At 38.5% G+C, this 408,695-nt stretch overlaps 2 protein-coding genes, 4 non-coding genes and 1 pseudogene across 10 annotated transcripts; 3 read left to right on the top strand and 4 right to left on the bottom strand.

Moving 5' to 3' along the window:
* Positions 1 to 1,755: 1,755 nt before the first annotated feature.
* LOC112617063 (glycerol-3-phosphate dehydrogenase, mitochondrial) lies at positions 1,756 to 249,711 on the bottom strand. 2 transcript variants are annotated; one of them, XM_025373795.1, is made up of 18 exons: positions 249,487 to 249,711; positions 227,099 to 227,199; positions 109,793 to 109,902; positions 89,137 to 89,308; positions 74,318 to 74,442; positions 72,905 to 73,002; positions 71,719 to 71,882; positions 38,327 to 38,491; positions 37,365 to 37,509; positions 30,541 to 30,734; positions 19,150 to 19,284; positions 18,565 to 18,740; positions 17,885 to 18,016; positions 16,804 to 16,962; positions 9,082 to 9,194; positions 8,915 to 8,993; positions 8,275 to 8,373; positions 1,756 to 5,289 (listed from the first exon to the last, which is right to left on the bottom strand). In XM_025373795.1, the coding sequence occupies exons 3-18, from the start codon at positions 109,892 to 109,894 to the stop codon at positions 5,164 to 5,166; spliced, it is 2,184 nt and encodes a 727-aa protein (XP_025229580.1). In that variant the 5' UTR covers positions 109,895 to 109,902; positions 227,099 to 227,199; positions 249,487 to 249,711; the 3' UTR covers positions 1,756 to 5,163. The 2 variants fall into 2 exon arrangements, with proteins under 2 accessions (XP_025229580.1, XP_025229579.1); XM_025373794.1 differs by lacking the exons at positions 227,099 to 227,199; positions 249,487 to 249,711 and adding an exon at positions 149,548 to 149,847.
* LOC112617069 lies at positions 163,525 to 163,628 on the bottom strand. Its single transcript, XR_003117841.1, has one exon. It is a non-coding gene; the product is annotated as a small nucleolar RNA U13 (small nucleolar RNA).
* LOC112617070 lies at positions 178,013 to 178,115 on the top strand. Its single transcript, XR_003117842.1, has one exon. It is a non-coding gene; the product is annotated as a small nucleolar RNA U13 (small nucleolar RNA).
* On the top strand, positions 188,666 to 188,736 carry TRNAG-GCC. Its single transcript has one exon. It is a non-coding gene; the product is annotated as a tRNA-Gly (tRNA).
* On the bottom strand, positions 189,039 to 189,110 carry TRNAA-CGC. The gene has a single exon. It is a non-coding gene; the product is annotated as a tRNA-Ala (tRNA).
* An 8,880-nt stretch (positions 249,712 to 258,591) lies between the features above and the next one.
* Positions 258,592 to 266,936, top strand: LOC112617065 (nuclear receptor subfamily 4 group A member 2). Of its 3 annotated transcripts, none has more exons than XM_025373798.1 (8): positions 258,592 to 258,887; positions 260,601 to 260,724; positions 261,408 to 262,095; positions 262,884 to 263,013; positions 263,404 to 263,567; positions 264,466 to 264,668; positions 265,055 to 265,233; positions 265,383 to 266,936. In XM_025373798.1, the coding sequence occupies exons 3-8, from the start codon at positions 261,421 to 261,423 to the stop codon at positions 265,637 to 265,639; spliced, it is 1,608 nt and encodes a 535-aa protein (XP_025229583.1). In that variant the 5' UTR covers positions 258,592 to 258,887; positions 260,601 to 260,724; positions 261,408 to 261,420; the 3' UTR covers positions 265,640 to 266,936. The 3 variants fall into 3 exon arrangements, with proteins under 3 accessions (XP_025229583.1, XP_025229582.1, XP_025229581.1); XM_025373797.1 differs by having other exon boundaries at positions 261,230 to 262,095; XM_025373796.1 differs by lacking the exon at positions 260,601 to 260,724 and having other exon boundaries at positions 258,647 to 258,887; positions 261,230 to 262,095.
* Positions 266,937 to 337,742: 70,806 nt separating this feature from the next.
* LOC112617067 lies at positions 337,743 to 338,493 on the bottom strand (annotated as a pseudogene). The gene has a single exon (XR_003117840.1). The product of XR_003117840.1 is annotated as a 60S ribosomal protein L10-like (transcript).
* Between the last annotated feature and the right edge of the window lie 70,202 nt (positions 338,494 to 408,695).

Here is a 408,695-nt window from a genome sequence, read left to right as displayed (position 1 = left end):
AATTAAAAGGGAAGAAGTGACTATTGACTTTGAATCTTTGGAGGCAGGAGGTAGTAGAGAGGGAAGGCTCTGTTTAAGAGGGCATTAAGGTCAAGTTAAAGAATGGTGATATGTTGATTGAGCTCATTACATTTAGATCACTTAAACAATAAGACAGCTTTTAAAGCAAAATCAGATATGCCTAAATTGGATTTAAATAATAAATTTAGACCTAGTTTTATAGTAGAAGACTAAAACAAATACAGAAATTCTGTGGTTATGAAAGATCTGCCTCCAATTCAAGATTGTCCTTAACCAAAACTATTATTTTACAGGCACCAGTGCCAAAACATATACATATATATGTATTTTGCACTCCCAGCTGCTTGGTACAATGAAGGAAAGCTAGCAGCAGCAAATGAAAAAACTGAACCTAGGCTCTATTGGAGTCAGTGTACCTGGAAAAGGAGAGCAGGGATGTCTGCTGTAGGCACAGACCATGGGCATGAATGGCTCAGAAGCTGGTGGAACTAGCTGTAGTCTGGGCCATGCACTAATAAAAAAGGTAGGTACTATGAAACTCAATCCTCCCACCTCCTCGACTGAAACATGATATATTACCTATGACTACAGCATACAAACTTTAACCTCCCTAGTTTGAAGGAGCTCCAATGTGAATACAATCAACAGGGAACCAAAGGTAGGGTATGCTGAGCAATGCAATTCAAATGCCAAATGTGGAAAACAAAGATGGTCCTGATAATTCTGCTAAAATAGTATTTTGCTTAGATCACATGAATCTTATTATTCTGGACCAGGTATTTAACAAAATATAAAGATACCTATTACTTTTTGCAAAGAGCCCAGGACCCACAGGACTACCTCTGGTATCATCAAGGCTCAAATATATCATGTTCTGTGCCAATATTTCACAAGTTGGGCAGCTAATTAGAGACCTAAAATACAAAACACATGCACAAAAAGCTCATCATCTCTGCCTCCTATACAGAATTTGTTTCACTATGAGGGTGCCAGATCAATTTAAAACTTTTGTTGCTTCCTTCCATCATAAGTCAAATGTCATCAGGTGAAATCTGACACCAGGGACAGTACAATGTTGACAAAGATAGTAAAATATTGATGCTAGTATCATATTTTTTGATGACCATAAATTTTATATAATTGTGAGCAATATTTTGATAAACTGTATGTTTAAAAATTTTAAAGCACTATCAGATTTGATAAGCTAGATCAATAAAAAATGTTTTAAGCTGCCACGTATTTTTTTCTAGGCACTGAACAAACAGTTAATTGTTCCAAGTCTGTCTAGGAGCCATTGCTTTGGGGTATTCTATATAATTTTAAAGAACCTTCAGAAGCTCACACATACCTTTGGGCATGCAGAACCAGGAGGCAGCACATCTAAACCACAAATGGAGAATATACTCCATATATGCATGTAAATTAAACCCTATAAAATAACACGGGCATTATAAAATTTGTGTTAAAACTGATAACAGCTTTACTGATTTACTGACAATGAAAATATATAGCATTTTTTTTCTGTCAGAGCATTTATCAACACTTGGCAACCCTGCACTAACTTGACATGTAAGATGATCAAAATGGATTATGTAATCTTTCCCATTCATTTCTATTGATTTTAGTTATGATAAAATTCATCAGTGTGCCTGGGAACGCTTAGGCTGAAAGGCTCTGGTAGATTAAAAAAAATAAATAAATAAGGAAAGGAAAAGAAAAAAGAATTCAACTGAGTTGTAATAGGATGAATGTAATTGTAGAATAGGATTGCACAAATATAGAAGTCATGCCCTAAAGGCTACAGCAACAAATTAATACAAATAATTCTGGCAGTCTTATAAAATTACATCTATCTCTGTAGATATTTCACTTTGTGCCATCAAAAATACAGTTTGTAAAAATATTTTCAAACTTTTTAAAAACTTCAACAGTAATCAAAGTTATCTGACTGCAAGTGACATCAAAATGCTAGCAAATGGACAATTTTAATCAGTTTTATTGATTCATGCTTCCAGTTCTTATTCAGTTAAAAACAAGGCACATTAAATACATCCTCTTATTGCTCTATAAATGCATGCAGCTCATTCTGTATATCAAAAGTAATAAATAATGGCCATAAAACACCAAGACAGTTATAAAAATGACAACCCAGCCTCAAACATAGTATTTAACAGTCCAATCTAGAACAATAACCGAACACAATACATAAAAGTGCCACATATGAAAACATGCAGTGTGTATATCCACTCTAGTACTGAGCTTACACTTGCTATTCTTTAAAAACATAGTAGGGCTTTTTCACTCCTTAAAAAAGGCTGACATGATGCAAACATTGCAAGTTATAGCATCATTGACTTTAATATTACATTCATATGCCAAAAATCTTTACAGATACATAAGAGAAAAATAACATCAATGATGACTCTTACAGTATATTTAGTAAAAGTGAGAATGAGTTTTTTTGTTGTACAAAAGAGGAAGCTACATATTTTCAAACAGACAAAGCAAAGCCAGAAACTGAAGCAGAACAGAGAGCATGCATTTAATAGCAGAAATCCTAAAGTTACACTCAGTATAAATTGATTGAAAGCAAGAATATTGCAAACAGCATGATGGATATGAGGCAGACAACCTTGGCTTAACAAATAATCCAGCATTATCATTATTGTTATGACTGTGGTGGGGGCTATTTAAAGGAGTATCCAACTCTCCAGCACAGATGGGGGTTCCTTCACCTGAATCCCCTCAAAGGCTCTTGAAATAAATCACTTGATAATAAAAGGCAATCCCTGCATACCCACCACGACCCCAACAGAATCAACTGATGTCAAGTTTATATGCAAAGGAAAAAAATTCTTTTGTGCTTGGAATGAATTTTAAAGAAGCTTATTCCTCCCTATTTCTTGTCTCCCTTTCTTAAATCAGGTAAAGAAGCTGTACAGGTTTAATTAAGAACTTATACAAAATGCTGGGGTGCTTTGTTCACAGTAACGGCTTGAAATCAGTTCATTTCCAAATTGAGTCTATGGGATTGGTGAAGGACTCTATGTTTTAGAAATCAGCAGATTTAAAGTAAAAGCAGAGATGCTCAGAAGAAGAAAAGTGTGCTTTTCTTTGTCCTTAAAGGAACTTCATTTATAGCAAAGCATGCACAAACAAGGCCTGTTTAACACACACAGATCTGACCCGGCCCTACTGTAATGGAATCAGGGAGGGTACAAGTCATCGTTATCTTGATCTAACTGGAAAGAGAAAGAGAGAAAAACAGAGAGAGAGAGTACAAATGTACCATATTGTGAATATCATCTGGGATATTTTAAAGGACAATTCATCTACCTATTAAGTGTCACTGGGTTCTAAACAATGAAATTTGTTATCCAGTTAGAAAACAAACACTAAGTTGTAAAGCCACAAGCTTTCATTTGCTTTAAAAAAATGAAAAAGCCAGTGTAAAAATTCACACTTTGAAAGAAGAAAGTTCACAGTGATACCTGGGAGCATCACTTGCTCTGTTTTAGGTTTTCCCTTAGGAAGTGGCAAGCATCTAAAACTTCATTTAAAAACAAAATGAGCTAAGATGCTGTCTTTCTTTGCAGTTTCTGTTTGTTTCAGAGGTGGTGGGTGGGTGCGTAGGTGAGTGAACCTCCAGTGTTTACATTGTGACATACAGGCTCAGAATCCACTTGAATAAGGCATAAAGCTACTCTGCAGTATTGACATAAATAAAAATAACAGCACAAAAGTGTTTTATGTGCCAGTTTAAAAAATAACTAAGACTTCAAGTCTGTGCAATAAAAACCTGCCGCGAAATGACGTGTTACATCTCCTATTAGATACAGAATCTGATGTTAAAAAAACAACAAAAAAGTAAGTAGGTAACTTGACAAGAGGAAGTACGATTAATAAATATTCAGATAACTAGTTAAAATGCCACCAAAATATAGCAAGAGCATCCCAAACTGCATTACTTGTTAAATTCAATACACACTGACTTTTGCTTTGGACTGTGTGTGTGTCAGGATGGGGGGTGGTGATTATTTTTCCATTTTTGTTTTTGGTTTACTGAGAATAGTTCCATGGAGTACAGAAGGGGAAAGACTTTAAGCAACCACGTTGACCTTGGAAACTGGTTTTGTGCCTTATTTTACATATAATTAAAGTTAACTAAAGTCTATTCTATCCTCCTACACTATGTTTGCAAGTACCCCCAAAAAAGATGGTAAGCTAGATTTGAAAATACTACATGCTTCAAAATTTAGGCTTCGGAATTGAATCTTTTGTTATATGTGAATATATAAAAACACATTTTTAACTTTTAAATGTATTACTACTGTAATAATTAGATAAATTTGGTCTCATTCCATTACATCCAAATTGCCACTTAAATGCTGGTTTTAAAGTAAGAAGAGCAAGGATCTTCCTGGCAACTGTATTAGTCAAAGAAAACCAGCAGTGACTGAAGAAAAAAATGAACTGCTGAGACGAAACTATCACTGTAACTCCCAGCAAATGTCAATGCTATCCTTATCTTCTACCTGTGATTCTGGAAGCTTTCAGAGTTTCTCTTTGGGACTTGCTCCTATAACCAGATCTACACTTTTCCTTCCCTCTCCAGTTAGCCAGTCATGCTCTACATATAAAAATGTGGAACAGTGTTTGCATGAGGAAGGTAGGACAAGCTGGAGGAAGATGGAGCTGAGAAATCTCCAGAAACACTATCATTTCAATAGGTAATTCTTTTTAATAACACAAGCTGTCTATATGCATGTCACAAAATTTCTCCAGCTTTTTTCAATTTTTGCCCAAATGTTCTGTTTTTAGAACTCATTTAGAATAAAGGAATAAACAAACAGTGAATGTGTCACATCTAACAGGTCACAAAATAGATGCAAAACTAATGTGCATTGAAAATGAGAAAAAGAATAAAATACACTTAAAAGCTAGACTGAATGGCAAATACAAATAAAGTACAGCAAATAAAGCTGGCAAATACACCAATACCCTAAAGTTTTGGAATGTTTTCTAGTGTTAAAAAAGGCAGCTATCCACATTCATTATTTGAGGGTGGTTTCAGTCATCTCTGGTTGTTACATGGTGATTTGTCGTTCCTATGTTTGTTGGCTGTGGATTTACTGCCCAGACTCACAATCCTCCACAACTACGGTCCACTGGAATTGGAACTCTTCTGTCGAGGTTCTCTTCTGCAGTTTTCATTAGTATAGCAAGCCGGCTTCCAGATACCCTTCCTTTTTGAATAGCACTCATCAGCTTAAAGAGAAAATATGCAACAGATTCAGAACGCAGGCCAGCTTACTCTCTTCTTCATGGCATTATAATCGTTAGCATTACAGCAGACAGAGGTAATTAAGTGCTCCATCAAAAACCTTAACAAGTACTACAGCTCAGATAAGAAAAGTCTAATTTTTAAACATTTCCAAAAGAGGGGAAGAAGCAGGTATTTCACCACTGCTGCAAAAACTACATCCATCTAGTAAATTAGCCTGCCTCTAAAAGCAAATCTTAATGCATCTTTTTGTCTTTTAATGTGCTTAAGGCACTTTTATTATTATTATTTTTTTTTAGCAACTTCAAATATTGGATCTTTAATTCCATTTAAAATCTTAAAAAGGAATCTCAGGGATTGAACAAAGACAAACCATGACCTATATTTATCTACCCTTTTTTTAATGTTACTGTACTTGACAACTTCAAGTCCCCTAAATCCAAATTCCTTAAAGACTTTTTAACGTAATTTACATTTAATTCCTTGAAAATGGACCCAGAGATCTACCTTAAGAATTAAAAGCACTCCACAGCCCAGATTTTAGCTAATTCATTTTTATCCAATGGATAAAATCAGAATTAGTCTTGAAATTACATGCAGGCAGCGGGCAAAGGCCTTTAATCTGGAAGGCACTTTGCAATTATGAGCATAGGGATTTTTTTCCTTTTCAAGTTTGATGTGGTTTCAACTATTTGCTTTTCTTGATCTTACTTCCCTAATCTTTTTTATTTATTTTAAAAAGATTTAGCTATTCGTCATATGTATATACACACATGCACACATATATATACACACATTATATATATATGATGTATCTATGTATGTATGTAAATTCTCAAAATAATTTTAGGTTTATAGCTTTTAGCCTATAGATACACGTTGCTTAAAAAGAGCTCTGAATAAGAGTCAGAGACATCTGCTAAGGGGCTGGATCAGAATTTCATGACCTTATTAAAAGCTGTTTCACAAGCTATTGCTTATTAGAGATGGACTCCTACATGCAAAAGTGTCATTAAAACCCAGACTTAGAAATAAAGTCATATAACCACGAGATATCTATAGTGATCCTTCTGTGAAGATTATTAAAAATCGTATCTATATTCAAAAAATATATTTAATGGGATAAACATGGGCTCTTAGTCTGCAGAAGAGCAAAATGTTAAAAAAAAAAAAACTCAAAAAAACCCTCCAAATATACTTTACATCTGAGGAATGGTGTAACATAAGGAATGCTGACATCTAAAGACAGAACAATTTATTGTTTATTGCTTTGTCTCTGATTTCAGGAAGACCTGCGAAGTTTATCAGAGCTAACACAACTGACAAAGCCAGAGGTTTTCTAAGCCATACACAGTGTATGATGTGCCAACTTCTGAAAACTCAAAGTTTTCTTTAAACACTACATGTATCTAGAAACCATATTACAAGAAAAAAATAACATTTGGGTGTGAATATATTTCATGAGGAATATGGTCAGCATTTTAAAGTTGAAAATTATACTGTGTATTTGTTCTTAGTAGAAGCAAGAATAGTCCCTTTCATTTGGAATTGGACAAAAAATATTCAATTATTTAAAAAAAAAAAAACTCTACAAGAAAACCTGCAGATAGTTTAAATTATCTCCTGCTTTTAACTCAACCGCATTCAAGGAAATTACTTAAAACCTAAACCACATAGCATATTCATAAAATCAGATTCTTATTGTTTCTAAAGTGCCATGTCTTTCAACCCTAAATTCTGCTGTTTATTTACAACACATATGAAATGAAGCACAGGCCATTTCTTTGAAGAAAAGTTTTCTAACATTGTGAGGGCAACAATAAAATATTCTCCGGAAAAACTACACAAAAAATGCATTAAATGGTGCTTTAATTCCCAAGCATAAATTTTAAATTCAATTTAAAATGTGTATTTAGTTAAACAGTAAGCTAAAGAACCAAACATTCTTTTTTGTAATGCTGGACACAACCTGTGAAAATTTTCTGCATTTAGATTCAACAATGCTCTTATCTGCAGCTCATCTCCAGAGAGACAATTACCATTTCCTTTGCCTTGATCTTGTTTGTTTAACTTGACACAGTGAAGAAAGGGCTGACATTGACCAAAATCCCCAGCATTAATTTATTTCATGTTCAGCATTCATCATTGCCATGGTGCAAGCAAGACCTGGCATTCATTTGAAATACCTGCCCAAGAAGCACTACAGAAAAAAACCTAGCTGCTTGGAAACCCAATACATTCTTCATATGATCAGAGTCATATGGACAGCTAGAAATAATGTATGGGTTTGTTGAAATTTCTTTTAAGAAACAATATGTGGCATCCAGTTTGAAGTTAAAGTAACAAAATTTATTTCCTGCATGACTACAAAGATGAAACAACAGAGCCTTGAATAAATTAACAATTGGAAATGGAAATATTTAAATTATATGGTCTCGACCCCAAAGTACAAGTTTCCTTCCTTATGTTTTTCTAGTTCTTTATAATGCCAGAATCTAATCACTAACTTCTCAAATGAATATGATTCATTAGTGAATGGAACCATACTTTTTAAAAATTTTCTACATAAAAGACTAGAAATCTTGTGTTGCCTCTTATGAAGTAGAGGAAAAGAAAAAGTAAGTAAAAGAAAAGTAAGTAAAAGAAAAAGGTCCAGCGGTGATACGCCACGGCGTATGTCTTTAAAAAGCATGCTTCATATTCAACCCTTTATGATAAATAACTTGGATTTAATCTAAATTGCCCAACATAACGGAATGTTTCTTATACAATAAAAGGAAAAGAACATGCACCACAGTTCAGCCTTACACTTGAGGGCAGACATATCAACCTCTGCTGGCTTCGAGCTTTCTTCTTCAGAATAATCTGACAATTGTGTGGACTTAAATATCCATTCTTGAACAGGCATTTACGATCATGACAAACAAAAGATAAAAGCAAATATCCTTGTTTCTTTCACCACAACTTACCTGCAAAAATTCATTGAGTTCAACCTGTCCATTTTTATTCAAATCGACTTCATTTAGAATTTCATGGAGTGTATTTTCATCCATTTGGACATTGATACTCTAAGTAAAAGAAAAGCACAGAATGATAGTTTGATTAAAAATTATGCATATTCTTTGGCTGGGCAAGGTGGCTCACGCCTGTAATCCCAGCACTTTGGGACGCCAAGGCGGGCAGCTCAGTTGAGGTCAGGAGTTCGAGACCAGCCTGGCCAACATGGTGAAACCCCATCTCTGCAAAAAGTATTTTAAAAATTAGCCAGGCATGGTGGCACGCACTTGTAGTCCCAGCTACTCTGGAGGCTGAGGCAGGAGAACCGCTTGAACCCAGGAAGAGGAAGTTACAGTGAGCTGAGATCGTGCAACACACAGCACTCCAGCCTGGGCAACAGAGTGAGACTCTGTCTCAAAACCTGGGCAACAGAGTGAGACTCTGTCTCAAAACAAAAAGAAAAAAAATTATGCATATGCTTTTACTAACATTACTAATCTTTTAAAAATTATAATAAAAATATTACTTGTAGAAAACACTAGATGAGAAAAACATCTAATATCTTTACATTCTTCTAGTATCAGAGGCTGACATCGAACCAAAGAAAATTACCTCTAATACACGCTGAACATCAACAATGGTAATAAAGCCTTTCTTGTCTGCATCAAACTTATGAAATCTCTTCTTATACCTGGAACACAAGATTAAATAATGGAAAAATATACTTACATAGGCCAACAAAAAAAAGAGAGAAAAAGATAGACACTTATTGTAAGTACCTGTCAATGTCTGAAGGCAGTAGGCTAATTTCAGAGCGATCCGTTAACTGTTCTGATCGAGATTTATAGCCCATTTCATAATATAGAAACTTCCTGGCTGTTTCAAGTTGCTCCTAAAACAGAGATACACACAAAGTTCAAAGATACGTGGAAAGCATTACTGATTTTTCTTCCTTTACTGTTGATCTTCATAAAATGAAGTTGATCCTCACTTATCTAACCAGCACAATTTTTTTATTTCTTCCAGTTTCATTGAAGTATAATTTATATTGAATAAAATGTACCTGCTACCATGATTAAGATCTACAGCATCTCCATCACTCTAAAACTTTCCTCATGTCCATTTGCAGCTGATCCATTCCCATGATCTCTCGACACAGGCAAACACTGACTGCCTTCTTGTCACCAGAGTTTGCCTTTTCTGGAATTTCTTATAAAAGGTTTCATATAGTACGTAGTCTTCTGTTTGACTGCTTTCACATAGGATAGTAATTCTGAGATTCATTCATGTTGCTGCATGTTTTAATATTTTGTTTTTTTACTGCTGAATATTCTTACACAGAAATTAACCAGCAAAATCTACAGGATCAAATTCTTGTAGTTCAGTGACAAAGAAAGTAATTAAAGGTGAAGATATCTTGGATTTGAACAACTTGGATTTGGACAAACCCAAGATAACTTGGATTTGTCACTATAATGTGACATGAAGTACGAAGGTATATCTCATGAGATTAGCTGTGCTGAGATTTTGCCACTGAGATTCTGATACTTAGGTGAAGTTACAGAGTCATGAGAAGAAATGAGCTATCCTCAAGTTATTCTTCCTGTTTTCAATGTCCCCAGTGTCAATTAATACTAACTGCTGCTGCAAATATTGTCTTTCTTAGTTTTCATCACGTCACTCTCCCATCTAAAAACTTCCGAAATGACTTCATTGTAGCGTATATTGTTCACAAATCTCTTTCCTCATATATATGTTATGTTACACACACACACACACATTCTCCGCCACACATACACTTCTCAACTGTATTGATGTGAGCTGGCCATGTGACTTATTTGGCCAGTGGAACATGAATAGGTATGATATATGCTACTTTTGAGTAAAAGCTTTCATGGTAACTTTATAGGTTTGCTTAGCCTCTTACTCCTGTGCCATAAGAAGGGCACATCTCAGATGAGATCTGAAGCCAATCTAGAATGCGGAGAAGAGCCACAGCAGCTAACATGCAGCCTTCATGTAATGTGAGGGAAGAAGAAATGCTTGCTGCGATGAACCACTCAGAGTTTGAAATTGACTGTTACTGACTATAACCTAGAACAAGTCTTAAATTCCCCAACTTCCTATCAAAGGATCTTGTGAACTCAATGGTTCCCAAATTCTGGTCTGAAGAACAGTGCCAGTGTGAAGTTAAATGAAGAAAATGAAACAATGACACATACACTTGCATGAAATGTGTTTATACGTGTTTGGTTATGTCGGTGATAAGACCCCTTATTGATTTTTCTTGAGGACATAAACTTTTTTTCTGGGACAGTGTCTTGCTCAGTCGCCCAGACTGGAGTGTAGGAGCACAATCATGGCTCACTGCAGCCTCTACCTTGCAGGCTCAATCCTCCCACTTCAGCCTCCCAAGTGGCTGGGATTACAGGCACATGCCACCATGCCTGGCTAATTTTTTATTATTATTATTATTTGTAGAGATGGAGTCTCCCTATGTTGCCTAAGCTGGTCTTGAACTACTGGGCTCAAGTGATTCTCCTGCCTCAGCTTCCCAAAGTGCTGGGATTACAGACATGAAGCACTGTGCCCAGCCATCAGTTGTTTTTTCTGACATGATTCCTTTCCTGCTTTCCTTTGTCTTAGGAAATAAATATTAGAAATATTCTTCCTTCATGTTCTTAAATAACAAAATAAAAAATTATCAATGTGAAATAATTCTCTCAGCTTAAAAAAATAAATTTAAAATGTGTGTGTTTGTGTGTGTGTGTGTATACATGCGTATCTCATACACAAAACTTGTCTGTGAAGTCTCCATCGCCAAGGGCATTTTTTGCTGGCAGATTTTTCACAAGAAAATCCACCAGTTTTCATAAATAAAATTATCTTGCTGTTCCACTGCTTTTACCCAGCATTTTCTACACAACGTGTTCAAAATCCATCTCCTTGGAAATGCCACCTCTGATGCTTCCCTGCAAAAACAATTTCTTTCTCAATTTATGGCCCTTCATTGTGTATGTAATTTATCTATACTCCATCAAGCAAGGAATTATGGAATTTCAAAGCGGGAAGATATTTTTTCATAAACGGTACTCAATGTACTTCCCTTACCCCACATTTCCTTTATAACATTCCAAAAATGGAAGAACAAAGCCTTTGTCTAAACAACTCTAGCACTGGGGAGGTAACTTAATACTGCTGAAAGTTGCTTCCAATTATTAGAAGGTTTTACAGTGAGATTAAATCCACCTCCTTGAAATTCTTCCAGTTTTGGGGGGATTAACAAATCTTTCCCACAGTAGAATGAACCTAATGTGTTTTTTTTTCTGTATCACAGTTTAATAAGTATTTAAAGATAGTATCATGTGCTTTCCTCCTTAAGAGTTTTCTTTTAGTCTAGAACTACTATATAAAACATTATTTCAAATCCCTAGACCATGTTGTATAATTTCTTCCAGACCACAACCGGTTTGTCATATAATACAATTATCAGAACAAAATACAACACTGCAACAGAGATCTGGCAAGTACCTAGAAGGGAGTAACTATCAGCGTCATCAATCTAGATATATGATTTCTATTAATGCAGCTTAAGATTGCAATTGGATTTGGGGGCAGCCATGGTCCACTGTTAACGGCTATGCATTCACAGTTAACTAAAACCATATTTCTTTTTCACATGTGCTATTGTTAAGCCTTGTCAAATCTATCTTGAATGGATGGAGTTGTTTTCCTACCTAATGTAAGGTTTGCCATTTATCTCTATTAAATTATATCTAATGAAATTTCATCCATTGTTTCAATCCATCATCAAACATTCACTCTCCCTCTGGTATCTTGCTATTGGTACATCAAAGATGCATGCCATCAACACTGTAATTTAACCATTTGAATCAAGGTAGACTAGGTCAAGATCTAGGACAAGGTGCTTATGACTTACTACCAGAAACCTCTTCTGAGGCCAACACTGTCATTTAACTGGTTATAAATCTACCAATTTTACAGATATCATATGGGGCTTTCTAAAATGCTTTATAGAATCAAAATTCCCTAATCTAGCCATCTGCTTGCTCTATCTAAAAAGGAAATGAGGACCGTGTGTGATGGCTCATGCCTATGATCCCAGCACTTTGAGAGGCTGAAGCAGGTGGATCACATGAGCCCAGGAGTTTGAGACCAGCCTGGACAGCATGGCAAAACCATGTATCTACAAAAAATATTTTTAAAGTTAGTTGGGCATGGTGGTGCATGCCTGTAGTCCCAGGTACTTGGGAAGCTGAGGTGGGAGAATCACCTGAGCCTGGGAGTTTAAGGCTGTACTGAGCCATGATCACATCGCTGCACTCCAGCCTCGGCAACATAGCAAGACCTTGTCTCAAAAAAAAAAAAGGAGATATCTGAAATGATTTTGCCATTTTGCCTAAATGATTCCTTACTAGCTTCTGTGATCACTATTTCTTGATAAATGCTGATTAAAAAAAAAACTTAAAATGTCACAATCTAGAAAACCATGCAAGATCAATGCCAAGACCATTAGTTTCTAGGTTGCAAACTATATTTTTCTTTCCTCTCATTTTTGAAATTTGGTATTACATTTGCCCATTCTGTCTTCTGGTTCCATTCCCCATTCCTGTTTCCTACAGTAGTTTAAAGTCGAACAGTAAGCTGATCCCAAGCAAGAGAATCTTAACTGCAAATTCTCTGAGTACTCTAAGGTATAATTTTTCTGGACTGGCATAAAACTCATTCAGAGTAGCCTCCTATTTCAATATCTATTCGTTCTTACCAATATTTATATTTTGCTCTTTTCACACATAAAAATAGGGAGAGAAAAGGAAAAAGATATTGATAGTAAATTATAAATTGAATAGTTCTCCTTACTCTCCAGCATTGAAGAATATGATGCCTGTCACCTTAAGCAATGACCTAGATTAGGTCTTACTTGCTTTTGTTTTTTTCTTCAATTTTTAAACATTACATTTGGTGCCCTGAGTATTTTTTCCCCAACACTCAAACAACACCTGACACTACTCATATACATCCACATTATTCCTGATATCACTCCTTCCATTTTTGAGCACTTGGCTTCTATCTGTTTTACATTTGGTATTTATCAGCTTGCTTTAATCAGTCACTCAAAGTCTTCACATGCCTCCCCTTTTTCCTCCTCAATGGAATCAATTTTGAAAAAAAACTGTATTTTTGTGAGACTCTCAGTCTACTTAAATGTCTTCTCTTTATAGTCTCTGAATGAAAAATGAATCTTTTGTCTGAACATGATAAAATCCATTTTGTCAAATTGTATAGGGCAGCATTTCCCAAAATATGTTCTAAGTACTAGCCCCCTTCCTACCCAGTTCTACCAAAAAGTGAGAGTTGGGTCTGTCTCCAAATAAGTTCCTTTTTGGAAACTGAAAACATACATAACCATTTTAAAGGTTCTAATTGCAATTGCACTAAAGGAAGTGCTTTTATTTGTTTAACTCAGAATTTCTCACACTCTTTTGACCATTTAGTCATCTTTTCACATATATTAATTTGTACCCTGCATAACACCATTTGGCAATTTTTTTTCTCTAAATGTTCCTGCCAACTATTCTAACAATCCCCAACTCCCCAAGACATTGCCTTCTTCCTTAATCAGTTCTTCCAAGTTGGTTGGATTTTGGTCTTGAGTAACAGTTTCTCGAAATATTTCTCCAAATTTTGGAAAATATGCATAAATGTCAGAGCTGTACATGTGTTATAACAACCCAATTAGATTTTAAGATCTTAAAACTATGAGCTATTTAGTATTCTCCTAAAATATTTGGGGCAATGTTCAGTATACAAGCCACTCATTAAGTATTGACTGGTAAAAACAAGCACAATTCATCTACAGAGAGTTATTTATCACCTTGTTCCTCTTTCACTTTTGCAGGTTAAATAATCCCAATGCTTTTAACCTTTTCTCAGAAGTCCAACTTTCTAACCTTTTAATTCTTTTTCCCCCTCTCCTTGTTCTCTCTGGACTGTCCATAGCTCTCATTAATACTCCTACATCTCAGATACTGAGTAATAGCTTTAGATCTTTATTTATGTTACTTTGTTAAGGGGGATGGGAGAGTATTTCTGAGCACATAAATCTGTTCATAAAATATGAACTGAAGTTAAATCTAGCTTCCTTGGTAGGGCCAAACACAACCAGTTTACAGAATTTTCTTCCTCCTTCCTACCTCCTACAGCCTGAATTCCTAGCATAAAATATGTTCCTGCATATTCAAATCATTCCAACCATAATTTTTGGAAGAACACATCATCCCCAATCCTTCTATATGGTAAAAGGACTGACAGAAGCACAGGAGTAAGTTTCATTCCTGTGCTGCCTCTGTACAAAGCTTTAGCTAATCAAACTAAAGCTCAAGACTTCAATAGCTATAAACCAGTACAGCTAATGCAGACGCAGCAAGACAGGATCGAGAAAGCTTATGATCTAGGATCAGAATACCTGGTTTCAATCTCTGCTCTACAATTGACTGTTGGTATAAACTCTGAAAAGAGTCTTACTCTGTGAACCTTTCTCAGCTATAAAATGGGGGTTAATTTTATCCCTGTCAGAGACATGATCAGGATTAAGAAACTCCTAAAATCAAACCCTTTTCTCCCACATTTCCCAGGTGACTCTGATATGTAACCATCTTTGGAAATCTATACCAGAATGAGAATACTTTAAAAACAGACCATGTGACCAATGCTTTCCTTGCACTGTCAGCATGTATCATGGATGCCCAATAATGTTCATTCACTCATGCCATGGGAGAACACAGCAATACAATGTCAGTCTATAAACTAGGACACAGGCCCCCACCAGATCCCAAATCTGCTGATGCCTTGATCTTGGATTTCCCAGCCTCTAGAACCATGAGAAATAAATGTTTGTTGTTTAAGCCACCCAGTCTATGGTATTTCTGTTATAGCAGCCCAAATGAACTAAGATATACTTTCTTACCAAAACTCCCTCTTGCATCTTCTTACACCTCATCTAGCCTCATTAGCTATTATTTTCCCTTTTTCCTGGATTCTTCCTTATATCCTATGCTTCTAAACTTTGGTATTCTCCAGTGCTTGGCCTTTGGACTGTTTTCGTTATTTGACTACATTAACTCCCTATATAATCTCACCCAGTCTGATGGCTTAAATATCAACTCAAATTTATATCTCTAGCCCAAGCCTTCCCTTTGAATTTCACACTGACATATCCAATGATCAGGATTTGTATTAATAAACTGAACTCTGAAGTTGTTAAAGAGGGGACACCAGTTTAGGGGAGGGAAGCTATTGCGGTAATCCATGTAACAGACACCGGTAACCTGAATCAGGGTGATGGCAGTTGGATGTGTTGTGTTAAGAAATGGTTGAATTCACTTCAACACAAGTGTTTGTTAAAAAAATTCAAAAATAAAATAATTTTTTAAATGAAAGGGTTGAATTCAAACTGTTATTTAAACAAATATGGTATGATTTGCTGATGGATTTAGGTAGGGTGTAAGAGAATGCATAAAGTATGATACTATTGTTTAGGCTTGAGTAACTGAAGGATAGCTATTTATGACATGGAAGAGTCTACAGGAGTAGTAGTTTTGGGGAGGTAAGAGGAGATCCAAGAGAGGTGGTGTTCCAGAAAGCAAAATATTGTTCAAGAAGGAGGGGGGAATCAATTGTGCCAAATGCTGCTAATTGGCCAAGTAAAACAAGGACTGAAAGTTAACAAATTTATTGAGTAACCTGGAGGTTACTGGTGAGATTGACCACAGCTAATGTAGCAAAGTGGTGGCAAAAGTGCCTAAATGAAATGGATTCAAGAGATCCTGAGGGAAAGGAACAGAGCCCAATGAATATAGGAAGTATTTTATGAATATATAAAAATGATTCATTACCCTCTGCATATCAAAATAGTTGGGTTCATTAAAAAAACATACAGATCTACTTAGCCTAACCCTGTGTGTATGTTTGTGTCCGTGTATATGTATGTGTTGTGCGTGTGTGTGTGTGTGTGTGTGTGTGTGTATGCATCTGAGCATCACCGGCTTTTAAAATTTGGAATATAAATATAAAATCTCAATTGACACAAATGATACGCATTTAGTGCTCAGGCAGAAAAACCACACTTCTTACGAAAGGCACATTAGCAGGAGTGTGCCTCTCACTGATTATGTTCCAAGAGTGTTTTCAATGAAAACTAGAAAAGGTTCCATACTACAATCATTATTATCTTTCTTTTTCAGGAATTATGACCACAAATTTATGAGCATTTTCTACAAAAGATTTTCCATAAACAACTAAATTTTGGTACAAGAGTATCTTTCCATTTTCCTAAGGCCTAACAATATTAAACACTACACACAGAAAAACTGGTAAGAAATCTAAGGTTATCATCAAAAACTATGCTAGCTTCTACTAACAAATTAAGCCATTCCACGTTTACAATAGGAATTGTGGTTTTAAAGACTTCTATATAATACCTGCTTCTTATGATCATCCCAATTCAGTTCCCTGCCCATCAGTTCAACAATCCTGGGTAGGGCTTCCTCTGCTGCCTGGACATTTAGAAAGGCCAGGCGAGTACGACGTGAAATCATATCCACAGCAGTGCAGGCATACTCTTTAATCCCATATTTCACCTGAGTTTGAATTAAAGAAAAATTATTAGTTGACACCCTTCTTTAGAAAATGAGAAATGAAGTTTCACTAAAAAAATAATAAATGTGTGCTTCAGAAAGGTAACATTTTTCTTTATACTCTCTGGTCCTCCAGCAGGCATGAGACAAACAGTGGCACCACACAAGTTTTCCATCTGCCTGCCAAAGGAGGTTTGGAAAATGGCAAAAATTGGACAAGAGTTGATGCCTTTTTCCTGAATAGAACCTGGCATAAACATGCAAATTGCATCACTTCTCATTAACCATCCACAGTCATCATTTACCTCTCTATGCTTATACATAATGTGGATTTTAATTTACATAGCTGACTAGGAAAAGGACGAGTGTCAAAAAGTTATGATCTCACCTCTTCAGTCTGTATAGTTTTTTGTCTTAGAGTAACCAGAATATAGGAACCCTGAATTCAATCAAGAAGTAAATGTTCACTGGACATCGATATTTTAAGGCACAGTGAATTACAAATAAATACAAAGCCTGGTCTCTGATTTCACAAAACTGGAAAGCTTGATGGGAAACAAGACCTACATCTTTGAGAAACTGTCACAACAAGATATGTAGGTAGGACATGAGTGGTGCAAACTTAAAGAGCTGCAAATGCACAAAAGGGACAACTGTGAATTAACACGTTTAGAGATAGTTTGATGGAGAAAAAAGAAATCTATATTTTATATTGTTATTATTACCACTATCAATGTCGCTTCAGAGTTAAGATTAAAATTTTATAAATAAAAGGATCTGTATTGGAAAGACATAGTAGTCATGGTTTTAGCTGACACATGTGCATTAAAACTCAGCTACATATAATTTTCAAAGAAGATGACGAATGAACAGATAAATGGTATCCCATGGCGGACATGAAATTCCTATGTGATCATTCACATACCTCTGCTTCAATATATGGAAATTCTGACACAAGACGTACTCCAACAATAGGCCACCTTTTGCCAGTCACACTTGCCATTTTGGCCACCTCAAAGGCCTTATCACCATAGGTGGCGGCAAGATGCTGTGCCACCTAGAGAAATAAAGCTGCGTTAGGCAGGCACTTTGAATATCAATACCTTCTAGGCACAAAGCAAAAAGCACACATGCTTATCTTGTCAGTTTTCTTACAGCCTGTAACTAATAGCTCTCGGAGAGTATTAGATTTTGATTTTGTGGGAGGAAACCACTTGGGCTTCGAATGCTTAGGCCAGCACTAACTCTCTTACACATGCATCACTGTATCAATGACTGATGAAGCTTCAGCCTCATTTTGCTCCTGATATCACTTCTGAAGAACAGCCTTCTTCGTGCCTGAGACAGAATTTGGGATGTCCTATACACTAGAAACAAACCAAATAAACTCCACGTTTTAATAAAACACATTTCATAAAGTGTACATTGCTTGTTGGGCAAGTAAAGCAAAGTGAGATCATCTTTTTTTCCTTCCACAGTAGACTGGCAGAAATGTATTCAGCAAAAGGAAATGTCAATCAGGGAGATCTGATTGCTGCCAGTTCTGTTACTGGCAACAGTGAGAGATTAGGTAAAGAGTAAGATGATGTGGCAATGCACACTCACCTCACTTTCAAGTCCATAATCCTGGACAAGCCTAATGTAGAGTGTGGGGCTCCAATCTTTACCCCCTTGAAGGAAAAGCCCAACTGTTCTACTTGGTCCTGCTTTTAAATTATGAGTTTTGATAGCAGCATTTATGGTATCTTCTGCCATAGACCGATAAGTTGTCCACTTTCCACCTACAAAGAAATTGACAGACAATTCATCAGGTTGCCACCACTTATTTTTCTTATAATTAACCATTTATCAACTTATCAATAACAAAATTTTCCTGTTGTTTGTAACAAACATGGGATTGTGTAAAACTTTACTCAGAATAAAAAAAAAAAAATGCTTGTTCAATAAAGTTAAAAGAGATTCTGGCAGGACAATTTAAGTCAAATTTGTATCTAAAGCACATCCAAATTACAAGACAGAAAGCCAGGTGTTGTGACTCATGCCTGTAATCCCAACACTTTGGGAGGCTGAGATGGGAGAATCACCTTAGCCCAGGAGTTCAAGACCCTCCTGGGCATCATGGTGAGACCCTGTCCCTATAACAAAAAAAAAAAAAAAAAGAAAAGAAAATAACAAGGTAGTACCTCATACCTGCTATAGTAATAAGGCCACTCTCACTGATATCAACAACGTGATTTCGGGAGATAGACTGGGTATCTGCAGATTTGGGGTCTGTAACAAGAGGACGGATACCACTCCATGCTGCCAGGACGTCCCCTCTTCTCACTGGTAGGAATCAATGCCAAGCATTATGAACATCGCTCAAAAATATTTCGATAAAAATATTAAACAGTCAATAAAAAGAGTTCAGTGACAGGAATACACATATGTGCACTTTAAAAAGGAGAGAAAGCATAAAGATGAGAACTAAGTTGTGGATAGGTGCAAGAAAAACTCATAAAGAATTATTCTGTTACAAAGATAATTTCCATGAAAAAGTAAAGAACTTTGGAAATCACTGACATTGATACCACAGAGGAAGCAAAAGAGGCAAATGTTAGCAACCTTCCAGCTGAAGCAACCTGGAGCAGTTAGAAAAACAAGAAAGAAAAAAAAAGCAGAAACAATCAAAACCAATCCTAAAGATGCATGAATTGTTAAATTTCCTTCTAGAATACATCTTCCTGTCTCTTCTCAGGGAAAACAAAGATCCTTATTAAATTAAACAAACCTGTAACAGGATATTATATTTTCTCCCCTCATCAAAACCATCCTCTTCCTGAGTGTTTACAGCAGGCCTACCACTGTGCAAAGCACTTGACATAGACATCTCATTTAATCTCACAAAGCCCAATAGCAATGGTTATTATTATTCTCACCATACAGATCAGAAAACAGATGAACGCAAACATTTAACAAACCAAGTTGGGCAACAAACCTGGCCAAGGCAAATATCTTATATATGGTAAAAAAAAAAAAAAAAAAAAAGCATCAGAACCTTCTTCTTTCTGAGCTTAAGGTCCATATTCTTACCTCTTAAATTGTACTCTCTCTCAACTTCTGACAACTTCCATACTCTGCCTTTTTTCTTTTCTCATCCCATTATCTTTAGCACTGACACAGAAACAGGTATACTGGCTTCTCCCAGTAGGTACATTATACTTGAGTTATATTGTATGGAAGTTCTTTCAATACTCAAGATGCCATGAAAATATCTTTACTATCTCTGTCAAAATACAATGCCAACTATATCCAGGCTGATTAAGTTTATTATTAGAATTAGACAGCTGTTGAACAGCACTCATTACTAACCTAAAAATGACTAAAGAGAGACGGTGAGCTATGCTTCTGGTCTTTCAGGTACAAGGGCAAGACCCAAGGGCAGAATTTTCAGAATCTGCCCTTCTTCATGTAGACCAGCTTCAGGAATGGCTTAGCTATGGCAGCTGACTATGGGCAGGAGACTGAAAGTTGCCTGATGATATAGACTACCGGGAAATGAATGCCTACCTGGTCCTGCTGCATTTATTGTGATAAATCATCTAATCCATCACTGGATAACAGAAACATGAGTATAACTGTGCTTCAACTGGGACTTGGGGTCATGAGTGCCCTCCTTCTTCATCATACTCCCAGCTATTACCCATGTTGATAAAAAATTGACTGTATATAGTCTTGAAAACTTCAAGATAATGGGAAAACTGGATCTCCACATGTGAAAGAATGAAGGTGGACCCTTACCTTATATCATATACAAAAATTAACTCATAATGCATCAAAGACCTAAACATAAGAGCTAAAACTATAAAACTCAGAAGAAAATATATAAGAAGAGCTTTATGACACTAGATTTGTCAATAATTCATGGATGCGACATCAAAAGCACAAGCAACAAAAGAAAACAACAGATAAAACACACTTCATCAATATTAAAAAGAGACTATTAACAGAATGAATAGGTACCTCATAGAATAGAGAAAACATCTGCAAATCATATACTGATAAGAATATATCATATAGGCAGAACATATGAGAAATCCCTAAAATGCAACAACAAAAAGCAAACAACTTGAATTAAAAAACGAAAAAGGTACTTTAATAAATATTTCTCCAAAAAAGATATACAAATATCCAATGAGCACATTAAAAGATACTAAACATCACTAATGATTCAGGAAATGCAAATGAAAACCACAATGAGATACCACTTCACACCCATTAAAATGGATATTATCGAACAAAAACAAAACAAAACAGAAAATAACAAATACTGGTGAAGACGTGGAGAAACTGAACCCCTTGTACACTGCTGGTTAGAAGGTAAAATGCTGCAGCTACTATCAAAAATGTATGGCAATTCCTCAAAAATTAAACATTTAGAACTACCATAAGATCTAGCAATTACACTTCTGGGTACGTACTCCACAGAAATGGAGCAGAGAAAAGTTTCACAACCTTGTGCATATCATTATTAACAACAGCCAAAAGGTGGAAGCAAACCAAGTGTCCATCAACAGATGAATAAACAAAATGTAACATACACTTACAACGAACTATTACCTAGCCTTAAAAAGGAAGAAAATTCTGACACATGCAACATGGATGAACCTTGAAGACACTATGCTAAATGAATAATCCAGTCACAAAAGGAAAAATATTGTACAATTACACTTATATGAGTTACTTGGCGTACTCAAACTCATAGAAGCAGGAAGTTGAATGGTAGTTGCCAAGCGGTTGGGAGAGGGGGAATAAGAGTTAGTATTGAATGATTACTGAATTTCAGTTGAGGAAGACAAAAATGTTCTGGAGATGGAAGGTGGTGATGGTTGCATGACAATGTGAATGTACGTAATGCCACAGAACTGTATACTTAAAAATGGTTAAAATGGTAAACTTTATGTTCTGCATATTTAACCAAAATCTAAAAATCAAGATAAAAGGATAAATTGATATAATTCAAGTCTCAAATTATGAAAGGGTTAAGGAAATATTTTACATAGAATACAGAAGTATCAGGACCTTTATTAGCCCATACCATGTCCATGTTTTAGTTCAAATCCATAAATTCCATGCGGGGATCACAGTTTCGTGAGCAGAGGGCAGGGCTGGATTTTGGTTCCTACTCAACCCTTGGTCATGTGTCTTTGTACAGTAAACATCCTGTATATTTATACACAACACCACCTGAAAAGTAGTTAGGTATATATCTAGCAGACTTTTTGTGTAAAAAGTCACAAAGACTCCTTGAAATGACTGGAATAGTTCTTACTGAAACAACAACAACAACAACAAAAATGCCTTACCAAGTATAAGAAAAAGACCCTAACAAGAAGCTATGTTGGATGACAGATAATTTCTCCATCTTGATCTAAAATGAGTAATAGGTTTCTGCTAAAAATAAATTCAACTCAAGTTAATCTGGCATATTTTACTATAGATTCTTAAAGACTACACTCTTGACATGACATAACTATAATCTGAAAGAACAGATACCCATCACCTCTATAGGATGTTCAGTCAAACCGATAATCCAAACACTGTAACTGAAACACCAACATAATTAACTGGCGAGGAAAGCCTAAGCCTTCTCAGTCTTACTAATTGGAGGCAATACAGGATCTCAATGCTGGGATTCCATTCCTAGATCTGCCCCCTCTGATGTGTGCATTCTCTTAAATAGATTTAATCTGGATGGCTTCTGTGGAATGGGGATTAATTCCTGCTTTACACAATTTTGCCAGTCATATAAAACCTCAAAACAAGTTGTAAAAAGTGTTTTAATCTTTACCAAAAACTTAATGAGGAAATTACCACTATTTTCCATTAGAGTTCACATCACCCTCTGAGATAAAAATAAAACTTAGCAAACCCACTTACAACGTCATTGTGGTCACCCCACAGTCCCTCTAGTGTCTGTGAAATTCCTTAGGTAGCCACACTGATCAGGAATTTGCTTTCAACTCTTGAAGCTCTCTGACTAATTTTAAAGTTATTTGATGGAAAATTAGGCTTTGCAGAGTAAATCTGAGGCATATGCAAATAATCTGTGGCAAATGCCTTACCTCTTCTGTTATAACAGGCAGAAAAGCACATCTATGAAATTACATTGTCTGAAACAAAAGATGAAACTGAAACATTCAAGTTTTTCATTCATCCAGGAATACTATGTAAAACATTATCTATATTGATACCATTTTTAATGCTTACTCCTGGAGTTGATACTCAAAAAAAAAAAAAAAAAAAAAAGTTCAGGAAATATTCCTAGTCACAAAGAGTTCATAATGTGTTAAGAACTTGACCTCTTAGCATTCAGCTTTTTAGTCTGAGAATTGTATCAGTTGAATGTTGGGAATAAATTTATCGAAAATAATACATTTAAGGACGATCAAATTTCCTTACTTAAAATATGAATTCGTCTTTATGGTCTGCAGGATTTATATAGTATTAGACCAGAAGGTGGTTGGATTACGTTACCTATAACCGTTCCCCTCCCAACCTTGAGATGTAATGGTTTTTATGGATGATTCAAGATTCTATTTGCCACTGAAGTATTAAGAGCTTATACCTCCTCATCACTCATTCAGTAATGACTGCTCAGGACCTTGGGTATAATCCGTGTCTGAGGGGCACAGCACAGCTAAACATGTGACACATTAATTCTAACTTCTTGAATAAAAGACAGCAACTGACGAAGCTAACAGGTTCCTCTCCACATTACCTATTTACCCACAGTGGAAATCTTGTACACTGTTAAACCCTAATGAAAGTTTTTTCAAGAAAGATTCAATGTAGTAGATGCTAGTCTGAATAAAGTATCATCAGGATATTTAGAAATTCTGCATGGTGCTGTTGCAGCCATGAGGTAACCACAGGGGAAACAACCTTAGGATGAAACCACCTTGGAAGATTGTAGAGTGAAGATAAATAAGGGTAATGTGTCTTAGATACTGATAAACCATTAAAGTAATCACCTCTTGAGGCTTGTATCTGGAGTTCCTGTTTTATAAGACAATGAATTTCTTTATTTTACTTAACAAACAAACAAAAAAACCCCCAAATTCAAAGATTCTATTAATTGAGTATGCCCTTCTCTAAGTGTATATTTAAACACCTTTAGATTCTGAAGATCAGCACTGCCCCACGGACTTTACCGCAGAGATGGAGACATTCTCTACATAGCTCCACGATCCAATTCGCTAGCCGTTAGCAGCCTGTGGCTATTAAGCGCTTGAAATGTGGTTCACCTGACTAAGCAACTGAATTTCAAATTTCAGTTAATTTTAACTAATTTAAATTTAAATAACTACAAGTGGCTAATGGCTATCATACAGTACAGAGCACCTCTATAGTTTAAAAAACCTCCAAGCAGTAGATCTCAGACTTGTCTGGTAGATTAAGCTAGCTATTTCTACTGGCCACTTTGCCTACATCTCCAGTGGAGCTACCATTCACTGAAATTGGACTGTACTTTCCTTTGCTCATGAGAATACAATAAAATCTGCTGTAATAGCTCCCAAATACTTTATTGTCATTCATGTCAATATGTACCATTTCAACCTTTCTCCTCTCTTGCTAATCTCATAAATTCAAGCAAATGAAACATATTTTCATTCAATTAAGTACTTCCACCCTCAAGTTCTCATCCAGAAACCGGTTCTACCATACAGGTTACAGTCAACACTAATAAGTGACCACCACCCACTTTAACTCTCCAAGGTATAACATGTGAAAAACATAACATAACTCATGGCCTCTATGCTTTAGAGCTCACATTTTTTTCTAGTTCTCATACTGCCAGGACAGTTTAACAAAATTTCATTATTGTTTCATCTCTTTCTCACCATGCTGAAAGTCTCCAGCAGTGTCAGTTGTAATAGTTTTCAATACCCCAAATAGTGTATCTAGTAAAGGGTCATATGTAGTTATCAGTAAATATTAAGTGGAATATTAAAGCATTCTCTAAACTTTTTATATCAAACTATAAAAGCTGGTATTACCAAAACCAAAGCAAGAACACTTGGGCCTCTGAGATAAGGCTTCATATAGAATTCTAGTGACTATATGTTGAACAACTGGATATTCCCTTTAAAATTACATGAATGCTTTAAATAAAACAAGATGAAAGAAAAAAACACTACTACTAAATAAAGTTGAGAAAAATCCATCATTAAAGACCACTTATTAGACTGTCTCATCTTGAGGGCACCCAGTTAATTTTTTAAGTGACAACTATAAAAGTACTTGGCAATATCTTCAAAAGGTAGTGAGAAAGTAAAATACTCTTACCATCATGTTTAAGAATCATTTGTATTACATTCCCAAAAAATAACTCATTCAGGTTTTAGTATATGTAATATGTAAAGTGTAAAATATCAATGGTAAAGTTGAACAGAATTTTCATGGCTAGTTGAAAAAATTAAGTATGATGTGATTATTTCAAACTATAATTCATATTTTTACTCTTATACTTGGCAAGATAAGTGTTTGTTTTAAAAATTAGTAGAAAATAAAGCCCATAGGAAGTGACAATTAAGAGCTAAATGTGTGGTTTAGCTTCACATTAGTTATTTAGGCATATGTTTTGGGGTGTTTTTTTTTTTTCATGTTTGCCACTTTCAAAAAAGAATCAATAAAAGGCATGTGAAAATATCTAAATGAACACAGGGGAAATAGTGTCAGAAATCAATACTTCTCTACCAGCATGTTTAACCTGCTGAAATGAAGTGTTAATCACAGAAATAAGATACCATATTACATTTATAAACTAATGAAACTAGAAAAAGCAAAGCGTGTGACACTATAATTAAACAGCTGGAAGACATCCAAGCCTGTGTAAGTTGATAACCCTGGTACAATCTCTGGCAGTGAAAAGGCAGGTCTGCAGTGAGTTGATATGGCCAGCTCAGTTGTTAATTGAATAACAGGCAATCTATAAACACTACTAATTGCCTGTGTGAAAACCTGTGTACAAGTAGAGAAGCTGCCTAAAGAAGCACACCAGGAAAAACTACATGGATAAAGCACTCAGCAAATCTTCTGTCTCTCTCAATTCTGTTAAGTCATAGCTTAGTTTTGTCACTGCATCCTTCTGATTAACCTCTACACAGCAGACTTAATGATACATTTTTCAAAAGATCATTTTTCTTCCTAACTCAATACGAAACACAGAACTATCAATTACCCATTTCAGAAAAGAACAAACAAGTAATCTAGAAAATTCAGCCTGTGAATGGAAAGCTTTCTAAATTGTAAAAGAAGACATGGTCTCATTCCCAACAGGCAAAATGCTTTTCGGAATTGTTCCGACGCATTTTGCAGAAGTGTGGCAGCTGCTGTGAATAGCATGGAGTGTTAAGATTTGACACTTTTTTTTTTTCTTAAGGATATAGCCATTTGGGGAGGCTCAGAAACTGTTGCTGGAATTTTACTTACCCATTTAATAAATCCTTTTAGAATGATTATTTCAACCCTGGTGAATATAAAACATTTCAAAACTATTGCTCTAGAATCTAAATCAAACTTTATATTTTAAATCTGTAAAGAAGACTGGCCCAAGGGATTAGTTATGAGACAGGAAACCTCCTCTAGTTTAACATTCAAATTCAAATAAGGTCAGTGGAGAGCAAAGGTCATTGTCATGCTAAAGGTATCTAGCAGCTTCCATGAAATGAACTGATAAGCTTACCACTCCCTAGTGCACACAGTATTCCATCAGGAAACCCAGAACCAACAATCAGAGTACTACACAATATTGAGAAGCACAAGTATTAGAACCAGATTTACTTATACTCAATTATGGCTCCAGTACTAACTAGCTATAGGCAAAAAGCTTAGGCTGGGCGCGGTGGCTCATGCCTGTAATCCCAGAACTTGGGAGGCTAAGGCGGGTGTATCAAGAGGTCAGGAGTTCGAGACCAGCTTGACCTACACGGTGAAACCTAGTCTCTACTAAAACTACAAAAATTAGCCGGGTGTGGTGGCGCACACCTGTAATCCCAGCTACTCAGGAGGCTGAGGCAGGAGAATTGTTTGAACCCAGGAGGCGGAAGTTGCAGTGAGCTGAGATCATACCACCATACTCCAGCCTGAGCTAGAGTGAGACTGTGTCTCAAAAAAAAAAAAAAAAAAGCTTAATGTCACTGGGCCTCAGTTTCTTCAACTAGAAAGTAGGACTTAATAAATAAATCTCATAGGGTTGTTAATGAGGAATCAAAGATCTAACAGGTAATATACTTGCTTAGCAGGGTCTCACATAAGAAGTGCTTAATAATAGGAAAAGTTTTTTAAAATGAGGCATATAACTGTGAATTAAAATATCTTTAGCAGTAGCATGTAATTGAATAACTGAATGGTGCCTGAAGCTGAGCTTCTCTTTCACGTTTGATCAGTCTAGAGGAGAATAGCAGCTTTCACCAAAATTCCTTGAGAAAAAATATGAATTTGACTGGCCTCACTTTAAGATATAGACACACTTCAGCTAATTGATACTTTTTATTAAGACCAAGTGTAATTCTTCAAATATGAATCCTTCAGTCAATTAGAAATAAGAATGAAAAGAAGCTATTAAGAATCATTGTTAATTATTTTTTGAAGAATAAGTTTATAAGTATAAAAGGTGTGACAGGTGCTGCACACAGGGAAATCAATAAAGTCTAGGAAAGGGCTGTCATGTCTGCTTTTACCCTGGAGGACTCTTAATCTAAAGAGGTCCCCAGATATCCAGGAGAAAGACCTGATTTGCAATGTTTAGATATTAATTTCAAACACTCCTATCAAACATCAGAATTAACAATAACTGTTTGTTAGTTTCACCAATTCGCTGACTACAAAATGGTATGTTAATTGAAAAGACTTTTATGGACCAACCAGGTATGCCAAGTCTTCCATGTATTTATAGGTAGAACATAAGTGATCCAGTCTCCGTTAAAGCCCCACGCTCACTTCACGGGTAGAGATCCCCACCCACAATATGGGCACGGCAGCCTTCTGGAACCCACACCTGCTTCCAGCACATCCAGCTTCTTAGCAGGATAGGGAGTTACATTTCTCATCCTCGCTGCATTTGAACTTTAAGATTTTGGAAACTGTCAACATTGAGTTCTCTGCTCTTGAATTAATTTTATATCTTGCTCCAACAATCTAAACTTCCTGATCTTCAGGCCCAGATATAAACCCAGTTTCAACAAATATTAAAAACAGATAAATTACAAATGAAGCAAGATTCATTAACAATAAATATGTTAAAATATAATCATAATCCAATGTTGAAGCTCCTCCTAGAACACAAAATTTTAAAAAAGTACCAAACTAAAATTGCAATGCAGTTTCAGTATTTAAACACGGATGTTAAACAAATCTAACTATTTTTCAAATACCATGTATGAGTGTGTATGTGTGTGAGTATAAACCTTAACCACACATGGATTTCAATGATATGTATTTAGTGTATTTTACACTATTATTGTAGATATCCAAAGGGACTCTATTAAGAATGAAGTTACATCTATTACTTTAGATTAAAAGCAACTAATACTATACAGCATGGATTCATCAATTAAACTAGGAGTCACTTGAACCATTTTTGAAGCAGTTTGTTTTGTTTACAAATGCATGATCACATAACAAAAAAAAAATTCTTTAGGGAAAAACGATACACAGATGTTAGTGAGTGGCATTCAGACTAAAGTAGCGTTTTTCCATGTCCTTCACTGATATCAACATTATAAGATTTCTGATATAAATATATGATGATTATTTTTAATCGTAAACTTGTGTACTTTAATATAGATTTTCAAATGGCTACCATATCAAAAACCATGAATCCATAACTAACTTATTTTAATCCAAAACAATCAAGAGTAGCATATGAATAAGATACCAAGATTTGTAGCTAAATACAAATAAACAATCCTTACCCTCAAGGAGCTTCAAGTGAGAATACATCTTGGACTATTACCTATAATGTAATGTTGTGATATACAAACAGTATGATCAACATCCCATAGGAATACAAAGAATAGGTGATTTCTCAAGTATAAAAATTTTGCCAAGATGAAGAGTTGGGGAAAAGGGTGTCCCAAAGCAAAGCTTCAACCTAAATTAGACATGAAGGTTCAACCTAATAAGGTATGAAACCTACTGAGACAATATTCACCCTAATAAGAACATAGAATTCAGGGATGGGGAGTAGTTGAATATAAACATGCAAAGACAAGTTGTAAAAAGCCTTATGTTTCGTCCAGGCACGGTGGCTCACTCTGTAATCCCAGCACTTTGGGAGGCCGAGGCATCTGAGACCAACCTGGCTAACATAGTGAAACCCCGTCTCTACTAAAAAAAAAAAAAAAAAAAAAATTAGCTGGGTATGGTGGCAGGTGCCTGTAGTCCCAGCTACTTGGGAGGCTGAGGCAGAAGAATCGCTTGAACCTGGGAGGCAGAGATTGCAGTCAACCAAGATCACACCGTTGCACTCCAACCCAGGTAACAGAGTAAGATTCCATCTCAAACAAAAGAAAGCAAAACAAAACAAAAAGCCTTATGTTTCATGCAAGAGAATTTAGCACTTTTCCTAAAGTCAATGAGAAGATATCTAAAGCATATTTTTGTGCAGAGAAGTGATGATCAGAATTGTGTTTTAGAAAGTTCTAGTAGAAGGATTAGACTGGACAGGGATAGAGAACTGACCTAAAGAGGCCATTGAGGGGCCAGTGCAACTGTTCAAGTGAGAAATGGCACAGATGTGAACCAGGGCAATGAAGTGGCTGAGGGACTTGCCTGGTATTCAGAGTGAGCATAGATAGGCATTAGACTGGATATGGAAAGAGAAAGGATACCAAAAATGAGCACACCATTTCTAGTTTGAGTGACTAGATGCATGGTGAGACTCAACTGAGAGAGGAAATATAGAAGCACAACGTTGGGGAACTTCTGAGACTGGCCTGAATGAAAAAAAAATAAAAACTATATAAATTACCAAAGAAAATGCTCTGACAGTCAAGTTGAAATGCCCCGGTAAGAACAGGAAGAAAGTAAACTTTGGCTTTTTCCATTAAAATAAGTAACTTATCCTTCTTTGCTAAACCCACTGGTCAACATTATACTTTCCATGTAGCAACAGACCATTAAGCATCTTACAAATACAGTTCTAGCCTCTTGTTTATTTGCTTAATTATTTCCTATCGATATCCTGCATCTGTAAATCAGACCTTCCTAAGCTGTAGAAATTAAACTGTGATGTACACATTTCATCCTTTTCTGGAAGCACATGAGTGTTCAGAGCTACAGGGGGCTACTCTGATCTTGCCATTAGAAATTATTAGAAAAGGACTGCATGAGTTTCATGTGGGTATAGAAAGTAGAGGAGAAAAGGCAATTTCTTCCCATTGTGTTAGAATTTGGCCCTCATAAATGTTCTAAGAGGCACAGGAGGACAAGTGTGAAGATGAGTCAGACTGGAGACATAGCAGTTATCCAGTGAGAGCTGGAATGGCTTGCGAGATATGGACACAGAGAGACAAACTTAAAGGAATGCTCAGTTACCTTCAACATCACAACTCAGGTAATTACGCACTTCATTCAAAATGAAGTTGATATCTTCCTCTGAAGGAATTGGATGGGGTGTAACATCAGTTGGAGTATCAGTAGTGCCAGCGATCGTCATCTTTTGCCAGGGTAAGAAGAAAATAACTCGCCCATCGCTGGTCGCTGGGTCAAGAAGTCCCATGCTCTCTGGGCTGAGGTACAAAGAAGGGTTATTTATTTCTGAAATTTTCAGAAGTTTAACATTAATCTGCATTCTAAAAACTATTTATTCATTAATTCTCAAATAAACAAACAAAAAAGATATGAACTATTACTTGTACTTCCCCTACCCTAGAAACTCCTGAAAGAAACAAATAACAAAATAGAATGAAACAAATGTGATAATAATAACATTGCACAGCAGAGCTACCCCGTCCCTCCCCACTTCAACAATGCAAGGTTAAGAAAGTGGGCTTCAACTTCCAACTGTTTGAGTTTCATACTCCTTGGACCATTCACATCAGATAATGTCAGCAGGATAAATGTCTATAATTTCCTTTATAATGGTAAATTAAGGGTATGTCTTCAACCTTTTTTCAAGAATAGCCAAAGTATTTTCCTGGGACATTTGACATTTCATCGCTCAGTAGAAATTCTCAGGAATGCATGAGAAAGTGAAGGGTCTACCTTTCTAGAAACTAAAATGTAATCACAAAGTTCTTTACTACTTTATGCCTAGATGAACTCGGGCCGCTTCTCCAAATATGAGATTTCTTACTTTATTTTGAGGTTACAAAAATCTCAAGAAGTGCATCTAGAAGAAAAGAGCTCCATTTTTTACTACTCCCTAAATAACAATGTCCTATGATTAGGTCAAACAGGACAGGAACATGTTAGCAATGAAAATCTTCCACAGAGAAGACACTAGTAGTGTACTATGCTAAAGCAAGGTACAATGCTGCCTCTACTGACAGACTATATAAAATCTCCCAAAACTAGAGTCAAAAAATTTTACTGACATTTACTATTCTAAAATCAAATAATAAAACATATTTGAAAGAATAGGAAACTGTAAACAAACATTAACAAAACCCGTCATTTTGTTATTAAATCACTAAAAACAGATGTTTTATTTCGTTCCTTAGCCATTTAAAGAAATTTGGAGATGTTAAAAGAGTGAGAGGAATCTTAAAGTGTCCTCTTCAAGTAGAACACTACAAATCTTCAGACAGCTGCTTCAATTTGACTGGATTCTTGTATGAAGCCAGTGTTACTGGTATTTTCTATAAATATGTTTTTAGCTTCTATTAACGTTATTTCTTAAATAGGAAACATAATTCTATTTGGTTTGAACAAATTTCAAGAAATCCCTCTTACACATAAATTTAAAAGGACATACAGTCAGATTTTTATCTTTATCATCATTCCCGTAAAATTTTTTTAAAAAATGATTTATCCCAATGTGTAAAAATCAAAGGCTAGCAACTGTGTAAAAAATAATAATAATATTTTATATATAAAAAAGAAACATACAGGCAGTTTAACTAATGCATCTCCTTTATTTAAACCACAAAGAGTATGAGTCTTTCTCTTCAAAAAACTCTCGGCCACATGAAACGCTTGCCCTGTCTACTCAGCCTTAGCAGCAAGAAGTCACTGTTCACAGCCTATCTGAGACACACTGGAGAGAGTGGGTAGAAGTTCTTCTACTTAGCTAATCCAAAAAGCAACCCGGAAATCTGCAATCATTTAAACCGCAGCTCAGAGTCCCACCTTCACTCAGCGTTACTTAGAAAATAATTTTACTTTTACTCTAATATATTGAAAACTACAAATATCAAGTATTTTTGATCTCTAAATATGATCATTTTTTCTTTGCATTTATCATAAAACTCTCTAAAAATCTTAGAAGAAACTAGTTAATCACATGTTTTATAAGTATATTTTTTGATCCTGGGTTGATATGCCCTTAGATTACATCAGTCACTTTGAGATTAGAAATGAGAATAGAACACTCAGAGTTCAAGCATTCTATCTGATAAACAGAACTATATTGAAACAAAAAAATATATTCCATATTCTAACACTTGATAAATTATATGCTAACATATTTTATATGACTATATCATGGACCAGACATCATATGATGTGTCTAAAATAATAAACCTGATAAATTTAATCATAAAATTATAATATTCATCAACCTAAAAAGGAAATACCATTAGAAATGCACAACTACTGAATCCTTTAAAAACTTTCAATGCAATAAAGTAGTTTAAAAGGTGAACGTGATGGTTACCAACACACACGTAACTGGAACCTGTAGAGAATCAACTGCTTAAGTGAAGACATATGTGACAAACATAAAATTAACAAGCACAGAGGGAAGACAAAGCTATTAATGAATGTTATAAAAATTTAAGAATCCACTTGGAAATATCTTTCATCAGTTCTAAATTACCTAATTCACACCCTCCCTTAGGGAAAAGTTTGTTTTCTCATGAAGGATTAATTTTGCAAGTTCACACTAAAGTTTGAGAATGGATATCAACTATAGTGATAATATACACAATGCAATAAGGCATAGGTCTTTTTTCAATATATACGATTCATTTGACATCAAGAGGGAAAGCCTGCTGCTAATTTATGTGTGTGTCTAGGATTAAATGTAATGAACATTCTTCTCATGCAGACCATCACTTTCCTGAAGTGCCCTTAGTTAAACTGAAATCAATTTATTGTTAACTACTTAGCAATCAGTGTTAGAGTTAACAGTATGTACACACATTATAGAAAAAAAAATTGACCTCTTGTCAGTAGCAAAAAGCATCAGTAGGCTAAACAAAGATGATTATTTTCTGCATTTCAGTCATTTGGTGTATTATCGCTGCTTTTGGAAGAGTATCTAGCCATAACTCTCAAGGAAATTCCAGATTTGTTCTTAATATAAAGAGTGGCTTTCAAAATTTCTGTGTTGTGTTTTCCAAAATTAAAACAATTTTTCCTTCTTCCCCTCTTCCCCTAAAAAGCTGCTATCATGGTGTAAGATAATTCTACAGGTGGAACATTAGTTAAGGTTACAACAAAATTAACAAATGCTATAAAGATATTTCTGAAAACAGCCCAGGAAGATACACTGCACATATGGTTCTTTACTCTTCCTTTGCCAGCCTACACACAATAAATCAATGGTTACTGAACTCACTGCATTTCCAAATGGATCAGGTACTAACTGAAACATGCCTGGTCTTAAATTATCATTAGCCAGTTGTGGGGCAGCCCCAGAAGCTTTGGTTCATCCCTGAAGACGTAGTCAAAACTGTTGAGTAACAGCTGCTAAGTATGATTGCCTGATGATACCACAGAGTCATTTCAGTTTGGGATCTCCTAACATCACCCAAGAGAATGACTTGATAGGAAGAGGAAAACCACCCCTAGGGGATGCCAGAAATACAGTTGCCTCAAGGTCAGTCCTGAATGAGGGAATGAACCCTTAATCTAGGTCACAATCCAAAGAGAAGGGGCTCGTCTGTAAGAGAGCCTGAATGGGAACTAGGCTGCAGACCATTCCTTTAAAGCTTCCAACAGGATAGGTAGTGGTTATAGCTCACAGTGCTAAAAATGGGGATATTAATTTCTCCCAAAATAGAATGAGGTCACTTGCTGCATCTTAGCCTGAGACAGATCTAGCTGTAACTAACACCATCACACTTCAGGAGACCTGAAGCTAATGCTGAATTGTTAGGATTCAGAATGTTTAAAATATTACATCTGGGTAATATATACCTTTATTCTTAAGAGACACGAAATCTACTCGTTACTAAGTGTATAAAGCATAGTATAGAACAGTATATATATGTAACATGACCACTTTCACACAAAATTTTTAACAGAATACACATTTCTGCTTATAAAAACATTTTATGGAAGGAATTGGGAGAAGAGGTTATTAATTACCAGAGAAGAACTGAGGAAGGGAACAAAAGGTAGGGGGAATAAGAGGCAGGCTTTCAATTTTCATTTTCATATTTCTATTTTTTTCTATGGTGATTGAAATTTCTAGTTATGTACTTACATTATTCATTTATTTTTATCTACAGGGGTTACCTGGGCAGTAAGTTGAAGAAGAATCATGTTTTATTTTCATATTTTAAATTCACCATATTAAAAAGCTCATAAATGTTACATTAAAATTTTAATATAAATAAAGCAACAATCTCAATATAAGCAAGTTAACATAAAAAAATTTAGTAGGATTCATTAAAAAAATATTTACTAGGCACTATTATGTGCCAGACACTGTACCAATAGCTGGGGATACAGCAGTCTATAATTAAACAGAGAAAAAATAACCCAAAGATCATTGTCAAACCTTATACCAGTTAGGTATTATCAAGATATAAGGGTCCAGGCACGGTGGCTCACGCCTGTAATCCCAGCACTTTGGGAGGCAAGGCGGACGGATCACTTGAGGCCAGGAGTTTGAGACCAACCTGGCCAACATGCTGAAACCCTGTCTCTACTAAAAATATGAAAATTAGCTGGGTGTGGTGGCAGGCCAGCTATTCCGGAGGCTGAGGCAGGAGAATCACTTGAACTTGGGAGGCGGAGGTTGCTGTGGGCCAAGATGGCACCACTACACTACACTCCAGCCTAGGTGACACAGCAAAACTTCATCTCAAAAAAAAAAAAAAAAAAGATATAAGGAACCAGAAGCTGAAAGAAGTAGCTTGCCCAGGTCACACAGCCCAAGGAAAAGTGATGAACAAACCCCAGAAGTCCTACAGCAAGGCATCACTTTAATTCTGCCTACAATCTCCTTGTCTCTGCACTCTGAAAGGGCAGAATGTTTTCCCATTTTAATGACTGGAAAGCTAAGGTTCACAAAATAAAATAGCTTGTCCCAAAGGATGTAATTGTTTAATGACAGAATTAACATAAGGCCTGTGGGGAATAGTATGTGTCTTCTGACATGATGGGATGATAGTGAAGAAAACATAAGGCACACAACAAATGAGAATATGTTGAATTTAGTAAAATCTAAACAAATATAAGACTTACGATGATTGCATCTACACTCCATTCTTAGAGATATTTAAAAACAAAAACTCATAAACTAGCTGGCCTTAGATATTTTTAATTGAACACAAAAGCGTATACAATTGCATCTGGAACTAATGTTGAAAACTTCTCTATATACAAGAAACATATGGGACATTTACATATATTTATTTTTCTCCTTTTCATTTGAACTAAGCTTCTGGTTAACAGTTTTAAAAACTCAATCAGGTACCACTGCATTAAGTTTCTATTATCTTATGCAGTGGTGCCTTAAGAGGCACCTTGATGTCTCCAGTCCAAAGTAAAAATCCTAAAGACTATCTGTTTCTCTCACATACACATTTTGAAAACACAAAGAAAATCTTGGAAGTTGGTGGATAAAAAATTCTCTTTAATTATTTTCTCAGAAGTGTATCTGGTACCAATTAGGTGCACCTTGGACTCTTCAGGAAGATTTAGTTACCGGACAACCAACAACTAAAAAGGCAGCATGGTCTATGGCATAGCAGGATAGCATTCTAGGAGGATACAAGTATTAAACAAAATATCACAGGTTCTACACATCTACTTTATCAAATATTAAAAGCTGTATATTCCCTTTATGGAAAATCATTAAAACATGGAAAGAAGTAACTCTCACCCATAATCACATTACCTCGAAATAATCACCATTCACATTTAACATATTTCCTTCCAGTCTTTTTATATATACACTGTTAGAACCTACAGCATATAAAATATCAAGTCCTACACTCTAAATTAACATTGTATCATTAGTGTTTACTTAGGGCATTAAAATTATTTATAATTACAATTCTTAATGACTATATAATATGCCCTTGTGTGGTTATACCATAATTTATTTATCTATTACCCTAAGGTGAGGAACTGAAGTAGCTTCTAATATTTCTCAACTACAAACAATGCCATAATGAATACTGTTGCACGTAAGACATTATGTCATATAGAATTACTACTTTGCCTACTAGGTTTATCACATATGGAAATAAAAACAGTACACATGCTCTATACCCTTAGCATGGCCGTATGAATTTTTTCTATAAATAACTTAAAATGTATGCTATGGGTAATTACTTTTTAGCCAGAACCACACAAATGTTTCTTTTGTAATTTATTAAAAATTTCAAGCACATATAAAAAGAGTTTAATGACCCTGCATGTACCCATCACCCAGTTTAAATGATTTTCATTTAATAGCTATTATTTCATCTCTACTCCTACCCATTTCTTCATCCTCAATTATCTTTTTTAATTTGATAGGTTAGATATTATATCTGGTTTTTGCTTGCTACTATATTTTTTAAAAATCTATTTCAAAAGTTATAAACCTAAGAATACTTGGTAGCCCACAACTTCAGATTCTTCATAAGCAAATTTGGGTATTCTGCAAAATTAATGTCTTATTCTTTTAACTAAAATACGTCCTTTATAAAAACTTTTGCAAAATTAGTTTTGTTAATGACTGAAGTAAAAGTTTAATTCAAAAATACCAATGCTTAGTCTCTGAAGGTGACTACACTGAACAAAGAAAAATAAATCCCAAAGCATTAACCCTTAGAAATGAGTATTGCCATAAGTGGCTAAAACGTCCCAAGTCTGGTTTGTATTTTGTATTTTGGAAGAGTTCCTTTACTTATTTCTCCTGATTTTGAACAGCAGGTTAGACCATCTATTGTTATGCTAGAAGAAGAAATCAACCACAGACAATCTCTCCTGACCCTCTTTCTTGGGTGACAACTGCCACATTGGAAGACAGTTACCTGTAATAACCAGGCATCACAATATGGACACCAGCACTTGGCTGGCAGATAGCTGCTGCGTCTTTATCATCCATTTTGCGCACAGAGTCCGTGAAAGGTCCCGTGGCATTGATAACACATTTGGCTCTCACGTCAAATTCCTGCCCTGTGAAAGAAAGTGGCATCAATCACACACCCCATTTGCTTCTCTGTTAACGGATGTTGTGTATCACTAATTCATCTATTAATTTAACCTATGGTGCACACTAAGTGACCTGAGCAGCTCAAGTTATTGAAGAGTCGAACAAAAGGCTCGTATCTGAGTGAATTTACCAAAAACAAGTCTGAATTGAAGAAAGAAAAGCATTCCACTTTCTCATTATGGATTTCAGTCTATCTTATAAGTGCCCAGCGTCAAAGCACCAAACATGAAAAAGTAGAATGAGTAAATAAGCCGCTTTGTCTTGAAAACTCAAATGTGTAAGCAGCATCGCTGTGAGAAAATGTGTATCACAGAGCTTTTGTTCAAGAAACGATATAATTTTGAAACTGCCTACCTATGTGGTGCTACAGCCAAGGCAATAATGAAAATCTAAAAAAAGTTAAAGATGATTCACTTTAACAGCGTGTAAATGCAATGCCTCTGTCACCAAATGATACTTTGAAACTTGGCACATTTATTTAATTGTATTAATAATATGTTTTTGTAAAGAAAATGGAATGCATTCGTAGCTGTGGGAATCTGGTGGGCATTTTATTATTATCATTATCATTATTACAACTATAATACAAAGGGGAAAAATTGCCAAGCCCCACAAGGGAAATGTCATTAAACCAGTCATTGTTGACAATAAGGAATATAATTAATATGACTCTGAAGCATGGCTTAAATGAAAGAGAAGTGACAGAAAAATTATAATTCAGTCATTATATAAGCTAGGCAAGATACTAAGAAACACCTCCCTCCCAGAGACCTGGCATACCTGTGAGGACATCCTTGCACCGTGCGCCGCTCACACGCACTTTCCCTGTCTGGGGGTCTGTCTTCTTGAGCAAGCTCACTACCTCCATGTAATTGGCTGTGGCAGCCCCATACCTGGCAGCAGTCAGAGCAATGGCAAGGTTCATCCGTGCATCGTTATGTTGTCCTGCAGCGGGGAAAGCATCAGGGGAGGGACAGGAGTCACCTCGAGCCACAGACTGGTGGTACAGAAGTGTGTCACAACAGATATGTCACATGTGTCCCTGTCACCCAGGATATACATGATGGCTGGGCGGCTTGACAGGGCACGATTTAAAAATACACGGTCATTTTCAGCCAGGCATCTACCTGCCACTTCAGCAAGTGCATTTCGCGTACCGTAAAAATAGTGAAAATATCCCTTTCCTACAGAGCTGACATCAATTATCTGAAAGTTAAGAAATAAGTAATTATTCTCTCAGTGTTGGAACATATGTATATGTCAGGCTTTTCCTAATACAGACGAATCGTATGCATGAAAGTGAAGCAATTCAAAACTTCAGAGTATTTGACACCCCAACTGGTGTTGACGAACAATTTTTATGAGTATTTTTATGTGTATGTGCTCTAATATTCAAAATCAAGAGCTTAATCTTCCTTACAGCATTTCTCAGTATTCTGTAAAAGGATTTTTCTTGGTCTGAATTTTGATCAGGGCTCCTTAAAATGTAACTTTTTTTTAATCACACATAAAAGGTAAGAAATTAAGCAGGGCAAAATTTAATTACAGAACAATTCCTACCTGTATTGTTAAAGATTTATTGCTGAAAAATCCTAGTTAAAGAAAACTAAGGGGGAGGAGGAGGGGGGAAAGATGATTAATCACTTTAAAATACTGGCATCACTAGAGACTTTTTCTATTTATTATTGCCAGCAGAGTTAACGCTGACCAGGAAGAATTACTCTACATTGCAAGGGCCAGGTTCTCTGTGCCCTGAATAATTAATTATCCAGGGCTAGATGTATTGAAGCAGGGTTCAAATTCCCACACATTGGGATCAGTTCTATCAAGATAATACTGATAAAGGGATGAATTTGTAATGGATATTGTTGTTGATTTATGTTGCCAGCATACCAAACGTTTAGTATAAATGGTTTATGTAAAGTTTCTTCCTTGTGATTCAGTCTGTGCAGGGCTAGCAGCACTACAGAAGTAATCTGTTCCAGCTAAAAGGGCAAAGTTATAAAGAGAGAATCAATGACTGAAGATTCTGCTGCCCCTCCCGACAAACGTCTGATTCTAAAACCACTGAACATAATCGGCTAAGAATCGTCCCCCCAAAATTAAATGCTCTATCAAGTGGAGAACATACATTAAACCTCAACATGCAAAATAAGGAGTTGTTTTATCTAACAATTAATAGAATGAAAGTAGGAGAAGGAAAAACAACGACAATAGCGGTAGTTGAGCTGTAAGTGGGAAGGGTAGCAATTCCATAGTTTCCACTCAGCATGATCCTAAAGTTGCCTAAAATCATAAGTATATTTGAAGTTAAGCTTAAGAAATCAATTTTTATTAATGTAGGGTTCCTTGCTTAAAACTGGAATACACTTTATAAAACTAAATGCACGAAAACAGTCCAAAGAAACTAAATAAAATTTCCATTACAGATCTTCTCCTTAAATTAAGAAAATAACACAGTACCCATCCCACCCAATCTTTCTGGTTGATTTATATATCTAACAAGGAAACACCCTGCCCCACAAAGGCACATATCTGGTATTACAAGAAATCCAAGTCATGCTTGCTCTCACCGTAAGTGTAGAGAAACTCTCACCCATTCAGGTGTGCCTTGAAGCCTCTGGAAAGCCATGTGTAAATGAAATATTTTAAATCCCAAATAAAGTCACTATTTAAAGGAACCAGGCAGAAATTCCATTTATGAAATAGTAGCTCCTTTAGAAAATAGTTACACATTCATCTGACTCTAAGGTGACTTTAAAAAGATAAATTTTTCTTTTAATATGTGTTTAAAATATAAAATCTCATTGGAGCAGTATAGGTTATAGTTCTTCAAGCTCTGTTGCTTCCATACTAACAAATGTTCCCTAATTAGCATCTAAATCTGAGTATGATTGCAAGAAGCAAGGTTAACTTCAGTTTAAAATGTGAGGTGGAAACAAGTTCCTATGGTCCTTGTTTTTCTATGTCCACTCCCCAATTCCCAGCAGCACCCGTCTTGATTCAAATCTGAGATGTCACTTACACACGAAGGCCGTTCATGATATGATCCTCGTCTGCCATGGTTCATAGTGCCTAGAATTGTGAAATCATTTGTAGCTCCCTGAACATTCATGTCATTTTCCACCTTGCCTTTCCACACACTTATTCTTCTGGCTGGATACCATCCTGGAAGTTCTGAGAAACCTCTGTTCATCTCTCATGATCGAGTTCAAATGTCTAGTTCTGCATCTCCTGGAGGGATGCAGAAAATCTCCCTTTATCTGCATCCTTCCAGGGCAAAATTATTCACTCCTTCCTCTCGGTCAACATTTTATTTTGTATATACTTTTTAAAATAGTCTTTATGGTACTTTAATCATCCATGTGTCCATCTACTTACAAAAATGAAAATCCTTTGTTATGAGTCAGGCACTGTGACAAATGCAGGAAATATAACTGAGAAAGATACAGGGTGATCTCTACCCTCAGGAAACTTACATTCCATTGTAGTTACTGTACAATTCCCATGTCTCAAGAGAAGTCAGAAAGGCTTACTTGTTTGGCTTTGTTTTTTTCTAGTTATTATTAGGTACATAATACGTTTCCAATTACTGTTGAGTTTAGCCTAATTCCATTCACTGTGTTAAACAGGTATTGAAATTCTTTTATCTCTAACTACAAATGGAGTATTTTCTCTTGTTAAAGAAATTTCAGACTTCCGTAAGTTGGTGGCAAGAAATGTGATAGAGACAGAAATGTGTAAGAATCTCAATTTAACCCCAAACTAGGCCTTATGTTTATGCTGAATAACTGGGAGGGAAGCAGAAATAGTTACGAGTGACTCCCTCAGGACTTATCCCAGAAGGTATCCCTTGCTTTGCAGGGAAATGCAAGCACAGCTAATTATTAGCTCCCAAAACTTGAGGAGCAAGTAATCTGATATACCCCTGAGCCCTGGGTCTCACACCTCCACCCAGCAATCCTCGTCTTCCCAGACATTCAGCTTAATCCATTTACCTCCTTGGATGCAGGGTAAACTTCCTCCTCCCCTACCCACACGAAATCTACCCCCTACCCTGAGATACCCAGATGCTCACAGTGTATGCTTCCTGAGATATATGTGATATATTTTCATTATTCCTAACTAATTTCCCCAACCCTCTTTCCTGACATTTTGAAAGGTAACTCTATGCCTCCTTTTTAATTTTTATTTTATTTTGGAGAAAAAAGTTTTTGACAACACTGCATGCCATTGGAATGTGATACAATAATCCCAAACCCCCACCTAATTGATCTGCTTATTAAGTTGAGATTTTCAAAGCTGTTTCCTTAGAGCCAGGCAACATTATACTGTTTTTCACTAATCACTGAATAGCTTTACATTGGCACTTACACAAGGACCCAGACGGGAACTGTGAAAATCTGTTTCCGACTCTGTTCTCTTTTGCACTTGAAATCTTGCATATGTGCACATACTGAGCTTACAACTCATAGGAGAGGAAGCACACAAGAGGTGGAACTATAACTGTTTTCCCTTGTTTAGAGAAACAAAATATAAAATCTATCCACCAAAAAGAATGAAGGTTGATGGTGGTAGAGAAAACTTTGTTTTACTCCTCAATGACCTTGCACAGAGCAGAATAAGAGATATCTTAAGTGAAAAATGCAGGACCACACATAGTTTAGAATGTAACCGTCTAAAAGATAGGCCTTGAATATAAATATTCTGGAGACAGCAATATTGCTCTCCTCAGAGTCAAAGTTTGGCAACTATGTTAACATGCAAAATAGCTCAAAAAAGAATAATAATCAGTGATGTATAGAGTATGAAGAATGAGTAAATATGAAAAAAAAAAACACAAGTAAAAAAACTACCTGGCATTTTCTTGCTTCTTTGGGTCTAAAACTCTGATGCTATGGCAGTCTACATAAAAGCTTCCTTTTAATATAGCATACTTTTAAATGGTATGCTTATCACAGACCTATTGATCCGACATCTACCCGCCAGTATAGAAACTCTATTTGTTAGGAAAAGTGGTTTTGAATTAGAATAGCATCTGTCCATAACTTCATCAATTAAAAACTGCCACTGTTGAAATGTTGAGAATACTTCCTTCCATGTCCCTGTGCCCTGACCTGAGTCTTGTGTAATCACTTTGACTACTTCAAGCAAGGGGGAAAATGATGCTGGTAAGAAACAATACCTCCCTAAAGCTTTAACCTCATTTCTAACTAAATTTATACCCCATGCTTCATTGTCTCAGACTAAGAGTGTCACAGTGACCTCTCTGGCAGCTCCCCCTTAGAAGTCTAGCAAAGATAATTCATTGGCTAACCTACCAAACTCAAGCTAATTTAATATAACTACTATATTTAAATGTTCCCTTTCTGATTGGAAATACTCAGGTAAAGGCAGGGCAAAATAGGGATGTGTGTGTAGTGTGTATGTGTGAATGAGTGTGTGTGGGCATGCGTGTGTGTGTATTCACGTGTGCACGCACATGCACACGTACTCACATGCACACACATAGGGGGATTATTTTGCTTTAAGGTATGACATGTAAACTTAAAAAGGAAAACTCAAAATAAGAACCCACTCTTCATGGTGAATTGTGATAACAATGCAATTTTCAAACATAAACCATTTACAAAAGTGTTTGTGTGAGGAGTGACAGGGGTCAGGGAGGCACATGAGGCAGTTTATGGAGAATGCACCTTAAAAGATATTGTGGAGAATGGCTCTGGGCTTAGAATGATTGAGTTGCAACTTTTGGGTGTGTCATTAACACGGCTGGGGGAATGTGGGTAATGCACTGTACTGCTCTGGGCTTCAGTGACCTATAAAAGGAGACGAGCTGGGTACCTCTGAAATTATACAAAGCATGCAATAGCTAATTGTTAATAATTACCTATCCCTTTCAAGATTTCACTTCAACCTTTTCCCATTTATGGTTTCTCTGACTTTCCCCCAGCCTATCAAAAAGAGACTGGGCATCAATAAAGCCCAAAAGATAAGTGTTTCATGAAGGAAATCAGAAATCATACACTTCCGTTGGATCTATAAACTTTGATTTGATTAGCTTGTATGGGCTATATATTGCAAAAATTGCCCTAATCCTTCACCCCTCCCTGTAGCCATTCCCTTTGCCTTGAGTCCTCACAGTGTCCCACTCTGACTCTTGACTCACCCATGTGAAACTGTTTTGGTTGACGGAATGTTGGTAAATGTGACAAAAACAGAGGCTCAAAAGAGTACTTGTATGTTTCTGCTTGTGCTCTTGCCCTCCGCCAATGTCATCAAAAGGACATGCCCAGGCTAGCCTAATGGTACCAGGATGAAGATGACGGCAAATGTTGAGTAGCCCCCTTAGTTAAAGCCATCCTGCTTCAGCTGACAGACAGCCAACACCCCCACAGAGGAGGGCAAGTTCAATGGAGAACAGAAAATCACCCTGCCCACCCAGACTATTTCAGAAGAGCCACCTGATAAGCATTCCAATGCATGTAAAATAAACCCTAATTATTTTCATGCTATTCACATTTGTGGTTATCTGCATGAAGAATTATAGCAATAAATAGCTTATACAGGCAATGTAGCCAATTTTCTACTAAAGTTAATCCCTATTTACAAACAGGTTCTATCTTCAAAACTATGTTTGGAACTCAATTCTTTTTTCTATAGAAATACTATAAACAAAAGGTGATTCATTTGTGCCGCAAGAGCTACTTAGTGCATAGGGTACCTGAATAAGGGAATAAATAATGATTCCAACAGCCTCAATGCCCACCACTCCTTCACATTCGTCCTAAATTTCCAGAGTGACCACAGTGCCCAAACTCATATAAAATATTGCTCTTGCACACCTCTGATTTCTTGCTCATGTTGTCCTTACTATGTGGTACATCTTACCCTATCTGGTAAACTCAACTTTTAATCCTTCCTTTGTGAAACTTTCCCTGACTCCTTTTAGACACAATGGCCTTCCCTCTTCTGTGTTTCCACAGCACTTTGTATATACATTTATTACAGCACAAGCTATTTTCTAAATACTTGCATGCAACATTCATTCATTCATTGATCATTTATAATGTCCCAGGGATTGTGTTAGGAACTGAGTCTATACTGGACAGCCAAAGAGACATAGTTACAGACTTAGGGGATGTCACTTCTAATGATACGTTCCTAAAAGAATAGAGTGCATCTTTTTCAATTTTGCTTCCCCAGTACCTGCCAAAGCCTTTGTTACCTAGCAGATATTCACATATGAATGAATCACAGTTCAGAGGCTGATCAAATAAAGGCAATGTGCTCAAGGCTTAAAGAGTCCAAGAACAGTCTCCAACCCCTCAACCTCCATTCAACTATGGCCATGGGATCAAGGGGACTATTATTTCTCTACTTAGCTACCCAACAGACAATGGAAATAGAATGTCTTCAACCACAAAATCTTTGGTGAAAACATAAGCCAAGGGAGGAGGCTAGTGATAAAGTTAAGGCAGCAAGCAGGGTTTTGGTATATGATTAAAATGGTAAGTGGCAGATTAATGAATCTCTGTAACAAGTATTTTTGGGGGTACACATTATGAGCCAGGCATGGTCAAGGTACTAGGGAACCACTGATTCAGGGAGAATAAGATTACCTTGGTCTCTGTCCTCTGGAACCTCTTTCTAATGGGGAAGACAGACAAAATCAAACAGATTAATAAGAATATTGTTATGGCAATAATGGCAATAAAGGGAAAAACAGAGGACAGGGAGAACAAATCCCTAGGGCAGGGGCTATATTTTGGACAGGGCAGTTACAGAAAGTGTTCAAGTTAAGCAAGAATTAGAGAAAATTCATAAAGAAGGCAATTAAGTTCTAACAGAAAGACCACTTAAATCACTGCTAATTTACATTACATTCAAAGCTTATAGAAAATATAAAGAACTAGAAATGTGACTATGGTATTAATATAACCTCAATGTGTTAAGTGCCTGGCACTTGATTTTTTCTTTCATTTATACTCTAAAATATTCACCTATGTTTTATGTATATTTATCAGGGGCTAAGTTTGAAAATCTTCCTGGGTTGATGTATATTTTGGCACACAATGCCTTCTAGTATAGACTGGTGAAACTCAAAATAAAAGCATAATATTCCAAGTTTATGAACTGGAGTAATTTGCTGTCACCTATCTATACTACAGTTCTCAAGCAGGGACACCTGTTAGCACTGAGCATGTAATCATTTTTATTATTAAATACAAAGGTACAATTAAATGCAGGTACAGGATGTGACCTGCATCATAATTCTACAGGCCTTTCTCTTCACAATATCCTTTTCATTATCCTGGGCCTTTTGTTCCTTCATGTTTCTTTTGTCTCACCCTAAGTTCTGAAATAAGCTATTTGCAATCTCAATAATTAGCAATCGGGGTGGATCTGTGGCCTTTGGCCCCATATAAACGAAATGCTGTGAAGTTCCTTAATATGATATATTTAAGTACGTAAAGTTTCTATACCCTCAGAACTTTCTTCTCTTGAAAAAGTTTAAATGAATCTAATGAAAAGTAAGTTTTTTACTTTTAAGACACTTAGAAATCTTGCTAGAGCTGAACAAAAATGAAACTACATTTAAACTGCAAGCAACAGAATGCTTTGGGTATTCATTAGCTATTTCTGGACAAAAAATGTTCTACACATTAGTTTACAATGAAGATTCCTTGTGCCTTTCCCAGGACAATCCATTCTCTCTCGACCACAGCCAAAAAAACCACAGCATTTTATATGTTTAAGGAAGAAAAAGGAAAAGGGGGCAATGTGACAAAATTAATTGAAGTGAAGTTGGAAAGTCAGGAAGCAGACATACTATAGAGATCTTTCACAGGCTATCCAGTTATTTGGCCTAAAAACCCCTGGTAAGCTTCTTGGTTTGTGAAATGCACTAAATTCATTGATAAACGATGCCTGGCTTTGAGGGTAAAGTTATTTCTTTACTGAGAGCAGCAGTTCAAATTGCATGGCATCTTAAGCCCGGGAAACTGTCCTGAGGATGCTTGAGATTAATTCTTTTTGTAAATATTTATTAAACACCTACTATGCACCAGGCACTAAGCTAAGTACTACTGTGGGGAGCAGAAATGAAAGAGATCAGATTGGCCCAGCTGTCCTGGAACAGAGATACAAGAGCAAATTTACAAGTCTAATGTGGAGGAGCCACATGCTCCCAAAAGTCTTTCGATTTTCCAGCACACTTCCTTTCTCCTTCCCCTGCAGTTTCCTTAAAATATTACCAAACAGCATTCTAGACATACCTTCTTTTCTCTCTTAAGTTAAAGGAAGATTTACAAAGCTTCTTTCACAGGTGTATATGCTTAAGTTCAAGTCCCACATCTATGAACTGTGAAACCTCATGCTAGTTGCTTCATCTAAGGTTTGATCTCTCAGCTACGCAAGGAGAATAGTAATGAGATTAACACAGAGTTATTGTGAGGAAGAAGTGAGATAGGTAATGATGCTATGACAAAATAGTTCTCAATAAATATTAGCTTCTATTACTAAAAGGTAAAAAGGAATTGCTGGAAAGCAAAGACTATAACGACAAGATGTGGTTACTGCCTAAAATAACTTTAAAAAAAAAAAAAAAGCCCTGAAGATTTTCCAGTTCTAAATGGTTTTATTGCTCATCAATCTGACAAACTTTCCCTGAAATGTGTAACAACTAACCTCTAATCTTTGCACTTCATGAATACTGTCTGTTCTTTTTTTACTCCTTTTCTCTCTCTCCACTTTTTACCACTGAAAAATAAGATTCTTTATTCTGTATGTCACGAAGGATAGGAAGATGGGGAATGGTTTTCAATCCAGAGGAAAACAGTGTTACGGGAAAATTGATTGTTTCAAAATATTAGAATTATTAAATCTTACTACAGAGGACTTCATTTTCTCTTACAAACCACAGAGCCTCTGTCACTTTTCAGAAAGGAAATCTACATTAGCTATACATTTGGCATCCTGAGAAAAGTCAGAAAACTCAAGTTCTAACCTCTTAAATAGCCACTAATGGGTATGTTTCCATAGCAGATAACTGTCTCATGTTTGATATGGTTTGGTTTTGCTTACTAGCATCTAAACCCCTCCTCCTCTCTTGTAAGCCTTGCAGAAAGGCATTCTACCATCCCATAGGAGAGGAAGAATGGTCCCCTGGGACACCGGCCTTTAACCTGGCTTTGCCAGTCAGATGCTCTCAACACAGACTTCAATCTAGAAGTAGTGACCCAAAGAACCTCTAATCCAGAGGCAGATGCAATGATAGCAGTACCATCCCATTTCTAGGGGCAGCAGCAATAGAGATGTCAGCAGTGGTGGCACAGCAAGACGCGACATGCAGGGATCAGCAATCAAGTCTTCGGTGCACTGGTTGTGGGCCAGGATTTTGCCTGTGGCTGTGGTTGCTACAAATCATATTTAGTCCCTTATTTTTCAAGCTAGGTCTCTGTCTTCCCAGTATTTCTGCCTGCTATTCAATGTCCTATCAGAGAATTTCTTTTCTCTTTAAGTCAACCAGATTTTTTTTTTTCCTGTCTGCAACAGAAACCTGAGCAAGCCCTAACCCCTCATCTCAGTATGTTCATTATTCAAGCCACAAGGTGGAAATTGATCTCTCAGGGCCCTCCAATTTTATAAATTGCAATTTACAAAATTTCAAATAAGCCAACTGAAAACTCAAGAATCAAATTATATAACAAGTCAAAAGAAGCCCTTTGATGTAACTAAACCATCTTTCATAATAGGACTGGGAAAAATCAAGTGAATCCTTTCACTTACACAGAACCATCTTTTCAGTCCTCTTTTCCTCATTTGTGTGTGAGTACATGCACACAACTTTTTACAAAATGCTGGAATGGCTCAACTTGCCCCAAGGGTGATTTCGAGTGTGAGCTACATAATAAACACATGGAACCATGTGCCAAGGACCGGCTGGGGAATTCTAACTGAAGGCAGCCTTTTGAGAGAACCTTTATCTGTTTCATGGTAAGTCTTGTACCTTATCAGACTTCTCTCTTTAATCACAGGAAGATTCCACACTTTATCAAATTGTTATCAAATCAGTCTGACCTGAACCCAACATCCTGATTGTCTGAAAGGAATGTGTACTAGGGCATTTACATGGAAAGCAGGCTAACTCTTGGCCCCAGTCAGAGAGCACTAATGCTGGAGACTCCGCATGTGTGAGTTCAGGACCCAACCCGCCACTAACTCAGGTTCTGGGGACATTCCTTTCCTCATCAGAGTCTGTTTCATCTATAAAGTAGGTCTAACAAGAGCCTCTCTACCAATCCCCTGGAGCCGCTGAAATAATCAGATTCCAGCATATGTGAAAGCATTTGTAAACTGCAAAGCATTATAAGAATGAAGCTAATACTGTTAACAGATTGCCTTCTACTACATTTACCTTCCTTCTCCTTTTGTTAAGATAACCTTTTATTTAATATCTGAATCATAAACATTCCTCAGTTATCAGAATAACATCTCTCAGCAACCTAGATTCAATGTTTATTTGGAAACTTTATTTGGGTTTTGAGACTCTAAAAGATGAAATGAAAAAGTAAGAATTTAATTATCTTTTTATCTATAAAAGCAAAATATTCAGACTTACTTGACAAAGATATCTTTAACAGATATTGTTTTTTAAACTATAGTTTAGACCATCTCATTGCTTTTAGACCATCTCATTGCTTCTGCCTGGACTCTATAGTTACTACGCAAAATCCTGATCTTAATTTGGTTATTCAAATAGGTTTGCCCTACCGGACTTTTTTTTTAACAGCAATCTGAGTCATCTGTTTTACATGAATGTTTCACTTCTCATAGGAATGAATAAATTAAGGGCAGGAACTTGGTTCTATCCCCCACCATTAATCATCTCCAAGAGTTTATCTCCTGCAAGGACAACAATGTATGGCATGTAGGAAGGTGTTAAACTATTTGTTGTCTAAAGTAATCAATTCATGATTCGATAGGCTGTGAGTTGGGCTAATGCCAATCAATTTACCAGAGCCCGATCACCCTAAGGGAAATGATAAAACAGCTATTCTGAACCTTCTCAGGTAAGGTCACAAGCTGAGGCAGAAGACTGAGGTGCAAATACTGTGAGAATCAACTTAATTTCACTACCTCCTAACAGCTAGTAGAATATCTGATGTCTCCCACATAAAAAGACATGAAAAGAAAGTTTATACACAATAAAGTTATCAATAAAATAATGTCAAATTGCAACCACATACATCAAGTACTATGCTGGATGCTATTGCCATATTTTTTAAGCCAACAAATGTGTCAATATAAAACATGTAAACATTTAAAACAAAACTTCCCCTCGGAGGTTTGGGGGAACTTACTACAGATATAATCACTTCCCTTTGTATTTGAGAAAGACTTTTCTAATAATCTAAAAAGTTTGATTCTAATCTGTACTCAATAAATATGTAAGAGTTTAAAAATAAGGTAATTCAATAAGTATGCTCTAATCTCATTTCTGATAAACTATTATAAAAATTAAAATTAAATAGTACCATAATACAGCTCTTTCACCAAAACAGTTTCAATGAATGTCAAAAATATTCCATTTGTCTCTGAAATGCTGGACAATGGTGACATGTAGTAAGACTCAAATGTGAAAAACAAACAACAGAAGAACCACACCCTCATACTTCTAATCATTTCCTGTAATTTCAAAATAATAATAAATTTAGAAATTCTACAATGTCACACCAAATTGAAAATGTATTACTTAGTTTTACTTTCAACTATACAAGGTTGGGACATACCATGTCTATTACTAATGTTTTTCCTTCTGTTTTATAATGAATCACATACCATGCTTTTAGTGAGTAGGGTTTCTTGCTCAGACTCCCAGCAATTTTCAAAGTCTTCCTGGAAATGCTCGTCAGTGGTTATTGTCAAAGAAAGATTCTATTAGTTTCTGAGACAGTCAAGGTGCCCTTGCCCTGTTGTAATCACTGACAGCATTCAACCTGCAGGGACAGCCCCATGCAGTCCCCGAGTCAATCCTGAGTCAATCCTGGCAGTCCCTGGCATTATATAGGGAGCCCCATCCCTCCGGAAACTGTTATCTGCCTATAAACTGTTGTCTGTCTTTAAGGAACCCCTACACAAAGGAATCCCTGTGCTCACCAGTGTGCAGTCTCTCCCACTGTAGACATCAAACAGAAGAGTTCCTGCCCCAATATCTGGTTCTCACTCTGTGCTCCTAGTTGAACTAGAACTCTGCTCATATCTGTTTGCTTAGCCAAAGTTCTGACATTCTGCTTAGCCCTTCCCTCAAGCAATGGCCTCTACCTCTCCTTTCAAGGGGATGACCTAGTGTCCTCCATAGACCCCCTCCTCTTCCCAAAGAATCCCCAAGATACTGTCATGCATTTGACTTCATGGATTGCTTCACTAAGAAAACTATGAGTCTGCTCAGACCCGTGCTCAGATCCCATGCACTGATGAAGTATGGGATGGTCATTAAGACTGCCTAGTCAACAGAGACAGGTGGTTTGGCCTGCTGCCACTCCTTGGTTTGGAAGCCTGATCAGACAGGCTAGATCTTGAGTCCTACCTATTGCTGGTTTACTTTTCTGCCTCTACCTTAGGAGAAGCCCTACCCTCAAACATTGAAGAGTATCCACATTTTAAGGTCAAGAAATCTTTTAGCAGGCATAGTCAAGGTGAAGCGCTGTCACGTATAGCTGTAAATAGATTCTGTGAATTTCTTACTGCCTATAGAAAACAAGAAAAAGAGTTACTCATCGATTTTCAATCAATACCATAGCTGAGGATACAAATTCAAAGGCAATTTTACTTTCTGAGTTTTGAATTCATCTGGTCACAAACAATTTACATGTCAACAATGTTGAATTCTAATTAAGAACCAAAGCCTAAAAATCAAAGACTCAAACAGACAATAACAGTCTACTCACCTTAAGGAGAGGGCAAAATTATAATACATTACTCCATTAAAATACAACTTAAAATACAGCATATTAATCTTCAACTTAATACGCATCTCAAAACTTCTGAGGAGCACTACACAAAGATGCTTTTGTAAAACCACCTCACAGCACTTTGATGTGACCGTATGTTCATTAAAAGGAAGTATTACTACTTACATACATAAGGTACATAATGAATTCAGTATGTGTCTAGAGTTGGCTAATGCCATTAAAGCACATGCCAAATGCACAGACTATAAATCAAAATGTGATTTGTCAAAGAGCTTAATATGATACAGGTTAAAAATAAATAAATAAGCCACTAATATCCTGATAGGGGATTGGTGAGGAGAGCTAAGTCTAAACTGAGACCAGGTTGCAATTGACATGCCTTTGTTCTATCTATAGCTTTGGCTATTCCTCTCTCTCCTCCACCTGGATAAGTACAAAATTAGCATGCACCAGGCATTCTTCACTCCCCAGAGGGTTTATATCTCTAACACCGCTTTAAAGACTGATATTCTTTCCAAAATGCTGACATAAACCAGTTGGGCAATCACAGATTTTTAAAAGCCCACATTACTGAAGCGTTAAAAGATCTAGATTATTGTTAAAACAGAATTTGGGAACACTTGACATTCATTTATTAATTCACTTCCAAATCAAAGATGTAACAAAAGACAAGAAAGGGCAGTTACACAAATAAAGAGGTAAGCCACAAAGACACCTATCAAAAAAAAAAACAAAAAACAAAAAACAAGAAAATCTAGGTAGTAGATGCTGGAGTTGTCCAAGAAATTTAAGCAAGGAGATGGATAATGTCCTGTGTAATATGCCTTCTCTTTCCTAGGTTGGTCTCTCTCTCTCTCTCTCCCCCGCCACCCCAGGTCTTTTTCTCTTTCTCTCTCTCTCTCTCTCTCTCTCTCTCTCCTGGGATTCCTTCACATCAGCATAAAATCTCATCCAATGCCCTCCTATTAATCATTCAGTTTTCTGCACCCTGAGTACCTGTATCAAATGCTGTTTGCATTCACTGAATGCCCATTGCCTAGAGAATTCAAACTAAACTCCTCATCCTGGCATACCTGTTCCTCCATGATCCAGGCCCTACACAACCCTACACTCAAGCTCTACACAACTGCTTCCTGTAATTCCATGGGCCTGCATGCTTTGGCCACAGTGTTCCTGTCAACATCCTCCCCCACTGTCTTTACCTGGCTATACTACCCTTTCTTAAAATTCAGCAAAGCATTACTTACTTCAGGAAGCTTTCCTAGATTCTCCCACACACATAACCATGTTAGGTATATGCTTGTCACAGAACTTCTCACAGGCAACCATAAATCAATGGTTTCCTTGTCTGTATCCTCTGTTAAAGAGTTTTCTAAGAAAAAACAATTCATGTTATTCTGTTCATCTCCATTACCTATCACATTAGCTGACTTATAGATAGCACTCATATCATTACTGAATGGATACATAAATAAATGTAAATGCTAGTCATGTGAAAAAACAACTGAGAATACTATCTTACTTAGAAAGCTATAAATCTACAGATTCTTTCAACTTACTATACAAAATGCTGCTTCCTTTATAGTCATTCCAATCCCAAGACTAATACATTAAATCTAATCTTGAAGAATCGTGTACAGAATTAAACGAAAGAAAATCTTACAGAGTATCGATACTCATTTTCATATGGACAGGAGGCAAGAAAATACTGGGTAGAAGAAAGCAGTTCCCTGGCAAAGGCCCCACCCTCAAGCCTGGAAACCCATGGCCCTAAACAGAAACAGACATTCCTGTTTTTGCACCCAAACATTGCCTTTTGGCCTGCCATACCCCCCACCATCGTGTACCATTATAAACTCCAAAGCCCAGGCTCCTGAGCAGATCAGCAGAAGAGCAAAGAAGCAGCAGAGCAGACAGCAGAGAAGGAGAGAAGAGAAAGAGCATGTAAACATCAAGAAGAGTTTGGCTGGGGACGGTCAGAGAGGAGATTGGCCACAGGACGGCAGAACGCCAGGGGAAGATCATCTTCCTACTCCATCCCCTTTCCAGCTCCCCATCCATCCTGCTGAGAGCCATCTCCACCTGGAAATAAAATCCCCCGCATTTACCATCCTTCAATTTGTCTGTGTGACCTGATTCTTTCTGGATACCAAGAGGGCACTGAGCTGGTTAACGCTTTAGCTGTCTGCAGACGGCAGAGCTAAAGGAGCATTATGACATGCCCACTGGGGCTTCAGGAGTCACAGACATCCACCCCTAGACGCTACGATGGGCTGGAGCCCAAAAGCGCTCACCCTGGCTCCTCCACCTGCCCATCTGTGCACTCCCCCTCCCATAAGGTGTCTGAGTATGGTGGCTGAACAGATGAGCCACACCCGTTGCACGTCCTGCAAGCGGGGGTCAGAGAACTCCCCCATTCCAATTTTAAGAGTTTACATACATGCAGCAACAGTATAATATATGCATAGACCTACACTGGGCACACCTCAAATCAGAAGTAACACATATTAACATTCAGTCAGCTTCTTCCCAATAACACACACCAGGAAATTCAGCACTGTTGCCAGAAAGTTTTCTCTTATCTTGGGACTTTCTGCACATTTCTGGAGGGTAGATTAAAAAAAAAAAAAAAAAAAAAAAACATCTAGAGCTAATAAGATCTAAACCTGAGGCCTTGCTGACAGAATCAGATTCTCTAATGGACTAAAAGGCTAAATGGTGAGACGCAGGCTGGTGAAGAAGCCCTGCAATTTTCGAAGCTGCAGCTTCAGCAGCAGAAACACAAGGGGGAATTCAAATATTGCTGTCAAGGTTTTCTCCAACATTTCTCCAGAACTCATAGCTCATGAGTTGATAGGGGAGAAAGAGACTGTTCAGCTTTTCATTATTTCTCTTCAACAGATTAACCAAATGTACATTTAGAAACCACCATAATCTAGCCAAGTGCTCTTCAGGGCTACACGGTATGAAACTTCTGAAGGATGCCTGTTTTACTCTGGAAAGAAAGAAAACAGCAATGAGAGCGGTCACAACCCACTGCACCAGAGAGAAACATTCTACACTCAGTGACTGCTGCTTCCTTCAGCCTTGGGAAACTGCCCTTTTTGTGAAGGGTGAGGAACAATTTGAAAGTCTAGAGTAACTTCATTCTCTCCCACCCCTGACCACCCCTCAGGCCTTTAGGCTTTAGGCCTCACCTGCTGACATAGCTCTTCTAGCAAACAGAGACTCCTTTCTGATGCAGCACTACAGCTCTTTCACAATATAAATTAGAACAACTTTTATGGCAACTAATCCTTATTTGTGATTCTGTCCAATACCAGACAAATCATGATTTCTATATCAAATGTGGGTCACACACGAGGAAATTAGGGATTTTACTTTTTCCCAAGTCCTCTACTACCCAATGTCCTTGTCAGTTATACTCAGAATTTCTGACTTGGTTTCATCTGGTTTCTGGGTGGCAGTGCCCTCCAGGAACTCCTATTGCCGCCAATAGAATAATTTCAATAAAAGAGCTGCTAGGGATCCGTCCCTCCTGACGGCGCTAAAATTTCAAGCTCAATATTTGTGAAAAATGGTTAAAATGCCATAATTCAAAGGGAATTTACAGGGATAAGTAGTCCGAAACCTATTGCTCAAAAAGTGCAGATAACAAGGAAAAAGTATCTCCTTAAAATTGAATGGTGGGGGAGCACATAGGGAGAAGAGAAAAAGTCCAACCATAGATAACCACTTGGCACACAGAAGGCCCTTGATTATACCTAGTTGTAACTAAAGGCTTGTTAAACTGAGACACATAATCACAAAAAGGTAGAAGATAAAACTAAATTAAAATTTGGGGGCTGGATGCAGTGGCTCACACCTGTAATCCCAGCACTTTGGGAGGCCGAGGTGAGAGGAAGCCAGGTGGTCATCAACAGCCTGGGCAACAAAGCAAGACCTTGTCTCTGCAAAGAGTTTTTAAAAAATAAAAACTAGCCAGATGTGTTGGCACACAACTATAACCAAGAGGTGAGAGATCTGCTTAAACTCAAGAGGTCAAGACTGCAGTGAGCTGTGATCATTCCACTATACTCCAGCCTAGCAACTGAACAAGACTTTGTCACTTAAAAAAGTAAAACTAAAAATAAAATTACATATACATATATATTATATATTTATTAAGGTAAATATAATAAATATATATTTATTAAGGTAAATCTTTGGACTGCCTCCCCAGCCCTTTTGGTGGAGTAGGCAGGGGCTTGAGAAGTGACAAGATGGGATATTAAAGGCCCAAGTGGGCTCCAGGCACTGCTGGAATCTGTGACCATACATTTGTCCTATGGAGGGAGGGAAAGCACCACGGTGGTCCACACCCAGGCTAAATGTCCCATTGTGTCATGGAGGGCCCTCAGATTACCATTCTGGGACGAGAAGGGTACTGCCCTTCCTGGCTGGGTGGGAACACTGCAGCTGGCCTCCAGGAGTGAACTCCATGGTGCAGACTCAGCAGTCTCAGCCCAGATCTGGTTAATGGGCCACTTGTGGCCTCCACATGCAGGTGCCACATGACATCTGTGGCCTCAGCCTGGCTCTAAGAGAAGGTCCGGCTTTGCTACAGACAGCTGGTTTTGCAAATGAGAGAGCCTGGTTTTCGTTAGAACCATTTTAAAGTAAATGAAAAGAAATTCTCTACTGTCAAGGCCAGTGCTGATGTGCAGAAAATACCCTTGCATCTTCTGGAGAGAAGTGCCACAAAGCCTGGGGTTGCTACAGTTGCCACTTACTCTCCTGTCTGTGTTCTCCTGACCTCAGGGGGTGACAACATCAAAAGCATCAACCAGCAGTAAGGAGCACATGTGGAGTTTCAGCAGAAATCCATCCCCCTTCCCAACACTGACCCCAATCTGTGGATTTTAAATATATATATTTTTAAAGGGGGCAGGGGTGAATTGATACTGTTCATACTTGGGATGGCATGGGGAGAACACCAAATTTAATTATTTTAATTTGCAAATGTGGCAAATTAAAATAATTAAACTTTAGTGAGTTAAGTGTTTAATTGCATCCAGGTATTTATGTCACCTTAAATATTACTCCAAATTGTATATATATTTCATTATGTTTGTGTTAATAATGTTTATGCTTGGTTTTTTTAAAAATAGGGTCTTAAGCAAAGCACCACGATGCATGCCTGTAGTCCCAGCTACTTGAGAGACTGAGGTGGGAGAATCACTTGAGTCCAGGAGTTCAAGTCCAGTTCAGGAAACAAAGTGAGACGCTATCTCTAAAAACACAAAAAATAAACAAACAGGGTTGTTTGCTACTTTAAAAAATCGACATAATTGAGTGGAGAAATATGTTTCTCTCTTTGTTCATACTTAAGGATAATGAAAATACCAATTTTACCAAAATCTGTGATGAGAAAAAGAAATATACAAATAGAAGATAGAGGAAAAAGGTAAAAATATACCTATCAATCTGGCTTTATATAATAGACATGCTTCCATCTTTTTTTATACAATAGACATGTTTGTTACAATTAGCATGGACTATTATCTATTTATTTAAATGCTGTTGGAAGAGGCAACTACTGAAAATAATAAATTGGGTTTATTTTATTCTTTTATTAGAATGAGAGTAGTCAGTTTATCCAATTTGTAAATCCTGACTATATTCAGATTAGTTTTTTAATGATAATGTATTTTTACCTTCTCTTTCACTAAAATGGTTCTGAGGTAACTATTGCAGTACAATGCTTTACACACGGGGAATTATTGAAAGAGAGAACTGCCTGTGAGCCTCTTCTCAGTTACCTTTCAGACTTCAACCTTCTTAAGGAAAATAAAACACGTATCACCAAATCCATTCTTTGTAGTATTTCTCTGGTTAAAAACTAAGAAAATTTAAAATTCCTGGGAAATATGAAGTTTCTGGCATACTGACAGGCTCTGGTGTTAGATCTATCCCAGGTAAATCAGTTACATGTTAATCATCTTTGACATAAAAATATCAAGTACAAATTATTTAATATTGTTTTTAATTTGGTAGTTGCTTTCATTATTATATACTTTTATATTTTATTCTCAAAGATTTATTCTTCTGAATAGATAGCAAATCATATATTAGTAATACTTTCCAGTGAATGCAAGAGTATGTATTTGGTTTTGAACAGAAAAGGAGCAATAGTTATTTAACTTGTGTGGGAGGTTAGTTGTGTGTGCCTATATGTTTTTTACTGTGCAAAGCTGAGTTGAAAAAAAAAAGGTGTTGTGTGGTTCATGCTTGTGAGTGAATATAATGATCTACGGAGGGTTTCACTAATGTAAGTGTGATATGAGTAAGTATTAACAGTAATAATGAAACTAGTTTGAAAATGCACATCCTAAAACAGTAATATACTTGGCTCCAGAGAATATAATCTACACCAAGGTGTTAGTTATATTTATAAAAACTATGTACCAAAGACTTTTTTTCACAGTTTTTTTTTTTTATTACATTTCCAAGGCTCAACAGTTGAAACTAAAGTGTGGGGCTTTTTAATTGAAGAGATATTTTTATTACTGCCATTTCTTGAGGCTAGATGCTTAATACCAGGCTGGCTTTCCATTACACTAAGAAAGCTGCTGTGCGTCATCTGCAGAACAACTCGAAAATTGATTTAAGTATTATTTTTTTCTCTCTTTCTTCCTTTTCCTAAACAGGTATCTGGGCAGACTCCTGATCCTCTTGAAAGAATGCTAGAAAATATGTGAAGAGTGGGTACAGCAGTGAGAAACTGGGGACTCTGCCAACACATACGTGAGGGATTATATTGTCCACACAATAAAGTAGCAAGAAAAATTAGTTCCTGAAGAACAATCCTTATAGCTTCCTGAAGACCAATCATTATGGTCTTTTATTTCCCATTTATTTCCCCATATTGCAATGTCAACTATTTGCTTCTGTCCTTGTTTCCAAACGTGACCTATAAGATTTTGTTTCTGAAGGAGAATTACTCTGAGACAAATTCATTAGATAGTTACTGCAAGCTTCAAAGTGCAGTGTTTTTAAGCACGGCTTACATTTCTTGGGCATGTGTTCTCCGAATGTCTTTGAAACAAAAGCAGAAAGTCCCTCAAACTTTTTTAACTGAAACTTAAACTACAATTAATTAGCTTTATCTCTAAATTTTAAAAAATGCACCATTAATATAAAGCATATCAACACAAATTTCACCAAGAAGTATAATTTCACATATTAGTATAAGACAGACTCATCTATTTAAAAGACCATAATTGACACAAGCACTTAGTCTGACTAAGCATATCAGCATTCAATGCAAGCAAATGTTATGAACCAGATTTTAGTAAATTTGAACAAATCACAGCATATTTTACATAATGATAATAACAGCATTTGAGACTCTCTGATTAATTTTAAGGTCTCTATACAGATCAGACTAGTGGATGTGTCATTGTTTTGTGGTAACCAAAGAAAGGAAATAAGATTTTATTTTCACTTAGAAAAAGAAACATAATTTGAAAGTGTGGTTTATTGATGGCTAAGGCTGTATGAGCAGGTATATTTTGATCTAAGCAGTTAACATGGCTATCAAATGTAATTCCATAAAAGTTGATCCCTGCTTTTAAATTCATCTTTTAAAATTTTGTGGCCTCTTATACTTATGGAAAGCAATATCTACTCTATTAGGTGAAAAAAGCAAGGCACTACTACCACCTACAAAATGGTAGGGAGAGCAAAAACAAGTGTACATATAACAAACACATATGCATACATACATTAAAAGAATATACCAAAATCCTAAAAAAATTTTTTTAAGTTAATTTTAAAGGAGAAGGAGGGAATAGGTTAGAACAAGGAAAGAAGCCAGCCTTGTTTGAATTGTCTTTGTTTACATTTTTGACTTTAAAACCCTTTACTTACATAATTTATAAAACAAAAGCACAGCTTAAAAAAATAAATTCCTAATCATCTAAAGCAAAATGAAATTTTCAGTTGTATTAAGTGGTGGCATAACCACACTTATAGGAAATAAATATGTCAAGTCACTTAAAAAGACAGTAATTTGTCTGTATGTCCCCATTCAACAACAAAACTGAAAAATAAAATTAAACTGTTTTGGAGGTCTGATTGATAAGGTTAAATAAAAACCGTGTAATACTAAATTTGAAGTGGAACTATATCTATAAACTCATCATGTTTTTCTTCTCTACATAAATTTTTTCCTAATTTTTTCTATTGAAAGACCTAGAAATAATGACCAACCAGTAGCAATGAAACTGCATAGCAAATAGATTATGGTCCCTAGTTATCATTTTCCACATGAGGGAGTCAAGTGTTACTGAAGAAATGGCTGCTTCCAAAACTAGGGCAGGAAAGTTTCAAGATGAAACCGGAGTATCTTGTCATAGCAAACAGCACAGAAATCATCAAAGACCACTGACAGGATATCAAAAAGGCTCAGGGGCCAACTGGAGGAACCCCTGAGCCAGAGACGGGCAATATGAACATCAGTAATTCTAATGGATTGACATGTATCTATCAAATACGTCAAATCCATGAGTTTATGTTGACAATCCTCCCCTCAGAAAAAGATCTTATTACATTTGGAGGACACTAAAAAAGCTAACTCGTTATTTTAGAAGACAAATGAATGAAAAGAATCAAGCATTTATCCAGACTTTCCTATATACAATATACCTTAAGGTAGGCAGACAGTTGATACAGGGAAATTATAAGTAATCCAACTAACCCATCAAGAAGGAAAAACAGAATTATAAAAGTACCATTTAATGACCCCTTAAGCTCTAATGAAATGCTGTAATTATATAGGCAATAATTATAATTATTAATTTTAAAAAGTAAAAAAGAGGTAAACAGACTTGTGATGGAAATTTGCATCACCCATAAAGTATTTTTGACAAAACAATTTGATTTAGCTTTTTTGTTGCTAGTCACCAAAGATGTCCCACCACTCCTCCGTAAACTATGCCTTCTGCTTTTCTTACTTTTGTAATCCCCTCTCCTTTAAGCTTGGCTGCTTTTGTGATTCACTTTAATTAACAGAATGAGGTGAAAGTAACATTGTGTGACTTCTAGGGCTAGGTCAAAGTAAGCCCTCCGTTTCTGTCTTGGTCTCCTGGTGGGCTCATGGGGTAAGCCAGCCACCACATAAGAAGTCTGTACCCTGTAAAAAAGTCCAAGCTAGCCATACAGAGAAGCCATGGCGAAAGAGGTGCCAGACCAAGTCCTGGCCACCCCAGCCTTTCAAGTCCAGGCACCAAACAGGTAAATAAAGAAGCCTTTAGAAGACTTCAGCCCCAGCCGCCATCGCACTACAACCATATAGAAGGACCCCAAGTGAGAACCACCCAGCTGAGCCCATCCATCCTCAGAACTAAGAGAAATAACCAATCATTGTTTTAAGCCACTGAGTTTAGGTGTTGCTTCTTATGCAGCAACAGATTAATGAGACAAATCTACCAATTTATATCAAAGGGAAACTGTTAAATAAAACCAGGAGGAAACAAAACAAAAAGGGACTGCAAGCCTATCAGTCAAAAATAAATCCACACTGGGGGCTCCAAAAGGTGGGAGGGTGGGAAAAGGGTGAGAGTTTAAAAACTACGTATTGAGTATAATGTTCGCTATTTGGGTGATGGGTTCATTAGAAGCCCAAACGTCACCATTAAGCAATAATATATCAATGTAATAAATCTACACATGTACCCCTGAATCTAAAATATAGTAACAACAATAAAAAAGAATGAATCAACTTATATGTAAGATTTTCTCTATTTTTATGAGTTGGTTTTTTAAATCAGGAGCCTAATAAAGTTATGAGATTATAAGGGACATGTGAACATAACCAGATATTTGATATTAAGAAATTATTGTTGACTGGGTATAGTGGCTCATGCCTGGAATCCCAGCACTTTGGAAGACCAAGGTGGGAGAATCACTTGAGCCCAGGAATTCAAGACTAGCCTGGGCAACAGAGCAAGATCCCTTATCTATAAAATATCTATCTAGCTAGCTAGCTAGCTATCTTAAAAAGAAATTATTGTTAAACAATTTAGTTGTGGCTGTGTTTAAAAGAGCGTTCTCAACTCTAAAGATACAGACTAAATATCCATGGATAAAATGTTTGTTATGGTGGGGAGTGGGGGAAAGGGGAAATGAGAGTATAGACTGGCCATGAGTTTATAAGTGTTTGGTCATGAGTTTATAAGTGGTTTATAAGTGTCTTTAAGTTTCATAAAACTGAAAGTCAATTTTATTATTCTCATTACTTTTGCATATATTTGAGTTTTCCATAATAAAATTGGATAGCCTTTGTTGAACTATTTGGCTACTTTTTAAAAGTGTATAACAAACGTAAAAATCAATGGTAGCTGACATACTGTAGGATTCCAACTACATGACATTCTGGGAAAGGCATAACTCTGGAGACAGTAAAAAGATCATTGGTTGCCAGGGGTTAGGAGAGGGAGAAGGATGACTAGGCAGAGCACAGAGGATTTTTAGGCCAGTGAAACTATTCAGTATGATACGGCAGTGGTGGATACATATCATTATATATTTATTAGAGCCCACAGAATATACACCAAGAGTGAAACTTCATGTAGACTATGGACTCTGGGTGATAATGATGTGTCACTGTAGGTTCAAACACTTCACTGTGGTGAGGGATGTTGATAGTGGGAGAGTCTAAACATGTGTGGGAGCGGGGGGATAGAGGAAGTCTCTGTACCTTTCTCTCAATTTTGTTGTGAACCTAAAATTTCTCTAAAAAAGTAAAGTCTTTAAAAAGAAAAATCAGTACTAGCTGAAAGAAGCCATGATGCCATAATCTTCATTTTGTAAAGTCCTTTCTTTAGCTAAAAAATAAAATTATCTTCACATCACCATGTATCTAAAATATCAATGTAAGTTTTAGCTATGATTCCTCTTCTTTCCTGTAAAATAGAGATCATAATATCCTATCCCAATATATATACAAAGCTGGTTTAAAGATAATTTCTGGAAAAAAAAAAAAAGTTTAAAAAACCACATTCTGCTACACAAATGTAAAACTTTGTTGATAGTAGGGACCAGGCATTTGGCAAAATATATTGCATATATGCACAATGCCTGGCAAATACTAAAGGTTCCATAAATATTTTTTGGATGAATGAGTAAATCAAGAGAAGAGTGAACAAAGATTTTATTACAATAGCTTGCCTTTGATCCTGCATCTTTTTTAAATGGGTCAACTGAACCACAGAGTGGGAGAGGTAAATAGCTTACTATGAACCCACTAGAACCATCTGTTCAAACAACTTACATACATCCTACTACTGGAGAATTTTTAGCACTGTTTTTTAGCTTTTATATACAGAGTACAAATATTGATGACTACTATCTTGGCTTGCTATACCTGATCATATCTACTTTGGTGGATTTTAATTTTAAAAAAGCAAATTATAAGAGACTGAAAGCCTGGTATTTAATACATGCTGGACAAGTGAGCAATAAACAATTGCAAAGTTTCCTGGGGGCTATTTTGCTCTGTCTCATCATCAGGAAGCTAAAACATATGCTGGATGTTAGCCTGGGTGGACACAGTGTGTCCTATTTATTCAAGGTTTCCTTTGAAGCCACAATTTATAAGTTTTGTTTCTTAGGGGTACATGTCAAACTTCATTTAGCATTAGTTGGTATCCAGATACACTGAATAGCAAAAAGGCAGCATTTGGGGGCAAAAAAAAAATATGCCTGCTATATGAGCAATGATGTCAGTTTCATTTATGTAACTCACGGAAAACAAGAGGAGAAATACAACAGGAAATCTGACAGTAGGAAATCAAGATTAAAACTATTCATTTAATTTAGAAGTGTAAAATTGCATATGAACAAGGAAAAATATTAAAAGCAAATATGTTTTAAATCAATGTCTAAGAGGAAGGAATGTTTAGAGGAAGTTCTATTAAAATGTTATGATTTTTAATTCTTAAACTTCAAAGATTATACTTACCTGGAGCACATTCATATGTGCAATATTTTTCCCTTTTATCCTAAGAATGTTTGGCAAATTTTTCTATAAGAATCTTCAAATTTTAAACATACAAGGGGATGCTTGTGGAACCGATGCTTCACTTTGGAATATTTTCACAAAATATGATGATGGACTATAGCACATATAGCACATATAGAAATTTGATGGACTATAGCACATCCATGAAATTGACCCCCCACTAAACAAACAATATGGGAGTAATGTTTTGTACTTATAAATTGTTTTGCATTTATTATAATAGTTCATTTAAATATCAAAACAGCCTGTGAATTAGGTGTCATAAGCCTAAATTTATAGATGTGGTAATGCAGAGTTCAAAGCGCAGTTAAGTTTGTAAACCTAAGTCATCTTCTTCCATATTGCTGATTGATTTAAAGACCCTACAATACTTTGGAAAGTAGCTTTCTAGTATGATTGCAATGCTTACAATTACAAAACAATTTATCATGCCATTTCAACATTATTTTTCTAAGATTCATCTGTGTTGCTTAGTTTACAGTGCATGCACTTTCAATGCTGTGTTTTACTCTATTATGTGAACAGACCATACATTATATATTCATTTTCCTCTTGATGGAAATTTGCATTACTTTCCTTTTTGAAATTGCACCCAGTGCTTCTATGAACTTTTTGTACATATATCCTGGTAGATACATGCAACAGTTCGCCTAAGGCATATACCTACTGATAAAATTACTAGATCACAAGGTACCCCCAACTTTTCTAGGCATGTCCAACTGCTCTACAAAATTTATATCAACTTATGTAACCATCATACAATACTTTCACAAAGTTTAAAAATAAAACCGAACAGCCGGGTACGGTAGCTCACGCCTGCAATCCCAGTACTTTGGGAGGCCGAGGCAGGAGGACTGCCTGAGCTCAGGTATTCGAAACCACCCTGGGCAACATGGTGAAACCCCACCTCTACTAAAATACAAAAAAATTATCTGGGCATGGTGGCACATGCCTGTAATCCCAGCTACCCGGGAGGCCCAGGTGGGAGAATGGCTTGAGCCTGGGAGGCAGAGGTTGCAATAAGCCAAGATTGTGCCACTGGACTCCAGCTTGAGCGACAGAGTGAGACTCCATCTCAAAATAATAAATAAATAAAAATAAAAATAATAAAAATAATTTTAAAAATAAATAAAACTGAACAATACATTACTTTAGAAATACATGTACATATGATAAGATTATTAAAAAGAAAGACCAGGAACCCTAATAATACAATTCAGCATAGCAGTTATTTCTAGGGCAGACGAGGAAATGAAATGGTGAATAGTCACAGATGGCTTCAATGTTTTGGCAATATCCTAGTGATACGGACAGGAGGCAGGGAAATACTGTGTAGGAGAGGGCAGTTCCCAAGCAATGGCCCCATCCACAGGCCTGGGCCCATGGCCCTAAATGAGAACTTTACATCCCTGTTTTCCCACTTGAATGCTGTTTTTTTCAAAAACCACTCTGACCCACAACACCCCCCTCCTGTACCTATAAAAACCCCAAATTCCACTGGCAGAGGAGTGGAGTTGCATGGCTGAGAATGAGAGAAAAGAAGAGGCAGCTGGAAGGTTGGAAATGGGGGAGGTTATCTTCCCACTCCATCCCCTTTCCAGTTTCCCATCCCACTGAGGGCCACCTCCACCACTCAGTAAAACCGCTGCATTCACCATCCTCGAAGTCTACATGACCTGATACTTCCCAGATGCTGGACAAGAACCTGGGTACCAAGAGGGCAAGGTGTAAAAGGCTGTCACCCTGACTCTCCACTGAGCTACTTAACACTTAGACATCTTGGATGGCAACTGCTAAAAGAGCATTAATCATAACACACCCCTAGATGCTGCCATGGGGCGAGAGCCCAAAGGCACTCACCCTGGCCCAGGCACCTGTTTGCCTGTTTGCTCCCCCTCCCACAAGGGGTTTGAGCACCCGGCCAGGTAATCGAGCCACACCCCTGTCACAAGTCCTATGAAGGGTCCAGGCAACTCTGCTATCTCACTAGGTTTTAAGTACAGTTGTGGATCCCACAATCTTAATGACTAAACTTACAACTTACATATGCGCTACATGTATTCGTTTATGTGTATCAATATTTACATAATTTTAAAACCTTGGTTGTACAATAATAAGGATACAAAAAGGGTTAGGAGCCCTGGAAATTGTTGGCAAATAGAACTTTACATTTTAAAATAAATGTATTAAGATGAAAAATTTTTTTAAATACACATCTTTAATGCATCATGCCAATACTTCCTCTTATTCAACAGTTCTTTGTTTTTATGTTTTCAGTCACCTCAATTAAATTTCATAGAAATTAAACACTGGGAGATGAAGAAAGGGATTTGGTTATGTTTACTCTTCCAAAGCAATCTGTCCTTTCACTAAATACATCTATCTTGAAAACATTTAAATAGCCAATTATCAAAGAAATAAAATAATGACAAATTACTAGTGGGCCCCCCCCCCAAAATTAAATTGAGTATTCCAAAAGTAATATATCTCCAATATGTATATTTATAAATTACATAATTTACATACTATGGTTTTGTATATGAGTATATATCTCCAATATGTGTATTTATAAATTACATAATGTACACACTATGGTTTTTATATATTATAGACATTTGAACCATTTCAAATTTATAGGGAATTTAACTTTAAAAACATATCTAAGTAGAAGTTATAATGTGTTCTTCCCATACCCTAGTGGAAGGTTGTGTGCACCTCATGAGGCTCACACCCTTCACTTTGGAGATTACCACTCCAATTCACAAGAATTGCATTAAGAAGCAAGTAGCCCAAACTTGCTTAAAGGACTTGCTATTAATATTCTGTTTGTAAATCCACATTGTTCAGTTATCTATTCAATCTATTTCTATTATTCTGAAGAAATTAATATCTGTCTGATTTAAAGTAGATAACACCCAATTCCTTCAACAACTCTGTTTACAAATAGTGTAAATGAGGATTAAAGGCACCATCTTAAGGTTTTACTTATGTTCCAGGAACTCAACGAAAAAACAAACAAAAGACCAAAAAAAATCACTTTTGTGATACTGGTAATTGATTTTTTTAGCTTTCCAAGTAGATAAAATCAACACCTTAAAAGACTTGTCTTTAACCCGGGCTTTCTTTTATTAAAGTGTACAATTGCAGGCGCATGCCTAGAGGAGTAATAGCTGGCTCCTAACAAAAGAGCCTGGATTCCACAAGATGCCTTTTGCCAGAGGCATCGTTCCCCAAAGCATACAGCTAACTGCATCTCCTGCTGTACCTGTAACAATTTAATTGTGTAAGTCAGCCTAGTCAAGCATCTCCAGCTCGTGACTGGGAGACATGAAATTCATTGTCATTATTGTCCCTGTCATTTTGGATCATTATATCCGGCTGCAGAATTTTCCTCACTTCAGTGCATTTTTACCTCCAGGAGCCAGGGATTATAGCTGAGGTTGGGGTGGGGGCAGGACCGTGAACTACATTTACCTCAGGGGAGCCAGAGATTAAATTGGCTTTGCTCTCTCACGAGCTGAATTCATCTATTTGTATGCTGTGAGTTTTAGGTTGGAATAAAAATGAATATTCTAGTGAAACCTGGGCTTTAATTCCCCCTTTGAAACATGGATGTAACCAACTTTTATTTACATTAGGAAAAGGCAATATAATTTCTTATAGTTGCTCTTTTCATATGTGCATAAGGAATGCTTAGAAGCATCATCGGATATGAAACGACAGACATCTCTGTCAATGTCTTGACTCTCAGAAAGGAGGAATTTAAAGCTGTAATTTTGTTCTTCAGTTTTATTTTACAATGGCTTAATGGAGGTATTTAAGGGTTTTTAATATTTAATGATTTTTAATTATAGCTCATTTTCTGTGTACTAGATTGGATGACTGGAGTCTAACTAGAATAGCCACAAAGATCCACTATGGGAACAAATAGAGGGGAAAAAAAATAAGTCCCTGAGAAAACTGGCTACCTCTAACAGCTGGTTCACATCATCTCACAGCCTGTCAAGTCACCCAAGCATACCATGCCCTAAACACTTTCTTCTAACTTGAGAAAGTTGGCCTGGTCACCATCCTCTCTACTTGGTAACTCCCTTATCAGCAGTAACGGCCAGCTGTGGGTTTCTACTAGGCAAGTTCGAAAATACTAGGACATGTCTCAGTCAGAAAACCAGTGAGTTGACTATATGATTACTCTAATAGACTATAAGAAGGAAATACAACTGCAGGAAAAACTGGTATGTCATTTACTATCCCAACTTTCATTTCATACGGATTTCACTGAGAAGTTTGAGATTCTGTCTGCATTTAAAAAGATGACAGTTATTCCTCCATACACGTGAATTTGTTTTTCAGTGGTTAACAATGAAATATGGCACAGATCTTAATTACGCCATGTACAGAATAGTAACTATAATTACTACATCAAAATGTATGAAGGGCCAGACGAAGTGGCTCATGCCTGTAATCCCAACACTTTGGGAGGCCAAGGTGGGAGGATCACTTGAGGCCAGGAGTTCAAGACCAGACTGTCTCTGCAAAAAATGAAAATTAAAAAATATATATAAAATGTTGGAGGGAAAAGTGCATGGAACTTATTACCTCTATGAACTTCTGTGGGAGAACAAACTCTGCCTTCATCATATGCAGTGGCCATCAAAATTTAATTAGGATGAACTGGGTTTATGAGAAATTAAATTTTTTATCTTTGTATATTTTGTACTTCAGAGGAAACATCTTACAGCCCTAACATCTCTGCACTGAAGATACCTTACAGATCTTCTCAGTGCCTGGTCCACATTAATGGAAATGTTTACTAGTTTGTCCCACTATATTTTCACACCATTATATTTCACTTTTCATTGGTGCTGAAGTAAGTGTATAAGGTATTACTAATAAGAGTTTTTAGTTAGCAAAACTTCTTGCAGTATTAAAAGTTCATTTGATTATCTGGTCACAGTGGCTCACGTCTATAATTTCAACACTTTGGGAGGCCAAGGCGGGAGAATCCCTTGAGCTCAGGAGTTCAAGACTAGCCTAGGAAACGTAGCGAGACCTTGTCTCTATCAAAAGTAAAAAACAACTAGCCAGGCATAGTGGCACATGCTAACTATAATCCCAGTTACTTGGGAGACTGAGGCAGGAGGATTGCTTGAGCCCTGGAGATTAGAGGCTGCAGGAAGCTATGATCAGGCTACGGCACGCCAGCCTGGGTGACAGGGCAAGACTCTGTCTCAAAAAACTTAATTAAAATTAAAAGTTCATTTGATTACTTATGCCACTTTTTCATCAGATTCAAAATTCTCCCTTGGTGGGAGTTACAAAAATTATTTCTGTTCGCTTTAAAATGGCTAATTTTAATTGAATTTTATTGAATTTCACCTCAATACATTATTTTTAAAGTAAATTCAACATTATTTCAAGAAGCCTGAATGCAACTTGAAATCACTTCGGTGGCTGTTGTTATATTCTCATCATGGTGATTTATCAAGAAGAGTATGTATTTTCCTTGTTAAGAAAAGCTTATCTTATAAACTACAATGTTTAGACTTGGGTTTGCAATGATAACACTTCACATTGAAATATTTTTCTCTCTGAAATACTTTAGTAGCAGGATGATACTGTAATAACGTTTTTCCAGTCAAAGGGAAAAAAGGCATTCATTCCTTTTGTTGAGCATGGATTTACTCATTTAATTCTTTTACCTACATGCTCCTCGTCATCTTATTTCCATGTCAATATTCAATTTGATCATCATACCATATTAGGTAAAACAAGAGTTGCCCCACATGCAAACATGTTGTAAAACCACAGAACTACACTGTTGCACATGCTTGTTTTGCCTCACCTCCAGTATAATATAGTTAGGCCTGTACCATTTTAGAACAAGGTAAAAAGACAAATTATTTATATCAAATGAGTAGAATATAATTATTTTTACTCCTTTGGCTCAAGACTTAATGATTTTACAACCGATTTCCAAAGAGCAATTTGAAAATATTTTAAATAATTTTTAAATTTTTCAGAAATTTTTGCTAAGCTCATAATTGCAATCTATAACAGGCTATAAAGATCAATTCTAGATTAAAAGATTCTTTTTCCTCATGATTCTAAGAGAATAATGTTTCTTCTGCCTTGTGTAACAAAGATTTCCCTTGGCTTCTTCATGTAGAATCAATAAGAATTTACAATTCACAACAATACCAAACCAATGTAAAACAGGATGTCACAAATTCAGACATGACATTCGCTAATATTTCTTTTCTTCTTTTTTTTTTGAAATAGGGTCTCATGCTGTCACCCAGGCTGGAGTGTAATGGCGGAATCTCAGCTCACTCTGGCCACCTCAGTCCCCCAAGTAGCTGGGACTATAAGTGCATGCCACCACACCTGGCTAATTTTTTGTATTTTTAGTAGAGATGAGGTTTCACCATGTTGGTCTCAAACTGGGCTCAAGTGATCTGGCTGCCTTGGCCTCCTAAAGTGCTAAGATTACAGGCATGAGCCAACATGCCCAGCCCACTAATGTTTATTTTTTAAAGATTCAGATATTGACAAGCTTATAAATAAAATTTGTTAGTACCCAATAGATCACAAAGCATAGAAAATGAGTAAGTATGTGAGAGGGTTTGTGCGGGAGGGATTAGTAATAAGATGGAAAGGCCACAAACATTTCCATGTCAGGATGGGCAGGATGCTATTTACAGAATGCCTTCTTACTCCTCCTGGACCAAAAACCTCTTTACTATAATCACCCAATAAACTACAATGGGTTAACATTAAGGGTCTGATGCAGAGAAAGCAAATTCACAGTTAAGGTTGTCCTTTAACATGTAGACTCAATCAAGGGCACCACAAAAATAGTTAAGTGGCCCCCCTGTGGTGTTCAGATGCTGGGAAGCACTGCAAACTGTGAATTTTCTAGCTTTTAATGTTTGCCTAAGACCCTTAACATTTTTCTAATATTGTTGTTCCTAGGACATTTTCTTGAGTTTGGTTCACATATACTTTTTGCATTTATATATGAAAGCCTGACAGCTGAATTGGTTCAGAAATGTAACACCGGAAAGAAGAAAAAAACACAGGGATAGCCTTTGGGACATCCCATAGTATTCAGTATAAATATCAAAATATCCTGAAAAAAATAAAACAACAACAACAAATTCTTCTTACTAGGAGTTTAGATATCTAATACTAAATAGAAAAGATAATATAATGGGTGTTGGGGGCTCACTGAGATATAGAATCTAAGCTGTCCTCTGCATCACAAAATTTTTAGGACTTTTTGAACATGTATAATTATCTGTGTTCAGCTATTTCCTTATAAATGGACACCCTTGGACTATATTCCAATCTCACACACTTTAAAACTACTAGTAAAATTTTACAAATGGCTTTGCCTGTTTTGTTTTATATTGTTTTGTGGTCCATCTGGAGATATATTAAGTGCTCCTTCAAATAAAATGTACAAAATTATATTGCACACATGCAAAAAAAAAAAAAAAAAGAATGAACATTGAACACATGGCAAATGGCCACTAGGTAATGTCACTATTAGAAAACATCTAACAACAATAAAGTAAGCAATAAAAACTGAGAGCACAGTTTCACAGATGCAATGTTCATCTACCTTCATCATATAAATTATACATTCAAGAACTGTGTCCTGTGCAAAATACAAACATGTCAATTTCAGCCCACAGGGCATTTTTCCCCCTAGGTTTATAACCCCTTGAAAATAGAGGTTTCATCTAGAAAACTTAACATATCCTCAGCTGCTTTCAACATTATAATATATTCATAAGGCAAATATTCACTAGCAAACACATAACAAATTACATGGCATGAGGGTGGGGACCAAATTCATAATGATGAGAAATGGACCAAACCAACCATGAGACACAAAGTAGAAATCAAAGAAGAAAACAAATATGTAAAATAAACAATATTAAAGGTAAAACATTATGGTTAGTTTTTCAGCCACTGTTAGAGAAAATGGTTAATATGTGCATGCAAGTGGGTTTGTGTGTTGTGTAAGATTAGTATTTAAAGATGCAAAACTATCTCCTTAAGAATATACTATAAGGGTCATGAGTGAGAGAAAAGTATCTGTGAGGAAAAAAAATATCACATACCGTCATAGTAGACAATTGCTCCTACCAGTTTGTCCTTCTGGAGCATTGGGAAATGTTCAAGGGCTCTTGATTTGCTGAGGACATAACTGCTTTTCAGGCAATTGCTTCCTGCAACCAAATCATACAGCTTGATTCCTACCCAGTAGTAAGGTAACTGCCACCACCTACAGCATAAATAGAGGGGAAAGTTCTTTAGAAACAGAGTATGGCATTATAGAACATTACCTTACAGTACAAGACACCTTTCATTTAAGAAAAACAAAGCATACCTAGAAGTGGACTGCAAAAGAAACAGACTTATGCAACTGTTTTTGACACCAATCTAGCTGAAGTCTGTAAGTAAAATAAATCAATGAGATTTTTAAATGAATCTTCTCTGAGGCAGTTGTTCTCAACCTGGCTGAATATTAGAATTCTCTGGGGAACATTAAAAATAAATACTGATGCCTAAACCTCATACATCCAGAAATTGATTTAACTAGACTAGGGTGGGGGCCCGGATGATGACAATGTGCACCCAGGATTAAGAAACACTGGTTCAGGAAGTCCTAAGCGATCTATGAGGAAGGATGAACAAAGTTATAAAAAATCTGTTTCCAGCCCCCTACAACACTAATTTGGTTAACAGAGTTACATAATCTACTTTTTCATACTACCTGAATTCCAATGTAAGGCAACTTCATGGATAGCTCTAACAACATTAGGAAAATTAAGTTTTATAATTTATAATCTGACCCTTCCTAACCAAATTTCAGCCTTGGTTAACTCAGACACGTAACATGACTCAAAATGGCTTGGGTTTCAAGTGGGTATATGGTATGTTTACATTTTACAACAGGATACTTTAGCGGAGCCATTTACAGTCTGCACATGATTCTCTTATGTTCCTTAATGCAAATGCAGTTGCTCATCTATATACTCTCAGAAACTGGAGGAAGAAACTACTAATTACAAATACAGAACACGACCTCCTTTGCCTTTAAAATCTAGAGATAGGCCAGTAGAGAGCAATTTAAGAAAAGCCATACTTTTAAATACAACAAAGGAAAATACTTGAAAAGGATTAAAGATTAGGACCAATTAAAACCAAATTATGAAATATGCATTGAGGGATTATTTCCATTAAAACTGTTGTTCTATTGACCGCAGAGAAGCAAATGCATACACGTGATATCAAAAGGCTTACTTGTAAACTGGAAGCATTATAGGCAATGGAGCTGATAAATGGGGAGCAATTTCTAGCAGGTTGGCACGCTCATGAAGGGCTTCTTTTACCATCCTATACTGAAAGGCAAAACAGAGAAAATTAGTTTGGCAGTAACAGATCATAATATTTTCAAATGGCAAATAGACACCCTGCCAACTGATTGATACACAGAAACCTCTACCTCTGAGTGAGGATAGCTCCCTCCTAATCAAATTTCTAATAATACATCATGCTGTCAACCTCAAAGATTTTTTAGAAACCTTAACTGTATTTGCATAGGAGAAAAACATGCTGTCAGAGTTCCCAGGTGTAAGATATTTTCCTGACTTGAGTTACAAGATTATTGTAGCCATTTATCTTGCATCCTCTGGATTGTCTCCCTTTCTCAGTTCCCCATATTATTTTTTCTGTGTAGGAGATAACAGATTGTTCAAGTTCATGCTAAAAGTTTCTGTCTTGCCCTCACGAAACCAAGCAATGATGCTACTTGACAGTTGCACAGTATTTTATAGATTATAAAAAGGCTTTGTCTTAACTGCTGTAGTCCTCATTATGCCTCTCTAAAAAGCCAGCAAAGCTATTATAACACTAATTTTACAAATAAGATAACAGACTCATAGATTTTGAGTAAATAAGCCTGACCACATCACAAGTTAGCTGATTCTAAATCCTATGCTGTTTTCATTGCATCCATCACGATGCGAAGAGAATATAAGAAAAGGGGACAGATTCAAAACTGACTTATCAAGAAAAAAAACGAGACAGATTCAAAACTTGACAATGTCAAGCCAGTGCTGCTGTGTTTTTCACGTACAAAAAGAGATAGGAAGTTCAGCTGATTTTTTTTACCCCTCTGGGAAATGTCATCTTCCACACTGCCTTGGCAGTTTTCAAATGGTGGCAGGCTGGACACAATAAAGTGTGACATAAGAAAAGCATGACTCAGATCATCTTTTCCTTCAGAATATGTCAGTGACAATATGAGCGTATGACTGCAGTTGTAGTTAAGAGGATCGATTTCGCACTCCCCCTGCATTACAACATAGCTCCCCTGAAAGTGCTTGCAAAGTAGCAATTTGGTAGCCACTGGCAAAAATCCAATCACAATTGTTTAAAAGGCAACACATCCAAAAGTGATTTTGTAAATCTGCTACTTCAACATGCCTGTGAAGAAAAAGCCCCTGATTACCCATAAACATAATACTACAGGAAAGAACTGACACACCTCTCCTGAAAGATATTCCAGCAGAATATACTAAATAGGTATTTCCAACAGGAAGAAATGCTAAAAGCCGTTAAAAAAAAAAAAAGAAAAAAGAAAAAAACCTGATTTAATTGGGTAGAAAAAAGCATAGTTGCAATTTTTGTTTAACAACCAGCATACACAATTACCTGCTCAATATCCAACTTCATGATGGCCTTCTGAAGATATCTCACACCACCATGGATCAATTTAGTGCTTCTGCTGCTGGTCCCTGATGAGAAATCATCTCTTTCTACAAGCGCTGTTTTTAGTCCTGTGTAACCAGAAAACCAAATTAACTTCTTAAATTACACAATTTGTATGTAATTCATTAAAGGCACTTCTCCAGGGTAGAGACAATCACAAGAAAAATTACTCCGAACATGGATAAATTTGTATTCAAAGTGCAGTACACTGTCTATATTATAATGAAGAGATTTTAGGCTCTTCCTGGGGGAAAAGTCAAGCCAGAACTAGAAGCATATTAAGCTGTGAATGAATCACAACTAGAAAATATTACAGTGCAATTTCATGGCAGTAACATACTCTGGTGCACTTAGAAGGTTAAAAGAGAGACCAGCACCCAACTCTACCCATGTAGAGTTAACTGAATGCTGTTGCAAAGCCTTCTAATCGTTCATCTCTCACTACAAGAGTCCAGACCTGTCGCAGCCCCTCATCTCTGATCTACTCTAAATGCACGCATCATGAATAAATCTAGACAAGACTTCCTTCTATGTGTTGACTTCTGTTGAGAAATGTGTCTGGAGTGGTATTATGGTAGATATACAATGGGGAAAGAGATCCAAGATATCGAAACAAAGAAAGAACAAAAGAAAAGAATGAAAAAACAAAAGAAATAAAGAAAAGAATAAGTTCTGATATTGAGGTGTTTATAGTCTAATTTAAAACCTTTGAACATGACAATATTTTAGAATTACAAAGAAATACAAGCCAGTAAAAATGAACACAGTGCAGAGTAACCATGAGTAAAAAATGTATTCTTGCCAGGCGTGGTGGCTCATGCCTGTAATCCCAGCACTTTGAGAGGCTGAGGCGGGCAGATCACTTGAGGTCAGGAGTTCAAGACCAACCTGGCCAACATGGTAAAAACCAGGTCTCTACTAAAAATACAAAAAATTAGCTGGGCATGGTGGCTTGTGCTCGCAATCCCAGCTACTCGGGAGGCTAAGGCAGGAGAATCACTTGAACCCAGGAGGCAGAGGTTACAGTGAGCCAAGATTGTGCCACTGCACTCCAGCCTGGGTGACAGGGTGAGACGCCATCTCAGAAAAAAAAAAAGAAAAGAAAAGAAGAAAAAGAACATATTCTTGATAAGGAAAGGCTGAGCAAAGGTAGCTCAGTTGTAGCAGTTGCCCATTCCCCCTTTACTTGAGGGCTGTTATAGATCTCTTAGGGATAAGTAGTTCTGTTTTGCTGCAGAGACACCGTGCCTTTTCAGGAGTGGAGATGATCATCAGCACTACAAGTGTCACACAGGAGTTGAGAGATGAAAGTCAGTACCCCAAAAGACCCAAAGTATACATCGACACCAAGCCATGAGGAATTTTCATGGCCTGGAAAACTCTTGGAGGATGAAAGAATGTCATAGAATCCAATTACAATGAGAATACGTAACTAGAGCAGTTTGGACTCACAAAGTTCATTTAGGAGAACCTGCACATGTATTCAATTCAAAGCCACTTATTACATTTAATACCAAAGGGTCGTTTTTATAACTTTTAACAGTTTAAATATCGTACCCAAATGTCATCATAAAATCAGGGCAATTCCCTTGACTCAAAAGGACAAAATATTTAGAAGGTATGGAGAGAAAAGTAGAGAACTTTGATTCAAGGGCAAAAACTGTTAATGCCTTAACTACCTAGAAAAATAACAAAAAAATTACAGGTATCACAGCCCCAGGTCACTCCTTTTAAGTATATATGCCAGAGAAAGAGCTGTAAAATTCTCAACTATTAAAACCCTAGCAATGCCTAGCAAATTTAGTACTGAATATACTAAAAACACAGAAAAATATTAGTACATATTTTTAAGAATATTGAGAGCCAAAATCCTGATATTAGAAGTTAATTAGGCATGGACTAGGCTGTCAGGTAGCTCCCTGCTCAAAGAAAAGCAAGTAAACAAAGTGCAGCAGTTTAATAGAGGCCAAGTTTGAAAATCCAGAAGATTCTCATCATACTCCAGGTTAGAAGGTAAATTCAGGATATAAACCCAGAAAAATGAAATTTGCAAATCTCTTAAGAATGCACTATCTCAGTGAGCTATATCACCTTTTCTTAGTAAGTCCAACACAGAGTTCTTCTTCTAGCACTAAAATAGACCATTTTTTCTTCAGCTGAAGATCAGACGAGGGAGTTGACTTTCAAATGATATTTAAGAGCCAGATTATTTAAAATATACCTCTCTTTAAACCCTGGAATCACTGTCATGGCATCAAGATGCCCACACCATGCGAGGCAGGGAAGCAAGGTTGAGAGAGGACAAGCAGCCTCCCCCACGGCCCACAGCTTCCTCACCTGGGCCTATCCTTAGGGATACCTACCCTAAGGTATCCTACAGGCTATGGTAGACAGACTACTTAGACAGTCTCCAGTAATCCCAACTGCCTAGTATGTCACTCCCTGCCCTGGAGTGTGGGCTAGACTAGCACTCTTCTTCTAATGAGCAGGTGACCTGCCACTACTATAATTAGGTCATTAAAGACTAGGAAATGCTCTCTCTCTTTCCAGTATTCTGTCTTGCCCTCCTGCTTGCTTGCTCTGGTGAAGCAAGCTGTCATGTTGTGAGTTCAGGAACAAAGGGAGGCTCCTGGTCAACAGGTGGTGAAGAACAGAGACCTCAGTCCAACAACCATGTGAGTTACTAGAAATCACTGTCCACTATGAGAGATGCAGAGCCATAGTACCCAGCTAAGGCTCACCCAGATTCCTGACCCACTGAAACTGGCTGATGATAACTCTTGTTTTACGCCACCAAATTTTGGGCTTAGTTTTGTAGTGACACAATTCTCTGTGTGAAAATTAACTATAGCCAAGATGGGAGAGATGGGAGTTTACCTTGTACCTGGGGATGGAGTCGTCAGAAAAGAAGAGTCTACAGAGAAGTATGTGTTCAGGGCGGGTGGAGTGAAGAAAGGGAAAGATCATTGACAAAGCCCAGCTTAAGACAGAGAAGGCAAATGCTTGATGTGGCCTAGCTTATCCAGGGGCTGCTTGTCACTCAGGGGCTGGAGTGCAGGTACAAAGAATGGGCAAGGCAGATCTCAGAGGGCTCTTCTTACACATTCGAGTATTTGGATCTTGCCCTGTTAGCCACTGTTTTTCACAAGTAAGTAATATCCAGATCTCCTCAAAAGGAAAATGCCTCTGAGAACAGAGCTATGTGTCCTGGATCACTTTAAGAAACAAATGTTTCATCAGAAAAAAACAAGATGTGGCCAGGTGCGAGTGGCTCATATCTTTAATCCCAGCACTTTGGAGGCCAAGGCGGGAGGATGATCACTTGAGCCCAGGAGTTCGAGACCAGCCTAGACATCATGACAAAACCCTGTATCAACCAAAAAATACAAAAATTAGCCGGGCATGGTGGCATGTGCCTGTATTCACAGCTACTCGGGAGGCTGAGGTGGGAGAATCGCTTGAGCCCAAAAGACAGAAGTTGCAGTGAGCCAAGATTGCACTGCTGCACTTCAGCCTGAATGACAGAATGAGACCCTGTCTCAAAAAAAAGGAAGGAAGGAAGGAAGGAAGGAAGGAAGGAAGGAAGGAAGGAAGGAAGGAAGGAAGGAAGGAAGGAAGGAAGGAAAGAAAGAAAAGAAAAAGAAAAAGAAAAAATGGCTGGGCACAGTAGTTCATGACTATAATCCCAGCACTTTGGGAGGCCAAGGTGGGAGGATCACTTGAGGTCAGGAGTTCAAGATCAGCCTGATCAACCTGGCAAAACTCCATCTCTACTTAAAAATATATATACACGAAAATTAGTTAGGTGCAGTGGCGCATGCCTGTAATCCCAGCTGCTCAGGAGGCTGAGGCAGGAGAATCACTTGAACCCAGGAGGCGGAGGCTGCAGTGAGCCGAGATCGCACCATTGCAATCCAGCCTAGGCAATAGAGTGAGAATCCGTCTCAAGGAAAGAAAAAAAAAAAAAAAAAGATGCAACATGGACAGGCAGGCACGAATATTAGTATTTCTAGTATTTTGCACAGTTATAAGGTATCCATTCTGGGGAACCAGGGTGTGCTTGTTAATTTATCATTATGAAAAAGGATAACATTTAAATTTTTTCTAGAAGTTCTCAGATACTGTTTTGAGAAATACTATTATGCTGCCTGTCAGGAGAACTATCAAAATATTTTCAGCTGAGAAATGAGATTAAGGTTCAGAAAAGATTTCTCTGACTGCAGGAATGAGGGGTAGAGGTAGAGCTGGAGGCAGGAGACCTTTTGGAGCACCAGTGTCATATAACAGGAGTTGGAGCAATGAAGAATCCGGCCTCACAAGGCAGAGAGGGTACTGAAGAGTGATATAAAGAGAAAATTTTATGGGCTGTGTTGTCAGGATGGATTTTTTTTTTTTTTTTTAATTTCCCAAATTGACAGAGTGTGAGGCAGGGAACTACTCTAGGAATTAGCAAGCCATCTCAGGAGGATATTTCAGGATATTTAAGTGAGAGCTAACACTTTAAAGCTCTCAAAACTGCTTTTTCCAGTATTGGACATTTTAAAAGTTATCACATGTACTTATGTGAGAAACCCTAGTGAATACCAACAAAAGTTAAAATGGGCCTCTCTGTCAAACCAGGCTGTTTTTCTTGTCCCATTATTTCTAGTGTCAAATCATCAAGTTACCCACCAGAATTTCTGGAAAGAAATGATACTGCTCCTTCCAGAGCAAAAAGTTAAAATTTTAGTTTCCAAAGTTATAGCTAAACTGATATATTAAAATGCCATGTAACATAAAAAGCATTACTAAAAGTTTTCCAAACTACAAAAGAACTCTAAAAATTTTCTTTACTTTTCAACTGCTATTATATGCTAAATGTTTTAAATCTCTCATTTTTTGTTGAATGAGAAGTAGAAAGGAGGAAAATAAAATCAAGACATTATTAAAGTCATAGCGGCAACTCAACTATTTCTTAACTAATTAACCAACCAACTGCAATGAAGACAATAACATTTTTAAAAGTCTTTTGAGGTTCTTCTGTGGTTCTGTTATCTAATCTGTCCCTTTCTGTTTCAACTCTCAAAAATCCAAATTGTTTCCTCACCTCAAAAATTACTGAAATCAAATCAAGAGTTCAGTTTTGTGGTATGTTAAATATAGGGCAAGGAAGTGAAAAGAGGGAGGTGTTTTATCTACTCAGAGAGTTAACAGTATTAAGTGATATTCAATGCTAGCATTTTGTGTTCTTAGGTAAAATAATTAAGTCTGAAGGGCACAAAAAATAATGCACGCGGGATTCAAGAAACTACTCCTTACTATAGATTTGAGGAGGTTGGGGAGAGATCTTCCTTCAGAGTAGAAAGAGTGACCTCCTTACATTACAGGCAGGGAAGGGCTGGCCTCTCTATGTACTGAAGGTAATTCACTAAAGTAGTTCAAGATTTTATAATTTTCTTTTTTTTTCTTTTTTCTTGTTAGCAGCTACTTTTTATGGAAAGCAATAAGCTCTATCTCATTTAGTGGGAGGGGTATTATCATTATTTAAGGCTTTGTTTTTATTATTGATTACTTTTAGTAAGTAGTATGGTGAATTTTGTGACAGTAATAAAATATTAATATTTGGAGTAAAATTACTCTGAAATCTTAGGCAGAATAACAAGATTAGAGTACAAGAATAAAGTCAACTTGAAATCTATATTCCATTTATCATCTCATCTGTTAGCAAGCTGAAATTGTATCTTCTAGGTGGGGCAAGGGGTATGAACACAGTTCTTTACAGCTTTGTCTTTTCTGACCTGAGTGAGAATGTCTAATTACTTCCCACTAAACCAATTCATGGATCAAAACAGTTGGATGAATATAGAAGGATAATTACAATCTAAGAGGAAAAATGGTACGACATTTAACTTTCACAACATGAAATAGAACAGAAGTATATTTTAATACCTTTTACTGATTATCTTATTATGCATGAAAACATGCTCAATATAATAAATGCAGAGAAGCAAAGAGAACAAAATAAAACTCTCCTGTAATCACACCACTCAGAGATAACCACAGTTGACATTTGGGTATTTAAACGTTCACATTTTCTATGCATGTATATAATCACATATGTACATTTTTGTAAAAATAGGATTATATGGTAAATTTGATTTAATTTTTTCATTTAACACTGTTTATTGTAAACATTTACCCATGTCAATAAATATTTTTCTATAAGTTCATTTTTAACATGTGGATAGTATTCTATTAATTTTTATAATTTATTCAATTTCTTATTTTTGAACATTTGGATTATCTCATTGTTTCACTATTACAGATAGTACTGCAAGATTATATTTTCATTTAAACTCCTTGTATCTTTTAATTATATCATTAGAATACATTTCAAGAAATGTCACTATTAAGATATTTCTAAATAGAAAGGTAAGAGTAATCATTCTGAAATAAGTATCAGAGACACCAAGATAATAGCACATAAATCAAAAAATTTAAGATGCTTTGTATGTTAGCACCATAAGAACAGGTATTAAAGCCACATGCTGCACGATGGAAAAATAATATAGTTTTTTTTTTTTTTTTTAAAGGTGAGTTTATCTTTCTTTAGAAAAGCTTTGGGCACTTAACTTTGGATTTCAGACAGCCACTGCCATTAATAAGAAAAGGGACTAACCCAAAGGCTGAACATTTTATGGGAAGGATCAATTCTTCTAAAATATTATCCTCTTGTAAAGCTGCAAAGTAATCCTGACTTGTTAATCCTCACGATCAGGATACTATGCTTTGGCCTGGTATTTTCTAAAAGTTAATGTTAGCATTTTATATAAATATGATATTGAATTTGTTATTTAATATCTATTTCCACGTTTACATTAGAAAACACATAAATTATATTAGAAAACAGATTAATAGAGATATGATGTTGTTATAACATGTCATTAACATACTTTAGTGTTTGTTAAGTACACATATGATTATGGAGTCACAAAACTGTACTAGGCTGTAACAATTGCAATAACACAATTTTGAGGAATAAGGGAGTTGCTCCTGTTGCTTTTTATTTTTACTTTGGTATTACCAAAAATACCCAATGTTCAAAGAGAGGAAGAATATCCAAATAATACAGAAAGGCAGAAAGAGAAAATGATGTAAAAAACTATACTAATGGCCTCCTAGTTTTCCTAGTTACAAAATCCAAAGGTAAACAATGTTTACTATTAAAACTGTCTTACATATTTTATCAGGAACTTTTCTATGCTTACTAAAGAACACAATCTGATACCATCTCACTTGAAAAACAAATAAAAATTAGCACTCATTCTTCACAATCTGCTTTTTTTGATTTATAACACATCTTAGCCATTTTCCCTGTAAATACTTAAACATCTCTTTTCAATAACTGAATATATTCCAATTTATTAAGACAGACTCCAATTTTTTGCCATTATAAATATTGTTATAAATAAAATTCTGGACAGTATGACATTGTAAGCTCAGCTTTGAACTCTTCTTCTCTAAACACAGAAAATTATATATGTATATATTTTAAAGGACATAATTGACTCAAAAATAAGATTAAAACTCAATGGACCCAAAATGTAGCAGAAACTCAGAGCAGAATGTTTAGACCAAAAGCTTCTCTCTTGCTAGGTTCAAGGTCTAAAAATGGGCAAAGGCAATCAAGATCTCAGTTCCTAAAGGGTAAGAGGAATATAATTATCCATTACAAGGAAAGGTAAAGAAGCCAGAGGAGCATTCGGTTGCTGGGACTGAAGAAAGTCTCTGCCTCTTGTGCAAGGAAGTTGACAAGCTTCTCTTGACCACTCTCTGGGCCCAGGAAGCAGAAAGACAGACACAGCCTTGGCACCAGCACCAGAGCCCAGGTACCACTTGTCTCAGCAGCTAGTCTGCAAGGTCCCCAAAATCGACAAGGGCAGGAGTCTTTTGGTTCCAAGAAAAGTCCCTGACCGTACTTAAGGATGGTCATTACTATACTTACAGAGTTGAGGGTATGGAAAAAGAGCATGAAACAAAACTGATCTAATAAGGGCAGAAAAGGGGGGAAAGAAGCACAATAACAAGCATGAAAAGTTAAAATAAATACAAAGCAAATGCACATGGAATCAAAAAAAATGTAAATGGATTCCATTTACCGACTAAAAGACATAGTCTATTAAGTGTAAAAAGAAAGAAAATAAATAAATGAAATCTAGCTATATACTATTTATCACATATATACCATAATAAAAGGATTTAGAAAATTGTAGAATGGCCAGGTACAGTGGCTCATGTCTGTAATCCCAACATTTTGCAAGGTGAAGGTGGGAGAACCACTTGATCTCAGGAGTTCCAGACCAGCCTGGCAACATAGCAAGACCTGGTCTCTACGAAAAATTTATAAACACATCAGCCCTGGTGGCACACACTTTTAGATCTAGTTACTCAGGAGGCTGAGGTGGTAAGGTCTCTTGAACCCAGGAGGTTGAGTCTGCAGTGACCTATGATGGAGCCACTGCACTCTAGCCTGGGCAATGGAGTGAGACTTTGTCTCCGAAAACAAAACAAAATTTGAAAAAAAAAAAAACTGAGATAAACCCTTTCTGTTTGCTATTTTGTAAATATTTTCCAAATTTCACCTTTTTGCTTTTATATCTTTTGCCATGGATACATCTGAATTTTTATAAAATCAAAAGCAGGCTTTTCCTTTGTGGCTTTTTGGTGTCATACTTAAAAACACCTTTCCTACCCCATATAAAAAAATTTACACATACTTTCTTCTAATAGTTTGATGATGTTTTAATGTTACACCCTTGATTCACATGGAGTATGATAAAACAGAATATATATGCATACATACACACACACATGCACACACACACACATAAATTGGGGGGAGTGGATATTCCAACATTTATGAAGTAACTGATGATAACAGTTTTGAAATGTTGCCTTTGCCATATTCTAAACTTCATGTATTTAAAGACTGAGAGACTAATTTATAGACTCCATGACTGAATCTCGATTCCTTTACCAGACTATTTTAATTACAGTAGTTTTAGAATACACTTTAGTATCTGATAAGTCTCTACTTCCCTTATCAGTAGCCTTTTTCTAAATCAGTCTAGTAAATCTCACAGGCGTAGTTCTCTTCTTAACGTTTTGCAGTTTCTAAAGTCGATTCCCCTGACCCTGGCCAAAGGAAAGCACTACATTAATCAAAATTATGTTAAATTTCCAGATTAATTTTAAGAGAAATTAGCAATCTAGTCTAATTAGCTGTGTCCAGCAAAGAGCAAACTTTCACTTCCTGCAATTCTAGCTTCTGAAATAGAATTTTCTCCTACCTTGATAGTGGAGGGGTGGAGACCATAATTCTCAGAATGTACTATCTCCAAGGCTCTCCCTTTTCTGCATTTATCCTGAAATGCACACACCTCCTTCCTTTCCCAAATTTTTATTTATAGCAAACAATGTTATTATTATCCTCCATTTATGCCTGAGAAACTTGAGGCTTTCTGTAAGGTTAGGCCACTTGTCGAAGGTCATAGAGGTAGTAAGCAATGAAGCCAAGACATGGCCCAAGTTCATTCTAATTCTATAACATGTGTCCTTGATCACTGCGCTATACTGCCTTAGGAATTATAGTGGGAATTCAAGAATTGCTAGCCAAATACCATTGATAAAAGTCTCCATTTGTAAACAAGAGAACTACAATTAATATTTTCCTCCAGAAAGAGACAGTCTTCTCTGGAATTTGAACTGAAGACATAAAGGTTAAATTTTATACATCAGATCTTATTTTATTTTATTTTCTACAGGCCCACCCAAGAATGCAAATACATCAGATTTTAAACCAAAAATGTACTAGGTAATCCGAGATACATACAGGTAAAGTTACATAAAAGAACATAAAAAGCTAAAGAGAACACCTTGAAGAACCTGAGGGAGTGAATATATTTATCAGATTCTCCTTTTCCAGCTCCCTTTGGGAGCAAAGTGCCCACAACTGGGCTTTTGGGACATGTTTCTGTCCTAGAATGGGACACAGAGGTGTTAAAGAGTGAAGCAATTTCTATTGATCCTAGAGACCTGCAGGAGAACGTGAGAAGTCTGCATACTGTGTTTATAAAATAATATTCCCAAATGAAACAAACGAAAATTGATTTCCAAGAAAATGCAGATGATAAGAATGCAAACAAATGTTCATTATGAAGACTCCATGACTTTTTGTCTTTCCTCTATAGTCTTGGTTTATCCATTACTAAAATTGCATTTGGGCACAGTATTTTATCAAAAAGCTCATGCAAACATTTTTGTACAAGTCCTTTAACATCTAGTAGTTCCTCCCAAAACTTTGATGTCCTGAAAAATCTAATTATTACTGGTAACTTTAAAAGATCACAGTAATTTATTTTTGTCAAATGTGACTAAAGATTAATGGATACAATCAGGAATAATTTGGTAAAAACATATCAAATGCAGAGAAAGCAAAATTTGTTGTTAAGTGAAGCATCAAATATAATAAAAGAGCAAATTCCATGAATGAACAGCAACAATGCACAATTCATTAACCAAATGCCCATGATTATTTCACACTTCAGAGGGCCACTGATATGATCAGGAATTGTAGTAAAAGGATAAATATAGATTACCTTCAGTCATCTCTTTATAAATTTTAATTATAAACACTACCCCCAGAGGGCTACCAGCATAATAAAAGAAATACAAGCTAAGGTTTGCCCATCCTTTTTATAAATCATAATTCCACATATATAAAATAAGACAGGCAATTATTTTAAGATCGCAATTAATATGTCAAGATATATTAAAAATACATCATCTTCTTAGCTATTACTAACTGTAAAAATTAAAAACCTGATCAACTTTCAGGCTCTGGAAATGCTTATCTATTCAAAATCGTCATCCTTATCATCACCACCACGAGTATCACCACCCACAGTCATCTGCTAATATACTAGCTAATACCTTGATCACTACGGAATTCCCTTCACTGCCAGAAGAAAAAGTTTATTTGTTCAATAAATAGTAATAAACTGCTAAGTTGTTCCTTGAAATCAAGGCCACATCTTACCAGTCTTAACTATTCTCAGAGTTGGTTCAGGACTTGATTGAAAAATAGTATTGTTTTAAATAGAAAAAAAAAAAACCACCCAAAAACAACCTAAAGAATAATTAATAAGAACATCATTGCAATGAGTTCTTCCATAAAGTTATTAAATGAAAATAAATAAAATGGAATTTTGCCATTAAAAATCATGAATACTATATACATGTATTTATATCAATAAATACACACTATTTGAAAGAAACACACTGTAAAAAGAAATACAATCTTGTCTATTCTTTAAAAATATATAAATATACAAAGTGCACAAAGGCAAACATAGTAAGACTTTTCATAAGGTGAAAAAGAATAAAAGTCACTTAGTGATTGCCTTATTATTATTGCACTTGAGGTCCTGCAATCTGACCTTTAACCCTTCCAGGGAAGCCTGGCTTTGTAACTTCATGATCCCTTATCAGCTCCAGGCCTACATTTAAACAATTTCCTCTGCTTTCATAGAATCTTGTCTCATTTTTTCTTTTTACCATTGATATCCAGTCAATTCTCAACTCTAGATTCAATGTGACTGTCTATTTCTGTACCTCTACTCTCAGTAATACTGGACACACATGCGCGCGCACACACACACACAGACGCATATAAATGTACCACGTGGATAATAAATTTACATTTTCTAACCACAGCAAAGAAACCCCTATTTTCCTATCATATTCTCTGCAATGACATCCCTTACTCCCACCCATAAGTAGAACATCTCACCTTGTATTTGTTTAAGAATAGCTCTTCATACTCACACAAACTCTTTATGTCTTAGAATTTACCCTTTGTTTCTGTCCCTGAGAAACAAGTTTCTTACCTTCCTGCTAAAACCAAGATATATCTCTGATATCTCTTTCCCTGTATTTTCATGAGACCTTGTTCCTTATGATTGCCTTCTACTATTAGGTAGGTACAGGACATTTAAAAGTAATGACAAAAGCTGCAATTACTTTTGCACCAACCTAATACTTACATATTAAGTTCTCCCCCAGCACTGACTTTTTTTCCCTGAGTCTACAGAAATATTCAGATTACTCTTTATAAAAAGAAAAAAGGAAAGAAATCCTTGAAACATACTGTCTCCCTTCTTTATATCCTACCACACCATCAAGTTACCACCCTTCTATTTTCTTTTTCTCCACATCTTTTGAAAGCCTATGCTCATGACTGTTCCTTCAGTATCGTCTATCCATTCCCCATCACCAAACCTAAGGCAGTATCTCCAAGTGGTCTATTCAATAAAGCCCAAAGGCTTTCTCCTAGCATACCAGACCCAGCCCTGCCTTTCCACCCTTCTCTCATGTTCTCTCATATATAGCCTCAATGCTCCAAATTACAACACAAGCTGTCTCCCACATACACTGATTCCATGCTGTTCCTCCTGTACATTTTCTCAGACTGGAACACTTTGAGCAAGCAATGTTTGCCTATTAAAATGTTACCTATGCCAAATAGCATAAGTAAAGTTTTCCATTCCTGACCATTCTATGTAGATATGACTACCCTCATCTTTCAGTGTCCATAATGGCCCTGAGCCTTTTAAAAGGCTCACATATTCTCTATCACATAATCTGGTCTGTGCAAACAAGCACTATAGAACTGTGGGCGCCCTAGTGGTACCAACTCTATCAATCATCTTTGTATGCTCATGTAGCACTTGCATATCGCCATGCATACAGCAGGCACTCAGCATATATTTATAAAACTAAAAAGAATGGCTATACATTTTAGTACATAGCATGAAAATGCCTGCAGATACCAAGAAATATACTTTCCTGAATCCTACTGGGGAAATGGTCCTCTTTGATATAGAAAATTATCACTAAGTAAATTCTAATTTCTAGGAGGGGTAGTTCCAAACAAGACCTCCTATTATGTTGGGAATGTGTCCCCTCTTTCCACCTTCTTTCCCAGGCCTTCAGGGGGAAAAAAGCTGAATTCAAATTATCTATTCTCAAAAACTATTCTCAAACTGTTCTTCCTTTAGGCCTTAGTGTATCAAGGTTAATCGGGCTCAAATTATATTTCATTCTTGGAGACAGAAAATTTTATGAAAATTGGGGTCAACTTTGTAACACAGTAGACTTCCTGTGCCTATATTTTGAACTTGCCATTATTTAGCATTGACAAAAACTACTCAGGCTGTGAAGTTTCCATGGACCAAAACCTGAGTGTGGGTCCTGTGAAATCAGTTATCTAGGGTACTTTTGTGTGTGTATATGTAGACCTCATTAAATTCATTTCATTTCCATAAGAGTAGATTCTGCCAGGTACATAAAGTAACTAAATCAAGAGTGGCTGTAGTAGTAATTTAATTGATCTGAGAAGAATTATTCCATCTAATAAGTCATTACTATTGAGTGTTAAAATATAATAAATATTAAACTTTATATAGAAAGCAAAATAATCCACAGTCAAAATTCCTTGCAGCAGTATCCTACCCAATTCGAGACATCTGAGGATACTGCAATGGAGTCCTTTTCCAGGACAATTGGTTCTGAAAGTCTTTTACATTCATGTTAGTAATAGCAGCTATAATACTATCTATAATTTACTGAGCTTCTACTTTGTGTGACAAGCACCGTTCTAAATCTCTTCATGATTAACATGTAACTCTCACAACAATCATTCAGAGAAGGTATTTTTTCCTCACGTGAAAGGCAAGGAATCTTAGACAAATTAAGTCCTTTGCCCCCCACCCCCCAACACACACACATCTGTTAAAGAAGTTAAGCCAGGATAAGTACCCAGATTTCCCTGACTCCAAACTCCACACTAATACCCATAGGCAAAACAAACATAGTATTTTATTAAATATAACATATCCAAGAGCATTGGTGTTCTATACTAAAATTTCTTTCATTACATGTCATGTTTCCATTTTCATCATGTCTTTCCACTAACAGACAGAATGACCAAGACAGAACTATAGATTAGCAATATTTTCCATTATTTATTCACATGAACTAAAGTTTTGCAAACTGCAGTCCATATTTCACTGGAAGAGATGGTTTTAAGAGGTACATGAACAAAGATAATTATTTTAATAAATTACTTCAGTTTAATAAATTTTTCTACCATTGACTGATATGTGATTTCAAGTGACATAAAAATGTTTTTATTTTATATAAATATAAATATGTACTAAAAAAAAACCCAGAACATCAAATTAATAAATTCATAAAATATAAAGTTTTCTTTTTAAATAAATTCATTGAAGTGAAATGAGTTACATTTCATTTTAAAGTTGTGCAGTGCCTATATTTCAAGAACTGTGAAAGTACTTCATTAAGGATGGAAAATCTGGAAACACAAACAGAAATGTGGCCTCACTATTATAGAGTGCATATTGTGTATTTATGCTGAGGAGAAAGGATGAAGTGTTATCCACATCAAGACTTACCTCTGAGCTAAACAATGGGAACACATGGACACAAGGAGGGGAACAACACACACTGGGGCCTTTGGAGTGGGGCAGGGGGAGGGAGAGCAGCAGGATAAATAGCTAATGCATGCTGGGTTTGCACCTAGGTAATGGGTTGACAGGTGCAGCAAACCACCATGGCACACGCTTACCTATGTAACAAACCTGCACATCCTGCACATGTACCCCAGAACTTAAAATTAAAATTAAAAAAAAAAAAAGACTTACCTCTGGTGACAGCATCTAGCGCACAGCCACTTCCTGTTGCTCCTCCTCCAATAACAAGGATATCAAATTCAGATGTATTTTGCAAAGTTAGTAGCTGAGCTTCCCTGGAAGGAGGCTCCCTGTTAACTGGTTCTGAAATGTAGTCTGCCGCTTTAACATAGGCCAGGTTCATCTGATGTAAAAGCAGATCATAGTCAGTTGTCCATTTGGAATGTCAATTTAACAAATTTTACAATATACTAAAAGGAGATTTCTAATAGAAATAAGGAATATAAGAGCTAGAGAGAGTCCACAGTCTACATAGAGTTATAAGACCAACTGCCTTGGGGGAAAACAATCCTTAAATTTCTCAGTGTATTTCTTCTCATGAATCACACTATTTAGCCATAGGACACCTGGTTTCAGATTCAATATCTCAACTGCTTCATATATGGCCAAGTTCAATTATTCACAACACTGTATAGCAATCCCCAAATACCTTATTTAAGGCAATTTATAAGGGAACATAAGGAGATTTTTTTACCCAGTACTAGCAATTCATTCAGATAACATTTTAAAGTGGTGAAGGAGGAGGAAAAAGGACTTCATGTCTTTCCACACTTTCTTAGAAGTACACATTCTTCATTCCTCAGTTCTCCTGACAAAAATATATTATAGAGTTTGGGGGCATGTAAGTTAAAAGTCAGTACAATTAAAAAGACTTTATTTAACAGAAGGTACTAAATAATGAGCTATGTTTAATGAGAATTATATTTTTCAGAAAAATGTAGTCAAAGACTTCCATATTATTTTAATATAAAACTATAGATTTTATATATTGAATGTAATATAAATATACTATGATGTTGGATTTTTTTTGATATGGGGCTTCATTCTGTTGCCCAGCCTAGGGTGCGGTGGCACTATCACAGCTTACTGCAACCTCAGCCTCCCCAGGCTCAGGTGATTCTGCTACCTCAGCCTACGGAGTAGCTGGGACTACAGGTGTGCGCCACCATACTTAGCTAATTTTTGTATTTTTTGCAGAGATGGGGTTTTACCATGTTGCCCAGCGTGGTCTCAAACTCCTGGAATCAAGCAATGCATCTGCCTCAGCCTTCCAAAGTGCTGAGATGACAGGTATGAGCGACCACACCCAGCCCATTATTACAGTTTTTATAGAATTTCAACTATAATAGAATTAAAGGCCTTGACACAGTCCTCCTAAAAAATAATGACCTTCCATATTTCTAGCTTTTTAAAGAATGTAGCTTATCATCCTAAATCAAAAATGATTATGGACTTTAAAAATAAGTAGTTGCCAGAAGGCAGAGTCAAAAACCCAGGAAAATGCTGTCTGTTTTTTTTTTCCAAAATGCTAATACTAGGTTTGTTCACTATAGTAAACGGTACTGGCCAGCATTGCTCTATTAGTATTCCAGAGATACGTGACTTCCATTTTATTTTCTTCAAATCACAGCATCATTGCAATCCATGATAGTAGTGTTTTTCCCATTCTGCTGCAGGAGCCCCATATGAAGCTCTAGGCCAACAGGCCAAAGCATGTACAAGAGGAGGGAATCTCAGGTGTTACCAAGAGATTATCCTCATCACCCAAAAAAAGGGATTTTTTAAATTCGTTCAAATAGAAGAAACCCATTTACCCCCTGCAGTTGCATTTAATTATTATCAGGCCAATTGGATTTCTATGAAAGTAAATCTAGAAGCCATTGGGTAAATTGAAAGAAACCCAGATTAGGGTCAGAGGGTCCCAGCCTGGGTTTTAGCACTCGGTTGCCAGCAATGTAACTGTTGACTCATTATCTCTGGTTTCTTCACTTGTAAAATGGTGATAAAAACCCCTGTGATTTCTCCTTGTATCTTTGGATTATCCTCAGTCTGAATGGAATAATAATCTGAAAGTCACTGGTAAATGACAAAGAAACCACCAGAGTTGCTGCTGTTATCACTCTGTTAAATAATTTGATCTTTTAGTCACATATAATTAGGAACTTTCAAAACATGTTTTACTAAATTTCAAAAAACAAAAAGTTATTATTAGGCTACAAATTCTGACACCAAACCACAAAAATCATATTTTTCATGTAGCTTCTTTTAATTATCTGCTAATAACAATGTCCCCATTTTTACCTTTATATACATTTGGTTTGTTAACTAAATAAATGTAACCAGTAGGTACCACAGAGAACATAACATATTTCAATTATGGTCTTTGCCTTCCATCATCTAATCAGAAAAATATATATATATATATATACACACACACACACACACACACACATACATACACACACACTATACACACACACTATACACACACACACACATACACATATAAATAACAAGTACATAGAAAGAATAAATGCCACACTTGAGGGAAAAACACACCAGGCTATGGCCATTCAGATGAGGGAGAGAGAGTCTTTCATTTGAGGGTTTCAATTGCGCCATGACAGATGGGTAGGACTTGGACATGAGACTGACAAGTGACTAAACCGCCAGAGCATTTTCACACATCAAAAAGATTGCTGACATTTTCTGCTTGGTAAGTTTTCGAGAAATACTTGAGAAATAAGTTTAAAGACCATATTATGATATAGTTCATTAGAACTTGGTAATACTAAAAGTCCCCTATTCTACTCTAACTGTGAACATTAATCTTGACTGAGTTTCTCCTTCATCAAGTTTGCTAGATCTGAAAGGCATCACCAGTGTGTGAGGATCTCATTCCATTAACAACACTGTTTCTCCTGTATTCACTCCTTCCCTTGTCCTTCTCATCAACAAGCTCTAACCTATCTCAGTCTCAACGATAATAAACACCTCTTACATATATCTCTAACCATCCTAAAAATTCCCGAAAGACACGTAAATCTTTTTTTCTACTGCCTCACTCCTTACTCCTCACACTCACCCTAATCTGAATTTTCACATACACCCAACCACTACCAACAACCATAAAACTGACTAAATGCCAACTATGCCACCAAATCCAATAAATGCACAAATGATCGTTCACTCACCTGGACATCTGGGGGACAACTCTCTCTATCTCCAGCCTCTCTGAACCACTCTCTCTTAGCTTCCTTCGTATGTCACTCTACTGCCCAAAATTAAACACCAAATTTCCTCTTAGGTCTATCCAATTCACTCTCCTCAGATCACTAAACTCAACAGAGAGAGAGAAAGAGAGAGAGAGAGAGAATCTTATGTACCCCATATCATCAAATATCTTTTATATTACAATAATGTATAATTTTGTTCCACCATTCAGGAATCAAGATTTCACACTGCCTACTTGAGACCTCCATTTGGATGTCTTACATATATCTCAAAATTGGCCCAATTACTTTATCTCCTCAAACCTTTTTCTCCATCAGTGTTCCCAATCTCAGTAAGGGTGTCATTATACATGTAGTTGCTTGTGCCAGAAATGTGCAAACAACCTTGAGAGCTCTCAGTCTCTTAAGTCCTGTATCTGCTCAATGACTGAGTTTATCAATTCCACCTTCTAAAAAATTTCCATATCTAGCCACTTCATCTCCACCGCTACCTCTCAAATCAAGGTATCTTCCTTCTCCCCATACTAACATGATATTCTCCCAAAGGCCTTCACACATTTATCCAGCCTCCTTCCATATCATTTTCTATACTACAACTGGAGTGATCATTTAAAAACTCAAATAATGTCATTTCCATGTATAAAATCCTTCAAGAGCTTCCAACTGAATATATCTTTACTCAGGTTTCCAAGAGTCTTCATGGTCTTTTACAATGGTTAAAATTTTTAAAAAAGGCCAGGTGCCGTGGCTCACTCCCGGCACTTTGGGAGGCCGAAGTGGGAGGATCACCTGAGGTCAGGAGTTCAAGACCAGCCTGGCCAATGTGGCAAAACCCCATTTCTACTAAAAATACAAAAATTGGCCAGGCATGGCGGCACATGACTATAGTTCCAGCTACTCAGGAGGCTGAGACAGGAGAATCTCTTGAACCCAGGAGAAGGAGACTGCAGTGAGCCGAGATCACGCCACTGCACTCCAGCCTAGGTGACAGAGGATATTGTGTCTCAAAAAAAAAAAAAAAAAAAAGGTAGGGAGGGCAACACCAAGTGCTGGTGAGGATGCAACACAATTGAAACTCTTATACTGCTTATAGAAACGCAAAATTAAACAGCTATTTTGGAAAACAGTTTGGGAATGTCTTTTTTTTTTTTTTTAAGATGGAGTCTCACTCTGTCGCTCAGGCTGCAGTGCAGTGGCACAATCTCAGCTCACTGCAACCTCTGCCACCCGGGTTCAAGCGATTCTCTTGCCTCAGCCTCCCGAGTAGCTGGGATTACAGATGCCTGCCACCACGCCTGGCTAATTTTTGTAGTTTTAGTAGAGACAAGGTTTCACTATCTTGGTCAGGCTAGTCTTGAACTCCTCCCCTCGTGATCCACGGGCCTCAGCCTCCCAAAGTGCTGGGATTACAGGTGTGACCCACCATGCCCGGCCAGGAGTGTCTTATAAAGGTAAACACATACCACACAACCAAGCAGTCCCTCTGCTGGATAGCTGCCCAAAAGAAATGAAAATCTGTGTTCACACAGAAGCCTGTAGGCAAATATATAAAATGGCTTTATTCATAATTGTCCTCAACTGGAAAAAAAAAAAAAAACTAAAATATCCTTCACCCGGTGAATGACTAAACAAACTGTGTATGCAATGGAATAATAAACAGAAATAAAAGAGAACAAGCGGCCAGGCGCGGTGGCTCACGCCTGTAATCCCAGCACTTCGGGAGGCCGAGGTGGGCGGATCACCAGGTCAGGAGATCGAGACCATCCTGCCTAACACGGTGAAACCCCATCTCTACTAAAAATACAAAAAAATTAGCCAAGCATAGTGGCGGGCGCCTGTAGTCCCAGCTATTCGGGAGGCTAAGGCAGGAGAATGGCGTAAACCCGGGAGGCGGAGCTTGGAGTGAGCCGAGATTGCGCCACCGCACTGCAGTCTGGGCCACAGAGCGAAACTCCGTCTAAAAAAAAAAAAAAAGAAAGAAAGAAAGAAAGAAAGAATAGAGAACAAGCTACTGCTACACACAGCAACACAAATGAACCTCAAATGCAATATGCTAAATCAGGGGTCAGCAAATTATAGTCTTCAGCCCAAATCTGGCTGCTCCCTGTTGTAAATAAAGTTTCACTGGAAGACAGCCACATCCAATCATTTATGTGTTGTCTATGACTGTAATAGCAGAACTGAATAGTTGCATCAGAGACTGTACGTACGGCCTGCAAGCCTAAAACATTTACTTTCTGGCTCTTTACAGAAAAGTCTACTAATCCCTGCACTAAGCAAAAGAAGCCAGATTCAGAAGTCTACATACTATATGATTCCAGTGCTTCTGTTTATATCATGTTCTGTACAAGCAAAGTACAGAATCGGAAAACAGATCAGTGGTTGCCAGGGTCTGGGAATGGGGGTACAAGGACTGACTACAAAGGGCATGAAAGAATGGTGAGGATGATAGGAATGTTCTACAGCTTGATCATGGTGCTCATTACATACCTGTATGCACTTATCAAAACTCACAGAATTGTAAATTATAATGGGTAAATTTTACTGTACTTTATACTACAAATTATACCTCAATACACTTGACTTCAAAAAAATAATAAATGAATTATGTAAAGAGCATTTATGTGCCAGACATTATTTTAAGGGTTTTGCTTTTTTTCTACTCATTTAATCCTTACAATAACTATATGAGTTAGGTACTACTATGATCTTCATTTGACAGAACTATCTGAGACATAGAGAAGTTAAGCAATTGGTCCGTAAGTACACAGCAGGTTTACGGTAGAGCTGAAAACTGAACTTAGCCTGGCAACAGAGACTAAGTGTTATACTACTACACCACTCTGACACCACATCTAATTTGAGGAAAAAAAATTTAAAAAGCAGACTAAGTCGTTATAATAGAGTGAGATATGACTAGCTGCCAAATCTAGAAAGTAGTTTGGTGTAGTTTTGTTTTGAAGGTTTTACTGAACAGTCCCTCCAAATATTTTTTAAAAATATACAGCACTATTAAGGGTAATTTATTTACTTTCTGACACTACTTTTTAAAATAACATTTTATTCTTGTTTACTTTTTTCATAAAAGCTGGAAAGTGTTGCAACTGAGAAGCTAAGTATCATGTTTATTTTAGAGGCAGTAAACACAGCCTAAGGCCCTACTTACAATAATGACAGGAAAAAGACTCATTTTGGCTTCATATGGTTTTGAGTCACAAAAACACATCTGCACTCTACCTTTCCTAGACTATGTTGATTGAGGGGAAATAAAAAGGAGAAAAGCAGCAAGAATAAAACAGGTAACAATATGCTTTAAGACAAGAGGGCTTTGGGTTCCAAATCTTCCTAGACCTGCCTTCCCCTTTGTTCACCCTCCTTTCTAAGGCAGTCTGATTACACAGGAATTTGGGATACAGATTTAATTGAAGGATTGATTCAGAGGTTCTAGGAGAAGCCTTGGAATGGCCACAGGCCCTATATTAGCTGGGAGACCAAAACCCTGTGTCAGGGAGAAGGGGTGGTGGGAGGGAAGAAAGGAGGGGAGAGGAGAGAGGAAGGAGGGGAGGGGACAGGACGGGAGGGGAGAGGAAGGAAGGGGAGGAGAGGTGAGGAAGGAAGGGGAGGAGAGGTGAGGAAAGAGGGAAGAAGAGGGGAGGGGAGGAAGGAGGGAAGGGGAAGGAAGGAAGTGGGGAGCGGAGGGGAGGGGAGGAAAAAAGGAAGGAAGGAAAGAAGGAAGGAAAGAAGGAAGGAAGGAAGGAAGGAAGGAAGGAAGGAAGGAAGGAAGGAAGGAAGGAAGAAAGGAAGGAAGGAAAGAAGGAAGGAAAAAACCCTATGTCCTGAGGAAATCCTGGGCCCACCATCATTTATTCATCGAACTTATTTATCCAATCACTATTTTGTGGAGGCCTTCAAGGATTCTATAGCCCAGGGAACAAAACAAAAAGATAAAGAAGCAATTATAACATTGTTTAAAGGTGGATATTCGAATAGAGAAGAGGATACAAGAGCCACAGGAGCCACCTCTTATCCAGACCTGAGAAGGCCTCTTGGAACATGTAGCTAAATCAAGTAGAGAAAAAGTAATAGGCATTAGCTGGGTGACAAAAACCAGGAAAGGAAGTGGGAAGAGCATGTGTTAAAACCAGAAGTCGCACTAGAATGTTTTCTCTGCTTAGCACACTACTTTCTTAAAAACCATATCATACATCCAATATTTTTAAATTGCTATATTTCACATCTAAATCAGAATTTCTATCTGAGATAAATCTGCTAAAACTGAGTAGCAGCTGCCATCCTTAGGCAGGGCTTGTGCACTCTTGTTAGTCCAGGATTCCTGCTCACTGGCTTCACACTTGTACCTCATCACTTTATCCCCTGTAGGCATATGAGTTCATCAACCTTGGCTTAAAGACAGGAACAACTCCAGCTCTATCAAATTCAGGATCAATTCCCTAATTCAGCCATTGAAGCCAGAAGAGAGGAGAGCCCAACACACAAAACAAACTGCTTTTTGCCTAGCATAATTCCAACCACAGCTCCCAAACACCAAATTTTTATCTTGGTGGACTTGGGACAATATCTAATATTTAATAATACTTTGATGTTATTTCTATTATATTTAATTATGGGAGAAGTAGATTTTTTTTCAACTTGTTAACCAATTTTCATCTGCATTTTAGAAAGATAAAATTCCTTCAGCATTCTGATAGCAAACATACAGGTTTTGTCAAGAGACTCACATAAACACCTACAAAGAACTGAAAGCCAAGTTCACAATCTTTGATAGTTTACATCCCAGAGAACGTTCACCCTGAACAGGATTCAGAATGAGATCAGTTTTACTATGTCTGTACATCATTAGACTTGCAAATTAAAAAAAAAAAAAAAAAAAAAAAAAAACCCTAGACATTTGCAACTTCAGGTGAGACCAAAAACAAGATCTAATAATTAGTGTCTATTTCTGAAAGAAGTGCATATTTAAAGACCACAGGCAATTAACAACCAGGTTGTCCTGTAATCATGTACAGTAATAATTGGAGTATAAAGTAGGGTCTCATGCAAATCATCTCAGACTGCAACCGTCACCTTCTCCCATAATATATGATTCGATCAATGGAATCGTTAGATTTAAGGGAAACTGCTTCCTGCTTTTTGTCAATTAAAAAGACTAACCATATTTATATATTCCTAAAAGGAAAATACAACAAGCATCTCCTCACAGGGAATCTTAAGATGTTTTAATGGCCTTTATTCACTTCCTGAATCACTTTGTGATTCTAAAAACTGACATTTTTTTTTCTTGCACTTACATGAGAGTAAGCAACATTTCTCAGTGTAAACATATTCAGTGAGGGATTCATGATCACTCTGTAGATAGAGTTGCCAATGGTTACACTGTCATCTCCACTGGGGTCCTCACAAAAGAAAAAAAGAGGAGCCCATCCTTCTGGGGTAGCTGGGAATGAAGGTCTAGTTCACCTTGAAGGTATTGTCCAGATTTTAAGTGACTGTGATTCCTTTGAGAAATCACACAGAAGGTCTTTTAATAGCAATTAGAAAATATCCAAACATTTAAATTATAAAACTTTTTATAGCTAAAAAGTGAGGAAAATCCCTTGGCTCTGTCTGAATATATGTGCTTCAAATAAGTTAACAACATAATTGACTATATGAGCTGAGATTTGGGAGATAGGTTTTTTTGGTTTTCAGATAAATATTTTGAAAACAGAGTATGTGCTTGCTTTTCAACTCTGACGGCTCACTGAAAGTCAGAGGACCTGGAGAGTAAGCCTGAGGTTGGGGTAGACAGAGAAGGAAGAAGAAATAGAACCATTAGTTGCCTAGAAGCTGCCAGCTCACACCCCTGACATTAGCTCCTTAGGTGTCGCTCACACTCCCCATAGAAAGGAGGAATCTTTTGACCAGTGAGGAAACCTTTAGTTATCCCTTGAGCAAGTAATTAAAAGAATCAAAATTTGATCCCAGATTTGACTCCAAATCTCATGTCCTCAGCTCTGCTAGGTCATCTTTGCCTGTATGTGTGGGTCACTTGGGCCTCTAGATCTGCCCGCCTTTCTGGCATCAGCAATGTAGAACTGTTGATGGCAGTTAGTGAGATCAAGAGTCCTAGGGCATCTGCCTCACCTAAAGCCAACCACATTGGGCAGTTAAGTTGTCACACAGAATTCTATGAAATAGCACTTTTTTTTTTTTTTTTTTTTTTTTTTTTTGAGACAGAGTCTCACTCTGTTGCCCAGGCTAGAGTGCAGTGGTGCGATTTTAGCTCCAAGGTGCAACCTCCACCTCCCGGGTTTGTGCAATTCTCCTGCCTCAGACTCCCCAGTAGCTGGGATTACAGGCACCCGCTACCATACCTGTCTAATTTTTGTATTTTTAGTAGAGGTGGGGTTTCGCCATGCTGGCCAAGCTGGTCTCAAGCTCCCGACCTCAGGTGATCTGCCCGCCTTGGCATCCCAAACTGCTGGGATTACAGGCGTTAGGCAATGCACCCAGCCAGCACTTTTTCTTAATAATCTCCCTAAAGCATCTGGAAGTAGATCCAGAAGTGAAAGAGGGCTCACTCGTTCCCATCCCTCTCAGGTGAATAAAATGATGCCCAACTGAGCCAACCAGCCAGTTCCAAGCTTTCTAATCCAGATGGCCTTCAACTACACTTTAACCTATGTTCAAAATTACATTTTGGCCAAATTTATAATGCATACTTGTCATTTCTCTGTGAATTATTTCATCAAATATAATTTTTCTGGTTGGTACTCACTATCATACAATTAGTTCACAGAAATTCTTTGTTGAAATCACAAATTACAAAACAAATAAAGTAAAACTGGAATCGCCTAACTTCTGTTTAAATCATCTATTTCTAAAACTACCTAAAAGATGCTTTCCTAGCATAAACATAATTTAACTATTAAGCTGAAGGATGGGGAGTGGGGAGAGGGAAGCTAAAGGACTCTCCCCAAAGCATTTATAGAAAGTTTCCTCCATCTACAACATCCCTAAAAAGTTTTTAAAGAGGCCTTAAAATGAATAAATAGTTGAAAATGAAATGCAAAGTCAAATCAAAATGAATGTCAATGTTGCTCAGTTAGCAACAGCCTAGCAGCTCACCAGCTGTCAACGTTAATCATAGCTCAGTCGTTGACTCACTGAGTGACCTATAGAAGTACAGTTAACCTCACTGATTTTGTATGCCAGCAACAAAATAGCATCACCAACTCCTCGAAGGCCTGATGTGAGTTATAACTCAAAGATATTGCCATGGCCCCACTTTGGGGGCTAAGTGTTAAATAAAAACCAAAATTATAAGGAAGATGATAGGATGCTCTTCAGAGAACATTTCCAGCTCTGTCTGCATAATTTTAGTGCTTTGATGAAACATGTCTCTGAAAAAAACAGTTAACCATATAGAGTAGTTAAGAATAGTTTCAACTGGCCTTATCTAAAATACAGATTATTCAGAATCCTCATCAAGCTTTAGATATCAGACACATTCCCACAAATTTAGTTATATTTCTAAGAGAAAAACAGTTCTTCCAGGAATCCATGCATAGGGTTCTAAATAAGAGAGGCAAATGAATGATACAGTCTTTGGCATAACCCTAACAATAAAATTCTCATCGAAAGAAATATAGCTCATTTGTCCACCAGATTAGAAACTAAATCCAAGACACATATGTAATGGCTAAATGTTTAACAAAACTTTTTCTCTTCTTCCAGAGAACACTCCCACACCGTGGAGTAGAAATGGTCCAGTGGGGTGAGACCCCTATAGCAGGGCGGACCCACTAGAATAAAGAGACATAGGTCCCTGGGTAATTGCAGGAAATAGGTTCCCCATCTATCCACATTGAACTATAACGTGAGCAACAAATAAACGTGCATTATGATAAGCCACTGAGCTTTGAGGATTGGTTATTATACCAATTAGCTCACTTCAATTAATACACAAGTTTGAGATATGCTTAGTTTTACAACCCAAGATTTACAACTCACCTACATTGCATATAGTATACACAATAGAGAATGTACTATGAATGGATGAGGCATCATTATTTACAAAAATAAAAATTAGGAAATACATCCATACAGACAATACCTCAAAAGGACAGACCATCAAATGCAAGCCCTAGAAAGCCATGGTGCAGAGACATTTCTACCTTCACATTTAGCATAACGCTGATGGCCCTTTAAACAAACAGGTAGCTTATGGTTCAACCATGAGTTCCTTCTTCCACCATCAGAAATGGCCATTTTAGTTGATTTTAACATTTAGGTGGGAACTACAGTGTTAGATATCCTATGAAGAATGTATTCACAATAGCCAAGATATGGAAACAACCTAAATGCCATTCATCAACAGACAAATGAATAAAGAAATGTAGTATATACATAAAATGGTATATTATTCAGCCTTAAAGAAGAAGAAGGAAGTCCTGACATTGCTGACAACATGGATAGCCCTGGAGGACATTATGCTAAGTGAAATAAGCCAGACACTGAAAGACAAATACTATATGATCTCGCTTATAAGTGAGAGTTAAAATAGTCAAACTCATAGAAGCAGAGAATAAAATAATGGGAAGCAGAGAAGAAAATAATAGTAAACAGAGGGTGGGCGGGTGGATGTTGAGCAAGGGGTACAGAGTTTCAGTTATGCTCAAGGAAATAATTGGATTTTTGTTGTTGTTGTTGTTGTTGAGATGAAGTCTCACTGTGTTGCCCAGGCTGGAGTGCAGTGGTGCAATCTCGGCTCACTGCAACCTCCATCTCCCAGGTTCAAGTAATTCTCCTGTCTCAGCCTCCTGAGTAGCTGGGATTATAGGTGTCCACCACCATGCCGGCTAATTTTTATATTTTTAGTAGAGATGGGGCTTTGCCATGTTGGCCAAGCTGGTCTCGAACTTCTGACTTCAGGTGATCTGCTGCCATAGCCTCCCAAAGTGCTGGGATTACAGGCATGAGCCACCACACCTGGCCATCAAGGGAAGAATTTTATTTATTTATTTATTTATTTTATTTTTTTTTTTTTGAGACGGAGTCTCGCTCTGTAGCCCAGGCTGGAGTGCAGTGGCCGGATCTCAGCTCACTGCAAGCTCCGCCTCCCGGGTTCACGCCATTCTCCGGCCTCAGCCTCCCAAGTAGCTGGGACTACAGGCGCCTGCCACCTCGCCCGGCTAGTTTTTTTTGTATTTTTAGTAGAGACGGGGTTTCACCGTGTTAGCCAGGATGGTCTCGATCTCCTGACCTCGTGATCCGCCCATCTCGGCCTCCCAAAGTGCTGGGATTACAGGCTTGAGCCACCGCGCCCGGCCCAAGGGAAGAATTTTAAAAAGCAACATTATTCTGCCATCAACAGGTATAGGAAAAAAAAAAAAACAATAATAAAGACTATTTAGGAACATTCGTTTTTATAGCACTTCCTAAGGTTTCTTTAAAGAGAAAGACTGGGACTGGCCTCACGCCTGTAATCTCAGCTCTTTGGCAGACCGAGGTGGGCAGATAACCCTAGGTCAGATGTTCAAGACCAGCCTGGTCAACATGGCGAAACCCCGTCTCTACTAAAAAATACAAAAATTAGCCGGATGTGGCGGTGGGCGATTGTAATCCCAGCTACTTGGGGGACTGAGGCAGGAAGAATTGCTTGAACCTGGGAGGCAGAGGTTGCAGTGAGCCAAGATCGCGCCACTGCACTCCAGTGTGGACACTGTCTCAAAAAAAAAGTGGCGGGGGGCGGGTGGTGGAAAGATTGCTTACAAACCTATGCAACATGCCTCTGCAGATAGAATATTGTTTACTCAGGGAGAGCAAGAAAGTCTAGTAGCCTGAATTGACTTACAAAGTTAAAAGCAATCTGGTAATAAAAAAAGAAAAAAAAAGAAAGCAAATGTGTCATGTGATAGTTTCAGCTACAGCTACATCAACACTCAGGAAGAGTTACACTGATTTCAAACCCACAGATCCTCCTTAGTTCAAGAACCTGAAGAATGTTTCTAATTGAGGTTAAATTATCGAAGATGTTAAGGGTGTTCAAAAGATAAACAAATTGTTACGTTCAAACAAAGAAACTGCTGAAAAACAATGCTTAAGTGGAATTCTTGTAATTTAAATTGTTTATTTTCTTTTTTTCTTGCAGATGCCACAAGATTAAATTGTTTCTTAACTGACATCATATCTTAGATACTATGCTTATGATTTTGATTTCTCTTTAATCAATACTCTTTTGAACTTTAAGTTTCTCTACCTTCTACCAGTTTATCTGTTTAGTCATCAATATAAGCAAAAGCGTGCCAACCAAAAGTTCGGCTATTTTTTTTAAACTCTGATGTTACATCTTTCTTATTATGCCTGACAAGGCTAGATCTACTTCAAATGTTCATATCCTACCTCAGGGGAAGGGAAAGACTAGCAGATGCTGAGGACCTGCTATGTGCTAGGTACTGTGATCACTGATTTGTATGTATTGACTTAGTGCTTGGCAGAGAAAAAAGCCTGTGAGTAAAGTGACATTATTCTTACTTTATGAAGAAATTGGAATTCTGAAAATTTGTATAACCTGCATACAACAGGGTCACCAAAACCCAGTCACACTCATATAACAGACACATTCAAGAAGCTAAATGTTGCTTTATTTGGGGTCTATTCAAATAAATCCTAAAGTAGATCTTATTTTGACTAGAGTTGATCATTCTTTTTTGTTATTTTTGGTTTTTTGTTTTGTTTTGTTTTTTGCTTCTTGTCTAATCTTACCTTTTGCTACTGACTTTAAAACTTTTGAGTCATTGGTACTACTAATCAAAAAGCACTACTTTGTTAGAACTCTTACAAATAAGATATGGAGAGGCAGAGACTGAAATTACAAGTTAAAACAATGTTCTCAAAATTCCTGCTGATTTTAATTATCCATGCATCACTTTGCCTCTCATTAGCATAAATATTTTTCCTCCTGGGTTTTGCTGACACTAACAAAGGTAGTATAGGCTTACCTGTATTTCAACTCACCTAACACATCACTGTTATCAGGGTTTTTTTTTCATATTCCCTTAATTAACACATATAACGGAGTGAACTATAGTATTTCCTAAGCCACCCACAAGCATAGAGAATTGATGTCTCTTACAAAGTGAGAGGCTATTTTGCAAATCATGAAGATCCTGTCATCAACACCTATTACAATATCAACATGCTCGAACATCATGACTTTGGGAAAGAAGAAATAAATTTAATTGCATTTCATTTCAAGCTAAAATGATACATGAAAATGCAGATAACATCACTGACTTTGGGAAAGAGTGTTTTTCCCTAACATTACCTGTTTTTTAAAAAAAAAGTCTCACCACAGAATTCCAATAAATGGCATTGATATTAATTTATCAAAGAGACTATATTCATGTAACTTTTTAGCAACATATCAGTTACATAAATCAAGTATGCCATAATTCATATAAGCCTACATAGAAAAAAAAAAAAAAAGAAACAGTGGGAAATTCAAGGAATTTCTTATAACAGAGAGGTTAAGTCAACAATTGGGGTTGATCTTCTTGCTCATCCTCAGATCAGGAAGCAAGGAGAAAGGAAAACAGAAGAGTGTTGGTACACCTCTCTTTGAGTCATTCTCCTATAACCTAAAATGAAGGATATATACCATTTGCTACTAATCCCAAAAGTTTTAACAAAGTATCCCTGAATGCAAGGTCTCCAGTGACAAGAGCAATTTGCTTTCTGACTACAACCGCACTTTATATTCATATCTTTTAGAAATCTCATAAGAGGTAACACTTTTTGAAAGCTTCCTATGTTCCAGGAACTGTCCCAGGCTTCGCTGCTTTTTAATAAACCTATAAAGGAAGTACCACTGTTATCCCTATTTTATAGAAGGGAGAAAATGAGGCTGAGAGAATTTAAGAAAATCACCTATAGTCACTTAGCTATTAAGATACAGAACTAGCTGTTTACAATAGCCAAGATATGGAATCAACCTAAATGTCCATCAACAGATGACTGGATACAGAAAATGTGGTATATGTATGCATGATGGAATACTATTCAGTTATTAAAAATAATGAAATAGGCCGGGCACAGGAGTTCAAGACCAGCCTGGGCAATGTGGCAAGACCCCATCTCTATTAAAAAAAAAAAAAAAAAGAAAAAGAAAAAGAATGAAATCCTGTCATTTGCAACAACACGGATGAGCCTGGAGGACATTATGTTACATGAAATAAGTCAGGCACAGAAAGATAAATACTTCATGTTCTCACTCATATCTATGGGCTAAAATAAATTGAGCTCATACAAATAGAGAGTAGAATTGTTAGTATTAAAAGCTGGAAAGGGGTGGGGGAAGACAGGGAGAGGCTGGTTAATACAAAGTTACAGCTAGATGGAATAAGTTCTAGGGCTTTGTAACACTATAGGCTGAATATGGTTAACAATAATTTAGTGTATATTTTCAAAAAGCTAGAAGAGAGGATTTTTAATGTTCACAAGACAAAGAAATGATCAATGTTTGAGGTGATGGATATGCTAATTACCTTGATTTGATCGTTACACGTTGTATACATGCACAGAAATATCATTCTGCATTCCATAAATATGCCCAATTATGACATGTCGAATAAAAATAAAGGGATAGATATGTAAATAAATAAAGGTAAGGAAACATACCCAAAAAAAGAAAAGTACAGCTAGGTGTTAGATGCAGGCAGTCTGCAGAGACTGCTCCAAAGATCACGCTCTTGGCCTTTTTGTTCTGTTGCTTATCAATGGCACACCAATCAATGAGAATTTCTCACTTCCCTGATTCTAAGCAGCTCATTCCTCTCATTAAAAAGAGACCTTGAGAGGAATGATCTTCTTAGAATCAGGGTGCCTGTAATCCCAGTTACTTGGGAGGCTGAGGTAGGAGAATCACTTGAACCCAGGAGGCGGAGGTTGCAATGAGCTGAGATCATGCCACTGCAGTTCAGCCTAGGCAAGAGTGAAACTCCATGTCAGGGGAAAAAAAAAGAGAGAGAGAGAGAGAGATCTTGATTTCCATATTCTGAGGCCCACTCCTTGCCTATTTATGGTGCAGGGGGGAAAAATATTTTCACATCCGGGCTTTGAGAAAGCTCTCAGTGGTTCTCAAGTTTTGCCTCAGCTCACAAAGCCATCACACCTTCAGACCAGGTCATGGAAGGAAAAAACCTAGAATGTGTTATGTGAGCAAGACCACTCTTCCGACCTGAATAGATTTTTGTCATATCAACCACATCACTGGGGTTCACGAAAAGCCCACATCATCACATAGATTTTTCCAGTTAGGACCTAGAAGGTATGAAATAAACGTTAACTTAAAAAAAAAAAAGTTTTAAACAGTGCCGCTGGACTATAATGAAGAAAGACTAGGATAGCCCTGTGTGAAATCCCTGCACTCCTTCCCACCCTATTCTTGTTTCATTCTCCCTGGCCACTCCCATCCCAAACTTCCCTTCTTCCTGAGGACTCCTCATGCAGCCCTGACTTTAATGCTGTCTACTTCTGTTGCTCAAGAAGGTTTACTTGTTCTAAAAGTATCCCATGACCCCTTTTCCTAATTTAAATTTTCCTCTTCATCTACTCCATTCTCCCATCAGCGTGGAATTAGAAAAAGGAGACTCCTCTATGAAGTGCTACTTCCTTTCACTAGACCTTAGACTAGATGACCTCCAAATTTCAACTAGAAGTTTATTATTAAACCAACCTATACTAAATAGTGAATCACAATCAACTTGATCTAAAAAATCTCCACACCACCAGAGAGGTGTCTGCTTGCTCCATTCCCAGTGGGGTTGGGGTTGGTTTCTTTGAGTGGTAAAATGCTAATATTGCAGTACTAAGACTCTTGTTTCTTGGCATACGAGTGGTCTGGGGAGAAGAAAACTCAAGCTCCCTTTGTGGAAACTTTGTCACCTGCTTATGGGTGGAAATCAAGAAAAGGGGACAAGAAAATGAAGAGGAAGCCACTCTAAGACCATGCTAAAAGTCCTCAGATGCTTAACTGAGGAAGGCCTGGAATGTGGATGTTGTCTGTGGCCACAAACCTCCTTCCCTGGAGGTGGACACAAGCAAAAGAAGTCAGCCAACCTTCATCTCCTTTCCTCATCAACTTCCTTGTTGGAATTGAAGATTTAGGCTGCTCAGCTCCAAAAGAATAATAATCATAATAATTGCCCTCTCCTTAGGCTATAACAACCCTCGCATTCTTCTATCTCTTCTAAATCTGACCTGTTTCCCTTAGAAAATAAAAATAATGAACCTCTAGAGTTCACTTGGCTCAACAGTGGGCACTATTCATCATTGATAAACATAAGTAATAGCAATGTTAATAATATGCTTGTATGGAAGAAAAGCCATACTATGCAGTAAATTGAGACAAAAGCATCATTGCTACCACCTCTAACCCCTAACCTGCTCCCAGAAACACCAGTCTCCACAGAGGCCTCTATTCTTCCACCGACAGTGGCTCTGATTCAAGCAACTGCATTCAAGGTAAGTGAAACCACATCTTATTCAATTTCAATCTGTCTTATGTTTAATTAATTTTTAAAGAATATACAATCGTTTTCTTTACAAATATAAGGTAATTTAACTATAGAATTGACTCAAAGGTTTTCAGGAGCTCACCTGGCACCTAAACACTCATAGCACTATCTCATCACCAAACATGTTTTAACAATGTACCAACTTTTATATTCAATCCATTTGTATTTAGAATATAGCCCTTGCTTGTATTTCAGGGAAGAAGCTTTGTCCTGGGAGTACCAAACGGGCACAAGCCAGGGGCCAGGAAGACAGAGCATGCAAGAACACAGCAAAATGTGCCAGAACCAAAGTCAATAGGCTGCTCTCTAGGACACCAGGAACTTGGGGTTTCCAAACTAACTTATTCTTAATAAAAGGCAGTTTATCAGTTGGAATCTTCTTAGAAAACTAGAAAAAATATAAACATACAGTAGGTAAATATACCTGTAACAAGCCAATACTTTAAGTATCACTCTGCAGAAAAATGGAGCATACCTAGTCACATTTAAGGCCCTAGCTTCTACAAACAAAAATGTAGCCAATTAATGTATCTCAAAGGGCAGATTTTTTCTGACTACTGAAGTCAGGAAAATTCCCCCCCAGAATGGCTCTGATTGGCAGATATTTTCTGAGAGAGGACAGCTGAGTTAATGGAGGCCTGTGGTCATTTTATGTCAATGGCTGGAATAGGTTGTTTCCTCTTCTCATTCTTGCTTTTATTTTTTATTTTTGCCAGTCCCTATGGCTACATCGCACCTGCTACCCCCCAAATACATGCTAATGGCAGTATCTTAAAGGGACAGGAATCACCAGAAAAGAAATGCATATAGTTGGATTTCTTATGCAACTCAATGATTGCATATGCCTGTAGTAATTTTTTTCAACAGAACTTGTCAGGTTAAAATTATAAATGACTTCAAGCTGCTGGTATCCATTTTATTTGGCTATTAGGGTGGTCAGGATATCTAACTTAGGAAAGATAAAATGACAACATGTCCCAGGAATCAACAGGTCTTTATTTTGCCTTGATTTTACTGAATAAAATTCTCCTATAACTTGATGCTTGGGGCCAGAGTCTCTTCTGTTTATTCTATTCTTTAAGATCAATTATTAGAGAGAACTCAAACCAAAAAAAAGGGATGAAACAGTGTTACCTAGGTACAAATTTAAGCTATAAACTCTGAAGTAGAACATGCTTACTGTGGTTAAAAGATATAAATCACATATAAATTTAGCAACAACTCATCATATTAGATATCATGACCTTTGGCATTGGCATTTTTCAGTATCGTTTCAGATAGCACTGGTAAAGATGGCAGAAGTAATCTAATCCCTTAATGCCCATGTCACAAACAGAAGTGCGCTTCTGAAATAGCCTCAGCAGAAGCCACATCTTTTCACACCTGCTTTTAAGGAACCAAGGCAATCTTTTAAAAGAAATAGTACATTGAGCATGATCAGTGGATGAGGAAGTTTCAATACCAAGTCAGTGAATTAATAACACCATCGTATGTATCAAAACTCCACTATGCACCCAATAAATATGTATAATGATTTTGTGTCAATTAAAAAAATAAAAACTGCAACATACATGCATTGAGAGTGATGTCCTCACAGTTCAGAATGCAAAAGAAAGACTAATACTAATCAAAAGACTATTACTAATCAAAAGACTATTCAATATCACCCATCTTTAGCAGGAATCACATAAAAATTGGCTTGTTGGGTTTTTTAATGATAAGCCAGCAAATTAATTCTTCTTAATATGTTTTTATGTATTTATTTTATTGATTGATTGAGACAGGCTCTCACGTTGTCACCCAGGCTTAAGTACAGTGGCATGATCTCAGCTCACTACAGCCTCCACCTTCCAGGCTCAAGCAATCCTCCCACCTCAGCTTCCGGAGTAGCTGGGACTACAGGTGTACACCATCATGCCCGGCTAATTTTTGTATTTTTTTGTAGAGACAGGGTTTCACCATATTGTCCAGGCTGGTCTCAAACTTCTGGGCTCAAGGGATCTGCCTGCCCTGGCCTCCCAAAGTGCTGGGATTTCAGGTTTGCGCCAGTGAACCTGGCCACAATATGTGTTTTTAAAGTGATCCTCATTCAGGATATGGGATTGCAAGCAATGCGCCTGGCTCTGCCACCTTGTAGCACAAAGAAACAGAAACAAGAAGTATAAGACAAACCATGGCTTAAAGGCAGCCACAAAAATGTATAAAATGAATCACTCGGTTACAAATTGTTTACCAAATTCCTTCACCTTCATCTTTGAGAAAGAAATGCACTACACAGCTAGTATCACAAAATGTCCTAATGACATAGGAGAGGGGGAACAAGAGACTGATACTAACTACTAAGGTGGTTGCCAGCATTTCAAGCCTCAAAAAAGAACAAAGCCATTCAGCAAAATTATTTCCTGGCATCAATTTGAACTATGGGAAGTCACAGTTGTAAGGTAAAGGAAAAAAAAAAAAAAAGAAAGAAAAGAAACTGAACACTTTATAATATTTGGAAACTTCTTACCAACCCTTATTTTCATGGCTTTCCTCCATTAAAATTTTTACCTTATACAAAGTAATACTTCATACATAACTAAACCTTGAAGAAATAAAACCAGGATTCAGTTGGGCCTTTTCTTTTCCATTTCCTTTCTCAGCTGCCTGCCTTCTAATAAGACAAAAACTTTTGGCAGGAACATAGAAGGTATCTAGACATTTCAATGAATTAGACAAGGAAGTCTAAATGAAGAAACCCTGGCACTCATAAATGAAGCAGTCTTTTAAAAACCAAAGAGCCAAAACAGAGGCTAAATAATGCTTCCTGAAAAAGAAATTCACTTTTTAAAAAAGGAGATACACACAGTTCTCCAGGATCATTAAGGCACTGTTCTAAATTAGTATCTTTCAGATCAAACTGAGAAACTTCACAAGTATTTTCTAAACAAAACCGTGAGTGCACACACTCCCCATAGACAGTTCTTTAGCAGATTTAAGTTGCATACTGTAATCAACACAAGTACAGTTACTTACTTGTTTCCTTCTGTAATGAGCAAACTGAGAAAGTCCTAAAACAGTCGCAAGAGCACCTCCTCCAACAAGAATGGTCCCTTTCACTGCCTTTTGAAATGCCATTTTTTAGCCTACAAAGAAAAAAAAAAAAACAAAAAGAAGTTAATTGGGATAGTTATCGCATAACCATCCCAATAAGAAAAAGACACTGTGTAGATTATGAAACCATGTTAAACTAGAAAAGAAAACACAAAATAAGGAAACTACTAACAAACCAATGTGCATACTGCAACTCAAAAGAAATAGCCAAAAAATTCTAGACAAGGAAACTGATTACAAAAAAGTTACTTTCTGATCCAATAGGAATTAAAGAAAGAAAAGCAAATTAAGAGACAACTGAGGATATTTAAACAGTATAAAGTCAAGAGAACTGTGAAAAGAAGTGTCACTGGGTATTTGACAAAACTGCATGCTATACTTGTAAATTTGTTCAACACCTAATCCTCTCCTCAAGGAGAACCAGCAGAAAGAAGTCTTGGGTCACTCAACAGGACAATAAACATCAGCCTGCTTCAGGTTATTTGGCAAGTGTTTAATTCAAATTGTGGTACAACTCCCTTCCCAAGTTTCTCCCTTTCTAATGAAGTTTTCACTACAGCCAAAAGCCAGCACAGGTATATTTCTATCATTGAAAGAGTCAGCTGGGCATGGTGGCTCACGCTCATAATCCTAGCCCTTTAGGAGGCCGTGGGGGTGGGCACCTATAATCCCAGCTACTCAGGAGGCTGAGGCAGGAGAATGGTCTGAATCCAAGAGGCAGAGGTTGCAGTGAGCCGAGATCACGCCACTGCACTCCAGCCTGGGTGACAGAGCTAGACTCTGTCTCCAAAAAAAAAAAAAGGAAAAAAAAGAGTAGACTTTATAGATAAGAAGTCAGAGGTATTAACGCCTTAATGCTTTCACAAACTGACCAATTTAACCTGCTGTAATTCCTTTCACTGGGGGAACTTAACAACAAAAAGAAAAGTTTTCTTCTAGCCAGAGTTGCATGACACCAACATTTTAAGAGAAAACCCTCCAGATCAAGCACTCACTGTATATTTGTGCTCACTGTATTTATATTTTTTTCTTTCTCTCATTTTGTAGAGACAGTGTCTGGCTCTGTCACCCAGGCCAGAGTGCAGTGGTTCAATCATAGCTAACTGTAAAATCAAACTCCTAGGCCAGTGATTCTCCCAAGTAGCTCATACTACCAAGTGCATGCCACCATGCATGGCTGATTTTTCCTTCTTTCTCTCCTTTCTTTCCTTTTCTTTCTTTCTTTCTTTCTTTCTCTCTCTCTCTTTCTTTCTTTTTCTTTTTCTTTTTTTTTCTGTAGAGACAAAGTCTTGTTATGTTGCCCAAGCTAGCCTCAAGCAATCTCCTACCTTGACTTCCCAAAGTGCTAGGATTACAAACATAAGCCACCCCACACTGGGCTCCACTAAATATTTCTCAAGTTCTGCGTTGTCTTAGCTCTTAACTTTCTTTCCTCTCACTTGTTTTCCACCACTGGACTGATAATGGAATTTTCTAAAGTTTTGTTGAGGACTTAAAAAGTATTCTTTAACTTTTTCAGAAACTAAAAAGATTGCACAAAAATGAAAATTCCACCAAAAATCCTTTTGTCCGCTTTTACTGTTAAACATAAAAAGATAACCCTGTGTGATCAACTAAAAAAATTTCTAGAGTTGAGTAATTTGACCTGCCTAAGACTTTCCATTCACAAAAGCAGGGAAACAGGGAAGCCACTACCCTATTTCCTTGTAGGGGTAGAGCACTGGCCTGTCTGGACAACACACCTTACATTCCACTGATACCTCCCAACTCAAGAAGATAATTTATTATGAAGGTAGTTTTAACTTAGGATACTAAAAAAAGTATCTCAACAAAATTATGATACAGTTAAATATTTGGGTCCACATTGAATAAACTGTATCTATTATCATACTATCCTAAATAAAGAATTGCAATATAGTTGATAACTATGATTCTATATAAAACTCATTTTAGGATACTATAAGTTATATACTGATATGTGGTGACATTTTTTAAATTTTTTTCTTCTGATCTCATTCTTCCTGACAAACTCCTAAATTCTAAAATTTGTCTTCTTAATTAAGATTCTTCCCAGGATTAGAGCCCAGGAGTTTGAGCTTGCAGTGAACTGCAATTGTGCCACTGCACTCCAGACTTGGGAGACAGAACTAGATCCTATCTCTAAAAAAAACCTGTAAAGATTCTTACCAGGAAAATATTCACTCGGTATTTGTATACTCTGCTGCTGGAGGTCTCTTCTTTACTGTCCCTTTGCTATATCAACCATCTTCTCTTTCCCAAATTATGCAGGACAGTTGGTGTATGCTGGTGAGAGGCCACCATTTATCATTCAGTCAACCCTAGGCAAAACCTTACATCCTAGGTTGCTGGGATAGTAAAAACCCTAACTTAGCAGGTACCCAGTTGTCATAGCTCACTATCACCAATCAAGGTACTGCTGTAAATGTTCACATGGGTGCCTATCACACAACAATGGAAGCCCTAGCAGCCAGATAGCATGCTATCTCAAGGTTAACTGGGTTCCTCTGACAACTGGAGACACAGAATAAAGTCCTAGTTCTATTTACTATTTACCTTAAACAATGCACATGCCTGACTCATAGCAGCATGGTGGTCCCTAGGATATGAGTGTTGTGACTGATTGACTTATCACTGCTTCTGTCTTGTTGATAATGTCACTGCTGACCTCACAAAGAATACCACACATCAACATGGCCAACTGAGGGATGTTATATATAACACAGTCAATGAAAATGTTTCATTCTCAGAGGTGTTCATTCAGCCAGTTAAGTTTGAAGCTAGTATTTCCAAATGAGTGGGTCCCTATGTTCCCTGCCTACCTGCTAGTATTGTTTTAATTTGATTTGTCAGAGACAAAAACTTGCAAAGGAGGATATTTTCATGCATTTTCCCAATGAGCCACTAATACTATCAAAAAACTACATTCTCATATCATCTTGCAGAGTTAGCAATAATATCAACTATAATCAATAAAGAGTTTTCCTTTTTCAATAATTTCAAAAAGTAATGTATGCTTGGGGGCTCATTATTTCTAATGTGATCAAATACTTCTGCATGGTCATTTGGCTAACTCAAAAACAAAGGCAAGAATCAGTCAGTTTCACTTGACTTTCCTAAGATAATCATTATGATTGTTGTTATTATTATAAATGTTACAATAACAATCACTGCCATTTATTATTTACTAGGTAACAGGTACTGCGCTTTTAATTCTTTATACACATCAGCTCATTTCACCCTCACAACATCTAATTTCATAAAAGGGGCAGTGGTAGTTCAGAGGAAATCGGGGATTTCCCCAAAGTCACTGCCTAGTAAGTGAGAAAACAAGACTGAGTTTATGTTCTTGATCCCTGGGTGGTTCTGCCCTGCCTTTGGTCTCAAAAGGCAACTTCTCCCCAAAAGCTATACCATATTTTGTTGTCACTCCCAAAAGAAGGACCTATTCTCAAACAATCACCCAAATGTTCAGTCCCTTGGCATTTGGGTTAATCTCCAAGGCAATGAAGAAGTCTCTAGAAAAGTATCTGCTAGTAATCTTCTGCCAAGTAATGTAAGAACTTTGTTGTAGGGCCGGGCACATTGGCTCACGTCTGTAATCCCAGCACTTTGGGAGGCCGAGGTGGGTGGATCATTTGAGGTCAGGAGTTCAAGACCAGTCTGGCCAACATGCTGAAACCTTGCCTCTACTAAGAATACAAAAATTAGCCAGGCGGTTGAGGCACGCACCTGTAATCCTAGCTACTCGGCAGTCTGAGGCAAGGGAATTCCTTGAGCCTGGGAGGCGGAGACTGCAGTGAGCCAAGATTGCACCACTGCACTCCAGTCTGGGCAACAGAGTAAGACCCTGTCTCAAAAAATAAAAAATTTAAAAAAGAACTTTAATGCTGAAAGAAGAAATTTAGAATGATATAAACCATATGCTGTGGACAACATGTACCCATTTACCATTGTAAGGAGAAACGTTTTCACAATGATTACAAACAAAACAAAAAAAGATTATTTCCTTCTAAGTAACAGTTTTACCAGAAAACTAGCAAAGAAGGGGAACAAAAATATACACAAATCTTTACTAACTTCTGCAATAAATGTTCAAGGAAACCAGAGGGGAAAAAATATTAAAAAATAGAATTAGCTTATTTATCATAGCTTCAAATCCATGTTTTATAGCCTTTTAATTAAATCACATATATGCTGACTCAGGACTGGCTGCTGCATTGACACAGACCAGAGCTAGCGCTAATTCTTGCAAGGAGAACACCATTTGTTTAAGCAAAACCTAAACAAATGGTGCTCAACTAAATATATCTGTGAGATTATCAACTAACTGCCCACAAGGAATTAATAATCTATTTGTAGGATTAAATATCAAAGTGTATCTTGTAACTCTGAACTCTGTCTTATAACTAGTTGTGCTATACTGAGTGTTATAAATAGCCTGATGGAAAAAAAAAAAAAAAAAGCAAGGTGCTGTATAATTTTAATGTTGCAAGAAACTGACTCTGACTAAAAGAATTAAAGAAGGCTTCAGTGAAGACAGGATTTTGGAGAAGGGTATTGAAGGGGAAAAAAAAAGAATTTGGAGGGGAGTGAGTAGGGAACGTTATAGAGAAAGACAACTGGAGGAGAAAGGGGAGCATCATGGTACGTTCTAGGCATACAAGTAGTTATCTCGTTTGGCTGGAGATGATGTGCAGCTAGAAATGGGGTTTAAAAAAAAGTCCAGGGGGCAAGAGAGAGGAAGACTGTGTACACATGAAGTAAGATATTTCTAGGATATCCTGTTGGCAATGGGGAGTAGAGGCTGTAGAGTAAGGAAGTAAGATGTTTTGTCTAATGCTCTGTAAAGACTACTCAAGTAGATTTTTGTGTTGAAGCTTAAGAAGACAGAGAGACCAATTAGAGGGCAATGAAATAGATCCCGTGTGAGAGGAGAGCCTGGTTTAAGGCAACATTAAAGAGTGCAAATCTAGAGGCGGATGTTTTGCAAAACTCTCTAAGGACTGCACTCAATTAGAGAGCATGACAAGACCTGACAACCAACTACCGGAGGCAGCAGGAACAGACTGAACACAGTAGGCAGTTTTAGTTGGGGCAGCTGGAAAATGGCCCCAACATTTCAATATTAAGATCTAGAAAGAGAAGCAGGCTTAAGGAAGAAGAGAAGCTCAGCTTGCAACTAAGAAAATTTGAGATCTTCATGGAACATCTACTCACAGAAAACAGCAAACAGATGGATATTTGGGTCTAAAACTCCTAAGAGTAATAGGTACTTGGGAAACTTTTGCCTAAAACTGACAGATGTAATTGCTACACAATAAAATGTACTTACTGCTAGCAAACAAAAACTAAATTTGCCACTTTTCAAAGTTTGCTGACCCTTGTTTGTACCTGACTGCTGCAACTCATCTGGCTCAGCTGAATTCGTAGATGTCCTTGTAGGGCACCCATTATAGACAGTGACTTTTAACAAAGAACAACTCCTCACATCCTACTTCATGTAAATCCCTGAGTGCACCCACCACTTCTGCCTCCTCCCATTCATAGGCAAGGCAACTATGCATAAGCAAATTTATTCCAGAACCAGATCGCACTTTCTGGCCTCTGAAATCTCTAAACAGTACTCACTCTCCTCCTCATCTTCCTGTCTTATCTTCTCTCTTCCAGCAGCCTTACTTATCAAAATATAAATTTAGCATAAGTAAGAATCATGCAAATAGGCTGGGCCAGTGGCTCATACCTGTAACCCCAGAAATTTGGGAGGCCAAGGCAGGAGGATTGTTTGATATCAGGAGTTCAAGACTAGCTTGGGCAACAAAGCAAGACTCCATCTCTATTTAAAAAATTAGCTGGGCATGGTGGCGCACACCTCTAGTTTCAGCTATTCAAGAGGCCAAAGTGGGAGGAATCATGTGTGCTCAGGAGGTCAAGCTTCAATGTGCCATGATCATACCACTGCACTCCAGCCTGGGTGACAGAGCAAAACCCTGTCTTCAAAAAAAAAAAAAAATCAAATGTTGAAAAAAAGAATCCATGCAAATACATTTATCACTCCTCTGTGGAATAAGCCCTGGGTCCCTTTGTCAGAGGCGTGTGAACCAGAGGAACTCCATCTTGAATAGGAGCTGGGTAAAATAAGCCACCCCTTGTTTAGCATATAATCAAGAAATAACCATAAAAATGGGCAACCAGCAGCCCTGTGTAGTCCTTCTTTTATTCCTTCGCTTTCACTTTATAGACTCATCCTTAACTCTTTCTTGCATGAGATCCAAGAACCCTCTCTAGGCATCTGGATGGGGACCCCTTTCCTGTAATACCTTTATATTTACAAAAACTCTCCTATCTTTGTGGTTTCTTATATAGAAACCTCAATTACCTTTCTAATCCCCATGCTCTACATTAGTTTAAGGAAAAAATGGGAACTTCTCAGGGTTTTGATTCTTATACCAGCATAGAAGTAAGCATATTTCTCTGTATCCCTTACAAGCATGACCAGTGGAGGGGCAGAGAGTACAGCTCGAACATCAATTACAGAAGAGTAATTTCAACAACAAGGCTTGGGGCACATATTCTCCAGCAAGACATAAAGGCATCCCATACTGCATGCCCATGTTTATTGCAGCACTAGTCACAATAGCCAAGATTTTCAATCAGCCTAAGTGTCCATCAACAGACAAATGGATAACAAAAATGTGGTACATATACACAATGAAGTAGTATTCAGCCATAAAAAAGAATGAGATCAGGCCGGGCACAGTGGCTTACGCCTGTAATCCTAGCACTTTGGGATGCCACGGTGGGCAGATCATTTGAGGTCAGAAGTTCGAAACCAGCCTGGCCAACATGGTGAAACTCCGTCTCTACTAAAAACACAAAAAAATTGGCCAGGCATGGTGGTGGGCGCCTGTAATCCCAGCTACTCAGGAGGCTGAGACAGGAGGAAAAATAACTTGAACCTGGGAGGCGGAGGTTGCAGTGAGCTGAGATCACACCACTGCACTCCAGCCTGGGTGACAGAGCGAGACTCCGTCTCAAAAAAGAAAAGAATGAGATCATTTCATTTGCAACAACACGGGTAAAACTGGAGGACATCATGTTAAGTGAAATAAGTAAGGCACAGAAAGACAAATTTTGCATATTCTCACTCATTTGTGGGAGCCAAAAATAAAAACAAATGAACTCATGGAGACAAAGAGTCAGAAAGTAGAAGGATGGCTACCAAAGGTTGGAGATGGTAGTGAGGTTGGGGTGGGGATGGTTAATGAGTACAAAAATGTAGTTAGAATGAATAAGATCTAGTATTTGATAGAACAGGGTGACTGCAGTCAACAGTAACTTATTGTACCTTTTAAAATAACTAGAAGAGTGTTTGTTGGAATGCTCGTAACACAAAGAAATAACATGCTTAAGGTGATGGATACCCCACTTACCCTGATATTACTGTTACACACTGCAAGCCTGTAGCAAATTATCTCATGTACCCAAAAATATGTATACATACTATGTACCCAGAAAAATTAAAAAGAAAAAAGAAATTAAAAATAAACAAAAGCGATCCATGCTCTTCCAATCACCTACACTGAGAAATCTAGATGTACAATGCATTTCAAACATTAAATAAAAACCCCGAGATGTAACCTAGAGGTAGCCCTTTAATCAACTCAGCCCTTTACCTAAGCCTTTTGTGGTCCAAAGGTAGCAAATGCTCCTTACACTTCATCTGTGCAGCCACCCGCTCCTGTAGCTGTGCATGCAAAACCCACTCCTTCAACTATTTTGAGTCGTGTCACACTGTCACACCCATGGAAGGCACAACTCAGAGGGCCAGGCCTCACACTCGCATACGAATCCAGTGACTTATTGAAGAAAGGTGCATGAGTCTTACAAAATAAGCATACAGAACCTCATCAGAGAAGGTCCTAGCAAACGAGTCTGTAATCAGACAGCTTCACAGCAAGTCCATAATAAAACAGAAGAAGGAGTGAGCTCAAAAGCATCTTCTCTCCCAGCAGCACCGTTTTAACTATAAAAGTCAAGATCTCTGGGTGGCTTGAACTAGATGTGTTTTAGCAAGCAAACCTTTTATTATTCCAATTAATGTGATAACAAATGTTTTGTACAATCCCCTTGAAGGAGGTATCTCATAGTTCAGACACACCAAGTAACAATCAAAGCACACCATGTACTACCCTTTCCCCAAGGTTTACTTTACCGTGGGGATCATGACTAGTACTCTGCCTGCAAATGCATTCCCCCCAGCCAAGCAGAGAAGGACTTACACACATATATCTTACACGTGTGATTCCTACAGAAACACACAGAGAGCCCTCAAGTGTACTTTTTGAAAGCTGTCAGACCTAAATGAACAAAATAGTCAAACAGAAGAGTCACATAGCCTGTTCTCTGGAAATAGAGAGGAGGTGTAGTCTGTAAACTGAAAGTGAATTCTCCTTTTTTGTTGTTGCTTTTAAAAAGGATTTAGGCCAAGACGGGACAGGAAATTGACCCAAGGGTTCTTCACGAAAGACAATCCCTATGGAAAGAAGTGAATGTATCAAGTCCTAAGAAAACAAAAGACACTTTTATCCTTCCGTCACCTTCTTTAGCCTTTCCTCTATTATATCAAAAGCAAAAATACACAAACACAACAATAACAACCTATAGTTGTAAAGAATATATACACTAAACAGAATATCAAATAACAAACAAAAGGGCTTTTCCGAAGTCACTGAGAAAACCATTATCCTGATAATGCAAGATAAATCAAAGAACCAAATAAAAGTCAACAGAAATGTGTGAAACATAATCCTCAGGTTCTAAATACACAAAATTTTGGACTGTGGTGGAAGAAGCTAAAGCAACACACTCACACATTGCTGGGAAGGCATCCAGACTCTAGCTCTGTCCCTGACTTCCACACCTATCAAAAGGCCAGTCTGCTTCCAAGAAGGGCAGGTTCTTTCACTTCCAATCCATTTATTTCCCCAGGCAATTACTGCCAGAAAGGCCCACCCCAAGAGAAAGTAAACAATTTGAACAGAGGAAGAGTATTTCCATAAAGAAGAATGAGGAAAAAAAAAAAAAAAATCAGGAAGCGAAGAGAAAGTGAAAGAAAATAAACACTATATTTATACCAATTCACGTAGTTGAAAGCTAGAAAATTATTTGTCTCCCTGGGTCACCTTTATGTCAGTTATATCATTTTAGAAGCAAACCCACAGCTATGGATGACTGAGAAAGAGGTTGGCCCAGGACCACTTCTCAGCCTCAAAGGAGGGCAGGAGCCTGGAAGCTTGACAGGAGAAGTTGGCTTAAGAGACGGGTTGAGCTGGTTTCAGGGGCAGAGTTCAAAAAATGCAAGTAAAAGGTACAAAAGAAGGAGAAAATAAGGTCAATAACTATTTAAAGTGAGCCAGTTAAAAGTCGCTGTTTATAAAAAATTTATCTCAAACATTATTACATGAGGATTTCTGATGTGTGATGGGGGGGTTAAGTTTAATATATAATGTCATAACTGTTAATCGAGCATTTATTTCACAAAGTCGCCTAAAACAAAAAAGGATTGAAAGGGAGGGAGCCTTAGAGGAACACATGGATATATGTTTGCACTCTAGTAGTGATGTATTATTTAAGACCCAATTTTTTACAAAATATACGCCATTTCCAAGGCAACTGCCATATAATATGCTTTCTAACATTTCTAAAATGCACACTGGAACTATAGTCACAAATTTGACCTTTTTCTTTATTTCATGAGGTTCACTATAGAATTACAAGAAATCAATGAAGCTCATTATATGCATTAAGTGCAAATAATCACAGCTTAATCCATAATAGAGTACTTTCTATTATGTTTGCTTTCCATACAATTGCTATAAAAGTCATAAAGAACTATAGTTAGTGCATCCAAGTGAATTTGTATTCCATTTTAAATTCATTTTAAAATCAGTTAATATATATTCTGTATCACTCTAGATATATTCACGGATTTGTGTTTAAAGTTGTACAATCCCATCTTTAATATTCCATTAAAATACATTTCTGCCTTCTTTGCCTACCATATGCATAATTGAGGGTAACCCTAGGAGCCCCAAAATAAAATGTTCCTCCCAAGTGAAAACTTGAAGCATTCCTTCACAAAAATGCCAATCCCTTATAAAAACACAAGTCAGGTTAAAGAACTGAGTAGATAACATGCCTAGTATGGAATTAAACAAGCTTGCATTTATATATCAACTAACAAGAAATGGTTGACTTAGCATGAAAAAGAGATAGCACAACAGGGGAAAAAAGCTTTAAATCTGCCTTGAGGAGGCAGGAATGTTATCAATGAAACACATGCACTGATAACATTCAAAAGAAGTTCATTAGTCAAACAGACTATACTAGTCCTGTGCTTCTTTCAGTCTTTCTGCCCCTTTACTAACCCTTTATTGGATTAAGATAATGGTTGACATTCCTTTGGCAGCATAAATGCTCTTTTACATTTTACATGCTGTTATAGAATCTACTTCAGTGATCAAAACAACAAAAAGGCCTGGAGTGGTGGGTGGCTAACATCTATAATCTCAGACTTTGAGAAACCCAGGCAGGAGGATCCCTTGAGGCCAGGAGTTCAAGACCAGCCTGGGAAGTGAGACCCTGTCTCTACAAAAAAATATTTTTAATTAGCTGGGCATGATGGCGCATGCCTGTAGTACCAGTTACTCAGGAGACTGAAGTGGGAGGATTGTTTGAACCCAGGAATTCAAGGCTGCAGTGTGCTGTGAGGGCACCACTGCACTCCAGCACAGGTAATAGAATGAGAGAAGGGCGGAAGGAAGGACGGAAGGAAGGAAGGAAGGAAGGTAGGGAGGGAGGGAGGGAGGAAGTCCTTTACCTTGAAGGAAGGAAGGAAGGAAGAAAGGAAGTCCTTTACCTTGCTAGAAAATAAGCTGCAAATCAAAGAGTTTTAAATGTCTGTCTTAAGATTAAAACATATCAAGCCTTCCCTCAAAATTTATTAAAACTAACAAAGCCTTACAGAGTAACGACAATCATGGCTGTTGAATACATACTGTAAAATGTTTTGCAAGAAAACAAAGTCCACGCCGGGCATGATGGCTCATGCCTATAATCCCAGCACTTTGGGAGGCCAGGGTGAGGGGGTCACCTGAGGTCAGGAGTTCGAGATCAGCCTGACCATCATAGTGAAACCCAGCCTCTACTAAAAATACACAATTAGCTGAGCATGGTACATGCCTTTAATTCCAGCTAGTTGGGAGGCTGAGGCAGGAGAATCACTCGAACCCGGGAGGTGGAGGTTGCAATGAGTCGAGATCACGCCACTATACTGCAGCCTAGGCAACAAGAGCAAAACTCCATCTCAAAAAAAAAAAAAAAAGAAAAGAAAAGAAAGAAGAGAAAGTCCACTTCACCATATAAATTAGAGTGCTTTAAAAAGGCCTTAGATGTTATAAAATACTGCTGAAGCACTGTGAATCAGATTAAATGGTTTTATATATATAAGGGCAATAATGAACTTTAACTCTGTTCAGAAGAAATATGCCATAAAACAATTTCAATTAAATAACATGTTCAGAGAAAAGGGTGCTTCAGATAATCAAGTTTCCATTTACCTGGATCTTAATCAGACATCTGTTTTGTTGTTTTTAAACAGCGTACATTTATGTGAAATATACCACTATGAATTAGGAAAGACTATCTACTAAATTAGGCATTTTTCTTTGAAGACAAAAAAAAAAATCTTAAGAAACTTCAAGATTATTGTTCTAAAATCTCTTCTTTTTAAAATAGCACAGATGTAGAAGATATTACATCTGAAGAGAACTAGGCTTCCAATGTAATAAGCACAAACATAACTGAAAAGCTTTCAAAACTGAAAATCTGACTTTAATTTTCTTAGTGTTTGTTATTTTTATCACTCAAGAAGAAAATGGCAGGGCACGGTGGCTCACGCCTGTAATCCCAGCACTTTGGGAAGCCATAGCAGGTGGATCACTTGAAGCCAGGAGCTCAAGACCGGCCTGGTCAACATGGTAAAACCCCATCTCTACTAAAAATACAAAAAGCAGCCAGGCGTTGTGACAGGTGCCTGTAGTCCCAGCTACTCAGGAGGCTGAGGCAGGAGAATCACTTGAACCCAGGAGGTGGAGGTTGCGGTGAGCCAAGATTGTGCCACTGCATACCAGCCGGGGCAACAGAGCAAGACTCGGTCTCAAAAAAAAAAAAAAAGAAAATGTACCAATTCTTTCAAAAGTTCCTGTTGCAATTGCATTATATGCCATTAGAAATGTATTTGGGGAAATATCTGTTGAAGATGGCTTAAGAAATCCTGAGCTTATTTTTTTAATTATGACTGAGTTTTCAATAATAATTAGTTATAGCACAATAACTTCAGTTAATTTACTTGCACATTGTAAAAGAAAGTTCTCAATTTGAATACAGCTCTATTACAAACATCACTCCACATATATGTAAGGTATTAGCGGTGACTGAGAGTTATAAGAGACCAAGAAGTGCGCTGGGCCAGTCACTCTGTTTCCTTGACAGTGAGAAGATCCCTAGGAAACAAAGCTGACTACTTTTTCCATCCTGTACTCTTTTTTCTCCTATAACCTGTTGAAATTTACATGTAAAATTTACTCCTCATACATCTAATAATCCACAAGTATAAATGGAACTACAACAAAGAGCCAAAGCACAGATACAATGCATATATGAGAAAGGAAACCTGAGATGTACTGTAGTCAAAATAATCACGTATTAGAATATTTAGCTTACTGATTCCACTTCCTAAAAATATCTGACTCATTAAGGAAATAAGAATCAGATGAGCGAAACAGATTGAAGTAATTCATACTGCTAACAAAATTCCCATTTAAAGTATGTGAAAACAATGTATTTCCTAAATGCTCCATCCCCACATCAAAAAAAGTGAAGAAAATATACTCTGTTTTCCTTCACCGACGCAAAAATAATAACGAAAGTTGTATTTCTATCTCAGTCATTTTGGCTAAAATGGTCTTGGTCATAAGATCTTACTCTCCCCAGTTGAATGATGCATCCTTTCCAAACTAAAGAAAAAGATATTTCTTTTCTTTTTAAAAGGGCTGGTACACCCCCTCATGAAAAGCATTCAAGTACTATAGTCTAGTCATTGTGCGTAAGATGCTGGGTTTCAACATTACACAGCTAATACCACAGAGATGACAGGTCTAAAATTTATATAGCATAAATAGAGAAAATAAAGGGTTCCACTCAATTTTCCTTTTAAAGCTGTCATTGATCTTTTTTTTTTTTAAAAAAAAAAGAACTCTATATTCTTTTCCAAAAATATATAATTCTCTATATTGTATTCCTAAAACTCTAAATTAAAAAAGAAAATCACCAGGGGGTATTCTGGAAGGAAAGACTCCCTTATAATTCTGTCTCTTCCACTGACTTCCTCTGTGATTTCAGGCAAATCACTTGAACTTGCTGATCCTCACTCCAACTATATATGAGTTAGCCTTCAAAATGTCCAAAGCTATTTTAACTTTAAAAGTTTATTGCTTTATGGTTTTTCCTCATTCAATAGATGCAGAGGGGAAAACAACCCTCATGCATTAAACGTGGCATTCTCTTAATGTCCTATTTATTGAGCACTGCTAGATAATTAAAATTTGCATTCATGGTTTTATTCAATAATTATTTACTGATCATCCATCATGTGTCAGGCACTGAGCAAACAACTGAGAACACACACAAAAAAATCCCTGCATTCCAAGAGTTTACATCTGAGTGGAGTACACAGTTAAAAAAAAAAAAAAAAAAATTCTGTATTCTTTTGGGTTAAAATACTATATTTCAAAAACGTAAGTCACACTTTGGCTTCTTAAATAAAGAATATTAACCATGAATTCAATTATTGATGACTCACAGCCATCCATATGTACATGCTATGATAAGGTGATGGCCTCAGGAATAGTAGGATTGATAACACTATTAACTCCTTTACTTTGTGGTCCCAAGCCCCAGTCTGTTCCTGTATGAATTTTTCCTCTCTCAGCTTTATAAAATTTTCCTGTTTCTTCCAAACTATCAGGCTGATGATAATCTTCCCTGTTTATCTTTGAGATCACTTCTTTTTTTATTATTATTATACTTTTAAGTTCTAGGGTACATGTACACAATGTGCAGGTTTGTTGCATATGTATACATGTGCCATGTTGGTGTGCTGCACCCATTAACTTATCATTGTTACCACTGTGGTTAGAAAAATGAGAGCCAAGTTAGTTAACTGTGTTTCAAATACAAGTAAATAGCTCTAAGCAAGGCTAAAGGAGCTACTTACTAGAATTTTAACACTTGGTTTTCAATGTTCTGGCTCTAACTTTTCAGGGACATTTTTACCCCCTTCTTTTATGTGTTTCAGGTTAGTGGAGCCTACCATAAAACATCTGGATTTTGCTATACACGCTGTGAATGAAACTAACTACCCAATGGGTAGTTTTTCTGTGCTCTCCTTGATTTAAAGAAATGTTTGCAGATAAATGGACCCAAAAAACCCATCTGCTGCTTCTAAAAAACGAAAATTCCTTGAGAACTGGCTTATTAAAAACATGCCATTAGCAAAGGAAAGATTAAAATTGTAATGTCTTAGAATATAACCAAAGCAAGAGTTCCATCAAATAGGAAAGTATCCCTGAAGGACCTACCCAAGTGGAGAAGACAGGAGGAGAAGCATTGGTTCAGGTAACATACATTCATTCAACTGGGACTGACTGAATGCCTGGTAGATCCCCAGCACTGTTCCAAGGCCTGGGAATTCCTCTACTCTCATGGATTGGAAGAGACAAAAATAAACATGTAGACAAATATAAAAATTAAATATTAGAAAGTGAGAATTACTAGGAACAAATAAAGATGAAATAATAGGTTAGAGGATAACTGACATAGGCTGGATGTGGTGGCTTATGCCTGTAATCCCAACACTTGGGGAGGCCAAGGTGGGAGGATCGCTTGAGGTCAGGAGTTTGAGACTAGCCTAGGTAACACAGTGAGACTCTGTCCCTACAAAAAATAGAAAAAATGAGCCGGGCATGGTAACAAGTCCCAGCTACTCAGGAGGCTGAGGCAGGAGGATTGCTTGAGCACAGGAGTTGGAGGCTACAGTGAGCCATGATCACACCAACCTGGGTGACAAAGTGAGACACTATCTCATAAATAAACAGAAAAAGTCAGTGGAGGATTTTAATCAGTACAATGATATAATGAAATTTATATTTCAGAAAGAAAGGAAGAAATGCCCTAGCTGCAGTACAGAGGATGCCTTTTAGGGTAATAAGAGTAAAAGTAGAGCCTGGAAGGTCAAGGCTACAGTGAGCCGAGATCTTACCACTGCACTCCACCCTGGGCAACAGAGTGAGACCCTCTCTCTCAAAAAAAAAAAAAAAAGAGAGAGAGAGAGAGTGATAATCTACTGCTTGCCTGCAGGAACACAGCTACTCCTACAGGCACAGCCAGGGACCTGCCAGTCACAGGGTGCTGTCCTTGGCATATTCAAATGACACCAATGACCCCCAGGAGACAGAGAGAGAGAGAGAGTTGTTTTTTCATTAGGATACCATTAGCCATGTTCATAATGAGTAGATGCAAGTACAGAAAAAAGGACACAACGGGAGAGGGGGAAAGAGTTAACAAATTAAATGAGAAAACAAGCAAAAATGCCAACTGCAATCAAAAACAAGATTCTATAACAGGGAAACAAATACTTTTGGGATAAACTTGAATGTAAATATGTATTGAACTTACATACTTGAAAGACTGTTCATCTCATTCAGTCTAACAGGCTAGTAACAATGAACAGACAGTGTCAACTAAGAGAGCCTCTTAAACGCCAACAGCAGAAATCTTTTTTGTATTTCTATTTCCCCCTGGGCTGGGGTTGTTTGCAGGTGACTTTTCTTGCCCCACAACTCATAATTTGAACTGATTCTGGACCCGTATTAGAAAAGAACCCTATGTCACATCTCAAAAGGCTGAGGCACCCAGAACATTTCCCACTAACCACAGGCCAGGAAGCTGAGAGCTGTGTGAAGCTTACTGACCCAGTTGAGTATAGATTTAATAGGCAAGAGAGACTGCATATGATTAATTACACTTATTTATATTTATGGGTTTGAATCTTGAGGATGCCTGGCCTATCCCCATTTTATTTCATAATTTTCCCCCTATTGGAGCCTGAAGAGGAAAAGTCAATTGCCTGAGTGTTGGCATCACACTGGAAACTAAAGGGCCATTCATTTCAATTCCAGCTCAAGGAACACTCTGGCTGAGCAGATGCAATTCACCAGACCCCAGTGGGCTAGGATCGCACTGTTGTCAGTCAAATCACATAGCTGATGGAATTCAGCAGAGTACATTAGCAATTTATACTCAACAGCCTCTCTTCAACCATAAATTTTGAAATAATTTTGAAAATGTCTGAGATAAAATTGGGATAATATTAAGTAAAACTTAAACTTAATCCAAAAAATTTTGGCCATAGTTTGAGCCTCTGTTCCTACCATGAAGCAGTCAGGAGCCAAGTGACTAAGTGGCATTTCTAATAGGATTCCTGTCAAAATGCCAGGTTCCAGTATCAATCCAATGACCTTCAGGCCTGACCTCACCTAGTGCACTTGAGCCTACTCCTTCGGTCATTCGTCTAGCAGCTACCAGCAACATGGCGTGCTTTTCAGATAATACTCAGTGGCAGCCAAGTGCTCTGCAGAGATCACAGAATGGGCACTCAGCAATGTCAGTCTACCCTACGATAGTCTCAGCCTGAACAAACTTCCCTGGACTTCAGTGTCCTCAAATAAAAGATTGAGATCGTCTATATATTCCCTTTTTATTTTATTTATTTATTTATTTATTTATTTTGAGATGGAGTCTTGCTCTGTTACCAGGCTGGAGTGCAGTGGCACGATCTCGGCTCACTGCAACCTCAGACTCCCTGGTTCAAGCGATTCTCCTGCATCAGCCTCCCGAATAGCTGGGATTACAGGCACGCGCCACCATGCCCAGCTAATTTTGTATTTTTAGTAGTTTCTAGTAGGTTTCACCATGTTGGCCAGGATGGTCTCGATCTCCTGACCTCGTGATCTGCCCACCTCGGCCTTTCAAAGTGCTGGGATTATAGGCATGAGCCACCGTACCTGGCCTATATTCCCTTTTTCATGGCACCGCTGGACCCATAACCCTGGCCTTTGGCACTCCAAGGCCTTCTGCCATTTTTCCCATCTAAACTGGACAGTAGGGGTAAGTCACTCACCATGCCAAATGACTGCCATCAACATCCCCTTAACCCACTCTGACTTGAAAAAGCAACACTTCCATACTGAAAAGAATCATAATAAAGAAAAGTCTAAAAATAAGTGGACACCCTTAAATAAATTAGACATTCTAGAATTTCTTTACCTTGTAGGAATTAGTCTTTTCCGGGTTAATTACACTCTGGATAGAGATGGGGTAATGGACAAGTAGAAAATTAATTATGAAGAGAACAAAAGTAAATAAAACAGTGTCTCTGTATGTGTATACATATACATATATATATTTCTGTTTTAAAGTATATGTGTATACACACACATATATATTCACAAGTGAAGGCTAGAAGAATATACTCAAAAATGTTAAAAATCTCATCTTTGAATGGTAGTATTATGAATCATTTTTATTTTCTTCCTTGTATGCATTATTTTCTAGATTTCTAAAATAAGCATGAATTATTCTTGTAATTAGAAAAAAAAAAATGTGTGTGTGCACGCATATAATAGAAAGAGACCTGAAAAAAAGAATTCCAAGGAGCACCATGCAGATGGATAGCTGACATTTGACCAAATCCCATATCATCTGACCATTACTTGAGTGATTTTCCCGTTATACAACTTTTCTCATCTTTAATGAACTACAGTAAAAGACCCACATAAAAAAAGAAAAAGAATAGTTTGCCTTTACAATGTATTAGGAATCTTTGAGTAAGAACTGGAAAATGCCACAGAATTATCTACCTCATTCTGAAAAAATCTCCACCCTAACTAAAATGAATTTGCCTTGAGCAAGGGACACAATAACCATTTAAGCTTGAGTTAAGCTGCACCTAAACTTGCCCTACATTTTTAGTTATTGCACATTACAGCCTCTCAGGGATTTACAGTTTTAATGCAACACTGGAAATCCCAACAACAAATCAAACCAGAAACTGCAAAGCTGATCGACCTTCCTGGAATTTGGTGTTTCCCAAATTTCAACTCCATAACTACAGAATCTCTTTAGTTAACACACCCAGGGGGCCCCTCCATTGTGCCAGGCCCTAAAGGAGGTCCACGGATGCACAGAGAAGAAACAGACCATCCTAAACTGGGGGTCAACATTCCCTCTCTCTCCCCCTGTGATAATTTAGTACTTGCCTGCAGGAACACAGCTACTCCTACAGGCACAGCCAGGGACCTGCCAGTCACAGGGTGCTGTCCTTGGCATATTCAAATGACACCAATGACCCCCAGGAGAACATTCAGTACAGGAGGCGGCCAGTGTAGGAGACAGAAGACACAGACAGCCCTGGGTGAATTCTAACTTAGCCACTAACTAGTTATGTGACTATGAGCTTTAGTTTCCTCATTTATAAAATCTCACCTTTGTCACAAGTTATACTGAGAATTTGAGGTCATGTAAATGAAGCACAAAAATACATCTGCTATCCAACAACTCCCACTGCTAATACATAACATTACTGAGCATCTACAATAAGCTCTGGCCTTTTCACACATCGTGCACATTTGCACGTAGAATCGGGATATAGAAGACTATTGTTACAAGAGAGAGCAAAAGCAACCAATTTCCATCGGGCCACAACCCTGCTTTGGCCTAACCAGCACTTCGTTCTGAACAACCAGGTACACTTAACACTCACAGGTTAGGGAAATAAATTCCATTGTTACCCTGAAAAGACACAGGCAGGCAGCCTCTTCTGACATATCTCTAGCATCTTTCAACCAAATAAACATTCACTCAAATAGAATGGACACTCTTATTTCAGAGTGCTCTATCAACAATAAATCCATATCAAGCCCAACATCTAATGCAGATCTATTTCCGGGTCACAGGTTACCTGTTACAGAGGTCAGAAGGAGGCAAGAGGATTTTCACTTCAGGTCAGGCTCTAATCATGTGGAGTCCAACGTTTATACCTTTATCTCTAGTAGTCTGTCAGTTGGCAGATTAAAAATATTCCCTGTAAGAAGCCTGAGCAAAGGTTTGTGACCTGAGTCAACCCAAGTCATTGGGACAACTTTGACCCATATGAGTAGTTTCTGGTCCTCTATTTAGAATAGTACTTCTTGGTATTTATTTTTAGTTCAGAGAAGGTGGGGAGTTGCTTTCTGGCTCTATCACAAACTCTGGACACCATCTAAGTACCTTAGGAAAAAATACTAATAAAAACAACAAAATGCCATGGAAATAGTCTAGGAGTCAGGTTTTCTTTTTTTTTTTTTTTTTTTGTAAAGAAATCAAGCTATTTCTCAAGAATGTGTCCCTTCTAGAATGATACCCTAATCTCAAAATATAAAAGCATACACTGCATCTTTGGTTAACCTTACAATGAGAACCAGGGAACGAGGGTCAGTGACCCCGTCTCAAGTGCCAAAATGGGCCTTGCTTGGTCACTCATGCAGAGCATGCTAACCACAGAGCATGCTAACCACTGTGTTGCTCAAACCACCTTTACCCATGCTACACCATCTCCTTATTGCTCAGACTCTCCCACAACCCACAACCCACCTTCACCCTCCCCTTTCCAGCATTCCCTATCCATCTACACTAAAGAGTGACTCACTCCTGCCCCCTCATTTCGCATTTGCCCTTCCCACTCTTACCTGATTCATTTTGCTGCCATCTGATTTACATTATCTTAATTCTTTGGAATACAGAATTAATTAGTTCATGTAGGATCAAGAAGACCAACTTTTTTTTTTTTTTTTTTTGAGACAGAGTCTCACTCCATTGCCCAGGCTGGAGCACAGTGGCATGATTTCTGCAACCTCCACCTTCCAAGTTCAAGCAATTCTCCCACCTCGGCCTCCCAAGAAGCTGGGATTACAGTCATGTGCCACCACACGCAACTAATTTTTGTATTTTTGTAGAGGCAAGGTTTTGCCATGTTGGCCAGACTGGTCTCAAACTCCTGACCTCAGGTGATCCGCCCACCTCAACCTCCCAAAGTGCTAGGGTTATAAATGTGAGCCACCGCGCCTGGCCCAAGAAGACCAACATTTGAAGAGACCTAAAGGACTAGACTTTTAACCAATATTCTAGAAGGCTCCATACTCCAATCCTACAATTTTAAGTAGGCACTAGAAAATGCCCAATTAAACAACCAGAAAATCACATTTGTTTGCATTTCTTTGGTGTACCGCTGAAAAACGTTAATGATTACAATTCACCAAAAAACAATGGCAATGGCGAGCAAAATCACTGGATAAATCCAGCAGTAAAAGTCATTCAGTAGAAGGAAAAGAACACAGGATGAAGTCTGTTTCCCATCTTAAATAACTACACGGACATTAGTTTTTTCCTGCACTCATCCACTACTTCATTAGAAAATTTTCCTGCACTTTTAAAAAAAAAGAAGTGAAAAAAAGAAAAAAAGACATATAAAATATAATTTAGATTTAACCAAACAAAGGCAACATGGAAATTCAAATATGCAGTGAGTTTTAATTTACTCAACAAACATTTGTGGGGCACCTACTGTATTAGACCATGGGCAAACAAAGATGAATCACTTACTGGTTTCTGCCTTTAAGAAACTAATAGCTTAGAGAGGAGCATTCTAACACAAACACAAATGATACAAATAAGAATAAGAGGCTAAGGGAGTACTTACCCCTGAAGGAAAGAGAAGGCAGGAAGCATCAGGGGAGCTTTCTATGGAAGGCAATATTTAACTTTAACAGTGAAGGTTTACTGTATCCAGAGCAACTATGAGCAAAGACATAATGGTATGAGAGAATATATCATTTTCAAGAACAAGAGGGTGTGGTCTGACTAGGGCAAAAGGTGGAATTAGTAATCATAAGTAAGGAGGTGATGAAACTCAATGGAGCAAGGCAGAAAAATCACTGGAAATCTTATATATGAGTTAAAGGAATTTGAACTTTGTCATTAGACAAAGGATTGTCCACAAAGGCTTTTAAGCATATGCTTTGGCTACATACTGTGTTATAAGGACTGTGCTAGTCAATTTATATGTGTTACATTCATCTTCACAACATTCCTAGTAGGATTAGATAGAACCATGGTTGAACTTAAAAGACCATTCCCTCATTCCTAATTTTCCAGAGCAGTCTTGAGAGATAAACTAAAAGAATGTGAATCTGGGAGTAAGGAAATCAGAAGACTGGATTCAGGGCAGTCAGGAGACTGGACGCAACTCCTAAGAGTCCATACTAAGACAACGACAGTCATAACACAGGGGACAGCACAAAGTCCAAATCCATTTTGGAGGAAGAGTTGCTAAGATGACTGCTCCCGGGGAGCGGCAGTCCCTAGTTCTTCAAACAGAAGACCCCTTTCTCTCCCCCAAGGGTTACTCCACCATCCTGGCTGAGAAGAGGCCCTAAGAGCGCCTCATGATATTAGCCACCAAAAAGCAGCTGGTCGCCAAGAAGGCCTCTATACTCCAACTGGCCACTACGTCTTCAGGAGATGACCTGGGCTACAGACACTCTAAGAAGGCTTTTGCTCACCCCTGGCCACTACGCAACAGGAGCTGCCACATGGTCCCTACCCAATTTCCCTCAAGACATCACCCGGACTAACCCTAGCATGCTCCACAGCCCTCTTTTCCTCAATCATCACCAGAAGACCAATCTGCCCCATCTCTCATCTTCCCTATCCCCAGCAAACTCCATTATAGTCTCTTCTCTGAGTGTTCCTTTCACCAAACTAAAATTTGAAAACACAAAGAAAGTAAGATTTAACCTGAATTTCAGAGGCTGAGCCCTAATAACACTGTTTTCCCAGTATCCTATAAAGAGAAGCTTGGTTATATTTTCACATTTTTTTTTTTTTTTTTTTTTTCCATAAAGTCTCACTATGTTGCCCTGGCTGGTCTAGAACTCCTGGCCTCAAGTAATCCTCCCATTTGGCCTACCAAAGCACTGAGATTACAGGCCTGAGACACCACACATGGCCCTATATTCTCATACTTAAGTCTAGTTTCAGCCAGTATAAAGGATGGCTATGGCAGTTGCTAACGTATCAAAATACCTCTCAACCGGTTGACAATTGGTTACGATCAAGAGATTAAAGAGTTAATATCTAGCTTCACAAAAGGCCCCCAGAATCCTGCTTCTGATGGAAGACCTACAACAGCAGGTTACCATTTCATATGAGTTGTTAAATACTTTGAGTAACAACTCTGTTCATATCCCCAAGATCCCCTAACCCAGAGGTGGATTATGTGTCTCTCCAGCTCACCTTCTAATTTCTCTTCAATCCTCTTTCAAAAGTCTTACCTGTCTGAAGTTTATGCCATTAGACTTTACCACCCATTATCCCTTCTCTCTGTCACCTACCCATCTACTGCTATTTCCCCTCATTTGCTGATGACCTTCACACCTATTTCCCTTTCCAAACTCATCTGTCTTCATCATTGCAGTTTTCTTTTTTTTGTTTTTTGTTTTTGAGACAGTCTCACTTTGTCGCCCAGGCGACAGAGAAGTGGAGCGATCTCAGCTCACTGCAACCTCCACTTCCTGGGTTCAAGCGATTCTCCTGCCTCAGCCTCCCAAGTAGCTGGGATTACAGGCGCCCACCACCATGCCCGGCTAATTTTTGTATTTTTAGTAGAGACACAGTTTCGCCATGTTAGCCAGGCTGGTCTCAAACTCCTGACCTCAGGTGATCCACCCGCCTCAGCCTCCCAAAGTGCTGGGATTACAGGCCTGGCCATCATTGCTGTTTTCTACAACTACATGAAGGCTCCAATTCCTCAACCACCTCACCTCTGATGACCTTTGCTTTAACCCTACCTCATTATCATAACCTCTGAATTGGGCATCCTCACTATATCAACTCCGCAGACTCCAGCCTCAAGCACCCCACACTGTAAACACTACCTTCTCTTTCTTCAGTTTATCTATTGTAATCTGGAATTTCCATTCCACCGTCTTGGCATTATCTGGCCCTTCACTGACCCTACTATTTGCTTCACTATCAGTCACTTCTTCTGCTGCCTAGCTTAGAATAAATTAGGTCCATCATTGTAATTTCTCCCTTCCAAGCACCCTTAACTCCCTTGCTCCTCTCTTCATGCTTCATTCTAACTCGGCAAATCCCCAAACCGGTTAAACCCAACTATCTGCCTGTTTCACATCTCCACCCAAACAGCTGAAGAAATCGCCTGGGAAAAAATACGTAACCACAACTAGTCTCAATTTAAATTCATAGCTGCAAATCAGTAATGTGCAATCCACACTGACCCACAATCATATTACATTTCCCCAGGATGTTTCAAAATAGCCATTTCCAATCTCTTTTCCCAAACCTGTTTCACCCCTCCACACCCCAAAATCATCACACTTCACTGGGAAAGTAGACGCAACTAGGTAAAAATTCCATCTTCCCACCACCCAAATGATGACTTATCCACCTCTGTACTCATTCTCTCTGCAGTCCTTCTTTTTACTAATAAAATGTGCCGGTTTCAAGTAAAGACCAACCATTCTATTTGTACACTGGATCCCCTTCCTTCACGGCTCTTCAAAAATTTTGCTCTTCAACAATTACCTATCACTCTCTCCTACCTTCATCAGCTCCTCTTCTCTACTTAATCATTTTGTCAGTATAGAAATTCACTGTATTATCCTCTAGTTCTAACAAACCCTCTCTTGACCAATATTGTCTTCCAAGAACTGTTCCACTTCTCTGCTTTCCTTCATAACAAAACTTCTTGAAAGAGTTGTCTATAAGCACTGTCTCCACTTCCACAATTCAATCCAATAAACTTTATCCCAGCCTCTCTTCTTAAACTGTATGTCAAATTGTCAAAATCACAAATTACCTCATTTCACCAAATGTAATCTCTATAATTAACATAGTAGAACCATCTCTTTTTTAATATGTTTTGAACTCTTAGCCTCAGAGACACCACGCTCTTCTGCTTTCCTTCCTATCCCACTGGCAACTCCTCCTCCTCTTCTATATAACAGTTGCTCAGTGGCCTGCTTCTCTCTATATACATTCTCTGTAGATAACTCCATCCAGTATCAAATATAACCTATATGCAAATAATTCCTAAGTCTGTATTCTCAGCCAAACTTCTCTCAGAATCTCCAAACCCCATTCACCCAATGGTCTGACATCTCCAAAGGAATAGCTAATAATCACTTCAAACTTAGCCAAAGCAGAACACTTTCTATCTTCCATCAAGTCTGCCTCTCTCCCAGCCCTCCCCTTCTCAGTAAGTGGGTCAGCTGCTCAAATAAAAAATGCAAGCCTTTGTTTTATTCTTTTTCCTTTCCTCCAAAAAATCTAGCAGTCAAGTTCGCCCAACTAACTCTATCTCAAAAATATATCCTAAATCTATCCACTTCTTTCTATCCTTTTTCTCTTTGAGACAGAGTCTCTCTGTCACCCAGGCTGGAGTGCGGTGGCACGATCTCGGCTCACTGCAACCTCCACCTCCCAGGTTCAAGTGACTCTCTTCCCTCAACCTCCCTAGTAGCTGGGATTACATGCATGTGCTACCATGCCCAGCTAATTTTTTTTTTTTTTTTTTTTTTTGTATATTTAGTAGAGATGGAGTTTCGCCATGCTGGCCAGGTTGGTCTCAAACTCCCGGCCTCAAGTGATAACACCCCCCTCAGCTTCCCAAAGCGCTGGGATTACGGGCATAAGCCACCGCGCCCAGCCCACTTCTTTCTATCTTTAATACAATGGTTGTCCATCCAATAATAAGTTCTCAATAATAAGTTCTCAGTTCTCAAATGGACCAACCCCCACTTCCCATATTCTGTTTACTAGTAGCAGCCAGCATAGTCTTTGACAGCATGTATTCTCAATGGGAGCAATATCACTCACAGTTGCTTCTTGGCAAGTGAAAAAATGCTGCATATTATACAATTGTTTGTGGCCCTCCAAACCTCAACTCTACCCAACAAAATCTTCTTAGCATTTACACAATACTCTCTTGTTGGGGAGAAATTAAGCTTTTAATTAATTAATTTTAGTTTAACTTTTCTTCTTGGAAATGTACCATAAAAAAAATTAAGACTATTTTACGGTAAAACCACACAATTTCTCTTGCCACCATATAATCCTCTAATTGTTTCTAGCACCCCAGAATGAAATCTAAACATCTCACCTTGGATTATAAAGACCTATAGGGTCCAGCCCTTGCTCTTTTTTAAAGCTTCTCTTAAAACACTGCAGTAGGTTAAATAATGACGCCCACAACACATCTCATCCTAATCCCTGGAAACTGTGAATGTTAGGCCAAAAAAAAAATTTTTTTTCACCAATGTGATCAAATTAACACCGAGGGAAAGGTTACTCTGAATTACCAGGGGGAGCCCTAAATGTAATCACTTTACATCCGTGTAAGAGGAAGACAGAGGGTGATTTGATACAGATGAGAACGCAATGATGTGACCACAGAAGTAGAGACAGGAATCACGCAGCCACAGCCAGGGAACGCCAGAAGCCACCAGAACATGAAGGAGTTAAGGAGTTAAGAACCAGATTCACTCCTCAGAAAGGAGCATATCCTGCTAACTCCTTGATTTTGGCATAATGAAACTGACTTCAGATTTCTGGCCTCCTGCATCAGGAGCGAATAAATTTCCATTGTTTTAAGCCACCAAGTTTGTGGTCATTTTGTGTCTGGAATTTGTAGGTTCCTGGTCTCACTGACTTCAAGAATGAAGCGTGGACCCTCACATTGAGTGTTACAGTTCTTAAAGATGATAGTCCGGAGTTTATCCCTTCAGATGTTCAGATGTGCCTGCAGTTTCTTCCTTCTGGTGGGTTCCTGGTCTCGCTGATACCAGCAGTGAACCTGCTGACCTTCACAGTGAGTGTTACAGCATAGACCGAAAGAGTGAGCAGCAGCAAGATTTATTGTAAAGAATAAAACAAACCTTCCTCAGCGTGAAAGAGGATCACAGCAAGTTGCCACTGGCTGCCTCCCACAGCCTGCTTTTATTCCCTTATCTGACCCCACCCACATCCTGTTGATTGGTCCATTTTACAGAGAGCTGATTGGTCCATTTTGACAGAGTCCTGATTTGTGCATTTACAATTCCTGAGCTAGACACAGAGTGCTGATTGGTGCGTTTACAATCCTTGAGCTAGACACAGAATGCTAGACAGAAAAGTTCTCCAAGTCCCTACTAGGTTAGCTAGATAGAGAGTACTGATTGGTGTATTTACAGACCTTGAGCTAGACACAGAGTACTGATTGGTGTAATTACAAACCCTGAGCTAGACACAAAGTGCTGATTGGTGTGTTTATAATCCTTGGGCTAGACACAGAGTGCTAGACAGAAAAGTTCTCCAAGTCCTCACTAGGTTAGCTACACAATACGGATTGGTGTATTTACAAACCTTGAGCTAGACAGGGTGCTGATTGGTGTATTTACAATCCCTTAGCTAGACATAAAGGTTCCCAAAAGTCCCCACTAGACCCAGGAACCCAGCTGGCTTCACCTAGTGGATCCTGCACCAGGGACCCAGGCGGAGCTGCCCACCAGTCCCACCTTACACCGGCAGTCCTCAGCCCCTGGGCGGTGGATGGGACCAACTTCCATGGGACCGAGCACCGCAGCCCAGGGGGCGGCACTCGCGTGGGGAGGGTCAGGCGGTGAAGGAGCCTATGGCAGGGGCAGGGGCAGGGGTGGGGGCGGGGGTGGGGAGGCTCGGGCTTGGCGGGCTGCAGGTCCGGAGCCCTGCCCCGCAGGGAGGCAGCTGAGGCCCTGTGAGAATTCGAACACAGTGCCCGCGGGCCGGCACTTCTGGGGGACCCGGGGCACCCTGTGAAGCTACTGGCCCAGGTGCTAAGCCCCTCACTGCCGGGGGCTGGCGGCCCCGGCCAGCCGCTCCCAGTGCGGGGCCCACGGAGCCCACACCTACCCGGAACTCACGCTGGCCTTGCACAGCCTGGGTTCCCGCCCGCGCCTCCGCCTGCGCCTCTCCCTCCACACCTCCCCGCAAGCAGAGGCAGCCGGCTCCAGCCTCGGCCAGCTCAGAGAGGGGCTCCCACAGTGCAGCAGCGGGCTGAAGGGCTCCTCAAGCGCGGCCAGAGTGGGGCCCAGGCCGAGGAGGCACTGAGAGCGAGAGACGGCCGGCAGCACATTTGTCACCTCTCAATTTGTTACAGCAGCCACAGGACACCAATACAAACACTTCTCACTCTTACCCACTAAGTTCCAGATTTATTTGCCTTCTGATGTCTGTCAAATCAGGATTACTATTACTGTTTTGGGGCCAGCTGCCTCTACCTGGAATGCTCTGCTCAACTTTGCATGGCAAGCTCCTTCCGGTCATTCACGACTCAGCTTAAATGTCAAGTCCTCAGAGGCCTTTCCAAATGATTCAAATCCAAAGTATTCACACAATTCTTACCTTCTCATATCTCTCCTTTATATAGGCATTATTATTTCTTTGTCCCCTACTAAAATGTAATTCTACAAAAGCAGAAACTGTGTGTGTTTTGTGTATCACTATAATCTTATTTGTAGAAAAATTCCTGACAGGCCGGGCACAGTGGCTCACACCTGTAGTCCCAGCACTGTGGGAGGCCAAGGCAGGTGGATCACAAGGTCAGGAGCTCAAGACCAGCCTGGCCAAGATGGTGAAACCCCGGCTCTACTAAAAATACAAAACAATTAGCCGGGTGTGGTGGCGGGTGCTTGTAATGCCAGGTACTTGGGAGGCTGAGGCAGAGAATTGCTTGTCCCTGGGAGGCAGAGGTTGCAGTGAGCCGAGATCGTGCCACTGCACTCCAGCCTAGGCAACAGAGCAAGACTCAAAAAAAAAAAAAAGGAAAAATTACTGACACATATTAGGTGATTGATAGACCTAACAAACAAATGGATGGATGATGTAGGCAGTGAGAGAAAAGATGATGGCATTTGTCAACATGGAAAGGAATAGCATATGAAAGAAGGAAGAAATTATGGGTCCTGACCCAACTATGGGACGTGTAAGTGGAAATGCCTGAGTTTAGCGAATAAGTCTGCCTAAGAATGTTGATTTGGGATTGAATGAAATCAGGGATATTGATGAACTTGGTGGAAAAAGCATCAACAGAGAAAAGAGAGTGAACTAAAGACAGACCCTGGGAATTCCAATATCAAGGCTCAAGGCAAAGAACCTGCAAAGAGATCCATAAGGCGTAATCCAAGAGAAGATGTCACAATAGCCTAGTGAAAACTCAGTTTAACAGAAAAGAGAATGAGCAGAATCATGGCAATTTTAAGTAATAAAATTTCATTGATTGTCAGTCAAGAGGACACTCATAATCATAACAAGAGCAGATTTGGGCCAGGCTCACACCTGTAATCCCAGCACTTTGGGAGGTTAAGGAGGGAGTATCGCTTAAGCCCAGGAGTTCAAGACCAGCCTGGGCCACATGGCAAGGCTCCATCTCTATAAAAATTTTTAAAAATCAATAAGGTATGATGGCCTGAACCTGGGGTCCCAGCCACTCAGGAGGCTGATGTAGGAGGATCGCTTGAGCCCAGGAGTTTCAGGCTGCCATGAACTATGATGGTGCTACTGCACTTCAGCCTGAGTAACAGGGTGAGACCCTGTCTCAGGAAAGAAAAAGACACAGAGTGATTCATCTGAGATAAAAGACAGATTCCAAAAGTTGTGGAGTGAATGGAAGGTGAGGAAGTAGAAAAATAAGGCACAAAAGGTACTTTAAGGAAGAAGAGCTTGAAGGAAAGGAGAAAGAGAGCATGTAGCAAGAAGGCAGAATGGGGCACAGGGGCAATGTTGGTTATTGGTCTTGCTTGTTTGTTTTTGTAATGGGAGAATCTTGAGCATTCTTGTAAATATTTGAAATGCATCTCAGCATCTCCAATACAAACAAACAAATAAATACAAAACAGGTAAGCATAGAAAAATTTCATAGAATAAGACATCTGAAGGGAATGGGGAATCCAGAGTATGGGGGAAAGCATCAACTTTGGATAACCACCTCTAAGTCAAGAATTAATGAGGGGTTGATGGATTCAGATATAGAAATGATATGGAATGGAGAAAAATATTAAGATTTGACATGTTATTTCAATTCTCTCAGTATACTAGAAGGCAAGGGCCGGGGGCAGTGATTCATGCCTGTAATCCCAGCACTTTGGGAGGCCAAGGAAGGCAAATCATGAGTTCGAGACCAGCCTGGCCAACATGGTGAAACCCCGTCTCTACTAAAAATACAAAAATTAGCCAGGCGTGGTGGCACGTACCTGTAATCCCAGCTACTCTGGAGGCTGAGGTTTAAACCCAGGAGGCAGAGGTTGCAGTGAACCAAGATCGTACCACTGCACTCCAGCCTGGGTGCCAGAGCCCGACTCCATCTTAAAAAAAAAAAAAAAAAAAAACACTGCAAGGACACTTAGGGGACAGCTAAGTCATTATCAAAAATGCATATTCTCTTCTTCCTGGACTTGCAGCTAGACTACATGTGCCAATCTCCCTTTCAGGTATCACTACACAACAGACTTCCAGCCAATGGTATATGAGCAGAACTAATGTATTCATTCAAGATTATGTGTTTAAGGCCAGGCGCAGTGGCTCACATCTGTAATCCCAGCACTTGGAGTGGCTGAGGCGGGCAGATTGCCTGAGGTCCAGGAGTTCCAGACCAGCCTGGTCAACATGGCAAAACCCCATCTCTACTAAAAATACAACAATTAGCTGGGCGTGGTGGCGCAAGTCTGTAATCCCAGCTACTCGGGAGGCTGAGGCAGGAGAATCGCTTGAGCCCACAAGGCAGAGGTTGCAGTGAGCCGAGATTGCGCCACTGCACTCCAGCCTGGGCGACAGAGCGAGACTCATCTCAAAAAAATAAGATTATGTGCTTAGAAAGTAGATATGCTTCTTGACTTTCCCTTTCACCATCCACTGGCTGGCTGTAGTTGAAAAGAAAGCCCTAAGGAACTGTTGAGTCATAAAATGGAAGAATCCAGAGTGCCTGAATCATTGAGAGGAAAGTGATCCACCAACAAAGACCATGATATAAGCAAAAATTAAACTTGTGCTTGAGCTTGTATCTATTTTCAGGTCTTTCCGTTATGACAGTTGAGCCTACCCTAACCACTAACCATCATCTTTTAATAAAGAAATGCATGGGTGACATAAAAGACTCAAAGAAAATGCTGAAAGTTTGAAAACAACTACAGCAAGAAATAGAAAAATGTATTACGCAGAAAAAGGTAAGAGAACTCTCTCATGACTAAGTCTGGAAAACATACATTTTTATACATCTCCAATACACACAATCATTTTCATTTTCACAATAAACATCAGAAACCCAAGTATAGGAGTGGAAAAGAAGACTGATAGCAAGTTGCACGTGCTTCTACATCCATTAAGACTAAGAAAATTTTAACAATGTCATGGATTCCTACAAGTCAAATCATAAGCAATGTCATTATAGGCATGCTGTGCTATGTATGCAACTATTTAAACAAGTTCAGCATCACTGGTGAAAACTAGTGAACTACAAGGTAAAGAACTGGGAAGTGTTAGGTGTCAAATGGCAAAGTTCAATGAGTTGGGCAGTGGAATATAATGTAGCAAAAGCCAGGAAATACATTACAGAAATAGGAATAGGATTATCTCTCCATTCTATTGTTTTTAAAACAGTTCTTAAGGCAGTTTCTGCCATACCAGAAAATAACTACATGCGTGGCTTTGTAAGTCCCTTAACTTCTCTGTGCCTGTTTGCTCCCTGATATGACAGGGTTCACTGTTGATACATTTAAAAATGTAAACAAAGTACTCAGCACAGTGCCTAGAAAATGGCAACTGCTTAATAAATACTTGTCATTGCTATTTATTATTAATAAGAAAAAGACCAGGTTAGGTTAAATTGCTAAACTCGTTCCTATTTTAAAATTCTGTGAATCTAGCCAGGCACAGGGGCTCATGCCTGTAATCCCAGCACTTCTGAGGCAAAGGCAGGAGGATTGCTTGAGACCAGGAGTTCAAGACCAGCCTGGGCAACATAGTGAGACACTGTCTCTAATAAATATTTTTTAATTAGCCAGGCATGGTGGCACACACCTGTCATTCTAGTTACTCAGGAGGTTAAGGCGGAAGAATCGCATGAGGCAGTTCAAAGCTGCAGTGAGCTGTAAATGTGCCACTGCACTCCTGCCTGGGCAGCAGAGCAAGATTCTGTCTTTAAAAATAATAATAAATAAAATTATGTTAGTGTTTGTGTGTGTGTATGTGTGTGTATTTGTTTTTGAGACAGTCTTGTTCTGTTGCCCAGGCTGGAGTGCAATGGCACGGTCTCAGCTCACTGCAAACTCCACCTCCCAAGTTCAAGCAATTTTTGTGTCTCAGTCTCCTGAGTAGGTAGGAATACAGGCACCCGCCACCACACCTATTTTGGTATTTCTAGTAGAGACAGGGTTTTGCCATGTTGGCCAGGCTGGTATCAAACTCCTGGGCTCAAGCAATCCACCTGCCTTGGCCTCCCAAAGTGCTGGGATTACAGGCATAAGCCACTGCCCCCCGCAGTATCTATATTTTTTAGATAAGTATCCCAGCTACTTAATGGTGGGTGGAGATGGGGAAAAGGGGTTAATACTAGCAAACATAATGAAAGAAATAAGTGAAAATATACTCGTTCTGATAGGTCCTATGAGCATAATCCTGAAGAGAGATAAAAGAATGCGGCAGCCTCTAGATGTGAATGCTATACCTGCAGAGGCTGAGAGCAAAGAAACCCCAAACTCCAGGAAATAAAAGGAAAATCTAGGCCAGGGTCCAGAGGCAAACAGAACCCAGTGGCCAGGACTGGCTTCCTTTTAGGTAGGACAAGAGAAATAAACATTTCATGCTCTCCATGGATTTCAAATTCATCCAATCCAGCCACCTTATTTGACAGAGGAGAAAAGTGAAAGGTCCAGACACTAACCAAAGCCACACTGGAGTGGCTATAATGTGGCTGCAGGGATGCTCAGAAGTAGGCACTGCCCACCTTTGACTTAGCCTACATACATGGTCCCCAAGGCGTTGTCCCCATAGAATCCAACACCTTTGATAAAGGTGACAAAATAATTTTTATAAGTCATCTTGTTAGGAATTCATTTTCTAGATTGTTAAGAGATTGGATTAGGTGAGTAAGTGGGGGAAGGGAGAAATTGGTGAAAAGAAGGAAGCTCTGGTGTCCTGACAGGGGTGCTGAGTCCTCAGTGGACATTAAGTGGCCTCCTTATTTGTAGATTCCTCCACTGATTTTCTTCAAGGATTCCTTTTATAATGTCACTTCGCCCCTTCCCTCTCCTAAATATCCTTAAGATATTAAACCTCTCAGCACCTTAAGAGAGGGAAAATTTTTTTGAGATAAAAATAAAAAGATTAAAACTGCCAAATGTGTAGGGAGGGAGATGCCTAAAAAACATACAGTGTAAAGTATCCAGTTGAGTAGATTACCTGAAATACACCTGCCTGTGTGGTATCTGGTGTCCAATTACACCCAATACACTCTTATCACTTATTGCTTGAATTAGGGTCTGACTGAATTATGGGGCAACCATTCATGAACAACTACTTACTAGGTGTCACCCACATGAAAGGCACTTGGATTAGGCATGTGAGGTCTATAAAATTGTGTAAGATCCAGCATGATCTTCCATAGGAAAGGAAATTATGCATGTCTGCAAATAATTACAGGAGACAAGCATCTATAAGGGAATTATGAGTAGCATAAAAAGAGTAGCTGAAGGGTTTAGAAAATATACAAGACATTTCTGACTGGGGCTGTGAGGGAAAATGTCATAAAAATTAGTAGCCAGGGGTCAGGGCACTCAAGGTTTGTTAGGATTTCAAAAAGTGAATTAAAAGGAAGAACATCAGAATAGGGACAGCGTAGGAATATATATTTAGGGAATTCCAACTAGCCCAATGTGACTGGATCATAGAGAAGATAAGGACAGCACCTTAATATTAGGGTGAGAATGGAGGAGTCCTTGAATTAATTCCAAGACAAATATTTAGAACTTGATCAAATAGGGCAGAGTAACCCATGGAACGGTGGAGCAGAGACAGTGACATGATCAAAGGAGTTTGGGCATTACCACAATGAAACAAAACATCCTTTCTTTTTATTGTTTATTATTATTTATCTATTCATCTATCTTTTTGAGACAGGGTCTTGCTCTGTTACCTAAGTTGGAGTGCAGTGGTGCAATCATGGCTCACTGCAGCCTCAGCCTCCTAGGCTCAAGGGATCCTCCCACCTCAGCCTCCTAAGTAGGAGGCACGCACCACCAGATGCAGCTTATTTTTTATGTTTTGTAGAGACAGTGTCTCACATGTCGCTCAGGCTGGTATCAAACTCCTGGGCTCAAGCGATCCTCCTACCTTGGCCTCCCGAAGTGCTGGGATTACAGGCATAAGCCACCACTTAGCCAATATCCTTTCTTTTATTCAGTTAAAATTAAAAGAAAGCAACTTTTGAGAACCTAGTACTCTGAACTGCATTATTTTCGTCACTTTTGAAGTACACTTAGAAGCTTATTTTATGTTTTCTTGGAATCTTGACCAAAGTTTTCCTAACAAGTTTACCTTGAACATAAACTTTTGTTCCATACACGTGTCTAGCTATCTAAAGTTTCTGCTTGGCCTTGGTGGTCATCAGCAGATACAAGTAGCAAAGCATTCTAAGCATGTCACCCCATTGTTACCAAGTAATACTCAGAGGTTATCTCATTTGACAGTAGCAGCTTCTAGAAATCTCGATTTCAGAAAACAATCTGTCTGTCATAGTTTGTGGGGTTTGTTTTTCCCCCTATATTAAAACCTTTTATAGAAGGATATACGTGGACAATCCAGCATGAGATTCCACAGAGGACATTTCAGTATTCAAAAAATATAAGGCTTGAAAAATCTAAATCAGTCATTGTTCTAAAGTACCCAGACTTTGACAGTATCTCACTGTCCAAAATATAGTACATGAATAATTATTTCATTTGAATAATTAAAAGATGTCCCCAAATAATGTCTTTAAGTTTTGCCAATACATATATAAAGAAAAATTATTCCTCTAGTCACAATACTTTTGACACCAAATGTATGGGTTTTCCACAGCAAGAAACTCTCTATCTAGGGGCACCAACTGAATGTTCTACAATTTAATTTAGTCTGACACTAACTGCCCAGAGTTTGTGCAGACACCACAGGGTAAGGGCTCAGTCCCATGAGACTGCCCTCCACTTCAGATGCCAGTCAAAAATAGTGGGCCCCGGGATATCCACACTTCTGTTAAACTTAGCTACAAATCAGGGGTTCCTACAAACCCATCCCCAGATTTGATAATTTGCTGTAATGGCTAACAGAACTTTATTTACTTTTTTTTTTTCTCTTTTTTTTTTTTTTTGAAACAAGGTCTCGCTCTGTCACTCAGGCTGGAGCGTAGTGGCACTAACGCAGCTCACTGTAGCCTTGACCTCCTGGCCCCAAGAGATCCTCTTGCCTCAGCCTCCAGAGTAGTGAGGACTATAAGCATGGACCACCACGCCTAACTAGTTTTTTGTTGTTGTTGTTGTTGTTTAATTTTTTGTAGAGACAGGGTCTCTCCACATGGCCCAGGCTGATCTCAAACACCTGGGCTCAAGTTATCCTTCTGTCTTGGCCTTCCAAAGTGCTGGGCTTACAGGTGTGAGCCACCACAATGGGCCTGCTTATGTATGCCAGTTTATTACAAAAGGTATTATAAAAGACACAAATCAACAGCCAGATGAAGAGGTACACAGGGCAAGAAATGGGAGAAGGGGTGCCCTCTCTGGGCACGCCTTCCTTCCAGCACCTCCATGTATTCACCAACTCAGAAGCTTTCCAAAATTTAAGGTTTTTATGAAGGCTCCGTGATATGGGCGTGATTGATTAAATCATTATCCACTGGTGACTGACTGATTTCCAGCCACTCTCCCCTCCCCAGAGGTCTGGAGTGAAGCTGAAATTCTAACCCTCTAATTACATAGTTGGTTCCTCTGGCACCAGCTCCCATCCCCATCCTGAAGCTATCTACGGTTCTACCAAGAGTCACCTGTCATCTCAGCAGTGTAGAAAAAGACACTCATCATTCCAGAGATTGCAAGGGTCTTAAAAGTTCGTTAGTCAGAATAGGGGACAAGTATCTTTCTTACTATATCACAATATGTCAAAATACATTTGTACTTGAGAAGGAGAGACATCTATTAACCAATTTTTCCCACTAATTTTGTGAACTAATTGAACCAAAGCCTGACCTAAATAAATCATAAATCGTGTTTTTGCTGCATAAATCAGAAATCTGGTTTTGAAAGAACATAAAATTCTCAACTGAAAAATAGGAAATAAGAGCATAGATATGATATAGGAAGAAATACACAACCCAAAGAACTAGTAAGAGCCTCTAACGAAAGATCAAAATCCTGGAACACAAGCCAAAGGAAACAAACAAACAAACTTGGTCACATTCACGTCAGGACACAAATTAGAATTCTGGATGCATTCTGACCACAATCATTATCTAAACATTCTCAGGTATTCAAAGCATCAACGTCTCTTCCTTTCTTTTTCTTAAATGTTCCTGAGATCAATCCCTGGTTATATATTACAGGAAGAAGTCTATTCTAAAATTGTTAGAGATTTCCTGGCTTGCAGCCACATTGGCCGTTGTCTTTCTCACTTGGAGTTGAGTTTGATCACATCTTCCTCTTACATTTCTTTCACACATCATGTCAACAATTCTAAAACAAAGAAAAGTAAAGCACACTTTATTAGTTTCTTCTTGCCCTAACATACCACTTCTAAGTTTTCTTACCTCAAAAGTCTTAAGACATGATGGAATTATTTAAGTATTTTGATGAGCAACTAAAACTTACTTAATAATATCTTGTTAGTTTAGTTCCATTCAGCTCTTCTCTATCTCCCAAGAAACAATTTTTGAATTTGGCAGGTTGAGAGGCATTTCAACCCTGATGATTAATAATTTTCTCCTTATACTCCAGGTAAAGAATATATAAAATACTCCCCATTGTCAAAACTGAATAGAGTAACTGGCAGGCCATCTGACACTTTTATTTTATTTATTTATGTATTTATTTACTTACTTACTTATTTGAGACAGAGTCTCCTTCTGTCACCCAGGCTGGAGTGCAATGACACAATCTTGACTCACTGCAACCTCTGCCTCCTGGGTTCAAGCAATTCTCCTGCCTCAGCCTTCCAAGTAGCTGGGATTACAGGCACCCACCATCATGCCCAGCTAATTTTTGTATGTTTAGTAGAGACGGGGTTTTGCCATGTTGGCCAGGCTGATCTCAAACCCCTGACCTCAGGTGATCCACCTGCCCAGGCCTCCCATCCCAAAGTGCTGGGATGAGCCATCGTGCCTGCCTGGCTTTTTTTTTTTTTTTTTTGAGACAGTCTCAAGCAATTCTCACGTTTTGACCTCCTGAGTAGCTGAGACTACAGGCACAGGCCACCATGCCTGACTAATTTTTGTATTTTTTGTAAATATGGGGTTTCCATGTTGTCCAGGCTGGTCTCAAAACTCTTGGGCTCAAGCGATCCACCTGCCTTGGCCTCCCAAAGCAAAGTGCTGGGATTACAAGCGTGATCCACTGTACGTGACCTATCTGACACATTTTTAAGCAAGTGTGTTAAAGGTGACAAGAATGAAGAGTTACCATTCTAACGCCAACCCTGAGCTTTAAACTTCACAGACCTAGTGACAAGTATTCATTTCTTGCATATGCAAAATTTTACTGAAGATTTCCCATATAATTTTCAACAGAAAGATCATTTTTGGAAGTACACGATTATGTTGGCTTTTTTATACAATGAGTACACAATAGCAAACATCCCTGAAACAAAGATGATCTTTTCTATCATCTTCAGGAAATAAGTCCCTCTGTTACTGAAGTGACATTCTCTTCGGCAGGAAGCTGTCTCCAACTACTTGAGCCAATATTAACCTTTTCCTTCATAATCACAACAGTTCTGGCCAATATCCTACCACTGGAAAAATGATTGTACAAGGTCTTATGTTGGTCTCCAATCGTGTTCCATCTATGTTTTACCTTGTTAAACAACTGTAAGCTTTTCAAAAGAGGATAACTTTTTTTTTTAATCTAGCACTTATTACAATATAATGCTGCACAAGAATACAGAACATTTCATTTAAGAAGACTAGTGTTCATATATTTGATTTCTAGTCCTCTTTCTGAAGTGTTGTTTCTGCACTTAGGATCGCCCCACGAGTCCAGGTGTTGACAAACAGAAAGAATCAAGTTTTGGAAAACCTAAACAGAAACATCATCACATTAAAAAAGTAAAACTGAGAAATTAGATACTGATCTGAAAATTGCTTCCCTTCTCTAATAACCATAGCTACCACTAACCCACCTCTCCTCTCCCCAGCCCAACACACTAAACTAACCGAAAAAAATGTACGAATAATTCATGTACAACATGCAAGAATTCTTTGCCCAAATTTTCAAGCTAACTATATTCTTTGCCTATATTTTCCTATTTGAGTATAAGAAGGAAAAATACAGGATGGAAGCTAGTCTTTTGAAGTCTACCACTTGCCAGGTAGGTACATTGCTAGCACTTGCACACATGTCATTGCATTTAGTATCCATATTTTGCCAATAAGACAATTGAGGCTGAGTTTTAAAAGATGACCTAAAGCCAAAGTCTTTGGCTCCCTGCTCCGCAACTACCCTCAGCTAGAGTTTGTTCCACAGTTCGGTTGCTCATTGAGAAAACATTTATTGAGGGCGTATTACAAGCTAGTCACCCCTCTAGGCATTAGAGGTCACTCATTGAGAAAACATTTATTGAGGGTGTATTACAAGCTAGTCACCACTCCAGGCATTAGAGTTCTGAAAGTATGCAAGACAGGACAAGCCCTACTACTCTCATAGAACTTACATGCTAGAGAGGAAAGAAAACAACCAAACAGAGTAAATTCAGAGTTGTAATAGTTTACCAACACGAGCTACGCACAATCATCATCAAATCTTTTAAAATATCTACAATATGATTAGTTACAACAAACTAAAGGGGGTAGTAATATTCACTAACAATTGGTAACACTGTGGCCCTTTTGTCAATTCCTGAACCAAGCCATTGCATCTTTGAATGAATCACAAGGGAGAGAGAAAGAAGCAGAGCTCTAATGCTGCTTAGAATTTCTTTATAAAATAAAATGACTCTGTGAGCTATGAGAATGGACTGTTGCAATGAATCCAGTGTTGGTTCTCAAACCCAAAACCCCATATTTATCCATTTATTCATTAAAATATTGCTGCATTAGAAGAGTTGATTTGTAAAAGTCAAGGAAGTGTTGTAATTTGACATAACGCCCCTGTGAGAAACAGAGGGGGGTTTCAACATCCACATCACAAGGTTCCCCAGGCTGCACACGGTCTCCATTGGGCAATGGCATCCTGCTGTCATGTGCTGGGCTAGCAAGAACTGTAGGACTGGGACTAGAGTGGTCAGTAGCTACCAAGAAGTGCCTGGGCCCAGTGTGACAGCTGCCAACACCCTCCACACGCCAAAAACAAACTTCACATCTCTTTAAACTTGGAACACGTGCAAAATACTAACAGTTTTGTTTTAGCAATAAAGACTCCCTGTCACTTACTAACTTCCTCCCCTCACCTATTTATACAAGTATAAGTTGACTAGCTGCTATTTCTATAGCTGCCTCCTATGATATTTATAATGTGTTGTGTGATTTGGGTTGCCCATGTCACTAACACTTTGCGAGAATTTGTGTTTGTAAATTACTCTGGAACTCTTCTGAGAGTGAATATTCCACTGCACAAGGTGGAAGCCAGACTAGAGACCATCTGCTAAGAGCAGCACTTCATTCACCCAGCTACACCTTCCTGCCAAAGCACTCTTTGCAAATCTATTTTTGCTGGTAGAAGTTACGTGGGGAGTGGAGGCTGTTTTAAGTTATCAGTGTGCACCTTCCATTTCCTCCTAGGACAGTCACACGCCAGGCGCTGAGTTTCTCAAAGAAGCCTCAGCCCCCGTCCAGACTCGTTCTCACTCTTGCTTCGGAAGGGAGCAACAATCCTTAGCAGACTAGCCCCATCTACAAGCTAAAAGTTTGCATAAACTTTCAATGGGGTACCAACCCTCGCCCCAAAAGTCCTGCCACTGTACTGTTTTACAACTGCCGCCTCCAAAATATAAACAACGAAACCCTAGAGAAAAGCGAGTCCATCTTCTGCTGATGGGAAGAAATTCTAAATCTTTCCCGTTTCCCGCCACCACCTACCGCAACACTGGAGTCCCAGAACACTGGCCCAGGTCAGAAAGGGACCACTCCCCTCTAGAATCCTAAGGGCGGGGGAAGGGGTCTCCCAGGAAGCACACACCTGAGATAGATCCTCACGCGCGAGGGGCCAGCGGGCAGGGGCACCCAGTTCCTCCAGCCAGGGTGGAGTCGGCCTCCCCCCGGAATCAGAGCCTCGGCCCGGGTGCTAGCAGCGCGGCGCGCGGGGCTGTCACTCGAGGCGGGCTGGGCGGGTGTAACTCGAGCGCCCGGCCGGCCGCGCCCCCGCCTTCCCACTTCCCGACTTCCTCCTCCCGCTCCCGCGCCTGCTCACTCCCGGAGGGCTGACCCGGGCGGCGAGGCCGCCACCTCCAGCCCGGATACCTCGGGCCCAGGCTCCTCCGGCCCAGCGGGGAAACGCGGAAGTGGGGGCAGGAACCGGGGCCGGGGTTGGCTGGGGTGTGGGAGGGAAAAGCGCTGCGAAGAGCGGGCGGCGAGCGAGGAGGTCTCCGCGGCCCAATGAACGTGACTAGACGGGGACGCGGCTCCCGCCGCCGGGTGGGGTCGCGCAGCGCCACACGCAAGGGCCCTCGCCCGCGGCTGCAGTTCCTGCTTTGTGCCTCGGTGGTGCCGGACTCCAGACCTCCGCCCCGCCTTGCCAGCGGGCTGGCGGACTGGAAAGCCTGAGCTAGGCCAGGCTGGGGAAGACGGTGGCGGTGTCCGATTTCCTGTGCCCTCGCCCATGCGGGCCGCCCTGGCCATCTGCCTGGGGGAGGGGAGACACTCGCCGGCCGGCAGGCTGGCGGGGCTGACTTACCTGACGACTTCTCGTTGTCCGCCCCTGGATCTGGCTTCTCCTACTCTGCACCTCCCGGCCGGCCGGCTTCCCTAGGCCTACGGACGCGTCCAGGAGGCGGGCGACCCTGCGACCCCGCCGTCAGAACCCAGACTCTCGCCCGGCTCCCCCGGCGGGCTCAAGCCGCGCCAGGCCTCCTGGCTCCCCCCCGAATGTCAGCGCAGGGACCCGCAGGGAAGTCCAAGCCCAAGCTCCAGGGGGTGGAATGCTGAGCACAGGTTCCCCAGGCCCAGCCTCATACAGGTGGGGGGAGGCGGAGAGCCCCGGCAGTCGAACAGCAGGCTTCCCACTTGCAACCCCCCCAACCCCCCCAAAAAAGAAACGACCCTGCCCACTGAGCATGCCCAGCTCACTTGTTGGAACTACTAGGGCTAGACAAGCCCAAGGGGACCTAAGGAAGGCGGAGTTGGGGCTCAAATGGATCCCACTTCTTTGAGAGCTTTGCTCCGAAGACCTCTGGGTGCTGTACTAATAACCTTTCTATCGTGGTATTGGAAAATATCCAGGAGATGGACGGAAATGCCTTTCCAAAAGAAGGAAGAAAATTAGTGTGAACCAAAAACGCAGTGGTATTTTTTTTAATAAAGTATTAAGTCACTCATTTAATGTCCTTAAATACCGCAGAACTCCTATAGTTGACCCAAAGGAATGCATTTATTTATTAAGTCTCAAACTCAGTAACTTGAGGGAACCATCCATAGTCCACAGAGGAGCAATGATTCTCACCCTTGGACACATTAAAATTGGGGGGAGGGGGTGGGGAGGGGTGAAATGCCAGATTTCCATCCCCAAGTCCAATGAATCGGTCTGGACGTGGGATCTGCAAGTCCTTGTATTTCAAAACTGGGTCTAAAAGTGTAGTCACTGGAGCCCGCAGCATCAGCATCACCTGAGAACTTGATAGAAACTGTACTCCAGTGACCTGATTCACAGACTCTGGGGCTGGGGCTGAGCTACCCAGATTTTACAAGCCCTTCAGGTAGTTCTGGTGCACACTAAAGTTTGAGAACCATGGTTTAAAAGCTCCCCCCAGTTGAATCTAATGAGCAACCAGAGAAAAGAAATTGTAATTGAGAAAAGAAAAATAGTTCAGAGCATTTGAGCAATGTGAGGTATGCAAAATTTATCAGGCCCAGAGAGACTTGAGTATGGGACATAGGTTGCACCCCTACACTCATGCTCAGGGGCGATTGTTTAAAGGCATTTTGTTCATGACTGACTGCCCAACCATATCTTCATGTTCCTGGAATTTGTGATACGAAGAACAATCTATAGGCAATCAATAGTTTATGTGTTTTTATGTAAATTATTGGTAAACAACTTGGAAACCGCCTCTTCTTTTCCTTTAAAAACTTTATTGTAGCCGGGTGGGCGCGGTGGCTCACGCCTATAATCTCAGCACTTTGGGAGTATGACGTGGGCAGATCAATAGGTCAGGAATTCGAGAACAGCCCAACCAACATGGTGAAACCCCATCTCTACTAAAAATACAAAAATTAGCCGGGCATGGTGGCGAATGCCTGTAATCCCAGCTCCTCAGGAAGCTGAGGCGGGAGAATCACTTGAATCTGGGAGGCGAAGGTTATAGTGAGCTGATATGGCACCACTGAACTCCAGCCTGGGTGACAGAGTGAGACTCCGTCTCAAAAATAAATAAATAAATAAAATAAATAAAACTTACTTGTAACTGGGCAACATTGTGAGACTGGTTATATTAAGTTGCCTCAGTTTTTTTTTCTTTAGTTTGACAAATCAAACCAATATTTTTATCATTTTTTCTTCAAACCCTAATCATTTATCTAGAAATGCAACATGTTACCCAGAAAAGGAATAATCTGGTTGAATTGGGTGCCAGTCCTGGATTTCTTTCCCACTGATTATCCCAGATCAGTTCAGTGCTTGGGAAATGGGACCATCAGTTACTCACTTTTGTACTCTAGTGCCTAGCATAATGCCTGAATATAACTGATGTTTACGTGTTTCTTGATTTGAAATGAATGCTGAGGTAAGCGATCTGGTCCAATCCATGCGATGTCACCTGATTATTTTCCCCACTAGTCCTACTCACACTGCTAGCTAGTGTAACCACCTGAGGAGTTCATCTTGCCCGCTGCCTAGACAGAGCCGATTCATCAAGACAAGGGAATTGCAAGAGTTATTCACGCAAAGCCAGCTGTGCAGGAGATCAGTTTTATTATTACTCAAATCAGACTCCTGAGCATTCATGGAGCAGATTTTTTAAGGACAACTTGGTGGGCTGGGGGAAGCCAATGAGCCAGGAGTGCTGATTGGTCAGGAATGAAATCATAGGGAGTTGGAGCTGTCTTTTTGCACTAAGTCAGTTCCTGGGTGGAGGGCCACAAGATCAGAGGAGTCAGTTTATTAATCTAGGTGGTACCAGCTTATCTGTCAAGTGCAGGGTCTGCAAAATACCTCAAGCACTGATCTTAGAAGCAGTTTAGGGAGGGTCAGAATGACTCCTAAACCATAGTTTCTAATCTTTTGTGGCTGTCAGTCCTACAAAGGCAATCTAGTCCCCAGACAAGAGGGAGGTCTGCTTTGGGAAAGGGCTGTTACCATCTTTATTAAAACTGTAAACTGTAAACTAAGTTTCTCCCAAAGTTAGTTCAGCCTACGCCCAGGAATGAACAAGGACAGTTTGTAGGTTAGAAGCAAGATGGAGTCGGTTAAGTCAGATCTCTTTCACTGTCTAGGTCATAATTTTGCAAAGGCGGTTTCACTAACAAGCCAAGAACTGATGTAAGATTCAGTTCTTATATCAATAACCCATGACCATCAGCCCCTGAGTCTGATTTGGATACAGGAGGAGGTAGAGAATAGGAGGTAGGACATAGTTGGAGATAGAGAAAAGTCAGAAGCATTGGACATGATTCCTCTTGCCAAATTTGGGGCCCAGAGCAACCAAAGGACAGCAGAAGGATGTTGGCATCTGGTGGGATTCAGAAAGGACGCAGAAGGAAAAAGGTGTGCATGGGAGTGGGGTCAAGGGGCACAGACAAGGAAGGAAGCTTCACCTGATCAGCACACAATTTACTCTGAATCTTCTTTTTCAAGACCGTGTACCTCTGCTCTATAGTTCCCACTCCCCCACTCTTCACACACATCTAATCTCAACTATTGACTTGAATAAAATAAATAGGAAACTGTTGTATAGTAGATAATTTTCTCCAATAAAACATTGCTGACTTGCAATTAGAGCATAAGTTATTTAGAGCATATTTTCAAAGTTGTTAATTCTTAAAAATGCACAGCCCTAAAAAAGAACAAAATCACTTTGCAGCAACATGGATGCAGCTGCAGCAACATGGATGCAGCTGCAGGCTGTTATCCCACGCAAACAAATGTAGGAACAGAAAACCAAGTATCACATGTTCTCACTTGTAAGTGTGAGCTAAATCATGGTTTCACTCAGACATAGAAATGGGAATAATAGGCACTGGGGAATCCAAAAGGAGGGAGGGGTACAGGGGCTGAAAAACTTCCTATTGGGTACTACATTCAGTATGTGGATGATGGAATCAATAGAAGCCCAAATCTCAGCACCACACAATTTACCCTTGAAACAAACCTGCACATGTAGCCCCTGAATCTAAAATAAAAATGGAAATTAAAAAAAAAATTTAATGAACATTAATTTCAAAATGTAGAGGTTTATGATCATTATTTTAAGATTTTACAGACACTGGCCGGGCACGTTAGCTCACACCTGTAATCCCAGCACTTTGGCAGGCCAAGGCAGGAGGATTACCTGAGATCAGGAGTTCAAGACCAACCTGGCCAACATGGTGAAACCTCGTCTCTACTAAAAAATACAAAAACTAGCCAGGTCTGGTGGAACACGCCTGTAGTCCCAGCTACTCGGGAGGCTGAGATGGGAGAATTGCTTGAACCCGGGAGGCAGAGGTTGCAGTGAGCTGAGATCACGCCACTGCACTCCAGTCTGGGCGACAGGGCGAGACTCTATCTTGAAAAGAAAAGGAAAATAAAAAGATTTCACAGACACTTATAAAATAAAATACTATGCCCTATTTGTTCCATGAATCTTTTCTGAAGAGAATAAAATATAAAAACAAATTTTTCTTTCTTGCCTAATACATAGCACTTTAAAGCCTTTTTTTGACAATTCTTTTTATGAGTATCTAAGTAGCTTTCTGCCTCCCTATCCCTAGCCCTCTGTCTTGCTCCTAACATAACAAGAATTCCACTGAAAGGGTTTGATTGCTGATTAGAGTATCTAACAGGAACACAATTTCCTATATGCCTAAGCATTTTCTTTTCATTATTAAGATACTTTCATGGGGAAGTGGGAGATAATCATTAATCTCGGAATTGCTCTCAATAATTACTATGCTAGCTCCACAGACAATATTAAAAAAAACAAAAACCTTCCCTTCTCAACAAACACTTGCTACTGCTTCTTTTTTGCTTATAGTATTAAAACCAAATGAAACAAATACACTGATTTAAAACTAATAGTGTAGGAAGACTAAGTAGGGGTATGAGAAAGGAAACAATGACCATAACCCAATTTTAAAACACGAAGTAATTATTTCAGCAGAAGGCAATCTAGTGAAGACCAAGACCTCAGGGAAGTGAGAGTCTTAAGTGTTTCTCTTCTTCCCCATAAACATGACTCAGCATTTGGAATGAAATTATGTTTACTGTCTTTCAGATTTCTGGTGTCAAATAACTTTGGTGCCACCTAACTCCTTTCTCCTGTGCCTAAGACAACTCAAGCACAGTCATAGGTTTTCATCCTCATATGGCCACAAAAATCTGAAAAGCTTTTCCTTTTTCACCCATTCGTGTCTTACAGAAGCCTAAGTTGGTACACCATTCATTTACCTTGTTTTTGTAGTGTTGTCAGATGAATTTAGGTTGTCACCTATATCCTAGTGTAACAAAATGAGCAAGAAGTTTTTTCCCTCCCAGACTTGGAGAGTAGGCTACCTGCTACTAAGACATCTTAAACGCAGCTTCTGGGATTGACCTTTTCCCACTATGTGGGCACCTTCCAGTGATGAGTCTACCATGTACTTTTAATGACCACCACATGTCTAGAGCCAACTGTTTTAGTCTTTGCCCATTTCTAGAGAAAAACAAATTTTCCCCATAGCCAGGTAAGTGTTCATTGGTTACCAAAGCTCGAAGTAAAATGTATGGAATACTAGAATTGAACAGGACTATAAATGTTAACCCCACACTTTCAGTTTATAAAAAACGAAACCAAAGCTCAGTGGTATTACAATATTAGCTAAACACGGAGCCAAGACTAAAATGAGAAACTGCTTGGTATAGACCTCAAGTCGTATCTTACAAGTTCTTCAATCATGGTCTTGTCCTCTGGCTTTCCAAAACGTCAGTATCCTTATCAGTGAAGGATGTTAATATCAAACATTCATATAGTGTTTACTTTATCTCAGGCACTACTCTTCACAAAGTGATGTAATCTTTAATCCTCAGCATAACTATGCAAGTATTTCATTTTTCTGGGTTTTTTTCTTTTGTTTCATTCCACCAAATGGGGAAATTAAGGTAAAAAATTGTTAAGTAATATGCTGAAGACAACACACCTAGCAGATGGCCAAACCGGGATTGAGTGGGATAATATATGTAAAATGCCTGGTATATAAGTTGCCAATAGAACTATTACCAATGTCAGTTCTCTTCCGTAAACCACAAGCATATCCTGACAAAACACTTTGTTCTGAAGCTTTGCATGTTCACGTATTTTTTTCATTATATTCTTTAATTTGGGTACAGTTTAAGTAGTTTACATGAATTAGAAAGTTATGTTATATATGAATCTAACATAATCATATCCATTGTTAACAATAGTTGCAAACAGTAAGAAATTAACCAAAAATTAAAGACTACAAGTTTACTACTTACCAATAAACAAAACTAACATAAAGTATCTAAAAGATTAACATTGCTGTCCAAGAAAATCTTAAATCCTTGGGCAGCATCAGACCAATCACTTTGGGAGCTTGAGAAAAGAACACGCATTTGGTAGATCTCCACCTACTTGATACATGAATTCTTAACAGCAGAGTTATAGACATCTCAAAATATCCAACAGAAAATCTTTCCATGTCAGTGATTCTCAAAGAGTTAGGATCAAGAATGAAGTGAAAATATATGATCCTTGAAAAGATGAAATAAAAATACTAAATATATTTTTAAATGGGTACTTTATGTTTTATTTCTGCTTTATAAGAACTGGGAATGTATTCTTGAAATAAATGTCTAAAGCATCAATATAAAGTGGCACCAAGAAACTTACTTAGATTTAAAGGTCCTGAGGGTAAAGGAAATATGTATTCCTTCCCTAAAGAGGAATCCGCTTTATCCCTGGGACAGGGCAGCACTGAAAACAAGCTTCTATAAATGTTGATGATATACACTCAGTAATGTTGTCTCTGGAACATAGCCTCCTATTTAATAACAGCAGGAAAGTGTGGGTAAGCAGAAATGTCCCAAGAAACTCATGCAGAGAACATGAGTAAGTATTAAGTTCTGATGTGGGAACTAAAACAAAATAAAGAATTGAGCTTTTCAGAGTAAAGCTTAGTTATCATCCTAGTGAAAGAGGTAACTGAACCAACGGTAAATAACCCAAGAAACTGGAGATGTGTCAGTCCCAAATTTGAATACATTTTATATAACCTGGAAATGGCTTAAATCTTAGCAGTAAATGCTTAAAATAAACTTGACCACTGTTTATAATGTTATAACACGATTTTAAAAAAAGAAAATGAATGAATTTGAATAGCAAAAACAGCACAACAATACCAACAGACAGGATTTACATCTTTACATCATTAGCTCTAAAGTGAGGATGTTGTATCTTAGCCTTGAAACATGTAGGCATTGACCTAATTTCTGCTAAGCCAAGAGGAAAGTGTTTTACACACAGGGAGCATAGACCAGAGGGTAACAGGTGCTGTTCCTTGGCCTGAAAAGCAAATCTCCTTCATTCCTCCTCTATCAGCAAAATCATCACATAAAGCCTGAAAATGGAAGACAGGAAAGCAGAGAATCTTTGTTCTGTTATCCTTCAGTTACAAATTAAAGTTCATTTTTGAAAGAGCTCTTTAGGGAGGCATAAAGTAAAACGAGAGAATGGTTAAATGTAACATCCATCAAGGAGAAATTTTACAATTTAATGGGAAGTCTATTATTTTAAAATTCTCTAGACCACGCTGTAAATAAATAATCCTGTTCCCTTCCTGCCTAACTCTTAGCCTAAGTTTCTGAGAATGAAGTAACTTGACATGTGAGAAATAGCTAGAAACTGGTGTCAGGGCATCTAGAAACTTTTTTTCTAGTAAATCTAGAGTAATGTGTATTCTAAAAAAATATCTTTCAATAGTCAAATGTGGTAGAAGGCAATTTTTATTGTGTTCTTCACTGTCAACCTGGTCCTCTTATAGTATTGAAATACAGCAAATGTCCTGCCCTCACAAACGTGGCCTTCCTAAAGTGGGTCTCAAAGTGCTGGAGGTTGAAATTCTAGTTTTTTCATCATGAGGCCCACCCTGGATATAGGGTATCCTGTCACTTTACATAGGGTGTCCTTTTGATTCCTGCTGTTGTAATAGGTAGAAAGCAAATAGTCTGCAGCCTAATGAGAGCTAAAGCAAAGACTGAGAAGCTACACTGTGGTAGACTGAATAATGGCCTCCTCAAAGTTATTCACATTCTGATCCGTGGAACCTGTCAATTTTACCTTATTGGGCCCAGCAGTGGGGAGAGGGGGAGAGTTGTAGATATGATTAAGTATCTTGAAATGGAGAGATTACTCTGAATTATGGGTGTGGGCCCTAAATGCAATCATACATATCCTTAAAAGACAAAAGTAATAGGAAGATTGTATGCACACAGCAGAATAGAAGACAGAGTGATCATGAATACAGAGACTGTAGTAATGCAAACGCAAGCCAAGAAAGGCCTGCAGCCACCAGAAACTGGAAGAAACACAGAATGGATTCTCCCTAGAGTCTCCAGAAGGAGTGCAGCCCTGCTGACCCCTTGATTTCAGTCTAGTGATGCTGATTTTCAACTTCAGGCCTCCAGAACTGTCAACAATACATTTCCGTTGCTTTAACAACCAAGTTTGTGGCAATTTGTTATAACAGCAATAGGAAACTAATACAGCTTTCTCCATTTATTTCCCTTTGGCACTAATGCCAATCTATCTTTCCAGAGCTAGATCTTCAGTACATCATTGACATTTGTAGGATGTTTTTAATTCAGAATGCCACAGCAATTTACAACCATGTAAATGGGCTCAATTTTGTATCCTGTGGGACATTCAGGCAATACCAGAGTCTTGTAAAATTTGAGAGATGCCTGGACCGTTTTATTTTTTACTTTTTGAGACTCCTAACAATTAAAGAAATACTAAAACAAAGTTGAAAAAAATTATAGTATAATTTGAATGTTTACAATTAGTCAACTAATTCTTAGCAAAAGAATACTTCAGTAACTATTTCCACAGCCCTCATTTAGAGATAAGAGCAGAATTTTAAATGTGGGTTCCGAGGCAAACAGATAGCTATACCACTCAGTTCCTCTTTCAAGCAGAACTTATTTCTCCAGCTCCTGGAAGCATCTTCAGTAAGTGGTTTTCAGCAGCCAGCTCCTTCAGAATTTGTCTGGACCGCTGAAAGCTGCCTCAGTCAAGGTCATTCCTTTGCTGAGTTAGTTCTTATCCTGTGACTGAATGAGGCTGGGGTATGAGACTCAGCCAGATAATTGGAAAATAACTCTGATGGGCCTTATATGCTCTAGAACTCCCTGAGGAGTAGATTGAGACTGCATCACAATCCAATTTCTCCCTCTGCCCGATTCTGCTTCTGCCCTCTTCGTTTTAGATGTATTAATCCTAATAAATCACCTGCATGTCATATTCCATCTCACTATCTGCTCTAGAAAGCCCAATCTGCATCAGGCCCTTCATAACAAAAACCTTTGACTGCCACAGAATCTTAAATTTATTCTTCCTCTTTTTTTTTTTTTTAAATTTATCCACTGGGATCGTACCTTTCTTTCCAGTTCAAAGAAAAAAACCATTCCCTAGAGCTGCCAGCCTCTTCAGTTTGCTCTCTCTCTATAAGGACAAAAGGCTTCTCTGGGCTACATGTAGTTCAGGAACATGAGTTGCAAAATCTTCCTCACATCCTATTTCCTTCCAGGTGTGTCTAATTTAGATGTTTCTAACATCAGTCATTCAATGAGTACTTACTGAGCACCACTTGTGTACCAGGCACTATTCTATTGTCTAAGGGATACAGGAGTGATATGGTTAGGCTTTGTATCCCTACCCAAATCTCATTTTGAATTATAATTCCCATGTGTTAAGGGAGAGACCAGGTGAAGGTAATTGAATCGTGCGGACAGTTCCCCCCATGCTGTTCTCATGACAGTGAGTGAGTTCTCATGAGATCTGATGGTTTTATAAAGGGCACTTCCCTCTTTGATGGGCACTTCTTCCTGCTGTCTTGTGAAGAAGGTGTCTTGCTTCCCCTTCACCTTCTGCCGGGATTGTAAGTTTCCCGAGGCCTCCCTGGCCATGCTGAACAGTGAGTCAATTAAACCTCTTGCCTTTATAAGGTACCCAGACTCGGGCAGTTCTTTACAGTAGTATGAAAACAAACGAATACAAGGAGTATATGCTTTTATTACACACCCAGACTGTAGTATGTGATATATGTTAGGTCAGATTTCACATATGCCTCACAGGTAAGGTAAAGTGAGTTCATCAGGCTATGGTAAAACAAATAAGCAGTAGTGGGGTCTGTGGCAAATTGGAGAAAGCATGCCACATCCACAGGGGTTGGCTCTTGACCTTAACCTGGTATCAAACCTTTTGTGACCAGCTAGGAAAACCAGAAAGTACCCACCTCTTTATGGCATGTAATGTAAAGTCTGCACCATCACTTCTAGATGATTTTTGCCCCAAATACTTAACCTGAGTTAACCCCTTAGGTATAAATTCTAGTCAACAAGACAACTGATTCCTCTTCAACAACATTGTCACAGAAGAAAAGAAAAGGGAGAGAGGGTCTGATCTGAAGTAAAAGTGACTTAAGTGACATAATCAAATATAAAGCATGTGTTTTAATTGAATAATGGCTTGAAAAGAAGATAAATGCAGGTCAGGCATGGTGGCTCATTCCTATCATCCCAGCACTTTGGGAGATCAAAGCAAGAAGATCCTGAGCAACACAGTGAGACTCTGTCTCTACAAAAAGTAAAATAAAAAAAATTAGCCAGTTCTGGTGGTATGCACCTGTAATCCCAGCTCCGCAGGAGGCTGAGGCTGGAGGATCACTTTAGCCCAGGAGCTTGAGGTTATAGTGAGGCAGGATTACACCACTGCACTCCAGACTGAGTGACAGGCAAGAGCCTGTATTCAGAAAAGCAAACAAACAAAAAATAAAATGAATATAAATGACATTTTAGGAACAATGAGGAAATCTGAATATGAACCGAGTAAACATGGCATTAGGAAATTACAGGTTTTGTTTTCAGTGTGTTCATACTAGCGTTATATAGGAAACTGTTCTTAATAAATATAGCAATGTATTAAGTTATTGAATTTAGAGGTAGATGAATAGATATTTTTCTTTCTAATTTACAATAAGCTTTAAGATGTTCATAATCAAAATTTTTAGCGTAAATAAAAGTAGCAGCCTGTACAAAGCTTTTGTCCATTGTTGTCATGGGAGAATTAAGCCCAGTGTTACTAAACACTCTGAATTTTCAAAATAAACTGGAAATCTGGGATTTTAGTGTAAGATACTTTTTTGACTTTAAGAAATTATTAGCAGTCAAACCTTAAAAAGGCAACAAAACAAGAACAAAAAATAGTGCAGGTCTGTTATAATGCATTTGGATGCTAAAGCTCACATCTAGTCTTCAAATTTACCATCTCTGATCTAAGTCCTTTGATTTTAATCTGTTTCCTTAGCTCTCTGACCCTTTATCCCTGATTTTCTTCTTCCTTTCTCTCTTTTGCTGACTGGTCTCTACCACTTTACCATGTCCTTGAGCTGTTGCAGGATAATATGAGAAGTAACCAAGCTATGGATTTGTTTGGAATATCAGATGATTTAACAAACTAAGAATTGTTTAATAATTATCCTAGAACAACTAAACATTATCCCGATGATCTAAAATAGTTATTAAACTTCCTCACTTAAGATTATTAAATTGCAACATCTGTCTTCAGGAAACATTACTATTGCATGTAATATTTGCAAAACATTTACAACTGCTTTTAGTTATATCTCATATTCTCGTTTTTTTTTTTTTTTTATCCTTATTTAATGGCTGGAAAGTCCTGAAGGTAACCTGAGTCCTTCGTATGAGAAGGTATTAGACATAGGCGAGCTTCCTGGATGATGGGCTGCTGCTTATCCAACTGCGCCACGTTCTCTCCTGCCCTTGTTTGCTTTATTAGCTAATTACCAAGCTGCATATTCAACCCAGGTTCCAACTATATTAATGGCTATTTACTGGCTAAAATCAATACCCTTTCGATTAGCCACCTGGCGTGGCTTTTGGTAACTAAGCATTATTTGGGCTTCACTGCTTTTACTCCATTGGGGAGATAGGAAAGTGCTTTGTTTTGATTTTTTACACTTACTGGCTACTGCTCTTAGCGGTAGGAGATAAAGGGCAGCGGAGATCGGCTCTGCCTTGGCAGAACCTGGGAACAAACACATAATATTTTACAGCACAAGGAATGGAGCAAAGAAAAATGGAACGACAAACACTGATTTTACTATTTGAAGATTCTTTTTCAATTAAATAAATCTCTTTGGATATATATTTCTGATGCTCCAGGCATTGTATTAGCCCTAAAAATACAAAGATAAATAAAATACATTCTCCAACTTAGTCAAGTTGTAGAGAACAGCATTGAAACAATCATTACCATAAGCGAGTAAAAAGAGCAGAAAATAGATGTGGAACAGTGTTTTGAGATAGCATGGCAAGGGAATGATTCATTCTTTCCAGAAAGAAAAATCCCATAAACGCCTTTTTGTCACTGGTGGTGAAACTAACCAAAAATGTTCTTTTTAATGTAGGTATTTTATTACAGAAAGAACTCATGTTCATTTTGGAAACATGAAAACATATATAAAAAAGAGGAAAAAAGAAACCCAGCCCCTGTAATCTGACCACTTGGGTCACAATTAACCAGTGTTATTACTTTTAACGGCAAAAACTGCAATTACTTTTGCACCAACCTAATAACTTGCTATGGACATTTTATATACAACTTATATAAAAATAATAGAAAACAAAAATCTGTGAAAACTTGGGCTTTGAATCAGATCATTCAAAATCAAGTCTTATGACTTACTATCTTTATGATCTTAGGCAACCTACTTAATCTCTCTGAGCATCAGTTTCCTCATCTATAATATATGGGTAATGGGACCTACCTCTGTGGAGTACTGTAAAGACAAATTAGAAGATAAAAGTACAGTTCTTACAACAATACCTGGGGCATATAAAGCACTCCACATATTCATTCACCTAGCAAATATTTATTGAGCTTTCCATTCTAAGCACTTAGACCACATCAGTGAACTAAATATGGCGTTTATTTTTAATATTAGAATTATTATTAATGTAATGCCCTGTAAATCCTCTTTCAACAAAATATTGACAACACCATTCAGTGACAAGAAATGTGAATCTATATCTTTGTTTTTACTGCCTGCGTAGTTTTTTTGTTTGTTTGTTTGTTTTTGGATGGAATCTCACTCTGTAGCCCAGGCTGGAGTGCAGTGGTACAATCTCGGCTCACTGCAGGTTCGCCTCCCAGGTTCAAGTGGGATTCTCCTGCCTCAGCCTCCCGAGTAGCTGGGACTATAGGTGCCTGTCACCACGACTGGCTAATTTTTTTGTTTTTTTAGTAGAGATGGGGTTTCACTGTGTTAGCCAGGATGGTCTCGATCTCCTGACCTCATGATCTGGCCACCTCGGCCTCCCAAAGTGTTGGGATTACAGGCGTGAGCCCCCGCATCCAGCCTGCCTGCATAGTATGTTAATGGAAAGGCATACGCTAATTTATTCTGCTTACTGCCTATCCAAGAACCTACAAAGACAGTTTCCAATCTGTATTATAGATACCATTACTTTGAATATCTTTGTTTCCTTGTCCAGTTGATTCTTTTTTAACATCAGATGGGTAATGTGCCAACATCATGACAAGGTTTGAGGGAGGCGCATCACACACAAGAGCATAAAAACCCAGTCATCACACTTATGAACTATAAAATGATAACTTGTCAAATTGATTCTTAAGGATATATCCTTTAAGTGAAATTGAGTCAAAGTTGATGAACATTTTAAATACTTTTCTCACTCTGTCATCCAGGCTAGAGTGCAGTGGCCCAATCATAGCTAACTATAAACTCAAACTCCTGTGCTCAAGCAATCCTCCCACCTCCACCTCCCAAGTAGCTGGGACCACAGGCATGTCACCATGCCTGGCTAATTTTTTATTGTTATTGTAGAGATGGGTTATCACTATGTTGCCCAGGCTGGTCTTGAACTGCTGGGCTCAAGCCTTCCTCCCTCTTCAGTCTATCGAAGTTCTGGGATTACAGGCATGAGCCCCTGCACCTGACTTAAATACTTTTTAACACTTTTTAGCATTCTTAAGGAAAATCAGGAGAGGGGGATACCAGAGCTGGGTATTGAAGAATACGCAGAAGAGAGGCAGAAAGAAAAATGAGGGAAAAACATCAACAGGAAGAAGTTCATTGCCTTCAAGTTGATCTTACATCATACTCTAAGGCAAGACATATTTTGGGTTAGTAGAGTATAAAGATGAGTAGTTTCAAAAGAGAACTATGGGGACAATCTAAGATAAAAGACTGAAGGATAAGGGTTGGGGATTTTTTTTTGTTTTTTTTCATTCAACTCTTTAGCAGACTCTAAAGAGTTGGAGCACCTAAAATGTTAACATGCACATTTCCGTGATCCACATACCAGACAGAATTTTCAAGTAAGCCTAACAACTATTACCTTTTATCCTACTTTTCTAATATCTACTCAACGTCTTTCTGCCCCTAGGAAAAGTACAGAACTGCAGGCTACTTAATGCAAAGTTGTCATTGTTTTTAATTTAGTGTATGGAAAAATAACCTGCAATGATTATATAAAATACTTATTCACAGGAGTAAAGGGTACGTATACAGATTTCAACTCTGTAAAAACAGTTTAGGGACAGAGGATCTGCATTCTAACGAGCACCTCAGCTAATTCAGATGTAGGTAGTCCTCAGACAACACATATTGAACAACCTTTTCTAGATCTTTGCTACTCAAAGAGTGGTTCCCGTATTAGTGATAAAAGCTTCACCTGGGAACGTATTTGAAAAGCAGAATCTCAGACCTTACCATAGACCTACTATATAGAATCCGCAGTTTAAGAAGTTTCCTGGATGATTTGCATGCACATTAATTGTGAATAAACTCTTCTGTAGGCTGTCAATAAAGAAACTGTGAGTAGATTCAACAGGGAAAAAACATTCCATGAAAAATGCATGTCCCATCCATTTGTTTTTTGGAGCATTATTTGGGCTTCACTGCTTTTACAGTGAATACGCAGCAAGGAGCCTTGTATCTCAAATTCTTTCTAGCATCCTATGGCATATAAAAGTCATTCACTAACATTCCAGGAGATGTAATGAGAAAAAAAATGAGCTCTAAATGATGTCTTAGTAGTTCTCTAGGTATCTCCTTCTTATATATCAATTTCTATTTTCAATGTGTAAATGACTTTATAGGAGGTTGAAGCAAAAAGGATTTAAACAGCTCAAAGTATGATCAATAAATGCTAAATGAAATAAAATTAGTTTTGGTTTTATATCATGTTAGTTTCTATTGACCAACCTTTTAAATTGTAAAATTATGCAGCTGAAACTAAAATAGGAGAAATTATGGCACTTTTATTTAACATTATCTAGTTGATATTTTAAGAGATGCAAAATAGGCAGAAATACATCTGATGGACCAGGAGCGGTGGCTTATGGATGTAATCCCAGCACTTTGGGAGGTCAAGGTGAGCTGATCATGAGGTCAGGAGATTGAGACCATCCTGGCTAACACAGTGAAACCCTGTCTGTACTAAAAATGCAAAAACTTAGCCTGGCCAAGTGGCACGCACCTGTAGTCCGAACTACTTGGGAGGCTGAGGCAGGAGAATCGTTTGAACCCAGGAGGCGGAGGTTGCAGTGAGTCGAGATCACGCCACTGCACTCCACAGTGAGACCCTGCCTCAAAAAGAAAAAAAAAAGAGAAAGAAATACATCTGATAGAGATATGTATTTCATTGTATTAGTGTCTTAAAAGAATCTGACTAGAGATAACCGCCTTGCAATCAAATCTGAGCAATTGTTAGGATGCCAAATATTTCATTAAATAGTTAAATAATTATTTCAGATAGGTATAGTAGGATTTGGAATAAACCCAATGGGAAAAATACACTTTGAACCAAGTGACATTTGTGTATTCTAAAGTTTTCTGTATTCCAAATATACTTAGAGAGCTAAGTTTCAAAGTTTGTTAGACCTTAAAAATGCTGTGTAACTTTAGTCAGCATCACCTTTCATTTTAAACAAGACAATGGTTTTGGGTAAGTAAAACAGGATTAGCCATAGAGCACTTACAAGTTTTTGGTTGGTACCTAAAATTATATGTTTTGATAATCCTTTCACTATAAAAACACTTAGGTGAAAATTTAAGGAGATGGTAGAAGACCAGTCTCCTCTACTTGTAAATACAAACTCAACCACATTCTGTCTCTTCAATCCTGTTCTTGTTGATGATAAGGAGGATGATGATTATAAAAGAAAACAAAAGAGGCTGTGAAAAGAAGAAAACCAGAAGAGAAAATATGGGGAGTGGAAGAGATCCCGATGAGACCTATTAGTAAGGAGGCTTTATGTCATTCAGACAGACAAACGTAAAGCCACCAGAAACAACATCAACAACAAAAGAAGAACTGGAATGTTGAAGTTTTTCTCCTTAAAACTAAAAATAAATGCCATTTCTTTATGAAACTAAGCTTCATTATTAGCGATCATACTTCACAGTTGTTGGAGCTTATAGAACAGTACCCTGGGCTGGGCATAGTAGCTCACGCCTGTAATCCCAGCACTTTGGGAGGCTGAGGTGGGCAGCTCACCTAAGGTTGGGAGTTCGAGACAAGACTGACCAACATGGAGAAACTTCGTCTCTACTAAAAACACAGAATTAGCCGGGCGTGGTGGGGCATGCTTGTAATCCCAGCTACTTGGAGGCTGAGGCAGGAGAATCTCTTGAACCCGGAAGGCAGAGGTTGCGATGAGCTGAGATTGCGCCATTACACTCCAGCCTGGGCAACAAGAACGAAATTCCGTCTCAAAAAAAAAAAGAAGGAAAGAAAACAGTACCCCGAAATATGGCATGTTGACATGCTGAACTGAAGAAGCCTCCAGGCCTCCCAGACCTCCCCCTACTTCACACCCCACAGCCTCTCCCTAAGCCTTTATCCGCCTACAATCCATATCCATCTAAAGGAATAATTGTTTTTTCTTTCCCTCCCTGTAAGGCCAAGAATGAACCCACACCTGAACAGAACCCTTCACAAGACAATGTACAAATTAATCTGTTCTCTGATCCACTCGTTCTCCCTAATAATGCCCTCAACAGAATTCCCCTTCTTCCCCCTCCCATAACATATGCCAGGATGGTATGAAGGCTTCGGAACCACGGTACTTGAGTAATCACTGTGATTCTCCCCTTGTATACATGTCAAATACATTTGAATGCCTTTTCTCCTATTAATCTGCCTCATGTCAGTGATTTTCAGTGAACCTTCAGAAGGCCCAGGGGAAACTTTCACCTTGGCCCCTACACAGTCCATTTGGCTGGTCAGGGAGAATGGGTAGAAGTCCCTTGGTTGCTGTCGCATAATTCATAGTATAATTTCTCAAATTATAATAATTCATAATTCATAATTTCTCAAACTTGTAATATTTATACATACCTCTCACTATTTTTGGTCCTTTTTTTTTTTAAATTAATGTAACATTTTTTTTTGAGACGGAGTCTCGTTCTGTCACCCACGCTGGAGTGTAGTGTCGTGATCTTGGTTCACTACAACCTCTGCCTCCCAGATTCAAGCAATTCTCCTGCCTCAGCTGCGTAGCTGGTATTACAGGCGCCTGCCAACACGTCCAGCTAATTTTTGTGAGGTTTTTCCCCCCTTTTGAGACCGAGTCTTGCTCTGTCACTCAGGTTAGAGTGCAGTGGCTCGATCTTCCTCTCAAGTTCAAGCAATTCTCCTGCCTCAGCCTCCCGAGTAGCTGGGACTACAGGCACGTGCCACCATGCCCAGCTAATTTTTGTATTTTTAGTAGAGACGGGGTTTCACCATATTGGCCAGGCTGGTCTCGAACTCCTGACCTCGTGATCTGCCCACCTCGGCCTCCCAAAGTGTTCAGATTAGAGGCGTGAGCCACGGCACCTGGCCTAATGTAACATTTTTCTTCGAATCAATTTACTTGTTATTCTTTATTTTTATTTTTAGAGATGTGGTCTCTGTTGCCTAGGCTGAACAGTAGTGATATGATCATAGCTCACTGCAACCTGGAACTCCTGGGTTCAAGCAATCCTCCTACCTCAGCCTCCTAAGTAACTGGGACTACAGGCATGTGCCAATATGCCTGACTAGGAAATCAACTTACTTTTGATAAAATATAACATTTTCCTAAGAAAAAGTTTCCATGAATTACACTCGAATATATGTAAAATAAAGAAAAATTGTAAATACCCATACGCCACCAAAAGCATCTCATGAACTAACAATGTTTGGAAAATCCAAACATAATAGGTGCTCAATAAATATTTGGTAAATTAAGGAATAAATTGACTTATTTTTAGTAGCTCATCCAGGAACTGGAATACACAAGATACAAAAAAGAAATCACTGCCTATTAAGACTTTGCCTCTCCTGGCATATGTTTAATTGTAATAATCAAAGTCTCAGGGTTTACCTAATGACTGGTATTAATCAAATAAAATTTTGTAACTTTCCAGTGATCCTTTTTTATTGATCACTCACCTTGAAAAGAATGAGATCAAAGAAAAAGCAGAAAGTGGTCCCAAACAGATTCTTCTGAATAAAATTGATCAAATCACTCTTCAATGAACACCTACAATATGAGAGACACTGTGCTAGCTTCTGAAAATGCAAAGATAAATAATCCTTAATCCTGAACTAAACTGCTATAGTTCAGTTTAGTTTAATTTAATGAGGAAACCAGACAGTTAAACAAATAAATGCAATTCAGAGTGATAAGTATGACAGATACGTTTCAGTGCCACAGGATTACAAAGGAATAACTGACCAAAAGTGCCTGAGTAAAGCCAAGGTGAGGTTTCAGCAGAGTCAGGTAGCAGCTAATATCCAGGTCCTGTAACCTTAATAGGCACTGAAGAATCATTTTTTAAATACATGAATAAAGCCACAGTCATGCCACTGCATTCCAGTCTGGGTGACAGTGTGATACTGCAATCTTAAGAAAGCCAAAAACCAAAAAAACATGAATAAGTGAAGGAATCAAGTCCAATGTTAACCATTTTGGTAAACAGGAAAAAAAAAATCAAATTTTACCTTTCCTGTATGTCAGGCAAATGAGTTTGAACTTTAGGATAAAGTAATATAAACTATAAGGAGACTTTGAAATATTTTCATTTCGTTTTAAATCATGCATCCTGATACATTCATTTAAGTAATATTTTTCATTTTCCATTGTGATTTCAGAGGATGAATTATGTCAGCTTTTATACACGTAAGATTATTGGGGAAGATATGATTGGGTGGAAGACCTGCAATCTATTGCCAGCTCTGCCAATAATAACAGGCTGCATTGGCCAAGCCACAGCCTCTCTGGGCCTAAATTCTTCTCAGTTTTGGATATCTACTTGCAAAATATATCCAGTCTAAACACCTCTCACTATCAGCACTCCTACCATCGTGGTCCCAGTTTCCATCTTTTGCATGGATTATTGAAATAAATTCTTAACTTACCTCATTGCTTTCTTCGTTGCCCCAATTCACTCTGTTTTCTACTCAGCAGCCAGAGTATACTTGTGAAGTAAAATTAGGCCATTTCTCTGGTCAAAGTCTTCTAATGGCTTCTCATATTATTCAGAGAAAAAGCCAACATCCTTTCCATGGCTGCCAGAGGGCTCTTCTTGCTCACTGCACAGAAAAGCCAATACACTGAGACAGTGGTATTGCAGCAACGATTTGATTATTGTAAGGCAGCCAAGTGAAAGGATGGGAGAGATTTTTCAAATCCACCTCCTGGAGAGCTTTGAGGTTAGGGTTTTAAAAGTATAATTTGGCAGGCAGAGGCTAAGGAATGGATGCGGCTGACTGGTTGGAGATGAAATCATAGGCATGTAGGAACTGTCTTTGTATGCTGAGTCAGTTTCTGGGTGGGGTCCCAGAACTAGTTGAGTCAGTTTGTTGGTATAAGTCACAGGTCTGAGTAGCCTCAGTCTGTTTACCAGTAAAAAATATCACAGGTGGGTCGCAGTGGCTCAAACCTGTAATCCCAGCACTTTGGGAGGCCAAGGTGGGTGGATCACTTGAGGTCAGGAATTTGAGACCAGTCTGGCCAACATGGTGAAACTCCATCTCTACTAACAATACAAAAATCAGCCAGGTGTGGTGGCAGATGCCTGTAATCCCAGCTACTTGGGAGGCCAAGGCAGGAGAATTCCTTGAACCTGGGAGGCAATAGTAGTGACCAGAGATCACACTACTGAACTCCAGCCTGGGCGATAGAGGCTCAGTCTCAAAAACTAACTAAATAAAAAAATATCACAAAGACCACTCCTTGGTTTTATAACAGTGACATTATCTATAGGAACAATTGGGGAAGTTACAAATCTTGTGACCTGCAGCTACATGACTCCTGAGCACTAAGCAAGCTAGGGAACAATGGTTGGTTATCTCTTAACTATGCTTATGGCTTAGCAGAATTCAGGCCCTCTGATAATTCTAACCTTGGGGCCTTGCTTTAGTTTTACAAAGATGGGTTCAGTCCCCAAACAAGTAGGGGGTTAGTTTTGGGAAGGGATTATTATCATCCTTGCTTTACGGTTAAACTTTAAATTCCTCCCATACTATGCCCAGGAAAGAGCAAGGACAGGACAGTTAGCTTGTGAGGTTAGAAGCAAGATGGAGTCAGTTATGATAGATTTCTCTCACTGTTACAGTTTTTGCAAACACAGTTTCACCACCTACCAACCTATCTCCCTAACCTCATCTCCTATCACTTACCCCCTACTTTACTTCATTTCAACCACAGGGCCTTGCTGTTTCTTTAAAAAGCACCTTTTACCTCAAGGACGTTGAACTTTGCACCTGATGTTCTCTCTGCTTGGAATACTCTTCATCCTTTTGCAGGTTTCACTAGAATGTCACTTCCTCAGTGAGGCCTTCTCTTACCACTCTATTTATTTATTTATTTTTTTATTTTAGAGAGAGTCTCACTCTGTCACCTAGGCTGGAGTGCAGCAGCACAATCATAGCTCTCTGTGACCTCAACCTCCTGGGCTCAGCTAATCCTCCCACCTCAGCCTCTCGAGTAGCTGGAGTTACAGGAATGTGCCACATTGGTGGCAATTTTTTTTTTCTTTTGAGGTGGAGTCACACTCTGTCACTCAGGCTGGAGTGCAGTGGCTGTATCTCAGCTCACTACAACCACTTTCTCCTGGGTTCAAGCAATTCTCCTGCCTCAGCCTCCCAAATAGCTGGGATTACAGGCATGCACCACCACACCCAGCTAATTTTTGTATTTTTAGTAGAGATAGGGTTTTACTATGTTAGTCAGGCTGTTCTCAAACTCCTAACCTCAGGTGATCCACCTACCTCGGCCTCCCAAAGTGCTGGGATTACAGGTGTGAGCCACCGTGCCAGGCCTGCCTGGCAAGTTTTTAAATGTTTGCAGAGAAGGAGTCTTACCATGTTGCCCAGGCTGGTTTTGAACTCCTGGCCTCAAGCAATCTTCCTGTCCTGGCCTCCTGCAGAGCTAGGATTATAGGCATGAGTCTTCACCACTCTTCCTCACCAACATTTTCTAACCCCCTTATTTGTTTTGTTTTTTATCCACAGCACTTATCATGATTTAGCATACTATATATTTTATCTTATTTATTTTGTCTATTGTCAGTCACCCCATATTAGAACGTGAGTGTCACAAGAGCAGGGATATTTGTTTTGTTCGCTGATGTATCATCAGTGTCTGAAAGAGTGACACATAAAAGTTCTGAATGAAATATTTAAAAGGTGGACATGGTAGCTCACACCTATAATCCCAGCACTTTGGGAGGCCAAGGTGGGAGCCTTGCTTGAGTCCAGGAGTTTGAGGTCAGCCTGGGCAACATAGTGAAACCCTGTCTCCACAAAAAAAAAAAAAAAAAAAAAAAAAACTAGCTGGGCATGATGGCTCATGCCTGTAGTCTTAGCTTCTCGGGAGGCTGACGCAAGGGGATGCCTGGAGCCCTAGAAGGCAAGGTTATGAAGATCTGTGATCACACCACTGCACTCCACCCTGAGTGGCAAGGTGAGATGTGGTTTCAAAAAAAGAAAAGAAATATTTAAAAATGACCTAAATGGTTAATGAAAAGTAAAGAGTTTGGATTAGACTTCCCTTCTTCTTCTATTCTTCCACAGTTTAATAAAAACATATGTTGTCTGCAATTGCAAAATCGTGGAACCTAAATGCCTGTCAACCAACAAGTGGATAAAGAACTGTGGTATATGTATGATAGAATACTACTCAAGATAAAAATGAATGAATTAACTGCATTTGCAGGGACCTGGATGAGATTGGAGGCTTTATTTTATTTTATTTTATTTTATTTATTTATTTTTGGAGACAGAGTTTCGCTATTGTTGCCCAGGCTGGAGTGCAATGGCACAATCTTGGCTCACCACAACCTCCACCTCCTGAGTTCAAGCGATTCTCCTGCCTCAGGCTCCTGAGTAGCTGGGATTACAGGCATGCACCACCACACCCGGCTAATTTTGTATTTTTAGTAGAGACAGGGTTTCTCCACGTTGGTCAGGCTGGTCTCAAACTCCCGACCTCAGGTAATCCACCTTCCTCGGCCTCCCAAAGAGCTGGGATTATAGGCATGAGCCAAGGTGCCTGGCCCTGGAGGCTATTATTCAAAGTGAAGTAACTCAGGAATGGAAAACCAAACATTGTTATGTTCTCACTGATATGTGAAAGCTAAGCTATGAGGACACAAAGGCATAAGAATGATACAATGGCTGGGTGTGGTGGCTCACGCCTGTAATCCAGCACTTTGGGAGGTGAGGTGGGTGAATCACGAGGTCAAGAGATGGAGACCATCCTGGCCAACATGGTGAAACCCTGTCTCTACTAAAAATACAAAAAAATAGCCGGGTGTGGTGGCGGGCGCCTTTAATCCCAGCGACTAGGGAGGCTGAGGCAGGAGAACTGGCGTGAGCCGAGATTGCACCACTGCACTCCAGCCTGGATGACAGAGCCAGACTCTGTCTCAAAAAAAAAAAAAAAGAAATGATACAATGGACTTTGGGGCTTTGTGGGGAAAGGGTGGGAGGGAGTGAGGGATAAAAGACTACAAATATGGTGCAGTGTATACTGCTCGGGTGATGGATGCACCAGAATCTCAGAAATCACCGCTAAAAACCTTATGTAACCCCAATAACCTCTGGAAACAAACAAACAAACAAACAAAACACATGTTGTCATTCATATTGTCTGAAAGAGGAAATAGGAGCCCATTAACTCATCATATAATTTCTGAATCGAGTTAGATATTCTAAGACATTTTATATCCTTATTTAACAATATATTTTAAAGGTCTATTTATCCCTTTTAGAGCTGTTATTGTTATTTATGGAATAACTGACGACATCTCCATTTGAAAAATGTAAATGGGAATGATATAATAATCATTTAAAAAGCAAGTTTCTGTTAAAGTAATGCTAGTCCCAATAACATTTGAAAATATATTTAGAACTCATCCACTTTGAATGTAAAAAGTTTCTTTTTAAATAACATTCACTAATATTAATAATATGCTGCAAAAGCCATTGAAGCGTCACAGAGTTACAGAGCTAGAAAATAACTTAGATCATTTGGTTCACATCTTTTCCATAAAGCATGTAAATATCTAAGCTACTCAGGATTCAAATACTTCTTAGTACCAAAACACATTTAGATATATCTATAAGAAGCATTATGAATCCTTTCAGATAATAGACCTATTCTTTAAATTTTAATGTGAATGTTTGACCTCACATTGATTCTCTCTCCTTGTGCTTCACAACAATTATCACAGAACTGTTGGGTTTAACTTGCAATTTATGTACAGTTTAAAGAATGGAGAAACAGGTTGATAGTCACCTATACGTTATTTATGTTCAACAACAATACTGTGCTTCAAAACATCAATTCTGAAAGCAATATTCTAATTTCTCTTAGAATATTGAAATAAGAATACATTGATGACATTTGTTCTTTATTTGTTCCAATTTTTAAATGCAGGAGAGAGAATAACATCAAGACCCTATTCTTTAATAATAAGGAAAATCAAACTTTGTCCCCAAGTGATATGTGCATTTGCATCAACTCTTCTTAATTTAACCTTAAAGTTATTTAAGCAGAAGTGACTGAATTTTTGAAGCAAACTAAATTCAATTGAATACTTCTGCTTATTCATTAATTATACTGAGCATATAAATCACTTTATCTGTATTTTCCACATTCCCATGGAAAAAGATTCAGGAATTTATTTATTTATTTGAGACAGAGTTTGGCTCTTGTTGCCCAGGCTGGAGTGCAATGGCATGATCTTGGCTCACTACAACCTCCACCTCCTGGGTTCAAGCGATTCTCCTGCCTCAGCCTCCCAAGTAGCTGGGATTACAGACATGCACCACCATGCCCAGCTAATTTTGTATTTTTAGTAGAGACAGGGTCTCACCTTGTTGTCCAGGCTGGTCTTGGACTCTCGACCTCAGGTGATCCACCCACCTCTGCCTCCCGAAGTGCTGGGATTACAGGTGTGAGCCACCAGGCCCAGCCTTATTTTTATTTATTTATTTATTTATTTTTGAGGTGGAGTCTCACTCTGTCACACCCAGGCTGGAGTCCAGTGGCATGATCTCGGCTCACTGCAACCTCTGCCCCCTGGGTTCAAGTGATTCTCCTGCGTCAGCAGGAATGAACCACCCAAGTTGCTGGGACTACAGGAATGAACCACCACACATGGCTAATTTTTTTGTGTTTTAGTAAAGATGGGGTTTCGCCATGTTTGCCAGTCTGGTCTCAAACTCCTGACCTCAGGTGATCCACCCGCCTCGGCCTCCCAAAGTGCTGGAATTGCAGGCATGAGCCACCGCGCCTGGCTGATTACTACTTTCAATATCACCCTACCAAGATAGCTCCAAAAAGCCTAAGCAAAGGTTATGGAATATTGATGAAATAAAGAGTTGCCATTTTTTCAAGCTCAGGGAAAATATATTTTGGCTCCATGCAGTTTCTTCTCTCAGTTTTATAATTACTTGTCCTCTTAACACGTTGCTCATCTTTTCCCCCCACCCCACTCACCCTCAGACAGTGTCTTGCTCTGTCAACCAGGCTGGAGTGTAGTGGCATGATTACAGCTCACTGCAGCCTCAACCTCCAGGGCTAATGTGATCCTCCTGTCTCAGCCTCCCAAGTAGCTGGGACTGCAGGCACACACCATCATGGCAGACTAATTTTTGTATTTTTTGTAGAGATGGGGTTTCACTATGTTACCCAGGCTGGTCTCCTAAACTCCTGAGTTTAATCAATCCACCTGTCTCAGCCTCTCAGAGTGCTGAGATTACAAGCATGAGCCACTCATTACTCCTGGTGTCATATTTTTAAAAGGTATGATTTTCTGCTTACTGTTTTTTCTTTAGGATAATCCAAAGCCAAATGTTGCTCATCTTTATACTGGTTAGAAGCAGGTTTTACAATATTGGTTCTCATTTGTTCCATTATAGTTAATATTTATTGAGCTAATCTTATTATGTGCCAGACATTGTAGAAGAATTTTATGTGCATTAGCCCATTCAATTCTCACAGCAACCCTATGAGATACATACAATTGCACGCCCTTTTTACCAAGAAGAAAACTGAGACAGAGGGGCTAAATGCCCCCATCAAAATTACAGAACTGGTAAAAGATGGAGATGGAATTGAAACCTTGGCAGTCTGACCAAATCCTGTATTTCTTTTTTTCTTTTTTCTTTTTTTTTCAGACAAGTCTCGCTCTGTCACCCAGGCTGGAGTGCAGTGGCACAATCTCGGCTCACTGCAACCTCCACCTCCGGGTTCAAGCAATTCTCCTGCCTCAACCTCCCGAGTAACTGGGACTACAGGCATGCACCACCATGCCCGGCTAATTTTTTTTGTATTTTAACTAGAGACGGGGTTTCACCATGTTGGCCAGGCTAGTCTTGAACTCCTGACCTCAAATGATCCACCCGCCTTGGTCTCCCAAAGTGCTGGGATTACAGGCGTGAGCCACCACTCCTGGACAAATCCTATACTCCTAAGGATTATACAATGTGGCAAGTTTTTCATACAATTGTCTGCAGATATTTTTAAAGGCTGACTAATAAATCCTACATCTTTGTGACTCAATACTACTAAGAGAAGCTTTGCGTGGTTTCCAGTGCTCTCAAATGATGTGGCCAAGCACTTTTGCTCCGGATGGTAAACTGACACAAAGAAGCGACTTCGTATCTGAGTGAGGTTGGTTTTCCTGACTAGGCATTTTTCATTTTCCATGAAAGATTATGTAGGAAGAATTCTTATAAATGATTCAAACATTTTAAATGCTAATTTTATAATTTGTATTGCTTCTGTAATACAGGATCTTAAATTCAGATAATGACCATTATTTTTTGGCATTCCTTACCCTTCTGAAGAATAACTTTAGGTTTAATGACCCTTAAGGTCATAGCAGAAAACATCTTATTAGTTCAAAGTCTTTCAGCTACTTGCCGCTAACGGAAAAACTGCTAGAAATTTTCATTGCTGCTTTGTTTAATATACAGAATTTATGGCCAGGCAAGGTGGCTCATGCCTGTAATCCCAGCACTCTGGGAGGCCGAGGCGGGTGGATCACATGAGGTCAGGAGTTCAAGACAAGCCTGGACAACATCATAAAACCCGATCTCTACTAAAAATAAAAAATTAGCTGGGCAGGGTGGCAGGGCCTGTAATCCCAGCTACTCGGGAGGCTGAGGCAGGAGAATTGCTTGAATCCGGGAGGTGGAGGTTGCAGTAAACCAAGATCGCACCATTGCACTCCAGCCTGGGTGACAAGAGTGAAACTTCATCTCAAAAAAATGTAAAAAAAAAAAAAAAAAGAGAGAGAGAGAGAGAAAGAGAACTTATGTGACTGGAAAGTTATGCAAATGAAGTACACAGACAATTTGTTATGGATCCTAGACAAGCTGTCAAGAATATAAGCTCTGGAGTCAGAACTCCAGCCCTCTACTTACTTTTTGAAGGATTTTAAATAAGCACTTACCCCCTTGTTTTTTCTTCTGTTAGCTAGAAGTGTTCTAGTTTATGGTAATTATTTTGCTGTTCAAGTTAGACAACATCTAGTTTCTTATAAACACTATATGTAGTATTATTTATGTTCACCAACCCTATTATTTTTCTCCCACAACATGCAATTTGTCTCAGAAGTGGGGAAAAAAATCACGTTAAAGTGGAAGTAATTTGTCTATGTTATAACGACATTCTGCTAATTGACCAAATGAGATGTTCCTTTTACCAGTGTAATATCCTTTTGTGGTAAATGTTGTGTGTGTATATATATACACACTATATGTATATATATATACACACACAAACTATATATACATACATACTATATATATACACACTATATATACACACAATATATATATTATCTATCTCTCTCTATATATATATATAATTGATGAAAGGGGAAAAGTGAAGAGGACTCCAAGTAACTAATGGCAGTATTTACCTTTTAAGCATAAAATCTAGATAAGGTGGTCATTAACCCGAAGGAGCAAAACAGAGTGAAATAGTATATGACTGTGTAATGCAGCAGTACTTTGCCATACATGAGTAAAACTAAAAAATAAAGATAAATGTGTTAATGGTTCAACCAAAGTTAAACCTGGAAGCTCCTATCAAGGTACCTTATTTAGGTGAGATGGGAGGATTGCTTGAGCCTAGGAGTTCAAGATCAACCTAGGCAACACAGCAAGACCCCGTCTCTAGAAAAAATACGGTAATCTTTTTTAAAAAGAGCAAATCAGAAAATTCACAAAGCTAAGATTACTAGTAAATATATTATGTGCCAAAACAAATATACAGATTTTGCAATGATATTTATAGGACTGAATGTGAAAATAAAGGTACGTTATTGCCTCTCTGAGGTTTTGTGTCCTCCTTGCTTTGTTATGCCTGTGTCTGCAGCTCTTCACAACCATTAATTACATTTAATGCTTCTAGCTCCTAAAATAGTCATGAAAATAGAACTGTAAACCTTTAGACTAGGAATTACTCTAGAAACTCATTCAGACCCTTCTGTAGTTTATAAGCATGATGACTGAGTATTCAGCCACATGTGTGAGATGTGCTGCCCCTAAACTTTGTTACGGTGTCACACACTGCCTGTCTGAAATAGAAGAAAAAAAAATAAAAGCAAAAAGCTAATTTTTAAAAAGTGGCTTTCAATTACTTTTATCATCTATAAGCCTTCCTTTTTTCTTCATTTTGAGATGGGATATTGCTCTGTTGCCCAGGCTGGGGTGCAGTGACACAATCATAGCTCACTGTAGCCTCAAATTGTTGGGTTCAAGGGATCCTCTGCCTCAACACGCCTGGCTAATTTTTTAACGAGCTGGTGTCTCACTGTGTTGACCCAGGCTGGTGTCAAACTCCTGGCCTCAAGGGATCCTCCTGCCTCAACTTCCCAAAATGTTAGGATTACAGGCATGAACCACCACACCCGGTCCAGGATGTTAACTTTGGAGAATAGTATATTTATGGAATATAGGTCCTCTCTCCTCACTATGCTGAATTGTTCCTTGACTTTCTAGATTTTTTGTTTTTGTTTTTTAAAGATGGAATCTCCCTCTGTCATTCAGTTTGGAGTACAGTGGTGCAATCATAGCTCACTGCAACCTCAAACTCCCAGGCTCAAGTGATCCTCCCACCTCAGCCTCGTGAGTAACTAGGACTACAGGCATGCACCACCATGTCTGGCTAATGTTTATTTTTTGTGGAGTTGGGGGTCTGCCTATGTTGGCCAGGGTGCTCTTGAACGGCTGGCCCTGAAAGGTCCTCCCACCTAGGCTTCCCAGAGAACTCAGACTGTGATGTCAGCCACCACACTCAGCAGACTCTCTACTATTATTGTATTTTGCTTTGCGTTGCTTAAATTGTCAAGAACTAATATTAAGAATGAAGTTAATGGTATTAACGTACAAATATACTGGTATCTGGCAAGTCAAAAATGTAAGACTATAGTATCCTAACTGCTGAGTTACTTCTTGATAACCTAATGCATTAGCTTGCTAGAGCTGCCCTAACAAGTATCATCAATTGTGTGGCTTAGAAATTTATCGTCTCAGTTTTGGACGCCACAGATCCAAGATCAAGGTTCTGGCAGAACTGATTTTTCTGTGGGAAGAGAGGGAAAATCTGCTGCATATCTCTTTCTGGCTTCTGGTGGTTTGTTTCTTAGTTTATAGAAGCATCACCTGAACCACGGCCTTCATCTTCAGATGGTGTGTGTGTTTCTCTGTCCAGATTTTCCCTTTTATAAGAACACCAGTCCTATTGGATTAGGGTCCACCCTAATGACCTCATCTTTACTTGATCACCTGCAAAGACCTTATTTCCAAATAAGGTCACATTTCGAGGGGTTAGGACTTCAACATACGAATTTTTGGGCAACACAATTTAACTCATAACACAATAGCCTACGTGGCCCCACCCAAATTTCACCCATCAGCCAAGATCCTTCAGGAACTGGCTGCATTTGCCTTTCTTGTGTTTTTGTTTGTTTGTTTGTTTTTGTTTTTGTTTTTTTGACCAGGTGCAGTGGGGCAATCACAGCTTACTGCAGCCTCAACCTTTCGGGCTCAAGAGTTCCTCCCACTTCAGCTTCTCTGTAGCTGGGACTACAGAGGTGAATGCCACCATGCCTGGCTAGTTTTTTTATCTTTTGTAGAGATGGTGGGCAGGGGGTGGTCTCCCTGTGTTGCCCAGACTGGTCTCAAACTCCTGGGCTCAAGCCATGCACCCAGCTCGGCCTCCCAAAGTGCTGGGATCATAGGCCAGAGCCACTGCACCCATCCTGTAGTCGGCATTTCTAACCAGTTCCCAGGCGATGCTTTCAAGACCTCTTTTAGCACTACATGTTTTCAGCTTATTCAAAGTTGTTTATTTTCTCCTAAACTGCAAACTTTTCATATTTCAAAACAATATAAAAAGTTCACAGACTATTAATGCTGAGAAGAATCTTGGTAATCTAGAACACTATCTTTGGCCAGGCTCGGTATCTAACGCCTGTAATACTAGCAGTTTGGGAGGCCAATGTGGGCAGATTAAGGGAGCCCAGGAGTTCGAGACCGGTCTGGGCAACATAGCAAAACCCCATGTCTACAAAAAATACAAAAATTCGCCAGTGTGGTGGCGCATGTAGTCTCAGCTCCTCAGGAGGCTGAGGTGGGAGGATCATCTGGTCCTGGGGACCTCAAGACAACAGTGAGCCGTGATTGTGCCACTACACTCTAACCTGGGTGACAGAGCAAGACCCTGTCTCAAAAAAATAAAAAAAATTACAACATGGAGACAGCAGAAGATTAAATAAGTGCAAGAATCCACTAACGTTTGGGAGCAAAAGAGTAATATAATAAATGCAATGATTAAGAAAAATAGACATTTTTGGAGAGTAATTTTGCAATATGGATCAAAATTTAAACTATACTCACCTTTTGACTTAGCAATTTTTCTCCCAGGAATTTATCCTGTAGATGTTCTCATGTGAACAAAATGGCATTCGTTCAAGGCATCCACTGTAGCATTGTTCCTACTAGCAAAAGATTAGAAACAGTCTAAATGTCCTCTGCTAAAGAACTGGCTCAGGTAATTATGGTACCTCCATGCCATGGACTTGCTCACTGTCTTCATGCATCTTACAGTTACAGCTGGGTTCTTTATTTCCATGCTTTGATTCTAATCCTTAGGCAACTTGGCCTTGGGGCACTGCTTGTTATTGTGAGATAGAAAAAATAATGTCTTAATTCCTAGTCCATAAAAGACAATTTAAAAAATGAACACAGAGCCACTAAAAAGATAAAGTTAGTTCTGTGTGTTCTGAGAAGGATAATTTTCCAAGATGTATATTTCTGGGGGGATAAGAAAGGATATGAGCATAATGGCATGTATAGTATGTACCATTTGTGCTTAAAAATAAACTGCATGACTCTCAAAAAAAAAGATTAAAAAAAATTTAAATAAAAGTTGCAATGTTTATATCCACCTAGAAATATTTGTGAAGGGAAACACAGGACACTGATAACAATGGTTGCCTCTAGGAAAGGAAACCCAGGATCTGTTGCCCAGGCTGGAGTGCAGCGGTATGATCTCACTGCAACTTCCGCCTCCCGGGTTCAAGAGATTCTCCTGCCTCAGACTTCCAAGTAGCTGGGATTACAGGCACGAGCCACCATGCCCAGCTAATTTTTGTATTTTTGAGTAGAGACGGGGTTTCACCATATTGGCCAGGCTGGTCTCAAACTCGTGACCTCAAGTGATCTGCTCGTCTTGGCCTCCCAAAGTGCTGGGATTACAGGCTAAGCCACTGTGCCAGGCCAGGCATACTTTTCAATGAATACTCTCTCATACCTTTTGAATTTTGTGCCATACATGTGGGTTTCTTATGAAAAAACGTGTATTTTAAAAGATCCAAATAACTTGGGAAGAAGAAGAAGAGAGAACTTTAGGAAGGGAAGTGAAAGCTATTTCCACCAAGAGGCGCAGCTCTGAAGTATCTGAATAAATGCTTCACCCAGAATGAGAGCCAAGAGAAAGGTGAAGAGTTCCCACTCACATTTCCTCCACCATGAGGGCTCTGTATGGATTTAAAGCTAATTCAATTTTGGAATAAAGAAATGACTGAATTTTCCAAAATTAAGGAAGAAAGAAAGAAAAGGAGAGAGAGAGAGAGAGAAGAAGTAGGGGAGGGAAAGGAAAAAATGCAATTGGTAGCAGCATGCAGGATGGCAGAGGAAATCTGAGGTTTCCAGGGTAGCCCAGGGAGTGAGCTGGTAATTGTCTGCACTGTGTAGGAGACATTGGCATGAGGAGGGAGAACAAGAGTCAATGCCATCTTAAAAGGAGAAATCAGACTTGTTGACTAATTGGACATGCTTGAGGACTAGGAATGAGCATATCGTGAGCAGGATGATTTTGCAGTGACAGCTTTCCAGGAAAAATTGCTGCATTCTCAACATCTGCATGCATCTGAGAATTACACCTGGATTCTTCATTTCCATGCCTTGATTTTAATCCTTAGGAAAGTAGGCCTTAGGGTACTACTTGTGATTCTAAAATGGAATAAGTAATGATTTAATTCCCAGCCAGTAAAGGGCAATCCAAATGACTGGCTCCACCATTTCCCTAGGGCTAGTTTGTAACCTGGGACAGAAATAAGCTGTGTGTATTAAATCAATACAATCACTCACAGGTGGAAAAAAAAAAAAAAAAAGAAAGGCATTGCTTGCTTTGGTGACTTTTTATTATATGAACTATTTCTGTCGCTGAACTGTTTACTTTCTTCAGATGACATAAGCCTGGCCACTTTTCTATGATGAGCTAACACCAGCTAGGAACTTGGTACCTTGAGCAAGTGCTCCAAGGTGCTATGATGCAACTTACAAGCCCCTGCCTGTCACACTGGGTGTCACAATGGCCAGGGTTGCCTAAAAGAGAAGATTGTGTAACACTTCACAGCACTCAAGTGCTTTCTTTCTCTCTACTAGCTTCATTGGGAGCCTCTTATCCGAGCATGGGAACAGAGCAGACCAAGGGAAGTGTTAGCGTGTGCCACCCAGAAGGCACTGTTGGCCACCCGATCTCTTCAAGCTTGACCACACAGATAATAAAATCACTGCCTACTACAGCATTCCCGACGTGAAACAGGATTACTGTACAGTATATCTATGAAACACTCTGACACATGCGTTTGTCGTGTTGTATTATTCAGAATTAGCAAAAGAAGTGGGGCTCTGCCTGCCTCCACAGATGCCACTGCCCTGCTTCTCCAACTGTGGCTCCTCAATTCCTGTCATTCCCTAAGGCTGTGTCCTCATCACTCTTTTCTCTGTGTGATATTCTCCATTTCCACATTTTTGCATTTCACTTCTCAGGTGATTAACTTCCAAATCCACTTCTGTAGCCTTGATTGCTCCAGGGGTTGATCTAACCACTTAGCAGACACCTCTTCTTTCTTACTTCAAAGTCAGAATTTCCAAAAATGAGTACTTTACCCCACCGTTTTCCTTCCAGTATTTTCTCTTCCTTACTTTTCTACACTACACCGCAAGTCTATCAATCATGTAAGGTAGATTCCTAGATTAATTTTTCTTCCTCCTTCTGTCTTGCCATGAACCTCATGCTAGAGCCTCCGCTAGCATGGTTCATGGACCTCATCATCTCTCTACTCCTATTCTAATCACCTCCTGAACAGACTTCTCTATTTTTAGTTTCTCTTCTTTCTACTTGTCTGTCACACTGTTGCCTGAATATTCCTTCAAATGCTCCAATCCTTCTTTGCAATAGAATTTACCTTATTCCAACAAGCTGGGAATGTGTCCTAAAAATTTTCTCATGGTTTTTGTTGTCTCGATAGTGTTATCATTGACGAATTTCTCTAAATTTTTCTTTTTTTTTTGGAGATGGAGTCTCACTCTGTTCCCTAGGCTGGAGTGCAATGGCACAATCTTGGCTCACTGCAACCTCTGCCTCCTGGGTTCAAGGGATTTTCCTGCCTCAGCTGCTTAAGTAGCTGGGATTACAGCCGCACCACCATGCCCAGCTTTTTTTTCTTTTTTTTGATATTTTTAATAGAGATGGGGTTTCACACATTGGTCAGTGTGGTCTTGAACTTCTGACCCCAGGTGATCCACTCACCTTGGCCTCCCAAAGTGCTGGGATTACAGGCATGAGACACCATGCTTGGCCTAAACTTTTCTTAAACTTTAATATTATTAGTCTATATCACATCCTGGGTAATGAGTTCTCTAAGTTTACCATGTTTGGGGTAAAAGAGTTTCTCAATTTGTGTTAAGATTCTAGCAAAATACTGCTTAAACTAACTTTAAAGGCTAATGTTGTTGTTGTTGTAATTTTTTTACAGACAAGGTCTTGCTCTGTTGCACAGGCTGAAGTGCAGTAGCACAGTTATAGCTCACTGCAGCCAGCCTCAAACTCCCAGGCTCAAGCAACTCTCCAACCTTAGTCTCCCAAGTAGCTGGAACTACAGGTGTGTACCACCACACCTGGGTAATTTATTTCTTTTATTTTTATTTTTTGTAGAGACAAGGTCTCACTATGTTGCCCAGGCTGGTGTGTCAAATTCCTGGCCTCAGCTGATCCTTCTGTCTCTGCCTCTCAAAGTGCTAGGATTACTGGTGTGAGTTACTACACTTGGCCCACCACGTGTTGTTTAGGGACAATTTACTGACTCATATAAACACAAAATCCAGAATTTTTTCTAGTCAGGCATGGCTGCTTCTAGTGGCACAATATCATATTAGGAATATGTTTGTCTCTTTCTTCTGGACAACCCAAACTATACACTCGACCTGTTTGAACAACCCAGCAAAAAGACAGAGTTTACTGAAAACTTCTGCATGAGAGTTTCGGCAAGGACTTTTCAACGTCCCAGATTTAGTCACATACCCATCTCTAAAAAAGTACAGTGCCAAGGGAAAATACACACCTGCTATTGTGACAGAGAAATACAGAAAAAGAGGCAAGTTAGCCTAACCCAAATCTCAAAGTATTGATTATCTATAGAACAGAAGGTTTCTTGTACCAGAAGGAGTTGGGTGGAGTGCTGGATGCACACGCGTGCAGGCGCGCACATACACACACACACACACACACACACACACACACACATCCCTTGAATGCTTTTGGCTACATGTAACAAAATGCTCAACTCAAACATACTTAAACGATAGAGGTCTTTAATTTACCTAACCAAAAGTCTGCATGAAAAAAATTTCAGGATGGTGCAGAGCCTTTTTCTATTTTCCTGTGGGATCACACTCTGTCTCCCTTCAAGTCATAGGATGGTTGGGCAGCTCCAAGCATTACACCCTCATACAAGGAGAAAGGGTAAGAGAGATCTTCCATATCATCTTTCCCAGAAACTCCTAGCTGACTATTCTTGCCCTCATTGGCAGGGATTCAGTGAAAAGCACACCTCAGATCAATTTGGAAAGAAAAATGAGATAACTGGCTTAGTGTACCACCATTTGTCCCTTGGGCCAGGTAAACTAGAATGGACTTTTAGTGAAAAAATAAATAAATAAATAAATAAAGAGGCCTTTGGGTAGGCCACTAGTAATGTTTTACATGAGACTTTTTTTTCTTGTGTTCTGAGATTTTTTTTTTTTTTTTTGAGACAGGGGCTCACTTTGTCGCCCAGGCTGGAGTGCAGTGGCACCATCTTGGCTCTCTGCAGCTTTGACCTCAGGCCTCCCACTTGAGCTTCACCACTGACTGGCTGGTGAAGCCTCATTTTTATTGCCGTGCTCCCTCAGTTCCACCAGCTCATTTTTAAACTCCCTATTTATTTGCCTTTGTTTGTTAGGTTACACGTTCAAAATAAAAACTTGGAGAAGCTCTGAACTAAATAATCTATGATTCTTTAGATTTTTGAAGTTAGGATTCAAAATTAAAAACAATCTTTAAGAATCTTGGGGGCCAGGCACAGTGGCTCACCCCTGTAATCCCAACACTTTGGGAGACTGAGCAGGGAGGATTGAATGAGCTCAAGAGTTCGAGGCCAGCCTGGCTAACATAGTGAAACACCTCTCTCCTCTCTCCAAAAAAATAAAATAAATTAAAAAATTAGCTGTGCATGGTGGTGCACACCTGTAATCTCTGCCATGAAAGTGAGGCCTCACCAGCCAATGGCCCTGAAGCACCTCTGGAAAGGTACATCACTTCAGAATGGGATTGTAAAACCCCATTTCTCCCCCATTTCTTTTATTTTAAAGAATAAACTAAAGTTAGAAAAAGTAAAATGAGTTGACCTTGTTCTTCCACAGGTTATTTAGGATTATAGTCTGATTCTCTAATTCCCTAATCCCTTCATATCTTTTATGTCTTTATAATTCTGTATTCGTCTTCAGATTTTGCTCTTTACCCACACACTAAGAAGTCCTTAAAGATAAATCTTAATGGAGAAGTCATAACTTTATTTCAGTAGCCTTTTATGATCTTTCTCTAACACCATTCTATTATTCTTAATATATAATATCCTAAACTACATGCAGCATTTGCGTTTCAGTACACAGTGAGCTATTCTGTTGTAGGCTGAATTGGCAGTGCTAACCACTCCAACACTGACCATAACACTGTATGTTCCAGTCATGCCTCTACGAGCCTCAGCTTCCTACCTCACGGGGTTGAAGTCCATGTGTAGTGTACTTACAAAGCCTGGCACACAGTTACTGCTATGTGTTAGCTGTTACTTTCTCATAACTTTTCCCCAAATTCTTCTTGACCAAAGATTCTGGAAATTGTTAGGAATTTCCCTCCCAGAGATAAAAAGCCAATGTTGCCTATATCCACAGCCTTTTATCTTGTATTTAGAATCATTTCCATAAATTCATTTCCTTCACTTTATTTTTCCCCCTCCTATATCTTTTGTTGTGTCATTCACAATTTCACTTTCCTTGGAAACTAAGGGTAAAGGATCAGATTCATACTACTAGAGTTAAAAGAGGTCTTAAATGAAGGAAGGGGCAGCTTAGAAAATTCAGGTCACTTGGCTAGAATCATCAATATTTCAAGTTCTCTATGCAAATCACATAGTTACAATTTACCAATTTCCAAACTAGAAATTTGGGTCAGTGTTCCAATTTCTGTTCCCTGTTTCTTTGCCTCTATTCCCAATTTCTTTTTTTTTTTTTTTTTTGAGTGCTGTTCATTTTCTTTTATTAATATAGTGCATGTATTACTACCAAAAATAGAATCTGCAACAAAAAATAGAAATTGCCTTGCTTTGTGTTATGAATTTGTGGGAGGAAATTTCCACTTCTCTTTCCTGGTGGGCCATCAAGAGTGCAAAACTGGTTCATTTGAGTGAGGAGCATATAATTATTTTGCTTTATTATAATGCCAGGGCTTGGGGATGAGGTACTGATAGTGGTTTCACAGAACAGAGGCTGGGAAAGAATTTCTACTGGAGCGATGCAGAGGATGCCAGGTCAATGGGAGGATGTAGCAGGTGTGGTGGTTGGAAGGGAAGAGGAAAAATATTAGTAAGTCAACTGAGAAGGGCAGGAAAGGCCAAAAAGCAGCCAAAAAGACATGAAGACTTGGCACAGGTTGTCTGTAGGCAGAATAAAGGTCCAGGAGATATAAAAGCAAGAGAGATACATACAGCAAACAAAAGGTTAAGCAGGAAGAGAAAGAAGCAGTCCTGAGCAAACAAGTGGGAAAGGGACTGATTGAGGGGATGGCCAGGAATGGGGAAGAATGGCATGTCATAGAAATGGCATGTGTCCGAGTTGAATTAGCTTAAGGATGGGGAGGAAGGGCTGCACGGCATTGCATAATCTTAATTAAATTTATATTATCTTGCCACACCTTTTTACACAACGGTATCCTGTGTAAATTTTGAGAAGTGGATTCATTTTGTCTGAAGATCATATTGGTAGATGAATATTTCCCCATCTTGACCATGATTTGCATCATCCTGGGGATCACCTTCCTGTTATCCACCCTCTTTGAACTGCTGTTGGCATATATTGACTGTCATGTTCCCTCAGTTGGAATGCCAAAAGTCTGGGGTTACTTTTCAGTCTGTTCCTTGGTTTTATGGAATTTCTTTTATTTTTTATTTTTTTATTTTTTTTGAATATTTAATATATTATTATTATTATTATACTTTAAGTTCTAGGGTACATGTGCATAACGTGCAGGTTTGTTACATATGTATACTTGTGCCATGTTGGTGTGCTGCACCCATCAACTCGTCAGCACCCTTCAACTCATCATTTACATCAGGTATAACTCCCAATGCAATCCCTCCCCCCTCCCCCCTCCCCATGATAGGCCCCGGTGTGTGATGTTCCCCTTCCGGAGTCCAAGTGATCTCATTGTTCAATTCCCACCTATGAGTGAGAGCATGCGGTGTTTGGTTTTCTGTTCTTGTGATAGTTTGCTAAGAATGATGGTTTCCAGCTGCATCCATGTCCCTACAAAGGACACAAACTCATCTTTTTTTATGGCTGCATAGTATTCCATGGTGTATATGTGCCACATTTTCTTAATCCAGTCTGTCACTGATGGACATTTGGGTTGATTCCAAGTCTTTGCTATTGTGAATAGCGCTGCAATAAACTTACGTGTGTGTGTGTCTTTATAGCAGCATGATTTATAATCCTTTGGGTATATACCCAGTAATGGGATGGCTGGGTCATATGGTACATCTAGTTCTAGATCTTTGAGGAATTGCTAAACTGTTTTCCATAATGGTTGAACTAGTTTACAATCCCACCAACAGTGTAAAAGTGTTCCTCTATTCCCAATTTCTAACAAATCTCCATTATGTATTTGCCTGAATAGGTAAAATAATAAAAGGAAAAAAATGGCAGAAGGCTGGAGGGAGAGTTGTTATAAATTATCTAAGTGTCTGAAGATAGGCTAGGTGATTGTGTAATCCTGTGCATATATAACAAAATCTTCATTTGCCTCCTTCACCAGAGTTTCAGAAGAAAGAATCTCATAAAGTTCTAAAGGAGTTAGTATAATGAAAATTTTTGTAAATGTTAATGTTTTTCTAGCGTTTTACGATAATTATGTTATTAAAAGTTTGATTGTTTTCTGTTTTGAATGCAGAAATACACGATTGTTACTAGGGTAGTAGTACCAGGGTGTAAATGTCTTCTAGTAAGCAAAAGAAAAACTTTTGTGCCATAAGCATTGGTGGTTCAGTGGTAGAATTCTCGCCTGCCACGCGGGAGGCCCGGGTTCGATTCCCGGCCAATGCAAGCTCCTTTTGACCCATAGTGTTTTCCCGTGGGTATCACAGGTGCCTGAAAGTTCAATAACGTCTTTTAAACGCTGGACTCATGCAAATAAAGAAATATTAATGAAAGCTAATTCTCTATTTCACTTTTACTTAGAGCAGTCAAAAGGTTTCCGTGAGCTTCGCTGATTTTTTTCTATCCTCTTTTTATACTGTTTTTGGGCACCTAGATGCGAGCAAAATGTTTTTACAGGTAACAGGGTAAATATTCTAAAATACCAACATGAAAAGAGGAAGAGGAAAAAAACCGAACACTGGCTGGTTTGGAGATGCCGGGGATTGAACCCGGGACCTCACACATGCGAAGCGCGCGCTCTACCACTGAGCTACATCCCCCAGCCGAAAACCTCCTTTCTGATGTCCATACTCATTCAGTCTGTTAGCTCTAGTTAAATTATTGTATTACGATCTTTATTTTTAAGAGTTTATATTGGTGAGTGCTTCTGAAATATGTTTCTTCTTTTCCCATATCCACCCTAAGTTGTTTCCACGGTGCATTCAGACCTCGCGCAACGAGTTGGCAACGAAACGCTCAGCTGGGACGAATGAGGCCTCACTCCAGGGCACTTCTGCTGGGTGTCGGGAGTCTGGGATCCGGGAGGCATCCGGTGCCCTGCGCGGCCAGAGCGGCTGGACTCCCCTGTGCCCAATGCCTGCCGGAGCTGGCGCCTCCCCAGGCTTACCACGCAGGCGCCGCAGATCCAGGAGGTCGTGAGGTGCCCGGCCTCCGGCTTTGCTGCCGGGTGGAACTGCGGTCCAGACGCCCAGCGCTCGGGCCGTAACGCGAGCGTCGCCTCTGGTGCCCGTGGAGACTGGTTCATGGAACAGAAAGGTGGAGACCTTCTTTTCAAACACGAAAACATTATGGATTTACCTGAACACTCTTCACCCCCGAAAATAAATGCACATCTCAGGAAAACCACGTGTTCACGCCAAATCCCCATACCTTACAACCAGATGACCCCTTGCAGATTAAAATGATTTGCGACTTGCTCTTCATTTTCATGAGGTCAAACTGAAAGAAAGAATATGACACCACCACCTTCCCTGTAGCTTAATCATATATAAACGATGGTAAGATTGGGGCAGGGGACTTGCTCCAGGTAGATTTTTATTTTCTCTTTTTGATACTCACACCCTGGGCCAGTCTTAACAGATTGGTAAATGGTGATCGTAGTGTAAGCCATTGAACATCTCCTTTAATGTCCTCTGAACCCTCTCTAACCACTAATGGTACCCAAGCTCCAAATTAAAAGACCTATCCCGAGTCCTCTTCCCTCTGAAATTGCCTCTCCAGTTGGCTGAGTGCTAGGTAAATCCATGTGCTGACTTGCCATAGAGTGAGATGAGGTGTGTTTGACATTTTCAGGTGCAGTTTAAGCTGATACCACCCCAGCCTGGTGAAAACTGAGTGGTGGAAGCCTCAGACACTCCGATGGGAGCAGGGGAGAGATCTGGTGTCGAGGTAGCTGGGTTACCGTCACTTCCAGCTAACCTGTAAGGCTGGCCCCAACAGGTAGCACCGTGAGGGCCTAGAATTTCCACTTCCTTCAGTTGCAGAGCACTCCCGATAAATGACCACTTGGTCAGCAAGCCGAGAGCCAGAGCAGAAAACAGAGGTTTCAAAATCACTCCTGAGCAAACCACAAGTTTCACAATCAATTTCTGAATTAAAAATAAATAAACCATTGTGTTTGCTTACAGTAATTTAAACAAATAATGGCTCATAATTACATTTTGGTTTAAACTAGAACAGGACACAGGCTGATCTAATTCAAATGTAATACAGAATGTCCAAGAGGACAGTCATTGAAGAGCTCTGCTCTACCAAGCCTGAACATTTCCAAATCACCCTCCGCATTCCACCCTCAGGCACTAGAACATGAGCATCTTCAATTGATTCTGAATCAGGAAATGCGGACACAGCCATTTCTCCACCCAATGCAAATTTAAACTATACTGTTCAGTTCACTATGAGGGAAGTATGTTGGGCCTCTGGCGACTTCAACTTTGTCATCTTTTGGGGGATCCTGTTCCTCATGTTATGGTTATTTCTCCATCACCTGAGGCCTTCCATTTTTTGAACTTTTTTTCTCAGGCAATTCGGAAATTTCAGAGCCCACAGAAGATCCCTTTTAGGATGAGTTCATGTCCTTTGTAGGGACATGGATGAAGCTGGAAACCATCATTCTCAGCAAACTATCGCAAGAACAGAAAACCAAACACCGCGTGTTCTCACTCGTAGGTGGGAATTGAACAACTGAACACTTGGACACAGGAAGGGGAACATCACACACCGGGGCCTGTCGTGGGGTGGGGGAGAGGGGAGGGATAGCATTAGGATATACCTAATGTAAATGATGAGTTAATGGGTGCAGCACACCAACATGGCACATGTATACATATGTAACAAACCTGCACGTTGTGCACATGTACCCTAGTACTTAAAGTATAATAATAATAATAATAAAAAGAAGATCCCTTTTAAATGTTCACTCCTCAAATTTCAAGAGTTCAGGCTCTGTAAGCGCATCTGATAAAGCAAATGAGGCTGATCTCTAAAACCAACAGGGGACTTAAAGTTGATTTAGAGCTCTAAAACCGACAGGGAATGTGAAATTGCTTTACTGGCCTACCTTAACCAAAAGGCTCTCACTTAGTGGGTTTTGTCAGCCACTATGGCTGATGGGAGAGGTGAAGCAGGGGGTACACTTTTGGATTGGGGGCCTTTTCAGGAAAGCTTGTTGGATCCAGTTCTGCTTAAATATGTAAAGAGGATGACCAAATGATATGGTTTGGATCTGTGTCCTCACCCAAATCTCATGTTCAGTTGTAATCCCGTGTTGGAATGGGGCCTTGTGGGAGGTGACTGGGTCACAGGGTGCTTTCTCATGAATGGTTTAGTACCATCCTCTTGGTACTGTCTTTGCGTGATAGTGAATGATTTCTCGTGAGATCTGTTTAAAAGTGTGTGGCACCTTCCCCCCGCCTCTTATTGCCGCTCTGACCATGTGAAGTGCCTGCTCCTGCTTTGCCTTTCACCATGAATGTTGGTTTCCTGAGGCCCACCCCCAGAAGCTGAGCAGACACCAGCATCATACTTCCTGTACAGCTTGAATAACCGTGAGCCAATCACACCTCTTTTCTTTAAAAATTACCCTCTCTTGCCAGGTGAGGTGGCTCATACCTGTAATCCCAGCACTTTGGGAGACTGAGGAGGGTGGATCACCTGAGGCCAGGAGTTCGAGACCAGCCTGGCCAATATAGTAAAGCCCTATGTCCACTAAAAATACAAAAATTAGCAGTGTATGTTGGTGCGCACCTGTAATCCCAGCTACTGGGGAGGCTGAGGCTAGAGAATCACTTGAGCCCAGGAGGTGGAGGTTGCAGTAAGCGGGGACTGGTTCCACTGCACTCCAGCCTGGGTGACAGAGCAAGACTCCATCTCAAAAATAAAATAAAATAAAATAAAATAAAAATAAAACAACAACAAAAAATACAGTCTCTCAGGTATTTCTTTACAGCAATGCAAGAATGGCCTAACACACCAAATGTCGAAAGTTATGGAATATTTAAAATGCAGTTCTATCATCTATGTTCCCCACATCTCTCTTGGTTAGCGACAGATTTCCCCTATTCTCAGTCTGTGTCACACACATATCATTCACAAGGTGTGATGATTAATATTAGGTGTCAACTTGTTTGGATTGAAGGATGCCTAGATAGCCGGTAAAGCATTGTTTCTGGGTGTGTCTGTGAGGGTGTTGCCAGAGGAGATTAACATTTGAGTCAGTGGACTGACAGAGGGAGACCCACTCTCAATGTGGGTGGGCACCTTCCAATTGCTTGCCAGTGCAACTAGAACAAAGCAGGTAGAAGAAGGTGGGATAAGCTGACTTGCTGAGTTTTCTGGTTTTCATCTTTCTCCCATGCTGGATTGGACTTCAGACTCCAACTTCTGCGGCCTTTGGACTCTTGGACTTACATCAGTGGTTTGCTGGTGGCTATCGGGTCTTCAGTCACAGACTGAAGGCTGCACTGTCGGCTTCCCTGCTTTTGAGGCTTTTGGACTTGGACTGAACCACTGCTGGCTTCTTTCTTCCTCAGCTTGCACACATCCTATTGTGAGACTTTGCCTTGTAATTGGTGTGAGTCAATACTCCTTAATAAACTCCCTATAAATAGGATATATATATATTATACATGATATATAGTATATAATATATTATATATAGGATATAATATATAAATCATTATATATCATATATAATATATTATACTAGATATAATAGGATATATATATATCTTATTTGTTCTGTCCTTCTGGAAAACCCTGACTAATACACAAGGATTGACCTTAAACCCCTTTTGAAGCAGGTGACTTCTACCTCTGGCACTGTTTTCACATTTCTTGCTTCAGCTCCTGGCACTTTTTGTCCAGGAGGTGTTGAGCATCCTTCCCTCAGAGCTGGGTACGAGCCAAAATGTTTATTCCCAGTCCAGGTACTGGTTTTTACTCTGACTGTACATCAGATGCAATGAGGAAGGCTTTGAAAAATGCCGATGCTTGCTTGAGCCTAAACCGAGACCAACTAGATCAGGATCTCTAGGGGTGAGTCCAGGCATCAGCATCTATCTATCTATCTATCTATCTATCTATCTATCTATCTATCTATCTAATTGACGAATATTTAATGTATTCAGGTGTTCAACATGATGATTTGGTATATGTGTTCACTGTGTAATGATTACCACAATCAAGTTAACACATCCATCACCACCCATGCTATACATTAGGTCCCAGGACTTGTTCATCTTATAACTGAAAGTTATCTTATAACTCAAAGTACTCTTTGACCAACATTTCCCCATTTCCCCCACATCAACAGCTTTTTAAAGTCTCAGTTGATTCCAATGTTCAGCTAAGGCTGAGAGCCACTGCTTGAGAACTGTTAGCATGTCCACATGAGAAACTCATTATTAAGCCAGAGGTTCTCAGCCTTGGCTGCACATTGGAGGTACCTGGCAAGCTTTAAAAAAATACTGATGCCTAGATCCCACTGGCAAATATACTTACTTAATTGGTAGCTGTTTTGAAAGGCTACCCAGGTGATTCTAATATGCAGACAAGGTACAGAACCACTGCATTTGAGCACATACTTTCTCAAATTCTTCATTGAATACATGAGCACTCTAGGCTGCCATAATTCTGAAAGTGGAAGACTTCTGCCCAGAGCTCCTTGCAGTCAGGAATTTGCACTGCTAGAGGGTGAAAGAAGCTTACTCACTCCAACTTCTCCTCTCTATTTTTTTTTCACATAAAATGAAACTGGTGGAGGCAGGTGTTCAAGTGCTAAAAACAAGTATTTCTTAACTTCATGCATTCTGTCTCCCCCACCCCATAATCATATTACGTGAATGAGTTCCTCAAGTAGGTTGTCCCTGATGATTTGCTGGCCATTAAAAAGGCTCAAGAACAGGCCGGGCACGGTGGCTCATGCCTGTAATCCCAGGACTTTGAGAGACCAAGGTGAGCTGATCACCTGAGGTCAGGAGTTCAAGACCAGCCTGGCCAATATAATGAAACCCTGTCTCTACTAAAGATACAAAAAACAAACAAACAAACAAACAAACAAACAAACAAACAAAAAGCCTAGTATGATACTGGGTGCCTGTAGTCCCAGCTACTTGGGAGGTCAAGGCAGAAGAATCACTTGAACCCAGGATGCAGAGGTTACAGTAAGCCAAGATCATACCACTGTACTCCAGCCTGGGTGACAGAGTAAGACTCTATCTCAAAAAAAAAAAAAAAAAAAAAAAAGGAGGTGGGGTTCAAGAAGAGACAAGGACATGGGTGGGGAGGAGAGTCATCTATACCTGGTATCAGGGAATTATTCCAGTACTTGTGGCTTGCTGGATGAAAAAGGACTGGATTGCTTTACTCATTACCTATAGGAACAAGTAGCTTTTAGAAATACATTATTTTGCTCCTCAGGGCCATAACTATTAATAATTCTTCATCACCACAGATAATTATCATTAATACCAACCCAAGGGCCGAAAAACTACTGGTTACATTTAATTCAGAGAAAGTTAATAAACATTACTCTTTTCAGAAAGTACCCCAACGTGAAAAATTATAGTAATCATAATTTGCATTTAGAATTAGAAGTATTTATTGAGTAGTAAGTTAGAGTCTACTTGGAAAGATGCAAATTCTATAATTTAGATGCTGTTTACAAATGGATGGAAACAGAAGGAGGTACATATTTGCTATAGTTTGAGTATGTCCCCCAAAAGTTCATATGTTGGGCACTTCCTTGCCATTGTAACAGGATTAAGAGGCAAAGCCCCATCTCTACAAAAAATACAAAAATTACACAGGAGTGATGGCCTGCACCTGTAGTCCCAGATACTTGGGAGGCTGAGGTAGGAGAATTCACTAAGTCTGGAAGGTCAAGGCTGCAGTGAGCCAAGATAGCACCACTGCACTTCAACCTGAGTGAAGAATGAGACCTTGTCTCAAAAAAAAAATGATGTTGTAAAGATTTTTCCAGATTTGGCTGATCTGCTCAACTATAGGAGTTTCTGGAGTCTAAGGGTACTAGTCTATTCACAAAAGCCAAGAACAGGGTATGTATTTTCTTATGGTGATCTTTGACTGAGGTCTCATTTTATCAACTAGCTATACCCCACTAACATTAGCTATTGTATTTTATTCTGTGAATTTCTCATGGCACTAAATATTCACTGGGTTCTCAATAATCATGCTGGCTCACAATTTCATGTGGGAGATTGGTTAAGAGAGTGTTTAAGGGCAAATGGGCAAAAGGAATTCTATTGTGGTGATAATGATATTCTAAAACTGGATTATGGTAATGTTTGTACAATTCAGTAAACTACAAGCATGGGCCACCAAGCCTGGCTAATTTTTTTTTTTTTTTGAGACACGATCTCTCTCTGTCGCCCAGGCTAGAGTGCAGTGGCACTATCTTGGCTCACTGAAACCTCTGCCTCCTGGGTTCAAGCGATTCTCCTGCCTCAGCCTCCCAAATAGCTGGGATTACAAGCATGCACCACCACACCCGGCTAATTTTTGTATTTTTTCGGTAGAGACGGGGTTTCACCATGTGGTCCAGGCTGGTCTCCAACTACTGACCTCAAGTGATCCACCTGCCTCGGCCTCCCAAAGTGCTAGGATTACAGGCGTCAGCCACCACGCCGGTCACATTTTTGTATTCTTTGTAGAGACGGGGTTTTGCCATGTTGCCCAGGCTGGTCTCGAACTTCTGGGCTCAAGTGATCCACCCGTCTTTGCCTCCCAAAGTGCTGAGATTATAACCCAGGCCTGAACCATTGAGCCTAGCCCACATCTCCTTCCATAGGAACACATCCCGGAAGTTGTGAGCCTTATTTATTTCCCCTTAGGTCCCATTAGCCAGAACTTAGTCTAGTGGTTCAATCTAGCTGGAAAGTGAGGGTTGAAACTTAAAAAGGAAGGCCGCATCTGGGCAAAAAGGAAGGCCACATCCGGGCAGGTGGTGGCAACTTGGGTGGTAGACAGCTGTGGAGCCACCATGCCAGCATTGAGCTGTCTGCGTCTGGACTTTTATGAGAGAGAAATAAACTTTCTTCATTTTTAAGTCACTTGATTTGGGATCTCAATTTCCCACAACAGAACCTAAATTCTAATTATTAAAAAGAAAAATTCCCTCTGGGACAAAAACAAGCATATAGACATATGCTGCCCTTGTGACTCAAACAGACATATTTTGAAGCAGTGTTGTCAGGGTTATCACACTAGTTGAGGGCTCTCTTGCTTTGAGTAACTCTCACCTTTAAAGGCTGAGAAAGAAGAGTGAACAGGTACAGCCAATGAGAAAAAAGAAAAAGCAGAACAAAGTTTCAGGGATCCCAACAGGAAAAGTCTGGCACCTGAGAAGTCAGGTTAGATACCCAAGATTTAAAATGCCTATTAGATTGAGTGACATGGAGCTCATAGCTACCTTTAATAAGTTATTTTGCTACAAAATTGAATGTTAATTCTTCTAATATATGCTGTGCAATTCAGTCATTCTCTTTGGCAAAGTTTCTTGTCTTTGTTTATCTTGTCTATTTCTTGCTCTTTACCATGTCAAACCTACCTTAAGCTATTTTTTTTAAAGGAAATTTATTTGGAAATTTATGAGATCCAAGAAATCCAGAAATAACAAAAGACACAAATACTTTTAAATCAAAGAAAATTTGTAAATCAGAAAGGTTCCCTTTCTTCTTTTCTGGTCCTGAAAAATAAGACATTTATTCATTTACTCAGTGAACATCTATTGAAAACCTACTGTGTGCTAGGCATTATGCTTGGGGCTGGGGATAAAAAAGTTACAAAGTTAGAGCTGTCCCTACCCTCACTATACTTAGAGTCAAGGGAGGAGGCAACCAAATATAAAGAAAGTATCAATGATGTGACAAGGCCTAGCATGGTAGCTCATGCCTGTAGTCCCAACACTTTGGGAGGCTGAAACAGGAAGATTGCCTGAGGCCAGGAGTTCGAGACCAGCCTGGCCAACATAGTGAGATCTCATCTCTAAAAAAAAAAGTGTTGATAGAGGATATGGTAAAAGGAGTTAAGAGTTCCATGTGAGCACACAGAAAGAACACTTAATCCAGACCTAGGGGATCAGAGAAGTTTTCTGGGGAGAGTTGAAGTATGAGCAGCAGTTAGCCTATTGAGGATGAACAGGGATAAGAAGGATGAAGAGGAGCATTCTAAATAGAAGCAATAGAATATGCAATGACCCAGAAGACAAGAAGATCATAATGGCTTTAAAAAGCAAAAATACATTTATTTTTTTGTGTGTGCATGTGCTATGTTGTGGACTATGAAAAGGAAGAGATGAAGCTGGAAGGTAGACAAGGTTCAGTTTATGCAGATCCTTGTAAATATCATAAGAGCTCACAGAACTGTGAGAAACATGCTGAGCTCTATAGAGCAAAACAACATGAAATTTTATTTTTAGCAAAATCATTCTGGCTGTAGTATGTAGAATATATAAGTGGCGCCCTTATAAGGGTCTATGTTGTAGAACGGCTAAGGGGGGGCCCCAACAGGAAGCAAGGAGACCACTGGAAGCTTCCTCCTGGCATCCCATAAAGTTATGATGGATATGGGTAAGAGATGATGGTGTCCAATATGGTGTCCACTAGCAACAAATATCTATTAAAATGTGACTAATTCAAATTGAAGATGTAAAATATCCCACTAATATTTTTTAGACATGTTAAAATGACTATATATGTTAAAATATATATTTTATGTTATATAAAATTATATATGTTAAAATATAAATATACATAGTTTATATATAATACACATGTATATATGTAAAATATATATGTATATATAATATATATGTATATATAAAATATATACATGTTAAAATATACATATATTTTATGACATGTTACAATGACTATAGTCATTTTATAGTCATTTTAAATGTATATATTATATATACATACACATATACATACAATAACTATATATATATATATTTTGAGACAGAATCTTGTTCTGTCACCCAGTCTGGGGTACAATGGCTCTGTCTTGGTTCAAGCAATTCTCCTGCCTCAGCCTCCCGAGTAGTTGGGATTACAGGCATGCACCACCATGTTCAGCTCATTTTTCTATTTTTAGCAGAGACAGAGTTTCACTATGTTGGCCAGGCTAGTCTCAAACTCCTGACCTCAGGTGATCCGCCCACCTCAGCCTCTTGCAGTGCTGGGATTACAGGCATGTGCCACCATGCCTGGCCTTAAATGACAATATTTTAAAAATATTTTTATTGTGGTAAAATATATATAACATAAAATTTATCATCTTAAACATTTTTAAGTGTGCAGTTCAGTGATATTAAGCACATTCATATTGTTGTACAACCATCATCACCATCCATTTCCAGAACTCAGAACCCTTTTCATCTTGTAAAACTGAAAATCTATACCCATTGAACAATAATTCCCCATTTTCCCCTTCCTTCAGCCCCTGAAACTACCATTCTACTTTCTGTCTCTATGCATTTGACTACCCTAGGTGCCTCATGTAAGTGGAATCAACAGTATTTGTCTTTTCATGACTAGCTTATTTCATTTAGCATAATGCCCTCAAGTTTCATCCATATTGTAGCATGTAAAATGACAATATTTTTGACATATTGGATTAAATAAAATATACTGTTAAAATTAATCTTAGTGTTTCTTTTTACTTTTTGTGGCTCCTAAAAAATTAAAAGAATTTATATAAATGTATTTCTGGTATTTTCCATTAAAAAAGAAAACGATTTACATATGTGATTCACTATATATACATATATATATGTATATAATTTTTATTTTTTGAGAAAGAGTCTTGCTCCATCATCCAGGCTGGAGTGCAGTGACATGATCTCAGCTCACTGCAACCTCTGCCTTCTGGGTTCGAGTGATTTTCCTGCCTCAGCCTCCCAAGTAGCTGGGATTACAGGCACATGCCACCGTGCCCGGATAATTTTTATATTTTCAGTACAGCTGGAAATATATATTTTTTATATTTTTAGTACAGAACATTTTTATATTTTCACCATGTTGGCCACGCTAGTCTCGAACTCCTGACCTCAAGTGATCCACCCACCTCGGCCTCCCAAAGTGCTGGGATTACAGGCATGAGCCACTGTGCCTGGCCCTCACATTATATTTTTATTGGACAGCACAGTTTTAGAGTCTTTGCATTAGAAAATAGATGAATGAATAAAGAGATATTGAGGTGATGGATTTGATAGAACTTGTTTAACAGTTGCATATAAAGGATAAAAAAGAGGGAGGAATAAATAATGACTCCTAAGCTGCTAACTTGAGCAACTAAATAAAAGGATAACAGATTCTGGAAAGCTTGAGGAAAGAAAGGGTTTTTTTGTTTGTTTTCTTTTTATTTTAAGACAGAAGAGGATTCAGCATGTTTAAAAGAAAATATGAAGGATCAGAGAGAGGAAGACAATAAAGATATGTGAAAAGTACTTTGTCTCCCTTAAGCAGAAGGGAGACACACCTATCTCAATGTAGAAAAAGAAAAGCAGGAGCAGATGGGTTCTGGTATACAGTTAATTCTATAGATTTCGAAATAGTAAATTGAAGACTTTCCCTAAAAAAAAACAAGCTTCTGGCCGGGCACAGTGGCTCATGCCTTTATTCCCAACATTTTGGGAGGCCAAGGCGGGTGGATCACCTGAGGTCAGGAGTTTGAGACCAGCCTGGCCAACATTGTGAAACCCCGTCCCTACTAAAAATACAAAAGTTAGTCAAATGTGGTGGTGCATATCTGTAGTCCCAGCTACTCAGGAGGCTGAGGTAAGAGAATTGCTTAAACCCAAGAGGCGGAGGTTGCAGGGAGCTGAGATTGTGCCACTGCAGTCCAGCCTGGGCAACAGAGCGAGACTCCATTAAAAAAAAAAAAAAAAAGCTTACTGGCCTTCAGGTCAGCTTATTGTGTTGAAAGACCTGAAGAAAGTGGACAAACTCTAAAGACTGGAAGGGTTTCCAGGCAATATTGAGGCTCCATGAGGCTCAAGGGAGGACTGTGGAGAACCACCAGGCCTGGAAGTAGACACAGAGGAAGGAGATCACCAGGTTGCCTGGGCAGAGATTCTTTTAGGTGTCTGTGGAAAAAGGACAATGGTGCCAGAAAGTTTGGGAATTGACAAGAGTATGGCTTAAGAGAAGAACACAGAATCTAAGAGTTTCTTGAAAAAAGTACAGAGAAAAATGGGTTGGCCAGATGCTTGGAGAATTCCTTTAGGTCATATTAGAGAACTGTGGCCAGTGGGATATTTAGAATAAATATTTCAAAGATGGGGAAGCTCAGGCTGATGACGTGGTCCAGAGTGGATACCTAAAGTGGGATGGAGGTGAAGGTTAATAAAGATGAGATCAAGGAATTGAGAGGCCTGCGGCATTCAGAAGGACATTTAATTCACCTCACGAGAATGGAGAGATCTGAGTGGAGCAGGGAGTGAGCCAGATGCATATATCTTCAAGAAATTGAGGAAGAGGTTGGTGACAGGAGGAAAGCAGATTTACAGCACAGTAGTTATCCATTAAATGTTAGTTTTATTTAACAGTTCACATACACATAGAGATACAATATGCCTCTGTCTCTCAATATATACACACACACACTCACATATGCTCCTCCCTACTGACATACAAAGAATCCAGGTTTTTACACAAGCATGCCATAGAGAATTCGGGGTAAATGTGTCAAATTGTGCCTTTTCTTTTTGTGTTGCAGATAGAAAAAAAAAAAAAGATGTGCAATTTGTTACCACCATTAACAACAGAACTTTACAAATGTGCTCAAACAATAGCTTCTAAAGGTTAGGGGCAGGCCATGCTGGTACATGCTGAAAAAGCATTTTTAAAGGCAGATTTTTACAGTGAAGAGTGCTGAACTATGTGTCAGAAGAACTGGTTTCCAAACCAATTGTTCAATTATCACTTGGGTGTTTTGAGGCAAAACAGTTAACCTTGGTGAATCCATCTTCCCATCTGCAGAAGATGGGTGGTTTTTATAGCTCTTACAACTCTACAAGGTCTTTGTGAAGATTCAGTAAGAAAATGTTCAGAAAATTTCTTTGCAGTCTGTTAAGGGCTCATATTAATTATCATCTGGGAAGACTCCTGACCTGGCACTAGTGAAAATTTTTTTCATCATGGTTCCTATTATTCTGGTAATATTCACATTCATAATGGAAAAAATGGGAATTAGATCAAATTGTGATTTCTGAAGGATGGTTCTTTAAAAATTGATTATTCTACACTTTTGTGGAATTTCTTTAGTTGCTTTAGGGGACATACCAAAATAAATCATCTCTTTTTTATTTCCTTAAAAGTGTGGATCATCTCATTAGAATCACCAGAGATGTTTGTTTAAAATATAGTTGCCTGTACCCAGTGACTACAGCTTCTGTCCTTTGACCTGAGACTCAAGAACCTGTATTTTAAACAAGCATCCTAGTTGACTACACACACTAAATTTTTTTTATAACAACGTTGTTGAGATAGAATTCACATACTATGAAATTCACCCATTTAAAGTATAAAATTCAGTGGTTTTTAGTATACCCACAAAGTTCTTTAACCATCACCATAACATTTGAGATCTACTGGTTTAGTAAAAGTTTTATGGAGGCTGAGGCTGCTCTGTGATCACTGCATAAAGAATTTCCTACCTCAACCCCAAGTATAAATGTAGATAGAAGACAGAATCTTGCAAGCCATACAACTCATCTGTTTCCTAAGCACTGGTGGCCTTTTTCTAAACAAATTTTCTTCATTTTACAAAAGGGTTAGGAAGTACTGTAGAGAGAATATAAGTGCCACATGGCCAGAAGAGTGTGAGATTTTCTTCTTCCCTAAAAATCTGGCAAGCCTTACCCTTCTCTTGCCAGCTGATGGATCAGAAAGAGTTTGTAAAAGGAAAGAATCATGATTAACCTCATGTTCCTTTGCTCTTCCTAAGGCCTATTTTTTAATCTAAAGGTCTTTTTGTCCTCTTAAGTATTCAGGATCAATGCAATTTCATAGTAGCTTTGGACAGAGCATGTCTTTTGACAGCTTACTGACATTTTAGTTTGTCAGCTTCCGGAAATCCATTGTTGACTCAAGTTCCACCTCTGTTTAATGAGAGGGGGAACACTTTTAAACAAAAACATTTATTTTTTTCCCCATAAATGGTAAGATGTGAACCAGAAACAGCCAAAGCTTTAGGAAGAGTCACAACTATTTAGGTTGATGTTTTAGATATTTTACAAAGTGCTTTTCTTACTTTTATGGGGAGAAAAATGTTTTGGAGAGAGCATGTTGGGGAAACTAGACAAGTTTCTTTTCTAGTTTTTTATTTTATAGGGATGAGGTTTCACTATGCTGCCCAGGCTGGTCTTGAACTCCTGGGCTCAAGTGCTCCTCCCAAACTGGTGGGATTACAGCAGTGAGCCACTATACCCAGCCCTTTTCTAGTTTTCAAAGAGAGGGTTTCTTATTTTGTTTACAGTGTGGTAAATTTCTCAATCACCGTATTCATTTGTGAGTATATTTTCTATAAGTATATATATTAGTATTGTGGTTGTGTCTGATATACACACACACACACACACACACACACCCCCCTCTAGGCTCCCCTTCTATTGGAACTAATAGCCAGTCTAGAAAATATCAACACCATCTGAGTTTGATTACAAGGGAGGGTTAAAAAAAAAGCTCCATAAACTCTTATAGACGGTTTAGACTACTCCTTCCTTCCTACAGATAAGAAAACTACAGCCCAGAGAGGTTTGATAACCTTAAAACAGAACACGCTTTCCTACCTGACTTAGAGTACGTGGTCACACTGTTAGACAACATTATCTTTGCTTAAAATTAAGTACTGAATGTAATATGATTTTCAGGGCGAGACACTAAAGCTACAACAAAGTTACTCCTTTGTTAATAGATAGGGATTATATTTTCAAGACCACAACATTAAATGAAAGCAGAGTGCAATTTATATTTTAAAACTGGTTCTTTTCCATGATGCAAAAATAAAAGTAGAGTATACGTTACGTTTTAAAGTTGGTTATTTTTCCTGTTGTATAAAAAGATTATCAATTCAGTACACAGTTCAAACTATCTGTTAATGGTTTCCAAATTCCAGAGAGCTGTCTGACATTGTTCAAACTGCTGGTAATATCACCCCAGACAGATCCTATGCAGGTTTAAAGCACATGCCCCTACAACATTACCCTTGTTTACATGTCTTGAAGCAGCCCCTAGTTCCAGGAAATACTTTGTCATCATGCACTTGACAATTTTTGGTTGCCATCAACCACGTCACAAACTTAACACTCAGCTTTCCCAGTCAGTCTTTCCAGGGACCCAACTCACCTCTTTCTGTTTGGGTTTCCATGCTGACATTTAGAAAAACAACAGTCACTCGACTCATAAAGCCCTTTCTCTATGTTCCATACTAATTTTAATATTGACTTTCTCCTAAAAGCTTCAAAATATTTTAAGGAATTTTTTTCCATTTTTACAAGATTGAGCTTCCAAGCTTGTATTTTTTAAGTGCTTCCAATTTTTTTTCTTAACATATGTTGCACGAAGTCTGTCCTATTAACAGAACCTACTCCTTTTCCAAATAGTATGAAAATCCAAAGATTTAGCCTTTCAGAGAGCATTTCTAGGTTGTACAATTAATTTGAGCTTTGTGTTTAGCTCAAATGATTTTGTTTAGATTAGGTTCTCCCATGTCTCTTATCTATAATTATCAAAGATTTTGAATTCAAATCCATTTCTGGAACACCCAATTTAGTGTGTATCTGGGTGGTGACACATTTCTTTGTACTCATGAGGACAGTAAAAGATTTTTTTAAAAATGAACACATCAGTATAACATTTGATTCTTGCATTTTTTTAAGCAGTTCTCTTTTGCTTCCCCCTCCCAATCAGGAAACTCTATTTAAAATCATAGGATTTGATAAATGTGTGTGTAATTACTGTATGTAATTAAGCACTTCGATGCTGGAATCAGACTGCCTGGGATTGGATCTTGGTTCTGTTACTTCCTACCTGTGCAACCTTGAGAAAGTTATATTTTTTTTTTTGAGACGGAGTCTGGCTCTGTCGCCCAGGCTGGAGTGCAGTGGCCGGATCTCAGCTCACTGCAAGCTCCGCCTCCCGGGTTTACGCCATTCTCCTGCCTCAGCCTCCCGAGTAGCTGGGACTACAGGCGCCCGCCACCTCGCCCGGCTAGTTTTTTGTATTTTTTAGTAGAGACGGGGTTTCACCGTGTTAGCCAGGATGGTCTCGATCTCCCGACCTCGTGATCCGCCCGTCTCGGCCTCCCGAAGTGCTGGGATTACAAGCTTGAGCCACCGCGCCCGGCCTAGAAAGTTATATTTTTCTTTGTGCCTCAGTTTTTAAATAGAAATAACAAAAGGTAAGTGGAGATTGAGTAGTAAATACATACAAATCACTTAGAATAATAGTGCCTGATACATAGAAATAATAAATATTAGCTATTTCTAAACTGCATTAAAGAGACTATATAGATCAGTTACCAGGAATATATAATCATAGAGCTTAGAAGCTTACATGAGATCCCCAGGATATATAGGTAGGATCATTTTGAAGGAATTTGAGATAAGTGCCTTTTTTTTTTCCTTATTGCCTTGAATTTTCACCATATTTTATTGTTGTATTTATTTTATTTGTTGGCTTGAAGAATTTTACTTCTTGCCTTGAATTTCAATTTGCATCATAAAGACATAATTCTACAATAGGAGGTATTTAAAGATTCTTCTGTGGCTGATATTTGTGATGATATATAGTTTTGATATCCATGTCATGATGGTTTTGGGACTTGAATGAAAACTTTTCTGAATGATTTTGACTAATCTGAGCCATCATGATCCTGGAATTCTATCAGACAAAAGTACCAGAAAATACTGGAGTAGTTTGCCAGTGAACGATGTGAGAGAGGGCAAGAGTATTGTTTCTACTCACCATTAAGACCATTCATCAACTCTAACCAGGTCTGTCACAGACAAGTGGCAAGGCCAGAAGCTGAAACATACATCCAGAGTGAAACTCAAGATGATTAATTCTTGACTTACCTTTTTTTGGTGAGGTAAAGAAATTCCATTTTACTGGCCATGACCCAGCAATAGTAACAGGAGACGTTTCTGCTTACGAGTGCACTTGACAGTTGTTGAAATATTTAACTTACTGATAGGACTTTACCTGTTCATTAAAGGAATGGTCAGGAAGCATAATTTAAAAATTCTCCACTGGAGAATGAAGATTAAATAGATTTAATTTAAGTGGGAGTAAACTATAGTGCAATTTACTATACAGATATATATATATGCCCTGAGGCTATGGAGATAATAGTGATGTCCCTAAAAATTTCAGATCCTATTTTAGTCAGTACTGAGACTCCCTTGGACTATATATGAGACCAAATTCCTTACGTTCTGTGCAAAAAATTTAGCAATGAATTGTTTGCTGTGTTATGCTGTTCCCCGGCCCTGCCATCTAGGCAAATTTCTTCCTGGGCAGGTTTCAGGACTTGCATTCCTTTCTCATCTCCTGCAACATTTTCACTGTGTTCACTGTTGATTCAACTGCACTACAGGTTCACAACAGGGATCTTCTCCCTGATCTCAAACTCTCAAGATTTTGTCAAATAATGCTGTTGACAGTACCATTCCTCAATTGATCTGCATGGGTGCTGTGGCCAACAGGTCTCCCAAAGGCAAATATCCTGTGTATGTTCAATTCCAACCCATTGCCTCCAGATTGGAAGTTGATAATTAGAGCCAGAGGTTAAACTGCCTGATACAGGAGGCCCAGAGGAGCGTAGAGTGATGGGGGTTGGGTTGTTGTGACTGCTTTCTTAAATACAGGTTTGTTATAAATACACACCACCCACATTTTGCCCCCACTCAGCTCCTTGCAAGTTTATTGTTGGACTTGGCTTTTCAAATATAGAAATGAATAATATCTGACCCTACAAAAATGACACCCTGAGACAACAGGTTTAGAAATACACAAAACAATCCTTATAATTTGAATAGAGAATTTCTCTAAAGTGAAAAAGTAAAGTGAAAAATTAAAATGAAAATTAAATCCATGGAAGTTTTTCTTTTTGCCTCCAAAATGACCAATCAGACTATAACAACGTACACTCTGTAATAAAAGCTAAAGCTCTACATGTAAGTCAGCTCCTACAAAAAGGGTAAACACTAGCCTTTATGGCTTTGATATTCTGAAATAGGAAGGTGAAAGTAGTTATATAGATTTACACAGATTTTAAAGTAAGAAATTTCCAGACAATTAAGTTCTTCTGCTTATTACAGACTTTTAATTTATAATCCCAGTTGTGGATCCACAGAAAATCTGATTTAAAAATTAAGACAAGGCCGGGCGCAGTGGCTCAAGCCTGTAATCCCAGCACTTTGGGAGGCCGAGACGGGCGGATCATGAGGTCAGGAGATCGAGACCATCCTGGCTAACACGGTGCATGGTGAAACCCGTCTCTACTAAAAAATACAAAAAAAAAAAAACTAGTAGGGCGAGGTGGCGGGCGCCTGTAGTCCCAGCTACTCGGGAGGCTGAGGCAGGAGAATGGCGTAAACCCGGGAGGCAGAGCTTGTAGTGAGCTGAGATCCGGCCACTGTACTCCAGCCTGGGCGACAGAGCGAGACTCCATCTCAAAATAAAAATAAAAATAAAAATAAAGACAGCTTTTAATTAGGACAGATAATTAAGCAGGACTATATTTGATTCTAAGAACTCTTGATTGTAACATTATTCCTTATTTTACCCTAATCTCAGAAATGTGTCAATACATATATCTGTTAGAGCAATTTTGCTGTTATTTTTAGACTATTAACAGCATCGAGCTCAAATTGTCTACATTGATGATTTCAAGACCTACAAGATAAAATTTTTAAAAAGTCTCAGAAACATAAAAAACAGGCTGTTATGAACAAAAATCAAACTGGCTTCACAGTTTTACACAATACCTTCCCAAGACAATGGAGAAACATCTAAAGACCTCAGAAGAAAAAACTTAAAAAATGTATAGTTGGACAAATAGTCTTTCTTTCAGGTAGAAGGGCAAAAGGAAAACACTTTTAGATATGCATTGTCTGAGAAAATAGTATGTCCTGGAGTTAAAATCTGGATAACACAGAGGTGATTAAAAATTAGGAATTCAAAAATGCAGAAGTAGTGATATGAATGAACTTGCATAGCATTTCCCATTTAGTCTGAACCCCTCTTGTTAATCCAGTTGAAAACGTGATAGATGAATTCTGCAGCTTTGAAAAATTCTTAATCTGCAATGCTTCCCTAACCTGTTCTTTCTTCTTCTTCTCCTTCTCCTTCTCCTCCTTCCTCCTCCTCCTCCTCTTCTTCTTCCTCTTCCTTTTCTTCCTCCTCCTCTTCTTCTTCTTTTTCATCCTCCTCCTCCTCTTCTTCTTTTTTTTTTTTTTTTTTAGATGGAGTCTCACTCTGTCACCAGGCTGGAGTGCAGTGGCACGATCTTGGCTCACTGCAACCTCTTGGGTTCAAGCAATTCTCTTGCCTCAGCTTCCCGAGTAACTGGGACTACAGGCATGTGCCACCACGCCCAGCTAATTTTTTGTATTTTTAATACAGACAGGGTTTCACCATGTTGGCCAGGATGGTCAATGGTCTGGATCTCTTGACCTTGTGATCTGCCCACCTTGACCTCCCAAAGTGCTGGGATTACAGGCATAAGCCACTGCACCTAGCCTCTTCTTTTTTTTTTTTTTTTTTACTTTACTTGTTTACTTTTACAATTAGCTAAACATATATGTTTGTTTGCAAATCTGTACCTCTCAATTTATATGGAAGCTCTCTCCGGGTATAGTGACAACTGAAAATAATATCTGTTGTTCTCTGGTTTTATCGCTGTTAACAAATGATAAACAACTTCTGGTTAATGATCATATTACTTCATCTCTGATCCAGAAATACCAGTAAAATAAAAATAAAGGAATAAAAAAAAGTATAAAACCACTAAGAGGAAAAATAATGTGAGAATAAATTATAGGAGGGGTCTAATTTGTGGAAAAATGGAAAGCAGATGGATGAATCCTAGAAGGCTCAGGCTCACCAGGAATCTAAAAAGGTGGGAGTGTTGGTTGGAATTGAAAATGGAAGGATTATTCAAATGTTTAAATGCTGAAAAGGGAGCTGTTAGCCTCCAGCATCCTCTGATCCCACACTACCCAACCCAGCAGCTACCCATACAGCATGAGTATCCCTCATGCCAACCCTTAGGAACTACCAGATCATCTTCTAAAGCAGATGTCAAGCTTCTGGTTGGATTTCTTTCTATCTCTGGAAAGAGCCAAATTCATTTTCTAGATAAATTAAACCATAGAGAATCCACACTTGGGGAACCAACACACATCAGAGAAATGGAAGTGAGCCCCCATAGAAAACAGGGAATGTGTGAAATTCCCACCAAATATTGAAACGTATCAGCTCTATGCCCTGCTCTGCTCCTAGAAGAGATCATCAGACAGGAGATTTTACTGTGTGTTAGGCAGAAAGGTAACCCCTTAACGACGTCCACATCCTAATCCCCCAAACCTGTGAATACCTTATGTTACATGGCAAGGGGGAGTCAGGGTTGTAGATGAAATTAAGTTTGCTAATCAGCTGATGTAAAAATAAGATTATCATCCTGGATTATCTGAGTGGCTTAATGTAGTCATAGGGACTTTTAAATGTGGAAGAGGGAGGCAGAAAAGTTAGTGTCAGAAGAATGACATGTGAGAAAGACTCCACAGCCATTGCTGGCTTTGAAACTGGAGGGAGCCATGAGTGAAAGAATGTGGTCAGTCTCTGACCACTAGAAAAGCTAGAAAACAGATTCTCCTGTAGACTCTCTACAAAGGAAACAGAGTCATGCCCAAACTTTTGTTTTAGCCCAGTGAGACCCATTGTTGGACTTGAACTACATAACTGTAAGATACATTTGTGTTGGTTTAAACCACTAAGTTTGTCGTAATTTGTTACAGAAAACTAGTACAAAAAGACTGGCTGAAATAAAAGGCCAGCAAATACTGAGACTGCACAACCAGGTGCCTTTCCTTTCACCCTACAGTAGCAAAGCCTCAAGTCAGCAAACCTCCCTCTCACTTCAAACTCCCTCCCCTGCCTCCCCTTTCCATGAGTGTGCTCGTGCACACATAGCCTCTAATCAGCATCCAGAGCTTCTATCTTCTATCTTCTATGTGAACAGACTGCCAAATAGCCCAGGAATGTGAGTGAAACCTCCAAAATAGAAACTAGAAAAAAAAAGATTTAAAAAGAGATAAGATTGAATGTAGAAGAAACAAAAATGGCAGGGTAGGGGGAGTTAAATTTAAGTTAAATTTAGTTTTAAAAGAAAGTTGTGTTTTAAAAAACCTATAATTAATATGATCAGAAATTTAAGACAGAGATCTGTAAATCAAGAACAATATGCTATTAAAGAAAAAGAAGTGGAGAGGAAAAGGGAAAAAACTAAGTTTCTAGAAATTAAAAAATATGTCAGCAGAAATTTTAAAAATTAATAGAATGTAGGCCGGGCGCGGTGGCTCAAGCCTGTAATCCCAGCACTTTGGGAGGCCGAGACGGGCGGATCACGAGGTCAGGAGATCGAGACCATCCTGGCTAACACGGTGAAACCCTGTCTCTACTAAAAATACAAAAAACTAGCTGGGCGAGGTGGCGGGCGCCTGTAATCCCAGCTACTCGGGAGGCTGAGGCAGGAGAATGGCGTAAACCCGGGAGGCGGAGCTTGCAGTGAGCCGAGATCCAGCCACTGCACTCCAGCCTGGGCGGCAGAGCCAGACTCCGTCTCAAAAAAAAAAAAAATTAATAGAATGTTTGGAATATAAAGTTGGGGAAATCACCCAGAAAAAATACTATCAAAGGTGAAAAGGCCAACCACAGGAGAGGAAAAATAAGATAATCAATTATGCTAACAAAAGAGGTTAAAAATCAGATCAATAAGACTTTCAGAGTAGAGAAAGAAAAAATGGATAGGAAAAATGACCAAAGAAATCATATAAGAAGATATTGTTACTGAAGAACACATCCTCGCGAGTTCTTGGTACAATGGATAAAAAGAGACCGACATCAAAGCACATGATAACATTTTAGAACACCTGTGATAAAGGTAAGTGGAAGCAGACATCATATTCAAAAAATATATTCAAACTCAGGATGCCAGAAGAGTGAAAAATGTTTTTAATGATCCGAGAGAAAATAATGTTTAGCCTTGAATTATTTACCCACCCACACTATCAATTGAGTGTAAGTAAAAATTGAAAAATTGATCAGACAAGGAACTTCTCAAAAAAAAAAAAAAGCCCTGCAATGTATGATTTGTTCTACAAAAATGAAAGAGTACACTAAAAAAGGAGAAGTCTCAGGTCTAGAAAATAGTCAACAAAGAGTGTTGCAAGGGGAATTCCCAAGACAACAGCTATGCAGAGGGTCTAGAAAGTAGTTGGTCTTTGATACTGCAACGATGGGGTTGAAGAGATACCACTAAAAAAAAAAAAAGAAATAGGAACTTGATATATTTGACTCTATTGATAACATTTCTTATGTCAGTGGGGTAGTTGATTTTAAACTATCAATGTAAAGATTTTTGGAGGAATTCTGAACATCAGCCCTGGGAACTAATTTATGACTAAGTCCTCAAAAGCAATTGCAATAGAAACAAAAATTGACAAGTGGGACCTAACTAAATTAAAGAGCTTCTGCACAGCAAGACAGCAAGAAAAAGGAAAAAGCTATCAACAGAGTAAACAGGCAATCTACAGAACGGAAGAAAATATTCAGAAACTATGCAGCCAGTAAAGGTCTAATATCCAGAATCTATAAGGAACTTAATTGAACAAACAAAAAACAAATAACCCCACTAAAAAATGGGCAAAGAACATGAAAAGACACTTATCTAAAGAAGACATACAAATGGCCAACACACTTAGCTAAAGAAGACATACAAATGGCTCAACATGCTTAATCATTAGAGAAACGCAAATCAAACCCACAATGAGATACCATCTCACACCAGTCAGAATGGCTAAGAAATGTCAAAGAAACAGCAGATGCTGTTGAGGTTGTGAATAAAAGGGAATGCTTATACACTGTTGGTGGGAATGTGAATTAGTTCAGCCATTGTGGAAAGCAGTTTGGAGATTTCCCAAAGAACTGAGAACTACCATTTGACCTAGCAATCCCATTACTGAGTATATATCCAAAAGAAAATAAATTGTTCTACTAAAAAGACACATGCACTTGGATGGTCATGAAGGCACTATTCACAAAAGCAAAGACATGGAATCAACCTAGGTGCTCATCAACAGTGGGTTGAATTAAAAAGAAAGTGAGTACATATATACCACAGAATACTACACAGCAACAAACAAGAATGAAATCATGTCCCTTGCAGGAATATAGATGCCACTGGAGGCGATTATCCTAGGTGAATTAACACAGGAACACAAAACCAAATACTGCATGTTGTCACCTGTAAGTGGGAGCTAAACACTGGATACTCATAAACATAAAAATGGCTATGATGGGGGACTATTGGAGCAGGGAGGGAGGCAAGGGGGCAAGAGTTGAAAAACTATTGGGTACTATGCTCAGTACCTGGGTGATGGGATCATTCACACCCCAAACGTCAATGTCCCACAATACACCCAGAAAACAAACTTGCACATGTACCCTGTGAACCTAAAATAAAAGTTGAAATTATTTTGAAAAAAGACTTTTGGAGGGTAAATAATATTAGATATAAAGTAAAGCAAAAATAACTATAATAACAAGAAGAATAAACAAAAATTAGCTCAGGAAATCAAAGTCATAGAAGAAAGGAAATGTAAATCCTAATAAATTACATACTCATTTATAAATAATATTTATGTGGTAAATTGTAGCAATATAAACAATTTGTATTCATTTAACCAAAAATTGGGTGTAGAAGAATGCTAGATTTTTATCTTTTAGACTTAGGATGCGAAAGGTAAAGTCTCAAATCAGTACCTCTATAGATGGCATTAAAATAGTCAGGAGCTACAACAGTAGTCTTTTTTCTTTTTTCAGAGAGGGTCTCACTCTGTTGCCCAGGCTAAAGTGCAGTGGCATGATTCATAGCTCACTGCAGCCTCCACCTCCCAGGCACAAGTGATCCTTCCACCTCAGCTTCCTGAGTAGTTGGGACTACAGGCATGGGCCACCACACCTAGCTAAGACAGTAGAGTCTAGAAGAGATAGCTAAAAGAATGGAAAGTGTTTATCTCTGGGGAAATGAACTAAGAACTACTAGGGAGAGGTAGAATGGAGGACTTCTGTGTTTGGATTTGTTTTTTAAAATTGTATGGTCTCTTAGTTTATTCGGGCTGCTATAACAGAGTACCATAAACTGGGTGACTTACAAATGACAGAAATGTATTTCTCTTAGTTCTAGAGGCTGAGAAGTCCAAGATCAAGGCCGTAGCAGATTCAGTGTCTGGCAAGGGCCTGTTTCCTGGTTCACAGACCAGCACCACCAGTTGTATCCTCACAGGTGGAAGGGGCAATGAGTTTCCAGGGCCTCTTTTATAAGGAGAATAATATCATCAATGAGACCTTCACTCTCATGACCCAATCACCTTCCAAAGCCTCCACTCCCTAATACTATCACCTTGTGGGGTAGGATTTCACTATGTAAATTTAGAGGATGCAAATATTTAGGGCATAGCATATGCATGTACTACTTTGATAAAATTCTAAAATAAAGGCTAAACAATTTGCAAATTTGTGAGCCACACTCAAAGAATTATTATAGTCTCTTGCATTCTAGAAAATAGATCTACATACAGCAATATGGTGACCATTTTTACTGCTAAGAAACTTGAATTATAAGTTCCCACATCTTTAAAGTTCATATTGATTAACTGAGTCATTTTTTTAATTGGGAAAGACTAATAAACCATCCAGTGGTAGACATCTGTCATCTAAGACAAATGAATGTTTGTTAATTATGCTTAAAACACAAGTATAAATAACTTTACCTCAACTACATAAAACAAATATTTGATGCATACTGAAAAACAGAGATGATATCTCAATAAGATTTCTATTTTCCTTCCTTCTCTCCCTCCTTTCTTTTTTTCTTCCTCCCTCCCTCTTTCCCTTTCTCATTTTCTTTTTTGTTTCACATGTCTAAATTTTTATATTTTTAAAACTTGACTGGATATTTCCCTTATAATAAAGAAACATCTATTAGTTTAAAACTCGATTTAAAATAAACTATAGGAGGGAGTGGTTCCAAGATGGCTGAATAGGAACAGTTCAAATCTACAGCTGTGTGAGTGATGCAGAAGATAGGTGATTTCTGCATTTCTAACTGAGGTACCGGGTTCATTTCACTGGGGCTTGTCAGACAGTGGGTGCAGGACAGTGGGTGCAGCCCACGGACCATGAGCTGAAGCAGGGCAGGGCATTGCCTCACCCAAGAAACACAAGGGGTAGAGGAATTCCCTTTCCTAGCCAAGGGAAGCCGTGACAGACGGCACCTGGAAAATCAGGACATGCCCACCCTAATACTGAGCTTTTCCAACAGTCTTAGCAAATGGCACACCAGGAGATTATATCCTGCGGTTGGCTCAGAGGGTCCCATGCTCATGGAGCCTTGCTCACTGCTAGCACAGCAGTTGGAGATCAAACTGCAAGGCGGCAGTGAGGATGGGGTAGGGGCATCTGCCATTGCTGAGGCTTGAGTAGGTAAACAAAACTACCAGGAAGCTCAAACTGGATGGAGCCCATCACAGCTCAAGGAGGCCTGCCTGCCTCTGTAGACTCCACCTCTGGGAGCAAGGCATAGCTGAACAAATGGCAGCAGAAACCTCTGCAGACTTAAACGTCCCTGTCTGACAGCTTTGAAGAGAGTAGTGGTTCTCCCAGAATGGAGTTTGAGATCTGAGAATGGACAAACTGCCTCCTCAAGTGGGTCCCTAACCCCCGAGTAGCCTAACTGGGAGACACCTCCCAGTAGGGGCTGACTGACACCTCATACTGCTGGGTGCCCCTCTGAGACGAAGCTTCCAGAGGAAGGATCAGGCAGCAATATTTGCCATTCTGCAATATTTACTGTTCTGCAGCCTCCACTGGTGATACCCAGGAAAACAGGGCCTGGAAGTGGACCTCCAACAAACTCCAACAGACCTGCAGCTGAGGGTCCTGACTGTTAGAAGGAAAAGTAACAAACAGAAAGGACATCCACACAAAAACCCCATCTGTACGTCACCATCATCCAAGACCAAAGGTAGATAAAACCACAAAGATGGGGAGAAACCAGAACAGAAAAGCTGAAAATTCTAAAAATCTGACCACCTCTTCTTCTCCAAAGGAATGTAGCTCCTTGTCAGCAACGGAACAAAGCTGGATGGAGAATAACTTTGATGAGTTGAGAGAAGAAGGCTTCAGACGATCGGTAATAACAAACTTCTCCAAGCTAAAGGAGGATGTTTGAACCCATTGCAAAGAAGCTGAAAACCTTGAAAAAAGATTAGACGAATGGCTAACTAGATTAAACAGCATAGAGAAGACCTTAAATGACCTGATGGAGCTGAAAACCATGGCACGAGAACTACGTGACGAATGCACAAGCTTTAGTAGTCAATTCGATCAAGTGGAAGAAAGGGTATCAGTGATTGAACATCAAATGAATGAAATGAAACAAGAAGAGAAGTTTAGAGAAAAAAGAGTAAAAATAAATGAACAAAGCCTCCAAGAAATATGGGACTATGTGAAAAGACCAAATCTACATCTGATTGGTGTACCTGAAAGTGACAGAGAGAATGGAACCAAGTTGGAAAACACTTTGCAGGACGTTATCCAGGAGAATTTCCCCAACCTAGCAAGGCAGGCCAACATTCAAATTCAGGAAATACAGAGAATGCCACAAAGATACTCCATGAGAAAAACAATTCCAAGACACATAATTGTCAGATTCACCATTGAAATGAAGGAAAAAATGTTAAGGGCAGCCAGAGAGAAAGGTCAGGTTACCCACAAAGAGAAGCCCATCAGACTAACAGCAGATCTCTCAGCAGAAACTACAAGCCAGAAGAGAGTGGTGACCAATATGCAACATTCTTAAAGGAAAGAATTTTCAACCCAGAATTTCATATCCAGCCAAACTAAGCTTCATAAGTGAAGAAGAAATAAAATCCTTTACAGACAAGCAAATGCTGAGAGATTTTGTCACCAACAGACCTGCCTTACAAAAGTTCCTGAAGGAAGCACTAAACATGGAAAGGAACAACCAGTACCAGCCACTGCAAAAACATGCCAAATTCTAAAGACCATCGACGCTAGGAAGAAACTGCATCAACTAATGAGCAAAATAACCAGCTAACATCATAAAGACAGGATCAAATTCACACATAATAATCTTAACCTTAAATGTAAATGGGGTAAATGCTCCAAGTAAAAGACACAGACTGGCAAATTGCATAGAGTCAAGACTCATCAGTGTGCTGTATTCAGGAGACCCATCTCACGTGCAGAGACACATATAGGCTCAAAATAAAGGGCTGGAGGAAGCTCTATCAAGAAAATGGAAAACAAAACAAAACAAAAAAGCAGGGGTTGCAATCCTAGTCTCTGATAAAAAAGACTTTAAACCAACAAAGATCAAAAGAGACAAAGAAGGCCATTACATAATGGTAAAAGGATCAATTCAACAAGAAGAGTTAACTATCCTAAATATATACACACCCAATACAGGAGCACCCAGATTCATAAAGCAAGTCATTAGAGACCTACAAAGAGAATTAGACTCCCACATAATAATAATGGAAGACTTTAACACTCCACTGTCAACATTAGACAGATCAAAAAGACAGAAAGTTAACAAGGATATCCAGGAATTGAACTCAGCTCTGCACCAAGCAGACCTAATAGACATCGACAGAACTCTCCACCCCAAATCAACAGAATATACATTTTTCTCAGCACCACATCACACTTATTCCATAACTGACCACATAGTTGGAAGTAAAGCACTCCTCCGCAAATGTAAAAGAACAGAAATTATAACAAACTGTCTCTCAGACCACAGTGCAATCAAACTAGAACTCAGAATTAAGAAACTCACTCAAAACCGCTCAACTACATGGAAACTGAAAAACCTGCTCCTGAATGACTACTGGGTACATAACGAAATAAAGGCAAAAATAAAGATGTTCTTTGAAACCAATGAGAACAAAGACACAACATACCAGAATCTCTGGGACACATTTAAAGCAGTATGTAGAAGGAAATTTATAGCATTAAATACCCACAAGAGAAAGCATAAAAAATCTAAAATTGACACTCTAACACCACAATTAAAAGAACTAGAGAAGCAAGAGCAAACACATTCAAAAGCTAGCAGAAGGCAAGAAATAACTAAGATCAGAGCAGAACTGACAGAGATAGAGACACAAAAAACTCTTCAAAAAATCAATGAATCCAGGATCTGGTTTTTTGAAAAGATCAACAAAATTGATGGACTGCTAGCAAGACTAATAAAGAAGAAAAGAGAGAAGAATCCAATAGATGCAATAAAAAATGATAAAGGGGATATCACCACTGATCCCACAGAAATACATCAGAGAATACTATAAACACCTCTACGCAAATAAACTACCATCAAAGAATACTATAAACACCGCTACGCAAATAAACTAGAAAATCTAGAAGAAATGGATAAATTCCTGGACACATACACCCTCCCAAGACTAAACCAGAAAGAAGTTGAATCCCTGAATAGAGTAATAACAGGCTCTGAAACTGAGGCAATAAAAGTCCAGGACCAGACAGATTCACAGCCAAATTCCACCAGAGGTACAAAGAGAAGCTGGTACCATTCCTTCTGAACTATTCCAATCAACAGAAAAAGAGGGAACCCTCACTAACTCATTTTATGAGGCAAGCATCATCCTAATACCAAAGCCTGGCAGAGACACAACAAAAAAAGATAATTTTAGACCAATATCCCTGATGAACATTGATGCAAAAATCCTCAGTAAAATACTGGCAAACCAAATCCAGCAGCATATCAAAAAGCTTATCCACCATGATCAAGTGGGCTTCATCCCTGGGATGTAAGGCTGGTTAACATACCAAATCAATAAACGTAATCCATCATATAAACAGAACCAAAGACAAAAACCACATGATTATCTCAATAGATGCCAAAGAAGCCTTTGACAAAATTCAACAGCGTTTTATGCTAAAAACTCTCAATAAACTAGGTATTGATGGGACGTATCTCAAAATAATAAGAGCTGTTTATAACAAACTCATAGCCAATATCATACTGAATAGGCAAAAACTGGAAGAATTTCCTTTGAAAACTGGCACAAGACAAGGATGCCCTCTCTCACCACTCCTATTCAACATAGTGCTGGAAGTTCTGACCAGGGCAATGAGGCAGGAGAAATAAATAAAGGGTATTCAACTAGGAAAAGAGGAAATCAAATTGCCCCTGTTTGCAGATGACATGATTGTATATTTAGAAACCCCATCGTCTCAGCCTAAAATCTCCTTAAGCTGATAAGCAACTTCAGCAAAGTCTCAGGATACAAAATCAATGTGCAAAAATCACAAGCATTCCTATACACCAAAAACAGACAAACACAGAGCCAAATCATGAGTGAACTCCCATTCACAACTGCTTCAAAGAGAATAAAATACCTAGGAATCCAACTTACTTTTTTTTTTTTTTTGAGATGGAGTCTCACTCTGTCGCCCAGGCTGGGGTGCAATGGCCGGATCTCAGCTCACTGCAAGCTCCGCCTCCCGGGTCTACGCCATTCTCCTGCCTCAGCCTCCTGAGTAGCTGGGACTACAGGCACCCACCAAGGAATCCAACTTTCAAAGGATGTGAAGGACCTCTTCAAGGAGAACTACAAACCACTGCTCAATGAAATAAAAGAGGACATGAACAAATGGAAGAACATTCCATGCTCATGGAGAGGAAGAAACAATATAGTGAAAATGGCTGTACTGACTAAGGTAATTTATAGATTCAATGCCATCCCCATCAAGCTACCAATGACTTTCTTCACAGAATTGGAAAAAACTGCTTTAAAGTTCATATGGAACCAAAAGAGAGCCCGTGTTGCCAAGACAATCCTAAGCCAAAAGAACAAAGCTAGAGGCATCACGCTACCTGACTTCAAACTATACTACAAGGCTACAGTAACCAAAACAGCATGGTACTGGTACCAAAACAGAGATATAGACCAATGGAACAGAACAGAGCCCTCAGAAATAATACCACACATCTACAGCCATCTGATCTTTGACAAACCTGAGAAAAACAAGAAATGGGGAAAGGATTGCCTATTTAATAAATGGTGCTGGGAAAACTGGCTAGCCATAAGTAGAAAGTTGAAACTGGATCCCTTCCTTACACCTTATACAAAAATTAATTCGAGATGGATTAAAGACTTAAATGTTAGACCTAAAACCATAAAAACCCTAGAAGAAAACCTAGGCAATATCATTCAGGACACAGGCATGGGCAAGGACTTCATGACTAAAACACCAAAAGCAATGGCAACAAAAGCCAAAATTGACAAATGGGATCTAATTAAACTAAAGAGCTTCTGCCTGGCAAAAGAAACTACTATCAGAGTGAAAAGGCAACCTACAGAATGGGAGAAAATTTTTTGCAATCTACCCATCTGACAAAGGGCTAATATCCAGAATCTACAAAGAACTTAAACAAATTTACCAGAAAAAATCAAACAACCCCATCAAAAAGTGAGAAAAGGATATGAGCAGACACTTCTCAAAAGAAGACATTTTTGCAGCCAACAGACACATGAAAAATGCTCATCATCACTGGCCATCAGAGAAATGCAAATGGAAACCATAATGAGATACCATCTCACATCAGTTAGAATGGCAATGATTAAAAAGTCAGGAAACAACAGGTGCTGGAGAGGATGTGGAGAAATAGGAACACTTTTACACTGTTGGTGGGACTGTAAACTAGTTCAACCATTGTGGAAGACAGTGTGGCGATTCCTCAAGGATCTAGAACTAGAAATACAATTTGACCCAGCCATCCCATTACTGGGTATATACCCAAAGGATTATCAATCATTCTGCTATAAAGACACATGCACACGTATGTTTATTGCGGCACTAGTCACAATAGCAAAGACTTGGAACCAACCCAAATGCCCATCAATGATAGACTGGATTAAGAAAATGTGGCACATATACACCATGGAATACTATGCAGCCATAAAAAAGGATGAGTTCATGTCCTTTGTAGGGACATGGATGAAGCTGGAAACCATCATTCTGAGAAAACTATTGCAAGGACAGAAAACCAAATATCGCGTTATCTCACTCATAGGTGGGAATTGAACAATAAGAACACTTGGACACAGGATGGGGAACATGACACACTAGGCCCTGTCATGGGATAGGGGGAGGGGGCTGGGATAGCATTAGGAGACATACCTAATGTAAATGATGAGTTAATGGATGCAGCACAGCAACATGGCACACGTATACATATGTAACAAACCTGCATGTTGTGCACATGTACCCTAGAACTTAAAGTATAATAAATAAATTAAAAATGAAATATAAACATATGCAATTTTATATGTAACATAATATAAATGCACACAATGGAAAGAAGACAAGAATACATTAAATTTTAATAATCATTTACCCTCTCTGGTGGGATAAGAGGCTTCTTCCCCCTTCCAATTTTCTCCATTCTTTTCTTTTATTATTTATCCATTTATTCAATTTTTTTGTAGAGACAAAGCCTTTCTATGTTGCCCAAGTCTCAAACTCCTAGCCTCAGGCAGTTTTCCTGCCTTGGCCTCCTAACGTGTAGGGATTGCAGGTGTAAGCTACCACACCCAGCCATTCCCCTTCTAATTTTCTATATTTTTCAAACATAAGTAACAAATTTTTAGTACTTCTACGCATTAAACTGGCAGCTTATTTAAATCTAACCGAAACTACTTTATGACCGGCAGTAAGAATATGTGAAGGGGCTGCTGTATGCAGGAGGTCCATAGTAAGTATATTTGGGAATAAGCCTAGGAAGCGAATTGTGGCAATTGTTAGAACTTTAATTCTCCTGCTGCCCATTGTATGGTTTTAAGCCTTACAGTTTTGATGGTGTTTACAGCATCTCCAGCTTCAGGAATGAGTCCTGGTGTGTTAAATTGTTTAGGGTAATCCTATTTCCTTTAGCACCTTGATTGGTTGAGAAGTAGACTGACCCAGGGCTGAGCCAATCAGTGGATGACCTCCCTGGCCAAAGTCATTGGTCTGGAGTGGTCCAATCTCCTTAGGGATGGAATTTTGTTCCTGGTTTAGGAAAAGAAACGTCTCTCACTCTGTGCATCCTGGAGGCTACCTTGAGAAGCTGGACCGGAGGCAAATGCAAAACATAGTGGAGGGTGCAACAGAAAGAATCATAGAAAAGCAGAGTCCTGTTTGAACGAGACTGGACACCAATCACAATGTCAAGACGTTTCATTTACCTGAAACAATAAATCATTCTATCATTTGAGCAACAAGAGTCAAACCAAAGTATTTTGGCTGATAACATAAAGAACATATTGAGTGTTTCTTATATACTGGCCATATTATCTTATTATACATGTTATTTCCTATAATCTACACAAAACAATGCTGTTAGGTTTTACTACTTTCTTTTTTTTTTTTTTTTTTTTTTTGATACGGAGTTTCGCTGTTGTCACCCAGGCGGGAGTGCAATGGCGCGATCTCGGCTTACTGCAACCTCTCCCTCCCGGGTTCAAGTGATTCTCCTGCCTCAGTCTCCGGAGTAGCTGGGATTACAGGTGCCCTCCACCACGCCAGGCTAATTTTTATGTATTTAGTAGAGACATTCACCATGTTAGGCCAGGCTAGTTTCCAACTCCTGACCTTAGGCGATCTACCTGCCTTGACTTCCCAAAGTGCTGGGATTACACGTGCGAGCCACTGCGTCCAGCCAGGTTTTACTACTCTTATTTTAAAATCAGGAACTAGTGACAGTGATGTTGGTGAACCACCCAAGGTCATAGACCTAGCAATAGTTTTGCTAACTTTTATTTTGCTGGAACATTAAAAAACCTCATCATGTTTTGTCATAACAATTTCATAAAAGGAAGAACATTATAATAAAAAATTAAGATGAACTTAGTCCGAGAATAAAAGACAGCTCTCAAGAAAGGGCTTTTGCCATCATCATGGATATTTTCCTCTGGACAGGAAAAAGTTCATCATGTGTGGGTGCCAGGCCAGCCGCATAAAAAGTCATATTTTGATTCAGCAGGAATTGAGCAAGGTCTGGAAATGTGTTTTTTGAAACGAACTGCAGGTAATTCTGACAGGGAGCCAGGATGGGGAACTTCTATTCTGGGAGACATAAAGTGTGCTTCCACTGGAACAGGTCCCTTTGCCTGCTTTCTCCAGAAGTTTCTTTCCGTTCTCCAATCTGCTTCTATTTGCCTTTCAGGCTGTACTCCTCACCTTGGCAGATCCATGAATCCTGTCTCTTCCGGTCTACAGTTCTGTTAACTAAACATTACTTCTCTTTCTCTTGTTGCCTCAGTGATTACATTCAGGTTTGACTATTGTTTTCTTATTCAGAACTACCCAGGGAAGAAAAGACTTCTCTCTGAGCCATTAACCATAAATTCAAAGAGGCAACAGTGGCATGACTATTTCCAAAGACCTCAACCTGAGACTTCCCTGGAAGATGGGGAGTAATTGAACCGGATAAAAAATAATTTACGATTGTAACCTTTGTCAATAATTTTATTTGAATATATTATATTCCTTTGGAGAATATTAGATTGTATTTTGGGAATAGATTTAATGAATCCTATGAGCTGATGATAATCATGATAATATGGTCCATGTCACTAAAGAATTGTCTGAGAGTTGATTGACACTTTGTGTTCTTTTTCCCTCCTCAGTTTCCAACGGCCAGAGACTTATTATGTTAATTTCCAGAGCCCCGCTGTTGTTCACTTTCCCTCTTTTTCTTTTTCTCTCTAGCTCTTTCCCTCTGCCCTCTCTCCTCCCTGCTCTGCACCTTGCTTCTGCTACTGACATTTCTAGCATCCGTCTCTCATCCAGTTTACCTTCTTAAGGTGAGGAGATCTAATTTTGTTGGTTTGTCATTACCCAATATGGTGAGTTCTTATTAGAACAAATTTGGGTTCAGTTACTGATTTCTTGGCCTGATCAACAATGATTAGGGGCCGGGCGCGGTGGCTCAAGCCTGTAATCCCAGCACTTTGGGAGGCCGAGACGGGCGGATCACGAGGTCAGGAGATCGAGACCATCCTGGCTAACACGGTGAAACCCCGTCTCTATTAAGAAATACAAAAAACTAGCCGGGCGAGGTGGCGGGCGCCTGTAGTCCCAGCTACTCGGGAGGCTGAGGCCGGAGAATGGCGTGAACCCGGGAGGCGGAGCTTGCAGTGAGCTGAGATCCGGCCACTGCACTCCAGCCTGGGTGACAGAGCGAGACTCCGCCTCAAAAAAAAAAAAAAAAAAAAAACAAAAAACAATGATTAGGGTAGCAGGACTAGTTTCACTGCAAGCATTCAGCCTCTTTTCTCCAAAGGTTTTAGTAGGCGAAGTGTAGCTGAAAAATCTTCTGGGGCTCTATAACCCATTGAGTACAATCCAGCTTTGCAAAATGCTGAAAACTCCCCAGGCAAGGTTTAGGTAGGGGGAGAGAGAGAGTGCGCATGTGCACGCAAGCACAAGACATTCTAAGTAATGACTGCTCTCTCCTTTGTCTTTAATATAGAGAAATGTCTAGATTTTCTCAGTCATGTATGGAGGGAAAACCCAGGCAGATATTTTTTTGCTCCTTTAGCAGTTTCAGAATGAATGCCCAAAGGTATAAGAACTTGACTCCCTGCTTCCACGTTGTCTTTATGGCAGGGGGTCTTCTGACCTCTGCAGTCTTCTCTCACTAATCTACATGTACAGAATGCCCAGCTGTAACGAACTATTTGCCTCTGATTGTTCAACACACTTGCAGAAGCAGCTCTCTCTCTGCCTTTTCAAACTTTCTCAACTTTACTACCTGTCAGCTTCTGTTTGAATTCAACATAAGCATGATCTCCATGAAACCTCATGAGTGTGGCTGTTAGCCCGCTGTGGCAGGCTGTATTCCTTGCCATCACAAAAACCATTCCCCTATCCACCCTTTCAAGTGGAGCCCCCATTTGTTCAGAAATCAGGCAAGCATTTTAGTTCTCAGGAAGGGTAACTTCAGCAGCTGGTGTAGGAACTGTCATGGAACAAATGGAGAGGCAATAAGATGTAAAGGGAAGTTTGTTGGAGGAGTCCAAGGAAGGGTTTTTAACTCCTTGATAAGAGAATATCAGCACAAAGAGAAACTCACCTGTCCACACCACCTCCTACTTCTAGCACACCTGACCTGGCAAAAGCACACTTGCTAGGACAGGTGTGCTAGGACACTTTTGCGCTGCAGCCATCATTTGACTTTGACAGGAAGGTCAATGGAGTGCAGAGATGGCACTCTTTATGTCATTGCGCTACTGAGCCCCAATTTGTTGAAGCACTGCTAATTATTCTGTTGCTTACAACTGAAAGCATTCCTAACTGTTAACTTCCTCTGTGTGCATAAATGCAATCACTGAAGGAAGTATCCCTGTCATGTCCTCAGAATCAGTTTTGCCTGAGAGTGAAAACATCGTCACTTTTAAACAGTACCATATTACTGACAACAGGAAAACATCTATAATTGGTGTATATTTGGACACATACTTACTATGCCAATAAAAATAAGACAGCTACACTGGCAAAATGATCTCATCCTGTCTTTGAGTTGTAGAGTTTAGTATAAACCCATATTGACCAAGCAAATTGTCTTTGCAGTATGCCTGCATACAGAAATACTAGAAGGAAAACTTCTTTCAGCTGAGTAGAAATAAAAATAATTTTTGATCTAATGATTTTCATAGTCTCCCAATAAGAAGACCAAACCTCACATTATGAGAGCCAAAAATCATCCATCATCAGCTATATATGTTTCTTGGTCTACATTATTTCTGTCCCAGACACTGGAAGTCTGGACTTCTCCCAGAGAAGAGAACTGTCATCCTGTCACATGATTGCAATTGGCAAGTCTTACCAAGAAAGTTTGGCAGATCCTTAGAACAGGACTAACATATGTTTTATATATGTGTGGGTAGGTGTATATATAGCCATCCATCTACATACATATATGTATACTTATTTATTTATAAGCTCTAGTTAAAGTTAGAAAAATTAATTTAGATGCATATGGATAAGTCACACAAATTAGCACCAGTTTAAAAGGAATTAGTAGAATCCTAAAAGAAATCATTTTGATTTTGTTAAAGTAAAAATGCCAATGCAAATTTTAAAAGTGGAACATCATGTTAATAACTTTTATCTTTAGATTATTGCTCATTTAGAGCAATGATTCACTCACTCATGCAACAAGTGTTTATTAAACACCAACTACAAAGACTTATAAGACACAAAGTCCTTGCCCTGGTGAATCCTATGGTCTAGTTGTAGACACACACACACACAATCATTCATTCATTCATTCATTCATTCACTCAGTCAAAGATTATTATTGAGGACTTTCTTTGCCTGCCATGTGGGCTGAGAATACAAAGGCAAAAAGACAGAAGACACTTGCACTCCCAGAGCTTATGTAATATGGGGGGAGGTGGAGAAAAACAGTAAACAAACATTAACATATATATACATAAGAGAGTGATAAATGCAATGAAGAGACTTCAAATTGAATAATATGATAAAAAGTAACTGAGCTGCTACTTTTAAATGGGTGGACAAGGAATACTCCTCTGGGAAAACATTTAAGCTGAGACACAGGAGACCACTGGAAGAGGATGGAAGGTGAAGTGAGGGACTCTTTGCTATTATTATTATTGTTTTAGTTGTCTGTGTGTGTGTGTGTGTGCGCGCGCGCGCCCGCGCGCGCTCTTAAGAAAGGGATTATTGCCGGGCGCGGTGGCTCAAGCCTGTAATCCCAGCACTTTGGGAGGCCGAGACGGGCGGATCACGAGGTCAGGAGCTCGAGACCATCCTGGCTAACACGGTGAAACCCCGTCTCTACTAAAAATACAAAAAACTAGCTGGGCGAGGTGGCGGGCGCCTGTAGTCCCAGCTATTTGGGAGGCTGAGGCAGGAGAATGGCGTAAACCCGGGAGGCGGAGCTTGCAGTGAGCTGAGATCCGGCCACTGCACTCCAGCCTGGGCGACAGAACGAGACTCTGTCTCAAAAAAAAAAAAAAAAAAAAAAAAAAAGAAAGAGATTATTAGAACTGGTGTATGACAATGGGAGTGATTGGGAAGAGAAATTATGATTCAGGGAAGACTGAGCAGAGAATTGAGAAACAAAACCTTTAATAAGGTGAGGGGGCATGAATTCCAGAGTAAAACCAGAGGGTGTGCCAGTGACAGCAGCAGAGATAGTTGCTCTACAATAAATTGAGCAGGCAGATAATAGGTATAGAGTGAGGAGGGTAGATAATATTTGATTGGAAAGGTGAGGGAATTCTTATCAAACTACTTCTATTTTCTCAACGATTTATGATATAAGCTTGGAGTATGAACAGTAAAATTGGTCAGGAGATTTAAGGAGTTAAGACATGAGGTGAAATTATCAGTTTGGAAAGTGGGAATGCAAAAGTCCTACAGGATAATAAGATTGCTCTTGACTACCCACTTGAGATTTATAGCCAGGATTTAAAGTGATGCTAGCAAGCATAATTTTTTTGTCTTTACCAGTGTTCAGTTGTGTTGCTGCATGGGGACCACTGGGTATAAGAAGGTTGCAGCTCAGCTAAGGTGAAGGAGGGTGGCACAGGCAAGGGAGTGAAGGGTGTTATCAAACAGTGGCTTAATAATGTATTACAGAATCTAAGGTGGGTGGATAAGGAAGGGAGTACCTGAAGAGGACAGATTGATAGTGATTCAGTCATAAACTCAACAGATTAGAAAGTCTTAATAAAGGCAAGATATTGTTTGTATAGATATTCTTGGTTTAGTGAGCTTTTACGATAGAAGACAATAGTCAAAAGAATGGGATGCTTGTACTTGAGTTATTGGAGATGATGGACTTACTGATGATTACAAGGTCAGAAGTATGACCTTTGATAGGAGTGGGCAGCTGATGATGGGTGAAGAATAACATCATTCTACTGTAAGGTGGAAAGATCTGGAAACTGGAGTCTAAGGTATTAGATGTATTATTTGAGTGGGCATTGAAATCAGGAAAAAGGAAGTGAGTGAGAATAACATCAGAATAATCATGAAAAAAGCCCCAATGAGTCAGGTGCTAAATTTATCAAAGAATGAAGTTAACTGAATTCTCTAGATGACAGGAACAAGGAAGGGGAGTAGGTGCCAAAGTCTGATGGCACAGAGCCAGGTGTGATGGCTCATGTCCATAATCTCAACACTTTAGGAATCCAAGGCAGAAGGATTGCTTGAGGCCAGGAGTTCAAGACCAGTCTGGGCAACATAGTGAGATCTTATCTTTACAGAAACCCAAAAAACTCTGATGGCACAACTTTAACAGAGCCTGGGGCGTGGAAGGATGCAGGAAGACAATAGGTCTGAAAATGGCACTGGAGAACAAGAAAAGCACTCACCGCAGAGCTGGGTCTGGTTAGGTAGGATACAAAAGAAGAACAGATTGCACCACGTATAACTGCAACAGAATTGATTTCAACAAGGCACAGTCAGGTTTTACCTAGAGCAAGAAAGGAAAGGGAACATTCAAGATGATGTTGAGGATGCGTTCACATTTGTTGATGATGGACTGTCAGCTGTAGATGGCTGAGTGGAAGTGGTTGGGATGGCAGAAGTGAAAGAGTAGGTCAGATGAGTAGATATACATAGTAGTGCAAGAATGAATGTCTAGGCTAGGGGTCAGCATATTGTTTAAATAAAGGGACAAATAGTAATTACTTTAAGCTTTGTGGGTCATATGGCCTCCGTTTCAAGAATTCAACTCTGCCTTTTACTTTACAAATTTTTATTTATTTATTAATTTTTAAAAGAATCAGTAAGCATCTGTGGGTCTTGGACCCCAGCGGGGAGACTGGACAGATGGAGAGTCTAGCATGAGGAGAGTCTAACTGCTTGAGCTAAAACCAACCCTCTGTGTTTTTAGAGTGAAAGCAGCCATAGATGATATGTAAAGAAGTGGATATAGTTGTGTTCCAGTAAAATTTTATTTACAAAAATGGGCAGTGGACTCACTTTGGCTGATTTGACTCTTTAATAAACAGAGCTGGTGATGGAGTTTGGGTTTGTGATGATCAGTGAGGTAAAAAGCAAAAACATGATCAAAATGGGAGTATTTGATACTTTCCTGGAGAAGGAGGATTGCCCATTTAAGAAGGAAGCTGTGAAACTACCAAACATCTGCTGCTCCCAGATGTTTAAAGCCAGGGATTTAAAAAAAAAAAAAAAAAAAAAAAAAGACCTTGACATGGAACTGCTGTGACTTCTTGACCAGGAGCAGAAATTTTGGTGAGAATATCTGCTTTTGAGAGGCCCCAGTGTAACACAAGATGCGGCTCTCATCTAGAGGCTTGGGACCATCTCTTTCCCAGGATGCTCAGTATTATTGACTCCAATCAGTTGACTACAACTAAGAGGGAAAGGGCAAGGTACAGACACTTGGGGTTTCTAAAGAAGGAAGACACAAGCACTAGTAAATATGGGAACAGGCAAGATTTTCATACTCAGTCCAGGTCTATATCCTAAAATGCAATCACTAAGGAGGTTAATTTGGCTTTCTCTAATATTTAAAAATGATTCTACAGCTTTCAATCAAGCAGACTTTTAGATTTTGTGAGACATCAAATTGTCTCTCTGAGAGACTGGTGTTTTGCACCAGACAAACTTAGAGTCACTAGTCAGTCATTATGACAGAGGCTTGAACTCAACCTGTATTAACAGTTTTAACAGATCCCTGGATTGAATTTACTTCAAATGCTAAGTAAACTTTGCACTTGAAGATGGCTTCTTGGATGCCCAGTTTTAATGATTCTTAAATAAAAGGTATTCACCCCCATTTCTGAAAGATTTTTAACTCTCATCTCACTAATTATCCCCTACCAAATTGGTCCACATTTTTGGTCTAATTTGATATTCTGTTGATATTATTAAAACAGCTTAATAGTAAGCTGTTGATATTATAAAAACTGCTGTTTAATGACATTGTTTTGTTGGTATTATTAAAACTGTTTCTTCAAATGTTTAAATTATTTCCTGATAATAAGCAAGGTTGTAATTTATAGGAAGACATGAACTCTTTTAGCCCCCTGGAGTACAATTTGGCACACTTTTTTAGTGATCTGAAGGTATCTAATATTCTTCTTGATAGTAAATTAGGTCCTAGGATAGTGGTTTATTGCTTATAACTTGTGAGATTCCTGTTATAGTGATGACAAAAGAAATGGACCCATCTTTCAAGAGAATACTTCATTTGATTTTAACTGAAGAAAAACACATGAATGATTTAATACAACTGAAGTACATTAGTGTGTAAATCTTTTTTCTTTGTTGGAGCTATTTCTGCTTTATAGGAAATGTATATTCTATCAAACACATTTCACGGTGACTGAAGAAAATTCTACATTGATTTAGCAGTGATTATACACAAAGTCTGTGCTACACACTGTTGGGGAAACAAAGCTGAATAAGGCTTGATGCTTTACATATCCCTGGTTTGCTTAGGTTTACATTTCCTTTGTATAGGAATTCCTTTGTAAATATTCCTATATGTAAATATATATGACCTATATTTGAGACCAATAAAAAGCAATGTTTCAATTATAGAAATGTTTGAATTATATAATTTCAATTATATAAATAATAATAGCGTTCATAATTATTGGACCTTTCATATTACTTAACATTAATGAATTTATCTCACAACAACCCAATGAAGTGGGTACCATTGTCCCATCTTAGAGGTAAGTAAATCATCACTGACAGCTAGTAAGGGATAGAGTTTAGTTTCAAAACTAGGTCTGTCCGATTGCAAAGCCCTTGATCTTAATCCCTCTCTCATTATGCTTCAGAAACACAGATTTTAAGCTGTGTAGAATCAATAAGTAAAAGCCAGTTATTGTAAAATATGGATTTTTGCCATTCTTGACAGAAAGATGTGACATTTCGACTGCTGGCAATAGGTCTTCAAGAGTTCTTAAAAATGCAAATCTATATTCCTAAAAGGAAAACATTTTAAAAAGTAAATACTTTTAGGCTCTTAACTTGTGTGCCCTTGCAAAATCTTAAAAGAATGGGATAAAGAACAGGTAAGTTTTGATAAGGTTAAGGAATAACAGGTATGGAATAAGGGAGAGGCAAACTTGAGCAGGAGGTGGGTAGGGAGTAACACCTTCAAGAAACAGGCAGCATAAAAGACCCGAGTATCTGTGGTGGGAACTCCTAAATGGAGACAAGACGAAAAAAAGCTAAGACAAGATATTATCGCTATATAATTTTGCATAAGACCAATATTGCTGCCTCTGAAAAAAAATCCAATGGTATACCATTAGCAAGTAAAATCAAATAAACTTGTATGAATTTAAAAGTGTAGTAGCTTCCCTAAGCAGGGACTGAGATGTAATATCCATTGTCAAAGAGTTTATAATCAAGGAAGCATTTTTTTCTCTCCTTCACACCTATTTACTCCAGCATTCTTTACATAATGTTAGATTTTACCCATGATCACCTGTAACATGGTTCTGAATTAGCATTATACCCAGAACAGGGCTGCTAATATAATCAATTACTAATTAGTTCTGTTGTTTCTTTTTATTGCAATCACATTCTTAAGAGTATAACAGTTATCAATATATGACTCATTCATAAAACGTAAATGCAATTTTAGTTAAATGTTTAGTTACCATCATTGTAACACTAATAATTGTAGGAATTATGTAAATAATAATAATAAAAGCTAAATGGTTTTAGGGTTAGAGATGAGTCTAAAAATGGTATCTTCATGATCTGCGTTTATCCTACATCAATAATTTTGCATCAAATTTGTTCAATTTACATATCAAAAATAGATTTTTCTGTCAGCAAAGTAAGATCAGTCTTGTATCTGAAAATCAAGCACAGCTTGTACATCATCATTAACCATAAAGGCTCTGAAATCAGAACTTAGCTGCCAATTTTGTTGATGATGAATAAGATGAAATCGAGTACAGCTGGCTCTTCTGTCCTGTGCTAGCTCTGCAGTACTGACATTAGTGAAAAATCTGTTTGTTTTTTGTTTCAGGAAATTAAATAGCTATGACTAAAATGAAGCAGAGAGAACAGATATATCTGGGTAATAACCAGGTGCCATTTTATTTTTATTTTTTTCTTGCAGGTTCATTTGATTATTGCAACACTACTTGAGTTTGACCAATTGTAATGATCTCAAATAATATATTTTTCAAAAAGACCTCCTAGATGAGTCCTTTTTTAATAAATGGGGACCAAATAATCCAAATCATTTATCTTGTTTTAATTAATTTTTTTGAGACAGAGTCTTGCTCTGTTGCTCATGTTGGAGTGCAGTGGTGCAACCATGGCTCACTGCAGTCTTGACCTCCTGGGCTCAAGCAATTCTCCCACCTCAGCCTCCCAAGTAGCTGGGACTACAGCCAAAAACCACCACACTTGGCTAACTTTTAAATTTTTTTTTGTAGAGATGGGGTTTCTCTAGGTTCCCCAGGCTAGTCTTGAACTTCTGACCTGAAGCCATCCTCCCACCTTGGCCTCCCAAAGTGTTGGGATTACAGGCGTGAATCACCTTGCATGGCCCTCCTTTATAATTTAAAGTTCATCACAAGTAACTACAATTTTCTCAGTGATTCCTTAAGTAGAGTATCTATAAGCAAATTTTACATTAAAAAATAGATTTAACTGCTGACATGTCAATTGGCTTTTCAGAATGGTACTTTATATGATTTAAAGCCAAACTTTAAAGTCTTCCTTACAGAGAAACAAGCCAATTTCTAGATATTACCTTCAGATGAGGAAATGAGAAAATTTTCAATAAGACAACATTAAGTTAATGGCATAAAACTAAATTCTAAATTCTTAAATCTACTGGAAGTTTGGTAATCAAGAAGATCCTTACCTCTTTTCCCACCAAGCATGAACTGTGCTATACCAGCTCAGTTAGAGTGAGGATTGCACAATATTCACCACCACCACTTCGGGAAATTCTGTTAAAGCAATCTTGAAATTTTTTTTTGAAGACACAAAAGGATGACAGCAAGAGGAGATAATAACAACAGAGTTTTGAAAACTGAAAAGGAGATGAATGAAACCTGACTGCCTTTGCATACCCCAGAGAGTGGAAACCAAGTTGGTAATGGTGAAAACTGAGAAGCATCTCCATTAATACAAGAGAATCTTCAAAAGTTTCAAGAAATGGTAAGACAAGATAATTCTGGAACTGAAAATGAAGGAAGGATGACCACTGCTAAAATAGGAAGGAGTAGGTGAAAGCTGACTCAGACATAGTCATCTCCTTATTGTCTTTCCCAGCTCCATGCCAGTAGGAGATTGACTCTCCCAGTTTGGTCATAAGTCTGTGGTTTTATTTTCTGGAAAAGTGTACGGTACTGCTTCTGGACTGAGGAAGGATACAAATGTCTGAAGACCTGAATATTCTATTGAAAACATTCTCTTATTCCCCTTTCCACACTCGGAACCCAGGACACTCCATCTCTAGAGCCGGATCTCTACCCTTGAGGGAGGAGATAGGTAGATTTTTCTTTGGTAACCTGACCAGCCTAAGTGGAAAGGCATCAACATACTGCTAACAAGGCTACCCACAGTCTTCCCAGTTCATCTTGCAGTAAAGCTCAAGGTTACTGAGCCTCACAGGCATGCAGAACTCCCAATCAGATTTTCAGTTTTCATTCTGAAGAGCAGAAAATCAAGAATTACAAGAAATCTGATGAAAACTTCTAACATGGAAAGAGAGACCAAAGTAAACAATCAAATGCAACTTGAATAAATTTTTAAAATGTGCACACACATATCTTAAGTACATACCATTCATATCCTTAGAGAACTAAGAAAATATATTACAGCTTTGATAAAAGAGAAAAGTATAAAAATGGAACACAGAACAAGAGAACTCTCAAAAAATAAAAAAATATATATATAATAGTACAAATAAAACTATGATACATCAATGTTAGTTGCAGCATTATTTACAACAGCCAAAATGCAGAAGCCACCCAAGTGTCTATCAACAAATGAATGAATAAAAAAAAGTGATATACTTGTCCTTTGGTATCCATGGGGGAATTGGTTACCAGGGATCTCTCAAGGATTCCAAAGTCCATGGTTTCCCAAGTCCTTTATATAAAATGGTGTAAGTCAAACGCAGTGGTACACACCTGTAGATACAGCTACTTGGACTGGAGGCTGAGGCTGGAGGATCACTTGAGCCTAAGAGTTGAGGCTATAGTAAACTTTTGTTTGTTTGTTTGTTTGTTTGTTTTTTGAGACTGAATCTCATTCTGTCACCCAGGCTGGAGTGCAGTGGTGTGATCTCAGCTCACTGCAACCTCCACTTCCCTGGTTCAAGCAATTACCCTGCCTCAGCCTCCCGAGTAGCTGGGATTACAGGCACATGCCACCACGCCTGGCTATTTTTTTCTTCTTTTGTATTTTTAGTAGAGACGGGGTTTCACGATGTTGGCCAGACTGGTCTCAAACTTCTGACCTCAGGCAATCCGCCCGCCTCCCAAAGTGCTGGGATTACAGGCTTGAGCCACTGTGCCTGGCCTATAGTAAACTATTAATATGATTGTTAAACTGTGCTCCAGCCTGGGCAACAGAGAGAGACCTCATTTCTAAAAAACAAATAATAAAAATTAAAATAAAAAATAAAATGGCATAGTATTTGCATATAAACTACACAATCTTCCAATATACTTTAAACAATTTCTAGATTACTTATAATGCCTAATACAATGTAAATGCTATGTAATTAGTCACTATATTGTATTGTTTAGGGAAGAGAGACAAGAAAAAATCTTTACATGTTCACTACAGATGTCATTGTTTTTTGAATATTTTTTACCTGGGGTTGGTTGACTCTAGATGTGGAACCCACAGATATGGAAGCCCAACTGTACACACAGTGGAATATTATTCAGCCTTTAAAAAAGGTAGAAAATTCTGACACATGCGACAACATGGATGCATCTTAAAGACATTATGCTAAATGAAATGAGCCAGTTGCAGGAGGGCAAAAAGTATATGATTTCACTTACATGAGTTATATAGAGTAGTAATCAAATTCATAGAGACAGAAAATATAATGTTGGTTGCCAGGGGCTGAGGAAGAGGGGGATTTGAAGTTTTTGTTCAATTGGTACAGAGTTTCAGTTTGGGAAGATTAAAAATTCCGGAGATGCATGGTAGGGATGGTTGCACAACAATGTGAGTGTACTTAATAAGCCACTGAATCAAAAATGATTAAAATGGCAAATTTTATGTGTAGTTTGTCACATTAAAAATAAATAAAATTTTGAATATATTAAGAATGTAAGTTGGAAAATAAAATTGAGAAAATTTCTAGCAAAAACAAAATGAGATGAAAAAGAATAGAGAAGAAACAGAAAAACTGGAGGCCCAGTCCAGGAGGTCCATCATTTAAAAAAAAAAAAAAAAAACGGAATTTCAGAAAGGGAAAAAAATAAAACATACAGAAGGAAATTATTAGTGAAGTCATTTAAGAAAATTCCCCAAACTCTAGTTTCCAGATTGAAAGACCAATGGATAAAAATAAAATCACACTAAGGCATATCACTGGGGACAAAGAGAAGATCATGAAATTTTCCAGAGAGAAAAATATTGAGTCAGAAATCACAATGAGGGCCAGGTAGGGCGGCTCCCATCTGCAATGTCAGTATTCTGGGAGGCTGAGGTGGGCGGATCACTTGAGGTCAGGAGTTCAAGACCAGCCTGGGCAACATGGAGAAACCTTGTCTCCACAAAAAATGCAAAAAATTGCCAAGCACGGTGATGCAGGGCTGTAGTCCCTGCTACCCAGGAGGCTGAGGTTAGGTGTATTGCTTGATCCCAGGAGGTCAAGCTGCAGTGAGACATGATCATGCCACTGCACTCCAGCCTGGGTGACAAACTGAAAAAAAGAAGAAGGAGATCACAGATCACAATGTCATTGGATTTGACAGTAAGACTGGAGCAATGCCTATACATTTCCAACCTAGAACTCTTATTATTGGCCAAATTATTAATCAGATGGCGGTTGGGGGGCGGGAGTGGTGGGTTGGGAGAAGAAAGGGATTTTCAGCAATGCAATATCTCAAAAAATGTACTTCCCAGACACTCTTGCTTACTTTGAGGTTATTGGAAGATATATTCTGAAAGTGAGAATGCATGTAAGGGGGTGTAGGGAGACAGAGAGACAGAAAGAACATGAAGAAAAAGAGGGTTACATGGGTTGGAGGAAACAAGATATCCCTCACAAGAGAAAGGGGAAGGGAATCCTTAGAGGAAGGTTAGGATTACAGGGCGCCTGTTCTTTACCAGGCATACAGGAGAAAATCTAGATTGGATCTTGTTAGAAATTTGGGGGCTAAGTACAGTGCAGGGCTATTTTTCTACAGCTCCCTTTCCTCCACACAGAACAGATGTGTATAGAGAAAACTGGTGGAATTTATTTTATCATGTTAAATGATTATGACACATGAAGCAATAAATATATTTCTATCTTAAGTGGTTACAATGAACCATTTCAGCCAGCAACTTGGGAAGAACCTTCTGATTTTTGTAGACTACGATGCAGAAGAAAACACAAATTTGCACAAACAAATTAAATTATCCTATGTGAACTTTCATGTGTGCACATGGGCATATGTGTAAGCTTATGTGTCTGTGTATGTGTGTATAAAATCTCTAAAACGATATAAATGAGGTGGTAACATATTTGTTCCTGGGGAAAGGAAAAGTGTAGTTGGGCAAAAGGAGTATGAGGAAGACTGATTTTTCCAAATTTTATCCTTTTATCTCTCTGAATTTTCAAAATCACAGTTAAAAAGGAATAAAAGACTTTCCTTAAAAATGACAATACGTAACTAATAACATATTTTATTTCTAAGAAGGTATTCCAAAAATATACCTACCCATAAGCAAAAGGATATAGGTGCAAGGATACCTTTGTCCTAGCAAAAGATTGGAAACAACTTAAGTGTCCATCTACTTGGTACTGAAATATATTATGTACATTCTTGCAATGGAAGAGTATGTAACCAGAAAAAAATTTAAAAGCTCTTTATGTGCTTATACTATCCCCAAGAGAAGTTTTAAAAGAAAATAGACAAGATACATACTCAAGCATATATGTGCTTCTATATACACAGACTATCTCTGTGAGAAAATACAAGCATTGTATAACATTGGTTTAGACTGGAAAGAGTTGGATGGCAGGGGAACAAAGATACCATAGAAATTATTCTCTGTAGAATACTATAAACACCTCTACGCAAATAAACTAGAAAACCTAGAAGAAATGGATAATTTCCTGGACACTTACACTCTCCCAAGACTAAACCAGGAAGAAGTTGAATCCCTGAATAGACCAAAAACAGGCTCTGAAATTGAGGCAATAATTAATAGACTACCAACCAAAAAAAGTCCAGGACCAGACAGATTCACAGCCAAATTCTACCAGAGGTACAAGGAGGAGCTGGTACCATTCCTTCTGAAACTATTCCAATCAATAGAAAAAGAAGGAATCCTCCCTAACTCATTTTATGAGGCCAACATCATCCTGATACCAAAGCCTGGCAGAGACACAACAAAAAAAGAGAATTTCAGACCAATATCCCTGATGAACATCAATGCAAAAATCCTCGATAAAATACTGGCAAACTGAATCCAGCAGCATATCAAAAAGCTTATCCATCATGATCAAGTGGGCTTCATCCCTGGGATGCAAGGCTGGTTCAACATATGCAAATCAATAAACATAATCCAGCATATAAACAGAACCAAAGACAAAAACCACATGATTATCTCAATAGATGCAGAAAAGGCCTTTGACAAAATTCAACAGCCCTTCATGCTAAAAACTCTCAATAAATTCGGTATTAATGGACCGTATCTCAAAATAATAAGAGCTATTTATGACAAACCCACAGCCAATATCATACTGAATGGGAAAAAACTAGAAGCATTCCCTTTGAAAACTGGCACGTGACAGGGATGCCCTCTCTCACCACTCCTATTCAACATAGTGTTGGAAGTTCTGGCTAGGGCAATCAGGCAAGAGAAAGAAATAAAGGGTATTCAGTTAGCAAAAGAAGAAGTCAAATTGTCCCTATTTGCAGATGACATGATTGTATATTTAGAAAACCCCATCATCTCAGCCCAAAATCTCCTTAAGCTGATAAGCAACTTCAGCAAAGTCTCAGGATACAAAATCAATGTGCAAAAATCACAAGCATTCTTATACACCAGTAATAAACAAACAGAGAGCCAAATCATGAATGAACTTCCGTTCATAATTGCTTCAAAGAGAATAAAATACCTAGGAATCCAACTTACAAGGGATGTAAAGGACCTCTTCAAGGAGAACTACAAACCACTGCTCAGTGAAATAAAAGAGGACACAAACAAATGGAAGAACATTCCATGCTCATGGATAGGAAGAATCAATATCGTGAAAATGGCCATACTGCCCAAGGTAATCTATAGATTCAATGCCATCCCCATCAAACTACCAATGACTTTCTTCACAGAATTGGAAAAAACTGCTTTAAAGTTCATATGGAACCAAAAAAGAGCCCGCATTGTCAAGACAATCCTGAGTCAAAAGAACAAAGCTGGAGGTATCATGCTACCTGACTTCAAAACTGTACTACAAGGCTACAGTAACCAAAACAGCATGGTACTGGTACCAAAACAGAGAGATAGACCAATGGAACAGAACAGAGCCCTCAGAAATAATACCACACATCTACAGCCATCTGATCTTTGATAAACCTGAGAAAAACAAGAAATGGGGAAAGGATTGCCTATTTAATAAATGGTGCTGGGAAAATTGGCTAGTCATAAGTAGAAAGCTGAAACTGGATCCTTTCTTTACTCCTTATACGAAAATTAATTCAAGATGGATTAGAGACTTAAATGTTAGACCTAATACCATAAAAACCCTAGAAGAAAACCTAGGTAGTACCATTCAGGACATAGGCATGGGCAAGGACTTCATGTCTAAAACACCAAAAGCAACAGCAACAAAAGCCATAATTGACAAATGGAATCTAATTAAACTAAAGAGCTTCTGGACAGCAAAAGAAACTACCATCAGAGTGAACAGGCAACCTACAGAATGGGAGAAAAGTTTTGCAATCTACCCATCTGACAAAGGGCTAATATCCAGAAACTACAAAGAACTCAAACAAATTTACAAGAAAAAAATAAAAAACCCCATCAAAAAGTGGGCAAAGGATATGAATAGACATTTCTCAAAAGAAGACATGCATACAGCCAACAGGCACATGAAAAAATGCTCATCATCACTGGCCATCAGAGAAATGCAAATGGAAACCACAATGAGATACCATCTCACACCAGTTAGAATGGCAATCATTAAAAAGTCAGGAAACAACAGGTGCTGGGGAGGATGTGGAGAAATAGGAACACTTTTACACTGTTGGTGGGATTGTAAACTGGTTCAACCATTGTGGAAAACAGTATGGCGATTCCTCGAGGATCTAGAACTAGAAATACCATATGACCCAGCCATCCCATTACTGGGTATATACCCAAAGGATTATAAATCATGCTGCTATAGACACATGCACACGTATGTTTATTGTGGCACTAATCACAATAGCAAAGACTTGGAATCAACCCAAATGTCCATCAGTGACAGACTGGATTAAGAAAATGTGGCACATATACACCATGGAATACTATGCACCCATAAAAAAGGATGAGTTAGTATCCTTTGTAGGGACATGTATGAAGCTGGAAACCATCATTCTCAGCAAACTATCGCAAGAACAGAAAACGAAACACCGCATGTTCTCACTCATATGTGGGAATTGAACAATGAGATCACCTGGACTCTGGAAGGGGAACATCACACACCGGGGCCTATTATGGGGAGCGGGGAGTGGGGAGGGATGGCATTGGGAGTTATACCTGATGTAAATGACGAGTTGATGGGTGCTGACGAGTTGATGGGTGCAGCACACCAACATGGCACAAGTATACATATGTAACAAACCTGCACGTTGTGCACATGTACCCTAGAACTTAAAGTAGGTAGGTAGATAGAGAGATAGATAGATAGATAGATAGATAGATAGATAGATAGATAGATAGATTGATTGATTTACACCTGGAAAAAAAAAGAAATTATTATCTGTATACAATTTTGTATCATTTGAATTTTGAGCATTTGAATATGTTGCCTTTGAAAATCAAATTCAGTTACAATTTTGAAAATGTGGGGCATTTTTAAATAGCCTAGATTATTTTCATCTCAATTCTTTCTTTTTTCTCTATTGCAAAGCCAGTATGAGGATCTTTCATCTAATAATAACACTTTGGTCGTAGTTCTGCAATGCTTAAGAAATAAAATCTGTTACTCCTGCTGGGATCAGAACAGTTGTCAGCATATGTGGGCAGCAGTGGATGAAGAGCTCTTGAATGTAAGGCATGTAAACTAAATACCAAAGTTGAATGTATTAAAAGTCATTGTTGATATAGGAGATATCTTATATCAATGATATTTATGAAGACATCTGTCATGTAGTTCTCTATGATACAGATGAGGACAAGACTCTATATACCAGCTTTATGCTATCCATTCGATCAACATAGACCAGAGATACGAAAAGAGAGGGATAATAGGAATTCCAATTAGATTTCAAAGCTATGGCTGGGTCCCTTTACAATGGCATGGATACAGAGGATGTTGTTAGGTTCTTCATTTCTCTTCTATGTATTCATAACTCTGTCCATTATGTATATTAGAAATTCAGGCATAAACTTAATTTCACAGAAGATTTTTGGAAATGCCATAAATAACTACTTTTCAGAAATTTAAGTGGGCTGTGTGTGCCATAAAGACCATGATGTCACTATGATGATATGGTGCAGAGATGAAGAGTCCTGCCCATGAATTCTACAACTAATGTGTCAGAACAAATCATTTATGTCCAAAATTTGCATTCATGAACCTCACCATGCTCTCTATCAGATGCCATATTACCATCTCTCCTCAGTCAGATTCATCTAGGACCAGAAATATCTGACAGAATTACAGAATTATTAAAGATGCATATCCTACAAGCCTTATTGATCACTATATGAACATTTACTTTCCCAAACAAAATTGATAGCTTTTCACGGACATCACTGCTTTTACTGTGGTACCATCTGTCTCAATATTGAAAACTTCGGTAATTTTTAAATGGGTAAATCTTTAAATGGAATCCTCTTAGCATGACAAATGACTTTAATGGCACTTCTTAATTGAACAAAATAACACATTTTTAATGGTTCTACAAAAGGCCTAATTCACTAGCTTTGAATACCTAAATCTTCAAACGAGAGGAGCAGCTTTCAATAGAAATACTGAGGCCAATAAACAGGCAGAAAAGTTTTTACAGGTGGTATTGGCAGAACACTGGGAATGGAAATGAGCCAGGGCTCTTTGTTTTTGTTTCATTTTGTTTTGTTTTTGAGACAAGGTCTTGCTCTGTTGCTTAGACAGGAGTGCAGTGGTGAGATCACGGCTGACTGCAGCCTTGACCCCCGGCTCAAGCAATCCTCCTACATCAGCATGTAAATGGGACTACAGGCACATGCCATCACGCCCAGCTAATTTTTGTATTTTTTGTAGAGATGAGGGTTTCTCCATGTTGCCCAGGCTGATCTAGAATTCCTTGCTCAAGTGATCTGCCCTCTTAAGCCCCTCAAAGCGCTGGGATTTATAGGTATGAGCCAGTGCAACTGGCCTCAGGGCTCTTTAGAAAGATAACCACAAGGAAGGTGTTCAGTAGGCACAGGCCAGGGCAAGGAGGGAGAGACTGATGATAAGAGGCAACATAGGTTGGGGCCAGGCGTGGTGGCTCACACCTGTAATCCCAGCACTTTGGGAGGCTGAGGCGGGCGGATCACGAGGTCAGGTGATCGAGACCATCCTGGCTAACATGGTGAAACCCCGTCTCTCTAAAAATACAAAAAATTAGCCGGGCGTGGTGGTGGGCGCCTTGTAGTCCCAGCTATTTGAGAGGCTGAGGCAGCAGAATGGCATGAACGCGGGAGGCGGAGTTTGCAGTGAGCCACTATAGCGCCACTGTACTCCAGCCTGGGCGACAGAGCGAGACTCCGTCTCAAAAAACAAAACAAAACAAAAAAAGAGGCAACATAGGTATTGTTGCCAAAGTCCAGGTAAGAAACAAAGAAAGTTAAAGGAAGAGGAAAGAAATGGCCACTTTTTTTCCCTTTGGTAGAAGTGGCAGGTGTGGGTGGTGTTTAAAGGTAGAATTGACAGGAAGCTCTGATACCCTTGAGAACAAAGTTTTTGCTTTTTTTGCTGTTGTGTTTTGTTTTCCCCACCTGCTCCTGAGTTATCTGAGCATCCATAGCTCAATTATAGTCCACATTTTCCTCCATGCTCCTCTGCAGGCTGCTGCACATTTCCCTGCTACTTGCCAGAATTCTCCCTAGTAGGCCATTGGGGTCACAACATTGTGCAGAAGGTTACACTTCCCTACGTTGGTAAAAACTGTCCACTAAATCAACAGTCCCCCACCTTTTTGGCACCAGGGACTGGTTTCATGGACGACAATTTTTCCATGGACCTGGGGTCGGGGGGATGGTTTCATATGATTCAAGCACATAACATTTATCGTGCACTTCATTTCTATTATTATTACATTGTAATATATAATGAAATAATTATACAACTCACCATAATGTAGAATCAGTGGGGGCCCTGAGCTTGTTTTTCTCCAACTAGATGGTCTCATGTGGGGATGATGGGAGACAGTGACAGATCATCAGGCATTAGAATCTCATGAGCAGTGCACAACCTAGATCTCTCGCATGCACAGTTCACAATAGGGCTTGTGCTCCTATGAGAGTCTAATGTTGCTGCTGATCTGACAGGAGGTGAAGCTCGGGCCTTACTGCCAGCAATGGAGAGTGGCTGTAAATACAAATGAAGCTTTACTGGCTTCCCTGCTGCTCACTTCCTGCTGTGCAGCCTGGTTCCTAATAGTCCACGGACTGTTAGGCCTTGGTCTGTGGCCTGGGGGTTGGGGACCCTTGCACTAAATAAAACTTTCCCAGTAGTTAAAGAAGAGCAAAAAACTGAAGATTTTCACAGAGATGCCCTTAAAAGTATACTCTGATTGCTAGTCAGGCTTCCTTGTCTCAAGGTCCACTATTGTGTATGTACTTTCCTCTTCAAAAGCATCTTTCCTCTTTTCTCTATGGTATGTATCTTTACAACTTTATGGCAGTTTATCTCATGGAGGGTCCAGCCCCCTTTCTCAATCAGCGCAACCCACAGGACATTATGTTTAGCAATACCTTTCCCAAAGTCTTAGGTAGGCAGTCTAAAATAATGCTACAGAAAAACTCTCTCATAGCACAGTCTCTGTAGAGTTTTCATTCCATTTCTTGCCCATTGGTAGCAATGAAGATTTGCCACCTAATTCTTCTTGATCATCTATGGGATTCTACTTACATATATATCTCAAGGGCAAATAATTATCACCAAAGATAATTCACACTAAAAAAGAAAAATATCTCTCCAAATATAACATATTTTGAACTGAGTCAATCCTAAATGGAGATAACTGGATATATTTTCATGCAGATTATTGTCTATTTCCACAATATTCATTCTCCTGCTTCTAAGCGTGCCCAGATTCCTTCAGGTCTATAAGAAATAGGATCCATCTGTAACCTTTTCATGCGACAGCAACTGCCTTCCTACACAAAGATGTTGAAATTGTGGGATTACTAAAGATCGTGGATATGAATGTGTGTGTATGTACGTGTGTGTGTTCACATAAAATGGGTGGAGAGTTATTTTTTTCAGTTATATTTAGCTCGGCTCTTTAAGGTATCTGAATTTATTTACTATTTGAACTAATGTTTGGGTTCTTGGCTATAATAAAACATTATGTAATCATAAACAGTGTGTAGGTCTGGGGAGCAATCTGACATATATAGAGAATAAAATGCTTAAAGAGAATAGAAAGAAGGTCTTTAACTTAGAAAAAGAAGACAGACAAATTTAAAGAATAAGGATTCTTAAACTTTGTGATATATTACTATACTTATGCAAGTATAAAATACAGAATGCTATCATGTGATGAATTCTGATGAAATTAAAATATTTATTCTTATAGAATCTATAATTTTGCTATTCCTGCGAAACATATTTTACCTCACAGGATTAGGTGAATTCTAAGTTCCCACCTATAAAAATGTATGAATCTCTCTGCTTCCAGAGCCATTCATTTAATGTATTTGATTATTTCCACTAGGCATAATTATTTATAGCTTAATGGCCAGGTCCCTAAAAGTTCCAAGATGAGTTGGAGAGAATTCCTGCCCTTGTGGAGCTCAGTCTAGTAGTAGAAGAGCTAGAGAAATAAACAAGAAGAAATTGGAAATAGGAGGATGTACAGAGTGTGACACAAGTAAATGATCCATTTTAGAGTACGTGCGTGGGAGGTATGAAGTGCAGGATTGTGTCATTGTTAGGTAAAACAAAAAGTCTCACAGAAGAGGGGGCCGGACATGGTGGATCATGCCTGTAATCCCAGCAGTTTGCGAGGCCAAAGTGGGTGAATCACTTGAGCCCAGGAGCTCGAGGCCAGCCTGGGCAACATGGTGAGACACCCCACATCACCACAAAGTATATGAAAATTAGCTGGGTGTGGTGGCGAGTGCCTGTAGTCCCATTACTCAGGAGGCTGAGGTGGGAGGATGGCTTCAGCCTGGGAGGCAGAAGTTGTGGTGAGCCTAGATTGCACCACTGCACTCCAACTTAGGTGACAGAGCCAGATCGTGTCTCAAAAAAACAAAAAACAGAAAACAAAACACAAGACATTTCACAAAGGCTGGGGCACTTGAGCTGGGCCTAGAAGGGTAGACAGTACTAGGAAGTACATTCCAGCCTAAGAAAAGAGCTAGAGAAGAGGTACTAATGCATGAAGCAGCACGGACAACTATTAGTTAACTAGGAGTAAAAGCTAGAGGTGGGGGTGCAGCAATAAAACGGTGGAAGATATACAGGGAACAAAGCCTTTTATGTTTCATGTCTCCTGCTTTGACTGCTGAATTTTCTGTAGTGGTGATAAGAGGGTTTAATATGTCTGTGGTAAGAAGAGTTCCATCCTCCCTAGAAGTTTAAACAAAAGTGGGTACTCCAATTTGATTCTGACATGCCACATGTGTGATAATATTACAACTCCCTTTCCTTGGCCCAGTAGCAGTAAAGTTAATAAATTGGTATCATATGTGTATGCACTGATATTGGTCAACAGGTAAGTTCTGTACTTACTATGCCCCACTAAGGCTTTGAACAGGTATTAGAGGCTAGTGTATTAATTAGGATTCTTTCCATTTCAAATGACAGAAAATTCAATCCAAGCTAACTTCACCTAAAAGAGAACAAATTTACTCATATGATTTGAGAGTCCAGTGATCAGTCTAGCTCCAAAATAGCTCAAAGGTCTTCAGCACCCAGTTTCTCCATCTTCATCTCTTGGATCCATTTTCTCCGTGTTGGCACTGTTCTCCAGCAGGCTCGTGACCTGTGGTGGCAATTTACATTTGTTCAAGTACAGAGAACAAAGAAACACAGAGATCCCTCCTGATGGCTCCCGTACAAGTCCTGACCAGTCACTTTGGCTCCCTGGGGTGAAGACCAGTCAATGGAAAGAAGAACTAGTGCAATCTCTAGTACAGATGAGTGAGGTCTAGGTAGTATTTGTGTGATGATTTGTCTTCCCGTGACACACCTGGATGCTAAAACCACAACCTCTTGGGATTCCTTTGTTAAGTCTACCCCGGGCCTCTTCTTTCTTGGGCTACTTCCCCAATATCAGCTTCTAGTTCCTTGTTTCTCCCTCAGGAAACCTAATCATTCTGTCTCTGTCCCCTTGTACGTGCCCATGGAGATCCTTTTTACAGTTTCAGAAAAATATTTTCCCCTTTGAAGCTTCTCCCAGATACTCTGGATTCTTTTTCTTAAGAATTTAGGATTTTATAAAACAAAGCCAGAAATATTCATAGACCATTTTTGTATGCACTTACTTTTACCTCTTCTTGGGACAGTGAACACCCAGCAGGAGATCTGCTTACAGGGGTAGAGAGGGAGGAGAGAAGCAATAGCAGAAAATATAGGGAGAAGAAAAATACAGGACATGATGTAGATTTCAAAATATTATTCCAAGGAATCACATATATAATAAGGTTTCAAATTAGTAATGTAGGTGTTTTCTTCTTTCTCTCTCTCTCCTTCTCTCTTGTAAGATCTGAGGAGGCGGAGACCATTGGCAAACAAGCTAGTGAATGAGTAGGCCTCACAAATGTGTGATGTAAATTAAGCCTTGACAGGTATTATATGCCACCCTTCTTATTGGCGTGAAATTTATGTCTCAGCCTCAGCTATGTATTTGCCCTGTTCTGACTTATGTGAAGTTATGTAATATTTTGTGTTTATAATTTTAATATTATGCCCATGAGAAATTGATTTTTTAAAGTGTATTAGGTTTTATCCTGCTTTTCTAAGGACTGAATCCTTTATTAGCACTTCTAAGTAGCACATTTAAAACAAGAATTCCTAGTAAAAGGAATTCAAGGAATGACTGAATTTTCCATGTATACGGTCCAGTAATGCCTGTCAAAGGGATATATGGATTCAGGCTCCAATCAGAACAGAAACTGCTCTGAGTATTTAACATAGGGATAATTTAATTCAATAAATTTGTAAAACAGGTGAGAACAGAGCTAAGAAACCAAAAAAGGGACAGTTATTTTTCAAAAGGATGAAGCCACTATGACTCCAAAATAGAACATTAAAGGAAAGAGGCTGTGATACCGGGGCACAGGGTCAGAGGTCATGGGTCACTTGGCCGGAGCTGGAGTGTGGCAGTGTGGCGGGGAACATCCTAGCTTTTCCCACCCTCCAGCTCTCCACTGTCCTCCTCCAGCTTCCCATTCAAACCCAGCTGGCAACCAGCTGGCAAGGAAGCTTGGAAATGCAGCTTGCAGGGATTAGCGTCCCTGTGATATGGACCAGAGGAGGGGAAAGAAGAACCAGGAATGAACTCCAGGGCAAACAAGTCTAGGACCCTAAACCCACACAAAGGATTTTTAAAAATTCATAGTTAACAAATCCTAGTTGGAGGTTGATAATTTATACTAGAACAACAAAGTTGTTTGCAGTGACTCCCATCAATGGGATACCAAAGTCTGGGCAGCTTGAGGCATTTACCCATTAAAATCAGGACAGCCTTGTCAGAAGGGCTGGTTATATGTGTACATGTCCACATTTTTAACTGATGTTGGGAGCCCTGTAATTTTCTTGAATTTAGTCAACCTTCTTTTTAAGACACTGCCTGCCTGAATGTATTGGCCTTTTAAATGAACAAGGTTCCTACTCCTAAATCTGAGTTGTCCCTTTTCTTTCATTTGGAATACTGAGAATCCCTCATCACTTTTCTTGTTAACTTTCTATTTATCCATTTGAAGGTTGCTGAGATTTGCTTATACTATAACTTCAGTGATATTTTCCAAGATGAATTTTCATTTCAATCACCAAAACTCTACTGCACAGGATATGGTAAATATTTGTGCTCATTCCTTTGAAGCCTCAACCTGGCTGGCACCACTCTCTAAATATAGATCAGGATTAACTGAGTAATAAGGCAAGAGTTCACTGTAGTTTCTCTAATAAATTCTTCAATACTGTTGCTGTAGAGGAGTCTTTCAAAGGATTTAACCTCAGGTAGACAGAAACTTCAGAAGATTGGGAAATGTTCACATTCTAAAACATTCACTATGTTTGAAAAATTGTAACAAGCTTTATGTTATCAACGAGATCCAGAAAAAAATCTTCCATATTTTCAGTCCCCTATTTCACAAATTTCATTATGATTTTTTTGGTCTTGTTTGTTTTGAGGAAACTGGTTGTTTTACTGTATTTCTACTGGTTCTAAAGCTAACCTTGTTTCCTCCCTCCCCTCTAAAATTGGGCATGTTTCAAATTTTGCCAATATATGCTAGTTCTCATTCTATTAAAATTTTAAGGGCAGGGATAATGGAAAATGGAACTGATCACATTAAAAAGGGATAAGAAGTAAGCAAAAAGGCTTTAATTTAAAATTATGAGAGAAGTTCAGTGTTTCAGGGAAATAGCAGTGAAAGAAAAATACCTCTTTATAAGGAGCAGAAGAAAGAACCTTAAGGCTAAGTTAAATCAGACATATCAAACATTTTATGGGAAAGAGAGACAGATGTGCTTTTGGAACTGGAAAAATATTGGTTAACTTTTCGTTGTGATCACACTTTGGTGGTGTCTATGTGAAGCAAATGTTTTGGCTCTAAACTTGTTTTTGCCACTTTTATGTTTTCTGCGTTCACCAACCTGAAGAAAAAAGAATAAAGCATATTCTGACTGACAAGATAAATCAGAAAACTTTCCCTTGTCTCAATAACACCACTTAGTGATAAACAATTCAGTGTCTTTCAACGGAAACATTCCTTTTAAAAACTACACAAACCAGAAATGGGAGCAAAATTGGAGAAAGTGGTCTCATTGCATTTTGCTACCCATAATCCATTTGCTCACATGAGAAAACGTGGTGTTGGAAAGGGCCTGTGACATCATTAGATTGTAAATATGTCTGCTGTCCTGTAAATGAGGCAGACTGTGACAACTATTTTTTCCTTTTAAAATAGTTTTAATGGTATATTTTAATTCGTTCTTTTCCTGAAGTGGCCCTAATATATTTTAAGATGTACAAAATTTTAAAATGTCAGAATATCAAATTTATCTACATTTGTTACCTGTCTCCCATGAAACACTGGGTGCTTATGTTTGTTTGATAAAACTTTATCCCTGGACACAATATCTTTTAACATCCTAGAATGTTAGTGTAGAAAAGGAACTGTCAGTCCTTAATTTTAATGAAGAAAGTGCAGCAGAGAAAGGCCATGGTTTCTGCAAGGTGGCACAGAAAAGTACAGTGAAGACATAATTAAAACTCAAATTTCTTGATCTTCTAAACCCCAGTTCAGAGAACCATCTACTATACCACTTTGCCTCACTAGAGAACTAAGAACTACTTCCTCCAACACTAGTAACTCACTCTACCCATGCAAGTCACTGCAACAGCTTGCTTGCATCTGCAAATTTATATCTATATCAGCACCTCAGAAAACATGTTCATATAGCTGAGACATTTCGCTTAAGACGAAATACAGTTTTATAGTCTACTAATTGATGGTCCCAAGAAAACAGACTGCCTCCAGTTGTATATGGCTACCTTAATGAGTAGGACAAGTGTCAGGGTGTGTGACAGAATTGCCTGAGTATGGAAGGTAGCAATGAAAGTCTCCACAAAAATATGAATACTTTCCTACAGAGAAAGCCCCCTTTAAGTGGGAGCCTTTACTAAAGTCCATAGTTAAAACGTCATCTCTTTAACGTTGAGAAAATCGACTTTTAGAAAGTTCATTTATGCCGTGTTTCAGGCCTACGCTAAGTTCTACGGCAAAAAGACCTGTAATATGCACCGGAGCTGACATCGTGGGTCCTGGAACCCATGCCCGCGCTGCTTCCACGGGGCACCCTTTCTATAATCCAACACCCCGAATGAAAACACTAATACAAGCCTGGCCCCACAAAAACCTAAGGTAATGCTGACCTTGCAGACGAGAGGTTTTTCACTTTTATTTTCGGTTGAGGACTTACTACCACAAAAACACATCAGACCTGTACCAGAATAGGTGTGTGGCGGAGCGGGAAAAGCATCGGGTCATTTTAACTCGACTACAAAGGAACACAGCGATGCCCTCGCTAAACTTGTCGCCGAGTTCCCACCTCGCCATCCCCGGATGCGTGGAAAACCCCTCCCGCCCGGGGCCCCGGCAGCACTCGGGGATGCCGGCACGCCTGGCTCCTTCCCACCCGCGAGCTGCGCTCCCCGCAGGGCGGGCCGGGGCGGGGAAAGAGAAGCGCGGCGCGAAGGGCCGCGGGCGACCCGGGAAGGGAGGAGGGAGGCTTGGGAGGCTGGCGGGCGGTTTTATTGTTTCCTTTCGCCCTCCTCCTCCCGCGCCTCGGCCCCGGCGTCACTGGAAAGCCGCCCGAGCCGCCCGGCGGCTGGTTATTTATAGCGCGGGCTGCGCGCGCGTCACGGAGCCCGGCCCGGCTGACGGGGCCGCTGACGCGCTTGGCCGCGGGGCCGAGTCCGCGGGGCTGCGCGCCGGGCGCCGGCGACAATGGGCTTCTGTGTGTGCAGCTGCTGTCGCCGCCGGGGGCCGGGGGAGGGGGGCGGGCGACTCCCCGGCTCCCCTCTCTGTCGGCCGCGAGCCCCCGAAAGGTAACAGGCCTCTTTCGCCCCCGGTCAGGACCCGGGCCCTGTGGGCTTTTTTTTTTTTTTTTTCTATTTTATCTGTAAGTTCCCCTTGCCCCAGCCTCCGGTTTCACTTCCCGTGTTCCCTCTATCCCAAAAACCACCCCAGTATGTCGAGAGAGGGGGATCTATCCAGCCGGGGGCGACCACTTTGTGAGCCCCGGGGAGCGGGACCCGTACCACGCGCGTCCAGCTGGGGATGCGGTGACCGAGGGGCCGGGAGCGCCGGGCAGGTAACGTATCCTGGACTTAAGAGTCGGGGGCTTTGTTTGGGTCGGGAGGAGGGGAGTAGGGGTGGGTGTGAACGCCGGGCTGCCCTTCCGGGACTCCGGTCCCCCCTCCTTCGCCCCCCTCGCCTGCGCGCTGGAAGCCAACCTGGGTGTGTAGCGCGAAGAGCGAAAGAGAAACTTCTTCTGCGTGACTGACTAGATGAGGCTCCTCCCGAGAAGCCGAGATAATACAGGCCCCTCTCCCGCCGCCCGCCTGCCTGCCTCTCCTCCCCCGGCCGCTCCCTCCTGTCGCCCCACCCCTCGAAGGCTGCGGACCAGCCCCCCACACTTCCCCCTACATCTCTGGCAGGTTCGCGCCGTGGACGCCCCCGCCCTGCGGGAGGAGGGGCTGGCGCGGATTTTAGGGACTTCCTGGGATGCGGAGACCGGCTCTGAACCATCCCCTTTCTGCTGCGGGGAGCTGGGGAAGCTTGCTCTGGAGCGTCTCTCACGTGGCAGGCAGGCAGAGAACTTGCTGTACCTTCTAGGAAATTACAATCGATTTGTAATGCACTTTCGCTAATTGAGAGTTCAAAATTAAACTTTAATAAAGCATTTGTGTCGTCTCGTCTAATTGTGAAAGCTTCCATCCGTCCTGGTAGATAGACTCTAAGTCTCAAGTTAATGGCGCTAAGCTAGATTTCCCCCCCAAGTACAATTCTGTCAGCCGTCGTCGGCGCAGCTGGATTTCCGTAAGGTACAGATGTTGCTAATGACAGCTTAAGCACGGATGGGCAGATAGCATACGGAATGCAACATGTTGCCATATGGTTCCTTTAGCCTTTCACCTCCAGGGATATCAATCACATATATTCTGGGAGGAACTTAATGACTCTCTGAACAGCAAAATGAATTACCTGGTACAATTTATATCCCTTGACCTGATACGTTATAACAACAGGAAGATAGCATCTCGCAATTCTGTGGTATAAATTGAGCTACAGAGCTACATTTCAAATTCTACAACATCTATTTGTAGTTTGAGGGGCCCTGTCATATTCTGGCTGTAAAATCTGTTTCTGTATTGCCCATCTCCCTCCCCCTCCTACCTCTGGACGAAGCAAAATTTATAAAGTTTAGCAAAACTGTGGTGTCGGAAATTGCCAGTCAACCGATTAATAGATGAAGTGTGGAGAAATGGAAAATAGGACTTCCAGAGCTAGTTACTTCAACAAGAATTAGCCATCTTCAGGAATACCATACTTTTAAGCATACAAAATTAAAGGACTCCGGAAAACGTATTTTCTGTTAGTTGTTTCAGTATAGCTCCTAAATCTATTCATTAACTATTTGAAATTCTCCATTTATTTTCAAACTTCAACCATTCCTACACTTTGGAAATTACAGAAGACAGTTCTCAGAAATATGAAATGAAGGAAATGTAAGTAGCACCTCCTCAGCGAACCAGTTTCTGTATCCACAACCCCATGCACTCACTATTTATGTAGCTTAATTTGAATCATGTACATGGTGGTACTGGTAGTTTGCTTTTTCCTCCCAACATGTCAGTGACAGCATACCTAAGTTGCTGTTTCTCTCCTAGTGGATTGATTCTGCAATATCTCACAGGTGTCATTTTTAAATATCCTGGTGACTAATAAAATGTTTTGATTGCCTTTCAGATTATAAACGTGGTTGTCTTTGGTTGTCTTTTACTGTATCCTTTATTTTCTATTCACTAATACAGATAGATCACACAGAAAGACAGTAAGGGCAAAAAAGTAAAATAACTTACTAGAATTTCTAAACTTTATGTTTACTTTTACCTACTAAAGGATATTTGAAAGGTAGAGACACACTTTTAAAACTTTTCGCTTCTGGCACTATGTAAACATTAATTCATGTAAACTAATGACTAGCAGAATGCCCAAAATAGGCATGAACAATCTGAAAAAGTATTTACTTTCAGTCATGTCAAGTTTCAGAAAGTGTTAACATTTTGAAAGTTTGTCTATATATCATGTCCTTTCAGAATTACTGTGAAATTATAAGACAATGCTTCTCCTTTTCCCCCCGCCCTTTTGTAGTGGCTGATTTGTTACCTAATGCTTGAGTTAGTTCGATAACTTTGATAATTATTATCAAATAAGATCTTTTGTGTGTGTATATAGGAGAAAATCTTATACAGAACACATTAAGATATACATAAGTTATGGTAATCTTGTTTTCTGGGGCTGTTTTTTAAATCTTTTAATGGCTGAGGTTTTATTTCTCTTTGTAGTACCAGCACTCGATGTGTTTTAAACATGATCAGTAGTGATGGTGAGCTTGTCAATAATGACTCCATCTCCATGACTTGTGAATAGGCGGTGAGTGTGTCCTTTAATCAGTCACACAGAACTTGCTTTATAAAGCTGTTATTGTCATGAACAGATATTGCAGTCTTTTGTTAGGCCCAGTGATTATTAAAGTGTTCCTTCTTCAAAAGCCAGGCCGAAAGTCCTGCTGTGCTTCATTTCAGAATTGAAGTCCATTAGTAAATAAAATCCCAAGCCGCATGATATGCTTTTCATCAAGTTATAGGCTTACATATATTTCATTAATAATCTTGGACCCTTTTGTAGACATAGGTAGGTATATTTTTGGTGTGTGTGTATATATATATGAGACAACGAAAATAGAATATGTATCTTGCAGCATGACTTTTATTTTAAATGAAGATTTGATGGATGTCCATTGTTACTCTAAATGAGGTGGCTGGCTGCCAAGGGAAACCCTATAGTCAGAAAGTACTAGAATTGTTACTGACTACAGGGAATCACTTTCTGTTTTTTGAGTTCTCAGCTTCACCTCCTCCTTTCAATAGTGCCCTTCCATATTGCTAATCTGAGAATTAGTCTGATTATGAAAACTTTTGAAAATATGTTTGTGTTGTCCAAGAAAATTTTCACCAGTGTTTCTGGTTGCCTGCTGGTTTTCAGCCTTTATCTTGAGTGTGCATGTTTATTCTAACTGAATGAAGAAAGACTATTAGAATTAGGTATATTCCCCATGCTAAGTATTTAAGATTGGCCAGGAGTCTGTTTTTCTCAAGGTAACATGGGACAGCTATGGATAGGCATTAGGCCTCTCGTAGAAGTCTTCATTCAAGTGATTGTGGCTGAGAGGAACAACCAGGAAAGAGTATAGTGCCCTGTTGCACTTGCCCTGTTGGCTTTTCAAATGCAAAATCCACGTTGTTGCATTTGGAAACTTGTTTCTCTCTTTTATGGTATTTCATTTAAGATTTATTTTTTAACTGCCAGTCTGCAAATATTTAACCAGCCAAGCAGGAAACAGCCTTTTATTCTCGGCTGTATACAGCTTTTGTTTTTATCTGGGTTAGCATGGGTGCCATGTAAATACCATATAAAATTTGACTTTGGTTGTCCTTACTTTGAAGATTGACAGGGGCTTCTTTAATTAATCTTGTTTCCTTTCATGTTCTGTATTGAGATACTGAAATACAGTATTTTATGCAGTTATAGGATTGTGTTTGCATTTATTTAATTTATGTTTCTTTTTTTTGAAGCATGTAGCCTTGAATGTTTGTTCTACCTTTTTTTTTTTTTTTTTTTTTCACATCATTACTCTGGTACTGCTTGATGTAACTTGATTAGCTCCCTCCCCAGTCATGATTGGTAATTAAAATAGGCATTAAAATTAGTCACTTAGCAATTTTGCTGTTCAATTGGCAATTAAATTACTTAATTGCAATTAAAGTCCTAATTTTAATTGGCAAAATGATAGATGTAGATTTAAGATAATATGTATAAATACTTTAATAAGTGTCTATATAAGGATTACTTAATTACTCAACTTCAAGTTTATGCTGTTAACTTTAGAACTTTTAAGTGAGCAATGAAATTTATATTACATCTATTCAAAGGATATGGTAATTAGATTTATTACTTATCACTATAAGGGTCCTTGCTTTAAGTTACTTTTGTAGTGTTAAAATTGTAGGCTTGATAATTGCAGAATTATGATGAGGAAAAGGGCATATATGTCTCTGTTGCAATATTATCAATATCTTCATTTTGTAAATTAAATTGAGACATTCTATCCACCAATTAGTCTGAGGAAAAAATCAAAAGTGGTTATTTTATCATAAAAGATAGAACAAAAACTAGCCAGCTGTGATTTACATATAAAAACTTGCAAAATGTATGTATTTTATCTAAGTTTAAATAAATGCTATCTAATACTGGTAGTGTTACTAATGGTATTAACTACTTTTAGAATTTGCAGATATTTGATATTTTCTTAGCATGTGGCAACTTATTTTCAGAATCTTTACACTGTCTGTTAGGACTTTGTACATTTTAGTGATGCCCATGTTTACTAAAATTAGCAATGAAATCTAAAACCAAAGTTATTCTTCTTTACCTAATTAAAAATAGTTCTTAAATAAGAAAATATTAAGTGGTTAATTTTAAAGCAAGTATTTAGGAGATGGTAACTGTGTGTCAAGTATTAACAAAAAAATGAAGGATTTCTATTATGCAAAATACTGTTTGAGTGGCATGAGGTTTTACCATATGTTCAGTTTCATAATTTTAATTTACAAGAAGATGCTTCTAGAAAAAAGAATGCGGTTTTCTTTTTTTCTGCACATCTTTACACATTTCTTGTACTGAGTTCTGTATCAAAGTAAGAAATAATTTTAAAAGTATTTGTGTTAAGTGGTTTTTGGTAAAAATCGGCCGAGAAATACTGAATAAAAGCTACAACTACCCAAAATGTGAATATTAACAAAGCAATAGATTTGTTCTTTAACCATCCTATGAGAAAGGAACAAACAATTTGGTCAATTAATATCCTGTCAATGCAAATGAAATGGCAAAAGCAAAACAATAAAAAAACTTTCAGAAGTAAAAACTTAATTTGTATTTTCAGAAACAGATTTTTTTCAAAGTGAAAATGTATTTCTTCTATCAGTAATGTGACTTAGTGCCCAATGGCAACGAATGCTGTGAATGAGTTTGTCCAAATGTAATTTAAAATATGTCTTTTAATGCTAAAAATAGGTTCTACTAAGTAATTTTATTACGAAAAATCTTATAGTTGCCTCCACTCTTACAGCATAACAGGTATGTCTGTTTCACTATATCTGCATTGTAAGGTCTATTCTGAAGTCATTTGGGAAGAATGGTGAAATAAATCCCTAAAGGCCTCTTTCCCATGCATTAAAATAGAAAATCCTATGGGATTACATTCATGTTTGCTTTCTAAATTATGCCAAAAGCTCAATTTTATTAAATATAATCTGCCTAGCCATGCATAAAATAAAATACTTTGGTTTAGATATGAGTATATGTATTATTTATGTTGATTTTTAATGAAAATATGTTTACATGTACCAATATGTTCTACTTAATGTTGGTTAATATCATAAAAGGTAATATAGTAACATTACCTCCCTAAATGTTTTCTGTGGTCATCCAATAGTGTTTCTTAATAGTAATGCTTTTTAATTTATTCCAGTTGGTTTCAAAAGAAGATAGGAGCAATTTTTACTCCCATTTATTTTAAAAATTGTTAAGAAAATAACCTTCATTGTGGGGTAACTTTACACATTTATACATGGCAATAGTTTAAAGTTATATCAGCTACGGGGGCCTGAAAAAACCATTATTGTCATTTTAATTGAGTTATAAAATACTTTACTTGAACTATTTATGTTCAAGAATCTTGAAGGGTTGCAGTCATATAAATGCAGAATTTCAGTTTCTTTTAGCCTAAAGCATCGTTTTAACATTTTCTGAAAGGTTGTTCAATTCTACATTTTGATTCTATATGTGTAATTAAATCTCTGTGCACAAAAGCATTCTCTTATTTACTAGCAAATATACCCACAGGAATCTCCTTCTAAACTATAATTTATTTAAACATGTAATCATAGGATTTTAAAACATGGTTTCATTTTTCCAAACTGTATGCCAATTTGAACTTGCTGGTGATAAAATGAGAGATTTTATTACCAGTTTGATTTTTTTCCTTCTGTGACCTAACAGTGAGTTAAACATGAGCAGGAAGAAATAAAGAAAATCTTTTGTGACCCTAATCCCATGTGTTAAAACTGTTTCCCTTTTGGAGAAAATAGAAGAGAATCAAAGATTTTTAGTTATTTATGAATTCCAGCACAACATTAATATTTGGGCCTGCAGCCTTCTCTTTAGTTTAGCTTAAATAGCGTGTGTGTGTGTGTGTGTGTGTGTGTGTGTGTTATTCTCTTGAACGTTGTGGAGTCAGGCCCCCTACTGACTGGATCAGTCAATTACACACACATTGGCGGTGCTACTGAGACATCGTCCCATTAGAATCTGGTGAGGAAAACTGTAGTCTGGGGTTTTGAGGGTGGCCTTTTTCTTTCTTTCTTTCTTTCTTTTTTTAAACACTTTCTGATCTATATGCTGAATCCTTTCCAACCCAGCTCATCCGGGCCCTACAGAAACCCCAGCCTAAGAAGTAGCTTATTCAAAATTGGTTTAAACGAGCCTAACAGCCTTACATCCGGCGTGTCTTCCTAAGAAACAGTAAAAGCTTCCCAGAAACCAGAATAGGACTTTGAAGAGGAGAGAACTCTTACACAGATGATAGAACAGATAAGAAAGGTCTCCCCTTTCTCTCATTTTAATTTTATATATAATCACTCCATTCCCAGTTAATAATAATTCTTATAATAAGCTGCTGTGAAAACGACCCTTCATTCTTGGTGGCATTAAGACTTGGACAAAGGCTGTTATCAGGAAGCCGCACCTTTAACAGGTTGCTGTTAAAGAATAACGCATCACATTACAATGTTTGGCTTCCTTGGCGCTCACTTGAAGAACTCCAGGACACTTTTCAGTTCCCTGGGACGGCATTTTCAAATTGTCCCAGGCTCAACCCAACCTAAACTGAATGTTTTTTATGGCAATGAGGGAGGGGGAAGCGTGCAGAGTGAATGCATCTACTTAGACGGGAGTGTGTGTATGGAGGCTGGTGGTTATAACCAACCTGAAAGTTCTCCCGGCCCCCGTTTTCCTAGGACTATATTAAAAAATAATAACTGCCACCCCGCCGTGCCTGTGCTTGAGTTTCCGACTGCCTGAAAATAGCGGCCGGGAGCCTGGCCCACCGCCGGGATCAAGGAAAGCTCCCCGTGGCCGCGCCCTGCTCCCTCGCGGAAGGGGAAGGGAACCCGGGAGGGCGCCTCTGAGCTGGTGTTGCTGCTATTTTGGGCCCAGCCTGGCCGGTGCGTCAATGCCTGCGCCCCTGCGTCACCGCCACCCCCACCCCCTTCCTTCTCCCCGGCTCTCCAAACTCTCACTTTTTCCCTTTCGTTCGCATGGAATCGCTTCTGCCCACGGGGCGCTGACGCTACCGAGCTCATGCTAATATGCTATTCTTCGCCCTCCCCTCCTCATCCCCCTACTCACACACCCTTACCCGCCACCACAACCCGCCCCCCCCCACCCACTTCCTGGTTTTATTTTTTTCTTGCGCCCGCTAGGGCACCGCCGAGCAGCGGCGGCGGCGGCAGCAGTAGCGGCAGCCGCAACATCTGGGGGAAACTTAAGGTGGTCACGTAGGTTTCCCGGAGGCTGCGGCGCAGAAGAGCCCGCGGCTTCCTGGGGCAGCCGCAGGACATCTGTTGGCAACGCCTCCCCAGCCACCGGCGAGCTGGGGGCAGCAGGGAGTAGGCAAAGGCGGGGCTGCAGATTAGGGCTGAGCAGCCCGGGATCCCGAATAGTTCCGCGGCGCCATCGGCCGGTACTGAGAACACGAGTAGGGGGGCAAGTTGCAAAAGGGTCCCGTCGGCCTGGAAGCGAGCCACGCCGAGAAAGGAGGGGCGGCTGGGACGCTCTGCGCTAGTAGAAAAGCGGGGGCGGCTCCGAACTCTCCCTCTCAAGGCCCAGCCTCTTCCAGCCCCGCGGGAGAAGCCCTAGGAAGCCCGCCCAGCTCCGGCCGGGAGACTGGGGGAGGGAGCTTGCCCTCCGGAGCCGCGGCGTTGTCTTTGCTAGAAAGCTCCCTGCGCCCGCGGCCTGGCGAGGGGAAATGAATTGCAAAGCAGAATCGGCGGCGACTCGGATGGCTGCGGGGGTGGGACATGCTCCCACAGTCCGCTCGGGCCCCTCTCCTGGCTGGGTTGTAGGCTCACACCTTACGCTTTGCGGAGACGCTGTCTCCAATCCCCACCCGCTTCGCTTTTCTTGTCCAGTCTTTCTGGGTTCTAATATTGAGGCTGTGATAGACCTTGTTTCAAACGAAGGTCGATTTATTTCTCTAAAACTCGTGGAAGGGGTACAAGTTGGTGGGCACCGAGGAGTATCGAAAGTATTAGAGTTTGCAGAAGGTGGGAATCAGAGTACCTTTCTGCAGAAGGCGCACCTGTTGCCTGCTGCTCAGCTGCATTGTCTGCGAAAGGAAAAGGCGCGACGCTTCACTCTGACTTTTGGGGTTTCTAAAGAGCTGGGTCACGGTCACTGTCTACCCTCTCCCCTTCCTCTCCTCCCCCCCAACCCCACGCACCACGTCCTCCATCGAACGTGGGCACTGCGTGGAAATAAGGAAACACAGAAAAATAAGCCCTACCCCCACTCCCATTCCCTTTTAGATGGGGGTGTGGGAGTGGGGGGAAGGGGGAGAGAGAGAGAGAATGAGAATGAATATATGCCAGAAGAGGAGGAGGCCTAGGACAGGAAAAGGGAGTAAAAGGGGATGAACCGGGTAGGGAAATCCCACCCGAACTGCGTGAGCCCTCTGAGCGTCTCGTGTCATGGGACATCTGTACGCTCTTCCGCTAAGGGGGTGACGAAGGTGGGTGGGAGAGGTTAGGGCGCTGCAAGGCACATCCCATTCCATGCGGCTCCAGGTGCGTGCTACCTGGCCCACGCCGGCCTTCCCTTCCGCCTGGGCTTTTGTTGCACCCTCCCCACATGTGAGCGGCCGAGCAGCTGCGAGGGCGCGGGGGCCTGGGGGAAAGTGAAGTGTCGCGGCACTGCGGGCTGCGCAGACCTGGGAGAGGTCACACCTCTTTCGGAAAAAAAAAAAAAAAAGAAAGAAAAGAAAACACCAAAAACCACCCAAGCTGGCTACCAAGGTGAACGCAGAGCGGTTCCCACCTTAAAATCTGCCCTGCTCGTGACGTCAGGTCGGAAATATACCAAAGCGAGCGCGGGCCAGGAGTCCAGGGAGCGCGGCGGCGCGGCGATTGGGCGGCGGGCCGCTGACGCGCGCTGACGCGCGGAGACTTTAGGTGCATGTTGGCAGCGGCAGCGCGAGCCACATAAACAAAGGCACATTGGCGGCCAGGGCCAGTCAGCCCGGCGGCTCGCGTACAGCTCCGCGGTCCCTTTTGCCTGTCCAGCCGGCCGCCTGTCCCTACTCCCTCCCTGCGTGAGGTGTCCGGGCTCCCTTCGCCCAGCTCGCCCACCCCTCCCCGACCCCGGCGCCCAGCCTCCCAGAGGGAACTGCACTTCGGCAGAGTTGAATGAATGAAGAGAGACGCGGAGAACTCCTAAGTGAGTAGATGCAGCCCATGCAGTTCGCCTTCTTTTATGCTTCTTCCTTCTTTTGCACGTCTCTTCTTTCCACTTGTGTGGGATAGGTTCTTTGGAAGTGGGAGCCAGAGGCTTCTAGTGAGAGTGGGACCGAAGGATGGGGAGTGCGTGCGCGTAGTTACCGGGGGGCATTTTTTCGAACTCCGGCTTTGGCACTAGTGGGGAGTTGGCTCCCGACAGAGGCTTCCAGGCTCCTCATTGGTGGACGTGGAAGGGAGACTCCACAGTTTGAGAGCTGAGGGCTAGCCCGCGGAAATGTGAGCAAAGTTTGCTGTTAGTGAGGAATTGATTGTGGCCTGTGAAGACGGAGACTCCAAGTCCTGTGTATACGAGGGAAGCTGCCCACAAACTGACAGGGAGAGAAAGTTCTTCAGTTTATGCGTTGCTTGGGAACTGTGTCTCCGCGGCTGGCCAGCGCGCGATGTTTCCCGGGTATTGTTGAGTAAGGGTGGTGTTGGTAGAGTGTCCTGTTACTAAGTTGTCTGAAATTTCTGGTTTTGACATATGCTGTCCTTGGGTTTGCGAATGTGTCGAGAGAGAGAGAGACAGAGAGAGAGAGAGAGAGAGAGAGAGAGAATATGAATATGTAAAGAGTACAGTTATGAAACTGTGGAGCTACCAGGGAGTTAATATCCAACACAGGAATATCTCTAAGGGCTGTGGAAGTCGAGTCTCCTTTCTGCTTTTTCTGGGTAATCACCCCCCGCCCCCACCCCCACCACCACTATGAAGCAAGATTGTGGGGGAGGGGAAAGAATAGAAAGAGAGGATACTGGCTTTCTTTTTCATTAGTAATAAGATTGTCTGTGCGCTAGAATGCCTTCTAAGTGGGAACATCTGAAAATTACTAGGACACAAGAATGCCTTGTTCCAGAAAGGCAGATTGTGGAAGGCATTATGGGGAAGGTGTTGGTGTTGCTGTTCTGGGAAACACTTCTAATATTGGTGCCAATACCATATAAGCAGTATGTCCCCTCTCTGCAATTGACCTAAGATACTCCTGGAAAAGTAGGGTCCCCTCTTCCCACCTTGTGGCCATTAAAGAGCTGAAAGACAAGTTTTCTGGAAAAGTGAACATCAATTTGTCTGCAGCTCCAATCCCAGTGCTCTGTCAAAAGCACTTTAGAAATGCGGATGCTTCCACTCAAATTGCCTTCTCAGTCAAGGTCTTTCTAACATTTTATAAGGGGAAAGATTGTTTTCTCATTTTATATTCTTGACTTCTACTTTCTTCCCCTCTACCAAAAGAAAAGGCAATTTCACCACATGAAAAAAAAAAATGCAAGAGAAGGTTCCAATGCTGTATTTTCAGACTCTAGTCTTCATACTCAGGTCCTGAATTAACCTAAGATGGAAATGACCTCTCCACCTACACTGTAGCAAAGGGGCCAGTTCATTACATCATAAATGTTAAATGAGTTCATGGACTAACTTTCCTCTTGCAGGATCCTCTCTCTGCAAAGATTTACACAGTGCAATGGGTAGTATTTTCTGTTGTTTCAAGTCATTTCTTTTATACATTCATTTTAAGTGCTGTGTTTGGTAAAGGCTTCCCACTCACTTCCAATGAGATGAACAGGGAAGGCATGGAAGGGCCTGCCTGGTGAGTCTACATATGCCCAGTTGAATCTCTGTCAGGAAGATACCCTGAAGCTTCCTGTGTCTGTATTTCAGGGAGGAGATTGGACAGGCTGGACTCCCCATTGCTTTTCTAAAAATCTTGGAAACTTTGTCCTTCATTGAATTACGACACTGTCCACCTTTAATTTCCTCGAAAACGCCTGTAACTCGGCTGAAGGTTAGTGCAACTTCATTTATTTCCTTTACTCTCCGGAGTTCCCCAAACATCAAGAAACAGGACAAGGCGATCTTCTTGGCAAACCCTGTAACTTAAGATTTGCCCGACCCATCGCCTTGGGGAACAACTTTCTCATTGTGAAATTCAACTTCATTTCTAGATGGTCATTTCTAGAAAGAGACTGCTGAATCTGAGCTTCAGAGAAGAGGCTCATCTGAGTGGGATTGACTGTAAAAAGGTGTGGGGGGTGGTATGGAGGAGATGTTTGGAAATACCTAGGAGTGTGGACCCTCAGTAGCTTTTTAGCTCTGGGTCTTTATTTGGTCAGTCTTTCCACACCCTACACTGTTGTTCGGCAGCATTCTCCCTCTCCTGCCCTTCCTCTCGCGCCCCTACACGCTCTCTGACTGCCGCGGGCTGCCGGTGTAGCTCCAGGTGTACCCGAGCCCGGGAGGAAGTGTTCAGTTGACCAGGCTGAGTGTGTATCACCCTGTTTCATTTCCAGCCATGCCTTGTGTTCAGGCGCAGTATGGGTCCTCGCCTCAAGGAGCCAGCCCCGCTTCTCAGAGCTACAGTTACCACTCTTCGGGAGAATACAGCTCCGATTTCTTAACTCCAGAGTTTGTCAAGTTTAGCATGGACCTCACCAACACTGAAATCACTGCCACCACTTCTCTCCCCAGCTTCAGTACCTTTATGGACAACTACAGCACAGGCTACGACGTCAAGCCACCTTGCTTGTACCAAATGCCCCTGTCCGGACAGCAGTCCTCCATTAAGGTAGAAGACATTCAGATGCACAACTACCAGCAACACAGCCATCTGCCCCCCCAGTCTGAGGAGATGATGCCGCACTCCGGTTCGGTTTACTACAAGCCCTCCTCGCCCCCGACGCCCACCACCCCGGGCTTCCAGGTGCAGCACAGCCCCATGTGGGACGACCCGGGGTCTCTCCACAACTTCCACCAGAACTACGTGGCCACTACGCACATGATCGAGCAGAGGAAAACGCCAGTTTCCCGCCTCTCCCTCTTCTCCTTTAAGCAATCGCCCCCTGGCACCCCGGTGTCTAGTTGCCAGATGCGCTTCGACGGGCCCCTGCACGTCCCCATGAACCCGGAGCCCGCCAGCAGCCACCACGTGGTGGACGGGCAGACCTTTGCTGTACCCAACCCCATTCGCAAGCCCGCGTCCATGGGCTTCCCGGGCCTGCAGATCGGCCACGCGTCGCAGCTGCTCGACACGCAGGTGCCCTCGCCGCCGTCGCGGGGCTCCCCCTCCAACGAGGGGCTGTGCGCTGTGTGTGGGGACAACGCGGCCTGCCAACACTACGGCGTGCGCACCTGTGAGGGCTGCAAAGGCTTCTTTAAGGTGAGCAGTGGCTTGAGCGGAGTAGGCAGGTAGGGAGCCCCTAGTGCCCGGGACCCTGGAGTGTGCCTCCGCCTGGGTGCTGGCAGCCCAGCCCCAGCTCTCCTGGGACTGCCAGGCTCTCCGGGGTCCACCGAAGCTACCCTGCAGGAGTCCACGGGCTGCGGCGGGGACTTCCGGGTGTCTGAGAAAGGGAAGCAGAAAGACTGGGAGGCCAGGGTCGCATCCCCCTCGCACTCAGCCGACCCGGCTGGCCCCAGCCCGAAGTTGCTGGAGCCGGAGTTGGAAGAGGGTCATTTGCATGTGCTAGGAGCTGTCTTCCCTGTTCAGAATGAAATTGGTTAGGACAGAGAACCGTGTCTGAGCTAACCAAGTGGAACAGAATTCCCTATGGTCAAATTAAGTGATCTCTTTATTTCGCCATCCTGATTGAATAATCTTATCATTTTAAATAGAGAAGGTCTCCAAGGAATGTAAATAATATGAATGCCCACGGATTTGTATTTACTGAGCGTCTCCTTCTCCTTCTCTTGGCATATAAAACACAGCAAGGAGCGGCAAGGTTAGCTCAAATGTTAACGCTATCAATTTTCTTCTGTTAAATGCCCTGGGGGAGGAAAAAGAAAAGAAAGAAAGAAAAGGAAGAGAAAAAAATAAAATGGAATTGTGTGTATGTGTTTGTTTGTGGGGAGGAATCGTAAACCCCAGCCACATATCGGAAATTTTCTCCGAGTTGCCTGATTTTCAAAAGAAGAAAAAAATTTTTTGGTCTATATTGTCTCCTTTTGCAGCGCACAGTGCAAAAAAATGCAAAATATGTGTGTTTAGCAAATAAAAACTGCCCAGTGGACAAGCGTCGCCGGAATCGCTGTCAGTACTGCCGATTTCAGAAGTGCCTGGCTGTTGGGATGGTCAAAGAAGGTAGGTAGCGGGGAGCTGCCGACCCTCCAGTTTGCGCCCTTAGGAAACCACTGCTCATACTCTAGCATCACGTTCCACTTCCTGGTGCTGGGGATCTCCGGCTCCCCCACAGTCTGGCCTTCAGGACCCCGCAGCTGCCTGCTTGCCCGGCTTCCCCTAGAGAAAGCCGCCAGGCCCTTCTCTCCTTAAACTATACGACCCATTTGGAGGAAGACATAAAATAACCCCGCATTTTTTTAATGCTTCTCGTCAGTAAAGGCTTTACAAGCAGTGGGGCCCTGAGCCGCTCAGCCTGGTGCCCCGCGGCTGCGGCCTTCCCCCGGGAGGGACCGAGGCAGCAGCTGGGCCTGGGCTCGGAAAAGTGGCGCTAACAGGGCTCTTCCTTTGCAGTGGTTCGCACAGACAGTTTAAAAGGCCGGAGAGGTCGTTTGCCCTCGAAACCGAAGAGCCCACAGGAGCCCTCTCCCCCTTCGCCCCCGGTGAGTCTGATCAGTGCCCTCGTCAGGGCCCATGTCGACTCCAACCCGGCTATGACCAGCCTGGACTATTCCAGGGTAAGAAGCTGGTGGGGGAAAATCATGTGGATAAACCGACAGATGGGCAGGACCCCTCCCCACATCCACCATTAACCCTCAGATTCAATGGGGTAAAGAAGGCAAGCAAGACTATATGCCTCACAGCTCTGGCCAGGGATTGTAGCTTGGGGTCATAGACATGAGAACAGGACAGAGGAAGGAGAAGAGGGACATGCCACAGGGTTTGAAGCTGTGTGAATTCCCACTACCCCACTACCCCTCTGCCCCTCCTCTTCCATATACCCCAGTGCCTCTATCATGAAATCCAGGGGCTGTACGAACTCCCCCCTCCCCGATCTACTTTATTCCCAGTCCTCCATAGAGGTAGATGCTTTAATCCTCATCCTTCCTGGCACTGTGCTGGGGAAGGATGTAGGGCCTGTCTGGGGGTCAGGGAAGGGAAGGAGAGGGTGTGAAGAATGGCAGTGAGGTGGGGGATCAAGTGGTCAGATCCTTTTTACTCCAGCTGTGAAAAATATGCGGGCTTTAATTGGAGGAAGTATGTTGAGCAAACGTGGTAGTGACTGCAATTTTATTAAGATTTGAAAAAGGATGTCTCAGCTCGAGGCCCACTCTGGGACTAGCATGAATACTAACGTGTCAATTGTTTTGTGGAGATAAGAGTGAACGTTTCCCAGGGCTGGATGGCACTGTATTTAGTCTGTATGGAAATGGTAATTTACATATTTAAAGCAGCGACCTCGTAGCACCATCCCTAATTGAATTAATTGCCCCGGAACATCTAATTTCCTTACTGGTCAGAGAGAGGTTTAATTGTTATAAAAACCTGGCTCCCCTACTAGAAACGGGGTTAGCAATTTCACGGGTTATATATTTTAGAGAACCTCATTAAGTGCTTTTTAAAATGAAATTCCAGTTCCAGGCGAACCCTGACTATCAGATGAGTGGAGATGACACCCAGCATATCCAGCAATTCTATGATCTCCTGACTGGCTCCATGGAGATCATCCGGGGCTGGGCGGAGAAGATCCCTGGCTTCGCAGACCTGCCCAAAGCCGACCAGGACCTGCTTTTTGAATCAGCTTTCTTAGAACTGTTTGTCCTTCGATTAGCATACAGGTAATGAGGGAGGGAGGAGACAATCCAGGGAGGCTGTGAGAGAAATCAAGAAAGGAAAAGAAAGGGATGAAGGGAAACCAGAGGGTGGGGTAGAGAAAAAGAATAGGAAATGAAAGTCGGAGAAAGGAAGAAAAAGAAAGAAAACAAAAAAAGACAAGGGAAGGAGCAAGCCCAGAAGCCTTGGATGAATGGAATGGAGGTGGGATAGGGGGCGTTCTTGATTGTTATGAAATTAAACCCTTTCAAGGTCCACTGGTCTACATTTTATTAACTCTTCAGTAATTAGGTGCCTCTTAAATCCCTCATTTATTGCTCTTCAAGTAATTAGTTGTTTAGCTTTTCTCTCTCTCTTTTTCTCCCCTCTCTCTCTTTGGTATTAATTGCAGGTCCAACCCAGTGGAGGGTAAACTCATCTTTTGCAATGGGGTGGTCTTGCACAGGTTGCAATGCGTTCGTGGCTTTGGGGAATGGATTGATTCCATTGTTGAATTCTCCTCCAACTTGCAGAATATGAACATCGACATTTCTGCCTTCTCCTGCATTGCTGCCCTGGCTATGGTCACAGGTCAGTACTGCAGGTGCAGGGCGCTTCCCCTCCAGAACTGCCTAGCAGGATTTGTCCTGGCTTGCCCTTGTCACAGATTCTCCTTGGTTTTGCCAACTAGCTAACTGTCTTGTACGTTCTTCTTTTGTTTCTGATTATATTTTCTTTAGAGAGACACGGGCTCAAGGAACCCAAGAGAGTGGAAGAACTGCAAAACAAGATTGTAAATTGTCTCAAAGACCATGTGACTTTCAACAATGGGGGGTTGAACCGCCCCAATTATTTGTCCAAACTGTTGGGGAAGCTCCCAGAACTTCGTACCCTTTGCACACAGGGGCTACAGCGCATTTTCTACCTGAAATTGGAAGACTTGGTGCCACCGCCAGCAATAATTGACAAACTTTTCCTGGACACTTTACCTTTCTAAGACCTCCTCCCAAGCACTTCAAAGGAACTGGAAAGATAACGGAAACTGTCCAGAGGGGGCAAGTCACATGGGCAGAGATAGCCCTGTGAGCTGTCTCAGCTCAAGTTGCCCCTCATTTCTGTAACCCTCCCCCAGCCCCCTTGATCCCTAAAGAAAACAAACAAACAAAAACTGTTGCTATTTCCTAACCTGCAGGCAGAACCTGAAAGGGCATTTTGGCTCCGGGGCATCCTGGATTTAGAACATGGACTACACACAATACAGTGGTATAAACTTTTTATTATCAGTTTAAAAATCAGTTTATTATTCAGAAGAAAGGTTGATATACTGTATAATGGGAAATGTTTGGCCATGCTTGGTTGTTGCAGTTCAGACAAATGTAACACACACACACACACACATACACACACACACACACACCTTAAGGGGACCCACAAGTATTGCCCTTTAACAATACTTCAAAGTTTTCTGCTGTAAAGAAAGCTGTAATATATAGTAAAACTAAATGTTGCGTGGGTGGCATGAGTTGAAGAAGGCAAAGGCTTGTAAATTTACCCAATGCAGTTTGGCTTTTTAAATTATTTTGTGCCTATTTATGAATAAATATTACAAATTCTAAAAGATAAGTGTGTTTGCAAAAAAAAATAAATACATAAAAAGGGACAAGCATGTTGATTCTAGGTTGAAAATGTTATAGGCACTTGCTACTTCAGTAATGTCTATATTATATAAATAGTATTTCAGACACTATGTAGTCTGTTAGATTTTATAAAGATTGGTAGTTATCTGAGCTTAAACATTTTCTCAATTGTAAAATAGGTGGGCACAAGTATTACACATCAGAAAATCCTGACAAAAGGGACACATAGTGTTTGTAACACCGTCCAACATTCCTTGTTTGTAAGTGTTGTATGTACCATTGATGTTGATAAAAAGAAAGTTTATATCTTGATTATTTTGTTGTCTAAAGCTAAACAAAACTTGCATGCAGCAGCTTTTGACTGTTTCCAGAGTGCTTATAATATACATAACTCCCTGGAAATTACTGAGCACTTTGAATTTTTTTATGTCTAAAATTGTCAGTTAATTTATTATTTTGTTTGAGTAAGAATTTTAATATTGCCATATTCTGTAGTATTTTTCTTTGTATATTTCTAGTATGGCACATGATATGAGTCACTGCCTTTTTTTCTATGGTGTATGACAGTTAGAGACGCTGATTTTTTTTCTGATAAATTCTTTCTTTGAGAAAGACAATTTTAATGTTTACAACAATAAACCATGTAAATGAACAGAATTTTGTCTTCTTTCTGGGTCAGGAAAAAATAATGACTGAATGGCAACATAACATACACAGTTGGAGATTAATTTGGGATAGGTCACTTATTCGGTATCTGAATTTCAAACTGACAGCCTAAATCTATTCTGGCAAAAGAAATCAGGTGAACCAAAATAGTTATCCAGATAATTCAGTAAAATATTTTTTCTTAACTAGAATTTTCCAGTCTGGCGACCAATATTTTTAGAGTCAATTTAGAATATCTCAACTCTTCTGTTAACTTTGCAAGTAAGTGTAGCTTTCAGGAGAGATGTTCTGGAGACCCAAGAGCTTTTGAACTTGAACAAGGTCAGAGTCTTGTCAAGTACTTGTCTTGCACAGTGATTAGGAAGTATCTTTTTAAGACTCAAGAAGTCAACACGGGTTTGAGGAGTGTTGTATGTAATCTCCAATTTTCCAATTTCTCAATTTACAATTGTTGGGTCATGGAGAAAGGGCTAAGCAGTTCAGGCCCTTTGGGCCTTGGGTCACTTTGGCACAGAGCAGAACTCAGTGGAGGTATTTCTTACAACTCTTTATTTTCCTCATTCAGTGGATGGTGATGAGGTGCAATTTGTAGTTTTAGAACAGAATTTATCCCTTATAACTTTCTCAGGTACATGATAAAATATCTGTGTGTTGGATCCTGGGCCTAGTATAAGCAAGTTGTAACCAGGCCTCTCGGATTCCACCCAGCACCAACTTTCAAAAAAGAAAGGAAACTGATGCTGTAGAATCTGCTTCCGCTCAGAACCCTTGTCCTTGGGCAGATGAGGTCCAACGAGTTTCGCCTTAGGGCAGCTGTGAATTCATAGAGAGGGTAAGGTGGGGATGGTCTCCTTCGCTGACCCTGGTGAATTACTGATGGCCTTGGGGGGTCACTGAAATTTACAAAGAGTGTTATTGTTTTTAAAATGCAGAGTTAGAACTGTAAATTGCCACGAGAGCGCTCAGGTTTTCTTTCGCTTGTTTCTCCTCTTTTTAAAAGACACGTTTTGCGGGTCAGCAAAAAGAGAGAATGCAGGTCTCGGTGGTAATATAAGGTTATTTTTATAAGATGCGTTTTTCTCCGGGTAACTGAGGGACGAATAGGGTGGCCACATAAGAGATTAAATAATAACGAAATGTTCAATTTCTTGACTTTCTTGAAAAGATGAGACTAGCCATATCATTTTATTTTCACATCTTATGCCCAAGTAAAGCCACAAAGCAGTAAGTAAAGAGAAAGAGAAAGGCTTTTGAGAAATGCTGGGAATCTGCAGAGCCTTCAGCACTCGTCTCCCAGGTGTCTGCAGCCCCGAGACAATGACATTCCGTCACACAATCCCCCAGAGTTGAACCCAGAAACGAACTCTGTGACTGGTTCTCCCTTAAGGAAGCGTCGGCGCATCACCCAAGGCCAAGGGGGAGTCGGGTAGTGCGCCTCCCGGGAATTTGGGGTCAGAGGAGGCAGGGAGGACGCTCCACCAGGTCCGCGTGCCGACTACACCGGCTCGCCGAACATTCCGTTGTGATTCCTAAATTGCAAATTGGTTAGTGCCTTTTCTGTTTCACAGAGTCGCTGTCAAACTCGCGGCCGCGCACCGAGTTGCTCGGGTAAAGAGCGTCGCATGTATTGCCCCTGCATCTTTCCATATGCAGCTGAGGACTTTTCTTGTCCTAATGTTTCTAGGAGTAAAGTGAGAAGAAGCAACAGACACGCTGCATTGCCAAAAGCCAGACGTTGCATGACCTTCTTCAGAAAGAGATTAAACTTTATAATGAGAGCTTCATACCGCCCTCGTCTACCCACGTCCTCTTAAGCATTTCAGTTATTGTGCATCGTTCCAGCAATGGAAAATACATGATCATTGTTCCGAAGACATGACCATACAGTTCTCAGCTCTGAGGGAAGGTCTAATTTTAAGACTTTGCTATCTAGCCCCATTTTGAGTTTATGGATAGATGCCCTTAATTCAAACCTCGAGTGAGCAGTGAGCAGCAGTGTCGCCTGCTCCTTCCTGAGGTCTGCCTTTCTGCCGTACAGGGGACGGTCACAATTTCTCTGGGTGCCCTGCTGGCCTTCCGCTGTGGATGGGTGGATGAGAGAGAGAGAGAGAGAGAGAGAGAGAGAGAGAGAGAGAGAGAGTATTTGGGGTACTGATTGTCACAAGAGAGATATGTACAGCCCAGGGAGCCCATGGTGCCCTGCAGTGACAGCGGCACCCAACGACCTTATCTTGTGTATTTCTTTCTGGCACTGGACTCCATTCTTAGATAGTTTAGGTGCCTCCTCCCCTAAAAAAATACCGGTCATAAGTCTTACGGGCCACTGGTTCTCTGCATGCAAGGAGCACAACAAGGAGATATAGATATTCTTGCAAACTCAAGAATGTCATTTGAAGGTTCAATTTCACTTTGCCTTGAGAATCTCTTGGCTTTCTCGGTGTCAGTGCGGCAACGAGAATATCAAATTATCTAATTGTATTTTAAACCTAGGCGTCGGCATTGCAGAAATGTTTCCAAGATACAAACAGGTCTGTGAGGGAAAAGTTTAATTTCATTGCAATATTTTGATCATAGAGTCTTCCGGTACAGGATACATTTCCATCTCGCCAGGTCCTATACAGGAGAGTGACACCAGAGCACTTCTAGGCATCGCGCGTGTTGTGCATCTTCGAGCCACCAGCTCCCCTCCTCGCTTTGCACGCTCGTCCGTTTCCTTTTGTATCCGCCGCGCGGCAGCGCCGAGGTGGCTGCCGAGAGTAAAGGCTGGGGGGCTCCCCGTCTGGGCCTCGCCTCTCTCTGTGGAAGAGGCGCTTGTCTCAAGTCCTGACGCTGTCAAATCGAGGTCAAAAATGGAGACAGGTTCCCTCAAGGTGGAACGGGAAAGGAGAGTATCTATTCTTGGAGATTTTTAAAGTTTTTTTCAGTATTATTTTGACTATTGAATAGAGGTCTGGGAGTGAGTTTCTCATACATTCTTCTCCAAAGGAGGTTGTAAGGTCCCCTCCCCACTTGTCCCCGCTGTCAGAATAGGAACGCTTGCATCGTGGGCGCACCCCGGAATTTCTCAGGATTCCAAGCTTCCCAGGCAGCTACGGGCCGGGACTGACTCAATTTCGGAGTCTGATGGAGGAGGAAGAGGGTTTGGGGTCTCAGCCGACGCCCAGTTAACCCTTCTTCCCCATAGGGCTCAGCCAAGACTTAAAAAAAAAAGCGCACCCAATTCCAAGTCTTCGGGAAAGGTTCTGCTTAGATTGGTGCATCCGACAGAACCCGAGCAATCACGTTTCGCACCCCTGCATTTATTGTGTTCAGTCGATACTGGCTGACTTTGCTGGTAAAGCAAGATACGAATTCCAAATAGGTCATCACTTTTTAGTAATTCGTTTTTAATAATAAAATAAACATATGGAAATCCCCATTTTACTTTTAAATTTTGCTAGAAACCAAAATATTGCACATAACTATTTAGGATGGCAAGACTGTCATTTAAAGTCACTTTCCTTTAGTGTGTTCCCTGAGACCATTAGGGGCGACAGCTGGGGCCGCAAGAAAGATCTTTCCTCCGACTTTGACTTTGCCTTTCCTTAGGAAAAGTCCAGCTTCCGTCGGAGGGCGCCTGGTGGAGCGGTCCTGGCGCGGGAAAGCAGGGCCCCACCCCACGCTGGGGGCGCTCGAAGAGAGCCGCAGTTTTGGTCCCTAGCCGCGACGTGCGCTCTGGGCACTGCAGACAGTGGCTGGAGAACTCCGGAAAGCAGGGTTCTTGCCGCGTACTCCCCACCCCCACCTCCACGCCTTCTTATTAGTCACCCCCCAACCCCTCCTCCCACCACAGTCTGATTTCGAGGCTCCGGAATTACTGGCGAGGACTTGTGTCCACGATCCGCCCTGCGGCGAAAGTGGAGACACAAGCCCTCCTGCTCTGCCCACTGCGTTTTGGAGACATAGTTTGACTTTGCGGCTTGCAGTCGTAGACTTTGCGGAGAGAGCCCTGGAGCAATTAGGACGCATTCACTTGGATGAACTTTGTTTCCTCCATGTCCCTCCCTTTCCTGCCCAGCTGCTCCCTGCGTCTTTCTCAGCTGTTTTACACCCCCGCGCCCCCCACCCTCAGGGCGAAGGGCGCAACAGGCTGCAGTCGCCTCTAGGTCGGGTCAGGTGCGCTAGGGCACGAACACAGGAGTGGAGCGCGTGTACTGCTTCTCGCTGCACCCAGCGATTCCCGATCAGTCTCTGGTCTCTTCGAGCGCTGAGCTGGGCTGGGGCGACCTCCCACGCGACACTGGGGAAAACTCTTTTTCTAGTAGTGAGGGCGCACAAAAGGGCGGGGCAGAGGAGCGTCCGCACCTAGTGGAGATCTAGGAGAGGGGCCCACACGCCCATGCCACAGCCATGCTCCACGCGTGTGCTCACGACCCAAAGCTCTGAAGATAGATTGTGCGTCCCCGCCTTGCTTTCAGGTCTCCTCGCAACGCGTGTAATGAGCCCTAGGCCTTCGAGCGCTGGAGCAAGCGTCTAGTCAAGTGGCCAGATCAGTGCTGCGCCTGTGGGGCCCTTGGGGCCGCCAGTATGCTGATCTTCCCGCGGCTGGGAGCGCTCCTTCTTCTCTACAAGATGCTGACTGCGGGTCGCTCGCTGCCCTCTTCTCGGCTTAGCTGAACCCTGTCGCGCTCAGTTTAACTGGACACAGCGCCGAGCCAGCACCTGGATCGTAGGAGAGCTCAACTTCAACGCTTTTCTCCTCATTTCTTCTTCCTACACTTAATCTTTCTCTCTCCTATTTTTTCTTATTTCTGTCTCAACCTGTGTTTAGATAAACTAGGATGTCCAGGACATGTGTCACCCGTTCTAGCAGATACAGAGCCCAAGTTTTTGCTAGAGACGTCCCTAGTAGAGTAGAGGGCGGCTGCTGCGAGTGTGAGAAGTCTTTCATCGGTTACTAGAGGGACTTCCAGAGGGATTGAGTCTACCACGATTTCTTGGCTCTGGAAGCTTGGACGAGAGGATTGTTTTGACAAACTCAAATTAAATTGGGATTTTGAGAAGGGTAAGGACAGAGAGAGGACTCCTCATCAATAAGCTGCAAATAGGCCAGTGTTTTTCAAACTGAGGGTCCTGACCCATTAGTGGTGTTCAAAGCTATTATATTGGGTTGCCATCAGAATTTTCTTCTAAAGAAATGAAAGAATAACAGAATAGAAATTATGAGGGCTTTGCAGGATAGCAAAAATGTAAGAGGTCCAAGCATTGTTTGCTGCAATTTTTCTTGGGTGACACTGTGAAATATGTTTATGGGGGAGGTCTCAGTTAAAAAGGTTGATAGTGTCTCTACTGAGGATCACATTGTGCAGGAAGTGAGAGAAAAGGCTGCCTTTAGTGAGAGATACTGATAAGGGAATCTCAGCAGTGTGGTTTTCTTTTCTTTTTCTTTTTCTTTTCTTTTTTTGTTGAGATTGAGGTGGAGTCCTTGCTCTGTTGCCCAGGCTGGAGTGCAGTGGTGCTTTCTCAGCTCACTGCAGCCTCCGTCTCCTGGACAGGTGCTGGCAACCCGCCCAGCTATTTTTTTTTTTTTTTTTTGTATTTTTAGTAGAGAGGGGGTTTCACAGTGTCGGCCAGGGTAGTCTCAAACCCCTGACCTCAGGTGATCCACCTGCCTCGGCCTCCCAAAGTGCTGGGATTACAGGTGTGAGCCACCATACCTGGTCTACTACTGTGGTTTTCTGGCCAGTCCTCTTTCTTCACTCTGGTTTGTTCATTTTTGGTCACCACTCCAATGGACTTTTGTATCTCATCCTCTGGCCTGTTATCCGCTTGAAGCCAGGTGGGTGTCATGAGGAAGGGCCAGGAGGACAGACACATAAGCACATGTAGCCACCCCCTTTTCATCTTCCTCAGGAACCTGGTACCTGGGAAGAGAGTGAACAGCAAAAAAAAAAAAAGGCATAGAGGAAAGCTAGAGAAAAGGGAGGGTAGTGAATGTCCCATTGTCCATGTCACAGGCCCTCTCATTTATATGCTATTGCCAAACATGAGGGAGGAAGCAAAAGCTTTTGGGGGAAATGGGGAAAGATAGGGATGGATAAAGATAATGAACCACACTGTGAATGATCAGGTGAGCAGGGACTGATAAGTTGGAAGAGGAGGAGGCAATTTAGAGGATTTATTTAATCAGAGTCCTAGAGTTGAAGGCAGATATGAGAAGGAGAGGACTAAAATGGCCAGGGTGCCAACAGTAATGTGAATGAGTTTAAAGTAAGAAGAGATCTATGGAAGTGAATAAAAAGGGCACATGGAGGATGCTGGGTGTTGGGCAGGCAAGTAGGTATAAGATGAAAGTTGGATATAGAGGCCATAGCAGGACTATGTTAGGAGAGTGTGACTGTAACTATGGGAAGCTCTGGGCTAATGAGGACCACACAGATGTTTCAAGGTATGTCATAAATGAGTTAAAAGGAACAAAATAATTGGCATGGAAACTTGCATTTCCTATCATTCCATTCTAGTCAGAGAGCTTGTTTCCTAAGAGGTGCTGCAATCTTTAGGCAGGGGTGATGTGGACTCCTTCAAAGATTTGGGCCATTGTGAAATGCAGAAGCAGGTGGCAGACAGAGGACACATTCCATGGTTTCTGCTGTTCCTCCATTACAATAACTCTGTCTACTATATGTTGCAAAGCCAGATCTCATATCATATAATCCTTTCAACTCCAAATATGACGTTGGCACTTTATTTCCATTTTACAAATAAGGAGATGAGGTTCAGAGGTATTGTTTAGTATCTTGGCCTATAAGTACATAGAAGAATTGGAATTCGAACTGAGAGCCAGGACATGAACTTACAAGTGCCTTACTTTAGCACTTCCTGTCCCAGAAGGATTGTACCTTTCTGCTTCTGGAGAAACTAACTAAAGATTTTCTCACCTGCTGAGAGTTGAGGATGTTGCGTCAGGCATGTTCAGACTTCTGGAGGGGAACATTGACATGAAACCACAGTGGGGTAGTGATAATAGCATAATGTTCTTCTCACTGAAATTTTAAAGAAGGGATTATTTTCATTGCTTTTTGTAGTTTATGGGCAAAGGAGTTCTGAGTTGCTTGCTTTGCTGCCCAAGAAAAGAGTAGGAATTATTGCTGCATGTGTTTATGTCATTGAGAAAGTCATATTAAAGGTAGTAAAAAAGAAAACTGTTTTTCGTCCTCAAGCTGTTTGAATTTCCTTATATTAATCATTTGAGTTTTCAGCAAGCTTCTAGGTTTCCTATCGGGAAAACCAAATTGCATATTAGTTAATTCACAGTCCTAAACAGGCCACTTTGTAAAAATGAAAAGCTGGCTATGCATGAACCTTTTATTCTTTCTCTACTTCTTCTATATTTGCGGTAGACAGTGTTTAGCTGTTATTAACATTTTCTTAAGAGATACTATCACAGTCTAACAAATGGTATAAACATTTTGCTTAGACAGTCAAGCAGAGAGTAATATTTATTCAGAAGACTGTCTGCATCTAACTTGGTGTGGTCAAAGGGTGGCAAAAATAGTCTTATTATATTATAAAATTTATTAGAATATACACACTTGACAAACAAAATATAGTGGATTTAGGTCAGCTGTTTGCTTATACAATAGATTTTGTTAGTCTTTGACATTTAATTTAAGCTTCACTTATCTGAGGGCTGGAAGTAGGATAAGTATGTTCTGCATGTGTTATGCTTCTTGTTTTATAAGACTTACTTGTCTGTGGTTATCCGGAAATAATTCATAATCAGTGATTTAGGGACAAGGAAGCCTTGTGACATGTTCTCAAAGTGTCTTTCTGAAATGAAGTTCTGAAAAGTTGAATTATGGAGACCCTAACAGGGGTTTCTATTTTTGAGGAATGAAGATAGCTACATTTGCTTTCTTGGTCTTTTGACTAATTATCCTCCCTGCATACTGAATTGATACAGTTAAAAACAAGCTTCTAACAAATCCATAATGAATCTATTCGGTGCCAGGAGTCTGTGTTCTGTGTAATTGTCCTGCTCTCAGAAATTCTGGGCAGAATTCTCTACATGGGCCACATATGCAGAAATGACATAGAAAACATTTGACACATCAGTGACTTATTTTTAATATATCTGAGAAAAATAAAGTCCGCTGCTGTAAAATCTGCACTTGTAGATGTGTGAGCCCTAAATAACCTTTAAAATTGGTCGTGGTGTGGTGGGAGATGTTGGTATTCATGAGTGTTTTGACATGTTTGACATTTTATGTATGGTGCACTGCTCTGTCTGTCTTGCATTTTTTCCCCAATAGTGCATATTTTCTTACTAAAATGCAGCTTTTGGTGTTTATATTTGGGGTCGCCAAGTCTGCTTATTGGATGAATGATTTGTTACTTATGCAAATAATGTTTTAATGAATTAGGTTATTATTGATTTTTATACTATAAGCATAAAAGAGGAATTCATAAAAAAGATACTTTTGATTTTAAAAGAAGCAATATATGATAAAATATATTTGATACATGCCACATATCTCCAACTTGCAGTGGTCCTGGGTTAGTAAATAAGGTAAAGCAATTCTGTTGAATGATTATGTTCTCTGGAGCCAAGAAATTTGTGCACCTGAATCTTGGGTAATGAATATAGATTTTAAAAATCAGTCTGAGCAGCATTTAAATTTGTCCTCCACTTATATTTGGAAGGAATAAAAGGGTCCCTAGTAAAGAATTGCCAATTGAACTGAAAATCTGGGTGGCCTAGTGGTAAATATAATGTACGAAATACCTAATACATATACCTAAGTGTATATAGAATCAGATGTCAATAGCATTCACTGAATAGGATACATGTTTGCTACTGTGGTCATCTCCTTTTGTATCATCTTCTATATTAATTCTCTAGGTTGAATTCAATAAGTGAGTTTAAAACTAACTCTTGGTGAAGGATTTTTCACATTTATGACTACCATGCTCCTTTTTTTGAGTGTTAGAAAAGGCAAAAATTTTGATTGAAAAGCTTTTGCTATCACGTTTTTACCTTTGTGATAAAACCGAATGCTATACAGCCTATTCTAATTTCTATTCTAACTTGACTAATGATAGATTTGGCTGAAAGTTTCATAATTCAGAATTAAGATGTTGCTAATTACCTTTTCCCTCTTTAAAGCCCGTGTTACTAATAATGTGGCTTCCCTTTAAATGTTATTCTCTTTAAGACTGTAAGTGACTCTAAGGCTTTGACATTTTTTTTTGTCCCAGATCTTTCTCCTGTTTTTAATCTCCACTTGTTGTCACATGCCAGGACAGCCCTGTGCCTTCAGGTGGGAGGACAGAGAGACAACTTTCTTTGTCCAGGGTGTCAGGGCTCTTTTCCTCTGGAGCGGAAGTTTTATGTGCACTTTCCCTTGTACCCTCTCCCTAGAGACTAACACATCACCTCCATGACACATGTAGCAGTTGGGGCCTGGGGTTTGACCAGGATAGCATAAGTTTATTTTCAGTAAGCAGAAGTATTTAATGTTGCTTCTTACAATTCAAATGGTATCAAGAGACCAACTTGCATGCACTATCTAAGAGTACCTTCCCATGTTCTGTTCTTGACTAACAAAGCCTCGATGTCTCTCACATCGCTTTGAGGATATTCTGGAGCAAAATTTCATTCATAAAACACAAAACAACATAAAACTTCAACATTGAAAGTGCAGTGCTGCTCTTTTAAAATATTATTTTGATTTGTAGAGCAATGTGAATGATTATAGTCTGACACTAACAAGATTGTGAATCTCATTTTCAATGTTATGAGTTAGGAAAAATGCAAGGCTTTTCTTGAATGTGCAGTGTTTGGTATGCTCAACATTGCTTTCATCAAAATATGTACTGTTGATTCATTCATTACATTTCTTGTCTGTACTTAACTGAAAAGCAAGAAAAAGAAAATCAAGTGCTTGTCTTTCCTAGAGTTAATTTCCCTTAACATGCATTCAAAATAAGCATTCCAATGTAGTATCATGTAAAATAGTTATAGAATTTGATGATTATAGGAAAGTTGGTGTGGGTGAGAAATGCATCATTCATTAGATTGCAAGTAGCAATGTATGAGAGAAAGGCAGGTACTATAAACAAGAAGCTGTAAATAAGCACCTTTCCCCCTTTCTGTTACTTGAATACAAATACTTGCATTATGTGGACATATTCATAAATTTTGATGATAACTTAGTGGAACAGGACCATAAATATGGAAACTAGGCATATTATTAAATGTATATGATTTTACAATGAATGCTTATTATTTTTAAAAGTCTGTGTTCCTATGGCTTTTACTTAGAGAAATCAATCTTCTGGTACTATGAATAGCCTAATCATTTTATTTTTCCTCTAGCTAATAACAGTAACTTCCAAAATTGAAGACTGAACCACAGCAGTCAAACTTAACAACCTTTTGATCAAAACTGGTGACTAAAAGGAACATGAAACCTGTGATACAGTTTCAGAAAACCTTATTGAAATCTTACTCATATTAACATGGGCACTGTCACATGTCCTGAAAATTGGTTGAGAGACCATAAATAAAATGAACTGTTATTCTGCAATAAGCTGACTTGTGTGGAGTGATTCAGTGGGGGTGCTGTTATAAGGTTTTTATTTAACCTTATTATTAATAACCCTTATAATGGGCAAAGATCATATTAATTACACTCATAAATGGAGCTGAATCGAGATCTTGGTGACGCTGGAGGAATACAGTGGCACAAAGATAGGTCAGGCATACATGGAAAAAATAAAGCATTTCTCAGCTGAGAAAGACAAAAGCAAATATATCTAATACACATCTCAGTACAAATTTGAAATACAAAGTATGAGCTCAAGAGAAATATTTGCAAAATGCTAATGCTTGGAATGAAGGCTATAGAAAAAAATTAGTTGGAAATATTTTGTATAAATTTATAGCAAAAAAATCGTATATGCTTTTGAAGCTGCATGCCCAGAGACTTCTCACCAAGAGAACAAGAGAGGTGATCATCTTTTTTCTGTATAAAGCATTGATGAGGCAGTACCAGAATCTTGCATGCAGTTCTGAATGTCCCAGCACCAGAAGGATGTTGACAAATTGGACAGATTTCAGAGAAGCACAACAAAAATGATTAAGGGGCTGGTGCAATTGACTTATGAGGACAGATTAAAAGAACCAATTACGTATTGCTTACCCAAACAAGACAGGCAGCAGAGTGGGGAGGAGAGACAAGAAAACCATGTATGATTACTTGAAGAGTGTAAATACCAAGGTAGGAGATGAATTGTTTAGATTGGTCCAAGGTGGCAAGAACTTTGAGGTATAGGGAAAGAAATAAGTAAAGAATAATTAGGTAGATTATGAAAACATAACTTGCAGTAACGCTACTTATAAAATAATGGAAGCAATTTTGAGGATTGGTAAACTGCATTGCTTTATTATTATTCTGTTTTTCAAAATGCAAAAAGAAACTGCTTATTCACTACTGGGAAAACTTTTAAATGAGAAGGAGGAAAAGAAAGGAAAACCCAATAGTTTACTTCAATTTAGAATGTGAGGAGCTTCATATGTAGTTTAAATTAAATATGACACATTCCAATAAAGGTCAGAGTGAATGTTAAATGAAGCTGTCCTAAAAATAGGACCATTCCTACTTTCACAGCTCTTCTTAGCGTTACATGTACTCTCGACCATGTATTCTATAGTAGGGTAATCTTAGCTTGGTCAGTGTAATAAGAGGATTCTAATGTTTTCTTTTAATAAAATATTCCTCTCATGAAACGATTGTCCTCATAATGATGTTGATGGGACAACCTTCACTATCAAATTGATAAAAGAACTAAGAAGTGTTCTTATTTGTCCTTGATTACGATTTTTCCTGTCATGTCCTTCTGAAACGTGGCTCAACTTGGAAGGAAAAAGAATGAATGAAATGAAGTGGCCACTTTAAGTTATGTAAGCATGGAAGTGAGGGAAAGGATATTACAAAGCACTCTATCTTAGAAGCCAAGCAAAGGAAAAGATTTCTTCTAGGGTCAAGGAGGCACATGAATGCTTTAAAAAACATTAATGGTAGAAAAATAAAAAATGTAAGTGAACTGAAGGCCCATAAGGATCTCCTGCTTTCTCTGTCTTAGTAGGAGAGTGATTTTCCCGTGCTAGAAGATGCAGTATGTGAGGTAGAGAGATGCAGAAGGAGAATCTCATTAACATGAGCTCTCTCCACTTCTCCATGCAATTGGAAACTGCCTGCTGTCAGGCTGCTGAGAAGCCAACATATGCAGGCTTCCAGGGCGTGCATGCTGCAGAAGGCTGAGTGTAATTATTTCTGGATAGGATCCTGTGTATGATTCCATGATAGTACTGACTTATAGTCTGTCTTTATTTGAACTGATATTTCCTGTATTTATAATTTAAGCTTCTAACAGTGAGGTATCATTTTGGAGGTGCACATAGATATTTTCTCTTAAGCTAGGTAGTGAACGTTGAATTATGGTGCATTTACTGTACCGATCAGAAGAAAAAAAGAAAAAAAATCCCAACGTTTGCTTTTTTTTTTTTTGAAGGATTGTTGTTGTTGTGTATAGCCAGTACATATGTGTCGGTTTGTGGTCAGTTATATCCAACTGGTTCTATTTGTACTATCTTTAAATTGCTATTAGGTGTGTTTTATACCAAAACTCTCCACCTAATTTTAGTTTCAAGATGACAAAATGTTACATGGTACCTTTTTACTCTGCTGTAAGATATCCGAAGTGTTTTTATTTATTATTATTATTTGTTAAAGATCGGTTTTAAAAACTGCATTGTCCTGATAAAAGTCAATGAATGATATTTACTAGACAGTTTTATTGAGCGGAGAAGATGCTGTAAGAATTCAGTATGTATTTTTTTCATTTTGTAAATGGTTATAATTTCTGTTTTTATTTTAGCAGACTCTCTTCAGCCCAGAGATTTAATTTAATCATTTCTGTCTTAAAAAGTGATAGAGAAGAGATTACACAGGTAGACAATACTGTAAGCAAACGTTTATAATTGTTAAACTGCTTTACTTGTGTTACTATCTTAGTGATTCGATAGAAAAACGACCTTACTTTTTTTTTTTTTTTTTTGAGACGGAGTCTCGCTCTGTCGCCCACGCTGGAGTCCAGCGGCGCGCGATGTCGGCTCACTGCAAGCTCCGCCTTCCGGGTTCTCGCCATTCTCCTGCCTCAGCCTCCTGAGTAGCTGGGACTACAGGCGCCCGCCACCTCGCCTGGCTAATTTCTTTTTGTATTTTTAGTAGAGGCGGGTTTCACCGTGTTAGCTAGGACGGTCTTGGTCTCCTGAGCTCGTCATCCGCCCACCTCGGCCTCCCAAACTGCTGGGATTACGGGCGTGAGCCACCGTGCCCGGCCAGAATGCCTTTACTTTTGCACAAAAAATTAATTAAAGAAAGCTACAATCACTGACTTTTTCTTATAAGACTAATTATAAACTTTTCTAACACAAAACATTTCTGCTGTAACTATTTGCAAATTTAAAACTTCCAATGTGGAGAGAGGAGGGGATTGATTTTTGTTTCCAGTTTTATAATTAGTTTATTCTAAACATTTAAAAATTCTTAATGATGAATTTTGGATTATTCTGTGTATAGTGCTTATACCCGGGTTCTAGAATGTTTAACTGCAAATTCTTTTTATTATTCTAATTTATACCATAACCAGAAATTTGTTGTAAGTGATATTGAGCTGTTTTTAAAATAATTAATAATTTATTTTTATTTTCTAGTGTGTCATAGCTTCAGCGTGGAGTCTTAGTCCTAACCTTTCACTTAGCATGTTAAGCTTTTTATTCAGTTTATACTTTATATTATTTTGAGCCTAGGTTTTTGACTACAAGACTTCCTGAAGTGATTATGCAATTCTTTTTTTTTTTCTGTGCTGTTTGTGGTTCCTTTTCATCTGTTTGAAAGCACATGGCAAGTTCAGCCAGGGCTGAGGGGCCACATTAAGGAAACTGATAATTATGCAATGGGATTGTATGAGTGAATTGTCTAGATCTTTCCAAATTCAAGACGTCATTGCACAAGATCTGAATTTTCATTGGGTATGAGAACATTATTATTATTATTATCATTGTGAAATATTTATAATGTCTATTTTGTGAATTTTATTCATTTTCGAAGCAGTTAACATTTGTTATCTTCTTAGAAAGATAAGCACTTGTTTGTTTCCTGAATTGTAAAATGATAAAGCTTGAAGTGATCTCACCAGGTTGACTAAGGCTATCTTTTTTCTCTTGCCCAATATTGTCTTGCTTCCCTTGGGTGCCAAAGACAATGTTCCATTTTAACTCCAACTAAACAAAGGGTAACCTGTCAAGGGATAGGAATTTGAAAACAATTTTTATGAGCACTTTAATATTTAGATGCCAACTACTTTGAATATCCCATTAAAAGGAATGAAAGATTTATCTTTTGATAAATTTCTGGGGCTCAGTGGAAATTCTGAGGCACTCCAGTGTTTCACCCTGTAGTGCATTAACACATTTATATTCCAGATAAACGTCTCAGAAATGACTGTTTTTAGGCCCACTTTAGGAAGGGCATATTTTGCATATAAAATATTATGATACAGTGACAGAATATTATAGCATTTAGTGAATGATTTAGTGAATACTCTCCCAAGTGTTTTAGGATGCCAAGTGTAGCTAAATTACATTATGTACATTTGGCTTACTTATACAAAATGTATTTATTTATAGAAAAAGTAGTTTTTTGAGATGATTCTTTAACATATGTGAATAACTTCCATTGATTTTTTTCCAAGGAATAAGAAATATTTAAGTTGATATGAATGTGAGAGTTTTTGACAATGGTGAGCTTTGTTGCTTAACACTTTCTTGGTGGATTTATAAATGCTGACTATGTTCTAAAGATGAACACAATGCAGAAGAAATGCTTGAGGCAGTCAACATATATTATTACATATACAGATACTAAATTGCTCTGACACTAATTAGGGCAAAAATATTGATATACCTAACCAAAGATAAGCAAAACATTTGTTTAGTAATGAAACTAAAACTTTATTTGCAGGTTCAAAGTTCATCTGCTTAAAACAGGCCAGGTCAGAGAGATAAAACATAAGCAAGTAGACAGAGCCACAGTGCCCAGCTTTGCATCATTCTGAGGACTTTGAACTCCCATTGAGGGTCCAGGGTCTTGAGGCATGTGGAAATAGGAATTGGCATGTTCAACAGGGCGAACCCTTGTCTTTGAGCTTTTATTTTCCAAAAGTGTATACCAGACTCTGTTTACGTATCTTCCTCCCTTTTGTCTTGATCAATTTGGAGTTTTCATGGGAAGGATCAGCCTAGTTTGTGTTCATATTAGGAGCACTTTGGGAATTCGATTAGTTACCTTGCTGAAAATTACATATTTTAGAAAAAAGAATGAAAGAAGCAGCCTCCAGTGGAATGGTAACTTTAGAATCTTTTAGGATTACTAAGGGAACAGCTCCAAAGATTTGGATATGAATGTGAAAGTTGACCAAATGCAAAATAGTCATTACTGTATAACTCAATAATGCAATGCATTGTATCACCTATAAGATACGTTGGGATTTTTGGCACTTGGTATGAGCACTGAAGTAAAACTAGGCATCATTGGTGATATGGCTTGGCTCGTGTCCCAACCCAAATATCATGTTGAACCCAGTGTTGGAGGAGGGCCCTGGTGGGAGGTGACTGAATCATGGGGGTGGACTTCTCCCTTGCTATTCTTATGATAGCATCCTCATGAGATCTGGTTGTTTGAAAGTGTGTTGTAGCACTTCCCTCTTCTCTCCCCCTTCCCCACTCCTCCTGTGAAGAAGGTGCTTGTTTCTACTCCTCTCTTCTGCCATGATTTTAAGTTTCCAGGGACCTCCCCAACCATGCTTCCTCTACAATCTGTGAAACTGTGAGACATTTAAACCTATTTTCTTCATAAATTACCCAGTCTTAAGTAGTGTGAGAATGGACTAATATGATTGGTAAATGACCAAACGTCTATGTTTATTGAGCATTGCCAGTTACTAGCTGTTACCGTGGGCTATTTTCCTATCCTATCTATGCTTCAGTTTCTTCATCAGTAAATGAAATAAAATTAAGATCTCTTAGGGTAGTTCCGAGGTTTAAATGTATAAAATGCTTAGAACAATGCTTGATTAGTAATTAATTCCTGGTAAGCTATTATTACTTTGATTACTACAATCTTATTGAACTCTGAGAATACAATTACTTTCTATTTCAATTCTGCTTTCCCCTCTTGTTGATTCTCCCATTGTACTTCTTGGTTTGTACTGCTATTCCATGTAAAGATCCTCTTTTGGGTTCATTTATCTGATCAATTTTGATGGCAAATTGTGTATGTGTGAGAGGGTAGGGATACTGGGAAGACAAAGGAAATCCATAGTCACTTATCTGAGCCATCTTACAATCTTATAAGGGAGACATACATGAAAACAAACACTTTCAACACAATATGTGAAGAACTCTAATGGGGGCCTATGAGCCATATGTTGGATGTAGTAAAGGTAGGAGTTTGCTTCCAAGATAAGAAGGAAATGAAAAATTGAAGGCATAAAGATATGAGATCTGGGATTTTTCTGGGAAATGCTGGTGTATGTAAAACTCAAGAAGTATTAATGGAAAATGAAGTTGGACAGATATAAAGACTCTAGATTCTGCAAGCCGTATGTTGCAAATTAAATGTGTTCCCCAAAAGTCTATGTGTTGGAAAATGAATTCAATGCAGCAGTGTTGAGAGAAGGGACATTTAAGAGATGATTAGGCCATGAGAATTCTGCCTTCATGAAGGGATTAATGCTGTTATCTGAGGAGTGAATTATTTAACTTGTAAATGTGTTCCTGATAGAAAGGATGAGTTTGGCTCCATTTTCTCTCTTTGTCTGTTTTGATAGGTTACCATGTAATGCCTTCCATTACAGGATGACTCTTGCCAGTGCCATTCCCTTGGATTTCCCAACCTCCAGAACCATGAACCAAAACAAACTTCTATTCTTCATAAGTAACCCAGTCTCTGGTACCTTGTTATGGTAACAGAAAATAAACTAAGACACCATATAAAGGAGTTTATTTTATATTTTGACAATAGGCAATAGGAAGCAATTTATGAACCTTAATTTGGGAAAAAAACTGATTACATTTTTATAAAAATCACTCTGGCTACACATGGGGAATGGATGGAGAGTGAGAAGTTGATTTGAGAAATAGAAGACCTAGGAGAATGTTGTAGATATTTGGAGAAAAGATAGGTACATAAATTAAGGCAGTAGCAGTGGGGATACAGGGAATAAGGATGAATACAAGAGATATTTTACAGAAATCATGATAACAACTCAGAAATGGACTAGCTGTGAAAGATAAAGGAAAGGAGAGGAATATAACTAGATTCTCATGTTTTAGGTTTGAGCATTAGGATGGTGGCAATAGACACTATAGAGACAGATCAATTACTAGAAACTCTAAATATCTCATTTTGGTTTTTTCACCTATGTGCAGGAACCAGCCAATGTAAGAACTTCAAGAACCTAAGAACCTTTCCTTACTCCTGTTACAATACGTACAATATATACTTTTCTCCTAATATAGAAATTAATTTTTAATTAAAGCAATATATTTATATGATTTAAATAAATTAAATCATTTGTAAAGTCTTACAAGTACAAGAGTCTCTTGACATTACCTCTCCCCATTTCCTAGTCTCTCTTCCTAGAAGGAATCACTTTCAGTGGTTTTGCTAAACATATTTATTACATTTTTATTTCTTGATTTCTCAATTTTGGACATTATTTATTGACTTCTCATTATGACAGTTGAGAAATGTGCTCTCCTCCAAGCTATTTCTACTGTCCCCTGTTTCTTTTCATTTCAATTTCCTCCATCCTTTCAATGTAGCTCACCCTCCCCTCCCCTTTTCCTTCCCTTCCCCTGCCCTCCCCTTCTCCCCTCTTCTCCCTCCTCCTCCCCTCCTCCTCCTCTCCCCTCCCCTTCCTCCCCTCCCCTTCCCTCCTCTCCCCCTCCCCTCCCCTCCCCCTTCTCCCATCCCCCCTCCTCCCATCCCCCTCCTCCCATCCCCCTCCTTCCATCCCCCCTCCTCCCATCCCCCCTCCCCTCCTCCCCTTCCCTTCCTCTGTCCCCTCCCCCTCCTCCTGTCCCTCCTCCTCCCCTCCCCCTCCTCTCCCTTCCCTTCCCTTGTCCCCTCCCCTGCCCTCCCCTATCCTCCCCTCCTCACCTCCTCTCCCTTGCTTTCCCCTCTCCCCTTCCCTCCTCTCCTCCCCTCCCCTGCCCTCTTCCCCTCCCCTCCTTTCTTCCCCTCTCCTCTCCCTCCCCTCCCTTCCCCCTCTCCTCTCCCTCCCCTCCTTTCCCCTCTCCCCCCTCCCCTCCCCTCTTCTCTTCTCTTCTCTTCTCTTCTCTTCTCTTCTCTTCTCTCCTCTCCTCTCTCTTCCCTTCTCCCTCTCCCTCTCCCTCTCCTCTCCTTTTTCTCTTTTCTTTTCAGCATGATTTTGCTCTGTCACCCAGGCTAGAGTACAGTTCTTCCATCATAGCTCACTGCAACCTTGAACTTCTGGGCTCAAGTAATCCTCCTGCCCCAGTTTCCCAAGCAGCTGAGACTACAGGCGTGTGCCACTGTGCCAGGTACAGCTGCACCATTTTGATTTCTCACCTATAGTGTACAGGTTTCAATTTCTCCACATCCTTGCCAGCATTTCTCTTGTTTTTCTTTGATAATAGCTATCCTAATAGGTGTGAGGCTATTGGATTTCACTGTGGTTTTCATTTACATTTCTCTGATGATTAGTACCTTGACTATCTTTTCTGTAAGCTATTTGTATGTCTTCTTTGGAACATCTGTTCAAGTCTTCAGTTCATTTTAATTGGTTATCAGTCTTTTTTTTTTTTTTTCTTTTGCTATTGTATTGTAAGAGTTCCTTACATATTTTGGAAATTAACCCTGTATCAGGTATATGAGGTATATGTTTGCAAATATTTCCTCTTGTTCTGTGGGTTGCCTTTTCACTCTGTTGATTTTTTGCTTTATTGTGTAAAAGCTTCTTAGTTTGATTTAGTCCCATTTGTCTATTTTTACTTTTGTTGCCTGTGGTTTTGGGGTCATATCCATGAAAAAATTGCCAAGATCAATATCATGAAGGTTTTTCTCTAAAATTTTTCCTAGAAGTTTTATACTTTCAGGTCTTATGTTGAAATATTTAATCCATTTATAGTTGACTTTTGTGTACAATGTAAGATAAGGGTTCAATTTTTGCATGTGGAGATCCAGTTTTCCTAACACCATTTGTTGAAGAGACTGTCCTTTTACTACTGAGTAATCTTGGCACCCTTGTGGAAGATGAGTTGTATGTATGTATGTGTAGATTTATTTCTGGGATCCCTTTTCTGTTCCATTGGGCTATATGTCTGGCATTATGCCAGTACTATACTACTTTTGTTTGTTTTTTATTTTTGAGATGGAGTCTTACTCTGCTGCCCAGGTTGGAGTGCAGTGATGCAATCTCAGCTCACTGCAACCTCAGCCTCCCATGTTCAAGTGATTCTCGTGCCTCAGCTTCCTGAGTAGCTGGGACTGCAGGCATGTATCACCAAGCTAAGCTAATTTTTGTATTTTTAGTAGAGATAGGGTTTCCCTATGTTGGCCAGGATGGTCTCAGACTTCTGACCTCCTCAGGTAATCTGCTCACCTTGGCCTCCCAAAGTGCTGGAATTACGGTTGTGATCCACTGTGCCTGACCAAGCCACCATCCCTGGTCATATACTACTTTAATTACTATAGTTTTGCAATATATTTTGAAATCAGGAATTGTGATGTCTCTAGCTTTCTCTCCTTTCTCAAAATGTTTTTGGCTATTCAGGGCCTTTTATGGTTCCATGTGAATTTTAGAATTGTATTTTATTTTTTATTGTTTGTTTATTTTATTTATTTATTTATTTTTTGAGATGGAATCTGGCTCTGTCACCCCAACTGGAGTGAAGTGGTGCAATCTCGGCTCACTGCAACCTCTACCTTCCAAGTACAAGCAATTTCTCCTGCCTCAGCCTCCCCAGTAGCTGGGATTGCAGGAGCCTGCCACCATGCCTGGCCTAGAATTATGTTTTATATTTCTGTAAGAAATGGTATTGGGATTTTAATAGGGATTGCATTGAGTCTATAGATGGCTTTGATACTCATCCCTTATTTTAATGCTGTGGCTTCTGAATATTTTCTAACACTGTAATCCATACTTTAAAAATTATGATCATCCTAGCATGAGAATTGGTTTTATAATCATGCAACAAGCAGCATTTTATTTCAGTCCCAGCTACTCAGGAAGCTGAGGCACAAGAATCGCTGAATGTTTTATAACGTATTAATTGAAAACTTATTTGTCACTTACTATTTTCTAACATGTTCTGCCTTTCTTGAAGAATACATCAAGTACAGAGCATAAAGAAAATCTATCAAGATTGGTTCAACAGCCTTTGGCTATGAAAGTCTCAAGCAATGACTAATAATCAGTTTTGATTAGTGAGAAGAGAGAAGCAGGAATAAATCAGCTACCGCACATGCGACTCAACCTAGGATCAAGAGTTCTAGTTTTTCCCATGTGAATGACTTAGTTTTTTTTTTTAATGCTATTGTGGAAGAATAAATAGTATATGAAGACTTTAAATTTTTTAAATCCTTGAAAACTTTCTAAAATGGAGAAAAGTTTGCTCATATAAAGAGGAATTATATTGAAACTAAAAATATCTACTGCTGTAAAGAATACAAACTTGTTCAACAATGGTTCATGTAAAAACAAACAAACAAACAAACAACCTGTGCATAACTGACCTGTGTTGAGAAGACAAGGGTTTTAAAGGATTTTGATATTCTTTTCTCTCATCACAAATTGGTAGCTGATAACATTTGGTTCTTTGAAAATATCCTTATGTTGCATGGTTTCTCTCTCTCTCTCTCTTTCTTTCTTTCTTTCTTTCTTTCTTTCTTTCTTTCTTTCTTCCTTCCTTCCTTCCTTCCTTCCTTCCTTCCTTCCTTCCTTCCTTCCTTCCTTCCTTTTCTTTAAGTTCTGGGATACATGTGCAGAGTGTGCAGGGTACAGGTTTGTTACATAGGTATACTTGTGCCATGGTGGTTTGCTGCACCCATCAACCTGTCATCTAGGTTTTAAGCTCTGCATGAATTAGGTATTTGTCCTAATGCTCTCCTTCCCCTTATCCCTCACCCCGTGACAGGCCCCAGTATGTGATGTTCCTCTCCCTGTGTCAATGTGTTCTCATTGTTTAACTCCCACTTATGAGTGAGAACATGTGGTGTTTGCTTTTCTTTTCCTGTGTTAATTTGCTGAGAATGATGGCTTCCAGTTTCATCCACGTCCCTGCAAAGGACATGAACTCATCCTTTTTTATGGTTGCATAGTATTCATGGTGTATTTGTGCCACATTTTCTTTATCATTGACGGACATTTGGGTTGGTTCCAAGTCTTTGCTATTGTAAATAGTGCTGCAATAAACATATGTGTGCATGTGTTTTTATAGTAGAATAATTTATAATCCTTTGGGTATATACTCAGTAATGGGATTGCTGGGTCAAATGGTATTTCTGGCTCTAGAACCTCGAAGAATTGCCACGCTGCTTTCCAAAATGGTTGAACTAATTTACACTCCCACCAACAGTGTAAAAGCATACCTACTTCTCCACAGCCTCGCCAGCATCTGTTGTTTCCTGACTTTAATAATTGCCATTCAAACTGGCATGAGATAGTATCTCATTGTGGTTTTGATTTGCATTTCCCTAATGACCAGTGATGATGAGCTTTTTTTCATATGTTTGTTGGCCGCGGAAATGTCTTTTTTTGAGAAGTTTCTGTTCATATCCTTCACCTACTTTTTGATGGTTTTTTTTTTCTTGTATATTTGTTTAAGTTCCTTGTAGATTCTAAGTATTAGATCCTTGTCAGATGGGTAGATTGCAAAAATTTTCTCCCTGGTTTCTTTAAGAAGAGGCCCACTTGGGGTTCTCTGTATCACCTCTTAATTTCAGACTCTTGAGTTCAGACTCAGATTCGCCATGTATTTTGCTGCTGGCAAATCTTATGCAAAAGATAACCCGGATCCACAAAGTGTTACTATGTTTTTATTTTATTTTATTTTATTTTATTTTACTTTTGAGATCGAGTCTTGCTCTGTTGCCCAGGCTGGAATGCCTTGGTGCGACCTGCAACTTCCACCTTCCAAGTTCAAGAAATTCTCTTGCCTCAGACTCCCGAGTTGCTGGGACTACAGGTGCCCGCCACCACGCCTGGCTATTTTTTTGTATTTTTAGTAGAGACGAGGCTTCACTGTGTTAGCCAGGATAGTCTCTATTTCCTCACCTTGTTATCCACCCGCCTCGGCTTCCCAAAGTGCTGGGATTACAGGCATGAACCACTGCGCCCGGTCTGTGTTCTGTTTTAAAGTCAGCTTTTGTGTGTCCGGGTCACATTTCAGAGCATCAGATTCCATGCTCCACTCAAAGGCTATGAATTTTTCTGTAGGCAGATGTTTGTAGAATGTGACTTTATTGTTATTATTATTATTATTGAATGTCATAATTGTTCATTTTAAGTTTCTGTAAAGGTAAACCAAAAAATCAGGGGTAGGGAATTTTGAAAGAGAAACGTCACTGTTATTCCAAAGCTAATTTATTTATACATCAAAAAGTGTCCATTTCATGCCATTCTTTTTCAAGCAGGATAATGTAAATGCTCAGTCTTTCTTAGAGAAAAGAAAAACACAAATGCTATACAAAAATGTTCATATATTTAAACTATGATCTTTTATGTAAGAGGAAGAGCAAAGGAATGTTGGTACATATGAAAATATAGCTCATATTAAAAATAAGCATTTGTTTTTCAAAGAATTAGGCAATGCAATAGATTGAACAAAAGTGAAGATTTCATCCTTTAAACAAAGATAGGTAAATTGCTATTGCATGAAGTTGTGTAAAGCACTCAACTCTGGTTAGAAAAAAGCAAACATGTCCATGAAAATCATGCCATTTATATTTCGTTGAAATCGTATGGTAAAAAACAAATGTAATGCCTATTGTTTAAAAATCATGTATTTGTAGCTGCCCATGTATCTATTTCAAGGTTATACATAATTTACTAAAGAAAGAATCAATCTCTAATCAAAATAAATTATAATTCAAGGATGAGATAATATCATGTTTAGAACAATCAGAAATCAGAGAAAGGAGCCATCACTGAAGCCCTTGTAGAGTAAGCTGCATTCTTTCTTATTGATCCCTGACAGGCAAAAAAATTATTACCTCAAATTCCTTTTTAAAATAATAGGCTAGCTAGAGACTTAAAGTTTTCCTTTTTGATCCAATTCAAGGAATTTCTGGTTAACCAATTTATAAAATACATCCCACTTGGAGTCTAAGAGACATCGTGAGGTAGAAAATGGCACAAAATGGGCATGGAGACAGAAGCAGGAGTCAAATCAGACAAGATCCTGTAAATATTGTTAACGTTATCTGGAGGGCCATGGTGATCACTGACAATGAAAACCGAGTCATTCTCATTCTTATTTGAAGATGTTGATTTAGATAAATATGATTTTCTCTGTGGTGAAATATGCCTAAGGGGAAATTCATATAGAAAATAAGGTATTCGTGAATTAATTAAACAAATAACATAAAGATTTCTTCTGTATACCAGATACCGGGAGACACAAACATGAAAGACATAGACTCTTAGTCCAATGAAGTATTCAGAAAATATCAACAGAGACACTGTATCATGAGCAGTGCCTGCAAGGAAGTATGCACAGGGGAGAGGCGTATTTATTTCACATTGTTGTAAAATGAACAAATCTGGATACATAATTTTTTTCCAGACAAATGAAGCTTATAGAAATTATTTAAAAATACTTCTAGTCTTTGCCTGTGTGTGTGTGAAATCTTCACAAGGTGTACAACCCTTTTCCAACTTGTAAACAATATTGCATATATGCTCTTGTTACTTTCATTGTCTTCGGTTGGCCTAAAACATATGTCAGAACGTAATATAATTTGATGTGTATAATAACTATATTGAAAAATCACCCCACAAAGGAAATTGCTGAGACAAATATTAATTTATTGTTTTGTACAATCAACTCTGCTACTCAAGACTTTAGTGCTATTTCATTTAACTATGAATTGAGCACCTAGTATGTGCCAGGCAATATGCTGGAGCAGGAAATTAAAATGAAAAAGATAGACATAGTGCTTGCTCATCTAGTGGGAAATATAGACAACTAAACAGGGAATCCACACTGTTGTGTATTTTTTTAGTTGTAGAATTTTTTTTTCTCACTAATAGCTGTCACTTCTCAGTAGTGAGTCTCTAAAAAATTTGATTTTAGTTGATAGTAGTTACAGATGAGAATCACCGTTTTTCCTTGTTCAGGAGATACTTGCTTTGTTTACTATTCCTAGAAAGATAACATTATAAGTATGCAATTAGTTTACATATACAATGTCTTATTTATTCAGTTGGCTTGTTTAAACCTTTTGAGAACAGGTCAGTTATTAATCAATGAATAATTATTTACAACTGTCATTGGTGGAGTGTGCACAATGTATCCTTTATGTGCATTCACTCATTTAATCATCAAAAGAATCTTGTAGAGAGGGTATGTTTATATTCTTCATTTTAGAGGTGAGGAAACTGAAGCACTGTGGGATTAAGTAATTTGCCCCAAATTACACAGCTAACAAGTGTTGAAGTCAGGATTTGACACTGACACTTGGTAGTTAGGTACCAGAGCGATTGCTTCCTTTTTTATTTTTTTATTTTTTTAATTAATTAATTTAAAAAGCAGGATCTTGCTCTGTCACTCAAGGTAGAGTGCAGTGGCATGATATCATTTCACTATAGCCTTGACCTCCCAGGCTCAAGCCATCCTCCCACTTCAGCCTCCTGAATAGCTGAGACTACAGGTGTATGCCACTATGCCTGTCTTATTTTTAAAATTTTTATTTTTTATTTTTTGAAGAGATTAAGTCTCCCTCTGTTGCCCAGACTGACCTCGAACTTCCAGCTCAAGTGATCCTCCCACCTCAGCCTCTGAAAGTGCTGGGATTACAGGTGTGAGCCTCTGAAATTACTGTGATTACTTATCAGATGTGCTGCCTAATTTTCATCAAATATTTACTACAATATTACAGTGTTATTTGTCAGAGTTGGTTTTAGGATTCAATGCAAAGTATATGTCTTAGTCTGTTATAACAAAATACCTTAGGCTGGGTAACTCATAAACGACAGGGATTTATTGCTTACAGTTCTGGAGGCAGGAAATTCCAGGATCAAGATCAATATTTGGTGAGGGCTTGCTCTCTTGCTTCATAGATAAACACTATCTTGCTGTGTCCTCACACTGCAGAAGGGGCCAACAAGCTTTCTCAACTCTCTTGTATGAGGGCACAAATCCCATTCATGACCTAATCACCTCCTAAAGGCCCCACTTCTTAATACAATTGGATTGGGAATTAAGTTTTCATATGTGAATTTTAGGGGTATGCAAACATTCAGACCATATAAGTAGGGTTTAATATGATGTTAATAAGTGAGAGGCATAACATAAAATAAAACATGGACTAAAGAAAAGCATGTGTTTATAGGAGCATGTGAGAACTTTGCATCATAAGTGAAGAAGAGAATCAGTGTCCTAGAAGTGTCCACTGAAGAAGAGAATCAGTGTCCACCTCTGGCCTGCCACTCACCTGAATTGTTGCTACTCAGAAATGTTTGAAGTTAACCCTGGACAGCCATGTTGGAAGGAAGCCCAAGCCAGTCACGCAGAGAGATGTGTGGAGAGAGACAGAGATGTAGGCCAGTCCCCAGTTGATTCAGTGACCCCAGCACAAATGCCAGGTGTGTGAGTGAAGACACTTATTGTAAACATTCCAGCCCCAGCAGATACCACGTTAAGAATATGAGGCCCCAGACATACAGTCCTAGTTGAATGATCCTAGCCATCTATAATACACCCATTTGAGCCATCCCAGGTAAGATCCTAGACATCATGGAACAGAGTCGAACCATTCCTGCTGTGCCCTGCCCAGATTTCCCGATGCACAGAATCACAAGCATAATAAAATGATTGTTAATTAGTTTCCTACCGAGCAATAGATTGCCAGGGCCACTGGCTTTTAAGAGTAAGAGAAGCAAAGGTATAATAATGGACTAAGTAATGATAGAATTTATATTTTTAAACAAAAATTCCTGTGTGTAATTTCTCTGACTTTCTTAGCCAAATTACCCCCTTCTCCACTAACTGCACCAATTCACACCATGTCAACATTTTAACCTCAATAAAAGCTTTTACCTGAGAAGGTGGGATCAAAAAAGTGCATTGAGTCTGATATATACCAAATTTGTTATTTTTGACAATGAGTTCAAATGAAGGGGTTACATTTAATGATCACCAGAGCATTTTTACCTTGGTAATTTTATAACTAGAATTTATAAGGTCCCGTAAAAGAAATGCTTTGTGGCCATGTTGTCCTCTAGAACTGGGAAGGCAGGAAAAAGGCTCTAAATGGTAGTCATAACACCAAGACTCTATAACTGGAAAGTAACTAGTAGAGGTGGAAAAACTAACAAAATTTTGGTATCTTTGCATAGAACAAAAGAATATTATTATCCTTGTTTCACAAATGAAAAAAGAGACCTTGAGAGCTTAAATTATTTGGTTAAAATCACACCATTGGAGACACGATAAGACTCCAAGGAGGCAACATTAAGATTCAAGTTTACCATGTGTACTTTCAATAACTCTCTCTCTCTCTCTGTGTGTGCCTCTTAAAATGCAAAACAAAACAGAAGAGTGCTGTAGACACAGACAATAAAGATGTAAGCACCAGTAGAAGAGAGAGTTACATGTAAGATTGTAGTCTGAGTAGGCCATATATTGGGTTGAAGTGGAGTGGCCATCCTAGCCAGTTTGTAGGAGCTCAGAATGGGTCTTTACATTTAAGAGAGAGCAGATAATGTGTTTACCTAGGACACTGATTCTCACACTGAAGCTAGTATGGTCCCCAGACTAGCTTCATCAGCCTTACCTAGGAACTTATTTGGAAATGAAACGCAAATTTTCTGACCCCACAACTACTGGATCAGAAACACCAGGAGTTTTAACAAGAAATGTGTTTTAACAAGTATTGTAGGTAATTCAGAGACACAAGTATTGTAGGTAGGTAGTTTTAACAAGAAATCTGTTTTAACAAGTATTGTAGGTAGTCTGAGAACCACTACTGCCCTCAGTGGAAAACTTATATTGGGTAGTATATTCAAGTGAAGATTTGAAGGTTGGATTAGGGCCGTCTTCCTTGGTTTTGATCATGTAAATCAATAACGTCTTTCATTTTTAGGAACTGCTCCTTGATTCTGATCCACTTGTAGGTGTCTCTCCACTGGGTTTAAACTCTAAATTTTTGTGTCTTTGGCTTTGATTCCTGCCTCTCTCAATTTGAGTGCATTATTTGTTGTACTCTGCCTTGCCTCTGGTGCAGATTGCCCATGCCAATCCTGGGACAGTTGGGGGAATGAGAGAATTCTGACATGGGATAGATTTTGATAAAGTGAAACATGTTCTAAACTGAGGAATTTGAACTACTGTTTTCAGTTATTAGACATCCACAAAAGAATTTCAGCAGAAGAGTGGCACAAAAATTGTATTTTTGGAATACTAATTTTGAAGAAATTTGTAGAATAGATTGAATGGAAGTGATTTATGAAGCTCATACAATAAACTAGGCATGAAATGGTGAGTGCTGGTCTTGATAGGGAATGACAACAAAGGGAATGGAATGTGAGAAACATTTAGAGAGAAATTCCAATGTAACCTATGGATTAATTTGCTATGGAGGGTGGATAAGATGGAAAAAAGAACAAATAACAAATTAAGACATTTGACAAATGTGAAAATAATGCTACTGACAGAAATATAGAACTCAATTCAGGTGTCTTGCCTTGGAAAACCAATGAGATCATTTTGAATGCATTCAATGTGAAATAATGGTGAAACAACCAAGTGTTACTGCTCATTAGGTAAGTGAATAAATACATGCTTTTTTTCAAGTATCAAATCATGCAACTGTATCATCTTAGGGAAAATTTCACTAATTCCAACATGACTGAATAGACCTGTGTGGGACTGAAAGCAAGTTATTCCAGACAGAGAGCATCCAAAAGACTACAGTAAGTCAACAAGAAAAAGGCAACTCTGAAAGAACATGGCCCCAGCACAGTGGCTTCTTAGTAATAGGGACAGTAATAGTGGTGGTTGTGATGGGGCTTTGATGGTGGAGTGAAATGGGAGTAGTTATTGCTGAGGATGATAGTGATTTTTAAATGAAGAACAGAGATATCTGGGATATTATTTATTTCAAAAGTCTGCTGCTCTTAGAATCTGATCTTGCAGACAAAGAGTAGTGCATGGCAGAGATGTAGATATAAACATGGATTGACATGTGACTGTGGTCTTGTATGACAATCTGTTAGAGATTCCTTGCTTGCTTAGAAGTTGGTAATACCCGAAAGAATCCACCTATTTTCACATGAAGAAAGGTTCCCAAGATCAATTTAATATCTTCCCAAATTATGTCAGAATTTAGAATTGTGGAAAATCACATTTTATAAATAATTTAGTTACATGTCAAGTGTATGAAGGAACACATTTTCTTTGTAGCAGATATGCTTATACCTTACCATACTCTACCTGACAACCCATATTTGATTTAAGTTTTTCTTTTTAATTCCTTTGGATTTATAATAAGCGTTAAAACAATATATGAAATAGTGCCTGGGGGCCCCAAAACACTGAAGCCAGGGTTCATAAAGCATTTATAAGGAAATGCTGATACATCTCTTGAGGCCATCCCTGTTAACCCACTGTTACAATAGATGTCTGATAAGCATATTAATATGCCCATTAGCAATGTAAGTCTATTTCGTTTTTGGGTCAAACAGCCAAAAGAATCTTTCTTTTCTTCTTTTCTTCTTCTGATTGCCCTACCTGGGCTGTAACTAGCTGAACATTTACAACTGTGAATGATATAATGCAATTAAGACTCTCTATAACATTCTAATTTGCATATCTCATTATATAGAGTGACACCATTAGAAGACATGTGTTGAAGCTTTCAAAATGATTATGATATGTGAATGTATTAGGGGATGAATATGCTTTGCTGAACCAAGATCGTACAGTATTCACAGGCATACTTAGGCTAGCAGGTGCTTCTTGAGGAAGTGATTTCTGTGAGTAAGTGCCAATCATGCTCTTTATTTTGCTTTTCTTCTCTATGAACACAAGCACAGAAGGCCGAAATAAGGCATAAATGCTGCAACATAGAAGTTTTAGAAGACAGTAATTATTCAAAGACAATTAACTGCTTTTCTTATTTTTTGTTCACCCCTTCAGACTTGCTCTTTAATCCTTGGCCCTGCTCTATGACCCAGGAGGCTGCCTTAGACAAACTGCATCATTAAATCTTCCTTACACTCTGAATTCTGGTTGGGTCTGGCCAAGAGAAGGCAGCAGCAATAGAGAGAGGTTGAGGTATCTATTTCCCTGACTTTTCCTATCTGGACCAAGATTTTGGAGTGACAGCATTTAGATGAGAATTTCCATGAAATGAATGAAATTGACAAGTCAGAGCCCATCACATGTATAGGCCAATCCAAGGCCCACAGAGAGGTTCCAACAATGTGTTCACATGGTTATATGTTTTTGTTAATAGAAAAAGAATATTCTGAAGTTGAGAAGTATATTTGAAAAGACATTTTCGAGCATTTTAATAAAGCATGTGAGAAAATTGAGACTCCTGATTAGGGCATAAATGAAGGATACTTTCTTTTATTATCTCTTTATATGTTTATTTAAAAACTGACAGGTTGGACACAGTGGCTCACGCCTGTCACCCTAGCAGTTTGGGAGGCTGAGGTGGGTGGTTTTCTTGAGCCCAGGAATTTGAGACCAGCCTGGGCAATGTGGTGAAACCCTGTCTCTACTAAAAATACAAAAATTAGCCAGGTGTCATGGAGCACACTTGTAGTCCCAGCTACTCGGGAGGCTGAGGTGGGCAGATTGCTTGAGTCCAGGAGGTTGAGGCTGCAATGGGCTGAGATCATGCCTCTGCTCTCCCGCCTGTGTGTCAGAGCAAGCCTCTGTTTCAAACAAAACAAAACAAAACAAAACAAAACACCTGAGAGACAATTTGTATTAAAGAATTAATAAAATATAAAGCAAAAGAGACAATTTGAGTAATTAAATTAATATAAACTATTCTGATATTGAGAAATAAAATTTATTTCAGATCATACCAAAAGCTGTATTTTGTTAAGAAGAAGAGGTAAATTATGAATAGAAAGAATGAATAGACTCTTTAATTGTTTTATAATCAAATTAACAAACAGGAATGAATCACACAGATACACTGGAGAAAGACATAAATTTGCTGGTGCTTTGTCATGAATTATTGACATTGATGAAGATACTACAAAGCTCACAATAAGATACTATATAACAAGGACAGTTAGAACAAACTGGTTTTCTTGTGTAGTGACTAATGTTCAATTCAGAGTATTGAACATTAGTCACTACACAAGAAAGCTTGAAATGCCCTGTAATCCTACAGCTGATATGTGAAAAAAATTTGCTGAAAGGTTTCCTAAATTTGACTACAAAACAAAACAAAAATGTATGATATCAGCAATATAAATTGTAAAGCTGTAAAAAACTTTTCTAAACTATCAATGATGAAAAACACATTTAAATTTATAATGTTTGAGGTTACAGTGAGTTATGATTGGGCTGCTGCATTCCAGCCTGGGTGACTTAGCAAGACATGGATGGATAGTAGACGGGTTCGGATCACGACTGTAATCCCAGCAGTTAGGGAGGCCGAGGCGGGCAGATCATGAGGTCAGGAGATCGAGACCATCCTGGCCAACATGGTGAAACACTGTCTCTACCAAAAATACAAAAATTAGCTGGGCGTGATGGTGCGTGCCTGTAATCCCAGCTACTTGGGAGGCTGAGGCAGGAGAATCGCTTGAACCAGGGAGCCGAGATCGTGTCTCAGCACTCCAACCTGGCAACAGAGCGAGACTATATCTTTAAAAAAAAAAGAGAGAGAGAGAGAGAGAGACAGAGAGATGGATGGAACATGGTTAAAATCCTATCTCTACAAAAAATACAAAACTAGCCCAGCATGGTGGTGTGTGTCTGTGGTTCCAGCTACTTGGGAGGCTGAGGTGGGAGGATTGCCTGAGCCCAGGGAGGTAGAGGCTGCAGTGAGCTGTGATTGTTCCAATGCACTTCAGCCTGGCTGACAGAGGGAGACCCTGTCTCAAAAAGAAAAATAACAAAAAACCAAACTAAACCAAAAGAAAACCAAAGAAGTAATCAAGATATGCAACCAAAAAGTGAAAATGTAAGGAAAAAAGTATTCCAAAGCTATGTCTGTTAATGAAAGATTATGCCATTTTCCTGGATTTTGTTTGTGGTATTTGTTAGATTTTAAACATTTGTGATTTTTTACTTTAAAATATTTATCTTCATGGCTAATTTCATATTTATAATGTTGTATTCTTTTGCTTAAAGAGAATCCTCCAAAGTGTATAAACTTAAGCCCTATACAAGCTGCATCAGTCCTGTCTTATGGCCTCTCTCTATACTGTGACTCTAATTGGGATCTGGTAACAGCCCCCTTACCTTGATCCTTTGTGCCTAAGAGTAATAATTCCGTTTGTGACTCCTTAAGGCAGCAATCCCCAACCTTTTTGACACCAGGGACTCGTTTTGTGAAAGACAGTTATTCCACAGACCGGAGGGAGCAGGTAGGGATGGTTTTGTGATGAAACTGTTTCACTTCATCTGACAGGAGGCAGAGCTCAGGTGTTAATGCTAGCTTGCCCACCCTGCTTCCCTTCTGCTGTGTGGCCTGATTCCTAACAGGCTATGGACTGGCACCAGTCCTTGGACCTGGGGTTGGGGTGGCCTGCCCTGGGGAGCCCTGCCCTAAGAGATTTATAATTTATTGTTGATTTTCTTAAATCATGGCTTCTCAACCTTGGCACTATTGATATTTTGGTTAGACAATTCTTTGTGGTGACGGCTGTCCTGTGTAGTGTAAAATACTTAGCACCATCTTTTTCCATTACTCACTAGAAGTCAGTGGAACTTCCCAGCATGACAACCAAAAATGTCTCCAAACTTTGCCACATGTCCAAGTGGAAAAAACACCACCCCCAGTTAAGAAGCACTATGCTATAACCTTATAAATGATCCTTTTATTAAAATCTCTTCAATTATTCCTTTGAGTTTGCCATTTTTTAAATAAGACAGTTACAGAAAATTTTTCAAAATGACAAGAACATATATAAAATTCTGATAAAGATTAAACATGGGTACCTTACCATTTTTTTAAAAGAAGAAAACAACTGTGCATTATATTCCTGTATGCGAAGTTAAATTCTGATGCAAATTATTTCCAAATGCTAAGTAGCTTGAAAGAAAGGAAAAATATGCATAATAAGTCACAAGTATAAAAATGAAAAAAATGCATTCTGGAAAAAAAAAGGCATAACATCAATGACTAAAAACAGTGAAGAAAAAGTTTGAAAATCACTAAACAGGCTCAGACGATTCAACCAAATTAAGCAGGGAGCATCACAGAAGGAACAAAAGAGAGGTAGGTAGAGACAGCACTTTCCTTGATGGTGGAGGGAAGGAGGTTGGCAAGTCCTCTTCAAAACTGACTGTAACACTGGATAAAATTGTAAAAAATAACCTCTAGAAATCAACCAAAGGCAAACAACAAATTGAGAAATGTTTATTCATAAAAACTGCTGAATATCAGGTATAAACAGTGGCAGTTGGTGGTGTTCTTGCCTGGGACTGTTTCCTTCTCCGGCCCTCTTTCGTCAGTCTGGCTGCAGCGGTAAAGTCAGAACAGAAGTAACTGTGGAAAACATCAGTTTCCCTGTGAGAGAGGGCTGGCTTAACATGGAGAGGAGGGTAAAAAATTTAAGCCCAGTGGTAGTGTCAGTAAAAATAATAAACTTGGAAGAAAATGAATGAAGAAAGCCCACAGATCTCCTAAGCTAATGTTATAGTCCTGTGTAGGGCAAAAAAACAGACCAGCTGACAAGCAAAACATTTAATAAGGAGATCCTGGAAATGAGACAAATCAGGGGCTAGAGAAGCTCTGCACACTTCCTGGTTGACTGAGAGGCTATTCACTTGAGCTATAACCCAGATTTTAGTTGAAAGTAAAAGCCAGGGGAATCTTAGAAAGTGCTCTATAACCAACACACAGATCCATCAGCAAAGAGCGGAAGACTTTATTAGCTCAAGATGTTTGAACACATTTTTGGTTGAAGTATTGGTTGGCTGCTATGAAGTAAGGGTGACCCCTGGGAAACCAGGTTAAAAAAATTGAGCAGAGACACCGGTTCCTACACTGCAGGAGGAAGAAAGATTACCCAGATTGAGTCCAGGCAAATTATTGAAAAGAAAAACAAAACAAAACAAAAAGCAACATGATCTAGTATGTAGAAAATCCTAAAAAAAATACAAAAACTAAAACAAAGCAAAACAAAAAACCCCAAAACACCCCCTGGAACTTAAAAGCAAGTTCAGCAAGGTCACAGGACAAAAAAATTGTATTTTTATATATTAGAAAAAAATTAAGAAATGAAATTAAGAAATCAATTCCTTCCAAGATAGCATAAAAACATTCAAAAATAAACCAAGGGATGCAAGACATATTCAACAAAAACTGTAAAATTTTGCTAACAGAAAATGAAGAATATTTAAATAAGTAAAAAGACCACATAATGGATTGTAAGATTCAGTATTGTTAAGATGGCAATCATCCCCAAATTGATTTATAGATAATAACACAATCACTGTCAAAATCCCAGAAAGTTTTTTTCTGCAAAAACTGAAAACCAAATACCCCAAATTTATACAGAATTGCAAAGAACCTAAAATAACCAAAACAATTTTGAAAAAATAAAAAGATTGGAGGAATTAAAGTACCCAACTTTAAAACTTTTTCTAAAGCAACAGTAATCAAGACAGCATGGTGCTGGTGTAAGGATAAACATATGTATCAATGGAGCAGCATGGGTAGTCTAGAAGTCCTTACATTTATAGTCAGTTGATTTTTAACAAAAATGCCAAGCTAATTCAAGGGAGAAAGGATAGCCTTTTCAACAAATTGTACAGAGACAATGGTATATCCATATGTACAAAGCAAGCATAAAGCCTTAACTCATATACACAATGAAATAAAAATGAATCATAGGCTGGGCATGGTGGCTCACGCTTGTAATCCAAGCACTTTGGGAGGCCGAGGCAGGTGGATCACCTGAGGTCAGGGGTTTGAGACCAGCCTGACCAACACAGTGAAACTCCATCTCTGCTAAAAATACAAAAATTAGATGGGTGTGGTGGCGTGCACCCGTAATCCCAACTACTCAAGAGGTTGAGGCAGGAGAATCGCTTGAACCCGGGAGGCGGAGCCTGCAGTGAGTTGAGATGGCGCCATTGCACTCCAGCCTGACTGACAGAGTGAGACTCCACCTGAAAAACAACAACAAAAACCATAAATGTAAGTGTATAAGCTAACATAATACAACTTGTAGAAGTCAAAAAAGTAGAGAATCTTTGTGTGACCTTGGGTTAGACAAACATTTCTTAGATGTGATGCCAAGAGCAGGATCCATAAAAGAAATAATATTGATAGACTGGACTTTGTAAAAAGAAAATTTTAGCTCCTCAAAAGACAGCTTTGAAAGAATGAAAAGACAAGATGATAACTGGGAGAAAATATTTGGAAAGCATGTGTCTAAGAAAGTATTTGTAACCAGAATATATAAATAATTCCTACAATTCAAAGATAAGACAGACAACCCAAATAAAAAATAGGTGCAATATTTGAATAGTTGTTTCACCAAGGAAGATATCCAAAAGTTACTAAGCAAATCAAAAGGTTCTCAAAATCATGATTCATTAGGGAAATGCAAATTATAATCACAATAAGAGCACACTATTTACTCATTAAAGTGGGTGTACTTAAAAAGACAATATCAAATTTTGGTGAGAGTGTCAAGAAACTCTCACACATCAATGGTGGGAATATAAAAAGTAGTACAGCCACTTTGGAAAACAATTTGGTAGTTTCTAAAAAAGTTAAACACAAATTTACTCTATGTCCCAGAAATGTTCCGCCTAATATCTACCCCAGAGAAATACAAACATATGTCCACATGACTTGTATACACAAATACTCATAGCAACATTATTCGTAAGAACCCCAAATTGGAAACCATTCAAATGTCCATCAAGTGATAAATGGATAAACAGAATGTGGTATACTCATACAATGGAATACTATACAGCCACAAAAAGGAGAAAACTGCTGACACATGCTACCATATGGATGTACCTCAAGAGCATTATGCCCAGTGAAAGAAGCCAGACACAAAAGACTACCGTCTTCTATATCTTCTTTGACTTTGTTTAAATAAACTTTTCAATAAAGGTAAATGTATAGAGACAGTAAGCAAATTAGTGGTTACCTGGGGCTAAGAGTAGGAGCAGGATTTCATAGTAAATGGGCATGAGGGGTCTTTTTAGGGTAACAGAAATGCCCTAAAACTTGATCGTTGTGATAATCGCACAATGTTGTACATTGCTAAAAAAATAGAATTGTACAATTGTATTTATGGTCTACAAATTATATACCTCAGTAAGTCTATTTCAAAAACAGAGGAAGGTCATTGTTTTTAGACAACAGTTTTTGCACATACAAAAATGGGAATGATGTTCCAATTTAGTCACAGAAGGCTAGCTGTATTATGAAATCAGAAATAAGTTCTTATTAATTTCTCTTTTTCACTTTTTTTGCAGGCAGAGGGATAAATAACAAGTAGTTATCTTGCAAATATCTAAGTAAGTGTAACCCTGGGGTATTAGAATTTTAGGTTGGAAAGGGGTGTTAGACTTTATGATCAGGCTTGCCCAATTTTATTGTGCTCATTTATTATTTCCAATTTTTCATGTTTAGCATTCTTGCTTAATTCTCCATTGGTTCAATCTTCCCTTACAACTTGACCTGGTGATAATTGTTCAACAGTGTTTATTGACTTACAAATAACTAAATACTTGGCTTTTTTTTGTTTGTTAGCAAGATGCATATATCACACGGGCCTGCATTTATCACATTGAGTTCTGTTCTCTGTATGTGGTCTAGGTAACATTAACATGACTTACGCATCAGTTTAACCTAGTTTGCTTTGGTTTGGATTTGCTCAAATAGGTTCTATGTCTATACATCAAGTGTCTAAAACTCATTTGCAGGTGTCAGCCATGTCCATTTCAATCAAGTCAGACAGTGTGACTTGGGAAGTAGATTGCTTATTAGCATACTCTCTGATCAATGTAATAAACTTTAATTCAGTTCGGTTTAACTTATTTCTCCCCAGGGCACAGTGTGACTTTCTCCAACCTGTTGAGCTAAAGCTCTGATCAGACACATTCAGTGCAACCTAGATGAACTTACCCAACATTTCTCTCACAAACACACGTTACCCTAGAGGCTGCCAATACACAGCCTCTGCTTTAGTCTCCTATCTTACCCAATTATTCATTTACTGAATCACCAGTTGCACTTTACTAGAATTTGCAAACACTGAATTAATGCAGAAGGTATTGAAATTAATTATAACCATTGAGATGAATACTCCAAGGCAGCTGAAAATTTTAATAGAGAAAACACTAAGTTTGTTAGTCAAGGTTTTCTCTGTTATGATCATCAATGTGTGTGAACTCGTTGAACAGATCAATAACCTGTTAAATATATTGTAATTTGAAAGTTAAAACCAATGAAATTTAAACATAGCATGAGTTTCTCTATTGTATTTCTAAATCTAGAAATATATGCTAGACTTATGTCGGTTTTTAAAACTGAAGAATTTATGTTATTTTTTGGTTGAAGTGTCTTCTACTATTCTACTATTCTTATTTTCCCACTCCACTCTGCATTTAGGCTTGTCAGATTTTTTTTTTTTTTTTTTTTTTTAGATGTTTGAGGACACATGGTACAGTAAAAAGTATATGGACTTTTCAGTTGAACAATCCTAGGTTTAAATTTTAGTTACAACATGCCAGGCACAGTGGCTCATGCCTGTAATCCCAGCATTTTGGGAAGCTCAGGCAGGAGGATCACATAAAGTCAGGAGTTCAAGACTAGCCTGACCAACATGGTGAAATCCCGTCTCTACTAAAAATACAGAAATTAGCCAGGTGTGGTGGCGGGTGCCTGTAATCTCAGCTACTTGGGAGGCTGAGGCAGGAGAATCACTTGAACCCAGGAGGTGGAGGTTGCGGTGAGCCAAGTTTGTGCCATTGCAATCCAGCTTGGGTGACAAAAGCAAAACTGCATCTCAAAAAAATAATTTTTTTTAAAGTTACAACAAACAGTATTATCTTTTAGAGAAGTCACTATCTCTGTGCATGAGTGTCCTTATCTTAGAACTGGGGTAAGTAAATCTATCATCCCAGAAGGTTTTGGGAGGATTAAAAGCACTTGGTACAAGTAGGTACACTACAAATATTGGCTGCTGCTTTTTCTTTTTTCTCTTATTTTTCTTCATTATTACAACCTTTGCATATCTACATAGAATAAACTTACTGGTAGTCATGATCTCCTTTTCTTTCCTTATAAAGCCTCTCTCGATCTTGTAGGGAAATAGAAGGATTCCTTCATTTATTCAATGACTGTTATTGCCCTCCCATTATGTGCTGGTATTGGGTATATAGTTATGAACAAAACTAAAGTCTCTGCCCTTGTGGAACATATGTACTGGTAGTTCTGTGTAATCATGTGGGTCTAGCTCTTTTTAAAAATCCAAGCTGATATAAAATTGAGTAGTACATTAACACCCTTGGAAGTGCCATGGTGAGTGGCCACTGACATGGTTGTTTAATGACTTGACTTTAGATAAAAGCTACCCTCAGGTAAAGTCTGGCACCAGATGTTTTTTTTTAACAAGCATTTGAGGATAACTTTTTTTAAAAAGAAAAATAAAGGAATGAAGTAACACACCACACAATTTTACTTCATTTTCTCTTTACAATAGCCATGAAAGGCATATTTTATTTATTATTATTTATCATAAGGAATTAAAGCTGAGAAGGTGAAAACAATCTTGCCTAAGTTATGTTGCCAGAAGATAGTGGTTCTGTTTGTCTTCGAAATCCGTCTTTTTGATGACAAGTTATATGGTAACGTTAACTAAGTAGAACAGTTAGTTCTACACACAATGGTGACTAAGATGAGCCCCACCTTCAACACTCATGGCCTTCTCTACCTTCTTTATCTGTACCCTGCTTTCTTCCCTGACATTTTTTAATAGCTTAACTGGAGTTATCATCAGGCACAGATTCTCTGTAGAACAGAGGTGGGAATAGATGATTTCAAGGGTTGCTTCCAGTCTTGTGATTTATGATTTTTATGGGTTAGTAGCTTAAAGTTTTATTTCATTTATTTGCATTTTTTAATCAGAGGATAATGTTTAACCCAAATGAATGAATCTCTAAAGAGAGAATTTCAAGCATGATGGCACATGAGGACAAGGGAGATATTTTATGGAGGGGGCAGGGATGACCTACTCAGCCCTGGGCTAATCCTATGGAATAGGCAACCACCTGTTCTGTGGGCTGTGACCCTAGATGTGTATTAGCTAGAATTTTAGAGATAGCAATGGTTTGAATAAACTCCTAAGTTTCTGCATATAGGAAAAATAAAAGATACATTGTCTATCTTACATATTGCTCCATTGTCACAACTTAAAAATACCCTTCAAGTGACCAGATTCATAGAGGAAACTTACTGGTACACTTTGCTGAACTGGGTGAGTTTCAGCATTAACAAATCCTCTCAAATGAAGCATTTTGCTTGTATGGACTTAATTATCTTAAAAAGTACATAAAAACAAAGTCGCCAATATTATGTCTTTATTTCTTTACAATTATATAAACATTTTAATGAAAACAATGACAACTTCAATAGCAAAAAATGATTGAAAAACAGTGCCTGACTATAGTTAATAATAATGTACTATGTATTTTAAAGTAGCTAAAAGAGAGGATAGTGAATATTCTTACCACAAACAAGATAAGTATTTGCAGTGATAGATATGCTAATTACCCTGATTCAATAATTTTACAATGTACACATGTATTCAAATATAATTTTATACCGCATACATATACACAATTATTATTTGTCAATTAAAAATAAAACTAAAAAGCTCATCTAAAACAATCACAGAAATATATTAATTCCTAGCTTAGCATTGACAAATTAATTTTAACAACCCATAGAAAATGTTGCTTATATCTTCTGCTGTCAATTAAAAAAAATGCTTGCACCCAAAATCTTGTATTTTTCCTGTTATTTGGTCAGCGCAGAAGAGAAATTGACTTTCATAAAGAGCCAGAATTCCCAGCTTTCTATCTTTCCTACTTATATCAAAAGTCACTCTGAAGTCAGACTACTTTTATGCATTAATTAACCTGATTCCCTCATGCAAACATTTAACAAACATCCAGAAAACAAATATTCAGACATTGATTGAATTAAACAAATATTCAGACATTGATTGAATTAAACTGAACCCATAATGCAGATTTCATATGCTGTTTATTTTGTCCCCATCAGAAGTGGATGGGTGGGTGTGGGTTTGACTTTTCCTACACTCCTGGGGTTTTGAGCATCATTTGGTGTGATTGATTTCCCTACAAACTGAGAGTCGGATAGACAAGGAGCATATTTATTTCTTAGTCAGAGAAATGGGCTACAAGCTAGATCACCAGGGTTGATCTTTTGCAATGTGAACTCTATTTCACTTAAATCATGTTTAATCTTTAGAAAATTATAATTAGACAAGATGAACTATAGATAAAAGCTCAATATGTAGATAATAAATTTGCACCAAAGGCAAAGGAGGAAAGGGTGAGGAAGTACCTTCTTTACACTGTATTAAGCCTTACAGAATAGTATCTCTACTAAGTTTTTGAATATTATCCTTCCTTTCTCCCCTCGTGGCTCCTTCCTTTCATTTATTCAAAAATTACTTGTTGAGAATGTGCTATACTGCAGGCTCTGTACTAGACACTGGTTATGTTATTTTTACCATTTAAGTAATGGTTATTAATATTATATATAGAATTTGGGGAGGGAGAAGAGCAGAGGAGGGGCTGAGAGTAATGTGAGAGGAGGAGGGAAAGGATAAAGATAAAGACAAAGGGCAAGTTGTTAATATTAATTCATATTATATTGAACTTTATTTCCCCTTGAGTTGGTTGCTTTATTCACTTATCAAATATTTATTGAGCAAATACTGTGTTCCAGGCACAGTCCTAGGCCCTGGGGATGCAAAGTCAAGAAAGACTTGTTTATTCTTATTCTCAAGGAAGGTACAGCCTAGTGGGGGAGAAAGAAGTAAATAAACCCCAACTGTGAGGGGATGGCGAATGTACTATGAGAGTCATGTCTGAAAAACTATGTGAGCCCAGAGAGAATGCATCTAAATTAGATGACAAAATGGTCCGGAATTTACGAGGAGGCCAAATGTAAAACCAAACCAACCAAACCAACCAAACCAAACAGAACACTATTTGTCAAGTTTACCTAGATAAAAAAGTCCATCATTCTGAGCAAACTATCACAAGGACAGCAAACCAAACACCGCATGTTCTCACTGATAGGTGGGAATTGAACAATGAGAACACTTGGACGCAAGATGGGGAACATCATGCACCGGGTTCTGTCATGGGGTGGGGGGAGGGGGAGGGATAGGGTTAGGAGATACACCTAATGTAAATGGTGAGTTAATGGGTGCAGCACACCAACATGGCACATGTACACATATGTAACAAAGCTGTTGTGCAGTTGTGCACATGTACCCTAGCACTTAAAGTATAATAAAAAAAAGTGAAGAATTTACGAAACAATTACTAGACCATACTCTTGCAGTCATATCAGCCTGCAAATCTCATCGTTAATTTAAAACATATAAGAATAAATTTTCCATGTTATATTACATTTTAATACTTACAGACTGATGACCAACATTATAGTTGTATGTCCCACGTGACGATATTGTGTGGGTTCATTTACAGACTTGTAAATATTGTTCAGTTTCTTTGACATCCCAAAATGTTTTACTCTACTAGTAAATTATTAATATTTCATGGATTATTTTAACCAAATTGAACAAATTGACAGTTATTTTGGCACGTCTGTTTGCTAGAGGTATTACTATTTTTTTCTAATGAAGATTTGCATTTGTAATGGTATAATTGACAGTTCTTTAAAAAAAATCACCTCTGCCAATCTTACCATTGGTAGTGGTGCAAAGTCAAAGTTGAAATATCTTTCTCTCTGAGTGCATAGAGGAAAGGACCAAGAATGCATTTTACATAATTATATAATTTTCTTTGGTAGGCTGAGGCACTAAGTGAGCAGCTATATCATACTGCATGAACTGTGCATAAAATAAGAATATATTCAATGACTGCCAAATTAAAAAAAAATCTTCAGTTTCAGTGTCACTTTAGATAGATGATCAAAGAAGCCTTGGCATGAATATATTAACCATCACTCTGGAGTTATTTTATAACCAGAGAAGCAAATATTATAGAAATAGAATTTTCATACATTATAATGTTGAAAAGGTATGTACAATTTTATCAAAATAGTGCTAATATTAAAATAAATTACCCTAAATTAGGTGTTAGAACTGTTCAATGATGGTGCATAATATGAGTAAAATAGTACATATTCTTTTTATAACTCTGATTTTGCAAATTTATATCAACTTAATATAGCATTTGACTTAAGGTAACGTTCATCCTGCTAGGAGAGAAGGCACTCTTAAGCAAGATATTAATTCATGAGTAGAGATATACCAGAGATTGTTGAATAGATAACATAATGAAAATCCTGAAATTACTTCTAGCTTTTTGCCATTTTAGCTTCATCATTGTAAGAGAAGAGTGGTACTAATTCTTTCCAGCAAATTTAATAGTAATTAGGTAATTGAATCTCCAACTCATAGCATTTTTTCCCCTTTGGTATCAGATATTTAAAGCTTCTCTGAAGCCTAAGTATGAGGAGTTTCTTAGGAATGAGTCTTGCCACAATTAAGCTCTTAATAATAAACTCACTTTCATTAGCTAGTGAGAATTGTCAGAGTATGGGCTTTACAGCAGTCTACATGCTGTTTATTAATGTGAAACATATCTATTTTTATTTATTAATGAATTCTAAAAATTTAGGCTAATGATTAGGGCATTTTTTAAATTATGAAATTTCATTATATATGACATTTATTATTTTTAATGTGTTTATTTTATCCTTTGTCATCTAATCATAGTCATCTAATCATCCCTGTAGCTTGTGGCAAATTCATTTTCTTCAAGAATCACAGGTGAGTTTGTCATAAATGTCTTTATACTTTCCTAATTTCCAAGTTAGTAAAAATAGGAATATTTGATGTTAATTCATTCAAAGTGAGATAACAACAAAAACTTCGGCTAAAAAATGCCCAATTGATAAAAATAGCATATATACCATCTTAATCAACAATATATTTACCATACTGGGTCTGTAAAAGATAATCACATTCAATGGAAGAATGAGGAACATAGAAAATTGATATATAGGTGCTGTAAAAATTCTTTGAAAAATTTTGGATAAATGATGATTACTGTGGTAATCTTGTTATGATGATATGTCTGTAAATACATTCAGAAATGTCTGTTCTTTCTGTCAATATCCTACATATTTCAAATACCATAGAGAAGAAGACCCATGCCCTAGAGTGTATAAGAAGCTTATTTAATTTCACTTACATATACACATAACCAAGTTTGAGTCTGATCACTGTTGAGTCTGATCACTGAGAATAATATGAGGCATTGTTCTCATAATACCAAGAGAATAATATCTTCGAAGATAGAAACACTGCGTATTGTTACTATACTGTATATAGTAACCTGGTTCTTGACCAAATCTTTGAATTGGTTTTTGTTCAAGCTGGTCATTGTACATTCTCATCTCTGGTAAGAGTGGTCATTCTTACATTGTTCAACTGGTCAACTCTTGCCTTGTCAATGCAGAATTCAGTTGTTCATCCCAAGGGAAGTTTCCATCCTTGCCTTTAGCTTCCGCTTTCTGATAGTTTAAAAAACTAATATAGTCATTTAAAAAAATATAAATTCAGGGGGCACATGTGCAGGTTTGTTACATGGGCATATTCTGTAATGGTGGGGTTTGGGCATCTAGTGAACCCATGACCCAAAGAGTAAGCATAGTGCCCAATAGATAGCCATTTCCCCCTCCCTCTCTCCTTTTGGACACTAGGGAGTGTCTATTGTTTCTATCTTCATGTCCATGTGTACCCATTGTTTAGCTCCCACTTAGAGTGAGAAATGCAGTATTTGACTTTCTATGTTTGCATTAATTCACATAGAATAATGGCCTTCAGCTGCATCTATGTTGTTGCAAAGGACATTTATTTTTATGGCTGTTTAGTATTCCATGATATATATATATCACATTTTCTTTATCTAATCTACCATTGATGGGCACTTAGGTTGATTCCATGACTTAGCTATTGTAAATAGTGCTGTGATAAACATATGGGTGCAGGTGTCTTTTTGGTAACATGGAATTAATCAGTTTTTGCACAATGCCTTGTGACTGGCAGTTTCCTGGTTGTATTTGCCTCATTATATTTTCATCTGGATGTCTCCTTGACCAGACTGTTAACCCTACCAGACTGAACTCTTTGATGACAAGAACTGTATCTTAGGCATCTATTTTTCTTCCCCTCAATGCCTAGCACGATTTCTGGCATGGTACAAGGTAGGTGTTAACATATATTTGTTGAATCAAAAACAATGTCGTTGGTTGTCCTTATAGAAACAGATTGTTGTAATACCTAGAAGCGAAAAAAGAAAGACAGATCACTAGGCATGACATGATTAAACATCTGCAAGGAGTCCATATGACAAGGAATCTGATGGATATATGTGGCTGCGGAGCCCTCTGTTTCTTTAAGATATTTTTAAAAGAGCATTATTTTAATTTTTATTTTCACTGAAGTTTAGAACCTATGTGACTTTTTTATATCATCTGTCTTTTAAAAAAATAAATTAGGACACATCCTTGAGGAATACTCTAAAAACTCCATCAAGCTTCCAAACTTGAAGAAAATTGCCAAGTTATATGCACATCTTAAGATTTTTCTTCTATAAAGCCAAGAAATGTGAAATTTATTAGCAGTTCTCATGTACAGTTTTATGAAGAAAAGAAAAATGCAGAAGTTAGTGTTCCTATGGCAATGAAGCTTCAGTTCTGACTCCGTTCCCAGCTTTGCAACCAGCGAGCCACGGCTGTGGATTCCTCACACACCAGACAGCTGGCGGAGCCTCCTAGGACTGAACAGTTGCTTCGACAAAAATCTTTGTTGAATCTCCTTTCCTATTTTCTTCTCTGTTAATTCTAAATTGTGTTAAAAAAAAAAAACCCTCGTATACTGATAACTTGATGGATTTTTCATAGAGCTTGCTTCCTTTCACATACATATAACTCATCTATTTTACATTTCCTTGTGCTTGACTTATGAATCAGCCTGCATTGTGTAGGATTGTATCATATCATTCAGAAAAAAGTGTGAAATCAGGGTAATCATCTCTGGAGCAGGAGCTCAAACTCTGATTGACAACATTGCACTGAGGTCACATAACAGGTACCCCAGCTACCCAAAGCTATATCTGCAATGTCAACGGAGTAGTAGTGTTACACTTTAGAATTCAGTATTGGGTCTTTAGGATCGGATTTTAAGCCACAGCTAGAAATCTGTGACACAAAGATTCTTAAGCTGCATCATTTTGGATTAAGTTAAGATTTGATTCCCATATCTGTAAAAAATAGCAATTTATGTATGGGAGCTCAAAGTAGCTCCACCAAATCCATGTATTCAATTGTTTATGAAGGGGAAGAGCTGTAAAAAGCAGGGACATGAAGGAGCAGATTTAATTCTAGTTACACAGAGTATAAGTTAAGGGTGCTAGTTCTTTCTTTTTTTTCGAGCCGTTGTTACAGGTTCATGTTAAGATGCCCCCACTCTTAGAGAAAATCTTTAAATTAACATAAAGTAAAATAGCATATTTTTTGGTGTGCAGTTCTACGAGTTCTGACATATGTATACATACTAGAAGCACCACCACACTCAAGACACATACAGAACAATTCCCTCACCTCAAAACATTTTCTCACACTCTCCCTTTATAAATTTTCTCTGTCCCCACCTGTAACTCTTGGTAACCATTGATCTGTTTTGTGGCACTATAGTTTTGTATTTTTTTGAAAATGTAATATGCATAGCATTGTACAACGTGTAACCTTTTGAGTATTGGTTTCTTTCACCAGGCACAATGCCTTTGAGATTTGTCCAAGTTGTTGCTCATTATCTAGTTTGTGTCTTTTTTTTTTCCTTGTATATTTTGTTATACTTTTTTTTTTTTAAATTATACTCTAAGTTCTAGGGTACAAGTGCATAACGTGCAGGTTTGTTACATATGTATACTTGTGCCATGTTGGTGTGCTGCACCCATCAACTCGTCAGCACCCATCAACTCGTCATTTACATCAGGTATAACTCCCAGTGCAATCCCTCCCCCCTCCCCCCTCCCCCCTCCCCATGATAGGCCCCGGTGTGTGATGTTCCCCTTCCCAAGTCCAGGTGATCTCATTGTTCAGTTCCCACCTATGAGTGAGAATATGCGGTGTTTGGTTTTCTGTTCTTGCGATAGTTTGCTGAGAATGATGGTTTCCAGCTGCATCCATGTCCCTACAAGGGACACAAACTCATCCTTTTTTATGGCTGCATAGTATTCCATGGTGTATATGTGCCACATTTTCTTTTTATTGCCGCTTTGTCTTCTGTTTCATGGGTGTACCAGTTAGTCTATTCATTATCTGGTGAAGAATGTTTTGGGCTGTTTGCAGTTTCTGGTGATTATGAATAGAATAGAGGTGCTACAAATATTTGTGCACAGGTTTTTGTGTGAACATGAGACTTCATTTCAACTCTTTTTCTAAGAGTGGGATTGCTGGGTCATATAGTATGTGCATATGTAAATTTATAAGAAGCTGTCAAGCTTTTCCTGACTAGTTGTACCATTTTGTATTCCACAAGGCATAAATGACAGTTCAAAGATAAGGTTTTGATAATACTTGTTGGCATTAAGTCAGGGCCTTAAATATGGATCTTTTTTGTTGCTCTCTTCTCCCCTATTGTCTCTTAATCAGGAAGTTTTACAGTGGTCAAGGAACATTATTCAAATAAAAAAAGTACAAGCTTAAAAATAACTGAATAATGAGTCTTCTACCACCATGCCAAGGGCAGAGTTCTGCTTAAAGATGATTTGGAGACTGTGCTTGGGCTTGAGGTCCACTTTGAATTCCTTAGACTCTTTTTTTTTTTGGTCCTAGTTCAGATCTTAGAACTTCCAAACTCGTGATGTATCGTGATGTATATGCTGGCAGGCACAAAAAGAAAGATATTGGGGTGAAGGAGGAAAGAAAGAGGGAGAGATAGAGAGAAGGAAAGTAGAAGAGAAGGGGTGAAATAATTGGGTGTGTGGTTGCCAGGCAAAATACAGGATAGCTAGTTAAATTTGGACATCACATAAACAATACATACTTTTTCAGTGTGACATATATCTCAAATATTGCACGGGGCATACTTATATAAGTAATTATTCTTTATCTGATATTAAAATTCAACTAGCAATTCTGTACTTTTATTTGCAAAAATTGGCAACTCTAGTTGCATTCCAGAAGGGTGTTAAGTCTGTTTATCTATTCAGTTACATGGAATAAAAGAAATGGATGACCATCTCCCTTCTTTCCAGTGGCAGGTGCTGCCTGGTCCAAGACAGGAAGGCAAGAGAACCCATAGGTCATGAAAATTTACTTTTAAAGTACAGCCAAACTGCCCATTAGCAAGTTATAGTGTTATGTAAGTCTCATGCATGGACCAATTTGGTTAGTAACTTTTAGTGGGGGAACTAATAAAGGAAGTGGTTCAAGACAGAGGAATCCAAAGAATCACTTTCTTATCAGATGATACGTCTTTCTGGGTGCCTCTTTTCCACTTCATTTTCCTTCCTTTATTAATATGTAAAAGTTAGAAAGATGAACTCAAATCTTTCCTCTGCCCTCTAGCAAAGATTCTGGTAAGGAAGCATCAAGTCTGTGGAATAGACAAGAGAACTTTTATTGATTGATTGACTTATTGCTTAAGTGTTGTGTAGAGATGGTCTATTGACAGATGCAACCTGGCATTTTGATAATATTAGGTGGTAGTAAGTAGGTGCCTAGAGACCTTTTGCAGCTTGTACATATGTTAAGGTTTTCCTCCTACCTATGAAAGAGAGCTGGCTCATGACTCAACAGCTCTGGACTTCCCTGACCCTGGCCATGCACCTGGCTAGTGAAGTGAACAGCTCTGTTGGCTGGACTGTCACCCCACTTTCCTGGGTCCTTATTCTCTTTTGTGTAGAGCAATGCCTGGCAACAGAACCAGCAACTGTCCAACTGATAGAAACAGTTGAGTGCTTAGGCTTCATTAACAGATGTAGAGCACCCAGAAAAGAGGGCAGTGACAAACTTGCTTTATTTGTGCTGCAGAATACCCAGAGTATTGTGTTTAATTTGGGGACCATATTATACAGGTGGTACTTAACATGTTGAAGAAATGTAATGAGTTCAATAAGCTGCTGAAGTGAGAAAAAGGTTAAGGAATTGCATATGGTTGATTTGAAAAGGAGGACTCATAATCACACAAAGATTGTGTGATTTTTGTCTTCAGGTATCTTTCGTGCAGAATGAAGTTTAGATTTATTCTGTGATACCCTGCAATGGAGATTCTTAACTTTTGTGAATCTGATAAATGCCTTTGACATTTGATGGAGAAAAATGTATACATTCACAATATGCATACACATTAGAAATTTTTAGTAACCATATGCATACATTTTAGGAAACCCTCAGATGTACTGTCTTCCTAGAGGGTGAATATGGAAAGATCACAGCAGCAGATTTCAGTTTAGTAATAGAAGAACTTTCTAGTGATTTGAGCTTTCTGGAGCTGAAATAGGCTGCTTCAGGAGTTAATGAGCTCTCTATCCCTGGGCAGGTTTAAGCAGAGGCCGGGTGGTCCCTTGATGGTTATATTGAAGAGGACTCTTATAAATATGGTGGGGTTTTGGCTAGATTCTAATTCCTTTAAAGCCTTGAGAATCAATTAGATTCTATGAGTTCTATAGTAAAAGCCTCATATAACATGATTGGTCTATAAGGCATATGGTAATCCTGTTCATAGACATTGGCATTCGTGTATGGCTTTATGGAGTATTTGATTTATTTTAGAACTTCTGCCTGATTTCCTTTGGTCTGCCTCATAATTTTCATTAGCTCCATTTGGAGATTTTTTGGGGTTTGGCTCTATGGACCAGTACCCATATTCATTGCAGTAATAAAGTTTTAAAACTGAAATATAAAGTCATGTGTTAGTTATCAAATTTCCTTAGCTCATTAGCTCCTAAAGAATAGAAAACGGAGTTTTTTTAGGATGATCTTGTAGAGAGATCAGCTTGCTGGGGTTACCAAGGTCATTCTGTGACTCCCTGCCATCCTTTGCATAACCGTATTTTCAAGAACCTTCTAACTCAATTACTGTAATTACTTTACGTTGTTTTGTTGGAGAGAGAGACATAGAGAAAGAAAAGAGGTGTTCTGTGATTTGGGGCCATTTTTAGCCATAGCTTCTTAATATAGAATGACTACATTGCTGAACCAAATGAACAGATTTAGTCTTCAGTTTCCAATCTTTGAGATTTCTCCTGACCCTAGAAGCAAAAGTATTGTTCAGTGATAATTATGTTTCTTCGGGTTTCCAGATCAATTTGGCATAGAGCGTATCTACTTTGTTGTCCAGACAAGGCACAGAGAATGAATGAATAAGATAATCTCCCAGAAAGTAGAACCTCATTAAAAATAGAAATTGAGACATATATTGCAGTGGAAGCATTTGTTGTTATGTTATTAACAGGGACTCAAATGTGTGAGATATAGGTTTAATTTATATTTAAAATATACTGATAAAATATATTGCTAATCTTTTCATTCTTATGATCTGGGGGTTACTTGAGTGATTTCCAAGAGTAGATTCTCCCACAGGAAAACAGCCTGCTTCCCCAAATGCCAGCAATTTTGGGGCATTATCAAAAAGAGTATTAGAGTCAGGAGAACAATGTGTGGAATTCTGGAACCAGAAGAATAGCTAGGGAAGGTCCAGAAAAGGGCACCTGAACTGAATCAAGGGATTGTGGGTGCTGCCATCTGAGGACAATCTAAAAATATGTGTTCTCATCTGTCTGGCAATATGCAGGCGAAAATGAAAAATGATTGATGCCTGTCAAATTATGAAAGTTATGTATAATTGGAACCAGACTTAAATGCAAATGAACTAACATATGTGAATGGGATTTAAATAGTTCCTGGCACATAGTAGGTGTTCAATAAATGTTAATTCCTTTCTTGTGCAAGCTTCTTTTGAAGTTTAAAAGAGGAAATCATAACATGAATAAAAAATATATAATTTGCTGCAGGTAGTAAACACATGAAATTTGATACTGAAGGAGGTGATTTTGATGGAAAATGTGAAACTAGCTTTAAAATGGACTTGGATAAATCCAGAGATGATAAATATATAATGATTAGTTAAGGGAAATGAGTCTTTGGAGGCTGAGAGGATAACTTCTAACTTCAAAAAATAAGTTTTTTGTTTTTCTCAATATAAAAGACACATTTGTTAAATAGTTTTTTTAAAAAAATAGATGAACAAAACAAAAAACCACTTAGGCTATCACCATTCAGAAATACCACTCTTAACATTTTGTGTATAGTTACAGTATCTTTCCATGTAAATGAAGATATTTTATCAGAGGTACACAAATCTTGACAAACTTTATTTTACTTAATGAAGTGGACATTTATTTTTTCCATATCGCTAAATATTATTCACAACACAATTTTATGTGATTAATATTCTTTAGTATGAAGAATGTCATATGGTTTATGTAATCAATTGTCTGTAGTTGGACCTTGATAATTTCCCCAAATTTTTCTATTAGAAGCAAAACTTGTGTATCTGTCTTTGTGTAGTTTTAAAAATATATTATTAGGTTGAATCCATAGAAATGAAATTGCTTGGTCAAAGGGCATGAACATTTTTGAAGGTTTTAATAGGTATTGCCAAATACTCTCAAGAAATGTTATAATAGCAATGTGTACTGCCATCTCGGTTTGTTAAAGTATTCATTTCCCCAAATCCTTTCAAACCTGGGTACATAAAAAGCCAATTTGCCAAGTTTATGTTTAAAATATGTTATAATTTTAATTTACATTAATTACTAGTAACTAATGTGAGATTAAATATCAAATATTTTCAAATGTTATTATATTTGGGATAAGGGCATTGCCATCTTATGTACTTTAATGTTGTATTGATGTGCTTGCCTTTTTCTTATTAATTTGCAAAAATTTCTAAATGTTGCTGTGTAGTTGATTTTTAAAATGCCTTTTCTGTGTTTGAGAATTCTCCTTCATTTGAGTTCTGGCCAACTTTCTTACTACAGAAATCAACAAGATAGGCTGCTTCATTTTGTAAGGTCCTTCACAGTCGTGGTGTTGCATGTGGTCTATTTCAACAAGTCATCTCCATCCATCTGGGACTTCGGAAGTTGGAGCTAGGGATGCAGAGAAGCGTGGAAAAATGGGAATTTATTCTGGTAATGAGGCAGGTCAAGCAGTGTCAGCAGGAGTACCTAATGTTCCATGCTCAGCCTCATTGGTGGTGGTGTCCTCAGCAGATGGGATCTGTGATACCATTTTGATTGTGATTCTGGCTGCCTAGCCTCTCATTTTTAATATAGTTATTTTAAAAGTCAGGTTTATTAGGGTGTTTACACGTAGTAATATTCAAGAATATTGTTTGATGAGTTTTGACAAACGCATAACATTTTATAATCAAGATATAGACCATTTGCTTATTTATTGGCTATTTAACATGAGCCAGGCATGAAATGACTCACCTACGTTCTTTCACTTAAAACACATCACAACTTCTTGTTGTTGGTTCTATTATTCGTGTTTCACCAAACATATATTCTATAACTTGCCCCAAGTAACACTGTGGTTAGTGACTGAGCCAAGATGTAAACCTACAGTCATTTCTCCTGTTCTGCACTGCTTCAACAAATCAAGGCATTGTCATTTGTTAAAATGTTCATTACCTAGATATCCATAAAAAATAAGTGTATTTTTTCCACATTATTCCTATTTGAAATCTCCAATATTCAGAAACAGACCCTGAAACAAGATTCCACCACATATAATTTTGTTTTGGCATTTGCTATTGAATTCTCTGGAAATGATAGTTTGACATACAAAGTATTTGTGTTATATGCATATCAGAGGTCAGTGAATAAATCAACATGTGTTTAATGAATTCATTAATTTACACAGTAGACTACTAAGGTAAGAAATTATAAGTGGAGGAAATATATGGTCTTAGTTCTTAATCTAGTTGGTGGAAAAACAAGTGGAAATTGATTAGTTAGTTTACAATAAAAGATTCTTTATGTCCCAGGGTTTAACTATGTGATAGAGAAAAATATAGTGCTTAATGGGGGGAAGAAAGGGTTTGAGCTGTATGTTGAACAAGACATGGATTTGGAAGGGATAGAGAGGAGAAGTTTTTCCTATGAAGAGGTTAAGAGAGTGAGGGGTGAGAATGAGCTAGGCACATATATAAGACAGATACTAACTAAAGTAGAGAACTGGAACCAGAGGGTAGGAAGAAATGAAGCTAAATAAACACATGTTATAGAAGAACTTGTATACCAACAAAAGAAATCTGGAGTTGATTCAATAGCAATTAAGACACCATTATACACCTAGAAGTCAGAATGATTATTCAGAAACCACAATCTGTGTTCTCCAAAAGCTACATTAAGATGATGTTGAACTATAGAAGTCCCTTAAACACAAGTATGATATAAAGATTTATCAAAATATATTTTATTTTCCTTCCTAACAGCCTTTTTTTTTTTTTTTTTTGACTAACCCTTGCCATTTGTATCTGTGACTCCTTCCTCTTACGGAAGAAGAGAGGAAGGCCCAAAGATGGTAAGTGACTTCTGCAAAGTCTTCAGCTAATTTGTGGTAAAATCAGGACTAGATATACATCATGTAATGACTGGCTGAGCATACATATCCTCAAATCTCTGGTTTCCAACATCTGTGCTAAGAAGCAATAGGATAGAATGACACAGACCTTGGACTCTCTGGGCTCAAAAGCCTGTTTTGTTACTCAGTAGCTTCTTACCTTAGGCATCCATGTTAATTTCCCAGTCCCCTGTGTTCTTCATCAGTTCAATGTGGGTGGTAATAACAACAGCATATAAACCTCATGGGTTACTGGGAAAATTAAAATAGCATATATATATATATATACACACACACACACACATAATACTTAGAATAGCATTTCGTACATCTCTTGGAGAAACAGGTGCAATGAAAGCAGAGTCAAGAGCCATATGCAAAAATGAAATAATGAAAGTCTTCTTCATTGAAAACAAATCATATAATATTGTTCTCTTCATTTTAAGTTTTTGACTGATACATCATTTTAAGATTTTTATCATCACTGTGTAGTAGGGAGAGTATGGCCTTGTGGTCAACTCCCTCATCTGAAATCGGAGCAATACTTACACACCCTATCAGGTTGTCTTCAAAGTGAAAGGAAATATTGTATATGAAGTTGAGTGTGTGCCACCTTGGAGAAACTCAGCAAATGTTAACTCTCTTTTCATCATTTCTTGTGTCTATTAGTGATTGATAGGAGATAAACAAATGATGGAATAGCATGTACATGTTGATGAAAACCTTAGAAGCAATTCATAATTTGTATGTTTACTGTGTGTATGTGTATGTTTTCTGAATATAGTTGTACATGTGTCTTCTTCCTCACTTTGATTTTCTATAATATGCCATTTAATAGGCTCCTTGAGTTTCTCTCTATGCACATTTTTTTGTAAGTTAAAGAAAGACAAGAAGTCATTAGACTGTATTGTGGAGGATTTTCCAAAAGACACTGTTTATGGTTACTGTCTCCCCATTACTTTAAGAAGGAAAAAGGGTAAAATTTTTACCTAACGTTTTGTTTTAAAATACTGTACATTGCCTAGAGTATATTAACCAAAATAACATTATATTGGGCGGTGAAATTTGGCTGTAAAAATATTTCAGTCGCTAAGTATTACGAAACTTTTGTTCGGCCTTAGGTAGTTAGGCCAACAGTGACTGTCTCTGCTTTTCTGAGTGGATTCTAAGGAAAAACAAGCTAACAAGAGAACAGGCTGTGTTTTGGATCCTATACCCTTGGGGCAATGTTTCCAGAGGAAAAGAGTCAATAGGACTCAACTTGGGTCCTATTTTGCAGGATGATGGGGGTTTCTAGGATGGAGGCACCATCGGAGGATAAGGCCCTTGCTAGAAGAAGTAGGAGAAAATGTCTCTCTGAGAAGATGTTCATAGATGTCAGTCTAACAAAGCCATCCTATATATCAGTAGCCACATCCCCACAGAGGGAGAAGAGCTGACACTGCAAGTGCCATGCTCTGGGACTAGGTGGTAGAGCAGGTGCTCCATGCCATCTTCTTAACTACCTCTGTTCTTTCTTCTTCTACGGGTTTTTTTTTTTACTAAACAACATTATGTTGAGGGTTTTTGTTGTTGTTGTTTGTTTGTTTGGTGCATTTGGTACTTTTTGGGAAGGATTTATTTATTTATTTATTTATTTATTTATTTATTTATTTATTTATTTTTGAGACGGAGTCTCGCTCTGTCGCCCAGGCTGGAGTGCAGTGGCGCGATCTCGGCTCACTGCAAGCTCCGCCTCCCGGGTTCACGCCATTCTCCTGCCTCAGCCTCCCTAGTAGCTGGGACTACAGGTGCCCGTCACCACGCCCGGCTAATTTATTTTTGTATTTTTAGTAGAGACGGGGTTTCACAGTATTAGCCAGGATGGTCTCCATCTCTGATCTCGTCATCTACCTGCCTTGGCCTCCCAAAATGCTGGGATTACAGGCGTGAGCCACCGCGCCTGGCGGGAAGGATTTTTATAAGCAATTTTCTTTTCTATCTAGAAGCCTTCTATAACACATACCCAACAATAGAGCCGTCGTTTCTATATCAATACGTGCTCACAAACTTCTTCATATGCTCCACATGGGAATGGGAGATGGAGGTACCCAGGAGAGGTTACAACGGTATCCACATTTTCAATTTGACATATCCCAGTTCAAGAAACAAGAAACACAGATTGCCTGTTCTAATAAAAGAAAAATCCCTACCCCCAAAGAACACAGAATATAAGCAAGTAGAAACATTCTTTTTAAAATTGTTTTCAGAACTATGAAAATTAATACTAGGAAATACTTCTTTTAATTTATAATAGCATCAAAAATGATAAAGCACTTATAGATAAATTTAACAAAGAAGTACAAAACACGTATACCGAGAACAACAGAACATTGTTGAACAAAATTAAAGAAAATTTGGGTAAATGGAAAGACATATTGTGTTCATGAGTTGAAAACAGTGTTGCTTAGATGGTGATATTTCCTCCTCTTACTTAAAGCCGCATGTATTCTCATATCATACACAAAAACGTGAAAATGTAAGAATAAATATTTCTTAGCTTTGCTAATCGCACAATTATTGGAGAGAAACAATCTTAATGTGATTATTTTGAAGACCATAGGTAAGAAAAGATGAAGTTGTTAATGTAGCAGTGAAGAAATAAAAGTATGAAAGTTTCCAAAATAGAGCAATGGAGAATGGGTGAGGAAATAGCATAGTGATGGAGTCCTGACACCTAATCCTTAGAACACTGTGGTCAGTACTTACTAAAACTAGCACAACTGGGGAATCTTTGATATATTTATCAGTCATCTGATTCTTGGATTCCTTATCTGTAAAATGGGGACAATAATAATACTAATTTGTTTTATAGGATTGCTGTGTGGATTAAAAGTTATCATAAATGTTAGCTGTATTTTTATGTTCTGTAGCTATTTTATTTGCTAGAATATTATTGATATAGTTAATAATTTCTTCACTTGAATAATGTTATCTCTCAAAAACTTTTAAAATACACATTCACTTAAATCCTATTAGAAAACATATAGTTTAATTTTCGAAAATATGTACAGAGAAAAGCAGTAAAATTGAGTTCAAATTATTTGTTATTTTGAAACAATCAGTTGACTAAATTTACCCGGAGGGAAGGGTGTCCTAGTTTCGATATTTAAGGAAAGCAGGTTAAAATAAATACACTGATAATAGAAATATACAACTCTGGAAAATTTTCGCCCAAGAATAAATGCCTGGGGGTGTGTCCAGGGCATTGTGCGGGGATGCCTTTATTGCTTAAGTTTGCTGTTTTCAGAAATTATTCACTACCAGTGTATGAGGCATAGAGGCATCCAGTTATACACCAGGTTTAAATGTTGATAAATCATAAAAAAGACATCATTTTACATGGGGGAAAATGTATTCAACATTTTTCCCTGAGTAAAGTATGCAGAAAACCTGCTTAAATGGGGCATATAATTTTTAATGACTCAGGCCTTTAGTCCTCGGAAATGAACCAAGTGTGATAAATAAGATGGAAACTGGTGAATATTGAGTGTCTAGTCATCACATCATGAGATTTGAAATCACCTGAGAATGTATATGAAAGGTAGTAGCTTGAAAGAATTAGTCTTTAGTCTAACTGACTTTGAACAATGTGGAATAAATGGAAGAAAGTTGATTATAGTCAAATAACAAAAAAAACCTCTTCCTAAAAATTCAGAGATAGTGATGTGATAATAAAAAAGAGTGTAAAGTTTTCATGTTATAAAAATAAATCACCTTCACATAGAAATTATTTTGGGGTCGGTTTTCTTTAACCCACATATTATTGACAAGAAAATGTGTCTTCACCTTGCACCTTTTCTTTTGATAACTTTTGACCTTTGATTTTTCAAATGCCTATGAGTTTACACATAGGTAGGCTGCTCTTATTTTGTTCTTATTTCACTGGCTATTCTTAGGAGGAAATCTTCCCTAGTTAGCCCAAAAGAAACAAGACTTGTGCATCATTAAAAATAAATGAATGCAGTAATTCTTTTAGTTAATAAGATATAATAACTTAAAAATATATTAATGCTGTCCCTGAAGATCATAAAGAAGAGAGAATGTGGAAAATTAAAGAATTAGGTAAATCAAAGGAGCCTAAAATGAGCAGGTAACTAGTGAAGAAAAAAATTAAATATATTATATATACAATTGATTTTAATATAGCACCAATGGTGCATCAATGAAAAAAAAAAACTGTATCCAGGGAGCTTAATCTACTGTCGCTCCGTGGGCATCCAGTCTTTTAGGATTTCGAAATATTAAATAGCATAGGGAGATCAACAAGAAAAGGTACTTTAAAATACAGTGAAAAAGGAATGTGGTGAATGATCACACTACTCTTGTGAAATATTTTTGATAGGTGATATAATTAGAATAGCAATTTTCAATTTTGGCTTTGAGACAGCATTATGAGCTAATCACAGATTCATTTACAACCATAAACATGTAAAATTATTTAAAGTTAGGCATGATTTTAAGAATAAAACAAAAGACAAGGAATCAAAGCTTTAGAAAGATTCAGAATCACAGAGGTAAGGACAAAAGGCTTTATAGCAATTATCAAATATAAAACCATGAAAGTCAAGAAAATGGACATTTAACAAATCAAAATTAGATCTATTGAGAAGAGAGAACTGAGAGTTATGCCAAAAACTACAGAAAAATTTTAATATTTATGAAAAGTCTCAGAGTTCATAATATAGAAGAAACACCAGTTCATCTTGAAAAAATAGAGTTGAAGATTGCAATGTATGTTGATTAAATAAATTTCACACAAATTATTTTTTCATTATAAAAATATTCTCAAGCATGTTTCACTATTTTTTAATAGAGAAAAGCAAAGGAAAGGGTAGTCTTTACTGCAAGTGCAAACCAATTATGTGCTTATATTCTGGGGAAAACATTGACTACATTTATAAAACATAAAGTTAGTTCACTTAAATTTTCTGATTTATAAAAAAATACACATAAAGTGCAGAAATACATAAGCATATACGCACATATACATCTGTTTGTGTGTGTATGTGTGCTAGTATTATTTTCCTAGCATAAAACCCAAATTCTGGATTTTTGAATGGCAATTAAAAAGAAATTTAAAAGTTCATACGTTCCATACAGTATTGTTTAACATTTAAAACTTTTTGTTTCATTCCAAGTATGGACTTCACAGATGCAGTCTCAATGTTTATAAAATGAGTATAAAAATCTTTACCTTATATGATTGTGTATCAACTAGGGAAATATATGTAAAACAATTAGTACAGTGCCAGGCATATAGTAAATTTTTTGTAAAGGTGAATATTATTAAAATAAATGATTGCTTAAGCTCAAGAGTTTGAGGCTGCAGTGAGCTATAATTGCGTCACTGCACTCCAGCTTGGGTAGCAGAGGGGGATCCTGTCTCAAAAAAAAAAAAAACATATTATGAGAATTGGGAAATTGAATGCTTATACTACTAGAGATGCTTTTACTACTGACATAGAATGATAAACATACTACAGCCACTACAAAGGAAGAGCTAAACATGAAAAAATTATATTTTAAATTTGATAAATTGGCCTTATTTAAAATAAACTTTGGGCGCGGTAGCTCACACTTGTAATCCCAGCACTTTGGGAGGCCTAGGTGAGCAGATCACTTGAGCCCGGAAGTTTGAGACCAGTCTGTGCAATGTGGCAAAACCCTGTGTCTACTCAAAATACAAAAATTATCTGGGCATGGTGGTGCACGGCTGTACTCCCAGCTCTTCAGAAGGCTGAGGTGGGCGGATCGCTTGAGCCCAGGAGGTCCAGGCTGCAGTTAGTAATGATTACACCACTGCACTTCGGCCTGGGAGACAGAGGAGACCCTGTCTCAAAAGGAAAAAGCAGACAAACCAAAACCCCAAAACTTTACTATTAGCAAAAATTTTTAATATTTATGGCTAATTTATTGAGTTAATTGACAGATGTTTGTTTTGGCCATTCTATACAGTACTTACAACTCTACTGAAAAGAATTAAAAGGTTTATTGCAAGCTTTCCAATTGTATGCATAACATACCTGTTCCTCAAAGTATATTAACTGATTTCTCCAAAAGGCCAATTATCAAATATTCTAATATTTGTGGCAGATTAAATATGGATTCTGGGTTATTAGAAGTGTAGAGATTTATATGCATGATAGGTAGTAGATAAAGACATGATGAAGTTAAAGATTTTATTGCCTAGAAATACATATTTTCTAGATCTATTCAGGAAATTAGCTGCATATGTGTGAAACTGTTATCATCTGCTTTACATTTTTCCATCTGGGCCAAAGGATAGTGTCCATCCAATCTCTTGCTAAAACATAATGCACTATAGTTTGCTATTCTCTATATCTACTAGTCTAGTAATTCTATTAAAATAGATATTTGGTTGGGCCAGATATTCCTTCATTGATTTACTCACTCAATGATAATTTCTAAAGATACACAAGGATGTATTATTAGTGAATGTATGCTGGAATTTAGTGACTGTCATTTTCTAAATGCTCGCAAGATGTCAGTTCTGTAAGCATTCCATAATTTTGCTGGTCTATAATTTTCAGAATTTAATGTTGAGCTTTTAAAATCTCCATAATGTTTTCTCTATTTTGTTTTTGACTGTTGAACAGAATATTTTATCCTGTGAACAAGCAACTATGAAGACTAAGGATAAAATATATAGTCAGATTTTGTCATAATTATAAGATATTCGACAAATAAATATTAATTTTTCCTTTAAACAATAAAATCTAGTTTTTGGTGCTGTCTTTTCTAAGTTCTCCAAAATCTAGAGCGTAGTTTTAGAGGTGGCCCTTCTGGATTTGAATCCCAGTTCAACTGTTATACATTTTAGTTACTTCCTGGGTAATTGTGAATATATTAATACTTGTGTTGTAGGGTTGTTGCAAATAGACTAAGGTTTTCATAAAGCATTTGATACAAGATATGGAACATTGAGCAGTCCTCTAGCTGTTTGTTCAGCTTTTCTAAACTCCTCACTTCTAGCGGTGGTGCAGATTTTGGGCCAGAAGTAACCCTGGGCTATGAGATTGCAATTGTTTTGGGGATGGGAGTGAAGTGAAGGTTTGAGGTAAGGTACAAATTGATGGGATTGTCACTACCAAGCAGTCCAGGGAAATGGGAGAAAGAGCCATGCAAAGAAGATAGAAGGCTAGGTAGACAGAGCAAGAGCTGAGAATGTTGGGGTCCACATATAAGAGACGAAGTGTTATTATTGAAATAGGAAGGTTTAGGTTGGTTGGTAGCTTTACTCGAGCTGAGAAAATCCAGATATGTTGTTTGTAACTGAATGAGGACAGAGATGCCAGCGTGAGTCTTTTAACAGCCAACAGTTTATCGTACACTAGTCTTGAGCAGCTTCAATCTGAATTCATCTCCCCAGGACAGGAGGAAGTAAGGAGATCTTATGTCCTTTCTTACTTAGAACTGCCACAACCCCTATCCCTCACCAGTCAGGCCCCATGTCACACAGGTGGCCCAGCTGGAATACTAACATCAGCTAATTCCATTATATTCTTGTCGTTCTTGACATTGCCAGAAAACGTAATCTCTCATACTTTCCAATCCCAATAGTGTTTTCTCTGGGCCTCCTAACCCCATATTCTTTCTGTCCACAAATCTCCTTTTCAGTTGCAACCCCCATCCAATTTTAAACAACTCCCACATTTTCAATACTGAGGTTAGTCATTAATTGAGCTGTAACGGGTATATATTGTCTACTAACTGTTTTGGAAAGTCACTTTGACACTTAGCCAATATTATAGGCATGCACTCATCCTTCCCATGACCCTTTTCCTTCCATATACTTTAGAATGTTCTTCCTTGATAGAATGTAAGCTCTATGAGGGCACGTGGTTTTGTTTTACTTACTAATGTGGATCAAGTAACCATAGCAGTGCCTCTCATATAGTAGGTATTCAATAAATAAGCATTGAATAAATGAATTTAATGAGCATACATTCAACAAATATGTGGTTATATGACAATATGACAATGAATGAGTAAAATAATATTTTCCCTTATGGAGTTTACATTCTAATGTGTAAATGCCAGAAGGCTATGACAAACAGACAATAACCATGTAAACAGATATAATTCCATACATTCATTAATCTATGGGGAAAATAAATCACATTAAGGAAATAGTGACTGATAGAAAGAATTTTGGTTATTTTAGATAGACTGGTTAAGACAATTCTCCTTGGGGAGGCAAATCTGGGCAGAATACTGATGTGATGCAAAATGAAGATTTTGGACACAAAAAGACTTGGGAATAGGCAGGAGTAGCAAACAGAGAATAGAAAGGTCTTGATGTGACAAAATGTTTTATGTATTTGAGAGAAAGAGTGGTTGGAGATATTGTTAGGGAGATGAGGAAAGGCCATGTTGTTCAGGTCTTACAGGTTATCTATATCCGGGGGTCCCCAACCCCTGGGCCTTGGACGGATACCGATACCAGTCTGTGGCCTATTAGAAACTGGTGGCACAGCAGGAGGTGAGCAGCGGGCTAGTGAGCATTACCTCCTGAGCTCTGCCTCCTGTTAGATCAGTGGTGACATTAGATTCTCATAGGACAGGAACCCTATTGTGAACTGCTCATGCAAGGGATCTAGGTTGCACTCTCCTTATGATAATGTAATGCCTGATGATCTGAAGTGGAACAGTTTCATCCCCAAACTACACTCACTCTACCCCTTCCCATGGAAAAATTGTCTTCCTTGAAACCAGTCCCTGGGGCCAAAAAAATTAGGGACCACTGATCTACAGGATTTTCATTTTATTTAAATGTAATATGAAGTCATGGGAAAGTTTGGAAAAGTCTCATGATCTTATTCAGGATGATAAAATAATGAATTGAAAAGCTACTTGGTGAAGAGAGAAAGCAGAGACCAGCAAGGCGTCTACTGTAATATCAAATGACAAATGATGGTGGACTGAGCCGGAGTGGTGGCAGTGGAGTAGAATCAGGTTCTGGATATTCTTTGAAGATGGATTCGAAGTGGTAAGAGAAAGAGAGGAATTAAGAATGGGTCTTAGATTCCTCAGCTGAGCTGGGGAAATCCATTTTACTATTAGTGTTTCCTCAGGAAGAGAATGAGCTAATGCATTTGGGGAAAATATTATTGCTTCCGGAAAACTCAAAAGAAAATGATCATTTAAAATAAAAACTATTGTATCCTTTGTTTTCTCTTAATTTTTTTTAGAATCTCCCAGTCTTTTATTTTGAAAAATGTTAACTTCAATAAGAATTTGAAAAAAATAGTACAACCATATATCCTTTACCTATGTTCACTAATTACTAACGTTTTGCCACATTTGCTTTCTCTATCTTTTCACATACACACAAAAACACACACAGTTTTTCTCTGAAATATTTGAAAGTATGTTGCAGACATCATGAAACTGCACTGCTAATATTTCGGTATATATTTACACATATTTACTGAGAACAAGAAAATTTTCTTATGCAAATACAAGACCAGAGAAATTTTACATAGCTACAATGCTTTTAATCTAATATATAGCCTATATTGAAATTTTCTCAGTTGTTCAAATACTGTTATTTTTCCTCTTATCTTGAGTCATTCAATGATCAAGTTATGTGTTTTTAATCACTATTAATCTGGGGAGAGGTTGGCAAGCTTTCTGTGATGGCTCAGATAGTAAATATTTTGGGTTTTGTGGGCTACCCCATATATTTTCTGTTGCAGCTACTCAGCTCTGCTATTGTAGCACAAAAGAAGCCACAGACAATATGTAAATAAATGAGTGTGGCTGTAGCCGATACACTTTTTTTGTTTGTTTGTTTTTGAGATGGAGTTTTGCTCTTGTTGCCCAGGCTGGAGTGCAATGGCACAGTCTCAGCTCACTGCAACCTCTCCCTTCCGGGTTCAAGCGATTCTCCTGCCTCAGCCTCCCAAGTAGCTGAGATTACAGGCACCCACCACCATGCCTGGCTAATTTTTATTTTATTTTATTTTAGTAGAGGCGAGGTTTCACCGTGTTGGCCAGGCTGGTCTCAAATTCCTGACTTCAGCTGATTCACCCGCCTTGGCCTCCCAAAGTGCTGGGATTACAGACGTGAGCCACTGCACCCAGCCAACTTTTTTATGGCCTCTGAGGTTTGAATTTCATATAAAATTCATGATTCACAAAACATTATTCTTCCTTTGATTTTTTCCAACAATTTTAAATATAAAAATCATTCCTAGTTTGTTGATTGTATAAAATCAGGCAGCAAACTGGATTTATCCTATGGCCTATGGTTTGCTAATCTCTGATCTAGAGCAGCACTCTTTGTTTTTTTTTGTGGGGGGGGTCTTTAACGATATTGTCATTTTTGAAAAGTCCAGGCCTATGGTCATATTCTGATTTTTTTCTTCACTATTAAATACAGGTTTAGCTTTTTGGCTAGAGTACTACAAAAATGGTATTGTGTTTTTCTCAGTGCATTGCATGTCAAGAAGTATAAATGATGTCAATTTATCCTGTTATTTGTGAAGCTCTCATCTTTTAATTCAGTTTTGTGACTATAGGATAATATTTCTTATTGATCTAAACATATCCATACATGTTCTCATAAACATAAATTTTATAGTGGAAAACCTACGTTTTTCCAAAAATTAAATTTTTAATTTTATTTCTATTTTTTTAACTTTCATTTTAAGTTCAGGGGTACATGTGCAGGTTTGTTACCTGGGTAAACTTGTGTCATGGGGTTTGTTGTACAGATTATTTCATCATCCAAGTATTAAGCCTAGTACCCATTAGTTATGTTTCCTGATCCTCTCCCTGCTTCCACCCTCCACCCTCTGATGGGCCCCAATGTATGTTGTTTCCCTCTATACGTCCATGTTTTTTCATCATTTAGCTCCCACTTATAAGTGAGAACATGCAGTATTTGTTTTTCTGTTCCTGTTAGTTTGCTGAGGATAATGGCTCCCAGCACCATCCATGTCCCTGCAAAGGACATGATCTCTTTCTTTTTTATGACTGCATAGTATTCCAATATGGAGCTATGATTGGTGTATTTTATTTACTGACTGTTTTGGAAAGTCATCACAAATGTGTATATGTACCATATTTTCTTTATCCAGTCTGTCATTGATGGGCATTTAAATTGAGTCCATGTCTTTGCTATTATGAATAGTGCTGCAGTGAACATATGCATGCATCTGTCTTTATAATAGAACGATTTATATTCCTTTATACCCAGTAATGAGATTGCTGGGTCAAATAGTATTTCTGTTTTTAGTTCTTTGAGGAATCACCACACTGTCTTCTACAATGGCTGAACTAATTTACACTCCTCCAAGAGTGTATAAGTGTTCCTTTTCTCCACAATCTTGCCAGCATCTGTAATTTTTTGACTTTTTAATAATAGTCACTATGACTGGTGTGAGATGATATCACATAGTGGATATGATTTGCATTTCTTTAATGATCAGTGATGTTGAACTTTTTTTCATGATTGTTGGCCCCAGGTATGTCTTCTTTTGAGAAGTGTCTGTTCATATCCTTTACCCACTTTCAATTTTTACTTTATTTAATTGATCAATTGATTGATTTATTGAGATGGAATCTCACTTTGTTGCCCAGGCTGGAGTGCAGTGGTGCGATCTCTGCTCACTGCAACCTCCACCTTCTGGGTTCAAGCGATTCTTGTGCCTAAGCCTCCCAAGTGGCTGGGATTACACCATGCCCAGCTAATTTTTGTATTTTTAGTAGAGATGAGTTTTCGCCATCTTGGCTAGGCTGGTCTCCAACTCCTGACCTTAAGTGATCCACCCGCCTCAGCCTCCCAAAGTGCTGGGATTACAGGTATGAGTCACTGTGTCCAGCTCCTTTAACCACTTTTTAATGGGGTTGTTTTTTCTTGGAAATTGTTTAAGTTCCTTATAGATGCTGAACATTAGCCCTTTGTAGGATGCGCAGGTTGCAAAAATTTTCACCCATTCTATAGTTGTCTGTTTACTCTGTCACTTGTTTCTTTTGATGTGCAGAAGCTCTTTAATTAGATCTGATTTGTCAATGTTTGCTTTTGTTGCAATTGCTTTTGGTGTCTTTGTCATGAAATCTCTGCCCATGCCTATGTCCTGAATGATATTGTCTAGGTTGTCTTCTAGGTTTATATAGTTTTGAGTTTTATAATTAAGCTTTTAATCCATCTTAAGTAATTTTTGTATAAGGTGTAAGGAAGGGGTCCAGTTTTAAACTTTGGCACATGGCTTGCCAGTTATCCCAGCATTACTTATTGAATGGAAAATCTTTTCCCCATTCAATAAATTTATCTATTGCTTGTTTTTGTCAGATTTGTCAAATATTAGATAGTGGCAGGTGTACAGTCTTATTTCTGGGTTTTCTATTCTGTTCCATTGGTCTATGTGTCTGTTTTTGTACTGGTACCATGCTGTTTTGGTTACTGTAGCCCTATAGTGTAGTTTGAGGTAGGGTAACGTGATGCTTCCACTTTTGTTCTTTTTGCTTAGGATTGAATTGGCTACTTGGACTCTATTTTGCAAGCCCAAGAGTTCTTAACAGAGAAACAATTATATGCAGAGATGATCAACCATTAGGAAATTATGCATTGCTTATGGGCACAAGGTTTATAATAGGCAGAAATTTGCAAATGAACTCAGCAGAGTTTTACATTACTTTTATTTTATTAAAAAGTTAAAAAGATTACCTGCAGAAAACAAAATCAATCAAATTCCTCTGTTCATGGTACGCTATCATCTTTTCTCCTTGTTCACTTTATATCTTCTTGTTATTTTCAAGCCACCCCTGACCACTCAACTGCATTTGGATATATATATTCTTTTCAGATTACATATATGTATACATATAGTGTATTATAATCTCATTCTTTTTCTGATTTTCTTATTCTTTATTGTTTTCAGGATTTATGTGTATTTTTCTATGTGTCAGTTTGCTCTGATCATATTCCATAGTACACATTTATTCTACTTTATTTCCCTAGCAAAGTGCACCTAAATTGCTTCCAACTTCCTTCCATCACAAATAATGCTGTGATAAACATAATGACACACAACTCCTTTGGTGTCTCTGCACATATTTCTCTGGACATATACTGAAGAGAATGATTGCCATGTCTTAGGGGATGCACATTCCATACCACAGTTTACACTGCCAGACTAAAAGAGCTCTGTTGCTCTTCATGCCTGCCACAATGCACAAGATTCCTATTTCTCCATAAGCTCACCAACATTTGGTGGTATCTCTAGTTTTTGTCAAAGTGATGTGTATAAAGTGGTGCCTCATGTTTTAATTTGCATCCACATAAGAATCAGTGTGGTAGATCGTCTCCTTATGTAATAGTTTTTCTGTTGGATACTCATTCTGATATGGGAAATTATATTGGATTATGTGGGTTGCCCCAATGTAATTACATATGTCTAAAGTGTCTAATACCAGAAAACCTTTCCTGACTGTGATCTGAGGGAGATGTGACTATGAAAGAATGGGCAGATAAGTGGAATGTTGGTGGCTTTGAAAATGGATAGAGGTGAGATCAGGAGCAAAGAAATAGATGGCCTGTAAAAGCTGGCAAAAGTAAGCAAACAGATGCTGCTCTAGAGCCTTCAGAAAAAAATGCAGTCCTGTAGATGCCTTGATTTAGGTCCAATGAAAAAAGAGTGCTGCTCTAGATCAGAGATTAGCAAACCATAGGCAATAGGATAAATCCAGTTTGCTGCCTGATTTTATACAATCAACAAACTAGGAATGATTTTTATATTTAAAATTGTTGGAAAAAATCAAAGGAAGAATAATATTTTGTGAATCATGATTTTAGATGAAATTCAAACTTCAGCTGTTTTTCATAATTAATTTTAAAAAATATTCTTCTCCACCTTTGCCCTCTACTTTGAATATCTTTTGATGATATATTTTCCTACTACAGTGTGGTACCAAGAGCTAAATTGTGATACGATAGGTGACTTATGAGTAGCACAGAATATAGTAGGCCCATCTCTACCTAGTTCTGGTCACCACACTTCTGTCAAGGTAGCTCGGAGAAACGATGTCTGCTTATTCACCACATCATGAGGTCACCTCAAACTAAGCAGGCAGCCAATGAAAACCAGTGAGCTTTCTTTACACTAACTTTCTGAAAGTCATTTTTTCTTATTTTACTTTGTGACTTTTTTAAAAAGCTGTAGCTTCATGGAATTTAATCCTGGTATTTAGAACACTTACTGTTTGTTTAACTCTATTAAATTTCACTTTGATTTACTCTGTTGACATCTACTTTTAATTTTATCCTGTGAAATATCTTACTGTGGCTTCCGTTCTAGTAAATCTTTGTATTTGTTGAATATACTATCTTATGTAAATGAAGTTTAATGATAAAACATTGGGTAGGGAAGAGACAGGATCAGAAATTCTGTGGAATACAACTATAAACTGCTATTTATAAAGACTGCAATCTATTAACTAATGAAGTAATTAATGAACCAATCATCAATCAATTATTATTCTTTTGGTATAGTTGACAGAAAAAATATAAATCCACATACTGTAGTATTAGGCAGCTCATGTGTCTCTTTCATTCACAGGAAAATAATGAGACACTTCATCAAATGTCTCTTAAACTCTAGTCTACTCGTGACATTCCTCTGAGGTAATCTTAAAATATTAGATCAAGAGTGTGGTCTGAAGCAAAAAACAAAATTTGAAACGTGGAGGAAATTTACAAAAGCCTCTAGGTTACCAAACGAGAATTGTGAGGATTTGAGCTGCATAATTTTAGTGCTGGGATTTTGGAGCTAATATAATTCAATCCCCAGACCAAACAGATAATCTAAAAGTTTGGAAAAGTAGGGTGAACTTGGTAAGATCCTGTACTTAGAGACAAAGTGGACTTAGGACATGTTTTGCTGAACATCTTATTCAGTGATGGTTCTACCACTTACCACACCATCACTCTGTTGATCTTTATTTCTCAGCTAAGTGGCCGACTCACCTTCTTTATCTTCTTCTTTTATGGACATTTCACTGTACGGAGGCTGAAGCTGTGGGAAGCAAGTGTATTCTTTCTTTGAAAGGCCATCACTTTGCCCTCAGCAGTGTTTAATTGTGGCAAATATGAACTGCTTGAAAAAAGTCTCCCTTATTTTTTCAGCCTATTTTATACTGAGGTTTTCTAGAGATCAAGAGGTAAGGCCAGATGTCTCATTTTCTCAAATTATCTTTTAAGCTCCTTGCTTGTTTAAAATATAGAAAAATGTGTTCATGAAATTAAACAACTTCCATGCCCCAGCTTTTCTTTGGTATGGAATAATTATCTGTATTTAAAACTATTGAAAGTTCTGGGTAAATTTTAAATTCCAGGTGGTTACAGAAAAGGGCTACTTTCTTTGAAGTTTTCTATGCAATCCAACTGGCTAAGGACTGATCAACCATCACATTATCATTTCAATAAACTGTGTAATAACAGGAATAAGTGAATAGGACTGTTATCTCTGTCTTTTTTTTTTTTTTTTTTTTTTTGAGACGGAGTCTCACTCTGTCGCCCAGGCTGGAGTGCAGTGGCGCGATCTCGGCTCACTGCAAGCTCCGCCTCCCGGGTTCACGCCATTCTCCTGCCTCAGCCTCCCGAGTAGCTGGGACTACAGGCGCCCGCCACCACGCCCGGCTAATTTTTTTTGTTATTTTTAGTAGAGATGGGGTTTCACCGTGTTAGCCAGGATGGTCTCCATCTCCTGACCTCGTGATCCGCCCGTCTCGGCCTGTTATCTCTGTCTTACAGGTAAGGAAGGTGATATAGCTAGTGAGTACATCTGGCTCTAGAGTATGTACATTTAGCCACACTCTCTACTGTCTCTCAAAATACCCCAATGTTCTTAGTTTAAGGAATTGAATAGTCTTGATAATGGATTTTTACTCACTTGCAGTGGGAGAAGGAAAGGGAGTGCTGGAGACGTAGTAGTGGAATGTGCATTAAGACAAAAGTGTTATTCAGTTATCAATGCTTATACTTGAGCCCTGTATGTTTTATTCACCATTTCAAACTCCTGTGTCCATATTGGATACGGGTTTCCTACCTGCATCAGAGCCTCTACATTCTTTTAGCTTCTTAACTATAATTTCTTTTCTAAATCTTGAGACCTTTTCTCTCTTTTACTGTCTTCTTTGCTTCTATCGTAGAATATACCTGTAATATTAGCTCTATAAAAATAGATGTTGGCCAATCGTTTTACTAACCTTTATAATATATCATCAGGATTATATGACAATAGAATTTTCATTGAATTATTCTGCTGTCATTCCTCTTTAGTTTACTTTCCCAGGTTTGGTTGATATTTCCTCTTGTAATCCACTAATTCTTTTTCCAAAGATGAATTTACTGTAAGCTAAGTAGATAAAAATTTGCCTACTGATTCAGGGGAGAGTTAATGAACTATCATTGATACCTACTAAACATCCATCTTTTGAGACTATATGTGTCAGTAATTATCTATATATCTTTCTTTATGTTTAAATGTTTTATTATAAAAGTTTAAATATATGCAAAAATAGAGACTAATTTAATCAACTTTATTAACCCATCATCTAGTTTTAATAATTATTAACATTTTACTAATCTTGTCTCTTAAAGACATGGTGGATTTTTGGAATTTAAAAAATAGTGGTTAATCACATGACATATAAATTATTTTTCTATTATTTCTACAATGTTGTCACCTTATTATTTTGTACATGATAATATTATTTGAAGGCATTTATTGAAGATTCAGCTTCACTTTGATTTTTCTTAAAAAACTATGCTGTCATTTAAATGACATTTCCAATATATTATGATTTCTATAAAATTGGATCAAACTGTTTTTAATGAGTTTTCTAAGACTATAAACTTATGATAACCTTGGAAATTAAAGTTTTTAACTTTTGGTATAAAGCAAAGAGTACTCATCTTTGCCTGTCTACTCTTTGTGGCCATCTCATCTTCATTTAGCTGTAAATCCCTGGGTGGTGTCTTTATAGATTTGTCTTATGAATTATCAAGTGTTTTGTTGCAGAATAAAAGTAAGAATTTAAATAAGTAATGAATTATGGAGAATATTATTTAAACTTTCACCAAAAGATACAATTAAGAAAGAAAATGCGGCTGGGCAAGGTGGCTAACGCCTGTAATTCCAGCCCTTTGGGAGGTTGAGGCTGGTGGATCACCTGAGGTCAGGAGTTCAAGACCAGCTGGCCAACATGGTGAAACCCTGTCTCTACGAAAAATACAAAAAAGTAGCCAGGCATGGTGGCGAGCGCCTGTAATCCCAGCTACTTAGGAGGCTGAGGCAGGAGAATCACTTGAACCTGGGAGGTGGAGGTTGCAGTGAGCCGAGATGGTGCCATTGCACTCCAGCCTGGACAACGTGAAACTTCGTCTCAAAAAAGAGAAAGAATGAGAGAGAGAGAGAGAGAAAGAAAGAAAGAAAGAAAGAGGGAGAGAGGGAGGGAGGGAAGGAAGGAAGGGAGGGAGGAAGGAAGGAAGGAAATTCAATCCAAAGATTTATAAAACAATAAATGGAAGGTTCTAGTGTAGAGTGAGAAACAGAAGCAATTTAGAATTAAGCCATGTGCTGTTGATTAATAAAAGAATATATGTGTCCTAGCTCATATGTTATACAACATTATATATGTTGTATATAATATATGTTATCTGTTGTATATATGTTAATATATGTATATATGTTAATATATTATATATAATAAATATATAATATATGTTGTATATATGTTAATATAATGTATGTTGTATATAATATATATTATATGTTCTAAGGATCCATATAATATGAAAAAAAGCGATGTTTTGGTATGCTTTAAAGTTTCTTTTCAATAGTCATGCAAGAATGGGATGACAATTTTGTAATTATGGCCTTGAGTAAGCAGCTTATTGCATTACGGTATGACAAAAGTACCTGGTGGTCTCAAAATATCCACTACTGTCTTGACCTAATACTTGAAAATTTCACAATTAATAAACCTATGGGGTTATGACATTAAATGCTTAAGTATTATAATTGCATTATATGTGAAACCTACTCCATTAAATCATAACCACCATTATCACAATGGCACCAATTAAGTTATCACATCGGGTTACCCACCCATCTAAAAGACACAGGAACAAGTTGGCGAGCTTTATGCAAGAAAGAGAGAACAGAGACAGTGTAGAAGAGAAGTTAAAGAAGCTTTGAAAACCACAAAGAGCTAGTTGTTTGATCGCAAGAAGTATCAAATCAAAGATTGGGGATGGTGTTTTTTGTTTTTGTTTTTTTTTAGGTGTACAGGAAGTAGAATTTATTGGTGAGTATTAAGAGGGGGGCAGCATATTGGAAGCCCTCATGAGTGCAGGGCCCGCCATTTGTCCAGAGGACCACGATTGGGGATGTACTTGACCCCACAGCCATCTGGGATGAGCCGCTTTTCAGCCACCATGTCTTCAAATTCATCAGCATTGAACTTGGTGAAGCCCCACTTCTTTGAGATGTGGATCTTCTGGCGGCCAGGAAACTTGAACTTGGCCCTGCGCAGGGCCTCAATCACATGCTCCTTGTTCTGCAGCTTGGTGCGGATGGACATGATAACTTGGCCAATGGAACCCTGGACACAGTGCCCTGGGGCTTTCCAAAAGCACCTCGCATGCCTCTTTGCAGCCTGTCAGCCCCAGCACAGGACAACATCTTGTTGATGCGGATGACGTGGAAGGGGTGGAGCCACACCCGGATTATGGAAGCCATCCTTGCCGCAACTTTTTACCATGTGCTTATTGGCACAAATTCGGGCAGCCTCCAGGCCTTCACGGGACAGCTGCCATATTCATCTGAAACCATGTGGCCACAGAGCAGAAACTCATCCACTTTTGCCTTCTTCCGCCCTAGGTCAAAGATGCGAATCTTGGCATCAGGAACACCTCGGCAGAAGCGAGACTTTGGGTACGGCTTGTTCTTACAATACCGGTAACAACTGGCGGGGCGGCGGCCCATGGCGACACCAGGATCTTCAGTGGCGCGCCGAAGGGAAAGAGGGGGATGGTGTTCTTAAAGGGGATAACAAATGGCCAACTAGTAGCTCTACCTTTAGATAGCCCGTGTCCAGATTATTGCAGTTTTAGATATGATACACTGAAAAGTGTTGCTTTGTATTAAAGACTTACTTTATTTTTTGTATATAATCTAGTTTTTCTTCTATAAGTTAGGATATCAATAATCATGGTTTTAAGATTTGGGAATGTTCTGAGGAAAGCCATGGGTAGCTATACAGATTGAGATTTACTTTTATAAATCCAAATAAATCCACAAGGAAGAGAAAAACATAATTTATGTGTTAGTCAGTAGAATTGGGACTTCAGTATTGTTTGGAAAACCACTCAGGTTCATGATGCAATGAAGGAGGCATTACTAAGGTTTGGCAAAGAAAATATCCTTGGTTAAAATCTCTTCTTTAGAAACCCAAATAATCACACTATATTCCTCAGACAGTATGGATTATAATATATAAAGACTAAAAATGTAATACATAGGAACCTGATAATTAAAAATTCAGATGTGTTTATATTTTCTATTATTGGTCGATTTTTTTAAAAAAAAGATTCCTTTTGGCTGGTATTAAATTTGAAATAAATTTGAAAATCACAAAGTTTATAAAAAGTTTTTTTTTTTTTTTTTTTTTTTTTGAGATGTAGCCTTGCTCTATTGACTAGATTGGAGAGCAGTGGTGCAATCTCAGCTTACTGCAACCACCGCTTCCTGGGTTGAAGCGATTCTCCTGCCTCAGCCACCCGAGTAGCTGGGATTACAGGTGCATGCACCACCACACCTGGCTAATTTTTGTATTTTTAGTAGAGACGGTGTTTCACTATGTTGGCCAGGCTGGTCTCAAACTTCTGACCTTAGGTGATCTGCCTGCCTCGGCCTCCCAGAGTCCTGGGATTATAGTCGTGAGCCACAGCACCTAGCACATAAAAGTTTTTTTTTAACTTTCATTTGTATTCCACATTAGGAGTCTTGTAAGGCATTATGTCATATTTTAAAAATATTTAAAATAATTTGCTAACAATGCCTTCCTATTTTGTGCTTTAGACATACCATAAAATTTATGTAAAACTTGGGCATAAAACTGAACTGTAAAGATTTTAAGCTTTTCTTAATAAAGGAACTCAGAAAATATTAAATATAATTTGATTTATTTTAAGAAGATTTAGAATAACTATTTCATGAACTCTTTTGAGCACATACTCCATGCCAAGCCCTATACTAACTGCTAAGGGAGTAGAGGGATAAGTAAACTTGATATTTGCATGAATCATCTGGTATTTTCTGCAATGTAGTTTTTGTGAGAATGATGATCTTTAGGTTAGGCTAATGGTGAAATGAGTCAAGTTACAAAAGTCTCAAATTGGGTAGACTTGCTTTCAGAGGTATTGGGTAAATGCTTAGGTACTAGAAAGAAGATGGGGGATCATAGGAAGGTACAAGTTTCTTAGAACACTCAGTTTTCAGAATCAGAGTAGGGCTATCATTGGAACTAATTTTATTCTGATCTAGAGAAAAACTGAGGATATTTTTATATAGTACCTAGCTAGATCCAGGTTTAGTTACATAGCCTAGAAATAGTCCAGTGTGTGATGATAAGTGTAAGTACTGCAAAGTACTATGTCTGTACAAGGTAAGGAGGAAGAGAGACTGGGCATGGTGGCTCACACCTGTAATCCCAGCACTTTGGGAGGCTGAGGCCGGTGAATTTGTTGAGGCCAGGAGTTTGAGACCAGCCTGGCCAACATGGTGAAACACCTTTCCTACTAAAACTATAAAAAATTAGCCAGGCGTGGTGGCATGCACCAGTAATCCCAGCTATGTGGAAGGCTGAGGCATGAGAATCGCTTGAACCCAGGAGGGGGAGGTTGCAGTGAGCTGAGATCACGCCACTGCACTTCAGCCTGGGCGACAAGCAAGACTCTGTCTCAAAAGAAAAAATAAAAGGGAGAAAGACATATAGAAATCTAGATAGATAAATAAGAACTCACATAACTCAATAGCAAAATAATAATAATAATAAAAATAATAATCTGATTTAAAAATGGGTGAAAGACCAGAATAGGTATTTCTCAAAAGAAGACATACAAATGGACAACAGGTATATTCAAACAATGCTCAACATCACACACGTTCAGAGAAATGTAAATCAAAATACAATGAGATATCATCTCACCTCAGCTAGAATAGCTATTATTAAATATCAAAAAGACAAAAATAACATGCTGACAAGGATGTGGAGAAAGAAGAATGTTTATACGCTCTCGGTAGGAATGTAAAGTAGTGCAGCCATGATGGAAAACAATATGAGAGTTCCTAAAAAACCAAAAGAACTACCATATGAACTAAGAATTCTACTGCTGGATATATATCCAAAAGAAAACAAATTGGTATAAGTAACAAACACGTGTTTATTGCAGCACTATGCACAATAGCCAAGATATGGAATCAACCTAAGTGTCTATCAATGGATGAAAGGATGAAGAAAATGGTATATAAACACAATGCAATATTAAAAAAGAATGAAATTCTGTCATTTGCAGTGACGTAGATGGAACTGGCGGTCATTATGTCAAGTGAAATAAGTCAGGCACAGAAAGACAAATTTTTCTCACTCATATTTGGGAGCTAAAAAAGTGGATCTTATGGAAGGTGGAGAGTAGAATGGTGGTTACCAGGAGCTGGGAAGACAAGGGAGGAGAAGGGACAAAAAGCTGGTTGAAAGGAACGAAAATACAGTTAAATAGAGGGAATAAGTTCTAGCATTTGACAGTACAGTAGGAAAATTATTGCTAACAATAATTTATTGTATAAATCAAAATAGGTAAAAGATTTGTAATATCCCCAATGCAAAGAAAAGATAAATGTTTGAGTTGAAACCTTGATTTGATCATTGCACATTGTATACAGATAAAAAAAATCACATATGCACCAAAAATGAACTATTAAATATCAATAAAAAGAAGCAAATAATAAAAGAAAAACAAATAAATAAATTCAAGCTAAATCTAAAAATTTTTTTTAAAAAATGTAGTTGGACTGTGAAAGATGGGGAATAACAAATTTAAAAAATTTGTCATAGGCAGAGTAATGCTGCCAGTAGAGGTCCACAACCTAATCCCAGGAATCTGTGAATATGCTACCTTACATTTAGGTTGCAGATAAGATAACAAATCAGTTGACCTTGAGATAGGAAGATTATCCCAGATTATCCTGGTGGGTCCAACGTAATCACTAGAGTCCTTATGTGGATTAGATGGAAAAGGAAAACAGAGTGAGATAACCAGAGGAATGGCAGTGTTCTGGCTTTCAAGATGGAAAAAGTTCATCAGCCAAGTAATGTGGGTGGCCTCTAGAAGCTGGAAAAGGCAGGAAATAGATTCTTCCCAAGAGCCTGAACATGGAGAACAAAGCCCTGCTGTCACCTTGGTTTTAACCCGACTATTTAGTGATTCTATAAAGTAGTTAGTATCATTCAATAAATTCTTTTGCTGCTTAAGTTAGTTAAAAAGGATTGTGTTGCTTTCAGCTAAGAACCCTGACCAAGAGAGGGGTCAAATGAGAAAACAATATGGAATTAACTTTTAAAAAGTGAGTAAATAATTTTCAATGGAATTAAACGATCAATTTCAGACTTCTGACCTTCAGCACTGGAAGATAATACATTTGGGTCAAGTCATTCAGTTAGTGGTCATTTGTTATAACAGCAATAGGATACCCACACTATGGAAGTCAAATATTATGAGCTTCATTTTTCTCAAATCCAAAAGAGAGTTTTAATACTCACTTCCTAAACAATAGTATCAAAATCTGATTGCAAAACTTATATGATATAATGTATTTGAAGTATTTAGCATATGGCTAAACAACTATGAAATGTTTAATCAGTGTCATTATGGTATGCAGCTCTTCATGTTGGAAAGAGGTTCAGAATCACTTCCTTTAACATCTTTCTATTATATCTTATTCTCAGAGAGAGTTTTTAACCTATGCACCGATGCTATGTATTGGTGTACTGAAAAATCAGCCCACAGTTTACAAATCATTTTAGATAGCATTTAACAGAGTTCCGCATCAGAAGCAAATGTCTAAGGTGCAGAGATGTGAAATAGAACAGAAGCTGACAGCTTAGACTGAAAACTGGCTAAGGGCAGAAGTTAAGGGTAGAAGTAAATGGAAACATTTCAAGCAGGACAAAGAATACCTTGGGGAAGAAGATTGCAAAAAAAAAAAAAAAAAATCACTAAAACACACAGTGTTTGTTTGATGTCTGGTGCTGTTTATTTGATGCCCAAGATGATCCTATGAAGTAGGTATTTAACCATCTCCGTTTGGTACAAAACTTGAGACAATTAGTATAACCAAGTCACACAACTAGTAAGAGGCAAAGGTGAAATTCGAGTCTGGACAGCCTGACTTCAGAATTTATGCTCTTTATCTTTAAGCTCAAGTGATACTGCAATGTCTGAAACATATTTTCCAATTTTAGGCCCTAAAGGGCTCTCAATCTAAATACAATATTAGTAATTTAAAACCAGCAGAAAAATGTAGAAAAAATTGGATATTTGGCTCAAAATAACTTGCGGGCATTTGTTCTATATGTGATTGCCATCCTTAGTATATTTGGGAGAAATTCCAGTGTTATGAGTTGTGCGCTCTGATGTGAAACTCAGAACCCAAATTCTTAGGCTCTGTCATTGCTGCAGAGTAAGCACATGATGTGCATGAGGCTTTAATTTGGAGAAAATAAACATTTCATGGAGCTTCCGTTTGGTTGGTGTCTGGCACTGACTACCAGATCAATTTCGTGATGCAGGCGTGACATCAGTGCAGAAAGCAGTAATGATGGCTATAAAGTAAATCTGGGCCTGGTACTTGGTGGTAGTAACAGAAGTTGTACTGACTACAATTTCTTACAGTTGTCTGGCATGATTTGGGCCTTTACTATTCTTGGAAGTTTAGTCTCAAGTCTGTTTCTCCAGCTCTGTCAACAATCCTATAAAATAGTATCATTCAATAAATCCCTTTTCTGCTTAAGTTAGTTAAAGAGGATTGTGTTGCTTTCGGCTGAGAACCCTGACCAAGAGAGGGGTCAAATGAGAAAACAATACAGAATTAACTTTTAAAAAGTGGGTAAAATAATTTTCAATAGAATTAAAGGATCAATATACATAATTAAACAATAAAAAAGAAATAAATGTTAATACATTATCCAATCTCTCATTGTAAAATAGTTTTGTGTTAAAATAATTATATGAATTAGAGAAAAGAGTGATAGGTTATACTATATTTAAATATATTATTTTTGAAAATAAAAAGGTTACAAATAGCCAGTGGAATTCTCATAGCAATAAGATATATGGAGATTTGCTGTCTTTACCACATATATCAATAATAAATGTGTTAAGATCATAAATATAAATGGATGGAGACCATAAACACATAGAAATAATAAAACATGAAAAACATGTAACCTTATCAGTAAACAAATGAAAATTAGAAAAACTGCAAGTTTTTTTTTAAACCTATGATTAACAAACATTTGAAAAATGATTATAATGTTGGTGAAGGCAAAGTGAAATGCTGGTAAATTTTTATAATTTCTATAAAGTGATATAATGCTTTTAGAAAATTATGTGGTACCATGTATAAATACTTTAAACTATTTATGATTTTTGATGAGAATTGTATTGAATTTGTAGATTTTTTTGGCCCTCTGGTGATTGTTATGATATTGATTCTACCCATCCATGAGCATGGGTTGTGTTTCCATTTGTTTATGTCATCTTTGATTTCTTTCAGCAGTGTTTTGTAGCTTTCCTCGTAGAGTTTTTCAAGTCCACAACCTCTCTTGATAGGGATATTCCTAAGTATTTTATCTTTTTTTTTGCAGCTATTGTAAAAGGGGTTGAGTTCTTGATTTGATTCTTTTTTTTTTTTTTTTATTATACTTTAAGTTCTAGGGTACATGTGCATAACGTGCAGGTTTGTTACATATGTATACTTGTGCCATGTTGGTGTGCTGCACCCATCAACTCGTCAGCACCCATCAACTCGTCATTTCATCAGGTATAGCTCCCAATGCAATCCCTCCCCCCTCCCCCCTCCCCATGATAGGCCCCGGTGTGTGATGTTCCCCTTCCCGAGTCCAAGTGATCTCATTGTTCAATTCCCACCTATGAATGAGAACATGCGGTGTTTGGTTTTCTGTTCTTGCGATAGTTTGCTGAGAATGATGGTTTCCAGCTGCATCCATGTCCCTACAAATGACAAAAACTCATCCTTTTTTATGGCTGCATACTATTCCATGGTGTATAGGTGCCACATTTTCTTAATCCAGTCTGTCACTGATGGACATTTGGGTTGATTCCAAGTCTTTGCTATTGTAAACAGTGCCGCAATAAACATACGTGTGCATGTGTCTTTATAGCAGCATGATTTATAATCCTTTGGGTATATACCCAGTAATGGGATGGCTAGGTCATATGGTACTTCTAGTTCTAGATCCTTGAGGAATCACCATACTGTTTTCCATAATGGTTGAACTAGTTTACAATCCCACCAACAGTGTAAAAGTGTTCCTATTTCTCCACATCCTCTCCAGCACCTGTTGTTTCCTGACTTTTTAATGATTGCCATTCTAACTGGTGTGAGATGGTATCTCATTGTGGTTTTGATTTGCATTTCTCTGATGGCCAGTGATGATGAGCATTTTTTCATGTGTCTGTTGGCTGTATGAATATCTTCTTTTGAGAAATGTCTATTCATATCCTTTGCCCACTTTTTGATGGGGTTGTTTGTTTTTTTCTTGTAAATTTGTTTGAGTTCTTTGTAGATTTTGGATATTAGCCCTTTGTCAGATGAGTAGATTGCAAAAATTTTCTCCCATTCTGTAGGTTGCCTGTTCACTCTGATGGTAGTTTCTTTTACTGTGCAGAAGCTGTGTAGTTTGATTAGATCCCATTTGTCAATTTTGGCTTTTGTTGCCGTTGCTTTTGGTGTTTCAGATGTGAAGTCCTTGCCCATGCCTATGTCCTGAATGGTATTACCTAGGTTTTCTTCTAGGGTTTTTATGGTTTTAGGTCTAACATTTAAGTCTCTAATCTATCTTGAATTAATTTTCGTATAAGGAGTAAGGAAAGGATCTAGTTTCAGCTTTCTACTTATGGCTAGCCAATTTTCCCAGCACCATTTATTAAATAGGGAATCTTTTCCCAATTTCTTGTTTTTCTCAGGTTTGTCAAAGATCAGAGGGCTGTACATGTGTGGTATTATTTCTGAGGACTCTGTTCTGTTCCATTGGTCTATATGTCTGTTTTGGTACCAGTACCATGCTGTTTTGGTTATGTAGCCTTGTAGTATAGTTTGAAGTCAGGTAGCGTGATGCCTCCAGCTTTGTTCTTTTGACTTAGGATTGTCTTGGCAATGTGGGTTCTTTTTTGGTTCCATATGAGCTTTAAAGCAGTTTTTTCCAATTCTGTGAAGAAACTCATTGGTAGCTTGATTGGGATGGCATTGAATCTATAAATTACCTTGGGCTGTATGGCCATTTTCACGATATTGATTCTTCCTATCCATGAGCATGGTATGTTCTTCCATTTGTTTGTGTCCTCTTTTATTTCACTGAGCAGTGGTTTGTAGTTCTCCTTGAAGAGGTCCTTTACATCCCTTGTAAGTTGGATTCCTAGGTATTTTATTCTCTTTGAAGCAATTGTGAATGGAATTTCATTCATGATTTGGCTCTCTGTCTGTTACTGGTGTATAAGAATGCTTGTGATTTTTGCACATTGATTTTGTATCCTGAGACTTTGCTGAAGTTTCTTATCAGCTTAAGGATATTTTGGGCTGAGACAATGGGGTTTTCTAAATATACAATCATGTCATCTGCAAACAGGGACAGTTTGCCTTTTTCTTTTCCTAATTGAATATCCTTTATTTCTTTCTCTTGCCTGATTGCCCTAGCCAGAACTTCCAACACTATGTTGAATAGGAGTGGTGAGAGAGGGCATCCCTGTCTTATGCCAGTTTTCAAAGGAAATGCTTCCAGGTTTTGCCCATTCAGTATGATATTGGCTGCGGGTTTGTCATAAATAGCTCTTATTATTTTGAGATACGTTCCATCAATACCAAATTTATTGAGCATTTTTAGCATGAAGGGCTGTTGAATTTTGTCAAAGGCCTTTTCTGCATCTATTGAGATAATCATGTGGTTTTTGTCTTTGGTTCTGTTTATATGCTGGATTACGTTTATTGATTTGCGTATGTTGAACCAGCCTTGCATCCCAGGGATGAAGCCCACTTGATCATGGTGGATAAGCTTTTGATGTGCTGCTGGATCTGGTTTGCCAGTTTTTTTATTGAGGATTTTTGCATCGATGTTCATCAGGGATATTGGTCTAAAACTCTCTTTTTTTGTTGTGTCTCTGCCAGGCTTTGGTATCAGGATGATGTTGGCCTTGTAAAATGAGTTAGGGAGGATTCTCTCTTTTTCTATTGATTGGAATAGTTTCAGAAGGAATGGTACCAGCTCTTCCTTGTACCTCTGGTAGAATTCAGCTGTGAATCCGTCTGGTCCTGGACTTTTTTTGGTTGGTAGGCTATTAATTATTGCCTCAATTTCAGAGCCTGCTATTGGTCTATTCAGGGATTCAGCTTCTTCCTGGTTTAGTCTTGGAAGAGTGTAAGCGTCCAGGAAATTATCCATTTCTTCTAGATTTTCTAGTTTATTTGTGTAGAGGTGTTTATAGTATTCTCTGATGGTAGTTTGTATTTCTGTGGGGTTGGTGGTGATATCCCCTTTATCCATTTTTTGTTGTGTCTATTTGATTCTTCTCTCTTTTCTTCTTTATTAGTCTTGCTAGCGGTCTATCAATTTTGTTGATCTTTTCAAAAAACCAACTCCTGGATTCATTGATTTTTTTTGGAGAGTTTTTTGTGTCTCTATCTCCTTCAGTTCTGCTCTGATCTTAGTTATTTCTTGCCTTCTGCTAGCTTTTGAATGTATTTGCTCTTGCTTCTCTAGTTCTTTTAATTGTGATGTTAGAGTGTCAATTTTAGATCTTTCCAGTTTTCTCTGTGGGCATTTAGTGCTATAAATTTCCCTCTACACACTGCTTTAAATGTGTCCCAGAGATTCTGGTATGTTGTATGTTTGTTCTCATTGGTTTCAAAGAATATCTTTATTTCTGCCTTCATTTAGTTATGTACCCAGTAGTCATTCAGGAGCAGGTTATTCAGTTTCCATGTAGTTGAGTGGTTTTGATTGAGTGTCCTAGTCCTGAGCTCTAGTTTGATTGCACTGTCGTCTGAGAGACAGTTTGTTATAATTTCTGTTCTTGTACATTTGGTGAGGAGTGCTTTACTTCCAATTATGTGGTCAATTTTGGAATAAGTGTGATGTGGTGCTGAGTAGAATGTATGTTCTGTTGATTTGGGGTGGAGAGTTCTGTAGATGTCTGTTAGGTCTGCTTGCTGCACAGATGAGTTCAATTCCTGGATATCCTTGTTAACTTTCTGTCTCATTGATCTGTCTAATGTTGACAGTGGGGTGTTGAAGTCTCCCATTATTATTGTATGGGAGTCTAAGTCTCTTTGTAAGTCTCTAAGGACTTGCTTTATGAATCTGGGTGCTTCTGTATTGGGTGCTTATATATTTAGGATAGTTAACTCTTCCTGTTGAATTCATCCCTTTACCATTATGTAATGGCCTTCTTTGTCTCTTTTGATCTTTGTTGGTTTAAAGTCTGTTTTATCAGAGACTAGTATTGCAACCCCTGCTTTTTTTTGTTCTCCATTTTCTTGGTAGATCTTCCTCCATCCCTTTATTTTGAGCCTATGGGTGTCTCTGCATGTGAGATGGGTCTCCTGAATACAGCAGACTGATGGGTCTTGACTCATTATCCAGTTTGCCAGTCTGTGTCTTTTAATTGGACCATTTAGTCCATTTACATTTAAGGTTAATATTGTTATGTGTGAACTTGATCCTGCCATTATGATATTAACTGGTTATTTTGCTCATTAGTTGATGCAGTTTCTTCCTAGCCTCGATGGTCTTTACATTTTGGCATGTTTTTGCAATGGCTGGTACCGGTTGTTCCTTTCCATGTTTAGTGCTTCCTTCAGGGTCTCTTGTAAGGCAGGCCTGGTGGTGACAAAATCTCTAAGCATTTGCTTATCTGTAAAGGAGTTTATTTCTCCTTCACTTATGAAACTTAGTTTGGCTGGATGTGAAATTCTGCGTTGAAAATTCTTTTCTTTAAGAATGTTGAATATTGGTCCCCACTCTCTTCTGGCTTGGAGAGTTTCTGCCAAGACATCTGCTGTTAGTCTGATAGGCTTCCCTTTGTGGGTAACCTGACCTTTCTCTCTGGCTGCCCTTAAGATTTTTTCCTTCGTTTCAACTTTGGTGAATCTGGCAATTATGTGTCTTGGAGTTGCTCTTCTCGAGGAGTATCTTTGTGGCATTCTCTGTATTTCCTAAATTTGGATGTTGGTCTGCCCTACTAGGTTGGGGAAGTTCTCCTGGATGATATCCTGAAGAGTGTTTTCCAACTTGGTTCCATTTTCCCCCTCACTTTCAGGCACCCTAATCAGACGTAGATTTGGTCTTTTTACATAATCCCATACTTCTTGCAGGCGTTGTTCATTTCTTTTTCTTCTTTTTTCTTTAGATTTCTCTTCTCGCTTCATTTCATTCATTTGATCCTCAATCGCTGATACTCTTTCTTCCAGTTGATCGAGTCGGTTACTGAAGCTTGTGCATTTGTCACGTATTTCTTGTGTCATGGTTTTTATCTCTGTCCATTCGTTTATGGCCTTCTCTGCATTAATTATTCTGGTTATCAATTCTTCCACTCTTTTTTCAAGATTTTTAGTTTCTTTGCACTTGGTACGTAATTCCTCCTTTAGCTCTGAGAAGTGTGATGGACTGAAGCCTTCTTCTCTCATCTTGTCAAAGTCATTCTCCTTCCAGCTTTGATCCGTTGCTGGCGATGAGCTGCGCTCCTTTGCCGGGGGAGATGTGCTCTTATTTTTGGAATTTCCAGCTTTTCTGCCCTGCTTTTTCCCCATCTTTGTGGTTTTTTCTGCCTCTGGTCTTTGATGATGGTGATGTACTGATGGGGTTTTGGTGTGGGTGTCCTTCCTGTTTGTTAGATTTCCTTCTAACAGTCAGGACCCTCAGCTGTAGGTCTGTTGGAGATTGCTTGAGGTCCACTCCAGACCCTGTTTGCCTGGGTGTCAGCAGCAGAGGCTGCAGAAGATAGAATACTGCTGAACAGTAAGTGTACCTGTCCGATTCTTGCTTTGGAAGCTTCCTCTCAGGGGTGTACTCCACCGTGTGAGGTGTGGGGTGTCGGTCTGCCCCTAGTGGAGGATGTCTCCCAGTTAGGCTACTCAGGGGTCAGGGACCCACTTGAGCAGGCAGTCTGTCCGTTCTCAGATCTCAACCTCCGTGTTGGGAGATCCACTGCTCTCTTCAAAACTGTCAGACAGTCTTTTGCGTCTGCAGAGGTTTCAGCTGCTTTGTTGTTGTTGTTGTTGTTGTTTAGCTGTGCCCTGTCCCCAGAGGTGGAGTCTACAGAAACAGGCAGGACTCCTTGAGCTGCTGTGAGCTCCACCCAGTTCAAGCTTCCCAGGGCTTTGTTTACCTACTTAAGCCTCAGCAATGGTGGGCGCCCCTCCCCCAGCGTCCCTGCTGCCTTGCCGTTAGATCGCAGACTGCTGTGCTAGCAATGAGGGAGGCTCCGTGGGCATGGGACCCTCCCGGCCAGGTGTGGGATATAACCTCCTGGTGTGCCTGTTTGCTAAGATCCTTGGTAAAGCGCAGTATTGGGGTGGGAGTTGCCCAATTTTCCAGGTGTTGTGTGTCTCAGTTCCCCTGGCTAGGAAAAGGGATTCCCTTCCCCCTTGCGCTTCCCAGGTGAGGCGATGCTTCGCCCTGCTTCAGCTCTCGCTGGTCGGGCTGCAGCAGCTGACCAGCATGGATTGTCCAGCACTCCCTAGTGAGATGAACCCAGTACCTCAGTTGAAAAATGCAGAAATCACCTGTCTTCTGTGTCGCTCGCGCTGGGAGTTGGAGACTGGAGCTCTTCCTATTCAGCCATCTTGCTCCGCCCTGTTGATTTGAGTCTTAGCTTGGTCACTGCTGGTGTATAGCAGGATTACTGATTTGTGTACATTGATTTTGTATCCTGAAACTTTACTAAATGAATTTATTAGATCTAAGAGCTCCTTAGATAAGTCTTTAGGGTTTTCTAGGTATACAATCATACCACTGACAGTAGTTTGACTTCCTCTTTACTGATTAGGATCCCCTTTATTTCTTTCTCCTGTCTGATTGCTCTGGCTAGGACTTCCAGTAGTGTGTTGAATAGAAGTGGTGAAAGTGGGCATCCTTGTCTTATTCCAGTTCTTGAGGGAAAGCTTTCAACTTTTCCCCATTCAGTATTATGTTGGCTGTGGGATTGTAGTAGATGACTTTTATTACCTTAAAGTATATCCCTTGTATGCTAATTTTGCTGAGGGTTTTAGTTATAAAGGGATGCTGGATTTTGTCAAATGCTTTTACTGCATCTATTGAGATGATTATATGATTTTTATTTATTTATTTATTTTTTCTTTGAGATGGAGTCTCACTCTGTCACCTAGGCTGGAGTGCAGTGGCGCAATCATAGCTTACTGCAAGCTCGCCTCCTGGGTTCACACCATTCTCCTGCCTCAGCTTCTCGAGTAGCTGGGACTACAGGTGCACACCACCATGCCTGGCTAACTTTTTTGTAGTTTTAGTAGAGATGGGGTTTCACCATGTTTGCCAAGATGGTCTCGATATCCTGACATCGTGATCTGCCTGCCTCGGGCTCCCGAAGTGCTGGGATTACAGGCGTAAGCAATCGCGCCTGGCCATGATTTTTATTTTTAATTTTGTTTACATGGTGTGTCAGATTTATTCACTTGCATATGTTAAATTATGTGGTATACCACATTTATTGACTTGCATATGTTAAACCAACCCTGCATCCTTGGTATAAAACCCATGATCATGGTGGATTATCTTTTTGATATGCTGTTGGATTTGGATAGCTAGTATTTTGTTGAGGATTTTTGCATCTATATTCGTCGGGGATATTGGTCTGTAGTTTTCTTTTTTGGCTATGTCATTTCCTGGTTTTGGTATTAGGGTGATACTGGTTTCATAGAATTATTTAGGGAGGATTCCCTCTTTATCCTTTTGAATAGTTTCAACAGGATTGGTACCAATTGTTCTTTGACTTTCTGATATAATTCCTCTGTGAATCCATCTGGGTCTGTACTTTTTTTGTTGGCAATTGTTTTTTATTATGGTTTCAATCTCACTACTTGTTATTGGTCTGCTCAGTGTTTCTAATTCTTCCTGGTTTAATCTAGGAGGATTGTAAGTTTCCAAGAATTTATCCATCTCCTCTAGGTTTTCTAGTCTGTACACATAAAGGTGTTCATAGTAGCCTTGAATGATCTTTTGTATTTTCGTGGTATCAGTTGTAATATCTCCTGTTTCATTTCTAATGGAGCTTATTTTGATCTTTTCTTTTCTTGGTTAATTTTGTTAATTGTAAATTTTGTTTGTCCTTTCAAAGAACCAGCTTTTGGTTTCATTTATTCTTTTGTTTCAGTTTTATTTAATTCTATTCTGATCTTTGTTATTTTTTTTCTTCTGCTGATTTTGGGTTTGGTTTGTTCTTGTTTCTCTAGTGCATTGAAGTATGAACTTAGATTGTCTATTTGTGCTCTTTCAAACTTTTGAATATAGACATTTAATGCTAAGACCTTTCCTCTTAGCACTTTTTTTGGTGTATCTCAGAGGTTTTGATAGGTTTTGTCACTATTATTGTTCAATTAAAATAATTTTTTAATTTCAATCTTGATTTCATTGTTGACCCAAAGATCATTCAGGACCAGATTATTTAATTTCCATGTGTCTGTATAGTTTTGAGGGTTCCTTTTGGAGTTAATTTCCAATTTTATTTCACTGTGGTCTGAGAGAGTACTTGATATCACTTCAGTTTTCTTAAATTTATTGAGATTTGTTTTGTGGCCTGTCATATGGTCTATCTCGGAGAATGTTCCATATGCTGATGAAAAGAATGTATATTCTGCAGTTTTTGGGTAAAATGTTCAATAAATATCTGTTAAGTTCATTTGTTCTAGGGTATAGTTTGAGTCCATTGTTTTCTGTCTTGATGACCTGTCTAGTGCTGTCAGTGGAGTATTGAGGTCCCCCACTATTATTGTGTTGCTGTCTATCTTATATCTTAGGTCTAGTAGTAACTGTTTTATAAATTTGTGTGCTCCAGTGTTAGGTGCATATATATGTAGGATTGTGATATTTTCCTGTCGAACTAGACCTTTTATCATTATATAATGTCCCTCTTTGTTTTTTTTAACTGCTGTTGCTTGAAAGTCTGTTTTGTCTAATACAAAAGTAGGTAGTCCTGCTTGCTTTCTATGTCCATTTGCATGGAATATGTTTTCTAACTTTTTATCTTAAGTGTATGTGAGTCCCTATTTGTTAGGTGAGCCTGTTGAAGATGGCAGATATTTGGTTGGTGAATTATTATTTATTCTGCCATTCTGTATTTTCAAGTGGAGTATTAGGCCATTTACACTAAATGTTAGTATTGAAATGTGAGGTACTGTTCTATTCATTGTGCTAGTTGTTGTCTGAATATTTTTTTTTTTTTGAATTGTGTTATTGTTTTATAGGCCCTGTAAGATTCATCTTTTAAGGAGGTTCTATTTTGGTATATTTTGAGGTTGTCTTTCAAGATTTAGAACTCCTTTTAGCATTTCTTGTAGTGATGGCTTGGTAGTTGCAATTCTCTCAGCATTTGTTTGTCTGAAAAAGACTTTATCTCTCTTTCATTTATGAAGCTTAGTTTTGCTGGATACAAATTTTTTGCTGATAATTATTTTGTTTAAGGAGGCTAACGAAGGACCCCATTCCCTTCTGGCTTGTAGGGTTTCTGCTGAGAAATCTGCTGTTAATCTGATAGGTTTTCCTTTATAGGTTATCTGATGCTTTTGCCTCACAGCTCTTAAGATGGTTTCCTTTGTCTTGACTTTAGATAACCTGGTGACTATGTACCTAGAGGATGACCTTTTTGCAATTAATTTCCTGTGTGGTTTTTGAACTTCTTGTATTTGGATGTTTAGATCTCTAGCAAGACCAGGGAAGTTTTCCTCAATTATTCCCTCAAATAAGTTTTCCAGATTTTTAGATTTCTCTTCTTCCTCAGGAATAACAATTATTCTTATGCGTGGTCATTTAACATAATCCCAAATTTCTTGAAGGTTTTATTCATTTTTAAAAATTATGTTTCTTTGTCAGATTGGGTTAATTAGAAAGCCTTGTCTTTAAGATATGAAGTTCTTTCTTCTATTTGTTGTAGTCTATCGTTGAAACTTTCCAGTGTATTTTGTATTTTTCTGAGTGTGTCTTTCATTTCCAGAAATTGTGATTGTTTTTTCTTTATGATATCTATTTCTCTGGAGACTTTTTCATCCATAGCCTATATTTTTAAAAATTGCATTAAGTTGTTTTTCACCTTTCTCTGGTACCTCCTTGAGTAGCTTAATAATCAACCTTCTGAATTCTTTATCTGGCAATTCAGAGGTTTCTTCTTGGTTCAGATTCATTGCTCTAGTGTGATCTTTTGTGAGTGTTATAGAACCTTGTTTTGTCACATTATCAGTTCCTTTTCTGGTTCCTTCTCCTTTGGGTAGACTGTTTCAGTGGAAAGATCTGGAACTCAAAGGCTGCTGTCCAGATTTTCTTTTGTCCCATGTGGCAATCCCTTGATATGTTGCTCTTCCTCTTCCCCTGGGGATGGGGCTTCCTGAGAGCTGAACAGCAGTGATTGTGTTCACCCTTCTGGGTCTAGCCATTCAGTGGGACTACTGGGCTCTGAGCCGGTGCTGGGAATGTCCTCAAAGAGTCCTGTGATGTGACCCATTTTCAGGTTTCCCAGCTATGGATTCCAGCACCTGCTCTAATAGATATGGCAGAGAAGTGACGTGGACTCTGTGGAAGTCCTTGGTTGCAGTTTTGTTTAGGGCACTGGTTTTCTCAAATGCTGATTATGCTAGCAGTGAAGCTGTCATGTGGACAGACTCAGGTTCTCTGGCTAGCCAGGATGTTTCAGGTCATGGATTTAGCTGTTATTTTCTCTTTCTTTGGAGCACAGTTATTCTGTTGTGAGTTGCCGTAATGGTTTGAGTTAGTTGGGCCTCAGCCAAGTGGTGGCACTTTCAAGAGAACACCAGCTGCGGTAGTAGAAGGGGGATGTAAGTTTGCCCTATGTTGGCTAGGATAAGTATTTAGGTTTCTCAGGCAATGGGTGGGGCCATAGAGCTCCCAAGAGTTTGTCTTTTGTCTTTGGCTACTGGAGTAGATAGAGAAAAAACATCAAATGGGGGTGGGTTTAGGCAGATTTGAAGTCAGAGTCTTCTTGGGCAGAGCTTGCTGCAGTCACTGTGAAGGATGAGGTGGTGGGTCTTAGGCCAATGGAGTTATGTTATAAGGAGGATTATGGCTGCCTTTGTTGCATCATACGGTCACTAGGAAAGTGAGGGAAAGCCAGTAGTGACGGACCTCATCCAGCTCTCAGGCAGCCAGCTAGGCCAGTCTCACTCCCGCTGTGCCCTGCCAACAGCACCAAGTTTATATCCAGGCAGGTGGAGTGTAGGACTGAGATCTTGCCCCAGGCTACAAGCCTGTCTGCTGAGGAAGCAAACAGGGGTCTCAGACCCTGCCGCTTCCTTCCTGCTTGTGCCTTTGGCTATTGCTTCTGTACTCATACCTGCACTTCTCCTTTGCACCCCACCCCTGGATTCTGCTCAGGAAAATTCATGCTCAGTCAAAATTATTACAAAGTTTAGCTAGAAGCTTCCTTCACCCTGTGACCCCTCCCCAATTCTTCTGACTACCTTCTCCAAGGACCCCTGTGAGATATTGCCTGGGATGGCTTCCCTGGGCTCAAGCTGGGGACTTAGGAGTACCTACAGGTACTGCTGGTTCTTCTACTTTTGTATTTTGCTTGGCTCCCTAAATCCATTTCAGCTCTAGGTAAGGTGAAATCTTTCTACTGTGATCTGGATTTTCAGGTTCCCCAGTGGGGATGTGTTCAGAAGCAGACTTTTTCCCCTCTCACACTTTGGGAACTCACAGTTTTTTGGCTGTCTCAGAGTTTCCAGTGGCAAGCCACTTTTTCCAAAAGGTCCGTGAATTAGTTTGGTTTTCCTCATATGTTCCTGTGGTGGTTCTTGGAGGAAAAATTCATGATGTGAGCCTTCACACACTGTTCTGTTCATCCAAGTGGGAGCTGCATGTTAGTCCTGTCTCCTATCTGCCATTTTACTGGTTACCACCTCTTTTCACTTTCTTGATTGTCCTTTACAGGATGAAAGTTTTAAAATGTTGGTGGAGTCCAATTCATCTCTTTTTTGTGTGCTTTGGTGTCACATCTAAGAAACCATGAAACCTCTGACACATTTACGATTAATTTTTGTGTACCATATAATGTATAGGTCCAATTTTATCCTTTTGGTGTCCTTCCACTATTTGTTGGCCAAGCTATTCTTTCGCTATTGAATTGTCTTGACATTTTTGTCAAAAATCAAATGGCCATAAATATAGAGTCTATATCTGAAATCTCAGTTCGATCCCATTGATTTGTTTGTCTATATTTATGCCAGTGCCATATAATTACTGTAGTTTTGTATTATGTTTTGAAATTGGTGTGAGTTCTTCAACTTAGTTCTTCTTTTTCAATATTGTTTTGGTGAGTCTGGGAACCATGAGTTTCCATATGAATCTTAGGATAATTTTGTGAGAAGTCTAGCTGGGATTTTGATAAGGGTTCTGTTAAATCTGTAGGAAAATTTGGAGAATAGTGCCATTGTTCATTCCTAATATATATAAATGTAATATCCCACTTTTATGAACTAATTTACTAATAATACTTTTATGAAGTAATTTACTAATAATATAATTAAAAAAATAATTTGGATTTTCTACATGGACAGCATGTCATTTGCAAATAGGAGCAGTTTTATTTCTTATTTTCAATATATATGGCTTTTATTATGTTTTTATCTTCAGTTTTTTGCCTATTCACATTGCTAGAATTTCCAGTATTACGCCAAATAGTAGTGGTGAGATTGAACCTTCTTTTCTTCTCAATATTGTAGGGAAAGCATTTAGTCTTTCACCATAAATATGATGTTAAGTATAGATTTTTTAATGTAGTGTTCTTTACCAAGTTTAGAATGTTTTTCTCTATCCTGATTCTCTGAGAATTTTTATCATAATGGGTATTAGATTTTGCCAAATATTTTTTCTATATCAATTAATATGATCATGTTATTTTTCTTTTTTAACTTGTTAATATTGTGTTTTATGTAGGTTGATTTTTGAGTAGTGAACCAGCCTTGCATTCCTGGGATAAGAGTCACTTAGTTATGGGATATTATTATTTTTATATATTGTTGAAATCTATTTGCTAGAGTTTTGTTAAGAAGTTTTGCATCTGTATTCATGCAGGATAGTGATCTGTAGTTTTCTTCTGATATATTTTATTTTATTTGCCTGATTTTATTATCATGCTAATAGTGGTTTTATAGAATGAGTTGGGAAGTGTCTCCTCCTCTGCTTTCTGAAGAGATTATATAGAATTGGTGTTAATTCTTCTTTAAACATTTGGGAGAATTTTCCACTGAAATCCTCATCTTTTTTTGAGGAGGTTTTAAAAAATTATTAATGGAATTTTCTTAATTATAGAGCAACTGATATATTTCACACTTGGTGAGTTTTGGTAGTTTACATTTTGGGGGAATTGTTTTTTATCTTTATTACTTCCTTCAGATTGTTTTTGATTTATTTTGATTTTCTTTATTAGGTTTTTGATATTGGAACTTAAATAATTTATTTACGATATAAGTGGCCCTGCTTTAACACTGCTTTACTACATCCAGTTTTGATATACTGTATTTTAATTTTTATTCGTTTCAGTGTATTTTTAAATTTGGTTGAGAATTGCACTTCGACCTACAAATTATTTAGAAGACTATGTTTAGTTTCCAATATGTGTAGATTTCCTGGTTATCTTTCTGTTTTTGATTTCTAGTGTGATTCTATCATGGGCAGAGTATACACTGTATGCGACTTAAATTACATGAAATTTGTTTTGTGACCTATGATATAGAGTATCTTGGTGTACATTCTGAGTGTTTGTATTCTGCTATTTTTAGCGTAATATTCTATAAGTGTTAATTTGATTCTTTGGTTGAGTTCTTTTATATCCTTCCTGATTTTCTGCATAGTTGGTCCATCAATTGTTGGTAGATGGGTGTTGAAGTCTATGATTATAATTGTGGATCTGAATATTTCTCTTTTCAGTTCTATCAGTTTTTACTTCAGATATTTTGTACCTGTCATTTAGATTGTGATGACTTCTTGGCCAATTGACTCTTTTATTATTCCCCAATGTCCAGCTCATATCATCTGCAAACAAAGATAATTTGACTTTCTCCTTTCCAATTTGGATGTCCTTTATTTCTTTCACTTGTCTGATTGCTATAGATAGGGCTTCCAGTACTACGTTGAATAATAGAGATGAAAGTGAGTATCCTTGTCATGTTCCAGATCTTAGAGAAAAGCTTTCAGTTTCTCCCCATGCCATATGATACTAGCTGTGGGTCTAAGTGACTTTTATTATGTTGAGGTACACCCGTTCTATACCAGGTTTTTCGAGAGTTTCTATTATGAAGTGGTGTTAAAGTTTATCAAATGCATTTTCAGCATAAATTGAAATGATAATAAGGTTTTTGTCCTTCATTCTTCCAATGTGATAATTGACATTGATTGTTTTGCACATGTCGAAGCATCCTTGCATCCCTGGAATAAATCTTGCTTGGCTATGATGAATGATTTTTAAAATGTATTATTGAATTTTGTTTGCTAGTATTTTGTTGAGGATTTTTGCATCAATATTCATTAGAGATGTTAACCTTTAGTTTTCTTTTTTTGATGTGCCTTTGGTTTTGGTATCAGCGTAATGCTGACCTCATAAATGAGTTTGGAAGTACTTCCTTATCCTCTGTTTTTTTTGTTACAGTTTGAGTAGATTAGTGTTGGTTCTTTTTTAAACTGGTAGAATCAGAAGTGAAGTCATTGGGTCCCAAGCTTTTCTGAGATAATTTTCATTATGACTTTGATCTCATTACTTATTATTGGTCTATTCAGGTTCTGGATTCCTTCATGGTTCAATCTTGGTAGGTTGTATGTGTCTAGGAACTTATCCATTTCCTCTAGATTTTCTAATTTATTGGTATATAGTTGCTTATAGTCACCACTAATGACCCTTTGAATTTCTGCATTATCAGTTGTAACATCTTCTTTTACATTTTTGATTTTATTTTAATTTGTAAATTTTTCTTCAACTTTTATTTTACGTTAGTGGGTACATGTGTAGGATGTGTAGGTTTGTTAAATAAGTAAATGCGTACCATTGTGGTTTGCTGCACAGATGTTCTCATCACCTAGGTATTAAAACTAGCACCCATTAGCTATTCTTCCTGATGCTCTCTCTCATCCCACCACCCCCTAGCAGGCCCCAGTGTATGTGGTTCCTCTCCACTTGTACAGGTGTTCTCATCATTCAGCTTCCTCTTATAAGTAAGAACATGTGGTGTCTGGTTTTCTGTTTCTGTGTTAGTTTGCTGAAAGATAATGGCTTCCAACTCTATCCATGTCCCTGAAAAGGACATAATCTCATTCTTTTTTATGGCTACATAGTATTCCATGGTTTAGATGTTCCACATTTCCTTTATCCAGTATATCATTGATGGGCATTTAAGTTGATTCCATGTCTTTACTGTTGTGAGCAGTGCTTCAGTGAACATATGTGTGCATATATCTTTATAATAGAATGATTTATATTCCTTTAGGTATATACCCAGCAATGGGGTTGCTAGGTCAAATGGTATTTCTGCCTCTAGGTCTTTGAGGAATCAACACAGTAACTTCCACAATGGTTGAACTAATTTACAATCCTACCAGCAGTGAAAAGCATTGGTGAGAGTGTAAATTAGTTTTTCTTTACAACCTGGCAGCATCTGTTGTTTTTTGACTTTTTAACAATAGCCATTCTGGTGAGGTTGCAGTGAGTCAAAATTGTACCACTGCACTCCAGCCTGGGAGACAGAGTGAGACTGTCTCGAGGGGAAAAAAAAAGCTATTCTGACTGGCATGAGTCGGTATTAATTTGTGGTTTTGATGAACATTTCTCTAATGATCAGTGATGTTGAGGTTTTTTTCTTATGTTTGTTGGCGGGACGTATGTATTCTTTTGAGAAGTGTATTTTCATGTCCTTTGTCCACTATTTAATGGAATTGTTTGTTTTTTTCTTGTAAATTTATCCAAGTTCCTTGTAGACTCTGGATATTAGACATTGTCAGATGGATAGATTGCAAACATTTTCTCCCATTCTGTAGGTTGTCTGTTTACTCTGATAACAGTTTCTTTGGTTGTGCAGAAGGTCTTTAGTTTAATTAGATCCCATATGTCAATTTTTGCTTTTGTAGCAATTGCTTTTGGTGCCTTCATCATGAACTCTTTGGCCATGCCTATGTCCTGAATGGTGTTGCCTAGATCTTCTCCTAGGTTTTTTTTCTTTTTTCTTTTTTTGTAGTTTTGAGTGTTACATTTAAGTCTTTAATCCATCTTGAGTTAATTTTTGTATATGGTGTAAGGAAAGGGTCTAGTTTTAGTGTTCTGCATATTGCTAGCACATTATCCCAGAACCATTTATTGAATAGGGAATCATTTCCCTAATGCTTGTTTTTGTCAGGTTTTTCAGGTTTGTCAAAGATCAGATGGTTTTATTTGTCAGTCTTATTTCCAAGTTTTCTATTCGGTTCCATTGGTGTATGTGACTGTTCTTGAAACAGTACTATGCTGTTTTGATTACTGTAACCTTGTAGTATAGTTTGAAGTTGGGTAGTGTGATGCCTCCAGCTTTGTTCTCTTCACTTAGAATTGTGTGGGCTGTTCGTAGGTCCATTTTTGTTTTCAAATGAATTTTAAAACAGTTTTTTTTTTTCTAATTCTGTGAAGGATGTCAATGGTAGTTTAATGGGAATGTCATTGAATCTATAATTTACTTTGGGCAGTATGGACATTTTCATCATATTAATTATTCCTCTCCATGAGAATGAGATGTTTTTCCATTTGTTTGTGTCCTCTCTGATGTCTTTGAGCAGTGGTTTGTAGTTTTCCTTGAAGTGGTCCTTCACTTCCCTGTTAGCTGTATTCCTAGGTATTTTATTCTTTCTGTAGCAATTCTGAATGGCAGTTCATTCATGATTTGGCTCTTGGCTTGATGGTTGTTGGCGTATAGGAATGCTTGTAATTATTGCGTATTGATTTTGTATCCTGAGACTTTGCTGAAGTTGCTTGTCAGCTTAAGAAGCTTTTGGACTGAGATAATGGGGTTTTCTAGATATAGCATCATGTCATCAGCAAACAAAAATAATTTGACTTCCTCTCTTCGCATCTGAGTACACTTTATTTCTTTCTCTTGCCTGATTGCCCTGGCCAGAACTTCCAATAGTATGTTGAATAGGAGTGTTGAGAGAGGGCATCCTTGTCTTGTGCCAGTTTTCAAGGGGAATACTATCAGCTTTTACCCATTCAGTATGATCTTGGTTGTGGGTTTTTCATATATGACTCTTATTATTTTGAGGTATATTGCTTCAATACCTAGTTTATTGAAAGTTTTTAGCATGAAGAGATGCTGAATTTTATCAAAAGCATTTTCTGCATCTATTGAAATAATCATGTGATTTTGTCTTTAGTTTTGTTTATGTGATGAATCATTTATTGATTTGTGTATGTTGAACCAACCTTGCATCCTGAAGATGAAGCCAGCGTAATCATGGTGGATAATCTTTTTGATATGCTGCTAGATTTAGTATTTTGTTGAGGATTTTTGCTTCAATGTTCATCAGGGATATTTGCCTGACGTTTTTGTTGTTGTTGTTGTTGTGTCTCTGCCAGGTTTTGCTATTAGGATGATGCTGGCCTCATATAATGAATTAGGGAAGAGTCCTTCCTTTTCAATGTTTTTGAGTTGTTTTAGTAGAAATGGTGTTATCTCTTCTTTTTACGCCTGGTAGAATTCAGCTGTGATTTTGTCTGGTCTTTGGGGTTGTTTTAGGTTGGTTGGTAGGTAATTTATTACTGCCAATTTCTGAACTCATTATTGGTCTATTCAGGGATTCAGTTTCTTCCTGGTTCAGTCTTGGGAGGGTCCATATATCCAGAAATTTATCTATTTTTTTCCCAGATTTTCTAGTTTATATGCATAAAGATGTTTATAGTATTCTCTGATGGTTGTTTGTATTTCTGTGATGTTAGTGGGTGACATTCCTCTTATCATTTCTGACTGCATCTATCTGATTCTTCTCTTTTTTATTCCTTATTAGTCTAGCCAGCAGTCTATATATTTTATTAATTTTTTATTTCAAAATGCCAACTCCTAGATTTGTTGATTTTTTGAAGGTTTTTTTATGTCTCTATCTCTTTCAGTTCTGCTCTGATCTTGGTTATTTTTTGTCTTCTGCTAGCTTTGGGATTTGTTTGTTCTTGGATCTCTGATTCTTTTAGTCGAGATGTTAGGTGGTTACATTGAGAGCTTTCTAGCTTTTTGATGTTGGCATTTAGTGCTATGAGTTCCCCTCTTAACACTGCTTTACCTGTGTTCCAGAGATTCTAGTACATTGTCTCTTTGTTCTCTTTAATTTCAAAGGAAGTCTTGATTTCTGCCTTAATTTCATTATTCACCCAAGGGTCATTCAGGAGCAGGTTGTTCAATTTCCATGTAGTTGTGTGGTTTTGAGTGAATTTCTTAATCTTGTATTCTAATTTGATTATGCTGTGGTCTGAGAGACTGTTATGATTTCAGTTCCTTTGCATTTGGTGAGAAGTGTTTTACTTCTGATTATGTGATTAATTTTAGAGTAAGTTCCATTTGGGATGGGAAGAATGTATATTCTGTTGTTTTTTGGTGGAGATTTCTGTGGATATCTATCAGGTCCACTTAATCTAGAGCTGAGTTCAGGTCTTGAATATCTGTTAATTTTCTCTTTTGATGACTTAGTATTGTCAATGGGGCATTGAAGTCTCCCACTATTATTGTGCAGAAGTCTAAGTCTCTTTGTGGGTTCCTAAGAACTTGCTTTATGAATCTGGGTACTCTTGTATTGTGTGCATATATATTTAGGATAGTTAGCGCTTCTTGTTGAATTGAACCTTTTACCACATAGTGCCCTTCTTTGTCTCTTTTCATCTTTGTTGGTTTAAAGTCTGTTTTGTCAAAAACTAGAATTGTAACCCCTGCTGTTTTCTGTTTCCCATTTGCTTGGTAAATTTTCTTTCATCACTTTATTTTGAGCTTATGTGTAGCTTTGCACATGAGATAGATCTCTTGATGACAGCATACCAATGGGTGTTTACTCTTTATTAAGCTTGCCATTCTGTGTCTTTTAATTTGCACATTTAGCTTATTTGCATTGAAGGTTAGCATTGTTATGTGTGAATTTGATCCTGTCATCATGATGTTAGCTGGTTGTTTTCCAGACTTATGTGGTTGCATTACAGTCTGACTGGTCTGCATACTTCAGTGTGTTTTTATAGTGATTGGTAACGTTTTCCCTTTCCATATTTAGTACTTCCTTCAGGAGCTCTTACAAGGCAGGCCTGGTGGTGATGAATTGCCTCAACATTTGTTTATCTGAAAAGGATTTCATTTCTCCTTTGCTTATGAAGCTTAGTTTGGTCAAATATAAAATTCTGGGTTGGAAATTCTTTTCTTTAAGAATGTTGAATATTCGCCTTCAATCTCTTCTGTCTTGTAGGGTTTCTGCCAAGAGGTCCACTGTAAGTCTGATGGGTTTCCCTTTGTAGGTAATCTGGCCTTCTTCTCTCTGGATTCCCTTAACATGTTTTTTTTTCCCATTTCAACCTTGGAGAATCTGATGATTATGTTTTCTGGGGTTGATATTTTTGTGGAGTATCTTACAGGGGCTCTCTGCATTTCTTGAATTTGAATGTTGGCCTCTTTTACTAGGTTGGGGAAGTTCTCCTGAAGTATTTTTTTCAACTTGGTTTTGTTCTCCCCATCTGTTTCAGGTACCCCAATCAGTGATAGGTTTGGTGTCTTTACATGATTCCATGTTTCTTGGATATTTTGTTCATTGTTTTCATTCTTATTTCTCTATTCTTGTCTGTCTGTCTTATTTCAGATAAGAGTGGTTTACATACCACAATTACCATGTTACAATATTCTGTGTTTTTATTTGTGCTTACTATTACCAGTGAGTTTTGTATCTTCTCATGATTTCTTCTTGCTCATTTACATCTTATTTTTTTCAGATTGAAGAACTTGTTCTTGCAGGATAGGTCTAGTGTTGATGAAATCCCTCAGCTTTAGTTTTTCTGGGAATATTCTTCATGCTTGAAGGATATTTTCACTGAATATAGTATTCTAGGGTCAATTTTTTTTTTTTTCCTTCAGTGCTTTACATATTTCATGCCACTCTTTCCTAGCCCATATGGCTTCCACTGAAAGGTCTGCTGCTAAATGTATTGGAGCTCCACTGTTTGTTGTTTCTTTTCTGTTGCTGCTTTTAGGATCCTTTCTTTATTCTTGACCTTTGGGGACTTGATTATTGATTGCCTTGTGATAGTCTTTCAGTTAAATCTGCTTGGTGTTCTATAATTTTCTTGTAGTTGAATGTTGATATCTTTCTCTTGGTTTAGGAAGTTCTCTGATAGTATCCCTTTGAACAAACTTTTTACCCCTATCTCTTTTCCTACCTCTTCTTTACAGCCAATAACTCTTAGATTTGCCCTTTTGAGGCTATTTTTTGGATCTTGTAGCCATGCTTCCTTTCTGTTATTTTTTCTTTTGTCTCCTCTGTTTATTTCCAAGTAGCCTGTCTTCGAGTTTACTAATTCTTTCTTCTGCTTAATCAAGTCTGTATTAAAAGACTGATGCATTCTTCTGCATGCCACTGCAATTTTTAGTTCCAGAATTTTCTGTTTTATTATTTCTAATTATTTAAATATCTTTGTTAAATTTATCTGATAGAATCCTGAATTCCTTCTCTGTATTATCTTGAATTTCTTTGAGTTTCCTCAAACTAGGTATTGTGAGTTCTCTGCCTGAAAGGTTCCTCCAGGATTAGTCCACTGGCTCTGAGCCCAACCCAGCCCTAGGTGTCATCTAGGAGCTGCAGTCCTTGTGTCCTAGACTGCCTTTCACAAGCACCCTGGAGCATTTTGGCCCATGGTAGTGAGGCTTTCTGAAAAACTCAAGTTCTGATTGTTGGGATGGGTGTTCACCTCTGGCTAAGTCTGGTCCAAATGCTCCCTCCATGCATGGGTGCTAGCTGAGCCCAGCATTTCTTTGATCTCTGCAGTGACTGTGCAGCAGTGAATTCAATGCAAAAGTACCCCAGTCACTGCTCTCTCCCTCCCCAAGTGCACAGACTGTCTGAATGGCATGACCATTATTTGAGGGATGGGGGAAGAGTGGTTTTAACAATTTGACTGTTTCTCCTACCCCCTTCAGTACCTCTTTCAGTGATCTGAAGTTAAAACCATGTACTGCCATTGCTCACCCAATTTTGCTTCTTGTGATGGTTCTTTTCTGTGTGCAGATGGTTGTCAAAATTTGGTGTTCCTGCACGGAGGATGGATGGTGTGGGCTTTTATTCTGCCTCCTTGCTCTGCCACTGGATTACCTTTCATTTCCTATATCTTTCTGTTTTACTATTTCAATTTTCAATTATCCTATTTTTTGTTTGGTAAAGCATATATATGTTTAAAGTAAATTGATAGAAAAGAAGGAAAACAGTTTATGCAGAAACAGGAAAAAATTCACCAAAAGAAGTTTTTCTCTGAATCATCATGGTTTACTCTCAGCTGCAGTAACTGACAAAGCTATTTCCTACAATATTAAAATGCCTGATTTGTTATTGCTATGGTGAGTGATTTGTACTCAGTGGATCACTGTTGGTCATGATAATTTTAAAGAAGAACCTGCTTTTCCAAAGAATGTCTTGCATTTCATTTAGAATTCTCCAAAGCAAATTATATCAATTCTATAGTTTGTTTTGGTGTGAGCATTGGTTAGACTACACTAGAGAAATATTCTCACACCTTTTTTAGTAAATGGCTATTCTTCATTTACTAAAAACAGTGTAAGAATAATGATTATTTGCTCTAGTCATAGAAAATCCTTAATATTTCCCTTGTATAGTAAACATTAATTGCTTTGTCCATCATTATTATCTTACTGTTACTCATAAGAAAGTTATTTTTTAAGTTTTGAAACACTACTTTGTGTATTTCTCTAAATATTTCTTTACATAAATTGGCAATCAGATATTTTCTATATTTTCATTTTACATATAAATTTCCTTTTAAATTTTTTTCCACCAGTAATGGATAGAATACTTGTTATCAGGAAGGTAACGATTATTAGGAGACTAGAGAGTGAAAATATCAGTGATGGTTGATATTGCTTTCTTTCTGTATGTTTCACAATTCTATCCTATCTTGTCTTTAAACACCTCCCATACAAAACCCGATATTTTATAGAGCACAATTTTGTGTCATGAATTTTTTGTTTGGTTTGTAGTGTCTTGTTTCATTTAGGCTGCTATAACAGAATGCCACAGATGAGGTGGCTTATGAATAACAGAAATTTGTTTCTAACAGTTCTGGAGGCTGAGAAGTTCAAGAACAGGGCATGGTTATATTGTATGTCTGGCCCCACCTGCTTCCTGGTTCACAGATGGCTGTCCTTTCACTGTGTCCTTACATGGTACAAGGAAAAGGGAGTTCTTTGGGATTTATTTTATAAGGGTATGATCCTTTTCATGTGGGCTCACCCTCATGACCTAATCATCTCCCAAATGCCCCACATCCTAATGCCAGTATCTTAGGGGTTAGGATTCAACATATGAATTTTGGTGGGATGAAAACATTTATTCTAAAGTATGTGGGTACTGTCAATCAGGATGAGTGAAGTTTTCCTATGGAACTGAACAACTTAAATCTTAACAGTTTGCAGTAACAGAGTTTATTTCTGACTCATTCAACATGTCCAGTGGAGCATGGCAACTCAACAGAGTCATTCAGGGACACAGTCTAATGGAAGCTCCAACCCAACATCAGATTTCCATAATATAGGGCAGGGGAAAGAGAACATGCCTTCAAATATTTATCCCAGAAGTGACATATGTCCCTTCCCCTTACATTTTATTTGCCTGAGTAAGTCACAAGGCCAAATCTGAGTCCAACAGGTCAGGAAGATATAATTCTCCCATAGGAAGAGAAACCAAGTAATTGTGAACAGTAATCATAGCCTTGGGACAGACAGTATCTTGCCCTTGAGAAATGTATGATGGTATGGAAATGTTTATCTGAGTCTCTATGTAAGCATCTAAGAACTTGTTTTATAAATCCAGGCTCTCCTGTATTGGGAGCATATATATTTAAGATAGTTAAAATGTTCTTGTTCAATTAGGCCCTTTACCATTATGCCCTTCTTTGTCTTTTTTGATCCTTATTGGTTTAAAGTCTTTCTTCTGAAATTAGGATAGCATTGCCTGCTTTGTTGTTGTTGTTGTTTGCTTGGTAGATTTTTCTTTATTCCTTCACTTAGAAGGTATGTATGTCATTGCATGTGAGATGGGTCTCTTGAAGACAGCATAAGTTTGGGTATTGCTTCTTTATCCAACTTGCCATTCTGTGTCTTTTAATTGAAGCATTTAGCTAATTAACATTAAAGGTTGATATTGATATTCATGAATCTGAGCCAGTCATCATGTTGTTAGCTGATTATTATGTGGCTAACATAATACCTGCTTTATAACTATATACATATATGAATATATATATGTATATATGTATATATGAGTGTATATATATATATACACGTATATGTGTATATGGAGGGGGAGAGAGAGAGAGCTATATCTTGTGTAGTTGCTTTATAGTATCAATGGCTATGGCCTTTGTACTTAAGTGTGTTTTTGAGGCAGCCAGTAATGATCTTTAATTTTCATATTTAGCACTCCCTTATGGACCTCTTGTAAGGCAGCTCTTGTGGTGATGAATTCCCTTAGCATTTGCTTGTCTGGAAGGGATCTTATTTCAACTTCACTGATGAAGTTTAGTTTGACTGAATATGAAATTCTCAGTTGGAGTTTATTATTTTCTTTATAAATGCTGTATATAGGCCCCCAATCTTTTGTAGCTTGGAACATTACCATTAAAATGCTTGCTGTGAGCCTGATGGCTTTTCCTTTGCAGGTAATCTGTCCCTTCTCTCTAAAGTCTTTAACATTTTTTCTTTCATGTCAACCTTGGAGAATCTGATTACTATGCATTTGGGGAGTGATTGTCTTGTATAGCATCTCACAGGAGTAATGTGCATTTTGTGAATTTGGATGTTGGCCTATCCAGTGAGGTTGGGGAAATATTCATGGATAATGTCCTCAAATATGTTTTCCAAGTTACTTCTATTCATTTTTTACAGGAACTGTCAATAAGTCTCAGATTTGGTCTCTGCATAATCCCATATTTCTTGGAGAATTTGTTCATTCCTCTTTGTTTTTTTTTCTTTACTTTCCTCTATCTGAGTTAGTTTAGAAAACAAATCTTTGAGCTCTGATAATTTTTCTTCAGCTTGGTCTATTCTGCTATGAATACTTGCCATTGTGTTAGGAAATTCTTGTAGTGTGTTTTTCAGCTCTATTGAATCAGTTTGGTTCTTTTTAAAAATAACTATTTTTGGCCAGGCTTGTTGGCTCATGCCTGTAATCCCAACACTTTGGGAGGCCGAGGCAGGCAGATCACGAGGTCAGGAGATTGAGACCATCCCGGCTAACATGGTGAAACCTCATCTCTACTAAAAATACAAAAAAAAAAAAAAAAAATTAGCCAGGCGTGGTGGTGGGCACCTGTAGTCCCAGCTACTTGGGAGGCTGAGGCAGGAGAATGGCATGAACCCAGGAGGCAGAGCTTGCAGTGAGCCGAGATTGCATCACTGCACTCCAGCCTGGGCAACAGAGCAAGACTCAGTCTCAAAAAAAAAAAAAAGCTATTTTTTTCTCTCAGTTGCTATATAATTTATTGTAATCCTTACATTTCTTTAATTAGATTTTGACTTTCTCATGAATCTCAGTGATCTTCATTCCTATCCATATTCTGAATTCTGTGTCTGTTAGTTCAGTCATTTCAGCATGGTTAAGAATCATTGCTGGGGGAACTAGTGAGGTCATTTGGAGAAAAGAAGACACTGGCTTTTTAAGTTCCCAGAGTTTTCATACTGGTTGTTTCTTATCTGTGTGAGCTGATGTTCCTTTAACTGTGGTTTAATTTCAGTATAATCAGTTGTCTTCATTTCTGGATGTTTTCAGAGGGCAATGGCTTTGTGTAGGGTCTTTATTTGTCACTGAATTCTTGTCCTTGGTTTCAAAGGTTGGAGAGATGGGAAGGCATATTATTAGCAAAGTATTTTTGGTTTTGGAGTTTAGACTGTGATCCAGTAGGTGGCACTTAAGTGTAATCACCAGTAGGTAGATGCTTGTTGAGTCACATGGCTCCTCTGTATTTTCTTGTGTTTGTAGCCATGCTCCCTGTCAGTGTTCTGAGAGAATGGGTTCCTCTCCCATTTGAGTTCTGGCTGCAGATCTTAGCTTGGCATTCCTGGGAATCATACCACTTCCCTGGGGTGAGCCCAGAATTTAAGTTTTCTTCCCAGTGTTGGGCAACAGGGGCAGGGACCTTGACAATTAATACTTAATTTATTGACAGCAATGTAAGCTTCACTGGATTTTTCTTTTCTTTTGGTCAGGACATGATATGCCTTTTCAGAATGTATTAGTAGCACTGTGTGGAGCTGCTCTCAGAGCTCCCAAGTAACAAACACCCATGTGGCAGCCACCGTATCTCAGTACTATATTTTCTTTGCATATTTTGTGTTTAAGTTGATGTTGCTGACAGTGTAGTTGATCAAACACTCACCAGACACTATTTGTTCTTAAATCAATATGAAGTTTGGGTGACTTTATGGATAATTCGCTGAGCTCTTTCCTCTTTGTTTTATATACTCCATCCTATGCTGAGGGTAATTGTTTTCTGCAATAGATTTTAACAAAATTTCTCCTTGTGCAGAGTTTACGTAAGTGTTCTGTAGAAGAATATATCAAGGTGTATCAGCTCAAAAGGCCAGTCCCAGTCCATTTTTATACATTTTGATGTTATTATTTAGCATTTATTAATCTCTCCTACTACCTTTTTTTTTTTTTTTTGCTATTCTAGACAGTTTAACGTTATGAGAAATTTTATACAAAACAAATACACTCTAAAGATGAGAAAACTGGGAAACAGTAAGTAAATGGTGTATTACAGTTTCTAACAAATGTTATTTCAGTCTTCTCAGTATGCCTAAGCCATGTTTCCTTTATTGTAATCTACTTTTTTTCTTGGAAAAACTGACTCTTGGTTAGGCACATGGGATTAAAATATAAATTTAAAAATCTCAGATCTAGAAAATATTGAGAAAATAAGCTACAGTTTAAAAGTAGATGTTTGCAATGAATATATCTAACAGAAGACCAATGTCTGACATACATACTGAGCTCCTATAAATCAGTATGTAAAAGATAAAATATATAATGGAAAAATGGGTAAAAGATTTGTTACGTCAATCTTTTGACATTTTTCAATCTATTGATTGAAAAATATAATAGCAAAATGGGTAAAAGATAGGTAATTTACAACAGAGAATATCAAAAAGACAAATTTGACCTCAATAACTTTCAGGAAAATAAAGGTTAGAAGTGCAATGTTAAATTGCACATATTAACAACAGAATAGGCCAAGCTTAGGAAAGACTCTCAGAACTTGAAGGCAGGCTCTCTGAAATAAGGTAGGCAGAAATAAAGAAAAAAGAATGAAAAGGAACAAACAAAACTTCTGAGAAATACAGGATCCTGCAAAGAGGCTAAATCTGTGAATCATTGGTGTTCTTGAAAGAGACGGAGAAAGTAAGCAACTTGGAAAACATACTTTAGAATATTGTCCATGAAAACTTCCCTAACATCTCTAGAGAGACCAACATTCAAATCAGAAAATGCAGAGAACCTTGCAAGATGCTATATAAGAAGATCATCACCAAGATGCATAATCATCAGATTTTCCAAAGTCAAAATGAAAGAAAAAATGTTAGAGGCAGGTGGAGAGAAAGGGTAGGTTATCTACAAAGGGAGCCCCATTAGGTTAACAGTGAACCTTTCAGCAGAAACCCTATAGGCCAGAAGAGATTGAGGGCCTATATACAAGTTTTATTACTAAAAAAAAAAAAAAAAAAAAAAACTTCAACCAAGCATTTCATGTCCAGTCAAAGTAAACTTCATAAGTGAAGGCGAAATAAGATCCTTTTTAGACAAGCAAATGCTGAGGGAATTCTTTACCACTAAACCTGCTTTACAACAGCTCCTGAAAAGAACATTAAATATGGAAAGGAATGAACATTACCAGCAAATACAAAACCATACTTAAGTACACAGACTAGTGACACTATAAAGCAACCACAGAAACAAATCTGCATAATAATCAGCTGAAAACATGATGACAGACCAAATCCACACATATCTGTAGTAGCCTTGAATGTACATGGACTAAACGCCCCAATTAAATGGCACAGAGTGGCAAGCTAGATATGGAAGCAAGACACAACTGTATGCTGTCATCAAGAGACCCATCTTATATGCAATGACACCTATGGGTTCAAAATAAGGGGATGGAGAAAAATCTACCAAGCAAAAGAGAAATCAGAAAAAAGCACAGGTTGCATCCTAATTTCAGACAAAACAGACTTAATTTTTTTATTTTTATTTTTTATTTTTTGAGATGGAGTCTTGGTCTTTTGCCCAGGTTGGAGTGCAGTGGTGCAATCTCAGCTCACTGAAATCTCTGCCTCCCAGGTTCAAGCAATTCTCCTGCCTCAGCCTCCTGAGTAGCCTGGATTACAGGCAACTGCCACTATACTCAGCTATTTTTTGTATTTTTAGTATAGATGAAGTTTCACCATGTTGGCCAGGCTGGTCTTGAACTCCTGATCTCAAGTCGTCCACCCATCTCGGCCTCCCAAAGTGCTGGGATTATAGGTATAAGCGTCTGCACCCAGCCCCAAACAGACTTTAAACCAACAATGATCAAAAAAGACAAAGAAAGGTATTACATAATGGTAAAGAGTTCAACAACCAGACCTACCTATGCTAAATATATGTGTACCTAACACAGAAACAGCCAGATTCATAAAGCGAGTTCTTAGGGACCTACGAAATAATAGTGGGAGACTTCCCACACAATAATAGTGGGAGAATTCAACACCCCATTGACAGTGTTAGACAGATTATTGAGGCAGAAAATTAACAAAGATAATTAGGACTTGTACTCAACACTTGATCAAATGGACCTTATAGACCTCCACAGAACTATTCATCCATAAACAATGGAATTTATATTCTTCTCATTGCCACATGGCACATACTTTAAAATCCACCACACAATCAGACATAGAACTATCCTCAGCAAATTCAAAAAATGAAATCATAGTAACCACACTTTTGGACCATAGAGCAATATAAATTGAAATCAAGATTAAGAAAATTGCTCAAAACCACACAATTACTTGGAAATTAGAAAACCTGCTCCTGAACGACTTTTGGTTAAACAATGAAATTAAGGCAGAAATCAAGAAGTTCTTTTAGAGTAATGAGAACAAAGATACAATACATCATAATCTCTGGGACACAGCTAAGGCCATTTTAAGAGGGAAATTTATAGTGCTAAATGCCTGTATCAAAAAGTTAGAATGATCTCAAATGAACAACCTAACATCACAATGAGAAGAGCTAGAGAAGGAAGAACAAACCAAATCCAAAACTAGCTGAAGACAAGAAATAACCAAAATCAGATCTGGAGAGAGTAAGACATGAACATCCATAGAAAAGATCAATAAATGCAGGACTTTGTATTTTAAAAAACAGTTAACAAGATAGCTAGACTGCTAGCTAGACTAATAAACAGGAAAAGAGAGATGACACAAATAAACACAATTAGAAATGACAAGCGGGGCGTGACCATTGACCTCACAGAAATACACATAACCGTCAGAGACTACTGTGAACCCCTCTATGCACACAAACTAGACAATCTAGAATAAGTGGATAAATTCCTGGATGCATACACACTTCCAAGACTGCACCAGGAAGAAACTGAATCTTTGTAAAGAACAATAACAAGCTCTGAAACTGAATCTGTAATCAGTAGCCCACCAATCATAAAAAGCCCAGGACCAGAAGGATTCACCATGTACAAAGGAGAGCTAGTACCATTCCTATTGAAGTTATTCCAAAAAATTGAGGAGGAGGGACTCCTTCCTAACTCATCCTATAAGGCCAGCATCATTCTGATACCAAAACCTGGCAGAGACAACAAAAAAAAGAAAATGTCAGGCCAATATCCTTGGTGAACATTGATGCAAAAATCCTCAACACAATACTAGCAAGCTGAACCTAGTAATACCTCAAAAAGCTAATCCATCTTGATGAAGTATGCTTTATCCTTGGGATGCAAGTTTGGTTCAACATACACAAATCAATAAATGTGATTCATCACAAACATGAACTAAAAACAAAAACTACATGATCATCTCAATAGACGCTGAAAAGACTTTCTATAAAATTTAGCATCCCTTCATGTTTAAAACCTTAAACCCTCAATAACCCTCAATATGTTCCTCAGGGAACATACTTCAGAATAATAACCATCTAGGACAAACCTACAGCTAATATTATACTGAATGAATAACAGCTAGAAATATTTCCATAAAAACTGGCAGAGTACAAGCATGCCCACTCTCACCACTCCTATTCAACACAGTGTTGGAAATTCTGGTCACAGCCATCACGGAAGAGACAGAAATAAAAGGCATTCAAATAGGAAGAGGAGATGTCAAACTATCCCTGTTGGCAGATGACACGATTCTGTATCTACAAAACCCCATAATCTCTGCCGAAGAGCTCATAGATCTGATAAACAACTTCAGCAGTTTCAGGATACAAAATTAATGTACAAAAATCATTAACGTTTCTATACAACAACGTCCAAGCTGGAGCCAAATCAAGAACACAGTCCCATTCACAATAGCCACAAATAATAAAGCAAAATAAATAAAATAAAACCTAGGAATACAGCTAATCAGAAAGGTGAAAGATCTCTGCAATGAGAATTACAAAGCACTGTTCAAAGAAATCAGAGATAACACAATCAAATGGAAAAACATGCCATACTCATGTATAGGAGAAATCAATATTGTAAAAATGGACATACTGCCCAATGCAATGTATAGATTTTATCTTATGTTTATCTACCAATGATATTCCTCACAGAACTAGAAAAATCTATTTTAAAATTAATATAGAACCACAAAAGAGCCCACATAGCCAAGAAAATCCTAAGCAAAAAGAACAGCTGGAGGCATCATACTATCTGACTTCAAACAATAGTATAGGCTACAGTAACGAAAACAGCATGATACTGGTACAAAAACAGACACAAAGACTTATGTGACACAATAGAGAACCTAGAAATAATGCTGCACACCTACAAACCTCAGATCTTTCACAAAGCTGACAAAAATAAGTAATAGGGAAAGGACTCCATATTTAATAAATGGTGCTGGGAAAACTGGCTAGTCATATGCAGAAGATTGAAGCTGAACCCCTTCCTTACACCATATACAAAAATCACATCAAGATGGATTAAAGACTTACATGTAAAATGTAAAGCTATAAAAACCCTTGAAGGCAACCCAGGAAATGCCATTCTGGATATAGGTCCTGGCAAAGACTGTATGATGAACATACCAAAACCAATTGCAACCAAAACTAAAACTGACAAATGGAATCTAATTAAACTAAAGAGCTTCTGCACAGCAAAGGAAACTATCGACAGAGTAAACAGGCAACCTGTAGAAAGGGAGAAAATATTTGCAAACTATGCCTCTGACAAAGGTCTAATAACTAATCTAAAAGAAATCTAAAAGAAGCTTATTTTTACAAGCAAAAACCAAACAACCCCATTATAAAGTGGACAAAGGATATGAAAAGACATTTCAAAAAAGACATACATGTGACCAACAAGCATATGAAAAATGCTCAATATCACTAACCATTAGAGAAATGCAAATCAAAACCATGAGACACCATCTCACACAAGTCAGAATGGTTATTATTAAAAAGTCAAAAAATAACAGATGTTGGTGAGGTCCTGAGGAAAAGGAAAGGCTTATGTACATTGGTGAGAATGCAAATTAGTTCAGTCATTTGGAAAGCAGTGTAGTGATGCCTCAAAAAACTTAAAACAGAACTGCAATTTAACCCAGCAATCCCATTACTAACTATATACCCAGAGGAACATAGATCATGCTACCGTAAAGACACATGCACATGAATGTTCATTGCAGCACTATCACAATGGCAAAGACATGGAATCAACCTAAATGCCCCTCAGTGGTAGACTAGATAAAGAAAACATCTCATACATACACCATGGAATACGATGCAGCCCTAAAAAAGATAGAGATCATGTCCTTTTTAGGAACATGGATGGAGCTGGAGGCCATTATCCTTAGCAAGCTAATGCAGGAACAGAAAAACAAATACTGCATGTTCTCGTTTATTAGTGGAAGCTAAATAATGAGAACATATGGACACAGAGAAGAGAACAACAGATACCAGGGCCTACTTGAGGGTGGAGGGTGACAGGAAGGAGAGAATCATAAAAACTACTGGGCATTCTGCTTAGTATCTGGGTGACTAAATACACCAGATCCTTGTGACATGAGTTTATCTATATAACAAACCTGCACATGCACTCATGAACCTAAAATAATAGTTAAAATAAAAACAAATGCAATGATATACCACAATGCACCAGCAGAATAGCCAAATTTAAAAAGAAAGAAACAAAAAAGAAAGAAAGAAAAAAGAAAGAAAGAAAGATCCAGATCCAACAACGCCTACTAAAAAGGATGCAATGTATCCAGAGCTGTCATACACTGATGGTGAGGATGCAAAGTGGTCTGACCCTTTTGGAAAATTCTGTGTCAGTATCTATTAAAGTTGAATATATGACCCAAATAATTCCAGTCCTAGGCGTATGGCCAAAGATATGTTTAAATCAGTTTATAAAAAGACATACGAGTGTTCATGGCAGCATTTTTCCTAATAGCACAATGGTTAAACTACCCAACAACCCGTGAATCATAGAATGGATGAATTAATGTCGGCCGGGCGCGGTGGCTCAAGCCTGTAATCCCAGCACTTTGGGAGGCCGAGACGGGCGGATCACGAGGTCAGGAGATCGAGACCATCCTGGCTAACACGGTGAAACCCCGTCTCTACTAAAAAATACAAGAAACTAGCCGGGCGAGGCGGCGGGCGCCTGTAGTCCCAGCTACTCGGGAGGCTGAGGCAGGAGAATGGCGTAAACCCGAGAGGCGGAGCTTGCAGTGAGTTGAGATCCGGCCACTGCACTCCAGCCTGGGCGACAGAGCGAGACTCCGTCTCCAAAAAAAAAAAAAAAAAAAAAGAATGGATGAATTAATTATGATACATTAACATTGTACAATAATGAGAGTGAATACACTACAACTACATGCAACAATGTGAGTGAGTCTTAAAAACACTACCGAGTCAAAAACACTGTCTGGTTCCATTTCTATGAAGTTCAAAAATATTAAAAAACTGGCTAGTCACAGTGGCTCATGCCTGTAATCCCAGTACTTTGGAAGGCTGAGGCAGGTGGATCACAAGGTCAGGAGTTCGAGACCAGCCTGGTCAATATGGTGACACCCCATCTCCACTTAAAAATACAAAAATTAGCCAGGCATAGTGGTGCACACCTGTAGTCCCAGCTACTCAGGAGGTTGAGGCAGGAGAATTGCTTGAACCCGGGATGTGGAGGTGGCAATAGGCCAAGCTCACACCACTGAACTCCAGGCTGGGCAACAGAGTGAGACTATGTCTCAAAAAAAAAAAATATATATGTATATATTTATTTATACATACATATATATAAATATATAATTAACATATATATAAAATATATAACATACAAAAATCAGTAACCTTTCTATACACCAATCTATGCCAAAAATTATAAATATATAAATAACATATATAAACTAATGTAGTATTTAAAGTCAGAATGGTGGTCAACTTGTGGCCAGGTGCAGTGGCTCATTTCTGTAATCTCAGCACTTTGGGAGGCCAAGACAGGCGGACAACCCGAGGTCAGGAGTTTGAGACCGGCCTTGCCAACATGGCGAAATCCCGTCTTTACTAAAAATTAAAAAAAAAAATTATCCAGGCATGACTGTAGGCATCTATAATCCCAGTTACTTGGGAGGCCGGGGCAGGGAGACTTGCTTGAACCTGAGAGGTGGGGGTTTCAGTGAGCCGAGATTGTGCCACTGCATTCCAACCTGGGTGGCAGAGCGAGACTCAGTCCCTCTCAAAACAACAACAACAACAACGACAACAACAAAACAGAATGAAGGTGACCATCAGAAACAGGAAATTGTGGTGGGGGCTTGGGATGGTTCGGGAGACAAGATGGGGTGCAAGAAATATTCTATTTGTTGACCTGGTTTAAAGTTAATAGTTTAATTTAGTCTGTGAATACTCATGAAGCTGTATATTATGATTTGGGTATTTTTAATGTTATACTTCAATAAAAGGTACTTAAAATCTAAAAATACATACAGCTGCAAAAATACATGCAGTACAAATTATACTCCTGATAATTTCTTGGCCCTTGGATAAGGTATACTCAACGAACATAAACAGGTTAGGCTGGCCATGCAAAATCTTAATTAGAAATTAATAATGAGGCAAAGGTAAACAATCTCTGTATTACATCACACCCTTGAGCCTCTCTTTATGAATATGGGTAATTGGAAATTGTTTAGCTATAGTTTGTTGTTGGAGAGATTTTCAATTAATATTTCTATTAAGTAGGGAGAAAAATTAATTTTGCTTGTAATAAAATATTGAGCTCAAGAATTTCTAACCGGCCGGGCGCGGTGGCTCAAGCCTGTAATCCCAGCACTTTGGGAGGCCGAGACGGGTGGATCACGAGGTCAGGAGATCGAGACCATCCTGGTGAACATGGTGAAACCCCGTCTCTACTAAAAAATACAAAAAACTAGCCGGGCGAGGTGGCGGCGCCTGCAGTCCCAGCTACTCGGGAGGCTGAGGCAGGAGAATGGCGTGAACCCGGGAGGCGGAGCTTGCAGTGAGCTGAGATCCGGCCACTGCAACTCCAGCCCGGGAGACAGAGCGAGACTCCGTCTCAAAAAAAAAAAAAAAAAAAAAAAAAAAGGAATTTCTAACCTGTCTTATTAGATTATTCTTTATCCTTGCAGTTCTATATTTCTCTTTCTCTCGCTCTCTTTTTAGCTATTGCAAGAAAACATTTCTGTTCACTTAATGGATTTCAGCCCTTTTAAAAAAATTCAGATCCATCTGATATTTATCTTGATTTGGATGTCATTCAGAGTGTTTGCAATGAAAGAGATTTTCTATATGCCTCTCTAATATCTAGTATCTGTCACTGCCAGTAGACTGGTATGCCCTTGGTTTTATCTTTCCTTTTGATGAAATGTTTCATGAGAATAATATGAGATGCATAATAGGCATTTAAAAAATTAATTTAAAATATTAGGCAAGACTGTTAGATTTAGACACCAGGTTTATTTACCTAAATAGAAGTAATAACCTGGTGTAATTTTAAATATGATTTTTATAAAACCATTAAAAAAGTGATACAGGTGGTAATTAAAGAAACCCATTTGTGATCTACATATTCATGCAAAACAAAATTCCAGAATCAAACTACTACCCAGATGGGGTCTTCAAAGACTGATTTTTGCTTTAGTGCATCTAGAGCATTCAAATATGCATAAAAACTTTTTTATATTGTTTTTTACTGATGATCAAAGAGATGGAGAATGGAAGCGGCAATTTGCCTTTTTTAAGGTAGGTGACTGCAGTGAAATATTATTAGTAATTATAGTATGTATTATACCTAGATGTTAGTTTTTTGCATTCTCCTGTTATAGCCCTCTAAACCCACCAAAAGTTAACTTTCTGTAGCGCAAAGAGAAAGGTGGCTAGCTATGTCCACACCCTCAGATGCCTATACTCTGCTGCCTTCACCTCATCTTTTCTGTGGGCTTTGATATCCGGCCCTTATTTTCTGCAAGTATTGTTATTCAAGGATGTGTGTGTTAAAAGAGTTAACTGAAAATTTGGCTGTAAAGAATTTCGTGCTCCTCACCTTTTCCACAGGTTGATAGTCCTGTTTGTTTCTGTCAGGACTCTCCTCCCAGTTTCAGGCTGCTCCTAACCACTCCCTCCACTCCTTTCATTTTTGTAATGTAGAGCAATTCAGATAGGTGTTTGTTTTTCTCTCCTGGTTGAAACTAAGCTCTGGGGGGCCTCAGCATTGAAACTCAAGTGCCCTGTTAAGGTGTTTTGTTAAACAAAAGGCCATCCACTCTAGAGAGAAATGATGCTCATTCTTTGGAGGCGTAAGTGATTTCAGTCAGTTCTGTTTTTCCCCCTTCCTGTTACAAATACATGAACACAAGTCTCAGAGGACATTTCCTTCTCACTATAACCAATCTCACTGGTGAGACACCCTACCATTGCTTAACTAGGCAAAGTCTTTTCTTCCATTTACAAGTTTGCTTACATAAATCTTTCTTGATCTGTGACTGACAACAGTTAGAAGACAATGTCTTCCACCAACTACTAGTGCCAAAAAGCAGAGTAAAAAAGAGTGTTTGTAAATGCATTGTGGAATAGAAAATAGTCAGCGAAATGCCAAATCTAAAAATCACTGAATCAGATTTTTATTTTATATGTAACTAAGCTATAGAATTATTTAATTAGTATTTATATTTAGCTTCTATATGACATTCAAATTTGGCGCACACCTATTGTAAATCAGTGATTCTCATTGGCTGAGTAGGACGAATTTCAGACTCTCAAGGTCTATATGTGTGTGCATGTGTCATGTGTGTGTGCGTGTGTATGTGTAAGTTTATGCTTGTGTATGTTTAGAAAAAACTTCTCTCTACCATGCACCAACCAGCCACAATTTAATACACACACTTGCCAGTTCCACTGAGAATAACTACTATAATCAACTGTTTACATAGTTGTTAGCTCTGAGTCAACTTTTTTTTACAATCATGTTCACTGATTGAATTTAGCAATTTCGGTGAAAAATATTACATCACTCTTGGTGCTGGTTTTAATGCTTTTAATTATTCTTGGAAAGGATGGTTTTAACTCACTACTCCCAGCCTTTATGTGTGTTAGAAAGTCCAACAAGCAAGCACAAACAAAAGCAAACACACAAAGAAAAAAACAACTAAGTAATCTTTATCAGTCCCTTCAATAAATTTTAAAATTTTATTCATTTTTCTTTGAATAGGCAATGATTACACACAGGACATAGTTCAAAAGGCATTAGAAGGCATTGAGTAAAAAGGTAAGTCTCCCTTCTATTCCTGTCCCCCCCCACTTCCTTGAGGGACAAGTGTTTAGTTTACTTTTATTCATCAACTGTCTATGTATATACAAGCATATCTATCTATCTCGTCTATTATCTTTCTACTTTTCTGTCTGTCCATAATCTATACATCTTATAAAACATTCCAAAGCAATTATTTTTAAAAAAATTGCTCCAAAATGTCATTGTATGGTGTCAGATTGTTTGAACCATTCTACTACTGATGAATACTTAATTTGTTTTCAAACTTTCGCCATTTCACTGCAGTGAACAGCCATATACAAATGTTATTTTGTATACATGTAGGTATAATGGAAGGATAAATTCCTAGAAATAAAATTGTTGAGTATGCTGTATTGCTCTCCATAGAGGTTATACCAATTGGCAGCAGTACCTGCAATGTAGACCTTATTCAGAATTATACTGTAGGTTGTAACTGTTACTGTGATTTTATCTTCACCACCATTCTAAAGAGTATATACTATCTTGCTAATGTAAGATGAAGAAATTGGTGCTTGAGCTGGCTCATGACCTGCCTAAAACCATACGACCAGTAATAGGATTCTGCCAAGTCAGAAGTACTCTCCAACATAGTCTCTCTTTCTCTTAAAGACAAATAAGAAACCACTATTTTTTGAAGCATCAGGTTGTGAATCTGTTGACAGAAGCCAGAAGGCAACTCAAGGACTCTGACTCAGGTACAGTTTTGCTACATCAAAGAAGATTCTGTTCATTTGTCACTATCCTTTAGGTGTATAGAAGCATGTGTGAATATGTGTGTATATATATTTGATATTAAATACGAGAAGAAAAACTTCTGAAGATTTGCTGTGGAAGATTACCTCTGCCTCCTTATCTGTAAAACCAAAGGTTGGACTAGATGATCTCTCAGAGCTACATTCTAAATAGAATTAGGTCAACTAACATAAGAGAGTGTGATTTTTCTTAAATTTAAGTCCTGGATGATACATTATAGTGTGTTTTTTATAAACCTTTTTTTTTGCTTTACCAAGTGAAGACATGATGTTTATCTCTTTCATAGTAATTCAGTATAATTCCTTTCCATTGGGATTATATCATTTCCAAGTATTGGGCATATTAAATGGATGCATATCCAACAGGGTGTATTGAGAGAGAAGAGGGTATTTGGCTGTCTGAAATTGTCTGGGCATCATAGCATGCTTCACATGATGTTGCTCGAAATGATACGCGTTTATCGTGGTGGCATTTACTTTGTCGTGGCATATGTGCTTTAGAAAAACATACTGATAATTGTGTGATTGGTTCTCTTGCATGTTCCAAGAAAGGGTTATAAACTGAGTTGTGCAAAGTACAGCTTGTACTTCCATAGATTTTGCAAATACTGTTTCCATTTTGTCCTTTACCCAATTTTTTCCCTCTCAAATTAGGGTTTAAAACATAAGTAAAGGTTTTGGAAGAAGAATAAAAGTGAAGACCAGAAATGACTCTCTTTTGCTTTGTCTTCCTAATTTTGGAACTCTGTTTATGAGAAACATTTGCAGAAAAGAGTTTGAAATCTAATTATTTTATCTCTCCGCTTCCAATAATGTGACGTGAAATAACTGTGTGGATTTTACACACTCAAGTTAATACTGTAATTTTTCTACAGTAGATACATATTTATTTATTTATTTTGGCAAAAAGGGATTGTTTCTTATTTCAAAAAACATCATGAGTAAAAAAACCATCTTGGCTATTTCTTTAGGCTTATGAAATATTCTGCATTCCTACTATATAGGCAAGTTTGTTTTTTCCTCTTGTTTAATTTCCTTATGTGTCTTTGGACACTAAATAAGTTCAGGTCACTGGAGAAATTATAGGTGGGGACCATGAAAGTTTAGCAGTCAAATAAATGAAAGCCCAATGAACTCAGAAACACAAACTAGAGATAAGGAATAAAAGAATAATAGAAAATATTTCCACTTTTCTTTTTGGCTGTTTTGTTGCTCTTTCTCATTACATTTTTTTTTTTTTCTGTTCAATTTAAGCAAAACGATACATATTTTTTCTATGTTTCTCCTATGGTACTCTGCCTCCAAGAAGAAGAAGAAAAAAACTAAGAGACTGACTTCCTTAATATGGTTTATAGGGACTTCATATATATGAGAGGTAACTTATCTTAAAAATATTCCACATGCACAAAGAAAAACTGATGACTTAGGCTTACCACTTTCTTTCCCTCATCTGACTCTACTATCTTTTATTGAAAATCTCAGACCTTAATGAAAAACTATGGGTTCTAAAGGTAGAGAAAGAGAAAAAATCTGGAAAGAAGAAAAGCATGGCTGACCATACCCCAGATGGGGCAGATGAAGTTGGGATCAAGAGAGGGCTAAGTGAAAGCCTGGACTTGCACCTCCACTCAACCACAAAGAGTATCCCCCTCTGCTTTCTCAGTGGGAAGCCAGGACTTTCAACTCTCAGCTATGAGAAGGTCACATATCACACCAAGAACCAGGAAAACCTCAACTTGAATGAGAAAAGACGATCAATAGATACTAACATCAAGATGATACAGATATTGGGATTATCTAATGAGAATTTTTCAATGGTCATTATCAAAATGCTTCAAGGAGCAATCATAAACAGGTTTTGTACAAATGAAAAAAAATAGAAAGTATCATCAAAGAAATAAAAGATATATAAAAGAGCTAATTGAAATTTTAAGACTGAACAATATAGTAACCAAAAAACAAAAAATACCAAACCCCAAACCTAAGAAAACCTTACTGGATGAGCTCAGCATGAAAAAGACAAAAGAAACAGCCAGTGACCTTGAAGATAAAAAAAAATAGGAGTTACCTGATTTGAACATGAAAGATGAAATAAATAGAAAAAAAGAGCCTCCAGTACATTTGAGATTATAACAAAAAATCTAACATTTGTGTCATCAGAGTTCCAGAAAAAGAAAAGAAAGAATGTGGGCCTGGAAAAGTATTAGAAAAAATAATGGTTAGAAATTTCCCAAATTTGGCAAAAGATATCAACCTAGGGATTCAACCAAATAGCACCTGCTCCTCAATAATCTGTAGAAATAAAAAACTGAAAAAAAGGAGCTAAGCAAGTCCTAACCCAAAGAAATCTGACTAAGTCATATCCTGATCAAACTCCTGAAAACCAAAGATAAAGGAAGGACTTCAAAAGCAGTAGGAGAGCAATGACACCTTACCTATAAGGGAAAAAAATTGAATGATAGAGTATTTCTCATTAGATGCCATGGAGACCAGAAGGAAGCACCACAGTGTTTTTCAAGTGCTGAAAGAAAATGACTGTTAACTCAGAAATCTATATCTACTGAAAATATCCTCAAGGAATGAAGGGAAATGAAGACATTTGTAGATGAAAGAAAACCAAGAGAATTTTTTACCAGCAAACCTACCGTAAAATAGTGGGTAAAACAACTTCTCTAGCCATAAAATAATACAAGAAGATACCTTGGAACCCCCTGGAAGGAAGAAAAGACATTGTTGAAAAGTGAAAATATGGGTCAGCACATTTTATATTTCTTATTCTCTTGAATTTTCTGAATTAATGTTCAGAGATTTCCTCTTTTAGAATTTATTAGCAAACAGTGATCAGCTATTTTATTTAATACGTTATCATGAAAAAGTTCAGATAAACAGTCTTTTCATATACAGATTCAATAGTTGCAGAGTTCTGTAATATCAAGTCAAATCTTGACTTTGGAATCCAGGGTTTTAGAGTGGAGGCTACCCTTTGGACTGAAAGGAACCCTCATATAGGCTAAGTCTAAAGAGGGAACAGAGAAACACACACATGCACCTCTCATGTGGTAAATTCTTTTAAAAAATCACATTCCCCACAAAGCATTTTTGATTTGAGTAAAGTATACAAAAGCACGGAATGGTTATCCTTTTCTTTTTTTCCCGTCCTTCTTTCCTTAGCTTTTATTCTCTCTCTCCTCTTTCTCCTTCCTCTCTTCTTCCTCTTACTCTTTTTTCATCTCTTTCTTTCTGCATTTCTCTTACTGTCTGCTTCCCTCTCTGCATCCTTTCCCCTCTTCATGCCATTTTTTTTTCTTTATTACAAGAGAAAAGAGGCAACAACATTCCACTGTAGACCTCAAACCCAGATTGCCTTTTTGTACAACTCAACAGGTACTTTCTTGGACTCAGTCAGCTAAAAACAGACTGTGGGCATGTAGTATAGAAAGTCCATTTATGTTGAAATCTGCTTATTTTTCAAGCTCTTTAATGATTACTATCCATTATTATTTGTCCATTATGATTTAAAAAATGGAAATAACTTTTCTGATTTAGTTTTCATGTGACTTAAGTTCTATATATTCATATGATTATTTTTTTCCTATTTCAATCTGACTTCTCTGCTTGAATTTCACAGTACTAGAATGAAAAGTAATAAAGTAATGAAAAAGTAGAATATAAAATATTATTGTTCTTTGTGGCCTTAGAGTCATTAAAAAAAACACAATTGTTAGAGTGTAAGGTTACTGTGAACCTCGCTAAATGAATTTCTATAGAATATAAACAATCCTTTTGTCCTGCATATCTGTGAAGCCCAAATATGTAATTAGTCAATCCCATGTAGTTTCAAAATGGTAACCTTTCAAATTGAATCGAAGAGAGATGTTTTATGAATAATGGGTATGTGTAATTTTGGTTTCTTTCAGCATAAAATCAACTTTGGAGAAGTCCCAGGGTGTACTCTTGCATTTACACTAATTAACTCCTTAGACAACAGTGTTCTGTTGGCTTTGGATCAGGTTTGGAATTCAAAAAGAAACAGGTAATTTAGTAATATTACAGGAAATCAGGCATCTTCATGAGATGGGTTTGGTCTTGTTTCAAACTGAATTATCTAGAGATGAATTGTCTATATTATTTATCAGCATATTGCCTTTGAGTGCTCTTGGGCACTCAGTTCACAATGTTGAGAAAGTGATTGATAATCAAGTATTTTAAATGGATGATCAAGATAATCAAGTATTTTACATGGATATTTTGTATGTGCATTTGGGACAGGAAACTATTATCACATGTTTTGAACAAGTTCACTCAATTCACAATGAGTAATCACTAAAGACAGTGCACAGTTGAATATGGTTGACCTTTTTCAAAGTTCAAGGGTACTGCTAGGGAAGAGGACTATGGTAAAGAGTTAGAGATAGAATATGGAAATGTTGGGAGAAGAACAGTTAAAGACTGATGAATTATCACATTACCCATTAGTTTTCACTTAAAAGATAGATATATAAAATTACTTTTTTGAAATAAGAACTTTGTAAAGAAAATAATGTTGATGGCATTCTAATGGCTTGTCAAAGTAGAAGAAATGGATCAAGAAGGTACTAACCATGTTCCTTGTACAACGTCCTATATATACTATATTATGCAAGTGGAAGTATGAATTTGATTTTGCTTGTTGATATGGAGTAAAGTACTCTAAGAACAGCTAGGAGGGTTTTTTCCTTCCTCATGCCAATCATTGTAATCTACTTACAATTTTCCTCACCGAAACTCCACCTAATAAGGTGTTATGTTATGACTCTGATTTATGAGTGTGATTTGAGTACTTCCCAAATCAGATGGAATGGAAAACAAGTGAGTTTGTGGATCATTGAAGAAGAATTTATTTACTGATGGTACTTTTTCTATCCAAAGCCTTGGATTTAAAATGTTGAAATAACTTCTGCCGGACTCCCAACCTTTTGCTATAGCTGTTATAACTGTGGCAAAAGTGGCTTTCACACTGTAGCTACTGAGTTCGCAGGATTAGGGCAGCAGCTCTGCTCATCCCATACCACCTGATCCTAGAGAATGATGCTCTGTTTCTGATGCTTCACCTTCTCCTGATGTTGTAGGGACTTTTCTTTATGTTTTCAAAAATCAAGACGTGTTTCTTTTTTGGGTGGTAACTTTCTTGAGTTAGAAATGTAGTTAGAACTGTGACTAACAGCATTGCCTGGAATGTACTACAAACACGATCAGATATTCATTTCTCTTCCTTGTATAAGACTGCTTGTATAAGACTCAGTGTTTAGACATTCATTTCTCTTCCTTGTATAAGACTCCTTGTATAAGACTTAGTGTTCATTTAGTCTTTTTAAATTAAACCACAACAAACATATGAGTTTTTAGCCATTGCAAAGTGCAATAAATAAATATATCTGAAGTAGCATTAGCCTTCTAGTTTTAAATAATAACGACATTTGTTTAGTAGTCACTAACATGTGCAAAGAAATGGTTGGAAAAAGATGTTTTGCTTGCGTTTCAGTCAACTCCCTGGTAATAGATGCAAAATTAAATAAGGTGTTGGTGCGTGTCTCATTTGAAATGAGTAAAAGAACTGGAAAAAAACTTAATGCAATTAAGCTGATTAAAATGTTGTGTCACCCTCCTGTAAGTTAAAATCATTTACTCACAGAAAAAAGATATTACCCTGTGAAGAGAATTGGTTTTAATAACTATTTGTTGAACTCTAATGTCCTGTTTGATAAGAGTGTCTCTCCACTATGCTCAGAATTTTAAAGCCTCCAGTGACAGCAGAATCACTTTGCTTCAGAAACGTAGCAGGTGAGTTGTAATTGTCCAGCCAAAGTTGGAATCAGTTCAATAGGACTGTCCCCCATGTTTATCCAATTGCAAGTAATGTCAAGAGGTGAGATGCTTGATGAAGGTGATTTGATTTCTCATCTATGAAATGCTATTCTCATTTGTTCCTTTGGGGACTCTAGCTGTCAAAAGGGGGAAAAAAAGAGACAAATTGAAAAGCAAAATCTTTATCCAAAGAGAACTATAGAAATAGGTATTTAATCTAGGTTTTAAAGAAGATTTTATAATCTTGGCTAAAATTTTAAACACTTCATCATTTTTAAGTAACCACATTTAGAAAAATACATTGCTGTAGCAATCACCAGGAATTATGTGATGAACAATTCTGTAGTGATCACTCCATGTGAGTACTGTGGACTGAGAGCTTTTGGGCAGTCACATTTTATGGAAAAACTATTGGCTCCTAATTTGTTTGAGTCTCTAATCTTCAGTTAGTTTTCCTGCCCTGGTAGCCTGAGAAAGTCTTCTAGCTCCCTAACGTTTCTATTTCTCACAGAATACCTTTGGATGTGTTCTCTCACAGATAAAATATTTTAGTTTACAAAATTTTATGCTTGCAAACTGATATTGACCATGGTAGAGAAAAAGTGTGTAAAATTTTCATATAAGCAATTCGCTCATTTAGTTTAACGATTAGCCACAATTAAATGTATTTTGTACCAGCTGTTTAATATTAATATTTTGTGACATCAAAGAATCAAATTTTAAATATTTAATTTCAAGAAAGGATCTAGTATTTGTATCCATTTCAAAGACAGAGGCCTGCTTAATTGTGGATAACTATTTTTGAACATTTTTAATATTTAAAAAACTATGTAAAGACCTACTTATCTGGATCGATATTTGGTAATTGATTATAAATTCATATTTAACTAATAAGTCAATCACATAGCTAGATTAGACTTATACTGCAAAGGCTTTTTTCTTTTAATCACCTTCCATTAATAATATGAAGTATTTAGGGTTTTATTTAATTCTTTGCTGCAAAGAATAAAATTCATTGTTTTATTTAATTCTTTGGTTCTATTTAATTCTTTGCTAATTTGATGGTAAGCTCTATTAGCAATGTTGGTTAAGTTTTTTTAAGTGACCTTGATTTGGTGCAAAGAGCAACCCCACAGTAACTTTATTTTGGAACTTTGTGTGTGTGTAGCAGAGTGTGTGTGCAAGAAGAGATAGAGTGTGTGTGTGTGAGAGAATCATTCCTATCAGTGAAACCATAGGATGTCAATAAAGGAAGAAATATAGTTTTGATTCTTATGAATAGTATTCTAAAAACATAGAATTATTGAGTAGTTAGGAGAGATAGTTTCTTTTTCTTATTTTTAGAACTACTAAGGTGCTTTAGTAATATATACTACTATAACCATAGCATGGCGTGTCCCCAGTTCTTGGATTTCTTTGTTTTTTTTTTTTTTTTTTTTGAGAAGGAGTCTCTCTCTGTCACCCAGACTGGAGTGCAACGTTGTAATCTCGGCTTACTGCAACCTCTGCCTCCCAGTTGCAGCGATTCTCCTGCCTTAGCCTCCTGAGTAGCTGGGATTACAGGCACCTGCCACCGTGCCCAACTAATTTTTGTATTTTTAGTAGAGACGAGATTTCTTCATGTTGGCCAGGCTGGTCTTGAACTCCTGACCTCAAGTGATCCCCCCACCTTGGCCTCCCAAAGTGCTGGGATTATAGGCATGAGCCACCACACCCGGCCTCCTTGTTCATTTTTAAATAGCTGTGTAAACCATAAATGTTAGGAATGCTTTAAAGTATTAATAAAATAAAAGTCTGCCATCAGATTATTTCCTCTGGGAGTAAGGTATTCCCACTCAACAAGTTTACTGATTGAATGAGGTCACTCAAAACGCTAGACCCTTCTCACAAATGTCCCACTCCTAAGAGAAAAGTGAGCACTTCTGTAAGCGGTGGTAAATTTTTTTGTCTATGAACAAGCCTTGTTAGAGTAATGAAGGTGTAATTTAATGAAAAAATTAACATAATTTCAGTACACCTTCTTCTAGGGACTCTTTATAAGCAAGGTAGGAGGCAAATGATCAAGCACACTACAGATGCTTTATTCCTTCCCTTTAGGAGAATACTTCAAGAAACAAATACCATGGGTTTATCCACTTATTCTCATTTCACAGCCTGCCTCCAAAGACTGACTTTTTTTTTTTTTAAAGCAATGCTTAGTGCAGCAGTGAATTTTATACCAGCCTTATAACTGAGAAAAGCTTCCAGGAGAAGATGAGAATTGAGGCCTACGACATATGCCTAACTGTTAGGGAAAACACTCTATCAGAAATGTAAGGCTAAAATAACTTCACAGGGAATAGGGTTGTTGAGGATGGATAATTAATAGATGAACAAGTAACTCTCTGAGTGTTTGAAAAATTATATAAGAAGAATGGACCCCAGCTGTTCTATACTTTATGAAGGCCAGACAAGAAGGAATGGACTGAACTTGAAGCAAGAATTGACAAAGGAGGTCCTTAAGTACTGGAAACACTTATGAAAGGAGCTCCTGTACTCGTCACATACACAGGCAGCTGTTAATCTCAGTGCATGGAAACCAGGCTGCAAGACCTTTTAAGGCCCTTCCCAGTTTTATAGAAATTTGAAAACTAACTGAATTGGGTTATGTGACTCCATGAACAAAAAATTCTAGTAAACTATTCTGCCTTTCCAAACCCAAGTTCTTCAAGTTCTTTCAAAACAGTCAGGATATTCATAGTATCACTGGAAAGATAGCCTTCAAAGGCTTGTTACTTTCTCCTGTACTGAAGCAAGTAGAGGGTTTACAGTTAATATGCAGACATCTGGCCATTTGCAATTAGGAGCATCCACTCATTGATTCATTTTCTTTTTAAACATTCATTGAGTGGGTATTTAACTGATAGAGTCTAATTTCAATGAACAAAAGAGAATAAAAATGTCAAAGTATATGCAACTTTGTATGTGTAGATATACATTTTTTTTTAATAAATTCAGATAATTTCCCTCTTTTGTACACAGCTTAGCTCTCAATCTCAGTTACTGATAAGACTGAAAAGAAATGGATGGAGATTTATTATATTATATATAGAGTTTTATGTTCTAATTTGCTAACATATTTTTTAAGCATTGCCTATTTCACCAAAATGACATTGAAAACAAGATTTTTACTTGGTGGATACTAATTAGTGCTTTCTTCTATGTTAGACATTAAGCTGCTTTCAATTTTTCATTGCAATAAACAATCCTTAGAATAGAAACATAGTAGGAGAGCTACTAAGCCAAAGGGTAGAAACATTTTTAATGCTGCCAGATTGCCATCCAGAAATTCCATCAAGTGTATGAAACTGTCTTTTTCGTTGTAACTTACCAACATTGCCTGTTAACAGTACAGCACTTAAAGTTTGAAATAACATTAAATGGTTTCTGATTTGAACAGGACTGATGAAATTATTTAGGTAGGCCTACTATCATGGGTGTATGGGATTGTTTTCCAAGATTTTAAACTATAAAATTCCTTTAAAAATGCCTTCGATTTGGCCAGGCGCAGTGGCTCATGCCTGTGATCCCACCACTTTGGGAGGCTGAGGCACGCGGATCACGAGGTCAGGAGATTGAGACCATTCTGGCTAACACGGTGAAATCCCGTCTCTACAAAAAAATACAAAAAAAAAAAAAAAAAAATAGCTGGGCGTGGTGATGGGCGCCTGTAGTCCTAGCTACTCAGGAAGCTGATGCAGGAGAATGGCATGAACCCGGGAGGCAGAGCTTGCAGTGAGCAGAGATCGCACCACTGTGCAGTGAGCAGAGATCGCACCACTGTGCCTGGGCGACAGAGCGAGACTCCGTCTCAAAAAAAAAAAAAAAAAAAAAGGAAAAAGCCTTCGATTTTACATGCTCACATTCATTCACTCATTTGACAAATACTAACTGGCTAGTCAATAAGTTCCTACTACGTGACAGGCTTTGACCTCTGTTAAAATAATTGATGGTGAAATTTCCATGGTGTACAGGTTACTATAATCTCTTGCCTAGTTTACTGTGCCAGCTTTTCTTGTGCTCCCCTGGATTCAGTCTTCGTATTCCTCACTGCGATGGTTAATTTTATGTGCCAACTTGATCGGGCCACAGAGTGTACAAGTATTTGGTCAAACATTTTTCTGGGCATCTCACTGTTTTCCAATGAGATTACCATTTACATGGATAGACTGAGTAAAGTAGGTAGATTGTCCTTCCTAATATGGGTAGTCCTCATCCAATCAGTCGAAAGTCTGAATAGATGAAAATACTTACCTTCGTCTCCAGCTTGCTGACTCAGTAGACGAATCTTGGGATATGCCATAATTGCATTAGCCAATTCCTTATAATAAATCTCTCTCTCTCTCTCTCTGCACTCTCTCTCTCTCTATTGGTTCTACTTTTCTGAGGAACCCTGACTAATACACCCACTGTAGCTAGAGTGATCTCCCTGCAAAAATCTAATAATTCCCCTTTCCCACTTGAAACTATTTATTGAGTTCCCTTTGTCTTGCAATAAACCTCAGGCCCCCTAAAGTGATTGCCTTCATGACTTGGCCCCTGCTTTCCTCTCCCTCTTACCTCTTTAAAAATCTCCCTCATTTGCTACACTCTATCCATATCATAATATTTATATTTCCTTGACCACTCTTTATCACCTCTCTGGGCCACCTCTCATGCTGTTCCAGCTTCTTAGTCATATTCTCATCCTCTTTCCTCCCTCTCATTTTTGTTCATGTTTTAGTTCTCAGCTTATATATAATGTCTTCTAGGAATCTCTTGAAATCGCTTAAGTCTAGTTAAGGTTTCCCAGCTACTTTCCTCATGATAGTACTTGCTATATATACCATAATTACCTATTTCCTTACTTGACTATTGTATTGGCATTGAATCTCTGAAGGCAGGAATGTGTTTATCATTTTAAATCTGGAATACAGCTTCCTCTCACAGTATCTGGCATAGTCTAGCCTCTTAAATATTGTTCTTGTTAAATAAATGAATAGAAGGAATTCATGAGATTTTAAGGTTTCCTTTATTAGCTATATGAAATCATTGAGGTTGTGAATAAATTATTTTTTCTTGATGAACTTGGTAACTCTTTGGACAGACAGAGTCATGCTGATGGCATTGCTCACAATATTAGATGAATGTAATTGAGAAAATCAGCCACCCCTCACTCCCCATCTAGTGGATAGATTATTTAGGCACAGTGATACAATGCATACTGCCTTACCGATGACTCCTTTCCTGTAACCATGGTTTCTATCAGTGATTCTAAACTGGGGACAGTTTTGCCCCCCAGATGACATTTGCCAATGTTTGGAGAATTTTTGATTGCTATGACTGCAGAGTGGAGGTGGGTGCTGTTCTCTAGTGGATAGAAGCCAGGGGTGCTGTTAATTATTCAACATTGAACAGTGCAGCTCCCACGACAGACTCACTGGGCCCAAAATATCCATAAGGCTGAGGTTGAGAAAACCTAGTTATATAAATTTGGAGAAAGCTTACGGAAGAGCAAGCTGTCCCATGTGATTGTCATGCTACAGTTACCTGATACCTGTGGTCTTCCCAGGTTACTGCATATTATTTGACCATAGAAAGAAAAACAAAGGAAGACGAACCAGGCAGCCAAATGATATGCTGTATTATTGCATAGGAGCTGTTTTGGTACTGTATTTTAACTCATTAACATTTAAAAATTGTTATGCAGCAGAAAAATAATTATGTCCTTTTAACTGTTGAAACAGAATCCATTTTTCCAAGCATACTTTTTTTAAGGGCATATTGCTAAAACACCAACTGTTTTACAAGTACAGTAATCACATTGCTGTTGAGTTTATTGTGTTTTGTTAGGACACACTTTATAGTGTGGAAAATGCATTTTAAAGTAATTCTTCTGGGCACAGTTAGGGAAAAGAATAGTTAGGGAAAAGGTATGCTTTATTTTTGTGAGTGAACAATTAGCTGCATAGTGACCCCCTCTGGCAGATGAATGGTACAGTGTAGGAGGTTTCTGGAAAGTTTGGCATCTGCATCCTTCACTTTCACTTGAAGAAATGAGGAAGATTAAGAAGGAAAACGGGAACTAGAGAAAACTTAAGGGGCCCTCAATACTTCAGTCCCTTTCAAGAGAATAATTTATTTTGTTCATGATCAGTAGTAGTTCTGTTGTGGCCTTTCATTTTCCACATCAATCACCCTTTAAGGCACTGGTCCTTAATCTGTTTTTTATGGACCTACATGTCTGCATATGGAATTTTGGGAGGTTTCTGAATCACTGCAAACATATGTAAATTTGGTGGGTATGGAAATTCAAAAATTATTCCAATGTGAGGTGTTCATGCTTTATCAGATTCTCAAGGGGGTCATGACTACACAATATTTGAGAGACAGTTCTTTAGGAAATGCACACATTCCACTGCAAATGGGACCTGGAAGTTTTTGTGGCTTTAGGAGAAAGCGTAGACTGTTTAAAAAGGAACTGCTTAATCACTAAGCAACAACTCGCCTGTTTGTAGACCTGGAGTGAGATATCTGGAACCTAAGATTTGTTTTGCTCTTTTATTCTACCTCCCCCAAATGGTCCCGGAGGGTCTCAATCTCTACAGTAACAGGTGACTTCCAGACCTCTGCTTCTCTATTACCAAAGATGAGTTGTAACTCTCTTGATTCACCCAACTCTGCCTTCACTTAATTTTTCAGCCTGGAAAATAAATTCATTTACATTAATATGTATTTTTCTTATGAGAGATTTAGTGTAGTTTGGGATTAAATATAAGAAAAAATTATATATAATAAAAGAGTACAGTGTAGCTTCATGTGTTCTTGCTACCTGAGATAATTCTGGTCTGGTCTTGATTATATCAATGGCCTTGGGCTCACTCATATGCTCCTGAAAGGGTTAAAGCTGGCCTCCTTCCAGCTCCATGTGGCCAGGTGCACTGCCGTCTCTCCACATCATCAGCCTGTGTGTGGAACAGAGCAGGAGGGAGCAAGTGGCTCCCAAAGGTTACTTTGGAAACATGCAAATTTGCTTTCTTCTGTGATATAATTGAGCAATAACCGGACATGTACTAATCCCCAATTTCCCTTTCTTTAGAAGTTGCCAGTTGTGTCTGACTCTCTATTCTAGTGCAGTTTGAAGAGTCACGTTCACTAGACTGCCTACTATAGGGGTGGGGCAAGGCAGAGGGACTCCTGTGTTATTAATGTAATATTTTCCTACCCTCGACATTTCTATGTTCTTGAGAGATGATTATGTGATTTAAGTTTGTATTGTCACAATGCAGTAAAGGCTTCTAGACTCATATATAGATAAACTCTGATCATCAGAATAATAAAAGATGGCAAACTTATGTTAAAACAAACTGACTATGCATCCTACTATGAGTTATATTCATTGTGAATTGGAGGTACTTATTCAGTGCTATACTCAGGGAACTTTTCCCTCATATTAGTTCCTGATTGTAAATCATGGATTTACAATGTTAGATCTGTGAAGAAATTGAAAAATATAAATATTAAACGATGGGGTTAGTATAGTGCTATATTTTCCTCAATACCTTATTTAGATTTCTCCTGAGGATATCGGAAAACCAAGTACCATAGTATTCAATGGTCTCACATGGAACTGAGAATTAAGTATGGGTCACTAGGATGAGACCTGGATGCAATCTTTCTTTTTAATTTTAATGTCTTTCAAAAAATCTTTGCTTATAAGGACCATGGTTCAGAAAACTATATGTCTCATGTAAAGAGTGAGAAGACTTTTGTGTTTAAAAGTGATTTTAGCTTTTTAGCTGAAAACAACATTGGAGCTTGGGAGAGAACTCAGTTCAACTTTTGCAGGTGAGGAAGCACTTGGGAGCAAAGGTTAACTCAGGTTATAACTGCATCAGCATCCACTAACAAAGTATTAAGGCTCCACATTATCCTGGTCGTTCTCCTGGGCATTGCACCAAGTTGGTTAAACAAACACAAGGGGAACCACACCAAATTATCTACTTAAGGCCAGAACATGCCCCTTTGACATATAATTTACATCAATGAAAGTAGTATATCAGTAACGTGAATATAATTAAGTGACAGCAATAGTAATAGTACTCACACTCCTTATTTGGGGTTCAAATTGATTTAAGAACACATTCTTTCAAACTGTATTATTCTTAAACTATTTCAGCCTAAGGAAAGTCTTTTAGAAATATTCTTATTTTCAATATTTTAATTTCAATGAATGTTCTAGGTATTTACTGAGTGCTGACTATAAAATATACATATTATATATCTATAATATATATGCATACAATATATATGCCTAGAAACTGGTAGCATATGGAACTTGCTGTCTCACAAAATAAACTGGAAGACAAAACATACAGTATGAAAAGCTAAGTAAAGTAAGCATTTTAATTTGCTACTTAAGATGACAGTCTTTAAGATAACAATGCAAGACGGGTGACAAAGCTAGACATGCTTAATTGTCACAGGATTTCAGAGGAGGGAGAGAGAAAGCTTCAAGCTATGGTAGAGATAATTCTATTGGCGCAGGTTGGTAGGATTTGAGTTCACTTTTGAAGAGTGTAGATTCTCAAATAGATGAGGTAGAGAAAAGTAGCCTTTCTTGTTTTAGAACAGCTTGAGCAAAAGACATTGCACAATGTGCTTGGAAGACAGTACAGAAAGGAGTTCAACCGTGGTGAAAGTTTTCGAAGGTAATTTAGCCAAAGTAACTTGGATACTGACTGTAGGAGACCTTGAATGACAAGCTAAGGAGTTTGCAGTTTAGGTTCTGTTAGACTCTGGGCCACTGAAGATTATTCAAATGCCCTGTGCCTAGTTATGTTCTTTCGATAACCTTGCACATTCCACTCTCTCCTTTTGGTATGGAAATGTAGACCCAGAGAAAGCACAAAAATCACTAAGTTAAATGAAGGTAGGACTCGACGCTAGCAAGAAACAACAACGAAATTTATTTTTCCTAATCTAAAACAGGTTGATAGCATATCCTTCACAGAAATGAACTAACTATGGGTACACTGTTCTCCAGCAATCATTGTCTAAACACACCACTCCATTCACCGAGGTCTCTTGTGTGCATAGTGCTGGTTGAGGTGTTTATTTTAGCCCACAGTTAACTGCACGTTGCACCTGTTATCAATCACCAGTCATAGGTGTGTCTCTTAATTGCCATTTAAAGGTCTTCTGAAAGTGAAATATGTATTATTTCTCTCCTTTATTTCACAGGCAAAAGTCCTTGTTTAGAGCCAGAAAGGGATGCTGACTATGAACTATTAACATTCTTTTAAGAGTTGCCTCCTAATTTGAAAGAGTCAATAACTGTTGGTGCTGTTCAAGTTTACAATTTCACCTCAAAATAGAAGAATCAGTGTGTATCAGTGTTTTTATAATGACAAGGACCAGATGGCCTCATTACTTAATAATATTGGAGTTTTCATAAACAAGGAGGTAGATTCTACAGATTATAGTCTAGTGAGTATAAAGTTACTTTAAGCAAAAATTCTAGAATGACTCATTTAACTGTAGTTTGTGAGTGTTTTGAAGATGAACCCTTGATCAATTTTAGCTAATACGCTGGAGACAGCTTATCCAAGACTGATCTCATAGACTGTTTTCCTTTATTCAGATCTTCTTTTCTGCAATTCATTTAGTAATTTTATTTTTTTGACAGGGTCTTGCTCTGTCACCCAGGCTGGAGAGTAGTGGTGTGATCATGGTCCACTGCAGCCTCAATCTTCTGGGCTCAAGAAATCCTGCTTCTTTGCCTCACAGGTAGCTGGGACTACAGGTGCACACCACCATACGTGACTAATTTTTATTTTTTATTTTTAGTAGAGATGAGATCTTGCTATGTTGTCCAGGCTGCTCTCAAATTCCTGAGCTCAAGCAATCCTCCTGCCTTGGCCTCCCAAAGTCCTGGGATTACAAGTGTGAGCCACCATGCCTGGCTCATTCAGTAAATATTCCTAAGTCTACCTCTGCACCAGACACAATACTAAGATCAATATATATCATGGTGCACAGACATGGCCCCTGCCTTTACGAAGCTTATGTTTTACTCTAGGCAATGGGCCCGAACAAAACTGAAAACAAACAGTAAGACCACCCTGCAGAAGTAAACACATGAAGACATGGAAAGGAATTTAAAATGCCAATATATTTAATGAAGGAACAAAAAAGGAATGAGGAAAAGATTGTTGGAGATGTATATGTGTCATTGTTTAAAACCATTTGTATATTGAACATTACATGTTATGTGACCTTCTTGTTACAGTAGGCTGATTTGTGGTAACAAGCGGACTCAAAATTTCTTAGGTTTAACACAGTAGAAATTTCTATCCATCTCTGGTAATAGTCCTGGAAAGTGTTCAGGCAGCCAGGATAGCTCTGCTCTTTGTAGTCATCCAGGGAACTGAGCATATTCAGTATTGTAGCCCTGTCATCCCTTACAGCAGGGATGTAAGGTTTCTCCATCTTGGCTTTGTTGACGCTGTTTGTTTTTGAGGGCTGCTCTGTGCACTGTAGGATGTTTAGCAGCATCCTTGGCCTCTACTCACTAGATGTCAGTAGTATCCCTCAGTAACAGTAACCCAAATTATCGCTATTCTTGCTAGATGTCTTTGCTAGAGGGAAAAAATATCTGCTGCTCTAGGGCCTCATTGCTATTTGCCTTCAGCAGCTGGAAGTTGAACAATAGCACAGAAGAGGCATACTGAAGCTCAGATCCCAAAATGGCAGATATCTCTTCCCCTCATCGTCCTTTGGAGAGAACTAAGCCATACAGCCACATCTAACTTCAAGGGGGCTGGGAAATGTGGTCTATTCATGTACCCATCTACAATCTTGTTATCATGGATGAAAAAAGAAGCATATTTTGTTTGATGACTAGTGGCCTCTAACACACATTTTAAGAAACTAAAAGCTATAGTTTACCAATAGCTTGGGAATCTCAGGACCCTTGCTGCTAGCTTGTGTATGCTTGAGTTATACTTGGTGAAAGAACAGTCTTGTCCCTAGATCATTCACTGCTCAGATTTTTTCTTCTGATGGTTAGTGGACAGAGTCATCTATATGCTACAAGCTTAGTTAAGGTCACCATAATCCCAAGGAAGCTCTCAAAAGTGGGTGATGTAGCAGTCTCATGTTGATTCAAATTTTAGTTTGAATATGTCGAGTTTTAACTACTGCATTTTTAAAGGTATGTGGAGAAACCAATACCAACCTAGAGGAAAACAACAAAAATCATTACAAGGAAAGGAAGTAGGCTCTCCAAAGGAGATGAAAATATCTTTGGATATTTAGTAAGTAAACGTCTCTTGTTATAGGAAAGTTTTCCTTTTTATTCAATTTAATTAAACTAATGCTCTCTCTCTCTTTCTCTCCTTCTTTCTTTTTTCCTTTTTTTTGAGACAGTCTCACTCCGTCACCTGGAGTGCAGTGGCGTGATCTCAGCTCACTGCAACCTCCGTCTCCTTGTTTCAAGCGATTCTCCTGCCTCAGCCACCTGAGTAGCTAGAATTACAGGGGCCTGCCACCACACCCAGCTAATTTTTGTATTTTTAGTAGAGCCGGGGTTTCGCCATGTTGGCCAGGCTAGTCTGGAACTCTTGACCTCAGGTGATCTGCCCACCTCAGCCTCCCAAAGAATTTCTCCTTTTCTTTTCAAATGAATATCTAAAATCACTGCATTGCTTTGGCCTTTTCTTCTTTCCTTTTCTTTTCTTTTTTGAGACAAAGTTTCGCTTTGTCTCCCAGGCTGGAGTGCAGTGGCATGACCTCGGCTCACTGCAACCTCTGGGTTCAAGTGATTCTCCTTTGTTAGCCTCCTGAGCAGCTGGGATTACAGGCATGTGCCACCATGCCCAGCTAATTTTTGTATTTTTGGTAGAGACGGGATTTTGCCATGTTGGCCAGGCTGCTCTCAAACTCCTGACCTCAGGTGATCCACCTGCCTCGGCCTCCCAAAGTGCTGGGATTACAGGCGTGAGCCACCGCGCCTGGTCACACTTGGGCTTTTTCAAAAATAATTTTGGCTGGGCACAGTAGCTCACGCCTGTAATCCCAGCACTTTGGGAGGCCGAGACTGGAGGATCACGAGGTAAGGAGATTGAGACCATCCTGGCCAACACAGTGAAACCCTGTCTCTACTAAAAAATACAAAGAATTAGCCAAATGTGGTGGCGGGCACCTGTAGTCCCAGCTACTCAGGAGGCTGAGGCAGGAGAATGGCGTGAACCCTGGAGGCAGAGCTTGCAGCAAGTAGAGATTGTGCCACTGCACTCCAGCCTGGGCAACAGAACGAGACTCCATCTCCAAAAAAGAAAAATAAATAAAATAAAAATAAAAATAAAAATAAAATAACATAAAATAAAATAATAATTTCTTTGGCTGGGTGTGGTGGCTCACACCTGTAATCCCAGCACTTTGGGAGGCAGAAGTGGGTGGATCACCTGAGGTCAGAAGTTGGAGACCAACCTGACCAACATGGCGAAACACCTTCTCTACTAAAAATACAAACATTAGCCAGTGGTGGTGGCGTGAGACTGTGGTCCCAGCTACTTAGGGGGCTGAGACAGGAGAATTGCTTGGACCGGGGAGGTGGGGGTTGCCATAAGCTGAGATCGTTGACACTGCACTACAGTCTGGGCGACAGAGTGAGACTTCGTCTCAAAAAAGAAAAATTTTTTTTCATACATGATAATCTTATAAATATAATTTTAGTTGAATCATTGACTATTTTTTTTTTTTCTAAAAGCCAAAGCCTTTTTTTCTTCTGCACCAAGGTAAAAAAAAGTCTCAACTTTTTGTTTTTTTCAACTTTTATTGTATGTTCAGGGGGGTAATTGTGCAGATTTGTTACATAGAATTTTACTTTTAAAAAGAAGAAAATAGAAAATTACTTCCCATGGAAAACTGAAGTATAATACTTATACCACTATTAGAATAGATAAATTTTTAATTCAGTGTGAATGAACAATTTCAACACTGTGGCAATAAAACATTGGAGTAGATCTGCTGAGAAGAATTTTGTCTACTTGGCACTTGAAATCTCTAACAAGGAGAGACAAAGAGGAAGAGGGAGAGGAAGGAGTAGGGAAGAATGGAAAGGGGAGGGAGAGAGAGACAGAGAGAGAGATTCTCCTTGGTGGTGTGTTCATCTATTCACGAAGGGAGGACCAGGTGAGACAGGTGACTCTTCAGTGTTTTCTTCTGCCTTCCTGGTATGAGTAGGGCATGCATATGTTCAGATGAAACTCATTTGAACTAATATATACATTATTCCAGAAGACCATTCCTTTGAGTAAAGAGATATTGGATAGCCCTGACCACTCTGTAGGATTTGGTGAAATTCTTGTTTCCAGTTAGGTTTATTTGGGGCTAACATTTGCCTTCAAAGAATTCCCATCCGGATATAAGCTTCAATGTTAATGGAATTGCCATTCTGGACATTTTTGTCAGGTTAGCTATAGGACACACTCTCAACTAAATATTTGTTGTCTTCCTAATAGTAAAACATTAAATTCCTGCTCAAGCATGTTCCTTGTCAATTTCTAAAGAAAGATTTCGTATCACACATGCTTATGTAATCATGTACTAGAATGTTAAAAGCCACCTTTTCACCACTTTTGACTTCATGTGTTCTTTTTGGCAATGCTTGCTCCAGAAGCCTGCTTCCCAGATCTGTTCTTTCATCTGGAACTAAGATTCTTATTAAGAAACTGTGCCATAGACCCACCATTGGAAAACATCTCTTTTTAGGGCGTAACTTGGCACTTACAGATTCGGGCAGAGCAACAGGATGTGACAATTTAGGCAAGAAAACAATGGTATATATTGTACTACAATAGACTTTGACATGATAGAAGCAAGTTGAAGGGGCCAAGTGCCAAGGCACTTGTTCTCTAAGGAGTCACCACCAATTTTCCTGATACTCCAGTGCTGTGTTCAAAGCAAGAAATGAAGACTTTAGTTTTTTTTTAGTTTATTTGAAAATGTAGTAGCTGGTCAAACTCTTTAATCTCTTAATTTGTAGAAAAAGAATGGTCACAAGTTAGATCATAGTTTCAGAGTGTAAGTTTCAGTGGGTTAGCTCATTATCAAGGATATTAATTATCCAATGGCTTTGAAAGCATCTAGGATCTTGAGTGAATGAGATAAGTTCATGGGAGAAAACTACCATGTTTGTGGTGGAAATACATAGTGACATGAAAGTGCCTGGTTACAGTGACTTGTTTATATATCCTATTTTCCAAAGCGCATGTTCCAACCTTTCTCACTTATTTCAAAACCCACTCCTCTGCTCTGTGCTCCCACCCCTCACCATTTCCTTTGCAGATTACCTTAGACATTCTATCTCAAGCTCCCTCAATTTTACACCATTAAAATCTCTTGTTGTTTTTTTTTCTCTTCTTTCATTTTGAGAAAAAAAATGTTCCCCTATGCTTCCTTATTGTGCCTTCTATGTCATATTTAGTGCATCTGCCAGGACCCTGGTACTTTTAACTTCTGTTTTCAGTGGTCTTCTCCCAGCCTACAGGACATGATGTGAAAGAATACTCCAAATCCTGTAAGCAAACTTTTACAAGCTACATAGCCTTGTTTCTTCTTCCTTCTTTACATTCTTAGTCTCCAATATTTCATCTTTCAAAAATTCCTTAGTTTTTTTTGCAAAAGAAGTTTTACATGGTATCATCTTAGGTTTTTCATACACTTGTTCAACTATTCTGTTTCATCCTTTAATTCTTTTTCCTCTTCTAATTTTCCAAACGTAGGTATTTTCCAAAGTTCAGTCCCTGATTATCATCAGCCTATTTTTCCATGTTGACAATATAAGGCACACTCAACTCTTACCTCTAAGTGGATGGCTAGTGATGATGTTATTGCCACACTTCATATCTTACTGGAGATTCTGTTATACACTGGGAATTTTCTGCTGCAAGTCTCTAAATGCAGCATGCTCCGAACAGAAATGCAACTTCTTCCACATTTCCCTAAACCTCCTCATGTTCCTGACTCCCTCAGCTTCTGTATTCAATCACTTGCTAACTTTTCAAAAGCTTACTTTCATACCTCTCTTTCATCACTCTTCTTACCTCTCTCGGCACATTCTTAATTAAATTTGTTCTATTTTACTAATTTTCCAAATGATCTTTCTGCCTTCTCTTCCTTCCAATTTAATTTTCACACTATTGCCAAGTTAGATTTCTAAAATCATTGTTTCACACAAAAATTTTCAATGGACTTTCCCTATACACTGGGTATAACTGAAAATGCTTAGCTTGACATTGAAGTCATCCTTTCTTGCCACAGTAGGAGAGTACAATACCTCTTAAGTGTTCTTAGGAGATTAACTAACCCATCATAAAATCAGGAAAACAAAATTTGAGTTGACTGGGAATATTTGCTCTCCTTCTTATTGTCATAATTTTGCTTTGAAATACTTTATAAAATCATTGGGTATATAATTTATTTTGGAACTGATATCAGCTTAATATAGATCTTCAGTGTTTATCAGCCTAGATTAAGTCTTTTTTTAAGCAATTTGCCCTCAACCACAATTCCATTTTATTGCTATACTATTTAAACTCCTTTTTATGTATAAAAACAAAACATTTTGGCTCTAGTTAGGATGGTTGTCTTTATTCAAAATAAAAACTAAAGCTGATATGATCACTATCTTTCCAGGAGAATTAACAATGATAAAAGCAATAAATTGTACTCATTTTACAATCAGGTAATTTCCCCACTAGTTAAATGAATTATGGTTTTGGTAAGTGTCATACTGGCATCTAAAAACTGACTAATCCAAATACTAAGAAATCTTTATAGAGGTAGCTCTCATTGCACTTTTTAATTCAAAAGCAAGTGGCATAGAAGTCAACCAGAAAGACAACAATCATTATTACTTCAACAGCTTTTGTATTCTCTTACCCACCAAATTTCCTAATCAGACAAAACTAGAAATATAACCTGGAAAAAAATCCCTTACTAAATCAAATTACATGAAGAATTTAATTCACTATGCTTTTTGGTAAATAGGTTGGAATAGTTGCCTCAAGCTGTCACTCCTTGAAAATGTACTTGTCCTAGACAAGGTTGCTGATGTCACGGTTAGGAGTTCGCTTCCTGGGAGAGGTTTACAATTGAAGCTGAGGTGTATCTGATTCAGCCCTTAGGCAGAGAAACTGGATGAAGCAGTTTTTCCTCTTTCTCTTTTACGGACTATGTGATTTGTGCAACAGCTTTGGCTTGGCAAATAGGGAAGTGTCAGAGCTAAATCAGCTTTACTCTAAGGGCATGGTGTGCCCGTGTTTCTCAACTCACTGATACCCAAATCCAGGACCGTTTTACTTCAAGTGGAATACACACACAGAGCAAACATTCTCAAGGTCAGGTATACGTGTTCTTTGTATTCCACGGCAGGAACCATTTTCCTTGTTCAGAAACAGGCAGAGAACTCATTCATGCTTCAGAACAGTAAACTCCATGAAAAAAATACGTTCAAAGAACGACTTTTTAAAAAGAAGATGTTATGCAATCAGTATTTATGGGATTATCAAACATGTGAGAACTAGGGGGAGGGTGGCAGCCCTGGTTTACCTTCATGAGTGCATGATTGGCAATCTGTTATACTTGTTGGATGGCCAGATATCTAAAACACACAGAAGGGAACAATTGAAGCAAATAACTATATAACTCAAGCAATATTCTCTGACTTTTCTTCAATTACAGTATTTCAAGCAGCAATAGAGGTGGGCCTGAGTTATTTGGGCTATTTCTTCCTTTTCTATTTTCTTTTGGTGGAATAAGTAAAAGTTAAGTGATGTGCCTGTGTGTGTGTGTGTGTGTGTGTGTGTGTGTATGTGTATTACTGTTTTGGTTATATTTTGCAGTTGGACACAGCTTTTTTTTTTGAGTAAGCAAGATTCAGCAACTTAAAGAGAACCTGAGTTGTCCAAATGCCTGTTTTGGAATGGGGAAGTGTGGATTTTTCCTTTTCACTATATCTTATGCTATTAGAGACAGATGTACAATTATGGATGGCTGTGTTGTATACCTGCACAGGCTCAGGAAACACCTCTGGGGTCCTCTCAACTTCTTAGTCATGAATGATGCCCTACTGTTCCCTTTCAGGTTTTGCCACTTCACATCTCTTACCGTTTTCCCCCTTAGTTTTATGTAAATCGTGTGGATGATGGAATGAAATGGTTTCCATGGAGCTGAACAAATATAGGTCATATTATAAGGAACTCTTCCTCTCTTGATGTACACAGGTGAATTTGCATATAATTTTAATTGTTTAGTTTTATAAGTAGGACTGAAACTGTGAACAAAGTTGAACTTTTTGTGAGGTAGACTTCCACTTTCCCTTATAAAATGTATCTGTAACAAAAACACTGTAATTTAGTAAGGAGACAAATTGGATGGGACATCTGTTTTTAAAACACATTTTAATTACCTACTAGCTGAGTCACTATATGGTTTACTTCTCTGTGCATCAGCTTTATTATTTTATTTTTTATTTATTTTTTGAGATGGAGTCTTACTGTCACACAGGCTGGAGTGCAGTGACCTGATCTCGGTTCACTGCAACCTCCGCTTCCCAGGTATAAGAGATTATCATGGCTCAGCCTCCCCAGTAACTGGGACTATAGGCTTATGTCACCGTACATGGTTAATTTTTGTATTAGATGGGATTTCGCCGTGTTGGCCAGGCCAGTCTCGAACTCCGGGTCTCAGGTGATCCACCCACCTTGGTCCTCCACGGTGCTGAGATTACAGGCGTGAGCCACCGTACCTGGCCCATCAGCTTTAAAATGGTAAATTTACATGTCTTTTTAAGCCTCCTCTACATCTAAGGAACCCCTCTTCATTTATTTGTGCATTAATTAATTCAACAAATAAGCTTTGGATCCAGATGGACATGAAATTGAATTCTGGTTCTACTTCATACAGGCTTTCAGTTGGGAAAGTTAGTGAACCTCACTAAATGTTAATTTCTTCATGTGAAATGGGATGATCCTACTACCTTACAAAGTTGTTGTAATGAAGAAGTATATGTGTGACAATATGATAGGTGCTATAGCAACTGTTTTAGATAATGTGAGCTATGATAACAAAATGCCATACACTGAATGACTTATAAACAACAGAAATTTATTTTTCATAGTTTCAGAGGCTGGGAAGTCCAAAATCAAGGCACCAGCAGATTCTATGTCCTGGTGATGATGGTCTGCTTTCTGGTTCAAAGACTACTGCCTTTTCACTAGAGAAGAGGAGACAGAGTCCTCTGAGACATCTTTTATTAGGGCACTAATTCTATTCATAAGTTTTCTGCCCTTGTAAGCTAATTACCTTCCAAAAGGCTCCACTTCTTCATACTATCACCTTGTGAGCTAGGATTTCAGCATATGAATTTTCTGGTGACACAAACATTCAGACCATTGCATTGGCCATGAGAAATCAACTTGCAGACCTCCAGCTACAGGAAGCATGAGTCACCAAGAGCACTGGCTTCTGAGATCTGAAATCCACCAGTGCATAGGCAATGAAGCTGTGTATAGGCTGTTCCCAGCCAGTAAGTGACTGGGTGCAAGAGGGATACTAGGGCAGGTTCGTTTCTGGAACACAGCCTCTCAGTGTGGTCACCTTGGCTCAAAGACACCTTGACAGCCTTATACTTCACCGCAGTCTAGGACACTTTCACCCCACCTTCCTTCTCTTTTACTTGGAGACTACAGACTTGCATTGTGGTCTGAAGGCTCCCTCTTCATGTACTGTCACAAGCAATTCTCCCAATAAAATCCTTGCATCTTGGTGTCTGCTTCTTGGAGAACTTACACTAACACATATGTTCCTTAATGATAGTTGTTTTAAAAGAATGTTTAGTACTGATTATGTGCAAAGCACTCTTTTGACTCAGTACATGATGCAAAGCTGAATTAAACATATTTTATATTTCAAAGAAGTGAGAGCATCCTACTGATGAGCGGTGTTATAAGGCTAAAAGAGATAATATTGAAAACTTTTACCCCTTGGAAGAGAGATGCAATAAAAATTAATGATGGACAAAATAAAATTAAAGGGCATCTTTTAAAATAGTGTCATTTAGAAATGTGGCACCAGTGCATTTCTATTCTCTAATGTAACTTTGCTGTAGCGTAATTCCTCAGGCAGATGTTTGAGAAGAAAATACGCAAAGAAGGGTTTACAACATGGGCTAATGTAGTCTGAAATATGCTATGTATTTTGGTAATCATAGGTCTATCAGAACGAAGAACAGGTTGCTAATGGAAAGAAGCTTTAATTGAACAGATTTTTCTCATTTATTGTAAGCTCAGTACTTTGTAGAGTCCTTATTTTACTTTTTGTCAAGGTAAGTTTAAACCAGATGAGTGAAAAGTTTCAATACTCTCTGAAGTTATGATTCCAGTCGTTCCACACCCTTCCAGATAGATTGATAAAGTGATGATTGGAGTCATCACTGAGACACCTTATTTTATTAAAGTTTTCGTAACTGAACTGATCATCCCCACTGCTAAACTTTGAGGTGGAATTTCTGAAAGGAAATTTATCTTTCCTCTTCTTCTTCTGACTAATTCTCAACAAGTAAAGATATGTATATAAGTGTATATGTATGCATAGGTATGAGTGTGTGTGTCTGTTTTGGAAGTAGAGGAGAAATTTCTTTTCAATTTGCTGGAAAAGAATCATTGAATACTACTTTTAAACATTGGTTATATTCTACTTTTAAATAGTTATTTTATTTTATTTTTAAAAGCCTGTAGAACACTATAGCTATATATCATGACTTTTGACATATAATAGCAACGTAGGAGAAAGGCATTTGTTATCATCAAAGTTTTATAGATTAGGATCTTAGGAAACTCAAATTTAAATGGATTTTTCAGTCTCAGAAATAAATCTGACACATGCTACTTTTCAATTTCCATTTTTCTCTACAAATATTTTCTGTAATTGAGGAAAATTGTATTAGCAAATTCAAATATTTTGGGTTTTCCCCTTTCATTACAATTCTGCTAGATACTAGAAAAATACATTAATTGCTTGACTGTGTAATATATGTACCAAAAGAGTGGGCTAATGAGAATTATCATACATGAGGTGAAATAGTTTAGTTATTTCAATAAGAGCAATGACTCTTTTTTTTTTAAGAATCAAAGTTCAGAAATAAACTGTTCAGTAAATTCATGTTTGAGGTGGAAAGTTTTAATTTACGTAACTTGCCTGTCTTTTCTGCAACTCCAAGGTAATATTTTGCAAAAAACCTGAGTTTGTTCTTGGTGCTTTTATTGTGATGAGAGTCCTTGGGACTGTGTAATCTGGGACTTGATCCTCCTCAGTATGTGCCTCCCTACCAGACTCCACTAAACCCAAGGACCTGGACTGTCTGCTTGCTTCTGTCCTCACCATCCTTGTAGATTCTCTTTGAGTTATTTCACAGGATCAAATCCACACTGTTTTCACACTGAATACTAAATTTTTGTACATCTGAACTCCTCCTTCTTTCTTTCTTTTTTCTTTTTCTTTTTTCTTTTTTTTTTTTTCCTATTTAAAGACAGGATCTTGCTCTGTCATCCAGGCTGGAATGCAGTGGTGTGATCACAGTGGTCTTGAACTCCTGGGCTCAACTAATCCTCCCATCTCAGCCTCCCCAGTAACTGAGACTATAGGTGCATGCCACCATTCCTTGATAATATATATATGTGGATAATATATATATCTATATATCTCTATATAGATATGTATACATATATATTATCGATATATATATATTATATATAGAGATATGATATCTTGCTATGTTGTCCAGGCTGGTCTCAAACTCCTGGGCTCAAGTAATCCTCCTGCCTCAGCCTCCCAAAATGCTGGAATTATAGGCATAATCCATCACACCTGGTCACCTCCTCCTACTTCTGCAGGCCATGTTGCTAAATAAATATCTGTGTGTTGACCCTATCTCCACAGAACGAATGTTTAGGTCCTGGGGACTCTCTCTCTTAAAAAATCATTTGTATAAACCTTAATTCTATTTAAATACTTCTATAAAGTTTTTTTTCCCTAAGGAATGTATAAAGCCAGAAATACATTGGGGGTACTACTAGCCTACTTCTGGTATGAAATTATGTCCCTTATTCCTTAGACCTATGGTGTTATTTCAGAACTTTTGCACATTCTTGGCTGGGTGCAGCAGCTCATGCCTATAATCCCAGCACTTTGGAAGGCTGAGGTGGGTGGTTCACTTGAGGCCAGGAGTTCAAGACAAGACTGCGGGGTGGTTCCAAGATGGGCCAAATAGGAAGTGCTCCAGTCTACAGCTCCCAGCGTGAGCAATGCAGAAGGCAGGTGATTTCTGCATTTCCAACTGAGGTACGGGGTTCATCTTACTGGGGCTTGTCAGACAGTGGGTGCAGGACAGTGGGTGCAACCCACCGAGCATAAGCCGAAGCAGGGTGAGGCATCGACTCACCCGGAAAGCGCAAGGGGTCAGGGAATTCCCTTTCCTGGCCAAGGGAAGCTGTGACAGACGGCACCTGGAAAATCAGGTCATTCCCACCCTAATACTGCACTTTTCCAACGATCTTAGCAAATGGCACACCAGGAGATTATATCCCATGCCTGGCTTGGTGGGTCCCATGCCCATGGAGCCTTGCTCCCTGCTAGCACAGCAGTCTGAGATTGAACTGCAAGGTGGCAGCGAGGCTGGGAGAGGGCTGTCCGCCACTGCTGAGGCTTGAGTAGGTAAACAAAGTGGCCGGGAAGCTCA

Source organism: Theropithecus gelada, unplaced genomic scaffold (genome assembly GCF_003255815.1).
Source record: "Theropithecus gelada isolate Dixy unplaced genomic scaffold, Tgel_1.0 HiC_scaffold_15875, whole genome shotgun sequence".
Lineage (NCBI taxonomy): Eukaryota > Metazoa > Chordata > Mammalia > Primates > Cercopithecidae > Theropithecus > Theropithecus gelada.
The sequence above is the reverse complement of the archived record's forward strand: the minus strand, read 5'-3'. Positions and strand labels throughout refer to the sequence as shown.

Excerpts from the sequence above, each read along its gene's own strand:
- LOC112617063 (XM_025373795.1), bottom strand. The coding sequence starts at position 109,894 with ATGGCATTTCAAAAGGCAGTGAAAGGGACCATTCTTGTTGGAGGAGGT. Across the intron at positions 71,883-72,904 it reads ATAATGCTTCCAGTTTACAA|GTGGTGGCAGTTACCTTACT; the intron begins GTAAGCCTTTTG and ends TTTATGCTGTAG. Across the intron at positions 38,492-71,718 it reads AGCAATTGTCTACTATGACG|GACAACATAACGATGCACGG; the intron begins GTATGTGATATT and ends TCCCCGCTGCAG.
- LOC112617065 (XM_025373796.1), top strand. The coding sequence starts at position 258,857 with ATGAATGAAGAGAGACGCGGAGAACTCCTAA. Across the intron at positions 258,888-261,229 it reads GAGACGCGGAGAACTCCTAA|CCATGCCTTGTGTTCAGGCG; the intron begins GTGAGTAGATGC and ends TTTCATTTCCAG. Across the intron at positions 264,669-265,054 it reads GTCCTTCGATTAGCATACAG|GTCCAACCCAGTGGAGGGTA; the intron begins GTAATGAGGGAG and ends TATTAATTGCAG.